At 48.7% G+C, this 449231-nt stretch overlaps 6 protein-coding genes and 1 pseudogene across 14 annotated transcripts; 6 read left to right on the forward strand and 1 right to left on the reverse strand.

Moving 5' to 3' along the window:
* Nucleotides 1-36317: 36317 nt before the first annotated feature.
* UBE2G1 (ubiquitin conjugating enzyme E2 G1) lies at nucleotides 36318-137580 on the forward strand. Of its 2 annotated transcripts, none has more exons than XM_028124951.2 (6): nucleotides 36318-36682; nucleotides 105845-105947; nucleotides 114565-114662; nucleotides 120661-120839; nucleotides 124557-124678; nucleotides 129486-134523. In XM_028124951.2, the coding sequence occupies exons 1-5, from the start codon at nucleotides 36637-36639 to the stop codon at nucleotides 124641-124643; spliced, it is 513 nt and encodes a 170-aa protein (XP_027980752.1). In that variant the 5' UTR covers nucleotides 36318-36636; the 3' UTR covers nucleotides 124644-124678; nucleotides 129486-134523. The 2 variants fall into 2 exon arrangements, with proteins under 2 accessions (XP_027980752.1, XP_027980751.1); XM_028124950.2 differs by lacking the exon at nucleotides 129486-134523 and adding an exon at nucleotides 134533-137580 and having other exon boundaries at nucleotides 36319-36682.
* A 7715-nt stretch (nucleotides 137581-145295) lies between these two features.
* On the forward strand, nucleotides 145296-241996 carry ANKFY1 (ankyrin repeat and FYVE domain containing 1). 4 transcript variants are annotated; one of them, XR_015769263.1, is made up of 26 exons: nucleotides 146216-146451; nucleotides 170638-170830; nucleotides 175230-175348; nucleotides 188312-188447; nucleotides 194568-194691; nucleotides 195643-195792; nucleotides 197049-197214; nucleotides 202903-203107; nucleotides 204427-204495; nucleotides 204690-204889; nucleotides 209877-209974; nucleotides 213761-213989; nucleotides 214874-214972; nucleotides 215199-215352; nucleotides 215950-216118; nucleotides 216961-217079; nucleotides 217658-217814; nucleotides 218492-218692; nucleotides 220139-220315; nucleotides 224356-224503; nucleotides 224957-225047; nucleotides 226084-226208; nucleotides 227645-227791; nucleotides 229008-229098; nucleotides 229505-229790; nucleotides 237781-241996. XR_015769263.1 is itself a non-coding variant. In XM_028124984.2 (25 exons), exons 1-25 carry the CDS (start codon nucleotides 145351-145353, stop codon nucleotides 229635-229637), a joined length of 3510 nt encoding a protein of 1169 aa, XP_027980785.1. In that variant the 5' UTR covers nucleotides 145296-145350; the 3' UTR covers nucleotides 229638-233000. The 4 variants fall into 4 exon arrangements, 2 of the variants coding, with proteins under 2 accessions (XP_027980785.1, XP_027980784.1); XR_003612541.2 differs by lacking the exon at nucleotides 237781-241996 and adding an exon at nucleotides 231814-233000; XM_028124984.2 differs by lacking the exons at nucleotides 146216-146451; nucleotides 237781-241996 and adding an exon at nucleotides 145296-145360 and having other exon boundaries at nucleotides 229505-233000.
* On the reverse strand, nucleotides 232996-244723 carry CYB5D2 (cytochrome b5 domain containing 2). The gene is made up of 5 exons (XM_028124985.2): nucleotides 244439-244723; nucleotides 241513-241653; nucleotides 238153-238339; nucleotides 236420-236829; nucleotides 232996-235629 (listed from the first exon to the last, which is right to left on the reverse strand). The coding sequence occupies exons 1-4, from the start codon at nucleotides 244689-244691 to the stop codon at nucleotides 236613-236615; spliced, it is 798 nt and encodes a 265-aa protein (XP_027980786.2). The 5' UTR covers nucleotides 244692-244723; the 3' UTR covers nucleotides 232996-235629; nucleotides 236420-236612.
* A 435-nt stretch (nucleotides 244724-245158) lies between these two features.
* On the forward strand, nucleotides 245159-346421 carry ZZEF1 (zinc finger ZZ-type and EF-hand domain containing 1). Of its 4 annotated transcripts, none has more exons than XR_003612525.2 (56): nucleotides 245159-245613; nucleotides 259051-259195; nucleotides 262659-262853; nucleotides 264233-264404; nucleotides 265420-265619; nucleotides 266995-267205; nucleotides 270594-270710; nucleotides 271586-271764; nucleotides 273210-273308; nucleotides 277359-277450; nucleotides 277795-277943; nucleotides 281666-281777; nucleotides 282825-283040; nucleotides 284046-284146; nucleotides 284661-284830; nucleotides 285627-285760; nucleotides 288380-288450; nucleotides 289352-289466; nucleotides 291802-291961; nucleotides 292811-292932; nucleotides 293034-293156; nucleotides 294162-294328; nucleotides 294409-294490; nucleotides 295249-295450; nucleotides 296353-296501; nucleotides 298035-298275; nucleotides 300524-300603; nucleotides 302731-302824; nucleotides 303865-304333; nucleotides 304927-305091; nucleotides 308329-308448; nucleotides 309101-309262; nucleotides 310655-310784; nucleotides 312555-312693; nucleotides 314119-314284; nucleotides 315351-315613; nucleotides 316500-316660; nucleotides 318744-318897; nucleotides 320208-320347; nucleotides 320652-320929; nucleotides 322043-322217; nucleotides 322739-322871; nucleotides 327604-327797; nucleotides 329289-329408; nucleotides 330676-330867; nucleotides 331569-331669; nucleotides 332831-332966; nucleotides 333070-333429; nucleotides 334767-334910; nucleotides 335313-335481; nucleotides 335668-335766; nucleotides 336145-336310; nucleotides 341587-341740; nucleotides 342237-342308; nucleotides 343980-345642; nucleotides 345768-346421. XR_003612525.2 is itself a non-coding variant. In XM_028124816.2 (55 exons), the coding sequence occupies exons 1-55, from the start codon at nucleotides 245260-245262 to the stop codon at nucleotides 344058-344060; spliced, it is 8895 nt and encodes a 2964-aa protein (XP_027980617.2). In that variant the 5' UTR covers nucleotides 245159-245259; the 3' UTR covers nucleotides 344061-346421. The 4 variants fall into 4 exon arrangements, 2 of the variants coding, with proteins under 2 accessions (XP_027980617.2, XP_027980618.2); XR_003612526.2 differs by having other exon boundaries at nucleotides 343980-345231; XM_028124816.2 differs by having other exon boundaries at nucleotides 343980-346421.
* Nucleotides 346422-359327: 12906 nt separating this feature from the next.
* Nucleotides 359328-360482, forward strand: LOC114204023 (histo-blood group ABO system transferase pseudogene; annotated as a pseudogene).
* Nucleotides 360483-377665: 17183 nt separating this feature from the next.
* LOC114203968 (voltage-dependent N-type calcium channel subunit alpha-1B-like) lies at nucleotides 377666-394296 on the forward strand. Of its 2 annotated transcripts, none has more exons than XM_088028069.1 (6): nucleotides 377666-377814; nucleotides 378612-378813; nucleotides 390687-390789; nucleotides 391959-392151; nucleotides 393114-393241; nucleotides 394090-394296. In XM_088028069.1, exons 3-6 carry the CDS (start codon nucleotides 390716-390718, stop codon nucleotides 394292-394294), a joined length of 600 nt encoding a protein of 199 aa, XP_087884195.1. In that variant the 5' UTR covers nucleotides 377666-377814; nucleotides 378612-378813; nucleotides 390687-390715; the 3' UTR covers nucleotides 394295-394296. The 2 variants fall into 2 exon arrangements, with proteins under 2 accessions (XP_087884195.1, XP_087884196.1); XM_088028070.1 differs by having other exon boundaries at nucleotides 393184-393241.
* A 5307-nt stretch (nucleotides 394297-399603) lies between these two features.
* On the forward strand, nucleotides 399604-413262 carry LOC148163347 (voltage-dependent N-type calcium channel subunit alpha-1B-like). Its single transcript, XM_088028071.1, is given in 11 exon segments — nucleotides 399604-399679; nucleotides 400935-401043; nucleotides 406941-407048; nucleotides 407551-407663; nucleotides 408350-408477; nucleotides 409833-409974; nucleotides 410138-410254; nucleotides 411642-411849; nucleotides 412085-412328; nucleotides 412732-412862; nucleotides 412865-413262. Coding segments are annotated over 11 exon segments (1707 nt in total). The 5' UTR covers nucleotides 399604-399670.
* The last annotated feature ends 35969 nt before the right edge of the window (nucleotides 413263-449231 follow it).

Raw genomic sequence — 449231 nt, forward strand, 5'->3', positions numbered from 1 at the left:
TGGGTCAACTGATAAGACTGGAATGCAGACTGTAGACCAGGAAGACATACACCAGCATCGCTCGTACTAGAGTTGATGACGGTGCTGTGGTTGCGTAGATGAAGCCCTTGTACTGAAGTATTTAAGTGTAATAGACACCGCACGTGCAACTGACCCTAAGTGGTTCGTGGAAAAGAAAGTAGAGATAGTGCGAGAGCAAATGGGGCAAGACATGAAGGGTAGCGAGTTTGGGTAAAGATTTTGTGTGGGTTTCTCTCCGGACCATATTATAATTTTTCTGTAAGTTGAAAATGAATTCAAAATAAAAAAACAAAGCACAAAATGACAAACAACCCAATTAAAAACAGGCAGCGGACTTGAATAGACATTACTGCAAAGATGTCCAAACGGCCAACATGCACGTGAAGAGACACTCACTATCACCCGTCACTAAGGAAAGGCGGATCAAACCACAACAAAGATGGATGTCATTTGAGCAGCTAGCAGGTGGGCTCTGTGTTGGCTTTACCTCTGTTCTTACTGGAATCGTATAACAGAAGATGCTTTGCCACTTAAAAAAATAACACAATGAGAAACCAGTTCATATGCACTAAGATGACTAGAATTAAAATTGTTTTCATTAAAAATAATAATAATAACAAGTCTGGTGAAGATGTGTGGAGAAATTGAAACCCTCATACATTGCTGGTGGGAATGGAAAAGGGTTCGGCATCTGTGGAAAACAGTGTAGTGGTTCTCCAAAAGGTCAAACTTAGAATTACACCATGACCAGCAATTTCCCTCCTGGGTGTATACCCAGAAGGGCTGAAAACAAGGACTGAAGCAAATACTTGCCCACAAAGGTCCATAGGAGCACTATTTGCCGTCGCCCAAAGGTGGAAACAGCCCAAAAGCCCATCAGCTGATAGACAGGCAAAGCAGGGTAGCCTTCTCGGGTCCCCTCCCTCTTCGGGAGTTTTGTACTCTATCATTCAGTAAACTTTACTATTGCTCAATAAACTTTGCTGCCCATCAAAAAACAGGCAAAAAACAGGCAAAGCAAATGTGGGCTGTGCATGCAACGGAATACCATCCAGGCACAGAAAGGGATGGGGTCCTGATCCATGCTACCACGCGCTCGAAACATCATGCTAAGTGACAAAAGTCACACGCAAGGGGCCACACACTGTATGACTCCATTTATACAAAATATCCCGGGTAGTTAAGTCCATCGAAACAGAAAGCAGACTCATGGTTGCCAGGGGCTGGGAGGAGCAGGAAATTCTCTGTGAGTTCGGGGTCTCCCCTGGGGCAATGGGATATTTTGGAACTGGAGAGAGGTGATGGTGTCACAACACTGTGAAAGTACCAAATGCCACTGGGCTATATGCTCTGAAATGTTTAAAATCTTACTTTATGTGAATTTCATCTCGACTTTTTTAAAAGAGCTAAAGCAAACCAAGAAAAAGCCAGTCTGGAGACATGTCGAGAACATGAGCTTTGCTGGCTGACCAGCCAGGGTTCAAATTCCAATTTTGCTTCTTCAGAGCTACATGCTTAGTGCAAGTCCACAACCTCTCTGGGTCTCGGGGTCCTCACCAGCGATAGTTGTGCGGATGAACTGAGTCAAGTGCGTGTAGCTTTCCCTTGCTGGCCCGAGCGGGGTTCGCAGGACGCATCTGAGGAGGGAGAGGCTGGCCTTTATTACCGCTGTAAGGGTGACGCTCACCACCTGCCCCGTGCAGGTGGTCTTGGCAAAGCAAAGGGAAGCTCAGCATCAGGCCCTCAAGCAAGAGCACGCGCAGCTCCAAGGCTGAGGGCCTGTGCGTGGGGGTAGGTCACCAGGCATTCCTCCGATCTCCACAGCTCGGGCTCCTCACCCGTAAAACGGGGTAATAATAGAACACGCCCCCTACTTCTGTGGCTGTGTCGTGGTTGTTGTGCCATAAAAAAGATCACATTTGAAAAATGCCCAGAACTTTGCCTGGTATTGAGGAAGTGCTCGCTCGGGGTTTCCCCGGTCTGGGACTTTGGGGCAGTTTCCCTGGCTGGGACTTCAACCCTGGGCCTGCCCTCGGATGCATGATAAGCAGAGCTGCAACCTCACGTAGAGTGCGTGGGTACAGCCCGCAAGCGTGATGTGGGTGCACACGTCCTGCCAATGACGCGAGAGCTTTGCACGTTATGAGCATGAGACCGAGCTGCTCCCAGTCACCCCGCTCCAGGGTCTGGCCCTCACTACGCCAGGCAGAACACCACCCCACCCTGGCCTTCGGAGCTCCTGGGATGGGTCTAGTCAGGGAGGCTGGGCATCAGCCGCGAGGGCAGAGCGCAGCCTCCGACCAAGGACACGGGACGCATCCCCCGGCGGAGAGGTTCTGGAGGAGGAGGCCGTGGCAACAAAGCCAGGGGTGGGGCCAGCAGGGCAACACCGTCTCGGATGCTCGGGTAAGGAACCTGGGTACCAACACTGCGAGGTGTCAGCAGGACGTGTCCCTCTCTGGGCCTCAGCATCCCTATTTGAACACTGGGGGTCAGGGTGATGGAGCGCTTAGAAGGCCCTAGAAGGGCTGCTTAGCTTCCCGGTTGGTGCACATGCCTATCTCTCGGCTGGGAGGCGGACTCCTTGAGGGGTCCAGGGAGCAGACCCGGTCATTTCTCCAGGGATCACCAGGCAGATGCTGCTACCGTCAGGCCTTGCAGGCAGAAGCCAGGACCCAAAAGTCCTGCTTCTCAAGAACAGAAACATTTCCACATGCACATGGACAGGAAACACTGCTTTCAATGGGTGGGAAAGAAAACTCTGTGCCTGATCTGGAGCCCCCAGTCCCAGGAAGGGGCTGGATCGCCCCCGAGCCGGCTGCAGATCCTCCATGGTGTGGCAGCCCCCTCCCAGCCACCGCAAGAGCCAGGGTGTCCGGCCTGCAGCATCTGCGGGCTCTGCAGAGCAAGGTCTAACATGCTCAAAATCACTTTCCCTGAAAAGTCCACGGGCGTACACCCAGAAGTCCTGCAAGAAGGGCCTCGAGCAAATGCCCGCACACCCATGTTCCAAAGCAGCACTATTCACAACAGCTGAAAGGCAGAAACAGCCCAAATGCCCATCAACAAGTGAATGGATAAGAAGAATGTGGCCCATCCGTACCGTGGAATAGCATTCAGCCCTGAAAAGGAAGGGCGTTCTGACACCCGCTGCAGCGTGGATGAACCTGTGGGACATGCTGAGTGACACAGGCTGGTCCCAGAGGGCAAGTTCTGTGTGGTCCCACTCAGATGAGGAACCTGGAGCGGCCAGATGTGTAGAGACAGAGTGGACGGAGGTGCCAGGGGGCTGGGGGGCTGGGAGTCAGTGTGGAATGGGGACAGAGTGTCCGTTTGGGAAGATGGAAGGTCCTGGAGACAGACCGCGGTGCTGGTTGCACAAGGGGAATGTGCTCGGTGCCCCAGAACCAAACACGTACAGACAGTGAAGATGGTACATTTTGTGTGATGTGTATTTTACCACAATTAAAAAGAGCAAATGGGGTGATCACACTGTCAAGAAAGGAGCAACTTTCTGGGCTCCAGGTTCCAGGGCACTGGTCGTAAATAATGGTGTCTCCAGACACCCCTTCACCTAATGTAGGTCTGCGTCGACCTCACGTGGGCTCGGGACACAGCAGTGAGGTGTCGGCCAGAGGGTACGAAAATTGTGCGCAGAATGACCTCGTCACGATAAGAATAATAAAAATCAATACAAGAAAACTTTAGCAGTTGGCTGGCCACAATCCGCTTGGTGTTTGTCCCCGTGAACTGGACTAATACAGCTCATTCGAGATTATCTTGAACGGAGGCCCTTCTGGAGGGCTTCCTGTGAGAGTTTAAGTTTGTGTCCCTCTTTAAAAATGAAAGTAACATCCAGCCTCTCAGAACGAGAGGTGACAGAAAATCACCCAGGAATTACGCCTCAGAAACTCCCAGTGAGTCTCCTCTGAGGACAGACCAGGAAAGATGCGCCCGCCGCAAGCCACAGCAGACCTGGCCACAGCCGACCCGGCCACAGCAGACCTGGCCACAGCAGACCCGGCCACTGCGACTGGAGGACCGGAACCCCCCAGGGGCAGTCAGGGAGCAGGAGGGCTCGGGCTTGGCCAGCCCGGCGGCATCACGACAGCCTCAGAGACTCTGGGCTTTGCCCTCGTTCCTCTCGGAGACCTTTACGCTCTTGGCGTTTGGTTCCCTCTCTGTGGCTGGTGACAAATCACCCCCAAAACTTAGGGCTTTAAACAGCCAAGTCCTTTATTTGTCATTATCTCTCAGGGTTCCGGTGGGTCTGGAATTGGGGCGGTTTACTGGGCGTCCTGGCTCCGAGGCTCCCGCGTGGCCACAGTGAGGGGTCAGGCGTCTGCAGGCTTGACCCCGGGGCTGGAGAGCTCGCCTCCGAGGTGCGTCCCGCACACGGCCGGCAAATTGGCTCTGGGCTCCGTTGGTCTCGACGGCAGTGTCTGAGTGTCCCCCCGGTGCGGTCCTCCCGGGGGGCAATCCAACAGGGACCACGCAGAAACGTCGGTGCCTTTGCGGACCCCGCGTGGGCGCCCGTACGCGGCTGCACTCCATGCGACTCGCAGGCCAGCCGGGTCCACCGCGGAGGGGCCTGCACGGGGCGTCATCACGGCCAGGTAGCTCACTGGACCCCAGGTTGCAGGCTGGCCACGCACAAGAAGGAAGGTTCCTCCCGGCCCCCCTTCATGTGTGTTGATCAGGGAGGAAGCCTCCCCCACAAATGCCCCAGCGGGCATTCCCTCGGACCCACTGGCAGGGTGGGCTCCGCAGGAGGCGCCCCGTTAGAGAGGGAGGCCGGGGGCGCCTGGGTGGCTCAGTTGGTTAAGCAGCTGCCTTCGACTCAGGTCATGATCCTGGAGTCCGGGGATCGAGTCCCGCATCGGGCTCCCTGCTCAGCCGGGAGTCTGCTTCTCCCTCTGACCCTCCCCCCTCTCATGTGCTCGCTCTCTCTCTCATTCTCTCCCTCAAATAAATAAATAAAATCTTTAAAAAAGAGAGAGAGAGAGAGAGAGAGAGAGGGAGGCCGGGAAGGGAGGTGGCCGCTGGGTGAGCAAGCGTCCTCCACGATTGGCCGACCGCGGAGCGCCCCGGGAACAGGATGTGTGCCTGGGGGGCTCGCCCAGCTCCTACCGGGGATCCCCACCACCTCTGGGTCTAGGAGGGGGCAGGTGCTAGAAACTGCCCTAACCCGGAGCTCCTGAAGCTATAGCGGGAGGTGTGCGGGAAAGAGCTGCGGAACGCTGAGAGCTGCAAGCTGGGGCCTCCAGCCTGGGGCACCCCTCGCGGAGCGTAGCACGATTTCAGATTTCAAAAAGGCCGGGGAGCATCCTTCCGGGGGCACCGGCGGGGGGCCGGGCTTCCACAGCGACACCCTGTGGCCGCAAGCGGGAACCGCAGGCACGAAGCCCGCCGGCGCGGGGAGCCCTCGGAGCTCGTGGGTCACTCGGGGCGGGCTGGCTGATAGGACACGGGCGAGCATGGGCGACTACGGGACACAGGTCATCGCACGCCGCGTGGTGGACCGGCCACGTGGATAGCGTACACACACAGGGACAGGGCGGAAGGATACAGCCGAAGGGTGCACCGTGCCGGTCCCCGCTCAGAGAATTACAGGTGATGGTTTTCCTATCTCCTCTTTTCTTTCTTTACTGGCCAGTAATTATAATGGCAGATACTGATGACAGAGCACTTCCCACGTGCTGGGCCTGCAGCCGCCCGGGCACTGGCTGTGATGGGCATGCGTACGATTCAGATGAGCAAGCCGGGCACGAAGCATCATGGGGCGGGAGGGCTCCCTCCGAGCTGCGTCCCGCACGCGGCTGGCAAGTTGGTTCTGGGCACAAGTGCCCCATCTGGCTCTAAACTGTGCTCTACCCTCCTGGCAAATCCACCTGCTTGTCTTCTTTGCATGCACCAAATTTCTGTAATAGCACAGAAGAAAGGAAAAAGCAGTGACATGCATGGGCTTATAATCACACACAAAAATAATACAGGGGGACAAAACAAGCTGGACACCACTCTGCCCACACCTGTGGCTGCCGGTGTCGGAAGGGTCCCCGGGGCGAAATTGCACCCGCGTCGGGACTGCAGGGTCCCCCGGGGGCGAAGCTGCACCCGCAAAGCCAGGACTTGGTGCCGGCAGAGGCCCCTCTTCATCTGGGATCTCAGGACTGGGTAGCAGTTCTGGATGTTCCTCCTGCTGGTTGTGGTTCCAAACTGCACTCAGAGGTCACCTCCTCCAGGAAGCCTGCAGGCTTGGCTGGGTGCTTGTTTTTATCATGATACTTACTGCTCATTACCGGGATTTTCTGTCTCCTGCACAGGTCAGTGAGCCCTTTAAGGGAGAGGCGATGTGTGAGCCCTTTCTGCCTCAACCTGGGGGCCTTGACCAGAGCAGCAAGACAGACAGACGTTCTAAATGAGTGAAGGAAGCTTGCTTCTCAGGCCACCAGCCACACCAGCCTGGGAGTAAAAGTAGGCCCTCTATTTTAGCAAAGGTGTTTCTGTTACTCTAGCCTTTACCAGAAAAATAGCTAGGACTCTCACTTTTTGAAAGCGTGACCCCACACACTTCTTTTGGGACCGCGCAGAGGGAGTCTGGCTTGTGCATGGCTGCCCTCGGCTCTGCACACAAGGGCGGCTCCCTGTGGGCAGAGGATGGAGAGGAGGGGGCAGCCAGAGGGCACAGGGCTTGTTTTGGAGGTAATGAAAATGTTCTAGGATTGACCGTGGTCATGGCTGCACATATCAAAAAAAGAAAAAGAAACCGCACTTGAGTTGTACATTTTAAGTGAGTGAATTGAATGGCATGTGAATGACATTTCAATAAAGTGATTAAAATGCCAATAATATGATCTCGCAGCTCCTATGGGCCCAGAATTCAGAAGCACTTCTTGCGCACACCCTCAGTGGGCCTCCTGGTCACCCCCAACTGCCCGAGGCTCCAACCCCTGCCTCTTTCCACCCTCCCCACTCCCTAGGCCTCAGCACATCTCCAGCTGTTTCCTGATGCCCCCACCCCGATGTCCGCCAGGCATCGCAAACGCACGGGGCCCAAACAGTTCTCCCCCCGAAGCCCCCCTCCCTCGGCCTTCTCGGGCCCGTCACGGCACGGTCATCCACGCGGGGCACAGGGGAAACACGCGGTGAGTCTTCCTTCCTTCGCCCGCACATCCAGTCCTTCAGCAAACCTGGCCAACGCGCCTCTAGAGCCCTTCTGAGTCCACCCTGTCTCCCCTCTCCACCACGGCAGGCCTAGACGGGTCCCCTCCTATCTCCCCTGCACGGCTGCAGGGGGGAGCTGACTGGTCCACCACAGCCCTCCCTGCCGGGGATCTTTGTAAAATCACTCCCCTGCTTAGAACGCCTTTACCCCGGGCCCTCCGCGTGGCTGGAGTAAAACCAGATCCCTTTCCCTGCCTCCAGACCCTTCATCTTGTCCCTGACCCTGCTTTGTTGGCCTCATATCTTACCATCCGTCCCCTCGCTCACTCTGTTACAGCTACACAGCTTTCTCCGTTCCTCAAAGTCCCCATTTCCGGGACTTCGACCATCCCCTCCCCCTGGAATGCTGCTCTGTGAGATCTCTGCACCACAGGTTGAGAGCAGCTTAAATGTCACCTCCTCCAGGAAGCCCTCCCTGACCACTCCATTTAGGACGTCACCCAGTCACTCTCTGTCCCACCTCCATATCACAGTCTGAAGGTTTTCTTGTTTATTTGTTCATTTTTTTCCTCCACTGTCTGTCTTGATAGCCGCTGTACCCCCAGCGCCATGGTGCATGGCACTCAGGCTGTGTTCATTCCAATAAAGAAAGGGAGGAATTGCTGTGTGGCTTCAGGCGGGTCAGTGCTAGTCTCTGAACCCTCTCTGTGAAGTAAAGTCGTGTGCCCTGATAAGGTCTTTGCTTCTTAGGGTCAATCTGCAAAGGCAAAGTTTTAAGGCAAATCGGCGCTGGGGTGGCCAGGGGCCACCAGGTGTCGCTAAACACCAAGACAAGACCAGCCTTAGCTAAGTGCCAGTTCCGGGGCGGGCCCAAGAGCCTGTGTGGTCGGCTCACCACTGAGAGGGTCTCCAAGGACCTTGAGTCAGTACATGCCTTCTGGGGCGACCCTTAAGCGGGGGATCTCCAGTGACACGACCAGCCGGGCAAAGGACCCGGGGCTAGACTCTGGGCTGTCTCTGGGCCTCAGTCTTCCCATCTGCCCGTTCGGTGTAGACTTACTGTACCGGTTCTTCTGGCGCAGACCCCTCCTCTGTGGCCGCATCGGGGCGGGAGGAAGGAGGATAGCAAAGGAGAAGGGGGTCCCCCTTTCTTCCCTCTGTCCCATGGGGCAGGGCCATGTCCTTCCCTGGGTGCATTATTTTTTATTTTATTTTATTTTTTTAAGATTTTTATTTATTTATCAGAGAGAGAGAGACAGAGGCAGGCAGAGGGAGAAGCAGGCTCCTTGAAAGGAGCGAGGAGGAGCAGGGAGCCCGATGTGGGACGCGATCCCAGGACCCTGGGATCGTGACCGGAGCCGAAGGCAGACACTTCACCGACTGAGCCACCCAGGCGCCCCCAACCCTGGGTGCGTTCTTGGCGCCCACACGTTCCATGGGAAGGTGCCTCTGGCAAAAGGCACAGCTTTGTCATTAGGCCCTGTCAGAGGTGCGAGCAATCAGAGCCAGAAGAATTCCTCCGGTGAGACGCAGGGACGTCCGGGGGGAGGAGGGGAAATGTATTCTTCTAAAAAGGCAAATGTTAAAACCATTATGAACTCAGGGCTACACCCAAAGAGGCCATCAGCCAGACTTGCCAACAGGCCACGCGGGGGTCCCAGAAGAGGGACAGAAGCGCCCCAGGGAGAGGCACTGACCTGCCCAAGACCATCACGCACAAAACATACGCAGCAAACTGCTGTGCGCGAGTCCAGGGGAGATCAGTGTGGGTTCTGGGAGACGGAGCCAGAGCCGGGGAATGGGGTTGGGGAAGCCTGGGGCTTCAAGGTGACACATCCCTAGACCCCGAACCTTCAGAGAGAATGAACTTTACTGCACGCATTGAAGCGGCCAAAATGTTCTATCCAGCAGGTTACACCTCTCGCCAGGACCCTTGTCCTGACCCCACCCAGCCCCCGAAGAGAAGGGGGAGCCCTTTCAGGGACACATCTGGACCCAGGCTTAATGAAAGTCGTGGGAACACAGCCTCCAGGTTCTTGTCAAACCCCCGAGGGCAAGCAGGGGAGAGCTTCCTTCCGACAGAAGAGGAACACAGAGGCAGAATGAAACGAAGATGCGTTCACATACATACCCTTATACAGAATTCAGCTTTATTGAAATATAACTCACCAACCGCACTATTTCACCCATTCAAAAATTTTAAAAGATTTTATTTATTTATTTGAGAGAGAGGGAACACAAGCAGGGGGAGGGGCAGAGGAAGAAGCAGGCTCTCCGCTGAAAAGGGAGCCTGACATGGGACTCAATACCAGGACCCTGAGATCATGACCGGAGCCGAAGGCAGACGCTTAATGACTGAGCCACCAGGCGCCCCCCTTCACCCATTTTTAAATGGGGCTGTCTTTTTGTTGTTTTACAAGTCCTTAATACATTGTAGATGGAAATCCCTGATCAGGCACATGACTTGTAAACATTTTCTCCCATCGTCACATGAGGGCTCCTTCCACACTCTGGATATCTGCCTTACGTTTTAAGGATACGTCATCAGGTAATACAACTTGAGAATTGTTTATCTTCGTAGGTCATTCCTATAATCATGAGGTGGGCCCTCTTGTTTTCACTCATAAATATTTTCTGTCTTAAACAACATTTTGTTTGCTATTTATAGAGACACACCAGCTCTCTTTCAGCCAGTATTTTCTATTTAGTCTCAACCTTCCATCTCCTTGTTTTAGGTGTTTCTTTTGTAAACAGCATGAATCTTGACTCTTTAAGTCCAATCTGTCAGTCTGGCCAAATTGGTGCACTTACAATTACGGTGACTCAGGCTGGTCAGAGGTGCCAGCAATCTGCCCCGCGCTGCACAGGAGGAGGGGAATGAAACTGCCTTTTATCAACTGTTAGTTTTGTGCCAGCCCAAGCTTGCTGAGTGTGCACCGCCCTGGCATAAATAGCAGAGTACTCCTCTTTCTCGGAGAGAGGGAGCAAGGCTGTGCTCAGGTAACCCACTCAAAGTCACACAGCTGGTGAGGAGGGGCAGAGTTGGGGCTCTCCCTGGGCTCCAGACCCCCTCCCCACAACCTGCAGGGGCAGCCAGGACCCCTCCCAAAGTGGGCAGAAATCCAGCTGGACCTGGAGGGTCAGGCTGTGACAGAGAAGGAAACAGGTTTGCAGGCAAAGGGAAGAGTCACAACTGGGTGCCGAGGTGCATCAAGGTCAAAATGGCGGGGCTCCTGGGTGGCTCAGTCGTTAAGCGTCTGCCTTCGGGTCAGGTCATGATCCCAGGGCCCTGGGATCAAGTCCCACTTCGGGCTCCCTGCTCCGCGGGAAGCCTGCTTCTCCCTCTCTCACTCCCCCTGCTTGTGTTCCCTCTCTCGCTGTGGCTCTTTCTGTCAAATAAATAAATAAAATCTTAAAAAAAAAAAAAAGGTCAAAGGGTGGGGCCCGTTCCACTTAACCCAGCCCACCCACCGGTAGAGCAGGAACTGTTCCCCGCCCTATGCCCATGCATTTCTCCTGTCCATGACATGCACAGTAGAGTCAGGCTGAGCATTTCCAAATAAATCTGGGAAATAAAGTGATTCTGTTCTGGTTCCACTGCTGTGCAGGGGGAGATGTTTAGCACCCCACTAAGTGGGGAGGGGGATCTTGGAGCATTTGCCAATTGCTGTGGTATGAATACTCCCACTATGCCAAACTATCAGCATCACCAAACACACAGAGTTGGGAAGATATGCACCCAATCCGCTCACACAAGCCAGGAGCAGCCGACTCCAGCCCACCACCCTACTTACCCCTCCTGGAGAAGTCTGTCAAACGGGGGGGGGGGGGTACTGCTACTGGAGGCTGTGCCTTTTCAGTGGGGTATAGATAGTTCATGCCCCTCGTCCTCCCGCTCCTCCTCCAGGAAGACCTGCAGGTAGGGGTGTGTCGGGGTTAGAGACATTGAGGCTTAAAGAGAACTTGCCCAGTGAGTGCAACCAACACACCTGTGAGTGTTCACATGCACCTGCGATGTGTGCACAACCCCCGTCCACGTGTACCTGTGATGTGTGCACAGCCCCCATCCACGTGTACCTGTGATGTGTGCACAACCCCGTCCACGTGCACCTGTGATGGCCCTGTCCACGGTGCACCTGCAATGCGTGCAGAACCCCCGTCCGCATGCACCTGTGATGAGTCCACAACCCCTGTCCACGTGCACCTGCGATGTGGGCACAGCCCCTGTCCACATGCACTGCGATTCGGGCGCAGCCCCCGTCCACGCGCACCTGCGATGCGGGCGCAGCCCCCGTCCATGCGCACCTGCGATGCGGCTACAGCCCCCGTCCACCGTGCACGTGTGATGGCCCCGTCCACGCGCACCTGCGATGCGGCTACAGCCCCCGTCCACATGCACCTGCGATACGGGCACAGCCCCCGTCCACCTGCACCTGTGATGCGGGCGCAGCCCCACTGGTGTCTGTCTGTGCCTGTGCGCACTGATCTGGGCCTGGATGCGCATAAACACATCCATGTGTTTGGGGCTGTTCTTGAGGTTGAAGCAGAACATAGAACTGTAAGTGGTGATTTTTTAAATGTGATGCTTTAAAAAAATACCCGTGTGTCAATTATTCCCACAATTGTGTCCTAGGCTCTTAATTACAAACAGCTTCTCTCTGCCTCAGGTCTTCTGAGCCCCTTCCTGCCTCTGTGCCCATGAGCATGGGAACTTTGTCCAGCGTGGATCACACATATGGCCCAAGACAAACCTAGAAGCCTGGGGGACGGGTTGCTGGGTCAGGTGTTCATGGGATACAACTGAATCCTCAGGTGGGTGGGAATCATGGTCAAGGAGGGTAGTGAGGGGGAGGAAGCCAGAGGGCGGGGGGGCAGGCTGCCAGCAGGAGGTAGGTGAGACCAGGGCAGAGCCTGTGGTCCAGGAAGAGGCTGCCTCAAGTCCAGCAGAAGGACCCTTAACCCCTTTGCCTGCACGCATCCTTAGCGGTCTAAATCAACCCAAGGGACCAGCGCCCGCCAGCTACCAGGTAACTCCATCACTCAAAACAAATGGCATTTTCTGGGATCCAAATACGTTTGCTGGTGGGCAGAGGCCCAGAGAGAGGCTTCATTCTAGCTGGCCAGGGAGAGACTGAGTTTCCAGAAAGGAAAGTGGGGCTACTGTGCCTCTTGGTGTCTCCAAATGCAGGCCAGTCTCTCCACTCACCTTGTCCCCAAGACTCCCTCCTCCCTCCTCCTTCCCTTCTCCACCTCCCCCCTGCCCTTTCCCTGCTTAGCTCACTATGTCCATTACTGGCCAAAGTTCTCCCAGAGGATTGCTGGTCACTCGTTCCTGCGTGTAAATGTAAGTGTTCGTGTGCACAAGCCACGTGTGCATGCCTGTGTGTACTCCTGTGTGCCTGGATGTGTACGAACACACCTGGTGTGCCTACACGTGAATCCTCCTTTCCGGGTGTTATTTTGCCAGTATTCCATATATCACCTGCACTGCGTGTTAAAATGATAGTCACTTACAACTGAAAAGTCCCTTGGAAGGCATTTCATTCAATCCTACGGGTGCTTCTCAGAGGGTCATTATTGTGTTTGGGTGGGGACAATTCCTGGATGGGACCAGCTCCCAACCCATTGCATTAGTGTCCCTGGTCCCAAAGCTCTAGCAGGGGCAAAACGTTAGGGGCACCCCACATCAATGCAGCGACCAGAAATGGCCTTGCATGTCTCCAGCGTCTGCTGCAGGTGCGGAAGTAGGTCTCCAGGTCTCAGTGGCTGTTTTCTCCACGGAGTCCCTAAAGAGGGTCCTGCCTCTGTCTTAAAGTCCCAGGGATTGTAGCTGGCGACCTCCTGAAGCCACCTGCCTCATCTACAGACAGAAGCACCTGAGAGAAAGCCCCACCTCTCCAGTCCCTGTTCCTCCCTGGGGGGACCCCAAGCACTGACCCCACAGCGCTCCTAGGAGGCCAGCTCTGGAGGCCGGAACTGCTGTGTGCTGGACCCCACAAACCAGAGATGCAGGTGTGTCTGGGAGGCTGATGGGGTTCTCAAAGACTCAAGGGGCTCACCCCAGAAGAGAAGAAGCCTGTCTGACCAGCTAGAAAGTTGCAGAAACAAAGTGCACAGTTCTGAGCTTGGCCAGGTGGTGTCCACAGGTACAGAAAGCTTGCCTTTCCGGCTTGCTGTTCCTCCACTCAGGTGAGGGGAGCCCTGCAGCCAGCGGCTGGTGGTGGGGTGCTGGGCGGCGTGGGGCGGTGAGGGCCTGGGTGGGGTAGGGGGCCCGGGGGGGCCGGGGATGCATGCTGTGCATGTCCCTTGGCGGCCCTACGCACTCTGTTGCCTTGGGTGTTGCTGAGGAGTGCAGGTGCGGGTTACGGAGTGGGCTGTGCACAGATGCTTCCCAATGCGGTATGGTGGTCCCAACTCCACTCCCCACCACTCTGCACAGTAGTCCAGTGGCTCCACGGCCCCCGGGCACCTCCTACAGATGAGACCCAGAGGACCCGGTCTCACTGTGCAAATCGTACCACACCTCACCTGGGGCAGAACTTTGCGCCTGATGAAAGTCCTTGACCCTTCCCTAATGAGCATTCCTGATCACAGGACCTGGGTGGTTTTAAGTAGGCTTTATTGAGATGAAGACTTCCTCTGGAAGTTAGAGCTATGCACAACACTAGCCTTCCTTCTGGAAACAGGCCAATGATGCTTACCCAGATTTTTAAAATCCAGTCTGACAATGATTATCTCATCGTTTTTTTCCATATTAAAAATTTCTACTCAGAGGACATCCTTCGACTGAATCTTTCCAAAGCGTCTCCCTTTGCAGCAGCTTTGAAATAAAACTGAAACTTGTGGTCGTTCCAGTGTCCGCATGCACCTTTCCACACGGCCACTTAGAGGACAGAGCAGGGTAAGAACACAGTTACCAAACAGAGATTGTGCAGGAAGATGATGCACAGCCGCACGGCTTCGCTTGCTTGTCCATAGCTTTTCAGTAAAGTTTCTGGGTTCCTGGTGGCCTGAAGTACCCCTCCCCACCCCCAGCCACCTGTGGCACATTAAAAGGAGAAGCAAAACTCAAAACTCAACTATTCAGTAGCCTCCGCCAACTGCAGGTGAGACATTGAGGTAAAGGATCTGAAAATAAGGTTCGATTTACTTAAGTCTCATTTTGACCAGATTTCTCAGGTCTTCCCACGAATCCCTAACATGCCGTGAAGTGTCGCCCACTGGGGGATTGCCCACTGGGGTGTCCCAGGTGTAGCCACGACCCCACCCTTTGCAGGTGGCTGGGAGCCTCTACCCCAGGTGCGTGAAAGGGGGTAGGAGAAGGGAGGGGACAGGCCTGGGTCTCTACACCCGGAGTGTGGTTGGAGGGTGAGGGGCGTGGGTCTCTACCCCTGCAGCAGGGACGGTGGGAGGGGGTGCAGGTCTCCACCCCAGGAGTGTGGATGGGGGGAAAGGGCAGGCCTGGGTCTCTAACCCAGGAGCTCGGATCTGGGGAGGGGCGGGTCTCTACCCAGAGGGGCTGGCTTTCCAAATCACCTTGAACGCCCCAGTGCCACCTCCTGACTGTTCCACACGGGGCCTCAGACGGTTCACCTTCTCCTCCTGCCTCAGTGGCAATTGGAAACCCGGCCCTGAGGCCCCAATTCGAGTGGGTGCTGGCCAGGAGCTTGGGTTCTGGAGGGGCGAGAGACAGGACCTCCCCCCCAGAAAGGGGCAAGAAGGCCCCCCGCGGAGTGTGGTCGTGGGACCCGAGGACGGGAAGCCCCGGGCACTCCCGTGAGGTGGCGGCTCCTCTAAAGGACCAGGCCTGTGAGTGGTCAGGCAGGGGTCTGTCTCCCCACTGCTGTGGGAGGACCGGCATGGTTGTCAGAGTTGGCACATTTCAGAAAAGGACACCCAATTAAATTTGAATTTCAGATAAGCCACTTTTTAAAAAATATAAATAATGTCCCATGCAATATTTGGGATATACTTATACTAAAAAATTATTCATGATCTGAAATTGAAATTGATCTGTCAGTCCTACCAGAGAGACTAAGGTGCTTATTGTCGGTGCTCCTTCCTTTGGGATTGAGAACTGTGGGAGAGAGGGGCGGCTGAAAGAAACATGGGCCAAAGTCAGAGAAGGACCTAGAACACAGAGACCTGGAATGGGCAACGGCCTCCAGGTCTGGTTGGCCACCTTCTGCTCTCAGGCGAGCAGCAAACACATCCTAGAATCCTGATTGGAGCCTGAGGTCAGTGGAACCCCATCTCCCCGTCTCCCCACCCCCACCCCATCCCCCGCTTCCAATTCACTGCTCTTTCTCCAGCTCCAGCTGCCCTGGCCACCAGGCCAACAGCCCACTCCCCAGTCCACGCTTCCCTGAGCCAGAGGGACGGGAGGAGGTGCCACGGAAGGAGCGAGACTAGGGTGGTTAATCAGGAGCAAAGCTACTCTGTGTTCCCTGTTCTCCAGGAGACCAGGAGCATGACACACCCCAGAGATGCTTTAACCTGCTGTGGCAGGACCGGCAGAGCTAACCATCCCTCAGTTAGCCATGTGGCCGCTCCAGTCCTGTGGCCACTAGGAGGACATTCACCCCACAAACATTTCCTCATCTCCTCCGTCCATCCCACGAGCAAACCCCAGCTCCTTGTCTTCCGCCCTCACCCCTCTCCCCTGATGGCCTCTCTCCCTCCTCCACCTACCCCATCAGCCCTGCATGGCCACCTCTGATGTACCTCAGGCTCTGTGCCCCCAGGCCCCACTGCTTGGCTCACCCGAACTGCTGCAGCCCCCTCCCCACCCTGCATGGACCCCAGCTCTACTTCCCATAAAAGCAGGCGTCATCTCACCACTCCCCTGCTGCAAATCCCTCCTTTGCATCTGAGGCCAAGTCCCAGCCCTCAGGACAGAAGCGCAGGACAAACCAGGGTGCCTGAATAAAGCAAGCCTCTTCAGGCTCCCAGGAGAAACTGTTACTCATCCCAGGTGAGGGGGCGGGGAGCTAGCTCCCGGGAGAGGGCCAGGCTGCTCAGCCACCTGGCATCCGCTGGGGTGGGGGAGGGGGACACAGTGGCGCAGTCTGGGGTGGGGGCCAGACCCCACAGCATGTACAAAACTGTGCTCTGGGTTTTTCTCTTAGATGCTCAGCCTCATCCATAACATAAGGAATGTAAATTAAAACGACAAGGTACCGTTTTTCACCTATCAGGTTGGCAAAGCAGAAAACAACAAAAGTGAATGCACAGGTGTCTGAAAACAGGCACCACCACACATTATTAGTGGGGAAGCTCCTGGTACGACCCCTTTGGAGGGCAAGTGGTGATATCGATCCAACAATTCAATAAACCAATTCTGTCCAATTCCAATTCCAAATTCCAGAAATTCACCCCGCACATATACAGGTGCCCAAAGACATACACAGTCTGCAGCAGGGTCTTCACGGAACCATTTTTCTCAGGTTCGGAACCTAAATAGGAGGCTAGTTAAATAAATTGGGCTCCAGTCATACAATTAAATATTATGTATTATTAAAAAGAATGAGGTGGGGAGGTACTAAAATTAAACAATATAATCAAAATTTGTTATGTGCAAAACCAAAGCACAGAGCAGCGGGTCCAGCACACAGAGTTTGTGTTTTTTTTTTCCCTAGATTTTATTTATTTATTTATTTTTAAAGCTTTTATTTATTTATTTGACAGAGAGAGACACAGTGAGAGAGGGAACAGAAGCAGGGGGAGTGGGAGAGGGAGAAGCAGGCTTCCCGCGGAGCAGGGAGCCCGATGTGGGGCTCGATCCCAGGACCCTGGGATCATGACCTGAGCCGAAGGCAGACGCTTAACGACTGAGCCACCCAGGCACCGCCAAAGTTTGTGCTTTAAAAAAAAAGGAACTATGGCAGTGCATCCTGGGTTGGTGTAGCCAGGGCGGCTCATGTCCTTTCCGCTGGTGTCCACTCACTGCCCACAGCCTTCGCGCCACTGCCCCGGGTCCCCACACCAGCCGCTCAGCATCACCCGGTGCCCTGCAGGGGCAGGACGAAGCCTGGGGCTCTATGGCCAGCCTCGGCGCTCCCGCAGTTTCCAGGCACACAGTGGTACCGCCAGGATCGTGATGCACCCCCTTTGACATTAGAGGGAATCTAACTAATGACCGCGTTCTTTATGTCCTGAAACTATGACAAGACTGACCCAGAAAAGCTCTCGGTCAATTCCCACTTTATGAAAGACCTGGGCTTAGACAGTTTGCACCAAGTGGAGATTGTCATGGCCGTGGAGGACAAATTTGGGTCTGAAATTCCTGATACAGATGCAGAGAAGTTCATGTGTCCACAAGAAATTATAGAGATCACATTGCAGATAAGAAAGATGTATATGAATAAAATGTCAGACCCCCTTTTTTCACTGAGAGAAGAGTCAGAAGATGCTGGTGGGTGTCTGGAAGTGACAACACGCTTTGGCATTATTGCTGCCTTTGACAGAGTAATTCTATTTAGACTTGTATTTAAACTGTCTCTTTTTCGCTTTGCAAATAAAATAAATTTAAAAAATAAAAACGAGTAACTGTCGGAGTAGGTCAAACAAACAAACAAATAAAAGTAACTGTTTGCTACGTATCAAATATCCCTGGAGGGATAAATAAGAAACAACCTGGGTCCTAGCCGGTGCTGAAATACAGCAATGGGAAAGATTTCCCTTAGTATTTTGTGAAATACTATCAAATTAACCAAAATATTAGAAATTCACATTTCATATATGTGTGTCATGTATGTGTGTGTAGAATAATTTAAGAAGTAGGCTACTTTTTCTATCAGAGCGTGCCGCGACAGAAGGTGATGAGCACGTAGTCTGCACGGCCCAGGGTCGACCCTGTCTCTTCCAGGCCTCAGGTTCCCGTCTATACGGTGGGAGTTTGGGACCAGAAGATGATTCCCGCGCTATTCCTAAATCTGAAGCTAAGCAACCGAGTAAGTACTGGGGGACAGTACAACATGGCCTTGAGGAGACGGGGATGCAGCGCGTATCGGCTGAGGGACAGGGCACCCCTCTGGCTCCTGAGCAGGGGACCCACAGTCTGCCTTCCTGGCCTGAGAAGCCAGCTGTGTCCTGCAGATGTCAGGTCCCCGGGGCTGAGCAGCGTCTTCCCTCCCGGCACCTCTCTGCCCACCTGCCTCTGCCCGGGAGGCCCTGGGCTGGCCCTGGGGAGGAGCTAAAGACAGCAGGCTAACAGGTTCTGTGGGGCAGAGGGAAGGTGCTTACTTCCCCTTTGACGGAGGTCCTGGCCTCCCTGTGGCTCCCTCCCTACAGGATTAGGCTCTGCCCCCTTTACAGGTCGCTGGGGCCCTCCCTCACTCCTCCCTAAGCCACTCAAAAGAGGCAGCTCTTCTGACCCACCCAGCTCCTTCCTCTAACAGAGGATGTCTGTGCGGGAAGCTGGGAGGCCTGGGGTGCCCTGCACTGAGCCTCCCCGGGGGAGGCAAGAGGAAGAAACCTGAGCTTCAGACTACGCTCAGAGGCCCCACCTCCCTCCACAGGCCCCTGCCAGGGCCAGTCCTGGGCTTTGCTCTGCTTTTACTGACGGGAACCAGACAGAGATGACAATAAAAATTAGAAGAGTCAAAGCCAGACTTGTTTCCTGCCCCGCATTCTCTCTCCTTTCTGCCTGGTTTTAGAATCGGTGGGCTTGTGTTTCTTTCTTTCTTTTTTTTTTTTTTAAAGATTTTTATTTATTTGGCAGAGAGAGCACAAGCAGAGGGAGAGAGGGAGAAGCAGGCTCCCTGCTGAGCAAGGAGCCCGATGCGGGACTCGATTCCGGGACCCTGGGATCATGACCCGGGCCGAAGGCAGAGGCTTAGCTGACTGAGCCACCCAGGCGCCCCTGAGGGCCTGTGTTTCTGTCCTAAGTCGGCTCTGGCTCCCTGACACAGTCCCTCTCCAGGGGCTTGGGTGGGCTGCACGCTCCTAGGTGCCCCCTGGGGGGTTCTGATGCAGGTGGTCGATGGACATTCCTGCTGAACCTGCTCCCAGAAGCCAGGGGTCCGAAGGGAGCAAGTAGGAGGCTGGGAAATTGTCTTGGCACATAGAGCACGGGTTTTCAAGAGATGCTGGGTGACTACACCGTTAACAGGTCCACTATAAACCCTGTTTGGGAGAGATTATTATTGATAGCAGTTTACAATTGAGCAAACTGAGGCTCAAAGAAATTGAACCACTTACCCGTGGTTAGCCAGCTGAGCCTCACCCTGGCTTTGGAGCGGTGTCCTCACAGCGTGAGCCAGGGCAGGTGAGAGGGATGGAGGAGCGGTCCCCTTGCCGGCCCCTGTCCCTTTCTGGCACTGCCCTCTCTTTGACCCAGCAGGAAAACCCTGTAGCTGTCCGGGACAGGCTAGTCCACAGTGCAGAAGCACCTGCCAAGTCAGCCACAGAAGTTACAAAAGGTGAGTCACAGTTCTCTGTCCCATGACAATGGGACTATCACAGCTTTCTTTTGATCAAAATAGAAACTAGAGCATAAAGAAAATCAGCCAGGGTGCCTCCTGATGGAAGTCCCCAATGCCACATATGAAGAAGTCTCAGAACAAACTTAAACCCCAATCTGATCAAATCTCTAGATCTGATCACCACTTTAGGGAACACAGATGAACAGGAGAACGTGTGAAATGATCAGTGAGACCCAGACCTCAGGAAGTTTCATAGGAACAAATGACCACATTTCTTCAACAAATAACTTCCAAGGAAAGACAAAAAGAGAGGGAGGGTAGCCTATCAACTAAAGAAGACTTGAGAGACATGTAACCAGTCAGAAGAGATGGACCTTATTTAGATTATAATTCAGCAAACTGTAAACTAGTAATTTACAGTCTTATTTGATTTTTTAGGATTTTATTTATTTATTTGAGAGAGCATGCGCACACGCACAAGCAGGGAGAAGGGCAGAGGCAGAGGGAGAAGCAGGCTTCCCGCCGAGCAGGGAGCCCGATGCGGGGCTCGATCCCAGGACCCCGGATCATGACCTGAGCCGAAGGCAGACGCTCAACTGACTGAGCCACCCAGGCGCCCTAATAGTTTATAATTTTAAGTAGTAACAATGAGAAACTATAAATAGTAGTAATGATAATGAGAGAGTTGGGGATGTTTGAACACTGACTGAATATTTGGTGATGTTAAGGAACTATCATTTTTAGATATGATAATGATGTTATGATTATGCTTATAAAAAAAGAGTCCTTATGTTTTAGAGATACTGAATACTACCGGTGAAATAAGGTATTTGGGTTTTGCTGTAAGGTGATTTGAGGTGGAGAGGGGAGAGGTGGCTTGGATACAGATGAAATAAATGTTGGGTATGAGCTGATCGTCGCCAAACCTGCCACCAGGCACGTAGGGGCTCATCATCCTATTGTGTTTACTTTTGTTTATGTTCGGGATTTTCCACAGTAAGAAGTTATAAGCCAACAATGAACTTCGTGGCGTGGACAACAGCAGCCCATCAGCATGCGCTCAATGCCCACCCCCAGCTTTAGATGTGAAACCCTGTCTCTGCCTAAGTCAAAACTAAGGGAAAGAAGTAATAAAGTGTGCACCGAATTTGACCTGTCGTCCCCTTTCCCCCCACGAGGTTCGTGAAGAGTGAGGAAAAAAGCCTTCAGAGTTTGCCGTGAGGCTGGATTATTTTATGGGGGTAGGAGAGAGACTGTCTCTGATAACGAGATTCAGTTGGCTTTCCAGGGGCCTTTGTTGATATTTGGTGATATGCCCCACCTTCGTTTGGATTTGCCCGAAGCAGACCCGAGACAAAGATTTGAATGCCAGAGGTTTATTTGTCAGGAATACTTGTAGAGGAACAGGGGCGTGAAGGAGACACGAGCAGAAGGCATGAGCCAGTAAAAACAATGTCAGGCAGGTTACATCTGTGGGCAACAGGGCTGATCCTGGGGCCTCTGGGGCTGGCGTAGAACGGGCCCCTGGGAGTTTTCCTGCCTGAGGGGTGAGGAGCCAGGGCAAACCCCATCTCCTGCCAGCCACCACTGAGAATGGCCGGGGCTGGAAAGGCGTGTTTCTGCCAAGCTGGCCAGGCCGCCTGCAGCTGGAGGAAGCTCCCTGATGGGGAGATGCGGGGGTGCCGATGCCGTGCCTCACCCCGTCAGCCAGGGGGGCTTGGAGCATCTGCCGCACTTCCTTTTGGAAGAATTACTGTTCGTGCTCCGATCATATAATTATATCAACATACAGTGGCTGTGGTATAGGTCCACAAGGTAGCCAGGTGCCATGATGCCTTTTTGGGAGGGCGGTTGGAGTGTCTGGGGTCCCTGTCAGAGATAATGGCCGTGAGCTTGCTGTTCCGGGATTCAGCCCGCACTGCCCAGAGCCATGCGCTGCGCGGGGGCACCCACTCTGGACCAGTCCTGCGGAAGAACTGAGGGACAGACTGCGATCGGTCAGAACCTTTTAGGCTTGGTTTTCCTTGGGAATGATGACCTCTTAAGGGCACGATTTAGGTCTAGGGTTAGGGCAGTTCTGCCGGCCTCTCACCTCTGCCTTGTCCTCATTTGCACACCCTGAATGAATGAGCAAGAAGTAAGTGAATGAATGAATGAATATTGCACACCCTGAATGAATGAGCAAGAAGTGAGTGAATGAGTGAATGAATAAGCATGATTGTCTGAAAGGCTAACAGAATGTTTAAGTGTGTGGGAAATATAGTGGGGTCGCTATCCATCAGCCTCCTCTGATTCCCTCGAAGTAAATGATTTTTTAAAATGGGCTCTTGTTTAGAGATGCTCAGTTCAGAGCCGCAGCCCTCAAGTTTGAACAGTGAAGAAATCAGCTCACGGCTCTTCCTGGTCATCAAATTGTGTGTTTCCTTTATTCGTGTGTGTGTGTGTGTGTGTGTGTGTGTGTGTGTGTGTGTGTCTGTGTTTACCACTGTCAAGAACGGGCCTTGGGATTCCAGAGAACGGTTGATTTTGTGTCTGGCGGGGGGTGAGGCATCGAGAGAGCTCATGCGGAAGACAGCACTTGTGCTGGGCTTCCAGGGATCAAGCCAGCAGGGAATCTCTGAGCACCCCTGGTGTGCCCAGCCCCGTGCAGAGTTTTACCTGTGTTTTCACACTTAACCTGCATGGCAATCCTGTGAGCTTGCATTCCCTTTCCTGAGATGAGAAGATGCGGTTGGCAGGCAGGGAGGAAGGGGGTCAGCCTTTCATAGCTGGCCTCTGGCCCCAGCGCTGCTGGTCGGTGGCTCCTGCCCAAGCATGGCTTCTCAGCAGATAGCTCCGCGTGCCCTGAACAGACAGAAGCCCGGAGCCCCACGGGACCCTCCTCTGCCGGGGAGATGAGCTGCACTGCTGCTCCTTGGGCTTCTGTGGTCTGCGCAGACTCCAGGAGTCTGGGTGATTTTTCTAGTTTACATCGGACGGACGTTCCTGCCCACTGCAGTGTCCACAGCACATCTGTGGACCTGAGAGGTGGCATGAAATGCCAATGCCCCGGGCCACGGCCCCTGGCTTCAGTCCCTTGTCCCCCTTCAGAGTCAGACCCCCAGCCCTCTGGGAGCCACTGGCCTCCGTCATCTGCTCCCAGAGCCGCTCTTTGAGGGAGAAGCCGCGATTCCCTGCTACGTCCCCCACAGCAGACACCGTTGCCCAAGGCCCACATGTGCTGCTGGACTCAGGTCTGGTCATGAAAAGGCATGAAGATGTCTAGTAACCACCAGGAAATTGGTCAAAGGAAGCTTTGGTCAAGAACTCATACTGGGACATTCACCGAGGGAGGAACATTTTCCACATTCACACATTCATTCATGCAACTCGTATTCAAGCAGCCAGAACCAGGCATCGTTCCAGGCCTCGGGCGTCCGCGGCGAGCCGGAAGGAGGACGTGTCTGTGCCCGTGGAGCCTTCCCTCTTTGTCATGGTCAACATTCCCAAATGATCGTCAGTTGTAAGTAACAGTCCTTCTTGTAATGCACTTGAACAGGGGAGGACCTTATTGAAAGTTTGTGGTAGCCTGCTGGATGCCTGGGATGGCCAGATGGTCATGCTGCGAGGCCACTGATGAGCACACTATCTGCTATCATGTAGTGGCCACGGGCCACGTGAATGCCCAAACTGTGGCCAGTCTGAGTTTAGGTGTATTCATGCATTAAATACACATTGAATTTCAAAGATTTAGTGTAAAAAATAATACAAATGATCTCATGGATACTTTTTAATATTGAGTACATGTTGAAATAACATTTAGGATATTTGGAGTTAAATCAAATATGCTATTAAAATGATCTCACCTTTTAAATTCTTTTTAAATGTGGGTATTAAACAACTGAAAATTACTTCTGTGGCTCGCCCTCCCTTTCTGTTGGACAGCACTTCTCTAGAACTAGGGAAAATATGCCAATCACAGAGCCGGGCTGCTCCCAGGTGGGAGGTGGGTCCGTCCACTACTAGACATCTATCCGCACAGCGGCTCACGCTGAGAACCTTGCCGACCCTGCCAACAAAGGGGGTCCTGCGAGGCCGATGGCACCTTCCTCATGGCTGTCTCCTGAGTTCAGGTCTGGAGGGCGGCCAGGTCCAACCTTTGGGGCCCTGGCTGCAAAGGAGGTCAGGCAGGTCCCAGAACCTACCTCTGGGAGGTGGGGAATCCCCAACATAAAAGAAGTGGGTTCAGGGGTGCCAGGGTGGCTCAGTTGGTTAAGCGTCTGCCTTCAGCTCAGGTCATGGTCCCAGGGTCCTGGGATCGAGCCCCGCATCGGGCTCCCTGCTCAGCGGGAAGCCTGCTTCTCCCTCACCCACTCCCCCTGCTTGTGTTCCCTCTCTCGCTGTGTCTCTCTCTGTCAAACAAATAAAAAAATCTTTAAAAAAAAAAAGAAGTGGGTTCAGAAGATGCTGGGGGGCTACCCAGAAAACACATCCCATATAGGCACCAGCAGCTTTCTGACGCAGTGTTTGCAGCATATGCCTCATGGGGTCATGAAGTTCCCAATCATGGAAGGTGCACACACATTAAAAGAACCTGGTCTGGGGGCACCTGGAGGCTCGGTTGGCTGAGCATCCAGCTCTTGATCTCAGCTCAGGTCTCGATCTCAGGGTCATGAGTTTGAGGCCCACAGTGGGCTCCATGCTAGGCATGGAGCCTACTTTAAAATCAATCAATCAATCAATCAATCAATCATTCAGTCCTGGTCTGAGCTTCCCCACCAAACTGGAAGAACAGTGCCAACAAAACAGGTTGTTCTGATGTGAAGGCTGCTCGTGTCCGCAGTAACAGGGGTGTCTGGTGAGTCACGCCCACGCTTGGGCGGGCGTCTGTCTGTCACACCGGCGCCCGGTCATTCCCTCTCTTTTCTGTGTCTGCACCTGGGCAGGTGAGCACCGCGGAGGAAAGTCTCACATGGGGGCACACGTGTATCCAACGTCAACCGCGCTCCCAGGCTGCCTGGCTTCCCTGGTCAGCTGTCTCCACTGTTCTCTAGTTCTTAAGATTTTATTTGTTTATTTGAGAGAGAGAGAGAATGAGAGAGAGCACGAGAGGGAGGAGGGTCAGAGGGAGAAGCAGACTCCCCGCCGAGCAGGGAGCCCGACGCGGGACTCGATCCCGGGACTCCAGGATCGTGACCCGAGCCGAAGGCAGCTGCCCAGCCAACTGAGCCACTCAGGCGCCCATCCACCGTTCTCTAGTTCTTAAACCACCAGCACCCCATCCCCATTGCGACCATATAGCCGGGATCCTGCCTCCTGCCTCACACGGACAACCGCCTGCTTGCACTTCCGTTCCTTCTTCCCCTGGTTCCGAAGGAAGACCTTTTCTCCTTCCCGTGTAAAGCCCCCTCCACCTGCGCTGTGGGCACACCTCTCCCTCCTCCAGGGTGCCCTGCGCCGCCCACCGTCCTTTTGCTCTCTCCTTCGCGGCTCCTTGCTGTCAGCATCCAGCTCATTCTCAACTCCCTCATCCTAAGAGATAACACAACCGACGACCAACAACAAACGCTTCTCCATTGGCCCCCGTTTCTAACTACCGGCCGCGGTCTCTCACCTCCCTGATGGTCATCTTTCTTGAAAAGGTCAGCTGTGCTCAGTCACTCGGCACGCTGCCTCATTCTCTGCGTACCTGCTGGGATCAGCACCACCTTCCCTGTTGCTGAGGCTGGCAAACACCTGAGACAGGTGAGGGGGGCGGTCAGTCTTTCCGGAAGCTAGATCTGAGCGGGCTCTGAGACTCGGGATCACGTTTCTGGCCACAGTGTGTGTGCTCTGGGAGGACCGCAGCAAATCTGAGCCAAGCCTGACTCCCCGCGCTGGGTTTCTCTCTGCTGCCTCGGGAGCTTGGGAGGCCCCTTCCCCTGTCCCGTGGGACCGTCAGGGTTACCGTGAGGATCCTGGAGGGCCCCGAGGGTGGGTGGGCTGCTCTGGAGCCTGCCAGAAGCTTGGAGTCCTGGCAAACAGCTTCTCTGGGGGCCCAGAGGCCTTACACTCAACACCTCCTGAAGGCACATAGGTTCCATGCCATTTCACACATGAAAGAACTGAGGGGTAAAGAAGCTAATTACCATTTAGGGGGAACTGCAGGCGTCTATGCCATGATCAAACAAACAAACAAACAAATGGGTTTGCCGCTCAAGCCCGGGAGAGCAGCTGGGGGTGGGTGGGGGTTAAGGTGGGGGCACAAGTAACTGAGGACAAAGTCTCCGTCTTCCTCGGGGTTGTGCATACAGATTCCTCCCTCAAGCTCCTGTCCTGCCTCTTTTCTCTTTTATAGTCGAACTTCTGAAAAGAGAAGAGACTCCTCCAAACTTCCCACCGCAAGGAGAGTACAGTCCACTCCTGACCCGGCCCCGTGTCTCCTCTCCTCCTCCCTCAGCCCCGGCCCCGAGCCTTCTTCATGGCCTGACACCACCGGCCTTGGGACTTCTCGCTGCTCCCTCCTCCTCTGGTCCCAGTTCAGACGTCGCTGCCTCAGAGGAGCCCCCGTGGCCCCCTTAGCTAGGGCCATCTCCAGGCCCGTTGGCGACACCCCATCTTACTTTCCTCCCAGCGCTTGTCAGTATCTGCAAGGAAGTTTCGGTTGACAGGTCTACTGACTGTCAGGCCCCACTGGAACGTGAACTCCGTGCAGACTTTATTTATTTTTAAGATTTTATTTATTCTTGCATGAGAGAGCGAGAGAGGGCGCGAGCAAGCGGGTTTGCCTGGGGGTGGGGGAGGGGCAGAGAGAGCATCTCAAGCGGGCTCCATGCCCGCGCAGAGCCTGACGCGGGGCTCGATCCCACGACCCGAGATCATGATGGGCGCCAAAACCAAGAGTCGGACGCTCCACCGACTGAGCCACCCGGCTGCCCCTGTTCCCGCTCTTACGTGAGGGTTTCTGTGGTGGCCGTTTAATAGGTTGGGGAAGTTCCTGTCTGTTTCTCGTGGATTATGACTTTATAAAAAGTGCATGTCCAATTCTATCAGATGTTTGTTCTGTGCCTACGTGCTTCTCCGCACCCTGCCCTTAATCTGTTAATGTGGCAGATTATACTTACTGACTTCCTGATGGTAACCTGACCTTACGCCCCTGGATGAATCCATCTCGGACACAACGTACTGTTTTTTACATGTTTCCCTATTCAGTTCCCTAATTTTTTTTAAGGTTTTGCATTTATGTTCACGATTTACACTGATCTGCAATTGTTCTTTCTCAGACTGACCTTAACAGTTCTCGATATTAAGATTATGCTGATTTTATAACAGGTACCCTTGGCCTCTTACTTTCATTTGTGTAAGATTAGATTCAGTTGATCTTTGAAATTTGGTAAAACATATCAATAAAACCATCTGGGCCTATGGTTTTCTTTGTAGGAAGACCTTTAACTACCAACTCCACTTATTTAAAATAGCAATGGGATTATTTAGGCCTTCTGTTAACTTTTTTTTTTTTTAAGATTTTATTTATTTACTTGACAGACAGAGAGAGAGAGAGAGAGCACACAAGCAGGGGGAGCAGCAGAGGGAGAGGGAGAAGCCGACTCTCTGCTGAGCAGGGAGCCCGATGTGGGGCTCGATCCCAGGACCCTGGGATCATGACCTGAGCCGAAGGCAGATGCTCAACCAACTGGGCCACCCAGGTGCCCCAGCCTTCTGTTACTTCTTTTTTTTTTTTTTTAAAGATTTTATTTATTTATTTGAGAGAGAGAGAATGAGAGATAGAGAGCACGAGAGGGAAGAGGGTCAGAGGGAGAAGCAGGCTCCCCGCTGAGCAGGGAGCCCGATGCGGGACTCGATCCCGGGACTCCAGGATCATGACCTGAGCCGAAGGCAGTCGCTTAACCGACTGAGCCACCCAGGCGCCCCCTTCTGTTACTTCTTGAGTCACTTTTAGTAAATTATATTTTTCTACAAAGTTATCCATTCCATCTAAGTTTTCAAATTTTTGATACAGAATTGTTCATAATTCTCTTGCTACCATTTTCTAAAAAAGATTTTATTTATTTATTTGAGAGAGAGAGAGCACGAGCAGGGGCAGTGGCAGAGGGAGAAGCAGGTTTCCTGCTGAGCAGGGAGCCTGATGCAGGACTCGATCCCAGGACCCTGAGATCATGACCTGAGCCGAAGGCAGACATTCAACCAATTGAGTCACCCAGGCGCCCTTCTCTTGCTCTCATTTTAATCCATGTGGTTTTGCTTCTTCTCATTCTTAATTTCATCTGTGCTTTCTTCTTTCTTTCTTTCTTTTTTAAGATTTATTTATTTGAGAGAGAGAGAATGGGGAGGGCAGGGGGAGAGGGAGAGAGAGAGAATACCAAGCAGACCTCCCGCTGAGTGCTGAGCCCAGTGCAGGGCTCGATCCCACGGCCCTGAACACCATGACCTGAGCCAAAACCAAGAGTCAGACGCTCAACTGACTACACCACCCAGGCGCCCCCCTGCTTTCTCTTTTCTTGATCAAGTTTGCCAGAGTCTTGTTACCTTTGTCAGCACTGTTTTTTGGCCTTGTTATTTCTCTTTACTGGTTTTCCTATTGTTTCCATTCTCTGTCTCCTACTCTTGTTTCTGTTATTTTCTGATCTCTTTGGGTATATTTTTTATAACAGCTTTATTAAGGCATAATTTACATGCTATCCAATTTATCCATGTAAAGTGTACATAATCGAGGGGCTGTTAATACATTCACAGCTATCACCACAGTTACTTTTAAGACATTGTCATCTTTCTAAAAAGAATTCTGTACCCATTAGCTGTTCCTCTCCGTACCCACCCTCCAACCCCATCCCTAGGCAGCAACTCATTTACTTTCTCTCTATGGATCTGCCTATTCTGTGTATTTCATATAAATGGAATCATATAATATGTGGCCTTTTGTGTCTGGCTTCTTTTAGTTAGAATAATGTTTTCCAGGTTCATGCATGTTGGAGCATATAATCAGTGCTTTGTTCTTTTTTATGGCTGTATAATATTCCAATGCATGTATTTAGCCTCTCATTAGTTGATGGACATTTGAGTTGTTTCCACCTTTTCACTATTATGAATAATGATGCTATGAACATTCCTGTGCAAGTTTTTGTGTGAACACATGTTTTCATTTCTGTTGGGTATACACCTAGGAGTGGAACTGCTGAGTCGTATGGAAATTCTATGTCGAACTTTGAGACTCGGCCTGAGTGGCTGCACCTTTTCACACTTCTGCCAACCACGTACGAAGGTTCCAGTTTCCCCATATCCTTGGGAACATTTGTTAGTACTTTTCTATCTGTCGAGGGGATGTGAGGCGGTATGTCCTTGTGGCTCTGTTTTGCGTTTCCCTCAAGGCTAATAATGTGGAGCTCCTTTCAAAGGGCTTATTGGCCATTTGTCGGTCTCCTCTGGAGAGATGCCTATTCAGATCTTTTGCTCATTTTAATTGGGTTATTTGTCTTTTTATTGAGTTGTAGGAGTTCTTTACATATCCTAGATATGAGTCCTTTAGTGGATATGTGATTTGTAAAATTTTTCTCCCATGTTTGGGGTTTTCTTCTCACCTTCTTCTTGGCGTCCTGTGAAGCACAAAGTTTTTAATGTACTTTTTCTTTTGATGCTTGTGCTCATGGTGTCTAGGGAACTGCTGTCTCACCTAAGATCACAAAGATTTCCTTCAGTGTTTTCTTCTAGGTGTTTGATAGAGTCAGACCTTATCTTTACATGCCTGATCCATTTTGGGTTCATTTTCGTATATGGCGTGAGGTAGGGGTCCAACCCCATGTGTTTTGTACATGGGCTGTCTAGCTGCCTCAGTACCATTCTTTGGGTTTATTTTGCTTTTCTAACTTTTTACAATAAATGCTTAGCTTATAAAGTGTTCAGTCTTTCTTCCTTTCTAATATAAGCCTGTAATTTATAGGTTTATCTTTAAGTACTTTTTACTTTCTAATCTCAAAAAAATGAGCCAGACTAACAGTCCAAGAGAGGCTTATTCTGTACCTTTAAGAACACCTTGGCACACCAGTCTGTACCAGCCTGTGCCAGGTATACAAATCCGAATTTAATAAGCATTGGCCTAGAGTAATGTTGAAAGATGATCCTGCTATTAATTTAATAGAGTCGACTTATTCATTCAGCAGATATTTACTGAGTGCCTACTATGCAGCATTATTGCATTCAGTTCTGAGAACAGAGAAGAAAACTGCCATCACAAGGCTTACAGACAAGTGAAAAGAAAAAAACAACACAAAACTGCATGATAACTGCTGGGATTCGAGATGTAATACATGCTGGAAATAGGAAACAGAGAAGTAAGGTTACTTTTGAGATTGAGAAAGGTTTTCTGGAGGAAACTGTTTCCTTCAATGATTGAAAGATGAATTAGTAGGAGTTCTCCAGGTGTCTAGCAGTAAAGAATGTTCTGGGCCACCGCAACAGCAAAGGGAAAGACCCAGAGATGTAAAAATAAAAACTAAAACCCTTGAGCTTTTGGAGGAAGGAGAAAAGTGTGGTCAGGAGCAGAGAGTGTTCACGAGAGGATCAGGATGAGAGATTCAGGATGAAGCTGGAGCCCCAGTGAAGGGCAGACCATCTCGGGGAGCTTTGATATCATCCTCAAATGGTCGGGGCCACTGTGAGTTGTAAGTGGAAGTGAGACAATATCAGGTTTGCATTTTGAAAGTTTCTCTGTGGCTGCAGAGAATAGATGAGGGGAGAGAGGGCCAAGACCAGTGGCCAGGAGATCCTCCCGGAGGCTGTGGCAGAGGCCACAGACTTGGATCAAGGAGTGTCCACAGAACAGAAAGGAGGGTCCATTTAGGCCTTGGTGATCGGTCAGCTGTGGGGGCGAGGGGCGCAACAAGGCTGACCTTCCTGTTTCTGACCCAGGTGAGTGAGCACCATTGCTCGTGACAGAGCAGGTCTGGGGAGGAGGCACTGAGCTTTAACCGGGGTGGTTCGAGGTACTTGTGGGTGCTCCTGCACCTCTGGGCCTCATGTACAGAGGCCTTGTGTCCCTCTCAAGGCAAGGCTGTTTCGCCGACACTCCACCAGTCTCCGTGTTGCGGGCCTAGCCTCTGCTACTCCCATCACTGCTGTCCGGATGTTTCTCCTTTCCTTTCCCTGAACCCTAGCTCTTTTGAGTTCAATGCCATCTCGTGGGTCCACGGATTACTCCCTTCACTGCCAGTCCTGACGGATCCTGATGGATCCATTCACCAGTGACTTTGGCTCCTGCCTCACAGCCTGCCTCTCCATCCTCCTGCGGCCCTTGTCCTTGGGGACTTCATGACTCATGGCAATGACCTATCCAGTACGCTTGCCTGTCACCTCCTTGACTGTCTCCCTCCTTCCACCAGCCCATCTGTCCCACATTCACGTGACACGGCCTCAGCACCATAAACAGATCACAACGGAATTCTGGATTCCAAGCCACCCACCCTGACCAGCATTTCCTGTCCTCCCAGCTCATTTGGTTTAGTGACTGCACCGCACAATTCTTCAACCTCATCAAGACCCCATTATTTGTATCACTTTTCCACTACCCATCAGCTCCTTCTGGTTTTCACATCCTTCTCTACTCAGGCAAGATATAGTCACTTTCCTTACACACCCTCAACAAACTTGCCTGTCTCCATCTCTCTCTCCATTTACTGATGGATGCACCCAGCGATCATCCTTCTCCATGTGCACCCGAGCAGCTGAACATTACCAGAAAAAAATATTACTGAGCTGGACCTACGGGCTGCACTTTCAGTTCATGACCACAAAGTGCGTGTAAGCCCTCGGCACAGAGACCAGTGGCCTCGTGTCTCGTTCAGCCTTCAGTCCACGGTGCTCAGCGCGCTCTACCAAGGTTCTCCCATCAAGGCGAGCAACGGGTGCCCAGGTTCAAGATTCAGCGCATGCTTCTCAGCCTGCATCTTTCTCAGCAGCTCGTGGCAGCTGACCATTCCTTCCTCCCGGGAACATGTCCTCCCATGTCGGGTTTTCTCCTTTTGTCCATTTTCTCAGCCTCCATTGCCGGTTCCTCCTTCTCTACCTGACCTCAGATGTCTGGGTGCTCAGATGTCTGGGATCCTTTTTAGGCTTAAGAAAAAAAAAATCTTATCACCCTTTCTCCCTAAGGAGCCTATGATGCTCTCCCCAAATGTGTACCTGTAGCTTTCGCCTCTTCTTGCTCTTCTTTGCACGCCAGGTGTAGGTATGTGTCTGCTAATTCAATATCCCTGCTTGGATGTCTAATAAACAGCTAAAAAAGGAGTCATCCAAGTAGATATCCCTACACCAAAACCTATTTCCCCTTCCACCTTTTTCAAACCAACGCAGTTATTCCAGAAGTCATAAACCTAGGAATCATCTTTCCCATTCGCCCACATTCGATCTGTCAGCAAGCCCTTCCTATTTTACTTCCAAAATGTATCTCAAATCCTTTCCCCATCCCCTTTCCCACGTCTGTGTTGCCATCCCAACTTTTGCCTCACCTTGTGCAGTAGGCTTCTGACTGGTCTTCCAGAAAACTCTTCTCTTTTCTATAAGCAAGGGAGCTTTAGACCATGTAAATTAGATCACACTCCGTGCCCCGCCCCCCCAGGCTTCCCCTGTGACTGAGCTAATCCAGACTCTTTGTTGTGGTCAGCAAGGCCCCTCGCAAGATAGCCCCTGCCTGCCTCCCCTGTGCCCCCTCTTCACTGGGCTCCACTGGACCCACCCCACCCATGCTGACCTCTTACCCACCTCAGGGCCTTAACAGGAGCTGCTTCCTCTGCCTGGAATGCTCTTCCCCAGAATCCTCAATGGCATCTCCTGTTTGCAATGCAGATCTCAGTCCAAATACCTTCTCTTAAGAGAGGACTTCCCCGACTACCTTATCTAGTATAGACCCTTTTTTCTTGAGTTATTCACTCACCCTATTTATTTCCATCATATCGCTTATTGTAATCTAATGCTGAATTGTTTAATATTTGTTTAGTTTTTTACTCACTGTTCTCTCCTACTGGCTATCAGTGCCATGAGAGTAGGGACCTGACCTGATTTGCCTAGTTTACTCCCAGACCTTGTCTTCAAAATCACCTTATTTATTTATTATTTTAATTAAATGTTTTATTTATTTATTTATTTTAGAGAGAGTGCACACGAGCAGGAGGGGTAGAAGGAGAGGGAGAGACTCCTAAGCAGACTCCACGCTGAGTGGAGCCCAATGCAGGGGTCGATCTTGTGACCCCGAGATCATGACCTGAGTGGAAATCAAGAGTTGGATGCTTAACCGACTGAGCCACCCAGGTGCTCCCCACCCTTATTTTTGAAAGATTTATATATTTATTTTAGACAGAGAGAGAAGGAGTGAGTGGGGGTAGGGGCAGAGGGAGAGGGAGAGAAAGATCTCAAGCCGACTCCACCGGAGCACAGAGCCTGACATGGGGCTCAATCTCACGACCCGGAGATTGTGACCTGAGCGGAAATCAAGAGTCAGACACTCAACCAACTGAGCCACCAGGTGCCCCTAAAACCCACCGTTAGCTTATAGCAGGTGCTCAAGAAACACTTGTTAAGTAAATGAATACAACGTTAGACAGGTGAATATGCCAATATAAGCCTCTGGTGAAAGATCTGCACAGGAGATAAAGTTTGGGGATTATTATAAAAGATAAATCTAAATAAGCAAGGTATGGGAGGGAACTTCCTTAATCTGTTAAAAGGATCTGCAAAAAAAAAAAATCTGCAGCATGAGACTTAGTAGTGAAACACTGAAACAGTCCCTATAAAAATGGAAGAAGACAAGGGTGCTCACTACCATATCTTCTAGGCAATTCTGCTGGAGATCCTAGCCTGCAGAGTGAGGCAACAAAGAGAAACAATGTTTCAAAAGAAAGACATAGAAATGACATTATTTGGACACGTATTATTTTTGTAGAAAATCAAAATAATCTATAGATGAGTGATTAGAGTTTAGTGAGGTTTCTGGATCAACATACAAATATCAATTACTTTTTTTTTTTAAAGATTTTACTTATTTGAGAGAGAGCAAGAGTGAGAGAAATAGAGAGAGAGAGAGAGAGAGAGAGAGAGCATGAGCAGGGAGGAGGGGCAGAGAGAGAGGGAGAAGCAGGCTCTCCGAGGAGCATGGAGCCTAAAGCAGGGCTCGATCCCAGGACCCCAGGATCATGACCTGGGCCAAAGGCAGAGGCATAACCGACTGAGCCACCCAGGCACCTCTCAAATGCTTTTTAAAATAATTTTTCATATACCAGGAAAATGCAGACTATCTCATTATCCTATGTTCATCTCTGTATGTAAATGAAACAAACATTGTTTCACCACAAAACTCACTGTGAGCACAATTAGTTACAAAAGAGAGCACACTATGGACACACCAAGGTGTGTTATCACCACACCTTAGAATACCAGGTGTCACAAGAAAACGCTACAAATATCCAGGAAGAAGAAAACACGGGTCACCTACAATGGAACAAGAATCAGCAGCATCGCTGGATGCTAGAAGAGAACGGATAAATACTTTCGTACTTCTTTAGAAAAATAATTTGATTTTAAACATAAAATTCTATACCCAGCTAAGCTGGCTAACGTTAAGTAGTAGATGTTTAAAACTTTGACATTTTTGGACATAGAAGGACTTAGAAAATTTGCCCCATATATATTGCGCAGAATTATCTGAGAATATGCTCCAGCAAAAGGAAGGAGTACACAAAGAGGAGTTACACTTGAGATCCGGGGTAAGGTAAATGGAGCCCAGGAGAGCGGTCAAGGGGAACCCTTCAGAAGACCTCCCGATGGCAGGCATGGCTCAATGCAACCAGGTCTGATGAGAGGGGTTTATACAGGCTTCAGGGAGGGAGATTGCTAAGAAAAAGGGCTCGATAGAATACAGTAACAGGAGCGCCTGGGCGGCTCAGTCGTTAAAGCGTCTGCCTCCGGCTCAGGTCAGGATCGCAGGGTCCTGGGATCGAGCCCCGCATCGGGCTCCCTGCTCGGCGGGAAGCCTGCTTCTCCCTCTCCCGTTCCCCCTGCTTGTGTTCCCTCTCTCGCTGTCTCTCTGTGTCAAATGAATAAATAAAATCTTTAAAAAAAATGTACGGTGACAAGGGGTGGGATAGGGAAAGGAAGGGTATTGATTATAATCGAGATACCACAAGGGAAACAAGGTATAATCAGAAACTCCAGGCCAAAAAAAGGTCTGTGTAAGGAACCGATATAATTATAATCCATTACAGTCAACATTTACAAAGTCACAATAGTGTAAAAACTGTTGATTGGTATAACAACTATTGATATAAAAGCTATTGATATAAATGTGATGATTTAATGATATTAGGAGAATAAAGGTTGGAAGGTAACATAGAAGTTAAATCCTCATCTGTTACAGCAAGAGTACAGAGGGTCTAAAATGGCTGAGTCAAGGAAAAGCATTAAAGTATATTATTTAGAGTAAATGGAGGTAACCACCAGAAGGCCGGGGCAAGCAGGATTTAGTGGTGGGGAAGGCGTACACGAAGAATGTGTGTTTCCATAGAAGTCTTAGTACACTGAGTATGAACTATGTGTATTTACTACTTTGATAAAACCAAAAATTTATTTTAAAAGAAAGATCTCTAGTCCAGAAAGGAGGGGAGTTTTCGGACACCGATTTTTTTTTTTAGGGTGGAGCTAAGGAGGCTTCAGGGCCCTCGTGAGGGCTGAAATTTCTTCTCGCTCTGCAGCGGGCCGGTAGCATTTCTGAAAACCCGCCTCGAGACATCCAGACAGAGGGGCTGCTCTCCGTGGTTCACTTTCCTCCCTCTGAATAAACAGACATCTTCCAGCCTTCCTCTGTGCGCCTTTTCCTTAGAGAAACTGAGTCCACTTCAGGCCTCACCCAACCCGGCTTGTTCCCCTGGAGCTGCTGGACTCAGGCTTCCTGCTCATGGCTCTGGGGGGAGGGGGAGGCCAGTCTTCTCAGTAGTTCTTACAATCCGGACGGAGGGCATGCCCGGAACCCGGAGACTGTAGGCCTTTGGCGGGGAGGAAGAGAGCTGAACGTTCCCGCGTCTTCCCACCGTCCAGCTGCAAAAATCAGCGCAGGCCTAACAGGTGTTTGTGGAAGGGACAGGTGGACCCCAGCGCCCGGGGCCCCGCACCTCTGCCCCGCAGGCGCCTTTCTGGCCCGTGTTTTGAGTTTGCTCATCTCAACTGCCCTTCCTCATAGATCATTATCTGTGTTTGGTCGGTTCGTGCTAGGAGTGGAGCAACATTTTGTTGACTTCAGGAATCTTTTCGTGCATTCTTCCTGTAAAGTGAATTAGCAGCATACAATAAGTCTGTTTTGGGGGCTTACTTAAAACGGGGCACACCAGCAACTAAGTTCGGCCCTAACAACGACTTATTCGCAGCCGCCAACAACCAGACATCCACAGGTGGCTCTTGTCGGCTCTTGAGCTCCAGACCACCTGCTTCAACCCCGAGGGCGAAGTCCCGACGCTCCGCGACCTCTTCGTCATGGCGTCCGCGGGGCGTCGGCCAGCGGCGGCCCCTCCCCGACAACTGCCGCGCGAGACCTTCCCAAGATGGCGGCGGCGGCGGCGGGGGGGGTAGCTGCGCGCAGGGGGCGGGGTTCCGCCGCTGGGGGCGGGGCCGGGCGGCCGGGGGGTCGGGCTTGCGGGCGGGCCGAGCCGAGGTGGGCAGCCCCAGCGCGCCTGCGCGGAGCGGCCCTGCGTGCAGTGAGGCAGTGGCGGGGGGAAGGCACCCGCGGGGCCGACGGGCGGCTTGAAGGAGGGAAGCGGGCGAGCGGAGTCCCAGTGCGCGCCGCGGCCGCCCGGGCGCCCTCCCCTTCCGGCGTGAGGCGCTGTGTGGAGCCGAGCCGAGCGGACCCGCGCCGGCAGCGAGGCGCTGCTCCCGCCGCCCCAGCCCGGCCTCCCCCGGCTCCGGCGCTCCCGTCGCGGGGGCCCGCGTTCCTTAGCACACCCGGCTCCAGGCGCCCCCAGAGCCTGCGCTCGGCCCTCCGAAAGCCCCGGCGCCGGCCCGGGCCCTCGGCGGGAGGATGACGGAGCTGCAGTCGGCGCTGCTACTGCGAAGACAGCTGGCAGGTGAGCGCGGGCTGGCGGCGGGGCGCCGGCCGGGCCGGGCCGCGGGGAGCCGCGGCCGCCAAGTCCTCCCTCCTCCGGGGCGGGCGGGCCGCTGGCGAGCCCGGGGCGCCCGTCCGGCCGGGCCGGGCACTTGGCCGGCGTCGGGAGGGTGTCGGGGGCGGGGACGCGCCCCGCCGCGGGGACCGGGCCCGGCGCCCGCCCCCCTCCCCCACCGCCCGGTGGGACGTTGCGGGGGAGGGGCTGCGGGTCCCCGGAGGGGCGGGCTCGGGGGCTCAGGTGCGGCCGGGGACGGGGCCGGGGGGCCGCGGGACCCCGGGGGGCCGGGAGGGGCGCCTGGGCCCGCGGGCCGCGGGGGGCCGGGCCGGGCCGGGCGGGGCCCGGGCGGGTGGCGGGGCCCGGGCGGGCGAGGGGAGGCGGCCCCCCGGCCGCGGAGGGGAGGCGCGCAAAACTTCTGGCCGGCCGCGCGGCGCCGCGGAGTTGGGGCGGACAACAAAAGCGCCGGCCTGGGCGGCCGCGCCGCGCGGCTGTCGGCGAGGCGGGCGGGTGCGGGACGCCGCCTGGCCTGCCTCCGCCTGGCACGGGTCCCGCCGCCCGCCCGCCCGCCCGCCTCGCCCGCCCGCCCCGCCGGGGTGGGTGGGAGCGGGCCGGGGAGCCGCTTGCGGCCGGCCCCGGGCTTTGTGCTCCGAGCGCCGCGGCCCCGCGCGCCGGCCTGCGGAGCCCGGGCGCGGCGGCCCACTGGCCTGGCCCGGCCTGGGGCGGCGGCCCGGGCGGCCTCCCCGGAGGTGCCTGCGCCCCCCTCCCCCATTGTCCCGGCCTCCGGCCGCTTGCGGCTTCCAGGTTGACTTTTTAGGGGGTTGGCTCCGACTCCGCTAGGACTGTGCGAGCGAGGCATGCGCACTGGGGGCGGACGTGCGCGGAGTGCGCGGTGGGGGGGGGGCGGGCTGGTGGCTTCACAATGCCGCCCCACGTGCTGCCAGATTTAAAGAGAAATGGCCCGGCGGCCGGAGCCCCGCGGTCCGCGCCCCGCCGGGCCCTCGCCGCCCCGCGCCCGCGCCCGCGCCCGCAGTGCAGAACGGCAGCGCGGGAGGAGTTGGGCTGCGGCCTCAGCCACCTTTATGGCTTCTTAAGAAAAAGGTTGTCAGCGGCTGTTACAGATTGTATAATTAGGTTTATTATTAGACCATGAGCAAGCAGGTTTGGACAAGTATTAAAGTTCTGGGTGCTCATGGGGAGTGACTTCAAGGGGATGGAGAAGTTCGGGTGATACTTGATAATTCGTCACGAATAATGTATCGGAAAAGCTGTGAAACAATAACCTTACTGCATCTTGTGTTTGCAGCCGCATCTTATTTTTTGTGTCGTTTTTTCGTTTGTTTTGGAGGAAGGAATTAAGATGTACTTTTGTCTCGCGAAGAATTCTTTAATAAGTTTTTATTATGCGGCGAACAGTGTTAGAATACTAAGTATGAAAACAGCATTCAGCTCAGTGGGAAACATACATTTTGAAAGGTGTAAAAGAAGTTAGGCAGTCACTAAGAAAGTATGAGTAATAACAGTGTTAGCAGTATTTCAAAAGTAGTTTCCTACTCAGCTCTAGATTTTGATGGCCTCTCGGTTCAGTTTTGCACTTTTTGACAAGATTAATCCCAAGTGTTGATACAGTATTTTCCAAAGTTCTTCATTCATGGTTGACTCTTTCAAGACTTTATTTTTAAGTCATCTATACCCCACATGGGACTCAAACCCACAACCCGGAGATCAGGATTCCTGCATGCTCCACTGACTAAGCCAGCCGGCCCCCAGCCATGGGCTTTTTGATAAGGCCCATTAAAACATGCTTTAAGCTTAGAGGAGAGAATGTATTGGTGTGTCATTTTTCAAGCCTCGTTATAAAGTTACTTAACTGCTGATTAATTTTTCTTGCCCTCTTGATCAGAAACAATGGACTGGTCTTAATTTCTTAAAAATTTGGAGGATTTTAATTAACATGGACAAAATAGTACGCCAAGGCAGTGTGTTAAGTGAAATGTAAAAATATCACGCTCATTGGAAAGACTTGATAACTACTCCCTAAAATAAAGGCCCTGTTGTATGTTAGTAGTACATTGTTTGACTTTTGTGGTTCTTCAGATATCATTTGAAAACAGGAAAGAATGGTAAACTGTAATCTCTTGAAATCATTTGACTGAACTTTGAAAGGCTTAATGATAAATGTTTTAAAAGTCCTGAAATGAATTGAATTGAGTAGACAAAGCTGTAAGCCATTCTAGCTGCTAGAATTTCAGAAACTTACAGCAGCAGTGGTCCATAGTGGTTAGGTTTATTGAGGCTGACCTTTAAGGGTTTTACTTCATTACTCATTACTCCAGGGGAGAATTTAGTGTGTGTGTGTGTGTGTGTGTGTGTGTGTGTGTGTGTGTGTGTGTGTGTGTGTGTGTGTTTGTTGCTAACTGGAATGAAGAACCTCCTGGTTCCTTTCAGAGTGGGGCAGAATGGTTCCTTTGGTTGCAGGGTTTCTCAGACTCAGGACTACGGACATTTTGAAAATGGCAGACACTGTTGTGGGGGCCTATACTGTGCCTTATAGAATATTTAGCAGCGTTCTTGGCCTCTACCCACCAGATGCCAGTAGTAGTATACCCCTTCAGTTGTGACAACCAGACCTGTCTCTGTTGCCAGTGTCCCCTGAGGGATTAAAACCAACCTAGGTTGAAAAATCACTGGTTTGAGATTGTTTGGTTAAGACCATGACGGCTGTTGTGAAGCAAGTAAGAACACCTAACAGACTCAAAATCAGATAGGCTGTGTATTTCTGTGTGGGTATTATTAGACTCTGACTCTTGCGGGTTCAGCAGCAGTGCATAATGCTAAACACTGAGAAATCCGACACTCCAAATTTCACTTCAAAATTGTTTTATTTTTTTGAGAAGGTATTATAAGCACTGGTTAAAAATACAGAGCACAAAATGGTATAGTCTTTCCACTCCCCCACAGAACCCCAAGTTCTTTTCTTGGAAACAGCCATCATTGATAATTTCCTGTGTGCCTTTTCCGAGAGATTCCTGTATCTCTGTTTATGTGTATATATATTTCCTGAGGACTAGCATGTACTGGGCACTGTGTGGACTGCTTTACATGTATTATCTCATTTAATCCTCCCGATAAGGAGATAGTGGCTTCGAGATGTTGAGTTACTTGCCCAAAGTCGAGCTGTAGTGAGTGAGTGAGTGGTACTGCTGCATTCAAATTGAGGGCCTTCTTATTTTGGAGACTTTGTTTTTATTTATTTATTATTTATTTTATTTTATTTTTGACTTTGTTTTTAATTGGCTATATTGCCTCCCATGGAGCTGTAATTACCACAAACATGAAATACTGTTTTATAAATTTTAATATTCAGAGTTAATTTATCCAGTAACTACCAAAATGATTGTGGAAATGTTCCTATCTTAATAAAATGTATCATCAAAATACCACACATTAAAATCTAAATGGTCAGGGGCGCCTGGGTGGCTCAGTTGGTTAAGCGACTGCCTTCAGCTCAGGTCATGATCTCAGGGTCCTGGGATCGAGCCCCACATCAGGCTCCCTGCTCAGTGGGAAGCCTGCTTCTGCCTCTGCCCCTCCCCCTGCTTGTGTTCCCTCTCTCGCTGTCTCTCTCTCTCTATTAAATAAATAAATAAAATCTTTAAAAAAAATAAAATCTAAATGGTCTTAAGGTAATCGTAAAAAGATATTTTAGCCGTTGTGAGCTTAAGGCCAACATTCTGCAGAATCAGGGAATTAAAGTCATAAGCTGAAAGTATTGCTGAGCTTTTTGGTGTTGGTGGTTAGCTATGAGAAAAATTTTGGACTAGTTGGGCTTGGAAATACTACTTATTTTTTTAAAGTAGTCTCCACACCCAGCAAGGAGCCCACTGGGGGGCTTGAACTCATTGACCCTGAGATCGAGAGTCAGATGCTTAACCAACAGCCACCAAGGCGCCCCTTGGACTAGTTGGACTTACTCTACCCTTACCGTACTAAATTTTATGATATGACAAGCATTTATAAGGAATATGAGGAAGTCTTTACCTTCTTTTTTTTTTAAGATCACTTGAGGGTTTTTTTTTTTTTTTTTTTTTAAACATTGGTAGAATAGATTTTCCAGAGTTAGGGTCTCGTAGGCACCTGTCATTCCAGAACTAGGAAGAAGAATTTTTTTTTTTTTAATACAGTAGCAATAAAATAATTGAGCTGCTTTTACTGTAGAAATTTTGATTGTGTATTTTAAAGTAATCTGGAATATTCCCAAATCTTCATCTCCTTGACTACCCATATAAGTAGGTTGTTGTGATGAGTTAGTTAAGTGTGGTTCTTAGACTTAATGTGCAGTGGAATCACTTGGGGAAATACAGATTCCTGGTCTCATCCCCAAAGAGTCTACATATCTTGATGCCCAGGATAATCCACTTTTTAAAGGAGTTCTGTGGGTGGCTGTGAAGCCAGGGGTTCAGAGCCATACTGCAGTGGGTGCCCTGAGCTCTTTCCCCTGGAGGGCTCCCTGCAGTTCCTGGTTTTGTGCCATGCTGTTTCATTAGCAGCCCTGGTGTTGGTAGGATATTCAAGGAATACGCTTAAAAGGAGGAGTTTGAAAGATTTAATATTTCTTGGCCTTTCTAGAATATATTGGCACTCTGACGTACAATTCCATTAACAATTTTAAACAAGCAAAAATAGAATAATTGATTTTTGACAGGAATACCCTAGTGATAAAAGATTCTGGGTGATGAACATAGTGCTTTATATATATATACACACATATATATATATTTCTATTTTTTAAGTAGGCTCCATGCCCAGTGTGGAGCCCAGCACGGTGCTTGAACTCAAAACCCCAAGATCAAGATGTGAGCTAAAATCAAGAGTTGGACGCTTCACCAACTGAGCCACCCAGGTGCCCCTTAATAGATTTTTTTTTAAAGATTTTATTCATTTATTTTAGAGAGAGAGAGCGCGCGTGAGAGCGTGTGTGTGCTTGAGAGTGTGACCAGGAGCCCGGTGTGGAACAGAGGGAAAGGGAGGGGGAGAGAAGCAGACTCCCCACTAGGGCTGGAGCTTGACATGGTAGATCTCAGGACCCACGAGATCATGACCTGAGTCAAAAGGAAAGAGTCTGTCGCTTAACCAACTGAGCCCCCCTTAATAGATGCTGTTAATATTCTTTTTTTTTTTTTTAAGATTAAAAAAATGTTTTTAAGGAATCTCTACACCCAACATGGGGTTCAAACTGACAATCCCTAGATCAGGAGTCGTGGGCTCTCCCAGCTCAGTAGGTAAGAGGTGCCTCTTAACTATTAATATTCTTAATAGTTGTTAACTCATATGGAAGAAAATGTTTAAAAATATGGAAATGGAGGGGAAGTCTAAAAGTAAATTTATATTGCATCATACCACTAATCGTTTAACAGTCTGGGAATCTTTTTTTTTTTTAAGATTTTATTTGAGAGAGAGAGAGTGAGAGAGAGAGAGCACATGAGAGGGGGGAGGGTCAGAGGGAGAAGCAGACTCCCCGCCGAGCAGGGAGCCCGATGGGGGACTCGATCCCGGGACTCCAGGATCATGACCTGAGCCGAAGACAGTCGCTTAACCGACTGAGCCACCCAGGCGCCCACAGTCTGGGAATTTTTATATCCAGAAATAAATTCCTCTTATAGAAATAGTGGAGCCTACTACATGTTTTACTGAATATGCTGTCAGAAAAAAAGCGAAGTGAGGGGCACCTGGGTGGCTCAGTCGATGAGCGTCTGTCTTCGGCTCAAGTCATGATCTCAGTCCTGCAGCAGGGAGCCTGCTTCTCCCTCTCCCACTCCTGGTGCTTGTGTTCCCTCTCTTGCTGTCTCTCTCTCTGTCAAATAAATAAATAAAATCTTAAAAAAAAAAAGCATAAGTGAAACAAATACTGTGATTGAGGGAGGGGTGTTGGATAGTTCACTACATTCCCTGTAGTGGAGAAATTGCATATCTGACTTGTGGTATCACAGAATCTACAGTGTGTGTGTATATATATATGGCAAATCATTATGTTGTATGCCTTAAAAGTACACAGCGTTATGTGTCAATTGTATCTCAATGAAACTGGGGGAAAGTCTGTGTTAAATTTTTTTAAAGATTTTTTTTGAGAGAGAGAGTGCAATTTGTGGGGGGAGAGGGAGAGGGCGAAGCCGGCTCCTGGCTGGGTCCCAGGACCCCAGGATCATGACCTTAGCCAAAGGCAGGCACTTAAACTGACTGAGGCACCCAGACGCCCCGATGGGGGCAAGTCTTAGTATTTCAGTGAATAAGTGAATTTTCTTAACATTAGGGAGTAAATGATTTTTAAGTAATAATTGTCATTCAGTGAATATTTTTGATAATGCAATTAAATTTAGTTTTTAATAAACAACAGTAGTTTGGGGCGCCTGAGTGGCTCAGTCAGTTAAGTGACTGCCTTCGGGTCAGGTCATGATCCCAGGATCCTGGGATCAAGCCCCGCATCCGGCTCCCTGCTCAGCAGAAAGCCTGCTTCTCCCTTTCCCTCTGCCTGCCCCTCTGCCTACCTGTGCTCTCTGTCTCTCTGTCAAATAAATAAATAAAAAATATCTTTAAAAAAAAGTAATTTTCTATAAACTACTTCAGAATGAAACATACTATATTAGTCTTTTGTAATGGATGATCTCACTTTTTGAAATGTTGCTGAGCATATTAAAAGGTTGAAGTAAATTCTGCGATCTGTAGATATTAGTATCTCGTATAGTCTGCATTTGCTGTAGTTCTACCAGATATATAGTTTTATTATGTAGTTTCTGTGTTAATACATACTGTATTTGGGGATACTTCTATAGTTGATCATGAAATGCAGCTGCCTTGATTATTAATAGGGTGGTATCTGGTGTAGGAAACCTGGAAATTGGTTGACTGTCACTATATTGTTTTCTCATTTTTTCTCAGGTGGAGTATTTGTTTACATTATCAAGATTATGTTTCAGTCCTTGGATTATTTGGTTTTGGGTCCTTCAGTGCAAGTTTTGGTTTTTTTGTTTTTTAGAGGGGGATAGACTAATTTTATGGTTAACTGTAGTGTGACTGTGTTCTTGCTTCAAGCAAGTGAATGCCAAGTGTTCTTTTGTTTTAATGGACTCAGTTCCATTTAGGATGAAAAGTTTTGCCTTTCTTAATTATTGAGAAATATTTTTGTTAGAATTTGAAACGTGAAATGACCTCCAAGGTTCTATTTAATGCCATCTTTAATTGGTTTGTGGGAAATAACTTCTCAGAGAAACAGGCATAGAATACGCTATGGAAACAGTCTGGCAAGGAAACATAGTGTCGTTCTCTCAGGTTGAGGGCCTTGTTCAGTGACAGTACAGGTAGGAAAAAGGAAACATTTTGCAAATTATGGTAACGGACAGATGAGAGGATAAGAATGAAATGCCTCTTTAGGAAATAAGATACATGCTCGTTAAAATACAGCATTATAAATTTTTCCCCCTAGTGCACAGTAGTATTAAGGTGAGTCAGAAATTTTTATCAGTGCTGTTACCTCGTCAGATTTTGGCACTCCCGAGAAACAGCTGGGGGAAAATACTGTAATTTTTTGTTGTTGCTGTGGAGACGTATACCTCTTTTTAAGATGTGCAGTTCTAGAAAATATGTGAAAAGTTAATTTGATAGGAAATTTTCCTTTTATTTATGCTTTCTGTCAGTGTCTAATAACTTAGAAAAACTGCCCCTGCTCCTTCTCGACTCTTGTCCAGCTTTCTTGTCCACGTCCCGGTTGGTTAGGGGTCTGTTAAAAGTGTAAACAACAAAGAACCTATTTAAATTTTTATCTGGCAGTGAAAGTTTTTAAAGCTGTTTTTGCTCTAATCTTGTAAAGTAAGCATTGCTTTTAAAGAACAACTAATCACATTTAGGATTTTTTCCTAAATGTCCTTTATGTTAGGAGGCACTGTGTGGATTTGCTTTGAATGTGCTCACGTTTTAACTGTGTGTGTCGTTATTTTCTTATTCTTATGTCTGGTGTGCGTATTAGAGTTTCGGTTTCAAGACGGGGGCGCCAGGTGGAGAGTCTTTATGCACAGCGTTGGAAGCACGGTCCAGGAGAGGGATGTTGGTAAACTGGGCATTACCAGCTTTAAGAACGTAAGTTTGTGAGACACAAATGAAAGGCCAGCTACAACCTGGAAGGATGTATTTGCACAGTACATATCTGGCAGAGGATTGGTGTAAAATATATACAGAACTCTCAAAACTCAGCAGGGGAAAACAGTCCTTTCAGAAAATGAACAGGAGATGTGAACAGACATTTCAGGTGGCACATGAGCAAATGAAAAGATTATTAGACATTAGGGGAATGCACGTTTAAACCACACTAAATTGTCACTACATACCTACTAGAATAGCTAAAAAAAACAAAACAAACCACCAAATGCTGTCCAGTGGATGCGGAGGAACTTGATCTCTCATACGTTGTTGGTGGGGATGTGAAATGGTACAGGCACTGTGGAGAAAGTTTGTAGTTTCTTGTAAAACTGAGCATGCACTTACCTTACCACACATCATGTGCACATTTGGGCATTTAGAGAAATGAAACTTATGTCCCTGTAAAGACCTGTATGTGAACAGTCATGGTAGCTTTATTAGTAATAGCTAAAAACTGGAAGACAGCCCAGATAGCCTTCTGTGGGTGAATCAACCGTGGTACATCCATACCGTGGAGCATACTTCTCAGCAATGCAAATAAACACTACTGATAGATACACAGAACAACTTGGGTGCCCTCAGGGGAGTTACACTGAACGAAGAAAGAAAGCTAATCTCAAAAGTTTACGTACTGTATGATTCCATTTATGTAAAATTCTTTTTATTGTAAAAAACACAAAATTGGCCGTCTTAACTATTTTTAAGTGTACAGTTCGGTAGTGTTAAGTGCATTCACATTCTTGTGGAATAGATCTCCAGAACTTTTTTATCGAAAAACTCTGGTTACCCATTGAACAACAACTGTCCCTTCCCGGTTCCTCTTGCCCCTCTCTCGTAACCATCATTTTACTTTGTTTTTGTTAATTTAATAACTCTACCTCCTATCAGTGGAATCATACAGTATTTATCTTTTTTGACTGCCTTATTCACTTAGTGTGATGTCCTAAAGGTTTATCCATTCTGCAGCCTGTGGTACGGGGCCCTCCCTTTTTAAAGCTACATCGTGTTCTGTCGTGTCTGCCTGACGTTGTTTATCTGTTAGTCCATAGGTGTGCAGCCGGGTCACCTGCTGCCAGGAACGTGGCTGTGCAAATCTCTCTTCAAGATCCTGCTTTCAATTTTTTTGGCTATAAATCCAGAAGTGGGATTGCTGGATCATATGGTAGTTCTGTTTTCTTTCTTTCTTTCTTTTTTTTTTAAATAGACTACTTTTAGAGCAGTTTAGGTTTCACAGCAAAATTGAGCAAAAACTACAGAGATTTCTCATACGCTCTCTGCCTGCACATATGCATAGTCCCCCTCTCCCGATGATCAGCACCCCCCATGGATGGTGCCTATGTCACAGTTGATGAGCCAACATTGAGTAGTTCTGTTTTTAGTGTTTTTGAGGAACCTCCATATTTTCTCTAGTGGTAACACTATTTTACATTCCCACTGACAGTGCACAGGGGTTCCAGATTCTCCACATCCTCGCCAACACTTGTTACTACCTTTTTGTTTGTTTTGAACTGTAGCCGTCCTGATGGTCATTAGATGATATCTTACAGTTTTGATTTGCATTTCTCTGATGATTCGTGATGTTGAGCAGCTTTTTATGTGCTCATTGGTCCTTTGAATAATCATCTTTGGAGAAATGTCCTTTCAAGTCTTTACCCATTTTTAATCGGGTTATTTGATTTTTTGTTAAATTGTATGAGTTCTTTATGTACTCTTGGATATTAACCCTTTATTAGGTAATAAATATGGTTTATGAGTATTCTCCCATTCCATAGGTTGCCTTTTCACTCTGGATTGTGTCCTTTGGCGTACAAAAGTTTTCAAGTTTGGTGCTCCATTTGTCTGCCTGTGCTTTCAGTGTCGTGCCCAGGAGTCCGTTGCCAGCCTGCTGTGATCAGGCCTTTCTCCTCTGTGCTCTCCTAGTAGTTCTGTAGTTTCAGGTCTTACGTTTAGATCTTTTACCCATTTTGTACACAGTGTAAGATAAGGGTTCAACCTAAATCTTTGGCACGTGGATATCTGGTTTTCTCATCACCTTTTTTTTTTTTTTTTTTAAGATTTTATTTATTTATTTGACAGAGAGAGACACAGCGAGAGAGGGAACACAAGCAGGGGGAGTGGGAGAGGGAGAAGCAGGCTTCCTGCTGAGCAGGGAGCTTGTTGCGGGGCTGGATCCCAGGACCCCGGGATCATGACCCCAGCTGAAGGCAGATGCTTAACGACTGAGCCACCCAGGCGCCCCTCTCATCACCGTTTGTTGAAGAGACTGCCCTTTCCCACACTGAATGGTCTTGATACCCGTATAGAATTATTGAAATGACGCAATTTGGAGATAGAGAATGGATTGCTAGTGGTTTTCAGGGATTAGGGACAATAGTGGTGTATGGCTATAGGGTTGTGGGAGCAGGAGGGGTCTGTGTGGTAATGGGACAGTTTTGTATCTTGTAGTGGTTACACAAATCTGCAAATGTGATAAAATTGTGAAGAGCTGGTAGAAACACTGAGTGATGAAATCTGTATTGTAGTGATGCAGGATGTCAGCACTGGGGAGAGACTGGGTAAAGGGTATAAGAAGCCTTTCTGTACTTTGTTTTCTGTTGTCCTGTAGATCTGTACTTCAAAATAAAAAGTTTTTAAAATGTCACTTGTAGCCACAGCATTTTTATCCATGTTTTTTCATGTAGAGAACTCCCATTTTAAACTTATTATTCATAGGTGCAAGCAACAACATAATTGCCACATTAACACTTTCAAGGAACAGGAAGTTGAAAGAGAAATCTATAGTTTGAGATAGAAATTCCATCTTAATTTTAAATAATCCTTAAACGTCTTGTGCTGCCATTTGAAAATGAAAGAAAGATATACAAGTTGATTTATTTGAGCTCTTGCGTGCCGTTGCGCTGGGAAGTGTTGGGGGATGCAAAGACAATGTGGGATTCCTACCTTGAGGTGCTGTATGTTGTAGAGGTTGACGGACAGGTAAACAAAAGTTTGTGGAAGGAAGAGTGATTAATTACCGGGGAGGGGGCACAGTGAGGTCAGGCAAGGCTTCCTAGGAAAAGGGCTAAATTTGGATACATCAGAATCAAGGTGTCCGTTCCCTTACGTTCTCTTAAGAGCATTAGGTTATGCACTTTTAAGAAATCCTTTTTATCTTGTAAAGAAAATAGTAATTAGAATTAATTGGCATGATGGGCTGAAATTTAAAGTTGAAAGATTTAAAACAAATAGGTGTTTCTGAGGGACAACTAACCCTGTTGACGATTTCCAAGAGTCTGAACACAACTTTCAAGGAATGGCAGCAATTTGTAATTTAAAAAAGCTTTAGAGGACCCAAGTCTGCTCACTTCACAGCTCTAGAAACTTATTTAAGAGAGGAGGACGGGAAGGAAGCAAACCATTGAGTGCTTGTCACCATACTCTTCCTGATCCAGGACTTTCCATTTGTGGTCACATTCACTTCTCACAGCAGATCTTTGAAGTAAATACTACCACCTTTTTGAGATAAGGAAATTGAGGTTTATATTATATCTGGTAATTTCCTCAACTAACCCTGATGGAGCTGGGTGTCAGAAATAGGCCTGTCTGCTGATGAAACCTGAGCCCTTCCCTGAGCAGTGGCTTAAGACTCCTTTGACTCCTGGGTCCTTTGGGCGCCTGGGTGGCTCAGTTGTTAAGCATCTGCCTTCGGCTCAGGTCATGGTCCCGGGGTCCTGGGATCGAGCCCCACATTGGGCTCCCTGCTCGGCGGGAGGCCTGCTTCTCCCTCTCCCACTCCCCCTGCTTGTGTTCCCTCTCTCACTGTCTCTCTCTCTCTCTCTCTGTGTCAAATAAATAAGTAAAATCTTAAAAAAAAAAAAAAAAAAAAGACTCCTTTGACAATTTAATGAGTTAAAGACTATCTCCTGAGAAAAGTGTACCTACACAATTTTGGGTATAATTTCAGAGTATTCTGATCGCTTGAGTGAAGTTCATATATATATATATATGTAATGCTATGTCTTAACATCATTCAGCAAATTTGATAACCTGTTTTTTTGTGCTGTAGGGATGCCAAATGAATACAGTATTGTTCTTATGTTCCAGGAACTTGTATTTTGTAGAAAATCCCATAAGAGAGCTGCTTTAAAGTATTGGATAATGTCAGGGAATGATTACTTCTGCCTGTCTGGTTCATGAAGGCTTTGAGGAGTTGGCAGCATTTGACTTTAAAAGCATATGTAAAATTTGATGACACAAATAAGAAAGTATTTAATGTTCAGGGAAAAGAGCAAGCAAGACAGAAGGTGTGTACTGAAAACAATTCATTGTGGTTGGAGCATATGATAAATTGATCTAGTGGGAAAACAATATCTGGAAAGCCTGGTATTTGTGGAAAATTTTAAAAATGTTGGAAGTTTTATTCTACTTGAGGAGGGGAGAAGTGATGTGGTCAAAGTGCGTTGGACCCGTGCTTCTCAAATTATCTGTGATGAAAGCCCAGCTCTAAGGAAAATTCTAATTCATTATGTAATGATACTTAGAAAAACAATGAAAATGAGTTGTTAGAGAAATTAAATTAAAAAGACATAAATTTGAGCCCATCCTTTATAAGGTTCGTATGAAGTGACTGTCAGATTGCTGTATGAGCTTCTGAATCCTTGCTCTGGCTTCACGTGTCACAGACCAGTAATGGTTTGGTGGATCGGCTCCTGTTAATGGGGCATATTCTGAGTATCACTGCTCTGGAGAGGGTGCAGAATGATGTTGAGACTCCATTCTCTCCAGGAGGGCGGAGATATTTATTCAAGTGTAATTAACATACAGTGTTGTGTTAGTTTCAGACGTACAAGATAGTGATTCAGCAATCCTCAGCAATCCTATACATTTCTCAGCGCTCATCAGGAGAAGTGTGCTCTTAGCCCCAATATCTATTTCCCTCATCCCCCACTGAGCACAGAGACTCTTGTTTTTGCCTATTAACTGACATCACAGATGCCTACAAGGGTGACTGAAACTTAGCAGGCAACCAATAAATAGGTATTGAATGGATTAGAACTATTATACTAGATTTTTTTCCCCCTGAGGACTTAAGGACATGTGAACTAAATCTTTCCAGGTAGAAAGTAAAACAAGATACTTCCATTTAGTAAACATTTAATTCCTTCTGTATGCTTAGCCCTAGGGATAATTGATACAATCCCTGGCTTCCCTTTCTAGTGGGGAAGGCAAAGTTTTATAGACAAATATTGGTTATAATTAGAAGTAGGTGTTTCACACAGCAGTATAGACATTGTTGCCCTTTTTACAAGTGTAGCTTTGACCAGATGACTCTTGTTGGAAGCCTTCTCTGTCTCAACAGTGTTCTAATTTTTTCTCTCAAAGCAGTTTCTTTAATGGACAGTTCTATCTAGTATGGCTATAGTTTTCCCAATTCTTAATAATTTATGAATTGCCACAAAAATGAAAGGTTGTGGCCCCCCCCGCCCCCCAAGCTTCTGTCTTTTCTGTACCTTTTTTTTTTTTTTTTAATGTCTTCAAAGATTCTCTCTGGTCTTCTACCTTAGCTATCTCAGGCTTTCTACCAGGTGGCTCACCACATTTTCCAGAAGAGGAAACTAGGTTTGACTTCCTCACAATAGCAAAACCAAGACAACTAGATTTCATTAATCTCTGAGCCTGTCTTTAACAGTATTTAAATTAGATCTGCATAGAGAATATAAAAAATGAGTTGATTCAGTTATCCCTTTTCTACTTGAGTCTTAGGGTGTCTCCAGGGTCATATACTCCTTGGATTTTTTTACTTTTTTGAGGGTGAGTCATGCATTTAAAGTAAATCTTAGGTAACCTAAATCAAGATATTCTAGAGGAAAATGTCATATGTATTGAAAAGATAAAACATGTGATAGAAATATCAGCCATCCCTTTGAAGCTTCTGTTAACATTTGATTCTTTTTGTTGTATTTTGCCTTTTTAGTAAACTGAAATTCTGGAAGGAAGGACCTTTAGTGTTAAGAATTTTAGCGAAAATCATACTCTTTGGAGTTGAGTTCATTGAAATTCCTTTTACATACTTGATTCTCTTTAAGAAACCTAGCCCAAGATCAAGAAGTTGTTTTTCCAAATTCATTTAGCAAGTAAATGGCAGCAGTAGGTTTCAAACCCAGGTCACCTTATTACTAAGACTACTACTGCTTTTTAATGTAATAGCACGCTGTGTGTTAAAATCTGAAAACTTTGTGACTTTCGGAAGGTACGTTACTGTTGCTCATGGCCTCACCTGATACTTTGGGTTTGTTTCTCATCTTTTGTGTTGGAGGATTCTAAAACTAAAATGTCTGTTTCAAGGCTTATGTAGAGAGGGATGTTACTCTGAGACTTTCCGTAATACTCTAAAACCCTAGGTAAATAGAGGATGATATATATATATACATTTATTTATTTAGCAGTGCATAGCGTAGTTTATATTGTCATCGTTAGAAGTCTAGGACTTTAGAATATGCTAACATCTTTTTTCAAACTGCTGTGAACATTTATGTTGTGGTGGTTCCCCTGGGAAATATTGTATTTTTCCAGCGTCTTCTCTGGTTGTTTCTACATCTCTCCCTTAGGATTATACCCTTGCTGCTGCTTCTGCCCTTAGCATTTGCTTGGTGGAAACAGAACAAAACTGTCATCCAGTTTGGCTTATATTTAACTCTTGCAGGTGCAGCAGTGGCCTGGGTGAGAGCACTGTATTTCCTGCCACTCTCTTCGGGGTCCAGTGCATATGGTGCTTGGCTGTTGGGGGAGCAATACCACTGTGATAGGGTTTTTTCTTCTTTTTTAAAACTTTTTAATTTTAGAACAGTTTTAGATTTGTAGAAAAATTGCAAAGATAGTCCGGAGAGTTCCTGTATACTCTGTACCCAGCTCCCCTGTTGCTGACATCTTAGGTTAGTATAGTACAGTTGTTACAGCTGGTGAACCAGTACTTACACATTATTATTAAAAAGAGTCCATACTTCAGTTTTTCATCGTTTTTACCTGCCATCCAGGACACCACATTGCATCTAGTTGTCATGTCTTCCTAGTTTTCTAGGAAGTGGGCTCTATTCTGTGAGTTTTCTGTTCTCAGAGTTTTCTTGTTTTTCATTGCTTTTACAGTTTTGAGGTATACTGGTTAGGTATATTGTAGAATGTCCCTCAAATTGGGTTTATTTAATGTTTTTCTCATGATTAGACTGGGGTTATGGGTTTTCAGGAGGAATGCTGCAGAGGTGAAGTGCCCTCCTCATCCCCTCAGACCGGTGGCCCATGGTAACCACAGGACAGCACTGATTGTGTGAACCTTGGTCACTTGGTTAAGGCAACGTTGGTCAGGTTTCTCACTGTAAAGTTAGTTTTCCCCCTTTCCTACCCTTTTCTTTGTAAGCTGCTCAGTCCAGCCCACACTCATGTGGGAAGGAGGGAATAGGCCCCCCACCTCATGTCAGGGAGAATACTTACTTAACGTTATTTGGAATTCTTCTGTAAGGAAGACTTGTCACTTCTCCCCCATTTATTTGTTAATTCAGTCATGTATTGTGTATAGACCTGTGTGTGTGCGTGTGTTTAAATTTTAAGTAGGCTCCACAACCAATGTGGGGCTTGAACTCCTGACCCTGAGATAAAGAGTCACAGGCTCTACCGACTGAGCCAGCCAGGCACCCACAGACTTGTATATTTTATTTCCTACTTTGGGTTAAAATCTGTATTAGTAGGGCTCTCCAGAGAAATGGAACCGATGGGAAGGGGCTCTATATGTGTGTATATATGGATGTCTGTATATATACATCACAGTATGTGATTGTAGAGGCTGGCTAGTCCAAAATCTGCAGGGTAGCCTGGAGTTCTAGGGAAGAGTTGATGTTGCATTTCGACTCTAAAGGCAGTGTGCTGGCAGAATTTCCTCATGGGGGAGGTCAGTCTTTTAAAAAAAAAATTAAGGCCTTCAACTGACTGGATGAGGCCCACTTACATTATGGAGGGTAATCAGCTTTACTCAAAGTTTACTGATTTAGGGACGTCTGGGTGGCTCAGTTGGTGAAGCGTCTGCCTTCGGCTCAGGTCATGATCCCGGGGTCCTGGGATCGAGCCCCGCATCGGGCTCCCTGCTCCGCGGGGAGCCTGCTTCTCCCTCACCCTCTGCTGCTTCCCCTGCTTGTGTTCACTCTCTCTCTCTGTCGGATAAATAAATAAAATCTTAAAAAAAAAAAAAGTTTACTGCTTTAAATTGTGATCTTGTCCGAAAACTACTTTCACAGAAACACCTGGAATAGTGTTTGATCAAATAAATACCTGTGGCCTGGTCAAGTTGACACATAAAATGAACTGTCACATGTTTTTGTTTCTTAGGTCATTTATTTTGTTCTCACATTGTTCCAGCGTTTGTCATTGAGGGTTCTTTCAGGTTGTCTGGTGTTCCTCTGACATGCACTCATCTTTTTAATTTTTGAGCACTTCCTTATTTTCTGGTGACTCGAGAATGTATCAAATGTGTCTTGTATCTTCTCTAGCCCAGCCCAAGAATCAGCTGCTTTTCCAAGAATGTGAAATGTGGTATCTAGAAATCAAGGTTTGGGCGTTGGAAGTGCTTGTTGCTCCTGGAGGTCATTTCTTTATAGGAGGAGGTGGGCCCTCTGTGCACGCACACTCACCTGGGTGTGTATGTACGTGTCTCCAGTGTTTCTGTAGCCCCTCTGCGTCTCTGCCAGGCTCCACCTCGCTTCCTCCTGATACCCCACCTCTGAGGGAGTGCCAGCATGGCCCTTCTTGTTTTTCTCTAACTCCCCTCTCTGACATCGGGAAGCCAGCCCCCATCACTTAGGTGAGAGCGGTTCCAGAGTTGCTAACTCTACCCTGTGGGAAACGGATGGACAACAGGAGTACAGTGCTTAGGCACAGTTCTTGTCCTTATGTGTTCAGGTGGGAGTCAGAACCTTGCTTTCCAGTGTTACTGAGGTCTGCTCCTTTCCCTGCCACCCCTTCAGTGAGGTTTTGTCATGCGTTAGTGATAGGTAATCATTCGTCATAGTCTTCATTCCATCCTTGTTGATTTTTCAAATTGATTTTGCGTACGTCACAGTTAATTCTTTGAGGTAGACATTTCCCTGGGTTTGACAAGTGCATAAAATCACATACCCACCACCGCAGGACCCTGAGGCTAGTTGTATTACCTAAAATTCCCCCGGATGTCCCCACTCCACTGTCCCGGCTGACACTGACCTGTTTTCTGTCCCTGTAGTTTTGACTTTTCCAGAATGTCATATGCAGCTTCTAGGGCCTGGCTTTCACTTAGGAGTGTGCATTTAAAATTCATCCATGTTGTTGCATGAGTCAGTAGCCTGTTCCTTTTATCTCTGAGCTGCATTCCCTCGTATACCCTTCTGCTGTGTGCATTCCTTTGGACCAGTTTGCCTATCCATTCCCACGTTGAAGGATATCTTGGTGTTTCCCAGTTTTTAGTGATTGTGAATGAAGCTGCTGCAAACATTTGTGTACACATTTCTGTGTGAACCCAAGTTTTCTTCAGTTCACTTGGATTAATACCGAGGAGTACGATTGCTGATTGTATGGTAAGACTATGTTTATTTTAACTTGATAAGAAACTGCCAAATTGTCTTCTAAAGTAGCTATACCCCACATTTTATTTTAAACACATACCATCTTAATGCTTTGTTCTTAATCTTGATTTTTCAGTATAGCCATCTTTTTTTTTTGGGGGGGGGTGAGAGGTGGGTGAGAGGGGAAGGGAGCATCTTTTTTTTTTTTTTTTAAGATTGATTAGAGCACCTGTGTGGGAGAGTGCGGTGGGGGAGGGGGAGGGCAGAGGAAGAGAATCCCAAGCGAACTCTGTGCCCAGTGCAGAGCTGGACCCAGGGCGCAAGCCCATGACCCTGAGATCGTGACCTGAGCTGAAATCAAGAGTCGGACACTTAACCAGCTGAGCCACCAGGCGCCCCTAGTATAGCGATCTCCATGTATCTGCACATAGAGAACTTACTTTGTTCTTTGGAACCTACACAGTATTCCACGGTACGGCTAAAACATAATTCGCTTTGTATTAAAACAGTTCTTTAAATTATGAAAGTATTGCATATTCGTGGCAAAAAATACGAGTTCTATCAAGGAGAGTATATTGAAAAGTAAGTCTCTCATCCACTTTTCCTTTCGCCATTCACTAGAAGGGAATTTAGAGTTCATATGCATGGTTAACACTCTAATTTATATGAAAGATGAAGATTTTAATGTACTGACACTGCTTCCCTAATTCTTATCATATATTTGTAGCTCTTCTACCTGTTACCTTTATTACTGTTAACGAAGTGATTTATCAACCTTACGTAGGAGTCCCTGCTATGAAAGGTAAAGAAATTAGCTCACTTACCTTCCAGTGATTTTTTTTCCTCCTACAGATTTTGTTAATTATTTTTATATTGTCAGGGTTTATAACATTTATATTCTCTTTTGTAACTGAAATAGTCTTCTGGGATTATCTAGTGTCAAAAAAGGAAAACCAGGAAATAGCATTTATATGATTATGTTAATGTATTCACTGTAATACCAAATAATGATTCTGGATCTAAAGAGGGAGGTATAAACTCTTGTCAGTGAAACTTTGTTAGAGAATTTGTAAGTCCCCAACCCAAGTCTTCCTTCCTTCTGCTCTCACTCAGATGTTGGCTCCTACTCAGCCCCAATTTCCTCCTAGCTCATGCTGTCCTCGTTAGAGTATTTCTTAATTTATTTTTTATTTTTTAGTGAGGGAGAGAAGTGACGGGGGTGGGGGGAGGTGTGTATGCAGAGAGATCGAATCTTAAGCTGGCTACACTCCCAGTGCGGAGCTGGACGCCTGGCTCGGTCCCACAATCCTGAGATCACGGCCTGCGCTGAAATCCAGAGTTGGACACTCAACCAGCTGAGCCACCCAGGCGCCCCTAGTATTTCTAAATTTTATAGAGTGTGAGTGGCAAACTGTGGGTCCTGGCATATTGAAAAATGCCTTTATTTTGTCCTAACATTTGATTGATAGGTTTTCTGGGAATTGTGGCTTCAACATCTTTTCTCTGCAGAACTGGGCCGCCATGTCCCGTTGTCTGTGGTGACCAGAACTCCTCATGAGCACACGGTCAGTCTCATGTTTGTTCCTGTGGAGATAAGGTTGTCACCTTCTAAAGAGTTTCCTTTATACTTGGACTTACAGAATTTTACCCATGTGTGTCTCTTAAGTATAACATTTTTTCATTCATTGTTTTAGACTCAGTGGGCTCTTCTGGGTTGTGGTCTTAGGTCTGTCTTTAGCTCAGGAATATTCTTCTTTTTGCTCTTTTGTCATCTTCTGCATTCTCCAGCAGAACCCATTCTTTGGAACTTCTACTAGTCAGGTGTTAGAGCTCCTTGATCTCTTTTCTTTGCCTCTTTATTTTCATATTGTTCATTTTCCATCTTTTGTTAATATATTTTGGAGATTTTCTCTACTTCCCCCCATGTTAGTGACTTGGTTTTGTCATTTAGCTTGGCCACTTAATTTTTCATTTGGCAATTGTATTTCTAATTTCCAAGAACAACTTCTCTCCTTCTCCCCCTCCCCCGAGAAGTTTATTTTTTAAACAGATTTATTTCAATTTAATTTGTGTGCCATAAAATCTCCTCGGTGTAGGTGTGTGTGTAATTCTGTACTTTTAGTACATTTAGAGTTGCAACCATCATCACAATATAATTTTAGAATGTTTCTGCCACCACAGAAAGAAACCTTGAGGCTGTGAGTGGTCACCTTCCCAGCCCCAGTCAACTGCGGATTTACTTTTTGTCCCTGTGAATTTGCCTTTTCTGGACATTTCATGTAAATGAGATAATATAATATGTGTTTTTTTGTATATGGCTTCTTTCACTTGGCATATTATTTTTATGGTTGATCTGTGCTGTAGTATATATTACATCTGTTGTTCGAGCATCATTTGCTGAAAACACTATCCTTTTGCTCTGAATTATCTTCGAACTTTTGTTGAAAATCTGTTGACTGACCTATTGTGCAGATCTCTTTGGGGACTCTCTAATTCTGTCACATTGGTCTGTATGCCTGTCCTTCAGTCACTATCATAGTTTCTTGGATATTGTTATATAGTAAGTCTTGAAATTATGTGGTGGAAGCCTTCCAACTTTGTTTTTCTTTTTAAAGGTTGTTTTGGCATGTTGAGGTCTTTTCAAGTCAGTTTGATGATTTCCACAAAAGAGCCTGCCATGATTTTGGGTGGAATTACAGTGAATGTAGATTAATTTGCAGAGAGTTAACATCTTAACAGTCTGAGTCTTCCACCCTGCGAATGTGGCATACCTGTCCATTTATTTAGGTCTTTTTACATTTTAGCAAAGTTTGTTGTTTTCCGTGTGTAGATCTTACACCTGCTTTATTGAGCGTATCCATCCATATTTCATGTTTTTTTAATGTTGCCATAAGCTAAATCATCGAAGGGGCGCCTGGGTGGCTCAGTCAGTGAAGCGTCTGCCTTGGGCTCAGGTCATGATCCCGGGGTCCTGGGATCGAGCCCCACATCGGGCTCCCTGCTCCACGGGGGGCCTGCTTCTCCCTCTCCCTCTGCTGCTCCCCCCTGCTAGTGTTCCCTCTCTATCTCTCTGACAAATAAATAGATAAAATCTTAAAAAAAGTTAAATCCGTCTAAAATTTTATTTTCCAATTATTCATTGCTTATATATAGAAATAAAACGGGCACCTGGGTGCCTCAGTTGGTTAAGTGTCCAATTCTTGATTTAGGCTCAGGTCATGATCTCAGGGGGTTTTGAGATCTAGCCCCAGGTCGGTCTCTGTGCTGTGTGTGGCACCTACTTAAGATTCTCTCCCTCTCTGGCACCCCCCTCTCCTCCCGCAGGCTCTCTCTCTCTTTCTCGCTCTCTCGCTCTCTCAAAAAAAAAAAATAGGTTTTTGTATTTTGACCTTGTGTTGTGCAGTCTTGCTAAATTGAGTTAGCTTTTTTACATTTTCTCTAGGGGTTTCTGCATATACAATGGTCTGCAAATCAGCACAGTTTTACTTCTTCGATTTGTGTGCTTTTTATTTATTTTTATTTATTCTTTTTAAATTTATTTTAGAGAGAATGAGCAAGAAGAGGCAGAAGCAGACTCCCCCGTGGAGCAGGGAGCCCGACGTGGGGCTCGATCCCAGGACCCTGGGATCATGACCTGAGCCGGAGGCAGACGCTTCACTGACTGGGCCCCCCGGCGCCCCTGTTTTCCTTATTACATTGGCTGGGATCTGCATCACAGTGTTGCAAGCACAAGTGATGTGGTAATTCTCCGTGACCCCATCTTTCTGAATCCAGATAGCAGCTCCTGTGCTCCATTCTTGACCTCTTAGCTCTGGGGCTGGGGGTCAGTTCTGTAGTTCTCTGGTGGTCTTCCTGGAGGTTCTTTCTCTAACTCATTCTTTTAGCCCTTCTAGTAATTTTGTAAGCACCCAGTTCCGCATTGAATTCCTTCTCCTTAAAACACCTAATCTATTTCCTGTTTTCTGCCCTGAACTTTGACCAATACACTTTAATTTACTATATGGATCATTCTTAGGGCCCTTGGAAGACTATTTCTTTATGGGTCAAGTAATAATTAACATTAGAGTAGAAAAAATGAATGTGTTCTGGCCAATGTTTTTAATGGTTCCTGCATGATCTGATACCACTTTTGAGTGAATTACGTGGAAGCATTTTTTCTATAGAGAATGGGAAGGTGGCCTTATGTTGAAGATAGGTTATCTAAGAGTGGTGTAAATAAATAACAGTGGCCCTGCCATGTAATTATAAGTTGTTTCTTTTGGTCCCTGGGTGCACTTTTTACGAGTAGTTTAATTTGGAGAGTACGGCAGAAAGTAGCTGCTCAAAGCCAGACATTCTCTGAATGCTTTATTATTTATTATTTATTTTGAAATGTTCAAGGTGGCATTTGGATTTAACTGCCTCGACCGTATTCTCAGCTAGGTACCTGAGCCATATTACGTGAGATAGGAGTTTGCTCATTTGTGCATCAGAAGGGAGATTATAAAATTTCTAGGCGAATTCACTTTTCACCGGAGGTAGTCTCGTTCTTCGGGTAAATGTTTGAATGCTGACTTTAAATACAGTTGACCCTTGAGCAATGTAGGGGTTAGGGTGCCCACTCCCTGCACAGTTGAAAATCTCTGTGTGACTTTTGACTCCCCCGTAATGGCCTATTGTTAACTGGAAGCCTTACCAATAATGTAAACAGTCAATTAACACATATTTTGTATGTTGTATGTATTATATACTGTATCCTAACAACAAAGTGAGCTAAAGAAAATGTTACTAAGAAAATCATAAGAGGGGCGCCTGGGTGGCTCAGTCGGTTGAGCGACGGCCTTCGGCTCAGGTCATGATCCTGGAGTCCCGGGATCGAGTCCGCATCGGGCTCCCTGCTCGGCGGGGAGTCTGCTTCTCCCTCTGACCCTCCCCCCTCTCATGTTCTCTCTCTCTCTCTCATTCTCTCTCTCAAGTAAATAAATAAATACATCTTTGGGGAAAAAAAGAAAATCATAAGAGAAAATACATTTATAGAACTGTATTTCTCCATGTTTCCAAAAAACATTCCAAATACATTTATTGAAAAAAATCCATGTGTAAGTGGACCTGTGCAGTTCAGAACTGTGTTGTTTAAGCCTGTGCTGTTGGGCCTGGGAGACCCTGGAGAAATCGCTTCTTGTAGGAAGTATGCCTGTTGAGCACGGAAGGTAGTCACATTTGTAATTGCCATAAAATGTGAGGATCGTACAGCAGGAGGAGTAGGGGAGAGCATCACTATGGAAGTGATAGCCAAGCTAAGACTGAAGAATGATTAATAGGAACTGGCCAGATCTTTGAAAAGGGTGGGGACAGGTGAAAAGCCTAATGAGCCTCATGATAGCTGGTTGCCCAGAATGGAATTTTAGTTCAGCTTTAACTAAGAGAGGTCCAGAGTGGTTGGGGCGATGGTGGCAGTCTGGGAAGAGTGTTAAGCTGTTGCAGGTGACCACTGAGAGGACATCTGCTCCCCACGAGGGTTACTCCATTGTCCACGTACAGTATACGTAACCGCGCTCTAGGTATTCAGCCAGTGTGTGCAGAGATCTGCTGCTACCCTATTCAACTGTGCCTGGATTAAACTGTTTTTGAGGACTGACTAAAGGCTCTGCAAGCCGTCCCTTCTTCTGGAGGTCTTGGATGGACGTCGCAGTCTGGAATCCCTTGAAATTGTATTCAAAATTGTGCATTTGGTGAAGGGAAGGGAGGGTCTGTCCCTTCAATTAGATTCTCATAGGGTTTTGAAGCCACCCTCCTGCTGGTCTCCCCTCACTGCCCTGCTTCCTTTTGGGAGCCCTTGGTGCTGCCCCACACTACGGAGGGCTGCGCACCTCCCCTGCACAGAGGGGTCTTGACTGACCAGCCCTTTGGACGCCATCCCTGCCGTCTCCCACCTGGGGAAGGGTGCTGTCGGCAGCAGTGGTCCAGTGACGCTCCTGTGGGTGTTAGGGAGATGTTGCATTACAGTGTCCTTTTTAAGGGGACCTTCAGGAGTAAATTCTTTCTTTTTTGCTAGCAATGCAAATAATTCTTTAATCATTAAAATAATTTTTTTAACCTTAGTGGCACTTAGTTGTGGCTGTCCGATCATATTTCCTTTTTTTTTTTAAATAAAGATTTATTTATTTGACAGCGCATGCACACACAAGCAGGGGGCATGCAGAGGCAGAGGGAGAAGCAGACTCCCCTCAGAGCAGGGAGCCTAATGGGCTCAATCCCAGGGTCCTGGGATCATGACCTGCTTAATAGATTGAGCCACCTACGCCCTCCCCCCTTTTAAGGCGATTTTATTTGTTTATTTGAGGGAGAGGGAGAGGGAAAGGAAAGAAAGAAAAGAAAGGGAAGGAAGGAGCAGGGGGAGTCATATGCATTTTTTAGAAAAATATTTATTTGAGAGAGGGAGATCATGAAGGAGGGGAAGGGCAGAGGCAGAGGGAGAAGCAGTCTCCGATCCCAGGACCCGGGATCATGACCTGAGCCCGAGGCAGATGCTTCACCGACTGAGCCCCCCAGGTGCCCCATCATAGGCATTTCTAATGCATTTTTATAATGTCCATATTTCTGATTCCATTAAATGTCCTTCATGGTTTCTCTTTTTCTCATCTGTTTCTAATTTATTTTGTATTTTATGTAACTCTATAAAGCATATTCTACTTGGGGGGCAGGATAGGGTATTTAAACACAAACCCCTCTGTGTTCAGAGTTTCCTCTTTGTTAGATTCCTTTCCCTGTGTAACACATACTTTTTACTTGGGACTGTTCTTTTCTTTTTCCCATCTCTGCTTAGGAAAATAAACTCACCCTTTATGGTAAAGGACCAGTAGTTGAAATGTTTTTGCTGCTTGGACGTCTTCTCTGACACGCTAACCCTTGCGAAACAGTTTTTCAAGGCCGTTGACATTGAGAATATGTCTAGATTAGGGCCGGACGTATTTTTAGTGAACTTTTACCCTCTCTACTCAGTATTTTCTTTATCCTTAAGGCATTTATCATTTTGTACTTGGCTTTGATTTTTATGTAGGTGTTTGCCCTTGCCCCTTCGTGTGATATTAACTGGTTAGTCCATTATCAGTAGCCTGTTTTGTAGTGCCCATTCCCATCCTCTCCTTCCTCAGTCATGTGTAATCTTGGTAGTGATTCTACTAAGATACTTGGCAGAATGGTTCCTGGTAGCCAGTGAAAGACGGGATGCATGTACAGTTGGACAGTTACAACTGTAGTGGTGGTTGATTGGCTCAGATTAGTCACGATGGACATCCTGCTGGTTTGCCTCCGGGTTCCTGAACTTGATTGATCAAATTCCAAAAAATAATCACTTGAAGACATTACTGTATATACTAAGTTTGTAGGAATCACAGAAATTGAATAACTATTAGATTAGTTGATAAAATCAGGATTTAGAAAGTTTTCTATAGTTGGGCAGAAAATTTGCTAAAATAGTAGATAGTAGTTACTTGTTTTTTAAAAAAATTGCTAGTATGAGGTCAGGGAGACCTAGCTTAGCAGTAGGCAGCTTGTAAGGAGGAGACTATATTCATCACTTTTTATATTACAACGGGCTAGGTTATATTGTGGTTAAAAACACACATACAGGGTGCCTGGGTGGCTCAGATGGTTAAGCATCTGCCTTCGGCTCAGGTCATGATCCCAGGGTCCTGGGATCGAGTCCCGCATCAGGCTCCCTGCTCGGAAAGGGACCTGCTGCTTCCTCTCCTGCTGCTGCTCCCTCTGCTTGTGCTCTTTTGCTCTGTCAAATAAATAAATAAAATCTTTAAAAAAAAACCACACACACACACACACACAGACACACACACCCGAAAGTCCCAGTGGCTTAAAATACAAGGGTTTACATCTCGTCAGCGCAGGGCAGCAGAGGTCCTCCGTAATAGTGCAGCCACCATCTCAGATATTGTCAGAGAAGGGCCATCCGATACAAGGTTGGCCAGAAGTGAATGGAGGCACTTCCACGTACAAGTCATTGGCTAAATCTAGTCACATGGTGCCTCCCGGACCGCAAGGGGGCCAAGAAAAGTCCTCTTACCCCTGTGCCCGACAGCAGGGCGGATGGCTGCTCCATCCTGTTCTAGTGCCCAGTACAGCAGTTGCTGGACAGGTATTGAGCACTCAGTAAATCTATGTGAGATGGATGGCATCGTTCAAGTCGCTGCTAAGTTTAAATCTCTGTAAGGTTGTTAGAAAGGGACTTCCTTGCAGATGATGTTAGAACTAGGCAATCTTTTTTTTTTTTTTTTTAAAGAGAGGGAGAGGCAGGGGGAGGGGCAGAGGGAGAAGCAGGCCCCGAGCTGAGCAAAGAGCCCGATGCGGGACTTCATCCAGGATCCTGAGATCATAACCTGAGCTGAAGGCAGACACTTTACGGACTGAGCCACCCAGGTGTCCCAGGAGAGAGAGACTCTTAAGGAGACTCCACACCCAGCATGGGCTCAGCTTGGCCCAGGACTCCATCTCACGACCCTGAGATCATGACCTGAGCCGAAACCAAGAGCTGTACGCTCAACCAGCTGAGCCACCCAGGCGCGTCCCTAGGCAGTCTGTTCTTGAATTTCTGCAGTTTGCTTCCTCATTAGTACCCTTTTCTCTGTTGATTCCTCCTTTCTTGACTCCTTTTGAAAGCATAAGCTGTGTAGATGAGATGCAGTGTCTTACCTACTTTGAGGGACCATGTTTGACTATCTGATTCATATATTTAGGATTATTTTAGTTTAGGTCTGGATACAATGTTTATACTTACTCTTGGGTAGCATTAATATTTGATGTTCATTGGGTTAGTATAAAGAGTGATTACATGTAAAGCCTTCTTTCAGTAGGTAGAAAATATACCTTAAGATGAGAATTAATGTTGGTCTTCACATTAACGGCAGTAGGTGATATTTATATTTTAAGGGAAGTATAGTAATTTTTATAAAGAGGATAAATTGTAAGTGGCATAGCAATTCTGAATACTATGTTGTTGAAACATCAGGAGCAGATGTTACTATCCTGTTAGCAGTCCTAGTGTAAAACTAGTTTGAAAAGTGCAGTCTTGAATTATTTAATACTTTGTATTCAAATTATGTGAAATACCATCCTTTTTTTTGATTTTTGAGTAGTACCCTAGGTTGTTTTCTTAAATATGGTTTGCTGTGTTTTTCCTCCCCCTTCTCAATTTGAGTCTCTGGAGTCCGTTCTATTTTTACTTGTGGATCCTGCATACTGAAGCAGTCTCTGATTTCATGCTCTGTAGATCAACAGATTTCTTGTAAGATGAGAATTGGGTAATAGGTGACTATTAGGGGAATAAACAGTTCTAGTAAGTTGGTAAACATTTATTGAGTGAGGTGTTTTCAGTAACAGCAATTCTTTACCAAATGTCTCTTGGTACTATGACTAAAGATAATTCCAGAATAGATGCAGTAGTTGGTTTTTTGCTGTGAGTAATTGCTAGAAGTGATTTTTTTTTTTTTTTGGTAGTATTGTTGAAGCTCTATTTTTTTATATGTTTAATTTTTTAACTCTTTTTTAAGGGATCACTGAAAGTAATATATATGAAATATTTACAAATTGTTGGAAATAAGCCAGGACTGTTGAATTAAAAAAAGTCTTGCAGATCAAACCACATCTTCATTATGAAATGAAAGTAAAACAGCACTGTTTAAAATTCAAATTGAGCAACATTCATTCTTTCCAGGGCATTAGAATCTGCTTGGGGCTGGGGTTGAATTATTTGATTATTTGTTAGATTCCCTTTGCTAAACATTGCAGAGAAGACCTAATGACACCCCCCCCCCCCCCCCCCCCCCGCCCAAGTGATGAGCAGTAAGTTGCTTGTTAGGAGATTAGGGTTTTATTGCATTTCTGGCTGTCTGGTGCTGTCATTCCACTGGTTCCTTCTGGGTGTCTGGCCTAACAGGACATCGTATCAGACTTTAATTATGAGTCCATTTACTTTGCAAAGCTGATTTAAAATTTTGATAATTTTGTTTTCAAGGTGAAGTTTGATCTTTTATTTCTTGTGCACATGAATGCATATAGTAAATCAAAACTTGTTTGTACTGGAGGAAATTTCTAAAGGCAGGTAGAATACATTTTCCCACACTTGAACTCTTACCACTTTTACTTCTTAAATTCTGGTTTGTCTGTATATTCAGTTTGCTCTTTGACATCAGTGTACTCGGTCCTTTAGTTGTTTTCTTAAAGTTATGTCATTTTTTCCCCCCTGAGTTTTGCCTGCTCCCCACTCCCCTTTTTCTCCTTAATCTGTGGTGAGTTAGACGTACTGGACTCGGGCGGAGGGCCACACGGAACTTTGTCGGACAGGCAGTTGGTATTTCTGTCAGTAGTGGAGCAACATGGTGAAAAAGGATGGGATTTCAGGAGACAGGCCCGCGGGGTGTGATCACGTGTTTATTCCTGGTTCTCACCACGTGGGACCAGGGCTCCGCAGAGAAATGGCTGATTGGTCTGGGATTGGAAGTGTTTGGAACATCCTGTCTTACGTACCAGAAAGCAAGAAAGCAATCAAAGGTCGATGGGCAGGCAACTTTATCACTGGGCAGGGTTCCCAATGGACAGATTCCTCTGTGGGACAGTTTGGGTGGATAAAGTGAGTATTAATTATGGATTAAAACATAAGTGTGTTAAAATCCATGACTTCATAATACGAAAGCCAGTGACAACAGCAAAACACCATGCGGTCACCTTGGAAGGTGTGGAACCGGCGCACTGTAGGGTTAAGAGTAAAAGAATCAAGTATTTATCTTTCAGGACTTTCCCAGGTAACCCAGTACTCGATAAAGAGGAGTTTTTGTTTATAATAGTAACCCAGCTAATAAAGAAATGAAAGAATTAGAGTATCTCCATTTCACAGCCCAATGAAGTAGATAAAGGCAGTGATCGTTAGCAGCTGCGGAAGCCAGTAGGTTGAAGAGTGGCAGCTCCCACACCCCGAGATCGTAAGAATGGGGACGGCCAAGACCTGTGTTTCCTGATGTGATGCAGTGGCACCAGCCCGATTCTGAATCTGGTCAGGCTTTTAGATCTGCCAATTTATAGGAAATAATAAGGTACAGAAGAATGTGTTTAAAGACCCTGTGAGAGGATGCACTTGTAAAATCCAGAAATAAATTCTATAGGACAGGTGTCTTGGTTTCAACAAATAACTGTGACAAGAAAAGAAAACAGCTTAGGGAACCTATAAATTAAAGAGACATATTTACATGGGGATCTTGTTTGGATGGATCCTGGTTCTGACCAACTAATTGATTAGTCTTAAGGAGAGAAGGGAAAATTTGAGTGCTAGATAGGTGATGCTAACAACCTGTCAATCTTCCTTGGGATAAGATAAGATTGTGGTTATGTTGTAGAACTTGCATTGAAATATTGGTAGATGGGGGCGCCTGGGTGGCTCAGCTGGTTAAGCGACTGCCTTCGGCTCAGGTCATGATCCTGGAGTCCTGCGATCGAGTCCCGCATCGGGCTCCCTGCTCAACAGGGAGTCTGCTTCTCCCTCTGACCCTCTTCCCTCTCGTGCTCTCTGTCTCTCACTCTCTCTCAAATAAATAAATCTTTAAAAAAAAAAAAAAATACTGGTAGGTGGAAGTATGACATCTGGCGTTCCTTTTGTGCTGCGGCTGCACCCGAGCTGTGAGTGTGCTCAGGCTTCAGAAGAGGCTTGCCTCCAGTGCCCTCTGGTGTGGCAGAAAGAAGGTAGGGTTGGACCCCATGGTCCCAATGAAACCATCAGTGCCCACTCGAGCCAGTAGATCCGGAAACTGTCCATTGCCGGCTCCGTGCTGGAGACCACTTTGGGCATTGGTAAGCAGAAATGGTCCTGGAGCGCTCGAATGCCTGAGGAGGTGGCCTGGATGAGGAGGACGAGACCTCTGCGCCGGCTGCTCAGAAGATACCGTGAATCTGAGAAGATAGGCTGCCACACGTGTCATAGCCCGTACCTGAAAGTGAAGGGTCATGTGTGCAAAACAAGCAGACTCTCATGGAACACATCCACAGTTGAAGGTGGACAAGGCTGGCAAGAACCTTTGGCTGACCAGGCTGAGGCCCACAGATTTAAGACCAAGGATGCACATGAGCTCTGCAAAGAGCTGCTCCAGGCCAAGAGGGGGGAGATCATTAAGACTTTGTCCAAAAGGAGGGGACCAAGAAATGGAACTGCCTCTCTTCTGTCTGTACGTAGTGGCCTCAGCGATTACTCAGATCAGTTATTCAATAAAACAAACATTTATTCCCCCCCCCAATAAAGTGTAACAGCTGGAATTTACTCTGAAATCTAGGTCGAGGAGGTAGGGTTGGGGATATAGGTAAACAAGGTGGGTCACATGCTGACGATTGAACATGCATGGTGGGTACATGGTACATCATTTTACTATACTTTTCTGCTGAAAATTTGCTAAGTTTTAAAAGTCATATATGTTGATGACTTGATCCTATCTGAATTGCATAAAATTCATTTACGTATGAGGAAAATTTGTTTTTTCAGTTGTTAATTTTTTTTCTTTCTTTTTTGTTAAATTTTTTTCTTAAGCTATTTACTTGGACTAAGACCAGTAGAACTTTTTGGTGGTGGTATTTCTAATTTGAATTATCTGTGAAACTTGAATTCATGCCTTATTTTTTCAAATGTAGGGTTACTCTAATTTATCATCAATTCCTCCGTGTCTAATGGTATACATTTTACTAGGGTATACCCAAAACTACAGGGAAAAAAATATGGTATAAATATTCCTAACTATAGGTTTACCAGAAGATTCAAGAAAAACCGTGAATATTGAATTAAGCATGGATATATTACACAGTTAAATTGAAAACTTGTCCTAACATTTAAGATAAAAATGAGATTTGAAAGAAATTTATACTTGAGGATATTTATGTTCTCTGTAGTTAGAGTTTTTTACTTTGTCAACTTTCTAGTTTATTCATGGGTCTCCTGGTTGGGCTAAGGATTTCTTTTTTTTTTTTTAATATTAGGATTAAAATTACTACTGAGACCCATTCTTTTTATTTAGACATTTGCTTGAGTCCTAGGGCAAGCTATGTTAAGAACCTTTTTTTCATATTTTTGACTGGGCTTCCTAGTTTTAAATTCTTTGAGGTACAAACTGTTAGGTTGTGTGCTCAGTGTTAGTAGCAATAACTAGCTGCTCTTTATTGTTTATTTTCTTGTCATACTGTTTATTCCTCATAGTAACTTGCTTTAATGTTGAGGATAACCTCTACTCTGCCTTCAACATATGGAGGACTTAAGTGCTGTTTTAGAAACTTGCTGGGGTACCAACGTATTTGTTTGCCTCAATTTTTTTCTTTTGGCTAAAAGTCTTTGCTACTTTTTTCCAGAGATGTCCCTGGAGCTTTAGTCTCCAGGGTTTATATCTGCTGCAACTGAAGAGAAATTTATGAGTAATACATTTTTTTTTTCCTTTCTGGAAAAATGGTTTGAAGAAGAGTATAGTAAAATCTCTTACCCTTATACAGGAAAAGAGGGCTTGACCTTGTTTGAAAATTTCATAGCTTTTAAGCCATAGGATCCTGTAAAAATATAACACTTAAAATGCTGCCATATCAAATTTAATTCTGTAGCCATTTAACAAATATTTGGGTACCTTTTTCTCTAAGAGTAACACTTAACATCACAGAACATAAAAGTCTTGCTGGCACAGCATTTACTTTTAGTGTGGGAAGACAGATAATAAACTAGATACTTAAGTTAAAAATGTGGTGTGTTAGCTTGTGATAAGTGCCCTGGAGAGAAAAGGCCGAGAGAGAATGAACAGTTGGGGGGGCATATTGATGTCTGGAGTGCTCTCCAGGCCTATGGATGAAGGGCCGCGCTCTGAGGTGGGAAGAGAATCTGATGAGGAGCACGGTGGGAAGTGGCAGCATAGTTTTTGTTGGTAAGGACTTTGGTTCTTACTCTGAGGTGAGATAAGCCATTAGAAGTTGTTCAGCATTGAGAGTGACATGATCTGGGGCACCTGGGTGATGCAGTCGGTTAAGCATCCAGCTCTTGGACTAGGACCTCAGGGTCCTGGGATCTGAGCCCCACATCGGGGCTCCATACTCAGCAGGGAGTCTGCTTGAGATTCTCTCTCCCTCTCCCTCTGCTCCTGCTCTTGCGTGTGCGTGCATGCTCTCTCTCAAATCTAAAAAAAAAAAAGGTGACATTATCTGATTCTTGTTTGAACAGGATCAGTCTTGGCTTGTGGTGTGAAAATATGGACTGCAGGGAGATGGGGGTAGAAATGAATACCTAGACTGAGTATGAGGCTTCAGCAACAGGTCAGACGGGATGCCATATTGGCTTGGACCAGGATCATGGCAGTGAGATGATAAATGGTTGAATCCTTTCTCTACTTCTGAACAGAGCTGTCAGGATTTACTGGTGGATCAGATGTTTTTTGGAGTGGTGCATGTGTGAGAATGTTTCAAGACACCTTGGGGGTTGTTGGCCTGAGCAGCTGAAAGGATGGACATGGCCGTGGGGTGGAAAGACATTACCAGAGGCTCCGTTTGAACTGCCTGTTAGACATTGGTGCAGAGGAGTCATGTAGACGGCTCGTCAGGTATGAGCAGGAGTTCAGTGAAGAGCTTTGGCTCAGAGACATGACTGGGAGTTGTATGTAGATTGTATATAAACCGCGAGGCTGGGTGGGGTCAGAGAGAAGAGTTTAGGTAAGGAGTGAGGGAAATTAGCAGAAACTCGTGAAGGGGCCAATGAGGAGGAGTGGTCAGGGAGGTGAGTGAAAAACCAGAATATGGTAGCCTGTAGGCCAACCAAAGAAAGTTTCAAGGAGGGAGGGAGATGACGTGTGTCTGAGGAGAGGTCTGGTAAGATAAGGGCTGACAGGGTCACTAGAGGTGGGTGGTGATTTTGAGAAGGACCGTTTCAAGGGGTGTGGTTGGGGCAAATGCCAGATCAGTGGGAGCTTGAGAGAATGGGAGGGGGGAGTTGGGGGCATGGATACAGAGGAGCCCTCTTAACATACCCCACCTCCAAAGTTGGGCTGTGAGACAGGGGCAGAGAAGTGGGCCAGTAACTGGAATGTGCTTGGGCTTCATATTTCTTTTTGTAAAGGGATAGCGTGTTTGTTGCTGGGATTGAATTCAGTAGAGAAGGGAGCGTTGATGACTGAGGGGAAGATAGGAATTTCTGGAGCAGTGTTTTTGAGGGGGGGAAATGAGATAGGATCTAATTACAGCCCGGTTTGGAAGCCTGCGCTAGGAGCATGGGCAGTTCATCCAGAACGACACAGAGAAGAGAAGGTGGGGTAATAAGGGATATGGGCAGAGACTGAGGGAAACGGGCGGGTCTGTGTAGTGTAGTAGATCTTAGTAATTACTCAGGGTTTTTGTGAGGATTGAATAGGTTGATACTTACAAGGGGATCATGATAGAACAGACTGAGTGCTCAGTGTTGACTACTGTCATCATCACTTGTAGAGAGAACTGTAAACGATTTGTGTATGAGACTGTTAAGGTGGTAATATTTGTTTATAAAGTTAGTTATTTACATAACCAGTTTCCTTAAATCTCTGTTTGGGTGACACTTTGGAAATACTGCCATACGGATCAGGCTGTAACTTCTGGTTATGCCATGGTTTCTTGCAAAGATACTGGCCACCAGACGTGCTACTCACACAGCACATCAACTTAGAGCACATCCCAGAAAACCAGGATTTCCATACTTCACACCAGAAACATTGTAGTTTTATGTTGATGGTTTTGAAGGTGTTTTGTTTTTTTTTTAATAAATGAGTGAAGGTTCCTTTAACAAAACTGTATCATTGTGTAGTAGCAACCAGAGTTCTTTTTATACTTCTGTTAGGATAGAAGTAGCTGAGAAATCCACATGTATTTGTGTAAATTGTATTTGCAGCTTTAGGGCCAGTTGTGAAGCTGGGAGAGTGGGACCTGGGGATACTTGGGAAACTTGCTTAGACTCTCACTGGCTTTAGGTAATATTCATATTTTGAAAATGAGACTGAACACTTAAAAATCTGTAAGTATATCAGTGTCATTTTAGGGTGACATGGGGAATGTAAGGGTGAAAAGGGGAGATACCCACATCTGATCAGAGATGTCCAGAACTTCTGTTGAGAGACAATGTTTCTCTGATGCAGAATAAGATCTTGAATCTCAGGTTCTGACTGGGTTGTTGGATATGAAGTAATAGGACTGGAGCAGGTGGGTTCGGTAGGACGAGACCTAGGAAGGTCAGAACCCTTTAGGAGGCTTTTAAATGATCTGGGAGCACTGAAAACTGCAGAGAAGATGGTTAAAGAGGACGTGATCTGAATCAAAGGTTGGTAATTGAAAAGAACTTAAACTTTCCTGTTTGAAATGCCTTTGGACCTAAGTTATTTTCATATAATTAGGTTTTCTGGCACCCCTCATTGATAACTGAGTGTTCATCATTTGAAAAGAGCATTCTGAGGTACAAAATACACGTTTAGACCTGGATCCTATAGTCTGTCAACCAGGGGAAGTAATATTCCAAAAGGAAGGTTAAGCGTTGTGATGCTGTGGGTTTTCATCAGAGGAGGAGACTACCTTTAGTGAGAAGGGTTCATGGAGGAAGTGATGCTGTGAGTTGGAAGTGGAAGGTAGAAGTGTTGGTGAGGGTGTTTCAGGTAACTGCATCATTATTGGTAGGAAAGAGTAGTGTCTGTACGTGGTATAATTTGTTCAGGTGAAAATGAAATCAGAGCATGCCCCCTCCCCTACGTACTGGTTTCCTCCAGTGAATCCTTTGGCAGTTTGTGGGTAGGTTGGGGGGGGGGGAGTAGAGGGTGAGAGGGGGTGAATCACGAGCTCTGGTAGAGTTACCAACCACATAAAGAAATTACTTTCTGTGATCGTGAAAGGGAATATGCTTGAAAAGCATAGGAACATAGAAATGAAAAAAGCTATAAGCACAGAAAAGCAATTTACTATGTTCTTAGTTTTTAAAATTAAAGTGAATTTTATTAAAAATTGCAACAACGCAGGCAAAGTCTAATTAAAATAAAATTTCTTAAAATAAATTTCTTACAAATAAATGAGTACAAGGACCCAGTAGAAAAACAAAGAGCAGGAAGTCTGTTTATGGAAGATTACACGGCTTTGAGGAATACTGAAAGTGCTGGACTTCACTCTCGGAGGCAGAGTTAAAGCTGCACTGAGATACTCTTTTTCCCCTACCACGAGCCGTACCATTTAGTGCTGAGGACCCTGCCTCTCCTCAGGCCTCCCCGGTGGTGTCCAACACCCCCCCCCCCGCCCCCAATTAGTCTCAGACTATTCTGGGCAATCACGTTGTATCCCATGAGGAAGAAGAGCGTCCTTGCACAAAAGAAACCGACAGAAATGGAAAACAATTAGGAAGTGCAACTCAGACAAGGAGAAGAAAACATTTAAAAAAGAAAAATACGACACTATTGAATATTCGGTTTGTCAACAGGAACAGAACTCTATGAAAAAGGAAAGGAGCTCTTAGAAGATAAAACTGAAGAAATCTGCCAGAGAGTACAACAAATAGGAAACTGTAAAAAAGGAGCACACACTTTTTAGGAAGAGTGAATAAAAGTATTTGTGAATATAATTGATGAGAAATTTTTAATAAAGTTTGAAGGTGTGGTGCATTAGGATAAGTTAAGTGGCAATTTTCTCAGTTGTGTCAGTTTTTCTGTAAAATAAGAACCTAAAAATGGAATGTAAACAAAAGGGTAAAAAAAGTCCAATAATGCCAACTTGCTGTGTATAGAAATGTACCAGTTGGCGTTTCCATCGAGTGCTTGTTGGCCCATGTCTTTGCCAGTTCTGGTTAAAATTGAGAATCACTTCCCAGTCTTAAGATACGAGTAATGTCTTTGTATTTTTAGAAAAGGTTAGCGTTTATTGGACATCTGTGTCTCCTCCTCTGTGCGGATGTTGGGTTTAATCTCATTGATTTGTTAGTGCTCTTTACGTGTTTAGGGGCTAACTCTGTCTTGTGTGTTTCTTCCTCAGTGTGCCCTTTGGGTTCCTCCTCCCCCCTTTTAACCCTTTGAGAAGTTCAGTTTTTGTATCATCAAGTTTCATTCTTCTCTTTCTAAGACTTAAGACTTCTCCTAAACCAGGGTCATAGAAACGTTCCCACCCCGTCCCTCATACATTCGTTTGTACTTTTATGGTTTTGGTTTGTATGTTTAAATTTTTTGTACTTGGACTTCTTTGTTGTAAGGGTTTAAGTAGAGACTGACTTTTTTCTCCGATGAACCAATTGCCCTAACACACCATCTTTGACTAATCCATTTTTTCCCCTCTCCTGATGTGAAATGCTGTAATTCATTATACACCAAATTTTCATACAGGTGCCTTTGTCCCTTATCACTAGGGAAGTTCAATTTTGAAATTTTGATTAAAAAGAAAAGTCAACTTTTTCTGTTCATAAGCTTTTAGGATTTGGTGTTCTGAAAAAAAATTTATTATTTTTTTTGATGTGTCTTACTTTGTATGAGCTTTTGCATTAAATGTCTTGGGCACTTTGAAGGCCTTGCTATAAACTTAGGTCTTGAAGTTCTCACAAAATTGTGTGTGTGTGTGTGTATGCCCTTTTCTATCTTCTGCGTTACCTCTTTCTGGAACTTCCGTTAATAAGGTTACCTTTGTTGGTCAGTGTGGGAAGGTGAAGCAGGAGAGGAATGGGTGGTGGGGTCATACAGCTGAAAAGGAAGGTGTGCGCCAGGTCCTGTTGGGCCCTGGAAGGACTTGGGCTGGGACTCAGATGGAGGGCCACGGAGGGTTCCATTCAGCAGGGGAGAAGCCATCCGACTCTTACTTGAATAGTTTCATTCTGACACAAAAACTCACCTCTCAGCCTTACTGAAGGTGCACTTAGAATAGTAGTTAGGACACCCTTTTTCCGTAGCTAGAAAAGTTTGTCTCCAAATACTTAAAAATTCAAATGGTATAATAGCTGTATTTTTTTTTTTTTTTGATCAGACTTAAAATATTTCTGTGTGTGTGTTTTAAGTAACTAAATTTTTGGGCACCTGGGTGGCTCAGTCGGTTAAGCGACTGCCTTTGGCTCAGGTCATGATCCTGGAGTCCCGGGATCGAGTCCCGCATCGGGCTCCCTGCTCAGCGAGGAGCCTGCTTCTCCCTCTGACCCTCCCCCCTCTCATGTGCTCGCTCTCTCTCTCTCTCTCATTCTCACTCTCTCAAAATAAATAAATCTTTAAGTAACTAAATTTTTAGTGCAGTGTTTTATTCTTGAATAATTGGACTGTATGTTTAACATTTATTTTAATAAGTTTAAATTTTGTTGAAATTAACCCTTTTTTGAATTGAGATTTTTAAGTGGTCACTTTGTTAATAGTTTTTATTTGGTTTGATCAGTTTTCCTAACTGTACAGTAATCATATTCAGATCTGTAATTATTTTTTTAAGCTGTGTCCATTGCTAGTTGTTCTAAAACAGTGTTAGATATCTATTATTTTTTATTAATAGTATATTAACTGTGTGATACACTTGTTTTTATTTTTTCTTTCCTCAAGGAACATCCATTTGATTATTCGTCTTCATTTCCTATTTTCCGTGGTGGTTGTCATGGCCCGCGACCTTGTTTTGTCTTGTTATCTGACTTTAATGGGAAAACTTGTGATTTTCACCTCAGTGGCATAATGTGTTATGTGTGTATATGAAATCCTTAACGAATATGTGCATATTTGCAGCTTAATGTATATTATGTGTGTCTTTCTTAAAGATATTGGTACTATCTGTTTTATTGGGATTGTCTTCCATTTAATACTATAAAATAGATGATGTATACTACATTTTATGAAAGATTTTCAACAACAGTGAAAATGATGCCTTTTCTCCTTGGACCTTGATGTGATTGATGTCTGCTAAAAAGATTGAGCCTTTCTTGAATTTGTGGAAGATTGACACTTTTAAAATTTATTGCTGGGTTATATTGACTAATAATTTATTTTAGAAAGAGGTTAAGTGTGTAACCTCCGAGGCCTTGTCGTGTGGGCTCAACACCCGCCTCTGTTATCGAAGCTCTCTGAGGTCGGCCCCCTCAGCTGTGGAGTGGAGGAGACAGTCTGCAGCTCATGGCCGGGAGTGGTGTCAGTCCGTTGGGACGAGCTCATGTGATGTACTTGCCCCCTTTCTTGGCTGTGCCCTTCCTTCCTTGTGGTCTGGCCAGTCCAGGGGTCATGCATGGCACCAAAAACAGGGCCTCTGAGACTGTGCTCCAGCAGAGCCGAGCTCTGGGACCTTCTGGTGGACAGCCTGGGGGTCTTCTCTACTTGCTCGTCAGTATTGTGACCCTCCAGCTTGTCGGATTGTTTATCTACATTGTTTATCTGGACGGGTTTCTAGAATATAGTAAATACTATATGGTAGTGTTTGCTGTTGTTATTTTGAGTTTTTGTCAGAGGAGTATTCTCTGTGCTATTTGTGTACAATTGGCTTCATGAAATAAGAAACTTTGTTTTTTGTATGGTTTAATAAAGTTTAATAATTTTATTCAATAAAGTTGAATTTACTGTGAAAATGTCTGGGACTGGTGTTTGGAGTGGTTGGGGAGGTAACTGACATTGCACTCAACCTTGTGGAGGTCACCAGGCTGTTTGTCCAGTAGAATCAAGTGGAACTAGAGAACACTCTGGATTTTCCTTGAAAACCGCCTACTTCATCTACATCACAACATTTAGTAGCTTCAGATTTATTGGAGAATTTTTTCCTTTAAAGAATTTATTTATTTGACAGAGAGAGGGAGAGCGTGCGTGCACAATCAGGGGGAGCAGCAGAGGGAGAGGGAGAAGCAGACGCGCCGCGGAGCAGGGAGCCCCACATGGGGCTCGATCCCAGGACCCTGAGATCATGACCTGAGCCCAAGGCAGACGCTTAACCGACTGAGGCACCCAGGCGCCCCTCCTGGAAACTTAGGTCATGCTTATTTTGGTTTCCTCTGTTTCATCTTATTCCTTCTTTATCAGCCCCAATTTTACATAATTGTTTTTTTAGTCCTGCTAATACGGTGTATCTGGGTTTTTTTCCTTCTTTTCAAAACATAGCTTCTAGGTTTTAGAATTAAATCTATTATCTTCTGTTTTCTAAGTAACTTTGTGTTTCTTTAAGGCCTTTATTCTGATTTTTATTTAGTTGTATTTAGTTGAGTTGAAAGCTTAATACATTTAATTTTAATTCCTGACTAAGTTGATGGTATTTAGGCTTGGATCTTCTTCTGGGGATAGCTTTATTTGTGTACCAAAGGCTTTTATCTAGGTAGTTTTTATAATTATTACTTACTAGGTAATCTGTATTAATTTTGTTTTCCATCTTTCTTTTCTTTTCTTTTTTTTTTTTTTTAAGTACTATGCCTGGTGTGGGGCTTGAACTCACCACCCCGTGAGATCAAGAGTCGCGCGCTCTCCCGACTGAGCCAGCCAGGCACCCCTGGATTCCATCTTTGAATGGAGTCTTTGAGGGAGAGATAGCTCATAAACGGTCAAGTCTCCTTCACCAAGTGGAGCAGTTTGATTGCTAAATTTTGAGGTGTTGTGGCCTAAATCAGTGATCTGCTCTCATCCTGTCATGTGTTCAGCCATTTTATTATTTTCGTCTTTTGGTCTTTCAGGACTGAAATGGTGATTGCCTTTACGTTTATCCAGTTTCCCTGTATTTGAAGTTTTGGCTCTAAACATATACTTTGAAGGTTATGTTGTATATTGTCTTATACACGTATCTTTCTTATAGACTGTGATCTTGATTATTGTAAAAAAATGACCCTTCTCTGCCACCTTTCATGTTCTTTACTTTGAATTGAACTGGTTTTAGGAGCATGTTGATATTTGACTGGTATACTTTTGTCTTAACCTTCATTTTTAACCTCCCAGAATCTGGTTTTTTATGTTTGTCTCGTGGAGAGACCCGCCCTACTACTGGATGAAAGTTAGTCTTTGTGGACCTGTGTGAGATACTTTGTATTCGTTTACATTAATGTTGTATGTTTGGTTTTTGCTTCCATTGCCTTTTTGCTTGTTTCTTTTTCTCTATTTTTTTTTAAATGAAAGCATTTTATTTATTTACTTTTTAAAAGAGCTATTTATTTCAGAGAGAGAGAGTGAGAGGGTGTGCAAGCATGGGCGGGGTAGGGGCAGAGGGAGAGAGAGAATCTCTGGCAGACTCCCTGCTGAGCACAGAGCCCGGGCTCCATCCCAGGACCCTATCCCTGGACCCTGAGATCATGACCTGAGCCGAAGGCAGATACTTACCTGACTGAGCCACCCAGGTGTCCCTCTTTTTCCTCTTTAAAGTACGTTGTTTATTTTCTTATTTGCTGTCCCTATCTCACTTTGTAAGTTATATATCATATTTCATTATGTCTAAGGTGCCTCGTTATTCTGATAACCACTATGGTGGTGAAGTGCTGCCAAAGAAGCTGGGATGTTCTTTCAGTTGTGATACACGTGCTGCTTTCAGATACACTAAAAAGTGAAAAAAATGTGCATCTTAGAATAGATGAGCTAAGGTGGTTTGTTTATAGTTCTGTGGTTATTACAAAGTTGTAGCTTTAATATACTATCTTTTATGTTTATCAAACATTTTTGTTTGAGGAGTACTTGTATGTTCAGAAATGTCTGTCAGTGGCTTTCACAAGTGAAATGATATTTTGGCTGGTTATAGAATTTTTGAGCTACATTACCTTCCCTTAATACCCAGTAAACATTATTCTGTTGTCTTCTGGTATCTGGGGTTACTCTGGAGAAATGTAGGGCCAGCCTGACTTTTTTTCCCCTTTGTAGGTGACCTGCTTCTGCCTGCGTATTGGTAGGGTTCTTTCTGTATCCTTGAAGTCCAGTAACTTCTTCAGGATATCTCCGTCTGGGTGTGATTTCCTGTTAGGTTTTCCTGTTACGCAGTAAGCCACTTCAGTCTGTGATCCACAGTATTTTCTTATACATCTTTTACTGTGCCTCCGTTCTGACTCTTTCCTCGGGAAACACCAGTTTCATGCTTATTCATCTCCCTGTCCTACCTTTCATTTTATTACTTTTCTAAATGCTTCCTTTGTCCTTTTCTGCTGTGTTCTGTGTAATTGCTTGAGATTATCTTTCATTTCATAGCATTGTTTTTATCAGTATCGGGTCTGCTTCCCTTATATGATGGTTTTCGTGTTGCCGGTGGCTTCAGCACAGCATTCACATGTATTTATTTAAGTCTGTGAGCAGCCCTTTCAGTTTGTCTCGTTTATCTCCTTCTTTTTAAAAAAAGCCTTTATTACTTCTTGTGGTAAAAACAGGTAAAACCACATTGTTTTTGAGAAGATGGGTAAAACCAATTACAAAGCAGCTAATACCAAAATTTATTCTCCAGGGGGCACAAGTGTTATAATAGATTGTTTTATCAAGTCCTGCTGTTAGATGGCTTTTGTTATTAATGACATGGAATATGGAAAAGCCATTATTTACATGTAGGCTTTAAAGATGCTTCTTTTTGTACACGGCAGCAATCTGTTTCTGTCGTGTGTGCTTTTGTGGATGAGGGGGAAGTGTTCAAAGACTTTTTTTCTCTTTTTTCCTATTAATCAATAACTCTATTAATCCCCCCCCACCCCCGTGAGTTGTAGACTAGGAAAAAACTCACTGAAATCAAGAATGACAAGGGCGCTGTCCTCCATGTGGGCCAGAACAGACCTGGCCTGTGGATTTGTCCTTCTGCTGACTTGCTCTGGTTCTGTTCTGAAGAAAGGAAGGTGATCAACACTGTGCCCCTTGACCTTCCTTCCGAGTTGAAGGACACAGTGAAACTGTGAGTGTGTGGAAATTGTGGTTCCTGAGAATGAGACTGTGCTGTGGCTTAAAAAAAGACACAAGACTTGTGTACTTCAAAGTATTTTAGCTGTTTAGGGAATAGGTTCCCCATGGTTTTGTTTGTTTGTTTTTAGCTATGGCCAACACACAAGCGTTCTCGATGTTACCGTGCGTGTTAACAACAGTTATCTTCATTATTTTTGTAGACGTGCATTCAGTGTAGCACATGGGGTATGCCAGCAACATATTCAGTATTGAAAATCCTGAATTGACTACTCCAGAGTCCAAATCATAACTTACCTTTGTGATTATTAAAATGATCCATATCTTAAAGTTCCAGACTTTTTTTTTAAAGATTTTATTTATTTATTTATTTTTTGAGAGAGAATGAGAGAGAGAGAACATGGGGGGGGGAGGGTCAGAGGGAGAGGCAGACTCCCCGCCGAGCAGGGAGCCCGATGCGGGACTCGATCCCGGGACTCCAGGACCGTGACCTGAGCCGAAGGCAGTCGCTCAACCGACTGAGCCGCCCAGGCGCCCAAGGGTTCCAGACTTAACACACACTTAAAGTTGTGCTTGGTTGCCAGTGTTGTGGCATCTCCTCAGATCTGTAGATTTTTAACTGCTGCGTTAATTCTCCGGGGAGTTACCGAAGGCCCACTGCCTGCAAGGGACTGTAGCATGGCTCGGGTCGGATTGCCGGGGCTCCGTCAGTAACCAAACACCTGTGCCCTTTTAGAGCTGTGTTCTTGGTGTGTGTGGGGGGAGGTGCACAGAGTTAAGAGAATGGTGTAGAGGGCTGTGGGGGATATAAAACAGGGAAGGGGGCTGAAATAGGGAGCCTGTACAAGTGTGGGGCTCATACTTTAGGTTGACACTAAAGAATTGAGTTAGGTGAGGGCGAGCAGTTAGCTGAAGCCAGCGAAGGAGGTGGAAGGTTGATGAGACATGCTGGCAGATTCTGAAGGGCCCTGTGGCCTAGGCCACCTTGCCGGCCTGATCCAGACTCATCCGTGTTACAAGATCCTGCTGGCTGCCGGGTCGGGTTGAGGACACACACGGTTACAGCGTCACCGCCACACACATGTAAGTGAACATTCATGACTGAAATGAAAGCTTCACCAACAGTATCTCTGTTTCATTGTTTCTTTTTATTAGGAAAAAGGTGCTGCTGGTGTCCCCCCACGTCTGTTTCAGGACTGCATGACTTGTGGTTGAGAAACACCTGCTAAATGCCATGTGGCCTCTGCCATGGTGGGGGAAGGAAGAAAGATGTAGGGCTGTGTGTATTAAGTGAGAAAGGGTAAAATGAAAAAGAATAAAACCTTCAACATTATACACACACTTAAAAAAATAATTATGAGGTATACAAAAGGCCTAATAATGAAGAGCTCCACTCCCCAGAGGCAGACAGCTACCTTTTTTAAAAAACCTTTCTGGTGCAAATTTTATGGGGTGCCGCGTTTCTAAATAACAGCTTTAGTGTTCATTTTTTGCTTACCAGCTTTGGACATTGTTGACTTCTTGCCGTGACAGATGTTTTCAGTCCACTTCTCACTACTGACCTTCCTCACAGGTGCTTGTGGAGTGGGCGCAGGTGACTCGGGGGTTCTGCCCAGCAGAGTAACTACCACCTTCCTCCTGCCCTCCTCCTCCCAGGCAGCAGCCCCTCTGGGCGTACCCTGGGCTGCTCCCTGCATGCTGTCTGATCGGTTCACCTTCTCCCATCCATTTTCCATCTTCAGGAACCACGGCCAGTCTACCTTGTCTTTCAACAGAATAGTTTCCATTAGATGGTTATTTTAAAAATTTGTTTAGGTAAATTGAATTAGCAGGAAGGAGAGGGAGTGAACACATGGGCTCGCGCTGGCACCATGAACGGGAACAGAGATTGGAGGTTGGCCACAGCTTTTTGTTTTTTAATACGTGCAGTGTGTGTTTGTTAGGGGTTAGAGATATACTTACAACATTTGATCTTTTTAAAACAAATTTTAAACATTTCCCCGTGTCATTAAATGCTCTTTCAAAGTACTTTAGATGCATAGCAATTTTCCACATTCTGTTACCATAATATTCCCCAAATTTTGACTTTGAGGTTGTTTTTGACTTATAAATAATTATAAGTTATTTAAATTATAGCTAATGCTTCTGTGGATTTTCCTTATGAACAATATTTACATGTTATCTTGGATTACTTTCTTTTAGGATAAGTATCTAAGTGGTCATCATTGCATCAAAGAAGAACATTTTTGAGGTTCATTTTTTCTTTCAGTTTCATTGAGACGCAGCCGACATACAGCATGGTATAAACTTAAAGGGTACAGCATCATGACTTACATATATTGTGAGCCTCCATCACTTTACCTGGTTACAAAGAAAAAAAAATTGTGTTTCTCCCCCCTTTTAATGAGAACTTTTAGGATTTACTGTCCTCGTAACTTTCAGGGCTGGCACAGAGCTGTGATGTCCTTTATTTTGTAACTGGAAGTTTGTCCTTTTTGAGGTTCTTCATAAATATCACCAGTTGCCTTCTAGGAAGATTGTGCTAATTTACATTCTCACTGCCATTGTATTAAAATTCACTTTTTACTATGTTCTTAATACTATCAGGGACTTCTGAAAATGTTTGATTCTGCCCGGTAAAAAGGAACTATTTTAATAATTGCTGAGAAAGTTGGAACACTTCTTTTTTTTTTTTTTTTTAAGATTTTATTTATTTATTTGACAGAGAGAGACAGCGAGAGAGGGAACACAAGCAGGGGGAGTGGGAGAGGGAGAAGCAGGCCCCCCTCAGAGCAGGGAACCAGATGCGGGGCTCCATCCCAGGACTCCGGGATCACGACCTGAGCCGAGGGCAGACGCTTAACGACTGAGCCACCCAGATGCCCCAAAAGTTGGAACACTTCTTGACAGTTTTGAATTTTGTGTGTGTTTGTGTTGGTTGTTTTAAAGGTTTGTGAGAGCAGTTAGTTGTCTTTTATGACATGGAATTTTTTTTTTTTTTTTTTTACTTGTCCAGTTACTTAGGCTTTCCTGTGTTTTCTTCCTTTTCTTTAACACTTAGAATGTTTGCTGTTTCTAAGATCAGGTAAGACTATGGAAAATCTCAAGGTCGCTTGGAAACGGGGGATGAGGGGGGAAACTTGACAGCTGTCTCTTTAAACACAGCGGGCCTTTGATTGTGTTGGGAAAATCCATCCTGGTGGTTTAATTTTGGTTTGTGCCTTGTGCTATAGAGGTGTTAAATTATTAGATGCTTCCATGAAAGTACTTTATGACGTGGAAAGTTTTTTAGGTGGATGAGGAGTTATTAGTACCAGTAGCTTGGAGCTCTGGGTAATCTGGCTAAACTAGTCTTCCACTCAAAGGGAATGATACTTAACCTTTTCTAATGAGTCATGGAATGTCACCAGGGAATTTGTCACTATTTGGCATAAATCCATTAGGAACTTCTGGTGTTAGTGTAGTCCTTTTTTGGGGAAAAATGAACTTACTTAATTTTAGACAGAACTTTTACTGACATTTTAAGGTATTTATGAGTAGCAACATGTTATAAAAATGTTTAAAAATTACCTTTTAAAAAGTCTACATGGTAATGGGCCATGCAGCTTAGTAAACTAAGTAATACTGGGAAGAGAGAAATTGGTTTATGAATTGGCTGCAGGAGATAGATCAGTATTATTTTGAAGGGATCCCTGTTTTCTGAGGTTGTTGGAATCCTTAACCATTATTAAAAATGTCCTGAAATTTCAATGTATTAAAATCTTTAAGCTGTAGAAGTAAATTCCTATGTCTGAGAAGTTGATTGTAAAGAGAGGAAAATTTGTGTAATTGAACACAAGTACTTATGCTTCTGGTGTATTTTTTTCTCCAACCTTTTTAATATGCATTTGTTTGCATATTTTATAATCGTATGTGTGTTGCCCCCCTTACTGAACAGTGCCTGTGCCGCTGTCTCCACTGTTAGTGCTGATTTTGTTTGCATATGTTGTGATGGTGTGTGTTGTCTTCAGTGTCCGTGGGGATGCAGCACAAGAGCCCATCACATCATTTCTCACTTAGAATTTTTTGGTAAACATTTTAATTCCAGTTTTTCCTGTAGATGCTTAGGTTTCCTGTGTGCGTTTCAGTAACTGCAAGGATTTCAGAGTTGTGTCATGGGTGCTTGGCATGCCCCGGCGGTGACACTCCCCCTTGCCATGTGCCCCACCATCTTCCCTCCCTCTGGTCGTCAGGGCACGAGACCAGGAATTCAGGCCAAGACCTTAGGCTTTACTGAAATGTTTATTCATTTGACATTTATTATGCCCATTAAACCACCCAGGACAAGTGAGAGCTTTTGGTAGCATAAGGTGCTAAAGTGCTTCTGCAAAAATAATTCGGTATGTCAGTTCATTGAAGAACATAAAATACTAGCAGCTTTTCATGTACTTAAAAATGTTAGTTTGTGGAAAGTATTTCTAGTGTTTTTTTTTTAAACCAGCACTGGCTCATCTTCACGTTCTGGTTCTCAGCCGGGAGACCCAGACTAGCCGTTAATTTTCTAGTCTAGGCTGTGACTTCCCACTCTGTAAAAGTGATGGCCCTCAACCTGGTGGGATTTGATATCTCTTCTAAACCCGGGCAGTCTGGGGACCCATCTAGGGTTGCTTCTGCCCTCTGGGTCTTTAGCAGCGATAGTGAGGGTACTGGCTTCCTGGGACCTCGGGGGCTCCAGTGGACTTGTCACCTACAAAGAACAAAGGAGAACACTGTCCCACGCAGGAGGAGAAGGGCAGGTGTGTTTCAGTCTCATCATGTGTGTGTTCGGTTGGAGCAGCTGCTGAGTGTATGGCATTGAGAAATCTGGAGTACCGGGACTGGTGATTGATTCCTGCAGGGTGGCCCACATCACGGGCTTGAGAGTGAGTGAGCAACGGCGCCTGCGGTCTGTGCCTCAGGATCTGTCACACAAGGAGGGCGGGAAGATGCTCAGCTTCCACTTGGCAGGCTCCACATTGATCTGTTTTGTATATTGGGCTTTTACTGTTGTGATAAAATACACATAACAGTTTATCATGTTAGCCCTGAGTGCGTCATTCATTGGCATTATGCACACTCCGCGGCTGTCTATATCGAGAACATTTTCATCATCTCAGATTGAAATTCTGTACCCATGGTACAGTACTCCCCACTCCCTCCTCCCCCAGCCCCGTGTAGCCACCATCCTATTTTCTGTCTCAGTTGGACTGCTCTAGGTACCCCGTGTCAGAACCACAATCTCTCTTCTTTTGTGTCTGTTTTCAAGGTTTGTGCATATTGTAGCATGTATCCATTCCTTTTCAAACGCAGCATAATATTCCACCGTGTGTATAGAGTGCAGGTTGTTTGGCTGTTGTGAACGATGCTGCTATGAACATGGTCTACCGGTGTCTCTTTGGGCCCCTGCTTTTAATCTTTGGGGTAGATAGCCAGAAGTGTAATTGCTGAGCCATACAGTAATTCCACTTTAAAAAAGTTGTGAGGAGCTCCTGTATTGTCTTTACAGCAGCTGCACCGTTTAACATTCCCACCAGCAATGCACACGGGCTTCTAATTTCCCTACATCCTTGTCAATATTTGTTGTTTTGTTTTTATTTATTTTTTAAATAATAGCCATCCTGATTGGTGTGAAGTGGTGTCTTCCTAGATTTTGGATTTGCGTTTCCCTAATGATGAGTGATGTTGAGCATCTTGTCAAGTGCTCACTGGCTCTCTGTGTGTCTTCTTTGGAGAAGTGCCTATTCAGGTCCTGTGTCCATTTTTGAATTGGGTGTTTGTGTGTGAGCGTGTATAAACTTCCTGTCCTGGGTGTCAGGTGATTTGCAGCTCTCTCCCTTTCTGTGGGGAGCCTTTGACGCACAGGGTTTTCATTTTGATGAAGTCTGATTTACCTCCCCCCCCCCCCCCGTGTTGCCTGTGCTTTTGGTGTCATATAAAAAAAAATCATTGCCAAATCTGATGTCTTGTGTTTTCTTCGAAGAATTTTATAGCTTTAGCTCCTATGTTTAGGTCTTTGATTCATTGTGAGTGATGTCTGAATATGGTGTAGGAGTCTGACCAGCTTTCCTAGCACTGTTTGTTAAAGACATGGTCCTTTCCCTGCCGAGTGCTGTTGGTCTCTGTGACGAAAATCATGTGACCATATATGTGAGGGTTTATTTCTGGGCTTTTATTTTAATCCATTGATCTATATGTCTTTTTATGTCACTACTACACTGTTTTGATTATTATAGCTTTGTAGGAGACTTTGAAATCAGAAAATATGAGTCTTTCATCTTTGTTCTTTTTCAAGATTGTTTTGGCTATTTTGGAGTCCCTTGAGATTCTGTATGAATATTAGGATGGGTTTTTCTTTGTAAAAAATGTTTTTGAGATTTTCATAAGGATTTTATTGAATCTGTACATCTCTTTGGGTGGACTTTTTGCATATTTAAAGAAAAAATTTGGTTGTTTATAAGGATCCCATTTAAAAAATATTTTTTTCAGTCTCTTTCAGGCGTTTGTCCTTTTTACGTATATAGGTAGAATGTGGATGTGATATATGTGGTTTAAAGAAGCATATATAAGACAGCACGTAACTACTACTCAGGTAAAGAAATAGTTACGTGAAGTGTTAAAACCATGAAAGCAGAGTATGGATAATCAGCTGATGTCAGAAAACAGAAGCCTGTTCCTCAGGATGCACTAGGAAGAACACTGTGTTAGGTAGAAGTCATTAGCTAGGAATGACTGGCTCCTGGGTTCGCAGGAGGACGGCATTGCCTAGAGCCTGGGTCTAGAGTAGAGAGCTGGGAGTTCGTACATCTGAGAACAGTGCTCCAGACACACCAGGTACCAGTCTAAAGTTGTAGTCTGTTTGCCCCGGATTAAGAGTAAAGGACTAGAGAGCAGAGTCCTGTTGTGATAAGAAGGAAAGCTGGTTGGAAACCCAGAGTAAGCTGGATCTGGTTGTTCCTAATTACTGCTCTCAAACCCCACGCTCTGCATAATTATAGTGAAGTGTGATTGTGCATCCATTTGAATTGCCTGGATTTAAATTTGATTTTGGCAAACTGTAATGGTAGGTACTTAATATAAATTTTCTATAAATCAACAAGTGCTGTCTGAAATGTGTGTTTAGCATGGTTCTTACGTTAAGTATAGGGTTTAGGGCGCCTGGGTGGCTCAGTTGGTTAAGCGACTGCCTTCTGCTCAGGTCGTGATCCTGGAGCCCCGGGATCGAGGCCCGCATCGGGCTCCCTGCTCGGCGGGGAGTCTGCTTCTCCCTCCGACCCTCTTCCCTCTCGTGCCCTCCATCTCTCATTCTCTCCCTCTCAAATAAAGAAATAAAATCTTTAAAAAAAAAAAAGTATAGGGTTTATACTAAAGGGTTCGTGTGTTCTGCCATCAGGTGAGTTTTTGCATTTCCTTTCCCCTAAATTAATGGCTCTCCCTGAGCATTTACAATATAATTGAGTTATAAAAATAAACCTGAATTAATTTATATAGCCAGAATGTGGCAAACTCAGTAATACAAAGTGCCAGGGAGCACAGATGAGAAAGTTAACTTAACATTCCTGGTTTGGCATGAGGAAAAGGGGGTTGGATATGGTTTTGGAGGAGTTTAGCAGTTGTCAGCATGAGCACCCCTGTGGGTGTGTTCAGCGGTGCAGAGGGCATATAATAAGAGATAAAATGGTGGAAAACTTCATTTTGAAGTCAGATCACAGAGGACCAGAATTATGTCTGAGAAAGAATAATCAGGTGGCAGTGTGCAGGGTGCATTGCTGGGAGGCAGTGGAGGCTGGTTGGAGAGAGGTCAGCCATGGGCTCCAAGGCCGGGTGACTGGGGAAGGGAGTGACGTCAAGTCAAATGGAAGAATGGTTTGGGAGGGGTGTGAGCTCAGGTTGAGCTCTGTTAGGACTGTCCAAAGCTCGTGAAAGGTAAATTTGGAAGTAATCCTCTACAGGAGGTAGAACTTGAAGGCTTCCTTGTGTGCAAAGGCCCAGAGGAAAAGGGCAGATGATGGGATCTTCTTGGAGGGCAGACGGAGGGAAAGCAGGGGCGGAATGAAGGAGGAGAGTCGCTCAAGCCCGAGGGAGGGAAGCCTGGAGGGGAGGGAGGTTTGGGGGGAGCGTGACCTTAGACCCAGGCCGTGCGTCCAGCCTCAGTGGTTGGGGGCACAGGGCACGAGGGCAGGATGGAGGCTTTGTCTGCGGAAGCTGGTGATCTACCACGGGAGAGGAGGGGCTTAAGCATTTGGAAAGGTACGGTTTTGTGCTTGTACATCCATTCACGGTGCTGTGCAACCATCGCCGTCAACAGAAAGGTGTTTGAGTGCGGAAGACTGGGAGATAAAGTGCTGTTGGAATATTCTTTGGTTTGATGAGTTTTGGACTATTGTGTTTTTCCTCTCATTCAAAAAGTGGTTATGGTGGCTTATGGGAATTCTTGAAGTGCCTAAATGTGTACATGTGCACCCACCCCCATGCCCAATCCTGGTCTTACGCTCCTCTTTTATGCAGCTTTATTTTTCTTCACAGAAGGCATCACCACTTGGTATACTTTATATTTGCTTTTATGTCTTTCCCAACCAGAATGAACGATCCGCAAGACTGTTCTCTCAAGGTCGAAGGGAGCAGCGACTGTTCTGCTCATTGCTGAATCTCCAGTGCCTACCACATTCTCAAGTACATTTTTGAATAAATGATTAAGTTTAGGCAAGTTGACATCAATTATTAAAAGGGAGAGCAAAGGGGGAAAATGTATACAGGCATAGAGTATTCACTAGAATTAGTTTTTAATAAAAATATGTACCAGACAATTCTGTGTTCTTAACTGCTGGTATAAACTGGCTGTTAATGTTCTCACAGCAAAAATTTAGAGGCTGATTTGATAAGTTACACGGTTCACGGAAGAGGTAAGATAAAAAAAATAAGCCGTATGCTCTGAAGAAGCCGATACATCGCTGAGGTCAGAAAATTATTTCTTTTGAATGCCTTCCCTCATAAAGAAGGTACTATTTGAATATAATAAATAACATCCTCAAAAAACGGTCCTTCCAGTAAGTACAGAAGACAGCCTTCAGTGTGGGTGGGAAACGGTTGGGATAGTTGTATCATGTTTTAGGGCTAAACCCGGGCTGATGATGTTAACAGTAGTAATGCTGGAAGAAGAGAGCTGCTAGGAGGCATTTTGGAAGGAAGGAACATCAAGCACAGTGGCTAGAGGGTCCTTTTTTTTTTTTAAATATTTTATTTATTTATTGAGAGAGAGCATGTAAGCGAGAGAGCACAAGCAGGGGGAACAGCAGGCAGAGGGAGCAGCAGGCTTCCCGTCGAGCAGGGAGCCCGACGCGGGCCTCGATCCCAGGACCCCGGGATCACGACCTGAGCCGAAGGCAGACGCTTAATGACTGAGCCACCCAGGCACCTCTAGAGGGTCTTTATTTACGTTGAGGGGACTGGTCATAAATGGAAGGGGTGATCTGGGAGTAAACCCTGACCCTGCATGGTCCAGGAAATGGAGGTTGAGAAGGGAGAGAATGTGTAGGATGAAAACAGACTCAGTTACCCCTCCTGCCATGAAAATAGCTTTATTTTCAGATTATAAAAATAGTCATAATGCTTTTTAAAAAGTGCCCCTCCCATTTTTTAAAAAAAATACTAAAAAGCAGGATGCCTGGGTGGCTCAGTGGGTTGAGCATCTGCCTTGGGCTCAGGTCATGACCTCAGCTCCTGGGATCGAGTCCCGCCTGGGGCTCCCCGCTCAGCGGGGAGTCCGCTTCTCTCTCTGGTCCTCCCCTTGCTGTGTGCACGAGCTCCCTCTCTCTCTCTCTCTCTCTCTGTCAAATAAATAAAGTGTTTTAAAAAAATACTGAAAAGCCATATATAGAAAAAACCATTTTGCAACATTTTCTCAAGTATTATATTTTTTTCAAAAGATTTTATTTATCTGAGAGAGAGTGCATGTTTTCGAGCGCATGAGGCGGGGGAGGGGCAAGGGAGAAGGACAGGCCGCCTGGGCACTGAGCGTGGAGCCCCTCCTGGGGCGGATCCCAGGACCCTGAGATCACAGCCTGAGCCAAAATCAGGAGTCAGGTGCTCAACCGACTGAGCCACCCAGGTGCCCCTCAAGTATTGTATTTTCAGAGTTAAACCAACAGAGGTTTTAGGGGAGCCTCTCTGTCAGCTTTTCTGCATATAAGCACTGTTAGCCTGACATTTTTTTCTTGTTTTGTGAAATGAAAATTTAAGATGGCTTTCATTTCCAAAAAAGGGCCTATTTTAGAGATTACAAATTTGCTTTCCATGATTACCATCTTTATTAATAGTTTTCTGCAGTTCACTGGGAAAATTTGTTGTAGCGTATCAGCAGAGGCTGTTTTACCAGTGATATTTAATGTACGTGATCTTGCACCGTCCCTGAGCCTCTGAGACTGTCCAGGACCTGCTCTGTAAAGTAACTTTTCTACTGAATCCTGGTCTTCTGTCTTTTCACCTTCCTCACACCTTTGAAGACACTGAATGCCTATTGCTGTATCCACATGGTGTTTGGTGGCGTCCGTGTTGACTCTGGTTATAAATCTCTTGTGCAAAGGGTTTCTCTACTTTTCAGAACAAAAATAGGAATTGCCATGCCTGGCCATCTGCATCTCCTTCATCTTTGTTTCTCTTGCATAGAAACAGTCTTTTTTGTGGTAGAGGGGTGTGGTCATGGTCGGTGTGGTAGGGGGTGTGGTCATGGTCAGTGTGGTACGGGGTGTGGTCATGGTCAGTGTGGTACGGGGTGTGGTCATGGTCAGTGTGGTAGGGGGTGTGGTCATGGTCAGTGTGGTAGAGGGGTGTGGTCATGGTCAGTATGGTAGGGGGTGTGGTCATGGTCAGTGTGGTCGAGGGGGGTGTGGTCATGGTCAGTGTGGTCGAGGGGGTGTGGTCATGGTCAGTGTGGTGGGGGTGTGGTCATGGTCAGTCTTCTGTATGGTGGAGGGTTGTCACGGTCAGTGTGGTAGGGGGTGTGGTCACGGTCAGTGTGGTAGGGGTGTGGTCACGGTCAGTGTGGTAGAGGGGTGTGGTCACGGTCAGTGTGGTAGGGGGTGTGGTCATGGTCAGTCTTCTGTGGTGGAGGGTTGTGGTCATGGTCAGTGTGGTAGGGGGTGTGGTCATGGTCAGTATGGTAGGGGGTGTGGTCATGGTCAATGTGGTCAAGGGGTGTGGTCATGGTCAGTGTGGTCGAGGGGTGTGTGGTCATGGTCAGTGTGGTGGGGTGTGGTCATGGTCAGTGTGGTGGGGTGTGGTCATGGTCAGTCTTCTGTGTGGTGGAGGGTTGTGGTCATGGTCAGTGTGGTAGGGGTGTGGTCACGGTCAGTGTGGTAGGGGTTGTGGTCACGGTCAGTGTGGTAGGGGTGTGGTCGTGGTCAGTGTGGTAGGGGTGTGGTCGTGGTCAGTGTGGTAGGGGGTGTGGTCGTGGTCAGTGTGGTGGAGGGGTGTGGTCGTGGTCAGTGTGGTGGAGGGGTGTGGTCGTGGTCAGTGTGGTGGGGGTGTGGTCGTGGTCAGTGTGGTGGGGGTGTGGTCGTGGTCAGTGTGGTAGGGGGTGTGGCCGTGGTCAGTGTGGTAGGGGGCGTGGCCGTGGTCAGTGTGTCGAGGGGTGTGGTCTGTGTGGTGGAGGGGTGTGGTCGTGGTCAGTGTGGTGGGGGTGTGGTCATGGTCAGTGTGGTAGGGGGTGGTCATGGTCAGTGTGGTAGGGGGTGTGGTCATGGTCAGTGTGGTAGGGGGTGTGGTCATCGTCAGGCTCCTGTCTTGGTTTTGTTGTCAGGGCTCTGCTCTCCTCTTGCTGACGCTCACCTGTAATTTCATGGACATCCCGTTTTCTTAGAAGCCATGTTTGTTTAATGTGGAGATCACTGTAATGTATGGGATGCCTGTCAGGAAAGGGTATATTACACTCACTCCTTTTCTGACCGTGCAGCAGGGTTCTCTCCTTCTGCCAATGGGATTATAATAATAAAACACACAAAAATAGTTAGAAGAACATCACCCATCAGTACAACCTTAAGGAACGGTTTAAGAGGAGTTTAAGGTGTGATGGGTGTGGTGCGCCAAAAAGTGAATTAATATATGTAATTATGTGTATATAAATGATATAAGTCAATATAGTCATGTATCACTGCCGTCTCCACCTAGTCACACCTGTTATTCTCCTCTTTGGGAGAAATCTTGGCCCCACCTGCTGCTTAGCTTGTTTTTCTCCCTCTGGCAAGTGGGGGGGGGAATTGGGCTTACTTAAAGGAAGTCGTGGTAGAACCAAGATTCAACATTGTGTTTAATATGCATTTGTGACTTTGTTTGTATCACCCACCCTAGTTTTTACTTTGTACATTACCTTTTCTGGTATTTGTTATGTGAGTCCACTTACACATGCACCAAAAGCACATTAAAACTTGGTCATATGTTAGTCATTTTTTTTTTTTTTTTTTTAAGTAAGCTCTACACCCAACGTGGGGCTCGAACTCACAATCCTGAGATCAAGAGTTGCGCGTTCTACCAACTGAGCTGGCCAGGTCCCCCTAGTAATTTTTTCCTATCATTCATTTCTGTGTAGACAAAGCTGAGTTTCATATCTTGCTTAGTCCAACTAGAGAATTAAAAAAAAATCAAAACTAAATTATTTTGGTAAAGTTTATATCATGTGTAAGTATATAATGTGATGTAAGTTTTGGACTTATTCCTCTCTTCCGCAATGGACAATTTTATAAATTCCCAAAGAGCCTATTTTTGTCTAGCATGTTATATTGACCTGTTTATTCTGATATTCATCTCACTTTAATTACTCCATCATGAAGATTAGGAACTTTTCCTGTTTCATTTGAGCCCATTATAACCCTGATATCAAAATCTGACAGCATGGAAACACCCTGGGCCAGAGAGGTGGTGGTGGAGTGGGCAGAATGGGTGAAGGGGGTGGGAGGCGCAGGCTTCCAGTTACATGGAAGGAATAAGTCACGGGAATAAAAGGCACAGCGTAGGGAATATAGTCAGTGGTATCGTGACCGCGTTGTGTGGTGACAGACGGCAGCTCCATGTGTGGTGAGCATCGTATAAGGTATGGAGAGGTCACATCACTGTGTCGCACACGTGAAACCAATGGAACATTGTCAGCTTGACTCAAAACATTTACTAAAAAAAGAAAAACACTCTGGACCAGTCCCAGCATAGATGCTGGTATCCTCAGTAAAATCTTAGCAAGTTGAAACCTGCAGAATAGTAAATGACCAGTGGGTTCTACTTAGGGATGCTGAAGTGATGTACTCCTGTTCCTGCTAGTACTGTACGTTAATACTAAGTTAAAGAAGAAACAGCCCCATGTTACTGTGGGCAGTGATAATATACATGTATGCCAAGAGGCGTTTGAAAAAATCCAACTTTCATTCTTGTAAAGTTTTAAAAACGAAACAGCAAAAACAGTAAACCAATTTAGAGCCGTAGGAAAAGAACAAAATTGCTTTAATGTGTAAATAATAGTTGTTGAAAATCAGTACTACTTATATGTATAGTCAAGTCAGGAAGAGTAAAAAGGTGTATACCACCATTGTTGTTCGTATTTTTAATAACATTCTAGCCAGTACAGGAAAATAAGACAAAAAGCAAGACACAAATAATGGAAACAAAGAAATCAAATGATGTGTTATCAAAGGCAGATCGCCTTTAAAAATCCAGGAAAATCAACTGAAAGTTAGAAACGAGGGCTGAGTATCTGAATATAATATTTAAAAATTGATGATTTTATCTAATAAATGAGTTAAGAAAAAATATTTTAAAAAGTAAATGACAGGAACAGCATGTTATTTATTTGTAATTAGTGTATAAAATAAAACTCAACTCACTAATAATTTAACAGTTAATTTTTGTTTACCAGATCAGAATACAAAATACTGTTTGGAGCTGTAGTGAGTTTAAAACAGCTCTAAGTAGGGACTTTACTAAATAGAATTTAGCACATATCTGCAGTAACATATTTTAAACTCTGGGATGCATTCTGCATCTATATAAACAATTAGTTTAAACAAACACCTGCTTCCACATTCTTCATTTCCATGGAAGATCATGAGAGGACTTCCTGCTTTAGCGGGCACCTAAGCACTGGCCGGACCTGGTGCAAAGGCTTCACTGCTGATTGAAAACTCAATTTGACCAAATTGGTCATAGCTTTTTTTTTTTTTTTTTTTAACATGAAAGCATTAAGGGCACAGAGTTTGGCTTTTCTTCCGTGCTGGTGTCTCAGCTTTGTATGCAAAAGTTGGCTTCCAGCTTAAGTAAATGATGAGACTTTGGGTGCTATAAATATCAGGTGCCTTTGGCCCTAAAGCCCCCACCATTCTGTAACTTGTGAGTGTAGAGCTTATCAAGGAAATTGGGTGGGTGGAGGGGACATTACGTGCTTCAGTGGGTGTGTTGTCCCAAGCTTCATGTGATGGTATATGTTACCGCATCTCATTTCTTTGTCAGGTTGTTTCCTTTTGTCCTTTGAAAGCTGGAGGAATGCAATGAAGCCAAACCACTGGTCAGCAGAGGAAAGAGAGAGTGTTTCCATTGGCTTTGGTTCCAGCGCCTTTAGAACTACCTGCCTTCTGGGTGGGTGGTCAGCAGCCATCCGCCTCGAGCCTCAATACCTTTCCCTTTTTCCTTTCTTTCTTGTAATTTATTTTTATTTCTGTTTTATTTTTTATTATTTTTTTTTACAATTTTTTAAAAGATTTTATTTATTTATTTGACAAGAGACACAGTGAGAGAGGGAACACAAGCAGGGGGAGTGGGAGAGGGAGAAGCAGGCTTCCTGCAGAGCAGGGAGCCCGACGCGGGGCTCGATCCCAGGACCCTGGGACCATGACCTGAGCCGAAGGCAGACGCTTTTTTTTTTTAAAGATTTTATTTATTTATTTGACAGAGAGATAGAATGTACAAGTAGGCAGAGAGGCAGACAGAGGGAGAAAGAGAAGCAGGCTTCCTGCAGAGCAGGGAGCCCGATGCGGGGCTCGATCCCAGGACCCTGGGATCATGACCTGAGCCGAAGACAGACGCTTAACGACTGAGCCACCCAGGTGCCCCTCTGTTTTATTTTTTATTTGGTAGTTTATTTCCATTTTTTTCTTTAGAGATCTGCTGTCCCCCCCCCCCCATTGGAAATAGTTTACATGTATGACTGTCACACATTTTATCTGGGCTTTATGGAACACTTGTCTTAGCACTGAAAAGCTAGTAGAGATTTTAAAGCACGTGTGTGCACTCACACCATCAGCTTTTACTCCTGAATATTTTTTAAAAGACTCCCTACCATTAAGTTCTCCCTTTTTCCGCTTTGCCTGAAATAAAGCTTTTCTCAGTCATAAAAACAACTATTACAGAAAATTTAGGGGTTTAATTATTAATAGTTTATTTGGAATCCTTTTTGGTGCTGTATAGCCAACTTAGAAGTTTATGTGTATGTACCACAGATGACGGAATGGGGCTCTAAGTTGGGGTTATTTTAGTTTCTTGGTAGATACTCAAGGGGAGTGAAACACTTGATAAGGAAATGCTGTTACGGATGGGTCCGAAGCCAAGCCGTGAGTTAGGGCTTGATCACCTTCCCGTCCAGGGTCCACCAATACCTGGCTTCTGGAGCCTGGGGAAAAGATGGATTATTTAATAAAATGCCCTGGAACAACTGACAAGTCCTGTTTGGGATAGGTAGATGGGAGCTGGATTCATATCGTCATGTCCCAGGAAACTGACTAGTCCTGTTTGGGCTAGGTAGACGGGAGCTGGATTCATATCGTTGTGTCTACAGGAATTATAAAGGGGTCAGATGGTTACTGAGTGTTTACAAGGTGCCCAGTACTAGGTTAGACACTGTACATGCGTGGGTTTATTCCTCAAACACGAAGTACACACTCTTATCCTCGTTTTACAGATCTGGATGGAACCTGACTGTGCCCAGACCATTAGCCAATAGTTGAAATAAAACAAAAGATAAGACCATTAGAAGAAAGTAGTCAAGAATATTTTAGTCTGGGCTGGACAAAGGGGGTTTTTCTAAGCATGACAAACTAAGGAATCATGAAGATTGACCTTTTTTTTTTTAATGTACATTGCTTGAACTTCTGCTTAGCAAAAAATGAAAATTTACAAAGCTAAAACAAATCAAGAATATTTTTGAATAAAATGGCAGTTATCCAGAGCCATACTGTTTAAAAGGCTCACCCAAATCAATAAGAAGCTGAATCACTTAATATTTTAAAAGAGAGCAAAAAATATAAATAGGTAATATATGTAAGAAGTATAAATTGTCAGTGGTCAGTGTTTGCAGTGCTGCAGGGAAATAGGTACCCACAGGGTTTCTATGGATATAAATTAAACTTTTCATGGATGATGTGCATGTTCCTTTGACCCACAATTCAATTAACAGAAGTTTAGATTCTGGGTTTACTCCCTCAGATGTACAAGAACAGTACAAAAATGTTCTATGGCAATATTACTTATACTTGAAAAAAATGGGAGGAACCAAGTACCTAACGTTTATGCTATACCTATGTGACCCACAAGGTATAAAATGGTTCCATTTTCTGTGCATATCGGTATATTTCCAAAACTGGAAAGAATGTGTTTAGCAAATTGTTAACAGTGTTTATTTTGAAGGATGAGAAGGTAGAGTGACGAACTGCTTACATTTTATTTTCCTGTGTTATTTTAGAATGAATGGCTTTTTTATAATTAAGAAAATCAAAGTAAAAAAGAATGTTGAAAGAACCCTACCACTTAATAATAACCACCATCTACATTTGACGAGCACCATTCTAGACACTTTTAATGCATATATGCAAGTGGAAATACGGAGTTATGTACGCCAGTTAAAAATCTTTAGTCGGTCGCATTTGACTGAAACAAAACACAGTAAGCTATGAGGTGTTATTGGAAACATGATTGAACCACAGAGAGGTGTTTGTTACTGCAGAGGAGATGGATTCCTGAAAGAGCCTGGAAGTGCAGAGAAGATTATAAAAAACCTCGTGGTAGTTGTGAGAGAACCCCTTGATTTCCTGGTAACCTGTGCGCGGGAATAAACACGTGTGCGTGTTCCTCCTTCCTTCTCTTCCCGTCTCTTGACTTTTTCAGGAATAAACACGTACGCCACCCAGGCACCCCTGGTCTCCTATTTTTCGTGGCCTGCTTTCCCTCAGACTTGTGTGGTCGCTCACGCCCGCATTGAGCCTGACCTGCTGTCTTCCCCCACACCCGGTGGCATGCGTTCCATACCAGTGTCTTCCTGGCCTGTGCAGTGTGTTGTCAGTCTGTGCATTTTGTTACTTACTACAGGAGAGTTTTATGTATTTATTTGTGACATTTTTGGATTCTCATCCCTTCAGGAATACCAAATCTCCCTTTATTGTCTTCATTCCGTTCAAGTGTATAATCGTTTACCTTCTTAAAGTTAGGACTATGACTTGTTTTATTGTAGTTTCTAAGAAATTTTTCTCTTTTCTGATATGACAGTAATCCATGTCTTTGTTTTTTTCTCCTTTTATTTCTTTTCTAAGTTGTTCTTGCTTGCCTTGGAGGTCTCTGTTGCTTTATAATTAATGCCTTCTTTCAGGTCTTTTTTTATTTTTTTTATTTATTTATTTATTTATTTTAAATAGGTGTTTCTGTTACAATTTTTTATTTTTATTTTTTTAAGATTTTATTATTCATTTGAGAGAGCGAGAATGAGAGAGAGAGCACATAAGAGGGGGGAGGGTCAGAGGGAGAAGCAGACTCCCTGCCGAGCAGGGAGCCCAATGCGGGGCTCCATCCCAGGACCCTAGGATCATGACCTGAGCCGAAGGTAGACGCTTAACGACTGAGCCACCCAGGCTCCCCTTTCACGTCTTTTTTAAAAAAGACATCATATTGTAGTAATTTCTTGGAGACGCTTTTTCTGAAGTCTTCCTGAATTTTTATATGTGTTACGAGGTGTTTGAAGTGAACTTGAAGTGAATTGGAATAGAGATTCAAACACCTCATTATTGTGCTGGGAGGTTTTTTTTTTTTTTTTTTTTTTTTTATGAGTCTCTTCATGCAGTTAATGGTAACAACGAATGGTGAGGAGAGGTAAACCTCACTCTGAGGTCGCTGAGACGGGGGGGGGGGGGACGGGGGGGGTTGAATACAAAAGAAAGCAAATGTATCAAATATATAAAATAGAGTAATGTAACCTAGTTTCATTGTGCAAAATCAAGTAGATAAGGAGATAAGACCTATTAGATATTAAGTAAAACAGAACCTGGTTTTGAAAATTTTATACCCAGAAGCCTTAATTTAATTTGAGCAATACTTAAGAAAATCAGGATGTAGTAAAGTGATTAACTCTCACCTGTGTTGGCAGCAGTAGGAACAGACTTTCCCTGTTCACCTGCCCTGGCAGCGGGTGATCATGCACTGCCGTACTCTGCCGGGAACAACCTGTTTCCCCCTCACATCCCCGAGTGATGTGGTTGAGGGTGGAAGAAAGGAGACCATTGCTGTGCCGTATTCGGGGAGGGGAGTGGAAACGGACAGAGTCCACCCGGGATGTAAGCTCAAAAAATACCACTCTTTTAAAGGAGAAACAGGTACCCTTAGTTGGAAGGGACAGGAGTTGAACTAGAATAAAGTATAGATAAAAAAGGAAATTTGGCTCATCCAAATTTATGGAAGGGCAGGAGTGATAGCAGGTGTCAGGAACTGGAGTTCTGTTAGGACCTCTCTTCCTGTTGCTTACTTTTGCTTATCTCCATTTTGGCTTCATTTTCCCATACCACCTTTCTCCTTGAGATTTGAACTGTGGGTTTTGACAGCTGTCTGGATTGGGACTCCCTTTCTTTAATTCCAATTTGAAAAATCATCCAGAAGATTCATTATCCTGGCTTGAGTCTGTGTTCACTCACTCATTATTAGGGCCCTCGGTACGGGGGCCTTGTTTGACAGCTCCTACTAGAAATAAATAGTGGGGTGTGATGTGTTAGATGTGGGGTATGTAGTATTTCCCCAGACCTCCCAGTTCTGAAGAACATTGATAGCCTGTAGCCTAGTGAACAGTTTTAGAGGAAGAAAGCAGGTAACTAACGCTGTGCTCTAAGGTGGATGGTCTGTTGCATACACAGTATCTCCTCTGACTTGCAGGGCTGTCTGGGTCTTACCATACTTTACTGATGAGGAGGATGAGACTCCGAAGGAATGAATGAATGAGAGAGAGAGAAAGAGAGAAGCGAGCAAGAAACGACTTTTTCACGATGACAAGGCTAGTGAGAGAGTTGACATTCATACGCAGGTCTGACTCACATAATACCGATGAACTAATGGAAGCTTGGAGAAAACGAATGTTTTCTCTCTTAATTTTGGTGAGTTGGTTTGTGGTGATTTAAATGTTTTAAATGAATATGGTAATTTATTATAATAAGGTCAAAATTATTTTCCTAAACCGTCTTGATACTTGGGAGGAGTAATTAATAGTGTCTGGATACAAGGCTCTTTTTGTAATTTCACAAGTTCAAAAAGAAGCCAGTGTGAAAACAGCCCCTCTACAGAAGTGCACCTTACAGCCAGTTATGTGTTACATAAATAAACCTGACAGGAATGCATATTCCTTGGAGCAGGAGACCACAGCCACCCAGACACAAAGGGAAATCAGTGCTGGGCTATAAATACCAGTTTGTATTTGGCTTTAGGGCAGTTAGACTTCCTCAACCATTGGTCTTGGCAAGGCATATTTATAATTAAAGTAGCTTATTAAGAGTCAAGTATAAAATGATAACATAGCTGGGTCTTTGAATGTGGTTCTTCTGGGACCTCTTATATTTGCTGAGGCTCAGTGGTGGTTTGTTTTCACGTGACTGATAAAGAACATTGGAGTCCATTAATGAGACTGCTGTTTTAGCTTTCTTCTTACTGAGACAAATGTTAAACATACAATAACAGAGTAGATTGGTGTAATGAATCTCTGTGTACTCACCTAGCCTCAGCAGTTCGTAGTTGTGAGCAGTCCTGTTTTATCTAGCCCGTAGGATTTTGAAGCACATCACAAACATCATATATCACTCATCATTTGTCTATGAACATTTCATTATATATCTCTAAAAACTGGGGTTAAAAGACCAGCAAACTGTTTCACCACATTTTAAAAAATCAACAGTTGTTTAACATTATTAATGTTATATTAACATCTTAATATTAACTAATATCTAGTTAGCCTTCACATTTTTACTTGTGTCATACATTTTTTTTTTTAAAAGTCCGAGCTCAGTCCTCTCTTGTTCCCCACGTGGTGTATTTATTGAGGGTTCCAGGCCCTGCCCTTTAAGAATTTCCCTGCAGTGTGATGTTTGCTGATTGTGTGTGTCCCGGGGTGTCCTTAAACACATTTCTCTGTGTGTTCCTGAAGTTGGTAATTGTGCCTGGGGGCGTGGACAGGCTCAGGTTTGTGAGGAGGCCAGATCACTTCCTGAATGGTGGTTTGTTTATCAGAAGATACATAATGGCTGGTTGTCTTCCTTTTTAAAATGCCTGGACTAAAATGACAGTATGACAATGTGTCCATTTTTCATTTTTTAACTGGGCTATTTCTATAGAGAGATACCTTATTAGATAAAATTGTAATTACTATTTGATTACTTGGTAGTACAATTTTGTATAGAAAAGGAAGAATAAATCTTGAATCTTTTGCTGTTTTAAATCGGTTTTACAGGGGCGCCTGGGTGGCTCAGTCAGTTAAGCGTCTGCCTTTGGCTCAGGTCATGATCTCAGGGCCCTGGGATCGAGTCCCGCATCGGGCTCCCTGCTCAGCGGGGAGCCTGCTTCTCCCTCTCCCTGTGCTGCTCCCCTGCTTGTGTTCTCTCTCTCTCTCTCTCTCTCTCTCTCTCTCTCTGTCAAATAAATAAATAAATAAAATCTTAAAAAAAAAATTGGTTTTACAGCAAACAACAAAAACAGTTTATTAGCGTCCCGAAATGGTGGGAATAATAGGTTGGTTGTTTTTGATACCACCATTTATAGACTGTTAATAATTATTAGCTTCATTGATACTCAGACCTTTTGTCCCATATGTGGCCAGTGGGAACCTCTCTAAGTTGGATGAATCCTTTTAAAAAGACCATAGTATTATTTGACAGCCTCCTTTTTATTTGGTATACATGAGATGAGCCTAGAGCATGTCCTACCCCAGAGCTGCACTCAGCCATTTCTCTGAAGATCCCTGGTCCCTGTAGGTAGTAAATGCTGTCTAGAGTCCTATTCTGGGCACTGGGGATGCTCATTTCTACAGGGTTGCTCACTTTTCCTAGACATTTTCAGTGGACAGAGCTCAGAATTTTTAAAGCTGTATCATGAATTCATGTTGAAACCTGAGATTCGAATTCAGAACTATAGAGTTCTTATTTTTCATATGCCCTCCTCATTCCCACTCTCTTTTGGTCTTATCCTTGAGTTAACGACTCTGTCGTGGAAGTCTGCTCATGCATTATTGCCCATTACTTATCCCTGTCCAAATTGTTACTCTCAAGGACCTTTACTTATCCTTGGTTTGCTTTTGTTTATTTTTTATAGACCACTTTGGCCCACAGCGATTTCCACATTTACTGTGGGCATACATAATGCTCATTATGTTTAAATAATTGGTTTAAAAATTGAAGTATAACATAGACAAAAGTGCATAAATATATTGTGCAGCAGGCCGTTACCAGCACCCCTGAAATCCCTTTTACGCCTCCTTCCAGATACTGCTCTCATTCCCTTTCCAAAAGAAAAAGAAAAAAAAGACAACTCTTGTCCTGATTTCAAATACTATTCATTAGTTTTCCTGTTTTATTTTTATTTTTTAAAGATTTTATTTATTTATTTGACAAAGAGAGACAGTGAGAGAGGAAACATGAGCAGGGGGAGTGGGAGAGAGAGAAGCAGGCCTCCCGCTGAGCAGGGAGCCCGATGCGGGGCTCCATCCCAGGACCCTGGGATCATGACCTGAGCCGAAGGCCGACGCTTAATGACTGAGCCACCCAGGCGCCCCAAGTTTTACCTGTTTTAGAACCTTAGAATTTTGCTTGAACATTCTTGATTTGTGGGAAAGAGAGTTCTTTCCAACTGAGATTGTGTCCAGAAAGCTCCATCTCCATGTTTGTCCCATCGAAAGCCTCTCTCTAATACCTTTGGAATATAGGCAGAAACCCAAGCATGATTGTGCACATTGGTCTGCAGCAGGCCAGAATTTTGTGTTTGTTAGTGGTTTCTACTCCCACTTGTACTTGGACCCCTGCTTGTTTCCCCTTTTTTTTTGTTTTCGGGACATTAGACTTTTACCTGTTGTGTTCAAATAGTCTCTCCTGGTCTCTCCTTTTTATTGAAGCTTTATTGTTGTGCTGGATTTAAAATATTTTGTGCAGTATAATCTGACTGTTGAGTTTTGGCCGAAGGCCACCTCCGACCCAACATTATGAAAAAAAAAATTCTGTATTTTCTCTTCATTAAGTTTTATTGGTTAATTATGTCTTATAGTCCATCCAGGTTTGAATGTAGTGTGAAGTACCCTTGTCAACATTTAAGTGTCGGTAGGATGTTTAAACATTTTTCTTTGGCCTCTTCCATTAAAAAACCTGCTGGAATTTTATCTTCATATGGCTACTACACTTCTCAATCCACAGACTTCTAGAAAAGGTTTCCACTTGTGTTTTTCTCCTTCACCTTTTTGTCAACTCAGTGCTGCCTGCATGGCCCCTGACTTGCCATTCCCTGAACCTAGATGCCGGGGGCACCCTTGGCCTTTCTGCTGAACCTGCTGGGTTGATTTGAGACCTCCTTTTTCCTGAGTAGTGTCTGTTTATTATTGTTGGCAACTTTCTCCATTGGCTTCTTTGATGTAATTTTTTCTGGGGTTACTTCCTACTTCTCTGTCTTCCTGTTCTTAGTCACCTTTGTGACCCCCCCTTTTTTTTAAGTCCTCAAAATATTGGTATTCTCTAGACTCCATTCAGTTAGGTCCTCTGTATAGGGTCATGCTTCACGCTCATCTTTGGGTGACGCCATCAGTCTTAAGGACTGCAGTTATCAACAGGATTCTGATAACCCTCCGAGTCTCTCTCTTTAGCTAAGAATTAAAAACAAAAAACAGTGTATTTATGTCCATAGGTTTTTTAAAGTAGACCTATATCATCAGGGGCGCCTGGGTGGCTTCGTCGGTGAAGCGTCTGACTCTTGACTTCAGCTCAGGTCGTGATCTCAGGGTCGTGAGGTCGAGCCCCGCGTCGGGCTCCCTGCTGAGCGTGGAGCCTACTTGAGATTCTCTCTCCCTCTGCTGTCTTGCCCCCCTCCCCACCCCGCTCTTGGCTCATGGTCTTTCTCTCTTAAACATTAAACCTATCATCGTTTCTCTCCCTCATCCCTCAAATCACATCTTCCTGATGCTGGCAGGCTGTGGTGTCAGAAATCCAGTGTGAGCCAGCAGGAGGGGCAAGTGGGGTTTATTGAAGGGAGAGAGGTGTGCAGGTGCCGACAGAGTGAGTGTCAGGGAGACTTAGAAAGGAGAGTCCCGTCTTTGGGGCTGGAGGTTTTTATTGATTGTGCATCCAGGAACAGGTTAGAACAAAGACGGGGGTCGTTATTCCTTGGAGCCAGCGGGCCCTGGCACCCAGTTGTCTGGTGCCGGTGGTCTGAAATATGCATTTGATGGCTTCGTCCAGTCATTTTCACCTGATCGTTCCTTAGGTGTTATCTGTCCTAGAGAAATCACTGACTTCTTATCCCTTACAAGGATGACACACACTGTCTGCATCCTGAGGCCTGTGTGAGGTGGGAGTGCAGGTCTGTTCTTGCTAGAATAGAAGTGGGGAAAAAAGCAAAAAGCAGGGTTTCATGGAGTCCTTCAGTTTCCCTGTCTCATTCCTGTATGTCCCATTTCTGAGAATGAACAGACTTCTACCCAGTTGCTCTGCAGAGAAACCTGTGGGTTATTTTTAAAATTTGATATGAAATTAAAATGACATAGAAGTAGCTTTTTAAAAGTGTACAGTTCAATGTATGGAGTGTATTCACAGTGTTGGGCAAACCACTTTTCTTCACCCCACAGACACCCACCATGGCCATATCCCGTTTCCCCATCTGTTGGCAACTCTGTTCTGCTTTCTGTCTTTGTGGATTTGCCTTTTCTGGATGTGTCCTATAAGTGGAGTCCTGCAATATGTGGCCTTAGGTGTCTGGTTTCTTTCACTGAGCCTAGTGATTTTGAGGTTCATCTAGGTTGTTGCTTATACCAGTACTTCGTTCCTTTCTGTGGTTGAGTCATACTCATTGTGCACATACTCCATAATTTGTTTACCCCCGGAGGTTCAACTTGTTTCCACCTTCGGACCACTACAAGTGATGCTGATACATAAACATTTTTGTAGAGCTTTTATGTGGACAGGTGGATGTCTTCCTTTCTCTTGGGTATATACCTAAGAGTGAATTACTGGGTTATATGGTAACTTTGTGTTTAACTTTTTGAGGAAATCTGTGTCATTTTAACCCTCACATCACCAAGTTTGGTTGGTTGCTTCTTTCCCCAAATGTCCTTGTTTCCCATCATTATTCTCAGTGGCATCCTACTAAAGGTACACTTTCCAGGATTACCTTTATGGCTTCCTTTTTGGTTTCTTTATTGTCACCATGGCCTTATTCTGTGTCATCTTTCATGCTCTGCAAGATCTGTTTTTTAAGATGTGAATCTCATGGTCACCTCATTGTTTTAAAAACAAAACAAAACACAAACCCTTCAAAGGCTTGTCATTGCCCTCTGGATACAGGGCTTACAAAGGCCCTTTGCTGCCCAGCTTCTGACCTTCTGTCTGCTCTCGGCTGCATGCCCCCCTTTGTTCTAGCCAGCTCCTGATCTCCATGTTTCAAGTTCTTGTATAGGCTCCTCTGTCTAAACCTTGCAGCAACCATCCAAATCCTTTGTCTTTTTTCCGACGTCTCCTCTCTTTTTAGAAGCTCTTTGCTGTCTCTTCATGATTATAAGGTGCCCTTCTTTGGGCCCTCCAAATTACTGTACTGCTGTTGGAGCATTCACCACACATGGTACTTGCCTGTTTACTTCCATGGGAATCAGGGGCTGAGATTCCACAGGAATTGAGTGTCAGGGCTAGAGTACAGACCGGAAGTACAATTACTGGAAACTTAGCAGAAGTCAGAAGACGATTATTTGGTAAATTATTTAGGGAAGACCTCATGGGAAAGGGAAACATTCCTGAAGGTGTGGTATCAGTTTGTCAAATACCTGTGGGTCCAGGCCCTGGGGGACCCCTGCTAGGGGCAGAAGCCAGACAAAAGTGAGATATCGGCTATCTTCAGTGTTGCTTTTGTGTTACTTACAAGCAGTAGACATAATCACTCCTGTAGAAGAAAAGCACGGAGACAATGTGCAGAAGAGTTATAGAAATTACGGTGTATTGACAGAAGTGAGAAGCAGTGATGTATTTTCTGGGACATGTAAGGGAATTCTCAAGGATAATTTTGACCATATATGCTAATTGCAGAACTTACCCACCTCCATTTATAAAACTCCACTGGACTTCTGATGGAAAATGCAGCAAGAGGGTGATTTTCTGGATGAATTATAGCATCTTCCCAAGACTTGAATACAGTGTTGAAGAAGATGGTCTGAGAAATATGATAATGTGCGTCCAGAAAAAGAACTTGATTGCCCTTAACTTTGGTGGTCGGTGCTCCGCCCCGCCCTGGTGGACTGTGGGGGTAGGGCTCGGGGTGCCCTCCCCGCGCCCTGCCCTCCCCGCATGCATGCTGGCAGCTCAGGGAGAAACAAAATGCAGTTCTTATCTTCATGTCTTTCCATTTTCAGTATCCTTTTAAAAATGTCTTAGACTAGCTATGTAAAAATACATTTCTTGCATTTTGAAATACAGTACTGATTTAAAACATTAGATAGGTCTACGTTGCCTTTTAGGCAAAAATTTAGACAACTTTTGAGAAAAGCCATTCGTATTTAAATATAAATAAAATTTGCCTTTAGGCTCTGTGTTTCACTGGTATGTTGGGCTGTTAAAACCTAGCTGTTGAAATGACAGCATCTCCTCATCCCTCAAAAAATTAAGATCTTCTCCGTTACTAACACACTTCATTCAGTCCTCTATAAAAGCACTCTGGGTTGCATTTCGCTTGCTTTTATCATTAGACTGAACTCTTTGAGGCTGATGGCAGGAAGCATGTGAGAATCACACACCTGTTCAGGCCCCCAGCACATCCCTCCCGGACTGCTGTCTCTCCAGTGCTTGGCCCCCACTTCCCACTTCTCAGTTGGAGCCAGTCAGTGCTCCCTGTTCGACCTCCCTTTTGCTGATTTCTGTTTGCAGCGTGTGTGTGTATTTACTACCATGGGAGTGTTGATTGCTTCACAGGCCTGTTTGTGTATTAATATGTATCAAGTTTTCTAATTTAAATACGTGCAGTTCACTGAATGTCAATTATACCTCATTAAACAGCTGTTTTAAAAAATCTGTATGTAAGACCCACCATCAGTAGGTCATTATTAAGCCCTGGGTGTCTAGGAACCGTCAGACTGCACCCCTGACCTGGTCACTAGGCTCCCTGGTTGGCCTGCGTCTCCCCCACCCCTCCCACGAGCTCTTTGCTTCCATCATTTTCCATCTGTGCCAGAGCACAGTCTCTCTGGAGGAGAAAGTTCTCATGATACCACTGCCATTCCTGTAGGCTCCAGCTGTTCTTTTCCTCTTCTTCCCCCTCCCCCCTCTCCCCTCCTCTTCCTAGTCCTTCCAAAAAAAAATTTATTAAGTGATCTCTGCACCCCACGTAGGGCTCGAACCCAGGACCCTGAGATCAGGAGTTGCACGCTCTTCCGACTGAGTCAGCGGGGCGCGCCTCTCGCTATTATTGTTAAGCCACTCCTGTGTGCTGGAAACTTGGCTGGCAACGGGGTCAACACACACAGGCAAGACACGAGGGGTCTGCCCTCCTTGCTGAGTCTGAGGAACAGCAGCTGTAGATGTGTATCCCCAAGGTGACAGAGGGCTTGTTACACAGACACACACGGGTATAAATGAAGGTTGGCTAAGCTCAGCAAATTCCAACAAAAAGGTATTCAGGTCTTCGGCTGGTGCCTCTGAGAGTGTACCCTAAAGACCACAGTGTAGGAATGACTGGGAGTACTGGTTTGACTTACCTGTGGGCCACGGTCTGTGAGGGCTGGGCCTGGATATCTGCATCTTAGCGGGTTCTGTCTACCACTACCTAGGGCTACCTAGAAAGGCTAAGAGCCTATAGCTGGAAACCAGGGTGGAAGTGAGAGGGGTTAGAACGTGGTCTCCTGGACAGTTCGCTTCCACGTCACATCCCTGTGCTACAGAAATGGAAATGTTTTGGCCATCAGGTAGCATTTTGCTAGTGGACCCAGGGATATCTGCTGAATAGTTTGGAATTTATAACATGTATATTCAGGTTCTGTAATTTATCTGTTGGGTGAAAATTATATGCCTAAAAGTTTTGATCAAAAAAATTTTTTTTTTCCACAGAACTCAACAAAAATCCAGTGGAAGGCTTTTCAGCAGGTTTAATAGATGACAATGATCTTTACCGGTGGGAAGTCCTTATCATTGGTCCCCCTGACACACTTTAGTAAGTACCATGGAACGGACACTGAAGTAGCTCTCTTAATTAATTCAAATGGAAACTGCTTTGGCAAACTGAAGTGAAATTATTTTTTAAAGCAGGTGAAATGGCTGTGTTTAGGTGAAATCATTTGTACTAAATGATCGTGTCTAGGGTTTTTGTGTTTTGCTTGAAATTCTAGTGTCTAAAACCTGTTGCTTTCTTAAATATATAATAGTTTCAGAAATACAAGCTATTTTCAAGGTGAGCCTATATATAAATAATGTATTTCTTTACGTGGTTTTGGATATTGGGTTAATTTTGGCAGGATGGGGGAAGAAGAAAATTCTTTATTGAAATGTTTCTCCCCTTCCCTTCCCTTGTGCTTTACTGTGCCTTCACCCCCAAAGGGAACATTATCATTTCAAAGAGAAGTCTTTTCCATTCTTAGCACTTTATCGGTTTAATTAAAGCATAGTATTACACCTGGGAGATTTTCATACAGAACAGTTTCACACACCAGTGTCTCCAGGCTTGAGAACTCTCAAGGTCATCAATTTGAGTGCTGCTTTAATCGGGTGCCCACAGAATACGGATCCGAACCGTGGTGTTCTGACCCTAAAATGAACTGATATTTACCTTTTTCCAGTTTATAAAAGTGATTGTTACAGCTAATCCCTTTTTTTAAATTTTATTATGTTATGTTAATCACCATATATTACATCATTAGTTTTTGATGTAGTGTTCCATGAAACAGCTAATCTCTTTTAATTAGTCCTTATTAACTGATGTAAAGTTAGACAACAGAATGCAGTTGAGTCACAGAGCAATAGAGAGAGAGCTGGGGTTTCCTCAGGGTCTTGTCATACGTTTTAGGTTCAAAAACCACAGTCTTATTTTCTGCTCTGAATGTTTGGAGACTAACTTAAACTTACAGATATTCAGTGTTCTGTAAGATGGGTCGTGACTACCTGGTGTTAGTGACTAGTGTAAGTTCCATCGTGTTTGTAGAAGTGGAGGCATTGAACAGAATGCAGTGACCTTTTCAGGTCACCAAGTGTGCTCCACACACCTGAGGGGGCAGATCTGTATCTGAGTTTCTTGGGGACTACACTTGCTCACTCAGCTGTGGTCCTTGATGGCCCTAAGCAGGCAAGGATTTTGATACCGTAGTTTCATTTTAGGTGTTCAGAGATGGGAATTCCCCCCCCCCCCACCCCAATAAAACACCTGATGGAAAAGAAAATCCAGGCTACTTGGTACCAGGGCAGGCTGGTACGGGACATACAGGGTGAGTTGTGGTGTGGACTTCGGGTTTTCGAGCGTCCGGAAAGGTGATTCATGTTTTGTCACGATTGTTTCCAATCAGAATTTTTGCTGATGTATTTCTCAGTGCCATGTTTGTATTGGTGATGGTTGCAAACTAAAATAACTCAATTTGGTCCTTCCATGGTGTGTGTTTGGGTAGATAATAGGAGCTGTTGAAAACCATCTTTGAGGTATCCCCCCACAACCTTAATATTACTTGAAAGCAAATTTCTTACTAAATTTTGCACGTAAAACCATACATATAAATCTGGTTTATAAGCCTGATGAAGTTCAGGTTTTCAAGCTAAACGCATTGCATGAAGTTTTATTTGGGAGACGTGGCGACATTCCAGTGACAGAATCTTGTTACTCCTACAGTTGATAGGAGGTAACAGGAGGAATTCTTCTGAACTGGTGTCTGTCTAGAGGATGAGTTGGGCTTCCAGGCCTGAGCTCTGTCTCTAAGGACCTCACAGAACTCTCATACTTTCTCGTGAGGTGGTGGCACGTATCTCCAAAGGCTGTTAGCTGGTACCTGTATTTAATGTGTACCTTCAACTTCACCAAAGACAACCACTTTTTAATACTCGCCATACTGATTAATAGTCCATTCTTTCCACCAATTAAAAACTTACTTCTGGTCTTCAGTGTACATTTAAAAAATGCTAGCTACTGGTGTGAGATGTGGGTAGCAGAAGCAAGCCTTTGTGGCAGCTCCTCTAGAGTGTGGACTTCCTGAGGAGACAGCTGGTGGCCACTTGCAGTCCTTCCTGATGGGACAGCTGGGCTGTAGTTATTAAACTCTGCCACACACGGGGAGCATCCTGTGAGTAATGAGGCCTTGTGGCATTGACAGACATTGTAATCATCATCCAGAATAACCTGGAAATGATTCCTTCTTGTTAAAATCTTTTCTAAAATTCATGTGTGAAAGTTATGGGATTTTTTTTAAGCCCTCAAAAAAAAAGAGGTTTAAGATTTATTCTTTAATATTTACTGAGTCTAAGCCATCCCTTGGGCAATTTCCTGCTTAGAATGGTTGCAAAAATAAAGCATTACACTGGCATTTACATTGCTCTTTCATCTAGCTCAGCTGTTTCCAAGCGGTCTTATGTTAGATGCTGGGAACACGACCTCGGATTAGCTCAGTGTCGTCCCTGCCTACAGAGAGGTTACACTTTAGTCACTGCATGGTCGCTTGACTAGTGATGGCCATGGTGGAGAGGGGCGCTCACTGGGGGTGTGGCAGGTTTGGGAGGTATCAGAACTTGTCCCAGAGGAAGACCTATCTAAAGTGGGGACTTAAGAGTTAGTAAGTGTAGTAGTTGGTAGACTTCTGGTTACAAGCAACAGAAATCTGACTGTAGCTGGCTTAGAGAATAAGAAAGTATGTTGTCCTGGCACTGGTAGCAAAATGGTTACAGGAGTTTTGAGCGTTTCAGAAGATCACCCAAAGGAAGAGAGGCTGGTTTCTTCTTAGTTCTGTGTGTGTTGTATGCAATGGGAGCTCTCCGGCTGACTGGCTCTCGTCTCCTGTGTCAGAATCGAGTCACTTGCTCCTTCCCACCCAGTAACTGGTAAGATGAATGAGGTGGCCGCAGTTGGTTTAGATTAGTTCTTCTGGAATGGAAGAGATTTCGAGCTGTTAGCAGCTAGGGTCAGCATTAACCGGACAGGTGTTCTGACAGAGACCGGGGGGCTCAGAAAACGGGACGGCTCCACGGTGTGGTGGTGGAGTGAGGTGAGGACATGGAAGGTCAGAAAATGAGGCTGAACAGGGAGTGGAGGGTTCCTTCAAGTTCATAAACACTGTTGGAGAGTTTGGATTTGTCTTCACAACCATTGAGGACAGGAGTCACCAGTTAGGTTTCTGTTTTACAACCTGCGTATCCTAACTGGGATTATGGATTGATTTCATTTTCCTTCAGCTTACTTGCATTTTATCTCTGCAACAAAAATTTGTTCGTAACGGTGTTATTCTAAAAGTTTGTCTATAGTGAAAAAGATGCGCTGGGGGCTGAGCATGGCGACCTGCAGGATGGAGTTGCACACACAGCCTTTGCTCGGGATAGAGGAGGAGAGTGTGCTGAGCGCGGGTCCCTGAGGAGGGCTGGGCAGATGAGCTCAGAGGAGAGAAGGAGAGGAAAGTGTGATGAGAAGTAAGCTCCCTGTTTCATGGTGAATCCAGTACTTCATGGTGTGTGTTGCTTTAACAGTGAGGAAATTACTGGTGTCCTTGTAGTTCCTTGAGTGCTGTGAAGAGGGTAGAGGCTGTGTTGCAGTTGTTGGAGGGGTCTGTTGGGTGGGGGTGCGCAGACCTCAAGTGGAAATCCCTGCCCAAAGGGGGGGTGGGAAAGGGGGGGTTGGGGTTAGAAGTAAGTGAAAGTGAATGTGGGCTTAGATGGTACCCAGACCTAACTGATTAATTCACCGCTTAATAGTTCGATCATTTATGTAGTGATAGCAAGAATTAATAATGTACAAACATTCCTGGAAAGCTGTTGTGTTCCTTCCTGTGGCATCCTTAGCCTTCATGCAGTCACTAGAGGGCACTGTACCCTCTTCAGTTTAGGTAATCAATAACCAGTGTATTCCAGCTTGCTTGCACACTGAGCATTGCCATGAGTATGAATGTAGCCATTATATTTATCTTTACATGGTATTAAATGTTTATTACTCCTCTGCCCGTCAATCTATTAAGAATAGATTGTCCAGGCTGTCTTTCTGTGAGAGCTGAAACTGGTGTGTGTACCTGTTGTGTTCTGCTCGCTGATTATCAGGTAGTGTCCACAGAAATGGACATTTCAGGCAAGAGCGGCAGCATGTTTTTCAAGGAAGTTCAGGAGCCTCGGATATCACCATGTAATTACAAATTTTATAAATTCGTATTAGTGAATGGTGAATGTGCACCTTCTTTTATCCCTTAAATTTTTCTTTCATCATCAATGGCTAGTCTGTCCAGGAAGTATGGTTTATTTTATTCCTTACCACTGACAAGGGTGTGGAAAATATGGAGAATATCAAGATCATATGCATTTTATTGTTTTGCCTTTCCTTGAGTGGCTACAGAACATGTAGAGTCGGTTAGCCAAACTCTGGTTAATATTATTTCACAGTAACAAAATCCTCTTCAGTTCTGCCTAAGACTTGGAAGCACATGCCATATATTCTGTAACGAGAATTTGGAAGGAAGGAACCTTGTACCGCCATTGCTTAGCAAGTGATGCATCGGCAGCCAGGCCACATCCCTTCCCATTCAGTGCTTCAGAGCATGGGCTCTGGGGCCTTTGCGCAGCTCCCCAACTCTACCACTTGTATGAGCTGTGTGACTTCGACCAATAACTCAAAGTTTGTCTTAGCAGTTTTGTCTTTAGGGTAGAAACCCTACGCCAGGAAGTGTTTGGGGTGTTCAGTGTTCTGTTGCATGTAGTAGGAAAGAAATGGGAAGCAATCAAATATCTTACGAGTGTGATAAATAGATTGTGAAATGCGTCAGATAAAATGAATGGACAAGAAACAGGTATCACCAGGAATATTTTTAAAAGAACAATGTTGAGCAAAGTTTGAGGTGGCAGCATACAATGGATCATTTAAATAAAGTAAATATGGCAGAATGGTAGGATCTGGTCGTTGTAAGATTCTTGCAGTTTAATACAAAAACAGTAAGTGAGGCTCATGGAAGAAAGTTGAACTAGGCTTAGGTTTCTCAACCTTTTCAAATGTGAAACTTTTGGTTTCACACCTTTTAACATCATGCTGATAATTGTACTATTAGTATTGTGGGTGATGAGAATAGTGGAAGTAGTGGAAGATATTTTTAATTCACAGATGCTTTTTATTTTATTTTTATTATAAACTGTCATTTTACTCATCACAGTAACGTCTTTGCATATTTGAAAAATAGTGAATATGTGACATATTAATGTTTAGTTTACAATATTTCATATCCTGGGGGTTTTGCACTCCTCTGCTAATTTGGCTGTTCACTGGAAGCTTGCCACCCACAGGGGTGGGACCACTGAGCCTCGGTTTAAAAAAACAGGTAGGCTTCCCCAGGGGAAAGAAACGTTAAGGAGTCCACTGATAGGAGAAAAACTGTACGGAATAACGTGATTGGTTCAGAGTGGGGAGGGCGCTGTAGACAGAGTGAAAATTGTGTGCTTTAAACCCTTTGAGATAATTCTGTTAATAAAATTTGACATTTTAAAGATAGAAAATAATTTAAGAGACGGAGGCAGTTTTTGAGGACAGGGATTCCAGTCAGCTAACACGAGGTGGATCAAATCCGTCGAGATGAAGGGACCCAGGGAGGCTGCTTCCAACCGAGGAGCGGTGTTACCAGCGGGTGAAGTGCGAGGGCCTGTGGCAGCTCTTTTGATGTCCTATTACGTAGATTCTTAGCTGTTTTCTGTGTTTGTGGCTTTTTTCCACCACAACCCATCATCAGAAGTGTTCTACATCCTGACCTGATGTAGACTATTATGTGCATACATTTTAGTGAGTAGAAACATGCATATGCAGATGACATAAGTCGAACAGACTACCTGTGACAACGTCTTGTTTTCTTCTCGATTTTTATTTGTTAAACAAGAAGACTGGTTAGTGAGTCACCCGCAGTTTGAGAAGCGAGTCTGTACAGTTAACGGTCCCAGGGCCACTGTGGCATTAACCCTCACAGTTGGGGTAGCTGGGGCAAGAAGGTGCCCGCCAGTGTGGTGCGTCCTTACCAGCGTCTCCCTCAGGTCTCCAGGTTTTCCTCTTCCGTAAATCATTCTGTAAATTACGAGATGGAGGCCATATGGCAGGTATAAAACTTGTCATTTTTCTTCCTTTTTACCCCCGGATATCTGTACCGCATTCAGTCTGTTTTTCTTCCAGTGCAAAAGGAAAAGATGTTCTTTCTTTTTCTTGGCGAGGCCCCTCGCTCCCTTACTTTCTTCTTCCAATGGCTCAGTTCTTTTTCTAGTGTCTCTAGTCTTTCTACCAGCACCTTCCCATCTCCTTGTAAACAAATTAGGGTATTTTTTCCCCCTCCTTTTTAAAGCCTTGCATTTGTGCTGTTTCCCCATCTAATTATCCTGTTCTTTAACTGTCAAACTTTTTAGATTGTCATCATGCTTGTCCTTGACCACCCCATTCTCTCTTTCACCCTGTGTGGCCTTCTCCTGTTGCTGTTACCACAGTTGTGTTACCACAGTTACCCTGTGTGCTGGGAGCCCATTGGCCTTCCCTAGGTATTCAGAGGTATTTGGTATTAATGATCTGCCTCTCTGTTTTTAAGTACCCCCTTCTCCCCCGCCAAATCCTTTATGCTCAGAAAAAGGCAATAAAAATTAATACTTGCTTGTGGTTAAAAATTCAGTCTATATTGAAATGTACAAAGCAGAAAGGAAAAGATCCCCGTAATCCTGGCTCCAAGGTTAACCACTGCTATGTGCTGGGGCTGTGTTTGCAGAAGGTTTTCTGTCTGTATTAGAAGCATACCCCCATTTTTCTTTCTTAAGGACAAATGGGCTTATTCTATACATACTTGGTTTTTAAAAATTTAATATTGGATTGCTCGTATCATTCCAGTAGCTATTAGTGATATTTTGCTTGATAGTTTCTTCTGCCACCAAAATGGTAAGTGCTTGTGAAACCAGTGATCTCTAATGTCGTTTTCTGTTTGATTATTTTATGTAAAACAGTGCCTCACACAAGTAGGTAGTCAATGTGTATATATTTGTTCAGTGAATGGAAACCATTTAAGGAGCTGAGAATTCCATTTCTCGCTGGTCTGACACAAACATCAGCACATGACCCTGCTCTGATGGAGTGTACACTGAACAGTAGAAGAATCAGATGTGCAAATAGATGTTGGAATAAAGAAATGAAAGGGGGTCAGTGTACCAGAGGGACACAGCAGAGAGTTAAGATTGGGGAGTCAAGGGAAGTCTCAAGAGGTAACGTTGAAGCTAAGTTTTTTGTTTTTTGTTTTTTTTAAGATCTTATTTATGTAATACAAGTGAGCGAGTGAGCACGAGCAGGGGAGGGGCAGCGGGAGAGGGAGAAGCAGACTCCCCGCTCTGCAGGGAGCCCGACGCGGGGCTCGACCCCAGGACCCCGAGATCATGACCTGAGCCAAAGGCAGACGCTTCACCGACTGAGCCACCCAGGTGCCCCAAAGCTGAGTTCTAAATGATGACAAGGGGAGAAGGGTATTTCAAGCACAGGAAATGGCTAGTACTAACGACATAATGCATGAGCTTAGTTATATGCCCCATGAGGCTGACTTGATCTCATTGGTTTTTGTTGTTAACATAGTACAACTCATTGTACTGTTTTGACAGTCCTTCAAGAACAGTTCCTAAGTAAATGGCACTGATCTAAGACTGCACTAATACAGCAGTTACTGGCCATATGTGCTGTTAAATTAAATAAAATTAAAAGTTCAGGGGCACCTGGGTGGTGCAGTCGGTTGAATGACTGGCTCTTGGTTTAAGCTCAGGTCATGATCTCAGGGTCATGAGATCGAGTCCCACGTCGGGCTCTGTGCTTAGTGGAGTCCGCTTGAGAATGTCTCTCTCCCTTTCCCTTTGCCCCTCCCCTTGTGCGCTTGCTCTCTCTCACATAAATAAATAAATCTTTAAAAAAAATTAAAAACTCAGTTCCTCAGTTGCACCAGCCATATTTCAAGGGCCTAGTGGCTACCATCTTGGACAGTATGCCTATAGAGCGTCTCCAGTGTGCAGGGAGCCCTGTTGGACGGCACTACTTTGGAAAGTCACTGGAGTATAAACTCCTTGAGAGACTTTATACCTTGTTCACTGCTAGTGTCTGACATGTAAAGGCTGAAGAAATATTTGTTAAAGGATGAGATGAATGGATGACTGGAAGGTCAGCACATCTTTCCACACAGGGAGCAAACAAATTATGTGTAAGTTCTGAGTGAGAAAGAGCTTATTGTGCTTGCAGAACAGAAAGGAGACGGGCTGGGATGGAGGGAAGGGTGGTAGTTGGAGATCCACACGGAGAGCTGATGGGCAGTTAGCCTCAGGACTTAGATTAGTGCCATGGGAAGTGATACAGGTCGTTTAGCACAACGGTCATGGGATCTGATGCGGATGCCGGTTTAAGGCCGGCTGTTTCTTTCATTTCCTAGCTTCTCGGGAGCTCGGTAAAGTCGTGGGTGTTGCCAGGCTATTAAACTGAGTGTGCAGACGATCTGCTTGAGATCCAGGTTATTAATTCACTTCATTTATAGTGTGAGCGCTCGCACCCTTGCTTTATGTTTGTTTTAATAATTGTTGATATGCAGGAATTTACAGGCAAGAACATGTTTTTGTTTTTCTTCCAGTGAAGGTGGTGTTTTTAAGGCTCATCTCACTTTCCCAAAAGATTATCCCCTCCGGCCTCCTAAAATGAAATTCATTACAGAAATCTGGCACCCAAATGGTAAGTTTATCTAGTTTTACTTTTACATTTGCTAATATGATGCCTGTCACTGAGGTTTTCAGGGTCCCTAAGAAAGATGTGGTCCTCAATGAAGTTACTTTGGGATTTTTGTACTAAGTTCACTGTGTTCATTATGCATTTGGCCATGTATTAGCTTGTTTAGAACAGCAGGAATAGACATCATATAAAAAATACTTACTTAGTTTTCAGCTCTTTTTGAGACTCCTGATGTTCCAGACTAGAGGCAAGGTTATTGGGTGGTACTTGCCATGAATACAGCTCTTACAGTCGAGATCATTTCCAAGGTATTCGGTGACTCATTGTCTATTACGGAGAGTACAGGAGTAACTAAACCTGGTTTTAAAAATTGTATTTCTCATCTTCACTCTTAGGCCACGGGCAGCTCTTAGCTTGTTAACCTATATTAGCTGTTAAAAAGGGAGTGTCCTGCCTGCCTCAGAAGGTGACTGACTCGGTGACATTGGATGCTGTACTTTGTGTTTGAAGCTTGGAAAGCGTCCAGTCCTGCTGTGCCTGAGATGTGGTGACTCTGAATTTTCTTTACCCAAAGATGTGCTACCATTTAAAATCCACTTTGTGAGTCAAAGGTTGGGCTAGATAAACTGTGTGTGTACACAGTCTCCCTGAACTTTTGGCCTTGTTTTTTGTGATAGAGCTTGTAAGCATTTCTCTCCTAAGTATTTTGACTGTAAGCATTTTGTAATCAGAGTTGTCGTTTTTTGACTCCTGTGCTCTCGTGCATTCTGCTTCTCACAGTCAACTTCGCATTGCCAGGGAGAGAGGCTTCTGTATTAGTCCGAGCAAGTCTGTGAGAGAGGAGTGAGAGAGCAGTGAGAGAGGAGCCAGTGAGGAGGGAGTGAGGCTTCATTACAGGCTGTGGAGAATGTAGCAGAGCCCAGTGGCTTGAGAAGTGGACGGGTCTTGAGAGACCGGAACTGGCCCCGGACTTGTGCCCCCTCGTATCGGTGCCGAGGAAGAGAAGCATCCCCACTGTCTGTGGTAGAACGTGTTAACGATAGTCCTCCACGGAGCGCGGATGCCTAAATCTACCGCAGTGGCCTCTTCTTGCTTTGCTGTTCGTTCCCTCTCTCCCTAGGCTCTGGCAGTCTCTCTTACCCGTCACTTGAGTTATTTGTTTGCACCTATTTCAAAAGAAGATGTGACGGAGCTTCTGAGTGTTGGCGTCACCACACGTTAGCTGTGTGGCTGTAGGTGGAGCCTCTGTGGGCCTCAGTTTCTCTGTGAGAGCACGTATGTGAGCACCACGTGGGACTTGTCTTCTTTGGGGAGGAAGGAGAAAAATGGCCTGGGTGGTTTAAGAGCACAGCTCACGAGATGAGGATTTGTTTTAAGGCGGAATCATTTTTCAGGCCCTGAGGGGAGAGGCATCAGTGAAGTAATGAAGACTTGACTGGAGAGAGGAGAGGCTTTGTGAAGGAAGGGAGCCTGAGGAGGTGCTGGGGCAGGGGTGGCAGGCACAGGGAGAGCGGGACTCAGGAGGCGTGCGGAGACACGGACGAACGGAAAACCCAGCTGGGAGTGTGTGCAAGGCACAGGAGGTGAAGATGATTCGTCCGTCACAGTCCCTTCCTGTGAGGGCGTCCGGGCCTGCGAGGGGGAGGAACGGACACGCAGAAGTCACGGTGATGTTGAGAGGACAGTGTTGCTGCCACACGGTGTTGGGTAGTGGAAGAGAGGGTCGGGGAGGCCTTTCCAGACAATGTGATTCTTCCACAGAACTTTGACTGTGTGAACGCCTGGCTTAAACTTTGTTCCTTAGGCTGTGGTTTCTCATTAAATTCTGGCACTTTAGAGCTGTGTGGTAGCTTCGTATTGACTGTGTCTCCTTCTGGAAAGATGACACCCGTGCAGGAAAGATTGGAAGGGAAGGCCAGACCGGCCACCAGGAGACACGGAGAGGGTTTTGTCAGTGCTGCGGATAAGAGACCATGGAAGCTTGAACGGGGAGAGTCGTAGCAGGAAGGGAAATTGAGTTACTCTCATTTGTGGACTAGCAGATGTGGGTGGTGTGATGGAGATGAGAATTTAGAATTGACGGAACATCCACCAAACAACTGTAGCATCAAAACCACAGCAAAATACCACTTTACATGGGCCGGGTGGCTGTCATCAAAAAGGCAGATGATAAACAAGTGTTGGCAAGGACACAGACATTAGAGCCCTCCTGTACTGCTGGCGAGATTGTAAAGTGGTGCAGCCACTGTGGGGAACGAGTCTGGCAGTTCCGTTCTGAGATAGAAAAGCAAGAACGTTGAAAACACGTCCACAGAACACTTGTCCTTGGATGTTCCTGTCAGCAGTGTTCATAATGGTCAAACAGTAGAAACAGCCCCAGGGTCCAACATTTGATGAGGAGAAGACCCGCTCTTAATATATACACATTATGGAGGGCAGCCCCGGCTCACATCACCGCCAGGATGAGCCTTGGAAACATGACACTTGGGGAGCGAACCCAGTCACAGAAGCCCACACCGTGTAGGACTCCGTTTAGGTTGGACTGTCAGAATCGGCAAACCTAGAGATAGAAGGTTAGGTTCGTGCTTGCCTCAGGCTCGCGGGAAGGTTGTGGGGAACGGGGGGTGATTGCTAATGCGTATGTGGTTTCTTTCTGGGGTGATGCGTGTATTCTGAAATTGATTGTGGCAACAGTTTACAACTCTGTAAACATGCGAGAAGCCATTAATTGTGCACCTCTGTCTCAGTAAAGCTGTCAGAGATGCTGTTCTGCGGTAAAAATTCGCTTTGTGCGGCTTAGATGCATTCCGTTTTGGATTTGTTTTTCTTGAGGTATACTTGCCACTTCCAGTTAGATAGTTAGATAAAGGTGAGTGTAGGGCCTTGGTACTGATCCGCATCAAGGTGAGCGGGAGCGTGTATGAAATCACTGTGTGCTGCGCCTTCACCTTACACCATGTTCTCTGTCAGTTACAGCTCAGCAAAACAGGGGGGACAGGGGACGGGCAACATTGTGATGGGAAGAATGAGTTAACTTCCCCACGGAAAAGATGGCTAATGCCAGAGAGTGGGGTAACATCGTGTAATGTCACGAGTCAGACTAAGGAAGACTGGAAGGTGAGAGATCGGCTCAAGAGCCAGTGAAGAAGTGTGTCACGGAGGCCGAGGGAGTTGTCCTCAACCGTGTCCCTCATTGTGACCCAGAAAGGGGGACTTAAAAGCACCCGGGAGAAGGTTGTTCAGACCATTTTGTGAGCAGTCGTGGCATCCTGATAGGGAGCAGAAGCCAGTTTCCAGTAAGGAGAGAGAGAGAGAGAACCCACCTTATGGGCATTGGAGAGGGTGGGGGTCAGTTGGGTTTCTGTCACTTTAGACACACAGCTTCCAGGGAGGGGGTAACTGGGAGGGTACATGTGGTTTGGGTAGTCGAGGCCGAGGCTGGTGGCTAGCTGTGTATGGGGGAGTGGATTTAGAAAAGGGGATTAAAACTCCAAATGGAGTAAACAGTTTCAAGTGGCTTTAAAAAAATATAGTATCAGTTATTTGCTGGGTGTTGGGGGCAAGAATTTTCTAGTTTCACACATAACCCATCCTGAAAGACTAAACAGAGTGAAGATAAATGGTGCAACTGAATGCAGAATAAGGTTTGTAAATGAACCTCATGTCAATAAGGGCGGCAGCGAAGATCACTGTTGGGGCGTGAAAGCGAGAGGAAAAACTTATGTGGGGAAAACTGAGGACGCAATCTGGCAAGAAAAAACTAGACATTTGTGTGTATAAATGAGTGAAGAGTAAGAACGGATATTGCACCAGAGGAAATAACGTGTATTTTCTATACCTGGAGAAACTTCAGCCCCAAAAACATTTAGGAAAAACCAGATTACTTTTCACCTTTTTAATTTAAAGATTTATCTATTTATTTTAGTGAGAGAGGGAGAGAATCTCTAGCAGAGCCCCCACTGTGCACAGAGCCCAACATGGGGCTCGATCTCAGGACCCTGAGATCATAACCTGAGCTGAAACCAAGAGTCGGATGCTTAACCCGCTGAGCCACCCAGGCGCCTCACCTGTATTTCACATTTTAAACTAATTTGGTAATAGGTCTGAAGCCTAAAAACCTTTCATTTAAGATAACTCTGTTTAGGACGCCTGGGTGGCTCAGATGGTTAAGCGTCTGCCTTCGGCTCAGGTCATGATCCCAGGGTCCTGGGATCGAGTCCCGCATCGGGCTCCCTGCTCCTTGGGAGCCTGCTTCTGCCTCTGCTTCTCTCTCTCTCTCTCTCTCTCTCTCTCTCTCTCTCCCCCCCCCGCTCTCTCCCCCTCCCCTTCTCCCTCCCTCCCTCTGTTTCTCATGAATAAATAAATAAAATCTTTAAAAAAAAAAAACAACTATGTTTAAAATGAAAGGACTCGAGGTAAAAAATTTAAAGATGCTGGATTATAACAGTAATTTCCAAAAAAGGAAAATGGATCTTAAATTGATCTCTCTCTGATAGAGTTTTATAGAAACATTTAATACCATTTTTTCAAAGAAAATGACTTGGAGAAAGTCCTCTTTATGTAACGCGTGAGGAAATTAAAGAAGATGGTAAAAGCATTTTGTGTTGAACTTTGCAGTGTGCTTACAGTTTGTTGTTACTTTTCCTGCCTCTAGATCTAGTTACTGCACTCAGCAGATTTTACTGGGAGGTGGGGGCCTGGGACATGAGTGCACCTGTCTCCGTCTGCGCTTGTGCACCCGTGTGCACGCATTCAGGAAGGGTTTGTTGGAGAGCCGCAGTATGTATAGACTCTGGCTCGGCTTCCCCAGAGTTTTTAACAACAGGGGAAGTGCCCAAGTCAGGAGATGAAAAATAACCTTGAGAATTATACCAATCACAAATCTGGGGGTGCCTGGGTGGCTCAGTCATTTAAGCGTCTGCTTTCAGCTGAGGTCATGACCCCAGGGTCCTGGGATGGAGCTCCACGGGGAGCCTGCTTCTCCTTCTCACTCTGCTGCTCCCCCTGCTTGTGCTTTCTCGCTCACTCACTCTCTCTCTCTCTCAAATAAATCAATAAAATCTTTAAAAAAATCTCTTAGACTTAGGTAGAAAGTTAGGAATGAAATAGACATACATATTGCCATTGATTTTTTTTTTTTTTTGATGGGATTTGGACATTTGGTTGAAAGACTTTTTACACTAAAAATTCTTACATTTTTCTGTCTTTTCTAACATTTTCCAAATAAGTATACTTTATTTTACTATTATTATTTTGTATTTTGCAGTGGAGAAAAAGATTTCACCATAAAAGATTAGTGATGATTTTGGTAGTTTCACCAATAAGGAGTATTTGTGTGATATAAATGAGCTGGTGGTTTCGAAGTTCACCTTTGTTTTGATCAACAACTAATTTGTGACTTGGATTTTAAATCCTAGTTTTATAGAAAAGATGCCTCATGAATGTCATTTAAGGTTGATGAATTTTCACTGGCAATATGACATGCTCCTTTTGCAAATTTGGGTGCACTCCTTTTCCTGAAAATGTAATTTTGCCTTTATGTGATTTAAAAAGTGCATTATGAGGTTACTTCTCATTTTTTTCTTAGGAGAGTCTCTAGATGTTTGTCACCAATTTAGATCAGCAAGTTAGTGAGGAGTCTAGGAAATCATTACATAGAGACTCAGTTCTGGTATTTGGATCGTATACTTTATATACAAACAGAGCAGATTCATTGTATTTACTGCGTGTAAAATGCTAGACACCGTCTATGTGCCAGGTATCTTGAAGTTCTGCATAAACGGGGAAGAGTCTGTTGGCTCTGACAGATGGGTCCTGTTTGGTAAAATCTGTGGGCTTCGTAAAAAGTGAACAGGTTCCATTTTTGGAAATCATCTTCTGTATATATTCAGTGTTTGATAAAGGACCGTGGGAGCCAGGGCCACGTCCATAATAGGCACTTTATGTTTAACCATGTTATTTTAAATACTTTAAACAGGACTCTTACTCTCTAATTTTGCAGTTGATAAAAATGGTGATGTATGCATTTCCATTCTTCATGAGCCTGGGGAAGATAAATATGGTTATGAAAAGCCAGAGGAACGCTGGCTCCCCATTCACACTGTGGAAACCATCATGATTAGTGTCATTTCAATGCTGGCAGACCCTAATGGAGACTCACCTGCTAACGTTGATGCTGCGGTAAGGCCCTCATGTGCAAATCTCCCCTCCCCATTAATTACACTTGATTAGAATGAGAGCATGTGTGTGCGTGTGTGTGTGTGTGTGTGTGTGTGTATCTACAGATCGATTTATATACATTTGTTTCTCCTGAATCCGTACAAAAATGAGTTACAGACTTACTTAAGCTTTACCCCTGAATACTTGAATACTTGAACCTGCCTCCTTTAAGAATAAGGAGCTATAGCTATAAACACGCTTCACCTAGATTCACCAGTTGTGCGATTTTACATTGCCCCCCTAAACTGTTTGAGAAGTCTTTATTGATGCCCTGACCCTCCACGTGTAAACACTTCAGCGGCCTCTCCTGAGAACAGGAGCACCCTTTCTCATGCCCACAGCACAAGTCTGTCATTGATTCAGTACTGTTCCATGCATACTCAGCTCATACTCAGATTTCTCCAGTATTGTTCCTCATACCTGCTTTTTTTTTTTTTAATCCAGAATCTGGGAACCCACATTTTATTTTGTATTCATGTTTTATTAGTCTCCTTTACTCTGGATAATAGCTTAGTTCCTCAGCCTTCTCCTTTGAAAAGCCTTTCATTGTAATTCTTATTCTTAGAACTTTTGTTAGTATGTATCAAAGGCAGGAGATTAAATTCACTTTTCTATTTGGGTAACTTTTATATAGGTAACTAATACAAACCTTGGGTGATAGTATATAGTCTATGTAGAAAAACACTACTTTGATAAACCTTTTTCAAATGTATGCCTTTGCATTTCTATATTTAGTGATCCAGTTGAAGTAAAAAATTGACAGAAAACCATCCTAGCTTTTTATTTAGTCGAGTGTCGGTCCAAGCACTGTGTAAGAGGCGGGAGGGGAGAAGAAATCCTGTGGAGTCATTTTGAGGGAGAGCTAATTCTTGTTTATGTTGATTCATGCTCAACTATAACTCTCTGTAATAAGATCAGAACTGACAAATTGTATCTTAATCTTCATAAAGGTTAAACTTAAGGATAAATTAAGAGCAAGTACCTGAAAGTATGAATATGCAAAAGTTATTAACTCTTCAGAGCAGCTGAGTCCTGGCGCCACAAGGACCCCTGAGAAAGGGCAGCCCTTGCCCGATGCTGCTCGAAGCTGAACTATGCAGATGGGACTCAGACCTGCACACCACGGGCCACGCATTGTCACTGATTACTGCCTGAAACCCACTGCTGCTCTCGCTGAATTTAACCAGTTGTCTCCTGTTTAAGCCGCAGGTTGCTCACAGTTGCATTTGCCTTTCCCACCTGCTCTCCCCCTCGCATGGTACACCTCGCCGTGTTTTCATAGGTGCTCTGCCTGTTTGCTTTTCTGACCTCTCAGTCAGTGATAAGCCATTCCGGGGGAGCCCCATTTTCTTGGCCACCCCTCTCCTGGACCCCTCCCTCCTTGGGCTCCGGATTGGGTTGGCTCAGACTGCTGCATGTCTGTCTCCCTTGGACTTCCCCTTCCTGCTCTTCTGGATGGGATTGTCTGTTTCCTGGACCCTCTTTCTTTTTTCTTGGTTAGCTTCTTTCTGTTGTTGTACCTCATCTGAGAGTCGTGTTTCAGGAAGGCTATGTCGGAATTAAGACCTGGGTCCTTACCTGTCTCGGAGCGCTTTTTATCCTACCCTCATACTTGAGTGACAGTTTGTAGAATTCTGGGGGAGGAATGCAGATTTCTACAGAATTTATCTTTTCGCATTTATTGTTGCCGATGAGGAAGTTGGTGCATGACTGACTCTTCTGCATTTGTGGGTGACCTTTTCTTTCTTCCTCTGTTTTCCCTGTTCCCTTCAGGTTCTTTTCTGATTCTTGGTCTTCGAAATTTCACGTTGTTGTGTAGAGTTTTAAGATTTTTCACTTCTGTACAGTACTCCCCCTTCTTCATCAGTGGTGTGTTACTGAGTCCCCCAGTGGATGCCTAAAACCGGGGATCAGTACCAAACCCTATGTGCATCAGGTTTTTTCCTGTATGTACATACACATGATAAAGTCCAGCTTATGGGCTCAGTGAGAGAATTACAGCGATAACTAAAAATAGAGCAGTTATAAAAGTACACTGCAATAAAAGCCGTGTGCTGTGGGTCTCAGTACCTCAGCGTCCTGTGCTTGCCACCCTTGTGAGGGGACCATGTGCCCGCACGACGAGATGAAGCAGGGCGAGTGACTCTGAGGCTCCTGTTGACCTTCTGGTGTTACGTCAGAAGGGGGACCGTCTGCTCCTGGACAGACCAGGGTCGGCTGTGGGCAGCTGAGCCCACAGAGCGTAGCCGTGGCTGGGGGGGTAGCGGGGGGACTCCTGTGGTCGGTGTGTACTTGCAGGACTTCAGCTCTGGGAAGTTTCCCTCATGTGTAGTATTCTTTCCTTCTTGTTTTTTATTAATTTTTTATTCGAGTGTATATTCCTTCCTTCCTTTGGATTTGTAGCCGCTGCCCAGATTGATTCTTGTACTCTGGTTCATCTAAACTTGTGCTGATTCTGAGTTCCTATTGAATTCTCATTTTGGCGGTGTTACTCTTAATTTTAAGGAGCTTGTTCTTTTCTGCATTAATTTCCTTTTTCATAAAATCTTGTCGCTGTTTGATGAAGTTAATAGTTCTTCCATCTTGTGCAAGTTCTAATTAAATTTTTCAAAGTTAAATTCTGGTCATTCTCTGAGGCCAATGTTTTCCTTTGTGTTTCTTTTGTATTTTGAAGTCTGTGCCAGAACCCTGTAGGCTTTCCACACAGCTGTGCATGCATGACTCCAGATGACAGGACATGCAGGTCCAGGAAAGCACGTGCACACGCATAGCGTCAGCCCCAGTCTCCAGTGTGTGGGCAGTGAGCCAGACCCTGAGCTCCAGACAAGAGGCGGTTCCGTCCTCGGCCCCACGCTAGTGGCCCAATGAGAGCTCTTCATAGAAGTGTCTCTCATTGTACCGAAATGGTCATCACTCTTTCAGGAAAGTGTTAGACTTTTGGATATAGGTGGGAGGAAAATGCCAGACTGCTGGGTTGTGTCTCTGTTTTCATTCCTGCATCTTAGTGACTCTGTCTAAACCATGCCTTCTGTTCGGTCGGCCCTGTCCCTCCCTTGCTCTGGTTTCAGGGAGACTTCTCTCCTCTGCTCCATGTTTCATTTCTCTGCCATCTGCTTTTGGTTTTCCAGAAGAAATTTCGCCTTTGTGTCAGCTGTAGTTTCTGGAGCCTCCAGAGGGAGCCGGCAGTCCTTCCCGTGGCCTGAATAGCTTACCTGTAAGGCCTTTTCCAGTAATATGAAACTGTCCTTTTTTTTTTTTTTTTTTTTTAAAGATTTTATTATTTACTTATTTGACAGAGACGCAGGGGGAGTGGGAGAGGGAGAAGCAGGCTTCCCGCTGAGCAGGGAGCCTGATGCGGGGCTTGATCCCAGGACCCCGGGATCATGACCTGAGCCGAAGGCAGACTTTTAACGACTGAGCCACCCAGGCGCCCTGTGGACTTCTTTCTTTCAGAGAATGTACAGGTTAAGGGGTTTCTGCTCTTGTGTCCCAGCAGAGTGTCTGGCAAAAATACTTTTTGACTACTTTTCTGACTTACCAACTTTTCAGCCTTACCAACTTCTCAGCATTTTAAAAGTGTACATGATGCCAAAGCATTACATTCAAGATTAAAACTAGTATTTGAGATTGTAAGAAGAGCTTGGATAAAGTCACTTCATGTTACTTTTGTATCTACAGAAAGAATGGAGGGAAGACAGAAATGGAGAATTCAAAAGGAAAGTTGCCCGCTGTGTAAGAAAAAGCCAAGAGACTGCTTTTGAGTGACATTTATTCAACAGCTGTAACTTCATTATTTCAGGGTGAGTTCATTTTAAAATCCTACTCTTGCCTTGTGATAAATGGCATATACATTTTTGGAAGTTGTGTGGTTTGGATATTTGAAGTGCCTGATTTTACTAGCCTCATTTCTTTAGTGGGAGTGTCCAGTGGTCTGTTGTTTTCTCAGAAACCGTGTGACCCCCATGCGTTGTGCTGCACTAGACGTCTGTGTCTCACTGGCCAGTGTGGGGTCGTGACCTCTGTCTTCTCACTGATGGTGCTTGCTTCAGTGTGGCTCACAGTAAAGGGTGACACGAAGTTTCACTTCCTAAGTTTTTTTTTAAAGGAAGATCATATTTTGTAATAAACTGGCAAGACCATTAAACATCTATCTTCCATGTCTTCTTTCTTTTTTTTTTTTTAAGATTTTATTTACTTGAGAGACAGAGAGAGCACAGAGGGAGAGGGAGCAGTGGGTTCCCGGCTGAGCAGGGAGCCTGATGGCGGGGCTCAATCCCAGGACCCTGAGATCATGACCTGAGCCAAAGGCAGATGCTTCACCGACTGAGCCACCCAGGCGCCCCTACCTTCCATGTTTTCATTGGTCTTTATCTCCCTGTTCTTAACTAATAGGGCCAATAGGAAACATTTCCCCTGTATTGTATACCATCTGTCCGAAGGTTTTTATTACGTCCAGTAGGGAGTCCAGGATGGAAGGGGACATGGTGTGGGCCACTGACCAAATGTGTGACATTTTAGTTATTTGGTTTCTTTCTTTTTTTATTTCTTCTTAATTGTTGGGGTGATAAAATTATTTAGGACATGGAGCGTGTAAAGGATCACAAGTCATGGTACATCCTGTTCCTGCCACCTGTTTTACCCTGTGTTCCCTCTTCTGCCCCAGCCTCTTCTCATAGGCTTGGTTCTGAGTTTATCACGGTTTTTCCTTGATCATTTCATCAGTTTGTACTACCCTAAACGGCTGTAGGACGCCGCACTGTGTGTGCATGGACTGCAGTGGACGCATTCCTTTGTGACCTGGTACTGCTCAATGTTATATTCTGGAAACCGGTTTGTCTTGTGTCTGGTTGTACGCGTCTGTCGTCACTGTCGTGTGGGAGCTCATTAGATGAGTCACTGTCCTGCTCTTAATTCTGACTGCAGTTACCCTCTCATGTGGGGAGAGGTTTCTCAGCTGTGTGTTTTGCTTTGGGTTTGCTGACAGAGTGAGTGTGGCTGTCTCATTTCTTGCTGCATGTTCGTGGGGAGAGCCCTTCCGGGTGTGTTCGTGGGGTTGGAATTGTTGAGTGAAGGGTCTCTGCACATCACTTGGACTGGATAATGCCAAGTTGTCTCCAGAATTCTGCCATCTATTTATGCTCCTTTTCGCAAGGATACGGATTCCATTTACTCTGGATCCTCCCCTGCATTTGATATCACCAGACCTCTATGAAGTTTCCATCTGGAAGGGTGTGGAGTGAGCCCTTGCTCTGACGTGTGTGGCCAGCCCAGCTGTTTGGCCCTTTCCCTGGGAAATTCCTGTTTTTGGGCTGTTCTTCCTTTAGCTTCTGGATTTGTATCCTGGTCAGTTCCCTTTCTTTGTGGAATCTCTGGATGAACAGAGATGCTTTTTTTTTTTTTTTTTTTTTGAGGACATGTGCAGTTGAGCCGGGGAGGGGCAGAGGGAGAGGGAGAGAGTCTCAAGCGGACTCTGTGCTGAGCATGGAACCCGATAAAGGGCTCAACCTCATGACCCTGAGATCATGACCTGAGCAGACGTCAAGAATCACACGTTCAGTTGTGCCACCCAGACGCCCTGATGAACAGAGATTCTTAGTTTTAATGCAGTCGGATTAGACCTCTCCTGTATGGAGTTACGTTTTGTGTTCTAGATTTTTCTTTGCCACCAGAAAGCTCCTGTTACATCTTGTCTTGTGAAAGTTTTATGGTTTTTGCCTTTGGTATATGTGTTGAAGCCTCTGAAATTGATTGGTGTGCAGTGTGAGGCTCTGCCCACACCCCAGGCTAAAACCATTGGCTGCATCGATTGTTGGCAGGTTCTTTCACCACTGATGCTCAGGGTTGGTTATACTAGGAAATTACATCTCCAGGTATGTGTCGGTCTGTTTCTGACCTTAATGTGTTTTATTAGTTGGCTTTTCTTATCCCTAAACTAGCATCACATTGTTTTCATTTTTATTTTTTATTTTTATGATGAACTGTATCAAATGCAAAGGTGCAAATCAGAAGTAAGCCTGAGTCTACCCACCACTTGCCCTGTTTCCATGTTTGATGTCCCTGGTTTCTGATCTCCTCACGGACACCAGAAATGCTGGCTGTCAGCCTTACTTCTTTGTTACGACCGAGGATAGCAACGACCTGCGGTCTTCAGATTATTTGTCTCCCCCCCCCTTGCTGTGTCTGACCTGCTTCTGTTTTGTTAATAACCCCGGCCTTGTCTCCCTGCCTTGCCCTTCCTCCCATCTGCTCCGTGGCCCTGCTTCCCACCATTGTTCATAGACCACATCTCGGTCTGCTGCGACTGTGCGCTCTCCTGCCTGCACTTCATCCGGACGCTTGTCCCGGGTGCCCCCGCTGTGCCCGGCGTTCACTCTGCTCTTTGCATTGGTTCTTGCGCGGGTGTGACTTGTCCTGGGGATCTCTTACCCACACGGTTTCGCGGTCAGAGAGGGGAGTTGGGCGACGACAGAGAACTGCAGATACTGAAGCCAAGGGTACACATGATTTCATCTCATAAGTAGTACTTCATAAATTTAAGAAATAACCAAGAATTTTATTATATTTACCTTGATAGTGTATTGCAAATTAGTTAAATAAATAAAATACATACTAATGAGGGGCCACAAACAAATTTTGTAAGGGATTGTATATTCTCTCCTTTGCTAGTGGGATTAGAGTTAGTTTATATTGGATCATAACATACGCATGTGTTTAAAGTACACTTCTCAAGAGTAAAGTGCACTCATCAAAAAGATGGAGGCAGAAAATAATGTTGATTCAAAATACCTCATTGTATGGAATAGGTTAGTTGAAAATATGATCTGTGAATGTGACACTGAACTGAGAACTTCCAGTTAAAGAGTAAGGAAGCAGTAGTTGGAAAGTCAGTAATAGAACATCCTTCTCACGTGTTGCCTCTCCGCCAGCTACGCGGTGATGGCCCGCACTGCTGCAGAGCACGTGGCAGCTGGAGTCCTTGACAGAGCAGAATTTTAAATAAAATTAATACACCAATTTTGTGAATGATTCGTTGTCGTTCCAATCTAGCTCAGGCTTTTGTGTAAAAAATGATCGACCTTGAAGTGTATGTGTCTTTCGTCGATAAGAACTGAATAAAGGAATTAGTATTTTGTTGTCAGTTTGAAGCTCATCAGGAGGATCCTTTGGCTCACCTGTGGGCAGAGACGGACATTCCTTGGGAAACACTGATTAATGCGTATTAACGCAGACTTGTTAGACCACCATGCAAGTACCCAGTCCCACCTGTTGTGTGTTAAAAATGATGAGTCGTTTCCCCCTTTGTTCCTGTAGCTCTTCTCTGGGCTGCATCTCCCCATCCCTCGGGAAGTGTTTGAGTGCCGGCCCGGAGGGGGCTAGCTTCCACGCCCGGGCTCTGGAACGCATCTCCTCCTTGCTCCGCCACGTGCTGGGATGAGGCCCATCTCCTCTTGTGAAGCAGTTGCTCTTCAAACAGATGCCCCCTCTTCCCCCACAAGCCTGGGCAGCCTCAGAGCCCTTAACTCGCAGTCACTGATGAGTGTTTTCTTACTCTTGTTACCTACAGTACATTGCCATGATAAGCACCCGAGCCCAATCATCTATCTGGATTAACTAAGAGTGAAATCATTTGAAAATTGGACTTTAAAAAATTCACATTGAAATCCATGACTTAACTCATCTCTTCTAAAAGCAGGTCTGGGGGCGCCTGGGTGGCTCAGATGGTTAAGCGTCTGCCTTCGGCTCAGGTCATGATCCCAGGGTCCTGGGATCGAGCCCCGCATCGGGCTCCCTGCTCCTTGGGAGCCTGCTTCTCCCTCTGCTTCTCTCTCTCTCTCCCTCTGTCTCTCATGAATAAATAAATAAAATCTTAAAAAAAAGAGAAAAGCCAAAATTTAATAAACATACTTTAAAAAAATATATATAAAAGCAGGTCTGTGTTGTACTCGTCCACCGATGCACGGAGCTTGGTACGCTGCTGTCGGATTGAGGTGCCTGTGTGATCTTCACATGCCCTTGTCCTTACATAGTTGTCACGCATGAGGCTAGGCCACAGAAACCCGGTGCCTTGCCGCAGGTATAGCCAGGCTGTCCTGTCACTCAGACTCTTTGTAAAGGTTGGTTCTCTTGATGACTCGTCAACGTGCTGTTTCTGTGTGTCCTCAGTAGCTTTAATCATGCCATAGGATGTAGATGTGAAATAAAACTCCTGAGGTTCAACACAAATAGATTTAAAATTGTTTTAAAAAATCTACATCCAAATCCATGACTTGTGTTTTCTAAAAATGGAAGTATTACTATTCAAGAACTTGATCCAGACTTTATTTAGTTCACTTTTAAAAAACTGTGGTAAAAAAACATGAGGGTTTGCCCTCTTCCCAGTTCTTCTGTGCACATTGCAGTATTGCCCATATGCACACTGGTGTACAACAGACCCCTCGAACGTCTTCCTCCTGCCTGACGGGAGCACTCTGCCCGCTGGAGGACAGCTCTCCAGTCCCTCCCCCAGGCCCTGAGTCTAGGAGTTTGTCTCCTTATTTCACTTTGTCTTGGTACTTATGCCTCATCCTCCATAAAGACCTTAACAGCCTTATCTGTCTTCTCATTCAGGTGTGGGCTGGTAGGAAGAGAGGACACGGGGTAGAAGCGAACCCTCCCATCCCACGGATCAGCAGCAGGACCACATTCTGGGCCACCAGACAGGAAGACTCTATCTTATTATTCTGCGTTAAGGCTAGAGGGATTATTTTAGTTCTCTACTGCTGTGTTGCAAATTGTCTAAAATCCTGTGGCTTAAAACAACATTTTTTAAAAAAAGATTTTATTTATTTGAGAGAAAGCGAAAAGCACAAGCGGGGCGAGGGGTGCATATTCTCTCCACTGCTTAGTCGAGACCATGTGTGGTGTAAGTGATGATCCCAAGCAGACTGCATCCTTGGTGGGTTTCATGCTCGGGGCACTGAAGGCTTAGCCCCCGCACCTCACCCAGGCTTCTGAACATCAAGGCTCCTGCCGTGTTAAGCCTTTCTGACCTCCTGAAACACTCCACCGTATCTGCTGCAGGGCTGTTGAACTGCGGCCCCTGATACCGGCAGCCTGCCCAGCCTTGTTAGCTGTCTCCAGTAAGTCCCAGAACAGAAGATTGAGTTTGAAAAACACAACTATTCTAGAAGAAAATAAGGGAGAATATCAAGGTAGAGAAGGACTTGTTAGGTACAGAAAACACTTGGAGAAGGGAAAAATCAATAAATTTGTGTCAAAACCGAAAACGTAAATATTATGACAAGACAATAAACTTAAAAACAAGCAGCAGACTGGGAAAAGATTGTCTATCTGGTGTTCAGGATTTGTATCTAGAATCTCCACCAGCTTGTGTAAATCGGTGGGAAAACAAGCAGTACAAAGGAAAATGATCTGTCTAGGTAATGTGAAAAATAACTGCATTTGTAATCAGAAATATGAAGGTACAAGGAGGTAGCATCACATTGACTGGATTGTCAAAATTCAAAATGCTTGAGAAACCCAAATGTTGGTGAGGATTTGGGGAAACGGTGTCCTTGAAGTACGGGATGAGTGAAGGCGCGTCAGCGTTGCAGAGCAGGTTGGCGATATGTGGTCTGAACCGCGCACCTCCCGCCCCGCGAGGTCGGGCTGTGGTTGGAGACAGGCTGGCTCGTGTACACCGCTTGCAGCGCTGTGCATAATTTTTAAAAGGCCCCTCAGCAGGATTGATCAGTTATGATTGATACAGTGGAATATTACCCAGCAACTAAATGCGTGTGTAGTATAGACTTAGTTATATGTAACCAGGTGGTTAAGTTTAAAAAAGCAGTCTTGAGTAGGAAAAGCAATTTGCAAAAAAGAAAAAAGCATCAAGTAGGGTACGGTTCATCTGAGTTAAAAAGTACAACCTACTCGCTATGTGGTAAAGAGCTTTTTTAAAAGCAGGGACTTGAAGAAATACGTAAAATTCATAAAATTTGCAGTGGTCCCTAACTTTGGGAGGAAGAGGGCACTGGGAAACAGAGGGCTTTGCCTTTTCCCCTTAACTGTCTGCTTTGGAGCACATTTGGCTCATCTTCTTTCCTCCCCGCAGGAGAGTAAACGGATCGGGAGAGTGGGAACTGCCTGTTGGCCACATCCACAGCTTAATGTAGTTTTGACTCGTAGTCTGTGTGGTTTGACACTGTTGACATCCTTCTGGAGGCGTCTTCCGTTCTCACCCATGCGAGCTAGGGCTCTGTCTCTATTGCTGCTCCCTGCCTGCCTCTTTATCGCTGCCCCTCTTCTGTCCTCACTCCCGTCCCCAGCTGCGGGGACAAAGCATGACGATGCTCTGCAAACAGAAGCTTCTCCGTGTGAGCAAAAATTCTGTTCCCGGAGGTGACCACTGACACACACAGTAGCTTCATCTTCAGAAATCGGACTCCTCGCAGCACTCAAGCACAAGTGATGCACGTGTCTGTGTATATAGTAACACGGGCAGAGACATAGAGTACTTTCTAAAATTTTAACATGGACTTTGCTAGTTCAGTAGGATTTGTGTATATCGATGTGATAATACAGGTCTGCTTTCTAACAGTTGCGGATCATTAAGGATGAAGGTTTGTATTTTGAAGTGGGAGCTGACACCAAGAATAGGTGACGCTGAGCACATTTCAGTTCTTGTTAATGATTTTGGTTCATTTCCTGCCATTTGCACAGGTGTTGTTGTCATACGTGGTACGCCGCTGACTGCTCTAGCCAGTCAGACACGGCTGATAGGGAATGGCCCTGGCCGAGACTGGGGGTACCCAGAGTAGAGACAGAGGTTCACTTAGAAGGGCCAGGGACAACCTCTTACGCAGTTGCCACATTTCAGGGCAGAAGGAAGAGGCAAACCCGTGGGCTGGTGGGTCACAGGAGGGGAGCCAGACTGTGTGAGGTGCTTTGGGCCTCAGAAAAGAAGTGGCTCTGGATGGTCACGGGTGCCCCGGCGCGGAAGAAGAGTGGGCTGGTGGTGGGGTGCTGCCGCCTCGAGGGGCGCCGGGGGCATCTGTGTGGAAGGTATGGGAAGCGCCCCCACACGCAGGGACTGCTCTCGGTGAAGAACGGTTGAGATTACTGGGACATTTATTCCTGAATGAGGAATTACTTTTGTTGTTATCCTTAACATCAAAAGTGTTTTTTATTTGGAAGCATGCTTGCCTGATACATATTTTTTTTTAGACTTTAAAAAAAATTGAGTTGTGTAGCCACATAGGAAATTGATTTGATTCTAGTTTTAGAAATAAATAGACCAAGATACTGATGTCCTTTAGAGATGAACCATCTCCAGATTTGTAGGTTAAAAATTGGGAATAATACGAAGTTTTGAGGTAAAAAAAAACCAGATAGTTATTTCATAAAGACATACAATTGATATAATTTCAATTAATATCAAATGTATGTGATTTTAATAACAGGTAGATGTAGTTTAAGTTGGAAATGGGACACACTTACAAAACATAAATGACTGTCAGAGGTCAGGACCATCAATTTAAATAAATAGGGTGTGACCAGGGAGATTCAGTTGCACATTTATCTTTCTAGAGAAAAGACTGACTTGCTTTTTCTGTACTGAGGCTTTTCCCCTGTTTAGAATACGTTTTGTTCATGGGAGAAAACAGATTTTTCTATTCCTGCTGAAAAAGTTAATGCTATTTAAAGCTGGGTTGCCTGATTTTAGGTGTTTAATGACTGAGCAGTCAGTCCCCTCTGGAGTATTTTTCTTTTTAAAACTTTACACAGACAGTTTTTAAAGTGATCGTTTCATGGCCCTGAAATTTCTTGTTTGTGTCCTCAGGGAATGATTATAGAATCTCTGTACCCAGTTCTCTTTCAGCCCTGAGAGCTTAAATGGCCAGGGACTAATTTGGGTGTGGTTGGTCTAGTCTTTGGAAGAACATTCAAGTAACATCACCTAAAAATTATAGAATGCCACTCTGTAATGATGTGTCTTTGTTTCAGTAATGTCTTTAGATTTTCCACCGAAACATCCGTGCACATTTTGTGTGTTTGTGCACCAGTGGAAGAGCTTGCTTCTGGGGAATGTGATGTGCGCATTTCTGGCGCGCTCCTGGCTTTGCCAGCGGCCGAGAGCATTCACCAGCACAACCCCTTTGGAAGGAAATGGAGCAGTCATTCTGCCTCTCAGGCGCTATTTTGGGGAGGTGGTCCACGTCAGGGAAATGGGCACATGCAGGGCCACATGTGGGTAGGCCCACAGCTTGCTTTCCACCCACAACAGAGCTTTGGTACGGTTGAATTTGGGTGATGGTGAGGTTGATAAATTCGTTTGGGCCTTTAGAAGACACACTCTGGTGTGACTTAAATATTTGTCCTAACTCTGAGCATGCCTGGCTTCTTTGTTAGGAGCTTAACATTATGTCCTTTGACTCTCCAGTCATCTTCTGTTCAGGTTCTTTGTGCCCAGCACTGTGCCTGGCAGACAGAACAGGTGTGTGAGTTTCTGGAACACCTGGACCTGATAGAAGAACAGGATTCTCCTCCCTGCTCCCCTCCCTGCTCCCCTGTGTACTCAGAGCACACAATAATAGTTCTGAAGGGAAGTCCAATCATTAACTTAGACTTTTTTGCATGTGATTTTTTTTTTTTTTTTTTTGGTTTGTTTTGTTTTGTTTTCCTTGACAGAGGGAGCCACAGCGAGGGAGGGAACACAAGCAGGGGGGGTGGGAGAGGGAGAAGCAGACTCCCCACTGAGCAGGGAGCCCGACGCGGGGCTCGATCCCAGGACCCTGGGGCCATGACCTGAGCCAAAGGCAGACGCTTAACGACTGAGCCACTCTGGCTCCCCTAACTTAGACTTTTTTTGAACTTAAACCTTGTGTTTTTCTCACTTTTTGAGCAAGAAACCCTGCCCCTTATTAGCTGTGCCACCTCATCTCACTTTCTCTCTACAATGGGGGGAAACGCCTTTGTGTGGTGCTTGTGAACACTGCATGAGACAAGTTTGTAAACTTGCTCGGCACATAGTAAGTGCTGGATAAGATAGCAGTTGTTTTTATTTAGATGGGTTCTTGACTTCTAGGCTGACTGAGGGCATGAGACCGGCCAGATATGCAAAGTAATAGAAGTACCTGTACTTGGAGTAGAGGGTCCGTTGGGGGCAGCTTCACGTAGAAAATGGGTTTGGACCGAACCTATAGGGTTGGATAAAATTCAGCAGGTTGGGAAGTATGGCAGTCTTACGTTGTTTTTCTGAATATCCTTAAATACTTAATAAATTTCCAAATCACTTGACTTGTAAGCAGTTCTTCTCTATTTGACTCTAGATGCAATGTAAGTTGACAGACATTTGGGATATTGAAAACAATGTAAAGTAGGGAAGTACAAGAGAACTTTCTGCGCTGATAGGTAGAAATATTCTACATCTGTACTGTCCAGTACGGTAGTGGCTAGCCATATTGAGCACCTGAACTAAATTGTAAATTTTATTTACTGTAATTTAAATTTGAAATAAAATGGGCCTATGTGGCTACCATGTTGGATGAGCACAAAAGTGAGCTTAAAACGAAAATTAAGAACTTGTTTCCAAAGAAATAGAATACAAATAAAAATTTCTAATCACTTAATCCTCTTGTAAATTCATTATGTAATGCTGTTTGTTTTGTCGCAGGTCTCCAATTGAGAAACATGGCACTGTTTTTCCTGCACTCTACCCACCTATTGCTGGACTTCTGTTGTAACAAGTTGGCGGACACTGGCTGGAGCTGGGCTGCAATAGAACATGCCGGTATCAGAGCTGACAAGAGCCTAACAAGTGCCAACTTACAGAGGATTACGCATTTTGAATTCTAATGAACTGTTTTAACCTTCAGGAAGAATTGTAAAGACCTGTACATAGCACAACATGATCCGGATAATATATATACTATTCATGTACATCCACAAATACACCTTGTACCAAATAATGCTTTCTTGTAGTAGAATAAGAATCGTGTAAATTCTAAAAGATTTTAGCAGGTTTTCTTTCCCTATTCATTGTTTCTTATCAGTTTTAAAAGATTCCTTAAAGCATGTCAGATGAAAAACAATTAGGATTAAAAGTTTCCATTTAATTTCCTTTAAACCATTGAGGCTTCATTAAACTCTTTTCACTTACTAAACTTTTGTATCTTCTTTGTTTTGACACACTCCCCTTTGCTTTTCTCTCTTCTCTCTGCCAGAAAATTTTCAAATCATTTAGTTCCAATACTGAAATACTTAATAAGCAACTACTTGATTTTTAACGATGACTTCAGAGGAGTGGTCATCACTAGGTGCTTGCCGTTTTGTACTCTAGTTGCACCATCTCTTGAATCGGGTGTAGCAATACCACATTTTGGCTGTTGAGAGCTCTTGAACTCAGTCACCCCTGAGAACTAAAAAGAGTTGGTTCAGAATTCAGCTTACTGAAACTTGCCCCAGACAGTACAAAATTCTGGTTTGGTTTTGCTTTTGCCTTCCCGTTCGTTCCTGGGCGTTCAGGTTGGATGGATTAGTGTGCACAGCTGCAGGCTTTCTGCTTAACTTGTGGGTTTGCTCTTACAGGCGTTGTTGACCTCCCACCCCTTTCTCCGTGGCCCTCCGTATTTCTTTGCCTCTGTTCTTCTATATTGCAGATTTTTCTCACTTATTGTACAAAGAAATTGCGATGTATATTTTCATGTAATTTGATTTTGGAATTCTGTCACCTTATGTAGTGAGTTCTTCCAAAATATAATTTTTTTCCAATAATTGTCAAGTTGTTGGCTTTTATTGTATTGAATGAAGGTTATAATACTGAATGCCAGAGAAGTGCAGTTTAGAAAAATCTCAGGTTGATTCCTTATGCAAACAGACTTAATACTTGAAAATCCCATGGCCATGGCAGTGTATGTATTGGGCTCTATCTAGGTTCTTATGTGGATCTCAAAGCATTACAGGGGTGTGAATGCTTTGCTATTTGACATATAGATTCTGTCACTGACATAGTGCACTTGGATTTTATTAGTGTTTGAGCATAAGTATATTTCATATCATGTTTTCTAAAACAGCTTCAGGAAATGACGGAGTGAACGTGTGCAGTGTTAATGGCAGGCCCGGGTTCCCCTATGTTGGATGTGAGGTTGGGATTGGGAAGTGTAGTAGTTGGCCTGTAAGGGACATAAACGGAGACAGTACCAGATGGGACATGATTCTGTGAGGATCGGCGTGTCTCTGCTCTGTGGGGCTTGGAGAGATGCTTTGGCAGAGAGTGAAAGGGTCCCTACAAGTAACCCATCCTTGTGGACTCTGCATGTCCTTCTTTAAGCAAAAGTAAAATGGTTGAGGATGTAGACACAGTAGAGAGTGATTTTTCTAAATCCTTGTCTGTTCTTTACTCTGAAGCATTATAAAAACCCATAAATGTGTAATGACTGAATGTGAAAATTGATTTGATTTGATTCATCGCAGCTGGTTTTCTTCAAGAACTGCATTTGTGACTTTTTTTTTTTTTTTTTTTTTATTCAAAGACTGTAAAAGTTGTTGCCCCAAAGTGCTGGTACTGCATACCTGCCTGGGATTTGAATGCAATCCCTTTTACTCTTCAATCAGAAACTGTTCACATGGTTGCTGGTGGCAGAACGGAGACTGGATTTTGCTCTCCTCTTGCTGTGATTCTGCTAGTGATCTGTTGAGTTAAAACCCGGGATTTGACTCTTCAGGGAGCAGCAAATGACCTACTAACTCAGGGACAACTCTTACTGAACTCTAAGTGCCACTTTCATGCAGGTACTTTGGTGTAACCATGTGTGTTTTGGGGCTAGATCTAGGGGAGTCGAAGGGAGAGCCAGGAACCAGTGCCCCTCCCTTCATGCTCCTTTCCACCTGGCGCCCTGGCGTGCTACATGTGGACACACAGGCCTCGGGAGGTGGTGTGACCTGTTCTCCTCTGCCAGGGGCGTCACCTGTGCCTTTCCCCGTGTTCATCTGACAGTGTGAACTCCACGCCTCCACGTTTGATACTAAACCACTCTCAGGTGACACTGATCCAGGTGGCTTTTGTCCCACCAGTGCCTCATCACTAGTGTGAGGTGAGTCCTCTCTGCTTTAGGAAAAGGATTTTTCTCCCTAACTCTGTGCCAACTATCAACAACATCTATACAGTCTTATGGGTTTTAGAATTGTTGGCTGTTTCCTAAATGGATTCCAAGTTCTTGTAAAGGCTTATAGATTTCAGTCTGTGCTCATAATGGGATGGATGCTCTCAGTGGCTTTCTGGCCTCTTTTCTGTGAGTTTAAAATCCACGTGAGATTGGTTTCCTTGTCATTACAAGGCGGTCTCTTTGTGAGGCGATTCCACTGGTTCTCTGATCACTTGGGTGTCCTGGTATCTTTAATGGCCTTCATTCTCGGTTGTGAAATTTTATTCTATATGCTCACTTCACCCTCTACAAATCTGCACATTTTGGGTTGTGGTGCCTGTGTATCTATTTTTGCCTGTCTGGTCTCCAGTTGGTGGAATTACCTTCTTTGTACCTGCCACTTCTCAGCATCTTTGAAATTTGACATAATGTTGCTTCATTCCAGCTTTTTTTAGTTCTGTAACTTGTTGATTGTATTTAACTATGTGAGTTCTGTTGTGATGTTTGCTGTATTGTAAAGCACCTCCATCATGTGGTTGGTGCTCTGTAAATCAATAAATGATGACTTAGAGGCTGTATCACGGAGCTATTTTGGTTTTAGGATGCAGGTCTCAAAAGCAAGTTGTGGGATTATTTCTAAACAGCACATGATACCAAGAGGTCCACAGGGGAATCTTGATAACGAATTCTTAAAACTTCATTTAAAGAAGGAACCAGAGGGTGGGAGATTGACTTCCAATCTGATGTAACAGTCTTAAAATTTCCAGTATGGGGCCAAGCACTTTTCCTCACCAGGGTTGTGTGCCTGCTGACTTAGGGCATTTTGGGGGATTTTGTCTTCGGCCTGAACTGGCTCTACCACAGATATAGTAAGCTGGAAGGTGAAGAACCCAGACTTGAAGGTGAACTGGAAAGAGCACAGGCACCATCTCAAGCACCACCCTCCCTTCCTCCACACAGATGGGCAAACGTGGCCTAAATACCTGCCCAGGATCACTTAGTAAGTTAGCGGCAAAAAGAGGCAAGACTGAGTACTTTTTCTTTCTTTCTTTCTTCTTTTTTTTTCTTAATAGGATGTCACTGCCTAGCCTTCCACCATGTGGATTTACAACTGTGAGGGGGTGTTTGCTGGGACATACGCTGCCTGTGGCTGTGAAGGTCTCCTCCTTCCAGGGAAAAGCAGCAGCAGCCAGATCTCTAATCAGAACCGAGTTAGAGACAAGAAAATCCTTGAGAGCAGATGGGAGGTCATTATCGAAATTTGATTTTCCTGATAAATACATTTGAAATAAATTACAAAAGGGTCCAGATGATGTCCCTGAACATTAGATACCAGTTTTATGCACAATCATCTGCCCAAGGTTATAGCAAACAAGCTGCTTCAAATGCGAAGAAACAGGTGTTGGACTAGGTGTACTGTGTGCAAGGCTCTGGGCTTTAAAGAAGGACCCACTGATTTTCTCCCTAACCCTCATAAAGACAGGCCTTTCCAGAGGACTGCAAACCCCAGCGGGAATTCAGTCTGCAGAGCAAACTATTTCCAGGATAAGGCATTTCGGTTGCTCAGTTTCAGATGTGTGTAACAGGACTGCCAAGGTAGGGTTAGGGTTTATGGTTTGGTTTTGTTTCATTGAACCAGCATGCCCCCCAGAGCTGTAGTGAAATGATAAAAAATTCTGAATTCTATTCACACAGATGGAATAAATCAAAGGAGAAGGAAAAGACTTTCACAAAAAGCAGACACATCTTAGACCTAGGAGCTGCACAGAAAGTCCTAGGCAAAAGACTTGGTTTTTCTCCCTTCCCAGCAGTATCTCACTAGGAATAAGCATGATCACGCCGTGGGTTCCTTCGGAGCCCCAGAAATCCTATTGCTATTTATCCAGCTTCTCCTTCGTGGCAGGCTCGTACAGGTGTGTCTCATAAAGGGTGTGGCCCCATTCTTACGAGGATCCTCCAAAGTAATCGTTTCTCCTAAGGAAACAGGTTCAGGTCAGTATGTCAAAACTGTAGAGCGAGTAAGTGTCACGGCCGGGATTCAGTTCCACGGCCTCACTTACATAGTGGGTGCTGCTGCCCCTTACTTCAGGGACGGTTTCCCCAAAGTCAGAGCGTGCGTATGTTGGAGCTGGTACCTGAATCCAATTCACTGGACTACCAGTCTAGTGATTCCCTCCCTTCCCCTTTCTGCCACGACATGGTGCTCCACCCCCAGGAAGGGTCTGTTCCCTTGTGCCCTTAAGGCGGTCAGCATTTACCATTCACGCACCTCACGCTCCCTGTCCCGGATAACTCCACACCAAGTTCCTCTTCATCTGAGCAAAACCCGAACCAGGTCTACACTGCGCTCTGTTCTAGTGCTCAGATCTTTCAAAATGTCTCTATTTCCGGTCGTATCTAATGTTGGGATCTCCACTGAAGCCTGCTGGGTGTTGGAGTTAGTTCGCCCAGTACTAGCGATGCTTTGTGTCACAGGCCCTATTAAGAAGGCCTCTCCGTAGCTCAGGGTTTTCAAACCAGTTAAGAGTACACTCAGAAGACAAGGGCCCAGGATCGGGTTCTATCCCGGGCCCTTCTAAGAGGACTGCACTTGCATCTGAGGGAGGTTGTGATGAGGAAGTACTTGAGCCCTTCAGTGAGTTTCCATTTGACTGTGGGCATCTAGTCCAAGCAAGCTGGAAGGGCACAAAATTGTTTCTTCCTGCATGTGTCCTGCCGTCCCTGGTCTTCATCACATTCTCAAGGGGGTCATGACCCTCCAAATCATTAAGAACCATGGATTCTAGTCCAACTCCCTGTTGAAACTGCTGTAGTCTGAGATGGGAGCATGAACTTGCAGGGACTCGCCTTCATCAACGCAGCACATCAGCGGCTGAGCCAAACTTGAACCCAGTTTTCCTGACTGTTGGTATAGCTCACAGAGGTAACAACTCATCAAACATTAAGCACCTGCTGTATGTCAGATACCAGGCTGGTGCTGGTGAGACCAAGGTAAGTGGTCTGATACAAAGCAGGCATCAGCTTTGATGGTATTTCCCAAACACTTCCACCTCATTTCTATGTTATGCCCCAGAAAATGTTTGTAGGGTGCTCTTAAATGGACAAAGCTGCTTGTGGCCAAAGGAGACGGGCTTGCCAGGCCACACTGATGACCCCAGTGGCTCACCATTTGGCACACCTCTAAACCATTCTTGACAGACAAGGAAGCTCTGGGCTATGGCAGCTCCGTTACGCCAGGCAAGTCCTCCCCTAATCCCCCTTAGTCTAAGTGCCGCTTGCTCAGCCTGGCTTCGCCAGTCTGCCCCTGCCCACCTCCCGTGCATCTTTAGTGTCCTGCCACAGCTGGAACATCATTTCCCTGAGCAAACCATTGTCCTGACACATTTTGACAACCTCTTCTCTTCCATGTCCTGCGTGTCCCTCCCTTCTCTCAGAACTTTAACCCCATGACCTAAACTCCAAATTCCTTCTCTACTCCCCCTTACTATCCACGAATGCTTACCTTTGATAGCACCCACGGCTTCTCCAACTTGGGATTCCCCCCCCTCTGCTGTTCTGACCCCTCATCCTGTTCTCAGGCCCTTTCTTCAATCTCTGCCTTCTCCCAGCCACCACTTCCCCTGCGGTCCTCATGCTTCCAGAAATGGGTGCCATCACCGTTCTTTTGCTTCTCCTTTGAGTACAAAATCTGTTTTGAAAGATCTCCTGCTATTTGATTGTATTACTCCTTAAGCCTGTTTTTTTGCGAGTAGACATCCCCAGATTCACTGAAGGTTTTGGTTTCTGGCTTAGGGTCTCCTTTCTTCCCTACCTCTCAATCCCAGTACTTAATTTTCCTGGCTTCTTAGGTTCACTGCCGCAGGTGTGTTTCCCTATCCTGGACTTTATCATGACCCAGTGCTACCGAACTTAGGAGCTTCCATTTGCCACCCTGACCACAGGGCCCATACCGGCCCTCGATATGACAGAGACCCTCCACCAGCCCCTACCCGGTCAGCACCTGAGCTGTCCACTCACGCACTCTGTCTCTGTCTGCCCGGAAATCCCAAGGCCTGGCCAACACTATCATCCATGCTCTCAGCCAGGTGGGGATTCTGCTCGGAAAGCGCCTGGTTCACACGCACAGGAGACACCTGACGCAGGCCCTCCAGCCCACGCCTCTCCCCAGATGTCTCGGCTCTCCGGTCTGTGAACTGATGTCATCAACTGATCTCCTGACACCTCTCTGTCCCTTCATGTCCACTTGCATGGGCTTTAAACGACTAAGCGACGGCCTCTGGTCCCTGGTGGGGTTCGCAGTGGGGTCCTGGGGTGTGCACTGAGGTCCACAGTGGGGTGTGCGGTGAACTCGGCATTGGCGTCATCGGTGGGATCCACAGTGAGGTCTGCGGAGGGGTCATTGGTGGGGTATGTGGTGGGTGCACAGTGGGGTCTGCAGTGGGGTCAGAGGTGGGGTGCGTGGTGGGGTCCACAGTGGGGTCCATGGAGGGGTGTGCATGGGGACTGGTGGGGTGCACGGTGGGGTCTGCAGTGGGGTGCGCAGTGGGGTTCACGGGGGGTCCGTGAGGTCCGTGGAGGGGTGATTAGTGGGATCCTCGGTGGGGGGGCATAGTGAAGTCTGTGGAGGGGTGCGCAGTGGGGTCCGCAGTGAGGTCTGTGAGAGGTGCATAGTGGGGTCCCTGGTGGGATGTGCAGTGAGGTCCGTGGAGGGGTCCACGGTGAGGTGCGTAGTGGGGTCCACGGGGGGGGGGGGGCTACGGAGGGGTGCTTGGTGGGGTCCGCGGCGGAGGGGTGCGTAGTGGGGTCCTTGGTGGGGTATGCAGTGAGGTCCGCGGAGGGGTCCACAGTGAGGTGCGCAGTGAGGTCCGTGGAGGGGTCCGCGGAGGAGTGCGTAGTGGGGTCCACGGAGGGGTCCGCGGAGGGGTGCGTAGTGGGGTCCACGGAGGGGTGTGCGGTGAGGTCCGTGGAGGGCTCCGCGGTGAGGTGCGTAGTGGGGTCCGTGGAGGGGTCCACGGAGGGGTGCGTAGTGGGGTCCCTGGTGGGGTATGCAGTGAGGTCCGTGGAGGGGTACACAGTGAGGTGCGCAGTGAGGTCCGTGGAGGGGTCCGCGGAGGGGTGCGTAGTGGGGTCCCTGGTGGGGTGTGCGATGAGGTCCGTGGAGGGGTCCACGGGGAGGTGCGTAGTCGGGTCCACGGAGGGGTGCGCAGTGGGGTCCCTGGTGGGGTGTGCGATGAGGTCCGTGGAGGGGTCCACGGAGGGGTCCGCGGAGGGGTGCGTAGTGGGGTCCCTGGTGGGGTGTGCGATGAGGTCTGTGGAGGGGTCCACGGAGGGGTGCGTAGTGGGGTCCCTGGTGGGGTGTGTGATGAGGTCTGTGGAGGGGTCCACGGAGGCGTCCGCGGAGGGGTGCGTAGTGGGGTCCCTGGTGGGGTGTGCGATGAGGTCCGTGGAGGGCTCCGCGGTGAGGTGCGTAGTGGGGTCCACGGAGGGGTGCGTAGTGGGGTCCCTGGTGGGGTGTGCGATGAGGTCTGTGGAGGGGTCCACGGAGGGGTGCGTAGTGGGGTCCCTGGTGGGGTGTGCGATGAGGTCCACAGAGGGGTCCACGGTGAGGGGCGTAGTCGGGTCCACGGAGGGTTCCACGGAGGGGTGTGCGATGAGGTCCGTGGAGGGCTCCACGGTGAGGTGCGTAGTGGGGTCCGTGGAAGGGTCCACGGAGGGGTGCGTAGTGGGGTCCCTGGTGGGGTGTGCGATGAGGTCCGTGGAGGGCTCCGCGGTGAGGTGCGTAGTGGGGTCCGTGGAGGGGTCCACGGTGAGGTGCGTAGTCGGGTCCGCGGAGGGGTGCGCAGTGGGGTCCCTGGTGGGGTGTGCGATGAGGTCCGTGGAGGGCTCCGCGGTGAGGTGCGTAGTGGGGTCCGTGGAAGGGTCCACGGAGGGGTCCACGGTGAGGTGCGTAGTCGGGTCCACGGAGGGGTCCGCGGAGGGGTGCGCAGTGGGGTCCCTGGTGGGGTGTGCGATGAGGTCCGTGGAGGGCTCCGCGGTGAGGTGCGTAGTCGGGTCCACGGAGGGGTCCGCGGAGGGGTGCGCAGTGGGGTCCCTGGTGGGGTGTGCGATGAGGTCCGTGGAGGGGTCCACGGGGAGGTGCGTAGTCGGGTCCACGGAAGGGTCCACGGAGGGGTGCGCAGTGGGGTCCCTGGTGGGGTGTGCGATGAGGTCCGTGGAGGGGTCCACGGGGAGGTGCGTAGTCGGGTCCACGGAAGGGTCCACGGAGGGGTGCGCAGTGGGGTCCCTGGTGGGGTGTGCGATGAGGTCCGTGGAGGGCTCCGCGGTGAGGTGCGTAGTGGGGTCCGTGGAAGGGTCCACGGAGGGGTCCACGGTGAGGTGCGTAGTCGGGTCCACGGAGGGGTCCGCGGAGGGGTGCGTAGTCGGGTCCACGGAGGGGTCCACGGAGGGGTGTGCGATGAGGTCCGTGGAGGGCTCCACGGTGAGGTGCGTAGTGGGGTCCGTGGAAGGGTCCACGGAGGGGTCCACGGAGGGGTGCGTAGTGGGGTCCCTGGTGGGGTGTGCGATGAGGTCCGTGGAGGGCTCCGCGGTGAGGTGCGTAGTCGGGTCCACGGAGGGGTCCGCGGAGGGGTGCGCAGTGGGGTCCCTGGTGGGGTGTGCGATGAGGTCCGTGGAGGGCTCCGCGATGAGGTGCGTAGTGGGGTCCGTGGAAGGGTCCACGGAGGGGTCCATGGTGAGGTGCGTAGTCGGGTCCGCGGAGGGGTGCGCAGTGGGGTCCCTGGTGGGGTGTGCGATGAGGTCCGTGGAGGGCTCCGCGGTGAGGTGCGTAGTGGGGTCCGTGGAAGGGTCCACGGAGGGGTCCACGGTGAGGTGCGTAGTCGGGTCCACGGAGGGGTCCGCGGAGGGGTGCGCAGTGGGGTCCCTGGTGGGGTCTGCGATGAGGTCCGTGGAGGGCTCCGCGGTGAGGTGCGTAGTGGGGTCCGTGGAAGGGTCCACGGAGGGGTCCACGGTGAGGTGCGTAGTCGGGTCCACGGAGGGGTCCGCGGAGGGGTGCGCAGTGGGGTCCCTGGTGGGGTGTGCGATGAGGTCCGTGGAGGGGTCCACGGAGGGGTGCGTAGTGGGGTCCACGGAGGGGTGCGCAGTGGGGTCCCTGGTGGGGTGTGCGATGAGGTCCGTGGAGGGCTCCGCGGTGAGGTGCGTAGTCGGGTCCACGGAGGGGTCCGCGGAGGGGTGCGCAGTGGGGTCCCTGGTGGGGTGTGCGATGAGGTCCGTGGAGGGCTCCGCGGTGAGGTGCGTAGTGGGGTCCGTGGAAGGGTCCACGGAGGGGTCCACGGTGAGGTGCGTAGTCGGGTCCACGGAGGGGTCCGCGGAGGGGTGCGCAGGGGGGTCCCTGGTGGGGTGTGCGATGAGGTCCGTGGAGGGCTCCGCGGTGAGGTGCGTAGTGGGGTCCGTGGAAGGGTCCACGGAGGGGTCCACGGTGAGGTGCGTAGTCGGGTCCACGGAGGGGTCCGCGGAGGGGTGCGCAGTGGGGTCCCTGGTGGGGTGTGCGATGAGGTCCGTGGAGGGCTCCGCGGTGAGGTGCGTAGTCGGGTCCGTGGAAGGGTCCACGGAGGGGTCCACGGTGAGGTGCGTAGTCGGGTCCACGGAGGGGTCCGCGGAGGGGTGCGTAGTCAGGTCCACGGAGGGGTCCACGGAGGGGTGTGCGATGAGGTCCGTGGAGGGCTCCGCGGTGAGGTGCGTAGTCGGGTCCGTGGAGGGGTCCACGGAGGAGTCCACGGTGAGGTGCGTAGTCGGGTCCGTGGAAGGGTCCACGGAGGGGTCCACGGTGAGGTGCGTAGTCGGGTCCGCGGAGGGGTCCGCGGAGGGGTGCGCAGTGGGGTCCACGGAGGGGTCCGCGGAGGGGTGCGCAGTGGGGTCCACGGAGGGGTCCGCGGAGGGGTGCTTAGCGGGATGTGGAGTGGGGTCCGCGGTGGGCCCCTGCCCCGGTTCCTGTCGCCTCTGCCGTCGCCCCTGCCGCCGCCTCGGCTCCCCGGTCAGAAGAGCGCCTGGAGACCACGGAGCCCCTCTCTCGGCCGTCTCCGGGCCAGGTTTCTGCAAGGAATGGTGCTGCCCGCTGAGTCCATCCCGTTCAGGGTCCTGCCTGGGCCGCGGCCACGATCCCGCCCGTCTGCCGCCCGCCGGCGCCTCGAGGGCGCGAGGGGAGGAGAGGCCACCGCGCGCCGCCCGCGCCCGCCTCCCGCTGGCGCTCCTTCCGCCCGCCTCCCGAGACTCTCGCGAGACCCGCGGCCTCCGGTCCGCGCCGCCCTGGCCGCGCCGCTCTTCTCGCGAGGTTGCAGCAGCGCCGGCCCGCCATGGCGGAAGGTAGGGAGTGTGAGCGGCCGCGCGGGAAGGCGCCGGGCGCAGCGGGCGCCACCGGCCGGGCGACGCGGCCCTGCGGGGGTCGGCCGGCCGTGGTCGCACGGGGCGCAGCGGGCCTCGGGGGCCGTCCGGCCCAGCCCGCGGGGGCGCCGCGGGCCGGCGCTCTGAGCGCGGCTCCTGAGGCGACGCCCCTCGGGCGCCCCTGACCCCGCGGGCCGCGGCGGCTGCGGAGCCGGGTCCGGCCGTGCGGCGGGGCGCGGCCGCGGGCGGGCGGGGGCCGCCCGCTCCTCGGGAAACCGAAACTGCTGTCCTGGCACGTCCGGCGCCCGGCCGGGGTGCTGCCCCCCGGGTGGCGGAGGGGGCCGGCCAAGGTCGCCTCTCCGTCCGGTCCTTGCCCCCGCCTGGTGCGCTCTTCGGGACGCTGCCCGCGGAGGCGATGGGGCCCCTGCGGCCCTGCCGCCCTGCGCGCAGGGGTGCTGGAATCCGCCCCGGGAAGGAGTCGTGCGGGGGGGAGGGCTGGAAGGCCCGCGGTGGGCAGTTCCCCGCGGGGACCGCCAGGGTGCTTCTCCCGGTCGCCCCCCCGTTGGAGGAAAATGCTCCGTGTCCGACTTGATGCTTGTCGAGGGACCGCAGTGTGCTGCTCACGACCTGCCCTGTCGGTCTTGAGCCAAGCTTTGTCCGAACCCCTCTTTACTTGCATCTTAAAATTGGGCGGCACATGACAGCTCGCGGGGTTTTCCCCTTTGGATTAGCCTCGGGGACAACCTTGTGGAGGAGGCCTGCATGTCTGTTGTTTCCACGTCGAAGATAAACGAGTTGACGCCAAAGTTACGGAGGTAGCTGGCGCTGGCACCCAGCGCTTGCCTTTGCTCTTCCCGTGTTAGACCGCCTGGAGGGCGAAACCTCGGGGGCGTCGTGCGTGGAAGCAGAGAGGAGGACTAGAAGGGACAGCAAGAAAGCCGAGGGACGCCATGGAGCTCGTTTTGGGATAAATCGCAGAGTGCTGCTTGACGCGGTTGAGCACAGAGCCAGCCCGTGAAGGGGAGCTTGTTGCTCGGAGCAGTGAGGAATGGCAGAAGGGAAGGAGGCAGGAGGTAGGCTAGCACTTAACGTGTTGCCAAGGTAGAAACTGTAGGGGTGGCTGGTTGATCGCTCCGCACTTCTGCGCCGCACCTGCTTTGCCTCGCAGTCAGCTTCCAGGCGTGAGGATCTCATGCGGGCTGCCTCCGGTGATCAGTGAGTTTCGCTGCCAGGCGCCCTGAGATGCGTCCGGGTAGCCCTGGGACACATCTGGCCAGGGGAGTATGCACCTGAAACCAAACATCCTCGAGGGTTAAATTGCTAAGGGATCGTGGGTAGGGAAGCACACCCATGAGGTTCTGGCTTGACAGTTTTCTTTTCCCTTTTTGGTGTTTGCGTTTCCTGGCCTGTGTTTTAAGATTTTGGGAAACAATGTTGCAAAACTTCGGGAAGAATTGAGTGGGGCATTGAAGGTGTTATGGGAAGGAAGGGAAGATGAGCTAGAAAGTGTTGGTGTTGTTTAATGCTGCTTGTACTTTAGTCAGAATTTGTGGGAGCTGGCTACATTTGTTCTGAAATACTCACTTAAATATAAAAAAATCGCAAAAATCTGTGTCATGGAACAATTGGATTATCTGTGAGCATGTCCTGTGGGAACTTGCTGATAACGGTTTTGTTTGGTGGTGCGAGTGTGTGAGCTTGTGGGAAGTAGTGCCTAGGCATAAATAGACTCTGAAGAGACTGAGTGGACAGTTCACTTCTAATGTGGCTCGTTTAGAAATCAACCTCTTTTTTTCCTTCCATCTATCCATGGGTATTGGTTTGACCTGTTGTATTTAGCTAAAATCTTTCTCAAAATTAGTTTCCATTTCTACTCTACATGTGCAGCTAACCCAAGAATTTAAACTTGCTTCATCACGCAAAAAAGTCCTTCCTACTTGGACTTCCTGCTTTTACTTTTTCTCTTTGATTTTGCTTCCTCATAGCCTGTTTTTACAGTTCCAGTGTTTCCTTTATAATGTAAGTCAGATTATGTCTCTTTCACTCTTCTCAATACACTTACCCTCCTGCACATGCACTCTCCACTCCCGTGGCTCTCCGTGATCTTAAAAATACATTCCAGCCTTCCAGTTACTTGCAAGTCCCAACAGGGCTGGCCCCTGGTTAACAGTGCAATCGTATTTCTTACTTCTCTCTTCATTTGCCGTGCTCTTGCCACACTCACTTCCTTGCTGTTCCTTGTTACATTCCCAATGCTTCTACCTCTCCGTCTTTGTCCTTGCAGCTGCCTTGGCCTTAAACAGCCTTTCTCATTTTCTCCATAGAGCTAACTGACTCATTTGGGTGTCTGTTCAGTTCTGACCACCTTTAGAGGTCTTCCTAATTACTTTCTTTAAATTCCTTTACTGGAATATAAACCTCACGAGGGTGGAGACTTCCATTTTGTTCACTGCTGTATATCCCAGCTTGGAATCATACCTGTGGTTGAAGGAACGGTTGAGTTTATTGAGCATCATTTACCAGACATCAACCAAGTTGCCTGGATACATCCTTAGTCTCTTGTCAAGTAAGCTGGCGGGACCAGCTTTTAATGTGCTCTGAATAACATTAGTCTCCTGGGAGCTCCCTAACCTACTTTTCCTTCTGCCCGTTTTAGTATTAGCAATTCAAGTGTAATGCTTGGGAGCTGGGTCTGCATTCAGACGAGGATTTGAACCCTCGTCTCGGTAACCTGTTATCATCGGCAAGCCAGTTAATGGCTCTCCATCTCCGTTTCCTCAGTTTTAAAAGAGGGATCATCTCTATCTCAGGAGTAGCTGAGGGGGATCAGAAGAAGTAGTGCACAGAGAACACTTCTAGCACAGTGCCTGACATTTTGGCCCTCGCGTGTGCCCTTTTCTTAGTCTCCCCTTCGACCATGCTCTCCTTCCCTTCCTCCGTAAGATGAAGGTGAAAGTTGGAAAAAATGTAATGGTTTACTAAACAGAAAATTGATCGTGGACTTTTATTAGCTTACTGGAATTTGGTCGGGAAAATACTTCTGACAGTTCAGATACCAGGTGAGTACATTCCATATGCTGGACAATCACTGGCCAGTACAGTAGCCACTAGCCACATATGGCTACTTCACTCTGAATTGAATAAAATTAAAAATTCAGTTCCTTGGTCACACTAGCCCAGTGTCAGTTGCTTTGTAGCTGTGTGCTTAGCGGTCCCCATACTAGCAGACAGTACAGATCAACAGAACACTTGTATCATTCCAGAAAGTGCTGTTGGATAGCACTGTTCCAGAAAATGCTTCATCAATATAGGCTGGTAGAAAGAGGGAAAGAAGAAACTTTGCTCTCTTCAATTTGCTTATTCCTTTGCTTATTATTTCACTCACTCAACAAGTACCTGTCCCAGGCTTTTGACAATTATGTATTCTCTGGAGACCTCTTGACCACTACCCCTTTCTCTACCATTGCTTCCTTTTTTTCTGCCATTCCTTTTGTTCTCTTCTGTCGCCAGTGGTACCTGTTCACTTTCTTCTTGAGGATTTTTTTTTTCCCCCCACAAAGAAAGTTTATCCATTAACTGCAGTGACTGTGGATGTGCAGGAAGAGAGATGCAGGGTTCTGTCACTGGCAAGGCAAGTGAGAAGTTCCTAAGTGTTAGTCTCTCTTCTTGAATTGGAGTAGGCCAAAGATCTGGGGTATTTACCGAACTCTACCTAGTAAGGCACTGTGGGGTAGAGGAAGGGAGGAGTACGGAGTGGGAGGAGGGAGAAGTCGTGGTGGTTAAAACAAAGTAGCCAGACCTAGAACTTCTTCACAGGGAAGTCTGCAGTCTGAGGGGAGGTGAAAAGCATGTGTATCAGAAACTGTACTGTAAGAGAGAAGGAGAAAAATGCTAGGAGTTACTTTGAAAATTCAGATGGGAAGAGGTTTTTTAGGAAAGTGGTAGGGAGAATGTTTTGGGTGCCAGGGAAGGCCTTTGCTGCAGGAGATTGTGTTTGACCTGTGATTTGGAAAACAGACCTCTTTTGGACGTGGGGAGATGGGAGTGGAAAGAGATCACTCTTGGTGGTGGAAAGCGTAGTGGGATCTGAGGTTGGGGCAGATTGTGAGGGGATTGTTTAAGCATTTGGGCTTTACTCTGCGGGCTGCGGAGTGAGGCTGCTGCGTCGTATCAGCCAAGGTAGTGACATGGGTAGAGTCGTCGGAGGCTTGTGGGCATGTCCGCAGGGTAGAGGGTGGGTCTGGGAGGAGGAGGCTGTCACAGTTGTGACGAGTTCTTTGGTAAGGAATGTTGGGCTGGTGACTGATAGGAGCAAGACTTGCAGAAGGTGTACAAGACAGGGCTTTTGAAACCTGTTTACATGTTGACAAGAGAGATATCAAAGATGACTCAAGGGTTCTGGGTCTGGATGACTCAGATAATGGCCGGGAGGAGGAGAGACAGATTCGAGAACAAGTATCTGGACCTCCTTTTTGGATATGCTTTGCCATGACCAGTGGTTGTGTCTTAGCAGGGCAATTAGCATTTCCAGTCAGACTGGCATTTGGGTAAAAATTAGCTAGTTAACTGATATTTATTGAGTATCTCTTATGAAGCCAGCCCTGTGCTCAGGGCTATACAGAGTGAGGTTTTGAAGGATGTGTGTCATGCCACTGACTTACAGATAAGACTCCACAGCACTGGGTTACATTCAGGAAAGTGTGTCATTTCTGTTGGGTGCAAGCTGCTGTGCCAGGGGTGACAGAGTGACCAAGACAGTCTCAGCCTTGATAGGACCTTGGAGCAGACAGGGGAGGCACAGTTTCTCAGAAAAGCATGTGTATTGTGCTTTATCGTCACAGATTTTGTCTTGCATTGGTGATCGATGGCACCACTGTCCAGCCACACTCTCAAGTCAGTGACCTGCATTCAGTCGCCAAACCTGTGGGGCCTGTGAAGCTAGCTCTCACGTGTGTTCTTTTCTGTCCACTGCCTTTCCAGATTCGGACTGGTGGCTGTCAACACGGAGAGCCCTGCACATTAGAGTCACCTGGGGAGCTTTTAAAAACCCAGATTTATGCATCACTCAGCTTCAGTGGAGAGCAACATATCCCACAAAACATTTTTTTTTCAAACTGAGCTATTATTGAATAAAACGTGGTTTTACTGAATCAGTTTTTTTAAACAAATATGTTTGGTTTATTTATATATATGTATACGTAAATATATATCTGTCTGTGTGTATGTAGATACAGAGACGCATAAAATAAGGTAATGTTTCCTACCTAAGGAAGGAGTCCTGGGTAGTAAATTTTATCTGTAACTGGAGTAAAAGGATTTTTTAAAGCAAACTTTGGTTAAACAATGGCTTTTGTACTTTGTCAAAGCACTCAAGTTATAACAATTACAATGCCTAGGTTTTTAAAAGGGCAAGAAGTCAAAATATGAAATATCTCTTGGCACCATCATATTTTTAATAATATCCAAATGGTGAGAGAGAGAAGCAGGAGGGTGCAGACGGGCAGGGGTCCTGTGGCCCTCACTGATCCTTTGCATGTTCCAGATGGTATCGACCTTCTCTTTCCCTTTTGCTTTCCAGTAGGGCATGTTGTGAACCAGAGTTCTCAATAGTAAATACACCCACTTATTTCATATTCTCCATTAAACGGTCATCCTAGGGGCGCCTGGGTGGCTCAGTCGGTTGAGTGTCTGCCTTCGGCTCAGGTCCTGGTCTCAGGGTCCTGGAATCAAGCCCCTCATTGGGCTCTCTGCTTGGCAGGGAGTTGGCTTTCCCCTCTCCCTCTGCCCCTCTCCCCTGCTCCTACATGCATGTGCTCTCTCTCTGTCTCAGATGGATAAATAAAATCTTTAAAAAATAAAAAAAAATAAATAAACGGTCGTCCTACATTTAGCACTCTTGATTGATGAATGGATATGAACTACTGTGAAAGAAAAATTTTATTTTATTTTATTATGTTAATCACCATACATTACATCATTAGTGTTTGATGTAGTGTTCCATGATTCATTGCTTGCGTATGACACCCAGTGCTCCATTCAATACGTGCCCTCTTTAATACCCATCACCAGGCTAACCCGTCCCCCCACCCCCCTCCCCTCTAGAACCCTCAGTTTGTTTCTCAGAGTCCGTAGTCTCTCATGGTTCGTCTCTCCCTCCGATTCCCCCCCTTCATTTTTCCCTTCCTACTATCTTCTTTTTTTTTTTTTTCAACATATAATGTATTATTTGTTTCAGAGGTACAGATCTGTGATTCAACAGTCTTGCACAATTCACAGCACTCACCATAGCACATACCCTCCCCAGTGTCTATCGCCCAGCAATCCCATCCCTCCCACCCCGCACCACTCCAGCAACCCTCAGTTTGTTTCCTGAGATTAAGAATTCCTCATATTATGGGGCGCCTGGGTGGCTCAGATGGTTAAGCGTCTGCCTTCGGCTCAGGGCATGATCCCAGGGTCCTGGGATCGAGCCCCACATCGGGCTCCTGGCTCAGCAGGGAGCCTGCTTCTCCCTCCTCTGCCTCTCTCCCTGCTCATGCTTTCTCTCTCCTTCTTTGTATCTCTGTGTCTCAAATGAATAAATAAAATCTTAAAAAAAAAAAAGAATTCCTCATATTAGTGAGATCATATGATACATGTCTTTGTCAAATTGACTTATTTCGCTTGGCATAATACCCTCTAGTTCCATCCACGTCGTCGCAAATGGCAAGATCTCATTCCTTTTGATGGCTGCATAATATTTCATTGTAAATATATGCCACATCTTCTTTATCCATTCATCTGTTGTTGGACATCTTGGCTCTTTCCATAGTTTGGCTATTGTGGACATTGCTGCTATAAACATTGGGGTGCACGTACCCCTTCGTATCACTACATTTGTATCTTTGGGGTAAATACCCAGTAGTGCAGTTGCTGGGTCCTACGGTACCTCTATTTTCAACTTTTTGAGGAACCTCCATACTGTTTTCCAGAGTGGCTGCAGCGGTTTGCATTCCCACCAGCAGTGTAGGAGGGTTCCCCTTTCTCTGTATCCTTGCCAACATCTGTCATTTCCTGACTTGTTAATTTTAACCATTCTGACTGGTGTGAGGTGGTATCTCATTGAGGTTTTGATTTGGGTTTCCCTGATGCCGGGCGATGTTGAGCACTTTTTCATGTGTCTATCGGCCATTTGGATGTCTTCTTTGCAGAAATGTCTGTTCATGTCTTCTGCCCATTTCTTGACTAGATCATTTGGTCTTTGGGTGTTGAGTTTGAGAATTTCTTTATAATAGATTTTGGATACTAGCCCTTTATCTGATATGTCATTTGCAAATATCTTTTCCCATTCTGTCAGTTGTCTTTTGGTTTTGTTGACTGTTTCCTTTGCTGTGCAAAAGCTTTTTATCTTGATGAAGTCCCAATAGTTTATTTTTGCCCTTGCTTCCCTTGCCTTTGGCGATGTTTCTAGGAAAAGTTGCTTCGGCTGAGGTCGAAGAGGTTGCTGCCTGTGTTCTCCTCTAGGATTTTGATGGACTCCTGTCCACATTTAGGTCTTTCATCCATTTTGAGTCTGTTTTTGTGTGTGGTGTAAGGAATTGGTCCAGTTTCATTCTTCTGCATGTTGCTGTCCAATTTTCCCAACACCATTTGTGGAAGAGACTGTCCTTTTTCCATTGGACATTCTTTCCTGCTTTGTCGAAGATTAGTTGACCATAGGGTTGAGGGTCCAGTTCTGGGCTCTCTGTTCTGTTTCATTGATCTGTGTGTCCGTTTTTGTGCCAGTACCATACTGTCTTGATGATGACAGCTTTGTAATAGAGCTTGAATTCCGGCATTGTGATGCCACCAGCTTTGCTTTTCTTTTTCAGCATTCCTCCAGCTATTCGGGGTCTTTTCTGGTTCCATACAAATTTTAGGATTATTTGTTCCATTTCTTTGAAAAAAGTTGATGGTATTTTGATAGGGGATTGCATTAAATGTGTAGATTGCTCTAGGTAGCATTGACATCTTAACAATATTTATTCTTCCAGTCTGTGAGCGTGGAACATTTTTCCATTTCTTTGTGTCTTCCTCAGTTTCTTTCATGAGTATTTTATAGTTTTCTGAGTACAGGTTCTTTGCCTCTTTGGTTAGATATATTCCTAGGTATCCTATGGTTTTGGGTGCAACTGTAAATGGGATCGACTCCTTAATTTCTCTTTCTTCTGTCTTGTTGTTGGTGTATAGAAATGCAACTGATTTCTGTGCATTGATTTTATATCCTGCCACTCTACTGAATTCCTGTATGAGTTCTAGCAGTTTTGGGGTGGAGTCTTTTGGGTTTTCCACAAAAAGTATCATATCATCTGCAGGCAGTGAGAGTTTGACTTCTTTGCCGATTTGGATGCCTTTATTTCTTTTTGTTGGCTGATTGCTGTGGCTAGGACTTCTAGTACTATGTTGAACAGCAGTGGTGATAGTGGACATCCCTGCTGTGTTCCTGGCCTTAGGGGGAAAGCTCTCAGTTTTATCCCATTGAGAATAATATTCGCTGTGGGTTTTTCATAGATGGCTTTTATGATATTGAGGTATGTACCCTCTATCCCTACACTCTGAAGAGTTTTAATCAAGAAAGGATGCTGTATGGGCACCTGGGTGGCTCAGATGGTTAAGCATCTGCCTTTGGCTCGGGTCATGATCCCAGGGTGCTGGGATCGAGCCCCACGTCTGGCTCTTGGCTCAGCGGGGAGCCTGCTTTTCCCTCTGCCTCTCCCCCTGCTCGTGCTCTCTGTCTCTCTCTATCTCTGTGTCTCGAATGAATAAATAGAATCTTTAAAAAAAAAAAAAAGAATCTTTAAAAAAAAAGAATGCTGTACTTTGTCAAATGCTTTTTCTGTATCTATTGAGAGGATCATATGGTTCTTGTTCTTTCTTTGGTTAATGTATTGTATCACATTGATTGATTTGTGGTTGTTGAACCAACCTTGCAGCCCAGGAATAAATCCCACTTGGTTATGGTGAATAATCTTTTTAACACACTGTTGGATCCTATTGGCTAGCATTTCGGTGAGAATTTTTGCATCCATGTTCATCAGGGATATTGGTGTGTAATTCTTTTTGGTGGAATCTTTGTCTGAATTTGGAATCAAGGTAATGCTGGCCTCATCAGATGAGTTTGGAAGTTTTCCTTCCATTTCTATTTTTTGGAACAGTTTCAGAAGAATAGGTATTAATTCTTCTTTAAATGTTAGGTAGAATTCCCCTGGGAAGCCATCTGGCCCTGGGCTCTTGTTTGTTGGGAGATTTTTGATGACTGCTTCAGTCTCCTTAGTGGTTATAGGTCTGTTCAGGTTTTCTATTTCTTCTGGTTCAGTTTTGGTAGTTGATACATCTCTAGGAATGCATCCATTTCTTCCAGATTATCTAATTTGCTGGCATAGAGTTGCTCATAATATGTTCTTATAATTGTTTGTATTTCTTTTTTTTTATAGTGAAAGATGGTAATTTTATTTTATTTTTTAATAATTTTTTAGTTATGTTAATCACCATACATTACATCATTAGTTTTTGATGTAGTGTTCTATGATTCATTGTTTGTGCATAACACCCAGTGCTCCACGCAGAATGTGCCCTCTTTAATACCCATCACCAGGCTAACCCATCCCCCCGCCCCCCCTCCCCTCTAGAACCCTCAGTTTGTTTTTCAGAGTCCATCGTCTCTCATGGTTCGTCTTGTATTTCTTTGGTGTTGGTTGTGATCTCTCCTCTTTCATTTGTGATTTTATTTATTTGGGTCATTTCTCTTTTCGTTTTGATAAGTCTGGCCAGGGCTTTATCAATCTTACTAATTCTTTCAAAGAACCAGCTCCTAGTTTCGTTGATCTGTTCTACTGTTCTTTTGGTTTCTGTTCCATTGATTTCTGCTCTGATCTTTATTATTTCTTTTCTTCTGCTGGGTTTAGGCTTTATTTGCTGTTCTTTCTCCGTCTCCTTTAGGTGTAGGGTTAGGTTGTGTATTTGAGACCTTTCTTGTTTTTTGAGAAAGGCTTGTATTGCTATATACTTTCCTCTCAGGACTGCCTTTGCTGCATCCCAAAGATTTTGAACAGTTGTGTTTTCATTTTCATTGGTTTCCATGAATTTTTTAAATTCTTCTTTAATTTCCTGGTTGACCCATTCATTCTTTAGTAGGATGCTCTTTAGCCTCCATGTATTTGAGTTCTTTCCGACTTTCCTCTTGTGATTGAGTTCTAGTTTCAAAGCATTGTGGTCTGAAAATATGCAGGGAATGATCCCAATCTTTTGGTACCGGTTGAGACCTGATTTGTGACCTAGGATGTGATCAATTCTGGAGAATGCTCCATGGGCACTAGAGAAGAATGTGTATTCCGTTGCTTTGGGATGGAATGTTCTGAATATGTCTGTGAAGTCCATTTGGGCCAGTGTGTCATTTAAAGTGTTTATTTACTTGATCTTTTGTCTAGATGATCTGTCCATTTCAGTGAGGGGAGTGTTAAAGTCCCCTACTATTATTGTATTGTTGTTGATGTGTTTCTTTGATTTTGTTATTAATTGGTTTATATAAGTGGCTGCTCCCATGTTAGGGGCATAGATATTTACAATTGTTAGATCTTCTCAACATACAGTTGAGAAGATTGTTAGATCTTCTTGTTGGATAGACCCTTTAAGTAGGATATAGTGTCTTTCTTCATCTCTTATTACAGTCTTTGGTTTAAAATCTAATTTGTCTGATATAAGGATTGCCACCCCAGCTTTCTTTTGATGTCCATTTTCATTAGCATGGTAAATGGTTTTCTACCCCCTAACTTTCAATCTGGAGGTGGCTTTGGGTCTAAAAGGAGTCTCTTGCAGACAGCATATTGATGGGTCTTGTTTTTTTATCCAATCTGATACCCTATGTCTTTTGATTGGGGCATTTAGCTCATTTACATTCAAGGTAACTATTGAAAGATATGAATTTAGTGCCCTTGTATTGCACTGTTACTGTGTATTGTCTCTGTTCCTTTCTGGTCTATGTTACTTTTAGGCTTTCTCTTTGCTTAGAGGACCCCTTTCAATATTTCTTGTAGGGCTGGTTTTGTGTTTGCAGATTCTTTTAGTTTTTGTTTGTCCTGGAAACTTTTTATCTCTCCTTCTATTTTCAGTGACAGCCTAGCTGGATATAGTATTCTTGACTGCATCTTTTTCTCGTTTAGTGCTCTGAATATATCATGCCGGTCCTTTCTGGCCTGCCAGGTCTGTGTGGATAGGGCTGTTGCCAATCTAATGTTTCTTCCATTGTAGGTTACAGACTTCTTGTCCCGCGCTGCTTTCAGGATTTTCTCTTTGTCTCTGAGACTTGTAAGTTTTACTATTAGATGTCGGGGTGTTGACCTATTTTTACTGATTTTGAGGGGGGTTCTCCGTGCCTCCTGGATTTTGATGCCTGTTTCCTTCCCCAAATTAGGGAAGTTCTCTGCTATAATTTGCTCCAATATACCTTCTTCCCCTCTCTCTTTCTTCTTCTTCTGGGATCTCAATTATTCTAATGTTTCGTCTTATGGTATATCACTTATCTCTTGAATTCTCCGTACATGATCCAGTGGTTGTTTATCTCTTTTTCTCAGCTTCTTTATTCTCCATCATTTGGTCTTCTATATCACTAATTCTCTCTTCTGCCTCAGTTATCCTAGCAGTTAGAGCCTCCATTTTTGATTGCACCTCATTAATAGCCTTCTTGATTTCGGCTTGGTTAGATTTTAGTTGTTTTATTTCTCCAGAAAGGGTTTCTCTAGTATCTTCCATGCTTTTTTCAAGCGCAGCTAGTATCTTTATAATCGTCATCCAGAACTCTAGGTCTGACATCCTACTAATGTCCGTATTGATTAGGTCCCTGGCAGTCGGTACTGCCTCTTGTTCTTTTTTTTTGAGGTGAGTTTTTCTGTCTTGTCATTTTGTCCAGAGGAGAATAGATGAATGAGAGAACAAAATGCTAACAGGGTTATAACGTCCCCAGAAAATATACATTAAACAAATCAGAAGAGACCTGAAACCAGGGCAAAAGAAAGGGAAAGAAAGAAAGAAAAGAAAAAGTTGTAGTGGTGGTAATTCATCACCAGGAAGGAGCTTTTTATCTGTTCCGACACCAACAAGGAGGATAGTATTTTCTGAGAGGTTGATATTTTAATGAAATATTGTTATGTGGGAGACCCTAATACATTCCTGAAACAACAGTTATTTTTGTAGTTCTCAAAATAGAATGTTGTCACAGCTTTTACAATTATTTTTTTCTTTTATCTCATGGACATAGTTAAAACAGAGTGAGAATAAAGTCGTTTAGTCAGTAAAGAATTCTATGAAGAACACTAATTCACTGGTAAAATTGGGGCTGGAATGCAAGAACTAGAGAAGTGGGAAGAAAGGAAACATCAAGATTTTGTTAATCTAAAAAGACTTGATGAGTCAAGTTTGGGTTAGAATTGGAGTAAGCAGACGGGCGTAGAAATCACATTTAGGACGGGGAATTGGTAGAACACATTTAATTCCTGGTTAATGAATTAACAATAAATGTTTGTTTGCTGTCCTGATATTGGAGCTGAAATTTGGCAGCATGGTACAATGGGATGAGCATGGGCTTTGGCTTGATATCTTAAATCTTGGATTGGTCCTGCTAATTGTATAATTTTAGACCATCTGTTGAACCTAAGTGAATTCTGTTTTGTTAAGTGCTGTACTGTTTGGAATATGTTGGTTAGGATATGAGATAATAAGTTAACTGCTATACGAGACATCAAAAAATACTAATTCCTCTTTTTTATTGCAAAATGTTGCAAGAAAGTGTACATTTTATTTACTGTGTAAAACTTGTGTGTAAAGCTGTTGACATTAATCCAGCAAGAAGCTGCTAGGACTTTAAAATCTTTTACTGTGCATAATCTTTTGTTTGTAAAGATAAGTGTATTAGTTTTCTAGGGCAGCTGTAACACATATCCCCAGACTGGGGTGCTTAAAACAGCAGAAATGTATTCCTCATGGCTCTGGAAGCCAGAAGTCTAAAACCAGTGTCACTGGGCTGAAAGGAGAGTGTCACTCCCCCTGGGAGAGAATCTGTTCCTTTCTTCCAGCTTCTGGGGCTGCTGGCATTCCTTAGCTTGTCAGTCTTCAAGGCTAGCATCTTCAAGTCTCTGTCTTCATACGGCCTTTCCTCTGTGTCAAAGCTACCTTTGCCCCTCCTTGTGAGGACACATGTAATTGCACGGGGGTCCTGCCCACCTCAGCTCTTCAGTGTAATCACATCTGCAGAGCACCCCCCCACACACACACACACACTTTTCTTGCCATATAAACATTCACAGGTTCCAGGTATTAGGACATGGATATTGATGGGGGTATTTTTCAGCCTACCATAGTAGGCAGTGTCATGTAACTTGATCTGTTAAGTCAGAAGATTTCTGAAATTCTCCTGTTTGTGTGCAGTTTCTCAATGCTCAGAGACCATGCCATGCAGTTCAAAGTCCGGCCAGTGGAGTACCAAGATAAAGAAGACATTTCCTGCCTTCAAGAAACTTCTTGGAGGAGCCAGAACAGCTCCGTAGGAAGCTTGTACTTTTCTAGGCAGTGGAGAACTGGCTGAAAGTGTTTGGCTTGGTTAAGCCATGTTTTAGGAAGGTCATTGATGATGTGTGTGGAGTAGTGACGAGGGGAGTATGAGAAGGATGATGGCTGCATGTGAGTGAATGATTCAAGGCCTCAAGAAAACGTTGGTGTGATGGTGTTCAGAAAGAAAGAAAGATGTCAGGGTGCATCCCAGAGGGAGTGTGCTGTTAGTTTTATTGAGCCGTAACTGACAGTAAGATTTCACTGTTTCCAACTTGTCAGTTGACATATTTGCAGTCGTGTAGGCACCACTGCAGTCATGATTTAGAACATTTCTTAAGAAGTTCCCTTGCCCTCCTTTGCAGTCAGTTCCATTCCCGGACCTCTGGCAACCACTGATCTGCTTTCTGTCCCTCTGGTTTGCCTTTTCTACAGTTTCATGTGGAATTATATGGTATGCAGACTTTTGTGTCTGGCTTCCTGAACTCAGCGTGTTGCTTTTCAGACAGTACGTTGCATGTGTCAGTAGTCTGTTCCTTTTTACAGAGGAGTAGTATTCCATTATATTTCTGTACTACCATTTGTGTCCATTCACCAGCCAGAAGTTTGAGTTGTTTCCTGTTTGTGTGGACATGTTTTCATTTCTCTTGGGTAAATACCTGGGAGTGGAACTGCGGGGTCACGAAGCAGGTGTACGATTAACTTGGAGAAACTGTCGGACTGTTTCCAAAGTGGCTGTGCTGCTGAGTGTTCTCACTTCTGCATCTGTGCCAGCGCCTCCATTTTAGCCGTCTAGCAGGTACGCAGTGCCAGCTCAGTGTGGTGTTAGTCTGCATTTCCTTAATAACTAATGATGTGCATCTTTTTATCTGTGTACTTTATTTGCTATGCATTTATCTTCTTTGGTGAAGTGTTTAAATTTGTGGCCATTTTTTATTGAGTTGTCTTTTTTTTTTTTAAGATTTTATTTATTTATTCATGAGAGAGAGGCAGAGGGAGAAGCAGGCTCCCTGCTGAGCAGGGAGCCCGATGTGGGACCAGATCCCAGGACCCTGGGATCATGACCTGAGCCGAAGGCAGACGCTTAACCTAAATCTGAGCCACCCAGGCACCCTTGAGTTGTCTTATTATAGTGAGTTGTAAGAGTTTTTAATATAGTCTGAGTAGAAGTCCTTTGTTGGAAATACACTTTCCACATATTTTCTCCTTGTCTGTTGCTTGCCTGTTCATTTTCTTCTGTGTTTAAAGAACAAGTTTTGAAATTTATAATGTCCAGTTTATCCATTTTTTTTCTCCTATTGATTCTTTTTATCCAGTTTAAGAAATCTGTGCCTCATCTGAGGCCACTAATATGTTTTTGTATTTCTCAGTCTAGAAGTCCTATAGTTTTAACCCTTACATTTAGATGCATGAACTTTGGCATAGAGTGGTGCATAAGGGTTGGGGCTCACTTGCTCTGTATGGATACTCAGTTGTCCCCACTGTCCTCTCCTCATTGACGTACCTTGGCATGGTTGTCACCCCAGCCGGCTGTGTATGTGTAGGTCCATGTCTGGGTTCCAGGCCACCCACAGCTCTGGATGTCTATCCTCATGCCGATAGGATATTGTCCCGGTTACTGCAGGCTTGTAACAGGTTTTCATATTGAGTCACAGAAGTGCGCACCTTTCTTACCTGCCCCCCCTCAATTGTTTTGACTGTTCTTTGTGTTACCATATAAGTTGTGGAATCATCTTAAGTTCTCCCAACAAAAATCTGCTGAAATTTTTATTAGAATGATGTTGAATCGTAGATCAATTTGGGGAGAATTTATGTCTTTTTTTTGGTAAGATTTATTCATCTGAGAGAGAGCATGAGTGAGCATGGATGGAGGGAGGGGCAGAGCAACAGACAAGGAGAAAATATGTGGAAAGTGTATTTCCAACAAAGGACTTCTACTCAAGTAGAAGAAGTAGAGTACTCAAGAAGTAGAGAATCTCAAGCAGACTCTCCGCTGAATGCAGAGTCCAACGCAGCCTTGATTCCAGGACCCTGAGATCATGACCTGAGCCGAAATCAAGAGTTGGACACTCAGCCACCCGGACAGCTCAGAATTGATGTCTTAACAACCGTGAGACTTCTGCTCCATGTGCATAGCATAACTTTCCATTTATTGAGGTTTTTAAAATTTCTGTCAGCAATGCCTTATGGTTTTCAGTGTGCAGGTCTTGCATATTTTTTTGTTAAAATTTATCCCTAAGTAGTTCATATATTTGTTATACCATTGTAAGTGGATTATCACAGTTTATACATAGATAACCCCGAGCTTTCAAATCTGGTTAACAGTTGAAATGGAAGTAGCAAGAGGAGTTTGATTTGAGGAAGATGTGAAATTTGGTTTGGGGCTTGTTGAGTTTGTAGTACTGGGAGGTTATCCTCTAGGAGGGACTGTTGAGAGATTTGGAGCTACTTATAGGGAGGTGGCAGTAAAATATGGGTGTGCAAGAGACCTTCAGGAAAGAAAGTTTAGAGTAACTTTAGTTCTAGGTCTGAACCTTGCAGGGCTGCTTCCTCTTAGGGAGTAGGTAGTCAGACTAGTTGCCAAGAAGGCTGTCTGTAATAAAGGCAGGGGAGACCTGGGGTGCAGAGTTCAGGAGCCAATGACAAAGGAATTTCAAGAAGAATGGGCTGATTGAGAGTTGGACACTGCAGAGAGGTGGAGGACCTTGAAGGATAAGGAAAAGGTAATTGAAGTGGGTTATTTTACATTCTGACTAAGACTGTTTCAGTAGAGTGGTGTGGGCAGAAGCCACATTTTGGAAGACTGGGGAGGTGCGGGAGGAAGCAGTGAGTAAAGCTGATTCCCTTCAGTAATTGGTGCATTCAATCAAGAGTGTAACTGTGGCAAAACGTGTTTGGGATAGGCTGTGAGAGCCTGTTTATAAGGGTAGGAGGTGAGCCTGCAGAGAAGGATGTCTTGAAGATTCCGGGGTGTCTTCCACGGCACAGGGCTTGGTTAGGGGAGGTGAGAAGACAGATTTCTAGGCATTTAGGGCAGATTAATGCTTCTCTTTTATTTGGCTCTGGGCATCATTTTGATACACTCATTCTTTAAAAATCATCTAGAACAGGGGTTAGTCAGCTATGGCCTGTGTGCCAAGTCTGACCTGAGACTTACTTTTGTACAGCCCTTGAACTAAGAATGAATGAATAAATAAATATTTTTGTAATGGTTGAAGAAAAAAATCAAAAGAAGACTGTCTCATGGGCATGTGAAAATTGGATGACATTCAGTTTTCAGTGTCCATAAACAAATTTTGGGGGAGAACAGCCCTGCTTGTTCATTTATGCTTTGGCATTACAACGGCAGAATTGAGTAGTTGCCCATGGAGCCCAAATTACTGTCTGGCCCTTACCCCAAGAGTTTGCCAGGTCCTGACTTAGAAGGAAGAGTCTTATGCAGACCATTGCTGGTTCCTTTTCGGAATTTCCATGGCTTGCTGATTAAATATATATATACATATAACATATTTATTATATGTATATATATATATAGGCTAGTCATCGTGAACGCAAGTTTTTGGGTCTTATGCATTTTTTGTTAAGTCAAGACTGATGAACCGTCAGCTCATTGAGATGTCTGACCTCAGACTGCATTGGTGAAGAGCACATGGGTGTTTATTATCTGGACAGAAACATGATCACATTATAGTGCAAACTGCTGACGGTCTTCACTGATACTTAGCATAGCCATGTTGGTGAAACAATAGGTTGTATATGTTATATAAATTTCCAGGCTTGCTTTTCTAAAGCAGAGTTGGAGGAAGAGGAGGGAACTCCAGCTGAAACCAGCCACTTGATGAAGAAGAAGTAGTTAGAAACCAGACACCGCTCTAAGTGATTTAACGTGACTTAATTCCTCCATGGCAAAACCCTGGGATACTATTATTATTTCCATTTCCACCGAGAAAACCAAAGCAGAGAGCAGTAACTGCCCGAGGTCACATGGCTAGCAAGTGGGCAGGCTGGGCTCCAGCCCGGGCAAGTGAGGCTCCAGAGTAATGCTCTTGAGGACTAGATTCTGTTGCCTCTCTAAGGATTGTAATAGTAACAAACATTCACTGACCACATACTGCAGGGCAGGTACCCTTCTAAGGTCATTATATGTATTAGCACATTTAACACATTTACAGATGAGAATGAGGCATTTGGTTTTGGGTGTCCCAAGTCGAAAGTGTGGGGCCAGAGTCTGATCCCAGTTAGCCTTGCTCCAGAGCCTGTGGCTTCACCGCTGTCACCATAGCACCGTGCTGTAGGTTCTGTCTTCGTTAATTGCTCCAAATGGTAACCTTATGCTTTTTCCTATACAACTCTTAACAGCTTGATGACACTTGAAGGACACATTTGCATTGTTTGCAAGCAGACAGTGTTCCCACTGAAGAACGTCTTGGCCGAGCATGCTCTCTCCGTGATACAAGAAATGGTGTGATGATGGTAGTATCACGGATAGGTGCACTTGTGATCTGGGTTTCCCTACAGAGATGCTGCGGAACATCTGTGATTTTGCGAATAAGAGCCCTTAATCACCCTGAAGCCCTTCTTTTATCTTGCCTCTTCTCTGATGACAATCTGTATGTCTTCTGTCAGTGTCCAGGCAGCCAGAATTTTGTGTCAGCAATTTTGGAGAGAGATTAGGGCTGTTGCAGTAGATTTTGGAATTGTGTGTGGATAACTGATAGCCAAAGAAATTTATACGGATTCCTTGAGAAAATGATTGAAACAGAACTTTTATGACCTCCTCATTTTAAGGGTTAGATAAAGGAATCAGCGACTTTTTATTCTGGAAGGCAAATGTGCTCATAATTCAGTATCCAGATTCTTTGTGACTGTTAGTTTTGTTTCACCCCTCCTGTTAGTGAGCTCCCTGTAGGTACTACATTGGTGCTACATTGTTTGCAAGGGGTGCAAGCTAGACTGCCTTTTTAAAAAAACTCTCCAAGAGGCAATTCCTAATATACTGTAATGCTTAGTGCATAGTAGGTGCTTCATAAATAAAGATTGATAGTTTAAGTGAAACAGAAATGCACAGTTGTTTACTGATGCCATAGTCTTGATGGTTTGGAGCTCTGGAGGAGCAGAATACTTAGGTTGGCTAGAATGTGGCAGGGTTCAGTTTGCCTCCTGGAAGAAGAATCAGCGGTCCAGGGACACCTGGGTGGCTCAGTCGTTAAGCGTCTGCCTTCACCTCAGGTCATGGTCCCAGGGTCCTGGGATCGAGCCCTGCATCGGGCTCCTGCTCGGCGGGAAGCCTGCTTCTCCCTCTCCCACTCCCCCTGCTTGTGTTCCCTCTCTCACTGTGTCTCTCTCTGTCAAATAAATAAATAAAATCTTTAAAAAAAAAAAAAAAGAATCAGCAGTCCATAGCTTCGGGCTGCCCCTGTTTCTCAGGCAAGTGGGATGGACGTGTAACCACCAGATGGAACTGGCAAGATAAGCTGTCCTCTGGCCATCCTTTTCATTTGGCCTAGTCAGATGCAGGTGAGTGGCAGGCATGTTTGCCAGGGAGCTCTTGCATAATGAGGCTAGGCCTTCTAACTGTTTGTATTTCTCATAGAGCCGAGTATTATGTCTGTTCTACAAGCCTGCTGACTGATACTAGTTTAAAGGTAGAATCTGACTGAGAGAGTGAAAGACTGAAGCCTTTTCCTGTATTTTCTGGACCCAATATGTTACAGACACTCACAGGCTTTCCTTGCTCTAGCTTAAGCCAGGTGGCCTCATGATCTATTTTTTTTTAAAGATTTTATTTATTTGTCGGGGGTGGGGGAGGAAGAGAGAGAGAGCGTGCATCAGGCAGATGGAGAAGCAGGCACCCTCTGAGCAAGGAGTCCAGTGTGGGACTCGATCCCAGGACCCTGGGATCATGACCTGAGCCGAAGACAGACGCTTAACTAACTGAGCCACCCAGGCACCCGGCTTCGTGATCTATTTGGATCCCCCCTCAGAGTGCTGTCTTTACCCTGTAACTTTGTAAGCAAAAAAACCCATGTGCCAAGATGGTCTTTACTTTGGCATTGGCACTATACCGGCACTTAATCCATTTTTAATGAGTGTGACTAGATTATGTTGTCGTCTTCTTCAGAGTGGAAGTCTTCCAACAAATCAGTGAATGAACGGAAAATGCCATTCAGTGGGTCTTCTGTCTTAATAGTAGGTTCCCAGAGCAGTCTCCCTGCACGTGACTTGGGGAGGTATGTGCTGGGTGCTGAACTTTTTCTCCAGGGCAGTCATTCCCATACCTGGGGCTGTTTTACTTATTTATTTTTTTAAAATATTTTATTTATTTATTTATTTGAGAGAGAGAATGAGATAGAGTACGTGAGAGGGGGGAGGGTCAGAGGGAGAAGCAGACTCCCTGCTCAGCAGGGAGCCCGATGCGGGACTGGATTCCGGGACTCCGGGATCATGACCGGAGCCGAAGGCAGTTGCCTAACCAAATGAGCCACCCAGGCACCCCCTGGGGCTGTTTTAAATGTACACCTTCCCCGGCCCCACCCCAGATCTACTGAACATTTCAAGCTCTGTCTAGTTCAGACAGCCTGAGTGATTCTTATGCAGCCAGCCTGGGGATAATGTCATCTAGCAGAGCCTGAGAGGAAAGAGGTGGGTAGGCTTCTGGTCATGGATTTGGCTGCTTTCTGCTCCTCAGAGGCATCGTCTGGGAGTTGAACTAAAAGAGATGGTCTTTAGGTTCCTTCCCATCAGAAAGTTTTGTGATCGCTAGAAACACTTACATTTGGGTATTAGAAAATTAATTCTAGGGGCGCCTGGGTGGCTCAGTCGTTAGGCGTCTGCCTTCGGCTCAGGTCATGATCCCAGGGTCCTGGGATCGAGCCCTGCATCCGGCTCCCTGCTCTGCGGGAAGCCTGCTTCTCCCTCTCCCACTCCCCCTGCTTGTGTTCTCTCTCTCGCTGTGACTCTGTCTGCCAAATAAATAAATAAAATCTTAAAAAAAAAGAAAGAAAATTCTGTTTTCCATAATCTTTAAAATGTGTATAAAACTATATATTTGCTTTATAACTGCACATAGAATTAAAATTCAAATATTACAAGGCTTATAGCAAAAAATAAATTGTGCCGTCCCTCAGTCCTCCCCAGACCACTTTCTTCTCTCTCTGGTTACCTCTATGTGACATTGCTTATGCTGCCATTTCTAGAGTGATCAGTGGTAGTGACTTCTTACTGTAGTATATTAGGAGTTACCTCTCTGAGGGGTTTTTTTAAAGCACAGCCTAACTTGCACCTCTCCAAATGAATAATAGTGATGCTTTTTTAAAGTATGTCAGGCTTTGCCTTTTGGTGTGGGGATTGTCAGTGCAGACTTGCTGTCTGAGGTGATGCAATATTTAAAGTGGCTCATTACATACTTTTATCACTTCACACTTCTCATAATGTCCTGTTGATTTGCCATGACTTTCATTGATCAATTTTAGTTCCTAGGTCAGTAAAACATTTGAATCCCATTCTGATTTTCATGACGCAAAAAAAATGTGTAAACTTAATGTTATAATAGTTTAAACTATTTATCCGGTAATTATGTCACTGTGGAAGGCAGGCAGGTGGAGGAAATGCTGACAATCATGAGTACACACGTGAATCACAGTACCGTTTGTCATTTAGTTCTGCAAGAGCACCATGAAGCAGCCCCTTCACCCCCATTTTACACATAAACTGAGGCTCAGAGAGATGAACTTGCCTCCGGCTCCATGGCTAGTTACTAAAACGATTTGGACTCCTATCAGTTTGACTCCAGAACTCACTATAAGTGTGTATCAGTTGTTTTTAACTTTTTAATTGGAGCCTAAGACACAGGTGGAAAAGAAGAAATCATGGTAAGTGTAGAACTCAGCGAATTATCAAAATGAAATATCCATTAATTTACTCAGTTAAACAAGGATGTTAGCACCACAGAGGCCCTCACGTTCCCTCCCGATTACTCCCCTCCTGCTCTTCCTCCCAAGGTAGCCACTGTCATGACTTCTGATACGTAGATTTGTGTTGCTTCAGTGCTAACAGGTTTTGAACAGAATTTGATACGACTCTTGACTGTGTGTCCTTTTACACTTTCTGTTAAGACATCTGGAAATTCAGTGCTAGTTTTTCTTCCTGTTTCTTTCTGTACAGAAAAAAAAGTATAAATTCCACACCTGATAAAAAATTTATTAACTTAATGTTTTGTGCTAAATACTTCTCCCTTTGTGGTTAATAATTATAATTCTTGGCTTGTTAGTCAAAGCCACTGTGAAGAACTCTTCAAAACCAGTGACCTCTGTAGGTCTGTCACACGAGAGTAAAAGCATAAGACTGAGTCCTACCTAAGGGCTTTTAGTCCTACCTAAGTCCTACCTAAAAGGCTTTATTTACCTAAGGGCATTACCTGTAAATGCTGTGTGCTGATATTTTTAAAATATTGTAGTAGGATCATTGTCAGTACTGTTTCCTTTAGCCAGTGGTTTTGAAAGCAATATTTTGTTTAAATATATGTAGGCCAAATAATTGCAGTATTTTGGGAAGGTATTGTAGGAATTGTCCTCTGGTATGTAGCTCATGAACGCAGTGGTCAGTTTAGCGCTGTAATAAGTACATTTTCATCTTGCCAGGTGCCTTCTGCCTTGTTTCCCCGGGAAACTGACTTACCCCTGAGACTCACACCCAGCTTTGTGACTCCAGGCATTTATGTAACATGATCCTCTGGGAGAGAGGAAAAATGTTTCCTACTATATGTATGAAAAATAAGTCTATTAGTATTTGTACAGATTTCTCTTAAAATAGTTTTTTCTAATTATGAAAGCAGAACACATTTGTTACAGAATACCTGAAATGTGCAGAGAAGTGCAGTAATTCCCCCGTCAGTGAGATCTGCTAATGTTTTGTGGTATTTGTCTTTTTATTTCTTACACACGTGGATATTTATAATAAAATTGGAATTATAAAATATATTTAGTTTCACTGCCTGCTTTTTTGTTAATATATTATTTATCTTTGAATACATAGAGTATTACATATTTCTTTTTTTTTTTTTTTAAGGTTTTATTTATTTATTTGACAGAGACACAGCGAGAGAGGGAATACAAGCCGGGGGAGTGGGAGAGGGAGAAGCAGGCTTCCCACTGAGCAGGGAGCCCGACGCAGGCCTCGATCCCAGGACCCTGGGATCATGGCCCGAGCCGAAGGCAGACGCTCAACGACTGAGCCACCCAGGCGCCCCGTATTACATATTTCTTAGAAAACATTGTTGCATAATAACTTCCCAATCAAGTACCACACTTAGTTTATTTAAACATTCTTGTGTTTTGCACCAGTTTTTGGTTGTTTCCATGTTTATAAAGAATTAGCTGTTGGATAGTAGGTGGTGGGGGAGGGATGAAGATGAGGAGAGGAAAGGAACCCTCTTTTATAAAACTGGATTGTATTTGTTCAGCTGAATTGATCAAGTACTTCGTGAACCTTTGTGTGTCAGACCCTGTGCTAGGCTCTGAGATGTAGATGTGGATTCTTTCACGTTGGAGATCAGATACAATGAGTGAGGGCCTGAATGAAGTCATAGTGGATATGGGGAGACAGAAGACAGAAGGGTTCCCAGAGATGTTTAAGTGGGAAGGCTGGTTTTTGTAGAGCTGGGGCAATGTGAGTGAGAGGGACACATTTAAGATTACTCCCACATTTTCCCTTCACATCACTGGGCTAGACAGTGGTATCATTTATTAGTATAGGGACCATACAAAGGCGGAGCAAATTTGCTTAGAGTTTTGTCCTGGGCATAGTGAACTTGAGGTGCCTGTGGGCCACTAGAGAGCAGTGTCTTTTAGGCAGATGGATAGATGGGGGTAAGAAAAGAAATCTGGACTACAGAGATGGGGTCGTGGATCATTGGCACTTAGATTGTGGCATTAGCTGCAGAGCCTGACCTGGTGGAGCTGCCTTGGGAGGACATACAGTTGAGAAGGGGGCTGGGGTAGAACCCTGGGGAGCATCAGTGGTCAGGGCTGGGAGGGATGCAGAGAAGCATGGGAAAGACGGAGAACCAGAATGGGAAAGAGGGTGGTGTCGTGGTTGCTGAAAGAAGGAGCAGAACCACAGCCCATGTCTATTGGATTTGGCAATTAGGTCATTGTTGAGAGGAGTTTCAAGGGAATGGTGGGGACAGAGGAGGGAATGACAGGGGAGTAGGGGTGAGGAAGTGGTGGGTAGTAGCTAGAGATGGAAGGGCAAAGGTGGTCAGATGTGTTGTGGCAGGAGGGCTTTGTTTTACTAGAGTCTTAACAGGTTTATGTGCTGAGGAGAAGGACACAGTTCAAAGAGAAGTTGCTGAGAAGGGAGGTTGATGATAAAGCAGAGGACCTGAGCAGAGGGAATGGGTTTGGAGCCTAGGTGGAGGGATTACGCACTTGCATAGGAGGGAGATACTTGCCCTGAGGAAGCACCGGGTGGGTGGGAGGAATTGCTGGTGTGGCCAGAGTTGTTGGCAGTAGCTCAGTTTTCTCAAGACACTGAGAATGAGGCAGGTTGCGTGGGAGGTGGGCTTGAGGGCAGTGTCAGGGTTTGCAGTGTCTCGTGAGGGGTAGAGGGGGGAAAGGGGCCAAGGCCCGGAGGACGGGAGCAGCACCATGGTTAGAGATCCAGGTCTCTAACCATGATCTGTAGAGGTATAGAGGTGATTAGCATGGTGCTGTGAACCTCAGCAAGGCTCTGGAGCCCAGATAATGGAGAAGGGAAGTTTCTTGACCGTGTACTTCCTCAGGGAAGTCTTCCCTGGCATTCTAAGTTAAATTTATTATAGGTTCTCACACCTCTGTTCTTTCCTTCTAGTGCTCCTAGAGTTGTAGTTCTGCCTTTGATTGTTAGCATTGTTATTGTAATCATAAAAGTTTGCTTTCCGCAGCAAACTAAAAGCTCTCAGGAAAGGTACATCTGAATTTGCTTACCATTGTGCAGTGTCTGGGACCTAGTAGATGCTTGGTAAATGTTGAATTTAAGAACCAACCTTTTTAATCCACCTCAGCATGCCTGTGGATGTGACTTGCTTTCATTTGAACCATTATTGACTGCCCTGCTTCTTTCCTGAAGGAGGGGAGGTCAGGTGGTGTGGGATAGTGGGTAATAGACCACAGGCCCTGGTGTGAGAATGCGTGGGGTCTTATCGCAGCCCCCCCACACCAGCTGCAGGACCGCGGGTAAATTCTTACTCTCTCTGTGCCCCAGCATCCTCAGCTGCGCAGGGTGGCTAGTGATTGTGCAGACCTCATGGGATTGTTCTGAAGCTTGCCTGAGAAAGAGTTCACATGGGACATAGAAGAATCAGTTTTCACTACTAGTGGTTTGAAAAAACAGTCCTAGGTGATTTTGATAATCTTTCCTTGAGACTCCTGGCTTTTATGATAAAGGATTTGCAGGGCAGGTACCTGTGAGCATCTTCTTGTGTCTGTTCCTTGTCATTTATTGAGTATTGATCTTTAGAGAAACTGAGAAGAGAAACTCCTGGACCATGAGGGTCTTTCTGGCCCAGTGATGCAGTGGCACCCATAAACACATTACGGGTCCCGAGGGAGTATCACTAAGAAACAGTCCTTTTGCTCGTGGTCCTGTCTGTGGGGTGAGGGATTAGTGAAAGCTGCCTGCCTCACACCTGCCATGGTAAACTTGCTTCTTTGTCTGTCTCACAGAGGAGGTGGCCAAGTTGGAGAAGCACTTGATGCTTCTTCGACAGGAGTACGTGAAGCTGCAGAAGACGTTGGCAGAGACAGAGAAGAGATGCACTCTTTTGGCTGCGCAAGCAAAGAAGGAAAGCAGCAATGAGTCCTTCATCAGCCGCCTGCTGACGATCGTGGCCGACCTCTATGAGCAGGAGCAGTATAGGTGAGCCCGTGGACACAGGATGCTTTTGCCTGATTCCCAGGCCACACTGTACCTTCTCCTCTCTTACTTTGTTCCCAAGTTTTTTTCTCTCTAACCAGGATACTAGCAAACCTTTAGTCCCTGGAATGTAGTAAGCTCTTTGGGGCAAAATTTTCTTTCTTTTATTTTGTGCTTATTTTCAGTACAGAATGTGGGAGTCATGGTGATAGCATTGATGAGGTGGACAGGAATTCGCTTACGTGTCCAGGGATTCAGAGAGAAAGGTCCCTTTCTCTTGGGATAATCAAAGAAGGAGTCTTGGAATGAGTGGGCAGGCTAGCATGATGAGTGAGGAGGGAATCTGGAGCCACACAGCCTGTGTTAGAAGCTCAGCAGGCACTTACTGGCTGTGTGATCTGAAGTTGTAGGACATGCATGGGGATCCTGCTGCTGCTGCTTACTGTTGTGTTGTTGTGAGGGTTAGATTAATAAGTACGTGTTTTCAGCACTTAGATCAGTGTCTGGCACATAGTAGCTGTTGTTATTAAGTGACTTTGAGGTAAATGGTAGAGGCTGGGCAGGATTCAGTAGATAAAGACAGTGACGTTACTTACTGGTAGGGTAGTAGGGGAGGCTGAGAGTAGGCTGAAACGCAGCAACATGCAGAGGATTCAGAGGGCAGGAGGGGCCGTCTTGGGGTCTGTGTCCCTGCGGGGGCACTGGAAGAAGTGGGAAGGGTAGGGTGGTTTGAATTGGGAGGCCAGGATGGGAATTTGGACTTGATCCTCTAGGCAGTGTGGGATAGTGTTTTGAGCTGTTGGACAATAATGTTATTGTCAAAGTGGCGTTTCAGGAAGATGAACCTGGTAAGATCGTGTAGGCAGCGCTGTGCGGAGAAGAGAGCAACGGAGCGGCTGGGATGCTGTGTGTAGTCGAGGCCGAGACGAGGAAGGGCTGAATCGGGGCGGTGGCAGTGGGTACAGAAAAGAGACACGGGCGTGAACGTGCATACGAGGGGGAGTTCGGCTGCTGAGGAGATGGACGATCAGGTCAGCTAATACTTAGTAAAATTACAAAATAAATCATGACATCTAAAATAGATCAAAATCCAGGGGCACCTGGGGGGCTCAGTCGGTGAAGCGTCTGCCTTCAGCTCAGGTCATGGTCCCAGGGTCCTGGGATCGAGCCCCACATCGGGCTCCCTGCTCGGCGGGGAGTCTGCTTCTCCCTCTGCTCCTACATGCCTGCTCATGCTGTCTCTCATTTTCTTGCTGGCGTGCACACTCCCTCTCTCTCATAAATAAATAAAATCTTAAAAAAAAAAAGATAAAAATCTAGAACTGCCATCTTTCAAACTTAATTATTCATAAAAGAAAGAAAAATTTAATACCCAAAACAGGAAATATATACTCTGAGTAAAGGACAGCCTTTTAAATTGAACAGATGCAGCTACTTACTTGTAAAATACAGTTCATCGTCTCTTTTCTATCCCTCTTTCTTTCCATGGACAAGTGAAAACTGTTTACCCTGGTGTGGGGAAAGCCTGACCTATTTCTTTTGTGGGCGCATTTCCCCCACTTCGAGGCTCTTCTCCCTTAGAACTCCCATCGTTCACTTTCTCTGTTACTTCTCCACTGCGTGCATCCATTATACCTCGACCCCTCTGGGAGGCCGTGGGGATGAGCCGGGTCGCTGCAGTACAGGGCCTCTCCTGAGCTTCTAAAGCCTGTCCCTCACCCCGTGCAGCTTGGAGATCAGATGGGGAACAGGGCTTTCAGAGAGGACTTGAGCTTTTGAGATGGAGTACTGAAGTTGGAAAATCAGTTTCTAAAGCAGATGGTCCTTTACCAAAATAAGAAAAAAAAAACCTCACAAAACTTTGTCCTATAATATGCATTTTGTTGAATTTAAATTCTGTTTGTTTGTGCATCTCAGTAACTGGAGTAATTAACGAGGAGGAATTAAAAGGTTTTTAAATTGAGAAATGTGGAAGAAATTGGTCCCTTTAATTTTACTTAAGTTCAGGAGAAGGCTTTTGTCCCTTAAGATAGTTAAAAGTGATGGTAATACATCATTCTTCTAGCAATCAAGCTTATAGTTTTTCCTGTTAAAGAGTTTGAGGAACTAGTAAGAAGCTCTTCATTTATGCTTTCTCTCCAGTAACAGCATCCTAGTATGCATATTTTACAAGGAAATGCTCTTTGACTAGAATGAAAATTTTAATGATTTTTACTTATTATTTATTTGAGAGAGAGAGAGTACGAGCGGGAGGAGGGGCAGAGGGAGAGGGAGAAGCAGACTCCCCACTGAGCAGGGAGCCCAACATGGTGCTCCATGGGGCTGGATCCCAGAACCCTGAGATCATGACCTGAGCCAAAGGCAGATGCTTAACTGACTGAGCCACCCAGGTGCCCCTAGAATGAAAATTTTAAAAAAATTACTAGCCTCCTAATTGTTTCCGCACAGAGTTCTCAGAAACTTATCCAGTCTTCCATTTTTGAATTGTATTTGTAGAAATTGTTATTATTAGAAATTATTAATGAAGTCCTTGTCTGTATTTCCCTTTCCCCAGTTTGGCCTGACATTCATGAATATGTAGAAACATTCATTTTTATAATTTGGGGCTAGAAGTCAGTCAGTGGCTGAAACAGGAAACAATGAGTCTTCATTTAAGTTATTAGAATTTAATACTTTATACATAAATTTAGAGTTTAAAAAATTATTCGTGTTTTATAAACAGCTTCCTGTTTTTCACTGAATTTTAGAAATTTTATCAAAGGATATGATTCGTTCTATTTTATTTACTTATTTATTCTTAAAGATTTTATTTATTTATTTGACAGAGAGACAGTGAGAGCAGGAACACAAGCAGGGGGAGTGGGAGAGGGACAAGCAGGCTCCCTGCTGAGCAGGGAGCTCGACGTGGGGCTCGATCCCAGGACCCTGAGATCGTGATCTGGGCTGAAAGCAGACGCTTAACGACTGAGCCACACAGGCGCCCCTGATTTGTTCTATTTTAAATAAAATATTTAATTGTTTCTTTTTACTGATTGATTAATAATGTTCTACTGTGTTAACAGTAGTTTGTAATAATTTGAAATACTGAGTATCCTATTGCTCTTCTGATCTTATGTGATTAGTTGCAGCTTGGTCTTCAGTGGAGCTAGAACTGCTGACTACTTACATTCTGGAGGGTGGGTTCGTGGGATAAACTGCGTCTGCGTCAAGCATTATATACAAACAGTATTCTGCTTGGGTCTCCTTGGGATGTATTAATTCATATCATAGATTTTTTTTCTTTTTATTGTAGTGACTTTTGTGTATTTAGCTTGTAAAGCTTTCCAACCTAACACGTTTTGAAGGGGTGTATGAAAATAAAAGAACTTGTAAAAACACAGAATGATGATAATTAATGACTTTGGATTATTGCTGCCAACAAAGCCATATGGTACATGCTTGTGTCAGCCCAGTGGGTCATCCTTAGGTTTTTGTTAAATGCCCAGACGCTTTCCTCCTTCAGCATTTGACATTTCAGAGTCAAACATAAATAACTATTTGGAAAGCTCTTTTCACAATAACGGTTTGTCATAAATATGGAAACATGTTTGAAAAAAAGATTTCTCCTACCCCATTTCTTTATAAATGATTGAGTAAAAAATGTCTAATAATAGGTCTGAATGTTTCTGTCGAGGACAAGAATGTAGATATTGGTTTCACGTTCTTCACTACTTGGTCAAAGCCAATTTGTAGCTTTTCTGTGTCCCCTTGCTTGACTGTCAGTGCGGTACAGTGTGTGGCTCTGTGGTCCCAGAGCCTGTGTCATAGTCGTCACGTTTTCTTTTTCTCCCTGATGATTCATCTTGATTTGTTCTGCATGAAACCTCTGTTACATTTTATGTGAATATTAATCATCCTATTTAACCAGTAGGTTCACCATCTTAAGAATCCCATTAGGGAAGGGGCGCCTGGGTAGCTCAGTTGTTAGGCGTCTGCCTTCGGCTCAGGTTGTGATCCCGGGGTCCTGGGATCGAGCCCCACATCGGGCTCCCTGCTGAGTGGGGAGCCTGCTTCTCCCTCTCCCACTCCCCCTGCTTGTGTTCCCTCTCTCACTGTCTCTCTCTCTGCCAAATGAATAAATGGAATCTTAAAAAAAAAAAAAAAAAAGAACCCCATTAGGGAAAAGCAGAATATCCCATGTGAACCAAAACTCGAAGTTGGAAATACAAATATGTCTAGCAACATGTATTACACACGTGGCCCAGTAGAATTCAGTGCTAGCACAGAGAAATAACTTTGCTGTGATATTTTTCTTTTGCAAGTAGATGTTGATCAAGCAGTACCCATATATTTGTGAACCCTAGCTATACCTAATTATGATGACCTTTTTCTTTTTGTATCTGTGGCTATTTCTCTTCACCAGTGATCTGAAGATAAAGGTTGGAGGCAAGCACATCAATGCTCACAAGTTTGTGCTGGCGGCCCGCAGTGACAGCTGGAGTCTGGCTACTTTGTCCTCCACCGAGGAGCTGGACCTCTCAGGTGAGCCTCTGACCTGTGGGCACTCACGACTGCCAGCGTAAGAACTCTTGGCAGGAGGTTATGTGTGAAATATTAGTGGTTTAATGAAAGTAGAAAACTTTTCTTATCAATTGATGGTGACCATAAACTAGTTAAATAATTAGTGAATCAGTGGCTTGAACACAAACACTTCTGTTTAATACCTGACTAATAAATCATACATACTTGGATAGCTACGATGTTCTTATAATTTATAAAATAAAAATATCTGTCTAGAAACTCTTTTCATATAATATTATAAATATGGGAGCATGTGTAGGAAAAAGTTTTTCTTCTACTATAAAAAGTCGTGGTGTTCAGTTGCTTAAAATTTAATCACAGTTGCCAAGTGTTCTTCCTGGTCTATAGGAAGTTACCTTCTCCTCTCAGAAGTAAGAGTTACTCCAGAGAATAGGAGTCGTCTTTCTTTAGCATTAAAGGATGACCATCAGGCTTTAGAATTTGAGCAGGTGCATTGAGCTGTTTACTGTATGACTTAATTGTTTTATGCCACATTATGTTGGATAGAATTTGGGTAAATGTGGTGATAAGTAGACTTAAAAAAAATCATTTTCAAAAGTTTACTTTGGAATTGCATTTTCATTTAGTACTTACCTGCTTTTTTAAAACAAATTTTAAATTTAATTCTTTTATTAATAGTCATGAGAATTATAACACATGGTAAGGAGATTCCCAGGCAGTAGTGTAAAGAGTACTTGCAGAAGTGATTGGCTGTGTGAAAATGCTGCTGAATTATGTCTTTCTTCAAAAGGTTTGCCGGTTCAGAAGGTACTGTTTTCCATGCACAGCTGGGAACACTGAAATGATTATAACAAAGTCCTCACCATATAGAAATGGGGTAATAATGGATCATTTCAGGCAAGGGCTATGCATACAGTATTACAGTTGCTTTATGTCTGAGGTACAGAAGACCAGCGTGGGCTGTCACCCGAGTAGTGTTGCAAAGGTTAAGTGGGCATTTATCTCAAGGGTTTAGGGGAGCAGATGGCTAATGCTTCTTCACTGTGAGTGAACTCTGTCTCTTTAGGATCGTTTCTAGGGTTTATTTTATTTTATTTTTTTTTAAGATTTATTTATTTATTGGAGAGAGAGAGAATGAGAGAGACAGCACATGAGAAGGGGGGAGGGTCAGAGGGAGAAGCAGACTCCCTGCCGAGCAGGGAGCCCGATGCGGGACTCGATCCCAGGACTCTAGGATCATGACCTGAGCCGAAGGCAGTCGCTTACCCACCTGAGCCACCCAGGCGCTTGTTTCTAGGGTTTAACTTGTGACCCATAATTCAGAGTTGCAAACACAAGTACTGAGCATGGATACACATGTGCGTGTGCATCTATGCCTGTGACAGCACATCTACTTGGGAGACAGTCTTCACTGCTGTACGATGGGAATCTCTGAGCAGAGCTTTTCTTTGAGGCCATATATCTTCCACCCCATATATAACAACTGTGGGTAACTTTTAAAGTCCATTCACAAGAGGCATGATAGGGGGCGCCTGGGTGGCTCAGTCGTTAAGCGTCTGCCTTCGGCTCAGGTCATGATCCCAGGGTCCTGGGATCGAGCCCCGTGTTGGGCTCCCTGCTCGGCGGGAAGCCTGCTCCTCCCTCTCCCACTCCCCCTGCTTGTGTTCCCTCTCTCGCTGTGTCTCTCTGTCAAATAAATAAAATCTTAAAAAAAACACACACAAAACAGAGGCATGATAGGATCTCAATTTAATTATGTGACCAAATAGTTTACAAAGATTAGAAGAGATTATAAGATATAGGAAATATTCTAACAAGAAAAAAGTTCAGAATGAGTTGTCATTTTTGGATATCTATTAAAACATTATCAAAAACTGATGGTCCCAGTAGTTTGGGGCTCATGAAATTGGTACTCTTGCACACGGCCAGTCATATTGCAGATGGCCCTGACAATTTTAGAAAGCAGACAGCTGAGTCTTTCTTTGAACCTCATCATTGACTTTGTCAGTTGGATTCTGCCATAGGAAATTCAGACAGCATAGATACTTATCATAGTTTTATGTGTAATTGTGAAATATTGAATGCAATCAAAATGAGTAAGAATGGAGAGCAAACAAAATGATGTAAGAACACAGAGACTTGCATTAAGGTATAAAAAGCCTCATTCAAACATTAAAATTTTGCTTTTACTTTTTTAGTACATCATAACATTTAAGAGCAGCTTTAACTCACTGACCACAAGACTGCATCACTGTGAATCAGGAGATTAGAAAATGTTTAGTTTAGGGAAAGTATCACGTTTATGTCTTTAAATGTCTTTGGACTCCTTCCTGTTATAAATACTAAGTATGGTTTGGTCTTGAAAGTTAGCTTTCGAGAGTGATCCACAGCAGAGCAAGCGTTTTGTGGCTTCTGTAGATCAGGCACCTCCTAAGGTGGCTGAGAGTACAGCCTGTGGAGTTGTTAACTTTATACAGTTTATCCATGAAATTGTCATGGGGGCGAGTTCGTGGAGGTGGACTGATTCCCTGCTCCACTGTGTGCTTTGTCCAGCAGTCCTGCAGCATTTCCGTGTGTGTGTGTGTGTGTGTGATATACGCAGCTGGGGGTGCCTCCGAAGCCATGTGTGTGTGTGTGTGTGTGTGTGTGTGTGTGTTATGAGCTATGCAGCTGGGGTGCCTCCGAAGCCGTGTGTGTGTGTGTGTGATGCGATACGCAGCTGGGGGTGCCTCTGAAGCTGTGTGTGTGTGTGTGTGTGTGTGTGTGTGTGTGTTATGAGGTATGCAGCTGGGGGTGCCTCGGAAGCTGTGTGTGTGTGTTATGAGGTATGCAGCTGGGGGTGCCTCGGAAGCTGTGTGTGTGTGTTATGAGATACGCAGCTGGGGGTGCCTCGGAAGCCGTGTGTGTGTGTGTGTGTGTGTGTGTGTGTGTCTGTGTGTGTGTGTGTGTGATGCGATATGCACTAACCCCGCATGGCGGCCAGCAGTTTGAGGGAGATTGGAAATAAGCTCTTGTAAACAAGTGTATAAATAGCTCAGAAGCGATGTTTTAAGTGGTTGAACTGTTCCACACTAATAGAGTTGATAAAATCGTTTTATCAATTTATTGGTGTTTTGTTTCTTCAAAATTATTCCATCCACCTCACAGATGGCAGACACTTTTCAAGGCACTAGGGGACATAGCAGTGAATAAAATTAAATTCCTGTTTGCCTGGAACTTACATTCTGAGATTGATTTTCTGAGTTCCACGTTTTCTTTTGAAGTTCTTGTGTAACTGGTATTTCTTAAAACTCAAAATAAACACAACTTTAATTGTGTTAATTGTAAAAATTTTAGCCTGTGTTGGTGAAGCTAGAGTAGGGCATTTAATGCCAAGTATTTAAGACGTGCTGGGATAGAGGAGCCTCTTTCTAGCGCATACATTGTTGCAGAGAGTACAGTGTGTGGTGTCTGGTCCGATGCCCAGATCTAGTTGTGACAAAGTATCAGACAAACCCAGATTGAACATTCCAGAGCATAACTGGCCAGTGTCACTCAAGTCTGTTAGGGTCCTGAAAGGTAAGAATCTGTTACAGATTGGAGGTCAAGGGGACAATGAAATGCAGTGTGGATTCTGGACCATAAAAAGGACGTTAATGGGAAAATTGGCAAAATGTGCAAAGGTCTGTAATTAGGTAACGGTATCGTATCAGTCCTAATTACCTGGTTTTGACTGTTGTCCGATGGTTGTGTAAGATGTTCATAGAAGGGGAGGATGGGAACTCTGGAACTTTTCTGTAGTCTGACATTATTTCAGAACACAAAGATGAAAGATGGGAATTAGCTTCGTTATTATCTGAGCTGTAAAGAGATGTTTACGGTCCTGCGGTCCCCTGGGAAGGGAAGGGGTAGGAGAGCTCGCTCAGCCGGTGCCCAGACCCGCCGGGCGCCGCCCGCGGCTTCGGCCACGGCTTCGGCCGCCTCTCCGGGCGCTGGCGCAGGCGTGGCTCGCCGTCTGAGGGGCTCCGCCGCGCTGGAGCGGCTGCTCTGCGGGGGGACGCTCCTGTGTGCGTTCTCCAGCACAGCCCTCGTGCCTCGCTGGCAGAACTGCGTGTGGCGGTGATCCCTTCCAGATCCCGGAGGGCGTCGCCCGCCCTCCTGTGGCGCCTGGTTGGAGCGCCCCCTGGAGGCCGCCCTGTGCCCGCAGCGCGGGGGGCGCCAGGCTCCACGCGGCGCAGCGCGCCGCCCGGGCGTCCGCGGGGGGTTTTGGTAAGAGAAACACAGCGGTGCTTGACGTCGGTGGGACACCGTGTGAACTGCTAGCTCCGGGTGGCTCCGTGTCCGTGTTAGAGCGTGCTGCGTTCCTCTGGAGGGTGTCCGGGGTGGCTTTAAAGTATGCCCATCAGTGATTTGACACCGCTCCCTCCCAGTGCGGGGCCCTGATTCCCCGTCCCTCCGTAGAGGCTGACTGAGCTCGGCGTGCAGGTGGTGGTGGGAGGGACGAGGTGGCTCAGTCGGTGAAGCGTCTGCCTTCCGCTCAGGTCCTGATCCCGGGCTCCGGCGATCGAGCCCCAGTCAGGGTCCCGGCTCCGCGGGGGGCCTGCTGCTCCCCGTCTGGGCACGCATGCGTGTTCGCGCGCGCTCTCTGACAAATAAATAAAATCTTAAAAAAAAAAAGGGACAGCAGGTTCCTCCAGAGACAGGTTTGTGGATGCATCGTGACTTCCTCCTTGGTTTCTCTTTGGGAGCAGCTAGCCACTGTGTCTGAGGACATCATACAGCCTTGTGGGCTCCTGCTGACGGCTCAGACCCCTTGCCAGAGATCCTCTGGGAGCCTTGGAAAATCTGTGGTGGTATCCCTTACTCAATCCTGGTGTCGCTCTTGTTTTTTTCCTAATTATTGGCTATGTTGACTTTGTGTTTTTGTTTAAAATAGTCTTTTAATACTAGTCATAGCAGCAGTTTAGTGTAGTCATGACTGTTTGGTGGTCGAGCTCTACGTGCTCCACCTGTATACACTGACTTGTCTTTAGAACGGCATTTTAAGGGGAGTACCGTTGTTGGCTCCCAGTTCATAAATGAGGAAACTGTGAGGCACAGTCACATTGAGGAACTCACCCTGGTCACACAGTAGGAAGTATGCGAGCTGGGATTTGAACCCAGCCCTTTTGGCTACAGAATCCATTCCATTAACCATAGTGTTGTGCGGCCTTTCACTTTTGGTTTCTTTTGTTTCTAACTTCACTGAGATGCAAAGGAAGTGAAATAAATTGCCCATACTAAAAGTGTACAGTTTGATCATTTTTGACATAATTGTGAAACCATCACATGGAATGACAAACACTTTCACCTCCCTAAAATTTCCTCCCATGTCTTTTTAATCCATCCCTTTTCCATCCACATCCCCAGGCAACCACTGATTGATTGGCTTTCATTCATTGTAGAGTAGCTTGCATTTTCTAAACTTGTGTAAAAACAGACTCATGGAGTGTGTAATATCTTTTGCCCAGCTTCACTCACTCAACATACAGATTGTGAGATTCGTCCAAAATCTCTGTATGCTGTGGTTTCAGCTGCTCATTCTTTGTTACTGCTGAGTAGTATCCAGTGTGTGCATGTACCACAATGTGTTGTTTCAGGGACCTGCTGGTGGATGTTTGGTTGGTACAAATGAAGTTTGTATGCTCGATTGTATGTGTTTGTTTTTCTCTTGGGGTGCCTAAGTTTAGTGTTGGGAATCTCCTGAAAATGGATGAAATGGATATAGACTGCACACCCCATGAGCGGTGTGTGGAAGAGCTCCCATGCTCTAGAGCCTTACTGACCTCGTAGGCAGGTGGTTTTTTCTTACAGCGTTCACCATACGAAGGGATGTGGAGTGTAGTGTGGCTCTGAGGACCAGTAATGTTGAGCATTGTCTCCTGTTATTGATCATTTGTGTGTCTTCTTTTGGGAAGTGTGGGTTCGCATCTTTTGCCCTTTTAAAAATTGGGTTGTCTTCTCAGTTTTGAATTGTAAGCATTGTGTATATAATATGGATACAAGTTATTTGTCTGAAAGCATGCATTCCTACCTTGTTCCTGATCTCGGAGGGAAGCAGTGAGATCTTTCATCCTCCATATTACCTGTTGATTGTAGGGTTTTTGTAGATGTGCTTTATCAATTTGAGGATTCCTAGTGTTCTGAGATGTTCTAAGACGTGGTTTTGAATTTTGTCAGACACTTTTTTATCTATTGAAATGACTCTAGTTTTTTTTACCTTTATGCCGTTAATATAGGAAATTACATTGATTTTTTTTCCAACGTTAAACTAGCTTTGCATTCCTGGTCTAAACGCCACGTGGTCACTATGTATTGTCATCTAAGTTGTGGACTTTACAGGTTTCTCTTATTATCCATTTACTTATTTATTTAAAGATTTTATTTATTTACTTATCAGAGGGAGAGAGCACCGGCAGGGGGAGCTGCAGGCAGAGCAGGCAGAGGGAGAAGCAGGCTCCCCGCTGAGCAAGGAGCCTGATGTGGGGCTCGATCCCAGGACCCTGGGATCATGACCTGAGCCGAAGGCAGACGCTTAACTGACTGAACCACCCAGGTGTCCCAGATTATTTATTTTTGATCTTCTGTTTTCATACAAGGATTTAAAATTCCACGTTTCCCTCTAAGCACTGCTGTAGCTGCATCTTGCAGATTCTGGTATGTTGTCATTTAGGTCAGGGTATGTTCTAATTTTCTTTGTGATTTCCTTGACCCATGAATTATTTGGAAGTATGTTGCTTAGTTTCCAGATGTTTGGAGTCTTCCTAGATACTTTATCATGACTAATTTATTTTCATTTTCCTTTTTTCTTTTTTTGAACGAGCGAGAGCAAGTGCATGCACATGATGGAGGGTGGGTGGGACAGAGGGAGAGGGAGAGAGAGAATCTTAAGCAGGCTCCATGCCCAGTGCAGAGCCTGACGTGGGCTCGAGCTCACAACCCTGAGATGATGACCTGAGCCAAAATCAAGAGTCGGATGCCTAACCAACTGAGACACCCAGGCACCTGGGACTAATTTCTAATTTAATTCTGTTATTGTCAAATAACATACTTTATATGATTTTGATCCTTTTAAATTTATTGACACTTGTTCTACAGCTCAGTATATGGTCTATCTTGGTGCACATAAATGCACTTGAGAAGAAAGTGTATTCTGCAGTTGTTGGAGATAGTGCTTTTTATGTGTCCATTAGATCAGTGTATTTGATAATATTGTTCAGACCTTCTCTATATTTTTTTTTCTATTGTGTCCAGTTCTGTCAGTGCCTTGAAGGTGGGTGTTAACATCTGCTATAATTTCAGGATTGTCAATGTCTCCCTTCAGTTCTGTTCATTTTTCTTCATATATTTTGGGCCTTGTCATTATACACATATACCTTTATTATGACTTCCTGATGAAGTGTGGCTTTTATCATTTTGAAATGATAAAATTTATTTCTGCTAATGCTCTATGTCTTGAAGTCTGTTTCTGATAGGAGATAGTCACTCTGGGCTCCTTACACTTACTGTGTACAGGGTATATTTTTTTGTATTTGTTTACTTTCACCTTGTCTGTATCTTTCTATGGAAATGTGTCCCTTGTGGGCAGCACATGATGAGGTCTTGCTGTTTTATCGCTTCTTTTTAAGTGGAGTGCTTAGACCGCCAATATTTAATGTGATTATTTTTATGATGAAGGCTACCGTGTTTTTTTCTGTTTGACCCAGCTTTTTTCTCTTTTTTCTGGGCTTCTCATTTTATTGCCTTCTTTTGGATAATTTGGATATTTAGTATTCAATTTAGATTTTTTTTTTTTTTAAAGATCTATTTATTTTCAGTGAGAGACAGAGTGTGCACAGGTGGGAGGGGCAGAGGAAGAAGGAGAGAGTCTGAAGCGGATTCTACGCTGGGCGCAGAGTTCCACTCGGGGCTCTATCTCATGACCCTGCGATCATAACCCGAGCCAAAATCAAGAGTTGGCAGCTTAACTGACTGTGCCACCAGGTGCTTCCCCACCCCCTAGTTTTTTTTTTTTTTTTTAAAGATTATTTATTTTTAGAGAGAGCCAAGTATTCCATTTAGATTTACTCACTTCTTGACTATCTCTCTTTATATTATTGTTTAGTGATTGATCTAGGGCAAAGTTCCTCAACTTCAGCATTGTTGATATTTTGGACTCTTTAATTCTTTGTTTTGGGAGCTGTACTGTGCATTGCAGGATATTTACCCACTAGACGCCAATAGCACTCCCCCACTTTGACAACCAGAAATATTACTGGACGTTGTGAGGGGTCCCTTGGGGGGCAAAATCGGCCCTGGTTGAGAACTACTGTAGGGATTACAATATATATACCCCTCACTTCTTATAGAATATTTATAGTCTGTGGTCTCTTTGTACTTTGCAACCATATAGGTCCCTTTCACGCTTTGACCACGGACCTTAACGGTATAGCCGTCACAAGTGTTCCACGTACATCCCTGGAAAATCCCACTCTTCACAATCATTCATGCTTCAGCAAACTTAACAGGATTAAAAAGTCATTTATATTTACTCAGATATTTCTATTTCTTCAGTTCTTCCTTCATTTGTCAAGATCCATGTTTCCTTCTGGTATCATTTCTCTTCATCCTGAAGAACTTCTTTTAACATTTGCTTATAGACCAAGTCTGTTAATGACAGATTTTTTTCCCTCATCTGAGGAAGTCTTTATTTTGCCTTTGTGTCTAAAGGATATTTTCCTGGATATAGACACTTGAGTTGACAGCTCTCTTTTTGTAAGGAACTTTAAAAATGTTGTTCACTTTGTTCTGGCCTCTGTGGTTTCTGTTGGGAAATCTGCAGTCATGGGGATCTTTTGTCTATATGTAATGGATGTTTTTCTCTAGTTGCTTTCAAGACTCTTTATCTTATTTTTTAATTTTTAATCATAGTAAAAAATATTTAACATAAAATTTCTCTCTGTTCTTCAGATAGGATAATTTCTGTTGGCCTGTCTTCAAGTTTGCTGACTTTTTCTGCTGCCATTTTCATTCTGCTGTTGAGCCCATTGAGTTTTTATCAACATATATTGTATTCTTCATTCTGTAATTTCCACTTGTTCCTTTTTTAGTTATATGCTGAAAATTTCTATTTTTAAAATTTTACGTGTGTGTTCCTTTACCTTCTGGAGCATAGTTACACCAGATGCTTTCATGTCTTTGATAAATTCAGTATTTGGTCATCTGGGGGTTAGAATATGTTGTCTTTTGCCTTGAGAAATGGCCATATTTTCCTGATTTTTTTTTTTTTTCCTATCAAATGATTTTGGATTGTATCCTGGACATTGTGATTACGTTTTGTAGACTCTGGGTCCTGTATCATCCTCTGGAAAATATTGAATCTCTGTAAATTCAGACTGAAAGTTGTTTCACCTTCTGTGGGTAGTGGCTCATACATCACTGCAATTCTTTTTTTTTTTTTTTTTTTAAGATTTTATTTATTTATTTGATAGAGAATGACACAGTGAGAGAGGGAACACAAGCAGGGGGAAGTGGGAGAGGGAGAGGCAGGCTTCCCGTGGAGCAGGGAGCCCGATGCGGGGCTCGATCCCAGGACCCTGGGATCATGACCTGAGCCGAAGGCAGACGCTTAACCGACTGAGCCACCCAGGCGCCCCTTTCACTGCAATTCTTGAAGCTAGGCTGGGACTCTTCCATACATGAGTATCTCAGAGGTAAAGCCTTTGTTCATACACAAAATGAGATTTTCCTTGCTCTTCAGCTCCGCCAGACCCCTTTCCTTGGTGCACCTGGCCAGAAAGATGGAGTTTTTACTAGAGGGTTACGCATCCACATGGTTACCATACCAGTGTGGATCCCTAACTGGGGTCTGTCCTCAGGGTAAAGCCATAGGGAAAAAAAAAAATGGGGCAACTCATCCAGCACGGTTGCTTCTTCAAGTTTTCCTCCCTCTACAGCTCAGCTACTTTTGTGTACTTTTTAGAATCATCAGGTAGTTGTTTTTTGGTGCTTTGTCTAGAGTTTTTGGCTAGAATCAGTTAAAGTGCGATGGGTTGTTACCCTGCCGAGACAGAACTAGAACGTCTGTCCTTTTATTACTTTTTGATAAGGGATGATTTAGAAGTATGGTTTGGGGTTTATTTTTATTCCCAGGAAGTTACAGTTAAGGGTGCATCCTTAAAATGACTGAAGAGCACGCTTTTACTGATAAAAGATGCCGTCTATCACAATTTTTTAATTTTATGAATCAAAAACTTTTGTGTAAAGTAAATGAAGAAAAAATAGTTGGAAACTTGAAGACAATTGAGTTAAACCAGAGTCATAGTAGGATACTCAAAATACTTTTCTCAGTATTTTAGATTAAATACAGGATTTAAGGGCGTCTGCCTTCGGCTCAGGTCACGATGGGATCGAGCCCCGCATCGGGCTCCCTGCTCCGCGGGGGGCCTGCTTCTCCCTCTCCCGCTCCCCCTGCTCGTGTTCCTGCTCTCACTGTGTCTCTCTCTGTCAAATAAATAAATAAAATCTTCAAAAAAAATAAATACAGGATTTAAGTAACGAAATTAATTTCCTCAGTATGCTTCATTTAATGGCTAATTGCCTACCAGTAAGTTTATTCCCATTCTTTCCAAATGTATTATAAAGCACTTTTTAAAAATGAAATCAAAACTACAACCAGAAAACCTGGCCATATAGAAAATCTCAAGTTCTCTGCAAAACGTGGCTCTGTGCACCCTGGACTACTGGGAAGTCAGAAGTTGAGGTGTTTTTTTTCTTTTGATCCCTGCAGTCGCGGAGTTTTACCAGCTTGTGTGCTGGGCCTGCTGAGGGCCTCTCACAGCAGGTATACCACACAGGTCGTGGAGGCCGACTGGCTTCACTTCTCAGAGTCTATTCCTTTTGCGTCTCCTCTTGGTTTATAGGCTCATTGAATTGAACAGCCATTTGTGTGAGTAGATTGGTAGCAGGCGACGGCATGATGCACCTAAAAGCACATACCCTCCTCCTGGCTCAGTGCTCTTTGCCCACCTTGTACCCATGGCTGCTTTAGGCAGAGTCTCAGAGTGAATTTATTTTCACTGTAGTTTGGAGATGAAGGGGAGAGTCAAGACAGGAGTGGGAATGCTTGGAGATCACTTGAACTTTACTTCATTTGAAGTTTTGAGGGCTCCCAGGAAATCCCCGCTGATTGTGGTTTTTAAGAAAATTGTTTAGGTTTTGACTTATCAATTGTCAAGTTTATTGATTTGGATAATCGGGGGAGGGTTATTAAAGGACACCAGCCAAATTCTAAAACAGAATCAGGGCGCCTGGGTGGCTCATTCAGTCAAGCATCTGGCTCTTAATTTCAGCTCAAGTCATGATCCCGGAGTCCTGGGATTAAGCCTCACGTCGGGCTCCACGCTGGGTGTGAAGCCTGCTTAACATTCTCTCTTTCCTTCTCTCTGTCCCTCCTCCTCCAAAATAAATAAATAAATAAATAAATAAATAAATAAATAAAAAATAAGCCCAAAGAAAAATTAGTTATAGATCCTACCAGGGTTAATATTTTAGTGTATATTCTTCCAGTGTCTCAACGGATAGACAGGGGCACCTGGCTGGCTCATTCAGTGGAGCATGTCGAGCATGTGATTCTTGGCCTTGGAGTCATGAGTTTGAGCCCCATGTTGAGTGTAGAGATTACTTAAAAAAAAAAGAAGACCGATAGTCTATTTATGGCCATACCACCCTGAATGTCCTCAGTCTTGTCTGATCTTAGAAGCTAAACAGGGTTGGATCTGGTTACTGTTTGGATGGGAGACAGACACAAAGCTTTGTGATTTTGTGTGTGTGTGTGTGTGTGTACATAATCATACACACATACACACACACACAGAGCTCAAAAAAATGAGATCATTTAATACATGTATTTTTAGCCTTTCTAAATAATTTTAATTGATGCAAAATTTTCCAGTGTGAAAATTTTGAAAAAATTTTTGAAAAAATCTTAAAAATTTTTGTTCCAGTTTTTTGTTATTAAAAATAATACTATCTTGGGGGGATGGGTTAGCCTGGTGATGGGTATTAAAGAGGGCATGTTCTGCGTGGAGCACTGGGTGTTTTACACAAACAATGAATCATGGAACACTCCATCAAAAACTAGTGATGTAATGTATGGTGATTAGCATAACATAAAAAAATTAAAGAAAAAAGATAATGAGGATCAAATAAAAAAATAATACTATCTTGACTGTCTTAGTATACATATTTCTCTGTATTTGCTCAGTTATTAGGGTAATAATCTCATGTATAATTGGTGTGTAAGAGGTTATGTACTTTTTAGGAATCTTTGAGAGACAAAAAATATATTCTAGTTTTGTGTTTTGTAGTTACTGGTAAGGTTTAATGAACATTTTTAGTTAACTTTGTGAATTACCATTCATAGCTGTTGCCCATTTTCCAATTGGTTATCCATGTTTTCATGTTTGTTTATAAGATCTTTTCATTGGAATATAAACTCTTTGTCCTATATTCAAAATATTTTCCCCCAATTTATTTGATTTACATCTTTTTTTTTTTTTTTTTTTTTAAGAGAGAGGGGGTTAGGGAAGGGGATGGGGGAGAGGGAGAGAGAGACTCTTAAGCAGACTCCAGGCCGATGCGGGGCTTGATCTCACAATCCTGAGATCGTGACCTGAGCTGAAATCAAGACTCGGACGCTCAACCGACTGAGCTACACAGGCGCCCCTTGACTTACATCTTTAGTAGTTTACTTCTCTTACTTACCACCCTTTGCAAAACTTGAACATTTTTCTGAAGTCAGATGCTGCCCAGAATGCTTAATTGCCATTTTTGATGGCTGCATGGTATTTCTTTGAGTTGAGGGTACCACAATTTACTCTATTAGCCTAAAATTTTAGGGATCCTCAAGCAGACTTAAGTGTGTCATTGGTGCTTTGTTTTCAGTGTCTCTCTTTCCTTAACCAGATGCTAACCCTGAGGTGACAAGGACGATGCTCCGTTGGATCTACACGGATGAGCTGGAGTTCAGAGAGGATGACGTGTTCCTGACTGAGCTGATGAAGCTGGCGAATCGGTTTCAGCTACAGCTCCTCAGGGAGAGGCAAGTCCCAGCACATCTATTCAGGCACCTCACATGGTGGTGGCTGAGCTTTAATTGTGCCAGGCTCTGGGAAAACAGCTTCTTCTGCTAATGTAAATAACTTCTGCAAGGTTTTTTTTTAAAGGCAGTAGTGGGGAGAGAATTTTATCTCCCTTGCTTTGTGTTAATTTGTAAGCTGAATTTTGCCAAAGCTTTTAGGTATTCTCTTTTCTTTCACTGATTTTTTTTTTTTAAACCTGGGATTACATAATTGTGTGAGCTGATAAACTGAATATGAACTAATTCAGATTATAGTGTCCAGACCCTCAGCTTACCCTCCGGTACCACTTCTTGTGATATTTATTCTACTTTGTGATGGGATATATGTACTTGGGGAAGTCCTTGGTCATATTCTTTTTGTTAGAAACTCATTAATGCCTGAATTAATACACAAGAGTGTACAGCTCAGTCAGTTTCATAGACAGTGTTTATGAAACAAGCTCTTACTGCATTTGTTACTGCTTTTTAGGTTCCCAAGGAGATCGCCTTTTGTTTTTTTTATATTGCATTTTCTCTGTTGCTGTCCCAAGTCGGCCTTCCAGAGCAACAGAAGACAAAGTGTCACACCTGTGATGTCATGCAAAATGCCCTCTGGTTTCTGTTGGGGATGTGGCCCTTGGTGGTCATTTTGGTTGGTGGAATGTCTTTTACATCATTTAGTGATCTTTTGTATCCCCTTGGGTGCTGCAGGAGTGGCTTTTCTCCTGGGTGAGTGAAGGGATGGTTTCCACCATCAAGAGGTACTCCCCCTGTTGTGTTGCCCTCAGAGAGCCTAGAGCTGCTTGCTCCTTCCACCACGGGACTAGTGTTTACCGGGCCGCCATGCCCCACGTGAATGAGTTACTCAGGTTCCTCCTAATGCTCTATGATTGACGTCAGCTTGAGTGCATTTTAATATCTAAATCCAATAACAACAACAACAACAACAACAACAACAACAAAACCCAAACAGGTTTAAGGTAGGCACATATGGTATTCAGTTAGCAAAGCTAACTTGACCGTGGAGGCCTTGCTGTGAACTCTGGTTTGTTTGGGTGAGTGTTTGAACCATCTGAGTGAATTGAAAATGATTTTAATTAGATTGAATATGATTTGTATCTTTTCTTTTTCCAGATTTACTGAGCTTTTTTCCATTGACCTTGTCAAACTCGCCTGTAAATTAAATTGCTTTGATAAAAATGCCTTGGGGTTGGAGTAGTTTAGGTAATTGTAATTTGTGTAATGGATTCTTTAATTAAAATGTTTGTTTATTGACTGGTTAGGCTTCTTAGTCATCAACATTACCAGATGCTCAATTTTGTACCGTTGGATGTGGGCATTAAGTTGTTATCTCTTGCTGTGGCACTGGAAGACACGGGGTGGGCGGAGGTCAAATGTCGGCTTTTAAAAGGTCGCAGAGTGCCCACTGCTGTGCGCAGGCAGAATCACACATCTGAGATAGTAAGTGAAGGGTTGTCACAAATGTGTGCAGGTCAGTATGAAGTAGGTGTCGCTCATGTTTGTCATGTCGGGATCGCGGAGGTTTGGGATTGCTATCACCAGTTTGATGAAAAGGAAGTTTTTTTGCTAAGTGTTATCAGAAAGATATTTTTTTTAAGAGAATTAGTAGTAAATGCTAAAAATTGATAGTTGCTATAATAGTTGTTTTCCTGATTATAAAATACAAGCTCAGCATATGTCATTTGGAAAATATAGAATAATATAGAGAGAAAACCCTAAGTTATCTGTAATTCAGCCACTGTTAACGTTTTGTTGTCTCTCCTGTCAGTACCTTTTCCACGCCTCCTGTTCATGCACATGGGAGTGATACTGAAACTAGACAGGAGTTCGTGAAATGCTTAATACAGCCTTGATTTTGTACTTTGAAAATTGTTTTTGTACATCTGTATCCTTTTAGTGCTCTAAAAATAAAAACATGTATGAACAACAAAATTCCTTCAGAGGAAAGTTGGTCTGTCCTGCTACTGTTGGAAGAGAAGATAAGAACTAAGAATCTGAATTTTTAAATAAGATGACATGGTCTTCTATGTAAATGTAAATTTATGTTACGTAAGCCATGTCGGTTACTAGTTACACGGTTTTCGAATAGTGAATGGCATTTTGGGGACCCCAGGGTGAGGTGGCGATGAAGTTTTCTTCCGGTTGAAACAAAACGTCTGCCTTCGGGAAACACATTTGAGTATCTTGGTACGAATGTCATCTGGCAGCAGAAAGGAGAAGGGGATTTGTCTGTCAAAGTGCTTTGCAAAGGCCTCTGCAAGTAGGAGTCAGTAGTCCCTGCGGTAGGACGTTAGGATGGCAGTACCTGGGTATTTGTCATTGTAAAATCGAGAAGTGTCATGCATGTAAGCAGAGGACTTTTCTCCTGGAACGCTCTGATTTCATAGCCAGGTCACGATCAGTTGGTGGAACATTGCTCAGAAATAAACACTGTTGCTCATTCCAGTAACTTAGATACTGTAACAGTGTGATTGATAAGTGCCCTGTGGGGGATGCTTCCTTACACCACCTCACTTGTGGTACTTAGAAACAGAGAACTTAAGCATCCGCCTTGGCATAGAATGGGTGCCTGTGCTGGATGGAGAAGGGGTGGCAAGATTGTTCTCTTCCCCCCCGGTCTCATTGGGGAGCTTTGTTCCTCATTCTTCTCAGGTCTTTGTTACGACTTCCCTCCTTCCTTCCCCATATCCCTCCCACGTGCATGGCCTTTTCCACGTCACCTGCGAAAACTGAGAATTATCTGCTAGTCAGTCATTTTTCACTGTAGTATGAAACCAGTCCGTGTTGGTTATAAACTCTGCTGCTGCCTTGAGAAGGCCCTCAAACTGATGAGCACACCAGTTATGTACCATAGACTCTGCAGGGTTCACTTAGCTTCCTTTATCTGACCCTCTGAGCTAGAGCAGTGTCCTTACTGTACGGAGCAGGAGACAAGGGGCACTGGGAGTTCAGTGGATCTCCATTCAGGTCTTTCTTACCTCACAGTGCAGTGCTCTCAGTGCTGTTCCGCCCTTGTGATCAGAAGAGGGTTTCTGTGGGAGCTGCAGGACAGATGAAGCTGCGGTAGGCTGCCAGGCCTCTGTGATGTCCTTGGAGGTGACCCTCATTTGGAGGGAGATGTGCAGGCAAGGGGGTGGAAGGACTGTGCCGCTGGCCTCCTTCCCGCCAGTCCCAGTTCTGCAGAGGCTCCCTGCGGCCTCCGGGAGTTTGGAGTCAGCTTCCTGGTGCTGCATCGCCTAGGCCAGGGTGTGTATTGGCTTTGTGCCAACGGGAGCCTGATGGCCTGTGTGACATACTGGGTGCTTTCTTATTAGTGAACGTGAGGGTCTTGTAGTGGTGTTGCTTGTTAGCAGCCTATTCAGACATCCATGGAGCCAGTTTTTCTGTCTTGATATGCTCTATAAATGAAGTTATGGACATATGTATTATACACTGGGTTACTGTGGGTCTACTGTGTGTACTTTGTGTACTATGTGTATACTGTGTGTATACTATGCGTACTGTGTGTACACTGTGTGCACTGTGTGTATACTGTGGTGTACTGTGTGTATACTGCGTGTTCTGTGAGTGTACTGTGCGTGTACTGTGTGTACTGTGCGTGTACTGTGTGTACTGTGTGTATACTGTGCGTGTACTGTGTGTACTGTGTGTGTACTGTGTGTTTGCTGTGTGTACTGTGTACTGTGTGTATACCATGTGTGTACTGTGTGTATACTGTGTGTATACTGTGTATACTGTGTGTATACTGTGTACTGTGTACTGTGTGTGTACTGTGTGTACTGTGCATGTACTGTGGTGTTGTGTGTGTACTGTGTGTATACTGTCTGTATGCTGTGTGTACTGTGTATATACTGTGGTGTACTGTGTGTATACTGTGTGTATACTGTGTGTGTACTGTGTACTGTGTGTACTGTGCATGTACTGTGGTGTTGTGTGTGTACTGTGTGTATACTGTGTGTATGCTGTGTGTACTGTGTATATACTGTGGTGTACTGTGTGTATACTGTGTGTGTACTGTGCATATAATGTGCGTATACTGTGGTGTACTGTGTGTATACTGTGTGTATGCTGTGTGTATGCTGTGTGTACTGTGGGTGTACTGTGTGTATACTGTGTACTGTGGGTGTACTGTGTGTATACTGTGTGTACTGCGGGTATACACTGTGGTGTACTGTGGGTTCACTGGGTGTACTCTGTACTATGTGTGTAGTGTGTATATACTGCGGGTGTACTCTGGGTGTACTGTGTGTGTACTGTTTATACTGTGTGTACTGTGGTGTACTGTGTGTATACTATGTGTATACTGTGTGTATTGTGTGTATACTGTGTGTACTGTGTACTGTGAGTGTACTGTGAGTATACTGTGTGTACTGCGGGTGTACTATGTGTGCACTGGGTGTATACTGTGGTGTACTGTGGGTTCACTGGGTATACTCTGTGTACTGTGTGTACTGTGTATATACTGTGGGTGTACTCTGTACTGTGTGTGTGCTTTGTGTATACTGTGTGTACTGTGTCTATACTGTGTGTATACTATGTGTACTGTGTGTATACTGTGTATACTGTGTGTATACTGTGGTGTACTGTGTATACTGTGTGTACTGTGTGTATACTGTTTATACTTTGTGTACTGTGTGTATACTGTGTATACTGTGTGTATACTGTGTGTGTACTGTGTGTACTGTGTGTGTACTGTGTGTATACTGTGGTGTACTGTGTGTATACTGTGGTGTACTGTGTGTACTGTGGGCGTACTGTGTACTGTGAGTGTACTGTGTGTATACTGTGGTGTACTGTGTGTATACTGTGTGTATACTGTGGTGTACTGTGTGTGTACTGTGGTGTACTGTGTGTATACTGTGTATACTGTGTGTATACTGTGTGTATACTGTGTGTACTGTGTGTGTACTGTGTGTATACTGTGGTGTACTGTGTGTATACTGTGGTGTACTGTGTGTACTGTGTGTGTACTGTGGGCGTACTGTGTACTGTGAGTGTACTGTGTGTATACTGTGGTGTACTGTGTGTACTGTGTGTGTACTGTGGGCGTACTGTGTACTGTGTGTATACTGTGTGTATACTGTTTATACTTTGTGTACTGTGTGTATACTGTGTATACTGTGTGTATACTGTGTGTGTACTGTGTGTATACTGTGTGTATACTGTGTGTGTACTGTGTGTACTGTGTGTGTACTGTGTGTATACTGTGGTGTACTGTGTGTATACTGTGGTGTACTGTGTGTATACTGTGTGTATACTGTGGTGTACTGTGTGTATACTGTGTGTATACTGTGTGTACTGTGGGTGTACTGTGTACTGTGGGTGTACTGTGTACTGTGGGTGTACTGTGTGTATAGTGTGTGTACTGCGGGTGTACTATGGGTGCACTGGGTGTATACTGTGGGTTCACTGGATGTACTCTGTGTACTATGTGTGTACTGTGTATATACTGCAGGTGTACTCTGGGTGTACTGTGTGTATACTGTGGGTTCACTGTGTGTAATCTGTGGGTATAATGGGTGAAACTCAGTTGTCTCCATTTTCTAGTGGGCTTTTAAATGTCAGCTTTAAAATTAATTCACATACCATACAGTTCACTTTTGGGAGAACTTTTCGGAGATGTTGATTTATTGAGGCATACATAGAGCCTCCTGTTTGAAGCTAATTTGAAGCCTCACTGGTGGCATAACAGAGCTGTGCTCGTGGGAACTGCACACATGTCCTGTACAGTTATATATGAAAGGAGTGAATTTGACCTATTATGTCTTTGAATTTGCAGGTGCCTGTGTATGATTAGTGAGTTTCATTGAATTACTTATAAGTCAGTTGGGGGGGTTATGCTTATCATGTTTATTTAGAGGTTATTTTGATTCTGACCAGAATGGTCAATGTGGTATAATGCAATTCTTGTACTTTTAAAATGTGGTAGCTCAGCTGTAAATCATTCCTAACTCCTCTGCTTATCTTGGACGTTAGTGTTATTGGACATAGACTGCCAGTATACCAGTCACAGCTTTGATTTGTTCGTTTATGAATCTGTTTGTCCTAATGATGCTATTCATCATTAATATTCTCTTGCAGATGTGAGAAGAGTGTTATGTCTCTGGTGAACGTCAGGAACTGTATTCGCTTCTATCAGACCGCGGAGGAGCTGAGTGCCAGCACGCTGATGAACTATTGTGCAGAAATTATTGCCAGTCATTGGGTGAGTGAGAGATTGAGGGCTGTGTGCAGAGCACCCTCACAGCAAGCCGGAGACCTGGGCTCGGGCCTGCTTCTGTGGAAAGTTACCTCTCTGGCTCCTACTCGGTTAGATGCCATGTGAGATTCTTCTGGGCTCTAAAAGTCTCATTCTGATTTGAGAGTAGAGAGGCAGAAGTTAGTTCAGGTTAAGAAACAGGCTTGGAACAAAGGGACATCTGCCTGCTCCCTCTGTCTGCAGAAGCTGCCCGCAGGCCTGGGGGCATCTCTGTGCTCTCCAGCACCTGGAGAGCAGCATCTTTAAGTTTCGATTTGCTCTTCTTCGGAAGTGTTCGTCATAAAGAACAGTTTTTGCATTTCTTTGTTGTCTTTGCATTTTTTAAAAAATCATGTCTAGTGCTATGTTTTATAAGCTAGTTCCTGCAAATTGTTTTGTACTTAACAACATTGTGTGAAAAGGTGTCTAAAATAATTGGATTGTAAAGAATTGAAACAGGAGTGGCATTCTTTCTGCTAAGATAGAAATTTAGATTTGCAGTAGTGGAGACCACCTGTGACTGGGGGGGGGACTCACCTCTGGAAATTGCGATTAACTCCGCAGCTGCCATCTTTGTAGGGAGTAAGGACCCTATTTCCCCACCCCCCTGGAGGGCATCTTGTGGTGTCCTGGGTGGGTGTCAGTGTTGCTGTCCCACGTCTGAAAGGCACAGTGGGGTTGCGGTGGACGGTTCCGGCTCTGGTTCCTGGCTCAGCCTTTTACTCCCTGTGTGAACCCGAGCAGGAGTTACTGAGCCCCTTTGTACTTTACCTTCTTCGTGTGTGAACTAGAGATGGGGAATGCCAAGCCCTTTAAAGTAGGGCCAGACACATTCTGAGGGCTTCTTCGTGAGTGTCTGTTGTTGTTACTGTTGGTGTGTTGGGTCGGCTCTGCTTTTCACTGTCCTTCGGTCCTCAGGACGACCTGCGGAAGGAAGACTTCAGTAGCATGAGTGCCCAGCTGTTGTACAAAATGATCAAATCCAAGACTGAGTACCCGTTACACAAGGCGATCAAAGTAGAGAGAGAGGATGTGGTCTTCCTCTATCTAATTGAGATGGACTCACAGGTACTGTCGCTGCTTTTTCCCAAAAGCATACATTGCTTGTTTTTTTCTAAAATGCCCCTCACTCCCTCTGAGCCATCACCAGCACGGTCTCTGACGTACGCGCATCTACGCATGCTTCGTTCAGGGCCGTCTGAGCTTTTCCTCTTACGCTCCTCAAAACCCTTCCAGCCTCTGCCCATTCCCAAAGCCGCTTCCAGCGTGTGTAGGTCATGTTGGAGCAGTACCCGACTTCCAGGTACCAAAACGTACTTTAGTTTTCTTTTGCTGTTGTAAGGAATTGTCACAAACCTAGTGGCTAACAACAACACAGATGTATTATCTTACAGTGTTGTCGGTGGGAAGTCTAGTGCAGGCCTCACCCATCTGTAGTTCAGGTGTTGGCAGGCTGTCTTCCTCTCTGGAGACTGTAGGAGAGAATCCATTTCCTGATCGTTTGGGGTATTGGCAGAATTTACTTCCTTGTGGTTATAGGACCAGTGTCCCCGTTTTCTTGCTGGTTCTCGGCTGGGAGCTCTTCTTGGCCTCTGGAGGCCACCACATTCCTCCTCCTGAGCCAGGGACGGTGCATCCAGTGCTTGTGTCACACCTCCCTGACCTGCTCTTCTGCCTCCCTCTTTCCCTTCTAAGGACACATTTGGTTAGATGGGTCCCTCCTGGTTAATCCAGGATGCCTTCCCTTGAGGTCCTTAACCTTAATGACATCTGCAAAGTCCCTTTGGTTGGGGTTGGTGGCACAGGTTCTGGGGGCTAGGACATAGACACCTTTAGGGGCTGTTACTCTGCTGACTTCACTGCCCTGTGAAGAAACGCAGTTGCTCTTGACAGGTGGGAGCATAGTGTGCTTTATCCTGGGCGTCCAGCATCCAGGGAGACATCACGCTGTGCGGGGAATTCAATGTGAAGCCACAGTCTTTTATGAAAAAGTGAGCCTGTTCCCGTCAGGCTCTGACCCTCAGCCTTGGCCTTTGTGCTCCTACAGCGCTGTCTGCATCTCCCTCTTGGTCCTGTATCGTCCTCCATGGTGTCTGTGTCTGCTCTGCGATCCCCATTAATTCTTTGTTCCCTGGGAGGCAGGTGCCTTGAGGAGGCCCGAGAGAAGTTTGTGAATTCATTGGGATTTGGAGACTATATAGTGTTATAGCACTAAAATTTGGTATTTATATAAAAAGATGATATGTTAAAGTCCAACTGGGAGAGATTAAAATCAGTTGTATTCTCTACTGGCTGGTTACTAATTTACAAATTTATCTGTGCAGCTCCCTGGGAAGCTGAATGAAGTGGATCATAATGGAGACCTTGCTTTAGATCTAGCCCTGTCACGACGACTGGAGAGTATTGCCACCACTCTGGTTAGCCACAAGGCTGATGTGGACATGGTTGACAAGAATGGCTGGAGCTTGTTACATAAAGGAATCCAAAGAGGTAGGGAGAAGTATTCTACTTTGTGTTTCTCTCTGCGAGCAATTTTACTTTAATCCAGGTAAGTTTTGAAGATTCTCCGACCTTGTTGCACACATTGTGAAAAGCTTTTTCAGTCTGCACATGATGTAGGATCTGTGATCGGAGGGAGGAGGAGCCAGGGCCTGTGCCCTGTTTCTTAGGCTCTTGTGGGTTCAGCAGTGCCCACAGAGGAAGGACCAGGGAGAGGGTACCTCCAGGAGGACCTTGGACTGGTAAGCCGTTGACATGCGTCACTTTCTCGAGGACTTGTGCCAGGAGGACTTTACTTGTATCGGGGATTATGAAAGAGGGAAAGGATCAAAACCATGCACATTTAAAAAAACTCTTGGATTCAGAATTTTCACTTGTACAGGTTAGACTTCTGTCATGGCAGAGTGATGAAGTTTCATTTTGTTCTAGGAAGGTTATTTGAGATTGTAGCTATATTTTGAGTATGTTATTCATAGTGGGAAAAATATGGAAGTGATAGAATTAAGATCAGAACATTTTAATCTTAATTAACTTTTCAAGGGAAAAAAATACTAGTCTTTTTTGTGTTATGTTTCCTGTGGCCTTATTAATTCTTGAGTCCCAGAAGGATCCTGCTCACCTCTCCTTCGCAGTAGTTGTATCCGACAGAGTGAGAAGCTGTCCAGAGGCAGACTTCCATCATGTGGTGACAGCTTTCACAGCTGCCAAAATCTTCATTTTGTAGATGACCCGGCTGAAGTACTTGGCCAAGGCCACTTTGTTTACACGCGGACAACAAAGACAGAGTGTACTGATTTCCACATGTCTGAGTCCTGTGCATTCACCCTTCCAGTCATGCAACCATCATTATTATGCTCTATTATGCTATTATTGTGCTGTTATACCATCATTCCTGTACTGTCATTATTTATATATATATCCTATTAAAATTCACGAGTTGCTCTTAGTTGGTGGAATGTTGTTACTTCAAATATGGTCCTGTTGCAGCCGTGGGTTTGCTCTTTTTGGGCAAAGGTTTTAATATAAATAACCCTCAAAGCCATGTGTTAGAGTGTTAAGCTTGCTGGCTGGTAGAGAGGAAAATGTTGCTCATCGTCGGGAAGGAACTCCTTGGAGTATGTCAGTGTCGAGAGCAGATGCATTTCCCAGGCTTCACTCTGCACCGTGCAGAGCCGTTGGGTACTTAGCGCGCTGGGTGTGCATGTGTGTAGTGGGGAAGGTTCCCACCACATGGGGAATTATTTTTCCCATACTGTGTGGTGTCTGAAATGTTTGTTTTGGAAACAAATGCACTTGTTACTTAAAAAAAAAAAGTCTCAGAGTTCTATTTCTTTCCTCTTAGGGAGTTAAGTTCTTATGTGTGATGGAACAGCATCTTTGACGAGTCATCAAATATTTTGGTGATTGCTTAGTTACGAGAGTTGCCAAGAATTGGCGATGCATCTTTGATGCTTACTTTCAGGCGCTTTAATCTTCTACTCTGAATTGATCCATTGCCTGCGAGCCTGTGCATACCAGTGCCGGGTACCATCGTCTTGATGGCTGCCAGCTCTGGAGAGGGGGGCGCGGTGTGGGGGACTGAGCACTGGCGGTGGAGCTAGGGTGTGCCGGGGTTGGAATCCTGGCTCAGGCACCTACTCAGGGGCCTTGGACCCGTCACTTAGTCACCACTGGGTCTCCTTTTCCTCTTGTGCAGAGCGGGAGTCCTGAGTCCTTACTGCTTCCTAGTGTTCGCAGCACACACAGAACGGTGACTGCCAGGTGGTAGGGCAGCCCCCTGCCACCGTGCCACCACCAGCTCCAGTTCCCATAGGGGTTCTTTCACTTTTCTTTAGCTTGAGCCGTCAGTCTGTGGACCTTCCCAAGTGATTAAATTGAGTCATGTACTTAATTTTAACTGTCGAACTTACTTGAAGTTCGTTGTAATTTGAGCAAAGATCTTTCTTATGTGAGATGTGGGCCTGGTTCTGGGCTCCCATTAGAATCTGTACCAGTCAGTTCCGTGAAGAATGACATGGGCAGCTAGCGTCTGTGGACAACTCCACAGGAGGCAGACAAGTGGCCAGAGGTCTGGGCAAGAAGGTGACTCCTTGCTGTTTACAAATACCTGGTGATCAGCATTGGCCTTGTCATAATCACTGCAGTAGTTCTGCTCCCTGCTTGTAGTCTGTTCATAGATGGTGCCACCACCTGGGGCAGCACGGGGCTGGCTGTGTTCATGGTGCACGTCACTGGGTTCCCTGAACACAGCCCTGCTCCAGAAGCTGCACTCAAGGAAAAGTCACGTGTAGAGTTTAGGTTTGATGTTGTTGTTAGGGATATGTTGATGTAGACAAGTCATTACCGTGATGTCGTTTACCTGGTAGTGCCGCCGAATGACGTGGCATGGAGTAACCGACTTTTAAGCAAGAAATGGTTTTTATTGTAATCGTTTTTGATGGAAATCTAAGATGTGTTAGAAGTTTTATTACTGACAGAAACTTTATAAATGGTGCTTTTGGTGTTTTCCATTCTCTCCCTTTGTTCTGCTCTTTGATGTCCATTGTCTTTTCCCTCTAGATTGCATACCCATAGGCTTTCTTTTAATGTTAACATGTCCCCAATTTTCAATTTCCCATAATTCCTAAATAACTTTTTGTGTGGGGTGCATGTATTTATGTGCATATATATGTATAAGTAAAGAAAAAATCTTCGGCTTTTACTAATCCAAGTAAATCTAATCTAAAAGCTGTAACTCTTTCCAGAGGGCTTAAGATAGAAAGTCTTTTTTTTATTGTCCCTCTTCCATCCCAGTCCAGCCGTCGGTCAGTTGTCCTGTAACTTGTGTCTGTGGGCAGTCGTGCCTGGCTCGTCTTCTCTAGGTGCGGTGTATTTTAAGGTTTTCATCAAGCCGTCTTGTTTTAGCTTTACTGTGTTTCTCTCTTAGTTGGAATATGTGCTGAGCTTAAAGGTGTGAAACTATACCCCACCTCTCCCTCACCATTGTGTACATCAGTCTTTTCATTTTAAGGCCTTTTATCCCAACAATCCTGAATTTTCTTTTCACTTCCAGAGTGTAAGTTGCTTTCTCTGGGATGTTGTATTCTGTTGTGAATGTTTGTGCTTATTCTCTTTTAGGCCGAATCTCTGTTGTTCCTACCTCACCGTGTATATGTATATGAATAACAAAGCCCCGACCCAGCCTAGCCCCCATTGTGCATATTACCTGTTTCTTTCAGAGCTCTACCAATATCTTGTTGTAAAGAAATCTGATTTTTGGTCCTTTGCTTGTGATGTTGGTAAAGATTGCACTTTCCCCCAGGCCCCAGGAAAAAACCCGGGGCTAAAGAAGGGGCTGGTTAGAGAAATCTGAAGTTGCCTAAAGTCATAATTGATTAGAATCAAAGCTAGTCTGTTGAAGTAGGATCTCATAGCCTTGACCAATCTGTTTTCTTCCCAAACATCTCCCTGGTACCTGTTTTATATAAGACAGTGGCAGGTACAAAGAAAAATCAGAAATGGATCAGTCAGCATCTAAGTGGGCTGTGGCAGCCTGAGCACCTCCATGCCAGAGCTGACATTCTCTGGCAAGATGGCCCCTTGGAAGAAAGTACAGAGCCCCGTGTTAGGCTCTGTGCTCAGTGGGGAGTCTACTTGAGGATTCTCTCTCCCTCTCCTTCTTGAGAGCCCCTTCCCCTGCTCGCGCGTGCGCGCTCTCTCTCTCTCTCTAAAATAGATAAATAGAATCTTTAAAAAAAAAAAATGAGCATAGGAATACAGATAACAGACTTGAGAACTTTGCCACTCCTGAAAATCCTAAGCCCTACTCTAGATGTTGAGGCTGCAGAAGTATAATTAAAGATGAATGATATTGCAAGATATAAAAGAAAACTTCTCATAAGTGACTTTGAAAGGAGAAAATCATCATTTGGAGGTTGGGATTCAAAGGAGCATACATCTATACATAGCACTAACAATTAGGAATAGATGAACATGTCTGGATGCAAAGACAAAAACAGATCAGCTGTGGAAAGAATACCATTTTCTATGATCTATATAGCAAAGAAGTTCTGCGGCACCTTCGACAACCTGGCCCATCCCAAGACTGCACACACGCATAAGACGTAGGAAGTCCACTGAGCAGCAGTGGCTCTGCCTTTGGGGGATCTTCCAGCTGAAGAAGGGTGTGATTTGCAAGAAATTGATCCTGTAGACCTTGGTGAAGTGGAGACAGAATCTACAGAAAGTAGCTCTGAATCTCAGGTGTACCTTTGGGACTACTTAGGGAAGTGCTGTGTCCCACCCACCAGAGTTACACCTGGCCTGGGAGGGGAAGGAGGTTTGCTCTGAAGACTTCCCTGCAGTGAGCTCATCGGTGCTACTTGGAGGTGCCCAGAAGAAACCATTGCTTCCCCTCCAGCTAGACAGAATGCCTCAAAGCAAGCATCGTGCATTTGTAACTGGGTGATTGCTTTGTTAGTAGTTCATTATCTTATGATGCATTGCTATTCTTGCCTTCTTTTCTTTTCTTTTTTTTTTTAAGGTTTTATTTATTAGAGAGAGAGCACAAGCGGGGAGGGTGGGGAGGGGTAGAAGGAGAGGCAGACTCTCCTCTAAGCTGGGAGCCCAATACTTTTTTTATGTATAGTGAGTGTTTTTGTGTACTTTAAGTTGTACATGGAATTAAATCCAAGGAAGATTGAATTTTAAGTAATCTTACAGCAAATTTATTTGCTCAATCCCTATCATCCTCCAGGTTAACTTGACAAGCACACTTTAACTGCTTGGCCACAAGTATTTTTGAGATGAAATTGTCAGATTGCTTGGTTCTGAATTTAGCCATGTTTTTACAGAACTGTACACCTTTAGTATCTTTATGTAAACTTAATTCTTGGCCTTTTGTCAGGATGTCAAGGTCGGTTCTGTGTTTCCTCATACAGAGCACTGTGAATAGTCAAAGACAGCAGTTTGAGCTGTCGAACTTACTGGATTTTATGTAAGTTATTCAGAATTGATTTGGTATTTTTAAGTAGTCCCAGACAGACTCTTGTACCTGTATAAATGCTCCAAGAGTTACGGCAGTGGAGGGGACTTAGGAGGAAGCTTTGTTTTGACAACCACTTAATTTACCATGTGGAGTTTTTGTAAAGAATAATGTGTACAGATGCTTGGTTCAAATATTCAGTTGAAAACTTCTTGTTGAGACTGTTAATGTTTGTATGTAATAGATTGAGAACACTTAATCACAATAAATCAGACAGGGTCATACTTTGAGCAGGAACCTGTATGTAAGTATAGCAGATTGACGGTAAGAGTTGCTCAGGAGCAGACTGTGGTCAGGAAATGAGAGAGGGGCATCAACTGTGTTGGGGAGGAATCTTGAAACCCTCTTTGAGAGCTGATGAGTAGGAGAGGCCATTAAGTGTAGAAGCCTGCTGTACTTAAATAGTGATGTTGAGGTGAGGGGGCAGGACAGATGACAACAGGTAATCAGAAATTGAATGAAGCCTTTGGAATTCAAGTATGGACTTCGTGATCTTGATGATGAGTTTCCACTTAGAGGTGTCCCAGAGGTTCTTCTGCCAAGACATGCCCGGTCGTCCCTCTATTTTGTCTGCACTTACTGAGTTTCCGAGGAAGCAATTAGCCAATAGCTTGCCCTGGTGTTGTCATGGGTGACCATTTTTGTTTCTTTTCAAGGAGATCTCTTTGCTGCCACCTTCCTCATTAAGAATGGGGCCCTTGTCAATGCTGCTACGTTGGGTGCCCAGGAGACACCGTTGCACCTTGTGGCTTTGTACAGTGCGAAGAAACACTCAGCAGATGTGATGTCTGAGATGGCCCAGATCGCAGAGGCCCTTTTGCAGGCTGGTGCCAACCCCAACATGCAGGACAGCAAGGGCAGGTAAGTGGGGTCAGACAGTCTGCTCTTAGTGCTCTTTCCAGAATGGTATTTTATGGTGGCACACAACTAGCAGACAGGGACTTGTTATTCAGTATGATCTTCATTGAAGTCACAGACACTGGTTTGTTAGACAGATGAGAGGCACGACTAAGCTCAGGGGCACTTGGGGAAATCATTTCCCTGCTGGGAGCTGAGGTCCATGGATTTGTAAGCAGGTTCTGTCTTGTTCAAGTGGTCACTGGTCCAGTTGCTCCAAAGGAACTTTGTCCCAGCATCTTTGTCAGAGCTGGTGGGGTACTGTGAAGAAGGGGCGCACTCCATCTCAAGGTGGTCTGATTGTTGGGAAATTCTCTGTGTTAAACCCAGTTCTCACTAGGTATGACTACTCTGGCTTCGGTTGGCTCTCCGCAGAGCGCATGTCTTCCTCCATAACACCTCTGACGGCAGTTGTGTTCCTTTGCCTCTTCCCAGAAGTACCTTGTTGAGGATCCCTTGTGGTTTAGAGTCTACGGAAGGGCTGCATATCTTTGGGGCGGCAGTATGGGAGGCACAGAAGGGGACCTCCAACAAGTGGGACCCACTTTCTGTAGTCACAGCGCAGTATTTTATACCTTAGAAAAGCCTCTCACAAAATAAGAACCGAGTTCTGTGCAGCTGTCAGAATAAGAAAATAGACGTGTGTGGAAGGATTCCACAATTATGTCAAATGGGTCTCTCTGAACTCTCATTATCATGTGATAACTACTTTATTTCCAGAAATAATTGCATCCTTTTTATCTTCTGTTGAATCTTTAATTTGACTTTGTCCGGCTGCAGCAGCCACTGGTGGCGCGTGCCTCAGAAGGGTGCCTGCGGAGGGTGGGGAGGCTGTCCTTCAGGGCACGTGAGGGCTGAGTAAACGCACTGAAGGGCAGTCAGAAGCCACTCCCATCAGTCCCTACCTGTACCACGCTGTGTTCAAGCATAACCCAGAGTTACAGGAAGAAAAACATTTCGTTTTCAGAATTGTGGAGGATAGGTGGGGAAAATAGGCGTACATGTGTAGAGACTGCTGGTTAAGAACATGGGTAATAGGGCGCGTCAGCATTTAACTGGAGAGTGTTCTGTGTCTCTCTTCCTTTTGTTGGTTCTTGTCCTTTTGGCCACTGACTAAATGGTGACGTAGAAGCAGCTCCATTTTCATTCTTTGATACTTGGTCATGATTTTGGAAAGCTGTTTGCTGGGGCACAAAGTGACACTGTTGCAGAAACGTGGGGTTCTTGTGGGTCATCCTGACCGCGCCGGTTCTGGGTTGACCCCTCTTCTCTCTCGTCCACAGGACTCCCTTGCACACGAGCATCGTGGCCAGGAATGAACGTGTGTTCAGCCAGTTGCTGCAGTGCAAACGGTACACACGCGGAGCGCTGGAAAAGCAGCTGGGAGGGTGGGGTGATGAGTGCAACATAGTTCTCTTACAGTGTCTTTTGGTGTTGTAAATGTTAGTAAGTGAAAGTCAGTGAGGAGTTGTCATTCAAATGTGTATGAAGAGAAGATGGGGCTGTTGGCAGAGGGTTGTATGTGCTGTTCGCTTCCTTACTTCAGGCTGGATCTGGAACTGAAAGACCACAGGGGCAGCACCGCTCTGTGGCTCGCGGTGCAGTACGTCACCGTGTCTCCGGACCACTCGGTGAACCCCTTCGAAGACCTCCCGGTGGTGAATGGGACCTCATTTGATGAGAACAGCTTTGCAGCCAGACTCATCCAGCGGGGCAGCAACACCAACGCACCGGACACTGTCACAGGTAACACATGGACCCCTCCCAAGCGGGGGCTCAGGTCCGGGGGGGCCATGAAACATCACCTCAGCACTTGTACCAGAAAGTTAGAAACTGAATGGCATAGTATTAGGGGAATCAGTCTGTGCTTTTCGCTGTAGTAAAAGCCTGAGTTATTTTTTTAATCTTATGCTTGAAGAAGTTCAACCAGACTCTGAAGTCTGTTAAGCAGAAACACTTCCATTTATTTGGTGCAGTGAGCTTCAGAACTCCTTTTTTTTTTTTTTTTTTTAAGATTTATTTATTATTTATTTTGAGAGAGTGAGAATGAGAGACAGAGAGAGAGTACATGAGAGGGGGAGGGGCAGAGGGAGAAGCAGACTCCCTGCTGAGCAGGGAGCCCGATGCGGGACTCGATCCCGGGACTCCAGGATCATGACCTGAGCCGAAGGCAGTCGCTTAACCAACTGAGCCACCCAGGCGCCCCTTCAGAACTCCTTTTACACTCTTAAAAATTATATCCCCAAGTATTTTATTTTCGGTGGGTTATAGCTTTGATATGTAACATTTTAGAAATTAAAACTGTGAAATTTTTAAAAGATGTATTAATTAATATAAAAAATAAACCATTATATGTTTTGTTTTAATAATTTTATTTTTTTAAGATTTTATTTATTTATTTGACAGAGAGAGACACAGCGAGAGAGGGAACACAAGCAGGGGGAGTGGGAGAGGGAGAAGCAGGCTTCCCACGGAGCAGGGAGCCCGAGGCGGGGCTCGATCCCAGGACCCTGGGATCATGACCTGAGCCGAAGGCAGACGCTCAACGACTAAGCCACCCAGGCGCCCCGAAACCATTATATGTTTAACATAGCATTTTTTTATGAAGAATAATGTTCAAAACACAATTAGTTGGAAGAGTGACTGGTTTCCTGTATCTGCATCTGTATTCAACCTTTTGAGATAAGTTGTTTTCGTTAAAGTATGTGAAGAAAACATTCCCTCACACAGTTACGTAGCTGGAAAAGGGAGGCGTATTTTAGAGCCTTCTCAGATAATTGTGGATGTGTTTCTTAGATTCTATACAACAAGCAGAATTGACCAAATGATAGTTTAAAGTCAGTTGCAATGTGGAATCTGAAAGTGTGTCAATGAATTCTTCATACTCTGGTGTATGAAAATGCATGGTCCATTTGTGCTTGAATGGATCTTTTCTCCATACATGATTTTATAACATCATGACTTGATTACTTGAAACATACTGGTTCACTGAGTGGAACAATCTTCACTGAGTGGAAACGATCTTCCAAACGTTTGTGTATTTTAGAATGACATTTACTGATAGCATCAGCGATCTCATCAGAAAAGTCTTCCAGTGTTGATAAGCTGGCAAACTTGCAGTTTTGGATAAAAGTTTTCCAAAATTCTGATACTCACTTACAAGATCCAAATTTTATCATTCGCTACAATTATTGCCAGTTGTCTTTCTTAAAGAGATAGGCTCACATTGTTCATTTTCAGGAAAATGTCTGTCGGATGCTCCTGTTTAAATAACTGGTTTGTTAATCAGCCCTTCTTTCATGAAAGTTGTGTTCCATGAAGAAAACTGCTAGCTTAGCTTGCAGCTTAAACAGTGGCTCCTGTGCCTTTCCTGGAGACCACTGTGGGACTTCGTTACACCGCAGATGCGGTTTTATGCATGCTACTTAACTTTGTCACACAGAAATGTATCTTATGTATGTATGTATTTTTTTTGTGCTTTTCTTATCAGATTTTTGCTAAAGTCATAGCTATTTTCTAAATGAATATACTTTTATTGGATTTTCCCAGTTATAAATGAAATGTCACGCAGAGTTCTAAAAGGACAGGTACTCGTTGAAATTTAAGAAATTTAGTAATTTTTACTGCTTTATCAAGAAACTGCCCCTTTTTTGGCTGGTGCATGGTGGTAAAGAGTGATGCAGTGACTACGGGTACATATGCCGGGACCCCGTGTTTATTTGTGCTCACGCCTTAGTGTGACCTGCCGGCAGTGCCAGTCAGCACAGGGGGACGAGCAGACATCCAGCGTTACTGTTACCGGGACAGTTTTGACCTCATGGGCCCCTGAAAGACACTCGGGATCCCCCAGGAATCCAACCACCACACTTTGAGAACCACTGTTTTAATGTGGATATTTCCTTGATCTGACTAAATAAAATATGGGGTATTTTAAGGAGAAGGATCCCATTGTAATCCGTATTGCTATGCGTAACGTGTGCGTGGGTGCCATGGATGAGGGGAATGGGCCAAAAAAGGATGGATATTAAACAGCCCTTTCCCTGAAAGAAGTTAATAATTTAAATAAAGATCAAATTAAATTACCCCTCTGGTGACATGAAAGCTAAAGGCAGGGCACTCCACACAGGGGGGATCAGGAAAACCCTCTGGAAACGAGATTGTTACTAAATTGGTCTTAATTTACAAAGGTATAGTAGTTATTGGCCATAATTTTACTGTTTTCTAATGTAATCATATGATCATTACATTATATAAGAAACTAGTTCTTTGATATTTAGGGCTTGAATGTTAGGTTCCTGCAGATCCAGTTTTTTTATTTTAAAGATTTTAAAAATTTATTTATTTGAGGGAGAGCGAAGGAGCAGGGGGTGGGACAGAGGGAGAGGGAGCCTGGCGCGGGACTCGATCCCTGGACTCCCGGATCGTGACTTGAGCCGAAGCAGATGCCCAACCAACTGAGCCACCCAGGCGCCCTGCAGATCCAGTTTTTATGAAAGCTTGATATGTACTTGACAAGACTGTGTTTTTGTTTTTTTTTAGTGAGAAAGTTTTTTTTAATTTTTAATTTTTTTCGTTAAAGATTTTATTTGAGACAGCGAGACACAGAGATAACGAGAGAGAACACGAGCAGGGAGGAGAGGGAGAAGCAGGCTCCCTGCTGAGCAAGGAGCCTGACGCAGGACCTGATCCCAGGACCCTGGGATCATGACCTGAGCTGAAGGCAGACGTTAAGAATGTGCATTCTTTACTGTTTATGTCCTGCTTAGTCTCTGCTTATGTCCATGCGTCAAGCGTGTTCATCATGCCGTGTAAACCTTACACATTAACTTACTGTTAGACTGCTTGATTTGTCAGTTTTGGGAGGTGTATTAAAATTCTTCATTATGATTATGGATTTATCCATTGTCTTGCTAGTTCTGTCAGTTTTACTTTATATACTTTGAGTTTTAGTGCAAGTTCAGGATTATTATTTTTTCCTTGTTCCAGTTGTCCTTATACATGGAATGCATGTTCCTCAGCATAATGTTTTAGCAGTTGCAGGTCATCTTTATTTGATGGGGAGGCCCATGTTCATGTTCTGTGTGCCCCAGAATGACTGCAGAAGTGAGGATGGGCCCTCATTAGGGGTCTCTAAGGTAGGGTGGCTCTCAGCTAGGGGTGGAATCACAGTCTCTGAGAGAAAAGGAAAAATGGCACGAAAACAAAGCATTTGTCCCATTTCTTTTCTTTCTTTCTTTTTTTTTTTTTAAAGTAGTTAACATACAGCACAATATTGGTTTCTGGAGTAGAATTCAGTGATTCATCAGTTACATACAACACCCAGTGCTCTCCTTAATGCCCATCCCTCATCCACCTCCCTGCAGCGACCCTGTTTCTTCTCTGTCATTAAGAGTCTCTTATGGTTTGTTTCCATCTCTCCTTCTTTTCTTTTCCCCCTTCCCCTGTGTTCATCTGTTTTCTTTCTTGAATTCCATGAGTGAGATCATATCGTATTTCTCTTTTTTCTGATGGCTTATTTTGCTTAGCATAATACAGTCCAGGTCCATCCATGTCATTGCAAATGGCAAGATTTCATTCTTTTTGATGGTTGAGTAATATTCCACCGTGTGTGTGTGTGTGTGTGTGTGTGTGTGTGTGTGTGTGTGTGTGTACACACACACCACATCTTCTTTATCCATCCATCTGTTGATGGACATCTGGACTCTTTCTGCAGTTTGGCTATTGTTGATAATGCTTCTAGAAACATCAGGGTGCATGTGCCCTTTTGTATCTGTATTTTTGTATTCTTTGGGTAAATACCTAGTAGGGCAATTAGGGTAGCTCTATTTTTAACTTTCTGAGGAACCTCCATGCTATTTTCCAGATGGCTGCACCAGTTTGCATTCCCACCAGCAGTGCACGAGGTTTCCCCTTTCTCCATATCCTCGCCAACACCTGTTGTTTCCTGTGTTGTTGATTTTAGCCATGTCCCATTTCTTTACCTATTTTTAGTCCTGGTATTTAATTTGAGTTTTCAAATAGCATAGCTGCAGCATATGAGATTCTGGGTTTATCCGAACAGGAAATGGATGTTAATAGAAAGGGAAACGATGCTTTGGGGCTAAAAACATTCCATGAGGGAAAGAAGAAAATAAATGTTTTTTTTTTCCTAAGATTTTTATTTAGAAAACAGTGCTAAGCAAAACATTTCTAAGCCAAGAACAAACATATTTAAGGCCTTAGGGATAAAATGTAAAGGGCATTTTCTGGTAGAACTTCAGCTCACATTCTCTTCGAAATGGTCATTCTAGGTCCAGAGGTTCTCAGACAACTGTCCCCCTCCCCTGGACTTTTGGCAACATCTCTAGACACAGTTGTTACAGTAAGGCTGGGAGTGCTGTTGGCATCTAGTTGTCATCCCGTATACAGAACAGACGCCTCACAACAAAGAGCCCCTGGCCTAAAATGGCAGGAGCACCACTACTGAGAAACCGTGTTCTAACCCATCCTCAGCGGGAGACAGAACTCACCTCTGGCCCCGGGCGGCGTCCAGTGGCAGAGACTCTGAAAGAATGAATGTCTCCTGACTCCCAGACCAAGTCTTTGTTCCACCCAGGCCTATCCGGTGTCTGCGTCCACATGCAGAGAGGGCCTGTGTGGATGTGGGTGTGGGATATGGGCTTGTCCGTTGTGGAAGGTGGGCGAGGAGGGGCTTATTGTGCAGATGGAAACGAGTGTGCTCACTGTCCCCCAGGGAATTGCTTACTGCAGCGGGCGGCTGAAGCCGGGAACGAGGCAGCGGCTCTTTTCCTGGCGACCAGCGGTGCCCAGGTCAATCACAGGAACAAGTGGGTAAGTGTGCCGGGGTGGCCAGAGGAGCAGCGTGGGTCTGTGCAAGATAGGCAGTGCTGGTTGTGTGGGAAAGAATAGCTGCTTTTTCAGTTTTTGTCTGATCATGCATGTACTTGGTTAGAAAACCAGGGTGAAATGGATGTTTTGTCCCCAAATACCGGTTGGTTGATTCATTCAGCAACCAATCCCTAAACATTTGTGGAATATCGGGTCCTGACCTGGACGCTGTGGACATCTAGGTCTGCTGGAGAGTGCCAGGCTTGTACACACAAACTACCATCGTAGAATCTCCATTTTTAATAATACTTTGGTTTACAGAATCTTTCTTATGTGGGTGCTTATTTAGTCTAGGTCTCAGGCTCACAAGGTAGACTGCACAGTGTTCCGGTCAAAGCATGGCTTTGGGGTAAGACTTCCCATTTCTCACCCTGCCCTGTGTGATCTTAAGCAAGTTACTGACCCTTTGTGAGCTTCGGTTTCCTTCTTTGCAAAATGGGATTCACATTGATTTCATCGGGTATGGATTAGGGAAAAGGAAAGGGCACATGTAAGTGCTTGTTACATAATGGGCTAGGACATCGGGTGCTATGTGATGTTATTTTCACTGCTGTTTTCATATAGGGAGGCTGTGCTTGTCTCTAAGGTCACATTTACTTTGCACCTTTGTGCTCAGAGCTTTGAGGATGTTGGTTCTTTTAATTCTCAGAGTGGACCTGGAAGGAACATTCTCGACATGTCCAAATCCCTCGTTTCAGGGCAAAGAACGGTGAGGCTCTGAGAGGTTAAGTGGCTTACCAGTGACAGAGCCAGCATTAAGACTCAGGTGTAGGATGGAAGGTTGCACACTCTCTTAACAGTGCTGGGCAAGGCAGTACACGCTGTAAGCTTGTGCATGAGACACACCGAAGTGTCTCGGAAGCTCAGGGGAGATGGCAGCACCATCCTTTCCGCCATTCAATGTGCTAACCTTTCTGCACCTAAACCCGTACACGACCTGCTCTCGAGCTGAGCAGCAGCATGTCCCTGAGTGCACTCGTGGCTTCCTTGACTTTGCTTCGGCCGTTACGTGTGTCTGTCTGTGTCTGTCTCTTTCGGTGTCATCCGTTACGTGTGTCTTTGTCTGTCTCCTCCGGCCTCATCCGTTATGTGTGTCTGTCTGTGTCTGTCTACTCCGGCCTCATCCGTTATGTGTGTCTGTCTGTGTCTGTCTCCTCCGGCCTCATCCGTTATGTGTGTCTGTCTGTGTCTGTCTCCTCCAGCGTCATCCATTATGTGTGTCTGTCTGTGTCTGTCTCCTCCGGCCTCATCCATTTTGCCCACTGTTCATTTCTCGTGGTATGGAGCTCACAGTGTCTACCAGCCATTCCTTCTCTTATACCCTTTGTAACAAAACAGGGAGAACCCTGAGATGCGCCTCAAGAGACCTGATTTGAAGGCAAGTAAGAGTGACACTGGAGAAGGGTCTGGAATGCTGGTTGAGTTCTTTGGACTTTATCCTGTGGGAAGAGAAGATCCATGTGCAGGGTTTTGAGTAACAAGCGGTCCTGGGAAGCTGGCCCAGTGGGTGCACCGTTGAGGTCGAGACCGGGGTGGTGGGAGTCACCTAGACTGGTAGCGAGTAGTGCTGACCTTGGATACTGAATTTGGACCTACAGGGATAGGCTTCGGAGGGTTTGTGGAATTATACTCCTACCAGCTGGGTCTCTGAGAAGCAGGGTCAAGAGGGGGTGGGACGGCCAGATGCCGCCATGAAGAGAACGAGAATTACCAGGGGGAGGAACTGCTGCATAGCGGATTCGACTCGGTGACTGTGGAGCAGAGATGTCGGATGGAGGTCTGGGCGTGACGTTCCTGCGCTTCCAGACCCTGGCGGGGTCATGGGGGCCAGTGAGCATTCCCAGTGCGAATGTGGAGGGGAGGGGGCTGGAGCGGAAGATGGTCCTACGGAGGAGGAAACTGTTGTGAGGCCCTCCACACCGCGGCACAGGTCGATGGGGAAGGGTGTGGTGGCGGGGGGCCGGGGGGTCGAGTCCCGTGACACAAGGACACAGGACACTGGGTGAGGCTCTCCACACCGCGGCACAGGTCGATGGGGAAGGGTGTGTTGGCGGGGGGCCGGGGGGGCTGAGTCCCGTGACACAAGGACACAGGACACTTGGTGAGGCTCTCCACACCGCGGCACAGGTCGATGGGGAAGGGTGTGGTGGCGGGGGGCCGGGGGGGCTGAGTCCCGTGACACAAGGACACAGGACACTTGGTGAGGCTCTCCACACCGCGGCACAGGTCGATGGGGAAGGGTGTGTTGGCGGGGGGCCGGGGGGGCTGAATCCCGTGACACAAGGACACAGGACACTTGGTGAGGCTCTCCACACCGCGGCATAGGTCGATGGGGAAGGGTGTGTTGGCGGGGGGCCGGGGGGGCTGAGTCCCGTGACACAAGGACACAGGACACTTGGTGAGGCTCTCCACACCGCGGCACAGGTCGATGGGGAAGGGTGTGTTGGCGGGGGGCTGGGGGGGCTGAGTCCCGTGACACAAGGACACAGGACACTTGGTGAGGCTCTCCACACCGCGGCACAGGTCAATGGGGAAGGGTGTGTTGGCGGGGGGCCGGGGGGGGCTGAGTCCCGTGACACAAGGACACAGGACACTTGGTGAGGCTCTCCACACTGCGGCACAGGTCAATGGGGAAGGGTGTGTTGGCGGGGGCCCCGGGGGTCTGAGTCCCGTGACACAAGGACACAGGACACTCAGGCCCTCCACACTGCAACACAGGTCGATGGGGAAGGGTGCGTTGGTGGGGGGCGGGGGGCTGAGTCCCGTGACACAGTGACATGGCAGTCGGAGGTTCACATACAGTACCTGAGCCTGTAAAACTGAGTGGTGGCAACAGAAACTTGTTAGTTAGAAATATGGAGAATGCAGAAACCCAGCTGAGTTAAAAGTGAAAATTTCTTTTTAGGGAGGAGGAAGTGGGGTCTTGCTGTGTTTCACAAGGAGCCTTGTTGAGTCTTTGACTCTAAAGGGATGAGGTATATCTTCCATAAGAATAAGGAGCAGGGCAGTGTGTTCAATTGGATTCCTTCCGTTTGGGTGGAAAGATGCGGTATGTGTCTGTGTACCTGTCCTTCTGTGACTCTTCTGTCCGTGGAAGGACGCAGGAATCTGGTACCAGGGTTTCCTGGGGAGGGGGGAGATTTGGGTGTGGGGGCAGGGCAGGAAGGAAACGGGTCACTATATGTTCTTGTGCCTCTGGAATAGCGAATGGAGTATGTGGAATACCAGGTTAAAATGTTTTTAATTTTAAGAAGTGCGGGAAGGAGGACTTGATCCGAGTTCAAGATGGGGCTGGTGTGAGCCGATCAGAGAGACCAGTGGGGGTGGGCGTGGGAGGGGCACGGTGGCTCCACCGTTAGCCCTGGCCCCGCGGGGCTGCAGTTGAGGCTCTGCCAGTCTCCCTGGGGCTTCCTTCTGTGGCACGTCGAGGTTGTTCAGTAATAACTGTTGGAAGGGTGATTAGGAAGGTTCTTGGACATGTAGAAGAGGAGGGGCCGGGGTGTTTGGAGGGCACTGGGGCAGACGTTAAATAAATGGAGGCTGATGGCACAGGGAAGGGAGGGACAGACCGCAGGTGTGGACGCCTCATGGTCAGCTGGTGACAGGATAAACCAGGGCTGCAGCTGCTGCTGGGGACCCGGGATTCAACACACAGGCTGTTGTTAGCGCCCTGTGATGGGAGGCCCCCTCCTGAACGTGCTCTGAGGTGGGCCGTTTGCTTCTCTTCAGGGAGAAACACCGTTGCACACAGCTTGTCGGCATGGCCTGGCCAACCTTACCGCAGAGCTCCTGCAGCAAGGTGCCAACCCGAACCTGCAGACGGACGAAGCTCCGCCTTTGCCAAAGGAGCCTGCGTCCGCGACCAGCTCCGTGGACAGCGTCTATCTGCAGACACCACTGCACATGGCCATTGCCCATAATCATCCGGATGTGGTGTCTGTCATCCTGGAGCAGAAAGGTGGGTGGCTGGGAACTGCTGCTCACCTTGACCTTTGAACAGTAGTTCTGAGTAGTTACAGAGTTGATGTTCCTTCTGTTGGGGAATTTTCTTGCCCCCAAATCGTTCCGGGTCAAACTAGGTAAGCATGTAGTCTGGCTCCTGACCACTGTTGCCCTGGGTTAGGGTGGGCCTGCCCACTCCACCTGTTAGGTTGTGGTTTTAGAACTGGTGACGACTACTCACCTTGGGTGTTTTCCCAAAGTTCTGCCTCAGTGTGAGCAGTTTCTGAGGACCCTGCAGCCCCAGGTACTGCTCAAGCCGGCTGGTCTGTCACCTGCCTCAGCCTTCCCGGCAGGTGAACCATGAGAGGAGTGGGAAGGAAGACCAGGGGCAGCCCTGGCATGGGGAGGCCCACTTCCCTCAGAAAGTCATCCTCGGGTTTTCCTCTTTCCTGTCCCGGAACTTGTTTTCCTCTTGCCCCGTCCTTGTGAAGGTCAGCATGTTCAGCCTTGTGCTTGTGGAAGAAAGTGAGATTTTGGGTAGAGTGCACCTTTCTCTGGGTCCTCACAGGAGTGGTAAGATGGTAGGAAAGCAGTACCAGGCCATGGTTTTGACTCTCGTCAGCAGTCAGGGAATCATTATGTGTTTCAATAGTGGGTTTGTTTTCCTTTTGTGAAGATTCACTATTTTAAGCTTTAAAAACTTTTATTTTTCCCATAAGCTTTGCTCCAAAATACCAGGTTTCTGGGCTTCCACCCCCGACAAGATTTATGAACTCTCTTTGTGTAGAGGTGATTGTATTCTAGCCAGTCTGTTAGTTGGAAACTAGCTCTTACGCTCCTGAATACTTTAAACGTGCTCCATGGGATGGTGAAATCAAGTGTTAACTTTAAAAATTTTAGCTAATGCTCTTCATGCCACCAACAACTTGCAAATCATTCCGGACTTCAGCCTCAAGGATTCCCGAGACCAGACGGTGCTGGGCCTGGCATTATGGACCGGTAAGGGGGTGCCCAAGGCTACCGGCATCAGCAGACAGACCTGCGTCGGAAGGGTGGGAGGGGAGGAGGGGAGGGAGGGAGGCATGGAGGGGCTGGGCTCATCTTTGGGTTTGGGTTAAGCCTGTAATACCCTGTGGAAACTGCTGGCTTTGAGAAGTCGAGAGGGGGTGTGTGTTGCAGTAAGATGTTGAGCATGTGGGGCAATCAGGGCCTGTTTGTGTCCTAGGCATGCACACGATTGCAGCCCAGCTGCTGGGCTCCGGGGCCTGCATCAACGACGCCATGTCGGACGGGCAGACCTTGCTGCACATGGCCATGCAGCGGCAGGACAGCAAGAGCGCGCTCTTCCTCCTGGAGCACCAGGCAGACATAAACGTCCGGTAGGCCGGAGCAGCACTCTCCGCCGCAGTACCAGCTCCCGTTTCACTGAGACTTGCGGGGTGGTGGAGGGGAACGCTTCAGGAGCAGGCCACAGTACCGCACAGAGCTCGTTGGAAGAACAGTCCAGAAGCCGTTGTTGAGAGAGGGATTTCATGCATAACGAAGAACATTCCAACAAATGAGCTGTCAGAAAGCCTTGGGGGAGAAATACAGACTTAGGTTTCTATTATTTCTGTATTTTCAGAGGAATTTATCTCCAGTGTCAGGTGACCCTGACTGACTGAGGTGAAAGACGTGTTTTGTCAAGTAGGCAGCCGTGATGGCATTTTATTGAGATGCTCTTGGAAGCAGCTGGATGCCTGAGAGGTGTCACCCTGCTGGGGTGTTGGTCCACTACCTTCTGGGTGCACTAGGGTGGCACAGCTATATTTTTTAAAAAGGCAGAAGGGACAGATGCTCTTGACAGGTTAAATTGCCCTGAAAGAGTATTGATCAATGTGAGTCATGTGGGTTCTGGCCTCTGGGATGCCCAGAGGGCGCGCATTATCGTTTGGCTCCAGCTACAAACGTTGGTTTTGGTGTGCATGTCCTCTCAGGACTCAGGATGGGGAGACAGCCCTTCAGCTGGCCATCAGAAACCAGCTTCCACTCGTGGTGGATGCCATATGCACCCGGGGAGCAGATATGTCCGTGCCGGATGAGAAGGGGAACCCCCCACTGTGGCTCGCCTTGGCAAACAGTCTGGAGGACATCGCCTCTACCCTGGTGAGATGAGCAGAGCTTCCGCCTCTGGTTATACATGGGGGTGTTTCGTGTCCAAGACTGATTCAGTGCCTGCATAGCAGTTGCAGGGAGCAGGAGATCTGCCAAGCAGCCAGTTGGGTCGGATGAGCAGTGGAAAGTCCTGTTAAAGAAACTTGCAGTTCAGCGTAACCTTGGCCAACACTTTCTTGTAGGCTGTCTTTACCAAAACTACCAAGAAGCCAGAGAGCTGAGGTGCCTCCTCGGGAGTCCTTGGATGTGGGCTGCCCTCACTCTTACCGTAGTGATAAGTCCCCAGATCGATGGTTTGTCTCCCTTACTCAGAAGACAGGCCCAGGAAGTCCTCATTCAGGTTTCTGAAATGCCTGAAATGTGACAGCAGTGCATTTTCTAGCTGGGGGTCTCACCCAGTTGTATTGAGATTACCTGTGAGTTCCAGGTGTGTCACTGAGGCCGGGGGGGGGGGGGGGGGGAGAGAGAGAGAGAGAGAGAGAGAGAGAGAGAGAGGGAGGGAGGGAGGGAGGGAGGGAGGGAGGGAGAGAGAGTGTTTTCTCTCTCCCTCGTGTGTGTGTGTGTGTGTGTGTGTGTTTTCTCTCTCCCTCCTGGGACACAGCTCCTGAGGGCGATGATAAACTTGTCTTTCTTTCTTATATTTCCCAAACCCATCCCACAGGACCTGGCACAAAGCACATTTTAATCAGCGTTTGTACAGATTAAAATAATTAGCAGTTAATTTCAGCTGTATCTCACCTGAAAGAAATGAATCTAATGGTGTACATAGAGCTCAGTGATAAAATGTTTGACTTTGCTGGGCAGTGTTTGGGGGTAACCTGTGTTTTCTGCAGGTCAGACATGGTTGTGATGCCACGTGCTGGGGCCCGGGGCCCAGTGGCTGCCTGCAGACGCTCCTGCACAGGGCCATTGATGAAAACAATGAGTCGACCGCCTGCTTCCTCATTCGCAGGTCTGAGAACCCCAAGTGTCTCATTCAGCTGTCGTCTTGGTGTGCCTTGGCTGGTCTGACGTCCCCAGTTAAGGCACTTGACCCACTTCTGAGGAGAAGGGCTTGGGTGCCCACATCACAGAGTCTAGAAGCTGAGCCGGCTTCCTGCTCTGGAGGCCATAGAGGCTCCCAGAGTCCAATCAGACCAGTCCACACCGTGCAGCCAGGAGGCTGGGGTGGAGGAAACCACATGCCCCTATGGGATCCCCTCCCCCACCCCCGAAGGTGCATGAGCTCACAGCAGGCTTGGAGTGCAGCGTGCCTGGGAGGGACCTTTAGAGCAGTGGTACGCAGATTATAAATGCATACAGATCCCTTGGGGAACTTTGAAGAGTTCTGGTGCCCAGGCTGACCTAAGACCAAAGAAGAATCGATGAGAGTGCGACCCAGATGGGTCAGTATTTGTGACCAAGACAGTAGTCCTGGCAGCAGCAGCTTTTTCGTTGGCTGAGGCTGCTACTGTGCATTTATCAGCAGGCCTCTGGCTGGGTTGGAAGCCTGGCTCTCGAAGCCTACTTTCATTTCCCTGTTGCTTTCAGTGGCTGCGACGTGAACAGTCCCAGGCAGCCTGGCCCTAATGGAGAAGGGGAGGAGGAGGCGAGAGATGGGCAGACCCCCTTGCATTTGGCAGCCTCCTGGGGGCTGGAAGAGACGGTCCAGTGTCTTCTGGAATTCGGTGCCAATGTAAACACACAGGTATGGAGAATTTCTCTTTCCAGGGAGATGGATGCTGACCGCAGAATTAGGGAAATGTCTTAACTGCCAGGGGCCTTGCAGACTCTCGGTCTGGGCCTCGGCTTGGCTGTGAGTGGGGCTAAGGGACAGGTGGATGGAGTGACTTCCTTTGGGTCATACAGCCTGCCCAGTAAGTATAAGGCTTTCAGGTGAAGACTCTCCCACTCTGTGCCTCTGTCCTTTCTACAGTGTGAGGAACATTTCTCCAGTCAGCTTCTCTTTGCTTCTTATCTCCATTGGTTATACATTTCCATTGAGTGAGTTTGTCCTAGTCTCAAGCTGAGCACTGTGTTTAGAATGTTCCAGTAGCTCCGTGGAGCACCCCTGAGTTATGTTCCTTGGTGCTCTTCAGCGTCCTGGCCTGTGAGGACTGACGTAGGCTGCAGGGTGGGGAGTGGTCTCAGAGGTGAGGGTGACCGTACATCTTCTAAACCGAGTGTGCTCGTGTCCCTGGATCAGGAGTGTGGGGGTGATGGCAGTGGCCTCTGCTCTTCTCTGGGTTTGGCCTCTTTAAAAGCTGATTTCGAACACAGGGTGGCAATGTTGGTTCTCAGAACCAAATTTGATTTGATCCCCTTCCGATTTTTCCTGAGTTTCTCTTTTCATCTGGACACTGAAATTGTGCTTTGTCCCTGTAGGATGCAGAAGGAAGAGCACCTGTCCACGTGGCCATCAGCAACCAGCACAGCGTCATCATTCAGTTGCTGATCTCCCACCCCGATATCCACTTGAGTGTCCGCGACAGACAGGGGCTGACCCCTTTTGCCTGTGCCATGACTTACAAGAATAACCGGGCAGCTGAGGCCATCCTCAAGCGAGAGTCTGGGGCTGCCGAGCAGGTGAGGGACCCGCCCCCAACATTCTGCACAGGGCCCGAGCTCGGGGGAACCCGTTACGTGGAGACTAAACAGATGGCCTCAGCCAAACAGGTCTCCTAGCCATAAAGGCATTTGTGTTGAAATTACTCTCCCCTTTCTTGAAGTCTGGCCATTCCAAGGGACTGTCAGTGCCAGGTGAGACTTGGCTGCCCGTGTCAGCCACGCGGTGGTGCCACACAGGGAGGCTGGAGGTGGCCAGGCCCCAGGAGAGGGATTCTGTGGCATGCCCAAATGGTGTCATCATGTGCTTTTGCTTGGTCTCATTGCCTTGGTAATGAAGGTCTTCAAGAGATTTAAATTGAACAGGAGGAGCTTTTGGTGTGATGTTGGGGCAGCTCTCCGGGGAGAAAGTTTCTGAGGAGTTGTCCAGTGTAGCAGGCGCAGGCTTTCCTTCTCTGTGGTTCTTCAGCAGCAGCTCAGTGCAGCTGGTGAAGTGCTGCCCTGCGGTGCGGACTGGGCGGGAAGTGCCAGCCACAGCTGGTCTGTGGCGGGGCTGGGGTCCCATCCGGCCTGTAGAGCACTGCCAGGATCCCTGAGTAGCCACTGATGACAGTGATGTGGAAACTTGGCAGCTGAACAAAATGAAATCCTGGCATGGGGGAAGACCGCCGCTTGGGTGCTCAGGCTACCCCACGCCACTTTCTTCAGTGTGTGCGTGTGACCGAGTTTTGTGGGTGCTTGCCTCACCCTTGTGCAGGTGCTGTGACGTGCTGGTGAGCGGGTAGCCCCTCACGTTTCCTCACAAGTGGAACAGGCACGGTGGATCAGAGTCCTTTGTAGAAACACCACCTTGGACAGTGGCACATGCTGTGCGCGTGTGTGTGTGCGCATGTGCCCGCGAGTGTGGCATGTTGCTGCCCCCTCACTTCTCACCGAGCACTCGCACTGACATGATGGCTCCAGTAACTACAATTTCTCTGTGGTCTGGTTCGAGTGAGCTCTTGTCTGCTGCGTGTGAGCAGAGCGCGCTGGAGGCTCCCTCCCCGGTGTGTGTTGTTATCCTGTAGCTCGATAAAAGAAGAAACTTGTGAAACTGCGCAGGGTCAGGCTGGTGTTGTAGCTGCGGTGTGAGGGTGCCGGGTGCTTGTCCGAGCTAGAGCAGGGGACTCCATGACTAGTCTTTGCCTTTACTTTTCTCCCCCGAGCACCCCTTCCTTTTCCTGTCCCGCAGGGTGTCCCTCAGCTTTCCAAATCAGCTTCTGCTGCCGGAGGGTGCCAGGGCCACGCACACGTGGTCAGGTGCACACGTGCAGAGAGGGTCTGTTGCAGGGGGCACATGCAGTGTTGGTTCTTGGGAGCCTCCTGGACCCAAGGGGGTTGGTGACACCATCGCCCCTGGCCTGTGCTCAAGGAGGCGCTCTTGCAAGGGGAACCCACTAATGTTTGGGCTCCCACTTGTTGCCTTAGGTGGATAACAAGGGCCGGAATTTTCTGCACGTGGCAGTTCAGAACTCTGACATTGAAAGCGTCCTCTTCCTGATCAGCGTCCAGGCTAATGTGAATTCCAGAGTCCAGGATGCCTCCAAGCTGACCCCTTTGCACCTCGCTGTCCAAGCAGGCTCGGAGATTATTGTCCGCAACTTGGTAAGTGTCGCTGAGACATTGCTTGTGACTGTGGACCCCGGGTCGTGCCGCATGCAGAAGCTCTCATCACAGGTGTTTTGCCAGGTTTTCTGAAAGGCCAGCATGAATTTGGGGCGCTAAGCCAGTGTCCTTGGGAAAGCAGGTACGTCTGTAGTCAGAGTGTCCTGAGAACCCAGCAGGCAGCGAGTGCATCGAGTGCCGGAGTGAGGCCTTGAGGGAAAGCAGGATTCAGGGGCTGAGGCAGGCCCGGCTGTAAGGGAAGGGAGGCCCACGTCTGCACCCGGCACCGGGCATGCAGCAGGTGCCCTCAGGCTGCACGTGTGTGCACCTGCTTGCTCTCTTTTTAATTAATCTTTTTTTTTTAACTGAGTTATAATCAACAGAGAACATTATATTAGTTTCCGGTGTACATCACAGTGTTTCAGTATTTGTATATAGTGCAAAGTGATCACCACAATAAATCTAGTTAACATCTGTCACACACAGTCACAAAAATTTTTTTCTTGTGATGAGGACTTTAAGATTTACTCTTAGCAGCTTTCACATATGCAGTATGGTATTTTTTTTTTAATTTTTTTTTTTTTTTAAAGATTTTATTTATTTGAGAGACAGAGCACAAGCAGGGGGAGCGGCAGGCAGAGGGAGAGGGAGAAGCAGGCTCCCCGCTGAGCAGGGAGCCCGAGGTGGGACTTAAGCCCAGAACCCCAGGACCATGACCTGAGCTGAAGGTAGATGCTTCACTCGCTGAGCCACCCAGGCGCCCAGGACTTACATATTTCATAACTGAAAGTTTGTACCTTTTGACCCCCTTCACCCATTTCAACACCCCCACCCCATCTCTGGAAACCACCAATCTGTTCTCTTTATCTGTGGGTTTGGGTTTTTTGTCTGTTTTTTAGATTCTGCATATAAGTGGGATCATATGGTATTTGTCTTTCTCTGACTGACTTCATGTAGTCTAATGCCCTCAAGTTCCATCCATTTTGTTATAAATGGCAGGATTTCATTTTCTTTGATGGCTGAGTCATATTCCATTGTGTATTTACACCACATTTTTATCCACTCATCCATGTCTTGGTTTTACTTGTAAATAATGCTGCAGTGAACAGAGGGGTGCAGAGGTAGCTTTTCAGAGTAGCGTTTTTCCAGCAACACAGGACGTGCACAGCTCTGGGGGTGGCCTGGGGGTGGGTGGGCTGTGGGAGGGGGCGGGGCTGCAGGCCCAGCCCTTGGTGACGGGCCACCTGTGCATCTGTTAGGGCCCTAGCTGTGCAGCGTGAGGTGGGTGCACGTGTGAGGAGAAGGTGGGGTCCCAGACTTGGGAGGCGGCTCCCTCTCCTTTCTGTGGAGAACTCTCAAGGAGGCCAGAAGCAGGTCCAGATTATCCAAAGTTAATGTGGTTGTTAAGGTGGATAAATACCCAGTAGTGAAATTACTGGATTATAGGGTAGTTCTATTTCTAATATTTTGAGGAACCTCCATACTGTTCTCCAGAGGGGCTGCACCAGCTTGCGTTCCCACCGACAGTGCACGAGGTTCCCCTTTCTCCGCATCCTCCCAACACCTGCTGTTCCCTGTGTTGTTGATTTTAGCCATTCTGACAGGTGTGAGGTGGTGTCTCATCGTGGTTTTGATTTGCATTTCCCTGATGATGAGTGATGTTGAGCATCTTTTTGTGTGTCTGTTGGCCATCTGGATGTCTTCTTTGGAAAAACGTCTGTCAGGACCTTCTGCCTGTTTTTAAATAATTTTATTTATTTGCTATTGAGTTGTAATGAGTTCTCTGTGTATTTTGGATATTAGCCCCTTACCATATATATGATTTGCAAATATTTTCATCCATTCAGTAGGTCATGCCTTTTCATTTTGTTGATGATTTTGCTGTGCAGAAGCTTTTTAGTTTCTGGCCTGATTTGTTTATTTTTGCTTTTGGAGTCAGATCCAAAAATCACCGCCAAGACTGATGTCGAGGAGCTTACCACCTCTTAATTCTCAAAACCACCCAGAGAGGTGTAGGAAAATTTTTACATTTTACAAAGGAGATAATGTAAGCTTAGAAAGAACTTTTCCCCCAAGATTATGAGGTAGTCAGTAGTGTGGCTGGGGTTTTAGCCATTTCTGTTCGACTGCAAAGCCTGCCTTTTCCAATGTGACATAATGCCATGCAGGCCAGGGAACGGTCTGAGCAAGGGTGTGGAGACTAGAAAGTGCATGGGGGTGCTTTCACTAGAAAGGTTTGGTTGAAATTTGGGGAGAGTGTGGGAAATGTAGGGACCAGATTGTAGGGTGTGACACTGCAGACCAAGAACTGTGAGCAGCCTTTATCCTTCTGGTGAGGAGAAGCCAAGCAAGTGTTTGAGCTGAGAGCACGTCCAGCGTGGAGGCTTCATGTCATCTGGCCAGCCCCTGTCCCATCAGCCCTAGTACATGCTGCACAATTAGCCAGTGGGGCACTCGACTGGTGCTTGGTGCCCTACCTTCTTTTTTTTTTTCCTTTTTTAAATGAGTAAGCTCTGTGCCCAGTGTGGGGCGACTTGTTATGTGTTAAGCGAGAGAGCATTTACCTCTGTGGTGGGGTGTGAGGGCGGTTTCCGTGAGCTGGGTTGGAGAAGGATTGGCGGGGGGTCAGACTGGGTGTGGGGACCAGCCACGGAGGCAGAGGTGGGCCTCAGAGTAGCAGGCAGTCAAGGCCATGCGTCCATCCGTCTGAGAGCCTTGACAGGTTAGAGGGTCATGGCCCCTTCAAGGTCGAGGTGCTGCCTCCCTGACCTCACAGGTGGTGGGAGTCCCTAGAAACAGCTGATCAGACTGTGGCCGTGCAGCTTCATGTTGGAGGCTGTTCGCCTCGAAAGAGTGCCTTTGCCCAGACCTACCCCTCCTCTCCCCAGTTAACCAACCTTGAGGTTAGCGATGAACCCCAGCACACGCATGCAGCATTTGTGGCCATGGATGCCCCTCTCTGTCCTCCTGGACCTGTGTGTGCTCTCACTGGGCGCCCAGAGGTCTGGGGAGGCTGGGACTTAGAAGGCAGGGTCTGAACCAGAGCCGTTCAGCAAGGCCTTGGTCTCCCAGAGGCAGTGTCCACACACGCAGAGGCCAGGATGGCCTCAGGCTGTGGGGGAGGCACCGTGGGCTCTGACTGCAGACTGGAACGCTGTCAGAAAAGGAATGAGTGGCAGGATATTGTCAAAAGGTCCTGCCTGCTTTTAATCCTGTAATTCTTTGGGTTAATTTCTTTCTTTCAAAAAGTAATGTAGGAGGGGCGCCTGGCTGGCTCAGTCAGTGGTGTGTGGGACTCTTGATCTCGAGGTCATGAGTTCAAGCCCCATGTTTGGTGTGGAGATTACTTAAAAATAAAATCTTAATAGCAACAAAAAATAATACAAACATAGTATATGCTTATCGGGGAAAAACGTAAAGCATGTAAGGGTAATGAAGCAGGTCGTGTCTCCCTTTTATCCCCGACTCCTTGGAGTTTGATATAAGTGCTTTTACACACCTTCAGCGTGCGTGTGCGTGCGTGCATCTCTCTCTCTCTCTCTCTCTCTCTGCTGACGGGATCATACTGTCCTACTGTCTTCGAACTGGCCTTTTTTTTACTTAACTGTATCACAGACATCCTTCCATGTTTTAACCACAAATCTTTATCATCTTAATGGCTACCTATTAGATTGTTTGGACATCCTGTAATTTTCATAACTGAACCCTTCTTGTGATCTGATTTTGCTACTGTAAGCAGTGGACACCCTTATGCAGTATGGTGAATGTCATTGTCGTCCTGCGTAGTTTATATCCAGAAGTCTCAGATGTAGAGTTTCTGTGTCCTAAGGCATGGCTTCTTCACATACTGATAATTGCCGCTTTCTGCTTGGGATGGGTTTGGCTGGCTTATGCCTCCCCAGGAGCATGTGTGAGGCCCCTGTGCTCCCAGTGTTGCCAGCCAGGCGGATGTGCGCCTGGAGATGGGCAGGCTTGGCCCCCGTAAGTGGGACCTTCGCTGGTTGTGGTGGAGAGGCTGCTCATGTAATCAGCTTCCACAGCTTCTTGCAGGAGCCAAAGTGAATGAGTTAACGAAGCATCGCCAGACTGCCCTCCATCTCGCCGCCCAGCAGGACCTGCCCACCATCTGCTCCGTCCTCCTGGAGAACGCAGTGGACTTCGCTGCTCTGGATGAGAATGGAAATAATGGTAGTCGCCAGTCATCCCCCTGTGCCCCATGCTGAGTGCCCTCAGTAGTGCCCCCAGTCTGGAGGTGGAGGTGCACCAAACCCTGGTCCTCCCCCCTCCGGGAGGCTGGTTACAGCAACAGAGCTATAGCAGGGAGGGCTCTGGGCTGGGCATCTGCCCTCCCACGGACCATTCCTGGGCAATTTTCCGTCTGCACGGTAACCCTAGAGCCCTAAAGCGATTTGTGGTAAAACCATGAAGTCTCCGCTCTGGGTGACTGTGGAAGCAGAAAGCACAGTCTTACGAGGCTGCATGCACAGCTCCGTCCTGGGGGGTGGTGAAGACTGGAAGGGATCGCTGTGTGAGTAGACAGGGACTGCTCCAGCCTCGTCCCGTTCCAGGGGAGGTTTGTGAGCAGTCCAGATTTCCTGTGTGGGCTCCTGGGCTTGCACAGTAAGAGGGTTTACTCTCCAGCTCTTCATCTTGCTGTCATGCACGGGCGGCTCAACAACATCCGGGTCCTCCTGACCGAGTGCACCGTGGATGCCGAAGCCTTTAATCTACGGTGAGTATGTGTGGTCCAGAGCAGAGGCCTGGGCTCCACGTCTCTTGGCCTGCCCCTCACAGCTGCGGTCACTGTGCCTTCCAGGGGTCCCCAGTCCACGCTGTAGAACTAACTGGCCACAAGAAACAACAAATGTTGGAGAGGTTGTGGAGAAAGGGGAACCCTCTTACACTGTTGGTGGGAATGCAAGCTGGTAAAGCCACTTGGGAAAACAGTGTGGCGGTGCCTCAAAAAATTAAAAATAGAGCTACCCTATGACCCAGCAATTGCACTCCTGGGTATTTACCCCAGAGACACAGATGTGAAAAGAAGGGGCACCTGAACCCCAATGTTCATAGCAGCAATGTCCACAGTAGCCAAACTGTGGAAAGAGCCGAGATGCCCTTCAACAGATGAATGGATCAAGATGTGGTCCATATATACAATGGAATATTACTCAGCCATCAGAAAGGATGAATATCCACCATTTGCATTGACATGGATGGGACTGGAGGGGATTACGCTAAGTGAAATAAGTCAAGCAGAGAAAGTCAATTATATGGTTTCACTTATTTGTGGAACATCGGGAACAGCCTGGAGGACATCGGGAGAAGGAAGGGAAAAATGAAGGGGGAACGTTGGAGGCAGAGGTGAACCATGAGAGACGAGGGACTCTGAGAAACAAACTGAGGGTTTTGGTGGGGGATGGGTTAGCCCAGTGATGGGTATTAAGAAGGGCACGTACTGCCTGGAGCACTGGGGGTTATGTGAAAACAATGGATCATGGATCACCACATCAGAAACTAATGATGTATTGTATGGTGACTAACATAACATAATAAAATTAAAAAAAAAAAAAAAAGTAACTGGCCACTAGGGCACTTGAGCAACTTTGGTACCTTGGAATGTTTCTTTTTGAAAAATACTTTGTGGAAAAACTTCTGTGACCTACTAGGTGTCTTTAAATTTATCCGGCATCACAGAGTTCAGATTACATCTTTTGTGCATGATGCCTGTGGCTGACCCAAAACCCGGCTTTTCCCACTTGCTTGGTCAGAGGCCAGTCGCCACTGCACATCCTGGGACAGTATGGCAGAGAGAACGCAGCAACCATCTTCGAGCTGTTCCTGGAGTGCATGCCTGAGTACCCTCTGGATAAACCGGACGCGGAAGGAAACACAGGTACGTCAGCCTGCGCGGATGTCCCGTCTCACTGGGCTCCCACTTCCTGGAAGGACAAGAGCCTGGGCACACATGCCACCCTCAAAGGGCACTCCACCTGGCGCATTGGATGGGGTTCTCGGAGCATCTGTTGCCGGTGCCGCCGCAGCGCTCCACAGTGTCTCGTTTGGGACACACACATGTCGGAAACGTCTCTAGAGCTCCCGAGCCATACTCCTGTCCACATGCCTGCCTGTCTGTGTTTTCCGTCTTCCTTTAACCCCTTGTCTGTCCCTGCACACGCTTTAGGAGAATGCTACAATGTGTGTTGATGGGCTTTGAAAACGTGGCCAGTTACACATAGAGTGGGGCGGGTGTCTTACTGAGGCCCCTCCCGTGGTGCTGCTCGGCTGCCCACGGTCATGGCGTTAATTCGTGTAGCTGTCACCACATTTCTGATGGGCTCTTGAATTTATATTCTCGTCAGCAGTGCAGATAGCGTGTCCCCATTTTTCAAGTAGGGAAACAGAGGTGAAACCCACATCTCTTTGTTCCCAATCCTGGGCTCCGGAGCCTCATGCTGCTGCTTTGTTCCTGTGCATTCTCCCTCCCGCCAAACAGAGCCGCCTCGGCCTTTGGCAGCGGTGCAGTCTCCCAGAAGCATCCCGAACCTTACATGGGACCAAGTGTTCCGTCTTCGTTCTTGGTCTCACCCCATGAATGTGTTGTGATGAGCCTGAGCCCGAGGCAGCCGGCCGCAGGAGTGAGCTGTGGGCCCAGCACCCGCTGCCACGCAAGCCACTGTCCAGGAGCTGGAAAGGGGCAGGCAGGCACTTCTCCTCAGGCTTCCAGTACACAGGCCTGGGTCCTGGTGCCTGGCTCTGTACTGTTCTGGGTGGTGACACTGGGTAATTTTGTAACCTCTCTGTGCCTCTTTCCTCATGTGAAATAACCCCCATCCAACTGCATCGTTCAGAGAATGAAGTGAAAGGATTTAAATGCAGGGTGATGGGGAGGGAAGCGAGGGGCCAGCAGCAGGCCTGGCCGGAGCCTGGACGCCCATGGGGCTGGTGCCTGCACACAAGAGGCCTCCCTGGGGTGGAAGGACTTCTGGAGTATGAGCCCGTGCTGATGTTTCTCTCCATGTGTACACACGTCACAGGTCTTTAGATGTATTTATGTCGTGTAACGAGAGAGCTTTGTTCCCCTGTGCTCGTGCCAGTGTGCCCTTCAGCGTGTGGCCCCCGCTCACTTCTCTTGGAGCAGAGTGCTCGGTGGGCTCCAGAGCAGCTTGGTGGCCCCCGGGCTTGTGGCCCTCAACTGGGCAAAGCTGCATCCCCCGTGGACATCTCCCCAGAGTGTGTGTGGGGACTTTGCCGACACACGTGGTCAGGGCCTGTCCTGCCCTCAGCCGGGCCCGGGTGGAAAGGAGCCCTGCCTGTGGTTTTGTTTTCCAGTGCTGCTCTTGGCATACATGAAAGGGAATGCCAACTTGTGCCGCGCCGTCGTCCGCTCTGGGGCTCGCCTTGGGGTCAACAATAACCAGGGAGTCAACATCTTCAACTACCAGGTTGCCACCAAGCAGCTTCTGTTTAGACTGTTAGGTGAGTGGCTACTTTCCTGCTCTTCCAGGGCAGACACAGTTACGGCGTGGGTCGTTTAGATGTTCTGGTGACCTCTGAACTCCAGAACACACCCGCGGTTTTCTTGGCCCCGTATAGGACTTTCTGTGAGGGCCGTGGTGGGAGAGGGGCTGTGAGCAGTCTTCCAGAGCACTTTGGGGCCCCGCCCATCCCCCGCCCCCCAATCCCACCAGCGATCCATAAACTCACAAATGTGTCTGTTCGTTAGGGCAGGTCACCCTTGCTTGGCCTCCGGCAGCTTCTCTGCACATCCTTCATCCTTCCACCAGTGCAGGCTCTCTGTGTGCTCTGCCCCACTGACCCCTCCTCTGTTCCTTCTGTAGTGAGGAGCGTGCACTCTGGGTGGTCTTGTATGTGCCAGTGTTGTCGCGTCCCTGCCGAGGTGGCACCGGCGCGGCGTTACTAGCCCAGGGTCTGGGCAGAGGCACGCACTCCCAGGCTCCTAGCAGCTCCGTGACATTGGCGTGGTGACTTGCCCAGTGTCCCTGCGCGGTCCACAGCAGGGCGCTGTTTGCCGTGCACAGGGGCCGCCTTCTCAGAGCTCGGAATGGGAGCCGCCACCCTGGCGCTGGTGTGGAAGGTGCTGGCAGTGACCGATCACGTGCTGCCCCCTCCCTGTGAGCTCAGGCCGCGTGCGCAGGCAGAGCACTTCCGAGTGGCAGAGGGCTGGCGTGGTTCTGCTGTCCGTGCTGATCGTTCCCAGCCCGAATGCTCCACAGCTCACACCAAGCCCTCACCTGCTCCGGCTCTGCTGCTCCTGTGTCTTCTGCCGGTGCCCACATCACAGACCTGGCCCCTCCGTCACCTTTGCTGCTCATTCTTGGCCCACCCCCGTGCAGCCACCTGCTCTCGCAGACCTGCCCCTCCTCCACTGGCCCCTTGCTGTGTGCCCCCGTCAGTCTTCCCAGCCGACGGTCTCTCCCACTGTGCCTCCCGGTCTGGCTGCCCCTGACCCCCCGTGTCCCCCACAGATGCCGTGCTGTCACAGCACCTCGAGCACCGCCCCTCCTGCTCCAGCCCTCCTGGCAAGTGCCAGGGCTCCAGAGCCTCCCCGGGACGCTTTCCCTGACAGCTCAGAGCGTGTTGCTTTTGCGCCCACGTGTCACTGCGATGGCCCCCAAGGCCACCTGGCACAGTCACTCTGATGGGGACGGGTTCTCTCCGCCTGTTCTTGCAGATATGCTGTCCAAGGAGCCTCCGTGGTGCGACGGGTCCACCTGTTACGAGTGTGCCGCCAAGTTTGGAGTCACGACTCGCAAACATCACTGGTAAGGCCCTGGGGTTCCGGGGTTGCTCGCCAGAGGGTCGACGGCACTTCTGCCCGTCACTGCTTCTGCCTTTCTCCGTGAGATGCCGTGAACCTGCCAGGGCCCAGCGCAGAGCCTGAGTAGGTGGGGCGATGCCGCTGCAGGCGGTGCGCGGGGAGGGTGGGAGCCTCCCTGCTCCCGAGAGCCGAGGAGCTGTGCCCGGCAGAATGAGCCTGTTCTTAGGCAGTTGCTGAGGGGCTCTTGATCTCGAAGAGCCTTCCCCGCTAGCATTTTAACGTGCCTGCAGGCCAGAATTGTGTTCGCACCGACTCGGTAGGACATGTGTTGGTGGGTGGCAGGCACATGCTATTGGCGCCGCCGTGGCTGCTGGAGGCCCCCCTCACACCCCCTTGCTTTGCTTCCACAGCCGCCACTGCGGACGCCTTCTTTGCCATAAATGCTCGACCAAGGAGATTCCTATTATAAAGTTTGATCTGAACAAGCCCGTGCGAGTTTGCAACATTTGCTTTGATGTACTGACTCTGGGGGGGGTCTCTTAGGGAGCCCCCCGGCCACACCCCGGTCACCTCCCCAGCAGCTGTTCTGCTCACCAGCCTGACCCACCCAGAGCAGGGGTTGGCCGGCCCGTCTTCCTGCGGAACAGACTGAACGACTGAGGACCACGGTGCGATTGACCCCATTTCGAGGATCCGGTGGGTTGTCCGTGTGTCCGACTGGGATTGAGGTCCCTGGACGACTCGGGGGGGCAGCCGTGTCACCTCGCGGCACCTGTGACGGGGGTTGGACTCCATTCGCGTGCAACTTGCAAGGACACTCGGAAAACCGTTCCCCTCCCGGTGGCTTAGTGTCCGTGTTGAGCGTTCCCGTAGTCTTCCTGCGCGGCCGGCGGTCAGAGCCCTGCAGGGCAGGCGGGCGTCTGGCCGCTCCGTGAGCGCGGTCTGCGCTCTGGTGAGTGGCAGTGCGCAGCGTTTTCATAAAGATGATAGGATACTCTTGCCCGAAGTCTTTTTTTTTTTTTTTTTTTAAACCTAAGCTGAGATTTTTAGTGAGCTGCCCCTTTAAAAAAGGTGAAATCTTTCTAAACAGGGTTCAAAGATGAGAGCTGAAAAATCGTGGCCTTAACAACTGAAAGCTTTACCTGTCTTGATGCTCCTGGGTTCAGGAGTGCGGCGTCTCGTTCTCTCATCTGGCTATGTCCTGCCCGCAGAGGCCTCACTCTGCCACCGGGGTGGTGGAGGTGCTGTTTGCGCTGCACTTTTTATACAGCTGCATTGTGGGTGATTCCGATTTAAAAATCCATATTCAGAAATAGCCTCACACATCCACGCGTTAGTGATTCTAATGATCGGCTCTGATGGGACCTCAGTGCACACGGAGCTGCAGAGCGTCCCTGGGAGCAAGAGTGTCACCCGGGCCCAGCGGTGGGGAGGGGATCGTGCAGCCTCAGGCCGGCAGGTGCAGGAACCCCGAGTTCCCAGCGGCGTGCCCCGCCCAGCAGGTCCAAGCCGGTTGGGAACACGCTGGCTCGTCTGCGGAATGAGGCTCCAGAGCTTCCTGGCCCTAGTCACTGCTAGTGCGTATGCTAACCCTGTGGCGCTAAACGTCTCCTTTGAAGGTTTGGCCAGTTTTTTAAAAAATGTGCATTTAAAGAGAAACTCCTAGCACTGCTTTAAAGAAAGAAACTCTGAGATAAACATGTGTGTTCATGAGTTATTCTCAGAGATTAACAGTCTCGATTGTAATGCTGATTTTTTAGACATTTAAAAACCACTACATTGTTTTTGCATTAATGAAGTATGGGTATATGTGTAAAGGGACTAAATATTTTTTTGGGTAGTAGTATGTTCTCTCTGTTGCTATAGATTTATACATTTTGTTGCCTAAATGTGTGTGTAAAATGAGCTGATAAACCAGAGTGCTACTTTTTAATATTTCTGTGATTCATGAGATATATAAGCTTTCTATGTTAATATGAGCTTGTGCACAATGTTTAAAAGAAAAAATTAATTAGAAGAGTTCCCCAGTCCCCTAAGTCTGTGACACATTTCCTATAGACTTTTTACAGAGGAACAGCTGGTCTTGGCAGACACTCGCCTACGTGAGGCCTGTGGTCAGCTTCCATTTTCTGGTGCCTGAACGGGGCCACAAGGAAGTAGGGCTTCGTGAGGTGGCCTGGTTCTGTAGTTGGAAGGTGAGATAATTATGCTTCAGATGTGAATCGAGGCAGTTGGTACTTTTATACTCGCTCTTTCCATGTTCATGGTGGAGAGTGGAGGATGGGAAGTCCATCAGGGATGAGGCTGACGGTCTTGCTCCTGCCCTGCCATTACCAATTTTAGTAACAATCTTGCCTCTAATTGCACTTAAAAATCTTAAAAGGCCTGTTTAAAATATGTTGAGTCCAGCTTGTGTTTCTTCACAGAGTCCAGGGATGGCTGTGGTACCGAGCAGCCACGGAACAGGGGAGCATTTTGTGAGTTCTGTGCCAGCTTCAGGCTGCGGCCTCGTACATGTAGACAGGGCACCTTTCCACAGCCTCGGGGGGTCTCCGGGGCCACAGGGGTGCTCGCTGGGCTGCATGCAGCTGCCTGTGGGACCCCACCCCCCCGGCACCACTCTTCCTGGCACTCAACGTGCTGTAGAATTGCAGGGTTGTTCTCCTTACAGTTTAATCCATAGCTTAAATACTAGTGGTGGAATCTCGGTTTTATTCAGGGAGTCACCAGTTGTGAGGAGTACAGCGGGAAGAATAAACTTTCTGAAACACAGTGTGTGCACCGTGAACGTTGTTACACTGCGTTAGCCCTACCTGCCTCCTGCTCATCGCCAGGCCCACTGGACGGCATCCTCCAGCAGTCTCTTGCACGCGCTGCGTGTGCACCCAGCGGCTGACTTGCTGCGATCCCCCAACGCGGGAATACCCCACCCAACTCAAGTGCCTCCACTTAGGACTTTCTAGTTCTCGGTGACTGTAGTGGTGTCTCGCCACATGATGTATCAACGTGTGTTGCCTCTGCAGTTTGCTGCCTGCGCGCTTGCCCGCCCCAGTCCGCGGTTTGGCCGAGGCTCGCCTGCCGTGCTCTCTCCAGCAGTGGGGTCCCCGTGCCCGCTAGCCCTCTACCTCAGCCCCGGGTCACTTGTGGCCGTGCCTGCACGGAGCCCAGCGTGCCGGCGGGTTCGCCCCCGCTCCGCTAGCGGCCCCCGCCTGTGCCACTGAACGATTCTGCGCTGATCTTATCCTTGGGCATGAAGTGGAGGGAAAGCCTCGGGAGGGGCTGGGTGATGCTTAGACCCGAAAGGTGCACCAAGCCCCCAGGTGACAGGTGATAGTGCGCAGGTGAGACGCTGTCACGACGGGCACCGAAGGAGCTCCTGACAAGTCTTCTTGCAGTGCTGGGACTGCTCATGCCAGCCGCAGAAGAGGGGGGGCGTGGAAGCCACATTCTCGTTGTAATTTAATAAAGTAGTCCGTGAAGAGCTGGCGGCTTGACAAGATAGGAGCACTCAGTGAGTTCCCTGAAGTCGTCACGGATGCCTTAATGACTTTCTCTGGAGGATTGCTGCCCGTACGGTCCCTTTGTGGTATAAATCACACGCTAACCCGTCGCACACAACACAACTGGACTGCTCGACTTCGTGGCCTGTCCTTTTGGGGCAGCTGTGTGAGACCGGGGGCAGGGCGGCAGCGGGGCAGGAACTGAAGGCGCACGTGCGGGTGGATCGCTTGGGCTTCCGAGCCGTCCAGGGCGGTGCTCAGTGCGGGACGGCGGTATCATGTGTGGGACCAGGACGCTTTGATCGGCATTGTTTCTTTGGAGTCCATGTAATGGAATGTATTTTTCAAATATTGATATTTGCATTTTCTTTAACAATTCCTTACAATAAAATGAGGTAAAATTGTGCGTTTCAAGTGGAAACTTTAATAAGACATTTGTAGTTAAACTTTTTAATGCAGAAGTACCAATAAGCATTAAAAACAAAATTTTTTTTTTTGATGTAGTGATCCATGATTCATTGTTTGCATATAACACCCAGTGCTCCACGCAGAATGTGCCCTCCTTCATACCCATCACCGGGCTAACCCATTAACTCCTGGCACGTGAACACATTCCTTGAATAGCTCACCCTCTCGGGAAGTTTGGATTTCCAACACTTTTCAGAAGCACATTGGTGACAGCAGTCAAAAAGTAGCTGTTTTAGGCATAACCCACCAGCCGCCTGGACATGCTCCAGGCCAGGCAACAGCCCAGGCTGCGTGGGTGGCCACGCTCCCTTTGAGACTCCTCGGGAGGGTCCAGCCCCGGCGAGGGTTCTGCTGGTCGTGGTCTAGAGGGAGGACCGGCACTGGGGGTTTCAGAGAACACTCGGGAAGGTGTGAAGTCGAGGGGCCCATAACGCCCTGAACGGACCATACAGCTAGCCACCCCCACCCGGCCGCCGCCCGTGCTGGGACGGACGCACCCCCTTTCTTTCCCTGTCTTCTAGCTTGCTCCCCCCGGTTCCGACCAGCTGTGGAGACAGAGCTCATTCTCTGCTGGCTTTTCTCATGGTTAACAGGCACTGCTAAGTGCTTCCACAGGACAATCTCCCGTAAACCTAACAGGCGTCCTTGAGGGGAACACTAGTCCTAACGTGAGTACAAACAACGGGGCCTGCATAGGCTCCCACGCCGTTGCCCAGCCGGGGAAGGGCACCAGGTTTTCGTTCTGTTACTGATCCGCTGACAGTATTGGGCAAGCGTCGTAACTTCTGGGCCTTAGTGTCCGCACCCATAAAGCTGGAGTGGCGACCGCGGTCCTTCCTGGCTCCTACGGTTTTCCTTGCGGGAGGTCATCAGAAATGGGTAACGCGCCCCTCCTCTCATGCAAGGGCACAGAACCCCCTCCGGGGGCGCTGATGGGAGCAACGTCTGCGGTTTCCCTGCAGGAGCCTGGGGCCTCTGCTGCTGGGGGAGCTCTCAAGACGGGGGTGGGACGTTCGCTTCGTCCTCTAGGGGCACCACGGATTTCTGAACAGGGCCCCAACCTGTGCGCGGGGTCTTCCAGGTCCCAGTTGCCCCAGAGCTACACGAGCCAGGGATGGGCGATGGCCTGGTATGGCTCCCTTTGACCCCCAGGCGCTCCACTCCTGGGTGCGCGCGGGCAGCTGCCCAGCATGCTCAACGCAGCCCTGCTCGTGGGGGCAGCAGGAAAGCAGATGTGGGGGAACAGCTCAGCTCTGTTGTGCCCCTTCTCTGGACCCTCTCAAGGCCGGCAGAGAGGTTACACGAGAACAGGTGAAGCCCCTTGCCCAGCATCATCTCCCTCTCCAGCAAGTCCTCCCTGCCAGAGCCGTCCTGGGGGGCCTGCCTCCATCCACCAGAGCTCTGCCCTGGGGCCACTTCCGGAAGGACGAAGGAGAGCGACTGCTCCAGTAACCACGAGCTTCCTCACGGCTGAGCCCTTTGAAGATTCGACCGCCACCCCAACACAAGGAGCTCTTCACGATAAAGTACATGTTGGTGGCAAAGAGGAAGTGAGCAGCCTGCAGTCCGGCGGAGAGTGGGTGCCCAGGGCCCTCCCCGGCCACACTCGGCTGGGATGACAGGGTGCCTTGTTCCGTTCATTTCTATTTGTTTTGGGAGGGTCTGCACTCCTCTGCACCGGGCCCCCACACTGTCCCTCATTCCCACCCCGAGGATGGCCTCTGGGGCTCTAGCGGGGCTCCTGTCGCCGACTACAGCCTCCCTGAGGTGAGCCTCGCCTGCCCCCTCCCACCCCACAGGGACACAGCAAGCTATGGAGGGGTGCAAACAGCACGGAGTTGGGGCAAGAACCTGGAGTTCGAGGCTCAGCTGCACTGCTCTGTGCTGCCTCATCTGCAGACTAAGAGCTAACTTGCGCACTGACACCCCGTGCAGGGTACTGGGGTGCAGGACACCAAGCTGGGGAGCCCTCGGTCCTTGTGCAGGGAGAGCGGCGGGTGGGAAACCTGGGTGGTTGTCTTAAAGAGAACAAGGCTGCAGGCAGGCCAGGCGAGCACAACCTCCCGAGAGGTGCCAGTCCAGGCAGGAGGGACAGCCTGGTGGAGGCTCTGCAGGCACGGTGCGGTGGACGAGGCTGCAGGGAAGGGTGCCCCGGTGCACGGGGAGGTGGTGGGAGAGCCGTGGATGTGGGAAGTCACTGAAGGTGAGGGGGGGCGCCCTGGTCATCCAGGGTGACCGCTCACAACAGGGTGGAGGGCAGCGTGGGAGAGGACGGTGAGACTTGTGGCTTCCGGGTGAGAAATGACAGCCCAGAGCTGGGGAGGCTGCTGGGGGGGGTGGGTTGGGGGAGGGCCGGGGCCCTGAGATGGCCTGGGAGGAGGGGAGGAGCAGAGGATGGCCTTCTGGATGGCTGCCAGGGTCCTCACTTGGTGTGACATCACAAGGTGACTGAATCCGGAAGCGTGGAGTCTGGGTGCCTAGGACGTGCTCCCAGGAGCGCCCATCCGGATGCAGCTGAGGCGGGAGTGAGGAGACCTGGTGGGGGGCGCATGGGCCGAGAGGGGTGCCTGGGGGAGAAAAGGGAGTCAATCAGGCAAGAGCCAAGGGAGGGTTTCCCAGAGGCCGTCAGTTGTGGCCAGTCCCGGACGGCCATGGCCTTGGGGTGAGGAGGGCAGAGTCTAGCCTGCTGCACAGCCGAGGGGGGCTGAGGAGCAAGGACCCTGAGTACACGCAGCGTGGCCACAAGTTTAGCTGTGGCGGGAAGTAGATCAGTGCCACAGAGGAGGGCTTCCTTCAGGAGGGGGAAGCGCCGTGAGGCAGGCGGCGGCGGGGGGGTGGCGGCAGAGGGTAGGTCCCCAGTAAGAAGCTCCTCCGGTCAGTGGGGTTGGCATAGGGGCGACGGGTTGCCCTGGACACACACCGCACCAGGAGAAGCATCACAGCAAAGAAACTACTTTTTGATCAAAAAGCAGACTTCTCCCACACCTAATTCTAAATGCTTAAAAGAGAATATCCTCACTTCAAACTGTTGCTCGGAGGCGTCTGGATTTGCTGCCTCCATATAAGCAAAAGCCCTTCCCCTCCAGGATGAGCCTGCCCCGTTTCCTTGTTCCCTCTCCCGGTGGGGCTCGGCTGCCATCAACTAGGTGTGGCGTGGCGTGGCGTGGCTCAGGGTGGAGGTCAAATCAGGGGAACCCAGGAGAGTGACATGGACGCTCTTAGTGATCCGTGGCTTCTCTGGACGCATCTGCCTGTCTCTGATTTGCCGGTGCCCCCCGTGCCCTAACCGGGTGGGGAGTTACAGGTAGGGCCTGGCAGTCCGGTTAGCTTTGAGCTGGTCAGATTTGCGCGCCTTACCGTCTGAGGGCTCTGAAGAAGGATGGCGAGTAGATCACAAACAGGCTGACCGGTGCCGGGCAGGTTGGCGCGCTCTGGTCTCAGGCACAGGAGGGTGAGCCCTCGGTGAGGGGCGTGGGCCACGTTTGCAGAGTATGGGCAGGGTGCTTCCAGGCAGGGTTCTCTGTGGGTTCTCACCATCTGGGGCACGGGCTCACAGCGGGAAGGAGCAGGTGATGGCCGAGGGTGGGCAGCCCGTGTACTCCCCCAAGTTGGGGTGGTCCAAGTCTCCACGGTTCGTGTCTGCAGGGAGGCCCGGTGACTGGTCGCTAGGGGGTCCGGTGGTTCTCACGCACACACAGCGGGGCTCCTTGGCACCCGGCTTGTACAGCTTCCTGGGGACACCGATCCAGTCTCTCCTCACACCTCCGCTGAGGAACAAGGACGTGTTACTGGCAGGAACTCATGGGTCTCTGGCGAGGGGAGCGGGGGAGGCCACCTGGCGATTTCCCGAGGTGGGGGTCTGCAGCGTGCGCCCCCTAACCCTGCCGGCCCTCCTGACTTGCTCCAGCTTCCGCTGCCGTCCCGGGGCTCCTGGGCCCTGCCCTGCGCCTCCCCAGGAGCCAGCGCCACTCCCCCACACTGCTGACACCTGGGAAAGGCTCTCCCCCACAGGCCTGTGGCCGTCTCAGAAACAGGGTCTGGCTCCGATCCCCCACTGCATCCTAGTGCCTCCGGCACTCCTTCCCTTCCCCTTACTGCACACCCAGTCCCTGTCTGAACTCAGGACTCCTTTGTCGTTTCCAAAGGGAGTTACAACAGAGCTGAGGCACAGGGATGGGGTGGACTCGCCGGGGGAGGGCAGGCAGTGAGGCCAGAGGGGCCGCTGAGACCGGCAGGCAGGCCCTCCGGTGGGCAGCCCAGGTTCCCCGAGCCCCTCTTTCTGGAGGCCAGGCCCTGTCCCTTCAAAACTGGACAGGAGCTTTCCTTCCTGCCCCTTCCACACCTGCTCCCTGAATTAAGGTGGAGGAAATGTGATGGACACAGGGGCTGGGCCTGGGGAAAGCTAGCAGCTTTGGCTGTTGGCTCTCGTCCACACAAGGAGAGCAAGAAGGCCTCTCCGCACAGAAGAGGGTGGACGGACACAGCTTACACTTGAGGAAGGGGCTCCCCTGCTTCTCAGGGAGAGCTGGGCTCGTACTTGAGGCCCTTGAAGCTTGCTGTGTGTGCCGGGGGGGGGTCCCCATCTTCTGCATCAGAGTTAAGGGGATTGAGGGCCTGATGATTAAACACCTGTTCTTCCTCCAGCTGCCCCCAAACAACCCAGGAATAATCTCTGGGGCGTCTACTCTGATCGGGCTCTCCTCACTTTATTTCTACAGGAAAGGGCTTCTCGGAAAACACTCAGCAGTTGCCATGTTTCGTGCCGCGGGCGGGCCCCGCCTCCTCGTCCCTGTAGGCGGCTGGGATTTGTGCAGACGAGGGAACGGAGGCCCCTGGACGGATCAACAGGCCAAACCAAGCAGCTGTACTTGGGCCTGCTCATCCCAGGCCGGGGTCTCTGGGGAGTGCAAGCAAACAAAACACACGCCCGGGTCCTCACCGTCACCTCACCTGTTGTCAGGGCCCCCAGAAGCCTCGGACATGTAGCCAGGTGAGACTCACTACCCAGAGTGCCTGTACTTTGAGTCCCCCTGGATGGACAGCTGGGTTATGGCGTCCCCGAGTCACGTGTGGGAGGGAAGCCTGTGTACCTCTCTGGGGAACACCAGAACCGGCTGCCCCTGTTGGAGCTCCACTCGGCATTGCACGGTGGGAACGTCTGCTTCTCCTCCAGCGCCCGCCGGCCCGCCTCCAAGCCTTGGCTGATCGTGGCTTCCACCTGGGTCAGTTCCGGCGTAGGGAGGCCGTCCTCGCCGTAGAACCGTCCTATCACCCTTCCTGTGGCGACCGGACAGCTGATGTCAGGGTCTCGGTCACCTCCAGGGTGAAGCCCAAGCTCCCAGGGTTCCTGGCCCAGGACTAAGAACCCCTTGATGTCTGACAAGACCCCACATAGAAGCGAGCCTGCTCTAGCTGTGGACTCCCCCATACGGAGGCCGCCCACCCTTCCCCATATGCAGACAGCGCTTCCTGGAGGGCAGAACTGCATGTGATTCCTTCCTCCATGCTCCGTGGTGCTGGAGGCACGCAGGACGTGTTCCATAAATGTACGACAAATGACTGGCTTATTGGGTCACGTTTTTGTGGCTCAATTCTTCCCAAAGTGAAATGATTTTGTCTTGTAGAACTATCAATAAGTCATTTATTGAGCATTTACTCAAGGTCAGGCGCTACGCTTGCGCTTCACCAACATTCTGCAAACCCCCAGAACCACCTAGGAGAGAGACAGGGAGGCTGAGTAGCTGGGAGGGCCCTGAAGCTGGCGCCCACACTCTCCCTCCACCATTCTCTCTCCCTCAGTCCTGCGGTGCACAAACTGAATGGAAACAGCCAGCAAGTGGTCCATGAACCTGCAGGCCTGAGCCAGAGGGGTCAGCTCTCCTTTGGGGCAGGGACTTTCGTCTCTGAGTCCTGATGTGCAGGCTGCTTCCTGCAGCACCTGCCACAGGAAGCAGCAGCAGAAAGTGCTTCTAGAAGGGCCGGCCAAGAAGAGCAGGTGCCTGAGCAGCCTTGAGCCCTGCACTCCTAGGCCGCCAGGGGCAGCTTCGTCCCCCCTCACGGCCAACCATCCCGACTTGTCCAATTCTGTTCACGTCACTTTTGTGACCTGGATTAGGAGCTGCTACTCCTTCGTATACAACGTACACTTTCCTGTGCTCATGACCATCCAACAGCAAATCTCGTCTGGCCGGCCTCTAGAAGACACCGTGGTTCTGGCCACCTTCATTTCTAACCCAAACTACAGCCTGCAGCTGTGGCCTCCTGATGATCCAGCTACTTCAGTTCTTTCTGCACAAAGCAATTGACTGATTTTTGGAAAACATGAGTCACTTCCTATCTCCTCCATGCCGTGGCTTCTGAAAGCATGTGGATAAAATACAGACTTCTTGTCAAGGCCTCCAAGACTCTTGCCATCTGACTTCTCTTTGCTTCTGCAAACTCTTCCCAGGCCATTCCTTCCTTCCCTAGTGTGCTGTCGGCTCTGCACGTTGGCTTCCTTTCTATCTGCTGACTGTGCTTAGCTGCCCCCCGTCTCGGCACTGCTCCCTCAGCCTGGAATACTCTCTTCCCAGACCTCAAGTCTGACTGGCTCCTCACATCCAGGTCTCTGCTCACCTACTAACCCCTCCAACAGGCCTCCCCTGAACATCTGCTCAAAGGTGCCACACCCCACACCCTACACACACATCAATCCATTTTGTTTACACTCAGTCCCAACTGGGATTGTGTGGTCGGTTTACTTGTTCACGTATGTCTCTCCTCCCCACCAGTGAGGCCCCAGCCCTCAAAACAGCCCAGTACAGAGCATTCATTTTCAGTGCTTATTAGAATATATGAGGGGATCAGGGTGCAGCCTCTGAGTTGATCTAGCAGAAAACTTCCTCCTAGAGGGTCTCTTTGTGCACAGCGACAAGCCTGTCATGCTGGGTTTTAGACATGAGACCCACAGAGAGGCAGGAGTCACAGAGAAAGAGTTGGAGAAGCTGTGTCGTGAGAATGGCGGTCACCACCGGCTGGGTCTCCAAGCCAACACTGTATCCAGAACACAAAGACATCTCGTTGGCCTGTGAGGCTTGGCCACTGGCTGCCGAGATGGCTTCCTATCTTCACTTCCTCCTCTGGGGGGGCTTTTCTGGGCCCGAAAGAGCCTAACACAGCCCCCCTCCTATAGAACGAGCCAAAAGAGGGCAGGACCTGCACTCAACTCATCCCTGGTCCGGTCCCCATGAGGACCAGAACCATCACTTACCCATAGTAGGTATTCAAATACATGCTGACTGACTACAGTCCCTTCCTGACCCTCACACACATACACTAACACTGTTCAAACACAGCACTTTGCTCCCCAAATATCAGGATGACGTGTTTGCTCTGGCAGCTTTTGCCCACTCTCAGGGCTCTATTCTTATTCTTTTGTGTTAGGATTTCTCTTCCTTATTAACCTGGTAATATTTCAACCAACCTCCCGGGAAAAAGGGAGAACCCAGCCTCCTGAAGGTCTGCAGAGAGCTCAGTCCCTTCAGTGCAGACGTGGTTGTGGTGTCAGGAATGGCCCGGAACAGCCTGGAGGAAAACCCAGAAGGGGGTGTGCAGGCTGGGAGGGCAGGAGCCAACAAGTGTGTGTGGTGGGGGGCTGCACACAGAACTGTGGGTGTTCTGGTCAGTTGGATGTGGAGGGAGCGGAGGAGCTGGGGCAAAGGCCAAGGTTCTCAGAAAAGGTAACCCAAGTGGTCAAGACAGAGCAGACAGTCAGAGGTATTAGGGGCAGAGACGGAACGCTCCCAACCGAGACCCGTTCTGGTGGTGAGGAGCACTGATGTTCCCCAGGCAGTCAGCCGTGTCCAGCTGGGCTCCATAGAGGGAAAAGGGCCCCAACCACTCCAATTTTCAGTGTTTACAAAGCACTCTAGTGTTTAGAGTCTAACGTTTCTCTGGGACCTGTTAGGTGTCTTTCTATTTCAAAGGTGATTCCCTCCTTGCATGCCCGGCACAACTGGCTTTAACAAGTGTTTGGGAGACAGTTCCTTCGGGACGGACACAGACTAATGCTGGTCTCCCTACAGGGTTAAATAAGAGTATTTGTCAAAACTGCACACAAACGTAGGCCTTGAGCCTTCCTGACTGGGTGCCGAAGCCCGATGCCTGGGACCCAGCGAGGCTCCTGGAGCTGGTGATTCAAGGTGCGGCAGGTAACCCCTGGCTTTGGGGCCACAGAGGCCAAAGCAAACGGCAGGATCATCCTCTCCCAAGAGTATGAGTGAGAGAAACAAGTGCCCCAAACACTTCCTTCGGGGACTCACGGCCACACTAACAACCAGAGTTTAAGGGAAAATTTCATGGGTATTGTACAGATTTTAAGCTTGAATCCAATCCCCAACGAACTCTAACTCTTTTAAAAAATTGCAGGACAACTGAATAGAATCTATGGAAGTGACCTGTGGAATACCTACCAACGAATTCGTAATTCTTCTCGTAGAATGAAAGCCAATTTTGAAGGGTCAGCACCTCCGAAAATGACAAGTCAGCTACATGGTCCACCAGGCCTGCTTCGGAGTAGTCCCCAGTCACAAACGCCCTTGATGCATCCCGGCCTGCAGGAGACGGGTTTCCAAGTAGATGAGCTCGTAAATTGCCGGCACTGTACCAACTCAAGAACTTATTTTCTGAGAAACATCTGGAAACCCCTAATCCCCATCTCCAGGAAAAGCTCATCTCCCCTCGCTGGGACAGATGTTAACACAAGTATGTCTTCCTTTTAACACTTGTCACAAAATAACTCATTAATTGTTGATGTAATAACTATCTAATGTCTGCCTTTCCTACTGGTCTGCTAGTTTTATCAGGGCAGAGAACACACCAAACTTAGTATTGATTCCCCAGTGTCTGGTAGTGCCTAGTCTTTAGTAATTATCAATAAATATTGGCTGAATGAAACCCATGCATTTACAGTCAATTTTCAGTAAGTCAATTCTCAATAATTATTTCAATAATTCAAAGGGGGAAAGAATAGTGTTTTCAACAAATGGTGCTTGGACAACTGGAGAGCAACATGCAAAAGAATGAAAGTGGGCCCCTACCTCACAACATATATAAAATTAACTCAAAATAGATCAATGACATGAATGAGCTCAAACTGTAAAATTCTTAGAAGAAAACATAGGGTAAATGTTTGTGCCCTTGGATTAGGTGATGGTTTCTTAGATAGGACACCAAAAGCACAAGCTAACAAAGAAAAAATAAACTCGATCAAAATTTTAAAATTTTGTGCCCTACAGCACACAATCAAGAAAGTGAAAAGACAACCTACGGCAGGGGAAAAATAGTCACAAATCATGGATCTGATAAGGGCCTAGTATGCAGAGTATATAAAGAACTCTCCCAACTCAAAGTAAAAAGACAACCCAATTAAAAAACGGAAAAGGATTTGAACAGACCTTTCTTCACGGAAGATACACAAATGGTCAACAAGCACATAAAAAGATGCTCAACATCATAGTTATTGGGGAAATGCAAATAATCAAACCCATTAAATGACTATAATCAAAAAGATGACCAGTTTGGCGAGAATGTGGAGAAACTGGAACTCTACTACATTGATGGTAGGGGTACAGCCACTTTAGAAAACAGCTTGGCAGTTTCTCAAAAAGCGAAACACAAGAGTTACTACATGAGAACTGAAAACACAGGTCCAAACAAAAACGTGCACATGTATGTTCATAGCCGTGTTTTCGTAATAGGCAAAAAATGGAAACAACCAAAACGTCTAACAAATGATGATTAAATACACAAAATGTGGTATATACGTACAACAGAATATTATTTGGTCACAATGCGGAATGCAGTACCGATACGTGACGATCCAGCCTGGATGAACTTTGAAAATGCTGTGCTAAGTGAAAAAAGCCAGACACAAAAGGCCTCATGTATGACTCCACTTATATGAAAAGTCCAAACAGGCATATCTTCAGATGGAAGCAGACAAGAGGTTGCCAGGGGCTGAGGGGTAGGAGGGACTGGGGAGTGACTGCTAACAGATATGGGGTTTCTTTGGGGTGATAAAATGCCTGGAATTAGATGATGCTGTGGTTTGCACAACTTTCTGGCTATATTAAAAAGTACTTAAGTGTATACTTTAAAAGGGTGGATTTTATATTGTGTGAATTCTGTCTTAATAGACAGACAATAATACAAATATTGACCACACGAACGCACATCTCTGCTTCCCTCCTAGGCTGTGTGGGTGGTAGGGAGCACGAATTTCTGATTCCTCAGCACCTGGCACAAGGCGGGCTGCGTGGCAGTGGTCAGTGCATCGATGCTGAGTGTGCAACAGGCACAGAGGAACTCGGCAGACGCCAGAGCACACTGCAAACGGTGACCCCGGGGAAGAAGGGTTTTATGTTCACGCTTGTGCGTCCTGCTGTGGCAGCTGCGACAGGGTGTGACGGGGCCGTGCACTGCCGACTGCCCTCGACGGGCCGGTGAATGAACCCTGACCCCAGGCCCAGCTCGGCTTCTAGATCACTGTGCAGCTCCGGTAAGTTCTTTCCTCGCTGGGCTGTTGGAGGAGCTTGGCAACACCAACTGACCCGTCCCTGAAGTCCTCCCTAGAGACAGGGCAGCGACTTCCGTACCCGAGGCGGCTTCCCAACTCTTAAGACTATGACAAATGGAAAGTGAGTCTTTAGCATCAGCCTAGTCACTGGCCGAGCTCAGCACTGTTCGCTCCTTTTTAACCTGGGCGGTGGTGCTCCCTCCAGCCTGGTTGGACGGGGCGGCAGAATACATCTCATCCGACGGACGGTGCAGGCCTAACGCATGCGCAGCTTTCTTCGGAAAGACTGTAAAGGGGCCCAGACCTTTCTCTGCTCTAACCCACCACCTTTAACGGACCTAAGTGCATCTGTACTAGAAACAAGAACGACTCACACCAAATGGACTATTTTTCGGGGAAACTTGGGTGGGGATAAGGAAGTCCCTCGGGACAGGGACACCCTGAAGAGAACACGAGTCAGTAGGGGACACGTCTGAGGGCAGGGGCGCCGTCTCAGTCGCCGCTGCGCCCTGAGCCCCGTCGTGGGGCGCGGAGCACGCCTCCGGGGGCTCCTGCCGGCCGCTGGGCAGCCGACAAGCGGCAGGAGGCCCGGTCCTCGAACCTACGTCGCAGAGAGCGCCTGGGAGACAGGCTGGGCTAACAGCGGGCCACCGTCCCGCCCGCGTGCAAGAGCCCGGAGGGAGGGTGCAGCCGCGCACGGCCCCCACGTCGGCCTGACGACTGTGGGGAGAAAGCGGCCGATGAACGGACGGACGAACGAATGAGCGAACAAGCGCACGGACGAACGACGCAAGGGCGGCTACCGGCCGCCTCGCCAATACCTGCGAAGCCGCTATAGTGGGCCCCTGGCTCGTAGTGCCTCCGGCCGGAGGACACATCGTAGACGCGGCCGAGCAACGCCAAGTAGAGGCCCGGGGCCCCGGGGCCGCCGCGGTAGCGGGCCAGCTCCTCGGGGACGAAAAGGCGAAGGCCAGCGCGGCCGCTCCACCAGCCCACCCACCGTGCCGCCGCCGCCGCCGCCGCCGCCGCCACGGCCAGGCCCAGCCAGAGCCCACGCCCGCCGAGCCTCAGCATTCAGACCGCAAGCGGCCGCCCCGCCGTCCAGGGCCAAGATGGCGGCGACGCAGGCGCGACGTCACCGGCGGACGTCACCGGCGCGACGCCCCGTCGTCCTGCCCGCGCCACCCAGGGGACAGCGGGGCACTGAAGGGAAAACGGCTTTGGCGAAAGACCACTGCCTGGCTCCACTCCCCGGCCTCGCTTTTTTTTCAGCGTAGGTAGTGAACGTGGAGACATAGCGAGAGTGTAAGCGGCGGAGGCTCAGCCACGCCGGTTGTCACCCCCAACAAAGATGGCGGCAAAGGAGGCTGCGGGATGACGTAGGCGTTAGGACGCAACTCGCCCTCTGGGAAATCGGGTTTCCGCCCCCTGCGCAAGCCGTCCTTCGCTCTCTGTCTTACGGCATCTGCTTGAGTCTGCTTGACGGCGCCTTTGCGACGGCAGGCCTCGCTTGACGGCTAGGAAGCCGGAAGCCTCTGCCGCCGTCGTCCCCTCCCCGTCCGCCGGGTGCAGCCGGAGGTTGACAGGTCGAGGCGGGGAGGCGGCGGCGGCGGCACAGCCGGGCGCCCGAGACGGAGACTCCATGGGGAACGCTCCGAGTCACAGCAGTGAAGACGAAGCGGCTGCCGCCGGGGGCGAGGGCTGGGGTCCGCACCAGGACTGGGCCGCGGACTCGGGCGCGATCTCCGGCTCGGGCCCCCCGGCCCCGGCGCTGCCGCCCGCCGCGGCGCTGCTGGAGCCCGCCCGACTGCGAGAGGCGGCGGCGGCGTTGCGGCCTGCGCCGCCCTGCGAGTCTCTGGTGTCTAGACACCACGGCGCGCTGTTGCGCTGGCTGGAAGAGCGGCTGGGCCGCGGCGAAGAGTCAGTCACCCTGGAGCAGTTCCGGGAGCTGCTGGAGGCTCGTGGCGCCGGCTGCTCGGGCGAGCAGTTCGAGGAGGTCAGGACCGGCTGGCGACGGCGGGGCGGGGGCGGGGCGGGGGCAGGGCGGGTGTGAAGAGCTGGGCAGTGGCTCTAGACTGGCCAGGCAGGACCCCGTAGGGTGCAGGTTCTGAGAATGGGAGCTTGGAGCGCTCGCATCCAGCCTGTACACGCCGGGAGACGGCTGCGAATCTCTTTAACCTCTGCTAGAAGTGTGGAAAGCCTGGACTAGGCCGTCCTTGATTTGAAGAACTCGACAAGCCCCAGTGTCTTTGCATGTGCTTGTAATACAGACACTTGTGCTGTTGCCTGACGCTGCCCCGGTTGCTCTCTGGATCTTCCTTATCAGTCTCCGGGACGGTTGAAGGGAACGGAGGCCTAGGGATCAAGGGAGTGGCAGTGAAATCCATTCTGTTTTATTGACCGGTGGGATTTTACAGAGCACCTTCTGAATCCAGTGTGGGCGCCTAACAAATGTGGGAGGAGAATGACATGTACTGGAAAAGCTCATATTCTAAAAGCCATTCTCATCACACAAAAACTAGCTTTTCCAAAATACACATTTGGTTTTTAGATAGTAAGACTCACTTAAACCTCCATGTAACCTGAAACTGACAGCCAAATGTCAGGTTTCCTGCCAGTACTTGTAATGATACGGTTTTTGGCATAATCACCAACATCATCTCTATTAAATCACGAACAGCAAGTTGATATGGCAACAAAACATTTTTTTCTCAGAAGGGATGTTAGGAATTACTTGTACATTTCATTTTACAGTTAAAAAGAGAACTGATCCAGGGTCTTCCACTGACTCTTTGGCAACCTAAGACCTAGCACTCAGATCTCTTGATTTGTTTGCTTCTTTGTCATATGTCCCACTGCCTTCTTCTTGGGACCCTATTTCTTTAACTCCACGGTGTTATAACAAAGAGATGCTTAATTTGTGAAAATGAGTAAGTGGGGTAGAATCTTCAGTGTCAGTGAAGGGTGAGCATATAAAGCAGTAAACTGGCAGGTGCTTGTAATGCCATTGAAAAGTGATGTACCCTTTACAGCCAGAGGCTTTTAAAATATTTTAAGAATGTTTTCCTGTATACGGTCAGAATTCAGGTAATAGGGTTTGTATGTTTCTTATATTTTCTTTTAAAAAATACCTGTAAGACATCCCAGTTCCTGAAGACGTGGTCATACTAGTTAGTGAAGAGTCTCCATGTATATATTAATTCCAAGAGTCCACATAATTCTTCACTCTCTAGCTCTGGGTGTATTAAGAGAAAATGAAGGGGCGCTAGAAAGAGCTGTGTAGATCTGTTGAAGGAGTTGGCACATTTCAGAATTGTCCAGAAGGGAATAGAGAGAAACAGTATTCACATTGAGAGTGTCTGACAGGACTAGAGCTACAAGCAGAGGTGACAGGAGTCCTATAATGTAAGGCCAGGAGTCCTTTTTTAAAAAATATTTTATTTATTTACTTAGAGAGAGAGAGAGAGAGAAAGAGACAGCATGGGCAGAGGGAGGGGCAGACTTCCCGCGGAGCAGGGAGCCCGATGCGGGACTCGATCCCAGGACCCTGAGATCATGACCTGACCTGAAGGCAGACGCTTAAGCGACTGAGCCCCCCAAGCGCCCAAGGCCAAGAAGTCCTTAAGGTATGGTCCAGAAATCACTCAAGGGTTATGATATTGTTCACTGACCAAATATTTGTTGGGCATATACTGACTACCAGGCACTTGGATGACAGTGGACAAAGCAGATACTTGCTCTTAAAGAGTGTGTGGTACTGAAGGAGACTCACGTGAACCCAGCAATTATAGGTATACTGAGTATTAGCCAAAGGAAAGTGTAAGGGAAAATAGAGCAGGAGGATTTAACCTCACCTAGGAAGTCAAGGAAAACTTACCTGGAAAGTCACATTTCAGCTCAGAATCGAAGGGTGATAGATAACACATGAGGAGCAGAAGGGTTAGCGGTGTTTCAGGGAGAGGGAATTCCATGCACAAGTCAAAGTCCAGAGAATGGAGAATTTGGAAGAATGGTGTGATGTATGAGGCTTAGATAAAACTGCTGCAAGGGACAGAAAAGTCAGTGCATCAGTGGTTTAAACAGTAGACAAGCTTCTGGGCGCCTAGGTGGCTCAGTTGGTGAAGCAGCTGCCTTCGGCTCAGATCGTGATCCCTGGGTCCTGGGATTGAGTCCCACATCAGGCTCCCCCTCTCACTCTGCCTGCCACTCCCCCTGCTTGTACTCTCTCTCTCTCTCTCTCTCTCTCTGTCAAATAAATAAATAAATAAAATCTTAAAAAAAAAAAAGTAAAGCTTCTTACGAAAAAGTCCAGGTGGGTAGTCCAGGTTTGACCTGGCAGTTTCAGTCATCAGGGACCTGGCCCCATCCATCTTGTGCTGTCATCCTCCACAGGCACCTTCTACCTAGTGACCCAAAGGATTCCTTCAGCTGTCACTTTGTGCATTACAACTGCAGGAAAGGGAAATGGAAGGAGAGGGCCACGCCTCCTTTCTTAAGGGCAGGGCTCACCTCCCATTGGCTCAAGCCCGGTGACATGGCTGCACTGAGCTGCAAGGGAGGCTGGGAAAGATTTCTATTCCATGTACATGTATTTAGCTGAAAAATAAGGATGTGATTACTGAGAAAGAGGAGAACAGATACCAGGTTACAATTAGTAGTGTAACACACATGGCTGGATCCCTGAATGCAGAAGGAGAAGAGGAAAGCTAGAGAAGTAGGCAGGAATCAGGTCATGGGGAGTCCTTTGCAGCCTCTGCTATATAGGAGTTTGGAAACTGGAGCAAGGTACATGATGCTGTGGCTGCCTTCTGGGGCGCCGGTTGTAGAGGGGCTAGAGTGGGTCCAAGCAGATCAGTTAGGAAGCTATTAACGATAGTTCAGGTAAGAAACTAAGTGGCTTGAGGCTGGGGTGATGGCAGCTAAAATGGCATGAACAATTCTGAGAGCTATTCAGGATGTAGAATAAGCCCCCTTGAGACTTATGTGTGAGCAGAGGATTATAAGGGGAAAGGAATTAAGGATGACTTCACCAACATTACTGTCTTAAGCAACTGGAAAGGAGATAGGGCTGTTAATACTGAGAACAGAAACTTTTCAGGAAGGGAAGACCGGGAGACAGGACGAGTTTGGTTTGGCCACGCTGAGCTTAATGTGTCCGTGGGGCAGCTAAGTGGAGGTCTCTCTCAGACTGGGAGTCCTAGGGGAGAAGACAGCTTGAGACACAGTCGTCTGTTCACTCATTGGGGTTTCATGAGAAAATAGCCACATTGTTTCCTCCTCCTGTGATGTGTGTGTGCTCTGTGAGAACTTAAATCCCTTCGAGGGGTGGACTGTTGAGCATAGTTAAATCCAGAGGTCATTCAGCCACTGTAACTAGAGAAGTATATGGGAAGAGAAACCTGAGTGGTTGTACCTTCCTGTTATGAAACTCAAAGTCACAGTAGTCACACTGTGGCAGAAATAAACATCAAGGAGTCAGAAGCCCAGCAGTAAGAACTGGTGACTTGTAAAATGTTGCAAGTTCGTTATTTTACTTTTGTAAAAATCCCTGGGGCCACCTAGAGCTGTGTCATAGGGTATTAGGTATCCATCCACCAAACTCACAAAATACATGTTTGGACGTCTTCTTTCACATCTGTATATAGCTACCCCCCCTCACTCTCTACAGTGTGTTCGCATACCTGGTGTCTAGTGATTTAGGCCAACCGTGCAAGGCTGGTGGGAGACCCCAGCCACCACACTGAGGATGAGACTGAGGACACTGTAGGGCTCAGGGACTCACTCAAGTAAGATTGGAAAATAAACTCTGGTACTAACACTCTTGGTGTGAGTCTTCTGACTCCAAGCCCTGTACCCTTCCTCCTCTAAGGACCTGTTTCTCTGGGATTATTTTTCTTTAGTCTCATCATTTTTTTTTTTTTTTAGTCTTAATTCTTTAATTTTTCCCTGCATGCTAAAGGAGACCTAGCAAGAATAATTCAAATTTGAGAAAAAGCATCATGTATTTTTCTTGAAGCCTATTCACCCTTATTGGATTTGGTACAGGGACAGCTGGGGTTGGCCTGATACTGAAATCTGGTGACTTTCCGTTCCCTCTGGTTACCACTTCTTGGTTGAAGAGAGCAGGTCTGTCTGCATGTGAAGGCTTAGCCAGGCTTGAAAAAGCTGATTGGGGTAACTCACAGCGGTTGTCCTGTCCGTAAGTGTGGAGTAATCATATGGGGACATGTGCAAGAAGATAAGTATTAGCCATATATGTGATTCTGTGCTCTAAAATAGGTCTGCCCTTTGGTTTGAGTAAGTAGATAATTCTGTGTCTTAGTTCATTTTACACATAAGCTTGTGAAAATGTATTGTGATACTTCAAGTTTAAAGGTTTAAGGGAAATGATAATAAAATGTCTTTATAGCAACTAAAATGATGAGTTTTTCCCCTTCTTTCATTTTATGAGACCCAGCACAGTAGAGCAGGTTACCTTTGGTATACATTATTACTATAATGCCAAGTGTTTCCGAGTTTTATACGCCTGTTCTTGGGCTCCAGACCTGCACTGCCGTCTGTGTTCCCCCAGGTGTCTTGCCTTCACGTTCCCATGACCTTCGTTGTTGGAGGTGGTACCCTGAAGAAGTTGCTGGAGTTGTACTATAAGTCAAAGTCTGAAGGTTTATCATTTTCTAGTGACATACCTTCTCTCGTGATAGGTGTGGCCCACGGGGAAGGACTCTGGTTTGGTCCTAGGGAGCAGTATCTAATTGACTTTTATACAGATGAGGAATAGAGTTAAAATTAAATACCTGTTTGACACCAGAGATTAGAGAGTCCGTGTTTGTGCTCTCAGTATGCTATGCTTCCAGAAAATTATGTAGTGTGTCGGGCAGGAAAAGGTGCTGAACAGAGGATGATGGCAGATGGCTTTCAGGTGGGGATTTGAGAGAAATAGGTCCTATTTTACTGATTTGCCACACTAGTGCTGGTGCTTCCTTTGTGAAATTCATTAGGCTCTAAAGTCTGAGGGCAGGACCATTATTGTCCACCTACTAACCGCCTCAGCGCGGTTGTGGCTCACAGCCAGTAAGTGCGCTGCCCCCACGGCCCTCAGGTTGGGTTAGCAGACTGAATCATTCTCCAGCCTCGTACTTTCTATTCGGTCTGTAACCTCGGAGTAGTAAGGTATTTTTTGATGTTTGGGGAAACGGTTAAATATAGTTTTAGTGAAAACTTAAAAAGGATCTTAGTTTGGTTTAGAGGAAATTTAGGGAAAAATACCATTTGTCATTATCAGGTCAAAAGTTTTAATCAGCTAGTTTAGAATGGCTCTGAGCCCAAGAACTATGCAAATAGAATTATGCAGATGTAATTCTCTACCCTTTGAAGACATAGAGTGTCAGAGACTCCTGTCTGTGCGATAAAGATGAAGCCGGTTACAGACATCACTTGTCCTCAGCTCAGAGCCTGCAGAGACTCCCTATTGCCTGAAGAGTCAAATACACATTGCTCAGAATGGGTGAGAGCCCACGGGCTGGCCTCATCTGCCTCTGTTCCCCTGCTCGAGCCCTGTGCCCTAGTCAGTGGGACACCTGCCTTGTCCTGTGTGTGGACCTTGTTTCTCTCAGTTCTCCAAGATTCCCTGACTTGGCACCATCACCTGGTCAAGACCAAACATTTCTCGTGGCATGGTTCCAGTGTCTTCTGTATAACTCTGTTTTGGCCCCACCCTTGAGGCTCTTGTTGCCTGTTTGGCATTTAGAGCGCACCGTCTGGTTTTGTCCTGCCGTTTGGCTGTGAGGCCCCCATCCCACCTGCCTGCACTGCTCCGGCATACGGAAGCCTTCAGTAAGCGATGGCCAGTGATGGTGACAAGGCAGTGTAGGAGAGAAAGATGCTGGGTGAATTGGAGGTTATTTTGACCCTGTGTGCTTTGCTGTGTCGGGGGTGATGGTATTGGCTTCTTCTGGAGAAGAAGAGCTCTAGAGGAAAGGCCACAGCTTTGTTCTACCTTGCCCTGATTTCAAAATACCACTTCATCAGGTACTGTCTTACTGTAGAAACTTCGATGGCTCCCCATTGCTTTTAGAATCAAATGTTAGGTTAACCTTTAGGCCTGTATACCTTTCCACTCTTATTTCCTGGTGCTTTTTAGCCAGCCAAGCCCATTCACAGTTTCTCATACATATGGGGATTTTGTCCTTGGCTCCCTTTACCCACTTTAGCCCTTTGCTCCATCCTAAGCCCTTTTCACTTTCAGGGACCACAGAGGAGCATTTAACAGTAGCATGGAGTTTGGGAAAGGCTTCACCAAGCCAGGGCTTGAGAGACTGGAAGAATTTGCCAGGCAAAGGAAGGAAGGGATAGAGTTGAAAGGTATAGCACAGGGGTGCCTGGGTGGCTCAGTCGTTTGAACATCTGCCTCTTGATTTCAGCTCAGGTCATGATTGCAGCGAGGTTGTGAGATCAAGCCCTGTGAAGGGCTCTGTGCTCAGTGTGCAGTCTGCTTGGGATTCTCTCTCTCCTCCTCCCTCTGCCCCTCCTCCCCACCCTGCTTGGGTGTTTGCTCTAAAAAAAAAAGAAAAAAAAAGGTGTATTGTGTGCAGATAAATTGGGGTGAAAGAGTGTGGCAGAGTTTGGGAATGGCACTCCTTTGGCACCTCATCTAGAGTCTGAGTTGGGGGGGACCTTAGTAAGCGTTGCGTGCAACCTATCCCCTCCCCTTGCCCAATAAAGGAGTCCCTTCTGTAACATCCTGGACAGCTGTGTAGTGAGTCTGTTAACAATATCAGTGAACTTGCCATTTTGTATGTCTGCTTGTTCCACTGTTCTCCTTTAGCCTGAGTTTCAGACTTGGGCTCTGGGGTCAAACTGCATGTGGGAAAATCCTGGTTCTGCCATCCTCAAGCTGTGTGATTAACTCACACAACCACTCTGCATCTCAGCTGTCTCTCCTAAAAGATGCACATGGTAATAGTAGCTACCTTCTATAGTTAGCATGAGGATTCAATGAGTTAGTGCATGTAGAGCTCCTAGAACAGTGCCTGGCACACCCTTCCTGCTTTTAGTGGTGTTCTTCTCTGTTGCTCTAGCTCTACACTAGGAGTGTTTACTCTGTCTTCTGACAGCCCTTTCAGTACTTCACTTAGACATAGATGTAGCACAACCTCACAGATGGGTAAACTGAGGCCGTAAGTGGAGAGGTGAGCCTCAGGCAGCAAGTGGCAGGGCTGGGACCAGCTCCACATCTCTTGTGCAGCTTGTTTCTCCCAGGTTGAACCAGTGTCCAGCCTTTGTATGAAGCCCCATGCGTGCATTCTGCTGCTCTGTGCCCCCGTTCTGGTCTGTGAGGATTTTGGTACATTCTCATGTGTACCGTGGTCTTGATCCCACAGGTGGTTAAGGAGGTTAAGCAGGAACGGTCTGAGCGTTGTCCCATGTTGCCCTTGGGCCGGGGCAAATGGATGGAAATCTGCAGTCGACCAGTCTACTTCTCTCTTGTCTGCAAGGTGAATCAATAATGGCCTTCTAATGAGATTGTAATAACAGTTCTTTGCAGTTTACTAGGCATAGCCTTGTTTGTGACACCTTCAGTCTTCCCAACAGGCTATGAGGAAAGGTTGGACAGGAAGAGGGCTTGAGACTCGGGCCCAGAGTCTTGTCCCAGGTCTCACAGAGGAGTGGTGAATCTGACACCATCTTTCATCCACACTTCCCCTTAGTCTGACTGTGTTACACTTTTTATCTCTTACGTGCTTCATGCGGAGGCCCTGCACTTGGGTGCTGCCTGAATGGTTATGGTGTGGATGGCAAAGCACGTAAGTGGGTGTGATAGGAAGAGGCCTGAATCAGGAGAGGAGGAAGATACAGCAGGCCAGGCTGCTGTCTGCATGGAGATGGGAGTTAGCTCCTTGGAAATAGGGGGCGTTGCTCTGTGTTAGAGAGAAGGTCGACTTGCTTCACTTTGCATGGTTAGTGCCAGACCCACTGTATTCAATTGGGTTTGGGGCCCCATGTTCCAGGCTGTAGAGTTTCAACTGTTGGGAATCTGGTGAGTGTTAATTTGCATGTGAAACATGAAAGAGAATAGAATGGAATAGAAAAGATTAGGGTACATTGTATCTGATAAGAAAGCATTACATTGTTTCATGAGACTTTTATATCAGTATCACAGAAATGTATTTCTATTTTATTTTATTTTATTTTATTTTATTTTATTTTATTTTATTTTATTTATTTGAGAGAGGTCACAAGCAGGGGGAGTGGCAGAGGGAGAGGGAGAAACAGGCTCCCCGCGGAGCAGGGAGCCTGACACAGGGCTCGATCCCAGGACCCTGGAGTCATGACCTGAGCCGAAGGCAGATGCTTCACCAACTGAGCCATGCCCCCGAAATGTATTTCTTTCCTTTTTTTTTTTTTTTAAGATTTTATTTATTTGAGAGAGACAGTGACAGAGATAGAGCACAAACAGGGAGGGAGGGGCAGAGGGAGAAGCAGGCTTCCTGTGGAGCGGGGAGCCTGATGTGGGGTGCCAAGGACCTTGGGATCATGACCTGAGCCGAAGGCAGATGCTTCACCGACTGAGCCACCCAGGCGCCCCCTGAAATGTATTTCTTACAGTGAGACTTGAGACGCCCTGCTCTGAGGTTATGTCCAACTGGAGGGCCCCAGACGGGACAGCCAGCGTGGGAATGAGACTAAAGCCGTAGCAGATAGAGAACTGGCTGAGGGAGACTCGGGGCCTGTTGATCACCATGTTTAGTGATCCGTGGGCTGTTTTGGGGCAGAGGGATCAGATGTGTTCTGAAGGGCCCCACAGGTGGTGACATTAGGGAGACACATTTCCATTCATTACACAGAGAAGAGAGTTGTTGCTGTCAGAACTGGTCAATTTTATGTTCTTCTGTCATTAATTTAACCCCAGATTCTCTGCCACTTGCCTGAATCTCTTGCAACACAATTGGCGGTGTTCAGCCACACTGGAGTTGCATCAGACTCACCTTCTCAAGAGCCCTCTGATCTGCTTCATTCTGGACCTGGTGTTCTTTAGGTTGTTGGCATCTCCAGCAACCAGGGATTCATTTTCTCTCTAGGTTGGACCCCGTTCTTCCCCTTTCTTGGCATATTCGGTTTTCTGGTGACCACACCCTCTAGGAGCTTTCTGAATAAGGGAGCATTAACTAGTTTATTTTTTGAGAGCCTTGCATGTGTGAGAATGTCTTTTTCCACTCTCTCAAAGTTGGTGGTATTTTGACTGTGTATTAACTTCTGGGTGAGAGAGAGTCCCCCCAGAATGTTGAAGACCCTGCTCCTATTCCAGCTCCCTGTGTAACTGCTGAATCAGCCTCTGATTCCTGACCTCTGACATGGACACTGCGTCTTCTCCCTGGGAGTAGGAACTTCTCTTTCCTCTCTGTGTTATGAAATCTCAATACGATGTGCTTTTATTCACCACGGAGGGTGTTCAGCCTCTTCAGTTTCAAAACTCATGTCCTTCAGTTGGAGGAGATTATCTTGGACCATAAGAATTGTCATTTCTCTCCCTCCTGTTTCTGTGTTTCCTTCTCTGGGACTTGTAGTATTTGGATATTGGATTCCTGGAGGACTGGTCTCCCGTTTCTTTTCCTCTTTCCTAGTTTCCATCACTTTGTCTTTTGCTCTAGTCTCTGGGCACTTTAGTCAATTTATCTTCCAGCCTTTTGAGATTTATCTTCCCAGATCTGTTGTTGAGATTTTCATTTTGCTGTGGTATTTTTAACTTTCAAGAGCTTATAAAAATGTTCTGAATACACGGGGCGCCTGGGTGACTCAGTTGGTTAAGCGACTGCCTTCGGCTCGGGTCATGATCCTGGAGTCCCGGGATCGAGTCCCACGTCGGGCTCCCTGCTCAGCGGGGAGTCTGCTTCTCCCTCTGACCCTCTTCCCTCTCGTGCTCTCTCTCTCTCTCATTCTCTCTCTCAAGTAAACAAATAAAATCTTGAAAAAAAATGAATACACTGTTTTCAGTAATAGTGTCTTGGCCTTTCATGACGATACAGGGTCCTTTTTTATTAGGTGGTGGTGGTGGCAGCTTCCCAACTCTGAATATACTAAAACCCACTAGGTTGTACACTTTATTTATTTATTTATTTATTTTAAAGATGTTATTTATTTGAGAGAGAGAATGAGATAGAGAGAGAGAGAGCATGAGAGGGGGGAGGGTCCGAGGGAGAAGCAGACTCCCCGCTGAGCAGGGCGCCCGATGCGGGACTCGATCCCGGGACTCCAGGATCATGACCTGAGCTGAAGGCAGTCGCTTCACCGACTGAGCCACCCAGGCGCCCTAGGTTGTACACTTTAAAAGGGTGAGTTTTGTGATATGTGAATTATACCTCAGTAAGCTGGTATTCAAAATATCTTTTAAAATATTTCTCTGAAGATATTAATGATAATCATTTTGACATTTTCTTCTCCTCCTTTCTTTTCTCCAAGTTGCCATTTCTGTGTTTCCTATGAAGTCTTTCCTCAAATGTCCAGCTGTCCTGGGCTGGAACCTCTTATTAAAGAGTGGGAGACTAAAGAGGTGGGCTCTCCATGCTGGTGACGCTGAGCCTCACTGTAAGGTGAACGGGTTGGGCCCTTTTGTGGGGAGCCCTCCAGTATCGGTGTCTCCAGGTCTGTCCTCATGGGCTTGTGTGGTGCCCCGGTCTCTTGCCTGAAGGGTGTGTGACGGGCTGCTAGCATTCTGGGAGCCCGAGGGGAAGGGTGCGTCTTCTAACCCTGACCCTGTAAGCTCTAGTGCTTGATATTCCCTCGTCCAGAGACTCTGGGCTGCTTTCTCTGAGGGAAGCAACTCCCCAGGCTTCTGACCGGAGAGAGGGTCTGGGGGTGTCTTATGTTTGTTTGTTTGTTGGATGGAGAGCCGGGATCGGTGTAGAATGACCTCTGTCTGGGGGTGTCTTATGTTTGTTTGTTTGTTGAACAGAGGAGAGCCGGGATCGGTGTAGAATGACCTCTGTCGCACGCCGGTCCCAACAACCACCGACTCGAGGCCGGTTTTATTTCCTCTAGATCCCATGTGCTTTCTCCTCCAAATTGTTTTGAAGCAAGTCTTTTCCACCCACAAATACTTTTCTCATCCATAAAAGTTTCATCAAATATCTTTAAGAGATGAGAACTCTTTAAAAAGTACACAACCCTACTATCACCCTTTCCCTTCAAAACAAAAAACCATAGCCCAGTAATTCCTGAAGGTCAGTATCACAGCCAGTCATTTCTAACTGCTTTTTAAAATAGGCCCCTCCTCGATTACCTCCACCCTTGGTGGCGCCCGTGGCCTTAGAAGGCTTTTGGGGTCCTGCAGTGGGGAGCAGTCTGTGTCTCTGCTTTGCACAGCTCCAGCTCAGGGCTCCGCTTTCTTGTGGAGGAGTGGCCAGCAGTGGGCATCGTCTGCTTTCCAGCCTTCCAGCTTCCAAAATGTTGTTGCTGTTGCGTCACATAATGTTCTCTTTGTTTTTGTGCTTAGAAAAAAAAATCCCTTCATGATATTGTCTTAGCGGGATTTCAGGAGGAAATAGAGGTAAACGTATTTGTTTGAAAACTCTTGATGGCTGGTGGTCCAGCTTGCTCAGAAGCCTTAACGGATGCGGTGGGCGTTCCTTCCCAGAGTCCCTAATCCATCTTTCTGCCGCATTGGCAACAGACAAGTCCATCTTCGTAATGAGCTTTTCCCTCTAATGTCCTTTTTAATTTTAATTTTATTTATTTATTTTTGTCTTTTTTTTAAGATTTTATTTATTTTTGAGAGAGAGCGAGAGCACACGCATGTGCACAGGCACAAGCAGGGGGAGGGGCAGAGGGAGAAGCACACTCCCCGCTGAGCAGGGAGCCCGATGCGGGGCTCGATCCCGGGACCCTGGGACGATGACCTGAGCCGAAGGCAGACGCTTCACCGACTGAGCCACCCAGGTGCCCTAACGTCTTTCTTAAATTAATTAATTAATTATTTTTAATTTTTTCCCTCTAACTTCTGTCTCATGACCTTCGTTTTCACTGGCCCTTCTTGTGACAGCCCGTCCCAGGCAGCCATTCTTCACCCTGAAAGCCTGTGCTTCTGCATCCATCCTCATGGGCAGTGTCTTCTCTCCCCCACGATCTCTTTCCTCTGATCCCTTCCGTTTCATTTCCTTCTGGTGGGGAGCTTCCAGACCCAACGCGGCTTCCTGACTGGGTCTAATCAGGAAAGAACAGGGTGATATTTTCTCTCCTTTTGAACATCATCCTTTGAGTAGCGTAGCCTTTGATCCTGTCATTTTTTTTTTGGATAATCTTGTCAGGTTGGGGAAATGCAAAGAGAAGGCTTTGTCTTTCCCTCACACGGAGCTCCAAACTCTTGTCCCCCAGCCTACATTTATGCCCATGGTTTTGGACCTGAGTGTAGGAATTTGCTCTGTTCCTTTTAAACACTGTGTTTAGAGGTCTGTGGTGGAAATCGGGGTACTCGTGTCAGTCATGAAGCCTCAGTGGGACATCTCCATATTCCACAAAGGAGGGAAATAAGGAAAAGGCAGGAGTTTTAAGGGAGAGAGAGGGTTACTTAGGAAAGAAGTTGGGAGACTCCTGAAGAACTTCATGGTGAGGGATGCCTGTGAGTGAGTGAATCAGCAGGAAGAGAGAAGCCACTGATCGGGGAGGGACTGAGATCTGGGGAGACAGGACAGTCGCCAGGTGAGGAGAGTCTTGTAGAACATGGGAGGAGCTGGCGTCAGGGACGCAGGAGAGGGTGCCGGCGCGGGTTCAAAAGCACTCTAATGTGCTTTCATTGTATTGGACTCTGTTCAGATGCCGCTTAGTCCAGACAGCAGCCTGTGAGTTTGGTAATATTTGCTCCATCATTCAGATCAAGGAGCTAAGGCTTCTGGAGGTAAAGGAATGTGTGGGTAGTCATATAGCCGGTTAGTGACAGAGCAGGATTCAAACCAAATCCCACACTGTACCCACTTCCCCAGATGGCTCAATACTGGCAGGGAGCAAGCTCGACTATGGCTAAAGGTTAGTGAAAACAGAGCGGTGACATGGATAAATATCCAGTTAGGTCTTGTGTCCAAAGCGTGTTTGAAAAGAAAAGCCCTGCTAAACCTGAGATGCTACTCTGAGCCAAGTCTCCCACTCTAGCTTTCTATCTGGTTCTCTGTAACTTGCTGAAAAATGTTGTACTGCTTGCTTCCTGAAATTATTTGGGAGAGGGGGATTAATCTCTTGAAAGAGAGATGAGATGACAAAATTGTGTGTGTATGAAGTAATACTTGTATACATACACTCTGCAAAGCATAGTGAGTTACTGTCCTGAATTTTGATTGTTCTCTGAGTGATGTAAATGGACTCTTTGCTCAACTACCCCAGGGCACCGGCAGCAACAAAGTGTCAGATTTGGAACAGACGTGACTATATTGCATCTCTTATGTTATAGGCCTTTGCCCAGTTTGATGCAGAGGGCGATGGTACCGTCGATGCTGAGAACATGTTGGAGGCCCTCAAGAATTCCAGTGGAGCTAATCTCCAGGGGGAATTAAGCCACATCATCAGACAACTGCAGGCCTGTTCTCTTGTCCCAGGTAAGGCTCTCACCTGAGTGCTGAAGGCCAGAGAGTGCTAGCGTAGGGCCAGGATGAACTTTGCTGTCCTATGGGTTGTAATTAGGCAAGGTGAGGGCCCCGTGAGATAAATGTGCTTCTCCAGGAGTCTCATTTAAGCGCGGGAACTGACTCAGTCCGTGCAGTCATCTCCTTGGGTCCCCAGTACCGTGATGCTTGAGCAGTTCTGCCATTTTTATGAACTTTTGTTGTGAGCCTACCTTCCTTAGTGGATCTCTTTATTTCACTCTCTCAAGAAGCTGTCCCTGGCTCCTGGTTCTCTTAGCATCGTGCATTTGTCTTTTGCCTCATGTCACCACTGTAATTAATTAATTACCCGCTTATCTGTAAATGTCTGTCTTTACTCCTACACTGTGAGCTCCATGAGGATAGCGGCCTCTTCTTTCTGCTGTGTCCTCACATTTAACACATTTTGGGTATATGGTAGGCACCCAATGGGTTTTTTTGTTTGTTTTATTAGAAAGCTATCACTCAGAAATTTAAGTAATAATATAAGTAGGGTACAAATTAAACAATACTTCTTCTACGTTGTACCTATGAACAAACTTTGTGTTTCTGTATGGTTTCTTCTGGGGACTCAGAAGACAGATTCAAAGTTAAATTACCCTCCTTTTTTTCCAGTGAGAAAACAATTGAGTTTTTGAAAGGAAAAAACTTTGCATATCACCCTTTTAGCCTCAGCTTATCTCAGAACTTTCCTGCTATGCATTCAGTGTCCTACTACTTAGCACAGAGCCTGGCAAGAACAGCGGTGGAGGCAGGTAGACTTGGTAGATACGTAAACGTGAATTTGATTGCCCTTGACCTCTCTGGCTTAATGCGGAGGCTGTGCTGAGCTAGGGAAGGATGATGTTTGTGTATTAGTGAAGAATGCACATTTCCGTTCTTCCTCAAGTTGTCTTTGATTATGTCATCTTTATAGAGCGTTGTAAGCAGTCCAGACATGTGAACTTTTTCCTACTCTCACGGCAGTTAAAATTATGCTTTGGATTATGTTTAGCTAAATTATATCTTGATGCATTTACGTATTACTCCCGCTTTTGCACTACCAGCACAGGGGAAGCATCAGGAGCTTTATGTGGACAACTCAAACAGATGTTTGGGAGGGGAGGGATGGGGTGGAGATCAGGGAACCCACCCAAGATAATACTTACTGCATTGTTGCTCTGGGGAGATTAGGTGAGAAAAACGTGGGGTTCGGACCCTGAGGTGTTTATGTACCAGAGTTGTGACTGGGACGTTCTTGTCAAAATTCTCTATCACCACTCAGTTTAAAAGATACTGCTTTATTACAGTCCTAGCCTGAACCTTGGTAAGCTGGGCTAGCCTGGCTCCTGGGATTTGTTTCCTCGTCCCTCTTTCCAGCCGAGATTGGAACTTGTCCCTTTCTTACCCTATCGTGCTGGCGCTCAGTGTTTGCCAGACTTGTATGACTTCCCATTAGAAGAGGCCATCTGTGTTCTCACGTGCATCCTGAGCACATGGGTTCGCCATCAGCCGCGTCCTCACGTCAGGGTGGTGCTGCTGTGGGGTCCGCCAACGGAAGAAAAACTGTACGAGGATGGTGAGGGGTGGCACGGACTTTTGAGTCTTGGGGGAATTGAACCGGTGTCTCCAGGGTTTGTCTGGGGGCGGGGGGGCGTCATCAAAATGGGGTGCTTCCAACACACAGTTTCTCCTTAGCCTCATGTTCTATCTTGAAAATCAATGCGAAGTCTCATTCTCAGATATAACCTGTTTTACACTTAAAGTAATTTCTCCTAAGACTTCTGGAGCCTTGTTCCAGGTGCTGCTTAGATGGGGTGTTCCGTTTGTGAAAGCTCATCAGGCAGTGCGCTTACACTGTGGGCACTGTTCCTTATGTCTGTCGTGATTCATTAGAACGCAAACAGAAAAGAAATTCCCCCAAATCTACAAGTATATCTGAGCTCCAGGAGGAGCTGCTGCATTTATCCTCTCCCTTCTTCACACTGGGTTGTGGGTACCTTGGTTCCAGGCATATGCATTGTAGGTTATGATGGATCATGAAAGGGTTTTAAACGGGTAGACGTTGTGTTTGTAGGATTACTTGGGTTAATGCCAGACAAAGGGCAGCCAGGAGAGCCACTCAGGAAATCTGGGTGGGTCAGTATGAGCAGGAGATGTGAGGCCAGAGCCTGGGCAGTGGCCAGAGGGATGGGCAGAGTGGGCAGACTCTAGGGAGCCGCCCTGGAGAGAACGTGGAGCCCGGGAGGAGCACCTGGGGCAGAGCCTTGTGCATTGTAAGATGCCACGGGGCTATGGTCAGGGTGGTGGCTGCATAATCATTATTGTGGTCTCATGTAGCTTAGTATATCAAAGCAGTTACACTTTTACTTTCTAATGTGATAACCTTGGTTCCTAGTCCACATTCTGTATACAAAATTATATAAAAACTTCTGGTCAGTATTTCAGTGCTTATACATTTTTTAAAGCTTGGATTGAAACAAATAATCATTTACTGTAAGTCTTCTAAAATTCTATTAAACTAAAATGAAATTAAAATTTTTTTAAGATTTTATTTTGAAGTAATCTCAACAACCCAACATGGGGCTCAAACTCACAACCCTAAGATCAAGAGGCTCATGCTCCACCAACTGAGCCAGCCAGGTGCCCCAAAATTAATGTTTAAATTGAGGTTACCACTGGTTCATTTCTCATTTCTTTTCTTGTCTTTTTTTTTTTTTTTTTTTAAAGTAGGCTCCATGCCCAGCATGGAGCCCAATGTGGGGCTTGAACTCATGACCCTGAGGTCAAGACCTGAGCTAAGATCTTAAGAGTCAGCCACTTAAACAACTGAGCTACCCAGGCACTCCAGCCACTGGTTCATTTCTTAAAACTTGTTTAGATTTTTAAATGATTAAAGCTGAAAATACTGGGGCGCCTGGGTGGCTCAGTCATTAAGCGTCTGCCTTCGGCTCAGGTCATGATCCCGGGGTCCTGGGATCGAGCCCCACATCGGGCTCCCTGCTCGGTGGCGAGTCTGCTTCTCCCTCTCTCACTCCCCCTGCTTGTGTTCCCTCTCTCGCTGTCTCCTTCTCTCTGTGAAATAAATAAATAAAATCTTAAAAAAAAAAAAAAGCTGAAAATATCAATGAAGATTATTTTTTTTTAAAGATTTTAATTTATTTTTCAACAGAGAGAGAGGGAACACAAGCAGGGGGAGTGGGAGAGGGAGAAGCAGGCTTCGCGAGGGGAGCCCAATGTGGGGCTCGATCCCAGGACCCCGGGGTCATGACCTGAGCCTAAGGCAGACGCTCAACGACTGAGCCACCCAGGCGCCCTCAATGAAGATTCTTAATGGCTGCTTTTAATTCAGCCAATTCAGAGAGGCCACCAGGCAGGGGGTGTGGGAACACTATTGTGGTGGGTTCCTAAAAAACAAAAACGGGTTTTGTCTGCCTAGGTTTCATAGACATCTTTTCAGAGTCCAAGGAGGGCCTGGGTGTGCACGCATCCCTGATCCTGCGCTTCCTGCACCGCAACCGGCTCTCCGGCACGGCTGTCCCCTGCCCCATGCTGGACCACTGTGGGAATGTGTGCTCCATGAGGGCTTCCGTTCTGAAGGAGTCCTTGGATCAGCTGCTCCAGAGAGAAAAGGGTACGTGTACTCATGTGGTGGGAGCTCCTCAACACATTCCACATGCCGTAGGAGCCAGCCCTTCTCCCTGTTTTCATCTCTGTAAGCCAGCCTGCCTGCTTTCCCCCCTTCCCACCTTCCTTCCTTCCCACAACTGGCTTCTCGTCATTCAGGTCTCATTACTCTATCTAATTAACGCCCCCATTCCCCATCATTCCCCTCTTCTGGTCATCATCACCTTTGTAGGTTTAATGTTCTAAATGGCGCTTATTATTTGAAATTGTAACATTATTATTTCTCTCCGTTTTGTCTGCCTTGTTTGTGTCATTATCCTTAGCACTCGGAACTCTGCCTGCCACATAGTAGGTACTCTGTGAGTAGTAGTTGAGTCAAGGAGGAAAGCCACCACACACAGTGTGGACTCACTCAGGTCCATGGAATATAGTACTGAGTCCAGAAACAGACTCAAGTGCATGTGGGAACATAGTACCAGATAGAGTCAGCATTACAAATGGATGGAAAGGCGAATTAGTCAACAAGTGAGGTCAGGGCAACTGGCCAGCCATTTGGAGAAAAAAATAAAACCAGATTCTTAACCCATTCCATTCACTGAAACAAATTTCAGGTGGATCGAAAAGTTCAGCTGTAAAGAAACTGAAGTGCTAGAAGAGAGTAGTCCCACTCTGCACAGCTCTTGGCACAGGGACCTCGCTAAGCAAGATGTGAGACTCAGACACTATCGGATTCATAAATTAGACTTTATGCAAACTGAAAGGTCTGTATAGCAGAAAATAGAAGCAGAGTCAAAAGACGAATGATATTCTAGGGAACAAAAATATATTTTGTAACATGTTAGGACAAACTGAATTTTTTACTAACTCTGACCTTGGGCACTTACTTAACTCTCTGTGCCTTGGTTTCCTCATCTCTGAACTGAATTAGTACATAGAAAACAGAGAGAGAAGTGCCCAGCTCATGGTACACAGCACCTGTTACGTGTGTGTGGGTCTACGTCCTGTAACACACAAACCGGCGAGAAGGCTTGGGACCCAGCAGAAAGTTAGATGAGGGTAGGACGGGGCTGCTCTCAAAAATGCAAGTGGCTTACAAAGTCTCACACATATTTAAAGAAATGTCCATTGAAACTGTAAGATACCCTTTTCTTCTCTTAGTGTGGTTTTGCAAATATATCAATGAATTAAGTATTTTACTATAGTGAACTCGTGGAGCAACCCTTGGCCAATTTCTGTTTTATAAGGGCTTTTTGGAAGGAGATTTTAAGGAATACTTATTTTTCCAGGACCAAAGTACCAAGCATATTTATGTTAGATATTTTAAATGACCCTTTATTTCCCTTTGTGAAAGAGATGTCATGTGATAGAATCTGGTTTTCCCTGCAGAAAGTCCTGGAGATCTAACCAGAAGCCCGGAGATGGACAAACTTAAGTCAGTAGCAAAGTGCTACGCTTACATAGAAACATCCTCCAACCCGGCAGACATCGACAAGATGACAAATGGAGAAACGTCCTCCTACTGGCAGTCAGATGGCAGTGCCCGCTCACACTGGATTCGGTGGGTGCTAGAACAGCGGTTGGTGAGAGCCCAGGAAAGGACCTGCTTGCTTTCTCTTACCTCATCAGTGTGGTCACAAATTAGCTTCTGAAGTTTAGAATATTTTCTACTTCACTGCCTGGTTGTTTTCTTATTGGAAGTGACTATCTGTGGAGACGTCTGAAGAATCAAGTAAAAAGAATTACATGAAATCATGCTGCCTGCTTCATGTATTCATGAACGTAGGTAGTCATTTTGCCTGCGTTGTGTATTCATGAACGTGGATAGTCATGCTCCCTGTGTCGTGTATTCGTGAACGTGGGTAATTCCTGCACTTGGTACTTAAGGGAGAAAGAGTATTTGACTGATATTTTATCGTAATGATTTCAGATCTTTTCCACTAGTTTCTCAGGAAAATTAACATCACAAGGGGCAAGTACTTTTTTTATATCAGATGTGATTTTACTTTTTAAGATCCTTTCTGTGTATTAAAAAATCTGTATGCACCTCTCTTTGCCAGTTTGGCAGAAGAGGAGGGGTTGGGATGAGCAGGAACCCTGGGGTAGAGTTGGCGGCAGTAAGCTGGTGTTTCTAGAAGTTCTGAAGCTGCCATCTAAAGTTTCACCTGTCTCTTCAGAGAATGGGCCGATTTCAGTTGGTGGAAACAGAAATATTTGTCTTGTTCTCTCATGGGGAGTATATGTGACCTTTAGCCATCTAACTTGTAGATGAGGGAATATATTCAGTTCTTCAGATGAGGTTTAGAATTTGCTTCTTGCAGGTCAAGCGGTTTTTTTAGGGTGTTCATATTGTACTTTCCTGCCTGTACTGATAGCTTAAAAGGAAATGTAAGATTAACCTGGAACTGAAAGGAATTTTAGAGACACAGGAAGGTCATAAGGACTTTTCCAGTTGGTTGCTTTTAGGAAAGAGTGTCTGACGGAATCAAATTCAAGCCTGCGGAGATGGGACTCGTGGGCACTGCCAGCTTCGCCCCATATACACACTCGTCGTTTGTGCTCCCTGTGTTTTCCAGCTTAAAAATGAAGCCAGACGTTGTGCTTCGGCACTTGTCCATCGCGGTGGCTGCCACTGACCAGAGCTACATGCCGCAGCAGGTGACAGTAGCTGTGGGGAGAAGTGCCAGCGATCTTCAGGACGTCCGCGATGTGCACATTCCCAGCAATGTCACTGGCTATGTGACACTGCTGGAAAATGCCAACATCAGTCAGCTCTGTGAGTCAGCCACGAGGCAGCTTGCCTTCTGATTTGGGGAGTGGGAGGGGCGAAGAAGGGATTGTTTTTAGTGGGAGGACCTCTACAGTGGAGAAACTGTCGGATTTTCTTGGGAGGTTGGATTTGCTTCTCATGATGCACATGGGAGTAGCCATTATTTCATCTCTGTGGTGTTGTAGAAAGTTATAGGAGCCCTTTTTAACAAATAATATTTTATTCTTGTTTCCTTATTAGAAAATTAGAAAAATATAGATAAACAGAAATTACTCAAAATCCCACTACCCAAGGGATTGTCACTATGAATATGTTAGTGTGGATCCTTCCAGATCTTTACTTGTGTGTGTGTGTGTGTGTGTGTGTGTGTGTGCGCGTGCGTGCGCGCACACGGGTTAAAACATAGCGTTGTGCATATGTATTCACAAAATGTAATATATTTGTATACGTATTTACAAAATGGCAATATTCTTTCCATGCTGTTGTGTAAAATGTTTTAGCATATTGCAGACCATGTGTTCTTGCACACCTTTATTTAGCGATGTAAGAACGTGCCTTAATTGTAACCAGCCCTTTATTCCTGGACATGTACGTTGTTTCCATTTTTATACTATTATGACCTTGCTTCACACCTAGCATTTTGGAAATAATCACAATTCTGTGATTTCTTTCCAGGCTTTTTTCATTCAGGGAGCCGGGATGCTTCATGTTTTGTCTCATTTCTCCTAATGCTTTCCTGGGCCAAAAGAAGTGTCCTTACTTTGCTCAGAGGAACTGAGGCCTAGGGAGGTAGAGTCTTTGTGTCTCGTGCCTGGGCAAAGCGGTAGCTAAGCTCCTGGAGTAGACGCTCCTTTCTCTCAGCTGTGTCCTCTTCAGCTTACCACCTCCTCCTCTCCAGCCCAAACAAGGGATTGCGACAGCTCTTAAAAGGGGGTCATGCCTGTGTTGTCATCTATTTGGACTTGATTACTAAACATAAATTCTAACAACTGCTGTGAGGCAGCAGCTTTTTAAGTCAAAATTTCAGAACCCCAGCAAAAATTCTAGAAATTTTCTTACTTATTCAATCAGGATCTAAAAAAATGGCCTTTGTGTTAATTTTCAAGATGCATAAATTCCTAAGAAACTTTGTGATGGAAAGGGTTAAGCCACCCTTAAATTTACACAGTAGTCCTATGACTCCGTAGTTTGGTCGATGCTTTTCTGACAAGTTTATTATATGCCAGCTCCATTGTACACATTATTTATTTCTGGCATCAAAGTATATTTCAGAATTTTCTTTTCAAAATGTGAATTACTATTTTGCTTTTAGTTGGGAGCCTAGTATTTGCTGAACTGAAGAAGTTAATCCAATACTGAATTTGTTGTTTGCGCTTGACAGATGTCCAGATTAACATAAAACGTTGTCTTAGCGATGGATGTGACACTAGGATTCATGGTCTGAGGGCTGTTGGCTTTCAGAGAGTTAAGAAGTCTGGGGTCTCGGTGTCAGATGCTTCTGCAATCTGGTACTGGTCTCTGCTAACCTCTCTGGTGACGGCGTCCATGGAGACAAACCCCGCCTTTGTCCAGACAGTGCTACACAACACGCAGTAAGTCACCCTCTCTGCCTCCCCGCCCATCCAGGTGCCCCTCTTGCCCCCTCCCCCTGCAGAGCACGTCCCTGACACTCAGTGGCTCAGCCCTGGGTGCCCTGGTGTTTCCTGTCTGCGCTTTTGGCTCCAGTCTGGGGGCGGGGGCGGGGACGGGTCACGCACACTGTTGTGTTCCTCACCCATGGGGGAACAGTTGCTCACATTCACAGATCACTTTGTATCAGATACAGCACCTTCAGATGCTGCGCATTATTTACCTCCTCCTGTTGTGCAGCATACACGTAAACCTTATCCCCGTGTCACAGACGAGGGCTCTGTGACACTCCCCGCGGCAAGTCACTGGGCTGGGCAGGGATGCGCCTGTGTGAATTTAAATTTAAAAAGCTAAAAATTAAAAAAAAAACAAAAAACTTGTAGGGCAGGAAGACCCAGTGGTAACAGATGAAGTGGGGAGTAGTGACATAGAGCCTTAGAAGCTAGGAGGTTCTAGTCCTGGATTTAAGTTACTAATAGCGGTTCTCTGACATCTTCTGAGCATGGAGCTTTTCAGCCAGTAGCGCTGCGGGCAGTGCCAGATGTGAAGTCATATTTGGCTGTACTCCTGTCTTGCTTCCTGTTTAAAAATTTTTTTAAAAAATCAATTAGAAACTTAGAGAAAGATCGCACGTACAGCACAAACAACTTTATTTCCTTCTGAGCCATTTGAGAGTAATCTGCAAACCCGGTGCCCCATTGTCCCTGAGCACACGAGTGTGTGTTTCTTGTCAGCAAGAAGGTTCACTGCCACCAACGGGACCAGGAAGTTCCCAGTGATGCACGGTGCTGTCATCTGGTCCTTAGGTCCCATTCGGGTCCTGCTAGCTCTCCCAGTGACGTCCCGTGTAGCAAAAGGACCCAGGCCACACTTGGCGTTTGTCACGTCTCCTTAGTCTCCCCTGGTGTGGACCAGTTCCTCAGTCTTTCCTGGACGTTCTGACTTTGACACTTTTGAAAATTATTGGTTGGTTATTTCCAGGAGTGTCGTTCAGTTTTGGTTCACCTGATGTTTCATAATGATTCAGTTTAGGTTTTGTGTCTTTAGCAGGAGTATCAGAGAAATGATGGTGTGTTCTCATTGCATCCTATCAGGTGTCACACAACTTTAGTGTCCACTTACTAGTCCCGCTCACGTTAACTTTGATCCCTTGAAGGGAGGGGCGTCTGCCAAATTTTTCCATTGTAAAGGGATTTTTTTGTGTTGGTAATTAGTAAGTATTTTGTGAGGAGGTGCTTTGAGACTGTAAATGTCCCATCCTTCCTCAAACTTTATATTGGTATGGACTCGTGATTCCTGTGTTAGTTGCTGGCTTATAACATCACAGTGTTGATGTGTAGACGGGCCCAGATTTGGCCAATGGGAACCCCCTTGGTGTGATTCATGTGTCCTTTTGACATGTCCTCAGCAACTTGAAACACTTCCTTACTTTCTAGAACAGCGGACTATTCCAGGCCTGTCTCGATTGCTCCCTGCCTCAGTCCTGGAATCAGCCACTGTTTCTGAGGGGTCATCATCCCTTTTAGTGGAGACTAAACAGATGAGCTCATTGCTTCTCTCAGGCTCTGTCAGCGGGCCCCACTAGGAAATACACGTTTGTGCATAAATAGTACATGTGTGTGTGTACACGTTACACACACTCACACCCGTAGTCACGTCTGCATCTGTAGTGCTGAGAACTCGAGAGTCCGCACCGACACCCCCACTTCTAATCCAGCACTCCGGTGTACACTCTGGTTTCCTCTGTGTTTGCACCCCCCCTTCTCGGGTAACGAGAAAACTGCTGCCCTTCCTCCCCACTGTATTTACTTACTTATTGAGTCCTCCATATACAACCCGTCTCCCGTCTCCCCTGCCCTTGCCTGGACACCCTCCTTCCTGACTCCTGCTCCAGCACCTTCTGCAGGGCTGTTGCTCTGACCGTCCTTGTGCCTGGGCCCTGCTTGTTCCCCTTGGGTTCCCTCGCTCTGCACCGGGCCGCCCTCCTTGGTACTCACATTCCCTGCCAGGCCGACCCTTTGTGCAGATACCTTTCTCACTCTGCTCAGTACCCACTTGAGCACCCCGTTATGGGCCCCCAGGGTGCCCTACCCTCCCACCCAAACACACATGAATGTCTGCCTTGTGTAGCCGTGCTTTATGGACTGAATTCACAGGAAGGGGAAGAAGAAGAGCTTTCTACCTTATTCTTGTAAAGATACGCCAAGTTGTTGAGGAATGGATATATTTAAAGTTTATATTTCTAAACAGTTCTAACAGTAATTGTTAATCTGCAATTGTTTTTTCACTCCTAATGTTTAAATATCAGTGATCTAAAACCACTGTAAATCTTTTTTGAAAAAAATCGGTGAGGGACAATAAGAAGAATATCATGAAACAAAACCGTTGTATCAGTAGAAATAAATTTGGTAAATCACTGCACGCTCGTGTGCGTTTGGCCTCATTGACCAGCTGCCTTTCATGTGGCTGCCATCCTGGGCAGCCCCTTGTAGAGTGGGGAGAAAGAAGAATGAGAGCAGAGGGAAGCCGACGCAATGTTAGCCTTGCTGTATTATCTCCGTTTTGAAATAGGAATAATACTGTTGGAGGGATTCTCATTACTGTTCCCTTGAAATGACTGTCAGTTGTAGGATTTTGAGTTACTTTTTGCATACCTTCACATTGTTCGCAGTACACTCGCTCACCCAGCACAGTTGCTGGCGTAGAGTAGGACCCAGTCATTTTTGTTTGCATCAGTCTGTCTGATGACTACTAGTCTGGAGGAGGTAAAACTTTTGGGGGATTCAGAAAGATAAACGTAAGAGGAGATGAGAGAAGACAAACGTTGAAGCAGACATTAAGGTAGAAAGGCCAAGAAACACGGGGCAAGAATAGAAACTGTGACAGGTGCTCATGCTTAGGAGGAAAGAAAATTCGTGGCGTGTCTTTAGATGCCATAGATCTCAAGATGGAATGTATAACATGAGCTTCTTACCGGGCCACAAACTGCTCTGCCTCTGGGGTCACATTTCCTAAGAACTGCAGGGTTTTTTCTGTAGAGTCTATATGTCTTCTGCCTACCCTGCGTGAAAGGAAGACTTGATCCCAAAGACTGGAATAAGTCTCCTTGAAGGGAAATGGGACTCTTAAAAGAAAGAATAAATAAAAAAGAAGGAAACTCCATGAAGTTACTTGGCACCGTGACCCCTGGGGAAAAAAGCTGGTTCAGTGTTGTGTGCCGGGCTCTCTGTGGGAACACTTTGTTTATGAGGGATTACTCCCAACAGGCGTCTAACAATTTGGTGTTCATCGAATATTATTAAATTAATGTTTTGCCTGGATTTGTTCTGATTTTCCATCTCCCACTTGCAGGAAGGCACTGCAGCACATGCCTCCGCTTTCCCTCTCACCAGGATCTACGGATTTCTCGACTTTCCTGTCTCCCAACGTTCTAGAAGAAGTGGACAGCTTCCTCATAAGGATAACTAGGTAAAGTCAAGGTTGATGAGATGGGGCTTGTAGGGGGTAGAGGGTCTATATGCTTGTTTAGCCTTTTTTTTTTAAATTTTTTAATCTTTTAAAGATCAGTACTGAAAATGGCTCATTTTTAGTGACTGAAGGGAAAGTAAAATCATAGTTCAGTCCTCTAAGCTCCATTATGTAGCGACACCACCTGACCTCAGGGGGTGGGGGTCCTCTGATGCACCAGACAGGTGTCTTAGAGTCCCCAGTGCAGAAGCTCTGAGCTTACCTGGAACCCCAGCCCACGGCCTCCCCGGGCACCCGCCGGCAAATAAGCCGCTGGTCTGTGGGCCTGGGCGAGGCTCCTTAGTAGCTTGACAGACTCAGTGCTTGCTGTTCTGTGTCTGCCCAGCCCTGAGGGCGCTACTGTGTCGGAGCACAAACTAGGTCCAGAGACGTCTGGACAGTTTTAAAAGTTTCAGTGTAAGGTGTTTGGAGTACATCTAAAGTAGGTTGTTCGTGCTTTCGGAGGAATGAGCCCTTGAGCCTCTGGCTGCTGATCATTCTTAGTAGCAGAGGCTTATTGTAGCGGCTTCTTTATTTGTGGTTCATTTATTTATTTGGTTTATAAAGTTTGACGTGTTAAAATTGATATCGTTAGTATTTTTTAATAGTTACAGATTAAGGGCACAGAGGGGAGGAGTTAATGTCCTCGTTCTCTGGGTTAACTTAGGTTTTCTTTAGGTTATCTTGAGGATTTTGAGAAAGTATTTCTGATGAACATATAGAAAGCATATGACAGGTGGATTTTACTGATGGCGGCCAGTTACGTGGGGTTTGGGGGATACCTGGATTTCCTCATGTTTTTAGGAAGTGACAAGTTTTTTGCTCTTTGTTTATAGCTGCTGTTCGACTCCAGAGGTGGAGCTGACTCTTCTGGCCTTTGCACTGGCAAGAGGAAGTGTTGCCAAAGTGCTGAGCTCTCTGTGTACCATCACTGACCACCTGGACACACAGTACGACGCCTCGTCCCTCATCTCCTCCATGGCATCTGTCAGGCAAAACCTGCTCCTTAAATACGGTAAGTGAGCAAGGTGCAGTGGACAAGCCAAAACACCAGAATTAACCTGGCATCTTCTTATCTCCTTGGGCAGTTTGTAGCTACCCCGTGATTCCGGGATGAACATACCCTCTCCTACAGGGGCTGGCAGGGAGAAGGGGGATGTGGGCCCATTGATGGCAGCATCGGAAGAGGGTCTGAGTCCCCTGGGCTGTACTCCCAGGGTTTACCGGCCAGATCACTTAGGCTTGCTGGTCATTTGAGCACAGCCGTCTTCGATGAGGTACAGATGTGTCTCTTGGTGTAGACCAAGACGGTTGGGAAGTTGGAGTACCTCCCATCTGGAGGAGGGAGGGAACTGGCCCAGACACGGCACAGAGCACCCTGGTCTTAGACTGCATCGCTCTGCGTCCCTGTGAGAGCTGTGTGTCCACCACCGCCTTGCCCCCCTGGGCCCGGCCGCCGTCCCCCTTAGTGCTTTCCTGCTGACTCGGGATGGGCCCTCCTAACCCTTCTCGGTTGGTACATGAGGAACAACTCATCTGCCATCCCGGCCTCTGGCACTAACGTTTTGTCCACAAAGTACAGTCTCGGATCCCATCCTCTTCAGTTATACGGGCAAACAGTGCTGTTTCTGCCATGCTGTTTCTGCCTTTGCCTTCATGCAACTTAGTAATTTATTTTATGTGTAATTTTTAAGGTCCGACAATTGATGTCTTGTAAATCCAGTTTTCCTCTTAAATTTGAAAAGGTCATTTTTTGGTGGGTTAGGGAGCCCATAGCAGGCACGGCTGGATGGGAGGGATTCGTGGTGTTTGGGATATACTCTCCAGGAAAGTTATCGATTCAGAGGAGCAGTTATTTGGGGAGGGAACACTGGATAGCGGAGGGACGCAGGAGGGAATGTTTGTTACTGGCAGTATTCTAGTTCTGGGTTGGTTATAGGTTAATGGGTATTCATTAAAATATTAACATGAGAGAAAAAGGAAAAGCTTTCAGGTCGTTACAGCAAACAGTACTTTTTAAACTTCCTAAAACTTTCAAAATTTGCCTGTAGGTGTATTAAAGAAACACGACCCAAGACCCTAAGATATTATTTATATATAAAAATGCAATTGCAGTAAAATTAGTTATTGGCTCCAAAACACTATTTTAGGCATTCCTCTCCCAAACATGTTGAATCTGTGGTATTAGTCTTATATCTTATAATGTGCTTTGTTTCTGAGGAGTGGTTATCCTAGAGACCTCCTCTTGGAGTCACATAGGGACATAAAGCTGTACTCGGTCTCCTTCAGGAAAGCGTACAAGGATGGCGTCAGCTTCTCTGTTGTAGCTTTTCAACAGGTGGTTTTCCGCCAGTAGTCTCCTGGCCGCCTGCTTTCCGTTTCCATGGACGGGCCTGCTAGTTTTTATTTTTTACTTTGTGCCAGCTTAAGGCTCTCATCCTCTCTCTTTTCTTTGATCAGGTAAACCTCTTCAGTTGACCCTTCAGGCCTGTGATGTCAAAGGGAAAGAGGAGAAGTCAGGGCCTGAAAACCTGCTCATGGAGCCGTGGACGAGAGACGGTGAGTGGTAGGTCTGTCCGTGTGTGGTGAGTGGAAGGGCCGTGGTGCACTCTCTGCCGGTGTGAGACCTGGGCCTTGGACTGCTTGGAAGTCGCGGGCCAGACGCCAGGTCGGCCTGCACGAGGCAGTGGTTCTTGAACTGTCCGCCTGCCATCCTTACCACAGCCTCGTACTCTGCTATGGGTGCTTGAGAGCCCTCGGTTTTGAAAAGCAAGGACTCCTCCTTTTGGAATATGAAAAGTTTCCATTTTTAAATTCAGATTATTTTTCCATTGTGTTACCCTAAATCATTAAGAAACTCAGCAGATCTGAGGCATGATACTGCTGAAAACATAATTTCGGGAGAAGGGTATTTCTCAGTGTGACCCCTCTGGATCCGGAGTGTCCGGAAGAACCTCACTGCTTGCCTGCTGAGGAGCTGTCCCGTGCGGTGGCGGGCTCTTTCCCTCGGCTCGGTGTGTCTGTGCGTCTCTTCCTTCCCTGTCTCGCTAGCCAGCCGGTTCGTCTCCTGCACTTGCTCCCTTGTGCTCACTGCGCTGCTTAGAACATCGCCGATTCGGCTCAGGAAGGGGACTGTTTGGGTCGTTATCAAACGCTGGCAGGAATTGCCCTTCTGCTCTGGGTTTGCTTTCTCCTTGGCCTTCCTCACGGCACTGCAGACCACATACGTTCTCAGTGGCCCCCTCTCCTCTGTCCTGTCTCCTGTGTTCGTGCTTCTCCCCGAGGCGTCTCCTCTCCCCGTGGGCTTCGCGTGCTATAGACTCTTACGCAGGACGCTCCTGCTGCCGTCCTCCCCGCGCAGCGCAGTCTCCGCGGGCATGTTTCCTTCACCGCGTCCCTCTCCTGTCCCGCTAGGGGCCGCGAGGGGCCGCACGGGCCGCGCACCCCCCCGCCACGCGTCCCGACCGCAGCTCCCACCCGGGAGAGGCAAGACCACTCTGCGAGAGGTGCCTGCGTTCTCCCTTCACACACTGGAGAGTCAGGGTTTCTGTCTCCAGAGCATGTGAGGCAGAACCTTCCCAAAACGTCGACGGATTTGTTTTCTCATCATCATCATCCACTGAAAAGCCTCTCTTTTGTTTTATTTTAGCTTTTTACTTTTATTTTCTACTTATATCACCATTTCAAATCATGTCTCCATCTCTTCTTTCTTTTTTAAGACTTTTTTTTAGAGCAGTTTTAGGTTTATAACAAAACTGGAGGAAGGCACAGAGAGTTCCTGTATAACGTGTTCCCCCCACACGTGCAGCCTCCCCCATTGTGAGCATCACTCCAGAGGGAGACATTTTCTTACCGTGGACAAGTGTACGACAACACTTCATAATTGCCCAAAGTCCATAGTTTACCTTAGGGTCCGAGAGAGAGAGAGGAGAGAGAGAGGGAGAGGAGAGAGAGAGAGAGAGAGAGAGAGAGGAGAGCGCACGTGGAGAGCACACGTGCGTGAGGGGGAGGGGCAGAGCAAGAGGGAAAGAGAGTCTTAAGCAGACTCCGTGCTGAGTGCAGAGCCTGACGAGGGGCTGGATCCCACAACCGAGATCCCGACCTCAGCCAAAACCAAGGGTTGGGTGCTTAACCGACTGCGCCACCCAGGCGCTCCCTTTAGGGTCCACTCTTGATGCTGTATGTTCTGGGGGTTTAAACAAATGTGTAATGACATGAATCTATCATTATAATACCATACAGAGTATTTTCACCATCTGAAAAAATGGTATAGGGATTTGTAACACTCTTCAAAGTCCAGAAGGACTGCAGATTTTTCTCTAGCTGTGGGAATCGAATACTGTTACTCTCCCTGTGTCATCTGCTCATCTCCCCTCCCTGCCTTCTGCTTCCCTCGGGTGGATGGATCTTGTAAAGTAGTTGTAGTTTGTGGGTTATGTTGGTTTTATTTCCTACAGGCACACAGGTGGGATGTGCGTAGGCCTGGGGAGGAGACTCCGTTTCTCCTGGTCACTCCCTCCACAGCCGTCGCCACTGAAAATGAGCCTGAGGCGATGGGTGGGGCAGGGGAAATGCTCACAGCCAGAACAGTTGGGTTTAGAGGAGGAATTGCTTTCCTTCCCCTGGGTGGGGGAGGGGATGGCTCCTTTCGCGGCTGTGCTTCACGCTCCCCAGGTGCCAGGAAGTGTCAGTTCTGGAGAGGTGCCTCTTGCTGCACAGTGAGTGCCCAGAAGACCCACACATTGACCCTCTGGAGCACAGCTTTTCCTGTCTGGTGTTTGAAAGGGATGCAGGGTGCTGCCCATACACCGAAGGGGTTCTTTAATCTGTGATTGGTTATTTTCTTTACTGTCTTTTGAAGAGAATAAATTGGGGGGGGGGTGCGGTATCAAAACAGAGGGAGCTCTAGGGCATCACATGAGCTCTTTTTTGTTTTTTACCCGGAAAGGGAAGAACAAAGTTTTACTTACCTTTTAGGCTTTGTTTATATATTTATTTTGGCCTTTAGAGAAGACCTTTAGATGTGTGTTTGGTGGCAATGTCATTTAAAGAGTGTCTGATTCTTTTGATTCGGTTAATTGCTTCAGCTACTTTGAGACAAATGACAAATGCTGGTGGTCAGTTAACCTGGGCAGACCTTCAGTGCACCAGAGCAGGCTGGATAGATTAGTCTTACTGTGAGGCGAGTTGTGTGAATTCCTGACCGTGTGGCTTCTTAAAACTGTGGACATAATCACTGTTTGATGGAACTAGATCCTACCATAGCTTCTCTTTGTAACTAGTCAGTGTTCCTTTGGTTTTAATTTTCTTGGTTTTGGTGACACATTTTGCATATTGTTTTATGGAGATTCAACTTCAGACAGTTTTGTTTATTGAATTCAGTATAATGAAAGCAGCATGAAGCGGGTTTAATCTTGAGCAGGCAGAACGGTTGAGGGCCCAACCGTTCATGGTTCCAGGATGAGTGGTTGTTTGGTGCTGATGTGGGCATGTGTATGAATTTTATCATTTACAGAAGTTTGAAAGAGAAAGGCAGCCTTGGGTCTAGCAGCAGACCTTTTTGTGAATTATTAAAGGATAATTCACGACAACAAAAGAGGTAAACCATGACTTTGATACAAATGAAAAATGAACAGTTACACTTTTTATTTATCTCATTAATTAGTGGGGACCAGTAAGATGTTACAAACAGTTCAAAAGAGAATGCATAAAATACATATAGACCGATAAGAGTGCCGACAGGAATCCACAGGTAGATACAAAAATTGGTCAACATTCATGAAGAATAATCAGCTGCATTGGGGCGCCTGGGTGGCTCAGATGGTGAAGCGTCTGCCTTCGGCTCAGGTTATGATCTCAGGGTCCTGGGATCGAGTCCCACATCAGGCTCTTCTCCCTCTCCCTCTGCCTTCCTCTCCCCCTGCTTGTACTCTCTCTGTCAAAATGAATAAAAATCTTTAAAAAAAAAAAAAAAAAGAATAATCAGCTGCATTTTCTGCGGGCAGGAACTGTCTGCATTACCGTCTTGACTCTACTGTTTACGGAGTTGTAAAATAGCTCACAGACAGCAAAAGGTGGAGATAGCCCACAGAGTGTGCTCAGCGGAACGAACACCCAGCCATCTTTTCTGCCCGTTTCAGAGTCTTGCACAGTCTTTCCTGACAGAGTGTTCCAGAAGTTCTCATCCCTCTGTCGTCTGTCCTCTAGGCCTGCGTGCCTCTGTCCGCCCAGTCAAGCATCAGGCATGGTTTTAGGAATGGCACGGAAAGATGATTGGTTGTCAGGTCTTTTGTCTGTTTGAATTTAAGTCACAGTCTTTATGAACTTTATCTATCTTTCTTGTTACCTCAGAGCAGGGCTGCCGGTGTGGTTGAGAAGACAGTGCACTGAGGAGACTGTACCCTAGCCACGGTCTGTTACCTAGGGGTTGGCAGTGAGCTCACACCTGTGCAGAGGGGAAATCTGTTTCTGATTTTTATGAAAATACGAGACAGACTAGTTACCCCCCGCCACACACAAAGGATCTGGTGTGTTTGGTTGGTCTCTGTGAGTTCTTAGGGTTATGACAAATGAGTCGGTTATCCTCACTTCACTGTCTACCTTTTGCAGGGTTTCTTACAGAGACTGGAAAGACCAGAGCAAGTACCATTTTTTCTACAGGAACTGAATCTGCATTCCAAGTTACACAGATCAGAATTATGGTAATTCTCTTACTACCTTCTTTAAGCAATGTTACTGCTATTTTTTAAAATAGGATTCCATTTCAGAGTCTGTCACTGGTTTTCATCACCTGTGTTGTGACCATTCTGTGCCAGGCCTGTAGCAGAGGGCAGGAACACAGAGATGAGTAGATTGTTGTCTGGGGATGTGTGAATACAAAGGATCTCTCCTTAGGAAGCAGTGTTTTTATTTTTCTAGGACTAAATATCATTTCGTTAGTTTGATTTTGCTTTAAGCTCTTTGAATTTAACTGTATTACTTAGAAACACAACAGCCGCAGGATTTTTGTACCTTCCATGTACTTGAGCTAGATCTCTGTTTTTAGGTTCGACGTGGTGGCATTGGTGCCCAGTGTGGGTTGGTGTTTGCCTATAACTCATCTTCTGATAAATTCCACGCAGAAGAACACTTCAAAAGGTTTGAAAAATATGACAAATGGAAGCTTCAGGAATTCAGGCAATTTGTAAAAAGCAGGTAAGGAACGGAATAAAAATCTTTGTAGTTAAGGCTGAATGTATTTTCTTATTGGCAAAATATGCTTTCATGTATTTATAGAAGAGGTGCCCCTAGCCCATCCTCAGTGGCCGTGAGCATTCATTGCTTTCTAGCAGCATCCGTGAAGACATGTTTTAATTTGTTCATAGATTCTTTACTCGGTCCCTTCCATGACCAGGTGTACACATCTCCAGAATGGCTGGGTACTGACACACGCCTGGACTGTCTTCAGTCTTACCTAGCCACTGGGAAGTTTACCGATGCCCCAACCTCCGTCCTCCTAATCCATGCTTTCATTGGAGATATTTTTAAGCACCCACCCTGCACTGGGCCTGATGCTCGGCGCAGAAGAGACACAGTGAACAAGTCGGCACAGTCCCTGCTCCGTGGTGCTTACTGTCCTCTCAGACCAGCAGTGTCACAGTCTTGTCAGCACTGGGCAGGAGGGGTGGGGCCTCTGGGAGGAAAGACCCTGGAGGGAGTGTTGTTTGTGGTAAGAGCTAAGGATGATGTACAGTTGAAGGAGAGATCCTGAGCAAAAAGCAGAGCAGATTTGAGCACTTGTAGATGAAGTACCGCGGGCTCGGGGGCCTGCAAGTGCAGAAGTTACTGCCAGGTGGAGAGTGGAGAACATGGAGCAGGAGGGCCGGGAAGCGGCCCAGTCACTAAAGGTCTTTCTGTCTCTGGCTCAGGACTTGGACTGTACCCTTTAAGGCAGGGTGGGGGGACAGCATGGTGTTGAGGAACTTCAGGGAGAAGAACGAGGCGACCAGATGTGTGTTTTACAAGTACTGTTCCGGATCATGCTGTGTGGCCAGGGGCGAGCCAGCATGGAGGCAGCAAGGAGAGGAGGCAGCCAGAGGCCTGGGTCCCCTCGGCTAAGCCGCACTGGCAGTGAGGGAGAGGAGGAAACTGACAGAGAGACCACCAGACAGTGACTGAGTGCAGAGCAGAGGAGGCAGGATGGTGTAGGCACTGGGGAGGCTTGGGATTTTGGCTGGGGCAGGTGGGGACACTGGGAATGCACTTCTCTGATAGAAACTAACTTGGGAAAACAGTCTGTGGGAAGCTGATGAGCTCAGTTTTGGTCCTGTTGAATTTGAGGTCTAGGAAGACTTTGAGCTACTTGGCAGCTCCTTGGATGAATGCGTTGGAGCCTGGAAGAGGTACTGAAGGTGCCAATAGGAGAGACATTTGAAGGATAATTAAAGTGAGATTTTTCTGGACGAGTATGTAGGCTGGGAAGAGAAGAGAGACCCTACAGACCAGCATGCTGAGAGGCACCAGCATTTAAAGGGCCACAGAGAAAAAAGGAGGCTGAGAAGCAGCCAGTGAGGCAGGAGGAAGGCCCCTGTGTGTCATCATGAAGCCAACGGGGTGATGTTAAAGGAAGTGGGGAGCGGGCGGCGGGATCAGATGTTACCCAGGGTCATTTGGATAAAGTCTGCAAGTGGACCTGTCGGATTCAGCCCGAGGTCATTGGTGAGCCTTGGGCAGCGTTGCCTCCCACCTTCATAGTAGCAAGTTAAAACTCACCGAGCTGAACCCTGGACTTGCTGGTTGTGCCACTGTCTCGGGTGACAGGGGAGGCCTTCAGCCGTCATCTGGTACCGTGCCGCCCTTGACCGGCGCCCACGTCACTGAGGACTGTGTTCTACGTGGATTCTGATTCAGTAGTTCTGGGTGTAGACTCTGAGAAGCTCATGAGAAGCTCTCAGGTGAATGATGTTCCCACCTGCGGACCACACTTCGAGTAGCACAGATCTAGAATAACTCCCTCTGTCTGCCAGTAGTCCTCTGGTGGCATTCCTGACAGCTGGTCATTCAGTCTCCAGAACATTCCTCACGATGGAGAACTCACAGAACTTCAGGGGTAGATCATGTTCAGTTGAAATCTACAGCTGTAATTCCAACCCTCAATTGGAACAAATCTCCTTCATTCCTAAAATCTCCCTCCCTACCATATATATATATATATATATATGCCTTCTTAAAGGACCCTTTCTTTTTTTAAGAATTTATTTATTTGAGAGAGAGAGACAGAGATAGTGAGAGAGGGCAGGAGCTGGGAGCAGAGGGAGAAGCAGGCTCCCCAAGGAGCTGGGAGCCCAATGCGGGACCCAATCCCAGGAACTTGGGATCGTGACCTGAGCCGAAGGCAGATATGCTTAACCAGCTGAGCCACCCAGGCGCCCCTAAAAGATCCTTTTTTTTTGATGGTAACTAGAGATTACCCTTGTTTTTAAGCAGCTCTATCCCATTCTTGGGACATATTAAAATAAAATTTTTTCCCCTAAGTCTGCTGTTAAATAAGATCTTTCACATCTTATGTAGGATTTTCTTTTAACCTAGGTGTAGGTCTGTTCGCTGCTTACTTGCTGATTTTAGCTTCTGGTTTCAGCCTGAACTACTCTGAAACCCTGGTTTGGATGGCCTGCATGTTACCAGTCTCTCTCCAGTTTGGAAATCAAATTGTTAATGTACATGCATCTATCTTCTTCCCTTTTTTTTTTTTCTCTCTTCTGTCCTTCTGGCCAGATGATGGTCAGTCCGCATGCTCTCCAGCCAGCTGACTGACTGCTGTGCGTACTCAGGAGGACGAACGCTCAGTTCTCTTTTCTGCCTTCTGTCTGCTGTGTGGCGTAGTGAGCGAGCTTACCTCTTTGTGCGCTCTGACACCTGGCCAGCTGTCTCTCCCTCTCGAAGAGTTTCTTGATGGCTGCCTCAGAGCAAATTAAAAAATCCTCAAACACAATATTGATGAAACTCATTGACATGGTTTTGGATTAAGACAGAATACCTCCCGTCCTGTTGGTTTTAGGATTAATTATGTCATGAGAGATTGATGCTAATAAAGTCTTGAGTTAGGAAGAGAACACTTTTTTCTTCCTGTTACAGAACCTACTCTGGATCCTTAATCTTCTTGCACGGATGCCCGCGTTTGCTTATCCACGCAGAATACTTACGTGTTGCTAGCTTGCTAGCTCTATCATAGGTTAAGTAAAGTTTGGAAAGTTTGAGGAATGTTACTTGAAAAGACTGCCTTTTTCTCCTTTGGTTCTTTAATTCCTGAAACAGGAGTATCTAGTTTTTAAAAAGAAGTGGCTGGAGTTGTGCTACTTTAGCCTTGAGGCTGAGATGCTTTCCTAGAAGGACCTTCTAAGGAACAGGAAAAAATGTGGAGGCTGAAGTTTTCCTTATTTGGAGCTCCAGGATCTGAAAGTTCCCTGCTCTTAACCTTCACCTGCTGCAAGTGCACTGAACCTCAGGCTGGGCATACATAGAGTAGCCAGATCTAGGGAGAGAAAACTGAACCTGCCTCTCCTTTGGATCTTTTAGAAGTGCACAACAGTTGTTGCATTGTTTCTTATTCCTGAGTTGCTCATAAAAGATGCCTCGCTTTCATGTCTCGTTCTTCAAATATGCCAGTTATCTAGAGAAGCAAACTTTCTCTTTAGTTCCCAGATTATATTTGGAACTGATACTTGTTCCCATGTCAGAGATAAGGAGGCTGAGGAACAGGGAGGAAATCACCAACAACTACTTCATGTGCTTAGAGGCAGCAGTGCCACACCCGGTCCCTGACTGTTCGCTGCAGGCCGTCCATCTGCGTTAACGCCACTCAGATGGTGCCTTACTCGTGAGACCCCTGAGAAGTTTAGAAAGAGGACAATGCTTTGTGATCTCCACTGTGTTTACAGGGTTGGTTGCTCATCTGATGACCTTGGAGAGGATGACCCCATTGGCTGGTTTGAGCTGGAAGAAGAATGGGATGAAGCGGATGTGAAGTTGCAGCCCTGCAGGGTTGCCCAAGTAAGCATTAGCGAGTTGTGGCCTTCCCACAGTTGCCCACTCCCTCCTTTTACCCTGTCCGTGTTCACGGAGTGGATCGTATGCACCAGCCCCGTGCCAGCCCCGGAGCCAGCCCCGGAGGCCAGTCAGCTGTGACTGTGATCCTCACGGAGCCCGTGGTCCAGTGGGAGACGCCCCGGTGCAGGGACACACGGGGGCTCTGGCCACCCAGAGGAAGCACGTCCCACCCGGCCCGCAGGTCACTGGGGAAGGCTTCCCAGGAAAGGCGGTGTGCTGCCAAGTGTTGGAGGTTGATGAAGTCATCACCCACAGCCAGGCTAGGACGTGTGGGGAAGGGTGTGTGCAGCGGGGAGAGTGGAAACACGCTGGCCCGAGTGCACGAGAGATGTGTCTCCATGGCTGTGAGGGAAACCATGATTGTCTGGCCAGTTCATTTCTTTCACTTACTTAGTGTCCCTCTTAGTAAGAAGCTTCAGTAAGAGAAGGAAGAACTGTCTTCTGGGCTTAGAGGTAGTAGATGTTCAGTAAGTATTTATGCATCTGAGTAGTGGGGTCTGAACAGCTCTTGGCAAAGGAGCTTCCACTGTAAGAAGCAGAGAGTTTGCATAGCAGTTGGGCTTTCAAATGGCTTTGGCTTCGAGCAGACAGCGCCGTGTCCTGGGCTGTGGGCGGTATAGATTAGTTGGGAGCTTTGCGACAGTTGTTGACTGTTTTCACCCTAGACCTGATTTCTGATTCAAAACGACTTGGCCACAGAGCACATATACTTCTCTGATTCATCCTGTCTTACCCTGTGTTTGCCCTGAAGATGGGGTAATGCCATTTCTCTTATTGGGATCTTTCCCAAAACCTGACTTGAATCAGCACGAGTGTTTTTTTCCCATTTGTTGAGATGTCGGACTTCTATTTTGTGCCCCATGCCAGGCAGAGTGAGACCTAGTAAGTCATTAAAGTCATAGAGGGACCTTCCCAGAAAGGCCTTTATCTCCCTTCCATTCATAGTCGGGCTTCTGAGTCCTTCTCCTCAAATCTCTCTGTCCTTTCTAGTATTTGATGGTGAAGTTCCTCTGCACCCGTCAGGAGTCGGCAGAGCGCTTGGGCGTGCAAGGCCTTAGCATCAGCGGGTACCTCCGGCCTGTGCGAGCCGAAACGGAACAGCACGTCGTCTGTGCCCACTGCAGGAAGGACGGGGAGGAGAGCGTCTGTGGGGCCACCCTGCTCCTCAGGACACTTCAGTTCATTCAGCAGCTCGCCCATGACCTGGTACCTCGTTCCTCTGGGGACAGTTAATGGTGGTGTTGAGGGAAGTGAACAGCCGCCGGCGAAAGCGGGCCCTGTCAAGCCATGCTGTAGGGACCTGTGCAGCTAGCTTCACACTGCTGTGATGATCGGGGGAGCAGGGGAGGGAGATGCTGGGCATCCGTGGTGTCAGTCACTGGGGGACCGTGTGGTATATGGCTGTCAGAGTGAGGCTCCCGGAATAGACCTACAGACAGACCGTGAAGACTTCCGCTGTGATTGCCGGTGGTAGTCTAGGGAGACCGAGCAAGTTTATGGGATTTCCGTCTCCCTGAAGTCCGGGGAGAATTATTCCTGAGGTACAGGTGAATTCTGTTTGCTCCCTAAAGGTACCAAAATGTCAGGATTTAAAATCATTTCTGTTCCTGACACTGATTTGTACAGTCACCAATAAAAATACAGTGACTTCTGGCTCCGGGGAAGATTCTTGCCACATCACTATAGAGAACATGGCTTAGCTCAGGGATCGGTGGGGCGTCTCGCCCTCCCACACGGGGAAGGCAGCAGTTCTGCCTCAGGGCGAGTTTGGAGGCTATGACTCAATTTAACTCTGGTTTGTTTGGTCTATGTTATTCAAGCTCTCCTGTCACAGCAGAAAACAAACAGGGGTGGGTGGGGTGCTTCGGAGCCGCAGGGGCGCTGGGGCAGGGTTCAGGCGGGCGGGGGTCAGAGCATGCCGCCCTGTCGTCCTGCTGGTGTCCCGGTTGTGGTGTGTATGGAGTCGGGGAGTCCTCGTGGGGGGGGGGGTGTGCATTTACACGTTTTCTCACATCCACATGCACACACACCCACATCTGTAGAAAGTTTCACACCAGGAACAGTGGTTCATGCACTTCTGAGTTGGTGAGAGTCAGCATCGGCCGTATGGGAATCCTACACCCTTTCACATTGAGGAGTAAATGAGCCATCACAATATTTCTTTAAATGCATTTTCCACTTTATTTTTTCTGGTTTTTATGATTTTTTTAGGTGCAGCAGAAGGAAAGTGGCTTAAGATATAAATCTTTTCTGGACTTCGCGGGTCTTGATTTGCAGATCTTCTGGAATTTTTACAGTAAATTAAAGCAAAAGTAGGTCAGAATTTGTTATAAGGTGATAATCATATAAACAAAACTGAAAACTAAGTTTTACATTCCAAAAAGACCTTTTTTCTTGTAAGATTTTTTGACTTCTCACTAGTTTATATTGTTCTTGTTTGAGAGAACGGGTTATTATTGAAGATAACATCTGACGTTTCTTTAACATACTTTGGGCAATGTTGCTGCAAACATTTTGTCGTCTGATTCTCATCACAACCTGGTGGGGAAAGCAGGTCAAGCACTGTGCTAATGCCCTCATTTTATAGATGAAGAAATAGGATCGGAAATGTGTGTCCTTGCCCCACTGTGGGCAGACTCAGGCAGGGTCTGTGTTTTCAGACTCTGCCCAGTACGATGTTCTTTTCATTCTGCCTCTCTTCCTCTCTCTGGCCGCCTTTTTACCGAGCCTGCTGTGTAGATGAGAGTCCTTTTTCGACAGCTGTTGGCTTTGGAGGGTCAAAGCAGCCTGCCCTTGTGCTCTCTGATACTCGTTGTCTTTCCGTAGCCCGAGGGAGGAGTGCCTCTGCGCCCAGACCCTGCTTCTGCGGCTCCTGCAGAGCTGCTTCTCAGTGCTGCAGAGAGACGGGCCAGCCGCTTCAGGGGGGGCACAGGCTCCCCGGCAGAGCCCGGGAGGGGCAGGGGCCGCCAAGGAGCTCCACACACACTTATGTGACGGTAGGCATTGGGCTTGTCTTTGTTTTTGTATTTTATTTTTTTATTTTTGTAAAAAGGATTTGTCTATTTTACGCAGAGAGAGAGCAGGAGAGCATAAGGAGGGCGAGGGGCAGAGGGAGAGGGAGAAGCAGGCTCCCCGCGGAGCAGGGAGCCCGACGCGGGGCTCGATCCCACGACCCCGGGATCATGACCTGAGCCGAAGGTAGACGCTTAACCGACTGAGCCACACCCAGGCGCCCCTGGGCTTTTCTTGAATATGATCCTGTGCTGGTAGCCTGCCAGGCCTCTTGCTGTAAGAACAGGGATCCTACGATCATGCAGGCTCAGGAGAGGGATCACTGTGTGGGAAAATGAGTGTTTCCTTGGATCTCCTTTTGAATTGTTATTTTGACTTCAGGATTTATTCTCTTGTCAGCACCTCTTCCTCCTGGTTTCTGAGCACAGATGTGTCACAGTGAGAGTGGTGACTGTCACATTCTTCAGTCGTTACTGTAGAGAAGACACTGGGACGGGAGGGAGGGGAGAGAGGTAATGATACACAGGGAATAAAACACACGAACCAGTGAAGTTACTTTTAAGGCTTTGCCTAGTTGCGGCTCAGAAGGAAGTAATGAAATGAAAACTGGTACATATAGTGCTTACGTTTTTTCAGTGTTTCCTTCTACCACTTCGGCCGTAGAGGTTTTCACTACACGATGGGGAGCAGTGAGTTTATGGGCTAGTGAAAGCGGATACATATGTTGTGAGTGAGTGCATGGGAAATGCTAAAGCTGATTCCATTGTTCATTTTCATCAGTGGTGGACAGGGTGGACGGAGACTCTGTGCCCATGGAAACATTAAAACAAGAAGTCAGGAATACCCTTCTCAATGGGGCTGCTGTCTTCTTTCCTGACCGACAGACCCGGCGGAGCCATCTCTTCGCCATGATGGTAATCATTCATGTCAGAAGGACGGGCTCCATTCCTGAAGTCTGGTGGGATGACATTTATTAGTCTCTGTTTTCTCTGACTATCTCCTCAGTTTCAGTTTTCCAGATATGTAATTAATACTCCATATGCAGAGTTCTGTGGGGAACACAGACGCCTAAGGACCCAGCACCGCCCTTAAGGAGGGGATGGCAGATCGTAGCCTCTTGTCTTACAAAGGGGGGGTATGGTCTCCCCATCATCTTCATGATTTGCCTGCAACCAAGCATTCTTTTTAACATTCTCACTTTTTATTATGGGGAAATATAAAACGAATACAAGACTAGAGTAAATATAACACCTCCTGCCCCACATGTGCCCATCACGTAGACTTGGCAGTTGTAAACTCGGCGAATCTTGTTTCATCTGTGACCTGCCCCATCCACTGTCTCCCTGCCCTTCCCCCAGTATTGTTTCATAAATATCTCAGATTACATCTGTAATGGAATGCAGCCCTCGCAGACCCCTTCTCCGTGTCACTCAGACATTAGGAGAGGTGGGTGAAAAATGCTTCCAATATTTATAAGCATTATGTTACCAAGTGGACATATCCTGTACAGAGATCCAGATTTTTAACTCTGAAGGCAGTATTTCTGTGTGAAAATGAGTGTGATACATGGAGAAAGATATTAATGATAATGTAAGACAGAACAAAAGTTTCTCTCTCTGGTCGGGCTCTGTGCTCAGCACGGAGTCCGCTTGTCCCTCTCCTGGCCCATCCCCCTCCAGGCGCACATGCATGGGCATGTGCTTTCTCTTTCTCAAATTATTAAAATCTTAAAAAGAATTTCTCTCTGTAAGCCATACTGAAAACATCTAGATCAGGGAGCTTCAGAGTTCCCAGTGTTCCAGTGATGGTACAACACAGGGAAACATAAATAAAGGGTAACAAGGAAGCAAAATTACAGGCCAGTTTTACTTGTAAACATTGTAAGAAAAGCCTAACAAAATATTAGTAAACCAGTCCAGTAAAATACAGAGTCCTGACTGAGTTGGATTTACCCGAGGAATACAAGGCTGGTTTAACATTAGAAAATTAGTAAATGAAGTCAGAGGAAAAAGTTATGTCAATAAATACAGAAAACATTTAAGTAGGATTAAATTCTGTTGATTAAAACTATAAAACCATTAGCAAACTCGAAGTAGAAAGGAACTCCCTTAATCTGGTGGAGGGCATGTGCCCCAGACTTTTAACAAATGGTATGCTGGATGGTGGATCCTAGAAGCAAACCTCTCAAAATGAGGAGGAAGACAAGGGTGCTTACTGGCCGCGGCTTCTCCGGGAGGTCGTGTTAGAGGGTCTGGCCAGTGCAGTAGGACAAGGAAGAGAAATTTTAAACATAATAATTGGAAAGGATAAAATAAATAATTCTTTATAGGTAATATGGTTATAGATTTTTTTTATTGTCTGTAGACAAGCAAGTAGTAGAATTACTTATAGGAGTTTGATGAAGAAAACTAGATCCGGCATTTTAAAAAAGCATTTCTAAATGCAGCAGCTAATTAGCAAATGTAATAAAGTCTCTGTGGGATGCATAGAAAGAAAGGAGGGAACCAAATCATAAAATGTGGTCTCTGGTGCCAGAGGACTACAGTCCAGCTGGGGACACCTGACACAAGAAAAAAACCGCAGATGCATGTAGAGGAGACTCGTGCTGGGGCCAAGTGACTGCGGATGGTTTCAGAGAAGAGGAAGGATCTTCGGTTGTTTTCAGCTCTCTGCAAACTTTGCACGTCAGCCTGAAGGATCAGTTTTCACACAGAGTCATGACCTTGGAAGCATCCGTTGGCCTGATCCACTGGGCTGTGGGCGGGACTCCCATCTTGCTTGTTTACCAGAAGCATCTACCAGGCCGCTAGGCAGTGATTTGTTTTGCTAGCACGTGTTCCATGCAGAAGAATGGAAAAGGACATGTGAGCTCTCGAATGGCATTGCTATCTGTTACCAGCCCCGTCACTTTCCCTTTGCCGGTAGGGTTATATTTTCCCTGCTCATGCTGATGACTTGAACGGCATATCTTGTGTCTCCCCTCCTCCTGTGCCGGGCGGGGCCCTGGGTCTCAAATCCTCTGGAAATCCTCTTCTGCGCCTTGCCTAACGGCCAATGTTTGGTACGTTTCTTGAATGAGGAAAGTGCCCCTAAAGTAGCCCAGGAGCCTCGTCAGGAGATGTGATCCCTATAACTGTCACTATAGGTTGCTCTGGCTTATGTTGGGAAAGCTTAGGTCCTATTTAAAAACCAAGAGAAAACTCACAAGAAAGGCACCGTTCCTGCCCTTTCCTCTTGCAATGTTGTGCCCACTGGTGAAAAGTACACATCCTCCTAAACATTCGTATCAAGATTTCCTGCAGGAAAGCTTGGAATTGGGAACTTTAGCAGTGAACCCAAGTACACCTGCCGTCTTTTGTTTAGACGGGTGATTCTGCCCCTGCCGAGCACCGGGCCAGTGTCAGTTGGGTGCCATGAAGCGTGGGCCAACCCCAGCTTTCCTCTGGAACAGTGGGCAGTGGCATGTCATGCTGCCCCGGGCTCCGGAATGTCGTGGAACGGGTGTTCTGATTGTGCACTTTGTTGTTTTCTAGAAGAATGTCACCGAGCAGGAGCACAAGCAGTCCCTGCAACTCACTTTCCGTTCACTGTGCACGTATTTTAGGTAAGTTTAGGGTGCTTTACGGCCCTCTAATATTTCACATCTTTGCAAAGTTTTCTTTAGCTATACGTGCCCTCTGCTCAGCCACCTTTCTAGAGGGAGATGCCGCTAGTCACAGGAATGACTACAGCAGTGGTGGAGTACTAATCTTGCCAGAAGTTTAATCTGAGGCCCAGTCCTCATGAGACCGTTTCGAATAGGACCTGCTGGGGAGCTCTTGGAGCACTTCAGCTTCTAAGTGATACCTGAAGACACAAACTGAAGCCAGAGGAGCTTGGTGTCCTGTACTCAAGTCTGAAAACCCAGAAGCATAGAATGGTAGTTTAGCAAAGGGAGTGTGCTGGGAGGGGATGACTTGAGATTTTTACACGCTTTGGATAGCAAAGCAGCTAATGGGCCTGTAGGCTGCATTACCAGAGATACAGGCTCTCGAAGAAGGGAGGGAACAAATAGCCCAAGTTCCTGTCTGCACGTCAGGCTGTACCTAGTGCGAGAGCAGACTTGGGGGTCTCTAAAATGGGTCTGGACTCGAGGATCAGGGGCGATGAAAGAGCCTCAGAGCTCATGTGGGGAGCATTTGAAAATCTGGGATGTTCAGCCTGAGTTAGCGTGAGATGAGGTGTACTTCTTCTTGGCGGTCAAGGTGATGTAGTCATCAGATTGACTTCTCAGAGTCTCTTCTAAGGACTTGAGGGTTTACAGGCCTGAGCTTACTAAGGACATGGGGGACAGACAGTGGCCCAGACTCAGCTGGAACCTGGACTTTTTCCTGACCCAGGCTCCTCCGCAACCCATAGAACTGGCACTGAAATCTTGCTGGGTTCTTTTTTGGACACTTTTAAGACAAAAGCATGAGCATGCCCTGCCCGAAACAAGGAGTTGTGACAAATTTGTGTCCTTTCAGTGATAAGGATCCAGGTGGCCTTCTGCTCTTGCCTGAGAAAGGTGACCTGGCCGACACGAACAGCAGTGAAGTGCTGGCGGTCATGAGCACCCTCCTGTCCGTCGCTGCTCGAGAGGTAACTGGCGGCCGCTCCGCCCCCTTCACCCCGTGACCCAGCGACCGCGGGCGCCGCCCCTGTTAGCCACAGTGTGATGTAGCTTTGCCCTTGCGGCCCCTCCAGGGGGGCAGCAACTCTCAACGGCCTGCCGTGGCTCCTAATCGCCTGCTCCTGGGGCCGGTCCTCTGCTAGTCGGCGAGCCATAAACGTGTGGACACGCTCCTTGAGATTTCCTCTGGGGTGCGGGTTGACCGAGCCAGCACTTAGGCCTGTGTCTGTGGTGTGAGTTCTGTGGAAAACTGCTTTAGCTTTTTTAAAATTTAAGATTGCTTAGTAAACCCACAGGCTAATCAAGTCTGAAAAGATAGTGTCTTTTGTCTGTGCTAACATTTTCAAATTTTTACTTTATTTTTTTTTTTAACATGAAGGATTCTGTTTCTCAAGATGTAGTCCATGTGTCAGGTGGATCAGAATCACCTGGTGTATTTGGACAGAAATTTGGGTTTCTGGGTCCTACCCCACCTCTCGGACAGGATTTTGAGTCTGTGTTACACCGCACACCCCTGGGATTCTGACGTGACAGAACCCTGTGACTCGGGGACCAAGGATTGCTCTCTGGACAGAAAATGGACCGGGTTGGGGGGTGGTGACAGTGGGCCAGGCCAGACCACACGCTTGAGGCATAGTGTGACGGTAACTTGACGATAACTTCTTTTTGGCTGAACTTGAGTGTCTGAGTTTTTCCCCTTTTTTTTTTTTCTGTCAGTGCTTTACTGTTTTCAGGTTGCTGCTAGAGCCACGATTTCATGCATTCCTGGCTGCATTGCTCTTAGGGAGACAGCTTCGAGAGTGCCGGGTTCTCGTTTGCCAGGGTCACCCCATGGGCTGGCCACTGTGCAGACCTAGTATGACCTTCAGTCCAGGGTCATCTCTGTCCCGCTGGGAAGCCTGTCCTCTGTAGCTGCTGTCACATTCATGTTCTCTCTGGCTACCTTCTGCTTTCTGTCTCCTTTCCAGACTGTCTGGCCCATCTCTGTCTTCCTGGAAACTCCTACTCCAGCCTACTGCTCATCGGTATTTGCTCTGAGCCCTGTTAGCCATGCCTCACTCCTATCTGTCTTTATTTCTGCCACCGCCCGCGCTCACGCATGTGCAAAAACCCAGGGACAAGATGAGGAGAGGCAGTATTTGAAGAGGAGAATGGCTGTGGGTGGACTTTGAGCATGCTGACTTTATGGCTCTGGTAGGACTTGAGGTGGCAGGAGCTCCAGGACACTCAGCTGGAAATTTTGTAGCCATTGACGAACAGCTGAAGAGTTAAAGCCGCGACTGCGGTGCTCCCTCCTCACCCGTGGGCATCCGGGGGACGTCTCACCAGAAAGGCAGGGTGGCAGCAAGGAATCCCTGGAGGCAGAAGCCCAGGGAGGAGAGAGTTTCAAGAAGGACAGTGCTCAGGAGAGCCACTGACGTTACAGTTAAGTGGTGAGGCTTTGTTCTCAGGTGGTCGCCGGTGCCTTCGGGGACTGGTGTCGGTAAGTGGTGAGGCGGGACAGCGGCACAGAGCGGCCGCAGGCAGCTGTGTGCAGCGGAGCTCACGTTCCAGAGAGTGCGGGTACAGAGCAGTCCTTGTGCCCTGCCCGCCACACCCCGTGCCTTCCTCCCCGGAGGCAGCTGCCCTTGTGAGGTGTACATCGGTCTTTTCCCTCTGGCTTTTCCTGCGCAGCAGGCTTGTTTGGCCTGGTCACGTGGTGCACAGTCTTCCAGTCCGTGGTGTTTTCGAGGCTCGTCCATGCAGACATGCCTGCCGCAGTTGGTTTGTTGTCATTGGTGCGCGCGGTACTCCCCTGTCAATCTGCCACCGTGTATCCGTTTTACTTTGGAGGGGCAATTGGGTTGTTTCCAGATGGGGGCAATTACATGGAAATTGTGGTAGGAACGTATCTTGTGGTTCTTTTGTGCAAGAATTTACCCCTAGAGGTCAGGTGAGAACAAAGCTGATGGTTGGGGAGCCACAGAAGGGCGGAAAATGACTTTTCAGGTGGGATAGGTGTGGTTGAAGGCTCGGGGTAAGGGGCCAGAGAGGAAGGAGGTTTGCAGGTGTAAGAGAGAGGGGTTTGCTGGTGCGATAAGACCCCTAAGAGGCAGAAGGGGAGGATGCTTGCAGTAAAAACCATCTGGGAAGCCTCTGGAAAGCTGGAGGGTGAGAGAGGAGTTTTCACCTGCCGTTTCTCTCTGTCATGTTGGAAACACAGAAAGCTCTTAGCCGGTGACGGTTACTGTCCGAGAATGCCCATGCCTGTGTTCTGTGTTCTGCCCCCTTGCTGTGAACATTTTCTCTGTCTGCTTCTTGTAGTGTGGACTGCTGGTGCTCACGGGGGCCCACGGGGAGGCTGGCTCTGTGCTGTTCTCCCTGTTCTGGGCTGTCCAAGGCAGCCTGCTCTCCTGGTGCTACCTACAGCTGAAGAGCACGGACTCTGCAGTCAGAGGTGGTGCCGCTGACCTGATTGACCAGTGTGAGTTTCAGCCCCCAAAGTCCCAAACCCACCAGAACAGAGAACTCTTTGGGTTTTGACGTTCTTCTTTAGTGCCTCATGTGTGGGGTTACACAGAGGGTTTTCCCTTCTAAGTTACAAATTAGGTCTGTCTCTGGGTTGTTTTTTACTTCTTAAAATAGGGTTCTGTAGCATGTCTTTTTGCCCCGAGTGTTCTGAATGTGGTGGTATGCCTAGGAGTTTTCACCGTGGGGTCCTACGTCGTGCAGCACTCTGAGGTGACGCCACACTCTTCAGCAGAGCCGGTCATCCTGGCTTTAATTGAGTTGCCCAAACAAGAAAGTCTTGACCTTTTAAAGTCTAAGGCATATGTGACCACTGCTGTGGTCTTTGCAGACCCCCAAAGTCCTCTTGTTCATGTCCCATAAACCTGCAGAAAATGACATGACCTTCCACAGGTTCTGAGAAATGCGCACGTGGAAGATTGAGTCCCAGCAGTGTGACAGGACTGCTGACGGGGCCGAGTGCTGGCGCCTGTGGCTCGGACCGCGGGGTGGCCCACTGAAGACGGCCCCGTTGTGAGCAGAGGGAGACTTCAGCCTGGCCCCTGGGCTGCTCAGCCGGTCGATGATTCCCCCTCATCCTAAAGTAGCGAAGACTGAAAAAAATCACTCCCTTTAAAAGCGATCCTTCCCTGAGATTTGCACTGCTGTTCCTCCCTGAGGAAAACATACACATGACCCCAGTGGTCTTTCTGATGTGGGATTCTTGCCACCATACCTGTGACCCTCTCCAGCTTTGTTCATGATGACCAAGCAAGTGATGTGTCTACCACACATAATACTAATTACCGTCTTTATGTTTTGGTAGATGTGGGACAGTTTCTGGCAAGCATGAGAGCGATTTTGGAATCCCTTTTGTCACAGTATAGTGGAAAAACCATTGTAGAAAAATTATGTAATTCAGTGTTTTCGATGGCAGCCCGTCAACTGGTAAGACACAGTGATGGCCTTTGTAAAGGGGGAGGGTGGTGACCCACAGCCCCAGGCAGAGTCTGAGGTGGATGCTAAGTGCTTCGTTAATCTTCCTTTAGGTCATCTTTCTGCTGGACTTCTGCACTTTAGACATTTCTCATTGCACGCTCCTGAGAGAGTTCAGTACGCTAACAGAACTGTTGAGGCAGCTCTGTGCTGACCCGGAAGGAGTGCTGAATAAGGTAACCAGAGTGGATGTCAGAACCCCCGCCGCATCCCCTCTTGAGAGTGATGTGACAGTGCTGAGTGAACCCTACCGTTGAGGTTGCCCCTGAAGACCACCCCCCCCCCCATGTTTTAGCAATGGTTTGCCAACAAGGATGAATGGCAGCCCGCCTTGACCTGGTGTGGTCAGCATTGGAAAGGAAGCTGTATGTCGGTCAGTCTCCTTTCACAGCACGTGAAGTTGTATAAAACCACATAAGGGAAGAACCAGATTGAAGTCTAGAAGAGAGACTACATGTTGAAAGGCAGGTTAGAAGGTTTGGTATTTAACAGAATTTTCTCCCTATTTAATCTCATAGAACACAACAATTTTCACTACCTTCTTTGAGTCTCAAAACAACTCTGTGGGAACAGAAAGGGCATATATTATAAAGCCTTTTTTTTTAAAGATTTTTTTTATTTATTTGACAGAGAGAGAGAGAACAAGTAGGCAGAGAGGCAGGCAGAGGCAGAGGGAGAAGCAGGCTCCCCACTGAGCAGGGAGCCCGATGCAGGACTCGATCCCAGGACCCTGGGATCATGACCCGAGCCGAAGGCAGCCTCTTAACCTGCGGAGCCACCCAGGCGCCCTATAAAGCCTATTTTAATGGTGAAAAAGCAAAGACTAAAAATGGAGAGAGAAGGGAGGATGGGCTTAGATTTGCCAAGGTCCCAAATTCAGTGTTTTTCCCACTGGAAGCTCATGCGAGTAGTGAATTGCAAGAAATAGCTCTGTCAGGCCAGGAAACAGAAGCTAGTCTCAGAGGTACCGCCGTGCACTGGAAACCCCATGTATCCTCTGCTGAGGGCTAGATGCATGCTGACCTGTGTATGCAGGTGGGACACCGGGATTACTTTAGCTTGTGTGACCGTCTGTGTCTGGTGTCCTGGCCGTCCGTCTGGGGCGCTAACACAGATGCCCAGTTCACTATGTGGTGGGACACAGAGTGACCGAAGCTTGCTTTCTTGACTTGTTTGTGCAGCTCGATGCAGAGACTTGGCAGCAGGAATGTCCCGTGGTGTTACATACCTGGACAAAAGAGTCTGCCCACAACTATGAAAACAATTGCCACGAGGTGTCTGTCTTCGTGAGCCCGGGGGCAACCTACTTTGAGGTGGAATTTGACGAGCGGTGTGAGACTGAGAAAAGGTAAGACTCCCGTGGTCTTTTCCTAAGCAATAGTGGGTTAAAACGAGAGCAGGATAGTAATGGAGATTATGCCTTCCCAGGTATGATTATCTGGAATTTACCGACGCTAGAGGTGGAAAAACACGCTATGACACCAAAGTTGGCACCGACAAGTGGCCTAAGGTGAGTGGTGCTCCCAGAAGTGAGGTGAGTTTCTGCACCGACTCCCTCCTTTGTCAGCCCTTGGGGGTCTGGAAGGGAAGCGTTTCCCTCGAACTTCTGTAAAAGGAAGAGCTCATGTCCGAGTTGGCAATGACAGCCAGCCACCTGTTTTGTAGATAAAGTTACTTCAGCACCCAGCCTGCCTGTCGGTTGATGGGTCGTTTCTAGCTGCTTGGGCTCTGCAGAGGCCAACTTGAGTGGTTGCAACAGAGACCGGACGGCCCAGGAGGTCTAATAACTTACTGCCTGGTTCTTCACAGCACCGTTTGCCCACCCCTGGTTTCTGTCACATTGTCCGGTGTGAGTGGGGCATTGGTCCAGGAAGGCGCAGAGCATGTGGTGAAAGCCAGGAGTGCCCACTGGAGGCTTGCGTGGTCTCAGGGGCATGGTGGGGGGGGCGGGGGGTGAAGTGCTGCTTCCCGCCATTGGCGTGCTCTCTGGTGGTCTCAGTGGGGAGCACGAGCACCATCTCTGGATGAGCAGGGAGTGGGCAGATGGGCGTCCAAGGTTTAGAAAACTGCCAAAGTTGCTTCTTCACGCGGTGCAGTCGTGGATTTTGCATTTCAGCCGCTCCCTTGTCTCTTTCTCCTTCAGTCACCTGGGTGGGTGTGGTGAGGTAGGATGGTGAGAATGCAGACCGATGTTAGATTTAGAGTTTCTGAGTCTTGAAGAACATGCTTGCTCCTGAAGGACCTCATGGCTTCTGTGCTTGTCTCTAGAAAGTGACCTTTAAGGCTGGCCCTCGGCTGCAGTTCCTCTTTCACTCTGACAGCAGTAACAACGAGTGGGGCTACAGGTTCACCGTCACCGCCTATGGCCTGCCCGACGTGGCCGTGTCCTGGGCGCTGGACTTACAACTGCTCGTTTCCCGGCTGATGGGACGCCTCGCTGCCCAATGCATGGCGCTCAAGTCTGCGCACCGTGAGTCTCACGCATGTTGGCTCCACAGAGGGGCAGGGCGGAGGTATGGACAGGGTGCCCTCGTGGGCCTGCAGACCACACCAGACCGCAGCATAGACCGCTCGGTGCCGTGGCTGTAAAGTGTCTCGACGTGGACTTTGGAACACATCCCAGGGGCTGCTGAGGATGCCCTGTCTGGAGGACGGCTTTGGTCATCTTCATTTTCTTAGTGAAATTTGGAAGGCAGAAATAGAATAAATTTACCAGTATCCTTTAAACCACGTGAATATTTATGTTAAATACAGGAACGTGGATTTTGTCTTAAAGTGATTTCTTCAACTTAGTTATTAAATACACCCAAGAAACAAGGATTATAGAATAAAACTTCCTACTGTGTTTTATTTCTATTTCATTTCTTGAGTTTTTCTGAATGTAAAAGGAAAATATCATGGAAATTGTATAATGGAGAAAGAGCGAGGAGAAAAGCCATTCCTAGTGCTAACACCCAGAAAGAACTCTTACTGACATTTTAATGTATTCCCATCTAGTCTTTTTTTATGTCTGTTCATAAACACATGTGGGTGGGTATTTAATTCTTCTTGTTTTTTTTTTTACAAACTTAAGTTTACAAATTGCGAACATTGCCCCCACTAAACACTTGTGCACGGTCTCCGGTTATTCCCCGGAGGTGGTCCTCATCTCGCTTCATCTCCTGCCCTGACAGGAATTGCAGAAGTGCCCGTAACCGAGGCTGTCCCATGGAAGGGCAGCGCCTTAGGGCGCCCTTGTGGTGGGGGTGCATCCAGGGTGCGTGCTTGTGTGCTGGGAAATGGGGGTGGGTCCCCTGCACGTCCTCAGGTTGCCCACAGACTCTCTGTCACGGGGAAGACACAGGGCTCTCACAAGCCTTCTTCTCTTTCCAGAGTTTGGAAGTGACATGGCAGTGCCTCCTGCAAAAATGGCGTCGGTCCTGAACTCCCCGCTGTGGAAACCTGTCTTCAGGCATCAGCTGAGTCCAGAGTTGGGATTAGCAGCGAGCTGGCCCACTCCCCCACACCAGGATAGTAAGGAGGTATTTACGCTTGCAGTGTCTTTCTACCTGGCATGGAGTCCGTTTGCTGATGGCTGCTGCTTCCATTATGAGCCCTTGTGTTTGCATCCTCACGCCCACTCAGCTCTTAGCGCCCTGAAGGCAGGTGCCATCCCTCGTTCACGTGGTGTCCACCCCGAGCACCCCAGGGGCCAGCGAGTCATGTTGTTGGTGCTCGGGAAATCTGGCCGAGTTGCTGAATAAGCCAGTTGAGTGTGTTTCTAGCAGCCGCTGAGTCAGCTGTCAGAGTAAACGGTTTGTGCACACTCGGTGTTCTCCGTGGAGCCAGCAGCGTGTTCTTTCGGGTTACGGTGTCTCATGAGCCCGACGAGTTGCTTGCTGTCTCTTTGCCGTCCCCCTTGCCTCCATCTCTGCTCTACCGCTCTTCCTCCCTCCCTCGCCCACATCACTCCGTGGTAGCTGAGAATCCTGGGGCTCTTCCTCAGCCTCCCCCCTTGACCTCTTAAATTTGGCTCCTTCAGAGCCTCTGTTCCTTTGGCTCCGTGACAGCCCACTGTCTTCTCTTGGCCTCCACTGCGGCCCTGCCTCCTCGGTGGGCCTCTCCTGTTCTTCCTTCCCTAGAGAGGAGGCTTAACTCGGCTTTCTTCTCTTCCCCACAGCCCACTGAGACTCTGTCACATCTGTGCAGACCCTCCCAAAACGTCAGCCCCGGAGCCCCGGTGCCTGTCCTGGCTCCACTCACGTGTCCCTGCCCTCTCGTTGGGTGGTTCCATGTCAGTGTGCCGACTCCTCTTCACTCAGAGGTGGTCATGTCCCTCCTCTGGCTGCTCCCTGCTGTCACTGCCGTTCTTGTTTTCCTCGGCGCTGAGCCCCGGCGCCCCGGCTTGGTCTCAACGTCTCCTGCCCGGTCCACCGCCAGCCTTGTGGATTCTTCTGGTGGTGTTCAGCTCCTCCCAGCTCCTCCGTCTACATCTTTCTCCAGGCCCTCATCCTGCGCTTGTACTGGGACATTGAGACCTACCAGGGTTTTTTAACTGCTGAATTCTCTTGTTATATTCTGTGGCTATGTACCATTAATGTCTCCTGTGGCCCACAGGGTGGAGCCTAAGCCCCTCAGTGTGACAGTTAGGGCTCTGTCCAGTCTCCTTTCACCTTTACCCCTCTGCTCCCCAGCTGGGACTTGACTTCTGTTAGTGGTTTTGTTCCTCAGGGGCCAGAGCTGCTCAGTTGTCAGGGTCCGGCCGGAAGCCCACACCCACCAGGAGGCTTCTCTTTATCACCCAGCCTGCCAGGAGCTCTCCTGGGGGCTCTCAGTATGGGCTCCCCTTCCTGGCATTTGGCACTTGATCACCTTTCCCTCTGCGGTGGCACTCGTGTTCACGTGTGTAGTGTTTTATTTATGTTTTCCTTGTTTTTAAAGCCGTGTCTCTGTCTGGTTTCCGCAGTAGATTGAAGCTTCCTGCTCTGTCCTTCTGCTTTGTTCTAGTCAGTGTTGGGTGAACTTGGTTGTCCGAATGACTGGGTTCAACGTGCTGTGTTCTTGTTTTCTTCCAGGTCAAGAACATCCCCGACGACCCCTGCCACCACTTTCTTCTTGAGTTTGCACAGTCAGACCCTGCCCAGAACTTCTGTGGGCCATTTTCAGAACTTTTCAAAGGATTCATACAGGCATGTAGAAAACAGGCCCCAAAGACAGATATAGTTGCTGGTTCCGCTATTGATCAAGCTGTGAACGCCACCTTTGCCGCTCTGGTGTGTCGCACTCCAGGCTTGTATGAGAAGCTGCAGAAATATGGTAACTTATATTACAGGGATACTTCTGATCCGAAGGCCAGTGGGAACATTTCTAACATTTTGAAATATATCTCTACGCCTGTAGACGTCATCTCGTTAAGTCCTACTCTGCCAGTCAGAAGATCCGTGACCAGTTATAGTTAGTGGATTGTCATGTGTGCGAGGAGCCTTGAGTTTCCTGATCTGCAGGTCACTTCTTTCTCCAAAATCCTTGTGGGAAACTGCCAAGAAGTTTAAGGGAAGGAGACCCTAACTTGGGTTGTAGTCTTGGGCGAGAACTAGAAGTTGCGCAGCTTCGGGGTTACTCACACAAGCTTTCTGTGCCTTCGTCCCCTTATCTGTAAACTCGGGAGTTGGTAGCTCTAACATTCTAAGAAATGCGGGTTAAACCCTGAGTTGTTTTGGTAATTCAGTGTGCTGTTAACCAAGGAGGGAAACGTATTCACTCTTATCTTTAGACTGAGAGCTTTTGTCGGCTTCCTGGTTGGTAGCCCGCTCCTCACCATTTCTGTTCCTTGCATCCCCCCGAGATGCCGTCTGCGTCCTGTGTGTGTAGCCAGCAGCCGGTGGGACCCACGGGAGGGAGGGCCTCTCTCTCCCCGTAATCTCTCAAGGGAAAAACCTTTCAAACCCTACGTAAAGAGGACCTAGGACTTTTCCCAAGCACTTTGGCAGGGTGCGTGTTGCCTTCATGGTACAGATGAGCTGAGCAGGAACAGTGCTTTCCCCATTAGAGCAGGTCATGGATGGTTGCCGCTGTTAAGTATTCCAGTGACGGTCACTCCTGCCCCGTACCGCCCACTTGTTTAGCTCTCACAGTGCAGAGTTTATTTCCTGATTTCTAAAACATCTCAGTGAATCCTTACTCCCTCAATTCTTAGTATTTCCTTGAAGAAGCTGCTCAAATAGATAAAACTTACATTGAGGCATGAGTGGTTTATGAAAACCAGTGTCCTATGGAAGACTATATCTCTCCTAGGGGGTGGGGTACCAGGTGACCTGCCAGGTTTAAAAAAAAAAAAATCCAGTTTATGTTTTCATAATCAAATTATAGTAAGAGAGCTGGACAGTCTTTTTTACCTGTGGGAACTCTGAGCAGATGAAAGCCTTGTGAGTTTAAGCTGAGAAAGTTTCTGGCTGGTGGCAGGCTCCCCAGCCCCTTTTCAGATCATGTTCAGATAGCACATCCCTAATTTCAGGAGAGAGACACACACACAGTCTGATGTGGAAACTAGAAACACTTCCCTGAGTACAGGTTGTTTCCAGAATAACCTACCGCTGGGCTTTGGAGGTATAGCTGGTCTCCGTTCTTCAGGGGCTGTTCCCGGGTCCTACCAGGTGGAGCTCCTTGAAGTGTGGGCCTTGTCTAGCTCTAAGAATGTCTTAAAATGACTCACCTTTTTGCATTAGAGATACGTGGGAGGAGTTTTTCAACTAGCCTGTAAGCTGCTTGAGGGCAGAGCCAGGTCTATTTTTCTCAGCATTGTGTTCCCAGCGCCTCCCGCGTGTGTGGCCGGTAGCCCCCGCGCTGTTGGTCGGTTCCGCGGAGGCTCCATGGAGAGCTGTGCGCTGTTCTATGACCCTCCAGTTTTTACAAGCCAAGAAAGTTGTTTCCTTTAAACAAACAGCTTCTTTGTTACTTTTCTAATTATAAGAATATTACCCATTCATGTGGAAACTTACAAAGTACAGGAAAGCTTAAGATAAGGATCAGTTGTCATCTCACCACTTCAAGAGCACATTTATTAACATTTTTCTTTGTGTGTACCTGGCCTTTTCCTCTGGGCATATTTACATGGCATATGTATCTGTATACGTACCATATATATCTTTCATGTTTCTAATATGTATAGTCTTTTTAAATAGATAATTTTGTGTTTATACTGTTTGGAAACCATGAACTTTTTTCATGTTAATTATTTTTTATCTACTTTTAATACTCTTCATTTTACTTTTAATATTTTTGATATTTTACTTTCATATTTTTACTTTAAATATTTTACTCCATTTTTAATAGTATGTCCATTTCAGATGTTCACTTGAATAAAGTGAGTTTGTGGTAACACAGAGAACCCATTATGGGTGTTTGTGGCTTAACTGATCCCCTCCCTTGTTCCACCCACATGGTGTGAGCATCAGGGGAGAGACTTTTTCTCTGTGTTAGGAGATTTAGAAGTTACTTTGTGCTTAAAGTTGCAGTACTGAATTGAGTTAACTGAGTATAATCTCATGGTCTCTCCTTTCCCCAGTAAAAAGTGGGGGCAACACAGCCCTGAGCGAGGAGTTTGCACAGGTGTATTGCTTGGCAGATGGGATTCGAATATGGATGGTAAGATTTTCTTTGCATGTGATTCTTACGTATTTTGAGTTTTCGCACCACGGTTTCACGCAGTTAAGGTAAGCAGCTCTCGAGTTGTTTTTTTTTTTTTTTAATGAAGTTCAGTGACGTGAAAAGCTCTAAAATAACTTAGAACCCTTGAAGTCCTAGTGTAGTGAGTGCTGAGGACATTCGGAGTAAACAGGATGCATCCGTGAGCTCCCGGACACCCTTCAGTAACCCCAGGGCCAGTCTGCGGGACCTCTCCGACTGGGTGGACGCTGGTGGCTTTAGGTGGGGGTAAGGCCGCTCTCCAGGGAGAGGCTTCCTGTGTTGTAGAACAGTGGTTCTGTGAGGTTGCTTGTGGCAGCCATGCAGTGGAGGGACAAAGCACCCTTGAGTGGGAGGACGGGCAGAGAGACTGTATGTTGTGTTACAACGTAACGTGACGTTACGGTGTGAGAGGGTCGCATGGTGCTGTCCTGCCGTGAGTGAAGGAAGTCAGCTCCTGTATCAGCTGGCACGTGATGAGCAGAAACAAGTCCTAGAGGAAACCACAAATACGTCCTGTCTCATGTAAAGTTTACACACAACCCAAAGCTGTGTGCTGTTAGGTACATATATTTGTAGTAAAAATCTTCAAAGTCCTGGAAATGATGACCATCAAACTCAGGAGAACCGTTTTTATTTTTCTTAAGCATGGAGCTGAGTCCCTATGTATTATTATTATGGTCCATATATTCACAATCATCTTAAGTCCTGCGTAGTAATTGGGAGGAATCGTTAAGTCTTGGAGAGGACAGGCAATGAGATTGAGAGCTGGAGACCAACTGTAGTTCTTCAACAAGCGTGGTGGCTGCTCCTGGGTGTAGAATGGTCAGGTTCTGTGGCTGGTGTGAGTGGTGTGCAGTGGTGTGTTGTCCAGGACCCTTCCCACGTTCCCGGCTTGGGGACTTGCTGGGTGGTGGAAGCATTAACCAGACGGCGGGGAAATGGCCTTGGAGCTGGGAGTGGGCGGGTTGGGGGGGTGTGTGAGTTCATTCTGGGACATGCTAAGTATGAGGACACACAGGTGGTCTGAGACACCTAGCCGGGGGAGTCAGGGAACCTGTAAGAATCTAGCAGATGTGTCAGAACAGAGATACGAGGAGCTCCAGATCATTGGTGAACAGATTCTCTCAAGAGAAGCTAGAAGGTATTGTCATCAGGAGGGTGTGAGGAGGGTCACAACAGTGTGTGGAGGGAAACCAGGGCTGAGGTAGCGGCGTAAGAGAAAGAGTGATAAAGTCACTACCACAGACACTCAAAGTGAAAGGACTTGGCAGTTGACGAGGCACAGCATAGATCGCGCTTCTGGTTTAGTGTAGGACAGACTGCTGATGCCTGGGCAAGACACCGGCCTTCTTTCCCAGACGTGGCCTTCTGCATGGGCTGTCAGCACCATGGCCCACGCTGTGACCGTTGCCTGCGCTGGTACTAGGAGTGCTGTTCTCTGCCTGGCAGGCCCAGCATCACTTGCAAGTGTCCCCTCACACAGGGTAGAGTAGAGATTGAATTTTGGTCCAACTTCTGCAGCAAACTGGGTGTGTAACCCTAGCAAGACCCTTCATTTCTCTAGACCTCCACTTCTTTGTACTAGGTCGGCTTTGGAGAGGGGCCCCTCCAGCTCCAATGTTCTACGTTTTGTTTAAAGATTTTATTTCTTTATTTGAGAGAGAGGGGGGGTGAGAGCGCGCACAAGTGCGGGGGCAGAGGAGGAGCAGAGGGAGAGGGAGAAGCAGAGTCTGCGCTGAGCGCGGAGCCCAATGCAGGACTCGATCTCAGGACCCTGAGATCACGACCTGAGCTGAAATCAAGAGTTGGACGTTTAACCAACTGAGCCACCCATGTGCCCCGATTTTTTAAGTAATGGGATCAGGGGTACAACCCCCTCCCCAACAAGGCATAGTTGAAAAGAAGGCAGTGTTGCGGATATACTGTTAGCTTCAAAGCCTGGATTACTTGTAGGACAAACAATAAACAGCTGAGATCTGTGTCCTCAAGAGTTGGACAGTAATTGTACAGTTCTCCGTGATGTCGTGCTGTGTGCGGTGGCCCTGTCTGGACACTGTAATTGTGTGGCTCAAACTCTCCCCCCAGTTGGAGATGAAGCAGAAGTCCCTGATAAACCTGGGGAATGAGGCAGAAGAAAAACATGGGTCAGAAGCGGCTGAGGTGAACCCCGAGAGCCTGGGTGAGTGTGCTGAGCCTTCTGTTTACACTTCCTAGGAAACTGGTGACCCGTCTTCGAGATGATTTTATTTATCTGAGAGAGAGAAAGAGAGAGAGAGAGAGCACGAGCTTGGGGAGGGGCAGAGGGAGAGGGAGCAGCAGGCTCCCTGAGGAGCAGGGAGCCCGATGCGGGGCTCGATCCCAGGACCCTGGGATGCTGACCTGAGCCGAAGGCAGACGCTTCACCGACTGAGCCCCCCAGGTGCCCCTCTTGTTGTTTTTAAAGTGTGCTGTCAGTGAATGTTCAGTGAGATTAAGGAATTAGTGATATGGTTATGTTAAAAACTTGCTATTTTAGAGAAATGTGAAGTTTTTAGATGAAATAGGGTGATCCCTGCGATCTGCATGGAAATAGTCTAGGGGAGGGGGTGGCTGGTGAAACGAGACTGGCCTTGGGCAGGGTCAGGGGTACGTGACAGGGTCCTCATTGTCTTTTCTCTCTGCATGTTTGAAATATCCACAATAGGAGCGCCTGGGTGGCTCAGTCAGTTGAGCTGCTGACTCTTGATTTCGGCTCAGGTTGTGATCTCAGGGCCCTGGGATCGAGTCCTGTGTGGGGCTCTGGGCTTAGTGAGGAGTCCGCTCGAGAGTCTCTTCCCCTCCCCCTGCCCCTCTCCTCACTTGAGTGCACTCTCTCTCCCTCCCTCCCTCCCTCACTCTCTCTCTCAAATAAATAAGTAAATAAAATCTTAAAAAAAAAAAGGTGCACAAGAAAACTTCCTTTTAAGTGTACTGACAGTGCTGGGAAGATTTTGATTTGTATAATGACATAAGAGTTTATTTTCTTCAGAAGCTGTGTATGTCACTTTTTTTTTTAATTTCCTTTTAAAGATTATTTGAGAGAGAGAGTGAGAGAGAGCACGAGAACAGGGTGAGGGGAAGAGGGAGATGTATGTCACTTTATTAATGGAGGTATTTCTTGTCCAAAACTGTGGAGTTTAAAGAGATTCTTTTCTCTCCAAAAGTAAGCAGGAAGTTGAATTTTGACCTTTCTGCATTTAGCAAAAGAGTGTATTCAGAAGAGCCTCCTATTACTAAGATTTTTGCCTGTGGGAGTGAGTTCAAAAGAAAGCTGTGACAGGTTGGTGGCTGCGGATGAAACGGATCACCTCCAGCCACGGGACAAGCGCCCGAGGACGAGCTCTGTGGTGGAGGAGCATTTCCAGGCCTCCATGTCTCCTGTGGAAGCGGGCACCCTTGCTGCGGGCGTTGGGGGTCCTGGCTTGGATGTGCAGCCGAAGCTGCCGCCCAGCAGCGGGCACCCTGCCGCTGAGGTGTCCTCTGCCGCCGCCGAAGAGCCCTCGTCACCTTCTACCCCCGCCCGGCGGCCTCCCTTCACCCGAGGCCGACTCCGGTTGCTCTCCTTCCGGTCCGTGGAGGAGGCGAGGCCAGCGCCCACAGTGAAGGAGAAGTACCCCATGCTGAAGGATGTCCTGGACTTCATCAAGGACCAGTCCCTCTCCCACGAGAGGTGAGCTGCCAGTGCCCTCCCCGTACTCAGCGTTCACGTACAAGTGAGCAAGGAGTACTGGAAGGAGAGATCCAAGATTTGTGTTAGAACGGTCAAGACAAAATTGGGTGGTTACTTTTTTCTTTTAAGAAGTATTTTCTCACTGAAGGCTTGTATGTTACATGGTAGGTAAATTAGATCTCAGTAATGTATGCTAGGATTAAAAAAAAGAAGTTGGTTTTGGTAGCTGTCATTTATAAATGTGTCTTATATTAATCCTGGGAGAAACTTAGGATTTGAGATTTTCTGACAAAATTATCTGTCAGTGGGTCTGCATCTCTGGAAGTATTACGTGTTTTAATAATTTCCTGCCCTAAGAATTAAAGCTTTGTCTCCGTGGGGCAGTAAAAAGATCAGAGTTCCTTTCTCATTCCTGAATTTGCGAGTTTGGGGTATCTGGCTTCTGGACGGTTTGTGAGCTGGCTCCTGTTGCTGCTGAGCAGTGACAGACAGGAGCCAACAGGGGCAGGTCCCCCTCCAGAGTGACGCTCCTACTGATACTGTGGCACCAGCTCGAGCTCTCTTGCTGCCCCTGACTTGATCTCTGTCTGCAGTGTCGTAAAGGTTCTTGCCTGGAGGAGAGCCCAGGCACAGAGTATCCTCGAAGTCCTGAGGATCGTTCAGTATTGCTCAGAGTCCCTCGGACAGCCTCACTGCTTCCATCCACCATACATACTTTTCCTGTTGGAGCTTCTCACCTGCCAGAAAGAGTTTACCAAGTAAGTACAAATCACACATCTGCAAGGAAAACAGGCCCGGGTAATTGTAAAGAAACCCTAATCGTCTTTAATTAGTAACTATTATTTCCATGTAGGATTTGAATTTGGTTTTGGTCAGTTTTCTCATCCTAAGGAGAAATGGGTTCTTTCTAGTAAGTAAGTACCTGAAATCTTGTTTATTCCTCCTGATGAGTTTATCAGCTTTATTTTACCAGTCAGTGAGGATTGTGTTCCCTGTGTACCCACACCCATCAGGTGGCTCCTGGAAGCTGTGAACTAAATTTAATTTTCATTTACAGTGAGGACATTAATCTGAGTACCTCACAAGGTGGTTCTAATAGCCACTCAACAACTGTTTCCTGAGCGTTGACTATGTCAGGCACTGTGCTAGGTGATGGATGTGCAGCAGTGGATGAGGCAGACAAGAGTCTTGTTCTAATGGGGCTTGTATTCTTTTTTTTTTTTTTTTAAGATTTTATTTATTTGAGAGAGAGAGTGCATGCACACAAGCAGGGGGTGGGGCAGAGGGAGAGGGAGAAGCTGACTCCCCACCAAGTGGGGAGCTCAACAAGGCGCTCAATCCCAGGACTCCAGGATCATGACCTGAGCCAAAGGCAGACGCTTAACCCCCTGAGCCACCCAGGTGTCACTACTGGAGCTTGTATTCTCTTGAGGAGAGACAGATGATAAAAGAAATCCATCCATTCCTCCATCTATGTAATGTGTCCATCCCAGGTGTGTGGTGAGCTCCAACAGAGTGATGTAGTTTGCGTGTTCAGGGAGCGGGGCTGAGAAGTCAGCCTGTAAACCAAGAGATGAATGACCAGTGAGCTCAGAGGGAAGAGCACTGCATGCAGAAGGAACAGCGCAGAGGCCCTAGGGTGAGGGCTTGGCCCCAGGAACAGCACGAAAACTGGCATGCCTGAGTGAGAGGGGATGGCAGGAGACCAGCTCAGGAAATGAGTCGGGGCTCAGATGATGCCGATCTTTGTAGGACGGGGTTTAAGGTGTGTGGATTTCATACTGAGTTGTAGGTGGGAGACCCCTGGGGAATCCCAAGCCCAGGAGGAACACACTGTTATATTTATGAAAGTCACTTCTGGCTACTCTGTGGGAAAGCGTGGACGGAAGCAAAGTAGTTGGGAGACGATGTAGTCGGCCAGGCGGGCGGTGGCAGGCTCTGTACCCTGGAATGGTCCTGGAGATGGAGAGAAAGGAGGGCACTCAGGATCTGCTTTGGAGGTAGAGTCACCCGGACGCACCAATGGATTGGATGGAAGGAACCGTGAGGAAGGGGCTGTTGGATGTTGGCTATAGCAGTTGGTGGATCGTGACGGATTTTACTGAGGGGAAGAGAACGGAAGAAACAGATTGGGGCGAAAATCAAACATTGCTCTGGCATGTTAAGTTGGACCTGAGGTTCTGGAAAGAAGCCAGGGCTAGGGATAGAGTTTGGATGTGGTCAGCACGCGGATGATCTTTACAGCCATGAGACTGGATGATCAAGAAAGAGTGTAGAGATGGACAAGAACGGGGTCAAGACTGAGCCTGAGGGGCACCCCTTATTCAGAGCTCAGGCAGAGGAAGAGGGGTCAACTAAGGAGTAGCCATCAGGAATGAAATCCAGGGGATGACGGGGTCCTAGAAGCCAAGAGAAGAATGTGTCCATTGTGTCAAATGCTGATGTGGGAGGTGGCGCCACACTGGATTTGTCTGCAGTCCTGTTGGGGCCAGGGGGCTGAAGGCCCAGCTGGACTGGGTGGAGAGGAAAATGGGGTGGGGGGGGCAAAGGGAGGGAGAGACCACAGACAATCATTTCAAGATCCTTGGCTTTAGGGGCGCCTGGGTGGGGCTCGGTCATTAAGTGTCTGCCTTCGGCTCAGGTCATGGTCCCAGGGTCCTGGGATCGAGCCCCACATCGGGCTCCCTGCTCTGCGGGAAGCCTGCTTCTCCCTCTCCCACTCCCCCTGCTTGTGTTCCCTCTCTCGCTGTGTCTCTCTCTGTCAGATAAATAAATAAAATCTTTAAAAAAAAAAAAAGATCCTTGGCTTTAGAGTGGTGCAGAGGAAAAGGCAGAATTGCAGGGTACATGGGCTCAGCTGAGGGTTTTTAAGATAAGGTGTTAGTGCATTTCATATGCTGGTGGGAAAGCATCAGTCCTGACACACACTTGATGCAGGAAGAGAGGGCCCATCGCACGGCAGGTGCAGATGCACAGGTTTGGTTTGCACAGAGCCGGGGGGCCATCTGTGGCGGCAGGAGCAGCATGGTGCGGATGGAGGGGCAGACCGGTTGGTTGGTTTGGTGGTGCAGAGATGGGGGAGCCTGTGTGATCTTTCTGTTTTTTAAAATTAAAATCGCGTAGTCCTAGCTAAAAGTGAAGGGCTAGGAGAAGTCGTGGCAGTTTCAGGAGAGGCATGAAGGGTTGAAACAGTAATGCGAGGTGAGAAAGCCAGTCTGACTTGACTGGCGGAGTGCTCCGAGTGCTTCTTTGAGGATTGTGGTCGTGAGTTGAAAGTGGCACCCGTCAGCCTGGTGCCTGCTGTTCCCTCTAGCAGCGCTGTGCTGTTTTGATGCCGGTATAAGCTCCCACAGGCCAGTCTGTGGAGGGAGAAAGCAGCAGGGAGCTGGCGGTTGCTTGGGTGAGGTGACGGTGAGAGAGGGGCCATGGGATCTCAGCCGGGCCGGCAGTGCCCTGAGGCAGCGCCACAGGTCGGGGTTCCTTGGGGTGGAAGTCACTGTTGTGGGGCCGCGGGCAGAGCAGGACGCTCTGAATCCAGTCAGGATTTCAGAAGTCCTGCCGTCACTGTGGTGACGAGGTCAGGGAAGTGCCCGTCAGACTGCAGGTGACCATGGCAGAGGCGCCGGGGCGTCGTTCCCATGGATCTTGAAGTCTCCCAGGGGACAAGGGTCGAGGTGGAAGAGGCAGCGAGCTTGGTGCTGAGGTCATTGGTGAGGGGAGGAGAGGGTGGGCAGGGCCGAGGGGCCTGGCTGCGGCGAAGGTCCGGGGGGCGGGTTAAATTAACCGAGAAGAAGTCCTTGCCTTCCCTCGCTCCTGGCCCGGCAGGTGGACTCCTTGCTGCCGCGCTGCCACTCCCTGAAGTTACGTGCTCACGCTGACTCCAGCCTCCGCGCCACTCGGCTCAGCTGCTGGGCTCTGTTTTGCGGAAGGAATCACGACCATGAAGTCAGTGCTGTGTCGGCAATTAAGTGATCAGCACTTTTCTCTGTGTCTAGTTATTTCGCGCACTTGGAGGGCTGTGGTGCACATCTGCACAAAGAGATTCGAGACACTTACTACCAGTTCGTTCTGTTTTTGGTCAAAGCAGTTAAAGGATTTAGCAGCATCAATGACAGGTACTGTATCACTTTATCATCTCTAGAGAACACATTATTTCTATTTTTGCTGACTTTAGAAGAAATACATGTTCAGTGTTGAAAATGTGGAAAAACACAGACTGAAAAAGAAAATGATAATCCCTGACGTTACCATCTAGCGCTAATTGCTCGCATGAACTTACTTAGATACTTTGTCCCAGCCTTTTTTCTTTGTGCTGTGTCATTTTTCAAGGGGATGGTTCTTGGTTTATGTAAGAACATGTAACCTGTCCTTTTCAGTTTCTCGTGTATTATGTGCAGTTTTAAGACTTGGGTGTGAAGCCATTCCCCAGTATCATCCCTCATAGGTGGTTTAGACAGAAACCTTAAATCGGACAATCTTCCTCTCCATCCGCGCTGAAGGAATGACCTGCGCTAATTGGGACCAGCTACTTACCGGGTCATGATTTTTACGCTCTGTCCTTAACCACAAAATGCCCCTAGGCAGGCATGGTGGAAACCTCACGTCGTGCTTCCAGGACTCTTGCCCAGCTGTCCTTGGAGAGGGGCTTGTGTGGAGTGTCAGGAGTCTGCTCTCAACCTGCAGACACACCAGGTTCTGACTTGCGTCTTGTGCCATCCCCGCTGGGGATGGCAGCCTCGATAACTTGCACCTTCATGGGCTCCTTAGGTCCTTGCTGCCTGCCTTGTCCTGTGTGCAGACAGCCCTGCTCCATCTTCTGGATATGGGCTGGGAACCCGCCGATCTCACCTTCTTTGTGGACATTCAGTTACCACATCTCCTCATGAAGATGTCACAAGAAAATATAAGTGTGCACGACAGTGTGATCAGGTAAGAACCCAGTCCTGCACCCCGCAGTGCCCGGAGCAGAGGAGTTCAGGGCCCGGTTGCTGGCATCAGACTGCCCGTAGTGCACCCTGGCTCTGCCACGGCCCCGTCGGGTGACCTTGGGACACTCATTTGTGCCCACCGTGCCTCCGTTTCCTCCTCCTTACGCCTGGAGGGTAGTAATGGTACCTACCTCAGAGGATCATTGTGAAGGTAAATGAATTGTGTTTCTCAGGGTTGACGACAGTGTCTGGTTCATGGAAGTGTGGGGAAGGTGGTGGTGACGGGACTGTGAGGGCAGGGCCCCTCTGCATTTGTGGAGACCCTGGTCCAGCTGAATCGGAGAGCCCTTTATTCTTCAGTTACGTGTGTATGGGGTTTTAGCCAGGGTAACCTCTGCACGTTATAAGGACTTAAGACACGAGGAAAAATAGTAGGCTAATTTTCTTTCCTTTCCGAGGTAATGAGTGTCTCTCCACCCTGCTCGAGTCCACTTAACCTCTCAGCTACTCGTGTGCATAGAGAAGAAAGAACAAAACGAGAGACGGAAGGCATATGGGACAGGACCGGGGGAATGGGTGGGTCAGTGTTGGCACCGGCTTCACTTTCTCAGACATTCTGGGCGTTCTGGAAGAGGGGCTAGAGCTACACCTGTCTCCTTGTGTCCCAGGCCCTGGCACACAGCCGGGGTGGGCGTGTGAGCCCATGCCTGCGCCAAGTAGTCCTGGAGGGCCCCCCCAACCACTTGTGGTTCCCCAGCGCCCAGCCCAAGCTGAGTGCAGGGAGGCCTGGCGGCAGTCTGTTGGGACACAGGAATCAACAAGTGTGTGTTGGTTGCTTGGTAAATAGTTTGCATTTGTGGTTGAGCAAATCCTTTTATATTTAAAATTCTGGTTGTTAAAACAAACTGTAAGCTGAAATTATGGAAATTCATGACTCTGCCTATAAAAGGAGCCCATGAGATTATCTGTGTCAAACTATTTGCACTGAGGAGACTGAGGACCAGGGCTGAGTGCGGTATCAGGGCCTTAGAGCCACTGGTGGGAGAGCCAGTCCCCGGGGCCTCCGGCCTCCCTTGCATGCTGATACCGCCAGAGTCACAGAGGAGGTTCACCACACATGGTTGTCGGGGAATTACACCCAGCAGGTACAACCGTTCAGGCTCTAATTCCTCAGCTGTTGTAGTCTGCTCTGGAAAGGGCATCTTCCTCTTACGGGTATGTTCTGTCAACAATCTCCGCAAATCCTGGGGCTTTGAAAACCAAATGCACATGTTCCCCTCAGAAGTTTGAAAATGCTGCATCTGTTAGGCCGGGAGGACACAAAGTCTGTTACCCAGCTCTTCCTAGAGTATCGGGAGAGGTATCTTTTTCTCTCCGTGTGTCCTTCTTTCAGCCAGTGGAGTGAAGAAGACGAGCTTGCTGATGCCAAGCAGAATTCAGAATGGATGGATGAGTGTCAGGATGGCATGTTTGAGGCCTGGTATGAGAAAATAGCCCAGGAAGATCCAGAGAAGCAGAGGAAAGTAAGACCTCTCAGCTGGAGTGATCTGAAGTGATTGCCTGGGAGTTTGGAGAGGAGAGTCTGCCTGGGGGAATGCCAGTGGGTTCCCAGGGGTTAGTCCACCTCCTGGGAAGGCAGCTGTCACCGACTCTGCGCTCTAGACTCTGGGGCGGGGGTGGGCGGGGTGGCGGGACTGGGGAGGGGGGGGCCTGAACCCTGGCCTGGCCAACTCTGCTCTCTAGCCTCTGGGGTGGGGGAGAGGGCATGGGAGTTATGGGGTGTGGGGAGCGGGCCCTGAACCCTGGCCTGGCCAGACCCTAGCGAGGCAGCTGTCGCCGACTCTGCTCTGTAGCCTGGACTGGCCACACTCAGAGCCCGAGGCTCCCTTCTATAGAACTGGACTCTCAGAGTGTGGCCTCCTGAGGCTGAAGTACAACATGAGGTGCCAGGTTATTAATTTGCAGTGAGAGAGAGAACTGCCAAAGGCCCTGGGCTCCGGTGTCCTTGAGCAGCATGCTCTTCCTGTAGGCGAATAACACGGAGCCACGTGTCCGTCACAGGCTGCCTGCTGAGCACAGGAGCAGCCATGTGCACACATGGCCCGAGTTACGTGGGTCAGACGCACGGAGGCCCCAGGCTCAGATAGCCTGCCGAGTCCTTCTCCACATGAGGTGTTGACCCACCACCACCATATTGTGCCAGGCATCTCCTGCCTGATTCATTCATTTTGTTAGTATTGCATGCCTACTATGTGCCAGTTACTTTGCTCATGGAGCACCTCTGTGGTGCTTGGATGGGGCACACCAGTGTGGCCTTTGTATGTTTGTATCTTGCTGGGGGGTGATGTGGCAGATCTGCTTTAATCTACTGTGGTACGGCGACTTAGTGATTTATTTCCCATCTTTCTGGGCTGTAAAGAGAAACTGTACCAAGGCCTGCGGCTACTTTCAATAAAGCTTGCTCGGGGAGCGGCGCCCTTGCTGTCCCCCTAGGTTTTCCTTTTAAGTACCAGCAAAAACAGTGCTTCCTCGGCAGTGTCCCTGTGTCTCTGAACACTTCCCTGTCCGACCACATGTCCAAGCTAGAAATCTGGATGTTGCCCTTGACCTCTCCTTTCTGTGACCCCGTGTCTGCTCCGTCCCCGAGGCACCACACCTCTGCCTCCTTAGCACCACTCAGGCCTGCCCACCTTTCACAGCTGTCTCGCCCACAGTGCCGTGCAGCCCTTAGCCCGTCATGGGGCTACCTTGACAGCCACTCTCGTGGCCGGTCTCCCCGGCTGTGGTCTTGCCTCCTTCAGTCCATTCTCCCATCAGTAGCCAGAGGAACTTTTTAGAACGCTCAGAGTGATCACATTACTCCACCTTTCTCCCGCTCTGTATCACGTTCTACACCCAGGCACTGGATTACCACCAGTCCTAGGAGCCACCATCCTGCCCTCTCGTTGCTTCCAGTAGAACTTGCTACTGATTTTGTTCGGTGTGCCCGCCACCCTTACCCCCACCTGGCTGATACCTGTCTGCCCTCAGGTCTCAACATGGAGTTAACCTCCATGACCTTCCTGACAGCCACTGATAGCCTGGCTGGGCTTTCTCGGGCCCTGACTTTGTCCCTCAGACCTGCTGTCACACTGTGCAGTCACTCAAGGTGTTCCCAAGTAGACGCCAGGCTCCTGCACCCTCTCAGCCTGGCACCTGGTGCCGTGCGGATGAGGTGTTGAAGGGTGACTCGACTGCTGAGTCGTGGCCACCTCGTGAGTCTGTTGGCTCACTGTGTGTATCTCACCCTACAGATGCACATGTTTATTGCTCGCTACTGTGACCTGTTAAATGTGGACATCTCTTGTGATGGGTGTGACGAGATTGCGCCCTGGCACCGCTACCGATGTCTGCAGTGCAGCGACATGGATCTCTGCAAGACTTGCTTCCTAGGTGCGTGCCACCCCCAAAGGGGTCCTTCTTCTGTTTCCTGCGAGCTTGTCGTTTAAGTCCTGTTGTGCTACATAGAAACACTGCCCAGTGGTAGTCCCTGACCCGTTGGCAGATGGTGAATGACAGGCTCCAGAGCCATTCTCTGACATGCTTCTGTCTTCCATCCTGCCAGGTGTAGGTACTCGATAAACACACAGGACCGCTGAATGTACCTTCAGCTGAGTTTCCAGAAGATTGTGCTCCCTGAATCGTGCAAAGTTTACAAGGAGTCAGATACACACACACAAAAGCAGACATCCCAAAGTCTTGACTATTCTTGATGTGTAGGTGCTGAGGTAGGGCTGACAAACAGTTGTGAGCAGCTGAGTGCTCTGTGTGCATGTGCCAGTCACGGCAGCACCCCCAGCACAAGGGTGTGCTTGCTGAGTTACGGAGGAGGGATACAGAGTATTGTAGCAAAGTTCGGAAGGGGTAGCAATTGCTGTTGCAGGGAAAGCTTGCGAGGTGGTGGGAGGTGCGACGGGAATTGGTCTCTGAAGAAAGTCACAGCTGGATGATGTGAAGGCAGCGCATCACCGTCCGACACAGAGCCAGTCAGGGACAGAGGCGTGAGCATCTGCGGTGTGTCTAGGTCAGCGCACTCAGGTGTCTTTCTGGCTGAGTGACAGACTCAGACAGGGAGGGCCCAGACCTGAACCCTGGGGCAGTCAGCCAAGACATTGAGTGAATCTGTGGACAATGGGGTTTTGACATCACTGGAGCTCTGCTGGAGGAAGGTGGCTCTGGCCTTACAGGGGTTTCCTTCAGGGAGTCGGTCACAGCAGTGACCAGGCTCTCGGCAGCAGGAGCAGAAGTGGGCCAGGTGCGAGGAGTGGTCAGCAGGGTCGGGTCTGTGGTGGGGTGCAGAGCCCCACCGAGCTGGGACCACACAGGACACAAACACTCTCTCACTCACTGGGTTTGAGGTTGTGGATTCTGTTTTCCTCTGTGATTCTGGAATGAAAAAGCGGGAGCAAAAACCTGGTCACTCCTCACTGCTTGTTAACAGGGATACACAGCAGATGCTTAATGTTTGTCAGAGGAGGGGTCACATGGGAGACAGCTCACAGATGGGCATGTGGACTTTGTTTCTGCCAGATGGTGGTCATGATGGGGATTGGTAGTACATTCCATCAGACTCTGTGTGGCGCTGGGAAAGGGGGGTCGGTGCGTGGTATCATGGCTAAGAAGTTCTGTGCCGAGAGTACTGTTGATGTGCTCAGAGCCCCTGGGCAGAACACCCTGGTCTCCAGAAGATGCCTGTGGCCCCTGACGTCCTGAGCAGTAACTTGGCAGAGCCCTGCTTCTGGATTGGTTTGTGTTTGGAAGCTAGCACTTCTGAGAGCCCTTTGCCCAATCCACCTCATGCTAGTGTTCTTTCCCCAGGTGGGGTGAAGCCCGAGGGCCATGGAGATGACCACGAGATGGTCAGCATGGAGTTCACCTGTGACCACTGCCAGGGTTTGATCATCGGCCGGAGGATGAATTGCAATGTGTGTGATGACTTTGATCTCTGCTATGGGTGCTATGCAGCAAAGAAATACTCCTATGGGTATGTTCTGATCACTTCTGGCCACAGAACGCTTTCTTTGTGTATTCCTCTGCTGTGTGTGGTGTGTCTGGTGTGTGTGTGTGTGTGTGTGTGTGTGTGTGTGTGTGTGTAAAGCCTTTTTACTATAACGGATTTTAAACACACCACAGGTAAAGAAACTAGTGCACAGAATCCCCATCTAGCCTTTACCTAGATTCAGAAGCTCGGAGGAGTTTGCTCTCTGGGCTTAGCTTATTCTTTTCTTTTTTTCTTTGTTAGTGTTTTAAATCAAATCATAGACCTTAGATCATTTGCCTCATACATACTTCATATTCACCTCTAAAAATTATGAGCATTGGGGCGCCTGGATGACTCAGTCGTTAAGCGTCTGCCTTCAGCTCAGGTCATGGTCCCAGGGTCCTGGGGACCTGGGGACCGAGCTCCTGCTCGGCGGGGAGCCTGCTTCTCCCTCTCCCACTCCCCCTGCTTGCGTTCCCTCTCTCTCTGTGTCTCTGTCAAATAAATAAATAAAATCTTAAAATAATAGTAATAATAAAGCTTTTCACGTGGGAGAGTGTCGAATTAAAAAAAAAGGGGGGGCGCCTGGGTGGCTCAGTCGGTTAAGCACCTACCTTTGGGTCAGGTCATGATCCCAGGGTCCTGGGATCGAGTCCCACATCAGGCTCCTTGCCCAGTGGGGAGCCTGCTTCTTCCTCTGCCTGCCGCTCCCCCTGCTTGTATTCTCTCTCTCTCTCTGACTAATAAATAAAATCTTTAAAAAAAAAAAAATTGTGAGCATTTTCTGACATTACCAAAATGATATTATCACACTTGGAAAATTTCACAATAGGAACTCTTCTTCCTCCTTCCACAGGCAGTGTTTTGCCTGGGCAGGGTTGAGGGGTGTGAAATCCTGAAATGGTATGCACAGTGTTTGTGGGGAGAGGGCTCATTCCTGTCTTTAAATTTTCAGTTACCACAGCCTTAGAGGTCACCGCGCCCAGTGGAGGCCACGCACACGCCCCCTGAGGTCCTGTTCTTTTTGAGCCTTCAAAAAGTCAGCCATAATCATGTCTTGCCTTTGCAGCCACTTGCCCACCCACAGTGTCACAGCCCATCCGATGGTGACCATCCGGATCAGCGACCGGCAGAGGCTCATCCAGCCTTACATCCACAACTACGCCTGGCTGCTCTTTGCGGCCTTGGCTCTCTATAGTGCCCACCTGGCCAGCGCGGAGGAAGTGGAAGGGGAGAAGCTGGGTCCCCAGGACCGGGGCAGTGCCAGCGCCCTTCGGAGCCAGTGCATGCAGCTTGTCGGGGACTGTCTGATGAAGGCTCACCAGGGAAAAGGTACTTGTCCCTGCGCACGGAACCAAGCCGACTCTCAGCTGCTTGTGCAGGAAAGGCCTTTGCAGGAGTGAAATACCGTGCTTGGTGAGAGGCAGCGTGACCCACTTTCCACGACAGGCGCTCACCCTGTTTGGAGCTAATTCCAGATTCCCACGTGCATCTGAGAAAAATTGTGTCATCAAAATGCATTCAGTTGCTCTAAAATATTCCCATGAAGATGTAAAAAAAAGTAATAATTAAAACTCTTAATGTCTGTGGATCAAGTACTTAGTATTTGAGCCTACCAGTCTTAGCTTGCCAAAGGAATACTGTTTTTAACCTGGAGTGCAGATCTATTCCATGTAACTGCATTCTAGATGAGAGCTGTTTGTAATTAAAGTCGTTTGACTAACAAAATACTTCAATGACTTTGACTTGACTGAGGGGCACTGAGGGGAATGTAACGTGCATGTTACACGTTGGAGGTGTTTGAATCCCGCTCAGATTATGGGACTCTCTGTTCTAGGATATGGTGGGGACATCAGGCCTGTGTTGGGCAGCGTGTGGGCAGTACCAATGCTCCCGGGCTTGCCAGTGGGAACGTAGACATCTAGTTGCGTGGGGCTATAGTAGAATTGTCATGTTTATGATTTTCTAAGTAGACAGTCCTCTCGTGTCTCTGTCTTCTGTGCTAATAAAGTACAGGCATTCCTCACTACTCAGACTTTTGGTGCCTGACGTCAGGAGCCAAGTAGATGTGGATAGCCCAGGAGGTTCATACTGAGTGAGCTTTGGTTTGGTTTGTGGAGAACCCAGCCATCTCCTTCCATATAGTGATTTATGGCATTTGCAGGAAATGACTTCATTCTAAAATTTTTAACCATTCTCTTATTTGCTCCCCATGTAGGTCTGAAAGCTCTAGCTCTTCTTGGTATACTGCCAGATGGTGAATCTGGTCCAGACAGTCGGGCCCCATCGGTCACCGTGCCCGCCCACACACCAGAGGAGGAGAGAGCCGTCCGGGGTGCTGAGGACCCGTCCCACACAGGCCCTTCTGTGCACTGCAGGGTATGTCACAGTGCATTAGTAGGCAGGCTCTCAGGTCGAAACGGGGAGCCATTTGCAGGTGGGGGCAGAGCAGAGCAGTTAAGGCCACACACTCTTGACCTAGATCCTGGGTTCTAGCCCTGTTCTTTCAGGCCCCGGGCACATTGCCACAATCTGTTCACTTCACTTTCCCATCTGTGAAATGGGGCGAGAATACTAATACCCGTTCATAGGCTGTTCTGAGGATTTACACACATTACATAGCAGCTAACGTATATAAAGTGCTTAAGACAGTGTCTGTAGTATGTTCCATATCAGTGTGAACCGTTCCTGTCACCTGCCTTCTGGTGGGGTTGCAAGGAAGGAAGATGGTGTACCTAAGGAGATTCGTTCCTGGCCCATGGTGAACACTGTATATGCTGTGTATGCGAAGCTTTTATTTTTTAGAGAGAGAGCGTGTGCCGTGGGGATCAGAGGGAGGGCGAGACAGAATCTCCGGGACCCTGACTCCACGCCCAGCGCAGAGCCCGACGTGAGGCTCGATCTCACGACCCTGAGATCATGACCTGAGCCAAAACCTAGAGCCAGACACTTAAGGGACTGAGCCACCCAGGTGCCCCGAAGCTATTCTTATACTCGGTGCTTTCTGTTTACCAAACAGACACGGTAGTTTGCGTGCTCCTGTGTAAGTAGAAGGGAAGCCTTCTGGATCCAGATGTAGCCTGTCACCGCAATCTTAAAGTTGGTTTTGTGGGCGAGCACAGCGTAGCTTCTACAGTGCTGCCTCCGAAGCTTGAGGTCTTGGGTGCTGTGAGCGCCCTGGACTTGGTCTGAGGAGTGGCGGGTGTTTCTGTCCTCCGTCTCTGTCACATTCACTAGTTCAGGGATTCCCCGTTTGGTGGTTGTACTCACCAAGATCTCGTCGCCCTTTAGAGCAAGGCAAAAGCAAAGATGGCCGGTGAAAACTTGAGAATTCTGTCAGCTTTACTCAGCCGGAGAGGCAGCACCAGACAGACCACATCAGCTTCAGACTGGTCTCTGGAGTGCCAACATTTCTGACCACAAAACCCCTCGTCCGGGCGGCACTTTAGCCACCCACAGATGGTGCTGGGCAGAGAGGACATTGTCAGCAGGGGCAGTCTTCACCCCTGAGCCCGGAACGGTTGTGTCTTCCCCTGAGCTCCTAGCGTCTCTGCACCCGTAAGCACTCTGCTACCTGTGTGCCCACTTACCATCAACTCATATCAGAGTGACCTGGATGAATTTGTGTTCTTCCATGGATTAAAATCGATTACTTTTTGGGGCTCCTGGCTGGCTCAGTCTGTAGAGCGTGTGACTCTTGATCTCGGGGTTGTGAGTTTGAACTCACAAGCTCTATGTTGGCATAGAGCTTACTTAAAAGTGAAATCTGTAAAATCTGCTACTTTTCAGTGTGTATTTTGATGCTGAAATTGTCCAGTGTTTGGCCAGTGGAAGCTCCTCCCACCTAGCTTCGGTGTCCTTCTGATACTCCTTTTTCTTTGAGCGCTTCCTTAATTTTTGTTGCAGAAAGAGGTTTTAGGCTCACCTTAGAGGCTTTCCGTGGCCCAAGGAAAAAGGCCTGAGGAAGTGCAGGCCAAGGGCTGTCATCCTGCCAATCTGGGCAGCTCACTGCCCAACTCTTGAGCCCAGGAGAGCCTCCCCACTCCAGTGAAAGCCCCCTTAACAAGGCTCCTTGCCAAAATAAAATTCTCAAAGGTGTAAGCCAGCTCAGTGTGCTAGAAAGAATTCCACACCGTTTTTTCTTCTTCCCAAGAGAAGAACGTTCTGTACAGGGCTTCTAAAGGCTAAATAGAACATATTAGAGGTTTGTAGTGGGGCCATGGCTTATGAGACTGCGGGCTCTGACGTAGGGGCATTTGGGAGATGTTTGGGAGATGGGATGCAGTGAGTCCTGTCTTAATTACAGCGTAGATTTGTCACAGAAATGAGGCACATTTTCTTGGGGAATTCAAAAGTGTTTTAGTCTGTAAAGACTGACTAATGATTTTAAAAATTATATCACAGCATTAATGAGCCAACTCTTGTTAGAAGAAACTTTAATTCCTTTACATTTTGTTTTCAGGGCAAGAGAGATGGTACTAAGGAAGTCGGAGCTTTAGATAGCAAGCAGAGAAGTAAGGCAGATGAAGAAGGTGCGTCAGCTCTGAAGGGTCCTTCATGCCAGACTCAAATTTCAGACTCACCTGCAGATGGTAGCACACCTGTCGGGCATCCAGGTAGAAACTATTTGATCATTACCTTCATCTCTTTCATCTTAAAACACACACAGACCAATCCGTGAGCTATAACTTGAAATTGGCTAGCAACCGAGGGCTCATGGTTTCTCAGTTTTGTATCAGATGGTAGTGATCATACTTTGAAAGTCACCTTTCCTTTACTTTGCCTGCTTTCCTTCCTTGTTATTCCCTAATTTACTGAGTGCCTTCTGTGTGCCAAGCACTGTGCTAGACTGTGGGGGTGCAACAGGGACCAAGTCAGACAGACAGACACATAGCTCCTGCCCTCACGGAGCTTGCGTTCTGGGAGGGTGTAGACCAAGGTACAGGTAACTAGTCTGAGGGGGAATGCGGCTCTGTCCACAAGGGAGGGGTGGGCGGGTGCTGGTGGCGACGGGTGTCTCTAACCGGAACAGACTGTATCCACAGAAAGCCTTGTAAAGTTTGGGCTGCGAGGGACCTTAGCTGTGCTAGGATCTGCTCTGGGGAAGGGCTTTCCGGGCAGAAAGAACAGCATGAGCAAAGACCCCAGAATGGGAAACCCACAGGTGAACACAGGGGAGAGTCCCATTGGCAGGCACGCAGGGACAGAGCCCTGGGGGGTGCTGTGTCGCTCTGCGGTGGAGGCCCTGAGCTGCCTGTCTGGGGATAGCAGCGGCACGTTCAGAGCTGTGTTTCAAGGAGATTGACGAGCTTGAAGATGGAGGTGCTATGGGCTGAAGAGCCTCCTCGTTGGGGCAGCCCAGGGAGGCAGCGTCTGTCCCAGCTGCCTGCTCTGTGATGGAGGCAGCGCTGAGCACCTGGCATCCTGCCCCATGTGTGCAGCCAGCTCTCCAAAGAGGCTGACGGCCGTCTGTGCAGTGTATGTAATTCTACCTTCCGGACAATAGTCTGGTCCCCCTAGTCAGTCCCGGTCCACTCTGGTCTGCATCAGCACCGGCGTCCTGGTCCACATGTAGTTCGTTCCTTCCTTGAGTGCTCACTGGGCTCCTGCTATGCTCTAGTTCTAGGCGCTTGTGATAACCAAACACCTAGAAGGGGATAGAAATAATAAATATCAACGATTGGCTATGTTAAAGGGTGAAGGTGGACTGAGCACCAAAGAGCAGGGTCAGGGGATGGGTGAGTGCAGAGGGGGTGCTCTGCATTTACGTCGGGTGGTCAGGGTAGGCCTCCTTGAGCAGGATGGGTTTAGCAATGTCCCAGGTGTGTTCTCTGGCAGCATGGGGACCGCGCGACAGTTTACTTGCCTGTTTGTACGTGCATAGAAGCTGGCGAAGTCTGAAAGTGTGATGTTTTACATCACTTAGATGCTGAAAATATAGTCGTGTTGTCTCAGAAGCCCATTGAGGAAAAACGGGTTACTCCCAGCCCTGAGCAGGTGTTTGCTGAGTGTTCCCAGAAGAGGATTTTGGGATTACTAGCAGCCATGTTACCTCCCTTAAAGTTGGTAAGCGTTTTCTTTTTTGGAAGAGGGGTGGTGGTATATGTGGGAAAATGTGTTTCTTTGGAAATCCCTCTACTGAAACCACCTGTCCATAGCCACGTGTGTGTCCCTGAGAGAAGCACAGTCAGTTAGAAGTAGGTCAGAGGATGAAGCCTGAGGACGTCTGACTGGGCGTAGCTGTTGATGAAGGACTGCACGGGCCCTTCGGCGCTGGCCAGCTGTGACTAAGACGTGAACGGACGCAGCCCTGAGTTGGTGTGGCTCCGTGGACCCCGTGTTGAACGGGCGTTTCTCCCTCTCTCGGCAGGACCCCGCGGTGCCCGCGATGCACCTGGAGCACGTCCTCCCGCTCATGTTTCAGGTTGTCATCTCCAACGCAGGCCACCTGAACGAGACCTACCACCTCACGCTGGGTCTTCTCGGCCAGTTAATCACCCGCCTTTCACCAGCAGAGGTGGATGCTGCGGTGGTGAAGGTCCTCTCCGCCAAGCACACCTTGTTTGCATCAGGGGACAGTTCCATTGTGCCCGATGGCTGGAAGACCACACACCTGCTCTTCAGCCTGGGAGCTGTGTGTCTGGACAGGTAGCCCCCGACACTCTGTCCCACCTTGGCGTTCATTTCCTTAAGTCCCTGGTCTGGCTGGTCGTTGATTTCAGTGTGCTTGTTGTCTAGGCATCTCTTGTGAGAATAGAATTCATTTTACTAGAAAAGGTGTCAACTAACATTAAAATTGTACTTAAAACACACATTTGGGGCGCATGGGTGGCTCAGTCGTTAAGCGTCTGCCTTTGGCTCAGGGTCCTGGGATCGAACCCCACTTCGGGCTGCCTGCTCCATGGGAAGCCTGCTTCTTTCTCCCTCTCCCACTCCCCCTGCTTGTGTTCCCACTCTTGCTGTGTCTCTCTGTCAAGTAAATAAATTAAAAAAAAAAAAAGTTAAAAAACAAGAAAAAACAACCCACATTAAAACATTAAAACAGCTGTGCAATCTGGGCGCTATCTGCTGATTGAACTTTCTGATGATATATAGTCTGGTGTTTTGTTTTGTTTTGTTTTTTTTCCTGGCAGCAATAAGCGTAGGCTTTGGGGTTGAAGAAAATAGGTCTATTTTTGTTGTAAAGTAACATAATCAGGATACCAAATTTGGAAAACAAAAATGGAGAAAAAAATCACCCTAGCTGCACCATCTTTTTTTTTTTTTAAGATTTTATTTATTTATTTGAGAGAGAACGAGAGTGTGTAAATGGGGGATGGGAGAGGGACAAGCAGACTCCACGCTGAGCGTGCAGCCCGACGTGGGGCTCAATCCCACAACCCCAGGATCGTGACCTGAGGCAAAGTCAGGAGTCGGATGCTCAACTGACTGAGCCACCCAGGCGCCCTGGCCCCACCCCAGCCGCACCATCTTAATGCACCTGGTGCTGTTTTAATATATTTCCTTCCAAGTTTTTTTCTGTGTGTAAACGCCAGTATGCACAAGTGCACGTGTGTGTGTGACTCTTTATAGAGATTTTTTTAAAAACCTAACTGTATACTGAGTGTAGAGGTAACAGAGGCTTCATTCTGATAGTTTTTAATCTAGTGGGTGAGTGGCCCTTGGGCGCTGCTGCGTGTGCCTTGGAGTGTAGTGAGCAAGTTCTGCTGAGTTGAGTGTGGAGCCTGTGCCCTGCCGCCTAATGGAGCTCTTGCCTTCCAGCCGGGTGGGCTTGGACTGGGCGTGCTCCATGGCGGAGATCCTGCGGTCACTCAGCGGTGCCCCACTGTGGCGTGATGTCATCGCCACCTTCACAGACCACTGTGTCAAGCAGCTGCCTTTCCAGCTGAAGCACACCAACATCTTCACCCTGCTCGTGCTGGTCGGCTTCCCACAGGTACCTCATTGTGAAGGTCAGACCACACCTTCCTGTCCTCATCACACACGGCAGGAGCTCTGTAGCCTATAGCTTTAGGAGGTTTTTTTCCCTTCATTAGCATAATTTGCATTTACAGTATTGGTATATTTTCAAGATTATGGGATGGTTTGTTCCACTGCATTTTTAACAGTTTAGCTGTTTGATTCATTTTTATTAGCTAGTTGTTTGACTAATAAGTCACTAAGTTATTAAATCACACAGAACTTCAGAGTACAGTTGTTTGTCAGCTGGCATTCATCCTGATCTCATTTCTAGTCTTCATGTCTCACAACTGGTTGGGACAAAGAGCGCTCTGAAACATGGCTTCATCCAGCAAGCATGTAAGCACCTCTGCACCGGGCCCTTGACTCAGGAGTGCCCGTCCTTGTGCACCTGTTGAAGTCCGGGGCACGAGCAGAGAGGACTGGACTTGTGTCTGCTGAAGGGTCCGTTCCTGTGTGTGCTCCTGAGTTGCCTTCTTGGTCTCTGTCACGTTCTAGGTCCTCTGTGTGGGGACCCGCTGTGTGTATATGGATAACGCCAACGAGCCACATAACGTAATCATCCTGAAGCACTTTACGGAGAAGAACAGGGCTGTGATCGTCGATGTCAAAACCCGGAAAAGGAAAACAGGTCCCAAGCCTAATTATTTTTTCTAAGAATGGAAGGAAGCTGTCAAATCTCTGCATACCCTGAAATAAATGAAAATACCCTGGTTCTTGCCCCTGCATGTGATATTTAAAAAGCAAATTATAACTCCCTGAGCTTCTTTTTCCTCATCTCTGAAGTGATGTGGTTGAATAAGGGTAAATTGGAAGGCCTTCACTGTGCTGTCATTTTGTATATATGGCTCCAGGGTTCTGGGGGGACACATTTAGGGTCTGAATATTTAATGTTGTCATTGGCTGGTTGTTTTCTAATGGCTAATTTAAATATATAGTGGAGTCAGCTGCAGGAGTGTAAAATGTCTTTGAGTGATTGTGGTGACAATTTTGCTTGATCAGTAGAACAGTGAAAGTATATCATAAGTGACCTTTGACTTAGTTTGCCAACCCCAAAACAGCCTGGAGTATGTAACAATATGTGTCCAGTTCTGCTTCTGAAATAATATGCTTTCTTATTCAGCTTCATTGTTGGGCACTGTCTGTGCTACTTTTGTGTGTGGTGTGAGGTAACAGTCAAGGTTCTTGTTCTTTTTCCTTTTTTTTCTTTTTTGCATATTAACATCCAGTTGTTTCAGGACCATTTGTTGAACAGACTAGTTCTCCATTGAATTATCCTGGTACCTTTGTTGGAGATTAGTTGACCCACATGTGTGTGTGTCTATTTATGAGTTCTGTTATAGTCCATTAATCTGTATATTTGTCCTTACTCGAATACCATATTCTCTTCACCATTATAGATTTATGCTAAGTCTCCAAATCAGGTTCTCCAACTTTGTTATTCTTTTGGCAGCATTGTTTTGGCTGGTCTAGTTCCTTTGCCTTTCTGTATAAATTTTAGAATCAACTGGTCAGTTTCTATAGAAGAACCACTGAATCTGTATATCTATTTGGGGAGAAGTGACGTCTTAACATGACCCATGAGCACTGTATATGTCTCCCTTTATTTAGGGAATATATTGAGAGCTCTAATTTCTCTTCATCCGGCATGGAGTAGTAGCTGCTTTCTCTCCTTCCTGAATTTGGTACTTTGTGTCTTCTTGTTTGTTTCCTAGAGTGTCTCACCAGAGATTGATCAATGTATTTTTTTAAAAAGATTTTTTTTATTTATTTGAGATAGAGTGACAGAGAGAGAGAGCACGAGTGAGGGGCAGAGGGAGTTGGAGAAGCAGGTTTCCCGCTGAGCAGGGAGCCCGATCTGGGGCTCGGTCCCAGGGCCCCAGGATCATGACCTGAGCCAAAGGCAGACACTTAACCAGCTAAGCCACCCAGGCGCCCCTGATCAATGTATTTGATCTTTTCAAAGGACAACTTTTGTTTCCGGTGATTTTTTTTCTCTATTATTTCTCTGTTCTCTGCCTCACTGATTTCTGTCTTTGTCATTATTAATTTTCTATTTCTTCTTGCTTTGGATTTCATTTGCCGTTTTTTCTTTAATTTCTTAGGGTGGAAGTCTAAATCACTGATTTGAAATTTTTCTTCTTTGTTGATAGAAGCATTGCAATGCTATGAATTTCCCTCTAGGGATGGCATCAGCTGCATCCATAGTTTTTAAAAAGATTTTATTTGTTATTTTAAAGAGAGAGATCATGGGGGGGGTGATGGGCAGAGGGAAAAGGAGAGAGAAAGTCTCAAGCAGCTCCACACTGAGTGCGGGCCAGATGCGGGGCTTGATCTCACAATCCCAAGACCATGACCTGAGCCAAAATTAAGAGTCGGATGCTCAGCCATCTGTGCCACCCAGGCACCCCTGCATCCATAATTTTTGATAGCATTTATCTTATCATTTTCACTCAGGTCAGAATATTTTCTATTTATCTTGACATTTTTTCTTTGCTTTGTGGATTATTTATTGTTATTTATTGTTTATTTTTTTATTGTTTTTAGAGTTTATTGTTTAATTTACAAATACTTGGAGGCTATTCCAGACATCTTTCTATTATTGATTTCAAGTTTAATTCCCTTGGGGTCAGAGAACATACTTTGGATTGTTTTAGTCCTATTAAGATTATTGAAACTTGTCTGTGGTTCAGAATTTGATCTGTTTGAGTAAGGTTCCATGTGCACTTAAAGAGATTCATATACTAGGTTGTTAGCTGTAGGTGTCATTTAAGTCAAGTCAGTTGGTAGTGTTGTTTTAAGTCTTCCGTGCTCTTACTGATTTTCTGTCTGTCCTGATGATTACTGAGAGAGGAGTGTTGAGGTCTCTAACCGTAATTGTCTGTTTCTCAGTTCAGTACAAAATGTCCGTTGTTATCTCTGATAATATTCCTTGTTCCAAAATTGACTTTAGTATTTATGTAGCCTCTCTAGCTTTTGTTTTATTACTAACATTTGCATGGTGTGTACACTCACTTTTCTTTTTAAAGATTTTATTTATTTGTGTGTCAGTGAGTGCACAAGCAGGGGGAGCAGCAGAGGGAGAAGCAGACTCCCCGCTGAGCAGGGAGCCCGGTGCGGGGTTTGATCCCAGGACCCTGGGATTGTGACCTGAGCCGAAGGCAGACGCTTAACTGACTGAGCCACCCAGGCGCCCCTGGAATTCTCTTTTATAATCCAGACTGACAGTCTCTGCCTTTTCATTGAGATGTTTAGACTATTTACACTAAATGCAGTTACCAAGATGATTGAGTTTAAATGTACTATCTTCTTGATTGTTTTTTATTTGCCTCCCTTGTTTGTTTTTCCTTTTCTTCTACTTCCCCTGTTTTGTTTTGTTTTTAATGACTCCATTTATTTCCACTATTGGTTTTTAACTGTGTCTCTTAATTTTTTCAGTGGTTGCTCAAGGATTTACTATAGTTTACCTTCAGATAATTTTTTAGGGGTTGCTCTAGGGTTTATAATATTTACCTTTAACTCATTGTAGTCTACCTTCAAATAATATTCTACCACTTAACATACAGTGAGGAAACATAGATTTTATATTTCTGTCCCCCCATCCTTGTGCTGTTATCATCACACATTTTACTTCTACATGTTATACAACTCGGAATAATACATATATTTATTTTTGCTTTAAAAAGTCAGATCTTTGGGGGCACTTGGGTGGCGCAGTTGGTTAAGCATCTGACTCTTAGTTTTGGCTTAGGTCATGATCTCAGGATCATGGGATCGAGCCCTGCATTGGGCTCTGCGCTCAGCACAGAGTCTACTTAAGACTCTTCCCCCTCTTGTTCGTGCGCACACATGCTCTCTCTCCAATAAATAAATCTTTTAAAAAAAATTCTTGTTTAATTAAAAAAAATAAAAAGATATTTTAAGAAAGGTTTTAAAATGAGAAAACAATATCTTTTTATTTACTCACGTTTACCATTTCTGGTATTCTTCATTTCTTTGTGTAAGTTAAAGTATCGATCTGGTATCATTTTTGTTTGGCCTGAAAAACTTCCCTTAACATTTCTTGTATTGCAGGCCTGCTGCCACAGAGTTTTTGTTTTGGTGTGTCCTACCAAACCAAAAAAATATTTATTTTGACTTTATCTTTGAAAGATGAGTTTGCTGCATACAAAAATCTAGGCCAAGAGTTTTTTCTTGGAATACGTTAAAAGTTTTTGATCCATTTTCTTCTGGCTTACAGAGTTTCGACTGCAAAGTTTGCTGTCATTCTCTGTTACTCTTCAAATGTGTCTTTTTTTTCCTCTGGCTGCTTTTAAGATTTTTTTCTTAGTCTCTGGTTTTTAGCATTTTGAATAGGATGTGCCTTGACATGATTTTCTTTGTTTCTTCTTCTTGGGGGTTTATTGAGCTCCTGGATCTGTGGATTTACAGTTTCTGTCAAATTCAGAAATGGTTCAACTATTATGTTTTCAAATAGTTGTCCCCCCCACCTCCACCCCCACCCCCTCCGCCAGGATACTTCCACTAGTATCCGCTAGGATGCTGGGTGGGGGGAAGACAAAATATTCCCAGGTCTGTGTGAGCTCCAAGAATCGTTTGCCTTACTACTTTTTGGTAGTTCTTTCCTAGAACTAGGTGGTTTCCCACCACACATTTGTGCTGCTCACACAGCCAAAGACGTGAGGAAGCTCCTGTGGCTGTCTAGAGAGGTCCCCCATACCCTGTCTGTCTTTGCCTCTCCCTTCTTTGTGATATTCTGCCCCATAAATTCTAGCTGCCTTGACTTCCCTGGACTCACCTCTTTCTCATCAGTTCATTGAGACTTCAGGACTCTGCTTAGATTTCTAGTCCCTGCTCTGCGGCCTAGAAATCGTCTCCAGAAAGCCAGGCTGTTGGAGGGCTTCTCTGGTTTAGGTCCCTTCTATCGGGGATCATAGTCCTATACTGCTTGTTGCCTCCTGTTTGCAAACAATTGTTTCATGTACTTTTTCAATGTTCTGGTTGTTTAAGACAGGAGAGTCAATCCCGTCCATCTTAGTTTTATTTGGGAATGGAAGTTCTACCTGCATGTTTATATGTAAGAAGTTCCCGTAGCACTTGGAGACAACCTGTTGGTGCACAGTAGTAGGAATGTAAATTGTCTCTCTCGGTTGCTTGTTGCATGGGTGGCCCAGTGCCATTTCTGTGCTCACCTGCAAGCCAGCCTTAGATGGAACGGCTAAGTTTGAAGCCAGAGTGATCTGTGTTTTGGGGTCTGCAGTTCTTGCTTCAGTAAAGGCACATTACTGGGGAAGAGACTTAGCTGCAGGAAGCATTAACTATGCTTTCATGCCTTTGTCTTCCTGCCTGACCTGACCCTCCAGTGAAGGACTACCAGCTGGTCCAGAAGGGACAGGAGTGCAGCAGCTCTCAGGCCCAGCTGAGCCAGTACTCCCAGCACTTTGCCTTTATCGCCAGTCACCTTCTGCAAGCCAGCGTGGAGAGCCACTGTCCCGAGGCGGTGGAAGCAACCTGGGTCCTGTCCCTGGCCCTCAAAGGACTATATAAGACACTAAAGGTAACGGTAACCTTCTTCCATTTGCTCATGAATCACTGTGATACATCTGCAGGGCGTTTACTACAAGGAGATGCCATCTGATTTCGATGGTTGGTTAACCAAAGGATCTTGATTATTTTTAGGAATGGTGGCGGTCTTGCACAAGGATAACTCTAAGGAAGAAACAGAATTTTCCTAGTAGTTGGTTCTTTATATTTTTTTAGTACTGTTTTGTGGAACCAGGTGTTTGCTTGATGGGCATGTTAACCTTGGAAGATGGGAAGACCTGGATGGAATAGTTTCTCACTTCCCTCCGAACCACGGCTCCCCTGGCCCATTGTAGGGCCAGGGGAGGGGGAGAGCAAAGGGGACCGGCGTCCTACAGGACTTGGAGCAATAGGCTTGGCAGTTGGGGTGGGAGAAGCTGGAAAAGCCTTGACTTGTGGGGGAGATGGTTATTCTGCTACCTGAGGGGCCTGACAGGGGAAAGAGATCACTTTTAGGACAGTCTTCCCCACAGAAGTAGCCATGAAAGAAGGGTTTTATTTTAAAAGTCGGTGAGTCCCTGGACTTTGGCAGAACTGCCCAGGAGGCCACAGAAGGACTCAGGCGGCACAAGGAGTCAGCATGGATGGCGCTCCAGCTCCGGGTCCCCCTGAGTGCTCGTGGTGAGGGGACCAAGGCCATGCAGCTGCTCTTTGTTGCCTCCAAGGCATTTATCACAATCTGCTCGTGTTTGAGTTGTTTAATTATAGTAGCAAAGAGAAAATAAACTCTCTGAGGGCACCATGAGTCATAAAAAGCCTTTCTGAGGAGGTGAAACGTGAGGTGGTAGTTGAGGGGTCTCGGCAGAGTGATGCGTGCAGGGAGAGCCGCAGACACCAGGCCCAAGAACAGGCATGGTTGTCAGCGACAGAAAGAACACCTCCGGGCCTTCAGGATCCTGTGGAAGACCAGAGAAGCAGGCAGGGAGTCTGCAGCGCCCCATCTGCCACGACTGAGGACTTAGGTTATGTTCTGATGAGCACTGGAAGCTTTGGGAAGGCAGAGTGCTGGAGAGGGTCATTCCTATAGGATGAAGCCCACAGAGTGTCCTGGGCACCAGAAATGCTTGCGGAGGGCGAGTCATACGGGGACTGTCCTGGGCTCCAGAAATGCTTGCCGAGGGCTGAGTCACACAGGGAGTGTCCTGGGCTCCAGAAATACTTGCCAAGGGCGAGTCACACAGGGAGTGTCCTGGGCTCCAGAAATGCTTGTCGAGGGCTGAGTCACACGGGGAGTGTCCTGGGCTCCAGAAATGGTTGCTGAGGGCTGATTTAGACATGGAGTGGACAGACTCAGGTTGGGGCTGAGGTTTGTAGTGTCATCCTTCTTGCAACTCTAGAATTTCCCCACACAGTGACCTTGGGCCACAAGCCTAGACTGGGCTCTGAAAGAACCTTGCTTCTCTCCCCCTGGCGGGTACCTTCTTCCCTTGAGGCAGCTGCAGGTCATTTCCCTTTTATTTGGCAGGCTCACGGTTTTGAAGAGACTCACGCGACCTTCCTTCAGACTGATTTGCTGAAGCTGCTGGTGAAAAAGTGCAGCAAAGGGACCGGTTTTAGTAAAACGTGGCTCCTCCGGGACCTGGAGGTAAGACATGTGCCGCCTGCTGCAGGCTTCCTGCGCAGGAGTGAGGCCCGTGGGTTAGCCGTACCGCCTCTGCCCCGGGCATGCTTATTCTGTGCATCCATTGGAACCGTGTCTCAGATTGGTGTTCCCTGTTGGAAACAGGGATTATGACACCTGTTCTCCTTGTCTGGGAGAGAATGAATTTGATGTTTGTTCGGAGAACGCTGGAGGAGAAGTATTTTACGGAAATACATGGCTGACCATTACGTCACGGCCCTAAAGTGTGTCCGTGAATTATTATTTCCCTTTAAAGTTCCTTCGAGCTAAAATCTGCTTATATATAAACATAATGTGTTTGTTTTATGTAGGATTTTAGTTGATAATTTTCATCTCATCACAGTTCCTTCTGGGCCTCAGATTTGTCCTGGTGGAATTGCTCTGGTTCTCTGAGCGTGCATGCGCGTGCCAGCCTCTGGTCCAGGACAGGCTGCTGCTGCGCGGGGGGAGGTCAGCCAGCCTTGCTCCGTCACCCAGAGGCCTGAGCTCGAGGAGCCCGCTGTCCAGCACCACAGGAGGGGTCAGTTAGGTTTCAGGAAACGGTGCTGAAGTATAGCAGTGGAAAACCTGGAGAGCATCTGGGCTCTCGTTCTGAGGAACAACTAATAAATTTTAAATTAGATTTGCAGAAAATGTGAAATATAGAAAAGAAAGAAAAACTTCCAATTCCGCCCCACAAACACAGCCACTGTTAGCATTTTCTGTACTGCCTTATTCCAGTTGTTTCCGCCTGCGTCCCTGTCGCATGTGTAGACGCAAATGGTACAGCGTGTGGCCCTCGGACGCGGCGGGGGCGTGCGGTGGCCGCTTCCCTGACTCACTAGGTAGTTTTCATGACCCCCAGCATAACGCCTGCAAATGACACGCGAAGGTAGATCTCAGCTTCATTGACTGTAACATGCTTTACGTTATTCCTAAAAGGAGAGTTATTGGCTGGGTTAAAGGCAGTAGATGTTACAGCTCTTTACATCTCGCCAAAACGCGTTCTCGGAGTGATCCCAACTTACGTCGTCAGCTGCAGAGGTCCCTCAGAGTTTTAGTTAACATGTCTTTGATGGTAGGTAAATTGAACATGTTTTCATGTGTCTTCTTTTGTTACTAATTTTACATTCTTTTTGTGAATCCTTACGTCTTTTAAAAAGTTAGGTCAAATATTTTCTACCATTTAAGGGTTAAAGATCTCACCCACTGAGCCCCCACACCCCTGCCCTGCATGGGCTTCTGTCTGTAGATTCTGTCCATCATGCTGTACTCCTCAAAGAAGGAGATCCACACCTTGGCCGAGCACACAGCCCTGGAGCAAGGCGAGCGAGGGGACCAAGAGGAGGAGATCGAAGGCACGGTCAGCAGCCCTGCTGAGCCGGAGCAGAAGAAGCTGGACCCCCTGGAAAGCCTAGATGAGCCCACCAGAATATGTTTCTTGGTGAGTTCCAGGGCCGTGGTGAATCCAAGCGGTGGGTTCTCTTTGGCTTGCACCGTGTTTTGGCCTCCATGCAAAAGTGCCTCAGTCTGACGTGCCGAGAGGTCCTTCCTGAAGACTCAGTCTAAGTTGTGCAGAATTGATCCAGAAGAACGGAAAAATCTTTACGCCCGTCATTTTTAAGCTTTTTGGGCCTAAAAGCTTTAGATCATCTCTCCCATGACATAAGCACATGCAGTTTTGCTCATAATTTGCAGCCCTTCGATCCATGGTGTCCCTCGTGGTTTCTGAGATGCATTCTCTTACGTTCCCTGGGGATACACTCTTCCTCGAATGGTGACTGCAGGACGACTAGCCAGAGAGTATGGGGCGGGGATCAGAAAAGCAAGCACATCTCTGGACCGGTGTGCCAGTTGTCGGAGTTGAGTGCGTGGCAGCTCCAGGGAATCTGGCGGAGGGCACCGTGGTGGGTAGTAACTGTTGACCGTTAGCGTTGCATGCAGTGGTCTGCTATTTCCATGCTCTGTGTTTTCTATGAATTTCTAATCCCAGAGCAGATTCTGCAGTCCCTGTTTTAGAGTTTATTATTTTATTTGCTCTAAGTGACCACACGGTACTCAGAAATTACAACCTGTGGTGACTTTAGAAAATAATTGTTGTATCCCTTGAGTTCGTCTCTCTTGTGCTTCCTCCATGCCCTGCAGATGGCGCACGATGCGCTCAATGCCCCTCTGCACATCCTCCGGGCCATATACGAGTTGCAGATGAAAAGGACCGATTCTTTCTTCCTGGAGGTTCAGAAGAGGTGAGGACCCTGAGATACAGCTGACATGCAGTGAGTGGGAGAGCAAGGGAGGGCAGGGCCATGATTGCCTCCTGCCAGCAAGCTCGGGGTAAAAACTCCTGCGAGGCCAACTCGTGGACCTGGTTTTCAGTTCTTTGTGCAGCGCTGTGAAAGCTGACCCCGCCGCATGGCCTGCATCCTCTTGAGCTGTGCTGTGTGTCCCTCTGGGTGCAGACATTGCGGCAGGTGCCAAGGTTTCACCCATTCGTCGTCCTGGGGCAGACAGTGCCAAGCAGGGCCTTCTGGTCAGAGTGTTGTTGCACATTATCTTCATGGATTTCCCCAAGGGTTGCCATAAAGTTAATAATACTCCCTTTCTCTTGGCCAGGAAGTTCAGCCTGGTTCTCTGGCCCAGCTCCCAAATGTGTGCGGAACTTTACCTGTTGCAGCTAATCTTCCCCTTTGTCTGTCATATCCTAGGTTTTTGATTTCTTATTCTAACTTACATCCAGTTCCAATTTAATTTTTCTTTTCTGTTTTTATCTTCCATTTCTTTTTTCCCGTATTTCTTATATGTTGCCTCAAATCCTTTGTGAAATGAAGTAGGGCACAGTCTAAGCTGCTGTAACCCAGAAACTCAGAAACACCGGGTCAAGGAAGATAGAATTTATTTTTTCTCTCGTGGCAGTCCAGGGTGGGTAGGCAGCTCTGCTCTGTGAGTGACCCTGTATCCCCAATTGTATTGTTCTCCTGCGTGTTGTCACGTGGCTCACCCATAGCCACCTGTGTTCCAGCCCAGAGAGGGGGAAGGTAGATTACAGGAGGGCACCCCCAACCCAGCTGCCTCCTGTGGGCGAGAACCTAGTTGCATCACCCCGTCTAGCTGAAGAGGGGCTGGGCACCCTGTTGCCAGCTGGGTGATTGTGTACCTTGCTAAAGCTTCTGGGAACTTTGTTTCTGAGATCCTGAGGGACAGTTTGCATCCTCCGCCACCAGGGGGTCTGTGTGCCTGAGTAAACAAATGAGTGCCGTGAGTCTAGATTGCAGAATATGGGGGGCGATAATGTCATTGCAGAATAACAGGACAGTAACTCGGATCGGTATTTCTGACAGGTTTCACTGCGGCCTGAACTCTTAGCTTTCTGTGATGTATGTACCCAGCCTTGTGCCCCTTCTCCCCAGGTTTGATGGGGATGAGCTCACCACAGATGAAAGGATTCGGACCCTGGCTCAGAGGTGGCAGCCCAGTAGGAGTCTGAGACTAGAGGAGCAGAGTGCCAAAGCCGTGGATACAGACATGATTATCTTACCGTGTTTGGTATGTTGCTTCTACCTTGGACACGAAATGTCTGCCCCTGGCCCCCAGCCCCCACCCAGTGGTGAGGGGGCAGGCCGCGGTAACAGTGGTCTTGGGTTTGCAGTCCCGGCCTGCACGCTGTGACCAGGCCACAGCTGAATCGAACCCTGTGACCCAGAAGCTCATCGCCAGCACAGAGAGTGAACTGCAGCAGAGCTACGCCAAGCAGCGGCGTAGCAAGAGCGCCGCCCTCCTGCACAAGGAGCTGAACTGCAAGAGCAAGAGGGCTGTCCGAGAGTACCTGTTCCGCGTGAACGAGGCCACAGCCGTCCTATACGCCCGCCATGTGCTGGCCTCCTTGCTCGCCGAGTGGCCTGGCCATGTGCCAGTGAGCGAGGACACCCTGGAGCTCAGTGGCCCGGCCCACATGACCTACATTTTGGACATGTTCATGCAGCTGGAAGAAAAGCACCAGTGGGAGAAGGTGATTGTTAAACAGGCCAGGCTGGGCACTCACCCCCTTTGTTCCTTCTCTGCCCCCCACCCCCATGTTTGAACCTGCTTCCTCTGGTGTGGGCCTCCCCAGCGGGAGGTCACCTATGTGGGTGTGCGGCTCCACAATGGCTGTGGGTGCGGCAGAGGCTGGGTGGGGGTGTAGTTGGGCTCTTTCAGGTCCTGGCCTGGAGCTGAGCTCCCAGCCTAGGGCAGACTTGGTGCGCAGAGGGTACCTGACAGTGCGATCCCATGGAGCCTGACTCTGCGCTCGTGCTAGCCTGTCTCTTCTCATCTAATGCCGAGTCCAGGGGACTGTCCCCGTGGTGCAGGAGCCTCCCGGGTGTTTGTGGGCACTTGCACCTGTTCCACTGTAACTGGGGAGAGCTCCGTCTTGAAGTGCAGTCCAAGGCCCCGGCCTCTGGAAGGCAGGTGTGAGGTCTGCAGCTCAACCCCATGGTCGGGTTCTGAGTTTCCAGGCCTCTGGTTCTATTCTTAAGTCAAATCTTAATGTCGTCTTTAAGAGCAGGGCTGGGGTAGCGATTCCCAGGGTGAACGCACCCAGAGGAGCCACACAGCAGAACACGGCTTGATCTGGGCAGGGGGGAAGCCATGGACGCCTCCTCCAGCTGAGCGGGGAAGTTTTCTGACCACCTTCCATCTTCCAAGTGCACAAATCTTGAGTCACATTTGCTGCCGCTGCCTTCATCCCTGTCCCCTCGGCACCCACACACACACATGGTGTACCCTCACCCCCCATGTATGCCCTGCGGGGGGATTCCTCCGGAAGTGAGTTTATCTTCTCATCCTTAATTTGCCCGTCTAAGAACACCACTGGTTGCAGAGTCCCCTAGATCTGTTCCCAGCCACACAGCCTTGGAGGTGTTGGCAGCTTTGCTGTAGCCATTCCTCTCATGGAAGTGCCGGAGGGGAGCATGGCCTCCCCCCATCCTTGCCCCATGGAGCCCCCAGTTCCACACCTCTTTGGCATGTGTCCCCTTGTACGGTCATTGTTTCTCTGTGCGTCCCGCCTCTGCTTAGCTCAGGACTCTGCAGGGCCCGGGACCACCTCTGATTGGTTCTGTTGGCTTTCTCTGAGCTCCCAGAAGTGGTGTTTTCAGGAAGGACGGAGGCAGAGGCGTCCTGGTCCACAGCAGGGCCCCCCTCCCACCCCCATGGGAGGCAGCTGGAAGAGTTGGCTTCAGGGGTGGGGCCAGGGGCCAGAGGCCAGAGTGAAGCCAGCCCTTTGGATGGGCCTTGGGTTGAAACGGACACGTCCTTCTTCCTGCCCCTGGTGGCTCTGACGCTCTCTGCCTCACGTCCTGCCAGATCCTGCGGAAGGTCCTCCAGGGCTGCCGAGGGAGCATGCTGGGGACCATGGCCCTGGCTGCCTGCCAGTTCATGGAGGAGCCCGGGATGGAGGTGCAAGTCAGGGAGTCGAAACACCCATATAACAATAACACTAACTTTGAGGTATGTCCAGGGCACGTGGCTGGCAGGACCTACGAGAGCTGCTGGGAATCTCATCCCCTCTGGGCAGTCCTCCCTCTGTCTCCCCAAAGCCAGGGAGTCTCCACAGCCCAGTCTTCTGACCTTGTCTTAATAGGAAACAGTGGGCCCCTGGGCGGCATTTGCTTCTCCTGCAACAGGGTCCTTTCAGGGAACCCTTGGCATCTTCGACCCTGAGTCCATGTGTGGGCCTGGGTTCAGCCCCGGCTTTCCCGTCTCCTGACGATGTGGCCACACCATGGAGACCCCTGCCCTTTGTCTCAGTGCCCAGGCGCGTGCTCCCCATCCTGCTTGTCTGAGGGTTGCAGGGCACAGCACGAGCAAGCCCTCGGGAGTGACAGGCGTGTCCTTGCGTCCCGTCCCCAGGATAAAGTCCACATCCCGGGTGCAATCTATCTCTCCATCAAGTTCGACTCGCAGTGCAGTACAGAGGAAGGCTGTGATGAGCTGGCCATGTCCAGCAGTGGCGACTTCCAGCAGGATCGACACACTTTCAGTGGGTCCCAGCAGAAATGGAAGGATTTTGAGCTCCCAGGTAGTAAATACATCCTCGGTCACCTAGACACGTCACATCGAGTGTTTAAGCTCAGTACTGAGAAGAGGGACTTTGGGGGTGGGGGCGGTGTCACCCCGGGTTTAGCCTTTCTCATCAGGAGCCTGTCACTTGCCGTTGCCTGTTGCTGCGGTGTCCTGAGCTTTTTCTGATTCTTTTGTGACCCAGGAGATACTCTGTACTACCGCTTCACCTCTGACATGAGCAACACGGAGTGGGGTTATAAATTCACTGTGACGGCGGGACACCTGGGGCGATTCCAGACAGGTGTGTGCGCCACTCTTTCCGTCTGCAGGCTCTTCTGGCCAGGGACCCTCTGTGGATGCAGGGGCCACGGTGTCACCGATGTTTGTTAAAATCGAAGCAGCTGCTTTTCTCGGAGACTTCCACATGTCACTCTGTGCATGGCAGCTAGTGGCCAGCGTGAGTGGACAGAGGAGGGGCCGCCTGTGGGGCCACAGAAGACACTTCTCTTAGAGTTCACAGGGCTTGTTGCAAAAAGGAGAAACTGAAAATGTTATCCTGTGTTGCTCTTATCAAAGGCATAATTTTAGGCAAAATTTAAATGATCATAGTTTGATTCTATTTATCGAAACTCAAGCAGTTCATGTTTCTAAACCTCTGTGTTTTGTGGGTGTGGGCCAGGGTTCGAGATTTTGAAGCAGATGTTGTCAGAAGAGAGAGTTGTGCCACACCTCCCGTTGGCCAAAATTTGGGAGTGGCTGGTGGGTGTGGCTTGTCGCCAGACTGGCCACCAGCGATTAAAAGCCATCCACCTGCTTCTGAGGATCGTCCGATGCTGCACCCACAGGTGAGCTGCCCTCCATGGGTCCTTTGCGGGGCGTTTGGACTGTGAGGGTCCCCTCCCACTCTGTGGCTTGTCATTTCTCTTTCAGTGGTGTCTGATGGAAAGAAGCTTCTGATTTTAATATCTTACAGTTCATCGAGCGTTTTTGTTTTTTGTTTTTTGTTTTTAGTGGTAGTGCTTTTATTGTCCTGTTTAGGACATGTTTGCCGTACTGCATCTTGGGGTCGTGACGATATTTCTTGTGTTCTCCAAGCTTGTTTCTTCTGTCACATCTAGCTTATGTCCCGCATGGGATAACTTCTGTTCGTGATGTGAAGTGTTGAGTCAGGATTGGTGATTCGAACTTGAGTCTCCACCCGACCCCATGGACCACCTTTTCCCTCCCCTCACTCCAGCGCCACCTTTGTCGCCAAGATGGTGTCCGTGTACACATGCATCTGTGTCTGCCTTCTTCCATCCCTTGGTCTTCTTGGTTCACTGTGGTCAGTGTTGTAGCTTTATGACAGATGTACGTATCTCGGCGTATAAACCCGTTCTTCATCTTCGAGCATGTCCTGGATTATCCAACCCTGCATATACCACACATCTTAGAATTGGTTGCTTCCTTTCTCTTGTTTTACGCGCTTTAGTGAGGTGTTGTCACTGACACAATGGTAGTATATTTAAAGCATAGAAGGTGGTGATTTCATGTATGTCCATGTTGTGAAAGCGTTCCCTGTCGGGTTAGTTAACGCACCCAGCACCTCACATGGTTACCTCTGCTGTGTGTGACAACACTGAAGGTCTCTCTTGCTGAAACTGGCTTTTCATGAAATTTCTGTTAAACGATGCAGCGCTATATACCATTGTCACCTGTTGTTGCCATGATGTGTATTAGATCCTCAGACCTTATTCACCTCACAGCTGGAGGGTTTGTTCCTTTGACCGGCCTCTCTCCATCTCCCTCACCCCCAGCCCCTGGCAACTACCATTCTACTCTCCGTGTCTACGAGTTTGTTTGGTTTGTTTGGGTTTCCACGTAGAATTGACATCGCCCAGGGTTTGTCTTTCTCGGGCTTATTCTACTCCAGGCCCGTCCGTGTTACAAACGGCCATGTTCTCGTGGCTGAAGAATACTCCGTTGTGTGCACAGCACCATGGTTGCTGTATCCACGCTTCCATCAATAGACACTCTGTTTATTTCCAGGCTTGGCCATTGTGAACATTTGAGTGCAGGTATCTTTTGGAGGTAATGATTCGTGTGCTTTTGCTATAAACCCAGTAGTGCAGTTGCTGGATCATACGGTAGTTCTGGTTTTAATTACTCGGGGAACCTCCATCTTGGTCTCCACAGTGGCTGCACCCACGTGCGTTCTCACCAGCAGTGCAGGACGGCTCCCTTTTCTCCGCGTCCTCGCCAACACCTGTCGTCATCTGTCTTTTCGATGATAGCCACCCCCACACATGTGAGGCCATATCTCGCTTTGGCTTTGATTTGCATTTCCCTGATGATGAGTGATACGAGCCCCTATCTTTTCATGTGTCTGTTGGCCATCTGCATGTCTTCTTTGGGAAAATGTCTGTTCAGGTCCTTTGATCATATTTTAATTGGGTTATTTGGGTTCTTTTGAAATCGAGTTATATGAGTTCCTTGTATATTTTGGATATTAACCCCTTATCGGGTATGTGGTTTAAAAATATCTTCTCCCGGGGCACCTGGGTGGCTCAGTCCTTAAGCGTCTGCCTTCGGCTCAGGTCATGATCCCAGGGTGCTGGGATCGAGCCCCACATCGGGCTCCCTGCTCAGCGGGGAGCCTGCTTCTCCCTCTCCCACTCCCCCTGCTTGTGTTCCCTCTCTCACTGTGTCTCTCTCTGTCAAATAAATAAAATCTTAAAAAATATATATATAAAAATATCTTCTCCCATCCATAGATGCCTTTTCATTTGTTGATGGTCTCCTTTGTTGCGCAGGAGCTTTTTAGTTTGATGTAGTCCCATGTCTTTTTGCTTTTGTGTCAAATTCAAAAAATCGTTGCCAAGACCAATGTCAAGGAGCTTAGCCCTTATGTTTTCTTGTGGGAGTTTTGCAGTTGGAGGTCTCTCATTCAAATCTTTAATCTATTTCGACTTGATTTTGTGCGTGGCATAAGGGAGGGAGCCAGTCTTGTGCTGTTGTATGTGGTTATCCAGTTTTTCCAACACGTGTTGAGGAGACTGTCCTTTCCTCATTGCATATTCTTGGCACCTTTGTCAGAATTAATTGGCTGTATATGCATGGGTTTACTTCTGGGCCCTCTGTCGTGTTCATTAGTCTTTATGCCTGTTTCTGTTCCAGTACCATACTCTTTGGATCACTGTAGCTCTGTATCATGGTTTAAAATCAGGATGTGTGAGGCCTCCAGGTTTGTTCTTAAGATTGATTTGGTTATTCAGGGTCTTCTGTAGTTACACATGAATTTTAGGGTTGTTTTTCCTATTTCTGTGAAAATGCTGTTGGGATTTGGATAGGGGCTACATGGACTGTGTATATTGCTTTGGGCAGCATGAAGATTTTAACCGTATTCTTCGGGCCTTGAACACGGATCATCCTTTACACTTGTGTTTTCTCCAGTTTCTTCCAACGTTCTACAGTTTTCAGCATACAGACTGTTTACCTTCTTTGCTAAAATTTATTTCTAAGTATTTTATTCTTTTTTATCCCATTGTAAATGGGTTTGTTTCCTTAATTTCTCCTTCTGATAGTTTGTTGTTAGTGTGTAGAAATGCAGCTGGTTTTTCTGTATTGATATTGTGCCCTGTGACTTTACTGAATTTATTAGTTCTAATGTTTCTTCTGTGGAGTCTTTGGTGTTTTCTGTATAGGGTGTCATCTGCACACAGACGATTCTACATGTTCTTTTCTAGTGTCGATGCCTTTTGTTTCTGGTTCCTGCCTAGTTGCTCTGCCAGAACTTCTGGTACCTCATGGTGTTCGCACTCCACATGTCTGTTTCTGTCCGTGCACATATGCACACGCCTCCTCTCACCTGATGGGGTTTTGACTCTTGACAACACTGAACCCCGTAACCCACAATCGTTAAATGTTGGCTTCTCTCTACAGTCCACCACTGCTCAGGTCTGAGTCATGTCTTACAGGTTTCTGTGTAGACGGCCTGCACAATATTCCGTTAGATTTATCTCTAGGTAGTTAATGGGTTTGATGCTATTGTAATTGGTGTTTTAGAATTCTTACTTGTAATTGTTTCTGCTCATATATAATTAGTTTGTGTGTATTTCCTTTGTATGCAATGACCATGGTCTGTTAACTTTAGGAGAGTGTGTGTAGATTATTCAGAGCACAGTCATGTCATCTACAAACAACTGGTTTTAGTTCTTCCTCTCTGTCCTTAGAAGCTTTTTTTTGTTCTTTTTGTCTTTTTGCCTTTTTGCACTAGCCAGGACCTCCCGTAGAGGACTGAGTAGAAGTGGAGATTAAAGGTATATTGCCTTGTTCCTGACCTTGGAGGGCAGGTGTTGGCAACTACGCCCCACGCATCGTCCACACAGTTCCCTGCCTCTCAGGGGTTCAGTGTCCCTCTCTAGCATTTCTTTTTTTAAGAGAGAGAGAGAGAGCATGTGAGCGGGGGGCGGGGGGGCGGTGCTGAGAGAGAGTCTTAAGCAGGCTCCACACCCAGTGCAGAGCCTGACAGGGGGCTCGCTCTCACCACCTCGAGATCATGACCTGAACCAAAATCAAGAGTCAGATGCTTACCCGGCTGAGCCGCCCAGGCACCCCCTCACCCCAGCATTTTTAAGGCACACAGACCCAAGGTGCCAGTCAGAGTGAGTGGAGTGATACCGAAGTAGCAGGGCATCTTCTGGTGTAATATGGAGCTGTAATTTTACAAATGAAGGGCTCTCCAAGTCAGAGCAGTCCGTCTGCATGCAGGCTAGCAGAGGGAGGGGTAAGCGGACTGTGATTGCGGTTTCCCCTCTGTCCTGGTGTGAGGAAAGGTCCCTCAGCCCGCAGGGGCTCAGTTCTGTCCTTTTGAGAGCAGATTACGGTGAGAACTGTCTGGTTGAGTGATGGGTTTGAAACCATCTTCAGACGGCTGGGCCCTTCCTGGCCACATTGTGGATGTGCTTCTGCCGTGTGCTGACCTTCCTCAGGCCCGGGGCCAGACTGGACGGGCAGAGGGGAAAGGCAGCCCCAGGGGAGGGAGGGTGGGCAGACGTGGTATGAGCCACACAGGTGCATTGACCTCACTCCCTGAGCGCTTTCCTGGAAGCTCCGCTATAGAGCTGTCTCTTTAAATCAAACCAAGTTTTCCCCTTGCTTTATTTACTTTAGGAAGAGTCACTGCTCTGGGAGAAAGTGATTGGCTCCAAGAGTAAATGTACAGAATACTTTTTAAAGTCATACATTAAAGAGAAAAGGCAAAATTTAAGATTATAAATCAAAGTCACGTAGTGAGGCCCAGAATATTATTTGCTTCATAACTTTTCTCCTCTGAAGGATGTTGAAGTGGAATGAAAAGTACCTCCTCCCTCTGAGTCAAAAATGTCAATGAGTCTCTCACCAGAGGCCCACAGAATTGCAAAGGGTTCTGGCCCGAGCACCCTCATTAGCATATTTCTTATGTTTTATGAGCCTGATTGTAATATTGGTCATCACCGTCTTTTAAATCTTTTCTTGTTCTCTGATTGTTGAAGCAACGAGTGTTGCAGAAAATCTAGGAAACTTGGGCGCCTGGGTGGCTCCGTTGGTAAAGTGTCTGCCTTCGGCTCAGGTCACAATCCCGGGATCCTGGGATCAAGCCCCGCATCGGGCTCCCTGCTCAGCGGGGAGCCTGCTTCTCCCTCTGCCTGCCGCTCCCCCTGCTCATGCTCGCTCGCTCGCTCTCTTTCTCTCTGCCTCTCAAATAGATAAAATATTTAAAAAAAGAAGGAAATCTAGGAAACTGACGGACAACCACGGATAACCTTTTTTGTGTATTCACTGTTGTTTTTGACGTGGTCACATGATACTGTATGTGCAGTTGTGTTTTATTTTGTATGTGCAGTTTTATTGTTGCTTTTTTCCACATAACATCCATCTCGAGATTCTTCCACTGCCGGTGGCACCCATTTTAAAGATGCGTGGTTGATTTCCCACCGTGCTCCAGGGTGTCCCGCTTCCTTGGAGTCCTGTTTTGAAGTTTGGGTTCTGCCCCATTCGTTTGCTGCTGGTGAATATTTTTGGGGAGGGTAATGACTTCACTGGAGGTGGGGGGCGTCCGTCAGCGGGCGTCTGTCTCACGTCTGACCCCTGCCCCCCGCAGTGACCTCTGTGACCTTGCGCTGCTGAAGCCGCTGTGGCAGCTCTTCACACACATGGAGTACAGCCTGTTTGAGGACGTGACGCAGCCTGGCATCCTCCTCCCCCTGCACCGCGCCCTCACCGAGCTCTTCTTCGTCACTGAGAACCGCGCCCAGGTGAGGGTCCTGCCAGGGCTTCCTCTGCTGCCCGGTGGGGGGTGGGGTGCGTGTGGCCTGATGTCCCAGGCCCTCACCTCTGCCCAACCCCCGGGAAGACTGTTTATCTTGTCAGACCTAAAGCCAAAGGGAGAAGAACTGCTTTCGGTTAGTCCTTAACAGTAGTGAATTCTGGAAAATGAAACGGTTAGGGCCCTCTTCCTCCTATTTTCTCCTCCCACGAGCACAGTAGGCCCATTGAATGTGAGAGACGGAAGGCCTTTCACAATTCTTTAGCTTACCCCCTCATTTTCTACATGAGGAGACTGACCCTGTGGGTGAGTCAGGGCAGAGCCCCCCTGGAACCAGGCACCAGGCTACCCCTGGTCCAGCCCCGTCCACAGCTCCCGAGGGAGGTGGTGCCATGCGGTGCCCAGCAGAGCGAGACGTTTGTGGTTGCGGGTGGGTGTCCCCTGGGTGCTGGTCCCGTGATGCTGCGTCTCTGCTCTCTCCCCAGGAGCTCGGCCTGCTGCAGGATTACCTGCTGGCCTTAACCACTGACGACCACCTTCTCCGCTGCGTGGCGCAGGTACCGTCTCCCTGTCAGAGCTGGCTGTCCCCATCCCCGCGGCTCCCCGGGTCGGCATGGAGCTCTGCCCCCCCCCCCCCCCCCAGTCGCTTCCCTGTGCTGTCCGGGAGCCATTGAGCCCATTTATCAGTGTCATTCATGTTAGACCATGGGTTAGGAAGATGCCAGCAAGAATTTGTGTCTTTGAAACCAAACCAACTAATGCCTTAAATCGACAGTTTGGCTGAAGTTTCTGTACACTTAGGTTTCAGATAATTTTGGATGTAACTTTCTTCCCTGGTAGGAGAGCTGCTGACAGTTTGGTCCCAGGATCCCTTTACACTTCTAGATTATTGAGGATCCCCAAAAGCTTATGTTGACATGTTGTACGTATTGATATATGCCATCAGAAATTAAAGGAGATTTTAAATTTTTACAAATTGAAACAAAAAATTTTAACACTTAACAGTTCATTTTAAGAAATAATAAACTCATTCCATGTTAATAGGAGTAACACATTCTGTAAAACACAGCTGTATTTTTCAAAATACAGTGGTTCTTGAGGAGGACGGCAGTCGTTTGTGTCTACCCTGGCAGGAGGCCTCGGGCCGGCGCCCCAGCTGCCGTGCTCATCCTGGCTCACAGGCACCTCTGGGAGACTCCACTGGGTGCTCAGGAGCGTGAAGGCGGGAGAAGGCAGAATAACGTCTTAGCATCACTGCAACAGTGTTTTTCACCGTGCCGAGCCCCTGAAAGGGTTTTGGGAACCCCAGGCCCAGACCACACATTGAGAGCCTTAGACTCACCCCTTGAATACCCTAGCACTTGTGGTCCAACCCTGCAGTGGGCAGATGGGGACGCTGAGCTCAGACAAGGGGGAGGTTGGCCCAGGGTCATGTGGGAGTAGGCATCTATTCCTGGCGAGTCTGCTCAGTGAACACAGGGTCCTCTCTCAGGGAAGACGTGGGAATCCCCCATCAACTAAGAGGTGTTTGTATGCGTTCTCCGGAGACCTGTAGGCAGAGTGGAAACTCCCTCCCTCGTAACAGATCCCTGCCCGCACTGCCACTGCCACCCCTGGTTTCATGACACACAGCAAAAATTTGAGATGTGACCATATGGCACCAAGAGCTCCATGCCATGTATGCCTGTGGGCTCCTCCCTCTTGCCTGTCCCCGTGGCCCATCTCCTTGCCCTCAGGCTGACCCTCCCACAGCCCGTCCTCTGTGCTGGACCAGTGCTCCGCATCTTGCTGCGCTGAGCTCATATAGCGGCCTCGGCCTGGCTCCAGGGCACTCCTTCCCAGCACCCTCCCACCCTGTGGCCCAGCACTGGCTGTTTGTCTCTCCCCTTCTGCTCCTCTTTGCTCTTCTCTTTCCCTAAAGAGCTTGCCCAGACGCCCTGTGGACCATGTCCTCCGGGTCCACCGAGCCCACCAGCATTGCACCTGCCCCTCTCTCAGGGCAGTGAGAATATTTCTGCCCTATGTTTGCAGCTCTCATGGGGTCTTGGAAGAATCTGTCTCTCAGTCTGGGCTGGTGCTCCGGGTGAGGGGAACCACATCTGGCTCATGTCTGTCCCTACTGCTCCCGACGACCCCCAGTGCTCAGCTGAGGGTCTTGTCCAGTTCGCACTTAATGAATGAGCAAATGAATGGTTCGACGTTGGCAGTGACCCTTTTTCCCTCCATAGGCTCTGCAGAACATTGCTGCTATCAGCCTGGCCATCAACTACCCAAACAAGGCAACCCGCCTCTGGAATGTCGAGTGTTAGCCCTTGCTATGGCGTGCATGGAACTGGCCCATCTGTCCACAAGGACTTTAGAGCAGACATCTAAACTCATTCAGGAAAATGCCCGTGGTGTCCGTGCCGGCTTCTCTTGAGCTCCCACTTCCACTCCAAGTGGAATGCCAAACAGCCATGCCTCCAAGAACTTGCTTCGTCCCAAGCTAGCACCTGCACGCACTGCAGCATGTGAGAAAGAGCAGAGCACTGCAGAGCTATTCAGGAGGGCAGGTTGTTCACAGGGTCTGACCCTGTGGAAGCCACAGCCCAGGAAGAGCTGAAAGGAGCTTCTCTGGAAAGGGTTCTGTCTCCGTGGAGCGGAGCTGCCTGCGCTAACCCTTCATGTGAAGATAGAGTCAGCCCAGAGCTGCCCTCTCAGCAGGACCTGCAGCAGCAGCGGCCTGGCCTGGGAGCCCTTCCTTTGCTCTTGCTTCTTGAGACTGGGCAGTCCACATCAAAGCTGGTGAGAGCTCGTCCTGGCCACCTGCTGGCCCCCAGGAATGCACATGGCCGTCCCACAGAAGTCCTCGGTGAGAACAAGTGCCCTTGGTCACAGCCAGTGGGCCGTCCATGTGCATTGCTCCTGCTCTGACTCCCAGCACGTCTGCGTTTAGTTGTTTTCACATATTTCAGTTTCTACCTGACGTTTTTAGAACAGAACCACATGACTCCCCCGCGAGGCCTCAAGGGGTGCCCAATGGAACGGTCCTTCGGGGGAGATGCTGTTCGCGTGAAAGCTTCTGTACTTGAAGACTTGAAATGTTATCAGACGAGATCTTATTTTAGAAGTAAAAAAAAAAAAACAAAAAAAAAACAAACACCAAAAAACAAAGAATATATGATGATTTTATTTCTTCTCCGTGGTCACGGTAACCCGTCGCATCCACCTCTGGGACTCTGCGTGCTTGCTTGGCTGTCACTGGTCTGGCAAGAATGCTGTTTTCCATTCTTTTTATGGTCGCAGTCTTGCCCTGGAGTGCTGGTGATGATGCTCCTTCCAAAGCCGTGCTTCGCAGTGTGAGGCTGGGCTGGCACGTGGGACTCGTTGGCGTGAAGAGCGCCTCGGCAGCTGCCATTTCAGGACGCCGTCTGGGCCTGAGCACGTCCCCCGACGCGGGGCGCATGGAGGGCTCCTCACAGCCAGGGCCAAGCTGAGCAGGTCAGCACCGGCATGTGACCGCTGGCTGCAGGGGTCTGGGTTGGAAGGGCCCGAGACTGCAGGTCCCAGGAGGGTCTTCCTGCAGAAGCACTCTTGCCGTCTGGGTCAGGAGGCCGAGCGGCAGCAGCCTCCTGCAGCCCTAGAGCTCAGTTCTCAGTCAAGCCCCCAGGGTGCACGAGGAGCCATCCTATGAGGGACCATTCAAAGGGGACAGGGGGCAGGTCCTGGAACTTGGTGACCCAAGGCCCATTGCCCTGACATCAACAAGGCCCAAGGCCCTGGGCCCGGTCCGGTCCCCCGTGGTGTTGGGAAGCAAGCAGGCTGGTACTGTGGCTTGGTAGAAACCCGTTCTCACCTTCCGCTCTGCCTGCACCCCCAGAGAAGGCCCCACTCCGTGCCACCCAGACCCAGGTAGGTCTCGCAGTGCAGAGGGAGGTCACAGAGCAGGTGTCGGGGCCCCGACTCTGACCGGGGTGGGGGGGCGGCCTGGAAGACAGCACAGTGCACTCACCCCTTTACCTTGCTGCCATCCACAGCCCTGATGGCCCGGACTGACTGACCCAGGCAAGACAGACAGGCAGGGCAGGGTCACGCCTCTGGGGGCCGTCACCACCAACTTTGCTCTCCGTCCTCGGGAGGCCGAATTGTAAATAAACGCCAGCCTCGGCCCGCTGCTGTCTGTCCTCGCCCTGGCTGTTCTGGTCTCTCTGCCCACTTTGCATAGAGCGAGCCCAGGTTCTGCTTCGCACGCAGCTGCCGCTCTCTCCTGCGCGCCCCACCGGCCCGGCCGCCTTGCATCCCACCCGGTCGCCACCAAGGAGCCGACGCCTCCGAGACCAGCCTCCCTTTGAGCCTTCTCCAAGGCAGAGTTGCCAGGCAGGAGCTAAAACCGACGAGAATAAAGGTGTCATGAAAACATGTGCCTGATCCATAAAGAGATTCTGACCCAAACCGTATATATTGTACAAATGGACACTGTTCCTAATGGGAGGGGTGACTTATTTTCATCATCGTTTTTAATTTGTTTTCTTACGGGTTTACGATTTTGAATTTTTCCTATTTGTTTGAAAGAAAGAATTTTGATTATATCAAGCTGAGTGAGTTCAGCCTGTAAAAAGGATGTTAAGTTGTGGGTAAAATATGCAAATGAAGAGAAATATATTGTACAAATTCTATACAAAAAAGTCCAACTGTGTGTGGGGTTTTTTTCCTCCCCTCCCCTCCCCTCTCCCCTCCCCCCTCCTCCCCTCCTCCCCTCCCCTCTCCCCTCTCCCCTCCCCCCTCCCCCCTCCTCCTCCCCTCCCCTCTCCCCTCCCCTTTCCTCCCCTCCCCTCCCCTCTCCCCTCTCCCCTCTCCCCTCCTCCCCTCCCCCCTCTCCCCTCCCCTCCCCTCCTCCCCTCCCCTCCCCTCCTCCCCTCCCCTCCCCTCTCCCCTCCCCCCCTCTCCCCTCTCCCCTCCCCTCCCCTCCTCCCCTCCCCTCCCCTCCAAGCCCAAAGGGATGGAATCACTGGAATCTGGAGGACTCAGGGTTGGCAGGAACCAGAAGTGTCTCAGCTGGCCTGAGTCTGGACTGTAGCTGCGCAGGAAGCGGGCGGCCGAGGTTTATGTTCACCCTGCGTCGCTCCCGCACAGCTAGCTGCTGGGAGGTTTGCACCCACACGGGTGTCCCCCAGGTCAGCTACCCTGCGCGGCTCACGGGGAGGCAGGGCTCCAGTCACAGGGCCACCGCCCTTCCTGGCCTGCCTCTGTCTAAATGTGGGGCTGCCGTCTGCCTGTCTTTGGGTCTTGGCTTTCTCCTCCTTCAGTCTTGCTGGCGTCTCTGGTTTGGCACCCGCTGCTCTGCTCCCTCTTGGCCTTGTTCCTGGGGCTGAGGGCTGGCTTCTGCGAATTCGACATTTCGGTGGGGGCCGGCCTTCACGGACCTTCCAGGCCCATTTGCTCCAGCCGGAAGCGTCTGACACGTCTTCCCAGAGCCCCCACACTGCCTTCGAGGAGTCGGGGCAGTGGCTGGGACCCAGTGTCAGCCCTCACCAGCCCTGAGGCAGGAGTGAGGCTCAGCAGAACGGGGTGCCCCTGCGCGGCCCCCGTCTTCTCTCTCTCCTTCCTCACCATGTTGCCTTCGCTCTCAGAAGTTGGTGCAGAGTCCACCCGAGCCCTGCCCTGCACTGCGGTGGGATGCGGAGCGCAGGAGCAGAGGTGCTGAAGGTCGTCCACTCACAGCAACGCCAGGGCAAACAGCTGGATGCCACAGAGGCATTGTGAAGTCGAGCCTTTTAGAACAAAGGGAAACAACCAGCCCCACCCCTCCCGTGATCCAGACCTGGAGGCCGTGATGGGTCAGCTTTTGATCACACAGGAAGGGGCAGAGCCAGACCAGCTCAGACCCGGTGCCCGGAAGCCACCACCACAGCACGTACCCGCCCATTCACCGAGCATGCGAATTCGTACAACAGAGCCCCCTGGTTACAAAGCCAGGCTCTCAAATTGAGTCTGGATGGAAATGTGGCCCTGTGTGCCTGTGGTGCACACACTCTCACCTGACGGCCCCTTCTTGCCCGTTCCCCTTCTCCCCTGACAACGGATCCCCTTCTTTTGCAGGCTGAGATACTTTAATCTCAGGAAAGGTAGGGCCTTCTGCTGACTCAGGACAGTCACGCCTGATACGTCCCCTCGTTTCTATTTGCTGGATGCTCACTGTCCCAAGACCTGCAGGTTGGTGCCTGTGTCCCCTAGTTCTGCAGAGAGTTGAGCTAAAGTCTGCTGGGAGGTTTTGAGGAGGGGGGGTCCAGCCCCTGCTTGTTGCCTTTGGCTATGGCACTCCCACAGCTGCCTGGCCGCCAGGGGAAGCAGGAGGCTGTTGGAGCAGGAGGATGAGTCTGATTCCATAATTACATCATCTGGACAGTGAATGAGCCCTAGAGCTACCAGCCTCCAGACTGCGTGTGTTTACATGTATGTGTGTGCACATGTGTGCGAGCAGGTGTGCCCAACTAGGTGTGTGTGCGTGTGTGAGAGAATATGTTGGGGAGTCTCCTACGGCTAGAAGCCTTACTGACCCAAATGCAAGCAACGATTTGGCTCTGAGAGGTTGAGAATGTGCGGTAGATCCATCTCGTTACGTTCACATGAACAGTGTATGGAAAAGTAAAGACGTGAAAATTCCTGGAGTCGGGCGGATCAAGCCACAGACGGCCACAGGTGTTACCGAGGTGCTCCTCTCCTTTCCAGGGACTCTGGTGTGCTCGCTTTCCTTGTGCTCACGACTTCCCACACTAACCTGGCCTGAAATAGGATCCATTCCTAGTAACCTTCCATGGGCCCTGGAGAAGGCCGCCTGTGTGGCCACAGAGTGTGCCTATGTGCACACAGGCAGATGGACCTCTTCAGTTGCAAGTTAAACCCACTCCAAATGAACTTAAAGAGAATTCACTGACAAACTTGAAAAGCCCGAGAGTTGCATCTGGTTCCCCACCCACCTTCCCCGCCCCTCCGCCCCTCACTCCGGGTTCTGTTTCCCTCTGGGGCTTTCGCAGCTGAGGGGGTCAGCCTGACTGCTGCCCACCACACAGTCCCAGGGGAGAGAGCCTCGCTGTCTGCTCATGCGAGTGGTTAACTGATGCTTGCCAGCCGTGAATTTGCTTCATGTTTCAAAAACTTGAGAGACCCGTGAGTTCGCAGGTTGTCCTTCCAGATCCGCTGAGCATCACAGCATCCGTGACGACTGGGCAGAAGCTCTGCCTGGGGGGTCCCTTTGCCCGCTGCGTGACCCTCAGCTGCCCTTTGGGCGAGATACCCCAACGTGCCCATCAGCAAGTACGGAAATTTACCGTACCGAAGTGGAGAGAAACATCCAAAAGCAACGGATTTGAACCCAAAAGGTTGGATAGAAAAGAATGAGTATAAGTATTCAGGTGGATGCAGACAGGAACTTGGGGCACGTAGTATGAGGCAATGTAATTCAACACAAAAAAAACGTCCCTGGACCAGCAGTTTTGTGTGTCAATATTGTCTGTGGGTAAAGACTGTAATGTGTAATAAAAAACATGTCTTTGCACCAAATCCCACAGGCAATCACACGAGGCAAATTGCTAGAAGCGAGTGCAGAACTGGGCAGATCCAGGGGTAATGGGCCGGCATCTTTCTCGACTCCCAGCAGGCTGTGTGAAAAACACGAGGCCTCCGTGACAGAGCTCCCGTCTGAGACTGGCTGTGGAGGGGGGTGGTCCTGGGGCGTGCGTCAGGCGGATCAAGCCACAGACGGCTGTAGGTGTTACCACGGTGCTCCTCTCCTTTCCAGGGACTCTGGCATGCTCATTTCCTCAGGCCCTCAGCCTGCCGCCTGTTCCCGAGGGTCCCTACTCAGTGGCAAAGCCATGCCGTGCTGATGGTGGCCCTGCGCTCCCTCTGCCCTCAGGCTGCATGTGGACCTGGGCCTTTTCCCCCCTCCCCACGTCACAGTCAGGCTTGTCAGACGGGAACAGCTGCAGGTGGCTGGCTAGCCCTGGTCATCAGTCAAGGGGCTCCCATCTGGAAGGAAGGGCCTTCCAGGACAGGTGTGCCCTTCAGGATCAGAGGGGGTAGCAACGGCCTTTCCCACTGTGTAAAGGCCCCAGCCCCAGGCCCAAGTCGTCGCTTGTCTGCGGTTCTTCCCAGACGTATGGCCAGCAGGAACGCCCAGTTCCTACAGGGACCCCCTCCACTGACAGGCTGGCCAACCACAGCACAGCCACCCGCCCTCTGGACAAGACAGCCTCCCAGCAGTTAGCGACAGCCATCTGCTTGTGTGCACATATGCACACTCTGTACCCACACAGAAGGCCTTCTCCAGGGCCCGTGCAAGGTTACTAGGAATGGATCCTATTTCAAGCCATCGGATTAGATTTGATGGATGTTGCATCTCTTCCCATGTAAGCTTTTTGAGGGAACTTGACCCCATCCCTAGCCCTGCTGGAAGGTTAAGCAAATCACCATCCCTTACAGCCGCACAGGTGATCGGACCACGAGTGAACATCTGGCTCAAGCTACACACACAGTGGGGTGAGCCCGGGATGTAGGGAGTTCTGTACAAGTGGACTCCTGGTCATGCCGAGCTTGAGCAGGAAACTACTCTGCGGAGCGAGGGAGTCGCAGCCCTAGAGTAGCTCCTGGTGCTTGTGTCTTCCTCTGAGTCCAGCTATTGGTCCTGCAGTTTGTTTCTGCGAGATCCCCTGCTTTTTACTTGAGTTTATGCGAATGGCTTTCTTAATATTTTAGGAAGCAGAAATTGGAGGGTGGAAATAATCTGAATTTAGATAGTGAGGGTGACTGTTATAACCCTGTGACCATAAAACTACTGAATTGTGCTTCACTTTGAAATGGTGGATTGTATGTGATATGAATTATAAAAAAAATTAATGCAGAAATTATATGCCACAAAACCAGATGTCAGTAAGAAAAGGTTTAGAAATTCTAATGAGAATAAGAGAAGGGAAGGGAACTATCCTAGGGCTTTGGTGAAAACAGAGAATCCAAAATGCAATTGCACACTATTTTGCAGCTAATGACAGTGGAAAGTATAAAAATTGTGTGTGGAGAGGGGGCGGTCAAAGTTTTATTCAAGTAAAATCCTAACTCTAAGTGCATTTTTATTAATATAAAGAGGCAAAAGAACCAAGCACTCATGTCAAGAAGTTAGGAATAAAAAAAATAAACGTAGGCAAGGTAACAGAAAGGAATCGAGATTAAAAATAAAACAATGAGTTAGAAAAAAGAAAAAAGTTGGTAAACGTGGGTCCTAGGGATATCAGTCACAATGATGACGGGTGCACCATCCTTCCTACAAGCAGCCACCCCAGCCCTGTGTCTGCTGAGAGAGCTGGCCCCCGGCTGCTCCTCAGAGAAAGGGAGCCTCTGATGAGGATGGGAGCGAGGCCCCGACCGAGGCAGGCCCACGGGCAGCCAGACATGAAGAGTTCTGCCCACCAGGCCGTGGCTGTTAGCATGACAGCAGAGATACACGAACAACTTTGTACAAAGGTTAGAACTACGGCAGAGGGGAGGAGAGCTTGTAAGCACATTAGATTCTATTTGAAAAACAAAATAATGAAGTTTGATTTCTGCCTCATACTGTACGTCAGCATAAATTCCAGAGAAAGAACTGTAACTGGCCAAGAAGCCCATGAAAAAATGTGCAATGTTACTTGTAGTTAAAATTTACATCAAACAATTGTTTTATCCACAAGAGTGGCAGAAACTAGAAAACTCTCTCACGTTGTTGGTGGGTGTGCCACGAGGCGCAGCCTTCCTGGAGGTAGGATCTACCCAAATGCTGAACGCATTTATTCTTAGCAATTTCACATACCGGAATCTGTCCTGCAGAAACTTTAGGACGTGTGCACCAACACGTCTCACAATGTTAGTGCAGCTTGTGAGTGAGAGCAAAACAGGAAAAGACCAAACTATCCACTTGTGGAGCATCATATAAATGAGCTACGGCTCGTTTTCAGATACACCAAATTCCCAAAGCAGCACTTTTTTTAGATTTCCAGTGAGGAAACCTCCCTCTCTGTCCTCTGTCCCCTTTTTCTGTCTCGGTCTCAGTCTCTCTCACATACACTGTCCCCTCACCACAGCTGCCACTGTACCCACATGCTGGAGGGCAGACACAGGTGGGGCGTCTACACTGAAGGTGCTGGGTGGACAGCGAGGTGCATCCTGGGCGCCCCAGCAGCCCGCACTCGTCTTTCTCTGTCTTCTGCTCTCCAGTCTGCTACCGTGGAGCAGACGTGACCAGCTGTAGTGACCTGAGATGTGCTTGCCACTATCGGCTACTGGAATCCCTTCCTTGAAGAGTTTCCTTGGGCTCTAAAATCATGCCATCCCTGATCAGAGAGCAGAAGAAAACAGCCATCTGAGGACATAGAATCAAGGAAAGGCAAGCTGGGGTTAGGAAGCAAAAAGCTCAGGACAACAGAGTAGGGTCCATGACCTGTTGTAGGAACTCAATCGTGGGTCAGAGGTCAGCAAAGATTACTGGCCCAATAAACAGCCAGGAACTTAGGGTAGGAAAAAAATAGTTCAGCACAATTTTCCTCAGTTTTAAACTCTATCACAAAAAAATATATATCAGAAACCCCATAATATGTCTTGTTCTTTTTCACCTTTGCCATGCATACCTACTATTACTGTCCCTGTTTCTGGCCAATAGAAGCCTGGAAAGGTCAGGGCCTAGAACACAGATGTAAGGAGGAAGGTTTGGGGCATCTTTGCTTTGGGCAAGTTACCAGTACATGAGCAAAAGCTTAGGAATTTTTCTCCTGTAAGTGCAAATAGAAGAAAGAAGCCTTTATTTAGAACCAGGCATACCCTGGAATCTGCAAGAAGCTGCTCCAAACCATAAGAGACTCTTAACCATAGGAAACAAACCGAGGGTTGCTGGAGGGGAGGTGGGGGGCGGATGGGGTAACTGGGTGATGGACATTAAAGAGGGCACGTGATGGGGGCGCCTGGGTGGCTCAGTCGTTAAGCGTCTGCCTTCGGCTCGGGTCGTGATCCCGGGGTCCTGGGATCGAGTCCCGCATCGGGCTCCCAGCTCCGCGGGGAGCCTGCTTCTCCCTCTCCCAGTCCAACTCCCTGCTTGTGTTCCCTCTCTTGCTGTCTCTCTCTCTGTCAAAAAATAAATAAAATCTTAAAAAAAAAATTCTAAAAAAAAAAAGGAGGGCGCGTGATGGAATGAGTACTGGGTGTTATATGCAACTGATGAATTACAAACTCTACATCCGAAACCCGAAACTAATGATAACACTATATGTTAACTAACTGAATTTAAATAAAATAAGTTAAAAAAGAAGCTGGTAGGAAGATATATAAAAAAATGACCATTTTTATGGAATGTTGGCAAAATCCAAATTTAATACAAAGGGATATTCTCATTTTTCTGTTTCAAAGCCCTGAATGTAAAGAAAAGCAAGAGCATGACAAACCTGGAATGTAGTTTTGCAAAGTGTTAAAAAAAATTACTAATTTGGGGGGAATGCAACACGTTTCAGCCAAGAACCCATGATTGAAATTCTCCAGTAAGTCCCTCCCAGCTGAAAAAATATTAATCATTTTTTCAAGGTCTACTTGTGTGGGTACAGCAGTTTTGAAGCAGGTAAGGACCATTTTTCTTCCCTGAATCCTCATACAAATGGGTTCCCCGGGGCACCCTCTAAGCAAGAGATGAAGGTTATTCTCAGTTGGTTAAACTAAGTGGAGCTTCGTGGGGAAAACGGGGTCTATAAATTACTGAGAGCAGAGGTACAGTGAATAGACACAGGGTAACAAAGCTCTCCTGCCGGTCAGAGAGGGGCAGTGTTCAGGGCAGCCTTTCCTTGTGCCTGAAACGTCTGCCTTGCAGAACCCAGTTCAGCTACACGCCCCCACACACCCCGCTCTATGATTTCCTGTCTGGCCAATACCCGGTCACACTGACACGTGTAGCTCACAAGGACACAGCTGTGATCATCGTCCGGGAGCATTCCCGGTCCCCCTGCCCCCGGTCTGACCCAGCCTGCACACCCCCAGTCCTCCTGAGCGTCCCCGGCAGTGGCACTTGTCGCAGCATGCTGTCATGTGTTGTCTCTCGGTCTGTCCTTCCTGTCGGAGTAGGTCTCTCTCACAGCTGCCTGGCTGGATGACAGGTGAGTAATTGGTTTCGGGATCTTTTCCCCTGGGATAGCAGGTACCCAACAAAACCCTGATGGGCAGGGTGAGTCTCTGTCCCTCTGTGTGCCCCCAGCCTCGGTGGAGCATAGTGCCCAGGACAAGGGATTTGAGAGTCTTCCTAGATGAAGTTTGTTCTATGAAGGTGGATTCCTTCTGATATCATTATGTAACCACAGAACGTGGCCGTCCCTGTGAGACAGAAAGCATGCTACTGTACTGTGTTCTACTTGCATACCGTGGCTAACAAAGAGTCAACACACGCTCACACTCACACGTTCACACTTGCACCTCCGTTTCTGAGCATCACTCCCATGTAAACTACAGTGAATTCCCATTGGGCTGCAGGTATGTAGATGTGCCATTAAAGGTAGAAATAGAGGAGGGTGGATATGGAGTTCTGGCTAAAATGATGGAACTCCTCGCCTACGCGGGTAAAGAAATTAGTTTTTACCCAGAAAACACTACGTTCTGCTCAAAGGAGTGACATGATAATATTACGTTTTAGAATGGGGATCGGCACAGACTTTTCTGTAAAATCTTCTGTAAGGATTTTTCGTTAGGTGTTGCAATCCACATGGTCTCCCTGACAGTGACTCCACTCTTGCACTGTGGCTTGAAAGCAGCCACAGACCATCCATAACTAATGTTCCAGCCGCACTTTATTTACAGAATACAGGGGGAGGCCACATTTAGCCCATGGGTGGCAGTTTCCCACACCCCAGGTTTGCCACCTTAGGGACAATGGGGGAGAGGGCTCTTATTTTCAAATGGCAGCGTGGGCATACACTGGGATCTATCCTGCCTGACCCCGGCCCCTAAACTTGAAAGGAAAGATGATGGCAAGACTGACTAACCATTAAGACCGCAGGAATTCCCCCGCATTTCTCTGTATGCCTCTAGCTTCCCACAAGATGGTTGTCTGTGGTTGAAGTACATGTAGGTATTGTTTGGCTGAGTATGTCCCCACTGCCTGGTGGGTATATCTTGCAGGTTATATACCATGCAGATGATCATCTTGTCCAGGCCAAGACCGTGAGCACATTCATAGTTCTCATGAGTCAGTGGAGGACCTAGCACGTGTGGGCTTCAGGACGAGTTTGATTCAGCCCTCAGCAATGTTTTCGAGCCCCTGGCTCCCTGGGCCCTCTGTGGTGCTGCCACTGGCCTGGCCTAGGCCACTTCTGCAGTCGTGATGGAAAAGCCCCTGTACTGGGCGGTCCACCCCATGCTTTGCTCTGCAGGCCGAGACCTGAGTTTCCTGCCACCTCACTGGCTGGGACCAGGTCACATGCCCATGGATGAGCCAATCCCTGGGGCCAGGGAGTGGGGCCGTGGAGATTGGCACAGGTTGTTAGGTCCTCTGTTGTAATGACTTTTCTAACTGCTGTGGTGGCAACATCTTCTGTGCTGCATGTGTGGATAAAGCAAGTATTGATTTCTGTAGCGAGTGGGTCCAAGGTGCTGGCTTCGTACCTAGCACCTCAGTCCCGGCACCTCGGTACTACTCTACTCTTCTGCAGAGACAATGGCTGAGAATGAGCAAAGTTGATGGAAACTGGTCTGGAATGTACAGGGTTAAGGGTGTGTGTGTGCGGGGGCGGGGGGGGTGTATGGGGATTGGGGTTAATAGCTCTGGCCAACCTGTATCTCCAATTTACCCAGGTTCAAGAAGGTGTGAGGAATCCGTGGTATTTCACTGTCAATAATTTTGCAGATGAAGAACATGCCTTTTGCATGGAGTATGGCAAGACTTGTTCCAAGTATTTTCTAGTTGGTACAGAAGTCGGGGAGGACAGCACCCCGATCTGCTAGGGTAGGCGTGAGAGGCTGAGTGCTCTCAAGAAGGTGTCTGGCTTTCGCAGGGCTCACTGTGAGCCTGCGCACAGGACTGACGAGGACAGTTAAAGGTTTTGTTCTAAGGATGGAGTATTGGAAGAATGTGGCGCACCTTGCAATCCTGGGGAGAGCACAGATCTGGAGTCCGCTGTGGAGTTACTTTGTGAGAGGGGTGGTGATCTGCAGCATCCGGCTAAGGAGATGCCTGTCCTTTATTAAGTTGTGGGTGTGGTTTCTGTGACTTTGTCCTAACGGCTGGGATTTCCAAGGAGTGGGATTTTTTTACGTCACTGTACCTGTTGGTCCCCCGGGAGTGGGCAGGTCCTGTTCTGCTGCTGAGAAGTGTGTCTCTAGCAGTTGGAGTGTGTATCACAAGCCTATAGGTAACTGGTGGGGTGGTTACAGTGGTCGGCAGGCTATTGTTATTGATGATTTTTATGGGTGGATTCCATAGGATGAGATGTGAGGTCTTATGGCTAGGGACCCTCATTAAGGGCCCGTAAAGAGTGCTTCTTCTGAGTTTAATTACTTCTAATAGCCCTCTTTGTACTTGGTACCCCAATGAGCAGTGCATTACAGTGTTGCCTGCATTTCATCCGTATGTTGATGAGGATTTGGGTATGAAAAATGTTGGCAATGCCTCCACAAATGTACACTGGCACATCCAAATAATTATTAATAAAATTTTATTTTTGACAACAAAATAGGAAGTATCCTCCTGTGATTCTTAGTGTAAACCAGGGGAGGGGGCCCCCTTTTGGTATTGATAATGAGTACCGTAGTCCTTCCTAGGGAACATTATCAGACTCTATTGGGAACTTGGTCTTTGTTATTGTGGAAGAATCAGGAGTCGACAAATTATTTGTCTCCTGTTTCATTTTCCATGAACATTTCCACAATATTTGGTATCACACCTCTAACCCTAATCCTACTCCAAATTTGGCACCTACTGGCCCTTCTCTGCAAAGGGTATGTTTGAGTCAAGAAAACAAGCAGCTTCTAGGTGACTGGGAGACTCTAGGATCAGAATGCTGTTGGTAGGCAGTTACTGTGACCTTAGATTCTGAACAAGCTCCTGACACCCAGACTAAATGGATTTCAGATTTAGAAACTTCAGATAGAAATTTTGTGTCCATGATGACAACTGAAGAGCATGTAATCCCTAAACATAACCTTAACCCCTAACTTTAATCCTAAAACCTATTGTGACCTATTAGATTTGAACTTTGGAAGTATGACCTTTCACCTTTGATTTTCTTTTTCAAGATTGTTCTGGCTATCTTGTGGTCCCTTGAAATTCCATATGACTGTTAGGATTAGCTTGTGCATTTCTTCCCAAAGGGCTTTGTGAATTTTCTTGGGAACACAGTGAATTTCCACATCACCTTGTGTTCTACTGCCATCTTATCAATAGCATGTCTTTTCATCACCATGGGGTGTCTTCAGAATTATTTAGGTTTCCCTTACTTTCTTTCAGCAATGTTTGTAACTTTCAGTGTACAAGATGTGCACCTTGATTACATCTATTCCTAAATATTTGGTTAATATTGATGTTCACTAAAATGGAATTGTTTTCTTAAATTCCTTTTTGGATGATTCATTGCTAGTGTATACAAATAAGAGAAATTTTTGTGTATTGATATTTTGTCCTGTAACTGTGCTGAATTAGGTAACTGGCTGTAATCATTTTTTGTTGATTCTTTAGGAAGCTCTATATAAGATGATGTCATCCCTGGTCTCTGAATAGACAGAGTTCTAGTGTTTCCTTTCACATGTGGATGCCTTCTTTCTTGGCTTATCCTTCTGGGTAGAACTTTCAGTACAATATTGAGCAACAGGTGAAAACCAGCATCCTGCCCTTGTTCCTGATTTCAGAGTAGAGCTGTCCATCTTCAGACTTAAGCATGGTGTTTGTTGGAGATTTAATGAGAAAATTACCTTATTCCTGCTTTCATGAGTATTTATATCAGCAACAGACATTGGACTTTGGTTAGAACATTTTCTGCATCAATTAGTATGACCACTTGTTTTTATTTAAGAATTCATTGTGCTCTATAACATTGCTTGTTTCACTCTATTGAATAACTTTGAGGTGTTTGTGCAGAGCCACTTGCTTAGGGTGCACAGTCTATTTATGAGCTCTTGGTTTTGCAATTCTTCTGATCTGGTTCTTACATCTATTTTAAGAAAGGTACAGGAATGTATTTTGCTGATTTTGTGGGGTTGGTAATAGTGGTTAGGGCTAGGGTTAGGAGTTAGGGATTAGGGTTAGGGTTAGGGTCTCCCTGTCCTCTGCTGCACAGAACCCATTCTCCTCTGGTAACTAGAGTGATATTTTCAGAACATAACCTTTGGGCCTCTCTGTGGTCTGCTCCCCTCCTGCCCGTCCTCTCCAGCCTCACCTCTTCCACCACGGCCCCCCATTCTGTGGGTCACCCAAGTGTGTGGTTGTCCCACATGTGCCCTGGGCCTGACTCCAAGCCTTTGCTTTTGCTCTGCCCTCTGCCAGGATCACTCTTCTATCCCCTGCTTCATATCTGGCTTGTTGCCCCATTGGCTGGGTCTGGACTTGCCCTCTGGTGACCTGACTCATGTTGAGTGTGCTTATCCCCCATTTAAATGTAGTGCCTGCCTTCCCTGTGTGAGCAATTTACTAACCTGCCATGTGTGGGGCAGGCCCAGGGAAGTAGCCTTAGCACATACGCAAAAACATCAGTCTCAGAGGGGCTCAGCACACTTGCTGATAATGGGGGAGCTGCTGTCCTCACAGGGGGGAGCAGGTAGTACCCTTAAAGGGGGACCAGCCATGGGATGTGGTCGGACAAGACTTTGAACCTTTTGGGGCTGGGGAGATGTAGACCTGGACCTGGAAGCTTACACCCTTGGATTCGAGCCTGGGGCCTAAGCAAGCCCCCTCTTCTTCCTGGTGTCGTCTTTTGCCTTCCCTGTCCACGGGCTGGACTTGATTCCTGATTTGGCAGAGTTTGAGGGTGACCCCTCCTAGGAATACCAGTGGCTTACTGAGCACCTTGTCAGCAGGATGCCCAGCAGCCTTCCAGGGAGGACCCTACAGGAAGTGGAGACAGGTCTGTGGGGGCCAGCGGCAGCCCACTCAAAGCAAAGTGGGACAGGTGGCCGGCCCTGCTGATTCTACCCAGTCTGTAAGACATAGAAATGAGGGCTGTGCCCAAAGGTGCTTCCCTCCTGGAAGGTGGGGATGGGATCTGCAGGGGGGGCGGCCAGTGGAGGGCACCTGCAGGGTTTGCCCAGGAGTTCAGCACAGGGGCAGTGTTCCTGGCTCCAGCATGCTGACTGTGGGGCTGCATGGGTTTCCAGCCTCCAAAGCCTCAGGATCCCCTTTGGAAGATGGGGTGCTGATGGCCCCCATCTCTGGGAGCAGACATTAGGGAGGTCCTGCTGGCAGATTCACTCAAGAAGGTCAGGAGGTGGCTGTTGCTTAAAGCAGCCCAGGGCCCACCCCCTTGAAGAAGGTGCACATGTCCATGGCCCCCATCTCGGGTCCTGCTGCCAGCCTCTGGCAGTGACCCTCTTCCTGCCCTGTCCACTGCCCCTGTGGATACGTGGTCTTCCTGGAGCTGTTCCTGCAGACGGCAGAGAAGCACTTCATGGTGGGGCACGGGGTCACCTACTAGGTTTTCACCAATCAGCCGGCTGCCCGGCCCCGTGTGCCCCTCCAGGGAGGCCGGAGGGTGGTGGTCCTCATGGTGGACACAGGGTCATTTACTATGTCTTCACCAACCAGCTGGTTGCTGTACCCCGTGTGCCACTCTGGGAGGGCCGGAGGGTGTTGGTTGTCGAGGTCTGCGGCGTCCTGCTCTGGCAGGATGTGTCCATGCGGCACATAGCGATGATCAGCCGCTTCTGTGAGCAGCGCTTCCTCTGACGTGGAAGACCTGGTGTGTGTGGACGTGGATGCAGGAATGAAGTTCTGGGACCATGTGGGCATGGAGATCCTGCCTCCCCTCTTTGGCACGCCACACCCCGGTTTCTACTGGGCAGCCCATGAGGACTTTAGCTACGCGCGCTGGCCACAGTCCCAGACCCACATCCCCAGGGACCAGGGCAACTTTTACTACATGGGGCCTTTTTTCAGGATTTGGTGGTGGAGTTTCCCCGACTGACCTCGGCCTGTCACCAGGCGATGGTGGTCAACTGGGCCAATGGGATTGAGGCCGTGTGGCCCGATAAGAGCCACCTGAACAGGTACCTGCTGGACCACAGGCCCACCAAGGTGCTGTCCCCGGCGGAGCTGTGGGACCCACGGTATTGGGCTGTCCCCTGAAGGACCTGTGGGACCCGCGGCTGCTGGGCTGGCCTCTGTCATGAAGAAGCCGAGATTCGGGCCAAGCCCAAGAATCACCAGGACACACAGAACTCATGGGGGGCTGCCCCCAGAGGCCATGCAGGACCCGCAGCTGCTGGGCTGTCCCCTGGAGGATCTGCGGGACCCGAGGCTGCTGGGCTGGCCCCCCATCATTCCCTGGGTCATGAAGAAGCTGAGATCCATGGCTGTGCCCAAGAGTCACCAGGACATCTGGAAGTCACGAGGGGCTGCCCCCGTCTCCATCAGGGGGTGCTGCCTTGAGCGGAGCTGTCAGAGCAGATTCCTACTTCTGTCCCCTTGAGGGAAACTGTGGAGCCCAGCACTGCTTGCACGGGCACGCCAACGCCCCAGGCACCCCTGTGCACAGGAGGCCTGCCTGGGGGCACACGTTCCTCTCCTTGTGGTCACTACATTTTGATCATTTCTGGGTTCTTTGCAGCTGTGAACGGCTCCAGTTTTATGTCAGATGTTTTTCTGTGTCAATGCTGAGCAACCATCTTTAAAAAGAACAATTGAGGGAAAAGCTTTTCTCCGTGGTTCTAAACAGTCATCTCCTTTGGGGCTGGGAGCAGCCCTGTAGCAGCCATGGAGCCAGAACAGGCGCTGGCCGGGTCTTCCCTCCCAGTCCTTACACCTCACCGCAGCCATGGGGCTTCAGGGTCAGGGTGCGCCGAGTCACCTCTCAGACCCCCCAGTGCCCTCACCACCAGAGGCCTTGGCCGTGGCCAGTAGCTCGGCCTCCAGGAGCGTGGAGCCCTCTGGGCTATATAAGGTTCCTGCCTTGGTTTTAAATGGCTATTTCTGGGCGCCTGGGTGGCTCAGTTGGTTAAGCGACGGCCTTCGGCTCAGGTCATGATCCTGGAGTCCCAGGATCGAGTCCCACATCGGGCTCCCTGCTCAGCAGGGAGTCTGCTTCTACCTCTGACCCTCTTCCCTCTCGTGCTCTCTGTCTCTCATTCCCTCTCTCTCAAATAAATAAATAAAATCTTTAAAAAAAAATAAATGGCTATTTCTATGCTGGTGTTTGTGAAATGTGGGCACTCGCTCCGTCTGGATGCACGTCCCCTTGGGATTCCTCAGTGCCCACCAGTGGGTTTGCACTTGTGCACTTTCTCTGGACCAGCTGCCTGCACTGTGTCTTAGCAAGCACTTACTGAGCTCAGTCACCCAACAAGGGGCAGAGCGTGAGAGCGAGAACTAAGATACAGGCTCCCTGCTCCTGGGCCCTCCAGGGATTTGTGACGGCCCCGACGTCCTGACTCACTTCTTTGTATTGTGGTATAATGGACATACAGCTGATACCATGAAGCACGTTTCAGTGGCAATAAGTATATTCCCTGTTCTGCACCGGCTACCTCCATCCATCGCCACAATGTTTTCATCATCCCCAACTGAACCTCTACCCACGAGACCCTAACCCCCCATTCCCTTTCCCCAGCCCCGGCACCCAGCAGCTCCTTCCACCTCTGTGGTGGGAGTGCTCTCCATCCCTCACAAGTGGGGTCCTCCAGTGTCGGTCCTTTAGGGACTGGCTTATTTCACATGGCATAATGGCCTCAAGGTCTGTCCCTGTGAGCCTGAACCTGACCCCGCTTTTCCCCCAAAAGTGTGGCTCAGCCCTCTCCTGTCTGAGCCGAACCTCCTCAGTCCCCTCTGCTCCCCTCACCTTCCTCCTCAGCCTGAAGATGATCCCAGCCAGTCTGCAGCTCTGAAGACCTGTTCAGTCCGGATGCCAGGCACATACCCCGGGGGCCTCGGGCCTCACCTATGCCCCATCTGTCCACGTCAGGTGCCTGCCCCCCTCCCCCAGCTGACCACCTGCACCTCCCACAGGTGTCCCCATCTCAGGAGAGGGAAACACCAAGTCCAGACCCTTGGAGTCCTCTGGGACTTCTTGCTTGCTACCAACTGTCCCAGCAGTGAAGTGGCTACTGGAGGACATTAAATGTCCAAAACATTTAAAGGCATACGTGAGTCTCTGCAGCCTAAGGCAATGGATAACGGTTGGGGCAAATAGAAACCAGGCAGAATCACTGGAAGAAAGGCTGAGGAATGAGGAGCTTTAGGGAAGAAGCGTCTGGAAGCTCTGACTGCCCCTACCTGACCTTGAGATGCTCCTCAGTTACTCCTGTGCCTCTGGTATCTTCCTGGAACCCTGACATAGCTGTTTTCAGACAGCTCGTCCAGCAGCACCCTCAGTTTCTGGGAGGTGTATTTGCTGGAATCCACAGTGTGTCCTGCTGCCCCACCGGGATCGCTTTTTGAAGGTGCATCGTCTGGGCCATCTGAGGAGCCAAGACTGTGGGTCTGTGACCTGGAGGGATTCTGAGCAGAGCTGGTGGGATGGGAGGGCTGCAAGGCCCAGAGGCAGGTTTCCCGAAAGCCGACTGGGGTCCCCGGCATCCTACCGTTTTTGAATCAAAGCCCTGAGATCTTTAAAATGCCAGCAATGTTACAGCATGGGCCAGAAAAGCAAATGTCCCTGTGCACCCAACCCCACCTAAACTATTGGCCATTTCTTGTCACTTGAGCTGAGGTCAAAGGATTGGGAGTCGGGGCTTGAGGAGTGTCCTGGGCCAGACTTTGTATTTGGGGGACAAAGGCCATCCAGACAAGCTTGTGCTGAGCCTGAGGAGGGGGTCTGTGTGGAGACCCCAGCTGCAGGCACTGCTGTCCACGGATGCCCCTCAGCCTGCCCCAGTGCACCTGCTGCTGGGGGAGAGCCTATCCCCTCCTCTCTGCCTGAGGGCTCTCTCCTGCACCAGGTGCCTCCTCCCCTGCCGGCCACTGCCATCCTGCACCCCGGGAGGGTGGCTACCCCGAGTTCCTCCAGCTGCTGGGGAAGCACCTGCCCCCTCCTCTCTGCCTGAGGGTTCTCTCCTGCATCGGGTGCACCTCCTCTCCTGCCAGTCACTGTCAGCCTAGAGCCTCGGAGGGTGGCTACCCTGACACCCTCCAGCCCTGGGGACAGAGCTGCTGTGGGTGAGATGCGGTCTCCCAGCAGGTCTGAGCACCAGGCCCACATAGTGCTCACTCTCCTCCTGCAGGCTCACTGTGCCACATCCTCCCTCAGTCTCCCTGGGCCCAAGTCTTCCTCTGCTCGCGGACCATCCTTGACCCCGGCTCCACACGCTGGGACTGGGAGCAGGTCGTCTGGACCTTCTGGACTCTCGCTTCCATGCCCGTGACATGGGTACAGTCTGGCCTCACAGACTGCTCAGAGGAGACCCAGCACAGGAAGATGCAGGCCACTGCAAGAGAGATGCCAAGTGACCCCAGAGGGAGCACACAGTCCTTGCAAAAAGCACCGGGCTCACGGGACCCAGCGTGGGATGTGGGCATCAGGCCAGGGGGCACAGGGAGTCCTGGTGGGGGTGGCCCTGGTGGGGAGGCCATGGAAGGGTCCCAGAAGAGGCAGAAGACAAGGAAGACGACAGGATAGAGCTTCCCAAGGAGGTTGATGGAAGGATCAGAGAATCGCAGAGACCCTTGGGAAAACCAGAGGCCCTGGAGATGTTGGCTGAAACGTGTCATTTGGTCAGAAAAGTGGGGTCACAACACCCCAGTCGACACTGGATGATTTACTCTTTGTTGGTTCTAGGAATCAGTAGGTACCTGCCATTAGAACTCACATCGCATGAAGTCTAGGATATACTTACTTTTCATCACTTTTCAGGACTAGATTTTTCTAGAGGAAGTGCTAAGCATGGGTCTCTCCATTCTTTGTGCAACTGGCCGGTGTTTTCAGGAGCAGATTCCTGGTGCTCATCACCAGTGCTAGCCCTGAGGACTGCCCCCGTCACCTCCCACAGTGGACGTGACCATGTGGGTTGGGGGGTGCTCACTGATGAAGCCCCAGTGCTCAGTACACAGCAGGGACCCCAGATCCTCTGCTGAATGAGGGAGGGAGGGGGAGGGAGGGGAGGGAGGGGAGGGTTGGAGGTGGGGAATGAATGAGGGAGAGAATGAATGAGGGAGGGAGTAAAACCACAGAAGCTGGGTCCATAAATCAGGAGTCCTTATTTGGGGTGAAGTCCGAGGGCATCACAGCCTGGGCCCTGGATGGTGGCTCAGGGCACGTCCATCTGTCCTCCCAGTGCTGACCTTCCTTCTGCTTGGACCCGCTGTCATCCTGGATCCTCTCCCCCTTCTCCTCAAACAATTCCCAATGTTCCCAGGGGCAGGGTGGCAGGAGGGGTGGGTCTCAGGAGGGGCTTCCCGGATCCTGTGCCCCGGATGACACCGGGACAGTAGCTGCAGGGCATTCTGTCATGAGAACTGGGACCGTGGATCCCATCCATCTCCTTGGGCATTAGTGCTGTTCCATTCCCTGCTCTCTCCAGCACCGCCGTGATGAACACTCCTGACAATACGTGTGTGAAAAACCGAGGCAGAGTTTCCGGGGCTGAGTCCGAGGCTGAGGATGGGTGCACCTGTGGCCTGGGATGGGTGCTGCTCACTGTTCTCCCAGACAGGGGTGCCTGTCACCCTTCTCTCCAGGGGACCTCTACTTCCTCATGTTCTCCCCAGGGCTGCTGGTCCCCAGACCAGACACCTGCCAGTCTGAGGGTGACCAGCGCTGCCTCCATAGGGTTTCCTTTGCCGGAGTCCTTCCCCAGGAGCTCCCACATCTCTGACACATATTCCCTGCGTGCCTATCCTTCCGCCTTGGACTTGCATGTGTTTGGTCTCCGTCCCTGTGGAACCCAGTGACTTGGAGCGTGGTTTGGACCAGAGTCAGGTGAACCCTTTCTCTGGCCTTGGGTTGTGAGCAATGCTTTTGCCCTTTGTGGTGTGTCTTCCAGCTTTCTGCATTTCCCTGGTTTCTGTGTGGGTCTCAGAAGGAACCAGCCCTGTCCTGTCTGGGGTCAGGCTGTGGTGTCCCAGCAGGACCAGGGGTCTCGGCCCCGAGATTGTGCCCATAATTCCTAAAGTGGCCTCTATGATTCCATCTGATGTGTCATCCGTCGGGGATTTCAATATCAAATAAGGGAAATTTTATGACAAATAAACACAGAAGAAAACGGGTCCCCTTTGAAAATAGGGGGGCAGACACAAAGGCCCCTATTGTGTGATTCCACTTACAGAAACATCAGGAATAGGTAAAGGAACAGAGAGAGAAAGCAGCTTAGGGGTCACCGGGGTCTGGGCTGCAGGAGAAATGGGCAGGGAGGGCTTCTGGTTCGGGGCCTCCTTTGGGGAATGAGATATCCTGCGGCAATGTTCTGGGGTGTGGTGGCACAGCGTTGGGCATGTACTTAATGCTCAAGACGTGTTCAATTGAAAACAAGTAATTTTATTTAAAACAAATAATAAACAGCATATAGGACATGGAAGGATAAAATAACAGTTAATATGTACCAGAGAGAAAGAACACAGGGGGAGGGGATGAAACAATCGGGCGGGGTCTCGGGTTCCGGGGATGGAACTAAGGGTGATTGTACAAGGAGCTCTCCCTGCAGGGCTGTGGGCTCTGGATGTGGCTGTGGGAGCCCTGCAGGAGCAGGAGTAGGGGCAGGGCTCAGGATAGGGGCAGGGACAGGGGCAGGGGCAAGGGGAGGGACAGGGTCAGCAGTAGTGGCAGGTGCAGGATCCAGGGCAGGAGCAGGGAAAGGATATGGGTCAGGGGCAGGAACAGGACCCCTGGCAGGGGCAGGGGAAGGGTCAGCGGCTCTGGCAGGAGTACGGACAGGGGCAGGAGCAAGGGTAGGATCTGGGTCAGGGACAGTGGCTCTGGCAGGGGCAGGAGCAGGAACAGGGGCAGGGGCAGGAAGAAGAGCACAGGCAGGGGCAGGGGCTGGGGCAGGGGCAGAGGCAGGGATAAGGGAAGGGGCAGGAGCCAGGTCAGGATCTAGGTCTGAGGCAGGGGCAGGGGCTGGGGTGGGGGAAGGGGGAGTGGCAGGAACTGTAGCAGGGGCAGGGGCAGGGGCTGGGGCAGGAGCAGGTGCCAGTTCTTCCTGGACAGCGCCAGGCTCTCCGTGGGCAGGTGCCGGGTCACCTGCCGGCTCCTGGTCTCCTCCTGAAGTCACTGCAGGCACCAGCCCTCCCTCAAGATCGGGCTCTAGCTCCTCAGGTGGTGGGGCAGCTGTGAGAGGAGAAAAGCTCACCCATATGCCTGCTCTCCGTGGGCCTTTGCAGAGAGAAAGCCCAGCCCAGGGCCTCCCAGAGAAGCCACAGCCGGGAAGGAACCTTCACGGGGTCGTCTCCCCAACTGCAGTCCACCTGCTGTGTGCTCTGTGCCCAGTCGTTGCTCGTGGCCCCACACCAGCCTCTGGGAGCTCCTCCCTTGTGGGGCCGCACCGACCCGTCCCCACACACCACAAACACCCAGCCCCACCCTTCTCACCCTCGGCCTCGGCCTCCATGGGCTCCGGCTCCTGGACCACTGTCCAGTGGACGACCACCTGGGACGGTGGTCCGCGTGGTGTCGGAGGTCTTGCCTCGCAATCCCCAGCACCTGTTTCTTGGGATGCCTTTGGGGTCACCCCCTCTGTCAGGGAGGAGGGCACGTCCGCCAGCTGCCTCTCCGTGTCCTCCGTGGCCTTCTGCAAAGACAGGGACCGGTAGCCGGCCCCAAGGCATCACAGCCCTGCCCGGCCATCCGCACTGTCCTCCTGCCCAGTCCCCACCCCCATGACCCCTCTTTACACACACACTCACATACACACGCACACACACATGTGCACACTCACACACACACACACACAGGGAGGGCAGCTGGGGCTACACAGGTCATCAGAGCAAGTGGGGCTGGGTGGCCGGCTCTGGGCCTCCTGCTGTCACCTTTCTGTCCTTCCGACCAAATGGCCAGAGGCGGTGGGGAGTCCTGACATGAAATCCCCAGCGGGGGACAGCGTCCTCAAGGCGCGCCTTCTTCCACCTGCAGCCTCGGGACCTTGGCAGGCAACACGTGAACATTTTGCCATTAAGATCTCCAATGAAATGAGCTGGGCAGGGGGCTGTCTGTGGAATGTGGGTGCCTGGTTACCGGGGTTCCAAATTCTGTTGGGCTCTGTTGTCAGGGAAGTGAGGTCACCACTGCCTGGGGTCCCCTTACCCAACTTCCTCCTCACACAAGAGCCCCCCGAGGGGCCCCCTCCCCCGCTGCGGAATGCTCACCCTCCCCCCATGCCCCATCCATACAGTGACACCCTCACAGCCCACCCACAGCCCCGGGAGGCCTGGGTGCAGCCGGTGTCCCTGCTGTGAGGACACAGAGCTGGGTTCAGACCAGACTCCTGCGCATGCCCAGGGCTATGACCCTGGACAGACCCCGTGCCTCTCAGGGACTCCCCAGGCTCCCCATCTGCACATCGGGGTATTCTGGCTTCTAGTTCTAGGGATGCCATCAGGGGTAGGACCTCTACACATGTTCCGTGCCTGCTATCACAGGAGGCTGGTGCATACTTGGCAATGCAAGGATGAGCCAAGTAGCTGGGCTTGGCATGGGGCACAGCTCAGAGGGGCTTGGGTGTGCTCTGGGGTCCAGGCAAAGCCACCCCCCTCCTGCCTGTGTCCCAGCCCCCGTGGGAAGGTAGTAATGAACTGATTCTGACCTTGTCCTCTCACAACACAGACGTCCAGGGGCTCCCATTAGGGTTAGGCTCAGGTCCCAGGGCCTCGTCTGTGCCCGTGTGCTGGGCAGTCCCCACAGTGGCCCCCAATACCCCTGAATCCTGGTCACACATCCCTGTGGAATCCCCTCCCCTCCAGGGTGGATGGCCTATGTGACGGCGCTCTGCAGAATAGAATGGCACAAAATGCCGGGATGTCATTTCCAAGCTGGTGGAGGAAAGTCTGTGACTTCTCCTGGTTCCCTCTGTCCTGTGTTCATTCTCTGTCTCCTTCTCTGTCTCTGTGTCTGTGTCTCTCCCAGGAGCAGGATCTGTGGGATCCATGGGCGATGTGAGAAACAGAAGCCTCCCTTGTCCCCGTTTCCCTCTCCGGTCCCGGTGCTCCAGTCCTTTCTAAGGCCTCCTCACCCTGACCAGAGCAGTGATTCTGGATCCTCTTCCACATGGGGACCCTGAGGCTGCAACAAGGAGGGCCCTGACCTTGGTCTCCAGACTGGTGGCCCACTGCTCTGCCAAGTTCTGTGTAGCCAGGTCCTCAGCTCCCCAAGCCCCGAGTCTGTCCTCTGCTGAGAAGGACCTCGAGGCGGTAGAAAACATTTTCCCAGCACTGGGATCACAGGGGGTCGGGGATGGAGATCCAAGGCCAACAGGCTCTTCTACAAGCCTGTGGGACCCTTGGGACACTGCATCTCTGCAGCCCAAGTGACAGCAGAAGAAGCTGAGGCCTTTTGTGCTATAGCCCTCTGGACTTGGGGGTGGGTATCTCTTCCTACTCCCAAGTGCCCAGGGTGGTGGTGGACACCGGAACCCAGACCCTGTCTTTTCCCAGTGCCCTGCAACCCCCTGGGTCCCTTGGGGACCCCTGACCATCAGCCTGGGCTGTCTCCCCTCCCCATGCTCTGGATCCAGGTCCTTGCCAGGAGTCCTGATGCCCTGCCCTATGGCCCAGCTGTCTCCAACCTCTTTCTTCTTTCCCCCTTGTCCCCACCTCGCTCCCAGGGTGTCCTCCCCTTCTGACCCCCAGCTGGGCAGTCAGAGTGGTGCGTGTGGGTGGGTTTGCAGGTGCGCATGCCTCTACATGCCTGGGGATGCCAAGGTCATGTCCCCACATGGGACATGGTGGGTAGCTCTCCCCGAGGATCTGAGGGGGTCTCACCCCCAAAGCGACCCTCATGGGAGGGTTGGGGCTGGCCCAGGACTGGAGAGCAGCCCTGCTCCTTGGGCTCTGCACCCCTCATTTGTCTTGGGCCAGTGCCTGCCTCTCTTGACCCAGGTTCCCAACTGTCCCTGAGGGTTGGACATGGAAACGCTTGAACGTGGCCGCTCCTCCAGGGGTAGGTGGGGGACAGGTGCACCAGGCACCCAGACCTCCCCACCGAGAGGGCCAGCCAGGTGTGTCATGGCCAGGTGTGCAAAGGAGACCTGCAAGCAGCACCTGTACGGTGAACCAGCCCTGCAGCGGATGTACATGAGCCCCATGGCTCTGCACCTGACCGGTCCCCCACCTTCCCTCACCACAGCCAACTGCTCTGTGGCCCCAAAGTCCACTGGGCCCCGCAATCACACCCACCCTGGGCGGCAGGCCTTAGGGTGCAGGCCAGGTGGGTAGGACGTCTGGGGACGCACAGGTCATTGAATACCCCCCACCCAGCTGGCCTGGAATGCAGACTCCCTCTCAGGGTCCAGCTAAGTGCGGGGCTGGGCCAGAGGACCTGGAGGCATCAGTGGAGGCCGACTCAGGACAGGGAGAAGATCAGTCTGCCCCTTCCCCTTCTCCTCTCCTCCTTCTGCCTTGTCTTCCTGGCAGGATCCGGGACAGAGGTTCAGCCTGTCCCTGGCGGCAGCCCCGGCTGGAGTCAGAGGGGCGGGAAGGAGGCCGGGGAGGAGGGGCCCGCCAGCAGGATGCCCGAGTGTGAAGGGGGTCGTTACTGTAATGAGGGACCCCGTGGGCATTCAGGGATTTCAGCCCTTTTTAGACATGCGCAGTGGCCCCAGGACTCGGCCCCTGCCCCATCCTTCACTCTCTACAAGGCCCTGCATCCTCCCCAGCCCAGTCCTGGTCCACAGCCAGTCCTCCCTCCGGCCCCAGGGGCTCCACGGGCTGCGAAATCATTACAAGCTGGAACCGAGCCGTCCCTATGAGGCCTGGTTCCGGGTCCTGCAGCCCCACAGTGAGGAGAGGTGAGGCCAGGCAGGAGCGGGGAGAGGGCAGAGTGGACTCTCCCTGGGCGCCATGGATCCCTGGTCAGTGCAGACCCTGTTGTGTGCTGGCCCCTAGGGCACCCAGATTCCAGCTCCTGGTCAGGCTCCGGGAGGGAGACCAGAGTGTGGCTCTTGCTAGCTCAGACGTGTCACTCTGTCCTGTAGCTACAGCCTGTCTCACCAGCTGGACTCCCCCTCCTAGTCGGCCAGCTCACCTTCACGGTCAAGAACAGGCCATCATGAAGGTCAGGGGTGAGTGCGTGGCTTGTCAGGCAGGGGAGGGCTCGCTTTCAACTCAGGGAGTCTCTGGCTGGTCTAGCAGGGGCTCCGGAGGGCTGGCTTTCCAGCTTCTCTGCTGACCAGCTCTGGGACTGGAGCCATTTACCTCCCCTCTCTGGGCCTCGCTCTCCTCCTCTGTGCAATGGGGTGATGCTGAATGATCCCTCCCATGGCGGAAACATGTGGAGTGCTGGTGATCGACGTAAGCTGGGCACAGAGCCTGGATTGCAGAGTGCAGAGGGGGATGGCGAGCAGTGTGGGCAGTGAGCACTCCTTCCCCCTAAAGCAATTCAGCTCTTTGATGCAGCCACCAGGCCCCTGGCTGGGAGCCCAGGAGCAGTGGCCGACCACACTCCTGACATCAGGCCCCTGCGTGTGGCTCTTCCTCAGCACTGGGACACGGTGGGGACCCCGGCACACGGGGCCAGCTCCTCTCTCTGAGGGAAGGAGAACAAAGACTTTCCTTGGGGTCCCACAAGGCCCCGTAGGCCTAAGAGGGGAGGAGGCTGCCCCCAAACAGTACATTGAAATTCTGCTTCTGTTAGAACCTGAGCATTGGAGTTTGGTTCTTTCACTTGCTGGGCTGACGAGACACACTTGCTCTCCATGACTCCTCCTCAGATGAAGAGCTCTTGCAGGTCCCGGGCATCCTGGAGCCGGGGAGGGGAGAGCGGCCAGTCCCCTCCCTGGCTCCTGCAGGAGACCTGTCCTCCCAAAGACAGGATGGTTTCAGGTCGTGGTCCTGGGCCAGGGTTGGACACAGCTCCTCACTGCTCCTGACTCTGGGGCTGAGGGGGCCTTTCTCAGGCATAGCAACGCCCACGGAAGGCTGGGGCTTCAGAAAGAACACACTCCTGGACCGGGTCCCGCCCCAGGACGGTGGCTGCCTTCCCCAGCTCCAGAGGAAGAGGGATATCCTCTGCTTCTTTGGCGGTGGTCCTCTGACCCATGAGCAAGCCCTGAAAAGTCTCTAGTCCTCCTCTGGAAGTGCACCAGCCCTGAGTGGGCCAGTCACTGTCCACACACGAAGACGGACAACGTTTTGAGGAAATGTGGGAGGTGATCCTGTGCAAATGGCCTGCAGGCCGGTGGGGCTGGCTGCTTCAGTGCCCTCCAGTGGACCCCCTTTCCCTGGATAGGCATCCTCCTGGAGTCTGGTCTCTGCCGTTGGAGGTCCCTTCCTGCTGGTTTCAGAACCAAGGGAGAGACTGTGGTGCGGCTTGGAAGGCTCCACCCCAGCCTCCTCCCTTTTGCACACATCACTACTCCCCAAGAAGCAGGGGCTGTTGCTCCCGCATGCCCCGCACAAGGCTGGTTTAAGGCACTCATTCCCTCCAAGTCCCAGCCGCTCTGGCTCCGTCACATACATCATGGCCACAGCTGCCTGGCTGGGCTAGGAGTCCAGGAGAGCTCTCCTTTCCTGGGATCAGGGTTCACACTCCTGGCCAGAGAAAGAAGTCCCATCTGTCCTCTGCTAGAGAAGGTGAATTCCTGGGCCGGGTTGCCCTCAGGTACCTGAGGACATGGGGGTCCCCTGCAGGTCCCCTGGAAAGAAGGGTGTTGGGCACCCCAGGCCTGGAAAACAGTGAGCAGCACCCATCCCAGGCCACGGGTGCAGCCATCACCTGGCAGTGCTTGGCCTCAGACTCCCCCCCGGAAACTCTGGCCGGTTTTTCACAGATGTGTTTTCAGGAGTGTTAAGCACAGGGGTGGTGGAGAGAGCAGGCAATGCACCAGTACTAATGCCCAAGGAGATGGATGGTGGCTCAGTCCGTTAAGCCGCCGACTCTTGATTTTGGCTCAGGATGTGATCTCATGGTGTGGGATCGAGCCCCACGTAGGGTCTGTGTTCAGGGCAGCGCGGGCTCACGATTCTCTCTTCCACCTCCTGTGTCTACTACCACTCTCGTGCCACGCTCTCTCTCTAAAATAAATTAATAAAATCTTTATAAAAATGGAATCATACAGAATGTACTTTTAAAAAATGGTAAAAAATCTATCATAAGATCTCACTGATATGAGGAATTCTTAATCTCAGGAAACCAACTGAGGGTTGCTGGAGTGGGGATGGGTTGGGAGGGATGGGGTGGCTGCGTGATAGACATTGGGGAGGGTATGTGCTATGGTGAGCGCTGTGAATCGTGTAAGACTGTTGAATCACAGACCTGTACCTCTGAAACAAATAATACATTATATGTTAAGAAAAAAGAAGATAGTAGGAAGGGAAAAATGATGTAATAGATGGTGATTAACATAACATAATAAAAAAAGGAAAAAAATTGTAAAAAATCATAACATTGATTTTGCCATTTTAAACATTTTCAGTATAAAGTCCGGTAGTGTGAAGTCTATTTACACTGCTGTGATACATATCTTGAGAACATTTCATTTGCAAGTCTGAAATTCTGTACTCATTATTATTTGTTTTTCATGTAGAAAGCATATTTATTTATTTACTTATTTAATTAGGTTCAGTTAGCCAACATATAGTACATCTTTGGTTTTTGATGTAGTGTTCAATGACTCATTATTTGCATATAACCCAGTGCTCATCACAACATGTGCCCTCCTTAATACCCATCACCCCCAGATACCCCATCTCCCCACCTCCCTCCTTTCTGTAACTCTCAGTTAGGTTCCCGGAGTCCAGAGTCTCTCGTGATTTGTCTCCCTCTCTGATTTCTTCCCATTCAGTTTTCCTTCCCTTCCGCTGTGGTCCTCCACACTATTCCTTATGTTCCATATATGAGTGAAACCATATGATAGCTGTCTTTCTCTGCTTGACTTATTTCACTTAGCATAATCCCCTCCAGTTCAATCACGTCAGTGCAAATTGTAGGTATGTATCCTTTCTGATGGCTGAGTAATCTTCCCTTGTATATATGGACCACATCTTTATCCATTCATCTGTTGAAGGGCATTTCGGCTCCTTCCACAGTTTGGCTATTGCAGACATTGCTGCTATGAACATTGGGGTTCAGGTGCCCCTTCTTTTCACTATGTCTGTATCTTTGGGGAAATACCCAGTAGTGCAATTGTTAGTTAGTAGGGTAGTTCTATTTTTAACATTTTGAGGAACCTCCATACTGTTTTCCAGAGTGACTGTACCTGCTTGCATTCCCACCAACAGTGTAAGAGGGTTCCTCTTTCTCCACATCCTCACAACATCTGTCGTTTCCTGACTTGTTAATTTTAGCCATTCTGACTGGTGTGAGGTGGTATCTCATTGTGGTTTTGATTTGAATTTCCATGATGGCTAGTGATGGTAAATGTTAGTCGTTTTTATGTCTTTTTTGGAGAAATGTCTGTTCATGTCTTCTGCCCGTTTCTTGATTGGATTATTATTTTGTTGTTGTTGTTGTTGGGGTGTTGAGTTTGAGTTCTTGATAGATCTCGGATACCAGCCCTTCAACTGTAATGTCATTTGCAAATATCTTCTCCCATTCCATGGGTCGCCTCAGTTTTGTTGACTGTTTCGTTTGCTGTGCTGAAGCTTTTTATCTTGATGAAGTCCCAAAAGTTCATTTTTGCTTCTGTTTCCCTTGCCTTTATAGACATGTCTTGAAAGAAGTTGCTGTGGCTGATGTCGAAGAGGTTACTGCCTCTGTTCTCCTCTAGGATTTTGATGGACTCCTGTCTCACTTTGAGATCTTTCATCCATTTTGAGTTTATCTTTGTGAATGATGTTAGAGAATGGTCGAGTTTCAATCTTATGCATGTGGCTGTCCAGTTTTCCCAGCACCATTTATTGGAGAGACTGTCTTTTTTCCATTGGACATTCATTCCTGATCTGTCAAAGATTGGTTGACCATAGAGTTGAGGGTCCATTTCTGGGGTCTCTATTCTGTTCCATTGATCTATGTGTTTTTGTGCCAATACCATCCTGTCACAGATTTGTAATATAGATTGAAGTCAGGCATTGTGATGCCCCAAGTTTGGTTTTCTTTTGCAACATTTCCCTGGCTATGTATCCTTGGCTGCATGTTCTCATTTAGTACTGTGAACATGTCTTTCCAGCCCTTTCTGGCTTGCCAGTTCCCTGGTGTTATTCTGACGTTATTCTGATGTTCCTCCCTCCGTACGTAAGAAATCTCTTCCCCCTGGCTGCTTTCTGTATTGCTTCCTTGGTTCTAAGATTTGCAAGTTTTCCATTTTTAATTCTAATAGTGTATTTATAGACTACTTTGGATTTTCTGTGTACACCATCATCTTATCTGTGAATAGTCACAATTATCTCCTCAATGGGTATTCTTTTTGTTTCTCTTGGCTTATAACACTTGGGAGATTCTCCAAAGTAATGTTGACTAGAGTAGCATTGTTTGAAGATTTTAGTATACCTTTCGCAATATCCGATAGAAAAACAGACAAAACATTGGTAAGAAATGTGACCTATTTGACATATATGGAACATTACATAGTAAGTGCAGAATACATTATTTTCAAGTGGTCCTAGAATATTTACCCAAATAGACGATACGTTGGGCCGTGAATCAATCTACACATTTTAAAAGCCTGAAATTAACTAGATTATATTCTTCAACCACAGGGGAATTGAGCCATAGTCATAATGAAAAGAAAACCAGGAAGTCCCTCAATGTTTAAAACTTAAATGTAACTTTGCTACATATCCTAAGGGTCAGAGAGGGAATCACAATGGAAATTCTCGATCTTTCCTACATCAGAGCTCACAGACAACGGCATTCTATCCATGAAGAGCACTATGAATAAGGTAGACAGGAGTTGAGGCTTAAGTCCGAGTTCTGCCTGCCTCAGCCACACCTGGCAGCCTTGGTATGTGGTCGCCCCCGGCTGCCCTTTCTGGCGGCCCTGAGCTAAGGGGGACAACATGGCCATGTGGAAATGGGAAGCTCCACACTCCTAGTGATGATGGTGTCTCCCACCCAAGCTGCCCTTTCTGGCAGCCCTGAGCTAAGGGGGACAACATGGCCATGTGGAAATGGGAAGCTCCACACTCCTAGTGATGATGGTGTCTCCCACCCAAGCCGCCCTTTCTGGTGGCCCTGAGCTAAGGGGGACAACATGGCCATATGGAAATGGGAAGCTCCACACTCCTAGTGACGACGGTGCTATTGTATTGTCCTCACCAGTCCAACAACATGATTTCTGAGTGAAAGATGACACAATAGCAGCTTCTTGACCTTCCTTAAGGTTTGAAAATCATCTTGTGAGTCATCTATTAGAAATAGGGTTTCAACACGTGTTCATTTATCTGGAAAAGAAATAGATCCAAATAGTAATTATGGCTTCCTGAGCACCTGCCGTTGAGCACCATCACACTGGCTCTTTGTGGAATTCTCCCTCTTGAACTTCTAAACTATGAGGTAGGTATTATTAGTCACATTTTCTAGATGGTTAGACAGGGGCTCAGAAACGATACGAGTCACAGAGGATTTGAGTGTCAGAGACCTAAGTGGGATCTTCAAACTGACTCCAAATCGCTTGTTATTCCATACACGGTACTATTCCCCTCTTTTTTTTTTTAAGGTTTTATTTATTTATTTGAGAGAGAGAGAATGACAGAGCGCAAGAGCGAGAGGGTCAGAGGGAGAAGCAGACTCCCCGCCGAGCAGGGAGCCTGATGTGGGACTCGATCCTGGGACTCTAGGATCATGACCTGAGCCGAGGGCAGTCGCTTAACCAACTGAGCCACCCAGGCGCCCTGCTATTTCCCTCTTATCTCTGGTCTTCTCTACCTGGAAACATATCAAGGATCAGGAATTTTATGTTGTGTGGCCAACTGGAATGAATTCAGTTGGCCTTTTAACCTCTGCCCATCGTAATTGAAGGATCTTTGAGTGAGATACTCCACGATCTCTAGGAATAGAGACATTATAATATTTTTCTAATATTACAGTTATTGAAAGAACTATCTTTTTTTAATTGGTTCAGGCTCTGGTATGATCAGAGTGTCCCGTAAGACAGGTCTGAAATAGTATTTAAAAACACTCAGCTCAGCCTCTTCTACAAAGTGAGACAGTGCTTATAAACACAGCTGAAATAGTCTCTTAGCTACGATTATTTCCTTCCCAACCATCGTAGTGTTTATATGGTGTGACTATGACTTACATTAGTCAAAATCAGCAAGGAAGGAACTGAGACAGTGTATCCAAGCTTTAGGAGCACTTCATGTTTCCATTAGTGCTGTGAAAATGAGCTACTCTGTTTTATTCTGTAGTCTAAGGGAATGGTGCCAGACATCTCTAAGATGTCTAGTAGTTCTAAAATTCTGACTTTAGGTTATCTGTGTGCTTCAGAGATTTGGGCAGGAGAAGGCGAGGAGCCCAGCGTCTCTGAACCCCTCTGTTACCCGTGTGGACCATGGAAGAGGTAAACTTCTGTAGGCATCATTTTGATTTCTTGGTACTATCGTTAAAGGTACTTTTGTCTCAAGTTCCTCCCTTGAGTAGTAATTCTAATGATAATGGAAATTTTAATCTTTTACCATCCATGGGCCCGGATCCTGGGCTCCCAGAGAAGCTACCCTTTAACATTTTACCAAGCTCCGAATGGGCAAAACCTCAGAGCGTGGGTCCTATTTCTGTCCCGAGCACATATTGTACATCTGGTTTGAGAAGAAAAAGATAACCCCAAATGCCATTGCAAACATAAAGATAAGAAAAACGGAAGAACCTCTCTGGCTCCCATAAGATTAAAGTCATACCGACTTGCACAAACGGAAAACACAGGAAGAAGTCTGTAAGTTTCTGGAACGTTCTCCCTCATGACGATGTGTAACTCTGTATGTAAAACAGCACAGAACAAATATATAAACCTGCCCCAGATGCTCCTTCCCCGGAGCACTCCCTTCTTTCTGAAGATTGTGTCTCCCAGGCAGCTGTCCTGAGCTGGGTTTGAATAAAACTCTCTTTCTCTCTCAGCTGTTTAAAAGGGTTTGCTCATTTAGTGTCGACAATAACAATACGTTTTCTTTTTAAGTGAAAAATAAATGTTCCTGGTTCACGACTCCAACAGCACAGAAGGGCGGCTGTTCTTCATCCTGGAGCTTCCCTGCAGAACCAAGCATATGTATATATATATTCCAGCATAAACGGGCTCATCCTACAAGGATGCTTTGAAGGTCCAAGAAGCACTATCCACTCCATGGGTGAGACCAGAAAGTGAAGCTCTTCCCGCCTAGAGAATTACTTTTTGGGTTTAAAACTGCCTTGGAAATGCGTGAAACCATTGCATTTCCTAAAGCCCAAAGCCTCGGAAGGTCCGAGTGTGGCTGACCTTGCGGGGGGCCAGGAACAGCTCTGCAGGCAGGGTTGGTGCAGGAAGGGAAGGGGCAGGGCTCTGGGGGTGGTCTGAAGCCCGAGGCGTCCGCGGAATGGGCCGGGTGTGTGCCTGGGGCGGACCCCGCCCATAACCCCCGCCCATGCCTGCGCCGCCGAGCCAGGTGCTGGCTTGAGGAGGGGCCTCCTGGACCGTCTGCGGTCGCGGGGAGCCGCGGGCGTGAGGGCGGGTTGGCCGGTAGAGGCAGGCGCGGCATCCAATGGGCTCGGGGCACCACCCTCCCCGACCAGTCACCGCGTGGGGGTGGAGCTACCTCTGCGGGAGGACCCGGAGCTGCCCGGGGGTTGCAGAGGTCTGGCAGCTGGGCCCGCTCCCAGAGAGTACACCTGTGGCGTTCGCGGCTGGGTGAGAGCGCGCTGTGGGCTGGGGTGGGGGTCCCGGGGGCAGGGTGCGCCCTGGATGGGAGTTGGGGGTTCTCGAAGGCGGCGGGGAGCGAGCTAATCCCGCGAACTCAGATGAGTTTTCTTTTTCCCTTGAAAGCCCTTCAACTGGCGGTATCCCCCAGCCCCGTGAACTCCAGGGCCCCGCTCACCCGAGTTTTTGGGGGATGGGTTGCGGACATTTCAGGGTTTGCCTCGTTCCCCTGGAAGAGTGCACGTAAGGACCGCACACAGTCCCCAACTTCAAGTGGGGTGCCCCCTGTCCCCTGGCACAGTGCAGGTAATGGACCTTGAGCAGCACCCCGAGTTCAGCAGGGTGTCCCCTGTTCCCCCAGGCACAGGTGTGGTGGTAACAAGCCCCAGAGCCGTCCCCCAACTTCAGCATTGTGCCCCATGTCCTCAGGGGGATGGTGGTAATGGCCCCTTATGATCATCTGGGAGGGCCCTCCATGTTCCTGCTCCCCCAGGCACAGGTGCGGTGGCAACAAGCCCTAGAGTCATCCCCCAACTTCAGGATTGTGCCCCATGTCCCCCGGGGATGGTGGTAATGGGCTGTCAGGATGGTGCAGGAGGGTCTTCCAGGTGGGGGCCTGGAGGCTGGAGTAAACCAGACTCCACTCAAGTTGCATGAGGAACAGATGAGTTGAGGTGTTCATTTGGAAGAGTAATTTCGCTTTTCCAAAAATGTCAAAGTCATTGGTCTACACTAGAATGAAGATAATGACTACTTAAAAAACAAGCATGTGTTTCCCCTTCTCCCAGAAACCGGAGCAGGTTTGCAGGCCATAGGTCGGAGGTGCCTTCTCATCCCCACCCGACAGCACTTCTCTGCTCTGGCTCCAGGAGACCTGAAGTTCTGAACATCAGCATGTGAGTCAGTGATGCAGCTTGTCACAGGACGTCAGCGTTCAGAGAAAGCAGCAGGTCCATTTGGCACAGTGTCATCATCATGTCAGGACAGGAGGTAAAACCTCTCGTGAACCCCAAACCTCCTGGGCTTTCCTCGTTTCTCTAGTTGAGCCACGAAGTAAAACTTCAGTAGCTGTCAGCATTCTCCATTTGGTGCAGGAGTTAGTTAATTTCCCTGCAGGTAGAAGATTGCAGGTGCAGGGGATCCCATTTTCTCTATTCACTTACTGCTTACAAAATAGATTCTGATTATCTGTTTCCTAGAAGTAACCTTTATTAGAAAGGGAAGGTGAAATTTACTCTGTGTGTTTTTAACATATCATTTGTTCCTTCATCTAACAGCGTTTATTCATTTGGGCCTAGGATATGGTTGAGTGGCCAGCATCTAGAGTTAGTTGGCTTTTTGTCGTAGGATACAGACTCGGATGATGTCTTGTCATTTGTCAAAGGTGATGTTTCATAATTGATTAGTCTTTTCATCAGAAGAGTTACAATTAGGGTCGAGGGAAAAATCAAAATTATTCAAAGCAGCCTTTTACTGTTTAAAAGTTGAGCTTGAGGGGCGCCTGGGTGGCTCGGTCATTAAGCGTCTGCCTTCGGCTCAGGTCATGATCCCGGGGTCCTGGGATCGAGCCCCGCATCGGGCTCCCTGCTCCGTGGGAAGCCTGCTTCTCCCTCTCCCACTCCCCCCGCTTGTGTTCCCTCTCTCGCTCTGTCTCTCTCTGTCAAATAAATAAATAAAATCTTTAAAAAAAAAAAAGTTGAGCTTGACTTTCTAGTTTTTCTATATGTGTCATCTAGATATTTTGACATGCTGATTTTCTCTGTAGCTTCTTTGGTGGTGGAGTCAGAAGGAGAGTCTTTGAGAATTCTGGATGCTGGTGGCATCAAGGGGCTTGGCGTCAGGAGCACTGGGTTGAGTTCTGGAACTGCTTGCCTGACCCTAGGTGAGTCAGGTTATCCCACAGAGCTTCCATTGACTCCTTATGAAATTGCTGGCATCTAATATCTATGGAAAGGCTTTTTCCACAGAAACTGTTCTGCCTGATGAAGAGCAATTAAAAATGAGGTGATTTGGGCTGTGTTATTCTGTGAATAAAGGTTTTAACCCCCCCCGTCATAGGATACGGTGTTTTATTGTACAAGGAGTCCTCAGAAGGCTGCAATGAAAGAAGCAGGTCTCATAGCATGTCCATGTTCCATTGATACGTTCCTTACAGTTTGCCCAGGTAGGAAGGTAATTGGAGAGAAATACGACAGAAGGGGAAAGTAGTGAACCATTCATTGGGTAGCCTTCCACCTTTCTCATGAAAGCCTTGGGCCAGTGTCATTTTGGAAGAAGAGGGGAGTCCTGGAGCTGTGCAGCGGATGGGGGAGTTCCAGGTCTGGGTAAAGCTGACAGGGGTCTCAGAGGAGAGCTGAGTGCATCGAGCAGAAGGGTGTCGGCAGGGCGGGCTCCAGGGGTGGCTTTGGGTCTCCCAAGTGAGAGTGGTGACAGGTGGAGGGCCGTGAGGAGGTTCCTGGCCGAGGACAGGTGAGGCCCAGGTGGAGAGCTGGCCGAGCACCTTCTTCTGTGCCACCAGCCTCACCCAACATACACGACATCATCGTCTGTCCCTGTCACTCCAGTTCAGACGTCTCAGAGGTGCCAGGCCAAGACGTTTGTTTGAGCTTCTTTCTTTGAGTGTGTGTGAAGTTTCAAAATTTTGATTATGGAAATGACGGGTCATCGGAACATCTGTTACTCTTTTATTTCCTGCTCTTCTTTCCATCACCAAAGTGAATCATACCTGCTAGTGGAAGGGGCTATCTGTGTGTTTTTATATCTCGATTTAATTAAACAGTGGGAAAATAATCTTCCGAAATATTATGAGAATGCTTGGTGGGTGTTCATGTTTTCCTCTTCCATGAACCACATTCCGATACTAGAAATCATGTTTTAAAGTAAAACACAGCCTCAGAGCTGTAACAAGGTGCCCTGCCCTTTGTGAGAGGGGCACATGGAGAAGGAGTGTAGGTTTTTCAGGAGCTCGTGGAGTGGTGCATCGTGCTCCCAACGGAAATCGAGCCCCCTGTTAGCCTTCCCTGAGGGGGCTGCTTACCTGGTGGCCCATCCTGGGCTCTGGAAGCTTGACCCGGTGAGTCACTTGTGACTTGAGCTGGGGAATTTGTGAAGAAAATGGAAGGAATCCTGGAGGGTGCCTGCATCCTTTGTACTCGGACAACTCCACGTAGCAAAGGAACTCATCATACTGTGAGGCATGTCGGGATCCCTGAGGGAAAGGGCTTCACTTCGTGGGCTGAGGTAGTGTCTTCATCCTTATCTGGACCAAGCCATGTTGTATGGCTATGGAGATCCAGACCCTTATGTGACCATGTCATTATTATTATTATTATTATTATTATTTTGAGAAAACAATATAGACATTGACTTTGAGATACAAATATCGTAAAGAAAAACACAAGATCAAATATATATATATAATGATTGAACTCGTGGCCTCTCTCATTAGTATGGGTAATGTAGGGCTGCCCGTATGAGAAAGACCAAGGAATTATATTTCGATTAGAAGTGTGCTGTGCACACATAGTGTTTTATTCTGTCATTTGCCTTATTTTTTCTGGAGGGAAAATAGAGTGGTGACTGGAGCTTGGTTTCTGATTTTAAGGAATGGGAGACAAGTGAATTGCAAGACCAGTGTTGATGCCGACATGGTGCTCAATGCCCAGTGAGCGAAGGTTTGAAGCTTGGACTTGGAAGCCTTGGTGTTCAGCGAGGATGTTGTCCGAGTTTCCAGCACATCGAGTCACTTGGCTGGTGTGCCTAATCGAGCTAGTTCCTGCCTTTCTAAGGGCAGTTTGAAAGTGGCTTGAAACCCTAGGGTACTTGTGGAGTGGTCTGGATGGGACACCTGTGTGGGCCAGTGTAGACGCCACCCAGGGAATTCCAGAGCTAATGGTGAGCACATTTGTGAGGCTGGAGTTTGCTTCTCTGTGAGAAGCATTGAGTTGCAGTGGAAAGACGTCGCTGGGTCTTATGACTCACTGTGTGAGCAGGTCTGAGCCTGGCAGGGTAGTCGGATCAGATAGCTGGGAGGTTGTGATGCCGTGGTGGTGGACCATTGCTCATGATGGGCAGGCCAGCTTGCTACAGGGACAGGGACTGGGCTGTACTCCCTGGCCAGCCCTCCTGCTGCAGATGTGATGAGAGAGTTGCTTCCTGTTTAGTGCTTGAGCCCTCGGCTCAGCAGGGTGGTTGGTGGGAAGCAGCCCACAGGCAGCATTATCGATTCTTGCCCATTGTGCCCCTGCTTCCTCAGAGGAGGCACAGCAGATGTCCTCTGCCTGGTGTGTGTGAATTCAGTCAGCAGAAGCAGTTCTTCCAGAGCCCCACCCCTGAGAAATCCTCTCCACATTCCTGTGCTGTGTGCAAGAGGTCGCTTTTCATCTGGAACTGAAATCTCAGCTCCTGCCGTTAGGTTCCGAGGCCACACAGGACACCAGTATCCGTGCAGTTCTACTTCTGCATGGGGCCTGATGTGCGAGACTGAGGCCGAGCCTGGTCGGCCTGTTGATGCCGCTGCAGGCTCCTTCCTGGAAAATGTGCAGCACAGCCTGGTTTGTGATGATATTGCAGGAAAGAGGGACAGGTGCACCACTCTGCCTGACCGCCGGAGTATTCCGGACGTCAATCCCAGGTGGTTGGTGCAGGGAGGAGAGATGTCTGTTTCCCAGGACCTTGGCCAGAGGGAGAGTTGGATCCTGGGATGGGTCTCTGTTCAGCTTTCTCAGATGAGCACCTCAGGCAAGGAGAGGAAGTGTGAATGCTCACCTGTAATTGAGGAAGGTGTCTGGCTTCAGGTCTCATGGGCAGGTGGATTCCTCGTGTGGCTCATTTTCCTGATAGTGTTCAGGGTGCAGTCGATGGACCCCTGGTCCTTGGCATCCTGGCTGTGCCAGAGCCCTGGGGCACCTTTTCCCCCGGGGCTTTGGACCAGGAAATCGGAGGGAGTCAGTGGTGAAAGCGTCAGTGTAGGCCTTTGTTTCTGCCCTGCCGAGATGGACTGGTGACTGTGATAACTGCTACGGAAATACGGAGCAGGAGACGGGGCTGGGGTGCTGCAGGGGAGGTAAGGGTGGTGCTTGCTATTCACATAGAGCCAGGTGGGACTTCACTGGGAAGGTGATCCTTGAGTCAAGATCTAAAGAAGGTGAGTGATATCACATCAAGAGCATTCTAAACGGAAGGAAAGCATGTGTATAAGTCCCGGGGCAGGAGCGTACCAGGTATGTCCAGAAGTAGCAAGAAGGCCCTGTGGCCACGGGAGACAGCTTAGGACATCACCTCAGGGAGGTGACAGAGGGAGACAGAAAGCCATTGCAGTGCTGTGACCCCATGGGACCCTGTTTCACTGGGCCATCCTGGCTACAGTGTTGAGAATAGATGACAGAGGATTGAGGATGGGCAGGGGAGGTCCATGATGAAGCTTTTCCAGGAACTCAGGCAAGAGATGGCCTCTAGTGTGGACCGGACAGATGGCCTTGGAAGGAGTGGTCAGTCCTATTCTGGGTACGTTTAAGAAGGAGCTCACCGGATTTGCTGGTGGGTTAGATACTGGGAATGGGAGAAAGAGGAATTGGGGTAACTCCCAGCTGTGGCTGGTTGTCCTGAGCGAGGAGAAGGAGGAGGTTTCTGGGGGTAGGAGGTCGTCTGTGTTCCGCATGCTCAGGAAGGTGCCTTTCACGGTGGATCTGCTGATGTGCGTGTCCAGGAGAACAGTTAACATCTACTCCCTCAGCGACTTTCAAGTACAATATCCCCCACTTTTTAAAAGTTCACGGTACACATGGCTTTTTTTTTTTTTTTTTTTAAAGATCTGTTTCATTACCCAGCTTCAATAACAGGAGGAATCCTGAAGAGGATTTTGCTCTTATGAAAAAAGTCGAAAAGTGAGCATTGCGTTCATCATCTGTTTTGCGGGGAGCCACTGCAGGGGCAGCGTGCACCTCAACCAGGTCTTTCCTGGGAACCGCTCTCCACGTCCAGCCCCCAGCACTTTGAATTGTGTCTGTGAGCATCTGCTGTGCTTCATCTCCATTTATTTTGGGCATCTGTTAGGAAGTCGTGTCCCGAGGCCTAGGAAAAGCCAAAGAGAAGTCGTTTTTGGAGCCTGAGCACGCTATTTTTTTCTGTAGAAATGAATGGTAATTCCTCCTTTGGTCTACACCATTCTTGCTGTGAGAGGTTTCCTTCCTAGGAAGGAAGGAAACTACTTTCAAATAGCGGGGGAACCTGTACGCCATCCTGCAGGGTTAGCTTTAGTCTCCATGCTGCACAGAACGTTCCATGACTTATGCATTTTATCACTCAAACATTTTGCCTTTTTTTTTAAGATTTTATTTATTTATTAGAGAGAGAGAATGAGAGATAGTACGGGAGGGAAGAGGGTCAGAGGGAGAAGCAGACTCTCTGCTGAGCCGGGAGCCTGATGTGGGTCTCGATCCCGGGACTCCTGAGCCAAAGGCAGTCGCTTAACCAACTGAACCACCCAGGCGCCCAAACATTGTGCCTTTGACCACCTTCCCCCATTCCTCCCCCATCCCTGGATCTGGCAACCAGCAATCTGTTCTCAGTGTCTGTGCATTCAGTATTTTTTTTTCCATGTGGAACGTCCATGAACATCTGGTATTTGTCTTTCTGTGTCTGAGTTACTTAGCATAATGCTCCCAAGGTCTCTGTTTCCATGTCTGGCTACTGTGAAGAATGCTGCAGTGAACATGGGAGTGCATCTATCTTTTTGAGGTAGTGTTTTTGTGTTCTCCAAATAAATCCACCCAGAGCAATCACTGGGTCATGTGGTAGTTGTATTCATTTTTCCAGGAACCTCCATACTCTTTGTCACAGGTGCTGCACCAATGTACATTCCCACCAACAGTGCACAGGGTCCCCTTGTCTACACACCCTTGACCACACCTGGTGTCTGTCTCTGGGACAAATGCCATCCCGACAGGTGTGGGGAGATAGCGGATTATGGGTTTGACTTAGGTTTCCCTGACGACGATTAGTGATGTTGAACAACTTTTTCTGTGTCTTTTGACCACCTGGGTGCCATCTTTGGAAAGTATTCACATATTCTCCCCATTTTTTATACAGGTTTTTTTGTCTGTTTTGATTTGTATGAGTGTTTTGTATATTTTGGATATTAGCCTCTTCTCATACATATGATTTGCAGATTTTTTTTTCTCATTGGGTAGGTTGCCTTTTAAGTTTTGATGGTTTCTTTTGCCATGTAGAAATTTCAGTTTGATGTCGTTCCCCTTGTTTATTTTTGCATTTGTTGCCTTTGCCTTTGGTGTCCCGATCTAAAAGACTCTTTGCCAAAACCAGTGTCGAGAAACTCACTACCTGTGTTTTGTTCTCGGAGGTTTATGGATTCCGGTCTTATATTCAAGTCATTCATCCATTTAAAATTTTTGTGTGTGCTGTCAGAAAGCGATCCAGCTCCATTCTTCTGCATGTAGTGTGCGGTTTTCCGGGACCGTTCACTGAAGAGGCAGTCCTTTCCCCGTTGTATATTTTCTGCTCCTGTGTCGTAAGTTAAGGCCATACATGTGTGGGTTAGTTTCTCAGGTTTCTTCTTCTTCTTCTTCTCCTCCTCTTCCTCTTCCTTCTCCTCCTCCTTCATTTTTTTGTTTTACAGTTTATTTTTTGGGAAAGTATTTTTTCCTGTTGGAATATATGCAGTGTGGACTTTATTGATTACATGTTCATACTATTTGTTAGGACATTTCTCTCGTGTGTTTTTGTAAATGACTTGCCGGATTTATAGCTTTCAACAGGTTTAACATTTGGGCAGAACTACTCAAAATGTTATATTCTTCCATCAGATCAGAGATTGTGTCTGATTGTCTTTTGTGATGCTGTCAGTTGTGATGATTGATATCTCTGTTTCTTTTCCCTGATAGGTTTATTAAAGTGATTTTAATATTTCTTAAAAACGTGGATTCTAAATCACTCTTATTTAATAATATGTGTTTATATAAAACAAGTTTAAAGAAATGCATTTATTGGAATCAGCTGTTGAAACAGGAGATAAATATTAATTCTCGTTCAGAGTTAATAATAATTATATCAGAGCTAAGTCTAAATATACCTTTAATGTACTGACTCTAATGAGTACACTTTGCCCAAAGTGCTGTGATTATCATTTCCTGAGCTTTCTATTCGGTTCCATTAACCTGTGTGTCTGTTTCTATGTCAGCACCATACAGTTTTGATGAGCACAGCTTTGTAATCTAGCTTGAAATCCGGGCGTGTGGTGACTCCTGCTCTCTTCTTTCTCCAGGTTGCTCTGGGTATTTGGTGTCTTCTGTGATTCCATATGAATTTCAGGACTGTCTTCTATTTCTTTGAATAATGGCACTGGAATTCAGATCGGGATTTCATCACATCTGTAGATTGCTTTGGTTGCTGTGGACATGTGAACATGATTAACTCTTCCGGTTAATGAGCAGGACGAATGCTTCCGTTTATTTGTGTCGTCCTCTGTTTCTTTGACCCATACACGCCCCCTCAACATGCATGTGTTTTTCCTTCCTTTTGCAACATGTGTTCAGTGTACCAGGTCTTTCTCATTCTTGGTTACTTTTCTCCTAGGTTTTTTTTTTCTTGATGCAATTGTAAATGGCATTGCTTTCTTATTTTCTCTCTGTGAAGGTTTGTCATCAGTACACAGAAATGCAACAAGTTGGGACACCTGTGTGGCTCGGTCGGTTAAGCATCTGTCTTTGGCTCAGGTCACCATCCCGGGGTGCTGTCATCGAGACCCTCAGTGGACTTCCTGCTCAGTGGGGAGTCTGCATCTCCCTCTCCCTCTGCTGCTCACCCTGCTTGTCCTGTCTCTCTCTGTCAAATAAAGTCTTTAAAAAAAGAAATGCAACAGGTCTCTGTATATTGCCTTTGTATCCTGCAGCTTTACTGATTTTGTTGATTCTAACAGTTTTGTTGGAATCTCTATGGAATTCTATATATAGTATGTCCTTTGCAAACAGTGACAGTTTTCCTATTTGGATTTCGTCTTTTCTTTCTTTCTTTCTTTCTTTTCTTTTTGTCTGAATGCTTTGGCTAGGTCTTTCAATACTGTGTTGAATGAAAGTGATGAGAGTGGGCATCTTTGTCTTGTTTTTTTGTCTTTTATATAATATGTTTTATATTTATTCATGAGAGTCAGAGAGAGAGAGGCAGAGGCAGAGAGAGAAGCAGGCTCCCCGTCTAGCAGGAAGCCCGATGCAGGACTCGATCCCAGGACCCTGGGATTGTGACCCAAGCCAAAGGCAGACGGTTAACCATCTGAGCCACACGGGCGCCCTCTTTGTCTTGTTTTTGATCTTAGTGGAAATGTTTTCAGCTTTTCACCCTTGGGTATGATGTCAGCTGTGAGTTTTTCATATATGGACTTTGTTATTTTGAGGTGTGTTCCCTCTATACCCAGATGGTTTAGAGTTTTTATCATAAATGCATATTGAACTGTCAAGTGTTCTTGTTGAGGTACAGCGGAATGTGGGGGTTCGCCGGGATAGGCGTGCAGATTTCTCCAGGACAGACACCTTTCCGTAGTTCCAAATGACGCAGGATCCTTCTCGGTGGCAGCCTGAGTTCTCTCCTATTATTGAGGTGTCCCCAGTGCCCGGAGCTTTGTAGCCGGGACTCTGGGGAAAAACCCATCAGAACCCAAGCCAGGGTTAGGGCTCGGGACTACGGGCATGACAGGCCCGATCTGCTAGCACTGTGGCAGGCTTTCCAGGGGATGGATTTGAGGGTGTGGATCAGGATGAATGTCATGCCAGGGATTTTGGCCAGGGGGCCGCTGAAAGTGGGGGTTTGCTAGGATGGGCCTCCGGAGTTCCCAATGGCGAGGTTTCCTTCTGTGTGTCAGTCGGAGTCCTCTGGTATTGCTCAGTTGTCCCCAATCCCTGGAGTTTAGAGGAAGGCCTCTGGGGACAGACCCTTCACAAGCCAAAATAGGGTTAAGGTTAGGGCTTATGTGCGTGGCAGGCCCGATCTACCAACAGTGTGGTGAGCTTCTCAGGGAGCCGAATTGTGGGCATGGGTCAGGGTGAGTGCCATGCCCAGGATTTTAGGCCCGACCCCTGAATGTGGGAGATGGATGGGGTGGACATGCAGGTTTCTCTTGCCCTGAATGCTTTCTGGAGTCCAAACGGTGAGGTTTCCTTCTGGGTGTAGGCTGAGTCTTCTGGTCCTTCTCAGGTGGTCCCAATTCCTGGGGCTTTGGAAACAGGCCTCTGAGAACCGACTCCTGAGAAGCAAACCTAGGTTATGGTAGGGCCTTAGGGGCTTGGCAGGCTGAATCTACGGGCACTATGGCTAGCTTCCCGGGGGTCTGAGTTGAGGCCGTGTGTCGGTGTGAGTGTGAAGCTCATGGTTTGCGGCAAGGGGGCCAATGAAAGTGCAGGTGTGCTTTAATGTGCGTGCAGTGCACTCCTGCTCTGAACGCTTTCCGCAGTCCAAATGGTGCGGTTTCCTTCTGGGTGACAGCCTGAGTCCCCTGGTATTGCTCAGGTGTCCCATTTCCTGGGACTTTGGAGCCAGGCCTCTGGGGACGGATCCCTCAGAAGCCAACCTAGGGTTAGGATAATGGCGTAGGGTTATTTCAGCCACATCTGCCAACACTGTGTCATGCTTCCCAGGGCTCTCAGTTGGGGGATGGGTCAGAGTGAGTGTCAGGCTCAGGGTATGCCGCCAGGGGACCCCTGCACGTGGGGTTTCGCTGGGATGGGCAAGTAGGGTTCTCCTGCTCTGAATGCTTTCCAGGTTTCCAAATGGCAGAGTTTCCTTCTGGGTGGCAGGCTGAGTTCTTTGGTATTTCCCATGTGTCATCAATCCCTGGGGCTTTATTGCCAGGCCTCTGGAGACAGAGCCCACAGAAGCAAACCCTGAGTAAGGGTTAGGGCCTATGGGTGTGGCAGGTCCAATCGGCTTGTGCCGTGGAATGCTTCCCAGGGGCATGAGTTGACCACGTGGGTCACAGTGAGATTAAGGTCAGGGTTTGCAGCCACTGAAAGTAGGGGTACGCTGGGATGGGCATGCAGAGTTTTCCTACTCTGAATGCTTTCTTGAGTTCCAAATAGTGTGTTATCCATCTGGGTGGCAGGTTGAGTCCTCTCGTATTGCACTGCTGTCCCGAATCCCTGAGGCTTTGGAGCCAGGTCTCTGGGGAAAGAAACCTCAGAAGCCTACCTAGGATTAGGGTTAGGCTGTAGGGGCATGGCAGTCGATGTGCCAGCACTGTGGCGAGCTGGGGTCTGAGTTGAAGGCATGAATCAGGGTGAGTGTCAAGCTCAGGGTTGGTGGCCGGGTGTCCTCTGAATGTTGAGGTTCGCTGGAATTGGCATGCAAACATCTCCTGCTGTGAATGCTTTCTGGGGTTCCAATTGGCGTGGTTTCCTCCAGGGTGGCCGGCTGTGTCCTCTTGTATTGCTCAGATGTCCCCATCTATAGTGCTTAGGAGCCAGGTCTCTGGAGACACAACCCTAGGAAACCAACCTGTGTTTATAAGGCCTAGGGTCAGGGCGAACTGTACGTGTCCACACTGGGGAGAGCTTCCCAGAGGTCTGTGTTGATGGCATTGTTCAGGGTGAGTGGCAGGGTCAGGGTCTGCTGCCAGGGGGCCAATAGATGTGGGTTATGACTGGGTTGAGCATGCTGAGGTCTCCTGCTCTGAATCCTTTCCATAGTTCCAAATGGCGCATTTTTCTTCTGGGTGGCAGCCTGACTCCATTGAAATGGCTCAGGTGTTCTGAATCCTTGGGGCTTTGGATACAGGCTCTGGGGACAGAGCACTCAGAAGCCAACCTAGGGTTAGGCTTAGGGGCATGACAGGCCTGATGTGCTGGCGCTGTGATGACCTTCCCGGGGTCTGAGTTGAGGCCATGGGTTAGGTTGAGTGTCAGGCTCAGGGTCAGCTGCCAGAGGGCGCCAGATTTGTGAATTGGCTGGGATGGGCATTCAGAGTTGTATTCTGAACGCTCTCCGGAGTTGCAAGTAGTGTTTTTGAATTCTTTTTGGGAAGCTGAGTCCTCTGGTGTTGCTCAGTTATTGCCATCCCTGGGGCTTTGGAGCCAGGCTTCTGGGGACAGAAGCTGAGAAGCCAACCTAGGGATAGGCTAACGGTCTAGGGTCGTTTCAGCCCTCATCTGCCCCCGCTGGGGCAAGCTTTGGGGGACGGGGGATCTGAGTGGGGGGCATGGGTCAGGGTGAGAGTGAGGCTCAGGGTTTGCGGGCAGGGGGCCATTGAAAGTGGCATTTCGCCGGGATGGGCACGCAGAGTGCTCCTACTCGGAAAGCTTTGCCCCGAGTTCCCAGCGGTGCGGCTTCCTCCTGTGGGACAGGCTGCATCCTCTGGTATTGCTCAGGTGCCCCCAACCCCTGTGGCTTTAGAGCCAGGCCTCTGGGGCCAGAGCCCTCAGAAGCCCGCGAGGGATAGGGTTAGGGCCTAGGGGCACGGCAGGCCCGACGTACCAGCACTGTGGCCTGCTTCCCCGGGGTTTGTCTGGAGGGCCTGGGTGAGGTTGATTGTGAGGCTCAGGGTTTGCCGCTAGAGGGTGCAAAATTTGTGCATTCCTTGGGATGGGCATTCAGAGTCCTCCTGCTCTGATTGCTTTCAGGAGAGCAAATGGTGCGTTTACTTTCTGGGTGGCAGCCTGAGTCCCCGATACTGCTCGGGTGTCCCGAATCTTTGGGGCTTTGTAGCCAGGTTCCGGGGACTGACCCCTCAGAAGCCAACCTAGACTGAGTGTTAGGACATAGGGACACGGGGGGCCTGATGTGCCAGCGCTGCGTCGAGGTTCCCGGCGGTGGGGGTTAAGGGCGTGGGTCAGCGTGAGTGTCTTGCTCTTCTTTTTGGCCAGGGAACCGCTGAAAGTGTGAGTTCGCTGGGATGGGCATGCCGCGTTCTCCTGCTGTGAATCCTTTCCGGAGTTCCAAACGGCGGGCTTTCTTTCTGGGTGGAAGGTGAGTCCTCTGGTATTGCTCTGGAGCGAGCCCGAGGGAACAAAGCACTCAGGAGCCAACCTAGGGTTGGGGTTAGGGCCTAGGGGTTAGAGTGTAGGGATTAGGGTGTAGGGGTTAGGGCCTACGGGTTAGCGCGTAGCAGTTAGGGCATAGGGGTTAGGGTGTAGGGCCTAGGGTTAAGGTTAGGGTTAGGGCCTAGGGTAGGGCCAGGGTTAGTGTTAGGGCCTAGGGTTAGGGTGTAGGGTTTGGGTTTAGGGGTTAGGGGTAAGGGTATGGGTTAGGGTATGGGTTAGGGTACGGGTTAAGGTATGGGTTAGGGTTCGGGTACGGGTGCTCTGGGTTCTGCTGACACTGTTCACAGTGTCCACAGGAGAAGGGTGGCCCATGTGAGTGCTCACTGGCTCATTGTAGCAGATCATGCTATAGCAGAGGGGCAGCTTGGGCAGGGAGTCCCAAACTCTGCCTCTGTTTGTGTTCTAGTCTTCCAGCAAATACACCATAGTCTCTTGCACCTACCAGGTAAGACATGGCTCTGCCTTCTGGCGGGCAACCTGGAAAGAGGATGAGATTAAGACAAAGTACACAGCATAGTGATCTCCTGAAAATCGTTTTTGAGTGGCTGAAGGCCAGAGGGAGGATGGGTCTATTTGGTGTCTCCCTGTGCTACCCTTCTGGCCTCAGTTAAGGGTAGACAGAGGGATGTATGTATTCAGTGCCACACTGGATGACTGGGGACTTCCTTTGGGGCTGGGAGGACCACCGCTCAGAAGGTAGGCTCAATGCTGTGCCAGGAGCCCAGGGCTTTCTAAAGGCAGGTGAAGCTGGGTATGAACTGGTGAGCTGGGCCTGAGCAGGTGTGAGCCAGGAGGAAGCAGGCAGGGCAGAACTCCTGGGCCTCCACCTGTCCTGGGGTTAGGACCTCCGGTCCCTGGAGACCTCCCGTTGATGGCCCTCCAACAGCCCTGAGAACAAGCCCTATAGGGAGGGTAGTCTACCTCAGGAGACTGCGGTCCTGGGGAGCGGCCTGGGGCCCGCAGTGTTGAGCATCCCCTTCCTCTTGCCATCTCTGGGCTCAGATATGCAAGCCTCACCTGTGATACAGGTCTTGACTTTCCCATGGCCCTTTCCTCAGGGGTCCCCCTGACACTTGGTGTTTGCCCTTGGTGCAGGGTCCTGAAACACTCTGTGGCCGCCACCTATGAGGAGCAGGGCCCAGGCCCTGGGTACCGCATGGAGCTGTCCATCTTCTATGTGGTCTACTTCATGGTCTTCCCCTTCTTCTTCGTCAACATCTTTGTGGCCTTGATCATCATCACCTTCGAGGAGCAGGTGATGTCTGAATGCAGCCTGGAGAAGAACGAGGTGGGTGGCTCCCTCTACTGCCTGAGTGGCTCAGTCGTCAAGCGTCTGCCTTCGGCTCAGGTCACGATCCCAGGTCCTGGGATCGCGTCCCACATCGGGCTCCCTGCTCCGTGGGAAGCCTGCAACTCCTTCTCCCACTCCCCCTGCTTGTGTTCCCTCTCTCGCTGTGTCTCTCTCTGTCAAATAAATAAATAAAATCTTAAAAAAAAAAAATTTGGGGGGCGCCTGGGTGGCTCAGTCGGTTAAGCGGCTGCCTTCGGCTCAGGTCATGATCCTGGGGTCCTGGGATCAAGCCCCGTGTCAGGCTCCCTGCTCGGCGGAGAGCCTGCTTCTCCCTCTCTGCCTGCCTCTCTGCTTACTTGTGCTCTCTATCTCTCTGTCAAATAAAATAAAATCTTTAAAAAAAAATAAAAAAATATAAAAAATAAAAAAAAGAATTTTTGAAACTAGAGAGGTGGTTGCATAATATTGTGAATACACTAAAGCCACCGAGTTGTACTCTTCAAAATGATTAAATGTATGTTATGTGAATTTCAACTCAATTAAACAAAAAAGAAGGTGAGCTTTTGGCCTCTGGAGTCCAAACTACTAGCTCCAAAGTCACTGTTTTCCTTGAAGGCTGGCTAGGTGGGGAAGAGGGTGGTGATGGGAGGTGGGGCGGGAGGGGTGCCAACATGAATTAGGGTAGGGCAGCAGAAGCAGGGAGTGGGAGGGACCTGGGTTAGTTTGCGGGACCAGAACCCCGGGGTAGGAGGCTGGCTGCTGCGGGGGCTGGTGGTGGTGGTGGTGGTGCAGGGGAGGCCCAGAGGCTGGGGGGAGCAGGGCTGGACGGGCTCTGGCTGAGTCAGAGTGGCCTCCGCTGCCATGATGGTTTCGCACAGACTTTGGCTGGAGGGTAAGAGCTAGGGTAGAGGGCGGGCTGAGGTCTCTCTACGTCACCCCTTCTCCTTCCTGTCCTGCAGATGTTGAGCCCCTTTGTGGCCGTGATCATGGACAATTTTGAGTACCTTACACGGGACTCTTCCATCCTAGGGCCTCACCCCCTGGACGAGTTCATCCGGGTCTGGGCTGAGTACGACCCGGCCGCGTGGTGAGTGGCCCCCGTGTTCCGTGGTCCTCAGGGTGGTCCGTGCCACGGATCTCGGGACAGGGCTGGGTGGCTTCAGACCTGTGTCATGTGGCACAGGTTTTGTCAAACCCCTTCAGGTTTTGGCGGGGTCCGCAGAGGGTGGTGCCAGGTCCCCTTCTAGGTGGCACGCTCCTTCTCATGCCCACAGTGCTCTTACACAGCTCCCTGGGCGGAGAAATGCTCTGTGAGACCCTTAGTCCAGGCTTAGGAGGTTCCAAGGGGTCTGTGAGGCTCGGGTCTCTTGCCAAATGGGAGTGTACTGTCTCCTCACAGGTCTGTCACATGAGGGGCGTGGAGGGCTCAAGGGAGAGGGTGTGGACACAGCAGGAGGGCCTTCCCTTGGGGCCTCACCATCCTCATGAAACTTGGAGGCCTTCATGGCAGAAATGACATTCTTCCCGCCAATGGGCTCAGGCCTCTCCCTCTCTGCCATCTCTTGGGAACAGGAGCCAACATGCACCTGTGTCCCCAGCCCAGGCTGCAAATAGCGGGCGCTTGGTGAACTTTCACTGAAATTAAAGGAGCTACCAGGAAGGGTCTAGTATGTTGAAGACCCTTTGGTCATGGTGGGAAAGGGTTACTGTGTTGCATTAAGTGAGGGGTAGTTTGTTTCCAGACAGAGCAAGTATGTCATGAGGGGACTGGCTTGCATTAGAAGGGTGTTCCGTGATCCATGGGAGAGTCCTGCGCACCCAGGACACATACTCTTATCCTCGGGGCTAGCAAAGCAGCATGGACTCACCATCTGCCCATTTGTTCCTTCATCACTCGCTTCTTCATTTGCTTATTCATTTATTCATTCTCTCAAGCGGATACTTGAGTAGTTATTCAGGGCATGCTCTCTGCAAGGCCAACACAGGACATGGAAGGGCCAAGACACCTGGCTGCTGGGGAAGGCACAGGCCGGCTCATCGCCTCGCTCATGGTGAGCGCTCAGCAGACATGAATGTGAATGAACCAAGTGCATCAGTAAACGGATGGGCATCCGTCCCTTCCCACGCTCGAAGGGAATGAGAAGACTGTGAAGATGGGGTGTAGCCACTTCCCACCTCCTGTCTCCGAGGCTCCCAGCCTGCCCGTGTCCCCCTCGCACAGCTCTGTGTTTGGTCACCCCTTGCGTGGTAGAGGCCTGGAGGAGATGGTCAGTGTCGTCGTGGTGAGGACCCTACTGCCCACAGTTTTTCCCTAAATTGGAGCTCAGCAAGGGGATTGCTCCAGAGCTCTCTGACCCTCAAGTCCCTGGGAGCTTGGCTGGGCTCCCCCACCCTCCTCTCATCCAGCCTTCCCGGAGCCCCTACTCCATCATGTGAGGATCTAGAAGATGCTGTATGAGACCCTTCCCAGGCTGGGCAAGTCCTGAAACCACTGGTAGCACCAGCAACCCTAGGGCATTTCCATTCCTGTAGTGTCTCCGGGTGTTTTCCATTGTAGTGAAAACTGAATAATTTTCACGCAGTGCAGAACAAGCATGGATTTATTTATGTTTCATGGTGTAGGTGACCGTTTTTGTGGCCTCGGAGAGTCCTGTCATTTTGCTGATGCGTCAGCACATCGGCCCTGCAGTGCCCAGTGTCGTTCTGGCTCAGGGGTAGGTGTGGGTTCTCTGGTCAGGAGGGCCCAGTCAGGTCAGAGAGCAGGAGAGACTCCAAGTGAGGCAGGCTTGAGGCTCATTCTAGGAGGGTCATCTGCACTGTGGTCTCAAGAGATGCTGCTGTTTCTGGGCACATTGTTTCCAGTATATGTGCTGCCAAAGGGAGGACCGGGCACGTTGTTTCTAAAGGGTGTGTTGCAGGGAAGCAGAGATGCTGTATGGGCAGTATGTTCATAGGTGCACGACAAAGGCAAGTCAGTGCAGGCCTGTGAGAGGGGAGGACTTCCCCCCAATCTTTATGAACTGTAGACCCAGGGCTTCCCCTAGTCCAGCCACAGGTGGAGCAGAATTTGGACATACAGGGAATGGACTTGGGCCAGACTGTGGTTTTGTGATGGTGCACAGGGGGCTCAGACTGTTTCCCAAATCCAGAGTTCTGAAAATGGGGCCTCTGGAAGGCAGGGGCCATTGGGAGTGGGGTAAAGAAAGTGCTGTGGAAGAGTAGACAGCAAATATAAGCGTCACCCCAGAGGTGGCATCTGTGAAATAGCACACAAGACCATGGTCCAAAAGTAGCATAAATGTGACCCGCAACTAACACTCAGACTTGCTGCTCCCAAGTGGCCTGGGCTGAAAACATAGCCTGCCTCCAGATGGCAGGGGATAGGGGAAGGCCCAGCAGAGGCAGCTGAGGAGACTGAGTCCTGGGCACAGGACCGAGGGTGCTTTGAGCCCTTCCTAGCCTCCGTGGCAGATGTAGGGATGTGGTCCGCTTTATATCCCAGGTGGCCACTCTGCTGTCTCCTCGTTCTTGGAGAGACTTAAAGAACAACAAAACTTTGTGAAATTTCCCAAGCTTTCATATGTGTGTATGGCTCTGTGGGTGCGTGTTGCATATGTGCACGGGTGTGTTTGTGTGCACATGTGGCATGCGTACATGCATGTGTGCAGCAGACATACATGTGTGCATGTGCGCACACGCACACGGTTTGTGTGTACACGTACGAGTGTGCACACGTGATTGTGCAAATGTGTGGGCGAACAAGACCCGGGGGGAGGCGGACCAGTGGTTGCAGTGCGTGCACAGTGGGGGCTTGCGACAGGGGCCAGCACTGGTTCTGTATGGTGTGCCTCCTGCCCGCGTCAGGCTCTGGAAATGGTCTTGGGATTGCCCTGCCTCCCGGGGCTTTCTGAGCCCCAGGATTCCCTGCAGGGAGCTGCCTGTCCAGCCGCCCGGCTCCTCTTCCTGTCGCAGGCTGGGTGGGCGGGCGGGACGGGCTCATCGTGCCCTGGTTGCCATAACCTGTGACATTTCCTTTCCACTTGCCCGGTTCATTGTAAGGATACGTACAGTTTGTTGCGTTGTATTGCGCCACCCGTCGGCTTAGGGAAGAACTGCCCTCGTAGGTTGGCCTACAAGGTTTGCAACTCAGAGCCTCCATGGGACATACCCTTCCCTGCCCGAAATGCAAACACAGCGCACACTCCCTGCCTGGTTTGGGAATGAGGACACCTCACCTCTCTTTCCTCCTGCCCTGCCCCGCGCCGCACTCCAACCTCCTGGACGCTCTGGTGCCCCATCTGATCTCCCGACCCCTCCCGCTGGCTGGGGAGAGGCAGCCTTCTGAGGCGGTGCACACGAAGCTTGCTGGCTGGGCCTGGAGGGCAGGGGTCGGCTGCTGGGTGGGAGCTGGGGGCCAGGCCCTGCCTGTGCCCGAGGAAGCAGCTGTCTTTCCCGGCTTTGCCTCCAGGCTCTGCAGGGTGGGCTAATGGTCAGACAGGCTGGAGGCCAAGGGCCCCAGAGGAGGAGCGCATGGGCACAAGCAGGCCAGGAGGAGCGGCCCCTCCCAGTCTGAAGAGCCTGACAACCGAGGGGCTTCTGGTCCCCGAGGGAGGCGAGGACAGAGGCAGTGGAGGCCCAAAGACGGGCCCTCCTGCTTCACCTCTGGATCGATCCACTCAGCCAAGGCTGGGAACCCTGAGAGGAGGGCCAGGCCCTGGGGCAGCTGTGCCTGCCAGGAAAAAGCTGTTGCCTTTCTCTCCTGGGTGGCCTGAACCCGACCTCGTCTCTGGGACCCCAAGCAGGTCCCATAGGCAGGTGTCCCCAGGGGTGGAGGTGAGGCTGCAGGCCTGGTGGCCTGTCTACCTCGGAAGACACAGTCATCGGCCCCCAGACACCTCCCTGGATCCGCAGCCTTGTCCCGTATGTTGGGGCCAGCCCTGCCCCTGGTGTGGACAGGAGGGTGCAAGAGTGGCTCCAAGCCACACCCCACCCCAGCTGCCCACCACGCCCCTGCCCCCTCCACCCCCCCCCCATCTCCCATTTCCTGCCTAGCCCTGACTCCCAGCAGCAGCCCCGCCCTGGGCGGCCTAGGGTGTCTCTGGGCTTGGAGCAGGACTCACCGGTCAAGTTTGTCTCTAGAGCCTCGGGGCTCCCCCAGCTCTAGTTTTCTGGCTTGTTGTAGAGTTTTCTCCACTTCTTTAGCCTCTAGGCTAACTTGGAAGCAAATTGAGCGTGACGGAAAGCTATGTTTCTGCCGTGGTTCTCAGGCCGGCCTCATCAGTCACGTAATTCTGTCTGCCGGCTCTCCCGGCATGGTGAAGCAGCTCTTCTGATTTGGCATTATCTGTGGTTTCTAAAAGTGTAAAATCAGAAGTTGACAACCCAAAGCCGCCCCGATGCAGCCCTTCCTCATCCCTCCATGTTCATTAGCTCAGATGTCACCCCTGCCCGCTGCCCTGCGTGGGGCTGGAGTGTGGAGGTGAGGCTGGGAGGGGCAAGGAGGGGATCGTGTCAAGCAGAGAAGTCCCTCATTTTACGTATTTTGACTTTTGGCGTGTAATCGGACGCTGGTTAACTGGATCTGTTTTCTTGTCTGCTTCCTCCCCCCGGCCCCCTCCCGCCGCACCCCTTCCTGTGGACCCCACCCTGCCTCTGCCTCCCTGGGCCGGGTGTCCAGTGGGCGCATCAGGTACAATGACATGTTTGAGATGCTGAAACACATGTCCCCACCCCTGGGGCTGGGGGAGAAATGCCATGCTCGAGTTGCATACAAGGTAGACCCCGACCCTGCACCCCGAGGCTGGCTGTGCTGGGGCTGGTCTCCCGTCTCCTCTCGGGGCTTGTCCATCTGTGTGTCTGCCGCTCTGCTGTCTCACTGTTTCTTCCTTTTCTCTGCTCCAACCATGTCCTCTACCTTCCCAGACAGAGGGACACAGATACCATGATGGTGTCTGCACCTGCCCCTTGTGCCCGCAGGTGTGCCCCCTTGAGAGCCCCTGAGAGGCTCAGGAAGACGGAGCCGGAGCCCTCCACCTGCCTTTTTTCCTTTCCTTCTCTTTCCCAGAAATGAGGGGACAGACCACCTTTCAGACAGAAGCTGTTTTTGTTCCGGGCTCAGGACCGCACTCAGCTTCTCTGTCCCATAAGCACCTGATGAGGGTGGAGGTATCCAGCCCTTTGGGTCTGAGCCTGGGGTAATAGGGGCCTGCAGGGCCTCTGGCACTTCTGAGGAACCCCCACTCAGCTCCGCACATGCAGAACTTCCCCAGGTCTGGGCTGCTGTCAGCCTGGGGAGGCAGCATCCCTAGGGCTTTGTAAGTTCCACAGCGGGAAGGAGGCGCTGTGGCATTAAGAAGGAAAGGATGCCAGGGAGAGGCGTTCTGCTGTCATTCCTGGGGCTTCAGAGACTGCTGCAGGGTAAGGACAGGTAGTCCCACGCCCCCTCCCTCCATCGCTGAGGAGCCCAGGAGGCTGAGCGGCAAGGAGGTGGTAAACTGAAGGACATCTCCAGGCCTCCCTCCTTGGGGGGTGGGCAGGTCACATGGCCCAGCCCCAAGCCTGCTCCCACCTGCCCCATGTGCCCTTTGGTGTGTAGGCACCTCCCATCCCTCCAGCACCACCCCCCACCCGTCGCGCCACACCGAGAGCCCTGCTGCAGCTCCCACTGCTCCCAGAAAACAGAGCCAGCCTGAGTCGTGCAGCTCCACCAGCATGTGTCTGCAGCCTCTGTGCCACCGCCCTCTCTCTGAGCGAGCTTCCCAGCAGAGCTTTCCTCTCTCTGGTTCTGTCTGTGCTGTCTGTCTCTGTGCTCTCAATCTGGGCCTCCCTCTGTCACCTGGCTCAGCACAGCCTTTGGAAGCTAAGTGGCTCCTTCAGGCCATCGGCAGATGCCTCTGCTGTCCTCCTCAGCCCTCCCCTGCCTGGCATGCATGTTGCACCTGCCTGAGGCCTGCATGCAAGACTGTAGCTTTGTTCCCAAGGAGGAGAGTTCTGTCCACACTGATACCTGGGGCCAGGCTGGGCATGCAGGGCTCTGATGGGCTAGCCTTTAGGGCCCCTCCCCAGCTGTGCTGGCCAGTTCCAAGGTTCTGGTCATGAATAGACCAGGGGAGGCCTCAGGGTGGGTAGGAATGGATGGGCTTGGGGAGCTGGGGAGGGTCCAGGAGATGCTCAGGGTGCTATGACCAGGAGGTCCTAGGCCCAGGGCAGAGATGCCTGTCTGTTTACCCTGGCCTTGTCCTTCTGCCACTTCCAGAGATCCCTGCCCTTCTAGGGCCTGGACAGGCAGAGGAGAGCCTCTGGTGAAGGTGCCCTGGACAGAGCTCTCTTCTTTTGGAAATCACCTGCTTGCTCCCCCTTCAGGCTGGGACCCGACTCCCTGACTTCCCTAGAGAGGAATCCCTCTGCCTCTCCTCCTGCCATCGGTGCTGGTCTACAGGGACCCTGTGCTCTGGAAAGCCGATTTTCCTGGTGTGCATCACAAAGGTGATGTGTGAGGTCCTGGGACCACGATTCGATGTGCCAGGTGGGGCTTCACCAGGATTCAGGGGGGCAGAGTCTGGGCTCGTGTCTCTAGCCACCCGGTCTCTACTAGGCCGAGGATTGGATCTAGGGCCCAGACACTGGGGGCAGGGCTGGGGGCCGGGCTGGGGGCCCCCCCTAGAGGGGAAGAGAGGCTGCTCTGTCATGGGATGTGGGCTTGGCAGAGGACAGGCACAACCCGGGGAGGGGCCCTGTGCCCCCTTCTCTAGCTCTGTCTTATGGTAGACGACAAGAGAACGGTGAGAGAAGACAGGTAGGTCACGGTGCCCCTAGGGCTCTACCTGGTCAGCTAGGTGACCTCCCAGGCTGAGACCATGCCAGACACACCAAGGGTACTTTTCTTCCTGGACACCACCTAAGTTCTCAGAGCCTCAGGCTCTGGGCAGCTGCTGGCTCTACCCGGAGGTCTGTGGTACAGACACACATCTGTCTCCCGCTCTTCTGTCCTTGAAAAATGAGGAGAGAAAAGGGGCTGTTCACCTGATGCGGAAACAGGGAGCAAAGCAGCAGGGCACTGCCCCCAGTCTGGTCCGAAGTACTTTTACTCCTGTGCAATGGCCCTGAGCCTCTCCCTACCAGCCTCCACGCTGGCCCTGTGCAGTACCATCTGTTCTGGGTCCTACTGACTGGAAGGTGCTGGCTGCCTCTTCCAGGCCCCCTGGCTGGGTGGTGAGAGGCAGAAGCCTTCCTGGGGTGAAGGGATGCCTCACTGGGAGTGGGAGCTCAGAGCTGTGCTCTTGGCTAACCTGCCCCTTGTCCAGTGCTCCAGGCTGCCGGTGGAGGAGAAGACGTTGGGCAGAGCTGTAAGGACAGGGGTCTTCCCTCCTGTCTGTGGGCCATCCCAGGGTGCCTCGCCTCTGTTCTGCAGCCCAGATCCCTCCCTCTTCAGCCCAGGCCCCACGCCCCTTATTCCAGCCTTGGGCAGGGGTCCTTCTGGCTAAGCATGTGCCTGTTCTTTCAGAGGGATCCAGGCTTCTGGCTTGGTGCTATGCTACAGTCTTTACCTGGACTTCTATTTTTCCGTAGCTAGGAGAAGGAGGGACTGCTCCAAGGGGGGGGTGTGGTCCAAGGGTGAGTGTGAATGCTGGCAAAACTCCCAGCCACCCAACTTTGCCTGGGTGCCTGCAGAAGCACCCCTAGGAGGCGAAGCCCAGCCTCTAGGGGCCTACAGCCCCTTGTAGTCCTGTGGTGGAGGGACCCTGGTAGGCCTGGCCCTGACCTGCTCCCCTTGTCTCTAGCGCCTGGTTCGCATGAACATGCCCATCTCCAATGAGGACATGACCGTCCACTTCACGTCCACGCTGATGGCCCTCATTCGGACTGCACTGGAGATCAAGCTGGCTCCAGGTGAGCAAGGCAGCATCTGGGGAGGGCACCAAGCCAGGACCGGGCGGTCCTCAGTCCAGAGCCACCCCCAGTTGGGTGTGCAGGGAAGGGGGGTGAGGAGGCTTGTCTGGAGACGACCAAGGACAGCTGCTCATGGCGCCTCTGTTGGGCACTGACCTCATCCCCTGATAACCGCCCTGCCTTTGAGCCTTGTAATGATCCCATTTTCATGTGCGGGAGCTGAGGTGCAGGTTAAATGACCTGTCCAGGTTACCCAGAGCATGTGACGGCAGAGCATAGGTTCACGTGAGGTAGCACCCTTCCAGGGTGCAGCGTCTGTGTGCCTTCTGTCCACTCCCCGTAGTGACCCCGGGCCCTGTCAGGTCCTCTCCTGAGCTGACTGATAGGACTGCATAGCCTGTGCCAAATCTAGGAGAGAATAAACCTCCAGTGTATCCTTTCCACCTTCACCCTCCTGTGAAAATTAGAAAAATTAGAGCCACCAGAGGGGATCTGCACTGTCTCTGCCCCCACACCACCCTCCTGGCCGCACTCGAGCCCTTGAGCTCAGCCATTTCGTTTGTAGCGGATGAGTCGAGGCCAGTCCCGTACCCTGCCCCCCTTGCCCTCTAGGTCCCGTTCTCATCATCTACCCACAGATGTCATGCCAGAAATTCTGCACCCTGCTTCTTGCCCTGTCAGTTTTTCCTCCCTATTGGATTCTTTGTATCAACATATAAACAAGCTATGATCTCTCCCATCTTTAAAAGGTTTTCTGCTCCCTCCATTGGCTTCCCTATGTTTATTCTTCCCCTCCTCGCGACCAACTCCTCGAGAGACTGGTCCGTATTGTCTGTCTGGTCTCTCTTGTTCGGTCTGCAGGTGGGTTTCCACTGCAATGCTGCAGGAGCCGCTCTTGCTGAGCTGTTCGGCGACCTCCGTGTGCTCGGTCCTCATTTTACCTAATCCACAGCTCAGCCTTTCCTCCGTGGTCGCGTCCGCCGGCGGCTCGGCCCTTCCTCCGTGGCCGCGTCCGCCCGCGGCTCGGCCCTTCCTCCGTGGTCGTGTAGTTCTTCTTGAATCCCTTTGATGTTTCCTGTTCTGTTTTCTCATGTCTCCCATCCTCTGAATGTCACGGTGCCCCTCAGACTGTTCCCTTTGCCACGTTCATCATTCCACCTATTTTCATGGCTCTAAATACTGGGAATTCCAACTTTGTGTTTTTAGTGCAGGCCTCCTCCTGAACTCCAGACCTGCATTCTGCATTCTCATGTGAATTTTTACTGTCTCCACTGGGAGGCCCAGGAAGCATTCCAAAGTTCACTTGCCCAAACTTGATCGCCACGTGTTCCCCATGATCTTTCCCGTCTCCATCAGTGGAAACTCTGTTCTTCCAGTTAGTCACTCAAGACAAAAACCTCTGGAGTCATTCTTACCTCCTCTTTCTTTCTTTCTTTTTTTTTAAATCCTTTTCCCAGTTTTGATCCATATATGATCTCCTGTCATATCTCTTGACTCCACCTTCATAATATACCAGAATATGATCACTTCTATGTCCTCTCCCACTGCTAGCTCCTGGTCCAAGCCCCTCTCTCACGTCTTGACTCGATTCTTAGAGTAGCTTCAGACTGGTCTGCCTCTGTTCTTGTCTGCCTGCAACAGAACAGCTAGAATGATCATGTTAAAAACCAAAGCAATAAAATTAATAAACCTCTGGCTAGACCAATCAAGAAAAAGAGATAGAAATAACCAATATAAGGAATGAAAGAGAGAACACCACTACAGGTCCTGCTGCCATTAAATGGATAACAAGGAAATTTTATGAACAACTTTCTGTCAATAACTTCAACAACTTAAATGAAATGGAAAAATTCCTTGACACCAAATATCAAGCTCATTCAAGAATGGATAACCTGAGTGGGTTAAAATAAAGGAAGAGAGAATCTGAGTAGCACTATAGTTATTAAAGAAATTAAATTATAGTTAAAAGCCTTCCAACAAAGAAAATCCCCGGCCCAGTTAGCTCCATAGGTGAGGTCCACCAAACATTTAAGGGGGAGATAATACCAGCTCTATATAAACTCTTCCAGAAAATAGAGAAAAAGAGGACATTTCTCAACTTACCATATTGTGCTGACATTGCTCCTACACCAAGATGAGACAAAGACATTATAGGAAAAGAAAGTGACAGATCAGTATCCCTTATGACTGTAGACACAAAAATATTCCACCCAGTTTTCTCAAACTGAGTCTGGCTGTATATATATCTATTTGCTTGATGACAAAAGTAGGGTTTATCCCAGGAATGCAAGTTGAGTTCAAGTATAAAAAATCAATCAATATAATTTAATATATCAAAGAAGTAGAACTATATGATCATCTCAATAGATGCAGAAAAAGCATTTCACAAGAATTCAGTATCCATGATTTTAAAAATTCTGCATAGAGTAGAAACTGAAGGAAGCCCCCTCAATCTGATCAAGGATATCTATGAAAAACCTTCAGCGAATGACACACTTAACAAAGAAAGACTAACCCCTTTTTCCCTAAGATCAAGAACAAAGGAAGGATGTCTGCTGTCACCATTCTTGTTCAACACCATACGTTAGGTCCTAGCCATTGTAATGAATTAAGAAAAAGAAATAGGCATACCAATTGGAAAGGAAGAAATAAAACTGCCTGTATTCACAACTGACATGATTATCTATGGAGAAAATCTGAAAGACTCTAAGAAAAAGTGAATAAAATGGAGGCATCTACGGGCCAAGGAATGCCAAGGATGGCTGGGAGCCACCAACATCTAGAAACGGGCAAGGAAGAATTCTTCACTAGAACATTTGGAGGAGGCACGGTCATGCTGGACACCTTGATTTTGAGCTTCTGGCCTCCAGAACTGAGATAATAAATTTCTGTTGTTTTAAGCCATTAAAAAAAGTAACTAAAACCATCCCCAAGTATAGAGCAAGGTCACAGGATACAAGGTCAGTGTGCAAGAAGCAAATGTATTTCTATATATTAGCAATTAACAATTGAAATGGGAAAAAGTTCCATTAAAATCACACCAAAAACATGAAGTACTTCTTTGTTGTTGGATAACTCTAAAAAGTATATATGTGAGATCTCTATGTTACAAATTTCAAAACATTGAAAGAAGCAAAGAAGATCTAAAAATTAAGCACTGCATCATCTTCATGCATTGGAAGATTCCATATTGTCATGATGTCAATTCTTCCCACATTCATCAATAGAATAAATGTTCACCCAATCAAAATCCCAACAGGTTTTTAGGTAGAAATGTACAAACAAATTCTAAAATGTATCTAGAAAAGCAAAAGAACTTGAATAACAAACAGTTTTGAAAAGAGAACAAAGAAAACTTACTCTACCTGAATCAAAGACTTTCTATAAAGCACGTCAATTGAGGTGTATCGTGTTGGTGACAGGACAGAGACATGGGTCAGTGGAACACAATAGAGACTCATACTTACATTGCCAATGGATTTTTGATGAAGTTGTAAAGGCAATTAATGAAGAAAAGATAATTTTTTCAACAAATGGTACTTGAAAAATTTAGACAACTATCCAGAAAAGGGAAAAATCTTGACATTTAGTGTCTTAGTCTGCTAGGGCTGCCAATAACAAAGAACCACAACTGAGTGGCTTAAACACAGAAATTTATTTCTCACAGTCTGGAGGCTGAAAGTCCAAATCAAGGTGCCAGGAAGGTAAGTTTCATTCCTGGGCCTGTTCTCTTGGTTTGTAGGGTGGTCACCTTCTCACTGTGTGCTCACATGGTCTTTCCCTGAGTGCATACAGAGAGTGAATGAATTTTCTGGTGTCTCTTCTCATAAGGACACTAACTCTCTGGGTCAGGGTCCCACCCTTCTGACCTCATTTCACCTCATTGCCTCCTTCTCGGCCTTATACAGTCACAATGAGGGTTCCGGCTTCAGCATGTGAACGGGGGCAGCACACAATTCAGTCCATAGCACATACCTTTTACCTCCTACAAAAATTAACTTGAAATTGATCATAGACATAAATGTAAAATGTAAAATTATAAAACCTCTAGAAGGAAACACAAGAGAGAGATTTTGGCAATTTTGAGTTTGGCAAAGATTTTTGAAGACACAAAAGGCATGAGCCATAAAAGAAAAATTGAGAAATTGAACTTTATCAACATTAAAAACTTTTGCTCTTCAAAAAGACATTTAAGAAAATGAAAAGACAAAGCTAAAGCATTGGTGAAGATATTTTTGAACCACGTATCTGATATAGGATCAGTTTCCAGAATAGATAAAGGTCTGTCACAACTCAGTAATAAGAAAATAAACAACCTAATAAAAATGGGTAAAGGATTCGAATAGACATGTCACCAAAAAATATATATGGAAGGCAAATGAACACCTATAAAGATGCTCAATATCATTAATCATTAGAGAAATCCAAAATGAAGTCTACGGCCATACCACCCTGAACGCGCCCGATCTCGTCTGATCTCGGAAGCTAAGCAGGGTCGGGCCTGGTTCGTACTTGGATGGGAGAAATCCAAAATGAAGCCATAGTAAGATAACACTATATGGTTATTAATATGACTAAAGTACTTTTCTAAATGACAATATTAAGTCCTGGTGAGAATGCATAATATGGAATTCTTGTGATCCTAGTTTGGCAGTTCCTTACCGTACGGCCCAGCCAGCCCACTCCCAAGTGGGAAGAAAAGAAAACATACATCTGCACAAAAACCTATATGCAAATGTTCACAGCTTTATTTCATAATCTCCTCAAAATGTAAGCAACTCAAATGCTCACAACTGGTGAATGGATAAACAAATTGGGGTCTATCCATACCACAAGGTAGTACTCCACAATCAAAAGAAACAGGCTACTTATACACTCAACAACGTGGACTGAATCTCAAAGGCACCACGCTGAGTGGAGAAGTCCTACTCAAAAGCCAATACACCCGATGACGTTGTTTGTGTGGCATTCTGGAGAAGGCAAAACAGACCGAGACAGAAAACACACTAGGGATGGGACGGGGTGAGAGGAGGCCAAGGGGTCAGCTACAAAGGGAGCACAGAGGGACTTTGGCAGTGGGGCCATATACCATGACTCGATTGTGGGGTGGATGTGCGGCTTTATGGATTTACCAAAGTTCATAGAATGGGATAACTGAAAAGGGTGGATTTCATTGTAGGTACATTGTGCCATAGTAAACCTGATGCTAAAAAAAGATCAATCAGAGTATTTTATCCCTCTACTTATCACGCTCTGCTGCTTCCTATCTCAACATCTGCTCCCTGCAACCCCTCACCCCCACACCCTGCTCAGTGAGCCTTGCCTTCCTGGCTGGTTGTGTGACACACCAAGGCCTTTGCACCCCCTGGTCCTTTTCTGCCTTCGGGGTCTTACACACACACCACCTTCTCATGAGACCTTTCCTGACTACCCTGTCCAAAATTTCAGCCCTCCTAATATTTCTCATCCCTCCCTACTTAAGCTTTTCCTGCACCCAACACACTAGGTTTTGAACTTACTGCCACTTTATTGTTGAGTCAAGCCACATGGTGCCACAAAGGTGGCTCCTTTGCTTTTGTTCCATCACCTAGAATAGTCCTTGGCATGGGAGGGTGCTCTCTTGATAGTTTTGAATGGCTGGACGAACAGCTGGACCGCCACCATATCCCTTCTCCACTCCCAGGGCCCACGCACACAGGCCTCTGTCTCTGCACGTGCCCATCAGGGACGCTCCGACAGACGCCGTGGCCGTGCTTCTCTCCGCTCTGCCCTTTCTCCTGGCACAGTCCTTGTCCCATTTCCCCTCACACCACACCTCTCTGTGCCGGCTCCCCCAGGGGGCCCATGAGACAGCTCCTAACATTTCTCTTCCCCTCCACACCCTTGTCCTGCCCCAGCCGGCACCAAGCAGCATCAGTGGGAGGCAGAGATGAGGAAGGAGATTTCCTCTGTGTGGGCCAATCTGCCCCAGAAGACCCTGGAGTTACTGGTGCCACCCCATAAACGTAAGTGAGGGCAAGAAATTCTCCTTGTTCACCCCCCTTTTGTGTCCCACCCAGAGGCAGAGCCAGGAGGTCTGGGCCAGGGTGACCTCGTCAATAGTCTAGACTTAGTTTCCACCTGCAGGGAGAACGGTCTTACCAGTGGGTGCACAGGGACTGTGGGAAGGGATTCCCTGGGCGTTATTCTGTTGACCACAGTCACCCACGTTCCTGGTGGGGGTGTATACTTAAAAAATCCAGAGAACAGCAGGGAGACTCCTACAGTTAGAGATGAGGTGCTTAAAGATTAAACCCCACATCCACTTCACTGGGAGGAGATGGAGGGCCCTGTGGAGAGTCAGTACAGCTCCAGAGGACACGTGCTCAGTGTCCACAGATGCAACTTCGGCCAAGCCCTGTGCCCTTCCCTGAGCATGTCCAGGAGTCCCTGTGGTGGAGGCTGTTCCCTTGCCCCCCACCTCCCCTTCCTCCTCCACACCCCACCCTCTGTTTTCTCTCCCTCCAGCCGATGAGATGACCGTAGGAAAGGTGTTCGCAGCTCTGATGATATTTGACTTCTACAAACAGAGCAAGACCCCCAGAGCCCAGATTCACCAGGCCACGGGAGGCCTGTCCCAGGTACCGAGTTCCAGGATTTCCAAGAAGTAAACCTCAGAGTCTGGCACCCCACATTGGCAAGGACCAGAGAGAATCAAACTGATGGGTCCATGGTCATGATTTCTTCCACTCATGACTCTGACTGGGCTGGTTTGGGGCCCCATCTTCCTGACGTCATCCTTCAAAGATAACAACTTTCCCACACATGCAGCCAAACCATCAGTGACCATACGTAGACTCTGTCTAGAAAGTTGCCTGGTTTGGAGCTTACAGGGACATTCACCCATCGTGGGATGGGAAGTATCTGATGCCCACACCACATCCCCCGTTCCCCTGTCTGTTGCAGACACCCATTAGTGCCCCCCCACCACCCCCCGAGCCCTGAAATGTCCTTAGAATTCTGCTCAGTCCGGGCTCATGCAGCCTCTACCCATCAATCCAAGTTGATGATGAGATGAAACCTTTTACCATTTTTAATTGGATGAGGTCCCCAGATTTTGTAGGTAGGGATACTGAAGCTCCAAGAAGTGAAATGACTTTCCTGATGTCACTCACAGGCCAGGTTGGGAGTAAGCCCCCGCCTACCTCCTGTGTAGGGCTGGGGCAGGGCAGAAGGAGCACCAACCCATGCTGTGGGGTCAGGCCAGCTTTCTGGCACACCTGTCTGTGCCCTTAGAGCTCTTCCTCTCCCTGCGTCCCTTCTACAGATGGGCCCTGTGTCCCTGTTCCACCCTCTGAAGGCCACGCTGGAGCAGACACAGCCGGCTGTGCTCCGAGGAGCCCGGGTTTTCCTTCGGCAGAAGAGCTCTGCGTCCCTCAGCAACGGCGGGGCCGTGTGAGTACCTGGCCAGGGTGCGAGGTGCACGGAGGAGGCAGGACTCCTGGTTTCTCCCCCTCCCAGAGGGGTTCCCTGTAGGCTGTGCTGCAGGACATGGAGCCCTCAGGTCCCATCACCACTTTGGGAGACTGGCCTCTCTGTTCCACCCCGTGCCCACCTCCCCCCGAATGGTTCCCCGCAGATGCTGCCTGAAAGCTAGTCCAGGCGGGCTGCTGGAGCGGTCCATGGTGGACTCCAAAGCTAATTCCCAAAACGTTACATGGGTGCCTCTGATGGCACTGAGGTCAGTGGATTTAGACAGTCGGTGGTTCCCACTGTCACCTCCCATTGTGCGTGCCCATTTCCCTTTCCAGTGAGGGGCCTCTGCCTCTGCTTCCTCACTGCCCGTTGAAAATGATTTGTTTTGACCCCATTCTGTTGAGGCCCTGTGTGTGTCTAGTCTTCCTAACTCCTCTAAGACATTTTTCCTCAGATCTCCACTCCAGTAGTGATTTCTGAAGCAATTGTATTTTGTAGACAAATTGGTAACGTCCTTGTTACCTAACCCCTAACTCTTGCCACAATAATTCTTGGTAATGAACCACCCAAAACCAAGTGTTGCGAACTAACAGTCACCTACCTGTCTTGCACCGTGTGTCGCTGGGGGGTGGTAGCAGGCAGGCTCCTCTCAGCCACCCCCTCAGGGCCAGCAGGGTCCCAGGTCTGCTAACACCCTTATTGGCTAAAGGAAATCATTGGCTGAGCCCAAAGAGGGGGGCCTGTGCTCTGCCTCATACAGCAAGGGCTAAGGTGTGGGGCCTGGTACCAGGCTGGGCACAGCCTGCATGTTTAGGGCTCCTGATTTCCTCCTCATCTGTACATGTTTGGACGTTCTTTTCTGCAGCCTGGTTGTGGGTCTTGGACTGTTAATCAGGTAGGTTTCCCTGAGTACTACACTGCCCCTAACGTAGTGCTCAGGGCCTGCTGTGCACCAGTGTAGACAGGATGTCCGCCCTCTGCGTCATGCATGCTGTGCACATGTGGCCTCCCACTACTCCTGGGAGGCCCTGTCTAGGGCCGAGGAACCTGCCGGGTGTCCCTAGACCAGCAAGCGGTGGGCCCAGACCTCCCTCGGACTCATGTCCGGGGGCCCTCTCTGCCCATCTGCTCTGAGCCCTGGTACTGGGTCCACATCCCTTGCTGTGTGGCCACTTGAGAGCTTGTACTTGAAGGGCCTCATGCGTCTGGGCTGCTTCTAACCCAGAGTAGAAGGGGCCAGTATAGGTTCCTGGCAGGTTGGAGCCAGGTCCTTGGTGGGCCTTCCAAGGCCCACAGACCTCTGAGCCAACAGCACAATCCTCTCTTCTCTACAGACAAACCCAGGAGAGTGGCATCAAGGAGTCTGTTTCCTGGGGTACTCAGAGGACCCAGGAGGTACCCTATGAGGCAAGGACACCCCTGGAGCGTGGCCACTCTACAGAGATCCCAGTGGTGCAGCCAGGAAACCCGGGGAGGGCTCCCAGGGCTGGGGAGCCAGGCTGGGGATGGGGGATGAGATAAGGATTGGGGTGAGACAGGGATGGTGGGAGATGGCAGGAGTGTGGCGGGGAGCCCAGGATGGGGGGGAAGGTGAGAGTGGGGTGGGGGCCGGTGTGACTGCGGGCTGCTGTGTGCCCAGGCTGTGGACGTCCAGATGCAGAGCATGGCCCTGAGCGGTCCTGATGGGGAGCCCCAACCCGGACTGGAGAGCCAGGGACGCGCGGCCTCCATGCCTCGCCCGGCTGCAGAGACTCAGGTGGGTGGTCTGGGAGGGCCAGGGTCATGGGAGGGTGGGGGCGTGGGGGATGAGGAGCCCTGGCTTGGGGAGGGCTTGTGTCCCACGTGAGGGCTCCCTACCTGCACTGCGGCCTGGACACTGTCAGCCCCGTTGGGAGCTCCCAGGACGATGGTCTCAAGAGGTGCAGCCAGAGTCCTCGGAGGCCTGCCAGGAATCCCCACCACCCACCGGTGCTCAGCCTCCTGCTGTGGCCCTGGGGCTTCCGTCTCCCAGCCCAGTGTCCCTGACCCAGACTCTCCCTCTCTCTAGGACACCCCTCTCCCACGCCAGCCTGCATTGCCCCCCCGGCCCCCCCGCCATGCACACGGTGCCTCACAGCTTGGTCCTCCCTTTCCCCCATGGATGCTCTGGGGAGGACCTGCCCTGTTCTTTTTTTCTTTTAAAGATTTTATTTATTTTATTTGAGAGAGAGAGAGCACATGAGAGGGGGGAGGGTCAGAGGGAGAAGCAGACTCCCTGCTGAGCCTAATGCGGGACTCGATCCTGGAACTCCAGGGTCATGACCTGAGCCGAAGGCAGTCGCTTAACCAACTGAGCCACCCAGGCGCCCGACCTGCCCTGTTCTCTCTCTGGACTCTGGAGGTGGCACCACCTCCATCCCCTGCTCCTTCGGGGATGCTTTGAGTACCGAGCAGGAAGCTCCAGGGCAAGGGGGCTGTGGGCCCATTCACAAGGACTCAGAGAGGGGCCTGCAGACCTGAGGTTGTGTCAGGGGGCCCTGCTTTCACTTCCTGGGATGGTGAGGGGCTTTAGAGGGGCATGTCCTCCAGCCGGGGACCTTCAGTGTTTGCCTGCGGCTGGCTCTGTCCCTGCCTCCTTTTGTGGTTCCTGGTTCTGCACATTCCAAATGACTTCATTCTCTAAACTTGTCTCTGCCTCCCATTGGTGGTGGCTCCCGCCCTCTTCCCCTGCCTGAGCCTGGCCTGCTGGGCGGCCAGCTTGAGGATGCCGAGTGGAGGCTGTGGGTCAGCTCCCCTTGGAGGGCCCCTTTCCGCAGGTCCCGATTTCAGCCCAGGGCAGGAGCCCCATGGCCCTGGCCCAGCAGAGCCATCACACGCAGCCACCCCTCAGGGTTCTCCCAGCCAGGCCCGCAGCCTCCCTCTTCCTGGCATCCTCCCTGTCCCCCAGGGACACTGAGGCCAACAGCTCTCTGGGCCCCGCTGGCAGAGACGGACAGCACCTTGTGCAGCGTGCTCTGGGAGAAAGGGTGGGCCTGGGTGGGGAAGAGCTTTCTGGGGAGAGGGAGGGGCCTGGTGGTTCCTGAACCCCAGGCCTGCAGTGCCGCCCTGGAGCCTGCCCCAGGCCCCTCTTTCAGACTGTGTGCCAACCCACATCCCACCCGCAGCCGGCCCCCAACGCCAGCCCCAAGAAGTGCTCCGTCTCCACACTGGCGCCCCAGCGTCCCCACGTGGCTCATCTCTGCAGCGCTGCCCTGGACTGTGCCCCAGCCAGCCAGGCTCTGCTCCATCACCACCACCGCTGCCATCGCCGCAGGGACAGGAAGCAGAAGTCCTTGGAGAAGGGGCCCAGCCTGTCCGCAGACACAGATGGCAGTGCATGCGGGGGTCCCTCCTATGGCCAGGGCCTGAGGCATTCCTTTCTGTGCCTCCACCATCCAAACGGCCCTGAGTAGGGGGCTGTGAGGCCCAGGTCTGGGAACCAGGCAGGATCACCCACGCACCTCAGCTCTCCCCCTGGGTCCCCCTGCTGGCCCTGGGGACTGGGTCTGGGCTGGGGGTCTGTCTCCCCACCTGGCTCGCTGTGCTGACTTCCCCTCTTCCTGGCCAGCACCCAGCAGTGCTGCAGGGCCAGGCCCACCCCTGCGAGAGGGGCCCACAGGCTGCCGGACGGAGCGCAGACAGGAGCGGGGCCGGTCCCAAGAGCGGAGGCAGCCCTCTTCCTCTTCCTCGGAGAAGCAGTGTTTCTACTCCTGTGACCGCTTTGGGGGCCGGGAGCCCTCGCAGCCCAAACCCTCCCTCAGCAGCCACCCCACGTCACCAACAGCTGGGCAGGAGCCAGGACCCCCAAGACCGGTAAGACAGGACCCCCTCACTGCCCCTCCTTATGAGCCCCCCCCCACCATGCTCCGAATCCTCCTTCATGTCCTGGTTCCCAGGCCCGAGTCTGCGCTCCCCCCCCTCCTTGCTCCGTTCCTCCCGCACCAGCCCGATCCTCCCCTCCCAACTGCCCTGGACTGGCCTCTGGTCTCCCTTCTCCCTGAGCTGTGCCTGTCCCTTTGTTCCCCACTGTTCCCCAACCACCTCCCCAGGCCTACCGGCACCAGCGGCTTTCCCCCCTCCACCACACACCCTACGAGTCCCCTCCCAGGGTGCCTGCCTCTCTCCATGCCTCACCCCCCACCTCCATGGTTCTCACCTGCATTGGCCTCTGGTCTGGGACTTTGATTTTTTTTTTCTCTGTTCTATTTTCTTGTTGGGTGGTGGTTCAGTGAATGGGAGCCCCTTGTTGCCAACATCCGGTGCTAGCACCCCTGGCCGTGGTGGGCGGAGGCAGCTCCCCCAGACTTCGCTGACCCCCCTTCCCAGTGTCACCTACAAGATGGCCAATCTTCGCTTGTCCACTTTGCTGGGGCACAGACCAGCCTCCCCACCTTTTCCCCGGGCCGGCTTAGCCGTGGCCTTTCCGAACACAACGCTCTGCTCCAGAGAGACCCCCACAGCCAGCCCCTGGCCGCCGGCTCTAGGATCGGCTCTGACCCTTACTTGGGGCAGCGTCTGGACAGTGAGGACACTGCCCGCACCCAGCCCGAGGACACGCTTACCTTCGAGGAGGCTGTGGCCACCAACTCAGGCCGCTCCTCCCGGACTTCCTATGTGTCCTCTCTGACCTCCCAGTCGCACCCCCTCCGCCGCGTGCCCAACGGCTACCACTGCACTCTGGGGCTCAGCTCGGGTGGCCGGGTTCGGCATAGCTACCACCACCCCGACCAAGACCACTGGTGCTAGCCGCACCTCCGCCGCGCACCTGCTCAGTGGGCGCGTTCCAGCCGATGAGTTTTATCATCCATGCTGGGCTCCCAGGGATGCGCAGGGGCACCGAGGCAGGGGCAGCAGCCCCTGGGAGGAGGGGCCGCACCTTTGGGGCCAGCTGGGGGGAGGCCCCATGGTTCCCCCCACCCCTCCGCCCCCACCTTCTCTTTCACGCTGGACCAATTCCTAAAGCCCTTTCGGAGAGGGACGTGGCTCTCTCTGTCCCCTTGTATGCTGCCTGCCTGGGTCTTGTACCACAGACCCTACACGGGAAGTCGCTGCATGTGCTGAGTGGGACCCTGTCAGTCTGAATCCTGTGTGATGGCTCCCAGCGTCTGGGGGGTGTGCCCGGGGCCACTTTTAGGAGGTCTGGATCTGGTAGAGACCATCCTTTATCCACGTGTGTGGCACGGAGCCAGGCATGTTTACAAGCCTGGCCAGATAAGACAGAGTTGATGGTCAACAGCAGTAGCCTCGGGAGCCCAGCCTGTGGCTCTGTGCATTCTTGTCGGTGCCCACAAACACAAACACATCCGGCGTGGCTCTTTGTACCTGAAACAGCAGATGGACACCAGAAATACACTCACACATTCTCTGTCCTCTCCCAGATGCTGTCAACCTTGACAGGGACCAAATCTGGAAAACATTCTTGCTGTTGGTTTTGGTTTTTAATCGAAATACCCTTCCCTCTTTTGTCAATTCCATACACTTGATCTAGAAAGAAGAGAAAAACAAAAATGGGGAAGGAAATAGTAACAGAACTTAAAAAAAAATCCAACCTGTAGGAAGCTCTCAGCTCTTTGGTTGTGTGTGTGTGTGTGTGTGTGTGTGTGTGTGTGTGAGTGTGTGTGTGGCTTGTGCGAGGAGATGCTCTTGCGTCCAGCCTAGGTGCCCCCCCCAGCTCCCCTGGCTTCTGCTGCTCTCGACCAAGTGCCTGACTTCTGAGCCCTCTCGTGCCAGGCTCCTGGGGGCGGTGACGTGAAGCCTGTGTGAAGCGTGGGTGAGTCCTTGGAACTGTTTCCAGTTCCAAATATCAACCAAATAGAAAGCTGGTGTCCATGGAGAACACTCATATAACATCCAGTGGGACGGTTGTAGTTGGAAATGAAGCGACCATTTCCCTGTTTTCCTCCCACGAGTGGAAGGGTTTCCTGGGAAGCCACAGAGCAGTGTAGAGCCTGTCCTTGTATGGGGTGTTTTCAGTCTGTTCTACATCTGAATCTCAGGGACTGGATGCCTGCCAAAGAGGGCGTGGTATCTGTTGTGAAAGTTTCTTTTCAGATAAGGCCAGAGAGAGGGAGAGGTCGTGGGAAGAGGGAGAGGTGGGGGAGTGGAGATGGACCCGGCGGGCAGGAGGGAGGGCCTGTGTCTGTGCAGGTGTGGGCACTTGGGACGGCCCGACTGAAATGAGGCCAAAACTCAGAGGAAGCGATGGGGCAAGGAGAAGCTTGGCGACTGAGGCTCAGGTAGGAGCCATCTGAAGCCCAGCACTGTGGCACAAGATACGGGAAAGCAGGAAGCGAAAGGGAAATCCAACCTCATGGCCACTGTCAAAAGGGAAACACCGTAGGTAGGAGGCTGTGCATAAAATGCCGGGAGACCCTTTGTTTCATGAACAAAAGGAATATTTAGATGAGTAGATTTTGGTGCATCCTCCGTGTTTGGAAATGTCAGATGATCTCTTCGCTGGATCATTTGAGTGTTCCCATTGGCTGTTGCCCCGTGACTCACCTTAAAGAAACCTGGCCTGTGACGTGTGTGTGCGTTTCTCTGTGTGGAGGTGTGTCCCAGTGAGTGGATGTCTTAACCCATAGGGCTATGCAACAAAAGACACACATTCAATAGAAATAAATCACGTAAGACCACCACCTGTTCTAGGGTTTCAGCATGATTGTGACCAAACCATTTTATAGAATCTCCTTACTGGAAGGCACAATACTCTGAAACTTTAAGATTACAGAGTATTTTACTGCAATAGGAAATAATAACTGGAATGGTATCTCAGACTCTGCATGAGATAGCTCTGTTCCTGTTGCAAAGCAGAAGGATGTGTATTTTGATACTGATGTTTCATCTCTGGCCCACGTTATTGTGAATGTATCCATTCTGTGCAGAACCGCAGCTGCTTCCCAGGCCATGTTGGGTGGAGAATCACTGTTCTAGCCCCACACGGCCTCACCAGTCTGTCTGGATTCTTCTAGACACTGGAATTGGTGAAAACTACAGGGAGTGGGGGAAGAGATACTGTGTCTTGTTTTCCTGACTTTGGGTTTTGTTTCTGTATCCTCTCTTCTCAGCTATCATATGTTTCCACTGAGATCTCATAGTGAGTTGCCAAATTTGAAATGCATTAACCAGTTGTCTGCATCTGGACCAGTCAAGCAGTGGCCGTAGTTTGAATAAGTTATGTGTGCATGTAAAATATATACATATATACATATATACAAGTATGTGCATGAAATGTATATCTTCGTACTTTTTGATACAGTATACTCATTTGTTAATTTTTATTATATTTGACATAAGTCAAAGGTTTGTTGCAAAGCTTTATATTTAAGAACAGTGTTAAAAAAAAAACCCAAAAAGAAGTCCCAACCATGCAACACAACTGGGACCTGCTTTAAAACAATTCTGTGATTGACGAGTTTGCTGCCTGAGTAATATTGATCACCCAGACTTTGGATTCTGCTATTGTTTCTACAATGACATTTGGTATGAATCAAAGTCCTTGGATTAAAATAAAACTTAGCAAAAAATCAAAACAAACCCACCATGCTGCTGGGTGATGTATGCAAGAGGTGTGGGAGTCAGCAACCTGTGCGTCCTCAGGAGGCAGGGCCACCTCCATGGGCGTGTGGGCAGGAGTGCAGAGCTGAGCAGCTCTCTGGAGAAAATAACCCCCTAAAGCTGATTTGGGCCTGTTCATGATGCAAGTGTGGATCAGCCTGAGAATCTGGGTGGGGTTGGGGTGAGGGTCATGGGTTGGGGTCAGGGCCAGGGTCTGGATCGGGGTTAGGTTTAAGCATAATTGGCTTTCTTCCCCCTCCTCCAACTCCCTGGGCCTCCAGGGTAGACAGGACTCACCCAGGGTCACACAAGAGTCAGAGGTGAGCTGGAGCATTGGTTTTCAGCCCTTCACTCCTGGGCTCAGACAGAAGAAAAGTGAAATGTCCACCTGATTCCTGACAGTTTGAGATCCAACTCATCCCCAGTCAGGGGTTATAGGGGGACTCAGAGGTTATACAGGGTTCTTCCGCCCTCCCACCTGGGAAGGGTGCTGCTGGCCCCACTCTGCCTGGGCAGCCGCAAGTTCCAGCACGGCCCCACCCCACGAGGGCACTCTGTAGACACGAATGGATTCATATAGGACTGACTGCCGTGGCCTGCCCGCCCCCATGTACAGCCTTCTTCGGGCTGTTGGGGGCCCCCCCCCTGGCGCTGGCTAGATCCTTCATCCCATCTGAGTGATCGGCAGGAAACAGGCAGTAGACAGGACAGCCCTTGGCCTCTGACCATCCAGGGAGGCATCTGTGGCCCTCCAGCTCAGGCCAGAAAGGGTCCTGACAACCCCCACAGCCATTACTGAGCTGACTGTGCTCCTGGCAGTGTAACAGGCCCATGGGCAGTGTAGACAGCCCCACAGGATGTTTCCATTCCCAACGTCTGTGTGGTTGAGACAAGGGCTTCCTCCTTCACAGTCTCTTAACCCTCCAAATGTTGGATGTGGCCCTGTCCACAGCAGCCATACAGCCATACAGCAGACTGACCCTGCAGTCCTTTGGCCTCCCGATTGTGATGTAAACCTTTGACATACGTATTTGTTAAGAATTAAGGTTATGGGAGTAACTGTGCCTCCCAGCAGGCAGTTTCTCAGTGAGGCTGCCTGGTTTCAGAGAGTCACATGCATGATTCAGGGACTGTGGCCCCCAGAAAGTCTGCCATGTGTGGATTTGTGGTGTGGAATAATCCTTGAGCCTCCCACTGTTTCAATGAGCGATACTTTCCTTATCATCCTCACATTCGCTCTCTGTTCTTCATAAAAGAGAGAGAAGAGACTGGAGAATGAGCCAGTTCTTTGAGGAGGAGCGATTAATGTGGGGGGCAGGTGTGACTCCGGGGCTCCTTCCTCCCAGGGAGAAGAGTGAGGTCTGTGTGCCTTCCAGTCTCTGAGATGTGAGGACCCAATATCCAAGGCAGGAGCCTCGAGTTTCCTACCAACAGCAAAGTTGCTTTTTCAGCAAGTAGGAGAGCGCCTTGCCGTCATGGGAAAATAGCAAGAGCACTGGATGGGCGGCTGCAGCCCATGACCCTAACGAAGTGACCCCTTCCTTCCTTGGGCTTCAGATTCCAAAGCCGTGCAGTCAGTCACCAGTGATGCGGAATCTGCTGCTTTCCCAGCCTGGCATCTCTTCTCACGTCCAAGTCCAGCATCTCAGCTTGCCTTTGGGAACCCCATGTCACCTGCCTACCATCCAGACAGTTCCAGAGGGCAGACCCCACTTTCCACCCACTTCAGAGATGGGTGTATGATCCAAGTCTACCCAACCCCTTGCTCTATTTTCTGGGTGCTCTGATGGCTTCAAGGATGAGAGTGTGACCCAAGCCGGGCCAAAGACAGTTAAAGCCATGACTTTTCATGGAACCCAAGGGAAAGAGAAACCCTTCCCAGTAGAATGGATGGTGAGTGGGTGTCAGCCTGGAGTCGTGGGAGGCCCCAGATGCAGTGAGAGAGACTGTGCCTATGAATGGGGCCACCCCAGAGCACTTAGCAGGATGGAGGGTTGGAGAGGGTCTAGGTCACACTGTGAGAGTGTGAGCCTTTGGGCCTGCCAGGTCCAAACCCACTCTTGTCTCTTGCAAGTATTAAGGTATTTCTACCATTAAAAAATATTAACTTCTTTTACTTTAGTAAGTGTGTCCAGTCCCTTGCCATCCAAAAAGAACTGGGTGACACATCAGGATCCACAATCCCTGAGACTCCCCGTGCACAGTGTCCTCGCTGAGCAGGGTATGGCTGGGGGAGAGGAAGACAGTGAGTGGGGTCGGGTCTAAGGGCAGCTCCAGAACAGTTCTGTCCCTGTTCCTTTTCTGTCCTAGGAGAGGAAAACCCCAGAACAGTGAGAGGAGAACCAGCAGTAAGATGAGGCCCTGGATGGCTCATTGGTCTGCCTGTTCTTTCCTTATTTTAGCGTCCATTTTATTATTGTGCATTTTTATTAGGAAATCACCCATTTCCTCTAGGCTTCCAGTCCGATGCAATAGGTTTCCCTTATTTGACCTTTAATGTCTGTTTTTTTTTTTATAAAGATCTTATTTATTTATTTGACTGCGAGCGAGCGAGAGAGAGAGCACAAGCAGGGTGAGCAGCAAGGGAGAGGGAGAAGCAGCCTCCCGCGGAGCAGGGGGCCCGACGTGGGGCTCAATCCCAGGACCCCGGGATCATGACCTGAGCCGAAGGCGGATGCTTAACTGACTGAGCCACCCAGGTGCCCCTAATTTCTCCTCTTTTTCTAGTTTTCTACAGAATATTCACAATTAGTGAACAGATATTGATATGTTGTTTTTAGCGGGAGCCCGTATTTTATTCAGGTTCCCTCTGTTCTACCTTTTCTCGCTCCAGGATCCCATGCAGGGCACCACGTGACATGTGCTCATCATGTGTCTTTAGGCTCTCCTTGGCTGTGACACTTTCTCAGTCTTGCTTTGTTTCAGTGACCTTGGCAGTGTTGAGGAGGACCGGTCAGGCATTTTGTAGAAAGTCCCCCATTGGGATTTACTTGTTTTCCTCCTGATTAGACTGGGGTTATGGGTTTTGAGGAAGCAGATCAGGGAGGTAAAGTGCTTTGTCGTTACTTTACAACAAGGGAACACTTGTCACTGTCCATGTTAACGCTGGTCACCTGGCTGAGGCAGCATTGGTCAGGCTTCCCCACCAGGAAGTTACTCTTTCCCATGTGCAGGAAGACAACTGCCCTGAGCCCCCACTTTAGGAGAGGAGAGTTAGCTCCATTTACTTGATGAATGGTTATCTACATCTATTAGTTGGAATTCTTATAGGAGAGGTCTATGCAATCCCGCTTATAAAAAGCTATGTAATTTGTTAATAAAAAGGCAACAAAGTAATTTAAAAGATCCCAGTCCCATTGGCTTCATTGAACAATTCATGAAACAGGCAGCATCCCATTTAGCAAAAAGAAAGGGGCTCCTTTGAGCTGCAGGGAGGGGAAGGATTTTAAAGGCAGAGAGGGCATTGAAAAAAAGAAATTACTAGAAAAGGATGCACTATTTTAGGCAATGTCCCCCCCCTAAGGGGAACAGAAGGGGCCATTCAGTTCATTTTCCAGGTTGACTGGTTAAAGTTTACGTGGAGGTGAGGGTGTGTGGAACTGCAGTTAGGTCAGGTAGTAAGTCTTGGTTTGCTGGCTTGGGTCTCCTGACGTAAGTGACTCCATTTTGGCCCTGTGGTTTCTTTTTAAAAAATCGTCTATTTGGGGGCACCTGGGTGCCTCAGTCAGTTAAGTGTTTACCTTCAGCTCAGGTCATGATCTCAGAGTCCTGGGATCGAGCCCCACGTCGGGCTCCCTGCTCAGTGGGGGGTCTGCTTCTCCCTCTCCCTCTGTCTCTCCCCTCTGCTTATGCACTCTCTCTCCCTCTCAAATAAATAAGTAAAATCTTAAAAAGAATCATTTATTTTTACCAGCACGGACACCAGGGTAGGTTATGTTCCAGCACCTCAGTGTTTGGTCGCTGGCTCATTCCTCCTTTGGTGATGGAGAGCACTTTCCATTGGCTCCTGCTTTCCATTGACATCATTCCATCTCTGTGGCTCTTTTCTTGGTACTTCCTTACTTTCTGATACGTCAAGATTATCCTGGCTCCTATACTTACTGTCCAAGTTCTAGCATCAGCAAGTTATTTAAGGAGCTCTGGGTAGTAGAGAACGTTATTAAAGTCTTACACGGGGGAGCTAAATGTCCATGCTCAGCGGACAATGCAAGGCAATATATGCCTGTATTCCCACCTATGTCGACACACCTAATGATAAAGATTTCTGTGTGGAACCGTCTGCGTCCATATTAAGCTAAGGATGAGTTTATACTGATGTCTCCAACCTGGTCCGCCACCACATGGAGATTGTGATCTACTCCCTTTGCTGATCTGTAACTTCCTACTCTAACAGTGACAAACCTGGCTCTCACCACCGGCCCTTTATTTAATTCATTGCTCCATTCCAGATTACAGATGTGGTGTTTTCAGAACTGTTAGCTACCACTCTGATGGCAGAGAACTTTATCAAATGGAGTCCACTGTGTACGTACAGTACATTTTTTCTTTAATCTACAGATTCCATTCATTTCCAAAGTTACTTAGGTCAGCACCTTTTGTCATACAACCTACAGTGAGGGTTTTTTCCCCCCATATGTTTCTAATACAGTTAGATTATGTGTCACGTTCTGTAGTCCATTGAAGGGGAGGAAGAAATTTTCCTTGGTCCAAGGTTCTTACTGCGGGATGAAGAAAGAAATTGACGTGAAACAGATAAATAGGAGAAAAAAACCTAAAGTGCAATAATGTGCACATGGAGACCCAATAATGAACCTGAGGTCTAAAGAAATGACCAAGGAAGCCAGGTTTTATACTTTTTGGGCAAAGAGTAACTACACCTGTGAAGAAATCGCAGGACAAAGAAAACTTAACCTTGGGAGCTTCGATTAGTAAGGAATTCTAAACAAAATTTGGGCTGGGGTTGTAAATTAGTAAAAAGTAACAAGGGTTGTTTATACAGCCTTATGGGCTCCAAATCTCCCATCTCTGGTGATGTCAAAATCTCTTTACCTCCTGGTATAGGGACACCTTCACATGGGAGATTGATTTCCTTTCCAGGGGGACAGAGGAGGGTCTAAGTGTCCTCATTGCATAGGCTGTCTCTTAAGTAACTTTTATTTAAAATGATCTGTATGTCAAAGTGGCAGATTTGGAGCAGCCTGCCCTTGGCCCCCACACCATCCTGTGACACTCCCACATCCTAAACAACTTACTTTCTGTAGATTATTATTTACTCTTTGGGATGTAGAAATGTTTGTATTTTTTAAAGATTTAATTTTTAAGTAATCTCCACACCCAACATGGGGCCCGAATTCACAACCCCAAGATCAAGAGTTGCACGCTCCACCAAATGAGCCAGCCAGGTGCCCCAAAAGGTTTGGGTTTTGTCAAATGCTTAATGGCAGGTATAAATCATGAAAATATCATGGAATTCACTCCCAGATCCTTATATCATCTCTAGTTTTGCCTTTTCCAGAATCTCCTACAAATCGGGTCACTCAGTGTGCAGCCTTTTCAGACTGGATTCTTGCACTTAGAAAAATACATGTAAAGTTCATCCATGTGATTGTATGGGGTGATGGTTCATTTCTTTTTATTGCTGAATAGATTACCAGGAGAAAAACAAGTCAAAGTTTAATATCATGCATATGTCCTGTATTCATGGGAGATACCCAGGAAAATGGTGTAATTCCTTGAAGTGGCCCAGCCCTCACCCTAAATGCTATCTTCAGCTAAAGACCAAAAGATTTTGGGTGGTGGGAAGGCCAGTTAAGGGATGTTCTCAGGTGAGCACAGTAAACGAGGGTATGGTTGTTACACAGCTTTAAGTCTGTGCCTTCTCTTTTGGTAAGAGTTTCTTGAGATTTAGTAATTCTGTTCCTGATACAGAGGGAGACAGGCTTACAAATGGGGCGTTCCTTTATAAGTGTACATTTCACTCACCAAATGGCAACTTTTACCCAGTTTTCAGAGATTCTCCCATGTCTGGCGTTTCTTAAAATTAATCAGCCCAAATATCCCTTGTGCCAAAGAGGTATATTTTGCATGGCATATTCTGCTTCCTTCACATGGATGCACTTATTTTGCTTATGGATTCATTAATGGAAGGACATCCTGGTTTCTTTAAGTTTGTAACCATTATGAATGGAGCTACCGTGCATAACTGCATGTGAGTTTTTGTTCAGAAATAGTTTTTCAAAGCAGTTGCTAAATACTAGAAGTGCAATTGTTGGATCTTAACATGAGACTAACTTAGGTTTGGAAAAAATGGCCAAAATGTCTTCTGAAGGGACAGTTGCTGCCATTCCTCACCTTCCAGCAATTGGTGTTCTTGTTTTTGGAGTTTAGTATTTGTGATAGGTGTGCAGTGCTGTCTCACTGTTGTTTAAATTTGTACTTTCCTAATGATGATGTCAAACATAATTTTGTATGCTTATTTTGTATCTGAATATCTTCTTTGTCCAGGCATCTGTTCAGATCCTTACCCATTATCAATTAGGATGTTTGTTTCCTTATCATTGAGTTCTGATAGTCTTTTGTATTTTTTGAATACAAATCTTTTACCAGATTTGCGCTTTGCAAATATTTCCTCCCAGTTCGTGGCTTGTCTTTTAGTTTTCTGAGCAAGGTCTTTCACAGAGCAAAAGTTTTTTTTTTTTTAAAGATTTTATTTATTTATTTGACAGAGAGAGACACAGCGAGAGAGGGAACACAAGCAGGGGGAGTGGGAGAGGGAACACAAGCAGGGGGAGTGGGAGAGGGAGAAGCGGGCTCCCCGCTGAGCAGGGAGCCCGATGTAGGGCTCGATCCCAGGACCCTGAGATCATGACCTGAGCCGAAGGCAGACGCTTAACGACTGAACCACCCAGGCGCCCCGCAAAAGTTTTAATTTTAGGAAGTTCATGTTATCAATTTTTTTCATTTGTGGATTGGCTTTTGGTGTTGTGTGTTAAAGCTCATCACTGAACCCAAGACCATGTGGATTTTCTTTTTTTTTACTTTTTGTTTTTTGTTTTTTGAAAGATTTTATTTATTTATTTGACAGAGAGAGAGAGAGAGAGCAAGCACAAGCAGGGGGAAGAGCAGGCAGGGGAGAAGCAGGCTCCCTGCTGAGCAAGGAGCCCGACGGAGGGTTGATTCCAGGACCCTGGGATCACGACCTGAGCCGCAGGCAGCCGCTTCACCGACTGAGCCACCCAGGAGCCCCCTTTATTTTGCTAGTTTTACATTTTAAATTTATCTACAATTTTAAATGAATTTTGGTGTTAGTTGTAAAGCCTGTGTCTGCATTTCACTTAATTCCGTACGGTTTCTAATTAATAGTTTCTATTTCTGGAGAAGTCAGGGGATAATTGGACTCCATTTCAGTTCGAATTTCCCAAATGTAATGGATTCAGCTGGACCCCAGAAGGGACAGGTGCCTCCACGGAACTGAGCGCACCGCATCCTGCACTGTCCCCACCTCCCGCAGGGGGCGCCCGAGTCCCGCCCCGCGACCCGTGCGGGGCATGCGCGCTCAGCCCTCCTCCTCCGGGCCGAGGACAGGTGTTCCAAGGACCCCCGCCGCGGCGCTCGCGCTCCCCGGGCCTCGGCCCTGCGGGTCCTCCCCGCGGCCGCACCGTCGGGGTCGGGGCGGGGCTCCGCCTGCGGCACGAACGTCGGCGGCTCGGCTTCTCGGGGCCGCGCGGACGTGGCGGTTTGAAGAGGAGCCGACTCTGCGGGAAACCCGCCCGCGCAGCGCAGCCCCTCCCTCTCCGCACTCAGACCCCAGCCGCGTGTCCTCGCCGCCCGCGGGGTGCCTCAGGGCGTGTTACCCCCGACGGGGCGCCGTCCCGCGGACCCGCCACCGAGCCCTCAGAACGTGTCCGGTGCGCAGTTCCCGGCCGTAGCTGGGGTCCCGCGGGGGCACGTCGTCCTCCAGAACTTCTTCCTTCTCCCCGAGGGCGGCTCTGTCTGCGGGGGACGCCAGCTCCCCGTCCCCTTCCCCTCGGCCCCGGCAGCCACATTCTACTGTGTGTCTCGGGACACTTCCGGTAAGTGGGACCACAGGGCGTCTGTCCTTCTGTGACTGGCTGATGTCGCTCAGCGTGATGACTTCCCGCTTCATGCGTGGTGTCGCCTGTGTCGGAGCCCCCTTCGTTTTTAAGGCTGAATCGTGCTCCGTGCTGTGTACACCGCGTTTCGTTTATCCATTCGGCTGTCAGCGGACACTTGGGTTGCTTCCCCCTTTTGGCTGCGGTGACAAATGCTGCGCTGAATAAGGGTACTTCTCCTTTCAATTTTGGGGTATGTATCTGGGAGTATAATTGTTGAACCATACGGTCATTCTACTTTGATCTATTTGCCTAAATGCCAAAATATTTTATACGTAGACTGCACCATTTGTCACAAGCAAGGTGTAAGGGTTTCCGTTTCTCAACATCCTTTCCAAAATTTGTTATTTTAGTTTCCTTGAAAATAGTGATTCCGTTGTGTGTAAAAGGACATCTAACTGGTTTAAATCTTCATTTCCATAAAGACTAAGGATGTTTAACATCTACTCATGTGCTATTCACCATTTGTATGATTTCTTTGGAGAAAGGTCTATCCAAGTCTTTTGTCTATTTTAAGAAATGGGTCGTCTTTTTGCTGAGGAGTTGTAAACGCTCTTTACATGTTCTGGGCAACAGACTCTTACTAGATACATAATGTACAAATATTTTCTTCCATTCGGCGGGCTATCTGTTCACTTTCCAGATAGTATCTTACAATGTACAAAGATTTTTAATTTTTTTTTTTTTTTACATTTCTTTTTTAAGAGTGAGTGAGTGTGCGAGTGGTCAGGGGCAGAGGGAGAAGGAGAGAGAACCTTAAGCAGGCCCCACACTCAGTGTGGAGCCTGACGTGGGCTCTATCTCATGACCCCGAGATCATGATCTGAGTCAAAATTAAGAGTCGGACGCTTAACCAACTGAGCCACCCAGGCACCCAGAACAGATTTTTAATTTTGAGGATATTATTTTATCTATTTTTTTCTTTGCTTTCTTACGCTTTGGTGTCAGATCTAATAGCATTGCTAGATCCAAGGTTATGAAGATTTATCCCCACTTATTTCTTCTAGAGTTTATAGTTTTACCTCTTACATTTAAGCCTTTAATGTATTTTGAGTTAATGTTTATATGTGGTGTGAGGTAAGGGTCCAGTTTCATTCCTCTGTACATGGATAGCCAATTGTCTAGCACCCTTTGTTGAAAAGACCCTTCTCTCTCCCAGTGTAATGTTGTCCACCCTTGTCAAAATTCAGTGGACCATAGATGAAGGGGTTTATTTCTGGGCTCTCAGTTAAATCCCACTGATGTGTATGCATATCTTTTTTAAAAAAATGATTTATTTTTAAAAATGTTTTAAATTTAAATTCAATTAACATATAATGTATTATTTGTTTCAGGGTGAATGCATACCTTTATGACAGTATCAAAATGTTTTATTTACTGTTGCTTTGTATTAATATTTGAACTTTGGAAGAACTTTGATTTTCTTTTTCAAGATTGTTTTGGCTATTTTGTGGTCCCTTGAAATTCCATATGACTCTTAGGATTAGCTTGTGCAGTTCTTTCCAAAGGCCTTTGTGAATTTTCTTGGGAACACGTTGAATTTCCACATTGCATTGTGCACTATTGCCATCTTATCAATAGTATGTCTTTTCATCACCGTGGGGTCCTCAGATTTATTTAGGTTTCCCTTTCTTTCAGCAATGTTTTGTAATTTTCAGCGTACAAGACTTGCACCTTGATTACATCTATTCCTAAGTATTTTGTCAATGATAACGTTCCCTAAAATGGAATTGTTTTCTTAAATTATTTTTTGGATGATTCATGGCTAATGTATACAAATAAGAGAGATTCTTGTGTATTGATATTAACTGGCTGTAATCATTTGTGGATTGTTTAGGAAGCTCTGTCTATAAGATGATGTCATCTCTGGTCTCTGAATAGACCTAGTTCTACTGTTTTCTTCCACATGTGGATTTCTTGCCTTATCATTCTGGGTAGAACTTTCAGTACGATACTGAGCAATGAGTGAAAGCCAGCATGATGGACTTGTGTTTGATTTCAGAGTAGAGCTGTCAGTCCTCAAAATTGAGCATGATGTTTGATTAGAGTTAGGGTTGGGGTTAGGGTTAGGGGCTAGGGTTAAGGGTTAGGGTTAGGGTAGGTGACCCTGTGACCCATGAAGCCCGACAGTCAGCATGCTAGAGCCAGGAACACTCCCCCTGTGCTGAGCTCCCCGGCAAACCCTGTACGTCCCCTCCCCTGGCTGACCCCCTGCAGGTTCTGTCCCCACCTGCCATGAGTTGAGCACCTTTGGGCACAGCCCTTGTTTCTATGGCCTACAGACTGGGTAGAATCAGCTGCACGGGTTTCTAGCCTCTAAGCCTCAGGCTCCCCTTTGTAAGATGGGGTCCTGATGGCTCCCATCTCTGGGAGCCGAAGGTAGGGAGGCCCCACCAGCAGACGCGCTCAGGCCAGGCCAGGAGGGTGGCTGTTGCTTAAAGCAGCCCAGGGCCTGCTCCCCTTGAAGAAAGTGCACACGTTCACGGCCCAAGTTTTGGGGTCCTGCCGCCAGCCTCTGGCAGTGACCCTCCTCCAGCCCTGTCCCCTGTCCCTGTGGATACATGGTCTTCCTGGAGATGTTCCTGCAGAGAGTTGAGAAGCAGTTCATGGTGGGACACAGGGTCACCTACTACGTCTTCACCAATCAGTTGCCCGCCGGGCCCCATGTGCCCCTCCGGGAAGGCCGGAGGGTGGTGGTGCTCGAGGTTCCCGGCACCCCGCGCTGGGAGGACGTGTCCATGCAGAGCACGTGATGATCCGCCACTTCTGTAAGCAGCTCTTCCCGTCATCGCGCACTGAAATAAAGTTCTCAGACACCAATCTGAGCGGCCATGCAGGGCTGCCTCTGCAAGTAGGGCAGCAGCAGCTGGGTTCTGCACATCGCTTTTACGTCATTTTTTATCAGAAAAGCAAAGGCAGACGCCTCAAAGCGTGGGAAAGGAGGACAAAGGTATGGCAAGTATCCTGAAGCTGTGAAGCAGGCCTGCACCCTCCTCTACGCGCAGGCACGCAGGGAGGCTGTCATGGGATCAGGGAAGAGTGGGATGTTTGTGCTAGCAAACGCCAGGTGCAGGAAGGGGGGCACGGAGGGTTACATTCTTTCCTGGCTCCTAACCTTTGCCCTGCCCCTGGGGATCATGGGATCCTGCTCCTACCGGGCCATTTTGGTCAGTAGCCTGAGAACAGGAACGCTGCTGATGTTTCAGCTGCTTCCACAATCACTCCTTAGGGCTGACAATATATTTTCTAAGATTAACTCCACAATTCCTCTGTGAGGTGGACTACCTGGTGTGCACAGAGGTGGACATGAAGTTCCGCGACCACGTGAGTATGGAGACCCTCTTCGGCACCCTGCGCCCCGGTTTCTACCAGGCGGCCCACAAGGACTTCAGCTACGAGCATTGGCCACAGCCCCAGGTGCACATTTCCCAGGGGCAAGGGCTACTTTGACTACAAGGGGGCCTTTTCTGGGGGGTCGGTGGTAGAGGTTCACCAACTGACCTTGGCCTGTCACCAGACAATGGGGGTCAACCTGGCCAATGGGATCGAGGCTGTGTGGCACGACGAGAGCCACCTGAACAGGTACCTGCTTGGCCATAAGCCCATTAAGGTGTTGTCCCCAGAGGACCTGTAGGACCCACAGCTGCTGGTCTGCCCCCAGAGGACCTGTGGGACCCACAGCTGCTGGGCTGCCCTCCATCGTGAAGAAGCTGAGATTCATGGCTGTGCCCAAGAATCACCAGGACGGCAGCAGTGGTTAGTACTTGAGGAGTCGTTTTGGTGCCCACCGGGTCTTTCACTCGAGTTAACAGATGAGTCAGAAGGAAGGACGTCATCAGTTAGGAAGTATAGACGAAGGTCAGAGTGGAGGTGGGCAAAGGCCTCTTTCAGAGAGCGGGGAAGCTCTGAGCTGCTTCTATACACCTTGCCTTGCTCATCGCTTCTGGCTGCCTGGCCCTGAGTTCTGTCCTTTCAATGAATTGGTCATCTAGTAAGTAACATGTTTCTCTGAGTTCCATGAGCCACTGGAGTAGATTATTCAAACCTGAACAGGTTGTGGGGACCTCCAATCTGTAGCCCATAGCTCGGAAACAGGGGTGACTTCTCTGCCCAGCCACTGGCTGACCACTAAGTTAACAGCACAGGGATTCAGTAGCCATACACACAGCAAAGAATACAGACTTGACAAAGTTAGTTCAGAAAAGTCCTAAACCAACAGTAGCAACTACAACGAGCAGCAATCATGAAGCCTGGCGTGGGGAAGCTCTGATGTTTGGGATGCTTCCATTATAATAATCATAATCACACCCTGGACTTGTCACTGGGGCCAAGTCCCCTGGCTGGGGGCCAAGTAGCTCCTACATGTTCCATGTGCCTCTCTCCCTGGCTCCTCCAGCCATGCACTGTCCTGTGCTGCTTCCCAGTAGAGGTCCGTTTTCACCAAAGCCAGGAAGATGGGATGGGTTTTTCTGACTCCCTACCCCCCGCCCCACAGTGTTGCAAGAGAGGAAAAAGTTTTCCTCAACCCTTTTAAGGTCCCTGGCTGAGTCTGGAAATTGACAAAGACAGATGGACAGGAGAAAAGCAATCAAAATGTATTGATTGTTTTGGTGGGAACCTCACAAGACCATGACGACCAGCAGAGGTGACTGGAGCAGACAGCTCTTCTACCTTTTAGACAAAGAAGCAGTAAGTGTGTGAAGAATTGACAGACACAGGGGTTTGGACTAGGGCTCGTAAACGGTAAAGAAGTTAACTAGGAAGATAAGGGTTCGTTTAACCAGGTGTGTTCGTATAGACCCCGTGGTCCTAAATTCCTTGACTCTGGTGATAAGCACGTCATCCCTGTGGTCCGGGGAGAGAAAGTTCCACATGGGAGTATTCTGACCTGCTTAAGGGAAGAAGGGCTGATGGCTGGGGGTCAGAGAGACCTTCTTGCTTCTGCTCTATGCAAAAGTTCTTTTAGCTTCTATATTTAATTTGCCAAGGTGCCATATTTGGGTTAGTGTGTCCTGACCCTCACTGGCCTGGTGCTGTACTCTGTCTCCTAGTATCCAGGATATTGGGTGTGCTGCTGTGGAGACCTCCCAGCCCTGGGGTAGCCCCTTGTCCAGGGAGGCGCCTGCCTCAAGGGGAGGGTTGCTAAGGGTGGCCGCCCCTCCTCAGGGAGATTGGGTGGGAGAGTGCAGATCTTACTTCGAGAAACTGACTTACATTTCCTAAAAAGGTCTACCTGACAGTGGGATCATACAGGAGTTCTATTTTTAGTATTTTGGGGAAAATCCATCCTTTTCCCAGCATGGCTGTGCCAACCAAAGTCAATTCCGGATGATTTTTACCTATAAACCAGAGATTTTTTAAGAACTCCAGCAGAGAACATGAGGAGAACATTTTCATGACCTTAGACAGGCAGAGATTTCCCAGGATGCAAAGTATACTGACCGTAGGAACAAACCGGTGACTTAGAAACTATGAAATGAAGAACTTGTTCTCCTTCTTCCATTTCTGGCTGGTGTGCTGGTCTGTGGCTCGATCCCACCTCAGGCAGCTGGAAGGTTGACCTCCCAGGTCAGCTACCACTGAGATGGCTACTGTTTCTAGAAATTCTTTGGGTGTGGCCAGGTTTCCCCACCTGTGCACTGATCAAGTCGGCGACCTCTAACAGTGGAGCCATGGGTCCTCCAGGCATGGTCCCCCCCAATCCCCCAGTAAAGCCATCCCACTGAGGGTTTAGGGGGACGGGAGCTGCCCCTAGGCAAAAGTGGAGATTCTCACTGTCCCTACCTGGACTTCAGATGCTGCCTCTGGTGTCTTCTTGGAACCCTGACCTGTCAGTTTTTGGCAGCTGGTCCAGTCGTACCCTCACTTTCTGGGAGGGGGATTTGGTGGAATATGCAGTGTGTCCTGCAGCCCCACCAGGATCGCTTTTTGAAGGCACATCGTCTGGGCCATCTGAGGACCCAAGACTGTGGGTCTGTGGCCTGGAGGGATTCTGAGCAGCGCTGGTGGGATGGGAGGGCTGCAAGGCCCAGAGGCAGGTTTCCAAAAGCTGTCTGGGGTCCCCGGCATCCTACCGTTTTCGAATCAAAGCCCTGAGATCTTTAAAATGCCAGCCACGGTACAGCATGGGCCACAAAAACAAATGTCCCTGTGCACCCACCCCACCTAAACTATTGGCCATTTCTTGTCACTTGAGCTGAGTATAAAGGATTGGGAGTTGGGGCTTGAGGGGGGATCCTGGGCCAGACTTTGAATTTGGGGGACAAAGGCCATCAGACAATCTTGTGCTGAGCCTGAGGATGGGGTCTGTGTGGAGACCCCAGCTGCAGGAACTGCTGTCCACTAATGCCCCCTCAGGCTGTCCAAGTGCCCCTGCTGCTGGGGGAGCACCTGCCCCGTCCTCTCTGCAGAGGGCTCACTCCTGCACCAGGTGCGCCTCCTCCTGCGAGTCACTGTCAGCCTGCAGCCTGGGAGGGTGGCTACCCAGAGTTCCTCCAGCTGCTGGGGGAACACCTGCCCCCTCCTCTTTGTCTGAGAGCTCTGTCCTGTACCAGGGGCCTTCTCTCCTGCCAGTCCCTGCCAGCCTGCAGCCTGGGAGGGTGGATACCCTGACAACCTCCAGCCCTGGGGACAGAGCCAGTGCGATGTGGTCTCCCAGCAGGTCTGAGCACCAGGCCCGTACATTGCTCACTCTCCTCCTGTGGGATCACTGTGCCACATCCTCCCTCAGGCTCCCTGGGCCCAAGTCCTCCTCTGCTCAGGGACCACTCCCTGCCCAGGCTCCACATGGTGAGACTGGGAGCAGGTCATCTGGACCTTCTGGACTCTCGCTTCCGTGCCCGTGACATGGGCACAGTGCAGCCTCACAGACTGCTCAGAGGAGACCCAGCGCAGGAAGACGCAGGCCGCTGCAAGGGAGATGCCAAGTGACCCCAGAGGGAGCGCACGGGACTTGCACAGGCCCACCAGGGTGCTCTCCCCGGAGGACCTGTGGGACCCACGGCTGCTGGGCTGGCCCCCATCATTTCCCAGGTCATAAAGAAGCTGAGATCCATGGCTGTGCCCAAGAATCACCAGGACCCCCAGATCTCATGAGGCGCTGTCCCCAGAGGAGCTATGGGACCCACGGTATTGGGCTGTCCCCTGAAGGACCTGTGGGACCCGCGGCTGCTGGGCTGGCCCCTGTCATGAAGAAGCTGAGATTCGGGCCATGCCCAAGAATCACCAGGACACACAGAACTCATGAGGGGCTGCTCCCAGAGGCCGTGCAGGACCCGCGGCTGCTGGGCTGTCCCCTGGAGGATCTGCGGGACCCGAGGCTGCTGGGCTGGCCCCCCATCATTCCCTGGGTCATGAAGAAGCTGAGATCCATGGCTGTGCCCAAGAATCACCAGGACATCTGGAAGTCACTAGGGGCTGCCCCCGTCTCCATCAGGGGGTGCTGCCTTGAGCGGAGCTGTCAGAGCAGATTCCTACTTCTGTCCCCTTGAGGGAAACTGTGGAGCCCAGCACTGCTTGCACGGGCACACCAACGCCCCAGGCACCCCTGTGCACAGGAGGCCTGCCTGGGGGCACACGTTCCTCTCTTTGTGGTCACTACATTTTGATCATTTCGGGGTCATTTGCAACTGTGAACGGCTCCAGTTTTATGTCAGAGGTTTTTCTGTGTCAATGCTGAGTAACCATCTTTAAAAAGAATGATTGAGGGAAAAGGTTTTCTCTCTGGTTCTAAACAGACATTGCCTGTTGGGGCTGGGAGCAGCCCTGTAGCAGCCATGGAGCCAGAACAGGCGCTGGCCGGGTCTTCCCTCCCAGTCCTTACACCTCACCGCAGCCATGGGGCTTCAGGGTCAGGGTGCGCCGAGTCACCTCTCAGACCCCCCAGTGCCCTCACCACCAGAGGCCTTGGCCGTGGCCACTAGCTCGGCCTCCAGGAGCGTGGAGCCCTCTGGGCTATATAAGGTTCCTGCCTTGGTTTTAAATGGCTATTTCTGGGCGCCTGGGTGGCTCAGTTGGTTAAGCGACGGCCTTCGGCTCAGGTCATGATCCTGGAGTCCCAGGATCAAGTCCCACATCGGGCTCCCTGCTCAGCAGGGAGTCTGCTTCTACCTCTGACCCTCTTCCCTCTCGTGCTCTCTGTCTCTCATTCCCTCTCTCTCAAATAAATAAATAAAATCTTTAAAAAAAATAAATGGCTATTTCTATGCTGGTGTTTGTGAAATGTGGGCACTCGCTCCGTCTGGATGCACGTCCCCTTGGGATTCCTCAGTGTCCCCCAGTGGGTTTGCACTTGTGCACTTTCTCTGGACCAGCTGCCTGCACTGTGTCTTAGCAAGCACTTACTGAGCTCAGTCACCCAACAAGGGGCAGAGCGTGAGAGCGAGAACTAAGATACAGGCTCCCTGCTCCTGGGCCCTCCAGGGATTTGCGATGGCCCCGACGTCCTGACTCATTTCTTTTGTATTATGGTATAATGGACATACAGTTGATACCATGAAGCGTGTTTCAGTGGCAATAAGTATGTTCCCTGTTCTGCACCGGCTACTTCCGGTCCATTGCCACAATGTTTTCATCATCCCCAACTGAACCTCTACCCACGAGACCCTAACCCCCCATTCCCTTTCCCCAGCACCCAGCAGCTCCTTCCACCTCTGTGATGGGAGTGCTCTCCATCCCTCACAAGTGGGGTCCTCCAGTGTCGGTCCTTTAGGGACTGGCTTATTTCACATGGCATAATGGCCTCAAGGTCTGTCCCTGTGAGCCTGAACCTGACCCCGCTTTTCCCCCAAAAGTGTGGCTCAGCCCTCTCCTGTCTGAGCCGAACCTCCTCAGTCCCCTCTGTTCCCCTCACCTTCCTCCTCAGCCTGAAGATGATCCCAGCCAGTCTGCAGCTCTGAAGACCTGTTCAGTCCGGATGCCAGGCACATACCCCGGGGGCCTCGGGCCTCACCTATGCCCCATCTGTCCACGTCAGGTGCCTGCCCCCCTCCCCCAGCTGACCACCTGCACCTCCCACAGGTGTCCCCATCTCAGGAGAGGGAAACACCAAGTCCAGACCCTTGGAGTCCTCTGGGACTTCTTGCTTGCTACCAACTTTCCCAGTAGTGAAGTGGCTACTGGAGGACATTCAATGTCCAAAACATTTAAAGGCATACGTGAGTCTCTGCTGCCTAAGGCAATGGATAACAGTTGGGGCAAATAGAAACCAGGCAGAATCACCGGAAGAAAGGCCGAGGAATGAGGAGCTTTAGGGAAGAAGGGTCTGGAAGCTCTGACTGCCCCTACCTGACCTTCAGATGCTCCTCAGTTACTCCTGTGCCTCTGGTATCTTCCTGGAACCCTGACATGGCTGTTTTCAGACAGCTCGTCCAGCAGCACCCTCAGTTTCTGGGAGGTGTATTTGCTGGAATCCACAGTGTGTCCTGCTGCCCCACCGGGATCGCTTTTTGAAGGTACATCGTCCGGGCCATCTGAGGAGCCAAGACTGTGGGTCTGTGACCTGGAGGGATTCTGAGCAGAGCTGGTGGGATGGGAGGGCTGCAAGGCCCAGAGGCAGGTTTCCAGAAAGCCGACTGGGGTCCCCGGCATCCTACCGTTTTTGAATCAAAGCCCTGAGATCTTTAAAATGCCAGCAATGTTACAGCATGGGCCAGAAAAGGAAATGTCCCTGTGCACCCAACCCCACCTAAACTATTGGACATTTCTTGTCACTTGAGCTGAGGTCAAAGGACTGGGAGTCAGGGCTTGAGGAGGGTCCTGGGCCAGACTTTGTATCTGGGGGACAAAGGCCATCCAGACAAGCTTGTGCTGAGCCTGAGGAGGGGGTCTGTGTGGAGACCCCAGCTGCAGGCACTGCTGTCCACGGATGCCCCCTCAGCCTGCCCCAGTGCACCTGCTGCTGGGGGAGAGCCTATCCCCTCCTCTCTGCCTGAGGGCTCTCTCCTGCACCAGGTGCCTCCTCCCCTGCCAGCCACTGCCATCCTGCACCCCGGGAGGGTGGCTACCCCGAGTTCCTCCAGCTGCTGGGGGAGCACCTGCCCCCTCCTCTCTGCCTGAGGGTTCTCTCCTGCATCAGGTGCACCTCCTCTCCTGCCAGTCACTGTCAGCCTAGAGCCTCGGAGGGTGGCTACCCTGACACCCTCCAGCCCTGGGGACAGAGCTGCTGTGGGTGAGATGCGGTCTCCCAGCAGGTCTGAGCACCAGGCCCACATAGTGCTCACTCTCCTCCTGCAGGCTCACTGTGCCACATCCTCCCTCAGTCTCCCTGGGCCCAAGTCTTCCTCTGCTCGCGGACCATCCTTGACCCAGGCTCCACACGCTGGGACTGGGAGCAGGTCGTCTGGACCTTCTGGACTCTCGCTTCCATGCCCGTGACATGGGTACAGTCCGGCCTCACAGACTGCTCAGAGGAGACCCAGCACAGGAAGATGCAGGCCACTGCGAGAGAGATGCCAAGTGACCCCAGAGGGAGCACACAGTCCTTGCAAAAAGCACCGGGCTCATGGGACCCAGCATGGGATGTGGGCATCAGGCCAGGGGGCACAGGGAGTCCTTGTGGGGGTGGCCCTGGTGGGGAGGCCATGGAAGGGTCCCAGAAGAGGCAGGAGACAAGGAAGACGACAGGATAGAGCTTCCCAAGGAGGTTGATGGAAGGATCAGAGCATCGCAGAGACCCTTGGGAAAACTCAGAGGCCCTGGAGATGTTGGCTGAAACGTGTCATTTGGTCAGAAAAGTTGGGTCGCAACACCCCAGTCGACACTGGATGATTTACTCTTTGTTGTTTCTAGGAATCAGTAGGTACCTGCCATTAGAACTCACATCACATGAAGTCTAGGATATACTTACTTTTCATCCCTTTTCAGGACTAGATTTTTCTAGAGGAAGTGCTAAGCATGGGTCTCTCCATTCTTTGTGCAACTGGCCGGTGTTTTCAGGAGCAGATTCCTGGTGCTCATCACCAGTGCTAGCCCTGAGGACTGCCCCCGTCACCTCCCACAGTGGACGTGACCATGTGGGTTGGGGGGTGCTCACTGATGAAGCCCCAGTGCTCAGTACTCAGCAGGGACCCCAGATCCTCTGCTGAATGAGGGAGGAAGGAGGGAGGGAGGGAGGGGGAGGGAGGGGAGGGTTGGAGGTGGGGAATGAATGAGGGAGAGAATGAATGAGGGAGGGAGTAAAACCACAGAAGCTGGGTCCATAAATCAGGAGTCCTTAGTTGGGGTGAAGTCCGAGGGCATCACAGCCTGGGCCCTGGATGGTGGCTCAGGGCACGTCCATCTGTCCTCCCAGTGCTGACCTTCCTTCTCCTTGGACCCGCTGTCATCCTGGATCCTCTCCCCCTCCTCCTCAAACAATTCCCAATGTTCCCAGGGGCAGGGTGGCAGGACGGGTGGGTCTCAGGAGGGGCTTCCCGGATCCTGTGCCCCGGATGACACCGGGACAGTAGCTGCAGGGCATTCTGTCATGAGAACTGGGACTGTGGATCCCATCCATCTCCTTGGGCATTAGTGCTGTTCCATTCCCTGCTCTCTCCAGCACCGCTGTGATGAACACTCCTGACAATAGGTGTGTGAAAAACCGAGCCAGAGTTTCCGGGGCTGAGTCCGAGGCTGAGGATGGGTGCACCTGTGGCCTGGGATGGGTGCTGCTCACTGTTCTCCCAGACAGGGGTGCCTGTCACCCTCCTCTCCAGGGGACCTCTACTTCCTCATGTTCTCCCCAGGGCTGCTTGTCCCCAGACCAGACACCTGCCAGTCTGAGGGTGACCAGCGCTGCCTCCATAGGGTTTCCTTTGCCGGAGTCCTTCCCCAGGAGCTCCCGCATCTCTGACTCATATTCCCTGCGTGCCTATCCTTCCGGACTTGCATGTGTTTGGTCTCCGTCCCTGTGGAACCCAGTGACTTGGAGCGTGGTTTGGACCAGAGTCAGGTGAACCCTTTCTCTGGCCTTGGGTTGTGAGCAATGCTTTTGCCCTTTGTGGTGTGTCTTCCAGCTTTCTGCATTTCCCTGGTTTCTGTGTGGGTCTCAGGAGGAACCAGCCCTGTCCTGTCTGGGTTCAGGCTGTGGTGTCCCAGCAGGACCAGGGGTCTCGGCCCCGAGATTGTGCCCATAATTCCTAAAGTGGCCTCTATGATTCCATCTGATGTGTCATCCGTCGGGGATTTCAATATCAAATAAGGGAAATTTTATGACAAAGAAACACAGAAGAAAACGAGTCCCCTTTGAAAATAGGGGGGCAGACACAAAGGCCCCTATTGTGTGATTCCACTTACAGAAACATCAGGAATAGGTAAAGGAACAGAGAGAGAAAGCAGCTTAGGGGTCACCGGGGTCTGGGCTGCAGGAGAAATGGGCAGGGAGGGCTTCTGGTTCGGGGACTCCTTTGGGGAATGAGATATTCTGCGGCAATGTTCTGGGGTGTGGTGGCACAGCGTTGGGCATGTACTTAATGCTCAAGACGTGTTCAATTGAAAACAAGTAATTTTATTTAAAACAAATAATAAACAGTATATAGGACATGGAAGGATAAAATAACAGTTAATATGTACCAGAGAGAAAGAACACAGGGGGAGGGGATGAAACAATCGGGCGGGCTCTCGGGTTCCGGGGATGGAACTAAGGGTGATTGTACGAGGAGCTCTCCCTGCAGGGCTGTGGGCTCTGGATGTGGCTGTGGGAGCCCTGCAGGAGCAGGAGTAGGGGCAGGGCTCAGGATAGGGGCAGGGACAGGGGCAGGGACAGAGGTAAGAGCAGGGGCAGGGGCAAGGGGAGGGACAGGGTCAGCAGTAGTGGCAGGTGCAGGATCCAGGGCAGGAGCAGGGACAGGATCTGGGTCAGGGGCAGGAACGGGACCCCTGGCAGGGGCAGGGGAAGGGCCAGTGGCTCTGGCAGGAGTACAGACAGGGGCAGGAGCAAGGGTAGGATCTGGGTCAGGGACAGTGGCTCTGGCAGCGGCAGGAGCAGGAACAGGGGCAGGGGCAGGAACAAGAGCACAGGCAGGGGCAGGGGCTGGGGCAGGGGCAGAGGCAGGGGTAAGGGAAGGGGCAGGAGCCAGGTCAGGATCTAGGTCCGAGGCAGGGGCAGGGGCTGGGGTGGGGGAAGGGGGAGTGGCAGGAACTGTAGCAGGGGCAGGGGCAGGGGCTGGGGCAGGAGCAGGTGCCAGTTCTTCCTGGACAGCGCCAGGCTCTCCGTGGGCAGGTGCCGGGTCACCTGCCGGCTCCTGGTCTCCTCCTGAAGTCACTGCAGGCACCAGCCCTCCCTCCAGATCGGGCTCTGGCTCCTCAGGTGGTGGAGCAGCTGTGAGAGGAGAAAAGCTCACCCATATGCCTGCTCTCCGTGGGCCTTTGCAGAGACAGAGCCCAGCCCAGGGCCTCCCAGAGAAGCCACAGCCGGGAAGGAACCTTCACGGGGTCGTCTCCCCAACTGCAGTCCACCCGCTGTGTGCTCTCTGCCCAGTCGTTGCTCGTGGCCCCACACCAGCCTCTGGGAGCTCCTCCCTTGTGGGGCCGCACCGACCCGTCCCCACACACCACAAACACCCAGCCCCACCCTTCTCACCCTCGGCCTCGGCCTCCATGGGCTCCGGCTCCTGGACCACTGTCCAGTGGACGACCACCTGGGACGGTGGTCCGCGTGGTGTCGGAGGTCTTGCCTGGCAATCCAGGGCACCTGTTTCTTGGGATGCCTTTGGGGTCACCCCCTCTGTCAGGGAGGAGGGCACGTCCGCCAGCTGCCTCTCCGTGTCCTCCGTGGCCTTCTGCAAAGACAGGGACCGGTAGCCGGCCCCAAGGCATCACAGCCCTGCCCGGCCATCCGCACTGTCCTCCTGCCCAGTCCCCACCCCCATGACCCCTCTTTACACACACACTCACATACACACGCACACACACATGTGCACACTCACACACACACACAGGGAGGGCACCTGGGGCTACACAGGTCATCAGAGCGAGTGGGGCTGGGTGGCCGGCTCTGGGCCTCCTGCTGTCACCTTTCTGTCCTTCCGACCAAATGGCCAGAGGCGGTGGGGAGTCCTGACATGAAATCCCCAGCGGGGGACAGCGTCCTCAAGGCGCGCCTTCTTCCACCTGCAGCCTCGGGACCTTGGCAGGCAACACGTGAACATTTTGCCATTAAGATCTCCAATGAAATGAGCTGGGCAGGGGGCTGTCTGTGGAATGTGGGTGCCTGGTTACCGGGGTTCCAAATTCTGTTGGGCTCTGTTGTCAGGGAAGTGAGGTCACCACTGCCTGGGGTCCCCTTACCCAACTTCCTCCTCACACAAGAGCCCCCCGAGGGACCCCCTCCCCCACTGCGGAATGCTCACCCTCCCCCCATGCCCCATCCATACAGTGACACCCTCACAGCCCACCCACAGCCCCAGGGAGGCCTGGGTGCAGCCGGTGTCCCTGCTGTGAGGACACAGAGCTGGGTTCAGACCTGGTTCCTGCGCATGCCCAGGGCTATGACCCTGGACAGACCCCGTGCCTCTCAGGGCCTCCCCAGGCTCCCCATCTGCACATTGGGGTATTCCGGCATCTAGTTCTAGGGATGCCATCAGGGGTAGGACCTCTACACATGTTCTGTGCCTGCTATCACAGGAGGCTGGTGCATACTTGGCAATGCAAGGATGAGCCAAGTAGCTGGGCTTGGCATGGGGCACAGCTCAGTGGGGCTTGGGTGTGCTCTGGGGTCCAGGCAAAGCCACCCCCCTCCTGCCTGTGTCCCAGCCCCCATGAAAAGGTAGTAATGAACTGATTCTGACCTTGTCCTCTCACAACACAGACTTCCAGGGGCTCCCATTAGGGTTAGGCTCAGATCCCAGGGCCTCGTCTGTGCCCATGTGCTGGGCAGTCCCCACAGTGGCCCCTAATACCCCTGAATCCTGGTCACACATCCCTGTGGAATCCCCTCCCCTCCAGGGTGGATGGCCTATGTGACGGCGCTCTCCGGAATAGAATGGCACAAAATGCCGGGATGTCATTTCCAAGCTGGTGGAGGAAAGTCTATGACTTCTGGTTCCCTCTGTCCTGTGTTCATTCTCTGTCTCCTTCTCTGTCTCTGTGTCTGTGTCTCTCCCAGGAGCAGGATCTGTGGGTTCCATGGGCGATGTGAGAAACCTCAGAAGCCTCCCTTGTCCCCGTTTCCCTCTCCGGTCCCGGTGCTCCATTCCTTCCTAAGGCCTCCTCCCCCTGACCAGAGCAGTGATTCTGGATCCTCTTCCACATGGGGACCCTGAGGCTGCAACAAGGAGGGCCCTGACCTTGGTCTCCAGACTGGTGGCCCAGTGCTCTGCCAAGTTCTGTGTAGCCAGGTCCTCAGCCTCCCAAGCCCCGAGTCTGTCCTCTGCTGAGAAGGACCAAGAGTGAGTACAAAGCATTTTCCCAGCACTGGGATCACAAAGGGTCAGGGATGGAGATCCAAGGCCAACAGGCTCTTCTACAAGCCTGTGGGACCCTTGGGACACTGCATCTCTGCAGCCCAAGTGACAGCAGAGGAAGCTGAGGCCTTTTGGGCTCTGGATTTGGGGGTGGGTATCTCTTCCTACTCCCAAGTGCCCAGGGTGGTGGTGGACACCGGAACCCAGACCCTGTCTTTTCCCAGTGCCCTGGCAACCCCCTGGGCCCCTTGGGGACCCCTGACCATCAGCCTGGCCTGTCTCCCCTCCCCATGCTCTGGATCCAGGTCCTTGCCAGGAGTCGTGATGCCCTGCCCCATGGCCCAGCTGTCTCCAACCTCTTTCTTCTTTCCCCCTTGTCCCCCACCTCGTTCCCAGGGTGTCCTCCCCTTCTGACCCCCAGCTGGGCAGTCAGAGTGGTGTGTTTGTCTGGGTGGGTGTGCAGGTGCACATGCCTCTGCATGCCTGGGGATGCCAAGGTCATGTCCCCACATGGGACGGGGTGGGTAGCTCTCCCCGAGGATCTGAGGGGCTCTCACCCCCAAAGCGACCCTCATGGGAGGGTTGGGGCTGGCCCAGGACTGGAGAGCAGCCCTGCTCCTTGGGTTCTGCACCCCTCATTTGTCTTGGGCCAGTGCCTGCCTCTCTTGACCCAGGTTCCCAACTGTCCCTGAGGGTTGGACATGGAAACGCTTGAACATGGCCGCTCCTCCAGGGGTAGGTGGGGGACAGGTGCACCAGGCACCCAGACCTCCCCACCGAGAGGGCCAGCCAGGTGTGTCATGGCCAGGTGTGCAAAGGAGACCTGCACGCAGCACCTGTACGGTGAACCAGCCCTGCAGCAGATGTACATGAGACCCATGGCTCTGCACCTGACCGGTCCCCCACATCCCCTCACCACAGCCAACTGCTCTGTGGCCCCAAAGTCCACTGGGCCCCGCAATCACACCCACCCTGGGCCGCAGGTCTTAGGGTGCAAGGCCAGGTGGGTAGGACGTCTGGGGACGCACAGGTCATTGAATACCCCTCCCACCCAGCTGCCCTGGAATGCAGACTCCCTCTCAGGGTCCAGCTAAGTGCAGGGCTGGGCCAGAGGACCTGGAGGCATCAGTGGAGGCCGACTCAGGACAGGGAGAAGATCAGTCTGCCCCTTCCCCTTCTCTTCTCCTCCTTCTGCCTTGTCTTCCTGGCAGGAGCCGGGACAGAGGTCCAGCCTGTCCCTGGCTGCAGCCCCGGCTGGAGTCAGAGGGGCGGGAAGGAGGCCGGGGTGGAGGGGCCCACCAGCAGGATGCCCGAGTGTGAAGGGGGTCGTTACTGTAATGAGGGACCCCATGGGCATTCAGGGATTTCAGCCCTTTTTAGACATGAGCAGTGGCCCCAGGACTCGGCCCCTGCCCCATCCTTCACTCTCCACAAGGCCCTGCATCCTCCCCAGCCCAGTCCTGGTACACAGCCAGTCCTCCCTCTGGCCCCAGGGGCTCCGGGGGCTGCGAAATCATTACAAGCTGGAACCGAGCCATCCCTATGAGGCCTGGTTCCGGGTCCTGCAGCCCCACAGTGAGGAGAGGTGAGGCCAGGCAGGAGCGGGGAGAGGGCAGAGTGGACTCTCCCTGGGGGCCATGGCTCCCTGGTCAGTGCAGACCCTGTTGTGTGCTGGCCCCTAGGGCACCCAGATTCCAGCTCCTGGTCAGGCTCCGGGAGGGAGACCAGAGTGTGGCTCCTGCTAGCTCAGATGTGTCACTCTGTCCTGTAGCTACAGCCTGTCCCACCAGCTGGACTCCCCCTCCTAGTCGGCCAGCTCACCTTCACGGTCAAGAACAGGCCATCATGAAGGTCAGGGGCCAGTGCGTGGCTGCTCAGGCAGGGGAGGGCTCACGTTCAACTCAGGGAGTCTCTGGCTGGTCTAGCAGGGGCTCCGGAGGGCTGGCTTTCCAGCTTCTCTGCTGACCAGCTCTGGGACTGGAGCCATTTACCTCCCCTCTCTGGGCCTCGCTCTCCTCCTCTGTGCAATGGGGTGATGCTGAATGATCCCTCCCATGGCAGGAACATGTGGAGTGCTGGTGATCGACGTAAGCTGGGCACAGAGCCTGGATTGCAGAGTGCAGAGGGGGATGGTGATCAGTGTGGGCAGTGAGCACTCCTTCCCCCAAAAGCAATTCAGCTCTTCCATGCAGCCGCCAGGCCCCTGGGTGGGATCCCAGGAGCAGTGGCCGACCACACTCCTGACACCAGGCCCCTGCGTGTGGCTCTTCCTCAGCACTGGGACACAGTGGGGACCCCGGGACATAGGGCCAGCTTCTCTCTCTGAGGGAAGGAGAACAAAGAAGGCTTTCCTTGGGGTCCCCCAAGGCCACATAAGGGGGGAGGAAGCTTCCCCCAAACAGTACATTGAAATTCTGCTTGTGTTAGAACCTGAGCATTGGGGTTTGGTTATTTCACTTGCTGGGCAGCCGAGATACACTTGTTCTCCATGACTCCTCCTCAGATGAAGAGCTCTTGCAGGTCCCGGGCATCCTGGACCTGGGGAGGGGAGAGGGGCCACTCCTCTCCCTGGCTCCTGCAGGAGACCTGTCCTCCCAAAGCCAGGATGGTTTCGGGTCGTGGTCCTGGGCCTGGGTTGGAGACAGCCTGTCACTGCTCCTGACTCTGGGGCTGAGTGGGCCTTTTTTAGGCATAGCAACACCCATGGAAGGCAGGGGCTTCAGAAAGAACACACTCCTGGACCCGGTCCCGCCCCAGGACGGTGGCTGCCTTCCCCAGCTCCAGAGAAAGAGGGATATCCTCTGCTTCTTTGGGTGTTGGTGCTCTGACCCACGAGCAAGCACTGAAAAGTTTCTAGCCCTCCTCTGGAAGTGCACCAGCCCTGAGTGGGCCAGTCACTGTCCACACACGAAGACGGACAACGTGCTAAGTAAGTGCAGGAGGCGATCCTGTTCAAATGGCCTGTGGGTCAGTGGGGCTTGCTGCCTCTGTGCCCTCCAGGGGGCCCCCTTTCCCTGGATGGAAATCCTCCTGGAGTCTCCTCTCTGCCCTTGGAGCTCCGTTCCTGCTGGTTTCAGGACCAAGGGACTCCAACTTAGCATTGTGCCCCCTGTCCTCAGGGATGGTGGTCATGGTCCATCAGGATCGTCTGGGAGGGTCCTCCAGATTCCTGTTCCCCCAGGCACAGGTGTGGTGGCAACAAGCCGCAGAGCCATCCTCCAACTTCCGCATCGTGCCCCATGTCCTCAGGGGGATGGTGGTAATGGTCCGTTATGATTGTCTGGGAGGGTCCTTCAGGTTCCTGCTCCCCTAGGCACAGGTGCAGTAGCAAGAAGGCCCGGAGCCATCCCCCAATTTCAGCATTGTGCCCCATGTTCCCCAGGGATGGTGCTAATGGTCCGTTGGGATTGTCTGGGAGGGCCCTCCAGGTTCCTGGTCCCCCCAGGCACAGGTGTGGTGGCAAGAAGCCCCAGAGCAGTCCTCCAACTTCAGCATTGTGCCCCATGTCCTCAGGGATGGTGGTCATGGTCCATCAGGATCATCTGGGAGGATCCTCCAGGTTTCCGCTTCCCCAGGCACAGGTGCGGTGGCAAGAAGCCCCAGAGGCCTCCCCCAAATTCAGCATTGTGCCCCCGGGGCTGCTGGTCACGGGCTGTCAAGATGGTACAGGAGGATCCTCCAGGTGGGGGCCTGGAGGCTGGAGTCAACCAGATCGCACTCAAGTTGCATGAGGAACAGATGAGTTGAGGTGTTCATTTGGAAGAGTAATTTCGCTTTTCCAAAAAGGTCAAAGTCATTGGTTTACTTTAGAATGAAGATAATGACTACTTAAAAAACAAGTGTGTGTTTCCCCTTCTCCCAGAAATTGAAGCAGGTGTGCAGGCCATAGGTCAGAGGACCTACTTATCCCCACCTGAGAGCACTTATCTGCTCTGGATCTAGGAGACTCAAGGTTTTGAACATCAGCCTGTGAGTCAGTGATGCAGCATTTCACAGGATGTCAGTGTTCAGAGAAAGCAGCAGGTCCATTTGGCACAGTGTCATCTTCCTGTCAGGACTGGAGGTGAAATGTCTCATGAACCTCAAACTTCCGGGGATTTCCTCTTTTCTCTACTTGACCCAGGGTTAGGGTTAGAGGTAGAGTACGGGTTAGGAGATGGCTTAGGGTTAAGGTACGGTTTAGGTTACGTGTTAGCAATAGGGTACGGGTTAGGGTTAGGGTACGGGTTAGGGTACGGGTTAGGGTACGGGTAAGGGTTAGGGTACGGGTACGGGTTAGGGTACGGGTTAGGGGTTAGGGTTAGGGTACGGGTTAGGGTTAGGGTACGGGTACGGGTTAGGGTACGGGTTAGGGGTTAGGATTAGGGTACGGGTTAGGGTACGGGTTAGGGTTAGTGTACGGGTTAGGGTACGGGTTAGGGTACGGGTTAGGGTACGGGTACGGGTTAGGGTACGGGTACGGGTTAGGGTACGGGTTAGGGTTAGTGTACGGGTACGGGTTAGGGTACGGGTACGGGTTAGGGTACGGGTTAGGGTACGGGTTAGGGTTAGGGTTAGGGTACGGGTTAGGGTACGGGTTAGGGTACGGGTTAGGGTTAGGGTTAGGGTTAGGGTACGGGTTAGGGTACGGGTTAGGGTACGGGTTAGGGTACGGGTTAGGGTTAGGGTTAGGGTTAGGGTACGGGTTAGGGTTAGGGTACGGGTTAGGGTTAGGGTACGGGTTAGGGTTAGGGTACGGGTTAGGGTTAGGGTACGGGTTAGGGTTAGGGTTAGGGTACGGGTTAGGGTTAGGGTACGGGTTAGGGTACGGGTTAGGGTTAGGGTACGGGTTAGGGTTAGGGTACGGGTTAGGGTTAGGGTTAGGGTACGGGTTAGGGTTAGGGTACGGGTTAGGGTACGGGTTAGGGTTAGGGTACGGGTTAGGGTTAGGGTACGGGTTAGGGTTAGGGTTAGGGTACGGGTTAGGGTTAGGGTAGGGTACGGGTTAGGGTTAGGGTACGGGTTAGGGTTAGGGTTAGGGTACGGGTTAGGGTTAGGGTACGGGTTAGGGTTAGGGTTAGGGTACGGGTTAGGGTACGGGTTAGGGTACGGGTTAGGGTACGGGTTAGGGTTAGGGTACGGGTTAGGGTTAGGGTTAGGGTTTAGGGTTAGGGTACGGGTTAGGGTTAGGGTACGGGTTAGGGTTAGGGTTAGGGTTAGGGTTAGGGTTAGGGTTAGGGTACGGGTTAGGGTTAGGGTTAGGGTTAGGGTTAGGGTTAGGGTTAGGGTTAGGGTACGGGTTAGGGTTAGGGTTAGGGTTAGGGTTAGGGTTAGGGTTAGGGTTAGGGTTAGGGTACGGGTTAGGGTTAGGGTACGGGTTAGGGTTAGGGTTAGGGGTTAGGGTTAGGGTTAGGGTTAGGGTTAGGGTTAGGGTTAGGGTTAGGGTTAGGGTTAGGGTTAGGGTTAGGGTTAGGGTTAGGGTTAGGGTTAGGGTTAGGGGTTAGGGTTAGGGTTAGGGTTAGGGTTAGGGTTAGGGTTAGGGTTAGGGTTAGGGTACGGGTTAGGGTTAGGGTACGGGTTAGGGTTAGGGTACGGGTTAGGGTTAGGGTACGGGTTAGGGTTAGGGTTAGGGTTAGGGTACGGGTTAGGGTTAGGGTACGGGTTAGGGTTAGGGTACGGGTTAGGGTTAGGGTACGGGTTAGGGTTAGGGTTAGGGTTAGGGTACGGGTTAGGGTTAGGGTACGGGTTAGGGTTAGGGTTAGGGTACGGGTTAGGGTTAGGGTACGGGTTAGGGTTAGGGTACGGGTTAGGGTTAGGGTACGGGTTAGGGTACGGGTTAGGGTACGGGTAAGGGTTAGGGTACGGGTACGGGTTAGGGTACGGGTTAGGGGTTAGGGTTAGGGTACGGGTTAGGGTACGGGTTAGGGTTAGGGTACGGGTACGGGTTAGGGTACGGGTTAGGGGTTAGGATTAGGGTACGGGTTAGGGTACGGGTTAGGGTTAGTGTACGGGTTAGGGTACGGGTTAGGGTACGGGTTAGGGTACGGGTACGGGTTAGGGTACGGGTACGGGTTAGGGTACGGGTTAGGGTTAGTGTACGGGTACGGGTTAGGGTACGGGTACGGGTTAGGGTACGGGTTAGGGTACGGGTTAGGGTTAGGGTTAGGGTACGGGTTAGGGTACGGGTTAGGGTACGGGTTAGGGTTAGGGTTAGGGTTAGGGTACGGGTTAGGGTACGGGTTAGGGTACGGGTTAGGGTACGGGTTAGGGTTAGGGTTAGGGTTAGGGTACGGGTTAGGGTTAGGGTACGGGTTAGGGTTAGGGTACGGGTTAGGGTTAGGGTACGGGTTAGGGTTAGGGTACGGGTTAGGGTTAGGGTTAGGGTACGGGTTAGGGTTAGGGTACGGGTTAGGGTACGGGTTAGGGTTAGGGTACGGGTTAGGGTTAGGGTACGGGTTAGGGTTAGGGTTAGGGTACGGGTTAGGGTTAGGGTACGGGTTAGGGTACGGGTTAGGGTTAGGGTACGGGTTAGGGTTAGGGTACGGGTTAGGGTTAGGGTTAGGGTACGGGTTAGGGTTAGGGTAGGGTACGGGTTAGGGTTAGGGTACGGGTTAGGGTTAGGGTTAGGGTACGGGTTAGGGTTAGGGTACGGGTTAGGGTTAGGGTTAGGGTACGGGTTAGGGTACGGGTTAGGGTACGGGTTAGGGTACGGGTTAGGGTTAGGGTACGGGTTAGGGTTAGGGTTAGGGTTTAGGGTTAGGGTACGGGTTAGGGTTAGGGTACGGGTTAGGGTTAGGGTTAGGGTTAGGGTTAGGGTTAGGGTTAGGGTACGGGTTAGGGTTAGGGTTAGGGTTAGGGTTAGGGTTAGGGTTAGGGTTAGGGTACGGGTTAGGGTTAGGGTTAGGGTTAGGGTTAGGGTTAGGGTTAGGGTTAGGGTTAGGGTACGGGTTAGGGTTAGGGTACGGGTTAGGGTTAGGGTTAGGGGTTAGGGTTAGGGTTAGGGTTAGGGTTAGGGTTAGGGTTAGGGTTAGGGTTAGGGTTAGGGTTAGGGTTAGGGTTAGGGTTAGGGTTAGGGTTAGGGGTTAGGGTTAGGGTTAGGGTTAGGGTTAGGGTTAGGGTTAGGGTTAGGGTTAGGGTTAGGGTACGGGTTAGGGTTAGGGTACGGGTTAGGGTTAGGGTACGGGTTAGGGTTAGGGTACGGGTTAGGGTTAGGGTTAGGGTTAGGGTACGGGTTAGGGTTAGGGTACGGGTTAGGGTTAGGGTACGGGTTAGGGTTAGGGTACGGGTTAGGGTTAGGGTACGGGTTAGGGTACGGGTTAGGGTTAGGGTACGGGTTAGGGTTAGGGTTAGGGTACGGGTTAGGGTTAGGGTACGGGTTAGGGTTAGGGTACGGGTTAGGGGTTAGGGTACGGGTTAGGGTTAGGGTACGGGTTAGGGTTAGGGTACGGGTTAGGGTTAGGGTACGGGTTAGGGTTAGGGTACGGGTTAGGGTTAGGGTACGGGTTAGGGTTAGGGTACGGGTTAGGGTTAGGGTACGGGTTAGGGTTAGGGTACGGGTTAGGGTTAGGGTTAGGGGTTAGGGTTAGGGTTAGGGTACGGGTTCGGGTTAGGGTACGGGTTAGGGTTAGGGTACGGGTTCGGGTTAGGGTTAGGGTTAGGGTTAGGGTTAGGGTACGGGTTCGGGTTAGGGTACGGGTTCGGGTTAGGGTACGGGTTCGGGTTAGGGTACGGGTTAGGGTACGGGTTAGGGTTAGGGTTAGGGTTAGGGTTAGGGTTAGGGTACGGGTTAGGGTACGGGTTAGGGTACGGGTTCGGGTTAGGGTTAGGGTACGGGTTAGGGTACGGGTTAGGGTACGGGTTAGGGTTAGGGTTAGGGGTTAGGGTTAGGGTACGGGTTAGGGTACGGGTTAGGGTACGGGTTAGGGTTAGGGTTAGGGTTAGGGTTAGGGTACGGGTTAGGGTACGGGTTAGGGTTAGGGTTAGGGTACGGGTTCGGGTTAGGGTTAGGGTTAGGGTTAGGGTTAGGGTTAGGGTACGGGTTCGGGTTAGGGTTAGGGTTAGGGTTAGGGTTAGGGTTAGGGTTAGGGTTAGGGTTAGGGTTAGGGTTAGGGTTAGGGTTAGGGTTAGGGTTAGGGTTAGGGTTAGGGTTAGGGTTAGGGTTAGGGTTAGGGTACGGGTTCGGGTTAGGGTTAGGGTTAGGGTTAGGGTACGGGTTCGGGTTAGGGTTAGGGTTAGGGTTCGGGTTAGGGTTAGGGTTCGGGTTAGGGTTAGGGTTAGGGTTAGGGTTCGGGTTAGGGTTCGGGTTAGGGTTAGGGTTCGGGTTAGGGTTAGGGTTAGGGTTAGGGTTAGGGTTAGGGTTAGGGTTCGGGTTAGGGTTCGGGTTAGGGTTAGGGTTAGGGTTAGGGTTAGGGTTCGGGTTAGGGTTCGGGTTAGGGTTAGGGTTAGGGTTAGGGTTCGGGTTAGGGTTCGGGTTAGGGTTAGGGTTAGGGTTAGGGTTAGGGTTCGGGTTAGGGTTCGGGTTAGGGTTAGGGTTAGGGTTAGGGTTAGGGTTAGGGTTAGGGTTCGGGTTAGGGTTCGGGTTAGGGTTAGGGTTAGGGTTAGGGTTAGGGTTCGGGTTAGGGTTCGGGTTAGGGTTAGGGTTAGGGTTAGGGTTAGGGTTCGGGTTAGGGTTCGGGTTAGGGTTAGGGTTAGGGTTAGGGTTAGGGTTCGGGTTAGGGTTCGGGTTAGGGTTCGGGTTAGGGTTCGGGTTAGGGTTCGGGTTAGGGTTAGGGTTCGGGTTAGGGTTCGGGTTAGGGTTAGGGTTCGGGTTAGGGTTAGGGTTCGGGTTAGGGTTAGGGTTCGGGTTAGGGTTCGGGTTAGGGTTAGGGTTCGGGTTAGGGTTCGGGTTAGGGTTAGGGTTAGGGTTCGGGTTAGGGTTAGGGTTCGGGTTCGGGTTAGGGTTAGGGTTAGGGTTAGGGGTTAGGGTTAGGGTTAGGGTTAGGGTTCGGGTTAGGGTTAGGGTTAGGGTTAGGGTTAGGGTTAGGGTTCGGGTTAGGGTTAGGGTTAGGGTTAGGGTTCGGGTTAGGGTTAGGGTTCGGGTTAGGGTTAGGGTTAGGGTTAGGGTTCGGGTTAGGGTTCGGGTTCGGGTTAGGGTTAGGGTTAGGGTTCGGGTTCGGGTTAGGGTTCGGGTTAGGGTTAGGGTTCGGGTTAGGGTTCGGGTTCGGGTTAGGGTTAGGGTTAGGGTTCGGGTTCGGGTTAGGGTTCGGGTTAGGGTTAGGGTTAGGGTTAGGGTTCGGGTTAGGGTTAGGGTTCGGGTTAGGGTTAGGGTTAGGGTTAGGGTTAGGGTTAGGGTTAGGGTTCGGGTTAGGGTTAGGGTTCGGGTTAGGGTTAGGGTTCGGGTTAGGGTTCGGGTTAGGGTTCGGGTTAGGGTTAGGGTTAGGGTTAGGGTTAGGGTTCGGGTTAGGGTTAGGGTTAGGGTTCGGGTTAGGGTTAGGGTTAGGGTTCGGGTTAGGGTTAGGGTTAGGGTTCGGGTTAGGGTTAGGGTTAGGGTTAGGGTTAGGGTTCGGGTTAGGGTTAGGGTTAGGGTTCGGGTTAGGGTTAGGGTTAGGGTTAGGGTTAGGGTTAGGGTTAGGGTTAGGGTTAGGGTTCGGGTTAGGGTTAGGGTTAGGGTTAGGGTTAGGGTTAGGGT

The sequence above is a fragment of the Eumetopias jubatus genome, unplaced genomic scaffold (assembly GCF_037043125.1).
Source record: "Eumetopias jubatus isolate StellerSeaLion01/CBP00866 unplaced genomic scaffold, mEumJub1_p1.0 scaffold_10, whole genome shotgun sequence".
Classification (NCBI taxonomy): domain Eukaryota; kingdom Metazoa; phylum Chordata; class Mammalia; order Carnivora; family Otariidae; genus Eumetopias; species Eumetopias jubatus.

Bases quoted from the DNA above. Each gene is read 5' to 3' on its own strand.
- ANKFY1 (XM_028124983.2), top strand. From the start codon at position 146,427: ATGGCAGAAGGGAAGGAGGCAGGAG. The intron at 188,448-194,567 runs GCAAGTCCCAGC...ATTCTCTTGCAG, and splicing joins CTACAGCTCCTCAGGGAGAG to ATGTGAGAAGAGTGTTATGT. The intron at 194,692-195,642 runs GTGAGTGAGAGA...TTCGGTCCTCAG, and splicing joins AAATTATTGCCAGTCATTGG to GACGACCTGCGGAAGGAAGA.
- UBE2G1 (XM_028124951.2), top strand. From the start codon at position 36,637: ATGACGGAGCTGCAGTCGGCGCTGCTACTGCGAAGACAGCTGGCAG. The intron at 105,948-114,564 runs GTAAGTACCATG...TTTTTCTTCCAG, and splicing joins GGTCCCCCTGACACACTTTA to TGAAGGTGGTGTTTTTAAGG. The intron at 120,840-124,556 runs GTAAGGCCCTCA...TTGTATCTACAG, and splicing joins CTGCTAACGTTGATGCTGCG to AAAGAATGGAGGGAAGACAG.
- ZZEF1 (XM_028124816.2), top strand. From the start codon at position 245,260: ATGGGGAACGCTCCGAGTCACAGCAGTGAAGACGAAGCGGCTGCCGCC. The intron at 284,147-284,660 runs GTAGGTCAGAAT...GTCTTTCCGTAG, and splicing joins TACAGTAAATTAAAGCAAAA to CCCGAGGGAGGAGTGCCTCT. The intron at 336,311-341,586 runs GTGAGCTGCCCT...TGCCCCCCGCAG, and splicing joins GTCCGATGCTGCACCCACAG to TGACCTCTGTGACCTTGCGC.
- CYB5D2 (XM_028124985.2), bottom strand. From the start codon at position 244,691: ATGCTGAGGCTCGGCGGGCGTGGGCTCTGGCTGGGCCTGGCCGTGGCG. The intron at 241,654-244,438 runs GTATTGGCGAGG...CGTCTCCTGCAG, and splicing joins CCACTATAGCGGCTTCGCAG to GCCGGGATGCATCAAGGGCG. The intron at 236,830-238,152 runs GTACACAGGCTT...CTTGTTCCTCAG, and splicing joins TTCTGGTGTTCCCCAGAGAG to CGGAGGTGTGAGGAGAGACT.
- LOC114203968 (XM_088028069.1), top strand. From the start codon at position 390,716: ATGGGCATGCCGCGTTCTCCTGCTGTGAATCCTTTCCGGAGTTCCAAA. The intron at 392,152-393,113 runs GTGGGTGGCTCC...CCTGTCCTGCAG, and splicing joins GCAGCCTGGAGAAGAACGAG to ATGTTGAGCCCCTTTGTGGC. The intron at 393,242-394,089 runs GTGAGTGGCCCC...CATTCTCTCAAG, and splicing joins GAGTACGACCCGGCCGCGTG to CGGATACTTGAGTAGTTATT.